The sequence below is a fragment of the Acanthochromis polyacanthus genome, chromosome 21, assembly GCF_021347895.1.
Source record: "Acanthochromis polyacanthus isolate Apoly-LR-REF ecotype Palm Island chromosome 21, KAUST_Apoly_ChrSc, whole genome shotgun sequence".
Lineage (NCBI taxonomy): Eukaryota > Metazoa > Chordata > Actinopteri > Pomacentridae > Acanthochromis > Acanthochromis polyacanthus.
Genome location: NC_067133.1, coordinates 5311226 through 5774068, shown reverse-complemented (window position 1 = coordinate 5774068; position 462843 = coordinate 5311226). Strand labels below are relative to the sequence as shown.

Genomic DNA, 462843 nt, shown 5'->3' with positions numbered 1-462843 from the left:
TAGATTTCAAATGACCTGCAAACAGTAATTCTCAGTTAGCATCACAGAGATGGCAAAGGATGCGGATGATCTGTAATATGAAAACAAATCAGACTCATCAGATTCTGGATTTTAAAAGCAGCTGAATTTCAAACTTTGAATTTTTCGGCATCAAAATTATGCATGTGAATTTATGCCTGAATTTAGCTCATCAAAATAGAAAAAAAGCGGTTAAAAAATCAATCACTTCCTATGAGTGATGATGGGAAGGAACAAAAAAAAATTCAAACAGGGTCAGAGAAGGTCAGTCTAGCCCTGAAAAAGAGACAGAGATGTGCTTCAGACTCAGCCGTGGGATTATTAATGGTCGTCAAAGTTGCATAGGACGGTATAATATCAACCTCCATGGACGGCATCCAAGAAGAAATCCCTTCTTTGCCCTTTAGCCCAGAACTGTAAGATCAAACTTTGCTAAAGAACGTCAAAACAAGCTTGATGGATATAGGGAGTACATTCTTTAGTCAGATAAGACCAAGATAAACTTGTTTGGCTCAGCTGTCGTCCAGCATGTTTGGTGTGATCCTGACCAGAACTACCACAGCGAGCACACACTCCTGATAGTGAAGTACGGAGGTGGGCGTGTGATCACATGGAGCTGCGTAAGAGCAAGAGGTGCTGATGACATTTATAGACGCAACTATGGTTGTCTGTGGATTTACCCAAACACTTTCAAGATCTGTGGAGACTTAGCAACAGAGAAGTATTCTAGCATGAGAATGATCAAAAGCACAGAAGAGTTTCTAATGAAGACAGAAGTGAAAACTATGACAATAACAAGCTTGGAATGTAATTTTATGAATGCATTATTATATATCCAGTCCAGTAAAACTTGTCCTCTAAATAGAAAAAAAAAAAGAGGGAAAGGGACAATATACAGCTGTGGTACTTTTTATATCATCGTTGACATTTCTGCTGTTTTCAGGCCTAAAGTCAACATGGCCGCCTATAACCAAACACCACATGGCATTTTTACACAAAGATTCTTCTAAATATTATATATACAATTGAGTAAAATTGAAATGTAAACTTATTTCTGAAGATATTGTAGTAAACCTGTTGACACTTGACTCACTCACACACTACTTTATATTAAATAACTCAGAAAGCCTTGGAGTCTTGCCAGTCTTTTCTTAAGGAGGAAATGACATCATGTGGAGCAGGTCATGTGATCTGGAATTAACACACTTCCTTGAGAGGTGTTTTTGTAATGGGGAACTTAGTTGAACACAAATAGAATTTTTTATTTTCCATATAAAATTTGAGATATTGCCAAAAAAGAAATATCTGTCATGATTATCTCAACTTAATAAAAAGAACACAATCAAATCAATTTTTGAATAAGGTAGTTTTTTATTGTTTAGCTAATTAGAAGGTGGTTGTTATTAAATTTGGACGTTATTTAGTTGACATTTTAGTGATATCCAGTCATTTTTTATTAATAAATGATTGTTTCCATAATAAATCATTATAGAATTTGTGAGGACATGATCATAATTAACATAAAAACTTTTATTTTTTCATTTTTAATAAAAATGATGCAAGATATATCCCATGGACTTCCAAAGTCCCTCAATTATATATTGACTTGAAAACTGTAACTTGGACAAATTTGTCACCTGAATTGAATCCAACTAAATACTTTTGGGGTATTTTAAAGAGAAAAGTAAATGGCGGTCCAAACAATATTCAGCTCATACAGCTATAAAAATAAATCATATATGGTGACCAAACAATAATTAGAGTCCAATAGTCCAACTGTGTGTTTTTGTCATTTGTGAGGACCAATTTTCAGTTAGTCTTCACTTTCACACATATCTTCAAAGAGCTGTTTGAAGGTTAATCTTTTAGTTTTAGGGGTTCAGATTAAGGATCAGTGGCCCTCCGTGTGATCTGATTGGCCACCGTTGGAAATTTACATTACTGATACTCCGATTTCCGACGTTCCTGAACGCAACTTCGTTGTCCGACTGCACTTGAACGCACCTATGACGATAGTTTGATCTTTTGATTGTATTACGTTTGGATTTGAAGCTTTGAATACGTTTCCTGATGCCGGAGGAGAAGACGAGCAGCTTTGTGCCTTTGCGGTAAGAAGACTGTGGCCGTTTCTCATTTTTTCTTGGGCAAGTCAAGTCAAGTTCAAGTCAAGTCACATTATTGTAATTTTACCTGCAGTATATGATCTTAATAAAGTGAAAAGACAAGATATCAGTAACTATCAGTAAACATCACTGGCTAATGTGCCCAACATGTTAAAAAAATAATTTGGATTTGCTTTGTAAATACTCATGTTCAGTAAAATACCGCATAGAATCAAACTAAACAGTAATAACATCATAAAATTATTTATTGTAAATTGATAACACACACACGCAAAATGAAATGATTTTTGAACACTGCGTTGAAACAGTGAAAACAAATAACAGCTAATATTAAACTTTGTTAAAGTCTTACTCTCTCTCTCTCTCTCTCTCTCTCTCTCTCTCTCTCTCACACACACACACACACACACAGACATGTTTGTTTTTCTATACCGGTGGGGACTTACCATTGACTCCCATTCATATCTAACTCCTAACCCTTACCCTAACCCTAACCTTAACCATCACCAAATCAATGCCTAACCCTAAACAAACATTTTTGCACTTTTACATTTTTTATTAACAACAATATGGCCAAGAAAACGGTGTTGCCACCCGTGGGGACCTCATTTTAGGTCCCCACTGTAAGACAAGTCCCCACCTTTATAGCAAATAGTCAGGTCAAAGTCCCCACCGGTATAGCAGAAACAAGTACACACAGACTCCCTACCACACATTCTATCTCTCTCTCACACACACTTTTATATGCACACATATACTCACCTTTACACACACTGTCTCTCTCACTCACTCACTCACTCACACTCACACTCACACACACACACACACACACACACACACACACACACACACACACACACACACACACACACACACACACACACACACAACGGGCTCTGATATTAATAAAAAATTGACAAGCACTTATGAAGAGAATAACATTTTTTTTAGTATTACTGATTGTGTGACGGCGCACTTTACCCAAGGCAGCAGCTCATCCCCCCACTCCTTACCGTCATATTAAGCTAACATTAGCTAAAATGCCAACTAACCACACAATGTAAATGGACTCTGACAACAAATTGACAAGCACTTACTGGGCCGAATGGGTCTTCAAATGTCGGACGAAATTTGACGTTGTCGTTTGACTGTCTGTGATTTTCACGTTGCACGTCTTGCAAACTGCTGTTCGTCGTTTACCGTCTTGATAGAAATCCTGATACCCAAAGGTGATTGATTACCTTGGGTACGGCTGACATGTTGATATCCAGCGGTGGGCGCTGCCATGGAGCCCCCACCCCCACCCGAGGGGCTGATTGATACGGCAAGCCGATTTCAAATTAAAAGCCTATGTTCGACTATCCAGCATTTTACATATCAACAACGTCATTGAAACTGAAAACATGATGTGAATAATAATAGTAACACTCAAGTCATTCAAGTCATCGTGTCTCAAATCAAGTCCCGAGTCTTTAACTTCCAAGTCCAAGTCAAGTCGCAAGTATTTTAATTTTTTTCAAGTCAAGTCACAAGTCATTAAAACAGCGACTCGAGCTGACTCGGGTCCAAGTCATCAAGTCCCCATCTCTGGTATACAGAACCCTATGATGTTTCTGGTTTACAGCTGAGAACTGGTTGCTAAAAGTACAGAATATTATTTATTATTTTTAGGTGTGATAATTGTCAGTAAACATTCTAAGAAGTGGAAATTGACAGGGTTGTATATAGGGCTGCTCCTGCACAATATTTGTCACTTAATTACCCTCAGGATTCTGTCCTTGAGCTTACCAGTTTTCCATAACAGGCAGATGCTGCAGCTGATGATGCTGTAATTCACATAAATAAGGAAACCAGTCCATCATAATTTGAATGTTAACAATCCAAAATGAAAAGGTCATGTACAGCTTTCCTATTGAGTTAAAGAGCCAAAAATAAAAGCATGAAAAATACTTTGTAAAAGTGAGAGGTCGGTAGCAGCTTTCATTTTTTGCTGCAGCTTTTCGGTGCCCCCCCAAAATATCTATTGTGCCCCCCACTAAAATTAATCTGGATCCGCCCCTGTTGGGGAATTCCTGATGTCAAGAAGGGTCCTGGCAAAGACAGAAGAGCAAACATGTTTGTGTGGGTGAATATTAAAGCCCCGAGCCGCCTCGTCCTCAGGGACTGCTGGTGTCTGGCAGCATTTTGCTCCCTGATGGTTTCCGCTGCTCCACCTCCACTGGCATTGTTTGTGTTTGCGTGTATCTTTAATGAGTGTGTATATTTTTAATGAGTTTTTACAGCTGTGTCCCAGTGCAGCTGGTCATACCTGCATCAGAGCTGATTTCTGGTTTCATAATGATGGTTTTTAATTTGTATGTTTCTAACGGTGCTTGTCTACTAGAACCCAAAAATAAAGAAAAATGTGCAAAACATTTTTCAGCTCTCAGATGTTGTAGGAAGGAAGAAGCCAGAACTGAAGGTTTTATCTACTTTCATTGTCTGATCAAATGAATGGAACAACTAAGCTCTGTGTTGCAGGGTTGATTGCCCTTGTAGCCTCATAACAGTATATAATAGGTAAAAATCTGTCAATTTTTCATGAAAAAAAAATCTAATTGTATTAAACATTGGTATCATGTTTGAAAATCTGGAAAAAAAAATCAATATATTTTCACAGTAAAACTTCTGATGTCCACATTTTCAACATTTTGGGGAAGTCTTTGAACATTTTTTTGTGGAAAAAAAGAAATGTTAAAAATATTTCTTAAGAACATTCACATAAAAATCAACCGAAATCCAGCGAATTTCGCTGGATTTTGGTTGATTTTTATGTGAATGTTCTTAAAGAAAATATTAAAAGTTTTACTGATATATATGTAATCACTTTAGATATTTTTAGGATTTTTTGTGGACGATTTTCACTCATTTTTTTTAAATATTCACAAGAATTTTCTTGCCAAATTTGGGGGATTTTTTAAAAAAAATATTACTTTTAGCGAATCATTGGAATTTTCTTCCTGAAGGTTTTCCAAATTTTCAGAAATTTGGGGAATTTTTTGCTGAATTTTTGGATTTTTCTAATACAAGGAAACAATATTTTCTGGTGCCGGTAAATGAAGACAACAGGAGGGTTAACCTGAGATCAGAGCGTTGCACATCTGGCTGCAGACTGTTCAGTCTCGTTCTAACTTTATGACTATTTTTAGACGCGGACATGTCGGTAAATTGCTGCAGATGTGAAATTATTATGCATTAAGTGTCCTTTCAGGCTGCTATTCATCCTGCACAGACCCACACCGCTCCTTCACATCCTCTAAAGAGATTACTGGCTGACCCACTGACCCACTGCCTGACAGAGTGGACATGTGAGTAGTGGGAAAGCACGGGGCTGCAGATTTGATTAGAGCAGGAAAAAAAAAATAGAAAGGCGGCCACATGAAAGATGGAGAAGACGGCAGCAGAGGATGGATGTGCTGCAGGAGGAGAAGGGGGAGGAGGTTTGAGCCGGTTCAGCTACTTCCTCAGTGATGAGGTCTGCTTTGATCAAAGGCAGACGCACTCCTCCTCCTTCTCAAAGCTCCACCACCCTCTGCACTGGAAAAAATGCCGCTCTAAAAACAAGAAAAAAAATGTATTTCAAAGAACTTTTACCTTGAAATAAGTGAAAAAAATCTGCCAGTAGAAAAAGTGAAAAATGGCTTGGTAAGATTTCTTGAAATAAGATATGATATTTAGAATATTAAGATCTCAAAATTAGCTGGGAAAACCTATTTTAAGCTACATTTTACCAGGATTGTCAAGCTTAGGTGTCTTAACCCTCCTGTTGTCCTTATTTACAGCACCAAAAAAATATTGTTGCCTTGTCTGAATAAAATGCAGAAATTCAGCAAAAAAAAAATTCCCCAAATTTGTAAAAATATTCAAAAATCCTTAGGAAGAAAATTCCTTAAAAGTTTCCCTCAAAAGTTTAATTTTTTTTTAAAAAAAATCCCCAAATTTGGCAAGAAATAAAAATAAATTTTTTTTTTAAAAATCTAAAAATTTTAAATATCTTCATAAAATGCATAAAAAATCCTAAAAAGATCTAAAATGATTCCATATATATCAGTAGAAGTTCTAGTATTTTCTTTAAGAACATTCAGGAAAAAAATCAACCAAAATCCAGCGAAATTCGCTGGATTTTGGTTGATTTTTTTCCTGAATGTTCTTAAAGAAACATTTTTTTTTAACGTTTCTTTTTTCCACAAAAAATTATCGAAAATTTTGAAAATGTGGAAGTTTTCACTGTGAAAATATACATTTTTTCCTCATTTTTAAACTTTAAAATGAGTCGATTTGACCCGCAGGATGACAGGAGGGTTAAAACGAGATAATTTCAAAGATCGTTTGACTTAACGAGACATTTAAGACGCATTGTCTTAAAACAAGTCCCTCCATCTTGCTGAAATGTCACTTGTTAAATTCCTTTATCTTAAATCAAGTGAGATGAGACATTCTGACTAAAAATAAGACAAATAGACTTGAGTTTTTGCAGTGTGGAAGCTCATATTAGACCCCTGTATCACTATCACCGCTGTAATGAAGGTTTTTTTTTTTTTTTTTTGGACATTTTTCGCCCTGACAATGCCGCACGCTAGCTTCACCTCTAAGCTTTTAGCGACTGCTGTTTCCATGGCAACAGTATGACTGGCTGGGATGCAGGGGGGACTTAAATGTGCGTGAAGACGGCGGCCATTTTGCACGCAGCCTCTCCCTCCCCCATGCCTTCCTCCCTTCATTTGTCCTCCCCTCCCTGCAGCCTGCTGCTGACACTTTACCCACAGACCACTGCACCCATTTCTGGGATCTGGGTCATATTTTTTCGAGTGACTCATCTTTTCAGCCGGAGAAGGGAGGAGGGAAAAAAAAAGGGGGGAGGAGGAGAAAGCAGTAGGGAGAGGATGAGGCGACGCTTAAAGCAGGCAGTGGATGGGGGAGGCGGAGGGGAGTGTGTTTGTTTTGCCGTGTTGGGTGTTCCCCTGGGATCTGCAGACCCGATGGAGGCAAATGGATTAGAGACCTGCGAGGGAGGCTCCGTCATTACATTACCACCCTGAATAGCGCTCATCTGTGTGCGTGTGCCCCCTCTCTGCACTAGAATAAATGTTTCAACACAAAGGCTCCATTCAGAGGGCAGGAAAAAGTGTGTGTGTTTCCATACGAGTGTGTGGATCTGCTGCGGTAAGAAGCTGGCAGGAGGCCGAACACGAAGCTTTGATTACACGAGAAAGAAGCAGGCCGAGGAAAGGCTGTGATTTCCTAAACGATGCAGGTCTGACGACGACTGTCAAACCGTTTAGAGGAGAGAAGTTCACACTGGGAGAACAAAGAAGGATCTGGCCCTCTGTTTTCTTTTCCCTCCAAGTACCTAAATGTCAGGATTAAATGAAGAACAGAACGTACCAAAGAATGCAAGTGGGATCTTCATGTGTTCCAACCGCAAGAGAACCTCTTTCTGGGTCGTTTCCAGTTGAGAAAGAAGTACCTGCTCCAGAGTGTTTACTTCTGAGGGGCCTCAGAGAACAGCTGATTGGTTCATCTAGGATAGGGGTGTCAAATTCATTCTAGTTCAGGGGCCACATTCAGCCAAAAATTGATCTCCAGCGATGAATAAAATCACAGCATAATAAACTGTAAATGACCACAATTTCAAATTATTTCCTTTTAGTGCAAAAAAAAAAGTGCTATTTTCTTATGTTAGTATATTTTTCATTTTTGTAAATGCCGTTTTTGCCATTTCTGCTCTACACCTGATGTCATCCGTGAACCGAGATATTTGAAATGACGAACCTGCCTCAGTATTTCTTGTTCTATTTCTAGGATACAGGTTGGGATGACATTTTTCTTTGAAATTACCATTACTTCAGTTTTCTTTTTGTTTAAAGACAGACCAAGTTTTTGGCTCTCTGTATTAATTATGGATACTATGGTTTTCTTCACCGTTTGTTATCAGGACTACGTCATCTGCATATCGTACGTTATTTATGTTATAACCCCTGATGGAAGCCTTGTATTTTCCTTGTGATGTTTTCACTGCAGAAGGAGAACAGGTCGGGTGGTGGCACGGTGTCGGTGCTGTATAGCTGCTCTGCACTAACACAGCAAAAGGAGGTGTAAGGCGCTCCTTCTGTCAGGTCACCCTTGGGCAAGGTGTAGCACCCGTTTAGCCTCCCGACCACGGTTATGTGACACCAGGACTTGCAGGTGGATGGATGATTGTACAAGCAGATTCAGTTACAGTGAATAGATGGTTGTAAAATCACAACGCTGGGCAGAGGAATCCTTAGATTAATGGCCAGGGTTACAAGTCCTGTATGGACACGGCCGCTGAAGAAGGCAACAGAAGAGCACTTCAAAAAGCGACAAAAGTCAGACAAAAAAAGAGAAAAAAAACCAAGACAAAATATTCGAAAAATGAGACAGAAAATTACAACAACGAAACAAAAGACACAAACCAAAACAAAAGAGAAAAGTTACAAAGAGACAAAAAAGTGACAAATGAGACAAAAAAATTACGAAAACAAGAAACAAACTGACAGAATATATAAAAAAAGACAAAAACAATACACAAAATGGCAAAAATAAGGCAAAAAACAAGCGAGACAAAAAGGAAACGCAAAACAACAAAACCAGAAATAAAACGACCAAAACGTGAGACGAATGACAAAAGTCAGACAAAAAAACAACAAACACAAAATACTGAGACAAAAGAACAATAAGCGATTTAGTATTTTACTTGACGATCAAAACAACTTGTCATGGTCTAGAAATTATTTTAAATTTATAGTTTTACAAAAGTATAATCTGCAGTTAAGCTTAAGTGAAAGAAAAACAATCAGCGTTGTGTAGCGTTCCAAATCCCAGTTTTATTGGTCGTTGGATTTAGGTGAACCAATGGCACAAGAGAGATTAATCCACAATATCAAAAAATTATACAAAATAATAATACAAAAGGAAGTTCCAGTAATACAAAGCAATGATGTGGACCTTAATTCTTCTTTTCTTTTTTTTTTTAATCTTCCTACTGCCCAAAAAAAAAATCAAGAGTAAGGCACAGTCATTACCACAAGTTTACACTTCCACATCTGTTTGTCTAAGCTTGCCTTGGTCACCATGGACAACCGCTCATCGCTTCAAATTCTCAACAATCATGCAAAAACAGTCAAAATTCCCAAAGAAAAGTCGGACAGTTGGTGAGGAGCTCGGTACAATCATTGATCATGTTATAGAACAACAGTGATTGGTTTTCCACAGGAGAGGAATGCTTAATGACGGGGTGGACTTAGCCCAATGATCGGGAACAAGAACATCTTTTGCTGTTGTAAAAATCAGTATGTGAAGACCATCTCTGCTTGAGTTATGGAAAAAAAAAAGCTGGCTGCTGAAAGGTAGTCAAAGAACCGCTGGGTGCAACGTGCTACATGACTGCGTTACAGAACATTCTAATGAAATAAATGGCGATTTAGCTCAGATTTCTCTTCAACATACTTCACAGACAAATCCGGAACAGAAAAATCCAACAAAAAACAAACAAAAATTGGCCATACATCACCATAAATGCCGTCAGACTGCTCAGGGTTTAGACTAGAATGGAAACCAAAGCAGGAGCAGGTTTAGGTAGTCGGGGGTCACTAGGCTCAAACCATGTCCAAACGGTGTGTGAGATGCTTGACGGGACAGGACCGTTTGCCAACATGCTGAGAGTCTGTTAGTAGCACCAGGTTCCAGTTGTGTCCGTTGGGTTTTGAGATGAACGTTTCTTAAATCCAGTATCAAAGGTTTGGTGGGAGTAAAGGCTGAGGTGTACGTTTGGTTGAGGGAATCGAAAAGCAGCTTCCAAAAGCATCTATAAATCATTTACCTCCAGTTACTACGACGACCTACTGTACACTTAACCATGATAATGTCTGTGCCTTGGACATAGAAAAAGAAATGAATCTAACTGTGCGTCAGCGAGTGGGGTCTTTTTTTTCATTCCGATAAGACGTGCGAGTACAGTAAACATATAGAATGTGGCTGCACCCTTTTTTTTAATGTTCCCCTGACGATAGCTTCATCTTGTGGAGGGTAAACGGACGAGGGTTTTAACTTCCTGTGTACTGACAGACAAAGACTCCACAGGAAACTGGTTTGAATATTTCAACACATGACATATAAAGGGACTGAACCCATCGCTTACATGATCTACGTGATCTTTATCATCATCAGATCCACTCCAGTTATCTCACAGTCATCACAGGCAACAAGATCTGCTCATGAACACTAACACTCAGCCTGGTCTGATAGAAGCAAGGCGTCACAAGATCCACAAATTACACACATGTTGGATGTTTTATAGTCAGCTAGCATGAAGCAGCTGAGTAGAATTCATCCAGCGGTGTTGGAATAGATCAGATAGCATATAAAAGGCTTTCCACCAGACCAGCTCAGACACCACCAATACTGCCATCCTCTGCTGCTCACGCAGACGGTTGAGACAAAGAAAGACGAGACGAAGGGGTTAACTCAGAGAGGAGGGGCTCTGCTCTGGGGTAGCCCGATCGGAAGGCGAGGACGGAGTGAGTGGCGAGTCAAGCAGCGAAAACCGGATCGGAGCGGAAAAAAAGTGCACGGCCCCGTCGTCGTAACTATGGCAGCAAATAAAGGTCAGCATTGCAGAGCAGAGCTGGAAAAAAGGGAGGATACAAGGAAGGAAAAAGGAAGCTTCCTTCGTCTTCTATCCTTCCTGTTCTCTCTGTGCAGTTTATCCACATATAAAGATAAGTAGAGCATATAATAATATAGGGAGGGGATGAGGGGTGGGGTTGTGGGCAGGTAGATGTATGGATGGGTAGTGCTGTCGTGCTGCGTCGCCGCATTTCATTTCATTCTCCAGCATCGCAGCAGTGGGCGGCCGCATCCCCCGCTGGCGTCGTCGCCGCCACTTCCCCCCTCAGTACTCCCAGAGCGTGGCGGTCTCCAGGTCGTCGGCGTTGGCCTTCAGCACGCCGGCGTGGTCGCCGCGGAGGTATTTGTTGTCGGCGGCGTGGCGCACGGCCAGCTTGTTGTAGTCGCAGAACTCAAAGAGGAAGTCGACGGGCGTGTCGCTGCTGCTCACCACCGACTGCTCGTTACCCACCATCCAGTATTTACCAGTAGAGTCTGCAGGAGGGGAGCAGGAAGGAGACGAAGGATTACAGATGGAGCAAACTTTTGAGGTCCATGGGATTTATCTTCCATCAGTTTTTATTAAGAGTAAAGAAACTAAAGTTTTATATTCATTATGATCATGTCTTTGCAAATTCCATAATTATTTATTGTGGAAACAATCTCTTATTAATAAAAAAAAATGACTGGACATCACTAAAATGTCAACTAAATAACCGTCCCAATTTAACAACCACCTTCAAATTAGCTAAATGTCAGCTATGTTACAAAAAGTCTGAATCTAATCCCTCTGGCACAAATGCCTCCAGAGTAATTTCAGAATAAAAAATCATTTAAAGAATTAATGAGTGAATCCGTTGTGTGCCAGAAGGAGATTCCTCTACATATTCTGACAGACAATCTCGCGCAACACTGCTGCAAATGCTTTACACTAAACTGCAGCCGCTCTGAGACGCTGCCTCTGCACCGACCTTGCAGGCTGTACGCTCCATCTCTGAACTCCAGAGTGAAGTAGTCGTAGGAGGAGCGGTTGGAGTCCAGCGTCCCCGTCACCTTCCTGCAGCCGATGAAGCCGTGTTCCCCACGCAGCACGATGATCGGACGGTTGATCAGTTTCATGATGAACTCCTCAGACTCGCCTGGAGACAAACGAAGCACGAGTGTAAAAAAATGATCTTTAATCACACCATTACTTGGTTCTTTCTCAACACTTTGCTTCAACTTGGGTTTGTTGCGAGAACTCAGTGCTTCAACTGTTAGTGCTGAGTCTCAACATGCCTCATTAAGCAACTGTATGTTGTGCAGTTTGTCAAAAATATGTGCAAATGGAAGCGATGTTGCTGCCAGCGGCTTCCACAGCACAAAACAAAAAGCTTCAGTGCTGATCTTCTACTGCCGGAGTCCTGGTCACACCCCATCTATAACTGGAGCCCTTTCAGATCTGCTTGCTGACTTAGTGTTTTTATGCTGCAGCAATAAAAGTAGCTTCTCTTACAATCCTGTGCAGTGTCTTCACATTGTGTTTTCTTCGTATCTACACGCTACAAATGAACAGACCGAGTAAGAGGATGTTAAAGACACAGTTTTGGGAAGTCTTCCTGCTGAGATGCAAATAATGCTGGCAACACTTTGATATCTGCCCATCAAATGAGGCTACAAACAGTCAGCTAGCTCGATCAAAGAGTGATGAGACCACATTATGGTCACGCATCTTCAACAAATGTGAGCATAACTGTCATCAGTCAGGACACTGCTACACCTCGCCATCAACACCAGACGCTGTGTTGCATTCTTGACACCACTGATCGTGTGATTTCTCAGTGACGTAAAGAAACCGCAGCAACATCTGAGACTCTGTGTGACAACAATCTACAATTAAAATTAATTAAGATTAAGATGTTGCTCTGTGTGTAAATGTTGCAGCTCTTTCTCTTTGGAGACACTCGTGGATCTTGCCACTGTCCAACGCTGCATGTTTGTAATAAACTACAAAGAAATCGTCCCAAACAGCTGGAAGCTAAACTGTTATTCTGTGTGACGGCTCCTGTGTCCAATGTGAAGGCCTGTCGGTTGACAGTGTGACCTGCCATCAGGTCCTAGCTCAGACCAATCCGCTCTTCATGCTCTCTCAGGGATACATTTTTATTTATAAGATTAAAGTACGTCACTCTCTCTCTTTGGAGAGGCTCACATGGGTCCTACAGCTGCCTTAAACAAACTCAGAGCCAGTAGTTCCAAACAGCTGGAAGAAACGAGCTTCAACTCCTCAAACACTTGTGGGAAAAACATTCAGATAACATTCTCGACTGCGGTTGAGTGTCGTTTTTCCTTAGGCTGTTAGTGTGTTTTCATCGCGCTACGGTTTTGTTGCCTAATAGATTTGAAACTGTAGCGCAAATGCTTGAAAAAAGTTTGTGATTTTGACTCCAATCGTGTTTAACGCGTCTCAGTGATGTTTTCGAACGAATAACGTTGCTAAAATGTGGATAAATCCTTCCTTAAAACAATTCTCACAACTGTGTACAGCTGCTTCTGCGTGTCTGTCCATTAATGTGACATAATGTTGAAAGTGATATGGAAATGTCACCTCCTTTTACGGATGAGCGACCAGCGTGTGCGTTCACGCATGAAGCGGATTTAGTTGCTACCAGAACAGAGCGCATGTCTGAAAGGGGTTTAAAATGGCTCCTGGTGTTCCTTCAACACTTGGAAAGCCTCTTGGAACTCCTGTTATGCACATATATTGTCCGGGTTCGGAGACTGAAGGCTCTTCCCCTGTGAAAACTATTGTTCTCCTCTCTATGGATGTATGTAATCAGTAAATTGTAAGAGGATTTTAATTTTGACGGGTCACTTCTATTTTACCAGCATAGCTCTTTCCAGAGTTTACGACATTAATTTATCAGCTCAGGAAACACGCAGACCAATTAGGTACGAGTTCAGCCGTCCCACATGATGCTAATCAGCCAATGAAGTCTCTGCATGGCAAGCGCTGAACATCGCAGCTCTGCATTCAGAGAACAGTTGAGAGGCGAGGGGCAGAAGAGGACAGATAGGAAAGAATAACAAATAAAGCGACACCAAGAGGAAATAGCGATGAACACGCTGACCATGTTTGGCTCAACATATGGCTGTGAGGCTGCTTCTCAGCTACGAACATAACACTAAATATCATTCCAGACTCACCAATAAGCTACAAATGTGTTTGAGAATGACCCTGACACCATTCAGGCCACGACTGTCTAGTCTAGCATCAATGACAAATATCACTTCCATGTCGAGGCACAAACCAAATATTAACAAAAAAGTGAGCTATGACTCAGCACTGTTCCATGTCCTGGGTCTGAAATAGTGTCACAGTGCTCCATGGTAACTCTGCACTCCAGAGTTTTTACATCATTTGTTCATTCAACATGATAACCACTGCAACAAAGCTGAAACCCTCAAGCATTACGCAGCTACATTAAGAAACAAAACCTCAGAAGTGCTGAGACGTTTGAAGCCCAGAAACAACTGCAGCATCCAGCCACGATTTAATTACTTTCACTGTGCTGAAATACCATCACAGCTAAAAAGCAAATCACTTAGATACGCGTCTGTCTGTGCGGCTGACCTGCAGAGTCGATGGTGGCTGCTAGCTGGCCGTTTTTCTTGGCGGCGACATATTTCCCGTTAGCAGCCCGGAGAGTCAGCCTCTTCCCACGCCACTCGATGTCAAAGTAGCAATTAGCTGACCTGCAGAGAGAGAGAACAGGAGGGTGAGAGAGGGAAAGCAGAGAGATAAGACGGATAATTAAATTTACATGGCAGTTAAATATCTAGAAGCACACAAGCGCGAGTGTCAGGTGTAAACACGTGTTCATGTTTAGCTCAGACGACACCCAGGTGTTTTACCACATGTTAAGTAACTGTTGGGTAACTGGAGAGGTTGAGTCTGGGCAAGAGGATAAATTGGGTTAAGTCAAACCAAGTGTTTTGCGAGTATTTTCAAAGTTGGATTTAATTCCGGGATCAGTTTTATCTTTAATTAATTAAAGCTGCTCTGAATCAAAAATGTTTCCCTGAAGCCACAGCTGGAGAAGATTTTTGTGGTCTCGTTTTGTAAGGAGTAAACTGAGTCAAATCTCAAGAATGCAATGGAGAAATCTGATGACCTCGCTGCAGAAAGCCGAGCAGCGTGACCCCCACAGCCTCGCGGACCATCTCCTCTGTCCGAGCTTAAAAACGGAGGGTTGTCTGGCCTGGAGTTAACTCAGAACACATGCGGCTTTGACCAATCTGTCACCGGATTAGATTGTCGTCGTGCATCGTATCATTCCTGTGAACACGTCTGCAGCTTCACACTTATGCATTAAAAAAAGCCATCTTTAAACACAAAATAATGGATGCAAGTATTCAAAGATGACGTGAAAAGGGACCTCTCAGAGAAATGGTCCAGGAGCACAGGGTCAAATGTGGAAGGTTAGGGGTTAACAGCTTAAACAGAACTACTGCACATAAAAGAAAATCGCTCTCTACAGGTTGGGAAAAAATGCACTTCATGACACGAGGTCACTCAGTCTTCACCCCACACACACACACTCAAATTACCAGACAAGACTAAACACGAAGAGCGGGGACGAACCAGTTTCAAGCTCTCCACACACAAACACCCTCCCTGACAGATGAGTGGATGGACAGACTGGAGCAGGTGAAGCTGTGGCGGATGTTAAAACTTAAAGACGTGTATCAGATGTGATGGTTCTTACTTGGTGGAGGCGGTGCACTGCAGGCCGCCGTTAGCAGTTTGAGTCCAGTATTTCCCAGCGGCCGTCCGAAACGCGCACTTCCTGTTTTCGCGGCAAATCTCCACCTGGAACACCTCCTGGTCGCCTTCCTCGTCCTGATTGGCCGACAGGTCCATGCCTGGACGGAGTGAGAGAGTTGAAGAGGCGGGGTTTAGCTGGGATCCAGGCCAGTGGGTCAGTCTGGTGGCCAGCAGCCACAGAGGATGACCATCGACCACCATGCAGACACACACAGAGCGAGGTTTAAACGTCCCACACACATCCTTTGGTCAGGATCAGACGTACGAAATGAGCAACATCAGATGGTACAGATTAGTAGAGGATTTCACACAGCTGCACACACACCCACACACATCTGTTGTGGTCCAGACAGACCCCTCAGTGCCGCGGTGGATTAGTCGTGAAGATAGATGGTCAGAGGGCACATGAAAGGCCACAAAGGCTGAAATATGGAACCGACCAATCTGATAAATGGAATCATAATCTGCAAACATTTTGTTAATTCAGTGGAATGATCATTGGTCAGTTGTTTTCAAAAGGTGAATTCCAATGATTAATTTGTTATTTTGGCAGCAGAAGGAACAGAGGACCTGTAAACACCGACACAGAATTTTCACTGGTTCAAATTAATGGAGACCGTTGGGTTTAATTATTTAACTTTTAGTCTCAAAACTAAATGGGCAATATATAATTGAGAGTCCATGAGATATATCTTGCATACATTTTTATTAACAGTAAAATAATACTAATGTTTTTTTTTAATTTTCATTTTGATCACGTCTTTACAAATCCTATAATTATTTCTCATGGAAACAATCATTTATTAATAAAAATCACTGGATATCACTAAAATGTCAGCTAAATAATCATTCAACTTTAGTAACAACTACTGTCTAATTAGCTAAACAATAATAAAATGAGCTTATTCAAAACTGGTTTTGATTATGTTCTTTATGTTAAGTTGAGATAATCATGACAGATATTTATTTTCTAGCAATATATCAAATTTCATGTGGAAAATAACCAATTGTATCACTTTCAACTAAGTTCCCCATTACAAAAACACCTCTCAAGGAAGTGTGTTGATTCCAGATCACATGACCTGCTCCACATGATGTCATTTCCTCCTGAAGAAAAGACTGGAAGACTCCAAGGCTTTCTGAGTTATTTAATATAAAGTAGTGTGTGAGTCAAGTGTCAACAGCTTTACTACAATATCTTTAGAAATAACTTAATTTTTCTCAATTGTGTATATAATATTTAGAAGAATCTTTGTGTAAAAATGCCATGTGGTGTTTGGTTATAGGCGGCCATGTTGACTTTAAGGCCAACAAATTAAGAGTAAATTAGTAGTTTGCAAATCACAGTTCAACAACCAACATGCAGAATAATCTAAAAGCAGTAGTATTACATAAAAAGTGTTTGTTTCTGTAATAATACCCAACAGTTCTTTAAGTCCTTTCAATCCATGTGTGTCCATTCACTCCATTGCATGATAAACATCAAACCTCATTGAAATCACACCAGCCTCACTCTGAGGCTTTAGAGGAACAAAGACGTAAACAAATATGAGTCGACTGTAGGATGAACGCACAAAAACGCTCACTTCATGCAGCACAATGGCTGCTATTGTGCGTGATGAAGTTATGGCGTGGATCGACCTATAGCCAGAGGGCTGCAGACAGAAAGAGCAGGCCTGTCTGCTGGAGCGCTGTGTAAATGTGTGCAGAACGAGAGAGGGAGCCACAAAGAGACAGAAAGAAAGACATGTTTCAGAAAACAAACCAGTACACTCATGTTTTCTCTATCCGTCTTACTTTACATGGGTGACACCCTCTCCTCTGTTGCATTTTTTTCCACATTGTTTAGCTACAGCTAAACAGCAGGGGTTGACCGATAGCTTTTTTTTTTTAGATCCAGTACTGATTATTAGTAATCAAGGAAACTGAAAAGTAATATTTGAAATTGTACAGATAATGGGAAAAACGCAGACAATCTGATAATCGGCCAGGTGAAAATCGGCTAAGTAAATCAGGAAGTAAGTCAGCAAGTAAGTCACTAAGTAAGTTAGTCAATAAGTCAGTATGTTAGCCAGTAAGTCAGTATGTAAGTTAGTCAATAAATAAGTAAGTCAGTAGTTAAGTCAGTAACTTAGTCAGTAAACAAGTCCGTCAGTAAGTACATGAATAGGTCAGTCAGTATGTATGCATCTATAATAGCTTATCTTATGCACATCTGGGTATCTGCCCCCCCCCCCAAAAAAAAAAAAAATCCAGTATCAGAAAACTTCTAATAAAAAATACTTTGATTCTAGTCTGTTACCACAGAGCTGGTATAAAACAGAGTAATAGTTGTTACTGTTCACATTCGTTGTAAGGAAAAAAAAAAAAAAAAAAGACGTTAGTCCTCTCCAATGCTCGCAAGTTGGCCTGGAATGAGATTGAGTTTCCACAGAAATACGTGTGAATGAACATCTCTCTCACACACACACACGATTGGAAGGAAAATAAAACTGACTATAATGGGAACCACATGGTGAAGAGGAGGGGGCTACGAAGAAGATGAAATTTAAGTTTAGCTGCAACAGAAGAGGACAAGGCGAGCTGCTGGCCTACAGGATCATCAGTCACATCACAGGGCTCTCCTGTAATCCTTACAGCTTCCTGTTCAGTCAACGCAAACAAAATACAGTAGCACAGAGGAGCATATTTATTACTGCAGCTGTGTGAAGCAGAACAAACCATCTGCTGGACGATTCCACTCATAAGGAAACCTACAGTGGGATAACGGACTCACCTACAGCACCTAAAATACCGCAAAAAGTGAGATGAAGTGTGATTATTTTTAATAGATTAAAAGGTCTGATCATCAACAGTGCAAAGTTAGTAATATTTGTAAGAATTTTCCTGCTGAAAAGTGCTTTGTTCAACCCAAGAATCGGTCTTCTGGTAATGTTGTCAGAGAGGAAATAACTCCCAAAAATGTGGAATTATTCACTTTTTGAATCTTATTTTTTTAGAAAACGATATATGAGGAGAAATAGTATCAACGATTAAAATGAAAGCAATAACAATAGTTCTACTGAAAAAATGTTGCATTTTAAGATGTTGAATAAGAGAAAGCTATGTCAAGATAAGTCTAAAAATATCCAGGAAGATTGATAACATTTACTTTATGGTCTTCATTTATCTGCGTGAAGAAACAGACTCTTGGTTTCATCTCAAATGTATACAGTACCGTTCAAAAGTTTAGGGTCTCCCAGACAACTTCATGTTTTCCATGAAAACTCAGACTTTTATCCATGTGCCAACATACCAGCACAAGGGTTTTCTAATCATCAATTAAACTTTCAACACCATTAGCTAACACAATGTAGCATTAGAACACAGGAGTGATGGTTGCTGGAAATGTTCCTCTGTACCCCTATGGAGATATTCCATTAAAAATCAGCCATTTGCAGCTACAATAATCATTTACCACATTAAAGTTTAGACTGTATTTCCGATTCATTTAATTTTATCTTCATTGGGAAGAAAAAATGCTTTTCTTTCTAAGTGACCCCAAACTTTTCAACAGCAGTGTATATCAGTTTTTTTTTTTTTTTTTTTAAAGTCACACTAAAAAGCACAACCTGTGTTAGCTTCTGGGGAAAACCCAATATGAATTTCACTAAATGAAAATAAAGCAGGAAACTAACAAAAGGGACATTTTGTTCACTGCCACTTTCTGGCATTTGAATAAATGCTTCAACACGAACCTTTTCACAAAATATGCCTGTTTTCAAGGAAACAACATGTTTGTGTAGTCAGTCTATTGTAGAGGACTGCGTCCTACAGTTAGTGCCTCATCAAAACTGGTCAGACCAATATTACTAGGTGCACACAGAGCATGAAAACACACAACTGGCTGAGAGAAAAGAATCAACCTGAGGTGACTATGAGGCAGTAAGAGGCTGAGGCTTCTCTCTGCCTCATGGATGTGTGTGTGAGTGAGTTCACTATACGACCAGATACATCTACATGGTGTCAAAGTCATTTTAGTTCAGGGGAAACACTCAGCCCAGTTTGATCTCAAGTTGGTCAGACCAGTAAAATCATAACAACCACGACTCCAAATATTTCCCTTTGTTTTAGTGCAAAAAAGTTCACTTTAACAATGTTCACATCTAACGAACTCTATTTTTTATAAAACATGAACAACCTAAGCAAAAGAGGTGAAGTTTCAGCAGTATTAAGCCTCAGTTTATCGTTTGTGTATCACAACTTACAGATCACTGTGTCTACAAAGGCACAAAACATTTAGTCACAGGTATCTGAATGAACAATATAGTATTTTACAACTTGTCAAGACCTAGAAATTGATTTTAATTCCCATTTATTTCCAAATTCCACAAATTACAATTTATCTAGAAGAAAACCTTCAACTATACATAGCATATGTAATTTTAACCCATTAGAACCCACGGTGACACCAGTGTCACAAGCACTTTGAGTGCCACGGTCTCTTCCTGTAAAGTTTCATTTCTGACCTTAACTCATTAAGTCCTTTAAGGAAAAATGGGTCTGGGTTCTTATGGGTTAACTCTTCATGCACGGCTTAAACTACAGTGCACAGTTACTCAAACGTCGACTAAAACCACATTATTCACAATAAATACTCCAAACCAACAGAGAAAGTTCTCCCAAGTCTTTAGTGTATTTATCCTGAAATATTACAACATAAATCCAAAATAACAAATGGAGGTAGAAATGTTACTGTCACTCATGAAATATCTGTTAAAACCTCTTATTCTATGAGAAACATAAAGGCAAAAACACATTCTCTGATTAGTTGAGACTAAGAATATTTTGGCTTTGTCATGTTGTTTCAGAGTGAAATTGTGGGAACTATGAAGGAAGAAGGTTAATTTATCATCCTGTCTTGTAAATGTAGAACATTTATACATAAAAATGCATAAAACTTGTGTCAGTGCATCAACAATAGCGTTCAACCAAACCAAACTGTCATACTGAAGCTGCTGACTCACATTACATTGCACAAGTAACAGGAAGTATTCATTTTCACCTCTGTAATTTTTACATTTTGCAAAGTCACCCACTGGGCCGGTTTTGGCCCCCGGGCCTTACGTTTGACACCCCTGATCTACACTGTTCAGCTTGTGAAGCTCATAAGGCTGTAGAAGGAGGCAAGAGGGTCTGCAATCATGCTCACACAACAACCACAACAGACACACAGAATCCTCCCAAACCACAGCAAACACACAGTCCTGCCCTTGAAAACGAGCCCTCTATCTTTCTGTCCACGCCACCCACCGCTCTGAGCCCGATGGCAGCAGCCTCACACTGTTGGCCTCGGTGGCTGTGAGCCGGCATTGAGGCCCGCTGTGAACGCACGCGATTGTTTCAAGCGCGATTCCGTGCGTTTGTGTGTCTCCTATTGTTCAGCGGGTCCGACCGAGGAGGCAACCAGCTGGGGCACAAACAGGGAGCCAGATCGCCGGCTTTTGTTCTGATCGAAACAGAAACGCACAGTAAACCGGGGCCTACACACCGAGCACAGTACTGACGAACACACAGCTGCTCTTGATGCACTTACTGTAAAAAATGCAATAAAAAAAAAAAAAAAAGGAGGTCAGACATGCAGGATCCAGCACTAGAGCAGGGGATGTCCCAAATCTTTTGTTAAATCAATTTAAACTCTAATGAGTGCAGCTAAAGTACTGAGAGCTGATATAATGACAACATAATGTGAAGGAAGACACACAGGAGACCAGCTCAAGTCTAACCTATAATAAAATAGACAACATTAAAGGAGGAGAGGTTCCTGAGGGGATGCAGCTCGTCTGGCATGCTCCCAACACACAAACAATCTGACAACCTACAAACAAACACGAGGTCTTACAAACACACTGAAGCATCAACACGAAGGCTCAGTCAGGATCATCAAGGATGCATAAACGCTCCTTTCCTCTCTTGCTATTGGTCGATTGTGTTGATTCGCTGCAGATGGTTGGAGAGAATCATCACCCTTCACCCTACAGCGATTTTCACACCAGTCAAGGTCGGGGTTGTGTGCCTCATGTCTCATTTCCTGCTCACAGGGGGGTGAAGGATACAGAAATGGTGCCAAGGTTGACTCATGGCCAGACACAACATGAAGCCACAGTTTCTGTCTCTAAGCGTTACCACTCACTAGAACTCAGAGATAAAATTATGTTCAGTGTTTTTAAAAGTTTGCACTGGAGTTTGTAAAAATTGCTACTATTAGAACTACTATTCAACAAGCCTGAGCCCAGCGACCAATCCAGCCTCCAATCCACATTTAAATGCAACTAAACTGCGCTCTCAATTATATTTTGAGGTAAAGGTACTTACTGCCAAACTACGTTTATTGTACAAAAGTGTTTATTTCATTGTTCCACTTTCGCTCCTTTTCATCCAACCCATAATATACTAGATGGGGTTGAACTCAACACCATAGTAACCCAGAAAATGGAGGCAAAGCTTCAAAAATGTTGTGAAAAGGTCGGATTTTAACCCAAACCACACCATTTTCCTAAACTTAACCAAGACGTTTTGGTGCCTTAACCTAACCAAACAGTGACTGAAAAGTTTAGACTACTGATCTCACATGGCCCCAAGTCTCTAGAGTTAAATTAATTTTGCCAACTTAGGCCTCCATTCTCTTTTTATACTTATGTCTACGTCACAGCTGAGAAATGAAGTTTGTTGCAAAGCAAAGCTATATTTCTCTCAAAACATAATTGAGAAGCAGTTTAATTATGTAGAAATGGAAGTTTTTTTGGAGACATGGTTGCCGGTACAACACAACCTCCCACATCTGTACCGTAGATATGAAGCTTCAGCCACAATGTTAGCTTAGCTTACCGTCTAGTCTGGCTCTGTGCAAAAGGTACCAGAATTTGTGTGCCAGCATGTTAAAGCTCCCCATTTCATGTTATTTAAGCCATTTAAGCTAAGCTAACCAGAATCATGTATCAAACTAAAGTTTGAAAGGTTACAAAAAATATTACAACTGAAAGGGCACAACACTGCTTAGTTATTTTTTTTTTGCTTCAAATCAATGAAACAAGTTCTTTCCCTTATGAATTTTTTGTGACATTTCAAAATTTACCTTGAAACATGATTATAGTTAGCTTAGCTTTGATAGCATGTGAATCAGGGAGCTTTAACATGCTAGATTGCAAATTTTATTACCTTTCGCACAGAGCCAGGCTAGACGTAAACTAAGCTAAGCTAACATGCTGGCTAAAGCTTCAACTGGTGTTGGTCCCGATTCCTGCTGTTCAGAGACAAAAAGAACATAAGCAGCAAAAACAGCTGATCACTCAACATGTTTGCTACATCAGAACTTGCTCAAAAAAGGCAAAAAATAAGATGCCTCAAAACAGTATAAAACATTTCACTTGACTACTGCCGTTTCCATTCACTTCTTCTAATGCAGTACTTCAAAATGTGCATCGAAATGCTTCATGGAAACTACTTGTGTCTGTTAAAAGCCTTCATTATACTCTCTTGCGGACACACATGGAGAGCTGCCGACAGCATGGACACATAATTGTTACTATTATATGACTTCTTTAGTCTACTTGGAAGATTGCCCTTAGAGCATAGTTGCCATGAAGGTGCAAATTCTGGGCTGCCTATAGACATGAGAGGACGGGTCCACATTAGCTTTCATGGACTTGGGTAGATGACAAAGTTTACCCCATGTGGATGCTAGCGGTTGCTCATGGCCACGGAATGTGAATGGAAATACGCTTTTCTTTTCCCCCAAAACTATTCCCTTAAATGTAAAAACTTGTGTGTTCAGAGTGGCTTTGGATTTCTAAATCTTTTCATGTGGTTTTAGTCATGTTTTTATAGAGCTTGCAGGGGGTTCATACATTCATAACAGGTCTCGTAAGGGGAATTTTCAGTGAACAGATTGTAGCTTAGTCACAGGACGTAGCCACAAACAGGACATCAGATGAACTTAACGACTATTAGCTTGACTACCAGGCATGAATTCAGTCGAGTCCCATTAGGGATCACAGATCCAAATATACAATTAGGAGCTAAAAACCAAAGAACTCCCTTCTTACAAAGCATGGTCAGCACTCACCAGTAGCCAACAGGATACGATGGCCTCTTAATCCATTAAGCTGACAAACAGATGCTTAGTCTTTACTTCCAATTGTGCGTCAGTTCAGTGGCAGAAAAGGCCATTTAAGAGCCAATGGCTAACTGACTGATAATTGCGTCTTAGTCCATGTTAGGGTCGTTAAACGGTCTCTCAGGAAATTTGTGAGTGTATGTTAGAAGGAAACAGCAAAGGGTCTGTTTAATGGCAACTATGAGTGGTGTGAGCTCAATCTGGCCAACAGCAGAAGCAAAAGAATTGATGTAATGTCCACCTAATGTCTGTCAGAATGTAGTTTAGTCACGTTTCTTGTTTTCCTACATGGTGATGATAATCCTTGCATCTTTAAGTAAGTCTAAATGTGATGAATGCAAGTTTTGGTATAAATTCAGACAATTACAAATGTACAAGAGAATCCCATTCCATGTGAAGTAATGTGAGCTAGTCAGTTTCATTAGAAGTCTTCTCTCCAGTTATAATACATTAAAAGACACTGAATAGTTCCTCAAAATGAATTCTTATTTCTTTGCAACGTTTTGGATTCACATGAATAATCTTATAACAACCAGCAGTAAGTTTAGCGTGTTTCGCTCAATGTTTTTAATATTTTCCAATCTTTAATCTCATTTAGGTCAGAGGAACTTTAATCTGACTCACCAGATAAAGGCCAATAAACTTTGTCAGCATTCTCCCCTTTTCATCTATCTTTGTGTTACAGTTTTGCTCGCCACCTGAAACAACAGTGAGCTCCGGGGTGCATCCTACCGCACTAAAAATGACATTTTTGAATCATGCTTTCAGGCAGCCGTGCACCTTTTTTGCAATGGATTATCTATTTTTATGACAGTGCTCGTCTCCCTGCATGCAAACGTTCCATCACAGCAGCTCAACCGGTCACCATATTGAGGGAGCAAGCCTTCACTTAGCCTCGACCACGATAGCTGCAATTGGTTTAAAGAAAGAAACAAAAAAGCTACAGTGTCTTTTCGCCCTATAGTGATGGGATAAATATATGACATTGTAAATATTGAACTGAATCTTAACTTTTATTATCTGTCAGAATAATCCAAGTTATATTTTCCATCTCTACACTAAACTGAAGTCAATATATTAGTTAAATCTGTCATTAGCTGCCACTTAAATTGAAATTGTTGATTTTGTATAGATTTGTCATTTTGTTTAGTTAGAATGACACTTCAAGAATCCAAAATTCTTGAAAAAAGTGTTAAAACTGAAGGCCAAAAATTTTTATTTTCCTTAAGTGAAAGATTCTATGTAAATATAAATGGGAACGTCTTGAGTCAACAACCACGGCTCCAACTAATGAAGGGATGTCTGAGCTAGATTTACTGCATCCAAGTGCGTGAACTCGATAAACAGTTGAATGCGAGTCAAAAAACAATCATCTGTTTTGACTGGACTAAAGCAGCTTTTGGATGGAGCCACTTGAAGCTTTACTCGAGTCAAAAAGCTTCAGCTGCTAATGGAAGCCAGCCCACTTGAACCGCCATTTTGGCTCAGGCCTGTCAGACAAATAGCTGCTGCAGAGCGGGACTTGAGCAGCTGTCAGTTTAAAAAAAAAACAAAAAAAACATCTGGAGCCAGTTTAATTCCGCTCAGCATTTAATCCACGTAACAATGATCCAGTTGTTGGTGGAACACGGTCCTCTCCTAAAGATTCAGGTCTTCTCCTCATTATGAGCAAACTGTGGCAGACGGAGCAGAGAGGATATGGATTCAACTCCCCATGAGCAAGGTTCGGATTACGAGCTGACCTCACACCTTATGCTGCATTTCAAATTACCCAGTGATAGAGCACTGGGCATTATTCTTGGTGGGAGGGAAAAACTATCTGCGAACACCCCAAAGTTGTCAACACTTTGATGGGTCCAACATATTTACTGAACATGTTCTCAAAGTCAACTCCAAACTAACAGACAGTGTCGGAGATGTTATTGCTGCATCATGTTCAAACAGATGGACAAAAAGTGGAAACAGCAGCTCAACAACCAGCAAAGCAGATCATCTACAGCAGCTATCTTGTCTGATTTATTCTGCAGAAGTTGCTGTGCTGGAATGACCAGCTGACGTAGTTCTATTTTCAGATGTCAAATGAATATGGCCAGCTGATCTATTCCAAGTTTGTTCTTACCATTTCAGATAAAAACACCCAGGTTTAAATTACTGATGTAATATGGTGAAGATGTTAACTTTCTATCTAGCTTAGAATGAATTTAGGCTAACAAGACTGCAGATAGAGTGAACCCAGTGCACTGTGGAACATTTAGTTAATCTACAGATAATGTGCATTTGTTTGACCTAGTTATGGTCACACAATGCTTTCTTATGACAGATACTAATTGTAAAAATCTTGGTTTGGTCACAGTAAAGCTCCAAACAGTACCTTCAATGCTTATCAGATGGGTGCATTTTGCATGGAGGCAACACACCAAATGAGCATCGATCATCTAACTAGAGCTTCAAGTACGACTAAACAATTAATTTAAATATTCGTAAAATCTAAGTGCGTTATTCGAATCATAGGACATGATTTTTCTTTTTATTAATGTCAAATGTGTCGCAACATTCCATTATAAATTAAGAACTGCGGTGCTACAGATAATCTCCGGCCTACAAATCATATTCTCAAAGCTGGGAACATCGCCGTTTGGCAGAAAGAACTGAAATAACTACTGTTCTCACTGAATTTGTGACTGATATTGCAATATCTGTCAAAATAAATGCACTATGATGGTGCATATTGTTGAGATCTAGCTACAAGTGATGATTTTTACTCCAAGGAACACGACAGCTATGTGACGATATGCGTACGTTTGTCCTTCCGTCCGTCCGTCCGTCCGTCTGTGCACAATATTACTCAAAAACAGACCAAGGGATTCGGATGAAATTTTCAGGGAAGGTCAGAAATGACACAAGGACCACCTTAGTAGATTTTGGCAGTGATGCGACTTATAGCCTGGAACCACAGATTTGCTGAAGATTTCTGCATCATTGCGAGATACCGGTACGGCGTCACTGTAGCTATGACAACAAGTGAACACTATGTCAGCATGACTGCGATCCTACTACAAATTCACCACTGCCGACTTATCAGGACTTATCTGTCGGAAATGATACTGAGCAGCCTTGAAGGAGTACTGTGCTCCAAGTGCTTTTCTTGTTTATTATTTAGACTAAACGCTATTGCAGTTAGAACTGGGCAGCAACAGTTAACTGACATTATTACCTAAATATCAGTTATGTCAATAACGATAGAATTTCAGTGTAACTGTTTGATATCCTCTCATGCCAACAGCCCCTTTATGTCAACTTCTGCTTTTAAACCCGGCCTCCATTTTGTGCCCAAGCCTGAACTGCCGACGAAGACAAAAAAAAAAAATGGATAAATATTCCCGTGACGAGTAAACAAAAGCGGTGAGACGGAACAAACATGCCCAGGGTGTGACAATGAAATGATAGACACATCATTCTTTCTGAGAAGAAGAAGCTAAACCACTAAAGCGCAAATTACCCTCACCGCCGTACTGCTCCTCTGACCAAACATAGACTTAGAGAGCATCACTTATACATTCCTGTCATTCAGTATGGTCAGCGCTGCAGTCGCTCTGCTTTCAGGTGCTTTTCTTGTCTCTATACAGACACCATCCATGGGTTTATTCTCCTGAAGGCAATATTTAGAGAATGATTCACAGCCTCACTCTGGCCTCAACTTTCTGCCAGTTTCCAATATATTTTTTTAGTACAATTTAAGGATATTTTAAGGCAAAAATCAACGCTGACAACTGTTCAGAATGAGGGATGTCACCGATAATGACTGCAGACGCTCAGCAGCCGAGCCTGAAGGCTGGAGGAGGGCTGTGAGGAGTGGGGGAGGGGGTGAGGAGGGAGGGGGAGACGTGGTGAAGTGGTAGCAGGAATTAAAGAGCAGAGATGTGGAATTAAAGAAACAAAAAGAGAGGGAGGAACAATGAGAAGTGGAAAAAGAAAGGAGGGGGGGCGAGGAAGGAAGGAAGGAAGGAAGAGGTGGAGGGACAAGCCTGTACGCTTCCCAAGAGAAACAGCTGAAAACCAGACACTCATGGACACGCTCTGCTTATCTGAGCAGAAAAAAAAAAACAAAGCTCAAGTGAGGACAACGACATTGCAAGCAGATATTTAGGTGAAAACACGGCAGTGAGGGTTCAGCCAGATGCACAATTTATCTGTGGAGTCACATGAAGAACCATGAGCTGCTTTCAAACATACAAAGGCTCTAATTTCAGCTTCCCTCTTCATTAGACAGCTGAGGCCGTTCTGGTCAACAGATGGTGGCATGTTTTACCCTTTTAAAATGCTTCAGTTCTGACTAACGTGAGGACGAGATTGTCTTGTAGGTGAAGTGAAACGCTGCAGCACAGATCGAGGAGCAGTAATCTCTTCATTGCCAGACAAATCAAGTCCTGTCAATCTTCAATGCCAAATATTTGCTCTCTCAGCATATGGAACGATAGATTTCAGCTTAGGATTCTGGCACCATTTCCCAGCTTGTCTCCTCTCCGACCGTGGAGCTGCTCTGCTTTGTACCAGCTTATCCTGTTTTACATTTCAGTGACGCCACACGCGCACACATGCTGCTGTATGTGAGCCGGTGTGCACTTTGTTCAACCATTTTCACGTGAGCTGTCTGAAAAATCCACTGGAAACCCAGCTACTGTGGAGATTTTATCAGCTCGTACAGGGAAGCAGTTCACATTCATGAAGGGTTTGGGAACAATAGAAGTCAAAGTTGCTGTATAGAAACCTGTGATGTGAGCTGCAGAGTTCAGGCCTTTAGTGTTTGAGGAGCTGGATTCTGGCCACACAGGCTGTTAATCCTCCTGTTGTCCTGTGGGTCAAAATTGACCCGTTTTAAAGTTTGAAAGTGTGGATAAAAAATGTATATTTTCACAGTGAAACTTCTGATGTCCACATTTTCAACATTTTTTGGAAATCTTTGGAAAAAAAGGAATGTTAAAAATGTTTTTTAAAAAATATTCACAAAAAACAACCAAAATCCAACAAAATTCACTGGATTTTGTTTGATTTTTTGGTGAATGTTCTTAAAAATATTTGAGGTTTTACTGATATACATGTAATCATTTTAGATATTTTTAGCATTTTTTTTTGAAGATTTTTACTCATTTTTTGAAAATATTTACAAGAATTTTCTTGCCAAATTTGGGGGATTTTATAAAATAATACTTTTAAGGGAAACGTTGGAATTATTGGAATTTACTTCCTGAAGGTTTTGCAAATATTCAGAAATTTGGGGATTGTTTTTTAAGAATTTCTGGATTTTTTTGGAAGATTTTCATTCATTTTTTGAAAATATTTACAAGAATTTTCTTGCCAAATTTGAGGGATTTTTTAATATAATACTTTTAAGGAATTTTAGAATTTTCTTTGTGAAGGTTTTGCAAATTTTCTGAAATTTGGGGAATTTTTTGCTGAATTTTTGATTTTTTGGGAAGATTTTCTCATTTTTTGAACATATTTACAAGAATTTTCTTGCCAAATTTGTTTTTTTTTTAAATAATACTTTTAAGGAATTTTTTGAATTTTCTTCCTGAAAGTTTTTGTAAATTTTCAGGATTTTTTTGCAGAATATTTGGACTTTTTTCGGACAAGGAAACAATATTTTTTGGTGCCTGTAAATGAAGAAAACAGGAGGGTTAAACATGTAAATACACACAGGCCCTGTTTTGTTTAACTGTATGTAGGTAATGTAACATCACTTTGGAGGTGTGTGCGCGTGTGTAGAGGTGTGTGCGCGCGCGTGTTGCAGTCATACATTCCATCACTTGAACCCTTCCTCCCCCACACTAGGTGCCACTCACACATCCTCCATCCCCCCAGAGCGCTCGGACCGGACCGGACCGGACCACCACACCCACCTTGTCGGGTGGAGACGTTCCTCTCGTTGGCCGCGGTGAGCACCACCTGCGGGTGGCTCTGCTCCAGCACGAACAGCTCGTCTTTGCCCACGCGCGCGCTCTTGCCGGACTTCATGGTACCGGAGGGCCCGGAGGGCGCCAGGTACCGGCCGCTGCAGTCCCTGAAGGCCACCTTACCAGAGCGGAACTCCAGCGTGTATCCCGTGCTCTTGTCCGTGGTGGCGACCAGCGCGCCGTCGTTCCTCAGGAAGCGGTTGTCGGACGTCTGCAGGTGGTAGCGCTGGTCGCGGAACACCAGCGTGATCATGGAGTCCACACCCCACGGGACGTCCCGGTCGATGGCAATCTCGTCCACCTTGGAGCTCAGGTGCGCGTACCGCTTGCGCGTCATGCTGAAGATGTTCACCTGTGGGTGCATGGCGATGTGCACGCTCCATTTCTCAGCCACAGAAGCGGTCTGAGCGAAGCAGATGATCCGGTCCTCGGTGCCGCCCAGGTAGCGACCGTGCGGTTCGGACTGCAGGGACCAGCGGCCGTCATCGTGCGCGGTGATGATGAAGCGGCACTCCGGCCCCGGGGTCTCGCTGTCTCCGGTGACGTTCCCGTCCTTGTCGGCGGCGATGTACCGGCCCAGATGTGACTTGAGCAGGAACACGTTCCCGCTGGACTCGTCTCCGCTCTGCTCCAGGGTCCAGATCTGCTTCTTCTTCATGCTCGTGGCGGAGGCGTTGATTTTGAAGCCGAAGGTCTCCGCCGTGAGGTATTTGTTCCCGCAGTTGATGAGACCGAACTGGATCTGCAGCATGTCGCTGGTTCCGTTAGTCGCGCCGTTGGTCGTCATGGTGTCTTCGGTCCGGGCCGGTTCTGCTGAGAGAGGGGTGGAGGGGGGGCGGTTCTGCTACTGAGCTCGCGGCTGAAAGAGTGGGATGCTCTGCTGCCTCGCGTGCTTCTCTTTGTTTGGGAGTGTGTGTGAGCGCGCGCCGCCGGTCCTCGATGCTGTGCTTGTCTCAGCAGCGCGAGCCCGTTGCACAGCTGCAGCTATATAAGCATCAGTGACGTTTCAGGGCAGGCCACGCCCCCCAAAAAACATGACAACTGAGCACCGAGATGTCTGACCTGACCCTGTCCTCTTTCTGCTCCTCACTTCTTTCTCTTCTTCTTCTGTTCCATTTTTGTCATCCTATGTCTGCTTCATTCTTTTCTTCCTATTTTCCTTTCTTCTTATTTTCCTCTTATTTTTCTTCTGTCTCGTCTTTTCACCTTTTTTCTCATCTCTTTAAATCTTCACTTCTTTCCTTCTCTTGTCTACTTCTGTTCTCATCTCCTCTCTACTTCCTTCTCTTCTTTCCTCTTTTTTTCTTCTGTGTCTTCTTTTCACCTCTTTTTTCTCATGTATTTTTAAATATTCTCTTCTCTTTTCAATTCCTGTTCTCACCTTCTCTCTACTTCTTTTTCGTCTTTCCTATTTTTCGCTTCTTTTTCTCCTGTCTCTTCTGTACAACTCCTCTTTTCTTTCATCTGTTTTTTAATCTTCACTTCCCTTCTCTTGTCTACTTCTGTTTGCATCTTCTCTCTACTTCTTTCTCTCCTTTCGTCTTCTTTTCCTCCTGTCTCTTCTCTTCATCTCGTCTCTTTTTCTCATCTCTCTTTTTTACTTTTCTTCTTTTTACCCTCCTGTTGTCTTCATTTATGGGCACCAAAAAATAGTTTCCTTGACTGAAAAAAAAGTTAAAATTCAGCAATAAAAATTAAGACAATTTGCAAAAACTTCAAGAAGGAAATTCCAAAAATTCCTTACAAGTTTCCCTGAACAAATTTATTTTTTTTAAAAAAAATCCTGTAAATTTGGCAAGAAAATTCTTGTAAATATTTTTTCAAAAATTAGTAAAAATTTTCCAAAAAAAATATTCAAAATATCCAAAGTGATTACATATATAGCAGTAAAATTTTCAACATTTTCTTTAAGAACATTCACAAAAAACCAACCAAAATCCAGCGAATTTCGCTGGATTTTGGTTGATTTTTTTTGTGAATGTTCTTAAAGAAACATTTGTTTTAACATTTCTTTTTTTCCACCCCAAATGTTAAAAAAAATCCCAAAAATGTTGAAAATGTGGACATCATAAGTTTCCCTGTGAAAACAGTTTTGTTTTTCCTCTACATTTTCAAACTTTAAAACGGGTCAATTTGACCCACAGGACGACACGAGGGTTAAATCAAATGTCTGTGAAGATTCTCAGTCATTTAAATCATGGTAATCATAGTAGCTTCAGTTATTAATGGAGAACTGTACACCGGGAGTGGACAAAACGATCACCCTGATTCAAAGCCTATACGTGGGGAATTTGTTTTCCAGCAAACAATAAAATCATGTAATTTTCCCTCTTTTGGACACACTGATCAGATGGACTCAGCATTCAAATCATGAGGACTGGGTGTGTGTGTGTCCACTTACAAAGCTCTATTCATGGCCTGAGCATGCACATCAGAGGGCAGGAAAGGCCCGGCTCCACAAACAAAGAGGCCAAACAGATCTCACTGGCAGCATCTCAGTGCATGAGCATGAGCATGAGCGTGCAGTCCAACACACGCACGTCTACGAAGTGTAAGGGTCACATCAGCAGCAGCCGTGGGCTCGTTTTTATCAAAAAGACAAAGGTCAAATCAGAAGTAGCCTATACATCGGTGAGGTTTTCAAGTTTCTGTGTGTTGGTACAGAGAGATGAGAGTGACAGTGGTTGAGTTTTCCACTTCCTCGAGAATCAACATGTGAATTTGAAACCCTAGGGTTTCTTTTTCTTCTTCTTCACTCTTTTCCCGTCTTTTCAAACTCCACTTTGGCAGCCTAAACATACCCCAAAACGCATCAAACTTTGCATGCACATCAGGACTGGCGAAAAATTTGATATTTTATGGGAGACCTAGGCCAAGATCAATATCAAGAGGATGGACTGTAAATAGAGACGATGGATCCTGCCGAAGAGGAAGCTTTGACCACTGATGGCCTCCGACTGGAGCAGCAGCATCTGATCAAGTTGAATGTCGATGGCTGTCAGTTCGCTCACGACAGATTTTTAGATTGTGTCGTTGGAACTGTTGTGGAAATCTGGATGAGTCGCCGCAAAAACAGTTGAGGTGCAACAGTATTTATAGATAGATAGATAGATAGATAGATAGATACTTTATTAATCCCGAGGTAAATTCAGCGGAGCTTAAACCTTAACTGGTTTGTTTCACTGGCAAGACTGCTGAAAAAAATGCATGTAAAAGAAAAACTGCTGAGCTGATACACTGATTGAATGGGTGAAGTCTCGGTATAATCCAAGATTTATTTTTTTTTTTGAATGAGGAAACAAACCAGTTTTACACTTTTGTATAAACCACATTAGCAGATAGCATCTTGTCACGCGAGTGAACATTTCTTTGGTGAAAACAAAAGCATTACTCACCCACATTTACACAGCATGCATGTCAAACGCAGCACTTGGGGGAAATGCATAATGTGTTAGTCATAATTCTGCTTATCTCACATGTGTGACAGATCACATTTTAGTATATAAACCGACCTGTTACCACCTCTGTAAGCTATATGCAACATCAGAATGTGCTGAACCTGGAGCCGGCCAGCTGCTCGTATTAATCAAACAGCCCACTTCCCTTTATGACACCAAGCAAATAGTCATAAATGCTCTTATCGGCCTTTCTAATAGTGTGGACGATACAATCAGATTCATGATGGTGTAAACTATTACATTTCATCTTTATCACATCCAGCGATCACTTCTTTTTCACAGGTCTCCTTTATAATGGCCAGACAGCTTGTTGCATCATGAAATTCAAAGCACTCTATCGACCAGGGAGATCTCGCACTCTGTTTACTTATATTTACATATATTTTGTTTTCCCATTACAGGCAAGCAGGCATGATGAATGTATGGCCCTGCTGGGACACAGAGCTGGTCTGAGATCAGGCAACTTCCAGGCTCTACTGTAAAGTCTGGAGAGGGAACATTTTATTCCGTTTTATCTCAACGTGACAAATAAAGGCTCTTTTCTTTAAAGTGCAATCTGCAGATGGCAAGAATGTGTTAATTTCTTTGCAAAATAGGGTGTTAAAACATGCAAAGGCACATGTTTTGTTCCAGCCACAGCTGAGGCTATGAGCTGTGGCAGGGCTCTCTCCTCCCTCGGCCTTGCTCTCTCTTTGCAGGTGTGTGCTGTGCTGATGAGGAGTCCAGGTGTGTGTCGTCTGTAATCAGCAGATCATGTGCAGGTGGAGGCCAGCTAATCAGGTCCTGGCGTCCTATAAGAACAGTGGTCGTTTGATACTGGAAGTTGCTTTTGGTTACCTGACTCCTCCGGCTCCTTGGTCTGCTCCTGATCCTCTGAAAAAATTGTCTGTTGTCAGCCCCCCAGAGTCAGCAAGGTTCCCCCAGCCCTGGTGTCATCAGACACAGGTTATACTGATCTCCCTAGGTTAGCATAGCGGCTGTGTTAGCTCCCTATAGTCAAGAGCAGTTTGGCTTGAGCTTTTGGGTTTTAGTGCAGAGTTCTGGTTGTTCAGTTTTTGTTAGTTAGATTTCCCTTGTTATTTTGTTCTCCTGCCTTGGTGTTACCAACAGTGGGTTAACCTTAGCTTTATTAGTTTTCCCTGCCTCTAGAGGCTCCCAGGTTGGTTCCCTGAGTTGTACAGCTAGTTCCTGTTCTGGTTGGAGGTCTGTATTCTTCCTGGTTCTGTGAATAAATTCGTTGTTGCAAATCTGTCTACTCGTTCATTTTCTGCATCTGAGCCTCCGGTACCTGCTCTAACATGTTTTAAAGAAATATACTAACAGAAAACTTTAAAAAGTATTTAATGTAAATTTTGTCTGTAGTGATTTTAAGAGCCGGCTGGTGTCATATATGGGGGAATGAGCAACCTTGGTGGAGTACTGTGCTCTCTGAGTGCTTTTCTTGTTGTTATTTAGTGTTATTTTTATCTGTCACAGTGGACCAAGAATAATAGAAAATATTAAAAACAGATGTAAATAAAGAATCACGCTCATTAGACACTATGATCTAGATCCAGAGTGCTGAATATACATGTCAAACAAAGCCGTAAAAATCATCCAGTTCACACAACTCACTAAATCTTCTTTTTTTCACTTAAATGTTTGTGAATCTGCTGACCTCAATTGGCCATAAGAAGAGCACAGTTTCATGTTTTTCATTAAGAATATCCACAAATCATAACTGTTCCAGCCAGTGATAATATGAAGCTCCACTGCATGTTGTTCACCTCTGCATGCGGCTGGGATTGATAAAGTAACGTAATTTGACCCTAAAATGTAATTTAATCACTCATAATCTCCTCCTGTCTCTCTCCCATTGCTGCAGTCCGGATAAATCCAATCGTCAGACAGAACATCTTCAAACAAATCAAATCTCAGCTCCAGAATCCCACTCTAATAAAATAACCAGGCTTGATGTATGTTTGCTTGACCACACATGGTATTTATTTCTAACAACAAACTCAATTTAAACCCCAGCATGAAAAGATCTCAGAGTTATCCTTGTCTTTGTGGTTTAAACTGAACACCAACCGTTGAGTGTTCTGATCGCCTAATTTCATTCAGGGGATCTTTCAGAGAAATATCACACGTTTCATATTTATTTTGGTCATTTGGTTGCTGATTTTTATTTAGAAATAGATGATATGTTGCACTGTTGGCAAAGCCAGAGTAGTGCTGCTTTCAGGTACTGTGAGAAATATCCAAACCAAATGATATCTATGGAATCTATGAAACAAAATCTTGTAAAATGGAAACCATATTAACATGGTGATATATATACATATCAAAAAAATACTCAAGCATAGTTTGTTATTAGTCGCCACAACCAGTGGTTTACCCTGAATTTGCTAAAACTAAGCATGGAAGTTCTGTTTTCTTACAGACGTCTGAAAGCAGCATGTAAAAATAGGAATCAAATATTATGTTTTAATTATTATTCTAGGATTTGAACTTACTCTGAAATGGTCATTTTCTAGTTCAAAGTAACTATTTAAGTTTTAATATGATGCATTAAAAAGAAAAGTAAGCTTCAGTGTACCGCCGGCGGTACACCTACTAATTTGCATAGGAATTTCAAGAATGTCCGACGGCTGCAAACGCGATTATACAAACACTATACACCGATGGAAAGCTTAGATTCTCATGAATCCGCCGGTATAAACCACTTTCAGATGCGATTGCCACAGCGGGTGAGAAAAACACATTTGTCCGACAAAAACAAATATTCATCCATCCGTTCTCTATACACGGCTTCAAAGCACACAGCGCGACTCACATTTCCGGGTTTATTATTACACACAAAAAAAAGATTCCACAAAAAACGGCCATAATCCAACCTTTCACATCAGATGACACAAGCCAGTAAACTATTTGTCCAAAACTTGTCCTGAAGTCGGTATAAAATCCCCGAATCGGTCGTTTTCAAGGAAATGCACCTCCCGATGCGCGTCCAATATTCCCCGTAATTTTCGTAATTTTTTTATTTAAAAATAGAATATTAGCGATTTTTTGTACTGAAAACGGCTGGAATTGACTGAAGCTTAAAGGGTTAACAATGAATGAAAGTTTTTAGAATAAATTCTATGATTAACCTCCCAGCTCACAACCTTTTCTTTTTACGCTGTGGTTTCTGTTTGGATTCAACAGAGACAAGAGAGCTGCTTCTGCCTGTTTTCACTCTTTACTCTTAACTGAGTAAACTATACCTTTAAAGGTCACATTCTGACCATCCATCTTAAAGATAGTCACAAAAGCCTCTATAGAATTACTGCTAATGGTCCTCAAGTGGGAAGAATCAACCACTTGGGGGCTGATTGCCACGGTGGCGTCAATAAGCTTTCTCTCCAAAGTGCAAACTCCCTCACAACATCCTGTACCAGCAGCATCTCAAATTTACTGAGAGAATAAGATGCATAATTGATTCAGGTTTGTTGTGGGACAAACAGACTCACATATGCCCCTCTGTGAGTTTCTTTGCTGGCCGGGAGATCCAACCATCATTACCAAAAGTCCCATCGGGGTTAGCATATAGAATCTTGCTCTGAAAGAGTTATTGGAAATGCTTGACTGTAATTGTTTTTAATACTTTGATAAACTGTTTATATGAGCCTGAGCAGAAACCACAGAGGTGTTCAAAACAAGGAATCAATCAAGCAGCTGCAGTTGACTAACACCAGGAAACTGGACCACATTACACCTGTAGTCAAATCACTACATTGGCTTCCTGTTAGTCAAACAATAGAGTTCAACATCTTACTCCTGGTCTGCAAAGTACTGAATGGTCATGGATCAAAATAGATCCTGGACTTATTAGCTCCGTATGAAGCATCCAGAGCCCTCAGGTCATCAGGGACAGGTTTACTGTGTGTTAAAATTTGGGGACTTTTCTTGCTGAATTTTTTGGATTTTTTCAGACAAGGAAACAATATTTTTTGGTTCCCATAAATGAGGACAACAGGAAGGTTAAGATTGCACTTAATTTCATTGCACATGTTGCAACGACAATAGAGATATTTAATTCTCTTTACCTGGTTTAGGGTTTATTTACAACATTTCTGAACTTTTACCTTAAACAGTTGCTTGTCTAGTTTAATATAACAACCTGAACCAGCGACAGACTACACAATAATGCATTCAGGCACTAATACAAGTGTGTGGAGAGGTGCTGTGACCCATTTTACGGCGCGCATGGATGTGTGTGCTTCGATTGTAGGCTGCACGTGCGATGAGATTGATGAGATTTGTAGTGATTTAGGATTACACCACACCTCATCCAAACACACACACACGGCTACAACAGGCCTCTGCAGAGACCTCACCACGGGAGACACACACAGCTGGTCAAAGGGAGGAGGGGAGGGATACAGAGAGGGAGGCTATCTTTGTTCAGAAGCTGAGCCCTGAACAGGGGTTGCCATGGAGACCGGCCTCAAATCTACTCGTTGATGAAGGGCAGACATTTGGCTGAAGCAAGACTCACGGACACAAAGGAGAAGACACAAGATGACCAATCAGGATGCTTCCACAGAGCACACCTCTGAGCTTGGAGCCAGTCAGAAGGTCTTTTTATCTGCTGAGTTACAACAATAGCCAATCAGGAGCCAACTCCCTGCATGTCTCGAAACAATACAGCCAACCAAGGACCTGTTTGGAGGAAATGGGTTTTTTGGTTGCAGCTGTGCAGATTTTGTCATTGGTTTCAGAGAAGACAATGATGTGGAAAGCTGTGAAAGGACGGATGTGAACAGAAAGAGTGAATGGTGTGAATATGAGATAGGAAGTGTCGGGGGGGAAATCCGTCGGTCCGTTGACCTATATTCACTCTATCATTTCTCTGATGATAGAGTCACCATTGAATGATTGATGTGTTCATGAGTGTGTCTACAGTGTCTCTGTTTATATGTATTTTATATTGGGTCAGCTGGGATTGTATCAGATTTAACCCTCCTGTTGTCCTTATTTACCGGCACCAAAAAATATTGTTTCCTTGTCTGAAAAAAAATCCAAAAATTCAGTAAAAAAATTCCCCAAGTTTCTGAAAATTTGCAAAACTTTCAGGTAGAAAATTTCAACAATTCCTTAAAAATTTCCCTTAAAAGTTTCATTTTAAAAAATCCCCTGAATATGGCAAGAAAATTCTTGTAAATATTTTTTAAAAATGAGTAAATATATTCCAAAAAAATCCTAAAAATATCTAACGTGATTACAGTAAAACTTCTAATATTTTCTTTAAGAATATTCACGAAAAAATCAAATCATCGAATTTCGCTGGATTTTGGTTGATTTTTTTGCGAGTGCTCTCAAAGAAACATTTTAAACATTTTTTTTTTACACCAAAAATTGTTCATAGATTTCCCAGAAATATTGAAAATGTGGACATCAAAAGTTTCACTCTGAAAATATTTTTTTTTCCACATTTTCAAACTTTAAAGTGGGTCAATTTTGAGCCACAGGACGGCATGAGGGTTAAGCAGACATGCACAAAGGGAGCCCACTGGACATTTGGATCTGTGTCACTTCTAATGCATTAACCTACATTTTATCGTGGCCATCGACCAGCTAAATGGACGCCTCCCAGTGTGCTGCAGGTGGAGTCAGAGTGTGTTTCTGTGGAGGCGTCTCTGTATGTGAGCGAAGACTTCATGGCACAATGTGACCCACTTTGCTGCTGCAGCCTCACAGTGAATCATGTGACACCGTGTGAACTATCGCAGCGTTTTAAGCCTGAAATTCTAATTATTCAGCGTGTCTTCACTACTCGGTCCCTGATGTGTTTTACTGTGGAGGGAGGGAAGAGATGATCCGGCAGTTTTTGTACTTATTCCCCATCACATCCAGTCATTCCGTTGATCACACTGACTGCTTTCACGATGGCACATGATTCCTTCTTTGATTTCCCACCATCACAAACGAGGAGCTTGGCAGGAAATATGTGCGGTCCAACCTGAATTTTTAATAAAAGGTAAACACTTCGCACATCTATCAAAAAACAGGTGCGAAGAGGGAAAAACAGACCATGAGGATTGCAAAAAGAGGCCCCCGCACACTGTCCAACTTGCAATATATCCTTTATTGTAGTAGTGACGTTTCGACGTCACTACTACAATAAAGGATATATTGCAAGTTGGACAGTGTGCGGGGGCCTCTTTTTGCCAACCTGAATTTTAAAAGCTGACAAAAAAAATCTTGGGTTGCTGTTGGCGTTTTACACTTCAGAAGTTGGTTCCTGAAAGATTTGTCATTTAGGACCAAACAGGTCTGTTGTGATCGGCTATAGTATGTTAGAGTGACTGACTGAGTGTCAAAAATGTTCAGAAGAGCTGATCCCAAATAACACTTATATTTGGTTCATAGATTACTTAATCAGCTATCGTCTTTAAATTTATGGACAGGTCAAAGTTAGAAATCTAAGTGCTATCTTAAACTTAATGGAAGATTGAAACAAAACAATGAGAGAGGAATCAAAACTACACTTTCATGAGCGATATCCATATTCATCTTCCTAAAAAGCCCATTGATCAGCTAAAACCAAATTAAATTTCCATTTCCAAAAGTGTTCAACTTTACCGCAGAAATAAACATTGGGTGCATAAAGCTAATTTCCCTATTCATGACAGCTGAACAGAGTGTGAATTTTAATATAGCTGTATTAAGTCTTAAAATGATCCATAATTAAAGGCATGACCGGTGGGTTTCCAATCTCAGCGCCTCTCATGCTCCACGTCTTTGTATTGTCATTGTAGCAACAGCCAAAGCCATCAGACTGAGCTTAAAAATTACCCCTCAGGGAATAGCAGTGAATCCCTGGCTGTCTAAATGCATCTTTTTTAGACTGCAGTCAGTACACTGCAGTAGAGAACTACACTGGGAATTCTGCAGGAGGGAGTGGGTGGTCAAAAAATTCCCTGCAGGTCGTTGGATTTATTGTAACCACAAGGGTGAAGTCAACAAGTCCAATACAAAGACAAAGCAAGGCAAGTCTGAACTGTGGATTAACTTACCAGCTCTCACTGACGAAGATTAAGAAGAACTTTGCAAATCTATAAAAGTGGGTTTTCAGAAGTGATTTAAAAGAAGTTACTGACAAAATCAGTGAAACTCTGTGTGTGTGAGTGTGAGTGCAGCTTCAAGGTGCTTACTTCCCCCACTTTATGTTTTTCAGGATATAACCACACCATATGGACAAGTTAGCAACATTTTCATAGCAGATGATCCTTGAAAAAGGGCATATGATGAATCGGACATTTGTGATCTTGAGTGAGATACTTTGAAATCTGTTGGATTAACCGCCATAACATCATTTGTTACAGTAGCCAAATGTGCCAAACAGAAAACATTACATAAAGATCACTGTGGAGATGAACACATACTGAAAGTTTGAGTGCTGATGTGTCTCGAAATCACAGAGGAATTTGTGTGTGTTTGCTTGTGAGTGTGTGTGCACACAGCTGCTGCCTTAGCAAGGGCCTCCTCTCCACCAACAAAGAGCTGGAGGCTGGAGGCCACCGGGGAACACCACACACACTCCCCTCCTCGCCTTCACTTCCATTCTCAGTCGGGTCAGAGGTCAGCATGTGTGTGTGTGTGTGTGCTCATGTGTGTGTGTGTGTGTGTGTGTGTGTGTGTGTGTGTGTGTGTGTGTGTGTGTGTGTGTGTGTGTGTGTGCTCGTGTTTGTGTGTGCTCTTGTGTGTGTGTGTGTGTGCTTTGGGGTTCCTCCAGCTCCTGCAGCCTCTTATTGTCATGGCGACAGCAAAATAGTCGGGCCAAAATCAGCAAAGCAGCTTCATAGCTTCTCCCTCTGTTTAACACATTATGAAGTGTGTGTTCGTCTGTTTGTGTGTGTGTGTGTGTGTGTGTGTGTGTGTGTGTGTGTGTGTGTGTGTGTGTGTGTGTCGACAGAAAGATATAGGTCAGTCAAGAAAAGCAATGAGGCATGAGTGGGGCACTGCAGGATGTGTTTTTGTGTCTGTATGTTGATGTCATGTATATCTATGCGCGTGCGTGTGTGTGTGTGTGTGTGTGTGTGTGTGTGTGTGTGTGTGTGTGTACCAGTGTGTACCAGTGTGTCTACCACCATGACGGTCAGCTTTAGCCGTCACATCATCTGATTTTCAGCTCCCCCATCCCCCCCACAGCAGACACGCTGCCTTTGTGGAAGATGAAACGAGCCGATGATTTTCTCCTCAAGGTCACAAGCAGCCGTCTCATCGGCTGTCTGCGCTGGAATTGATTCTGGGAACTAATTCTGCTGCATTCGGCTCTGACTGCAGGGAAACTCGATCAGCGCCTCACTAAAAATACCTCTTCCTGTGTCTGAATGAGAGCCTGTGACTTCACATCCCGTCCTCATGAATGAACAGTGCTACTTTGGTCAGTATCATTCCTTCCTGGCTAATTTCCTTCCCTTTCCCAACACCTTGTGTACATTCTTTGATCTCTGAGGCAGTAAACAGGACAGTAACCTATTGCTTAAAGCTCTCTCCATCCTAAAAGAGTGAAGGAACAATTACCATGTGAAGATCTTTAGGGAAAGGACCAGTTAAGGTTTGGTTAACCTGTACCCAGATAAACACATCTTATACAACATATAACCTAATAACATATCATCAGTCTATGAAATTAATGTTCAAACGTGTTGGTAAGGAGTTAGCTAATAAGACGAACACATGGTTGCCTGGCGCACCACCTGAAAGGCACGTCTATCTAAAGCATTACATTCCCACCATGTTTAACCATGGTGATGCTGTCCCTGGTGCTGAATGTTTGTCTTTTCTTTGTTCTAGTCAAGAACACATTCCTGTGTCCAAACAACTCCTTTTTCCTCTCATTCGATCACAGAATTGATGAAAAATGCTTTCTTTTTTTGTCCAGGTGAGCTATGTGTGCTATGGCGGTCTATGGTGGATAATTGTTCTCCTCGGTCAGCAAGAGCAAGCCCTGTTTCTTTGAATTTGAATGTGAATTTCGCCCTAGAACTAAAATTCCAGTCTTAATTTAGGTGATATATACATTATATTAAATTACCTGCCACCAATAGGCTGGTTTTCTCACTTCTGGAGTCTAAAAGGAGCTCTGTAGCACCACCAACTGGTAGCAGCAGCACACTACAGTCATACCAACTTCCATGGTCACATTTCCACAGATCTACACTGAGAGCAGCATATGTGTGCACTGAATGGACGGATGGACACACACACACAAACACACACAAACAGCTCACATTCGGTCAGACTTGCAGGTGTTGCCAGCTCTTGCCACCACTTCCCTGCAGTATCCCCCGTGTCCCCCTCTTCTTTTCTTCTTTTCTTTTGTCATTCTACCTCTCTCCCCCAGTCTCTCTCTCTCCCCCAGTCTCTCTCTCTCCCCCATCTCTCCCCCCTCTCTTCGACCTTCTCACCTAAGCCTTCCATCTCCCTTTGTTTCTCTTTATGAACCATGAGGAGTTGCTATGAGAAGATGCTAATCATATCCCCTCTTGCAACAAAGGGCTAGAAGCCTCTTTATAGGGCCTCTTTGAGCACACACACCAGTCACACACACACACACACACACACACACACACACACACACACACACACATACCAGCTGTTCTCGGTTGGCCTCTTATTACACTGACCCCCTGAAAGTCTTAGCCACTTTGGATCTTTTTTGCACACAGATGCATTTACTCACTGACTCATATATAAAACAAACGCACTTTTTTTTCAATAAGCATGAACACAACATCGCGTTAAAATGCCCCAAGTTGGATCAGCTCAAAATATTTATAGTTACAGAGTTATGGATTATAATGTAATGTAATTTATCTGTCAAACTTTACAGTAAATGTGTATCTTTTATTGGTTTAAGTGTCTTGGTGTGAATAATTAATGACTGAGAAGTGATAATAAAAGACAGCATGTGTGTGACGGACACACACCATCTGCTGACACACACATGCACCATGCGAGCACACAGTCACACACACAGGGGGATCATTAACATCTGGTACAGATGGCCCTCTTAAAGCCATTGATCAGCCAGCCTTGTTGACCAAACCAGAGGGTACACTGGTTTCAGACCAGTAAAAACTCAGACACAGCACAGCATAGAGAGTGGACTACAGCTTTATTCTCAGTGTTCATTTAAAAGGATATTTTGAAGCAATACAGAAATTGTCAATCAATCTGATTTATCTTTACTTTGTTTACCAGAATGTCATTCTTCAAACCCATTAAATATTGTCCTAATATGATATCATAGCCCCTTTTAGCTCCTTATACAGCAAAAAAGTCAAAGAGCAAAGCTAAAGAAACAACACAAAATCAAATAAATGTCTCCCTTTTTACAGCAGAAGGACAAGCAATACTGGTTTTCGTTGACTTCAAGAAGACTTTCGAATGGCATATGGAATCCCTCCGCCTGTTGTTGAAACAATAAAAACTATGTATGTGAACACTTCTGCGGTAGTCAAGACTCCTGAGGGTAACATCTTTTCCACAGACACCGGAGTACTCCAAGGAGACCCTCTAGCATCTTTCCTCTTCATCATCTGATTAGACTATGCACTGAGGAATGCAATCTTGCCCTCTGATGGTCGGACCCTAAAGCGTCGTCAAAGTAGAAGACACCCCAAAGAAGTCCTCTCAGAACTTGCATTTGCAGATGACACTCTCAGTGAAGCAGAAGACCTTCTGCAATGAGTAGAACGAGAAACAAGACTGACTAGACTCTTCCTGAATGCTGGAAAGATGAGCTTCATGCAGCTTAACTCAACATCTAAGGAGACACTGAATGCACTAGATGGGTCTGGAATCGAAAAAGTTGATGGTTTCCTTCATCTTGGAGGCTGCACCAACACAGCACATGATGTAGAAACAAAAACTGGTAAAGCTTGGGGAGCATTAAACTCTCTGTCACAAAAATATGGGTATCGCCATTTAAAACGACGACCAAAATGTGAGCATTCAAGGCGTCAGTAGAATCCATCTTGCTCTATGGATCTGACTCCTGGTCACTATTGAAGACACTCTCAAAAAGAACTGATGGGACTTTTACCAGAATGCTACAGGTGGTACAAAACATCTCCTGGAAATCGCACCACACCAACAACTCACTGTATGACTCACACACTTGTCAACCATCATTAGGCTACATAGACTAGCCCCAGATGGACATGTGGTGAGACACAACAAAGCAGCTGGTTGAGTACTGTTATGGAAACCTGAACCTAGCACAACATTAAGGAAGGTTAAAAGAAGACACTAGTCTGGAAGGCAAGGAACTTTTGACTGCAATGCTGGACAGAATGAGCTGGATGAAGAACTTTATTCACGTCACCGATTCCGTTGGATGCACTTGAGTGGCTGACTGACTTACAGCAGACTGTACTCAGTAATGCCAGTGGTGGAAAGGCCTGAGACCTTTCTATATTTTTCAAACTGCAATAACAGTTGCAACTTAATCCACATGTCAGTAATCCTCATTTCTGCCCCACATGTGTGTGTAGATTCTCACTTATCCAGGTCATGGTAAAGCTGAATGCTTTCATCGAAGGCAACCTCGCAACCAAGAGGCATTCTCACTCCTAAAATGACTGGTGTGGACTTCCAGGTATTTATCCTCACCCCCAAATCACATGGTTCCCAACCCAAAACCGACAGGCTTCATGCTGTAAATGAGTGTAAAATAGAATGCACCCAGTTTGTGCATATATGTGGACACTGTGAGCACATTCTAAGTTATTTTTGTAACATTTTAAAGTTAGAACACCAGGTTTTCACATCTGTTCACCATAGACACACATTTCTCTCCATTTTATGAGACATTTAACCCTCCTGTTGTCTTCAGTTACGGGCACCAAAAAATATTGTTTCCTTGTCATATGTCAGGAATATCAGGCATGTGGATTCTGTAAAGCGTCTTGAGACAATTTGACCTGTAATTGGCGCTATATAAATAAAATTTAATGGAAAAAAATCCACAAATTCAGCAAAAAAAATTCCCCAAATTTCTGAAAATTTGTAAAACCTTCAGGAAGAAGATTTAAAAAAATTCCCTTAAAATTTTTATTTAAAAAAACTAATTTAGCAAGATAATTTTTGTAAATATTTTTTAAAAAATGTATTAAAAATCTTCCCAAAACTCCTAAAAATAACTGAAATGATTACACATACATCAGAAAAACTTGTAATATTTTCTTCAAGATCATTCACAGAAAAATCAACCAAAATTTGCTGGATTTTGGTCGACTTATTTGTGAATGTTCTAAAGAATTTTTTTTGCCATTTCTTTTTTTCCACCAAGAAATGTTCAAAAATTTCCCAAAAATGTTTTCACTGTGAAAATATATATTTTTCCCACATTTTCGAACTTTAAAACAGGTCAATTTGACCTGCAGGATGACATGAGGCTTAACCAAATGAAGTGCAAGCTATCATATAATGAGGCTCTGTTTTCCCTTCAGGCCCATTTTTACAGTAAAAAATGTCATGTTCATCATTGACTATTCAGGACAGTAGAAGCTACAGTCAGAATTAAAGTCTGCACACTGTTCCCCGCATACACAGAAAGAGACAGTGAAGGGGATCACAGTGCCTATAGGGAAATTCCTTCATACCAGTTTTACTTTACATAATGCATGCAACCAACAGAATTCCCCCATCAAACTGCTCCCTTCACTCCCTGCTTTACTTCTGAAATGATACAAGAGGAGTGTTTAACAGGACCTCCGACTGAATGACTTCATTTTTTTGACTGAATGGTCCTTAAATGTATCTCAGCTACAACAATCGACTGGTTTGCACATGGTAGTCTATTGTGAAATTAGGTCAGGATAAGGAAAATGAATTACAGCCAGGACCCACACACATTCAACATGTTCCATTTCCTCTCTCAACTACAATGTGGCCTCTTCATACACACACACAGACACGGACAAATGAAGCACAGTAACAAGCAAATTCTTTTACATAAAAAAAACGGCATTGTGACTAACCCAGTTATCTGTTTCCAAAGAAACAGGAGGAAAAACAAGACAGAAACGGGACTGCTGCTTACTGTGTCATACACTTTCTGTTCACACACACACACACACACACACACACACACACACACACACACACACACACACACACACACACACACACACACACACACACACACACACACACACACACACACATGGTCTCTCAGGGTGTTTCCTATCCCTTATGTAAGAGCTTGGTAGTGCATTCCAGGTTATCAGCTTACAATCAGATGAGCCAAGAAAGGTCCAACTCCCTCTCTCTCAGTCCTCCATCCCTCTTTCACTTCCTCCTCTTTCTACTGTCCCGTCATGACACAAAGTGCAACGACGAGACGAACCGAAACGACAGAATCGCGAGAGATTTTTGCACAGGTGAAAGAAATGCGGATGAAAGGGGAACAGAGAAAGAGAGAGGAAGCTAACGGGGTGATTGAGGGATTTACAGGTTTGTCACCAGAGCTTCCTTTAAAGGCAATCCAGTTCAGGTGATTACCTGCGGCCTCCGACCAATGACTGCGCAGGGAGTAACCCAGCCATAAAAGCCTAAACTCTCTGTTCTGTGTCTGCTGAGGCCATATGTGGACACAAAGCACACACCCAGACACCCACACGGAATATTTTCATATCAGCAGTGTGGCAGAAGCAGAAAAAGAAAACAGCTTTGGTGTGTTTTTCACTTTTACAGTTGCTTACACTGGAATTCTTCCCTGCACGTCAGCAGTCATAGCTAATGCCGTGTATCCTGGTTGTGCAGGATCCAGCTACACAGTGATGTACATATGTGTGTGTATGTGTGTTCATGGTTATGCAACAGCGCAAGGAAAACTCTGTGCCTCTTGACCTACATTTCAGGGTTTGACAAAATGTAGGTCCCCTCTGCTCAGGGAATACCAAGTGTTCAGCTGTACACACACACACAGATGGAGCTATGCAGGCATGTACAGCACACACTCATGCACACAGCTTCTCCTCCTTCGCTCCTTCTCCCTCCCGATTCTCCTCCTCTTCCATTAAACACACTATGAGACAGTTCTTGAAGTGTTTACCGCTTTAACCCCTCGACACAAAGTGAATAAAGACGCAAAAGAGCAAGTAGGCCACAGCAGTGATCCAGAGGGTGAAGAGGAGGTCTGCACAGAGACATGGAGGAAGGGAAGGAGGGAGGGGTGTGGACACACTGCCAAACAGGCTTGTTAACCTCCAAACACACAGACGGTGCAGTTAATTATGCTGCCTGACAGACATACTAAAGTCTTGGATACAAAGAGAAAGTAAGTGAATGAAATGAGGGACAGAAAACTCGTGAAATGGCAGAAAAGAGCAGAACTCTAGCTTTGTCTGGATGCTCCGACATTACATCTTCTGTTTCCTCTGTGATGTGTGTGTGTGTATGGGGTTGGTAACGCAGGAGGGGTGAGGGCACTAAGGGCTGTGGGTGAGGGAAAGGCAAGGAGGAGGAGAGGTGGGGATGGGAAAGAGGAATGTCTGAATCAGAGCAGAATAATGAATGTATCAGACTGTTTAAACCAGGAGTGTGAAACTCATTTTAGTTCAGGGGCCAGTTTGATCTCAAGTGGGCCAGAGCAGTTTTCAATAAATGATCAAAATGACAAAAAATCTGATAAAAAAAGACAACAAAAACAACAAAAACAGCACAACGTATTGCAAAATAGAGACACAAAACGTCAACAAAAATGAGACAAAATGAAACAAAAAAGAGACAAAAAATTTGACAAACAAGTTACAAAAATGAGAAAAAGAAACACAAAACGGCATGCAAAACAACGAATAAAGCAAAACACAAAATGACAACAAGACAAAAAACACAAGCGAGACGAAAAAGAACCACAAAACAAGAAAAACATAAGACGAATGTCAGACAAAAAAAACAACAAACACAAGACAAAATATTACAAAAATGAGACACAAAACGACAAAAAATGACAAACAACATGAAACAAAAACAGAGACAAAATATTTGACAAAAAAGTTACAAAGCAACAAAACAATGGACAAACGACAAAAACGAGACAAAAAAAACACAAAACAAAAAATACTCCACACAAAACAAGTAAAGCAAAACACAAACTGACAAAAATAAGACAAAAAACACAAGGGAGACAAAAAGGAAACACAAAACAACAAAAACATGAGGACAAAAGTCAGACAAAAAAACAACAAAAACACGACAAAATATTACAAAAATGAGACACAAAAGAACAACGAGCATTCTAGTATTTCACTTTATGATCAAAACAACTTGTCATGGTCTAGAAATTATTTTAAAACTATTGTTTTACTCATTTACAATCTGCAGTGAATGTCTTCTTTGTACTTTTTACACTTTGAGGGCCGGACTGGACCCTCTGGAGGGCCGCTTTTAGCTCACGGGCCGCATGTTTGACACCTTACTCGGCTCTTCTTTGTCATTCTCAGCACCACAAAATTCCTAAAATCTCCTCCTTCACTCTTGCACACTGTCACCTTTCCTCCACTTTCTGTGTCAGACTCTTAGCCTGGGGGTGGCAGTGGGGTGGTGGGAATGATCTGTGACGGTGGCGGTGGAGCTCGGAGGTCATGCACAGAGAAACAAACTGCCAGGAGATGACACAAGCTTAAATTAGAATCTGTTTATTAATTTCCTGCCGCGCATAGATGCACAGCACATTCCTCAGATGATAAGGGGCATCACTTCTGAGAAGAAACACGCTGGCTTCTTTCAGACTTTGTTTGTACTTCGTGCCTCAAAATAATTTTGCATGTAACACACATAGCACACTGTTATTCTAATATTTATTTTGAGAATTTATAGGGACGGCAGTGGACATCTTGGCTCCAGAATGAAATGTTTGGAATGTCTCCTCCTGTACTATATGAATTACCATGAAATGTGGTGCAGATTTCTTCACAGTCTGACTGACTTTTATCTAGTGCAGGGGTGTCAAACTCATCATAGTTCAAGATTGGATTTTTTTTGCAATATAAATGACTTGTCAGTTAGCCTCGGCTTTATGTAGCGCTGTGCTTAGCGGTAACTGGCTAATGATAGCATGCAAACACACTTACTTATGATGTAAACATTACACCTCCTTACTATCAGTCTTATCTTTGTGAGCGTGTTAGCATGTTGATAATATCCCGTAGCCACTGCGGCTGTAGAGTCTTGTTAAAATACCAAAAAAAAGAGGATTTAAAGTCAAAACTTACTGCTTACGAGCAATCTCCTGCCTATATTTATTCAATTTTCTCACTGTACTGCATATATCTTGCCTCTTTTGTATTTGTTGTCATTCTTAATACAGTTTTGTTTGTATGTACATTCAATTTTCTTATTTATTGTTGTTAACTTAGCTTGTTTCCAGTGACAGCTATTCTATTCTATTCTATTCTATTCTATTCTGTTCTATTCTATTCTATTCTATTCTATTCTATTCTAAACCCTTGACAGCTTACAATGACAGAATGAATGCAGGGGTTACAGAATTGCAAAACCAGGTAAAACAGCATCAGACAGGGCTGTCCAGCTTTACAGACTAGATATGAAAATTCTAAACTCAGGAAAATTCAGATAAACTCCCCTGTGTTGTTGGTCCACTTTGGAAAAACACAATGCAGATGTCAGCTACACAGCATCACCACAGTTGCCCAAATTTCCTGCCTTAATGATGACTAACGCGCATGTGTAGGGCAAAAGATACCAGATAGCTCATGCAGCCTTCATTTGACTCCCACTGCCGCATCGGTGCCAGCAGCTAAGCTCGTCTGGCGGCGGCGTCTGAGTGTACCTGTCAAATGTTTACCTTATATGGTGCCCTGTAGTGAAAAAACGAGGAAGTCCCTTTCTGTCTGCGGCAAAAAAAAAAAAAAAAAAAAAAAGTGACAACCTTGTGGTTTAAGTGGAGGCTCGGTAGCTGCAGGAGGCACTACAGAGCAGCAGCAGCTACTGCCCACACAGCAGCTACGGCTCTAGGAAGTGGTGTGAGCGCTGACTTTCATTTCTGCCTTAACACAACTACACACAATTAACAGATCGGCCACGATCACAGGTGAAAATAATGACACTGATCGTGTCTTTGTGATGTAATGTTTTGCTGGGGAACCTGGCATTCATGTAGCTGAGGCATTCATCTGAATATATGCATTGGAATAAGTCCCAATCCATGCAGGCCCCACCCCACAGACAGCAGGACCTGAAGGGTTTGGTGCCAAAATCTTTGTGCCAAACACCACAGGACAATGCCAGAGATCCTGTGTCCACGGCCAGACAGGTCAGAAATGTTTCGGCAGCACCAGAGGGGCCTAAACAGCATTAGGCAGGTGTTTTGTTTAACCCTCCTGTTGTCTTCACTTGTGGGCACCCAAAAAAAAAATCCAAAAATTCAGCAAAAAATACCCCAAATTTCTGAAAATTTGCAAAATCTTCAGGGAAAAAATTCCAATTATTCTTTAAAAATTTCCCTTGAAAGTTTAATTTCAAAAAATCCCCCAAATTTGTCAAGAAAATTTGCATAAATATTTTCAAAAAATGAGTAAAAATCTTCCAAAAGAATCCTAAAAATATCCAAAGTGATTCCATATATATATATGAGTAAAACTTCTAATATCTTCTTTGAGAACATTCACAGAAAAATCAACCAAAATCCAGCGAATTTCGCTGGATTTTGGTTGATTTTTTGTGAATGTTCTTAAGAAACATTTTTAACATTTCTTTTATTCCACCAAAAAATGTTCAAAAATTTCCCAAAAATGACGAAAATGTGGACATCAGAAGTTTCACTGTGAAAATATATATTTTTCTTCACATTTTCAAACTTTAAAACGGGTCAATTTTGACCCGCAAGACAACACGAGGAAGAACGTGATGGCTGAAATTGCAGTCTTCACCAACACTGGGCTATGATTCAGTAGCGAAGATTACGTTGTTTTTAAATCATTCAACGACATGTATCTGATTTGACTCGGATGTACAATCAACAAGTTTGAACTCCTCCACCTTTGTACTCGGGTGACTGACAAAACGCTCGCGGGCTTACATGTACAAGTTTGTTCTCTTTGACAGAAGGAAATTAGAACATCCTCCACTGCAGTTTCCAGTCACTGAAACATAACTGAAAGAGAAGTGAAATCTCTCGAGCTGTGAATTCCCCTGTAATCACCAAATCATGCACACACACAAAAACAGCTTCAAAGTCACATTGTTCATCACAGACACATGATGAATGATCAGTGTTGCCAAATAAAATAAAAACACACACCTAATAAGACACACACACACACACACACACACACACACACACACACACACACACACACACACACACACACACACACACACACACACACACACACACACACACAATTTCATAGTCCTCAGGGGGTGAAGCAGATTTCCTTTAGATGGTATCCCATGTGACCGATGTCGCATTCCTCAGATTGTTGTCATGTGACAAACTTAAAGATCTCCTTTTATGGATGGCAGTGTTAACAAGCGGGCGTGGCCTCACTAATGCACAGTCAGATCCACACACACACACACAAATAAAGCATCCACATAACAGCAACACCTCACACACTCCTGCCATGTCAAGCACAAACAAGCCCACAGATAGACGGGCTGAACCAGTTATAAAATAAGACTGTTATTGACGTCATGGCATGTACGTACAAGAAGCGGCCTCACAATACCGTATCTGCTATGACTGCAAAAAAGCTCAACTTCTAAATAAAGAGAGGAACCGAAATGTGAAAAAAACGCTCTATTGCAACACACAAGTTTTGCTTACCTTTCATTGCTTTCTCTCAGCCAATCAGGCGGTGCTTCAGTTGTTAGCTCAGTTTATTAGTTTATGATCGTAAGCATGGTTCAGTGTGCTTTTATTACCTAAAAGACAAAGCAGAACAAAACTTAGCATTTTTCTGCTGGTGGCGGTGATGTAGGCAGTAGTAGAAGGTGTTTCTCTTTAAAATTGAACAAACTGCAGCTCAAAAAATTGATTGCAAACTCCCAAAATGTTGCTAAAATGCAGGACTTGACCTTTGCATCCTATATAGCTTCTATAGTACAGGCCATGCCAGATTTTTACTTTGCTTTCATTATGACACTTTTCTGTCTTTATTAATGCTCATATCCTACAATCTTGCTTCTACATTAACCTCTCCTTTTGGATTTTTTGGATCTGATAGCTCTCTGCCCGTGTGTCACACTCGCACATTACATCACTCCCTTCTCATATAACAATTTGCTGCACAACAACGCCATGCACCACTGCTGCAAAGCTGTAAACTAAAGCCACTAGGCTGCACTAAGCTGCGAGGATGGCTGCAGTGACTGATTAAGAGGCTTCTGGTCACGCATTTCAAACTCCACCGTTAAGAACAGCCAATTCCTGACACACGTCTGAATGTGCTATAATCAGAAAAGGATGCTAAGTCAGCAGGGAGCGAAAAGGAGGCAAAAGATAAGGAGACAAGAGAGGATGACAAATGGAAATCATAAAGGCAGAAGGAAGAGAAGGAGAGGTGATAACTGTGTCATAAATGAAGATCTGCTGTGTTGTAAACGGAAATAAAATGATGGAGAAGGATCGAAGGAAAGGTGTGGCAGTTTCTTATGAATCCTCTATGGGCTGCACATTTCTGCTGCCGGTCTCTGACAGCCGGCTCTCCACTTCCTCCTTCCCCTACTTCCTGCCTCTGCTGCTGGCCTATGCCCTTATATGGCAGCCGAAGACAGCCAATCAGAGCGGGGCAGGCTGCTCATTCAAACAGAGCACGGGAGAGGAGAAGGGTGGAAACTGCAAACAGAAATGAACAGCATTGCCCCGCACAAAACAATGGAGCCCACCAGCACCGCCGTACATACATATACACACAAACCTGCCTTTGCTGGCTCAAAACAAACACACAAAAAGAGAGAGGTGTTACAATGCAACTAAACAAAGCGATGTATGCAAACTTTACTCAGCATTTCAGGGGTCGCTCGCTGCAGTGCTGCACCGAGGTTGTTTTTCTGGTGGCAAATGGAGAAGGTGGTGTTGGTTACTATGCAGAGGAGTGGTAAAATTCCTCTATCAGTGCTCATTTTTTAATACTGCAATGAGTGGTTGGCTCCTGATGGGCACGCAAGAAGTATGTGACACAGAATGACACAGCGAGATGAAGAGATATGAAAAGAATGAAGAAACACTGAAATAAAAAAAAAGACAAGAGAGGCATGATGGGCTCCAGTGTTACATAAGGAACGTGCACAAACAGCAAAACGCAATAAGGAAGATCAGGAAGTAAAGGCCAGTCGGAGGCTCATAATTCCCCAAACGAGCCAATCGGAGGGCTCGTAGCTTGCGAATGAGCCAATCTGAGGAGAAGAGCCCTCCCACCAGACAGAGACAGATGGCAGAGGAGAGATAAGCCTCCCTGGGTCCACCACCATGCAGGGGGTGAATGAGGCGTGTGTGCGCGAATGGAAGATAGAATTAGATACAGAGATAGATAAGTCTGTCAGTCTTCTTAGCTTGAGCAGCAGAGGTGAAGATTTCTCTGATATGGTACTCTCGTTTTGCACAAATGACGCAAAAAAAACACAATTATTGCAATGTTGTCTTTCATATGGAAGACAGTGTGATTCATTTATGTCTTAAGTCCAAAAAAGATCACATGCAAACATGTCCTAAGAGCCCTGTAACAGTAAATTTCTCCTTGAGATCAATAAAGTCTATCTTATCTTATCTTCTTATCTGATGTCAGCATGTAGGGCTCGGTCTGGGCGCTGACATTTATCCATTAACCTGTTGTCCTCATTTATCAAAAAATATTGTTTCCTTGTCTGAAAAAAATAAAAAAAATCTGAAAAAAATTCCCCAAATTTCTAAAAATTTGCAAAACCTTCAGAAAGAAAATTCCAATAATTCCTTAAAAGTTTCCCTTGAAAGTTTAATTTTTTTTTAAAAATCCCACAAATTTGGCAAGAAAATTCTAGTGAATATTTTCAAAAAATGAGTAAAAATCTTCCAAAAAATCCTAAAAATATCTAAAGTAATTGCATTTATATATTTGATTGATTTGATTGATTTTATTTTATTAAAGTGTCATGCACATTTGTGCCCAGCCCACATGGGCTTACAAGACACTAACAAAAAATACATAAAAATACATAGTGTGGCTGCAGACCACAACTTATAAACAAGAATCATATTAGACTGGATACAACAACCTTTGCCTTCTATCCCAGGCTTTACATAGATACTTGTCAATGGAAAACACATGATTTTCAAACAGGCAACTCAAAATAGAACTTTCTGTTTGCCAAAAAATATCTGGATCCAAGCATTCATCAAACAAAATATTTCTTAACTCACAATAACAGGGACAATAAAGAACAAAATGTGGCTCATCTTCTACCACGTTAAGGTCACACAGCATACATAGCTGTTGTTCTTCAGGTAAACCTTTATACCTACCAACTTCAATTGCCAGAGGTAACGTACCAGTTCTCAACTGAGCACATAGGGATCTTTGTTTTCTCGATAAATGTAACAAAATATAGTTTTCTGTTTTATAATCTTCCTTAAAGTGAATATAATGTCTTAACTTTGTTTTTTGACAAATGTCATATTTCCATTGTTTTTTAAAAGCATTTGTTAACTTTTGGTGTAGTAAATTTAAATTACATTTAAGTTTGTTTCTACCAATATAATTTAAATCATTATCGGAGAATAATTTAGTCATTTCCCTGGCCCAAGGATACTGATTTGAACAGTCCCATAAAAAAACTTGCTTTGTCAATCTATCCTCTGGTAGCTGGGTGAGGCGGTTCCATATATATATTTATACAAGTAAATCTTCTAATATCTTGTTTAAGAACATTCACATAAAAATCGACCAGAATCCAGTGAAATTTGCTGGATTTTGGTTGATTTTTTTGGGAATGTTCTTCAAAAACATTTTTAACATTTTAAACATTTTTTCCATCAAAAAATGTTCAAAGATTTCCCAAAAATGATGAAAATGTGGACATCAGAAGTTTCACTGTGAAAATACATTTTTCCCCACATTTTTATACTTTAAAGCTTTCATTCTGACCCGCAGGATGACAGGAGGGTTCAAGGTTGAAGTGATGCTGTCAGCTTTTTTTTCATCAGACTCTGGTTTTCACAACACCTGAATAAAATCTCACACCCTTAAAAGGCACCTCAGCCGCGACTCTGGGCCAATAAGAGGCCAGAACGACAGGAAGAAGTGTGGTGGGTGAAAAAGGAAACGGAAATTTAAAAAAAAAAGAGAGAGGACAAAGAGCGTGTTGAAGAGGAATAGAAAAAAAAAACAGATTCAAAGACAAAGCACAGCCGAAAGCGCTGCATGTGGTTATTACATTAGTTCAGCTATTATAGAGAGGCATCCTCTGTCTCACAAATAAGCCTGAAAACTGGGCCAGAAACTTCAAGCTCTTCTCTTGATCAGATTTAGTCATTCTAAGTATAAGCTTTTACAAAGAGCAGGGAGATACTTCTATGACGACTCATATTTGATTATTAGCTTAAGACATTGTGCATTAGTCTGCAGCCAGCATCGACAAATCACATTTGTTGTCCAGTTTCTTGCCAGTAGCTCAAGCAAAACGAACAAAGCTGTGACAAAGGTTTAAAAGAGGAAGTGCCTCACCAGTGAGTCAACTAATGTGTTGAGATCTTCACAACAATAAGCACTTTATAATGTGAACGACCTACATATACCTGTAGTGGAGAGTAACTTGTCTGGAGACGAAACACAAGAGAGAATCACAAGCAGTTTCATACAAGGATCTTATACAAGGTTTGATAGATAAGATACTATTTGGAATGTCATAGTGGGGTGTGGCCAAGAAACTGCATGTGAGAGTGTGTGCATTTAAGAAGTGGGGGGGATGGAGTTAAGAATCCATTTGGGACACAAAATGGAAGCTAATCCAATAGTAGCACGAACTGGCCAGCTGGCAGGCACAATGCGCACACACACACACACACACACACACACACACACACACACACACACACACACACACACACACACACACACACACACACAGCTGGTAACTGGCCCATGCCTTGAAGTCAGACCGTCACCACGGTGACCCACGGATCAATGACGCTGCAGACGACCAACCTATTGGCTGTGTCATGGGGGAGGAGGGTGGCTGCAGAGGAAGGGGGGGACTACGGCAGGAAGAGGGTGAGGGAAGAACAGTGAATAGGGCTTCCCTCTCTGAAGCTATGACCAGTCACAGATGGCAAACAATTGGTTTGCTAGTCTCTTTTCAACAGGCTGCAAAGGCCAGAGAGAAAGAGAGGGTGTGAGAAGAGAGGATGGAAATGCCTGCTAAGCAAGATGGAGAACGGATTCAAGAAGAAAGATGATACAGATAACTACAAGCTCTTTAATTAGACAGCTCTTACGTGTCCATTATATGTATGATACTTACCATGCCCCCTGTAAGCAAGGGGTCATGTGACGTAAATTTTGTCATCTCCCCCGCAAGTCTGCAAGTGTCTGCAACTATGCAGTGAGGGCAATAATGTGCATGCAAGAGTGGACTCCCACAGGCTAGAAAAGTCATATAAAGCCTTGATTATGCTCCCTTGTGGCCACAAAAACAGACAGCTGTGGACATCTGCGGACACCCACGGACACATAGTTGTTGTTATTGTAGTATTTTCTAATCTGTGGGAGCCTGCTCAGAGGTCTCTGTCCCTTACATGCGCAGTAGGCCATATCTATGTATTCTGCACATAAACACTACTGCAGAGCATGTGTACTGTTGCCCCTGTGTTGTAGTCACTGTGTAGACACAAATTCTGGACTGCACCCAGACTGTGCAGAGGAGCTTGTGCAGACTCTTGCTGACTTAGTGAGAAGATAAAGTTTACATCACACGGACACCAGCAGAAGCTTGTGTATTTAAAGTTGCAGAAAGTGTAACACTGGCCAAATAACAACAACTTTGCATCTGTGGGTGACGGAAGCTGTCCATGTGCACATCTGCAAGATAGTATAATCAGGCTGAAGATTACAGCCAACAACCAGTTAGCTTAACTTAGGAAAAAGACAACATAATATATGTATAATGGGGGCAGGCAACCTATCCCTGCAGATATACCAAAAAACCCCTACCAACAACATTTAGCACATTATATATGGCCTGTTTAACCCTCATCAGTGCACGTGGCAAAATCTATTAATTCGTACACTTGGGGTCCAGCTGGAACCCAGTAGTATTTCATCTGTTTCACATTTCTGTACCAGTCCATATCCTCTCAATATATATTTTCCTAAAATGTGTGTCATCTATAGATACAAATATAAAAGAATCAATGAAATTACTATTGATGATTACTGTTGTGTATTGCTTAAAATATTAGTGTAAGAAGTCCTGAGCTGAAATGAAACACAATACAACTGAAGCAGTCATCACAAGAGCAACAAAACACAAACTCACATAAATAAAAGATGCACAGTCCAGCTGGAGTCTGGTTGGGGTCCACATGTACCCCAAGCATTTTTTCTATATATACATCACAAACCTGGTTGGAATCAAATAAACTTTGGTGTATGTGATGGCAACTATGTGGGTGACAACTACCTAAAGGGACTGAAAAATCCAAATTGTAAATAAAAAAAATATGACAAGTTATATACCCTTGGGGTCTGCATGGACCCCAGGTGTACTGATGAGGGTTAATCTGACAAAAAAACGAAGTGGAACTATTACTTGGTTCTGAGAAGATGCCAAGCATACAGCCAAGCCTCAAGGAAGTTAGTGGTATTCGCCCAGGAAGAAGCTTGGAGCAAATCCACATTGACATTTTCATATGTTTTTTCGCTTGAATGGGTTGACCTAACAGTATATAACAATAATTTTGTTACCTTTGGAAAGAGCTTGTTTCCAGCTATTTCTGATCTTTGTGCAGAATTGCTACTGGTTGTAGTGTGGCTTGTTTATTTAATTTGATAGGTGTGAGTGTGGTATCAGTCTTCAGTCTCTGCATTAGTGCCAGAATTTTAAAGTTGATTTAGTACATTTTCTCAAAAATCAAACTGTTTAGACTTCCTTACAGTAAAACTACAGGAGAAAATCTCAACATTGCTGCATTCACCTTTATTTTGATATTCAGCTTGATGTCGACCTATGATACACACTATAACATAACACACATACCCAACCATGCAGTGATGCAAGAATGAAACTCCTCTATGTGACTAAAATGCTGCATTTTCAAGATGACATTAACTATTTCCCGTCATCGTCTCCTCTGTTTCCATCTTTGCTTCACTCGGACCTCTGGCTCTTGCCTCACCCTCATTACTGTACGTCCCTCTTCTGACATCCACATTTGCTTTCAGTGTCAATCAAGGTTAATTGCAACTAATGTTTTTTGTATTGAGCTGCAGTCTAGGAGCAGTCAGACTCAGATGTTTAACAGTGTGTGTGTGTGATAACAGAGATGGTATTTATGTGCACTCGCTACAGCCAACTTCATCCATTAGCAGCAGACCTTTCATAGTTCCTCTACCCTCCCCCGCAAACATACACCCATATACACACCAAAATGCCCTTGTTTTAACCTCACTAACACGAATACAAATTATGCAATTTTCCTAATAATAAGAATGACCGAAAAAGGAAGAAACAGAGATACCAAAAATGCAGACAGAGAAGAGAGAAGCGGGGCAGTGGGAGTGAATTAGTCGATGATGGCCTTCTTAGGTTGAGAGCAAAGAGAAACTTGTGGTGTCTTTACACATTAGCGGAACAGGAAGCCATGGGGGAATGGGTTTAGTAACACGGGGAGTGGCAGCGCTGTAGAACAGAGGGTTTCTTCTGTGTTTCTGCTTCTGGCTGGTTGGTTACCTTATTTGAAGAAAAAAAAACCTGAGCCGGTGACATCACGCGAGGGTGTCACAGCAGCTTCAATTCACCGGTAAACACTGACCCTAAACAGACACACATGTACGCTCAAAGACACACATACAGGAGTGCCTTGTAAGCCTGTGTATGCTTGAGCCTCTAAAATGGAAGCAAAGAGTCGCACACTCACTTGAGACACTAATATATTCACTCATCAAATATCTATGTAAAGCTTACCAATGAGGTCTGAATTGATAATACACGGTACTGCACTGTCATCAAAGATAGCGTTGGTTATGATTAGTTGTTGTCATTTAAAGTTCTTTGACCGCTGAGTCAAATGCACATACGCACATATATAAACACACGTGCTAAAGTCACCATCGGGTTACTGATTGACTTGTCACATGGCCAAGGTGTTTCCTGACTTCAGCAGTCCAAAGGCAAAGTAGTGAGCAAGATGGCAGGTTGTTTTACTTAAACAACATAAATCAAGGCTGCTGCAGGTGCTAAACTCACAATAACCAAACAATAGACAATTGTACTTTATATACATAACTGGAAAGCAGACACCTGCTGCTTCTGAGAAAAGTGTCATTTGTGGTCGTTCATGAGCAATTATTTAAAGGAACCGGTCACTTTTTTGGGAAATAAACTTATTTATGCCAAGAGTTTGATGGAAAGATCAATACCGCTCATGATGTGTGTATGGAAAATCTGACGCCATTGTGAGTAAGCAGCTGAGTAGGTTAGCTTAGCATAAAGGCTGGAAACACAAGGAGATATCTCGTTAAGACCTATCTCCATTTTGCAAACTATTAAAGCTAAATGCTAAAGATATTACATCACATTTGTTTGTCTCCCCTGCTGATCTGCTAACTCTTCCCAAAAATAGTTGATCACATGCCAAATGAACAGATGAAATAATGATGACATTAAAACCCAGCACCCCTAAAAGTTATTTCGTGATGTTAGGTGGTTTCACACTGCAGGCATGAGGTGGTGTAAATGTTTACAGGAACGACCTCCTAATCGACCCTTTCGGCCATTTTGTTTCCAAAAAAGCAGCTTCACCCGCAATGTTAACTCTGACAATTAGTAGTGACTGAGCATAACTTCAGTTCTAAGAGCACACAAGAAATAGAAAGAGGAAGGTTTGGGATGTTAGCTTATATGGAGAATTTTGTGTTGTTGGTGTTCATGTTGGAGAGAATGAAGACTCCATGAAGCTATTAAGAAAGCAGAACAAACCCGTGTTCAGAGTCCCTCAGCATTATCTACCACTAGGTACTCTTGGTTCCACAAGAAATGGTCCTGAAAAGGTTTTACAGGTGCAGTTCCTGTGGTCAGAACATGCTCAAACGCTCAAAGATTCAGGCCACCCTAAAACAGCCCACAGGTTCCTGCAGTGCAAACCAACCTGGTGGGTGAATTTGGAAAGAATTAGCGTCTCCTGTATCCACTCTTTGTGCTATGCTAACTATGTTATGCAGCTAGCCTTCTGCTGGCTCTAGCTCCAGCATAGTGCAGCTGGCTCAAGACAGTAAATAAACATTTTCTAAACTAAACCAAACCAAACCAAAGCTACTGGCCGTTGTGTAAATAAAGAAACAAACAAAAGACCAATGAGTTAAAATAAGTGATAGGCCATTTTATCATGTAAAAACTGATGGCCATGTTGTTGGACAAGTTGCCCACAAACAGTGCTATACTAGCAAAGCTGTTTCCATAGCATGGCCTTCAAATGGGAAAGGTCCCACAGCCAAAGACATGAAACTAAAAGCTTATTTCAGCAGGTTTAGCAGGTCTGACCCATGTCAGTACTGCAAAGCACTGGCATATAAGAGTTCTGATAATCCAGGAGGTGGCAGACCCTGAACATCTTTATAGGGGTGGCTGGGCTGAGATTGCTACCAAAATTGTTGCGGCACAATGTCACTTTTATCTTTGTTTTGTTCAGAAAAAACAGTAAGCCAAACACTCTATTTTGGTCACTTGCTTGTTTTACTTGCTTATAATGGCAAGACTGTCATGTACATGAACAAGAGAACTCATATTCAGTAAAACTGGCTTTTTTATGTAGCCCTCAGTTGATTAAGTTGCGATTTTTAAACAGCTGGTAATATAATTAAAATTTAAATCACATAAGATAAATACACATAAAACTCTTAATTCTAAAGCATCCCTGTTCTGCTCAGGATATCCACCTAGTTAAGGCATCATACTGTGTCCATCCAGCACTTTGTTTGTTTTTTGTGTGTATTTTCTGGATCAGTCTTGCATTGTTTGACAGTTTGTACAAATCATTCCGACAATCTTTAAGAATCTGTCCACCATATCACCATAAAACCTAAATCATACACACTTAAACTACTAAAAACATCTATACATTCCTTAATTAAAAAACAGATGCATTTTGGGGGGTTTATGCTGTTTAAATCTATCTATATGGGAACATCCACCGAGTTAAGGCATCATACTGCATCCATCCAGAATTTTGTTTCTTTTGGGTCTATTTTCTGAATCAGTCTTGCATTGTTGAGCAGTTTGTGTAACTCATCCCAATGGTCTTTAAGAATCTGTCCTCCATATCCACCATAAAACCCAAATCGTATATACTTAAACTACTAAAAACATGTATACATTCCTTAATTACGTAGAAAAAAACAGACACATTTTGGGGGTTTATGCAGTTAAAATGGTAACAACAACAGAAGGGCTCTGCAAATGGTTCTGCCAGACTCTAGTTCTATGCGTGCATGTGTATCCCTTTAAATAGCTTCACTGTTGACTGTGCGGAGTGACCAGACTTTAGTCCGTGGTGGTCGTGGCCGCCCCAGGCCAGCCCCTTGTTACCGCCTCTGATTCCAGGTGGAACCCCTTGGCCTCTTGCATGCCACAGAGCAAAAAGAAAAGTGGTAGCAACAAGCACTGAAAGGTATACAGCTAAACAATTCACGTGGCTGAAAACCTTTGCACCAAATAACTGTGGCCACATGTGAACTTCCAACAGTAGCTACTTGAGCAAGCTGCTGAACATCCACTTTTCAGGAACAGACAAGGTGTTTTTACCACAACTTTTACAACTGCCTTCCTGACTCTCCCCGATTCCAAATGGCAGGTCTAAGCCTGTAGCATCTACTTGTTTCTTTCATTAAGGTGTCACTGAGTTTGACAAATGGTCTATTTTGATAACCACTAATCATAGCAATGGTAATTCTACACAACGCCTCATGGGACTGTGCGAACTCCTGTCTGGATGATAAATCCTCAAAAAATTCATTCGGTGACTTTATAGCAGTTGGAGGCTTGGCCACAGGTTTAGAGAACCAGAATTTAGTTGACACTCGGTGTACAAGTAACTACAACACAGACACACACTGTTATGATACATGAGAGGAGGAGTTTTTCCAGGACAGTATTCCAAGCACTTGGCAAGTAGAGATTCCCACTGAAGAGTGTTGACAACATACCACTTAACCTGAGACCTCTCACTTACAACTAGAAAACTGTACACACACATACATAAATACATGGACACTCAAAGACCTGCTTACCAAGTTCATTCACAAAAGCACTTCTAGTGTCACTCTGTATTCAGGAATAAATGAAGAATTCGTCATGCCTTTAAATGTTTTTCGAATGAATCAATGTAGGCTTGGCCAGAACAATGAGCAAGCACATATGTATATAAAAATAACATTCCCTTCAGGCTGGATTTAATATTTCCCAACCAATCCTTGTCTATGGCATCAAATATGTTAACAGCACAACTTAACACAAAAAAGATAAATAGAAATGCACACGTTTGTAGCCTGACTGAACTCAAGCAGGGATAAACTAGGTTCGATATTTGATCCTTAATGATGAAATTTAAGGCCTGTAAATCAGCAAATGGACCCAGCAGACCTTTCATCAAAATAAGCACTTGTCCTTCCATGTGTAAAGCTTCTAAAAGCAAGAGTGTGTACAACAAGTCTCTAAAAAGGGTCAAAACACTGACTCAACACAAGTGAATTGGCAGGTCCTGCTCTGATTGTTACCTTTTAATGAAAGTTTTCACCACCAAATGATCTTTTTAGTCCTGAAGCTGGGCCAGGTTTAAAATTACTTTACTTTAAGAACTAAAAAATGTCCTGATTAACAGATCAGGATCTGCTGGTTTACAGAGAAGCTACATAGTGGTATTTCACACTGCAGAATTGGTAAGCTGTGGTTAATTCAGGGAGAGTCATATGAGCCATGAAGAGATTAAAGTATTGTCCATTTAAGTCGAGTTAACACCATGAATGAGGACAAGGAAGAGCAGACAAGAGCAAAAAAACATGCAGAGGAGTTGATGCAACTGAGAAAGAGGAAGAGGAAGTGGTACAGGAGGAAGAGAAGAGTTGCTGTATATCTTAGTGGCCACAGTCACAGCTTTAAAGGGCACTGAGGCCCCTCAGCCATTTTTCTAACATGAAATGAATAACTGTGCCAGATGTTACAGCCTGAGGATAAGACAGATGAGAGAAGCATAGGGCGCAGTAGAGAAAGAGTAGAGTTAAAGAAAAATGACAGTGGCCTGGTGGAGTTGACTGGAAATGAAAGTTTGCTGGCCTGCAGGCCTCAGGTTATCTCTGGTATATAAATCTGAGATAGCATCACAAGGCCCTGATTAATCAGGATGTGGATTAGACAGAGCCTGGTGAGGCCACATATTTTTAAAGTGCACCCTCATGGTAATATGAAGGACCAGGAAGTGGAAATAGGAGTGGTATGAATGCGTTTAATGAGAGGTGAAAAAACAAATAAGCAAACCAATGGAGTTTGAGTAAGCAAAAGGCCAGGGAGTACTGATGGTCTGTCTGCTCTTCTGACATTCCTGATCAAAATGGCATACAGTAGAGGTTTAACCTAAATGAGTGAACGTGCACTGCGAGCACCATAGTAATGTAATAAGACCCCGTTCTCCTCAAAAGGACACACCTTTGTGATGCTATGTGAAGCAGAGAGAAAGATGTAGCTGGTAGGCAGTAGCAGTATATTAAGGAGGAGCCCAAGATTATGTAGCCACAAAGCACATGTACTTGATCAATAAATTAACTTCATAAGCAAGAGCTGGCAGAATAGGGTAGGGGTGGCCTACATACTGTAAGTGGTCATTCCCTAGCCTGTGGCAGTGTAGCTCCACTACCCTGTATGTGGTATGTGAGTCATGTGTTTGACCTGGTGATGCAGTGACTGTGACTCCCACTGAGCCTACAGCCGGTTTTCAAAGTGGACAGCAACATCGGCATCACATCGACTCTCTGTTTTACTCTAATATCAAATTATTTCAGGTTATTATAGAGAGAAGAACTAGGGAGGGAGAACAGCTTTTGGATAAATGTCTTGGGCCTTTGCAGCCTTCACAGGGAGGAGTCTTGGGTGTTAGGCTCTCTCAATTGTCAGAAATGTATGTCTAAGTTGCATGTGCAGGTGCAGGAAAGACACATTTCACACTTATTGAAGTGTATACATCATTTAACCTGTATATAAAACAGTATAACAAGAGATTAGACTTACTAGGCCTCGCTACATCAATCCCTTCCCTTTTATTTTCTCCAATCCTTTCCTATTATCGCCTCCCTCTCTCTCCTTCTCTCTTAAATCGCGAGCGCTCAGTGCACCATAGTGTGCACGCGACGTGCCCCAGTGCATGACGCTGGACCAATCAGAAGCCGCTATTCCGAAAGTTTACCTTTTATGGCTAGAGCCGGGCAACTGACCCGGTATAAAACACATGCGCCCCGAGCTCACGGATTCACTCTGAGCGCCGTCACACTCAGCTTGTGTGGGATATCATTTGCCTGAAACCGGTTCCCTTAAAGCGAAAAGCCCCCCCACCCAAAGGTAAGGAGAAATAAACCAGAATTTACATATTACTAAATTTAGATTTGTTTGTCAAGTAAATGATGGATTGAATGTTTTTTTTTAATGCAATTGTCTGAAATATCTTAATTTGAATGCAATAGTTGGCAGGAACCACGAGGTTCTTTGTCCTGTCATACTTCATCTGTAAGGGCAATTAAACTCATGTTTTTGAATTATGTTGTTAAATGGGCACCTGTTTTTGCATTTCTGCTTACACTTTTAAAAAAATGTGTAGTGGTTTTGGCAAAGACGAGTAAATTTGGTGATACTGCGATTCACAGGTGCTTTGGGGTCTAACCGGCATATACTTTATCTTCCCTTGTAAGATAATTGTCCGACCTGAGCTGGGTTTGTCCCTGTGTAGCCGTGCAGAATCTCAGCGTTGGCTTGTATCTCGTCCACAGCGGGATAGTCTGAAAGAGGCTTTTGAGTTGAGGTTGTCTGGATCCCGGCTGCTCCCTTTGTGCGCCCGATGCGGCGGGGTGTGACCTACTTTAGCACATTAGCTTAGCCACATTATGCTAACACGCCCTTCAAATTTGCACCAGTGGCAGTTTTAAATCAAGAATGCTCGATGTGGACAGCGGTGTGCACTTCACCGTGTTAAATATCTTTTTCTTCACAGTTAGTATGACAAGATTTACTCTAAAGAAGAGGGAGGAGAATATGGGCCTACAAAAAAGCATAAATTGGTAAATGATTTAAGTAGAGGGAGGAAACTTTCTTTAATGGTGTCTTGCGAACTTTAACAACCTGAAGAAAGGAGGAAATTGTAAAGATAATCTGCTCCTGGAAAAGGCGTGGCTTTCAGGCAATCAAGGACTTGTGATCCATTCATGAGTTAACGTGAGTGCATTCTGCAACTTTCTTTTTAAATGCACCTATCAGACTTATTCATATTCGTATATTCAAATTAGACGCTGAATCGCTTTAAAGATGTCGTGTCATACGGCCCGCGTGCAATGAATGACTCGTCCGCCGTAGTGACGCAGCGATATTGAAGAATTTTTTTCTAACGGGTGTTGGAACCGGTACGATGGGGCAACAATGGGAGGGGGCAGTTAAACTGTAGTGAACCGGAGGGAGGGAGTGGTCTGGTGGCTGTGGGTCTGATAATGTCGAATGTTCCTTTTTTTTTTTTTTTTTTTTTTCTCGCGGTGCTCTCGCCGGTAGCCGCAAAGCTGCTCCGAACCATGTCCTTATATGGTAATAACCGAATGCAGCGCCACTTCCTTTTGTCTGACTTGGTCGGAATGCGGGACACAAGCCCCACCCAGCGGCAGCTCTGGCAATTGCAACTAGTGAACAGACAGCGGCGCTCTGGCTTCATAAAGTGGATGTGAGACTTGAGTTTTTTTTAACGCCTTTCCCCGCCATCTCTTTCAACAGTTTAGCCATGGATGATGAAATCGCCGCACTGGTTGTTGACAACGGATCCGGTATGTGCAAAGCCGGATTCGCCGGAGATGACGCCCCACGTGCTGTCTTCCCCTCCATCGTCGGTCGCCCCAGGCATCAGGTTAGCATTCACACAACTCTATACTTATTAGTATTTAATACATGATTTGCAATGGTAATAAAAAGTAAAGGTTACATTTTTATAACTTAATTTCCTTAAGAGTAAAACTTAGACCTTCATTTATAACTCAAATCTTAGATTTCTATAGCAGTTTAGTTGGCTGTTTCTTTAAATGTGCCATTTTGACTTTTAAACCTCACACTGTGTAATCCAGAGTACATGTATTGGCAGTGCTGACCTAGAATTAAATTAAAAAGCCCTGCATAGTTCCATGTTTTCTTGCAAATCTGCTTGCTAGTGTTTTAACATTGATCTCTTGTTCAGGGAGTGATGGTGGGTATGGGCCAGAAGGACAGCTATGTTGGTGATGAAGCTCAGAGCAAGAGGGGTATCCTGACCCTGAAGTACCCCATTGAGCACGGTATTGTGACCAACTGGGATGACATGGAGAAGATCTGGCATCACACCTTCTACAATGAGCTGAGAGTTGCCCCTGAGGAGCACCCCGTCCTGCTCACAGAGGCCCCTCTGAACCCCAAAGCCAACAGGGAGAAGATGACCCAGGTATACAGAGTCAAATGCACACGTGTAGTTCAGCAATGTAGTTTAGCCAGGCAGATTGTTGACTGAACAGGAACTGTTGCATCATCTCCCTGGGTTCCTCCTTCATCCCATTCTCACTTGCTGCTTCCTCCTCCTCTCCTCCAGGACTTCTCTACTATAAGATGATCTATCATCAACAGGTCTCTCTTGACTGTGTGCCTTTATCTGCACTTGTGTCCATAATGTTTAGCAGAGCCATTAGATCAGCATTTAATGGACATCTGACTTGCACAAGTGTGAAGGAATGTTTACTTTCTGCACTTTTTTTCTACTAACTTCAGTCTGAGCCTCACTGTAATGCATGTAGTGGTTGCAGTGGCCACAAAAGCTTAAGACTTTTGTTGTGATTTTAAAATACTAAAATGTTTTCTTTTTTTACAGATCATGTTCGAGACCTTCAACACCCCTGCCATGTACGTTGCCATCCAGGCTGTGCTGTCCCTGTATGCCTCTGGTCGTACCACTGGTATCGTCATGGACTCCGGTGATGGTGTGACCCACACAGTGCCCATCTACGAGGGCTACGCTCTGCCCCACGCCATCCTGCGTCTGGATCTGGCCGGCCGTGACCTCACAGACTACCTCATGAAGATCCTGACAGAGCGTGGCTACTCCTTCACCACCACAGCTGAGAGGGAAATCGTGCGTGACATCAAGGAGAAGCTCTGCTATGTTGCCCTGGACTTCGAGCAGGAGATGGGCACTGCTGCCTCCTCCTCTTCCCTGGAGAAGAGCTATGAGCTGCCCGACGGACAGGTCATCACCATTGGCAATGAGAGGTTCCGTTGCCCAGAGGCCCTCTTCCAGCCTTCCTTCCTTGGTAGGTTTCCTCAACATGAAGCCCAACATGCATTATACACTAAATGCAAAACACCTCAAGGTTTAGCTTGCACTACAGTTGCTGATTAGTTTATTTATCTGCTCACAGGTATGGAGTCCTGCGGTATCCATGAGACTACCTACAACAGCATCATGAAGTGTGATGTCGACATCCGTAAGGACCTGTATGCCAACACCGTGCTGTCTGGAGGTACCACCATGTACCCCGGCATTGCTGACAGGATGCAGAAGGAGATCACAGCCCTGGCCCCATCCACCATGAAGATCAAAGTGAGTTGACTTGCCACAGAATTTTGTTGCGGTTTGCATCATTTCAACTGGGTAGATACACATTTGAACAACAGGCTTTGGTATCCTAACAATTCTTGTCTTCCTGCAGATCATTGCCCCACCAGAGCGTAAATACTCTGTCTGGATCGGAGGCTCCATCCTGGCCTCCCTGTCCACCTTCCAGCAGATGTGGATCAGCAAGCAGGAGTACGATGAGTCCGGCCCCTCCATCGTCCACCGCAAATGCTTCTAAACAGACTGTTCCTCCTCCCCAACCAAACGCCCAACTTCCGCTCTGTGCAAAACAACCACACACCACATTTCTCATACACACTCAGGCGCAGAGCCTAGATGACCAACTCATTGGCATGGCTTCAGTTATTTTTGGCGCTTGACTCAGGATTTTAAAACTGGAACAATGAAGGAGACAGTAATGTTTTGGCTAGGTCAATAAACACCCCAGGGTTCTGCAGTTACATCTGGGGACTTAAAAAATGTACATTTTGTTTTTCTTTGAGTCATTCCAAATGTTTGTTAACAGCATTGTTCGACACATGATTCCAGATGTTAACTGCATTGTTCAGACACGTATTTGCCTCTGTGAAGGCTGCCCAGTGGTTGGCGCATACTTAAACATGGTTGTAGTATCGCTTGTATGTAAATTATGTCTGGGTTTTTTGTACTTTCAGCCTTAAAAAATATCTTGGTCCTGTTAATTTTTTTTGTTTTGTTATGCAAAACCCAATTGTGACCTCTTCTTCCCCATTGGAGGTTTCATCCCTGGGGTGGTGGGGCAAGGGGTCTCAGAAGGAGTGACATGGGGTGCCAGACTGGTGGGGCCAACCTGTACACTGACTAAACAATCCCAATAAAGTGCACATGTGTTCCGACGTGATGTCTGACTCTTGTCTTCGTTCTTGAACTTTTACTGTTGAAAGTTTCCTTTAGTATTTCAGCTGCAAGAATATCAGAAGAAAATGCTTAGTGACATCTGGATCAATGCCAGATTTGTGCTTTCTGAATTTTAAACTGAAACATTAGACTAAGGTTTATTAGCCTTCATAGATGGGCTGCTGTTTAGAAAACCAATCTGAATCTTTCAATAAAATTTTAGTTTAACACTAAAATGCAAAAGATTTTTGCTTTAAGACTTAAATGATTCTCCAATAGCATTTTCCCTTAGTCAAGTAGTTTTAGGTGTTGCCCATGGAGAAACCTGAGGAAATTTGTGAAAAGATGCCATTGAACCCTGTATTGTAATGGTAGATGCTAAAGCAGTAGTTTATGGTTCCCTCAGGCTCCTGTCTCACCTGTGCTCAGCTGTCATTCCAACAGTTCTGTGACTACTAAAGGAAATGGTTTCCAGTTGGCATTCAGGAGTACAAATCCCCAATTTAAGGCTTATATTCCAAATGTGAGACAATCCAAACATGCTTTACCAGCAATGCATCTGTCAGGAGCTGCTTCTGTGGTGCAATAGCAGCTGTTTCTTCCAAAAAGCGCTATAATACAAGCTTGTATTAAATGTGTAACAAGAAGCAAAAGTTTAAAGATGAACAAGGGACTAAGCAATATGTTGTCAGTTTGTTCATTAGTGTGATCATACTGCATGAGGGAGTTAGTATTTTATTTCTTGGAGTGTTAAATCTTCCTAGCTTTTCTATGAATACACACTCTTGAAGCACCATCACTAATTACAGCTACAGAGAATCAACTTTTTATATCATTCTTTGTTAGAACAAGTATTAAAATAATGCCTTTAAAGGAAACTTCTGAAATATAATGCATACAGAGTGTCACTCAATGTAGCCTAAATACAAACTTTAACAGCACATGGTTTGTGCAAAGACTTACTCTGCATTTCTACTGACAGAGGAACTATCACTACATCTGTTTTAATGCATATCTAAGTTCCTGTTCTGTTTTATGCTCAAATGTTAATGGTTTTTTTAAAAATCTATTTAGTCATTTTTTCTCTGGTCATTTTGTCCCTCAGCAGTTGTTTTTTTCCTCTTTCTAGTCATTTTGTGTCTATTTGGTCACTTCATATCTCTAGTTATAGTTTTCTCTTTCCAGTTTTCTTTGCAATCTTGCTGTTTGTTTTGTGTTTCTGTACTCATTTTATGTCTCTAGTCATTTCGTGTCTCCATAGTGGTTTTGTGTCTAATCATTTTTGTCTCTATTACTGTTTTGTTTCTATTTGTAATTACTTTGCATCTCTTTGCAGTCATTTTGAATCTCTGTAGGTCTCTGGGGTCATTTTTCATTTTTGCAGTCATTTTATACCTATACTTACTTTGTGTCTCGTTGGAGTCATTTTGTGTCTCTTATGTAGTAATTTCAAGTCTCTTTGCGGTCATTTTGTGCTTCTTTGCTGTCCAATTATGTCTCATTGCAGTTATTTCATATATTTGTTTTTCATTTCCTCTTGTTCCACTTGCACTCCCCTGTCTCAGCTGACTGGGTGTAGAAACACGACCTTAAAGATCAGGAAAGTACCCAACGAGATCAGTCAGGAGGACAGATCCCACGTAAACCACTAAATGCCACATAAAACCATAAATGTTCCTGTTACACCTGTGAGGCATCTCACCACTCCATTTGCGATCACACTCTCCTTATTGCATCATGAGATCACTGATTATTTATCACACATATATGGCTGCAGGGACTTTGACTTTCCATAAACGGTCTTTTGCTTAAAGACTTTGGTGAAATTTCTCTGAACAGACTGAATTTAGAGCTTACAGTTGCACCGTCTGGACAGCAGATGGCAGTTTAGGCCCATTCATTTTCACATCATAAATAAGGCGTGAATGTCTTGCTATTCTTTTTTCTGTATCTTAATACACACACACACATGAAAGCTTATGCAGAAGACAAGTCATCAACCAGTGATTTTTATACAATATGCAGCGTGTGTGAAGTTACATTTGGTTAAATGGGCATTGCTGCACTGGCGTAATGGACAAACAGTGATTTATGACCCAGAAAAGATCCTCTGCTGATACACACCCATTTGCTCTGCTCTTCTAAAAGCAGATCTCCACATTTGTACATTACAGAGATGAAAGAGGATGAGATAGATGTGGACAGTGGATGGTGGATGGTGGATGGTGCAGCCCCACCCTCATACTCTATGCATTATATCCTGTTTCTGTGTGTGGCACCACAGCTCCAGCACCATCCAAAGTCATGTCGCCTCCATTAATCAGGTTGTCCCAGTTTCATGCAGTATTCTGGGCCGCATGGAGGTGACACGGTGTCCTGTGCACACCCATACACAAGGGTGTGCTCGCATTGACATGTATTCATACATGCGTGCATCAAATTAGGCTGCATTCACACACAGCCTGAAGATCAAATGTGTATGGCACTGGAAATTTATTCCATCTCACTGCAGTCGCCACCTCCACCCCACCGCACCCTCTGTGATTCTGCTGAGACTGCTTCCCTCTGATATCCTTTTACTGCCACGCCAGCAAAACACTCACTGCCAGAGAAACAGCGTTGTGTGTGTGTGTGTGTGTGTGTGTGCGTGCGTGCGTGCGTGCATGCGTGTGTGTGTTAGGGAGTGCAACCATGCACCTTTATATTGCACTGGTCTAGGCTATTGTGCATGTGTAGGTGTGTGTGAGAAAGAGACGTAGAGTACCGCAGGTGTTTGTGAATGAGGCACTCCAGCTACTCGGTTCAAAAGTGTTTGCTGCAGCACAATGTCTTACCTTTGAGAAACGACACACAGGGGGATCAATTTGTCAGAAAATGAGGCCCACTGTGTTCCTCCATTTACTTACAGCTGTGCAGCTTCAGAGCGGCTCCATTGGCCAAGTCACCGACCCACCCCAGCATGCATTTCTGTTCTCGCCCCAACAGATGGGGCCGCTGCACTACACGAGTCTGTCTGGCATATTAACTGGGTGAAAGGCAAATAGAAGACTAGCACTGCTGACAGAAGGAGGCCAGCAGAGAATAATAGATCATATTGAAATACGGTGGAGCCTCATTGTGCAGGCTTCAGTAACGTCCATGCTGCATGGGGTGACATTTTCACTGAGGGTAATGCGTCTCATCGGCATTGATATTATTCTGCTTGATTTCCTAACAGCAGATGCAAAGTGTTGTTTCTGTCAGCAGACTTTTTACAACTAATCTGCACTCACAACTGGCACCCGAAGCATATCTAACCTTTGACGGTGCTGAATAAGAAGGATTAGTGGGGGCATGTACGGCAGCAAGACAGACTTTTGAAGGATTCGTTGGCCCTGACACAACACCGTGTATGTACTTTTACTCAGGAGAATATGTGTCAGTGCTTCCTTATGGTTGTGGCTAGGCAGAATGGTGCTTTCTCAAGAAAAACCTCAGAGCTCTAACCACATGAGTCAGGAACAGGCACGAAAAATGTACACCCCGTGCATTTCAAGCTTGCACGAGCGCCCTGCGTGCACAGCCAACACACCTACCTACCCTCAATCCCTCATGTTGGTTTGAAGCAGTGTTATTTAACGTTTCCTTACAGCTTATGTAAGTTGTTTTGCTTTATTTTTTTGGTATTCTATCTGTATTTTGTGTGTGTGTGTGTGTGTGTGTGTGTGTGTGTGTGTGTGTGTGTGTGTGTGTGTGTGTGAGATGGATCAATACTGCTATAGCTATAGTAACTCCATAATGCATGAGAGCGCTCATATAACCACATGCCTGAAGCCAGCTGTTTGTCCTCCAGCAAAACCCTCCCAAACCCCCCACCCTATCTCCTAACAAGTGGCCCGTCATAAAACCCTGCAAGGCACCATCTGATGATTGACAGGTGCCCCATGGGGGTTTGGTGCTTGTGCGGTAATGTCAGTCATTTCAGACTCAGTTGTTTATTGTACGTTTGCCTTTCGTATGCATGCTCGCTCGGTTTTATCACCCAACATGACACTGCTATTTCTTCACAGACGTATTTGTGCATTTATCTTGCTGCAGTGCAGTAGCTTCGGTAACAATACAGTACTTGTGCAGACATGGCATGATGAATGATTTAGCCCCGGGGGCATGCAGGCGCTCTCTACTGAGAGGGTGTGAGAGAGAGAGGGAGGGAGGGGTCACATGAAGGATGCTTTTTTTTTTAATCCATCACTGGCTCTTATTTATTGTAGAGAACACATTTCATCGGGAACATCCGTTTTTTATGTGTTTGTTTTGCACCAAATGAATGAAAGCTAGATGCATCTTTGTGCATTCACGTGTTTATTTTCCTTTGTTTGCATCTCTTCTCCAGAGAGGAGTGAATCCCCAGCTGAATTAATGACTGCTGTCTGTGCTCTCCATCCCTTGTGGGTTCCTGGCAGAAAATCAAGATAGTCTGTCTGTCAAATCAGATCTGATCTTTGAACTGATAGGACAGAATTAACCCAATTCCCAGAGATGATATTGGGACTGCCGCACGCCTAGATCTAGTCTGAATCAGAGTCAAAGATAACAAATAATCTCTTGTAAGAGCATTGCAAGACAGGAGCTGTGGCATCATTTTTACTCTGCGGCCATAAATCACCATGTCCAGTACTTTTCCACGGCAGCCCCACATTTAGAAAAACAAGCCGAAAGTTGGACCGTCTTCAAAGAACCCAGTTGGTGTACAGGCTATAAAAAAATATGCACAATCTACCAAATGGTCCCATCTGCTCCTGCACCACTGTGGGAAGCCTAATCTGGACATAAACAAGACAGTAGATGCTGACTGTCACTGAGAATCCGGATTCAATACGACTATTCTGATTATTGTGCTATCGCGCACATGCGTAAAAATGCTCCTTTACGGTGCCAGGGAACCATGACGACGCTTTTTCCTCAAATTGTTATTAATGCCCACCACCGCACCCACCTCAGAGGGGAGATAAACGCCCACGAAAGCCGCGGTATTTGACAAGAAAAACAACAAGGAGACGACGAGGCCTGCCTCCTGCTGAAAAGAGAGCAACAATGGGGGCCTAATTTGAAGGCACTGTCTGAAACCCCAGTCGGAGCGATTTGGAGAACAAAAGCCCGCTCTGGACCCCTTTCGGACGGTCCGAGACATCGCTCTGATCCCCGCCTGGTGGTTCCCACCACCGGGTTCCCGTTGAGGAGGAAGCAGCAGCAGGACGAGGGCTCTTCTTCTACCGCAGCTCGGTGCCTTGTGGTCCAATCAAGCGATAATAATAATTTAAAAAAAGAAACGTAAATAAAACTAAAATACTGAGATGCGACCACCGGCAAAACACCGGACAACGCCACAGCAGAGCGGGCACGTTCACCCGCATGTGTCCGGTCCTCCTTCTCCCCGCAGCGGCTCGGTCCCCGTCAAAGCGCTATACCGGAGGGTCGCCTTGAAACCGGCCCCGCTGCAGGAGGAGGGGCCGATGGGGGTGTGTGTGCCGGGGGCGGCTTGAAACCGCCTCAGATTTTTTTTTTTGATCAACATTTTTTTGCAACTCAATGTAACGCGGATTCAAAGGAAACTTATGGAGTGATGCGCAGAAGGAAGGAGGTCCAGTGAGAGGTTTTACAGCTCACCTCCACCTCCTCCTCCCCACGAAACCTCCCTCTTCTGAATTTTAACGTAATAGTACTTAACGACGCCTTTTTCCTCTTCTCTTCTAATGCAAATCTGACTCAGACTCTGTGTAGATTATGCACAAGGAGGCACCCAGAGCTGCTTCACCTACAGCCTCGGTTTGGGTCATTTGCATACCGAAAACCTGGCCTTATTCCTGCCTCAGATGGTTTAGGGGGTCATACATGCAACCATCATGAAGACACAGACTAGTATGATAAGAGTGGACAGGCAGACAACTCCTATGTGGGTAAAATTTCACAGATTTGTTTGAAAATGTTACTTTAACCATCCTGTTGTCCTCATTTACGGGCACCAAAAAAATACTGTCCAAAAATTAAGCAAAAAAAAAAAATCCCCAAATTTCTGAAAATTTGCAAAACCTTCAGGAAGAAAATTCTAGTAATTCCTTAAAAAATTCCCTGAAAATATTTATTTTAAAAAAATCCCTTAAAATTGGCGATAAATTCTTGTAATTTCTTTTAAAAAAATAAGGAAAAATTTTCCAAAAAAATCCTAAAAATATCTAAAGTGATTACATAGTAAAAACTTTTAAAATTTCTTTAAGAACATTCTTTAAGAACATTCACATAAAAATAAAGCAAAATCCAGCGAAATTTGCTGGATTTTGATTGATTTTTATGTGAATGTTCTTAAGAAACATTTTGAACATTTCTTTTTTTCCACCAAAAAATGTTCAAAGATTTCCCAAAAATGTTAAAAATGTGGACATCAGAAGTTTCACGGTGCAAATATATATTTTCCCCACATTTTCAAACTTTAAAACTGTTCAATTTTGACCCGCAGGACAACACAAGGGCTAAGCAAGCATTTTATAGAATAGTGAGCATTGAAATAATGCCAAATAAAACTGGATTATTGTTGCATTTCTAACCATAAAATCCATTTCCAGCCTGCACACACATTCAGACACACTATGTGCACTTTACCACCCATCTCACTGCTCATTTTGCACTAATGTAGCTTACATATGTTTATATTTTGATTATTTTATCTGTATAAAGTATGCTTTTTTCTATTTCAACACCTGGGAAATTGTGGGGAAACATAGTGACAGCAAATATGTTTATGTTACTAACCTGCCTGTTTTTTTTTTAATTTTTGTTGAATGTAAGCTGCTGAATTGGGATTAATAAAGTATCTATCTATCTATGTATTTATCTATCTGATTCTTAATTCTTCACATAAGCACTATAATCGGCCCTTTATGGTTTGGATTTGTCAAAGTGAAACTGGGGTTAGATATATGCTCATTCAATTAGAATAAATTAAAGGCCCTTGAGAAATAATGAGATTGTTATCTGGTCTTTTTATTTTTTTATTTTCTGTCCCTTGCAGGCAGAAATGTAGGTGTGTAATTGAAAGTCATTAACTGCTTCCTAGCAAGGAAAAAGTATGTAAAAAAAATGTGCAATGATGTTAGGGGCTACAACGCCACCATACTTTCCCAACCTCCAGTGTTTTCTTCAGCGTCTGCTATAATCAGCGTGGAAACTGGTGGGTGGGGGGCACCTCCACGCACACACAGGAAAAAAAAAAACAAAAGAGAAACCCATTGCTTGTTTTGATCACTCAGTCTTGAAGGGAGAGGGGACCTTGAAACTGCTCAACCTCCTTGCTCCATAATTGGTTTTATAGTGCTGGCGAGCGGCCAGGCTGCGTTTTTTTTTAATACACTGGGGGGGATTTGATTGACAGCCGCGCTAACCAATCAGACAGCAGCTGTGTATAAAGTCCCGGGTTGGGTGGTAGTGAAGGAGATGGGCGGGGCTTTGCAAAACAATGCTGTGTTTCATTGCTGAGGAGGACGCGTCAGGGGCTTTCTCTCCCCCCAGTTATCCCCCAGTTTACCTTCGGACAAGCCTGTAATGGATTAGACTATTCCAGCGCTCCCCGCAACCCTGGACTGGATTTTAAAACATTTTTTTAGCTCCTTCTTCCCTCAACCTTCCCCTTTTCCCTCCACTGAAGTAAGCGCTCGGCATGTTTTTTTCCCTTGTTTGCCTTTTTCTTTTTCCAGCTAAAAGCGCGAGGTTAAATAAAAGTAATTTCATATGGAAATGCGAGCGAAAAGGGCGCGGAGGTTATTGCGTGTGCGACATGTTGGGTTTTTCTCGGGAGGGCATTTTTCGGCGTTTAGAGGAACACTTTCGAGACGTTTCCTGCGAGAAAGTTTTTGCGTGTCGGTAATGGAACCGTGAAAAGTTTGAAACGTGGCTGAAAAATGCGGAGCTGCGCCGCCGTGCCGCATGGAGCCCAGACGGTGTAAAACTTCCCCTCCAGAGGCTGTTTGAACGCCGCCGCGAGGCAACAAATGTGTCCGGTGTGTTTCTCTAAAAGGAAAAAATGTGTTTACTGTGAATTGTGGACGAGCCCTTCTCCAGAAACCCGCCTGCTTCGCCTGGATATCACGAGTCATGGCTGTAATGTGTTAGCTAGCTGCTTTTGAAGGTTACCTCGCCTTCTTCTTGCTGTTGTTGTTGTTTTATTTAAATATTCATAACTTGTACGTTCATTCTACGACATTTTGTAGTTATTAGGTAACATTACCTAATCTCCCCCGTTAAGCCGTTGTCGTTGCCCTCCTTAAAGTAACTTTTTTTGCTTCTTTTTTGTGATTTTTAATATAAAACACACATATATGTTGCTTTTAATGAGCTGCACAGTTAAAATAAGACACATTAGTCCCGCTTAACTTGTTTTTTTCTTGGGTGGATACTGGCTATATATCGGTGTGTTAACGTTGGAAGCTAAAACACGCTGTTAAATATCAGTGTTAATGTAAAACTTATAGTATAGGTGCTATAAAAGCGTCGAAAATGTGCATAGTTGGGGTGAGTTTAAAACTGGAGTGTTTACGGGTCGGGTTCTGATTTCTCTCCTTTGGGCAGCACCCATTACGAAGTAGCCTAAGCCGGACTAAATTCGCATCTGCGGGCAACAAAACACCGTTAACCCTGCTGATTAATGATGCAGGCTTTTGCAGCCTTATTTATTTTTAACCCGTTTGAAATTTATATTTGATGCGCCTCCAGTATTTATGGTGTATTGGTTTACAGGGCGACTCGGCCCCGTAGCCTTGCATCGTCGCTTTATGGCTCCAGAAAACAGCTGGCTGATCGGAAAAGGGAATGATATGTTGTTAAAAGTTGACGTTTTGCGTTTGCATCGCAGGACGGGGGAGATGTTTTCACGATCGTGGTACAGCCGGCCGCTTCTCTCCTTGATTGTTTCCCAGGAAAGCGGAGCCCCGGAGCGGCTTGCCTGATCGGTGTGCAGTGGGGGTGGAGAGTCGCTCAAACATGAGACCATAATACAATAAATATAAGTTAAAGTCCGCGTTAATATCGCCCTTTAGGACACAATCGGGGCAACTCATCGGCATATGGTCTCACTGGCTACCAGCAAATATCCAGGGTTTAGTTTTTGAAGTGGTTTTCCAAACTGCGTCATTGCGCGTATGGGCCGCCTGTTCGCTGGAAAGAGAAGAAATCCTTAAACTACCAGTTTCCAACAGTTTGCTTCCCCCACTGCAGACTGCCTTTAGATTGTGTATCAAGCGATATTTCTTTTTTTCCTTTTTGTTGTATTTTATAGGTCGGCAGGATGGCTGAAAAGGAGCCCGAGTCGCCTGGAAAACTAAAAACATTATTATAGCCAGAATTGGCTTTTTCGGAATAGGGGGCCTATCCGAACGGACAAATTCCCTTCACAACTTTCCTCATTGTGGATAATGGATGGCAGAGATTTTGGTCCTCCCCGATCCGTCCACCTACCACCTCCGTTGTTGGCGGGGCTCGCTGTGGAATCTCACCGACTTGGAGCAGCAGCAGCGGCCGGCAGGATCCCTCCCTCGCCCGGTCACTTGGGCGCGAGTCATCCGCCGCCTCTCCACTCCGGAAAATTTTTGCCATCGGCCATTAACCTACATCCACACCACAGTGAGTAGCCTATACGACGTTTGACTGCTGCATTTTTTTTTTTTTTTTTGGTTATGCGAGTGTCCCAGAAAGCGCAATGTTGCAAAAAAAAAAAAAAAACTTGGAATGACGCCGCGCTAAAAATGCGTATTGGTGGCAAGCGTGTGCGGTCATCACTCGGATGTCAGTGCGGTCTTATGTGGGGAAATTAACCCAGTTGTAAATTTTATAAGGAGGTGTGGCTGTTACATGGCTGTGACAAGTTTCAGTTGTGTGAACAGATCGTGTTAAGATTTCTTAGCTTTTGCAGCGGGCAACGCATCTAGCGGAAAAATGACTTCAAACAGCGTCGGTATGAAGCGGCACAAGGCGCCGTTGGGGGCTGGAGGTGTAGGTGTTGCTGCGGCAGTGTTGCAGGTCAGGGTGCACTGATCTCTGATTGCATGTGGACCATTACACTGTCACTGCTGTGAGAGCAGATGCAGGCTTGTGTGTGTTTAGTGTGTGTGTTTAGTGTGTGCATGTGTGTTTTGGCAGAGTGGGGGGTGGTAAAGTTGCGACCTTAGAAGGATGACAGACCACTGTTGGGAGAAATTGTTGGGAGTGTTTTGCGTGCATAAAGAGCAACCGTTGGTCCCTATTTGGAGTCAGAGCCACTGTGCTGGAACATTTGGCAAATGCTTCATGCTCCTTGTTCGTGCATTTGTACCAGTTCAGCTCAATACATCCCCCCCCCCCCCCCTTTCTGCTGCTTCAAGTACACTGGGGAATATCTCAGTGTAAGGAGAGTGTGTTTGTTTGTGCAGGTTGGGTGGTTTTGATTATGCGTTTGGTCATTGTAAAAGATGTTAGTTATTCAGTGGATGGTCTACAGTATGTGTTGTTCCCTGCTGAGCTGGTGATTTTACTTTAACTGCATCTGAAGCCTTGAAATAACATCATCCAGAAAGGATTACATTGACATACGGTTTTGTGGTCAGTAACAAGCAGAGTGTGTTTTGTGTGTGTGTGGAAAAATATGCCCGCTGTGTCTTTTGGAAGATGGAAAGTCTGACAAACGCTCTCATCGAGTTACGTCCACCCCTCTGAAGTCATGTTGCAGCAGACGGTGACACAACTACAGTTTCCCTGGTTTCCTTTCAGAGGTAAGCGCTGCTCCAACCTCACAAGCGAGCGTTGTTTCGGAAGGGTCGAGTAAAAGTGAAGCAGTGTTAATTCGACGCACCGGCAGAGCCCACACACTAAACTCACGCACGAGCATGGAAAGGTGTCAGAGATGAAATCAACTCATCGCAGCGGGGAGCGTTAGGATGATTGATGGGTGCATTGTGGCACCTAAATGTAGCAGGGCGCAGCTTATTGCAGCGAGTTGAGGAGAGTATTCAGAAAAAAGAACATTTTCAGGAGGATATAATGGAAGCGTGTGTGTTTTTCTTGTAAATAAACACCATTTCTGTTTGCGTTTCACTTTGGATGATGTGATGCTTCTGCTTTTTCCCCCTCCCGTGGCTTTGAAATGAGCTGAAAACTGCTTGCTGTGTGTGCAGACATGCTCGTGTGGAACAAACTTGATGCGTAGCCAGGGGGAGGGTTGTGAAGTGGAATTGACCCAACCACTGTTCCAGCCCAGATTGGCAGTTTAAACACTCCTTTAAAACGGGATACATTTTATTCTGCCCACACACTGACCTTCTCACTCCCTGACTCTCATCTCCCCTACGCACTCTCACAGCCTCCGCCCACTAAAACACACCACTGTATGATACAGACCGTTTAGCTTTATGGCGCTCCTCGATATCAAATCCCCACACATTACATTACCCAAACCGATCTTAGTCTCCTGCTTGTAATACCGCCGTACAAACCTGTTACATAATAATAATTACCCGGTAATTGCGAATGTTCGTAATGTTCCGGTTTAATTGCAAAAAAAGCAGCATGAATCTCAAGGACTCGCTGTGCAATCAGAGCAGCCGAGGTTGCTTTGCTTCTGTTTTTGTTTACATGCGTCTCATGGAATTCAAGATATTTTCTTTGCAGTTGTTTTTGGCTGAGCTCTGGATAGCAGGGGCGACTGTTTATAGCCGCCAATTTAACCTTATTTCCCAGGAGTTTTCTTTATTTGATGTGTTTTTATTTTAGTGCAGTTTTAATAGGATTTTCATCTGACTTGATGAAGTGGAGTCTCTCTTATTTTCACAATTCTGAGTTGGCAAACATGCGACGCAGCGGCGGCATAACAACTTGTTTTAAATGCATTGTGAAGCTGCAAATAGTTTGCTGACATTTGTGCTGCTGGTACGCTCTCGCAGCCAAAAGGGCAGCTATAAAGACATCATTTTCCATCAGCAAAATCATACTTTCTGCCCAGCAGTGCCTGTTCTTCCCAATTCACAGGGGTTTTATCTAAACAGGATCAGGTCTTAGTCACTGTTTATAGATGTAAAATGGCTGTAAATGGCCCTCTGTCTACTGGAGGTCTGCCGGTGTCTCCATCACCAGATTGAGGCCATCTGTCTCCTCCCTCCCTCTTCGCCTCTGAGAGCAGCAGAGGTAGGACCTTTTGAAATGTAACTGCTCCGAGGAGACGAGGCCGGGAGATGCTTTCATTTCCCCAAACTGTGAAAGGTTGCAGTGGCAACGTGTAGCAGGAATTCCAAAATATGCACTTTGTTGTTGAGGTAAAATGTTGAAGCTTTTGGGTTTGTTGCTAAGTGCTGTGTTTCACCGCATTTCCCAGAGATCAGTAGAGTGGAAAACTGAGTGACTTCTAGATAAAAGGTTGAAAAGGGAATACTGGCATTAGACTAAAGCAAACAGACAGGCAGATAACTCCTATGTGGGTAAAATTTCACAGTTTTGTTTGAAAATGTTGCTTTAACCCTCCTGTTGTCCTCATTTATGGACACCAAAAAATATTGTTTCTTTATCTGAAAAAAAAATCCAAAAATTTCTGAAAATTTGCAAAACATTCAAGAAGAAAATTCCAATAATTTCTTAAGTTTTATTTTAAAAAATCCCCCAACTTTGGCAAGAAAATTCTTGTAAATATTTTCAAAATAGAAGTAAAAATCTTCCCAAAAAATTCTTAAAATATCTACAGTCATTACATATATATCAGTAAAACTTCTAATGTTTTCTTTAAGAACATTCACAAAAAAATCAACCAAAATCCAGAGAAATTCGCTGGATTTTGGTTGATTTTTTATTTATTTTTTTCACATTTTTTTCCACATTTTCAAACTTTAAAACGGGTCAATTTTGACCCACAGGACAACATGAGGGTTAAAATAAATATGGCATAATTTATACGTATATTGAAGCAGTTTTTGTTTATTGTTTTAAGTCACCAATCGCAAACAGGAAAGTGTTTGAGTGATGGTTTTACTTACATGTAAACTACTATGGAAGCATATAATGAAAAGTTTTGATGCATAAACATATTAAACTAAGTGTTCTCTCTGCCTGGACCATAAACAGCTTATCATACTTCTTGATAGTGGAGCCTCTTTGCCCCCTGTTGCTCCTCCTGTGGCTTCTGTGCGGGCCTCCTGAGGAGCGCTAGTCTGCAGCTGCCTGGTCCTCTTTTTCGCCTTTGTTTGTGTCCACAAACCGCAGACCTTCCTTGGTGAAGGCCGCTTCTAATTAGCCAAACAATAATAAAATGAGCTTATTCAAAAATAGTTTTGATTGTGTTCTTTTTATTAAGTTGAGATAATCATGACAGATATTTCTTTTTTGGCAATATGTCAAATTTTATATAGAAAATAACACATTGTATCTGTGTCCAAGAGGTTCCCTATTAAAAAAACTCCTCAAGGAAGTGTGTTAATTCCAGATCACATGACCTGCTCCACATGATGTCATTTCCTCCTGATGAAAAGACTGGAAGACTCCAAGGCTTTCTGAGTTATTTAATATAAAGTAGTGTGTGAGTCAAGTGTGGATTTATGGCATGTCAACAGGTTTACTACAATATCTTTAGAAATAACTTTACATTTCCATTTTTCTCAATTGTATATATAATATTTAGAAGAATCTTTGAGTAAAAATGCCATGTGGTGTGTGGTTATTGTTGATTTTTAGGCCTGAAAACAGCAAAAATGTCAACTATTGACCCTGATCACGACAATTTTTTCAGCTATATCACTCAGTCAAAATTTTTGGGCCATCAAGAGTAGACGTGTCAATTCAACTACAAGGGAGACTTAATGTTCTCTGCAATTAGGTCTGAAAAAAATGCGGATTTTGATGTCAACATCAACAATCTACCAAAATCGGCTGGAAAACGAACAAAACAACGTTGCAGCAGCTGCGTGATCACCTAAAACTCTTGTAGGTTGAATAACAGTCATGTGATGTTGTTGATAATCCTTTCACTTTCCACCGCCAGACCTCAAACATTTCAGTGTGTAGTCTAGAACAAATGTGTGTTTATTAATTCTCAAGGTGACACATCTCAAGTTTAAGACTGAAGGAACAACCCACCCAGACTGGCACCTTCTTAAGCGCTTCACTTTGCTTCATACACATACTTTTAGTGTTCAATATGAATGAGACCAAAGGTAAAGGAAGGTGTTCTGGAGTCCAGAGAAGGAAGGTCAGTTGATGAGATTAAAAATGCTCGTAACAATGGAAGATTACACCTAAACGGGCGCAATCTCTTGGGCTGATAACAATGCTTTATACGAGCTTAGGCTGGTGTTTGTATGTGTGTGAGCGTATCAGTGTGGAGGTGAGAACTGAGACCCTGTGAATAGGAACAGGAGCATGTGACTGCAGTTAGGGCTTGGATTTTCCCCTGGGACTGCAGAGAGAAAGGAAGAGATTTATCCTGACCACAACACATTTATGCACAGTTAGATAAATGTGATAGCCCTTCAGTTCTCTCTTTTTTTCAGCCTCGCACACTCACAATGTACCCGGGTTTAAGTATAATGATTCATGAAGCTCGCAGGGCAGGCCACGCATGTCTTGACTAATACTAATTTGTCTTCCACACTACTTGGTTAGTGTGTCTGCGTTTAAATTATTGTGGTCAGTGTGTGCTTCTATAGATTTAAAACACAAAACCCCTAAGCGTGAACTTGCACAGCATGTGTAGCTATCAGTTGTAGATTATCAGACTTGGGACATTTTAGTTTGTTCTCGCTTTTTGTGTGTGCGTAGATCACACACACCCCCTCTCAGATTAATCGAATCTTTCAGGAGAGAAAACAAAGTACAAGGCGCTGCTGCTCTGCTACAATAAACCTGTCAGAGGCAGACAAACGGCACACACATAAGAACAACAGATGTCAAACATGAGTGTGTGTGTGTGAGAACGAGCATGTCGTGGCATGCTGAAATACCTAAAGCATTAGCTAAGTCATTCACTTTGCCCGAACCCTCCCTTTAACGCAAACAACAGCCTCCAGCACACAAAGGTCACACTCTGCACTGCGTCTCTCTGTTTGGGTGCATGTTGAGTCTCTGCACGTCCCATTACGTAAGCCTAATAATATTCTTCCCAGGACGTTTTGAGGAAATTCAAAATGTGCAGTGACATGCAATAGACGAAGCAGGTGAGAAAAGTCGGTTTGAGCTGTTATGTAAGTTTGTGTTATGCGCTCTTCAGAAACTTTGTACCTGAACACCTTCTGTGTTTGATTCTGTTTAATGCCATTTCATATATATTGTGCCAATATGATCCCAAGTGGGCCGGACCAGTAAAACCACAGCAAAACAGAGAAACACGATGACAAGAAATGAGGCAAACGACAGGAAATGAAACAAGAAAGGGGGGGGGGGATGGACAAAAAATCACACAAATGACACAAACTAGACAAAAAAAAGTAACAAAATGAGAAAAAATTAGATAAATGGCAAAAAAAAAAGACAAAATTTCATTAATAGCTGCCAAAGTGACAAAAAGTGAACAAAAACAAGACAAAAAGTTACACAAATGACACAAGCAAAACAAAACACAAAATGACAAAAATAAGACAAAACACAAGCGAGACAAAGAAACGCAAAACAACAAACGCATGAGACGAAAATCAGACAAAAACAACAAAAACAAGACAAAATATTGCTAAAATGAGACACAAAATGACCAAAAATTGGACAAACAAAAAATTAGACAAAAAGTTACAAAGCGACAAAAAAATAGACAAACGACAAAACTGCGACAAAACCCCCCCACAATGGCACACAAAACAAGTAAAACAAAACACAAAATGGCCAAAATAAGACAAAAAACACAAGTGAGACAAAAAGAAAACACAAAACATGAAACAGAACGAGCCACAAAGATGACCTGCACGTTTGACGGTTTAACATCTGCTGTTTAATTTGAAACCGTCCTAGGTCTGACTCAAACACCCTTCATTTGTCTGATTCTGCTGTTTTTGTCTGATTTTCTTCACTGATCGTATCTGTTTGAAAAAGATCAGCTCGTTTCCTGTCAGCCAGCGTGTCAGTGGTTGTTGTTCTGATAAATGTTAAACCAACAGTCGGCTTGTTTTGCTACAGGTTTGTGAAACTGTGTCTGACATACCATGCAACTCTGCTTGGCTTTTCTGTACGTTTGCCTGTGACACTTGGTGATTTTTGTGCGTGTACAAGTGTGTTCCCATTTGCTGGTATTGAAGAGAGTGTCAGAATAACACCTGCCATCTTCACAGGAGATTTGTGAGTGCAACAGCACGGCACAGCGAGGCTCAAACGCACATGAGGTGTGTTTCCATCCAACTGTCAGGGCAACTTCTGAACAAAGGTTCAGCGAGCACACGTGTAACACCAACTTGGGTTCTTTTCTGGGTTTTGATTGAGGTGAAAGAAAGTGGCCTTTGCGTGGCTGAACTGTTACACCTGGGTCTTAATGAGATGGCCGGGCTCCATTTACCTGCTTCAGTGTGGCGCATGCTGGCTCACTGTCAGACTGTTGTGGCTTACTGAGCAGTTTTATCACCATCATGTATGCTTTCCTCATATCTCATTATCACTAGGGATGCATCGTCTGAGCACGACACGTCATCAAAAGCGGAAGTGAGCGCGCAATGCAACAGAAATCACCGTCCGACTATTGTAATTGGTTTGAAAACAGTCTTCCTGGTTATACTTTCACATTTTCATAATTGTACTATAAACCAACAACGTTCCACACATATTTGTAAATATTTTAATATTGATTTTTGTTTTGCTATGTTAATGTAATGTGTTTTATATGCATTGTTTTAAATAAGGAATGTTTGTATTTTATGGACCAAGGACTACAGATGGAAATTAGCATGATGCTAAATCAGGTGCAGCCATCTTTTAATGTAACTGCACGCTGTCCTTTTTCAAATAAACTTGAAAGAAAAGGGGAAAAAAGCGCGGAACACAGCTGGACGTCTGCGCTGCATCGTGCTTATATTATGTATGCACGATGCAACGCGGACATCTGTGATCTATCATAAACGCGGATGTCAGCGTTTACTATACAGCTGTATCTACAGTGTTTCCCCTGGGTTGAAATGACTGTGAGGTGGTGGGGTCACTTTCAGCTGAAAGTTGTTGACAGGGGGGGGATTATATATACTATCGGGCAGCCCCTCGCGGACGGTCTCGTTGGTCCGGCGGGTTTTGCGCTGCACTTTTTTTTTTTTTTTTTTTTTTTTTTTTGCCGCGGACTAGTGAGGCGGCAATGTTGGCAGAATTTTAATGAGGCGGTGGCCTATACCAGCGAGGCGGCTCGCCTCGTCGGTTATATGGGAGGGGAAACACTGATCTAAATGCTGACTTCGGCGCTGCATCGTGCATACATAATATAAGCACGATGCAGCGCAGACGTCCGGCTGTGTTCCGCGCTCCAGTCAGACGGTGATTTCTGTTGCATTGCGCGCTCACTTCCTCTTTTGATGACGTGTAGTGCTCAGACGATGCATCGATGCATCATTTGGGGCATCCCTAATGATCACTGCTGTGAAAACGCCCTCTATTTGTTAACTTTTAAGAACGCAATCTGTGTTGGAGCTGTATTATCTTACACTAATTTACAAGACCATGTAGTCCACGATGTATTTCCTGGTTTGACTTTGGGTTCTCAGCGTTTATTACAACATTTCTTGTGAATTAAACCAGTGAAATGACCTGAGAGGGTGGGAAAATGTAGAGTCAGAGTAAACTGAAGGTAGCAAAACTCAAGATCACGTTAGGGTTTGCTTATCTAAAAAAGACGTCTACCGTAAGCCCCATCCATTGCTAAGTTTGTGTTTAATTTGCATGTTAAAAGCTTGTTTAGACCCCACATTTGCAAACTACTTCACCACTTTTCTTCCCAGAGACACTAAAATTGCCTTATCCCATTATTAACTTTCCAAAATATCTAACGCATAATACAAAATATCAATGTTTTTTTTTAAACCGCACTAGGGCTGCATGACATTGGAAAACGCTGACAGTGTGATATTCAGATTTTCTTCGATATAAATAATATTTGAGTGATCGCGGGGCTTTTGGGCAGTGCATCTGCATTGGAAATGAAAAACCATTTTTAAGAAATGCCAGTTGTTGGGAACTTCCCTCCTTCGGTGTAACGCTGGAAACGACGTCCAAAATAGCTTTGCTTTGAATGACATTCAAATCTGGCCTTTCACTCAGGAGCTGCAGGTTTGTGGTGCTGATGTAAATGGTGCACCGAATTAGTCAAGTTCTAGGTGCAACAATTGTAAAATGAAAAATGTTTCTCACTGTCACATTAGTAAAAAAAAGTTGTGCTGAATTGCTAATTGCACAAATCTTTGCTTCACAGTAAGACTTAAAATAAGGTTCATCTTCAACCAAATCCCGCACTTGCTGCCTTGTGACAGACACTATAATTTACAGACATTCCCTAATCTCACATACAGGTAATGGTAGATGTTTACCTCTAGTGTCCAGTCAGTTACTTCACGGCATTTGGGACTGTATTTGACTAAAATCAGATTGAGAGTGAAATAAGGTGTTGTAATGTCAAATTTACCCAAGCTGATGCCAAATGGTTCTATCTACATGGATTGTTTACTCTATTAAGTGTGTAGTCCTACAACTAACCAAACCAAATCTTTCTTTTTCGTGTTTTTCTTCTGTTCCTTCACTTTACTGTGCACATGTATAGCCTGTATGTCAACAAACTTTATATATTATTCACATTTGTATATACACTACTGTTCAAAAGTTTGGAGTCACCGAGGCCATTTCTTGGTTTCCATGAAAACTCACATTTTTATTCATGTGCTAACATAACTGCACAAGGGTTTTCTAATCATCAATGAGCCTTTCAACACCATTAGCTAACACAATGTAGCATTGGAACACAGGAGTGATGGTTGATGGAAATAATCTACCCTTATGTAGATATTCCAGTAAAAATCAGCCGTTTCCAGCTAGAATAATCATTTAGCACATTAACAATGTCTAGACTGTGTTTCTGATTAATTTAATGTCATCTTTATTGAAAAAAATGCTTTTCTTTAAAAACATTTCTCAGTGACCCCAAATTCTGAACGACAGTGTACATTCTTTAAAGCCTCGGTGTAAATTATAGTCTATCGGATAAACTTCTCTTACCAGGCAGCAAAAAAGTTGTAGGATATGTTTGAGTAAACTGACTTATTTCACATTATATGGGCATTCACACATAGCAATGTCGGTGCTAAAACGGCACGCCACTGAGCCCAAAACTGAGCTTGTTTGACTGACATTTGTGTCTTTCTTTTTTTAATCCCAAGCAAATAATAAAGAACCCGAGTTGGTTCATGCACTAAGTACGCCGTTATAGTCATGATGTGTATTTGTTGTAGTAGCTGCTTGGATTTGCTCCGTTTTTTATTTACTTAAATCCATTTTGGAAAAGGTTATTTCATTACATAGATATTTCTGGTTTCATCATTTTGTATAATTGTGAATTTTTTCCTCCAGTTTTCTCAAACATTTACAAGCCATTGGTCTTTTATAGTGGGGTCTACTTCCTGCCAGTTTCTCCTAAAAGCTTTTTATATTGCTATCAATGCAATTTATTCCAAGTATCTGTCTTTTCCTGTCCTGTTCCTAACAGTTATTTAAGAGAAAACACAGAAGCACCATACGACCTATCTTATCTTGTTAACTTTATTTTTTGTAGCACAGCAGTTGTATTCTGACATCTTCCTAAAATATATTAGTGGTCCACACTCCTTTTTGTGTACCTTTCATCTTGGGTGTTACTGAGAAACTATCTCAGGTTTTCCAGGAGAAAAATTGCAGTTTTAAAAAAAGCAACAAAAAAACAATAGGAAACAGTTGTGCATCTTTTTGTGCATTTATTGTGTGTATATAATTTTATCTGCAACCAGAACTGCACAGAAAGATACCCATCAGATACCACACAGTTTGCAAAGCTAAAAGTTGATATGCCTTAATTTGAACTTTTCATTGACGCATTTTTAAGTGAAGCTGAGAAATGGTTCGACGCAGACCACAAAAACATTTGCTCTAAATGACTCGCAAAAGAGAAAACCCAGACTTTTACATTTCGAAATCATGAAAACCATGCTCCTGACCTGAGTAAATGCACTCATACACATAGATGTGTTTTCAGGCACACATTAAAATCGCTTTCCTGTCTGTGCATGTGTCTGAGTGCTTGTCTTCTGGCTTTACCGTCAGGATTAATTGTTACCAGTGTGCCAGTTAGCTGTGGTAGAGATGGAGTGCTCAACACAGTGTTACTGTTAGAATGTTTTTCTTGCAGGGAATAAAAACCAGAGATCAATTGAGATTCCCAACCCCCCCCAGCTAACTGTGCTCTGAGTACCACTGATGGATAGCAGATGGGTTCAGAGTGTGTGTGTGTGTGTGTGTGCTGCATGTGTGTCAGGTTTGCAATAGTGTCTGTATCAGAATTGATCTCCAGCAGGCCTTGTCTTCTCTGATATTGAGGTACGTTTTCTTATGAGGATCTGAAAATGGAGACGCAGAACGTGTTGAGAGTCAGAGAGCGTGTTTCTTGGCAACTCGCTTATCCCAATATGGCAAACTAACTGTCTTGTGAACTGGGAGCCAAGCGGAATGTGTGCATACGCGTTTGTGTGTGTGTGTCGAGGAGGGTGGGATGGAGTTGCGAAGGGAGAGAGAGGAAGGAAGGAAAGGGCTGAAAAATACACACACACACACACACAGAGAGGGAGGTAATGAAAGAGTAATTTCAAAACATTTAAGGAAACATTTCCCTCTCTGCTACCATTTGGATGTTGTTTCTGGAACAAGAAGTGCAATTGTTTTTGCCTCGTTCTACCCTCCCTCTTTTTCCTCCTGTAGACTGTTCAGGAATAGAAAAGGGAATTTGGGATTGTGTTTTTTTTTTCCTGGTCACTAGCACAAAGCCAAACTGTAGACCGTGTGTGTGTGCACGTGTACGTACACTGTGCACACATGGAATAAAAGGCCTGTAGGCGGCTGTGATGCTGAAATTGATTTATGCTCTAGCAAGGCATCTGTGCCTCCTGACATTTGTGTGTGTGTGCGCAGTTAGAGAAACCCTGGTGTTTGGCCTGAAGAAATGGAAACTGCTGACATCCTAACAGGACTTGATCATCCTTGACAGGTGGTGGTTGTATGTATTTTCTGTATATGTGTGTGTTTGTTAGCGGGGTATTTCTATGGTGTGTTCCTCTCACACACCAGTTAGTAGTTAGAAAAAGAATAATATGTTCGAGCAATTTCTCTGGCACTTAGCCCAACGCACTTGGACTCAGGTGGAGCATTGAAAGGTGGCAGTGCAACCATAAGGTAGGGCACAGCAGGTGGCAGAGACATTTGCAGGAACACGTGGGAGCCAACATTTCTTGCTGCAAGCGGAAAAAAGCGCCAAAACAACAACAAATAGTTACTGGATGTAACGCCAGTTCTTTGAGCATGTAGCAAATAGAAGAACAAAGGCTTGTTGTGTTGCTATAAAGTTGTGAACAAAAGTTTACACATGCTTGTGAAGACCATGTATATCGTAGCAGTCTTGGGTTTCCACTGCTTCTTACAAGTCTTAATTTTTTATGGTGGAGTGATTCAAACGTGCATCTTGGTCACTAAATAAAACAGTCATGCATGCTGGGTCTTTCATAGATTTGTGCAGGTCTTCTGCAAATATGTCAAAATCTGCTGGCTCAAAAATGTACATACAGTGGGTCCTCAGCTTACGTCGCAGTTCCGTTCCTACGAATGAACAAAAGTCCGTTTTCGCCAAAAGTCGGAAGTGTGGCAAAAATGTAAACAAAGCCGTTACGTGCATCTCTATAACGATCAGTTATTTGGAAAAATCATGAATACCGACGACTTTCATGCATGTATGAGGCGTTTTAGAAGAAGAAAACTGAATATTGTAATGGACTTATGTTGTTGTTGATGTTGAGGTTTCAATGTTTAATGTTCAGTTTGAGATTTACCTAATGTCAGTGAACATGCCATGTTTAGTTAGCTCACCTCTGATTGGCTGAGAGCCAGCAGTAGTGTGTGTCAAATGAGAGAGAGCTATAAACGGTGGCTAATTCTGGAGCTAAGTTATGGGGTTTTTGTAGTTATTTTGGCGTTGGCTGTGGCCCATAGTAAAAAAAAAAAAAAAAAAAAACGACCAGAGAACCAGATAAAGTCTCAGTCATTCATCACAGAGAGTCACTACAATATGCTACGTTTTTTACAACTTGACCAATGTTTGTTGGTGTTTCTCCCTGTTCCGAGCATTTCATTATATCTAACTTTACTTCCGTGGAGGTGGCTTTCCGTTTCGTCAAAGGACTGCCTCCAGAAGAGTCTGACTTATGCTTGGGAGCCACAATGAAGGGCAAAACTTAGCGGATGTAGCACAATCCAAGGTGACGTACAACAGGCAAATGTAAACAAAGCCGTCTTATAGCACCGCATGACGACGTGTTCGTCCACTCCATTCGCCAACCAGTTTCACATAATGACGAAATGCCGTAGATCGAGGGCGTCGTAAACTAAAAACATTTAGTTACATGTCCTTTGGCCATTTTCACTTCAGTTAAGTGCTTTTGATTCCATCCCCAAGCTTCTGGCAATCTTCAGGTTGTATCTTTAAACACTCCTCTTGACAGAATTGGTGCAGTTTAACAGTCCACACATTCTCGATGGGGTTTAACTCAAGACTTTTGGAAGACCAGTCTTAAACCTTAACCCTAGGTTAATTTATCAATCAGTCAAAGTTTATTTATATAGCCCTTTACAACCGCCCAAAGGGTGACCAAAGGGCTTCGCAGTGAAAGACAAGAGATTAACTTAAAAACAACACAGAGACAGCAGTAAAATATGCAATAAAACAATAAAAAATAAACAGCAGTAAAATATCTATCTAAAAGAAATAAAAGTAGCCGAATGTTAGGTGTTAAAAACCCTTTTAAACAGGAAGGTTTTGACCTTTGATTTATAAAGAGCCAGGCCAGTGATGGTGCGCATATCGGGGAAATTTAGCCATTTTTTTGCCATGTTTGATGTGTGTTTGGTGTCATCGTCTTGTAAGAAAACCCAACTGCATCCAAGACCCAACCGTCTGGTTATTTGTTTTAGGTTTTCCTGATGAATTTGGAGCTAATCCTCCTTTTCCATTTATTTCAGTTATTTTGTGTGAAGCAACAATTCCACTGGCAGCAAAACAACCCTAGAATCCTTCCACTGTTATGCTAATCGATGAGTTTGGTGTTCTTGGGGTTTAGGACCTCACCTTTTTTGTCCGTAAGATCAGCATCAAACTTCACTTGAGCTTAATGGTGCTTTATCTGGGGAGGGGCTTCCTCTTTGCATGGCAGCCTCTCAGCCTACAGTGATGTAAAAACCTGCTGGACCGGACATTGACGCCAATAATGCGGCAGCCTCTAATTAACTGCAGACTTGTTTTTAGTGGTTCTTGTTTGACTCTCGACCGTCCTGCCCAGTTGTCTCCCAGCAGCAGGTGATAGTTTGTTTGTTTTTTCCTCTTGATTGTGGCGATGATACATCTTCCCTTCACTTTACACTTAAAATTGTTTTGTTTGCACAGTTAATTTTGGGATCTGTAGCTGCTTTGAAACGGCTCCTAGAGACTTTCCTGACTTCAAGTCAAAGACCTTCTTCTGTAGGTCTGTACTCGGCTCCTCCATTGTCGTCTTTGTGGCAGTCTGAAAGGTTTATGAAATGGGCCTTATTTAAATTGACTAAGACGGGGCTCCAAAATGCAACCAAACTGCAACCTTTTTTGTGTTGCAGAACAGTGGTTTCCTTCATGGGAGTGAATGATGAGCATCGCGGGTAGCTCCTGCATTAGCCATAGTTATGGAAGGTTCTTCTACTGTGGTCCTGTTAGCCCCTGCATGATGTGTAAAACAGACTGTTTAGCTGTTGTGTGTTCTGAAGGTAAACTCTGTAGCTGATTGTTCTAACAACGAAATGAGAAAAGAGGAGGTGGCTGGTGGGAAGGGAGAGGTCAGACTGAGACACACCCAGTAATCAGAGTGCAGGTGCAGACAGGAAGATACCGACTGAACCGGTAAAGGGGAAAAAAGCAATACATTCGGTTACGGAAGCTAGTGCAATAGTAGGACTGCAAAAGTAATTGAGTATTAATCATTATCACGATTTTAGCCTCTGACCATTATATGAACACAACTGACTGTGGTAATATAATCTAAAAATGTGCTCCACCTGTGAAAACTCATAAAAAAAAACAGCACATGTAGATGAAATCACTCTGTTTTGTCCTCAATAAATCTGACTTTAGGGGACCTTATCTTACTCTTTTTGGAGTAACTTTTGCTCACATGCCTGTCAGAGTGCCCCTAGCAGCATCTCCCACAGAGTGCACTGTGAGGCGTTTAGGGAACATCAGTAAATTCTACTGTCTATTAAGTTTTCTGCCGGTGAAAAGGTGGGAGGTGTGACCAAGTGAGAAAGCTGGTCTTGCCAGTGCTGCTAGTGATGAAGTTAGTGTGGCTCAGAGAAGTCAGCAGCTGTAGTCTTATTGTAGTCACTCACAATTTGATGAACATTGTAATCATCAAAACTGATCATTCATGTTACTGTATGCATATTTTCGACCCAGCAGATATTTGTCCTATTTCCAGGAGACAAAATAAATCTATTAAATAACAAAAATTCACAATTGTGTCCGTGACAAAGATGCGTGTGTTACAATCGTTCCATCATAGAAAATTAGGAGTTGTAGGAGTTATTGTAAACTTTTAAGACTGCCATGATGTACAAGGTGTTTACAAATGTATGTAAACTTGTTCTGTATATGGTCGGTTTTATGTCGTTGATGGTGATGTAACAGTGAAGAAGACTGATATTCACTGAGAGGGAAGAGAAACAGCTTGGTTTTTTTTTTCCTCTCTAAGTTTAACCCAGTCAGCATTTGGACTCGCGCTGTGGTTTTTCAAAAGTACCTACTTTGGAGAAAGGACTTTTTCAGCCCTGAAATAGGTTCTACAGGGTGGTCCCTGCAGTCTGAACGTGCTCAGGTTGCTCTTAAAGGTTGCTTATTGACTGCATTTAAAGATGGATGAGCCTTTATGAATAGTAGTGTCACCTATGTCTGAATGGGGGTTCTGAAGTTTAGTGTGGTAGCTCCAGCCATCTAGGGAGTACTTAAGTTCTACTAACTCCCAGCTAGTCCAAAATTGTTCAAAGAATTTGTGTGTGACTGGAGCTAATTCGGGCCATACAAGTGTCTCTTGGCCTTAGACTGTCGGGTAATGATACCCAACTATTACAGAAAGCAGCCTTAACTTTAAGTCTTAATACGCTTTAAACAGGTCAGCTCCATAAAATTCACCCCCAGTATACGAACAGGAAAAGTAACAATAGAGAGCAAGAAGAAGGAAATATTAAACAGTTTGTACATTTTCTTTCTGTAAGAGAATGATTTTGATGTTTTCAGCACAGCACAAGGTTCTTAAATGTAAAGATTCTATTGACTGTGGCATTTTAAAGACATTAATCTTCTTTACACCCTGTAATTACCTCACTATGTAGTCTCTAGAGCAGAGTTTGACATTCTCACTCTGGAATCAAGTAGCCCTAAAAGCAGTGGGATTCACAGGAAACCACCCATGTATGTGATCTGTTATTGTCTGAAATGCTACTGGATAGATGTCCCTGTTTGGTTCCATTACACTGTATCAGAGGTGTATTACGGTATTGCTAATGCTGCTGGCACACGTTATCAGTTACAGGAAATTCTACATATTTAGTACTGGAGTTTGCGCTGATCTTCCTCAAATATGTCTACAAATGTAGAGTAAAAACTACTTGCTCCATTTCAGATCTCTGCTGCTGACGAAGTGGTGTTTAGAGACCTATTGTTGGCTAAACATTTAAACAGTGCTAGTTTGTAAACACCAGTTGCTTGTATATAGTATGTCCGACAAAGTTGACAAAACACTGAGAGCATTCACTTTTCCTGAAAGTCACTAAATCTGTACGTTTCTTTGGACAGCGATATTGTGGCAAGATAAAAGCAGAGAATCGAGTGTTGTGTCCAATTGCTTTGAGCTAGAATATTTAAAATGCATAGTTTGTTGCCAGTATCACAAAACACTTTTCATGTAAGTTTAGTTTTGCGTCAATGACATTTATTACAAACTTTTATGTGTATAAAAATAAAACGTGACTGATAAAGATTGAGTCTGGAGCAGGTCAGGGATCTGAGTCACTGCGTCAACTGGAAAACTGGAGAACAACAAACAAGTTTAGTTTGTTGTTTTCAGCTGTTTGTTGAAGTCTTTCCTCTGAGATTATTGAATACCTGCAGCATCAGACAGCAGCCGGGTTCATACGAGTGTCTCTGGAGTCTGTTTATCAGTTCCAGTTAAATCTTTTGTTGCATAGCGGCCATCCTCAGGTTGAGTCCTGAGCTCCGTCACAACTGGAATATTTTCCTTTTACTGTTGGTGAAAGTCTGATCCCTTTGTTTTTTTTTTTTAAAATGAGTATTATTCCATTTCACGGTCTCTCAGCAGGATATTTGCAGTAATGGCATTGAGTGCATGAATGATTCCCATAACCACATAAAACTTCACATGATAAATGATACCCACAGATAATCGAGTAAAAATAAATTTTAGGTTTACTGTTGGTGAACTAATAATCACAAATGGACAGAATTGTCAGTGTTTAAGCAAGCTAGGATATTAGTTATTTGCACAGTCTGCTAAGCTGCTGTTTGCTTAGATTTAGCACATCAGTTGAATAAATACTGTCTAAAACTTGTATTTATGACAAGTATCATGCAAGTTGGTGCTTCTCTCTGTCATTGTGTTGGATATGTCTGAATGCAGCCGTGGTGAGTAGCATTTGCATAAAAGTAACTTATCCTTAAATGACAGAATACAGTCAGATAGATACTTCTTTATTCCTGAGGGAAAATCAAGGCAGACAGACTCTAATGAAGCAGCAATGTTGCATATTTCATCTCCAAAAATTGGCTTTTTTTGACTGTATGGTCAACAGATTCAGTAGACAGCATTGCATCTACACAATTCAACTATGAATTGGCAAGATCTGTAAAGAAAACATGGCTGCCATCGATCACAATTTTCTCAGAAATGGACTATAACTCCTTGACCATTTGTACAAAACTGAGACTTTTGGAAACAGTTTCACCGACATTTGATTCGGCCGTACTGTTGCTACATTTGTTCCCTGATTCTCGCTGTTATGTGACCAGAAGACACGACAGTCTTGCTGTCAGTGCTAGCAAAAATGTTATAAAATAAGGAAATCACTTTTCACTGTTGCTGTTCTTCTTGCCCTTTGTACATTAACACCAAATGTCTTTTCAGACGTGTTAGTATGCATGTGACTGTTTCTGAAATGCAACCAGAGCACTCAGTGTTTCCCCTTTTGAAATGCTGTTTTGAAACAGACGTATTAGCGTGGATGTTGAATAACAAATGATAAGTAATAATAATCAAATGTAACACTCAGCTTGGATAAGTTCCAGCTGAAAAAGGGAAAAATTGGCTTTTTCATTATGACGCTCTCAATTGCATCCCCCCCCCCCCCCCCTTTTTTTTTTTGCCTTGGTAAACCCTTTTAGGTCCTTAACGCCAAAGTATTTACTGTTGCCAATTCTAAAAGGCGGCAGTGAAGATGATTTTTTTCCATCAGTGAGCTAACAAGTACATTCAGTAGCAGTTAATATCAGTAAGACTAGATTAGATGTTAGTTACTACATGGACAGTGCTGATTTTTTTTTTTTTAATGGTTTTTTTTGCATACACTCAAGTGACAGAGTGGTCTCGTTCTTTCTTTAAACAGAATTAATTTAGTTTAGGGAACTTAGCTTGGCTTTGTTTAGCTTGAAACCTGATTTTGCTGCTTGTAGCTTGAATTTTGAGCAATGAAGCTGCTTCTTCCTACTGAGTGCAAACCTGCAAATTGGTTCTTGCTATATTTATTACTGCCGTGTCTCTACTGGGCGCACCATGTGACTTCACAGTAAGTTGCGTGATGAGGTAAACTTCATCACTTTGCTGCTCCTCAGTGTGTTTTCCAGCAGCGTTAATGCATGTGGGTGGGTGTGGTGTACTCTTGTATTCATAAATGCAGGTTTGTGTGTGTGTTTTTGTATTTTTAGAACCGTGTGCACGTGTCTGCCATCACACAGCAATGCAGTTCAACCACTACACACACACATACAACACCTTCAGGACACGGATGTAGCACAGACGCACCCTGACACGCATGCATGCAAACATGAAGAGACTTTAATAAACCTGTGTCTAATAGGACTGTGTGTGGAAGGTTCCATCTACACAGCAGAGCAGAGAAAAAAGGCACAGTACTTTACTCCTGTGTGTGTAGATGTGTACACACTTCTGATTAATTGGAAAGCTGCGTTTGGTATTGATTTAAAATGGTGTGTGTGTGTGTGTAGGCGCTAATGGGCTGCAGTTTTAATGTACTGATTTAGATGCACGGGAAACTCCGCAAGCACAGCATGTCACTTAGATTCCCACAGGACTGATGCAGAAACACACATGTACACAGATACACACCGTCATTCCCTTCCCTGTATGCCCAAATACAGACGGCACCCTTTCTGCTACACACATGTTTAGTTTTATCAGAGTAATGGCTGTGCAGCGCGTTCAGTAATGGGCCGGGAGGGGGGATGTGGACCTCAGCTAGACATGAAACCTCTTCTAGCTCTTAGGAGGTTAGCGATTGTAAGAGGCAGTGATGGTTCAAAGGTTCAAAGTTTGCTAATGGACAGATTACACCCATAAAGAGGGTGGAGTCTAATAAAAACTACTCTGATAATTACTCTAATAAAAGCAATCGATAACTATATTTTGATGTGAAATGTTTTATGAGGAGCCACTCTGTCAATGTTACCATGATGACTGTGAGGTGTTTGACTTAAATGTACTTTGAATTAAACTTTTGAACTTTTCTAGGTTATCCAGGAGGTATGTTTTGTCACAAAAGCTAACAATCCTCGCCTGTGTTCAGCTCACATTCAGCTCAGTTTGATCTCAAGTGGACCGGACCAGTAAAATCACAGCATAATAACCTATAAAAATAACCACAACTCCAAATTTTTTATGTTTTAGTGCAAAAAAGTTTTCAAAATATTACAAAAATGAGACCCAAGAAGACAAAAGTAAGAACCAAATGACAAAAAATGAGACAAAAATTACATAAATGACAAAAACGAGAAATAAAACGGCAAAAACATGAGACAAACGTCAAGTCAGATAAAAAACAACAAAAAAAGACAAAATATTGTAAAAATGAGAGAAAATATGACCAAATGAGACAAATGACAAAACAAGAGACCAAAAATTTCACAAAAAATTACAAAGCAACAAAAAATGGACAAACAATGCGAGCGAGACAAAAACACAAAACGATGCACAAAACAATGAATAAAGCGAAACAAATTGAGAAAAGTAAGACAAAAAAACACAAAGGAGACAAAAAGGAAACCCAAAACGAGAAAAATGAGACAAAAGTCAGACAAAAAAGCAAAAAACAACCAAAACAAGACAATATATTACAAAAATGAGACAGAAAATGACAAAAGAACAATCTATCTCTGTTTCTTTATAATCAGAACAACTTGTCATGGTATAGAAATTATTGTAAATTTACAGTTTTACAAATTGCAGTTAATGTCTTTTCACACTTTTACAAAGTTGTCGTGTGGGCCAGATTGGACCCTCTGGCGGCGGCTGCTATTTTCAATCATGGTTACAAGACTATTCCTGCAAAGTAATGTTTAATTATTTGGACAATTCCCTCCTAGACTGCAGACTATGGGACCTCTAACCAAAAGCCATTAAATGCCACACAAGTCTTTGTCATGGTGGCCCGTTGCTAACTAAACCCCTGTAAGGCTCTCTGCTTGGCCATGCACATTGTACTAGCCCCCTCTTCTGTTCCTTCCATCTCATTAAACAGCACGATGCTCCACCTGGTGGAACAACCAGGCACTACAGCTAATCTACAAAGCATTTCCGGACATGCCTGGCTTTGTTTTTGGTTAAATATTAACAGCAATTAATCTATAAACTTGGAATCATTAACATCCGTAGCAGTGACTCGTCTAATGATTTGCCTTTCTGATAAGTGTGTGATGACTGAGAGTAATTCAAATTCAAAGTGCACGAGGGCTTTGATGTGGACAGTTCTACGCCATTACCCTTTCAGCACGTGTCCATATCTGTAGAAATCCCTGAGGAACTTGCTGATAGTTCGTACTAAAATTGCTGGCGTGTAAATGTGGCTGCCCTGCCCTCCACAAGCCAAATATGGATGCTGCAGGGAATGCATTTGTTCGGGAGTTTATCTGTCAGTAACAGCATCTGGCTGCTTTCTTACTTATTCACTGCACATTTGTACACTTGTTTTTATTTTCTGTCAGTCTTTTACACCAGATATACAGATGCTTATAGCTGTCCTGACTTTTGATAGTCTTTAAACATGGTAATGTCACAGGAAGGGTTAATTAAGCTTCAGTGTACCGCCGGCGGTACACCTACTAATTTGCATAGGAATTTCAGGAATGTCCGACGGGTGCAAACGCGATTATACAAACACTATACACCGATGGAAAGCTTAGATTCTCATGAATCCGCCGGTATAAACCACTTTCAGATGCGATTACCACAGCGGGTGAGAAAAACACATTTGTCCGACAAAAACAAATATTCATCCATCCGTTCTCTATACACGGCTTCAACGCACACAGCGCGACTCACATTTCCGGGTTTATTATTACACACAAAAAAAAAGATTCCACAAAAAACGGCCATAATCCAACCTTTTACATCAGATGACACAAGCCAGTAAACTATTTTGTCCAAAACATGTCCTGAAGTCGGTATAAAATCCCCGAATCGGTCGTTTTCAAGGAAATGCACCTCCCGATGCGCATCCAATATTCCCCGTATTTTTCGTAATTTTTTTTATTTAAAAATAGAATATTAGCGATTTTTTTGTACTGAAAACGGCTGGAATTGACTGAAGCTTAAAGGGTTAAATTTCTGAGAGTTTGCGCCTTAGGATGTTGATTGGAACCGGACCTCATTGTACCAATTTGATCACATGTGACAGAGGGAGCTCCATGCCCCATTGAATCATTTATTCCCATCAGAGAAAGTCCCCTCATGGTTCCATCCCTGTTGTGACAATTGTGGTTTTCACTCGGCGGCTACATGAACTGTCCTTTCCTTTTGCGGCTGTCTGTGGTCTGTGTTTTTGAAATGAAGTGCAGTGCTGTTTGGTAACAGTGTGATTACAGCAGCCTGCTTCAGCGCGTATTGATCGAGCTCCCACACCCAAAAAAATGCAGCATGTCCGCTATAAAAATCACTCTGTGTTGTCTTGTGGTTGCTGTGTTGTTGTTGTGGTTGCGAGGCTGACTGGCATTCTTTGTTGTTTTTCCTAGACGATGCCTTCCCAGCAGGCTCCAGTCCCTTCCTGTCAGGTTATCCCGCCTCCTCCCCGCTGACCTCCGACCCGGCGTACAGATCGGCCAATCCCAGCGGTCTGCAGATGGCTCAGCTCTGGGCGTCACACGCTCACGAAGGTAAACCACCTCAATTAACATGTGTGCTTTGTCTTTTTTTAATCTTCTTCGTCTCATTTCATTATTCCGGAACACAAGTGGCATCATCTTTTCATGGTATTTCTCACCGTCCTCTCGTGTGAAATGCCCTTGGAGGTTTGTTCCTCTTCTGCTCCTCATAGGTTACAACTCTGGGATTCTGTTCCATTTCTGTCTCGTGTCGCCGTTAGCTCAGCTCCTGAATGCATGTCGCCTCTTCTGTCCTTGACCAGCCCATACTTTTGCCTGTCATCTTTTACTGTAATCAGTCTTGTTTTTTTTGTTTTCTTACCAATGTGCACTTCGTCTCTGTCCGCCTCTCTTTAGCCCTCCTGTCCCACATTTCTTCCACATCTCTCTCTTGTTCAGGCAGTTTCAGAAGCACAACGTTCCGTCAGTCATTCATGTCTCTTTGCTTTTCTTGATGCCTATTGAGTAAGTGATTGATTGCGGGGTTCCCTCCTCATTCCCTTGTGTCCTTTGTGACTCTCGATCAAATCTCATTGGACTAGAAGGTCAGATAGGAGGAAACGGATCCCACAGTGCTTTTCGGCAAGGTAAAGGGAGAAGGACAAATGCGTTCCTTTTAAGAATCACTTTAAAACTGATTACATCTCCTCCGTGTGACACACATCCTTTTCAGCGTCTTCAAACACAGTAAATTAGATTGTGTGTGTGTGATTAGGTTTTGTTTGTTTGTTTTTTTTAGATTTTTTTCTTGAGCTGACTCTTCTCAATTCAAGGACTGTTCAAAGAGGCAGCGCTGACATGTGATTGAAGCTTTGTTTGCAGGTCAAAGTTTGATCAGCAGCGTTCAGGAGTCTCTGCTGGTCCTCTGGCACCTGCTCAGAGCCAAAAATAACAACTGTAACCCACCATAAATCAACAAATTTTTATTTTTACACTTTGTTTTCTGTATGGATTAAATAATAAACTGATAACCAACTGAGGGAAACTAGCTGTAAGTTGAATTTCTGTACTGTGGCAAAAATAATAATTAGAGGTCGACCGATGTGTTTCTAGTTTCGGTCGAAATTATTACAAAACAAGGAGATTGATGACTAATATTTTTAACAGTATACTTCTGCTGTGAAAGTGCTACATTAAAATAAATCTGACTTCAACACAAAACTGTATTGTAATGCCTTTTACGTATGCTTAATTAAAACAAAGCTGTTATTCTTCTGTTTTGATAGGCTGTAACTGGTGATGTGTAGCCAGAGGAACCAGCTGAATTAGAACCAATGTAGTATATTTAGAAAGTAAATTATTTTTTTGGGCATCAGTTAAAAAAACAAATCAATAATTGAAAAAAATGCTGAATGTTGAACCTGATAATCAGTCGCCCCTAATCACAATCACGCTTATTTTAGTTAATATGAAGATCACAATTAATACAATTACTCACAGACTTTGGAGACATGCATAAAAATAAAAACCTGACTGAGGCCTCAAGTCATAAACTCACAGATGGAGGCTTCACATGATTGGCTCCTCATATGTCAAACATTTTAACCTGCGGTTGGTCTCATACTGATCAGGTTTACTGTTGCAGGCAAAATGACCCGTCTCACCAGCTTAATGTTAGACGATTAACAATCTGATGGTTGGTGAATGTTTGGACTTTTAGAGAAGGGCAGAAGCGCACTGATGTAAAGGAAAGGGTGCACTTTGCTTAAATTTTATTAATATTAAGCAAAACAAGAGCATCCCAGCTCAATGGGAATGGCTAGTGTGACGTCACGGACCACTTCCATGTCCTACGCTGCGGCGCACTGAATGAAAACACAATGGCAGTAGCAAAAGAACCGGTCACCTTTTTCACTGTGACATCTTATATTGCGGATTTTCCGAAGTCGGTAAAGCGAGGTCTTAACTCTTACAACTCAAACAGAGTTGTAAATGTTAGTGTGCTGGCAGGTGGTTTTAAAGGGAAAGTCCAAGTCGCATAGACCCATGTCCTAGTCAAGTCGAGTATTTTGGGCAGATTGGTCAAGCAAGTCCAAGTCCCCAAAACTGGGACACAAGTCTCCCTCGGCAGACTTTATTCTTATAAATTAAAAGTATAAACGTATTATCAGAGACTTTAATCTTGACCACTTTTAGTTTCTTTTGTAATGTGGCCCAAACACTCCTCGTAACACAAAAAGATAACATGATTCAAGCGGCTAATACTAGCTAGCGCACGTTAGCTCCTGGCGCTAAATGTATTTTCTAAGGTTAGAAATCCGACTTACCTTATCAGTGTCAGCCATCTTCTCTTCTCCTTTTCGTCCAGAGGAAAGCGGTAGAAAGATATCGTTTTCTATATATACAAGAATAGATTACTTCCTAACTTTTTCCAAAGATAAAGACAGAATTCGTTCATGTGATATGGGGACGATAGATGTAAGCGATCATGCACCACTGACTTTAATAATAAAATTAAACTTGTGCCCCAAATCAACTATATGGAAACTAAATTCAGGTATGCTTAAAGATAGTAAATTTAAGGAACAAATGAAGAAGGAAATACAAGATTTTCTTGAAACAAATGATGATGGGGAAGTCTCGCCCCCTATACTCTGGGATACACTAAAAGCGGTAATAAGAGGAAAGATTATATCCATTGCATCATATAAGAAAAAAACTAGGAATAAAAATATAGACGACTTGCAAAGTAAACTGAAGGAGTTGGAAAACAAACATAAGCAATCCCCAACATCAAATTATTTTGATGAGATTAGAAAAATTAGAAATGAAATAAATGACCTAGCCACACAAGAGACGAGGAAAAAATTAATGTTTCTTAAACAAAAATATTATGTAACTGGATCAAAATCAATGAAAATATTATCTTGGAAATTAAAGCAGAAATTGGCAGAGAACACTGTAACTAAAATCAAAGACCCGATTACAAAAAAGCTCACAAATAAATTAAAAGAAATTCATAGATCATTTGAGATATTTTATAAATCATTGTACACAAAAGTTCCTGGAGGAAGTGACAATGAAATTGACAGATTTCTTGATTCTTTGGATTTGCCAGGCCTGACAGAAGAACAAAATGAACAAATGACAGCCAGTATATCGGAATTAGAGCTTAAAATGGCTATCAGCCGATTAAAAACGAACAAGTCACCAGGCTCGGATGGCTATAGCGCAGAGTGGTATAAAGAATTAAAATCGGAATTAATACCCATATTGTTACCAACTCTAAATTGGATTCTAAAAAGGCCCAAACCCCTCCAAGTTGGAAAGAGGCAATAATCACCGCTATACCGAAAGAAGGCAAAGACAAAACAGAATGTGGATCTTACCGACCAATTTCAGTTCTTAATATAGATTATAGATTATTTACAGCTATAATGGCTAGACGGATGGAAGAATTTCTACCTAAATTGATACATAATGATCAAACTGGCTTTATTAGAAATCGACAGACACAAGACAATATACGCAGGACTCTACATATTATTAACAGTATACACCACAATAACATAGAAGCTGTACTTATAAGTGTTGACGCTGAAAAAGCGTTCGATTCGGTTAATTGGAAATTTCTTTATAAAGTGTTACACAAGTTTAAACTTCATATTTCAATAATCAATACAATTAAGGCCTTATACGCTAATCCAATGGCAAGAATTAAAGTTAATGGCTATTTATCAAACAGTTTCACTCTGGAGAGAGGTACCCGACAGGGTTGTCCATGGTCTCCACTTCTATTTGCTTTGTATCTAGAACCGCTGGCCCAGTCAATACGACAAGATCCTTATATTAAGGGAATAAATGTTGGAGGAAGAGAACATAAGTTAGCATGTTATGCTGATGACATTTTGGTTTATCTAGGACACCCATCAAATTCACTTCCAGAACTTATGCTAATGTTTGCGCAATACGGTCAGCTTTCTGGATATAAAATAAACATGAACAAAACTCAAACACTTTCATATAATTATAGTCCCCCTTCGGAAATAATCACAAAGTACCCAATGGTATGGCAGGCCGAAACATTGAAATACTTAGGTATTAGTATACCCAAAAATCAAGCAAAACTGTTTGAATTCAATTATGTCCCACTGCAAAGAAGAATAAAAGAAGATCTGAGAAGGTGGAACTTAATTCCATACTTAAGTTTTTACTCACGTATTGAATCTATTAAAATGAATGTCTTACCAAGATTATTGTACTTGTTCCAGACACTGCCAATACAAATTGAGCAGAATCAGTTTAATGAATGGGACAAGGTGATCTCAAGATATATATGGGAAGGAAAAAAGCCAAGAGTTAGCTTTAAAACACTGCAGTTGTCTAAGGACAAGGGAGGATGGGGCCTGCCATGCCTAAAGAATTATTTTCAAGCAGCACAAATAAAGACATTGGTAAATTGGTGTGACATATTATACGAAGCCCAATGGAAAAGTATTGAGGAAAAAATATTCCCCTTTCCAATACAGGTGATATTGGCCGAAATGAATATCCAAACATATATTGATTCAGTAAATAACCCATGGGTTGAATGTACTCTTGATATTTGGAAGAAGATTCTCAAACAATACAATCTGAAAAAAGATTTTGCAGTATTCAAATGGTATGCCTTTGACTCAGACTTTTTACCCAACAGACTGGATTCGAGATTCAAACTGTGGACTTCTAAAGGGATAACAACCTTGAGTAAAATGATTAAAGATGGTAACGTGATGTGTTTTGATGTACTTAGACATAAATACGCTTTGGAGAAGCAAGATTTTTACCGATACCTGCAAATACGTCACTATATAAATACAAACATTGACTCAGGGTCAGAGGACAACACGGACTTATTGAAATTGTTCAGAAATGCATATGATGGGAAATCAAACAAGAAGCTTATTTCAGTTTTATATAAATATCTGACAAAAAAATCTCATTCAACCGATTACATAAAGACACTTTGGGAGAAGGAAGGAAGGATTATTATATCGGAAGATGAATGGACGGGAATATGGCAACTTCATTGGAAATGTACTAGCTCACAGAAATGGAAAGAGTATGGGTGGAAAACTGTAATTAGATACTTTGTGACTCCATGTCAAAAGACACACATCGATGGAAGTCCCCCCACCTGCTGGAGAAAGTGTGGAGAGCAAAGAGCTAATCATTTTCACATTTTATGGGACTGCCCCCTACTCAAACAATACTGGAAGGACATACATGGAGCACTACAAGAAATCTTTGAATCTGTAATTTCTTTTGATATGAAAGTGATCTACTTTGGTTGTGCACCACAAAAATGGAGCAAAAAAGATAAATATTTGTTAAGCGTGTTGCTTGTCGCAAGTAAAAAATGTATCACTAAGAAGTGGTTATCGCCGGATATCCCCAAACTATCTACTTGGTGGGATTTAACTCATGATATTTACAAGATGGAAGAAATTACAGCATATATCAATCAAGAACAACACAGATTTATAAGCCATTGGGACAGATGGGTAAAATATATAAAAACTAGAAAGCCCAATTTGATTTTGAGTTAAAATGTTTATTGTATTACACTGACCACTCCCAAAAGTTTATTGTTGTTTCTAATGTGTTATCCACCTTTTGTAAAAATGAAACCTGATAAATAAAGAATTACAAAAAAAAAAGAAAGATATCGTTTTATTTACATCATTTCTATTGTTGCAACACGGGACACAACACAGCACGATTATATCGTTGGTGTGGTAGGACACGGAAGTGACGTTTTTGGATACGATGACGTAGTTACTAGCCATCCCCATAGGTGTTTTGTCTTGATTACCTTTTTTTTTTTATTATCTCTGGAAGTGGGGTGGGAATCTTTGGGCGCCTCACGATTCGATTCAGGGCTACGATTCCTTTTTCACAACACCCATTTCTTTTTGTAATCGCCTTTTCCGATGAGGGTGGCAGCTTTCTAACTGCTTCCTCGATTGTCCTCTGGTCGGTAGCGCCGCTAGCAGCCGCCGCAACAACAGCCTGAAGTCTCCCCGACTCCTCTGTCGGGTGGAATCGAGTTACATGGCTTCTCATGTTTGTTGTGTTGTCAAACTATTTTATTTTAGAGCGACACAACCTTAAATATAACATGGCTCTTGTCCAGTTCGATTCCGCCGTCGACGTTGTAGAAGCCGAAGTGTTTCCACACGTCTGCTTTTTAAATTAGAAGGAGCTGTTCGGATCTCCTCTGTGCGCTCCAGGTGTGCATCCCAAACTGTCCCGGAGATGACGCATACCACACTTCTTAGTTCTGCATTATTTATAACCTTCTGTATTACTTCAATTAACAGATTTAAATAATCGAAATTTGGACGTTTGTGGACCTTGATTCAGATTCGTCCACGTCCGAATCGCGATGCATCCAAGATTCGGAAATTTCCCCCACCCCAGCTGGAAGTCTAAATTGAAATTGAACTCTACTGAATCACATAAATGTCTTGTTCTGTGGAAATCACCTGTACAGTCATGGCGGACTCCGGTACTAACAATGAAAGCTGTCATGTAGGATTGTGAATAAAGAATGTAAACACCCTGAATGGCTATTGCTGAAAAAATGCCAACCACACATTGTATTAAAAGCAGGGGTTGGTTTTATGAAGGTTGTAACTTGAAAACAAGAAGGAGAGATAAAGGATGGCTGGCTGTAGGTGAAGCTGCAACATCAAAAGCTGAAGACACTAACCTTCCTACTCTGTTGGCTAAGGAAGCAGTAGACTTGACTTGTTCGGTTATGAATAAAATCCATCATGGCCTTAGAGAGGTATTTGGTGGTTGGCTTTAATACCAGGTGAAATTGCTAAAGGCGTTTCCTGGCTTGGATATGCCTGCACAGACACTCCATATCAAAGCTGTTAGAGATTCAAAGAGGTTAAAAGCGGCTTTGCAAGAATCTGTATGCCTTTACTGTCGTCCCGTCATTCCTCTCGTATTTCGCTCTACTCTCGCTGCTGACATCCCCACCACCCGCCTCACTTGGCTTCTCCATTTCTGCCACTCAGAACAGAGATGGGACTGATTTAAACGTCGACTCAGCTGCGTGGTTCTTTGTGCTGGAATGGCAGCGGCATCTTGAACACTTCTTGGAGGGGCTGGACAGTGGGAACGGGGGACGTCGCGCCCTTGTGAGGCCTAATGTGGGGATACAAGCCAGTGTCAGGATTGGAGCCTGCTCGATGCTCGTAGAGAATTCCTGCCACAAACCTTTGTCTATATTAAGATCTGTTTTTTAAGAGCTAGAGCAGCAGCTGGCTGTCAGGCAGACTCTACCCAACACCCAAGGCTGACCTGTGGGCAAAAAGATTCATTGCAGGTGACATGGGGTCAGCTGTAACTGTTGTCTTACAAAAAGGGGTTGGTGTACAAAGCTTACAGTGTGCTTAAATATCATGTTGCTGAGAGTGTTAATTGATCATTGAACTAAGTAGAGATGCAGAATTACATACACTTGAAAAGACCATGGCAGTCTTGTGTTTCCAATGATGTAGTTGTCAATACATATTACAAAAGGACATTTCACCAAATATTAGCAATGTATGTTTTTGATCCAGCAGATTGTGTCATGTTTCCAGAAGACCTAGAATCGATCTGTGAAAGAATTAAACTACATTATTGGTTATTTTCTGACCAAAGCACCCGTGTTTCAAAGACTTCATCATAGAAAATTCAGAGCTACATCATTGGAAGCTCAAGACTTCCATACATGGTCTTTATGACTGTATCATGTGTAAAGTTTGGTTCTAGCTCCTCAGTGTTCTCACAATGGACTCTGGGATCACTGCTTTTGTACAAGAAAGTAAGTCATCACTTTAGAATAATAATGTCGAAGTAGTAGAAAATGAAAACAGGCAGTTGCAACCATAGTCTGTGGTGATTAATCTACCTCCACTGAGGTGGAAGGAGTTGTATAAACATCTACAACACCTTTTAGTGCAACACAATGCAGTTTTCAGAACCACAAACTGCTTCTTCCCAAATAGCACAGTTAAACCAACCTCTTAACCAGTTTGAACAAAGCCTGAAAAGTGAAACCTTCATTAAAGGAGTGTTTATATCAGAACTGCTGAACCAGACAGCCTTGAAAAAGTAGGCCTTTTCAAGGTCTGTGCCTGTGCTAAGCGCTGTGAGATAACATATGTTATCAATCTGCACTGTATAGATAAAAATGAACTGAATTGATTTAGAATGGCTGTTTGTGTGCCACTCCTTGCATGTAATAGGCTGTTTATGAGCCAGGAAGAGAGCCCGCTTATAGTTTGTTCATACAACCCAACTTTGCGTTTTCGTCATTTACTTAATCTCGCGCTCGTGATCTTTTGGTCTCTAAAATGGGGAAATATCCAATCAACTGCCCAAAACCCAGATATCAAGTGAAAACAAATCCTCGCATTGAGGAAGTGAAGAAAATGAGTACTTTTGCTTGAAATTTTCCAGAAACTTTTCTGAACTAAAATTTATTATCACAATTTTTGCAGGTTTTGCAGAGTCGTTGCACCACCACATCTAAGCGCTAATAAAGAAGAATGCAATGATATTTACATGAGTGACTAGCATAACTTTAGTGTGTGATTTTTGTTTGTTTTTAATGGCGTTTCTATTAACTGCATTTTTTCTGTGTTGTCAGGTTACCCTCCTCTCCCGAGCAGTCTGTACTCCAGCCCTTACCTTTCCTTGGGGCACCTGGAGCCTCCCTCGCTTCCCCAGCACCCTCTCTACGACTGCCATAAAGGTCAGTGGCTGTCACCGACAACACTCATGGAAACAAATGGCTGGATTTAGTTTGATGCATCACTAGCGTTAGGTTTTGTGATAGACCTTTTCATTGTAGTGAGAAGACTTGCAGTTAGTTGTGGAGCTCGGCCAAACCTACAGCCAGAAGTACAATGTTCAGGACCATTTTTCAGTCTTGATTCTTTTTGAAAATCTTATTTCTGTAATATATAGTACTTCATCTCTTCTGGGATGTGGCTGTTGCAGATCTGCAGTAGGTCCGTGTCGCTGTTGACATATAAATATTTATCATGCTCACCTCTGCCTGTTTTCTGCGCTGTGCTGTTATGCTCTGAATCTTCATCATCTGTTTCAGCAGGCTGTGCTTATGCAGTGGGTTGTTTGTGTTGTCTTGTTTGTCTCAGAGGGATATTACCTGCCATCCTCCTTGAGCCAGTCGACTCTCCATCCTCCGTCGGCCTCCCTGACCGTCCCGTCCAGCTCCACGCCCCCTCAGAGGACGTCCCGGGACGGGGGGAGGGACAGGTCTTATCGAGGGGAGCGGGAGAGAGAGAGGGATGGGGAGAGAGAGCGGTCCAGAGAGGAGCAGCGTCCTCACAGTGTCGTGGATTTGACGCAGGACGGGAGGGGCGAGGAGGAGCGTAGGCCGGCCAGGGACCGGGAACGTGAGAAAGAAAAGGACCGGGACGCAAACAGAGACAGAGATGGTTGGTCCTTCCATCCTCACCAGCAGAAGTCACACTCCCAGCCTTCCACAGCGGAGCACAGATCCAGACTATCACCTCCACAGGCCTCCTTCCCTCCTGGCGGGGGCGGAGGTGCTGGGAGGTTTCACGGACCAGAAACAGACAGAGGGGGTCAGGATGAGGAGGGCAGCTCTCGACCTCACCACAACCACAACTCTAACACTAACTCCAACAACTCAAACTCAGACAGACAAAGGAGGAACGATTCTGTGGCCACATCAGCTGGGACCCTCCACATCTCCTACGTCCTCCCTCCCGCTCTGCAGCCCTCCGCTGCCGGGCCACCTTTCCTTTCCACATCCAGAGAGACTATCAGAGAACAGCGAGTCAGTGCACCTACATATGTGCCTTCTGTGGAGGTTTACGACGAGCGGGCAGGGCCCATCCAGATCGCTTCGCAGGCCCGCGATAACAAACACAGCGACAAACACAGAGACAAAGAACGAGAGCGTGAAAGAGACAGAGAGCATGAACGGGAGAAGGACAGGGACAGAGAGAGGGAGAGCTACAGGTTTCATGAGAAAAGCCTCATGGAGCATCCTCGACTCTCCCAGTCAAGCGATTTAAGCAATCAGAGAGAGGAAGGGTCGGTCATTTGTTCCAACGGTTCATTTGGTAAAAGAGGCCAGGAAACACCTTTCTCTTCCAATCAATCAAGGTTCAGCCCAGAAACGAGGGATGTTTCTAAACACTCAATCCGATTGGGCATAGAGCGGACGGGGTCAGAGCCCAAATGGAACACCATAAGCCCATTGGCCAACTATGCTACAAGCCACATGGCTGCTCTGGCAGCCCAACACGGACACACACTTTCCTCTCCCCACGGCCAGCCGACACACACACAAATACCCCATTCCCCTCACACATCCCATCGACCCAACAGCAACTCACAATCCTCCCACAACCATTCCCCCCAGACACACTCCTCTCATGGCCGTGCGAGCGAGGAAGGAGGTCAGAGACGCTACCTTGACCCATCAGCCCTCTACCGACCCGGGGGCTCACTGGTGGGAGGGTCCGGTGCTGGAGAGCGCAGTGGAGGAGTAGGTTTGGATTCCACAGAGGTTTCAGCCATGCAGAGCCTCATTAAATACAGCGGAAACTTTGCTGCTGAAGGTCCTGGTTCCTCTCGGCACATTGCAGACAGCCGAGGGTCTTTTGGTGGTCTGGCTAACATTGGGATGGAAGCCGAGAGGGAGAGGGAAAAGGAAAGAGAGCGGGAAAGAGAGAGGGAGCGAGACAGGGAAAGAGTCGCAGTTGCATCAGGTGGTTCGGGGGCTTTGAGGGTTCCTCCTCAGCTGAAGAGAGAACAGGAGCGGCCAGACAGCGCTCGCTCATTCGGCCGGGAGGCAGAGGGAGAGGTTCGACACCCTCCAGTTGGTATTGCTGTAGCTGTGGCCCGACAGAGAGACAGTGGGACCAGCAGTAAACAGATCAGTGGAACCTCAGACACACAGAGACCCCTGCTGCAACCAGCTATTAAAGGTAATGATCCAGTCAGTGCATCTCTGCTTCCCCTTCAATCTCTTCATCCTCATTGCTGCTGCACATTCTCCTAAATAATCTAGTTTTCTGGCATGATAAAGGTATTTCAACTGAGGTTCAGTCATTTCTGTTATGATCATGTAACCAAACATTTTGTGTGTTGTAATTTTTACTGGATATAGGTTTAAGATACAAAAATTTTCTGAACTAACCAGACAATTTACTCCGTGGTATACTGTATAGTTTCAGGCAAGTTAAAGAGGTAGTTTGGTTTCTTCGAAATATGGTTATATGATGTACTTTTCCATGATCAGTGTATTATGTGCAATAGAGGGTGGTTGGTATGCCCCGTATTTGAAGAAGTATAAAGGGAGACAATACATAAGCTTAGCAATGAACTGCTGTGGGTGGGTTCAGCAGCAAAATATTCACTACTAGTCAAAAGTTTGAACACACCTTCTCATTCAATGGTTTTTATTTGATAATTTTCTACATTGTAGATTAATCCTGAAGACATCAAAACTATAGAAAAATGCATCTGGAATAAAGTTGTAAACAAAAAAGTGTTAATTTTTATTAATCTGGAGTGTAGAAAATAATACAAATAAAGAAAAGCATTGAATGAGGAGGTGCGTCCAAACTTTCGACTGGCACTGTATGTCAGTCAGGTAAAAAAAAAAAAAAGATTGCGTGATAAAATCAGTATTAGTTTATTATATTTAGTATATTTTTACTGTTTTATCTTGGCGTGAGACATCTCATTCTGACAAGGAACTACGACGTTTGTTTTGTTCTTCTCAAAGCCAGCAGACATCATTGACAAAAACAGTAATTTTACCTCTGATATATGGACGTTGCTGGTCTGCCGCTGTGTAGTGTGAGTCACCAGACGTGGGCTGGAGGTTTAAGCCTGTCATTTCTGCCGCACACTTCGTGCGACTTTTTGCCTCATTTCCACTACTTGCATGTTTTCGTTTTCAAAATCCCCTAATCTACGGAAAACAACAGTCTCCGAGCAGGAACTTGCATGTCTTTTTTTTCAGTTATTTAGTTTAATGCAAGTGCTTGATATCCTGCAAAAGTTCCACCAAAACAACTCCTTTATGCTGTTTTGCATTAATGTGTTTGTTGGCCTCTTCCACTTGGGGACATATGAACCATTATCTACTTTTGGTAAAGCACTAATTATTGATAAGTGCCTCAAACAAAATCACTTTCCAAAACTTAAGTATCTAATACTTTAAATCACATATCCCAAACACATTTAAAACATTGCTCATGTGTATTAGCTCCTGCTTCTGCTTCCACTTCATACTGTGGCGTCTGTCCGAATCATCCAGCAGGGAACGTAGATCCCCTCAGTTACATGAACTAGCTGATTCCTCATTTTGGTTTCCATGAATAATGGAGAATTAATTTCTTTCACATCCGTAATATTTCCCCCTGTTTGACTTTGAGGCATTCATGCATGTGATGTGACTTAAATGGTAAAAGCAACTTTTCCCACAAATGACTAATAATTAAGTTGTAGGGTGTATTTAGTTGAAAGGAGCCTTTGCTTGCTCGTTGCTGCGTAGTGCTCGCTTTTCTTGTACGTCAAGGTCATTCACTTACAGCGCTTCGGCTCCATTTCTGGGTCGTGTTCCTTGTTTCTGTTTCTTTCTCAGCTCCATGTGTCACTGAGCTCTTTATGTCCTCTCACAGTTCAGCCTCTCTGTGTCTCTTGCTCTTTTCATTGAGTTGAATGTCTCCCTGCTTCCCCACCCTTCCCTCCTCTCTGAGAATGGCTTTGTAGCACACTCCCTCCTCGTCCCACCTCAGGCCCCCTGCTCTTTCTCCACTCTTTTCTTCAGCACCGCCCCCCCTCCCCACCTCCACCCTCTCTGCATTAAACATGTCATTACAGAGTGCAGCTAAAAGCTACAAACAAGCCTTGAATTACAATAAGACCGTGGTTGCGTTGCTAAGCAATGGATCAGTCTTGAGTGGCTGTGTGTGTACGTATATGAGGAGTTGTGTGTGTTTATGAGCTGCTGTAGATGTCGGTGCGTTCGCATGTGCATGCACGTGCAGCCCTGCCGGGGAGCGTTAATTCATTTCTTTGCTCGAGCAGAGTGATTCATCTAATAGCGTTAGTCGCCCTCAGTAAGGAGAGCCTTAAATAAACCGCAGAAGATTTACACAACTAGACGGATGAATGAAGGGTCGATGGATGTGCAGATGAAGGGAAGCAGGAAAGAGAGGGGGAGTCTCGCATTAGGAGAGACGGACAGAGATCGATAGGTTCACAGATGGGGAAAAGAGAGGTATGTCAGGTGGTAAAGAAGTGAAAAGAGAGCGTAAGAGGGAAGACTAGTGATGAAGAGGAGGAGGAATGTAATGCTAATCGCAGGCTTTCTGATGCAGAGAGGATAGCATGTGGGACAGGCTCCTTGTAACCTTGGTAACAGTCTGGAAACCTCTCCTGCGGAGCATGTCAAGGATTGTTAAAGTCTCTTGTCCCTTTACAGGCTACACACACACACACACACACACACACACACACACACACACACACACACACACACACACACACACACACACACACACACACACACACACACACACACACACACACAGCCAGAGCAGAACTGAAGGGTTCAGCACCGTTTTATAAACCCCTTTGCTACTTGGGGACCTTCAGTCAGCATTGATGAGATGGAGGAGGGTTAACGGGAGAGAGGACGAGGAGGAGATCCTCATGTTTATTCTGGATTGCCCGGCTGAGTGCTGCTGCCCTTCAGTCCTTTTTTTTTTTTTTTTTTTTTTTTCCTGTTTTGCTCTCCATTTCTCTCTTTTGCCATTGGCCCTCATACTTTGCAGGACGACTTTTGCAGTGTGTGTATACAGTAGCGGCATGTTCCCACATATCCTGTGGCAATAGACTAATAATTGATGGGAGCTGACAGTTGGAGTGAGAGCTGTCACTATATTTCTGTGTGTGTGTGTGTTCGTACTGTAGTGTGTGTGCACATGCTTTATGTGTTGAGGCTGATGCACTGAGGGTTGGATGGATATGTAGATATGTCCTTTTCTTGCCAGTGTGTGGTTTTTAAAACGCAATAACGTCAAAATTCAGGAGTTATATTCGTCACTTGCTTATACGGTATGTGTAGTAAAATACAAAGTGACTGTGCAATAAGACATTATTATATAAAGGACAAAACTTTGAAAAATAATAGAAAACTACCAAGTCAGTTAAGAAATGATTAAGCAGAGATCTTACGCTAACGTTAAAGTGCTGTGTAGGTTTGCAAGAACTTTCTCTGCGTTCTCCATACATTATCTATCAACAGTAATTTTAGCTTCTTTTTTGACATGCGGTGTTGTGTTATCAGGGGTGTCCAGCTCATTTTAGTTCAGGGGCCACATTCAGCCCAATTTGATCTCAAGCGACCAGAGAACAACATAATAACCTATAAATAACTATAATTCCAAAATTATCCTTTGTTTTAGTGCAAAAACTTTCACATTTAAGGAATGATCTTTTCTTTACAAAACATGATGAACAAGCCGGAATTTCTTAAGAAAATTAGTTTCAATTTCAACAACATTGTTCCTCAGTTTATCAAAGGCACTGAACATTTAGTCACAGGTATCCGGAACTGAATGATGTAGTATTTTACTTTATGTTCAAAACGAAGTCAGAGTAAAAAAACAAGACAAAGTATAACAAAAGCGAGAAACAAAACGACAAAAAATGAGACAAATGACTCAAAACAAACCAAAAAGGAGACAAATAATTAGACAAAAGCTAGAAAGCGACAAAAAAATGGAGAAGCAAGACAAAAAAATGACAAAAGCCAGAAAACAAAATGACAAAAGAAAACACCAGCGAGGAAAGAAAGACACAAAACGGGAAAAAAATTACACAAAACAACGAATAAATCAAAACACAAAGTGACACAGAACGACAAAAATGAGAAACAAAGCGACAAAAACATGAGACAAACGACAGTCAGACAAAAAAACAAAAACTAGACAAATATGACAAAAATCAGACAAAAGAACAATGAGCAATCTGGTTTTTTTACTTTATGATCAAAACAACTTGTCAGGAACTTATTTCAAATTTATAGTTTCACAAATTTACAATTCCCAGTTAATGTCTTCTCCGTAATATTTACACTTTACAAAGTGGTCCAGAGGGCCGGATTGGACCCTCTGGAAGGCCGGTTTTGGCCCGCGGGTCGCATGTTTGACACCTCTGATATAGCTAGTGCCACCTGTTCTGACCCCCCCCCTCTCCTCTGCTGTCACTCATTTCTCTCTTTAACTTGTCTCCATTAGATTTGCAACGGTTAATAAATGTATTGATTAGCTGTCAACTATTAAAATGAAATACCAACTACTTTGAGAAAACATTCCAGCTTCTTCTCCACTTGTTATATTTTCGGGCTTCTCTTTCGGGTAAACTGAGTCTCTCTGAGTTGTGGACAAAACATTTAATTTAGTTTTTACATTAACATTTATTTGGGATAAGGGTTTAAACACTCCAGGAGTCTCATCGATGCAGCACCTAAACGTCTTTTTCTAATCTATTTCCCTCTTTTCTTGAACTGTTAAAGACGAGGAGCGAGGGGAGGACCGAGCTCACCACCGTGATGACAGACTGCTGGCTGGACGACTGGAGCGTGAGCAGGAAAAAGTGCTCAGGTGGGATGTGGCTACCGTAGTAGATCACATCATCTTTATTTACTCAAACATGACTCATAGTGCAAACTATTTAATGCTGGAGCTTACCGAAAGCAAAAAACATGCTAGGCACGTATCTTTTTGTCTGCTTCTGAACAAAAATGTCTCGTTTCCTTCCAGAGAGTCCAAGGAGCTGGCCGAGTTTACTCAGATGCACCCTGCCCCTATGTCTAGCGGTCTGACACCCAGTATGATGACGCCCAGCCTCATGACCCCCAACCTCATGGTCACAGGAGGGGCTGCTCTGGCAGGGGCAGGGCGATGGCCTCCTGACCCCTCAACTCTGACCTCTCACCCATGGATGTCCCGACCTGGAGCCCCTCCAGTCTGGCTCTCCAGCTCACCTTACAGTACGTAAATGCGGTGGTAGAGATTTGATTACGGTTACAAGCGCGTGTTTCGATGCTCCCAAAACTGTGCTGAACTTTTAGTTGGGTGCCTTTGAATAATGACTGGCGATGTTAAGAATTTTGCAGCCTGTGACAAAAAAAGGAGTCATATGTGCAGCTGAAATGATGGATCCATTAGCCGAAGAATTAATGAGGGTTTTCCATCTGTGTGTATTGGGATGCTTTTATGTATCTTATATGATAGTTATCTGATACTCTTTGGGTTTTGGACTGTTCGAGAAATGGAAAATGGGCAATTTTATTAATATGTTGGACTAAATTTAAGATTTAAAGATCGCTAATAAAAATAATCTGCAGATTAATCGATCATTTGAAAATAAAAATGGTGCTACTTGCAGTATGTCAACCTACCGTAATTGTATGCAAGACTCCTGTTTCCAAAAATTAATTGCAGAAGAGCACACTGCCACATATGGACAGATACAGAAGCATGCCACGCAAGGAATTAGTACTACAGTAGTTTCAAATGATAGAGTTATCTGTATCTTAAAGCCTGCCAGCAGAATCTAAATCGGCATGAACACACGACATTCTGCAATACAGCACCAATTAGCCATTAATGCTACTTCACCAGACACCACAGCACATCCACGTAGGGGATGTGTGGTTTCTGGCATCAGGACATCAGCAGTTGATGCTTTGAGTTGTGCGAGTTGAGCGTTGGGGTCTCTGTGGATCAGGCTTGTTCCAGTGCATCCAGGATATGCTTGATTGGATTGGGATCTGGGTAGTTTTGGAGGCCAGGGCCGATGCTTTGGGCTATTTTGACATGTTCCTCGAGCTGTTTCTGAGCAGTTCCAACCTTACAGAAGTGCATGTTGTCCTGCTGGCTTTGGGGATTGCTGCTGCCGTGGGGGGTGCGCTCGGTCTGCAGAAATATTGTACATGTCAAAGTAACGCCCACGTGAATGCCTGGACCCAGGGGTTCCCAGCAGAACGTTGCCTTGTAACGAGATGATCGATGTCATTCACTTGACTTGTCAGCAGTTCGAGCGTCGTTGGTGATACGCGTGGCATTTTCTGATTGGTGTGTTTGAGAAAGGAGGTGTTGTCTGTCTGACTTTTGAGAGCTTTGTCCAGCAGCCGCCTCCAGGGGTCAAGTGCCGCAGACATTCCTGAACATTGCAGGACATTCCAGGCCTGTTTCTTCAATGCTTGCTCTCCAGAAATAACAGCACCAAGACACACACACTTGCATACTTACGCAATCTTACACATGACATCTGAAAACACGAGAGGTAGGGATGCATGCTCATGAAGAGCTCCCTGAGGTCCATCTGTGTCTAGACACTAAGGGTAAGAAAACATGATCCTTTAAAAAGCAGCAGCAAATCAGTGTGTGTGCTCCTAAATGTTACTCTATTGTGATTTTATTCTGGCTATAGAAATTAGAATACCGCTGAGTAAATGTTAGATGTTGTCCAACTACAAATATGTTGATGATTCTGTTCACGTTTTTTTTTTTCATCCAACATGTTATTTTTTCTCTTCCTTTTCAGGCCTTGGTCCCTCCTCACTTCATCAGACCCTCCCTCCAGGTTACCCACCTCCTCTGCCAGGTTCCATGCCCCCTCCTTACCAGTTTGCCAGGGACCCACAGTCTGGACAGCTAATAGTCATCCCTACTGAACACTTGCCTCACTATGGTATGAAAGCATGTGCATCTTATTTTATGTGTCTTATATTACTAGAAGTTTTCTTTAAACTAGTTTTTCTCTGCAGATGCACTGCACTATGAAATCAGTATTCATTGTAGAATAATTTATTGTTTACATATAGAGTGTTGAAGTCATCTGTATCTTTTAGATTGAAGTGTGTATCACAGAAAAACAAAGCGTTGCGCTGTCAGTTTTTTCCAATTTCTGGGAGCTCTTAATTTTGAGAAATGAAGTGGTAATAGTTTTGTCATTGTCTTATTTTTTCATATTCAATGTGACAAACTTTATGCCAAGAAATGCTGCATAAGTCACATCCATTTTAAATGGATTTGCAAGTTTTCTGTCTTTCTCCAACGCCTGTCTGCAGGAGGTGATGCACTGGAGCGTGGAGCGCCGGTGTGGTCAGGTGTGTACGGTGCAGGCAGTTCTCTGCAGCATGCAGCCCAGCTGCAGCTCCTCTCTCAACAGCAAATGCTTCGGCAGCAGGAGCTGCTCATGATCCAGCAGCACACCGTGCAGGTCCTGGAGCTGCAGAGGAATGCACAGCTAGTTGTAAGTGGACTTTGTGCTGTTAAACACCTATCTGTCAAAAACCAACCCCGTATTCAAAGACATCTACACACACACACACTACCAGTCAAAGGTTTGGACACACCTTCTCATTCAGTGTTTTTTATTTAATATTTTATACATTCTAGATTAATACTGAAGACATCAAAACTATAAAAGAATGCATATGAAATTATGTTGTAAACAAAAAAGTTTTAATCTTCAATATTAATCTACAATGTAGGAAGTAATGCACATAAATAAAAAGCATTAAATGAGAGGGTGTGTCCAAACCTTTGACTGGAGACATATGTATCACCTGCATCAACCTGCATATCCACACAAGAACACAAAACATGATTGTGTTCAATACATTAACCACTTGATGCCTGAATTTATTTACAATTAAATCAAGAAAATCTTTTGCGTGTTTTTGCTTTCCAGCTGATGCTAAAATAAGTGGATTGTTATTTGTCTATTAGACGTAGAACATGGACACATAGATTTATAATAATAATGACAGATGTATAATAATTAGGTCCCATTCTGACCGGTCCTACAAAAAACCAGTGCTTACAAAAGGTTCCAAGGTACACACCGAATATGCACAAACCGGTATTGGGGGAAAGGATACGCTATCTGCAGTCTGAATGAAAGTGGTATGATGCGAATTCGTGACAGTGGGCATCAAGAGGTTATATATAAAACACAGAGCAACAGCTGTGTGAGACTGACGCTAACACTTTTTGGATTTTCCTATCTTGTCTGTGTTTCCACAAAAATAGTTGTGTAACACAGTAAACAGTCACGTCGTATAGCTGCAAACAAATTCACTGCAGGAAATTTAAACAATGCACAAACTAATATTTATGCCCCGCAGTAAAGTCAGTCATATCAAACACACAGCTCATACATCTGTTAGAACCGCCTCTCGTTCTGTGTTCCAGGAGCGTTTAAAGGTCAGCGAGCATCGGTCAGAGATGGAAGACAAAGCAGACAAGCGGAACCCTGACCCAAAACCCCGACCTTCCTCCATATCGTCCCCGTCTCCCTCACAGATCTTGCATCCCCGCAAACTCCCCCCGCCCTCTCGATCACCGACCCCGTCTACGTCCTCCCTCGCCTCGCTGCCTCCGCTCTCCTCTCCGGTGACCACCCTCAAGTCAGAGGAAGGCGGGCAGAGATTGCTGTCTCACCTGCCGAAGCCCCTGCCTCACCCACCTCCCCCCTCCTCGGCCTCTCCACCCCTGTCGTCACCACGGCGGCCGAAACAGGAGGTGGCTGAGGAGGGAGAGGTGGGGCAGAGGGTGCAGAGAGACAGGCAGAAGCCGGCATCTGCGCCCTTTCAAGGCATCTACTCTGGTGAGTTGGGAAAAACCGAACTGATCATTCACTTATTTCTTGCTTATTATGTCAACTGAGCCTGTAAAGTGGAGAGAAAAGTGCAAAATGTAGTTTGGTTCAGGCCAGGGGTGTCAAACTCATCTTAATTCAGGGACCACATACATCCCAGTTTGGGCCGGACCAGTAAAATTACAACATAATAACCTATACAGAACCACAACTCCAAATTTTTAATGACCTGAAACAAAACAAAAAAGAGACAAAAAGTTACAAAGCAGCAGAAAAAAATCGATAAACGAGACGATAAATGCTAAAAGCGAGAAACAAAATGAGACAAACGTCACGAAACAAAACAGACAAAAAATCTGACGAAAAAGTTACAAAGCCACAAAAAATAGACAACACGAGCGATACAAAACAACAAAAACAATACACAAAACAGCGAATAAAGCAGAACGCAGAATGACAAAAATAGACAAACAGCACAAGCGAGGCAAAAAGGAAACAGATATACGACAAAAACGAGAAACAAAATGACAAAAAACACGAGACAGACAAGTCAGACAAAAAAACGAGAAACAAAATGACAGAACAACGAGCAATCTAGTATTGTATTTTATGATCAAAATAAATTGTCAAGGTCTATAAATTACTTTAAATTTATAGTTCTACAAATTAACAATTTGCAGTAAATGTCTTTTCTGTATTTTTTGGACTTTACAAAATCCCATGGGCTGGATTGAACCCTCTGGTGGGCCAGTTTTGGCCCGCAGGCCACATGTTTGACACCCCTGCTTTAGACTGAACTGTTGGGACTCACCTGCTGTGTGTTTGATTCTCTTTGAAGCTTATGTGAACTAAGAAGGCTGGCTAGATAACACGTTGTTTCCATGCTAGTGTGAACATGTAAAGCATGTTATGAGCATTCATGAATCTATAACTCTAGTCTTTATAATGTTGCTTTCTCCTTCTGACAGATCTGCCTCCAGGTTATCCTTACCAGTCCATCACTGCCCCTTTTGGCTCATCATTCCCCCCTTACCGCATCCCTGCACCCACACGGGAAAACGCAGAGACTGCCCGAACCCACCGTTCCTGCTCTCCTGCCTCAGCCGCCCCTTTGCCCCCTGCCCACCTTCATTCAAGGCCTCTGAACTCAGATGTCAAGCCCCAGAAAGTAGCGCCTGCGAAGACGGAATCTTTTCTCAAACAGGAGCCTGATGTGGAGCAGCGTCAGCTCAACATGACGCCAGAACCGCTCGGTCCTCTTCGGCAGAGCTGCAGCCCTGTCCGAGCCACTGAAGACAAAGAAGAAGACGGGGAAGCCCTGAAGCCCCAGCCTCAACCACTACCTCTACATGTCCCCAGTCCTCCACCGCAGCAAAGGGAAGGACTGGAAGTCAGGGAGGAAGAGAAACCAGAAGGTCAAATCAAAATGGAAGTGTCATCCTACTCGTGTCAGGCATCGTACCCCCTGCTCCCTCCACGCGCAGAAGCTGAGCCCAAACCAGAGGTCGTCAAGGATCCAGATCAGACACGACACCCATCATGCATCACTGCAGATTTAGACAGCCAGGAACTGTCTCCGGTGTGTGCGTCACTAGAGGACACTACCAGCGCTGTGTGTGAATCAGAACAGCCTGATGCTCAGATCAAGTCCCATGCTCCCAGTCAGAAAGAAAGTGTCACTAAACCTCTTAGCTTTCCTCCTTCTGCCCCCAACTCTCCGCTCCCACTCGTCATCGGTCCGGAGGATCCCATGGCAGGTATGCTAGCCCTGCTGACAGCCAGTGAAATTTCCCAGAGTCGCTCCAGCACCCCGCCTGCCCCCATACTTATACCACAGATAGAAACCCCTGCTGTGGGTCCACACTGCAGCAGCAGCACAGGGCCTTTAGAGATGGCGGCACTGGAAGGGATGGCTCTGCTCAGCCAAATGGCCCAGCAAGAGATGGAGAACATCTGCCAGGAGGAAGGTAAGCACTTACAAATACTCTAATCAACACTGGTGTTTTGCTTTTTATATTCCTCCACCTTAGTATCCTCTGCATCCCATCCAGATCTGACGTTAGAGGGTCTAGACTGCCTTCTTGAAGCAAGCAGACAAATTCTGTTAGAGGCCATAGAGAAGCAGTCCCACATTGATCTGCCGAGAACGCTGGACCCCAACAAGAAGTACAGCTGGAGGCAGAGGAAAGAAGAGCCAGTAAGGGGAAGAAGAAAAGCGTCACCCATGTATTCAAAAGCGTCTGTGAAATGTTGTTCCAGAAGCCTCACTTGTTCTCTGGTCTGCTCTCCACAGCTCTACAGTAAAATGTCTGTGGACATGCTGGATGCAGTGGAAGTGGGATACCGTGTTCGCCTGGCCGAGCTGCAGAAGACATTTAAGGAGAAGCAGAGAGAGCTGAGCAAGCTGCAGAGGCGCCGAGACAAGCGGTTAGTGTTAGCGCAGCTCGCACACTTGGCGAAAGAACTATGAGAAGATGAATTAATCACACAGCTACTTATGTTACACACCCACAAAAAAAGTGCTTCCACATTGGCACTCGGACAAGAACACACCTGTGTCTTTTTTTTTTTTTTTTTTTTTTGTGCTGTCAGTGAGCGGCAGCAGCAGGAGGACGAGAGGCGGAGTCTGACCCGACGGGGCAGAGGACGACCCAGGAAGAGGAAACTCTTGGCCACACCTCTCAAACCAGACAGCAGGCCTGGAAAGTGAGTAATTTACAGTTCAATTTGGCCCGTTTTTGACAAGGGTGTGTCTGCAGAGGAGAGGGCTGCACACTTCCGGTCGCACTTTAGAGCACTTTTTAATAAATTACCACATTAGATGATCACTAAAGTGCACAAGCTACGATTTCAGTGCAGAACTTGCAGCTTTGAAAGATGATTTCCCTCAAAATATACTTCGAATTTAAACGGTATTTTCAAGGAGTTTTCCACTTCCATTTTGGCCCCAGTGAGTTTGTCTCCAGAGGCACTTTCAGGACCACATCGAGTATTCCACACAAAGTACTACTTCATATCTTACCTAAGATTTTAAAGGTTTAATTCACCCAAATAGCACTAAGACTTGTGTTAAGCAGCATGAAATTTATTCACCTTAATTCATTGTGTTTCGAGCCATGCTTTTATTCTGAAGGAGGTGTGCACCGACACACGGAAGTGAAGTGTTCTGAGAGTGCCGGGAAATTATTGGTTATCGTTTGATGGTCTATGTTGATGAAGTTCCATGAGGAAGCCTGGAATTAATTCCTTAACAACTTGCATTTGGATAAATTGTGTAATTATCAAGTAAAATAATGATCGAATCATCTGTAATGGCCTTTGTGGTGTCTAGATCTCAAATAGCCCAATCTGAAAGGATGGAAAGAGGCAACACATGCAGATTCTGTGCATTCTGGAGGCAGATGTATATGTATTTATTTTACACAATAACATTAAATAAAAATTAAATACACAAACACACAAAAGTAAATTAGCTCTATGACTAGCTGGCATGCATAAGTACAAATGTTTCTAATGTTAAACAAATAAAACGTTATAAAACAAACGGCCTTCTCCGTGCAGCCTCTGGCTCTGCAGACACATACTATTGCCATTGTTACCCTGTGTGTTATGTGTTTTTTCTTCTGAATCCTTGTTCAGTCAGTGTAATTGTTTCCATCTCTCAGACCGGGTAGGACGGTGCAATACTCTGAGGACTCTGAAACTGGGGAAGGACAGAAGAAGAAGTTCCGGTTGTCCAGAGAGGAGGAGGAGACGGAGGCGGGGAGCGGAGGAGTGAAAGTGAAGAAAAAGAAAAAGAAGAAGAAAAGCTGGAGTGACCAGGAGCCGTCCACCAGTCATGCTCTGGAGGTAGGTCGCTTTTGGAGGTGTGGATTTTACCAAGCTGCGATTGTTCTGATTGGTTAACGACGTGCTTTTTGGTGGCGGTCTCAGGTGCTGAAGACGAAACGTGGCCACATGTGCGAGCAGGAGCAGCTGGCGTCGGACCTCGACAGAGCCCTTTCGCTCTCTCAGCTCGGCTCTCTCTGCGCGTCTCGCAAACTTGCTTCCAACGCAAAGTTAGAGAAGTTGAAGGGAAAGTCTGCTGAGAATCAAATGAAGGAGCGAGACATCCACTCCTCGGGCAAAGGAGGGAAGCACAAGATAGCCGCCAAGGCTTCTGCATCAGAGACGGCCCGGAAGGTGAAAGGTCAGAAGAAGACTGCCTTGTTCTCTCGAATGAGATCAGAGTTCAGCAGCTGTTCCAACAGTGAGTACCTGGCGATAAAAGGTTTTTTATGTCTGATGTGAGGGCATATTTTCCTCTACAATCAACACAGCCTGAGATGTAGACCAAAGAATGGCCCACATGCCAACATCATATAATTTTATGTCATTTTACTTGCATTGATTGATGCCTTTAGCACACAGAAAATGGTCATGCAGGCAGAAATCAGGCCACTTTTCACTGCAGGAAGTTGTGGGATGTATAGAGCAGCAATACAACTGCCCCTATAGAACCTCTGTTAGGGTGCTTTTCAGGGGAGAGAGAAGTATTCCAGCAGAACAGAAAGATTTAAAAGGCCGATTACAGGGCGGTTTCTGTGACCATTTGCAAGGTGATGCGTTCTGACACCCTGAAGCACATCTAGTCACAACAGTGTGCATCAGGACATAGCTGGTGTTCTGACCTGCTGTGCTTAGAAGGACTGTGGATGCTTGTGTTCAGACTCATGTTATTAGATGATCCTAACTGCTAATGAAGATCATGAGAAGAGGTAGTTGTTCATTTTAATCCACTTATATAGTCGTCCTGTTGCACGAACAAATGGTCGCAGAGTATTTGCAGATTCAGGCATTTCCTGTTCTCTGCTTGTTGGTTGGAGTTTCTACAACTACATCATGGTCAGACTAACAGTCAAACTAGTCCTCTAGCTACAGTAAACAGCACGAGTACAATATTGCGTAAATTTCAAATGATTCTAAATGGACTCAACTTCCAGTAATTGCCTCTAAGTTGAACAGCAGGGTGCATGCTTTCATGTTGCAGAAACAGGCCTCGCAGCAGAAACTCTGGAAACCCTTTTATTGCTGAGGTTAGAATGTTTCATTTTTTAAAAGCTTCATATGTGAAGCCTTGTTCACAGAGTCCTCGGCATGGAGCACACCAGTGTTAAAAGATGTTCTGCCATTCTTCAGAGACGATTTTTTTAGCTGCTCTTTGCTGGAGGGGGTGTGTTGCTAAACCTTTCTCTTTAAAATACCACAAAGGTGTTCTCTTGCATTTCAGTCAGGCGGCAGGTCGTAGTTTTCATTTAGTTCTTCTTTAGAAACTCTGGTATCTTTTTGTCAGTGTGCTTTGAATTTTTGTTAGGCTGAAATGTTCCTTCTCTCCCAATCTTCTATAGACTGAGTCATATTGTTAGCTAGTATTTGCCATGACTTTCACAGTCTATAAATGCCAGCTCCCAACATCTTTTGCACCTTTATCCTGCCTCCATTCTTCACTGTCAGGACTATGTATTTACTCTGGAGGTTCTGACTAGGTTCATGCCAAATATGCTGGACACCAAGTGGGCTCAGCCAATGTATCTTGGTCTTATCTGACTAAAGTATTCATTAGGCATCTTTAGGCATGTCCAATAGAAAAGAATAGAATGGAATAACCACTTTGTCAAGCAGAACATACACTAGTTGGAGCACATTATGATGGAAATTTCAATTCAAAAAGCTCACCATCGGACTGATCAAAAAAAAATATTCTAAATAATAAACAATTCCAATATATACATTTAAAAGAAACTATACAAATATATATAAATATATAATTTAGTAATAATTTAGCAAAGTGTATTCTTGCAGTTTTGGGCTGAGATTGTTCTGGTGTTCACAAAACATTTTGTCCCCTACAGCTCGGCTGATTGGAAATCACAACTGTACCAAGTATTGTTTCACAGGTTTTCTAACCTTGTGACCAGGATCACAGCTGTATTTACTTTTATTGCCTTGAGTTTCTACTTGGGAGCTTGAATTGTCAATGTAGTTTTGCTAAAGAATCTGTTTTTGTTTGTTCATAAGAGGAAATGAGTTCATTTGCAAAAACAGGTAACTCCATTTTCAGAGAACTCATTTTTTATTGTTTACTTGAGATAATAATGATGATAACACTAATTTATTTTTTTTCTCTATTTTGTCATGTATTTTTCTACTGAGTCAAATCCACTCAACTTCAGTGTGATTGATGTTATCTCAAGTAAACAAAAGTTTTCTGAAAATTTTTTTTGCAAATGAACTCTTCAAATACAATCTAAAAATCAAGCAATTATTAAGAGGTTGAGTCATTTGTCATTGAAGTGATACTGCTTTAAGTTGAGTTCTTCTAAGCCAGTAGTTTTAAAAACAACATTAAGTGAGATTTAGTGAGATTTTTTGCAGATATCTATGAGGCTGTGATGTTGCAGTGAAGCAGAAACCTTCTCTTTGTGTGACTCTTTGCTTTCATCCTTGTGACCTCATGAATCATTTACTGCACTTTCTCCATGCCAGACTCAGATTCAGAGGAGCACAATTCTGCTCAAGGGGGCTGGCCCCCTCTCTCAGGGATGCGTTCCCACGGCGACGTGACCAGGAAGAGGCGGTCTGCGTCATCGCCGACCTCCCTGCTGTCCACACAGAAGTCTCAGAAGAAGAAACACAAGCACTTATCGCTGCTGCTAGAGGAAGCGGGCCTCAGTTCCTCTGACGACTCCTTCGACCAAGGTTACTGAACAAATCTTACAGCACTTTGCCGCTTGCTGTTAAGTCAGACAACCCTGAGTCTCGAGACTCCTCACACATTGTCTTTGTTTGTTTTTCGCTAAGGCAGCTGTTTTCAGACTTTGCATTAGCTTGACGATCTCTACCTCTCACGCTGCTGATTTCTCTGCAAAGTTGCTGTTTTTTTTAAAACAGAGTTTTCTATGGTGGTTTTATTGCCTGCATTGCAAAAATGTTTTTGTAGTATTTGTACACTGAAAATTGTGTGAATTTCTGAGATTTTTTTCCCATAAAGTTGTAATGCAGTTTGGTTACCTATAAGCTTTATTAAAGGTGTTGATTTGATTGGTACAGAATGCAAAGCCCTGTGGTCCTTGTGTCTGCTTCATCTGTCTGTCTCTGTCAGTCTGTCCAGCTGCCACTGCACCTCACACACCCTTTAAAGTGCTCTGTTCCTCAAATATCCCTTCGGTTCTCCTGGCAAAGGTTGTAAAACACTGTTAAACTTTCAGATTCACGTTAGGAGAGATAGTAGAGGGTTTGTTTAGGGCACACTGGACAGACAGGTTTTGTCTTTGCAGAACAAGTAATCATAGATTGACATGTGATGATGCTAGGTGGCTCTTTGTAGTTTCTTTTGAGGAAGGGTGAGCTTAGTTTCTCTCAGATTATGTGTCTACTGATTGTGTGGCCTGGTGTTTGATGTTGTGGGGGAAGCAAGTGATGAGATGTTGGGGATATTTGGACAATAGAGCTCCTCCTGTGTGTCTACTAAACCTTCAAATAACCCTTTTCCCTTTACGTTGCTCTCTCAGACACCTTGCTCTGTCCTCACCCCCCTCCTCCCCTTTCGCCTCTGACCCCTTCCTCCCCCCCTCCTGTCCCACCCATGATGCTGTGTGTGTCTCTCAGCCTGTTCCATGTGCTTATGCTGCTGATACTGCAACATTACAGAAGCTTGGCAAGGACTAGCGCAGCCTTGAGCCTACACTACCACGCTATGGCTATCCTACGCTGTGGCTAAGGCTTTGCTTAAGCTAGACTGTGCTAAGGCCAGGCTACGCTACGGCTAGGCCGCCGAGCTGCCCCACCCTGCCTGAGGCCACACCCCTGTCACCTGCTCTGTAAGTAGGAAGTGCCCCTCCCTCTATTCTTTATTGACCACTAACACGGACTATGCAGAAATTAAACCACATACACAAAACATTAACTGTTACCTTGATTGCTTTTCTTTTTTTGTTTCACATTCTCACAAATTGAAGATTTTTTTTTAGCGATGTAGCCATGGTTACACCCACTTACCCCACCTTTGTGTCTCCTGATGTAAAAGTTTAAAGAAAGACTTTTGGTGCTTGGCGGGAACAGAGCATGTAACCATGGTCATTCAAAACCACTTCTGAGCATTATACCAAGGGGCTTCACAGGGCTGTCCTCTCAGTGCCTGCTTGTTGTAATGTCTGTCTGCTATTGTTAACACGCAGTGGATTCACAGTGCTTCACCAGATTTGCATCCTAAAATGTGTTTAACCCTCCTGTTGTCTTCATTTATTGGCACCAACAAATATTGTTTCCTCGTCTGAAAAAAAAATCCAAAAAATCAGCAAAAAAAATCCCCAAATTTCTGAAAATTTGCAAAACTTTCAGGAAGAAAATTCCAGTAATTCGTTAAGTTTTATTTTAAAAAATCCCCCAAATTTGGCAAGAAAATTCTTGTAAATATTTTCAAAAAATTGTAAAAATCTCCCAAAAAAATTCTAAAAATATCTAAAGTGATTACATATATCAGTTAAACTTCTAATATTTTCTTTAAGAACATTCACATAAAAATCGACCAAAATCTAGCGAGTTCTGAAAGAAACATTTTAAACATTTCTTTTTTCCGCCAAAAAATGTTCGAAGCTTTCCAAAAAATGTTGAAAATGTGGACATTAGAAGTTTCACTATGAAAATATGTATTTTTTCCCACATTTTCAAAGTTTCAAACAGGTCAATTTTGACCCGCAGGACGGCACGAGGGTTAAATAAGCATCATATATCAAACTAAGCATCTCTATTCTGATTAAAAAGTCATGTCAGCAGCTAATCTGGTCATCTTGCTGCAGCATTCTGGTCAAACCAACCTTGAAACTTTCAATCCAGTGAGACGCTGGCTTTCATCCTGGTCTCAAAAGTCTTATTTATTCTTTACACATTTAAAAGTACAAAATAATGAAACTGGATTGTAGTAAAATTGACCTTGCACTGTGCATCCACTCTAAATGTTAACACTCTAACCCCTGAGGAGGCACTCCTCCTGTTCATCTGCTGCCAAGGACCTGTCTACTAACTGCTAGCGACACACAGCTAACTGGCAGTATGCTGCAGTGTATTTGTGAGTGAGTGTGTGTGTGTGTACGCCTCGGCCTTTTTGGGTACTCTGCTGCCTTTTTAGAGGAAGACCAGCAGTTATTTTGCTCTTTTATTTACTTCTGTCACAGTCTCTGAAGGTTTATTTTTCAGTGATAAATGGTATCTTGGCTCTCAGTCACAGCAGATTGTGTGCATTTCTGTCATCAGTGGAGCTCGCATGCATTTATATCGTAGAACTTTGCTGCTCCATCTTGCTTATACATGTTTAGAGTATGAAAGGAGGCTACAGTGTTTTGGGACAGTGTATACCCGCAGACTACATGTTAAAGAGTATGATTGTGGTGTGCTTGTGTAGACAAATGGTTACTCTAAAGTCCAGGTTGCTGTAATGATAGTGTAATTTCTTTGGTTAATTCATCTTCTCTAAGGTACTCTAGGTGGTAGAGACAGTAGGAAGTGATTTGACCTCTGGCCCAGACCCATGCTGCTACAACATATGTCTCTGAGCTGACAATCTTTTCTCTGCTGCAGAAACCTCTGAGGATGAGGAGGAAGAAGAGGAGTCTGATTCGGATGACGTCGGCTGCGAGGAGAGCGGACTAGGTCTGCTGGCCCGGTTTGCGGCGAGTGCGCTCCCCGTTAGCTCCGCCCCTTTGAACCTCCTCCATGATGGCAAACACTGCAGCAGGCAAAGCACTCTGGGTAAAGCAAATCAGATGTGTGTGTGACAGAGTGTGATGTTACTGCAAAAAAATGTGGAATATGGATGGAAAAAAGAAGCAGCAAAAAAAGCGATGCGTTTTCTAATATCCTTATTAGTGCTGTTCACTGCACAAACTCCCCTGAATGCATTCCCCTCTATAATTGCAATCTTTGCGGTTGAGTAGGTTCACTGCCAGAGCATTTGTTTAGCATTTTCTTATCGATTCCTGGTTAAATTTTAATTAATTTCTAATTGTCACATCAGGGTGCACATAATGAGTCCATCCTGAATTATGTATTAGTTTCAAATTGATCAATAGTCTTATTCGCTTGAATATTGATTTCAGAAAATCTAATACCTTGGTTTATTATTTGCTTGACGTTGTGCGTGTGTGTGACCCTTTTCTCTCCTCTGTCAGGTTCGTCTGAGTGTGAGTGGTCAGACTCCGGCTCAGACTTGAGGCTGAGGAAGTTCCCCTCTCTGCTGCATGGAAAACGCTCCATCCCAGAGCTGCCCCTTTTGCCCCCGGCAACCCGCCGCATCGACCAGAGTAGCCCCACTAAGCGAGATGAAGCGCTGCAGGTCAAACGGAAGCCTCTGCCTAAACCACGCCCCTCGCCTCGGTCGCCACGGAGATTCAGTTACGACCTCTCCGCCAGCTCCAGCTTCGGAGGCTTCAGCGAGGATGAGGGTTGGAACCGCAGACGCAGCGAGAGGATTTTCCTCCACGATGCCACCACGTCAGCCAATCAGATGCCGGTGTCAGCCTCTGCCCCCACCAGTCAGAGCTCCTCCACTGGCTCGGCCCCCTCTCTTACCCCGAAGCCCGCCTCAAGACCCAAACCCACTCCACCCAGCCGAGAAGGGAAAGATGTGGTCAAAGTATGTCAATTATTCATTGCTTGGTTATTCCCTCGAATAGCGAAACAAACGCACTCTTTCTTCTCTTCTCCTTTTCCCACATATTCTGTCTTTTCTGTTAGCATTTTACTTTCTCTCTTTCTCCCTCAGACTCCGGTTCCTTCGCATCCTTTTGTCTCTGTTGACTTGTTTGCGAGTGTGTGTTAAAGTGTGTGTTAGAGTGCCAGCAGGGTTTTCCAGTACTTCAGTCGCTGCAGCACTCCCCTGCTGTCTGTGTCGTGTTGCTGACAAGAAAGGACAACTGCAGGCAGCTTGGCAGCACCCACCCTTAGAGTCCGTGTGTGCGTGTGCATGCATGCGTGAAGATGCAAATCTGTCCAGCAGAGCCTTAGTGCAGTCATTCATTCATATGCATGCCCTAACGCTGTGTGTTGTGACTTTTAAAAAGCAGAAAAAGAAGCTAAAGGACTCTCCTCTGCCTGTGAGCCCGTCCACCTTATGCAGTCCGATCACAGACAGCCCTCCAGCTCTGAGCCTCAGCCCAGTGCGCAAGAGCCAACCAAAAGCCAAGGCCAAAGCCAGAGAGGTTAGTTACATGATTAATCAGTCATTATGGATCTGAACTTTATTATCCTAACAAGGACAAAAACCTGAATAGTTGGGTCAGTACATAATTGAGGGACTTTTGAAGTCCATTGGATATATCTTTCATATATTTTTTATTTAAAGTAAAAAAATGTTTTTTTGTTCATTATGATCATGTCTTTACAAATTCCATCATTTTTATAATGGGAACAACCACTTATTAATAAAAAAATGACTGGATATCACTAAAATGTCAAAAAAATAACGTGTTCTTTTTATTAAGTTGAGATAATAATGACAGATATTTCTTTTTTGGCAGTATATCAACTTTTATATGGAAAATAACAAATTGGATCTGTGTCTGAGAAATCACTTTCATCTAAGTTCCCCATTACAAAAACACCTCTCAAGAAAGTGTGTTACTTCCAGATCGCATGACCTGCTGCACATGATGTCATTTCCTCCTAAAGAGAAGACTGGCAAGACTCCAAGGCTTTCTGAGTTATTTAATATAAAGTAGTGTGTGAGTCAAGTGTGGATTTATGGCATGTCAACAGGTTTACTACAATATCTTTAGAAATAACTTTCAATTTTACTCAATTGTATATATAATATTTAGAAGAATCTTTGTGTAAAAATGCCATGTGGTGTTTGGTTACAGGCGGCCATGTTGATTTTAGGCCTGAAAACAGCAGAAATGTCAACTATGCTACAAAAAGCCCCACAGTTATATATTAACCCAGTTATTAGCCCTAAATGTGCGCTCACTTTGCTCTCTGTCTTGCTGTGTTACTTAAACACATGCACACAAAGTAAGCAGTCTCAACAAACGAACTGTTAGCTTCTGTTGTATTTAGCAGTGTTGTTTTGTTACTGAGAAAAAAAAAGTAAACCTCCTGCATTGTGCGATTTCTGCCAAAGTGTTGTATTCCTCACCATCTGCCGCCAGCCAAAACTCGTGCTTGTTTTGGAAACACTAAGTGCAGTCGAAGTGTGCGCAGGGTTCTTTTGTGGTGGCGAAACGGCAGAGAACATGGTGTGTTCAACAGCATAAGTGTTGTAATATGCTACTGTTTGACTTTGAAAAGCTCATTTGTGGTGTCAGTCTGGTAGTTTGGTGGGCTGCCACAAATGAACCTTAGGTAGCCCGAGCCAGCTTCACTCCACAGTCAGATGCTTCTAGGAATTATTTCATTTACTGAATGTTTCAGAAAATATCATTTTGATTTGCAGAATCTAAAGAAATATGTTTGTGTTTGTGCAGCATTCCAGGGGCGCGGTGAGTCGGCTGATGGAGAGCATGGCGGCAGATGAAGACTTTGAGCCCAACCAAGACAGCAGCTTCAGCGAAGACGAACTTCTCCCAGCGCGAAGCAACAGCGTTTCAGAGAGGTCCTCCACCCCTGGTCAGTACACTCAGACAACAACCGCCACTTTCCAGTAGATAATTACCCATATGACTATTGATGCCTTGTGCTTTTATGCTTCAGCTCCAGTGCAGTGTGTGCTGGATAAGGATTCTCTGGTGGACGGACTCAGAGTTTTGATCCCGATGGACGACCAACTACTGTACGCAGGACATGTGAACACTGTACACTCCCCAGACATGTGAGTCGACACAAGAAAACCACACTGACTGATCTGCAACGTTAAAGCCTTTGAACACGAAGCAGTTTCTGGTCATTTTTTGCAGACTTTTTTTTTTTTTTTTTACAATTTTTCAATGCAAAATAAAGCCTTGGACCGCTATGGAGACAGAACAACCATGGCTAGAAGTGGAGAGAAGTCATGCAGTATGACAAAAGTGTAATAAAATAACTAATTAAAACAGAAAAATAAATAGTTTTACAAAAATTTAAGAAGATCTGGTATCAATAGGTCATTCATTTAATTTAAAATCTTCTGTCTGTTGTGCTTTCGTGACAAAACCAAAAGTGGTAATTGTTTTTAATAAACAAAGGAGAGTTATAGTATTTCTTGGTAAGCTTCAAGGTTGCTGTTGGGCACCTTTTATTTTCTTTGGTTGTAGCCAAATATAATCCAGCCATTCCCCGTGTTTCACTCTTCATGCTAAGCTAAGCTGCTGTTGATTGCAGCTTAATATTTAATGAAGAGACTTTAGACTGTATTTTACAGAAATTTGCTGTTATTTGAAATTTAAATGATCTACTTTAAGAACTGAAATTGGATAAATATTTTTTTAACTATGACTTTACAGACAATTGCTGAAAAAATGCAGTATTCTTTCTTTATTGTGTTTAAATGAGCCATACATGTATTTTTTAACGGATATTTACTTTATTTAAGCCTTAATATACATAACTTTTGACTTTTGTTTTAGAGATTTCCCCTGTTAAATTACAGATAATACCGATAAACTCACAGGGAAAAAATATTAATTTACATTTTAACACTACGAAAACCAGCTGCACAGACCAGTTAAATCGTCAGTGCCATTGTTTTATCTGCTGCAACAAGAGAATACAAATCGGCTTATCTGCCTAAGTGTGGCCCTTTTCTTTTACTTGGATAAACATGGAAACATCAAATACACCATTTAGGTCCTTTAGCTGATGATTCAGAGTTTCTTCGTCAATGGACAAGAAACAAATTAAAGCACTAGCATAGTTTCTGTGAGCTGTTCCATGGAGGTAGTTTGTAAAAGACGACATTCTGCTGGACATCAAAGCAGTCAGTATCAAGATAAGGACTCGTCAGCTGCTGTAGCTCCAGAGACTGTGTTGTTTATAGCGATGGCTCTTCCACAGTGACCCCAAATGTTTGACCCCGTGGCCCTTTCTCCCACAATTCCTCCCTGTAGATACAGCGTGGTGGTGGAGGGGGAGAGAGGGAACCGACCGCACATCTACTGCTTGGAACAACTGCTTCAGGAGGCGGTGAGTAGACTGGATCTCATTAATAAACTGAAGAATCTTCCTGTCTCTATATGCTTTTGTGTGGGCGTGTGTTCTTTGCATATCTCGACAGCCGCTCATCCGATCTGCTTTAAACATGGTGAGGGTATGACTGAAGTAGTGGGAATAAGCGGTTCTTTAGAAACATTAAAAAAAGCACACCACAATCAGTTGTTATTCTTTACTTTCTCAACTTAATAAAAAGAACACAATCAAAACAACTTTTGGATAAGCTCATTTTATTATTGTTTAACTGATTAGAAGGTGGTTGTTTTTAAATTGGGACGGTCATTTAGTTGACGTTTTAGTGATATGCAGTCATTTTTATGAATAAGGGATTATTTCCATAATAAATCATTATGGAATTTGCAAAGACATGATCATAATGAACATAAAAACATTATTTGTTTTACTTTTAATAAAAATGTATGCAAGATATATTCCATGGACTTCAAAAATCCTTCAATTATATATTGACCCAGATGATGGTGATGATAAGATAACATAAATTAGCTGTTATAATAATTGAAGAAAAACTATTGTTAGATTTATCAAGAAATATTCATGAGATGCAGGACTAGACTAGATTATATTCGAAGCCTTGTAAAGACGGACGGTGTGGGTTACATCTAATTTGGCATCAGATAATTAGAGTTTGAATGTTAGCAGATGTGAGGTAGTTTGGATGAGCAGTTGGTCGATTATTTTAACCCTTTGATGCACAACATGGGTTGTTGAAAGTGAGCCATACTCAATGGAATATGGGTATCTTTCGACCCATGTTGTGCATCAAAAGGTTACGACAGCCCCTTCTGAACAGACACCCAGGGTCATTACACTAGTATTTCTTACATATGGACCCTCTAAATTTATAATACATGTCGCTTCCTTCTCTATACCTGAAACATGAGATGTAAGCCACACTAATGAGTTGGAGAAGTGAAAGCGTTGTGTCCTTGTGCCAGGTGAAATAAACTGTGGTGTTATCTTCACATCTGAGAGTTCTTCATTTCATATGCGCAGATCATTGATGTGAAGCCTCCATCCGTGCGCTATCTCCCAGAGGGCACCCGCATCGCTGCCTACTGGAGCCAGCAGTACCGCTGTCTGTACCCCGGCACTGTTGTCAATGGTACGATACACACACACATCATCCATGTAGTAGAATTCATGAACAAATAACGTCAACAGTTTAATTGTAGCTGGTTTGACGAAGAAATGTAAAACGCAGATGGTCGTAGAAACATAGCTGGGTTCTTGTTTCACACCTTCAGTTATATTAGTGAACAACGGGAAACAATATTGCAGTTCACATTAAAAAAAACAAGTGTTGTATTAGCCGTTTTTAATCTGTTGCATTTTTCCAAATAGGAAGTTCAGATATTGATGAGAACGATGATCTCATCACTGTGGAGTTTGACGATGGCGACACAGGCCGAATCCCCCTTTCCCACATCAGACTGCTGCCGCCAGACTACAAGATCCACTGTGAGCACACGCACACGCACACACACACACACACACACGCACACACACACACACACACATGTTTGTACTTCTATCTTAGTGAGGACATCCATAGGCATAATGCATTTCCTAGAGCCTTACCCTAACCTTAACTATCACAACTGATTGTCTAAACTTAATCCTTACCCTAACCCTAACCAAACCTCAATTCATACCTGTTCTCTAAAAACAAGTCTTCACCCTCAAACATGGCTGTTTCAAAGTGAGGACCGGCCAAAATGTCCTCACTTTGTAAAAATGTCCTCACTTTGTAAAAATGTCCTCACTTTGATAGTTAAATGCAGAAAATGGTACTCACAATGTAGCAAGTACAAGAACACACACACACACACACACACACACACACACACACACACACAGTTTTTGGACAGTTCAATAACATTTTTCTTAGGGAACAAGAACAGTGAACACACAAAACAAAGACCCACATGCACACACTTTCACATTCAGTTATAGTCGTAATTTTATCCGTTTTCGCAGCACTGCTAACACACAACTATTCATTGGTTTTTGCACTGTTGAGTGTGTGTTGTGTCTAACACGTGTGTCCCACGTGTCTCCCTGAACTAACCACTGGTTTAGACTAAATGGTTGTTCATTTCAAGTACAGTAAAGACAATGGGGCTTCCAAAGGGGATTAACAATACGAAGCACTTTGCTTCATAAAAAATGTAAAGACGCTGCGTTACATTAGTCTTTTTCTCTGTGGGCGCTTCTGTCTCTGCACACCAGAGGCTGGCATAAATATATTCATTTTGGCAAATAAGATGTTTGCAGCGTGTTTATGCTTCATGAGGTAAAAAAAAAACATGACACACTCGCATAATTGTGTCCTAAATAGAAACACACCTTGGCTCAGCTGAGAAGTTAAAACAACAAATGTGACAAACAACTTTGTGCGTTCATTTAGAAAGTTGTTTTTTGTTTTCAAGTGTAAGAAGCATGTAGTTTAAGTCCTTTGAGCCACATAAACAACGTGAACTCTTCCTCTGTCCAGGCGCTGAGCCGTCCCCTGCGTTGCTCGTGGCCAGCTGTTCCAGGAGGAGGGTCCGCAAATGCAGCAAGGAGGGCAAAGAGGCAGGAACAAAGCCAGAGGAGACCACGCCGAAGATCAAAGGAAAACCTGGTCGCAAACCAAAGCGCAAACCTGGTGAGCTAAACAAGCTGCTCCTAGACGGACAGAATGGTTAATAAAAGCAGAACATTATATAGTTGCATGCAAAATGATTCCACCCCACTGACATTTTTGACATTCTGGCAAAATAATCACCATTACAACTGCAGGCAATTATTAAATCATAAAAGAAGTGAACAGTTAGCTTACTGAAATATGATACCAAAGCAAAAATTAAGATTTAATTCATAATCCATCCAAAATTTCAACTTTTTTGTTCAACCCCCTATAAACACTTCTAGGTAAATACATGCCATACATCTGAGACACATGCTAAACACTGAGTAATACTCATGTCTATAAAATGAGAACACTTTGTGTCAATACTCCCCATACGCCTCTTGCATGAAATGTGGTTAAGACCAGAGAGATGTCCTTGACGTTTAGAGAGCAGACAGTTGTTTTGCACAAGAAAGGAAATGGGTACCAGAAGATTTCCAAGCTCTTGAATGTTCTCAGAGACACTGTTGGAAGCATCATTCAGCATCACATTTTGCCAGAATGTCAAAAATGTCAGGGAGGTTGAATAATTTTGCATGCAACTGTTCTTTACATAAGTCATTTTGAGTCCTCTCTACCCCTAGCCATGGTTGTCCTTTTTCCATAAAAGATGTTATGTTGCACCAAAAAAATAGCTTCCAGTGAGTAAAAATCTGACGTCCAGAAACGGATGCAGTTGGCTCGTGTTCAAGAACCAAAACTTGAGTGTAACATCACTGCTCTTTCCCATTGCATGTCCTACTCAGAGATTGCTTATTTTATCACTGAAATAGTTGGTCGCATTAAGTACAGTATCACAGAAATAACTGACAAAGAAAGTTTCCCTTCTTGAGTGCCCCTATGGGACCAGTAAAGGACTGTACACACTGGAGCCAAATGTGTCTACATATCATCATAAACAGTAAAGATAAGATTGTACATTATTTGGCTCAGTGCTCACTGTGGAAGGGCACTGTGTTGCTTATTTATCCATTTAAAAAAAGGAAAACATTATTTGTTTGTTGTCAGGAATACTAATAGAAATGAGTCCGATGTGGTTTGTTGCTGTCTTTGTTTTAAACATACACACGTGGACAAAATTGTTGGTACTCCTCAGTTAAAGAAGGAAAAACCCACAATTCTCACTGAAATCACTTGAAACTCACAAAAGTAACAATAAATAAAAATTTATTGAAAATTAAATAATCAAAATCAGCCATCACTTTTGAATTGTTGATTAACATAATTATTTAAAAAAACAAACTAATGAAATAGGGCTGGACAAAAATGATGGTACCCATAACTTAATATTTTGTTGCACAACCTTTTGAGGCAATCACTGCAATTAAACGATTTCTGTATTTGTCAATGAGCGTTCTGCAGCTGTCAACAGGTATTTTGGCCCACTCCTCATGAGCAAACAGCTCCAGTTGTCTCAGGTTTGATGGGTGTCTTCTCCAAATGGCATGTTTCAGCTCCTTCCACATATGTTCAATGGGATTCAGATCTGGGCTCATAGAAGGCCACTTTAGAATAGTCCAACGCTTTTCTCTCAGCCATTCTTGGGTGTTTTTGGCTGTGTGTTTTGGATCGTTGTCCTGTTGGAAGACCCGTGACCTGCGACTGAGACCAAGCTTTCTGACACTAGGCAGCACATTTCTCTCCAGAATGTCTTGATAGTCTTCAGATTTCATCGTACCTTGCACACTTTCAAGACACCCTGTGCCAGATGCAGCAAAGCAGCCCCAAAACATTACTGAGCCTCCTCCATGTTTCACCGTAGGGACAGTGTTCTTTTCTTCGTATGCTTGGTTTTTGAGTCTATGAACATAGAGTTGATGTGCCTTACCAAAAAGCTCCAGTTTGGTCTCATCTGTCCAAAGGACATTCTCCCAGAAGCTTTGTGGCTTGTCAACATGCATTTTTGCAAATTCCAGTCTGGCTTTTCTATGAGTTTTTTTCAGCAGTGGTGTCCTCCTTGGTCGTCTCCCATGAAGTCCACTTTGGCTCAAACGACGACGAATGGTGCGATCTGACACTGATGTACCTTGGCCTTGGAGTTCACCTTTAATTTCTTTGGAGGTTGCTCTGGGCTCTTCGGATACAATTCCAACGATCCGTCTCTTCAATTTGTCATCAATTTTCCTCTTGCGGCCACGTCCAGGGAGGTTGGCTACTGTCCCGTGGGTCTTGAACTTCTGAATAATATGAGCCACTGTTGTCACAGGAACTTCAAGCTGTTTAGAGATGGTCTTATAGCCTTTACCTTTAAGATGTTTGTCTATAATTTTTTTTCGGATGTCCTGGGACAATTCTCTCCTTCGCTTTCTGTTGTCCATGTTCAGTGTGGTACACACCTTTTCACCAAACAGCAGGGTGACTACTTGTCTCCCTTTAAATAGGCAGACTGACTGATTATGAGTTTGGAAACACCTGTGATGTCAATTAAATGACACACCTGAGTTAATCATGTCACTCTGGTCAAATAGTTTTCAATCTTTTATAGAGGTACCATCATTTTTGTCCAGGCCTGTTTCATTAGTTTGTTTTTTTAAATAATTATGTTAATCAACAATTCAAAAGTAATGGCTGTTTTTGATTATTTAATTTTCAATAAATTTTTATTTATTGTTACTTTTGTGAGTTTCAAGTGATTTCAGTGAGAATTGTGGGTTTTTCCTTCTTTAACTGAGGGGTACCAACAATTTTGTCCACGTGTGTATTTATTGAAAAGAGCTAAAACCCAAAATGTTCTCTTTTTTTAATAAGCCATCTTTTTAGAACCACAGCACCAACAGAAAATAGCTCAAGGTTCAGCCACATCTTTCTTCTCATATCTCAGATCTCGGTCTGTCCTCTCTGATATCACTTTAATGAATTTGCTCCGCAGCTGCTTTTTTTGTTCTGTTGAGCTCAGAGACTATAACACGAGCTGTAATATAAGGCAGGGTGCTTGTCTGATTTGCTGACGCTGGCTGTGTTGTGGCCGGGTAAGCACTTCTTGAATGTAATGTTTTCATTTTGGAAAATGTTTCCTTGCTGATTTCTCTGCCCTGCTCAGCATGTGAGGCTAAAACCATGAAGCCACACAATGAAAATGTCAGCACTTCCAGCTCAAGCCCAGTTGCAGCAAGTTATTACATAAATTTATTTTTTGCTGTTTTTTCTTTTTTACCACCAGACACTTCCTTAAACCCAGATGTCCGGGAGAAAACTGAACCTCCACCTTCCTCCACCCAGCCCACAGAGAGACCCCAGGCTCAAGTCAAGCCTGCCCAAGAGAGGCCTTCCTCTGTCCAGAAACCGGCTCAGGAGAAGCCCCGGCCTGCATCCCGTCCAACAATGGGAACCCAGACTAAACCAAGCAACAAAAGCTCCACTACGTCCCCGACGAGTAGCCCTACACTTCCCAACCCGGTGCCCAGGAAGAGCAGCTCAGCGCAGCCTCCTGCTCCGAAAGCGTCCCGCCCTCTCCCTTCCTCCCTCTACCCCTCCACCTATGGAAAGGTCCTGACTGTGGATCTGTACAGCGAGCCCAACCTCAGCTCATACAACAGCCAGCGCAGAGAAAAAGAGACAAACATCACCGTGAGTCCCACCACCAACAGGCCCATGCCTCGTCCCAGCATGACGGCTTCATCTGCCCCACCCAAGCCCAGCGCTTCGTCCACGCCCAGACCCACTCCTGCCTCCTCACCCAAATCCAAACCCTCTTCGGAGCATCATAGCGGCTCCAGGCCCAGCCTCAGCTCTGGACTTCTGCCCAGCCCCATCTCTAGACCATCAACGAGCAAATCTAACTCTTCTCTGACTCCTCGACCTTCATCATCGTCATCTTCGTTGTCGCCATCGTCTACCCCCAGACCCAAACTGAAGATGCCAACCAATCAGTTGTCCTCCAGACCCAGCTCCATCTCCAGACCCAAACCCAGTCCTGGGCAAACTGAAGTGAGACGAAAGAGTCTGTCTGCAGAGCCCCTTGTGAAGCTCGACCACGAAGGCGTCACCTCACCCAAGACCAAGAAGACCAAAGCTCTGATGCTGCTACAGGGTCGGGGAGTCAGGCGAGACCACAACCCCATTACTACGGACACAGACGATCAGAAACTGGTAAAGACTAAAGTGAGAGCTCCAGATAGAGAGACTGGTCTGCCGGAGAAGGACTCCGGTTACAAAGCACCGATACTGGCTAAAGAGAAGACAGAGAGTCGTGGAAATGGAGGTAGAGGACAGGAGATGGACACAAGGGAGGAGAAGGGTAAAAAAGAGGAGAGAAAGGAGGCAGAGAAGAGAGAGGAGAGAAAAATGAAAGAGGAATCTCAGAGTAGCAGCAGCTCAGAGTCAGAGGAAGAAGGAGAGAAAGGGAAAATGAAGAAGAAGAAATGCACCTCAAGCTGCTCCTCCTCCTCTTCATCCTGTTCTGGTTCCTCCTCGTCTTCCTCCTCATCATCATCTTCATCCTCCTCTTCATCCACTGATGACTCCTCCTGCAGCTCAGATGAAGAGAGGACTGTTACGCCTCCGCCAGGCCCGGTCCAAAAGCCTCCAGCACAGACTAAACCTAAAGAAAATGTAAAAGAAGAGGAGGAGGTAAAGAAGGAGGTGGAGGTAAAAGTGGAGGAGGAGGAAAAGCTGTACCCTCCCTCACAGTCTCCCTCCCCTCCGACCTCTCCCACTCCTGCTCCTCCTTCTCCCACTAAACCTCCTAAACCAGCCACTGGAAAGGGCTCCGGGCAGAGAGGACGCCCTCCAAAACCAAAGCCCAGCGGAGGAGAGGGGAAGGCGGGTAGACCAAAGCGGAGAGAGGGGGTCCACCTTCCCACGACTAAGGAGCTGGCTAAACGTCAGAGACTTCCCAGTGTGGAGAACAGGCCCAAAATTTCTGCTTTCCTTCCAGCCAGACAGCTTTGGAAGTGGTTCGGGAAACCCACTCAGGTCAGGAGAAGAATCTTTCAAAAATAGAAAGAATATTCAAGGAAGAAGTTTCATCCTGTAACTTTATTCTACGGTTTTTCCTCCTCCAGAGACGCGGTATGAAGGGCAAGGCTAAGAAACTCTTCTATAAGGCTATTGTGCGTGGCCGAGAGATGATCCGGATCGGGGACTGTGCCGTGTTCCTGTCCGCCGGCCGACCCAACCTGCCCTTTATCGGCCGCATCCAGAGCATGTGGGAGTCCTGGGGCAGCAACATGGTGGTCAGGGTCAACTGGTTCTATCATCCTGAGGAGACAAACCCCGGCAAGAAACTCACCGACAAGAAGGTAGAAGTTTATACTGGGAGCACTCACTGAAATACTTTGAAATTCAACATTTCAATCCTAAAGTGTTATTGGAGGAAAGAAGACTTTTATTAAACTTTTTTTTACATTTTTCATGTTGAAGTTTAGGGTCAGTGAAGTTACTATATATGGTTCTTTGCCTGTTAGTGGTCAAAAACATTCCAAGAAATGTATATGCCATCACTTAGCACAACTACTCAACCGTAAAATGTGTGTGCTTTGTCAACAAATCAAGGTCAGTTTTGGCGTTTCGACCGTCAATATGGAAGAGGAGCGAGCCGCAAGTCCGTCTTTTTCCGACTTCGGAGAAAAGAGAAAGTTTGATATGTTCCAGGCCTCTGCTGATTGGTCAAACTCCACGATGTCATGTGCTGTAATATAGAGTGATCTTCGCAGATTGGCTTGTTGGAAACCACGCTTCTCCACCTCACTGAGAGGTGGGGTTATCGTCATATTTAGGGCCGGACCCGAATATTCGGTCGTGACGGTGGTATCCGAATATGTATTTTGAGAGCCGAATATTCGGATTACAACCCCTCCTATCGCACGATCAGTATTCGACTTGTCGATTTGTACGAACCAAACCGAATATTCGGATATTCATCATCAATCGGGGCCAAATATCCGGAGCCCAGAAATTGCTATTCGGGGCAGCCCTAGTCATATTTAATGAGTGCAGACAATATGATCACTTGCTCCATGAAGGCCGACGCTCCTTTGATAAAACAAATATGAAAATCTAAAATTTATGTAACTAAGTAGATCAGTTCTGAAGAAATGAGTGACAAATTAAGTTGGATAAGCTTTTTCTTTTCATTCCTTACTGAACATATAGTGATGCTATGTAATAAACACACAATAGCCGCTTTCAGACATGAGAAATGGAGCATTACTGGGTTTAACAATCCGTTCAAGTGACAGCATTCTCTCTTTCATCCTCTGTCACACACGGGTCACTTATCTGTTAGTGTTCTTCACGGCTGCGTTCACACATGCCACCCACATTGTTGGAGAGTGGCACGGTACAACATCGGTGCTGAATTTTGGAAAAATTGATTCTAAATCACTTCCCACAACTCAAAGTACTGCTGCTTGTCAGAGTCTATCCTTTAACGTGACTGCTCAGTGCACACTTATGCCATGCTGAGAGTTGTACGGAAATGGATTCTAGCCCTTACTTAGTAAGATAGCGGGTTATTGCTGCAATGAGTGACCAGGGAGCCCATTCACACATGCAGCCGACCCGTTTAGTTTCCATCAGATTAATGGAACAGAGTCCATGTGGAGACGGGTTTATGTACCATATCATATTTGCATTGAACGCTTGATTCATTCAGAGCTGTTTCAAAAAAGAAACATTTGTCAGACTGAATATTCTTGATGTTTAATGAGTGTTTGATTAGTTTCAAGCTTTTTCCTAACCTGAAAACATTTTCTTGTCAGAACTGGGATCAGATGTGTGGTCAGTCTTTACCAGCAGCTCTACACTCTTCCATCCAGAGGAAAGACTTCATGGAGGTGAGAAGAAAATCAATTTTATTTCACCTGTGGTTTTCAGTTCAGATATTCTGGCTTCATATAGTGACGATAGAGCAATACACAGAAGACTCTATAGACAGTGGTGTTGTTGACATTGTCGGCTAAAGGTAGAGTCGGGGATTTTATGAATAATTTGGGGCTTGACTGTAGATAATGAAATAAATATGGTCGCCGCTTCGCGGATTTTCGTCTGGAATGTAACCCCCGCGATAGATGAGGGACCACTGTAGCTTTATATTTACCTCTACGTTTGCTTTTAATCATTCATTCAGGTGTTCTAGTTATATCTTGTCTGATATTTAGTCACTTCTGGGGCTCCGTAGAACAACAGACGAATGCAGCAGAAAAGCAGCAGCAGCCTGGAGGTGTTTTATCACAAATGTATAGTAAATTGTAATTTTTTAAATGTGTGTGTGTGTTGCAGCGTGCCCTGTACCAGTCGTCCCATAGCGATGAGAACGACGTGCAGACGGTCAGCCACAAGTGCCTGGTGGTGAGCGTGGAGGAGTACGAGCAGATGACCCACACTCGCCGCTACGCCGACAGCGAAGACCTTTACTACCTGGCTGGCACCTATGAACCCACCACCGGCATGATCTTCAACACGGACGGAGTTCCAGTCATCTGCTGAACGAACTCGGACACTCAGTGGGAGATGCTGAAACCAAAACACGTCACGACTTACTTTGGACCTCACCAGAAGTCAACCTGTGGTCTAATCACTGATTTTCATTCATGATGGATCCTCTCTGAACCGTGAATCAATGAACTGCTCTGACACCGAGAGAAACCAGACTGTCACGAACAGCTACTACTACAGAGACGGGAGACACTACGGACAGTATTACAAGGAAAATGTCTCCTGAAACATTTGCACACACTCATTAACACATTCTGTTTTGCTTGTTGTGTTCATGGGAAAAGTTTCGAAGCATGCATGAGCACTTCGGTCTCCTTTTGTATGTAAATATACCCCGCATAAACGAACATATACTCACACATGCACAAACACAAGTGTAAATACTCACCCCATGTAACACGCACCGTTATATAGAGGAAAATCTGAGTGTTTTATTTTCATGTAATAGATTTATGTCAGAGTACTTTTTTCTAATGAGGTAAACAGTCAAGAAGCTTTAATGAACTGTGAATGATAATAACGATGGTGATACAGGAAGAGCGGCCTGTGTCGGTCCGTCCACCCTTCCCTTCCCCCCCCGCTAGCGGCAGAGCGGGCAGACGGACGCGCACACGCCGCCGAGTGTGTGACATTGTGATTATGATGTTGCCGTGGTGATGTTACAGTCATGTAAATGTAATCTTACAGAACAGCAGGAGTGACAGACCGACAGAAAACGAGTACAGGAAAGAGAGAGGTAGACTCCTTCCGTTGCTGTCCAATAAGAGAGAGAGCACTTAAAAACACTTAAAGTCTATCCTCCTTACTTAACCCCTTCAGTTTCCCCTTGACAATCCTAGCGCGGGTGAAAGAAAATTGTCCGTGTGCAACTAAAATTTCTGACTCCCTTAGAGACTCAGGCTGAAGAGAGAGAGGAAGGAAACTCGTACTATCAAAAGAACTTATTTTCATCTTTGAGTTCCTTGTTTTAAAGGAAAAATCCACCCCGTGAACACTATGAAACAAAACGATGGATTTTCTTTTGCCCGTTTTGCACCAAGTTTGAGAAATGGATCCCACTGGAGGAAGAGAGATTCTCCACACACTGGAAAAAAATGCTCCTCTCAAAACAAGGAACAAAACTTATTTCAAGGAAGTTTTAACTTGAAATAAGTGGGAAAAAAATCTGCCAATAGAACAAATCTTGGTAAGATTTCTTGAAATAAGATATATTTAAAATATTGAGAGCTTAAAATTAGCTGGGAAACTTATTTTAAGCTATATTATACCAAGATTGTCAATCTTAGGTGTCCTAAAATAAGCCAGACATGTTAGGAAAGGCAGTTTTGCCACTCAAAAGTAGTCTTTTGCTTTCATGTAAACTCCGAATTTGAGATCTATGAACCCTCCTGTTGTCCTCATTTACGGGCAACAAAAAACTATTGTTTCCTTGTGTGAAATTTAAAAAAAAAAAAAAATCAGCAAAAAAATTCCCCAAATTTCTGAAAATTTCCAAAACCTTCAGGAAGAAAAGTCCAATAATTCCTTAAGTTTCCCATAAAAGTTCTATTTTAAAACAATCCCCCAAATTTGGCAAGAAAATTCTTGTAAATATTTTCAACAAATGAGTAAAAATCTTCCGAAAAAATCCTAAAAATATGTGAAGTGATTACCTTTATATCAGTAAAACTTCTAATATTTTCTAAAATCAACCAAAATCAGCGAAATTGATTTTGGTTGATTTTTTTTTTTTTTTTGTGAATGTTCTTAAGAAACATTTTTAACATTTCTTTTTTTCGACCAAAAAATGTTCAGAAATTTCCCGAAAATGTGGACATCAAAAATTTCACTGTGAAAATATATTTTTTTCCACATTTTTAAACTTTGAAACGGGTCAGTTGACCCGCAGGACGACACGAGGGTTAAACTTATTTTGAGTTTTCTTGTAAAATCCAACTCAAAACAAGATAATTCCAACATTGTTTGAATTAACAAGATATTTAAGATGCATTGTCTTAAAACAGGTCCCTCCATTTTGCTGAAATGTCACCTGTTAGGTGAATTTATCTTAAATCAAGTGGGATGAGACATTTTGACTACAAATAAGACAAATAGACTTGGTAAGATTTTGAGTTTTTGCAGTGCATCCTCCAGATGTGATCCATTTTTCAAGGCATTCTAGGATACTTTTTTGGCCAACAAAAGTATCCAATTTGATCGCAAACTACGTCCCTGAATGCAACACAGAACACAAGCTGATGTGTTATCAGTGTAGGAGTCCCAGTGGGTGGATTTTTTCTTTTTTGTAAGGTGTTTTTCAGGGTTGTAAACACTGCAGTCAGTCCAAGATGCATCAAGGTCGTGGCACTGCTATTCGCCACGAAGCTGCCAGCGCTGATTAGATCAACATAATTCAATTTTAACACTCGACGTCCGCGCTTCGACTCTTTCTGCTCATTCCATCTGCAGTGTTTGCAACCTCTAAATGTCCTGCGTTTGATGTGCTTTGCTTTTCTTTTTGCTTCTGCTGTTTTATGGATGTTCATCTCGACCCTCTAGGATCACATTTGCCCTCCAAGCAATCACCTTTTTGACATGAGTGCACTTTGAATGAGCTCCACCGCAGAGGAGACCGTCACTGGGAGTCGTAGAAGTCTTCCTAGAGTATTTACAGACTCCCCCTCTGCACACCGGTGACGCGCCCTTCACCTTTTAGACACAGATTAAGACACGACCACGTCCCTCGCAACACATTTGTCTTTTCTTTTGGTTCTTTTAGCTGCTTGTGAGTTGTTTCTACGTGCCTATTTTAATGGTTTTTAAGGGGAGACTGTTGAATGTCGAGCTCAGGATTGTGAGCGTTTCGGGCGGCCTTACCCTCCCAGGCCTTATGATGATGACGATGACACGCCAAATCTTTCTTCAGTGTCGCCCGTTTACTCCTTCCATTATCTGTACGTGCAGAGAAATAATCTGATGTTGTCCAGGAAACGTCTTTGTGAGTTATAGTTTAAACAACCTGTTGTTCCTGAGCTCGTAGAATACTCGGTTACATTATTGTGTATAGAGTTTGTATCAAATATATCAGTATATAGTATACTGTGTGTGTGTGTAAATGCATACACATCAGTATATGGTATACAGTATATATATATGTGTTTATTAACCACGTTGCCCTCTTTGCTTTTCTCTGCTTTGCTGCAGAGATGGAAGATTGTCTTGTTGATATTCAATAGGTTTAATATTTTCTACTCTCTTGAGATCTTTTGGTTTTGTCTACATTTGTCTTATAGGCTATGTCATGCTGTTTTGTTTTTTTCCTCACTCTGAGATGGCTGCATGGTGTCTGGAGGACAAATGTAAGACGTTATTGTGGCATTTTCTTTTTAAATGATAAAAAACAGTCACCATTACAGTAGCATTTCAGTATTTATGTAATTCAGACACGATAGCCATCTAGTAATGGAACGTTCGATATTTGCTGCTAGTCTATTAGTCTTTAAAGTTGTAACCAGGTACAAAGTGACTCCAATTTTATCTGCTAACGCCCCACCTGCTCCCCAACATGCTGCTCTCACGTCGGCTGATACCTAAAGTTCAAAAGTTGTGAGCGACAGGCGTCCAAAGTGGATCTCCGGTTGGTATCTGAGCCACGGGAGCATCGCGGATACACCAGTGTTTGCAGAGTAACAAGTTAAAGTGCCCGTTTATGAATGTTTGTTTACCCCCGGAGCTCCTAAGCACTTTTTTTTTCCTGTGTGTGTGTGAGCAGTAGAGGTAAGGAGACTGATAACACATCACACTCTTATCTCCTGTTATTACCACGTGTACACACACGCACGCACACACACACAACTGCACACATATAGACACCCTTGTAACCCTTTAAGGTGTGTGTTGCTGCCTTCCAATCTCTTCTTGCCCCCCGTTTCCATCCAAAGCCCAGCCTTAGGCCTTTGTACAGGGGCCAACACAAACACACACTTACTCCCCACTTTGCCTTCATTTTCATTTGGTGTCATATATTTTAAGACTTTGTGTACGTTGTTATTGTTGTTTATCACCGTTTGTGTTTTACTGTATCTCGTCTTTGACATTTTTTTTGTCTTTTGGCTGCGATTATTTTGCTAATTTCTGAGGGTTGTTTTGTTGTTGTTTTTTGCAAGTTAATGTAATTATTTCCCCTTGCTTGCCCTCTCTGAACAATTGTCTATGCCTCACAAGCAATACTGCTAACAGGCACTGGGAGCTAGCTGCTAGAGAGAGAGAGGAATGGGAGAGAGAGCAAAAGAGAGAATGGGAGAGAGAGAGAGAGAGAGGTGGACTGGAGGCTGGTTCTTCGTCTGCTGTTCCTTCAATATCATTATTGTCCTGTTACAGAAAAGAAAGATTATTTTGAGAGTACATAGAAAAATCATCTAAGTTTTGTAAATGATCCTTCACTGTCGAGGGGAGATAAAGCTATCAGAATATACTTTATACACGTCTAATCTTGTAAAAATGCAAAAAGAGTACATTTTAGAGATAAATCTGAAACCAGATATATTCTGTCACCCTATACTATATGTGTAAGGAACTGTTTTTTTCTTTTTTTTTACAGACAGCAACCACGTTTATCAGTGTTTCTTTGAAATTGTTTTAGTAACTCAATATTTTATAGTTAATCAATAAACTGATGAAACTGTAACTTTGTTGTCTTCTGAGTCTCTGGCATAAAAAACAACTTGATTCTGTTGTCTCATATCAGTGCTTTTGATTGAACACATACGTCCTTTAATCTTCTGAACATCAAGCCCAGGTCACATTTTTCGCCACTGTTGGCTTTTTTTAATGCAATATCCTGTCTTGCACCTCTGTGGAAACGACAAAACTGTGGCTAGAAGGAGGGAGAACTCAGAAATGTCTTTTATGCAGTTGGATATGTGATTACAGAAGTGCCAGAATAAAAGCTAAATCTGTTAAAATAAGGAAATAAAATCCATAACCATGCAAATTTATTTTAAAAGATTAGCCTCTACTTTCTACTACATCGCTGGTTTCTGGAATTCAGGGTTTCAAGTTTTCATATTCTGGTCAAACTTGCCTTTTAGATGACTGATTTCTAAACAAAATGTGAATATAAAGTCACTTAACGATTCAGGTGACTTGTTGCGAGACGTTTTACTTCACTTTTAGATGTTCTAGTGACATTTTGGACAACATACTAAACTATGACATTTTGGTCACATTTTGGACGACATAGTAAACTAAGACGTTTTTTTCCATTTTCGGACGACATACTAAACTATGACGTTTTTTGAAAATTTTCGGACAACATACTTAACTATGATGTTTTTTGTCCATTTTCAGACGACATACTAAACAATGAGGTTTTAATCGATTTTCAGACCAAAAATGACGTTTTTTGTCCATTTTCGGACGACATCCTAAACTATGACATTTTTGTTCATTTTAGGACCAACAATGATGGTTTTTGTCCATTTTCGGACATCATACTAAACTACGACGTTTTTTTCCATTTTCGGACGACATACTAAACTATGACGTTTTTTGACCATTTTCGAACGACATACTACACTATGAGGTTTTTATCCATTTTCAGATGATATACTAAACTATGATGTTTTTGTCCAGTTTTAAACCTAAAAGGATAGTTTTTGTCCATTTTCGGACGACTTACTAAACTATGACGTTTTTTGACCATTTTCGGACGACATCCTAAACTATGACATGTTTTGTCCATTTTCGGATGACATACTAAACTATAATGTTTTTTAACCATTTTTGGACGACATACTAAACTATGTTGTTTTTTAGCCATTTTCGGATGACATACGAAACTATGATGTTTTATTTCCATTTTCGGACGACATACTAAACTATGACGTTTTTTGAAAATTTTCAGGCAACATACTTAACTATGATGTTTTTGTCCATTTTCGGACGACATATTAAATTATGATGTTTCTTGTCCATTTTCAGACGACATACTAAACTATGAGGTTTATATCGATTTTCAGACCAAAAATGACGTTTTTTGTCCATTTTCGGACGACATCCTAAACTATGACATTTTTGTCCATTTTAGGACCAACAATGATGGTTTTTGTCCATTTTCGGACATCATACTAAACTACGACGTTTTTTGTCCATTTTCGGATGACAAACTATGACGTTTTTGTCCATTTTCGGACGACATACTAAACTATGACGTATTTTGTCCATTTTCGGACGACATACTAAACTATGACATTTTTTGTTCATTTTCGGACAACATACTAAACTATGATGTTTTTTTGTCCATTTTCAGATGACATACTAAACTATGAAATTTTTTGTTCATTTTTGGACGACATACTAAACTATGACGTTTTTTGACCATTTTCGAACGACATACTAAACTATGACGTATTTTGTCCATTTTCGGACGACATACTAAACTATGACATTTTTTGTTCATTTTTGGACAACATACTAAACTATGATGTTTTTTGTCCATTTTCAGACGACATACTAAACTATGAAATTTTTTGTTCATTTTTGGACGACATACTAAACTATGATGTTTTTTGACCATTTTCGGACGACATACTAAACTATGACGTTTTTTGTCCATTTTCGGATGACATACTAAACTATAATGTTTTTTAACCATTTTTGGACGACATACTAAACTATGACGTTTTCTGAAAATTTTCAGGCAACATACTTAACTATGATGTTTTTGTCCATTTTCGGACGACATATTAAATTATGATGTTTCTTGTCCATTTTCAGACGACATACTAAACTATGAGGTTTTTATCGATTTTCAGATCAAAAATGACGTTTTTTGTCCATTTTCGGACGACATCCTAAACTATGACATTTTTGTCCATTTTAGGACCAACAATGATGGTTTTTGTCCATTTTCGGACATCATACTAAACTACGACGTTTTTTGTCCATTTTCGGATGACAAACTATGACGTTTTTGTCCATTTTCGGACGACATACTAAACTATGACATTTTTTGTTCATTTTTGGACGACATACTAAACTATGACGTTTATTGAAAATTTTCAGGCAACATACTTAACTATGATGTTTTTGTCCATTTTCGGACGACATATTAAATTATGATGTTTCTTGTCCATTTTCAGACGACATACTAAACTATGAGGTTTTTATCGATTTTCAGACCAAAAATGACGTTTTTTTGTCCATTTTCGGACGACATCCTAAACTATGACATTTTTGTCCATTTTAGGACCAACAATGATGGTTTTTGTCCATTTTCGAACGACATACTAAACTATGACGTTTTTTGACCATTTTCGAACGACATACTAAACTATGAGGTTTTTATCCATTTTCAGACGATATACTAAACTATGACATTTTTGTCCAGTTTTAAACCGAAAAGGATAGTTTTTGTCCATTTTCGGACGCCATACTAAACTATGATGTTTTTTTTTTAATGTATTATTTTTTGGCATCATTTGACAGGCTCAGTGAGAAAGTGACAGGAAATGGGGAAGAAGAGTTGGGGAAGACATGCAGCAAGGGGCCGCAAGCAGGAATCGAACCCGGGCCACCGCATCGGAGACCAGCTCCTATCCATGGTTCACCTGCTTAACCCATTGGGCTATACGGGTGCTCCCCATTGTAGTGTTTTTTTGACAGTTTTCTTATGACATACTAAAACTATGATGTTTTTTTGACCATTTTCGGACAACATCCTAAACTATGATGTTTTTTGACCATTTTCGGACGGCATACTAAACTATGACGTATTTTGTCCATTTTCGGATGACATACTAAACTATGACGTTTTTTTGACCATTTTCGAACGACATACTAAACTATGAGGTTTTTATTCATTTTCGGACCCAAAATGACGTTTCTTGTCCAGTTTCGGATGACATACTAAACTACAACGTTTTTTGTCGATTTTCGGACGGCATACTAAACTATGACGTTTTTTGGGCATTTTCTGACCTATAATGACGTTTCTTGTCCATTTTCGGATGACATCCTAAACTATGGAGTTTTTTGATCATTTTCAGTCGACATACTCAACTATGACGTTTTTTGGTCATTTTCGGACGACATACTAAACTATGACGTTTTTTGACCATTTTCGAACGACATACTGAAGTATGAGGTTTTTTGTCCATTTTCGGATGACATACTAAACTATGAGGTTTTTATCCATTTTCGGACGACATACTAAACTATGATGTTTTATGACCATTTTCGGACGACATCCTAAAGTATGTTGTTTTTTGACCGTTTTCAGATGACATACTAAACTATGATGTTTTTTGTCCTTTTTCTGACAAGATCCTAAACTATGACGTTTTTGACCATTTTCGGACCAAAACTTATGTTTTTTGACCATTTTCGGACGACACACTAAACTATGACGTATTTTGTCCATTTTCGGATGACATACTAAACTATGATGTTTTTTGACTGTTTTCGAATGACATACTAAACTATGATGTTTTTTGACCATTTTCGGACGTCATACTGAACTATGAGGTTTTTATGCATTTTCGGACCCAAAATGACACTTCTTGTCCATTTTTGGACGATATACTAAACTATGATGTTTTTTTTTTAATACATTATTTTTTGGCATGATTTGACAGGCTAAGTGAGAAAGTGACAGGAAATGGACAAGATATGCAGCAAAGGTCCATGAGCAGGAATTGAACCCAGGCCGCTGCGTTGGAGACCAGCTTCTATTGATGGTTCACCCGCTTAACCCATTGAGCTATACGGGTGCCTCACTATAGTGCTTTTTTGACGGTCTTCTTATGACATACTAAAGTATGACTTTTTTTTTTTCCTTTTTCGGACGACATCGTAAACTATGACGTTTATGTCCAGTTTCAAACCAAAAATGATGATTTTTGTCCATTTTCGGACGACATACTAAACTGTGACATATTTTGTCCATTTTCGGATGACTTACTAAACTATGACGTTTTTTGTCCATTTTCGGATGACATACTAAACTATAACGCTTTTTGTCCATTTTTGGATAACATACTAAATTATGATGTTTTTTGACCATGTTCGGATGACTTACTGAACTGTGACGTTTTTTTTTTAATATGTACTTTTTTGGTGTCATTTGACAGGCTAAATGATAAAGTGACAGGAAACGGGGGAGAAGACATGCAGCAATGGGCTGGGAGCGGGAATCGAACCCAGGCCGGTGCGTTGGAGCTCCTATTCGTGGTTCACCCGCTTAACCCATTGAGCTATACGGGTACCCCACTATAGTGGTTTTTTGATGGTTTTCCTATGACATACTAAACTATGAGTTTTTTTGTCCATTTTCGGACGACGTCCTAAACTATGATGTTTTTTGTCCATTTTCGGATGACATACTAAACTATGACGTTTTTTGGCCATTTTCGGACCGATAATGACGTTTCTTGTCAATTTTCGGACCACATCCTAAACTATGATGTTTCTTGACCATTTTTGGACAACATACTAAACTATGACATTTTTTATCCATTTTTGGACAACATCCTGAACTGTGATTTTTTTTTTAATACATTATTTTTTGGCGTCATTTCACAGGTGAAGTGAGAAAGTGACAGGAAATGGGGGACACATGCAGCAAAGGGCCGCAAGCAGGAATCAAACTCGGGCCGCTGCATCGGAGACCAGTTTCTATCCATGGTTCACCCACTTAACCCATTGAGCTATACGGGTGCCCCGCTGTAGAGCTTTTTTGACGGTCTTCTTATGACATACTAAACTATGACGTTTTTTGACCATTTTCGAACGACATACTAAACTATGACGTATTTTGTCCATTTTCGGACGACATACTAAACTATGACATTTTTTGTTCATTTTTGGACAACATACTAAACTATGATGTTTTTTTGTCCATTTTCAGACGACATACTAAACTATGAAATTTTTTGTTCATTTTTGGACGACATACTAAACTATGATGTTTTTTGACCATTTTCGGACGACATACTAAACTATGACGTTTTTGTCCATTTTCGGATGACATACTAAACTATAATGTTTTTTAACCATTTTTGGACGACATACTAAACTATGACGTTTTCTGAAAATTTTCAGGCAACATACTTAACTATGATGTTTTTGTCCATTTTCGGACGACATATTAAATTATGATGTTTCTTGTCCATTTTCAGACGACATACTAAACTATGAGGTTTTTATCGATTTTCAGACCAAAAATGACGTTTTTTGTCCATTTTCGGACGACATCCTAAACTATGACATTTTTGTCCATTTTCGGACATCATACTAAACTACGACGTTTTTTGTCCATTTTCGGATGACAAACTATGACGTTTTTGTCCATTTTCGGACGACATACTAAACTATGACGTATTTTGTCCATTTTCGGACGACATACTAAACTATGACATTTTTTGTTCATTTTTGGACGACATACTAAACTATGACGTTTATTGAAAATTTTCAGGCAACATACTTAACTATGATGTTTTTGTCCATTTTCGGACGACATATTAAATTATGATGTTTCTTGTCCATTTTCAGACGACATACTAAACTATGAGGTTTTTATCGATTTTCAGACCAAAAATGACGTTTTTTGTCCGTTTTCGGACGACATCCTAAACTATGACATTTTTGTCCATTTTAGGACCAGCAATGATGGTTTTTGTCCATTTTCGGACATCATACTAAACTACGACGTTTTTTGTCCATTTTCGGATGACAAACTATGACGTTTTTTGACCATTTTCGAACGACATACTAAACTATGACGTTTTTTGACCATTTTCGAACGACATACTAAACTATGAGGTTTTTATCCATTTTCAGACGATATACTAAACTATGATGTTTTTGTCCAGTTTTAAACCGAAAAGGATAGTTTTTGTCCATTTTCGGACGCCATACTAAACTATGATGTTTGTTTTTTAATGTATTATTTTTTTGGCATCATTTGACAGGCTCAGTGAGAAAGTGACAGGAAATGGGGAAGAAGAGTTGGGGAAGACATGCAGCAAGGGGCCGCAAGCAGGAATCGAACCCGGGCCACCGCATCGGAGACCAGCTCCTATCCATGGTTCACCTGCTTAACCCATTGAGCTATACGGGTGCTCCCCATTATAGTGTTTTTTTGACAGTTTTCTTATGACATACTAAAACTATGACGTTTTTTTTGACCATTTTCGGACGACATCCGAAACTATGACATATTTTGTCCATTTTCAGATGACATACTAAACTATGATGTTTTTTGACCATTTTCGGACGACATCCGAAACTATGACATATTTTGTCCATTTTCGGATGACATACTAAACTATAATGTTTTTTAACAATTTTTGGACGACATACTAAACTATGTTGTTTTTTAGCCATTTTCGGATGACATACGAAACTATGATGTTTAATTTCCATTTTCAGACGACATACTAAACTATGACGTTTTTTGAAAATTTTCAGGCAACATACTTAACTATGATGTTTTCGTCCATTTTCGGACGACATATTAAATTATGATGTTTCTTGTCCATTTTCAGACGACATACTAAACTATGAGGTTTATATCGATTTTCAGACCAAAAATGACGTTTTTTGTCCATTTTCGGACGACATCCTAAACTATGACATTTTTGTCCATTTTAGGACCAACAATGATGGTTTTTGTCCATTTTCGGACATCATACTAAACTACGACGTTTTTTGTCCATTTTCGGATGACAAACTATGACGTTTTTGTCCATTTTCGGATGACATACTAAACTATGACTTTTTTGTCCATTTTCGGACGACATACTAAACTATGACATTTTTTGTTCATTTTTGGACAACATACTAAACTATGATGTTTTTTTGTCCATTTTCAGACGACATACTAAACTATGATGTTTTTTGTTCATTTTTGGACGACATACTAAACTATGAGGTTTTTATCCATTTTCGGATGACATACTAAACTATGACGTTTTTTGACCATTTTCGAACGACATACTAAACTATGAGGTTTTTATCCATTTTCAGACGACATCCTAAACTATGATGTTTTTTGACCATTTTCGGACGACATACTAAACTGTGATGTTTTTTTTAATATGTTCTTTTTTGGCATGATTTGACAGGCTAAGTGAGAAAGTGACAGGAAACAGGGGAGAAGACATGAATCAAACCTGGGCCGATGCGTCGGAGCTCCTATCCTCCTATCCACCTGCTTAACCCATTGAGGTATACGGGCGCCCCACGACAGTGTTTTTTTCATGGTTTTCCTATGACATACTATGAGTTTTTTGACCATTTTCGGACGACATACTAAACTATGAGGTTTTTATCCATTTTCGGATGACAAATTAAACTATGACGTTTTTTGTCCATTTTCTTACGACATACTAAAGTATGAGGTTTTTATCCATTTTCGGACGACATACTAAACTATGACGTTTTTGACCATTTTCAGACAACATCCTAAACTATGATGTTTTTTGACAGTTTTCTTATGACATATTAAAACTATGATGTTTTTTGACCATTTTCGGACGACATACTAAACTATGATTGTTTTTTTTTATGTATTATTTTTGGCATCATTTGACAGGCTAAGTGAGAAAGTGACAGGAAATGGGGAAGAAGAGTTGGGCAAGACATGCAGCAAGGGGCCGCAAGCAGGAATTGAACCCGGGCCACCGCATCGGAGACCAGCTCCTATCCATGGTTCACCCGCTTAACCCATTGGGCTATACGGGTGCTCCCCATTATAGTGTTTTTTTGACAGTTTTCTTATGACATACTAAAACTATGATGTTTTTTTGACCATTTTCGGACAACATCCTAAACTATGATGTTTTTTGACCATTTTCGGACGGCATACTAAACTATGACGTATTTTGTCCATTTTCGGATGACATACTAAACTATGACGTTTTTTGACCATTTTCGAACGACATACTAAACTATGAGGTTTTTATTCATTTTTGGACCCAAAATGACGTTTCTTGTCCAGTTTCGGATGACATACTAAACTACAACGTTTTTTGTCGATTTTCGGACGGCATACTAAACTATGACGTTTTTTGGGCATTTTCTGACCTATAATGACGTTTCTTGTCCATTTTCGGATGACATCCTAAACTATGGAGTTTTTTGATCATTTTCAGTCGACATACTCAACTATGACGTTTTTTGGTCATTTTCGGACGACATACTAAACTATGACGTTTTTTGACCATTTTCGAACGACATACTGAAGTATGAGGTTTTTTGTCCATTTTCGGATGACATACTAAACTATGAGGTTTTTATCCATTTTCGGACGACATACTAAACTATGATGTTTTATGACCATTTTCGGACGACATCCTAAAGTATGTTGTTTTTTGACCATTTTCAGATGACATACTAAACTATGATGTTTTTTGTCCTTTTTCTGACAAGATCCTAAACTATGACGTTTTTGACCATTTTCGGACCAAAACTTATGTTTTTTGACCATTTTCGGACGACACACTAAACTATGACGTATTTTGTCCATTTTCGGATGACATACTAAACTATGATGTTTTTTGACTGTTTTCGAATGACATACTAAACTATGATGTTTTTTGACCATTTTCGGACGTCATACTGAACTATGAGGTTTTTATGCATTTTCGGACCCAAAATGACACTTCTTGTCCATTTTTGGACGATATACTAAACTATGATGTTTTTTTTTAATACATTATTTTTTGGCATGATTTGACAGGCTAAGTGAGAAAGTGACAGGAAATGGGCAAGATATGCAGCAAAGGTCCATGAGCAGGAATTGAACCCAGGCCGCTGCGTTGGAGACCAGCTTCTATTGATGGTTCACCCGCTTAACCCATTGAGCTATACGAGTGCCTCACTATAGTGCTTTTTTGACGGTCTTCTTATGACATACTAAAGTATGACTTTTTTTTTTTTCCTTTTTCGGACGACATCGTAAACTATGACGTTTATGTCCAGTTTCAAACCAAAAATGATGATTTTTGTCCATTTTCGGACGACATACTAAACTGTGACATATTTTGTCCATTTTCGGATGACTTACTAAACTATGACGTTTTTTGTCCATTTTCGGATGACATACTAAACTATAACGTTTTTTGTCCATTTTTGGATAACATACTAAATTATGATGTTTTTTGACCATGGTCGGATGACTTACTGAACTGTGACGTTTTTTTTTAATATGTACTTTTTTGGTGTCATTTGACAGGCTAAATGATAAAGTGACAGGAAACGGGGGAGAAGACATGCAGCAATGGGCTGGGAGCGGGAATCGAACCCAGGCCGGTGCGTTGGAGCTCCTATTCGTGGTTCACCCGCTTAACCCATTGAGCTATACGGGTACCCCACTATAGTGGTTTTTTGATGGTTTTCCTATGACATACTAAACTATGAGTTTTTTTGTCCATTTTCGGACGACGTCCTATGATGTTTTTTGTCCATTTTCGGATGACATACTAAACTATGACGTTTTTTGGCCATTTTCGGACCGATAATGACATTTCTTGTCAATTTTCGGACCACATCCTAAACTATGATGTTTCTTGACCATTTTTGGACAACATACTAAACTATGACATTTTTTATCCATTTTTGGACAACATCCTGAACTGTGATTTTTTTTTTAATACATTATTTTTTGGCGTCATTTCACAGGTGAAGTGAGAAAGTGACAGGAAATGGGGGACACATGCAGCAAAGGGCCGCAAGCAGGAACCGAACCCGGGCCACCGCATCGGAGACCAGTTTCTATCCATGGTTCACCTGCTTAACCCATTGAGCTATACGGGTGCCCCGCTGTAGAGCTTTTTTGACGGTCTTCTTATGACATACTAAACTATGACGTTTTTTTTGTCCATTTTTGGACAACATACTAAATTATGATGTTTTTTGACCATTTTCGGACGACATACTAAACGGTGACATTTTTTGTCCATTTTCGGACAACATCTTAAACTATAACACTTTTGTCCATTTTCAGACCAAAAATGACGTTTTTTTTGTCCATTTTCGGACGGCATACTAAACTATAACGTTTTTTGTCCATTTTCTGACGACATACTAAACTACGAGGTTTTTGTCCGTTTTCGGACCAAAAATGACATTTTTTTTCCGTTTTCAGTCGACATACTCAACTATGACGTTTTTTTGGTCATTTTCGGACGACATACTAAACTATGAGGTTTTTTGTCCATTTTCGGATGACATACTAAACTATGAGGTTTTTATCCATTTTCGGACGACATACTAAACTATGATGTTTTTGTCATATTTTGGATGAGATACTAAATTATGATGTTTTTTTCCACTTTTGTTCAACATACTCAACTATGACATTTTTTGTCATATTTTGGACGACATACTAAACTATGACGTTTTTTGTCATATTTTGGATAACGTACTAAATTATGACGTTTTTGTGACGTTTTTAATGTCAGCATGACTTTAATTGTAGTTTGCACCATCACCTCACAGCTCGACGATTATTGCTTCGTGTCTTTGCCTGGGATCTTTCTACATGGAGTTGGCATGTTCTCCTTGTGTTTGCATGGGTTTTCTCTGGGTTCTCCAGCTTCCTCCCACAGTCCAAAGACAGGCTGATGTGAACTGGCAATTCTAAACTATTCATAGGTGTGAACGTGAATGTAATGTTTGTAGCCCTGTGACAGACTGGTCATCTGTCCAGGATTTCCACTGCCTTCACCCTAAGTCATCTGAGATAGATTCCGATACAGGTATGAGAGTGTTGCTGATCTAATCTAATTCTTGGCCAGAAAACAAATATGCATTAATCCCAAAATGTCAAAATTGCAGATATTCATTTATTTCCCATGCTCTCATCACTGTGTTCCACCACCTACTCTCCTGCAGTTTTCACTGTCATCGCGTGAACCAGCTCACTCACCTAAATTTGCGGCTCTTTTTTTGTTTTCTCTTGTGCCTGTTTTCAGTTCGTGTGGAGTGCTCCTTTAATCAATACTGGACTCCATCAGGCCTCCATTTTGGCAGCCCTGTAATGAAGTTGCTGGTTGTCATAAAATGGAGGAAAGTTCAGCTTCCTCTGCTAAGCTGACCGCAGGAGACACATTTTTCATCGCTGACCATTCACGACTCTGCCCTCCAAGAGCTGGTGGTGGCGCACGCTCATGTGTGTATATGTGTGTGTCCTTTGAATTCCTGTGTGTGTAATTAAATCATTGCAGACATGAACTGAATGTGTGTTCCTGTTTCACAGTGAGAGCAGCAGTCAGGGGGTTCAGACGCGCCTCGTTTTACCCTCAGAGGACCAGCATCACAACCTGCTGGGAACTTCCTCTGACACACACACACACACACACACACACACAAGCACAAAAAGGTATCCACACATCCTAACACACACAAGCACACGTACACTTATTCTCCTTCCATCCTACTTCAGCTCGCCCTACACACCCTCCTGTGGGTGTGTTGGCATGCAGTGCCCCGATTGGATGACATCACATGAAGAGAGGCGTTCTATTGGCTGAGCCGTCATCGCGTCTAAACACAGGGGAGCACAAGGAGCTGAGATGCAAGTGTGTGTGTGTTTTTGTGCATGTATCTGTGTGTATGTACACTTCATCAGCTCTTCCAGGCATAAGTGTGTGTGTGTATGGTGCGCATGGTTTCCCAGGAGACAGGTATCTGAGCGAGGGGGCGTTCAAATGCACGCTGAGCACAACAGTTTGAAAGGCTTGTTACTCAGACTGGAGTTTGCTCACACACTTTCAGAACTCTGTGTTTGTCCTTCAACTCTGTTTTGTCAAAAGGAAGAAAAACAACACAGTTCTCCGCATTTGCTTCCAACCCAAATAATACCTTCTCCTCCTTCCCTCTGCCTTCTTTCACTATCACCTCCATCCCTCTCAGGTTATTTTACAGCTTTCTATCTTCATGTTGCTGACCCTCTGCTGATCAGCATCAAACAAGTGCACCCATTAAGGAGCTTTAACACATGCTTTGCCCAGGCATTTATTAAATATTTTAACATCTTGCATGTAGTCATGTATCTTCCAGATGCCATAGCTGCTGCTCCAGGTTTGGTTACCAACTCCCTGTAAAACAGAGCTAACATTACCAATGTGACATTAATTGATCCCTTTTTGGTGAACATGCATGAAAATATATTCTCTGTGAAGCATATCAGTGTAAGTGCATTGTCAATGCATGGATGGAGTGTTCGTTTCGCTTATTTATTGTTTCCAGGTCTGAAAAGTGAAGTCAATACAGACATTTTGTAAACCTCTTTTTTTTTCTCTAATGACCAGCAGGGGGCGACTCCTCTGACTTCAAAAAAGTAAGCCCGATTGTACAGAAGTTTATAAGACAATAATGCTGCTTCTCACTTCATCTGCTGTTATAGCGAATATTTTTCTGATGAGTTCATGATCTCTATTGCTAATTGCAAGTGTAACTAAACACAGCACAATGTTCCTTTTGTAAATTATGGTTCTATTTCGAGTAAAATATAAAATAAAGCGGGGCATAATGTTTAAATGTGGTTGGCAGTTCAGTCCCCTCCCCTCCAAGTGTTGTTAGAGAAGACACTGAACCCGAAGTTGCTGCCGATGGCCGTCTAGCGCCTTGCATGGCAGCTCTGTAGCCATTGGTGTGCGAATGTGTGTTTGAATGGGTGAATGAGAAACACATTGTAAAGCGCTTTGAGTACCCGCTATAAAAGTGTAAATCATTTACCATTTAAAAATGAGAAAGCCAACCCAGTTACAGAGAGGAGAGTGTTTCCACCGGCTGCAACTTTGCCTGGCATACATGAACGTACTGTGAGGGGTGCATTCTTTGTTTTCTTTTCCGTTTGATCTCCCTCTTTGCACGCCCATCACTGTCTCTTCTCCTGCTGCCTCTTGTGATAAATTTGAATGTGAAATGACAGCTGAGCCTTACAAATATTAGTTCAGAGTGAGATCCCACATGGAAGTATGTGTGTGTTTGCGAGTGTGTGCGTTTGCGATGTGTGATGTACAGCATATCAATTAGCTATCTATTATTCATGCTGACAACGTAATGAATGAAACATCGCAGTCTTTGTATTTCAGGCATGTTCACTTGTCTCTCTCTCACACACAGCTGCCATTGTGGGTATTTAGACGGAAGAAACAGCGTGAATGAAATCCCATTGTAGCTGTGAAGACGAGGTGAAGCGCACTGAATACCTGACAGCTGAATCCAGTTCAACACTAGTAGCTCCTCCTAATTAAGAAGTAGAATTTATACCGAGAATAATGGCGACGATTTTTAGCCGGTAAAATCTCTCTGAGCGGCGTCCTCAAACTGTCCAGGTCTAGGAGATAGATTCGTAAAAATGTTGTCCTGTATTCACAGCAAGAAGCTCTGGGACAGCACCATGTGTTATGTGGGCGTTTTCCCCCTGGGCTTTGCCTCTATGGCTGCATACTGTACCGGACACGCTGATGATTGGTGGAGGTACTTTGCAGCAGCCTGACAGACTCTGCAGACTCAGGGCTGAAAAAACTCCTGCGCCTCCTCTGCATATTTAATATGTTGTCCACTGTTAAACATTTTCCTGTCAAATAACAGTGAAGACCTGGCAGCAGGCGTGGCTACGAGTTACCGTCAAATTGCTTTGCTACTGTTTGTGCAAGAAGCTTTTATTTTGTACTGTTTTTTTAAAAATCTGCTGGATTTTGGCTGTTTTTTTTTGTGAATGTTCTTAAAGAAAATATTAGAAGTTTTACTGATGTATATGTAATCACTTTAGATGTTTTTTTGGATTGTTTTTGGAAGATTTTGACTCATTTTTTGGAAAATATTTACAAGAATTTTCTTGCCAAATTTGAGGGATTTTTTTTTAAAATAAAACTTTTAAGGGAAACCTTTAAGGAATTTTTGGAATTTTCTTCCTGAAGGTTTTGGAAATTTTCAGAAACTGGGAGTTGTTTTTTTTTTTAACCAAATTTTCTAAATTTTTCTTCAGACAAGTAAATGAAGACAACAGGAGGGCTAAAGCAAACACATGTAAATAGTGAACAGAATGTCGTTACTTTCCTATGTTGAGCCTTGGTTCCGCTCAGGTTTTATTCCTATAAACTACCTGAAAAATAAGCATGAATGTTCAGAGTTTACTTTAAAACATGTTTCTTAGTTGAGAGACTGTAAGATTTAAAGTAGAATGAAGCTCACTCTGTAAAGCGAAGACTCAGAATGCCGCTCCATTCTTCGGTGTGACTTCCTAGTCTGAAACAAGTGTTAAATATGTTACTGTAACTATTCTGGTATCACTGAGGGTTTGTGCACTCTTCCTGCTGCTGTTAGAATCTCAGTCTGAATAATGGTCTCAGCTTGGATGCCCCCATGAAAACTATTACTGAACTTTATGATCTCGCCACTCAACGTGAATTTGAACAGGAAACCATGCAGAGCAGTGAAGTCTTCTCAAGCTCGAGGCTGCCACCTGTAGGACAGACCCCACGCTCAAACCCCCAGGGCGATTTCTGTCATATTTCATTTTTATATCTTGTTATACAGGGACAGTGTTTTTATCGTCCTCTATCCATCCTACTTATGAGACGTATCTGAGCTTTGTGTCTCTTTATCAAGATGCCTACGCCTGTCCCTTCTAACCAACACCTCGTTCTCTGATTGTCTCTATTTTCTCTCATCTCATCCATCACCTCCGTTCGCCCTCTCTCCTCATACCTCCACACCTTCATGTTTTAGTAATTTCTCCTCTCGTCTCTCCTACTTTGTTCACCTTCTGTCTGTTTCTTTATTTTTGCTCGTCTGTTTCTTCCAAAACTCGTTGTCTTCCTCCACTCTTTTCATTGTGTAGTTTTGCTCTTCTTGACACAAATCTCAAATCCTCCATTTGTATAAGAATAAACTTGACATCACATAAGAGAAAAGAAGCATACATCGTAGAAAAAAAGCAACAGAGATGGCAGCAGATGTTGTAAATGCAGACAAAAATAGCAGAAGTCTGAAAAAAAAGGCAGTTACACATTGATGTGATACCAAGAGAGGCTGCAGCAGTTATCTGCAGACGACATGATGCATGATCAGCGTGTTCATTTCTGACATTTTTCTCATATCCTCTGCGAAAGGCATTTATTTCCTCACAACATTTTAAATTTAGCAGTGACCGTGAAATGCAGAACAAGAGCTGAAGGACTGAATTTAGGTCATCGGCACAGACAGACAAGTGGTTCATTGCATATGATTTAGGTACTTTTAGACCACGCTTGTTTCCTTCAATTTCTTGCTCATTTTAATGCCTGGTACAGCTAAAGGTACATTTGTTTGGACAGATATAATGAGCGCGACAAAAATAGCTGATAAGAGTTTAATTTAAGAGCTGATATCTAGACATTTTCCATGTTTTCTTGATAATAACAAAAATCACTGAAGCTCTTCCATCAAGAGCTGTGGCATTGTAGTGCCAAGGACAGAGCTTTTAGTCACATGATACACAGGAGTTAGTACTTGATTCATAACCGTTGTTTCTGATGACTGCAGCCATGCGTCTTGGCATGCTCTCCACCAGCTTCTGACATTGTTCTGCTGTCACAGCAGCCCATTAGTGTTGCGCAAATTCAAACAAATGTGTTTTGTTTTTGGGCTTGTAGTTCTCCATTTTGATGATTTTCCACAGGTTTTCAATCGGATTTAGCTCTGGCCAAGGTGTGGTTCCAGTGTTGTGGTTCTCCATCCAGGCTTTCTCCAAGCTTACCCTAGGGCTAGGTTGGGGCTTAGGGTTAGGCTTTAGGGCGAGGGTTAGATGGAGCAAGATTATCTTGATGACTCCCCACATCTTAAACAAGATGACTAGGGTTAGGACTAGGGTTTGGGCTAAATAAATAAATGTATTATTTTTCTATCTCTTTCTGTCTATTGAGTTTTCAGGTCACTAAAATACAAGAATTACAAGATATACTTACCAATTCCACACTTGTCAGGTATTTCCATAACTTTATCCCAGTGTCACCTTATATAATTTCTCGTTTTTTGTTGTATTTTTTAATTTCTTAACTTGATATTGTGGCAAAGTTTGGCAACATTATATTCATCTATTAATACTATGATTCCTGCACTGGAGGCTCTGACCTCCACCTCTGACAGACCTGTAATCACCTGTTAAAATCTAACCAGTCCACATGACCTGCACGGTGACATTATGTGATTCTTTTACTGGTGTTTAAATAAAGTATGTCACCTCTTAAAATTTGAATTGTCCCTCAAGTAGTCTGAGCATATGGCGATATTTCTTACAGACTGTGTCAGATAAGACACATCAGCCATTAGTTTCAGCTCTGTAAGCACAATCTGTAAGAGCTGGAAATCAATTCTTGGTGAGCTTGTTTCAATTTTTCATTTAAAGCCATCAGCTGAAACAACTCGAGGGCTTCAGTCATAAATGTCATGGTTTACAAAACTGTTACATAAATGCTGCAGATGTTCATCTTGGAATATTTTGAGAGCTTCTGTCAAATGCTACTCAGCTTTGCCTTGACTAACTGTCTTTACTTTACAATTCCTTTCATGAAACGAGCCGCTAATGTAACATCCCATCATGAAAAAGTGATAGAAATGTGAGCTGTCTAGAGGTGGAATAATAAAAAGAAGGGGGCAGTTTCAGATGTCATTTTGAAACGATACCGCAGTCTCCTACTTCCCTCTTTTGGGGTCTGGTCTAAACCACACAGGCAGCGAAGAAGAACAAGTTTGATGATGTGAAAATGCTACAGACTGCATTTTCACATAAATGGAAGTAAACAGCCCCCTGTTCATTAAAGAGAAAAAAACAACAGAAAAAAACAAGCTGACTGCAGAGGAGACCGCTGCTGTGTTGCTATTCTGGTTTGCTTTATGGCAAAAGGTCAGGTGGTTTATTGCAAACTTCTTTCAAAACAGGGCCGTCAAACATACAGTCTGCGAGCCAAAAACGGCTTTGCAAACGTACAGAGAAGATATTAACCGCAACTTCTAAATCATTTCTAGATTTTGACAAGTTGTTTGGATCATAAAGTAAAATATGTTGTAGGACGACACCAAAATATGGCAGGCAGATTGATAAATGAAGCTAAATTTGAAAGGAACAACTAACAAAAGCAGTGATATAAGTTTATTATCAATTCAATTCAATTCAATTCAATTTTATTTATATAGCGTCAATTACAGTCAACTCGTCTCAAGACGCTTTACAGAACCCATATGCCTGACCCCCAGAGCAAGCCCAAAGGCGACAGTGGCAAGGAAAAACACCCTTTTAACAGGGAAGAAACCTCGAGCAGAACCCGGCTCTATATAGGGGGGACCCATCTGCCTGCTGGCCGGGCGGGTTGAGAAGGACAGAAGAGGGCAAGGGGGAGGGATGGGAGAAGAGGGAGGGGTGGGAAAGCAAGGAAAACACAACACACATTTGGATACATGCATGACAGGATATGTGACACAGACAAAGTATAAGCTAACATTGAAAACTGACTCATAATTTACTCTTATGATATACGGCTCTGACATTAAACATACTTCATATATAGCTAGCAGTAAAATTCAAACAGTATGTAAGTTAGCATAACAGTATAGTGAAGGCAATGCAGAGTTGACTGGTGGAAAAAGGGAGTTGGAAGCAGAGGGCTGGAGGAAGGTCAGCAGCAGCATCCCACAGTGGACATGGTGGAGACTGGACCAGCTGGTGGAACATCGACCGCAGATCTGAAGCATCCAGCTCTGGGACCAGGGACACTCGGAGAAATAGCACAGGGGGAAACGGAGTGAATGTACTGCAATAACGGTATACATATTAAATGTAAAGGTAGATAGAGAAGGGCTCAGTGCGTCAAGAAAAGTCCCCCAGCAGCCTAGGCCTATAGCAGCATGACTAGAGGCAGAACGAAGGGACGTCCAAGAGGGAGTCAGCTGTGCAAATGAAGACACAAGCCGAACCCCTGTGGGTCACCCAGTCAGCCCCAACTATAAGATTTGTCAAAAAGGAACGTTTTAAGCCTGGTCTTAAAAATAGAGAGGGTGTCTGCCTCCCGAACCCAAACTGGGAGCAGGTTCCACAGGAGAGGCGCCTGATAACTGAAGGCTCTGCCTCCCATTCTACTTTTAGAAATTCTAGGAACAACAAGTAAGCCTGCAGCTTGAGAGCGAAGAGTTCTACTAGGATAATAAGGTACTATCAGATCTTTAAGATATGATGGAGATTGGTTATTAAGAGCTTTATATGTCAGAAGAAGGATTTTAAATTCTATTCTGGATTTAACAGGAAGCCAGTGAAGAGAAGCAAGTATAGGGGAAATATGATCTCTTTTGCTAACTCCTGTCAGTACTCTCGCAGCAGCGTTTTGGATCAACTGTAGATGTTTGAGAGAGCTATTTGGACAACCCGATAATAAGGAATTGCAATAGTCAAGCCTGGAAGTAACAAAAGCATGAACTACTTTTTCTGCATCACTCTGAGACAGAATGTTCCTGATTTTTACAATATTACGCAGGTGAAAAAAGGAAGTCCTACAGACTTGCTTTATGTGTGAGTTAAAGGACATGTCCTGGTCAAAAATAACTCCAAGATTCCTCACGGTAGTACTGGAGGCCAATGTGATGCCATCCAGAGTAACTATTTGCTTTGAAAGCGAGTTTCTAAGATGTTTGGGGCCAAATACAATGACTTCAGTTTTGTCTGAATTTAGCAGTAGGAAGTTAAAAGTCATCCAGGTTTTAATGTCCTTAAGACAATCTTGCAGTCTAGCTAACTGATCAGTTTCATCTGGCTTCATAGATAAATACAATTGTGTGTCATCTGCATAACAATGGAAGTTAATACAATGCTTCCTAATAATATTGCCTAAAGGAAGCACGTATAATGTGAAAAGTATCGGTCCTAAGACAGAACCCTGAGGAACTCCATGATTAACTTTAGTATGCTCAGAAGAGTTATTGTTGACATGCACAAACTGGAACCTATCTGATAAGTAGGATTTAAACCAGTCCAGTGCTGTCCCTTTAATGCCAATTGAATGTTCTAGACGCTGTAATAAAATGTTGTGGTCGATTGTGTCAAACGCTGCACTAAGATCTAACAAAACAAGTATAGAGACTAGTCCATTATCTGATGCTATGAGAAGGTCATTAGTAACTTTCACTAGAGCTGTTTCTGTGCTATGATGCACTCTGAAGCCTGACTGAAACATTTCAAACAAATTATTCCTTTGTAAGTGTTCACATAATTGATTTGCAACTGTTCTTTCCAGAATTTTAGAGAGAAATGGTAGGTTGGATATCGGTCTATAGTTAGCTAACACATCTGGATCTAAAGTGGGCTTTTTAAGCAAAGGTTTGATGACAGCAACCTTAAAAGCCTGTGGTACATAGCCTGTTACTAGAGAGAGATTAATCAGATCTAACATTGAAGAATTAATTAAAGGTAAAATCTCCTTGAAGAGTCTAGTTGGGATAGGATCTAAAAGACATGTTGATGGTTTGGATGTAGAAACTGTTGAAATTAGTTCAGAGAGACATATAGGAGTGAAGAATTCTAAAGATTCATCAGGTCTAACAGCCAATTCAAAAGCATCTGTGACATTTGTAGGAAGGGCCAGATTAATTTTATCTCTAATCATAACTATTTTATGTGTAAAGAAGCTCATGAAGTCGTTACTGGTTAAAGCTAAAGGAATACAAGGTTCAACAGAGCTCTGACTCTTTGTCAGCCTGGCTACAGTGCTAAAGAGAAACCTAGGGTTGTTCTTGTTCTCATCTATTAAAGATGAATAATAAGTTGTCCTGGCATTACGAAGAGCTTTTTTATAGATTACTACACTATTTTTCCAAGCCACATACACTTCCTCTGAATTAGTGGAATACCACTTTCTTTCCAGCTTTCGGGATGCCTGCTTTAAAGTCCGCAGCTGGGAATTATACCAAGGAGAAAGGCTTCTCTGAGATATAACTTTCTTTTTTACAGGTGCAACACTATCAAGAGTTGTACACAGTGAGGCTGAAGCATTATTAACATAATAATCCACTTCTGTGGGGGTAAAATAATAATAATTGCCTTCTGATTTATCAGTAAATGTTGCTGAAGTAAACAGTGAGGGTATTATTTCCTTAAATTTAGATACTGAATTGTCAGACAAACACCTACTGTAATGATATTTGTTCTCAGCTGTTAAACAATCCTTTACTTTAAATTGAAATGTTATCATAAAATGGTCAGAAAGAAGAGGGTTCTGGGGAAATACTGTTAACTCTTCAATTTCTATGCCATAAGTCAGGACAAGGTCAATAGTGTGATTAAAACTATGAGTTGGTTTATTTACATGTTGAGAAAACCCAATTGAGTCTAATAATGAATTAAAAGCTGTTGTAAGGCTGTCGCTGTCTATGTCAACATGAATGTTAAAGTCACCCACAATAATAACTTTGTCTGAACTGAGCACTAATTCAGATCAAGCATTGTGTTATCAAGAAAACCTTACATTTTTCGATCTTTAAAATACAAAACCCCTAAAAGCGCTGAAAGTGACTACCAGACCCCTTTTTTTTTTGTCCTTTCTACCTTTCTCTAGCTCTTCCATTTTGCATCCTCCTCTTTTCCTCCCTACAGTATGTGGAGCAGAATGACTAATGATCAGCTGCTCTGTCACACACCAGAGACTTTCTTTCCCTGCAGCCACATCCAAAATTAGCACACATGCACGCTTCATATGCATAGAGACACGAGCGCACACACATTCACACAGGACGGCATGCAGACGTACACACAGATATTCACACACACACACAGACACACACACACCAGAACACTCTGACCTCTGGAATACTGTGAATACAAGATACAATAGAAGGTGTCGTTTGTCTAAATGACAATGGTGCCGTGTGGCGCTGTACGGTCGTGTCTCCTGAATAGAGATGCTGTCCAACAACAGAAGGGTCAAAGGTGAAGAAAAGGAGAGTTTCCTTTTGCCAGAACATCCTGCCTTAGTTTTCTGTGCACACATGACCTCTGTATCATTGCACTAACTGGTCCTGTACAGTCCTTCATATTGTACTTTGAGCACCAGCTCTCTCTGCTGGATAAAAGCAGCAAATACAAGTTTCCTTCCTACACTGGCTTCCATGCATCCATCCATTATCTATACACGGCTTAAAGGCATTAGAGGAGATTTAATTTCCTACGACTTTGAACGTAGCATGCGCATGCGCACATACAACCTCTCCCTCACCCCCCTCTAACCTCCCCCCTCTTAACATTTACGAAGAAACGCCCCCCTCCAGAAACTTGCGTAGGACTCGTGAAGTTGTCTTTTACGGCTGGGTCCCCCTGGATCTTTATCTGCCATTATGTAAAAAAAGATGAGCAAAACAAGTCGCCAGCTAACTACGAAGCTATACCAAAGCAACACATACACAAAACACGTAAGTCCAAGGCGTACGTAATCTACGTAACTAGGCCTGAACCGGAAGATTTTTGATTGACAGGAAAGGGAGCAAACCAAACGCCTCGGTCCGAGCGCATTGATTGGCTGATGTTTTTCAGGTCCTGCAATGTCCACAGTTATTTTTTTTAATTTATTCTTTTAGAGACCATACATACAAGTCCACTAAAGGTCAGTATATTCATTTTATGTGAATCAGACAAATTAAACAAACAAAAAAACATCCTCCATAATGCCTTTAATCCTAATTAGTTTTAAAGCTGCTGTCCGGAGTTTGAATCGCAGCGTCTCCCAAAACACTGTTGGTCCCACCCTACCTCTGATTTCGCCCCTTTATTTGTGCACGCGCGCAGTACATGAGAGAAGTGCCCGGAGTGCTGCAGCATCTTGCCTGTTTTGCTGTTTTCCCCTCTTCTACATTTAGTACATTTAGTAAATAATAAATGAATTACGTTAGAATGCTGTATTGAGTCTAACTTGTCCTAATACCAAAATAACATGAATCTGCTAGGACTAACGAGTAAAGTTTCAATATGTGATTACACTCGTGTATCCCTCTCGATGACGTTGTTTATCAAACTTAGTGCATTTACGCGTGTATATGTGTTACATTGTTTATTTATTTCTATCTAGAGTTCAGAATTGCATGACTCCTCTGACGAAGAGTATGTCCCAGACGCCCCAACATCTTCCTCCAGAGGTCGGGCATCTAAACGAAGCCGTCAGGCGGGCTATGGAGGCCGTGGTCGGGGAGCGACGCGAGCACCCCGAGCCAAAAAACGTCCTGCAGTCTCTTGGCCTGACAAGCCGTGGGATTGGTAACTTTTCTGGAAGTTGCTGAGCCCTGATGCTCTCTCCTCCACAAGCAAAACAAATGTGCGCGCGGTTGCGTAGTGCGTAGCTCGCCCACCTCTGCATGGGTTTGCTTGCTGTGCGCGTAACCGTTGATTGACAGCATGACAAAGCTGAAGCTCGAACTTGATTGGTCGGCAGCGACCGGCGCTTTTTGGAATAACATGGGGGTCTATGAGAGGAAGGCGGAGCTCAGGAATAAATTTTCATATCACGTTATACTAACTTCATATTATAGTATCGAACTAGACTAACACATTTAAGCTTTGTTAAAAAATGATACATAAATTGAAAACAAACGGAAACTCCGGACAGCAGCTTTAAGGGATGCCAGCTGATTTAGGGCAAAGGCAGGGGACACCCTGGACAGGTCACCAGTCTATCACAGGGCTACATATAGAGACAAACAATCACACTCACACTTCTAATTTTTATTCCAGTCTTGGTTGGAAATAGAATCTCTGTAACTGATTCAGGTAAAAACTGAACTTCACAGCATGTTGGAGCAAAACAACAAGATGAAAAGTGTGATGGTGTTGGATTGTCAGACTGTAATGTTGCAGCTCAAAGCGGCTTTTCTATCTCACTCACTCTGACATTCAGCTCTGAATCAGCACAGATCCAGATGATGGTGATCCATGCTGTGGAAGTCTCACATCTCCTCATTTAATTACACTGTTTATTCACCAACACATTATTTAATAAAAGTCCGTCTAGTTTTTATGAGGGATGTGATGTTTTATTTTCTCTGTGAATAACTGCAGTCTAATGGAACAGCTGGAGTTGTAACATCTGTCCTGATATTGATCATGAAGTATTGATCAGAATACTTCTGGTCAGCAGTCATCCCTGAAGTTTTACATTCAAATATTTACTTGTGTTGTGAACTTTGGTAAGAAGCAGAAACTTTAGCGTTGCCATGGATACATGAGTGTTAAATTCTGTCCATGTTTCCATTTTGGGAAATGCAGTCCAGCAGATGACTTTGTTTTTACTGACAGCCAGCATTCAGTCTGAGATATTCAGAATAAATACATGTGCATAGTGTGGAAATGAACAGGTTTTATTTTTATTTATTCCTACAGCTGCTGCAGGTAAAGTTCCAGAATGTGGAGGAATTTAGTCTCAGAATCAAAGACAATAAATATGATCTGAAAGTCGGGTTATTGTTATTTATCAGCACAATACTGGAGTCTATCCCAGCTGACTCGGGCGAAGGCATGGGACACCCTGGACAGGTCACCAGTCTGTCGCAGGGCTACATATACAGACAACCAATCACACTCACATTCACACCTACGGGCAATTTAGAGTGATCAATTAACCTCAGCATATTTTTGGACTGTGGGAGGAAGCCGGAGTGCCCAGAGAAAACCCATGCATGCAAACTCCATACAGAAAGATCCCAGGCTCAGGCCAGGATTTGAACCAGGGATCTTCTTGCTGCAAGGCGAAAGTGCTAACCACTACTTATTTAAATTTACATCATAATAATGATGTAAATTTAAATAATAAATAATATTGTAGTGCAGAGTCATAAACTTTAATCAGCTAAACTCACAAAATAATTAATTTTAAAAATTAAATACAATTAAATTATATTAAACAGAAAATATTTAATTAGATAATTAAACAGAAGATACAAAACATGTAATTATGAAATTAAACATTTTCAACAAAAATATTAAACATTAAAGATGAAATATTTTAGATAATTAAACATTTAAAAAATACAACTAAACAAGAATATTAAACATAAAAACAAAACATTTAATTAGATTATTAAATCTTTAAAAAGACAAAAATACACGGACCGATTATGTATTGAACCAGTTAACCTCAGCATGTTTTTGTGCTGTGGGAGGAAGCCGGAGTACCTGGAGAAAATCAGGGAGAACATGCAAACTCCATGCAGGAAGATCCCAGACCAGGGCTCTTCTATCTGTGAGGCGAAGGTACTAACCATTTAGCTTCATCTCATTAGTTAATTCCTGCAGGAGCAATTTAGAATCTTGTTCAAAAACACCTCAGCAGTTCAGATGTTTGCTATCATATAAATAAAGAAAGCATTCAGTTTCTTGTGTCTTTATTTTTCTTGGCTGATTCTTCTTCTTCTTGCAGCTCTGATGTTCAAGAAAACTTACAGCCGCTAACAATCCTTCAAACCCTGCAGACGAGAGCTGCTCATGGATCAAACCCCCTTCTAATGTTTCACACAAGTGCAGATAACGCTCAGTGATAAAATTATCAAACATCCCTAATCAAGGCTGGAGTTGTAAAAGCTCAAACTGAATGAGCAGATTCTGTGAGATTTGTGGTTCTATGCTGCAGATCTGTTCAGCTCACAGCTGTTTAAACTGGGAAAAAAATGCCACAATCTGGTCGCTTCCTATTCCTGTTTTGACAGACACAAAGAAAGGAGCTCTGATCTGAATCGTAAGATGTGAATAAAGTCTTTCTTCTGCCACGTGAATATACAATAGCAAAAAATAGCAACAACACACAGACGCAGCAGGCAAACATGTAAACAACTGTTTTATTGAGCGTTGCTGATGTCGGGCCCGAACACACTGTTTAGAGAAAATCCAGGTTTTTTGATCAAAAAAAAAGAAAAGAAATTCTAATAAATACAGTTTCCGTTATTGTGACTTGACATTTTTTCACTTTTTTTCTTAGAGCTTTACATTTTAGAGGATGATGCTAGTTAATATTAGGCTAATATTAGTATAAAAAATGTAAGTAATTAAATATTAAGAGCAGAAATTTGCATCCAGTCCTGATTGACATCAGATTCTGAAACCAGGAATTAAACAGTAAAATAAGCTAAACCGTTTAGCATGAAAACATGATTAAACACTCAAACTTTATGTAAATATATCACCAGCAAAAAGATTAAATTTATTTCACTGCACCAAATTCTTCATTTGGTCCTTCGTAAGGATCCGCAAAGCTCTTAAACTACTCTTTTTTTCCACAAATGTCATCTGTAAAATATATTACAGTGGATTTTGTTTTGTTTTTTACAGTATTTACACAGTAATTGTATGTAACATTTCACAGTATGCAGTCACATGTTCAGTCTAAAATAGTATAAAATGGAGAAATTCTTTGCTGTTAGTGGCGAGAAAATGAGCATTATCACAGCCTTTAAAAACAGAAAGTGGAAGTCACACAGCAGGCTGGCAGATATCACAACTTCAGAGTGTTTTTTAACATGTCAGTGTGTTTCCATGTAGATGTGAACATCATTCCACTCTACAGTCACTTTCTATCTTCCGTCAGAAGCAAAAAACACTCTCCTTATAAGTACATTTAGTCTCTGCTGCACAATTTTCTCTAATTAAAATTAATTTCTGCCTCTTATTTTATGTGCTTTCTTGACACTTTTCTCTTTTAGGCTCTGTCTTTGTCAAAGCAATCAGTCAGCATCAGTCTGTAATTTCAGCTGATCTCCGTCATCGTAACTCATTTTGAAAACGTGTCAGCTCCAACCAAAAATATGTCAATGAAATGATGAATGAGTGTGAATACAGTTGTTCTTACAGCAGGTTATTAATAAGGTTAGTGATAAAGTGATTGTGGTCATAATTCATTTTCTCCACTGTGTAGAGATTATTCCACTGACACATAACTATGTTTTCAAGAAAGTTCCACTTGATAAACAGCTCTTCTCCATTGCTGCTCTTTTTTTAGAGGTATCATTAGTTGCAACAGTGAATTAGTTGCTTTCTACATTTATTCACTTTCCTGTAGAGGGATAGATGTGTGAGGTAAATACGAAACTGGAAATGGGACCAAGTTAGCTTAGCCCAAAGACTGAAAACAGTTAGCCGAACCATCCGAGCCCCAAAACCTGATCACAATTTTGAAAGGCAAGGCTTCTTTTAAAAATAGGATAAAAAATAAAAATTAAAAAGTAAGAAAATGACACCATTTATCAAAACCAAGAGCAGTTTGTCAGATTTTTGACTTCATGATAGTCCTTGAAAATACGTGTGGCAGGTTTAAGACAGAAAAATTAACAAAATCAAAGCTTAAAGTTCTCGCATTTCTTTAAAATTACTTTACGGTACATGTCTCATTTTGAAAAAAAAAATCAGCAAAAAGAAACCATTTGCACCTGAATGTGTAAAAAAAAAAAGCAAAAAATTCTGCCCATGATAAAAAAGCCATAACTGACTAATGTGTGACTAACAGTCACGTGACAAAAATTCAACAACAAAACAGACTGAGAGGAAAATTAATTGCTTAATCGATTTTTCTAAAAATGCAACTTGTGTCTGTTCAGATTCGTAGTCAGCCGGGTCATGGTAAGAGCTTCAGTCGAAGACAACTGAGTCTTATTTACTGGATGTAGTTTGTGGATATAAGCCTGTCATTGGCCGATAATCTCAGTCGGTATTCTCCTGTCTTACGCTACCGCTGTGTCACAATTTTGTTCACCTCAGGAAACAACAACAAATTGCAGGCTGAAACCTACAGCACTGAAAAGGTTTAATCACTATGCTGTTTTCCCTGCATGTAAATGTTCCATCACAATTCCAGATCTTGCCTTTTTGAGTGAACGCCTAAAGTGTATTCTTCAACTCAACTCCGTTCACAATGACTTTGACTGGTTTAAAGAAACCAGAGTCTTTTCCCCCCTACAGCAGAATAACATTGTAGTGCGGCTAGACCGGCAAAGTGAGACTAAAGACAACTGGACTTTCTCAGTTCTGATGGATTGCAGACACCATATTTCAGGTACTTAACCCATCAGACATAACATTATGACCACCTGTCTAATATTGTGTTGGTCCCCCTGATGTCATCAAAAATAATCTGAACCATTGGACATGGACAAGAGGACCTCTCAGGGTGTCTTATGTGGACAGGAAGTTGGCAGGGGATCCTTTGAGTGCTCTGGGTTGTGCAGTGGGGTCTCTGGGAATCAAATTTGTTCCATTGCATCCTGTTGATGATTGATCAGAATGCTCTAGGAAGTTTGATAGTCAAATCAACATCTTGGGCTATTGTCGTGTTCCTCAATGTGTTCCTGATTGTTTAATGTTTTTTCGATGTGCTGGGGTAGGCCCGTGACATTTAGAATTTCTACCTGCAGGAAGGAGTGTGTTTGTTCTGGGACAATGTTCATTTGGATGTCTAAATCTCATCAACACGGATGCCAAAATCCAGGGTTTTCCAGCAGAACACCACATAGTACCAATATGATCGATGTTATTCACTTCACCTGTCAGTGGTCATAATGTTGTGGATGATCAGCGTCCAACACACTATTATGATCTCTACTAACACACAAGTCATCCCTTTCCTAACCCACAACCATTTGAGTCATGTAAGTCTTGGGTCTTTAACAGGTCATTAGCCATGTGATTTTGGGGGGGTGAGAATCAACAGATGGGACCTTCCATCAGTCACTTAGACCTGAGGAAGCCTCATAGATGAAAATAAAATGTCTTCAAGAACCAAAAAAGAATTCCAGCTGCCTTCTTCTTAAGCATTTAAGAAACGCAACATGGTTCAAAAAAGGTACACAAAGGAAAAAGTTGTCAGCAAGTTGTTGGAAGATGCATTCAGTGTGGACAAACAAAACATCTTTCTAGAGTTGATGTGCGGAGTAGTGTGAAAAAAGCCTTGTTTGTAGAGGTGGTAAAAGTGGTATGGTGAGCCCCCTCTTTTCAAGCATTGATAACATCCATGAGCAAGTGAAGAAATGTTGTAAACGTTGATTCCATTTTTTGTTTTAAGTTTTGTAGAACATAATCTAAGAAAATCTAATTCAGTCTGTATTTTCCTATTATTTATGGTATTATAAGAGTGTCATACTGCTTTTGGACTCCCTCTATCTATGGTTGTGCTGTTTCCATGTAGGTGGACGACTTTATACCGCCGTGAAAAATGAGCCCACAGTGAGTAAAAGCCTTGATGTGGGATTGGGCTCAGCTCAAAGTAAAACTCGGAATTGGCTAGCTGTTTTCTCTCTCTACACGAAGCTGACTGATTGCTAGTTTCATGGTTACACAAACAAGAGATTGGTATTTCTGTCTAACTCTCAGCAAGAAAGTGAATCTCCCAGCACGTCATGAGGTATGAATTTAACATAAATGCTTTCTTTGGAGAGTCTTTTCTCCTCTCAGAATGGCTGCAGCTTTTACCAGAGAGTAAGAAATGGAAGGAAATAGACTTTTCGTGTCCTTTAATGACACGTTTGATCAAAAATAACTAAAAACACCTTCAAGCTGCACAGCTCGCTGAGAGGCCTCAGGAAATGTGGTGCCCTCAGCTCAGCGGGACATACATACAGTAATGAGGTCAGCTCCCTAATGGCACCAGACCATTCTTCAAACCGTGCCGACTTTAGGCTCGATTCAGGCAGCCGCTTACATTATACAGAGCACTTCGTGGATTCTACGCTGAGGCTTGTTTTTGTTCATAATGTATAAACCGTGAACTCTCCTCTTCACTGAAAAATCCAACACGGAGGAACTAAGAACCTGTGGACGCTGCGGAAATAAATATCACCGATCAGTTTGTCTAAATAAAGCTACAAAAGATACGATTCTGATCTTTTCTAGAGGCTTTGCATTAGTGAAAATAAAAGCTCTTTACTGCTTTGAGTGCATTTCATTCTGTATATTTACAACTTTACATTCACTCTTTTTTTTCCAGCCAATAACACTTCATCATTACAGGCAGACGTTTTGGCACTAATTGTTTTTCTCCCTCACATCCTGCATTGTTACATAGACGTTAAACACAGACACTGTTCAGAAGGACACAAAGGAGACACGAACCATTTCAGGAAAAAAAAAAAAACCTACAGCAAGACACAGCCATTATTACTCCACCTCCTCTGGGAAATTTATACCAACATTGTTTTTTTTTTTATCCATCAGAGGCTGGAAGGACTGACGTAAAACCCACAGAACAGACAGAAATCTGCCTATTCTGTCCTTGTTTTCACATTTATACCTTATACTGCAAATTGATTGGACAATTTTAACGAGGGAAGCCAATCAAGGAGCAGTTATGATATAATGGGATGACATTTGTACAGTATTTTAGATGACAGAAAAGGAAAACAACAAAAAAAGTGGCTTTCCAAGTACTAATTCCATGTGATGCTGTTCACTGTTGAGTTATCTTGTTAGATGCTAAAATTGGAATTCGCTCTTGTTCCTTTTACTTTAAAACTTCATATTTTTTGCCCACTCTTCAATTGTGAGTCAGAAATGTTTCCAATCAACCATCAGTTGGTATTATATAAAACTTACTACGACCAGGTAAAGTCTATGATTGACCCTTAAATAAGATCAAGGCCATTTGGAAAATTTTGTCCCCATGTCCGGACTTCCAAAATGAGCCAGATGAGGTGATTTACCATCTGATAAGGATGTCTAATGGGAAGGTTCTCCTGGCACGTCCAACTTTGAGGAGACCAAGAAATCACTGAATGGATTAGATATCTCATCTGGCCTGGGAACACCCCATTATCCCCAAGGATGAGCTGGAAAGCCTGCTGCCACCTCAACCTGACCCTAATTAATGGCTAATATGTACTGTAATGGGTCAGAAGAGTGTCTTTGGATGTCATTTTCAGACTTATTGTATCCTTTACATACCATATATTCCATCAGACTCATAAACATGGCACATTACAGAAGATTACAACTATATAACTTCCATTTTTGATGGAAAAGTAACTACATTCAGATAAATTTGGTAACGGTACCCAAATAAAATAAATGGAACTCTTTGTCCAAAAATACCACCTCTATACCCTGAATAGCAAGAGTTCTGAGGAATCATGAAATGTGACATATGTGACCGAAGACACAAGGTCTCCTTTGAAACCATAAGCTGTTCCCTCCCTGCAGGAAAAATATCACTTGACTTTACACTGTACAAATGTCAGACGATCTGTTGGCACATATGCAGACAGTAATTTCACCGCGCGGCACTCAGAGGACTTATGTCGGCCCGCTGGCAGATGCACAGCTCCTGCTCCACTCCTTCAGGGGATTTCATCACAGCAGACGTTTGAAAGTCACCAAGCTGGACAACGACAGGGTGGATAAATCTGAGTTTTTTTAGTTTCACATACTCCAATGCTAAATGCCAGTTTTTGTTTCCGTTTTTTTGTCCCGTACGCTGCAAGTGTGAATGGCTGGTCGTGCTGCGTTATGTATTACGTCCATTGCGTGCATCTGTTTTTTAAGTTATGTAGACGTTCAGTACCCTGTAGCGTTGGCAGGTGTGCGTACGTTGAGCGTAGAGAAGCTGCTTCCTGTTGCTGGAGCGGTGAAGCTGTAAACTGCATACGCCACAGCGGAGCCAACCATCAAGCCCGTCATGTAGGAGACTGTCATGGTATTCCCTGCAGAGAGACAGACAGAGCGGTGACGACTGAGGAGAGAAACAGCTTGGTATTCTGCCTGCAGACAATATGGTGGACGGACAACAACAAATGGTCAGGTGAAATAGTAGAAAATGTCAAACCACTGTGCTACTTTTGGATCTTCTAATGAAAAAAACACCAAAACTTCTGATAGAATGTCTTTTTTGTTCCAAAGTTTTCATTTCTTTCAGGCTTACGTTAAGATATCTAGCATGTTTTGGGTTAGATTAACGTCTTTTTTTCAAGTAATACGTCAACAAGATGCTAAAAAAATGATATTTATCAATCAGTTCTGTATTTATAAAATGCCAGAGATATTTTTTAAAAAGAGCAACAAATACAGGTGTCACATAATTTCTCCTTCCTGTAGTATTTGCAAAAGGCTTCCCTAAGCTAGTAGAGCGTTACAACTGGGCAGGACCAGCTCACTGACTGTTTATCAGAAGGAAAGTCAGGTCAAAAGTTATTCTAAGGTACAACAAAAGAGGCAACCTTGTTCCCACAAAATTATTTTCCTACACAAGTAAACTGCATTTCCACTTACATTCTAAGATAAATTTATTTCCCTGTCAGATTTGTTTGCAGCGTATTAGACTTGTGTTTCTAATCCACATATCTTCCCTGTTGCTTTTATTGCTTTACTGTTGTTGCTTTTTAGCCGATCAATCATATATTTGATGGGACGGGACCTGACCTGTCACTCTGGTAACGAAGAATAACCTTCAAACTTGGTAAAGGAGTCTAACCAAGATAATATTTGGTCCCTAAACTTACCTTAGCTACTAATGTGTAAAAGTGCTAAATAAAATATGACATTTTCCCAAACCTAACCACACAATTTCAGTTCAACAACCTGACCTAAAAGAAGGAGACCAAAACTAAACGACTGAAAATGTCTGACTATCCTTCATCCCTCGGAGTACAGAAACTCTGTTCTCCTTTGCAAAAGTCCAGCCACTGACTTCCTCCTATAACTTCCCAGCAGTGAATGATTCTTTTATAAAGTTTTTTTTGTTGTTACTTTTCCAAGAATCAATAGATTTACAGCTTGATGTGCTATTTTAGGACCTGTTTCACATTTCACAATGAGACTGAGAGGAAAAAAAAATAAATCCTTAATGTGCTCTAAAGCTAATGAACCATCCATCCCTGCATACAGTCAGTTACCATAAGGTGTAAAGCTCACCTGCCAACTCCCTCTGTTCAGGCGGCACTTTGCCAGCAGCCTGAATCATCGGCACGGACCCAAAATACCCATTGGTGACTCCCATGAGGAGGGAGAAGAGGCACGGCCAGGCGGGGTGGGACAGCGTTGGGGCGCTGGCCGGGTAAACACACATGACAAACAGAGGGATGAAGACCACCCTCAGGCAGGAGAAGAAGAGCAGGCGACCTCCGGACCAGTCGTACGGCAGCGCAGCCAGGATCTGAGGAGACAGCGGGGCTTTCAGTTTTGTTAAAATCAAGGGCAAAACCTAACTAAAATGCTGATATGTATCCTTCTAAATATTAAGCCCTGTTGTTCAGCATCTCTACAGCTTGGAGTACCACTGAAGGAAGCAGGGAACATTACAAATCTTTTTATTCCGCTCTGTTCTTTCCTTCTGTCTCTTATCATGACTTTGTGTTTGTTTTACCTCTAAGCCACTTTCATTTTCTCTTTCCCATTTTCTATTTAACTACTTCTCTACTTCTTGACCACTTTCTTTTCTAACATTTCATCACTTCGACAAGGACAAAGTCAAAGCCTGCAATCATAACACCTTTCACAAAATAAAGGGTTTTTTTACCTTCCAAGTTAAAAATTACAACCTAAGGACTCCGGATATTTTTTTAATTTCTGAGTATTCGCACAAAACCTTTGAGCTGAGTGTAATAATCTAAAAAATATACCAGACATTTTTGCAAATAAACCCTAGAAAGTGTAGAATTATAGAGGAATTATTCTCATTCTCACTTGGATTATAAAAAAATCCCAGTTAACCCAGTATATTTTATACTAGAAGGTTGATGTAAGAAGTAAATGTCAATACCATAGATATTGATGTAAGAACTTGAGGGATTTTGGTTATTATCAAGAAAACCATCAAAAATGTCTAAATATCAGCTCTTAAATGAAACTCTCATGAGCTAACCTGGCAATAGCCAGATTAATAATTGTGTAGTACTTGATAGTACTCCACAATATCAATCTGGGACCGCTCCATGTAAATCCGTTCGGAGGAAAGAGGCACGGATTGGACAATGCAACAGTATGTCCCGCCTCTGACAGGTTTGTTTTTAGCCAATCGCGGGATCTTCACAATGAGCGGAGCCAATTGGTAGATTAAACTCTTACCAAAACCCGTAGGTAAAAAAGCACAAACATCTTTACCATCCAGAAATGCGCAAAGCGCCTCTCGTTGTTCTTCCTTCAAAGAAGCGATAGGAGATTCAGCTAAAACTGACTTAATAGCAGCATCTACACGATCGTTGTCCTCCGTTGCCATGTTTGTTTTGATCTACTGGCGCTTGGTGTCGTCTTCACACCCGGATATCCCGCCCCACACACGAATACTGCTGTGTGATTGGCCCGAACCAACTTGGTTCTGTACGAACAGTGAAAGCAGGAGCGGAGCAAGATGGTTTCTTGAGAGATTTGTGAACTCACAAATATCGCGAGAAATCAACTTGCTGGCAAGGTTACTCATGAGCTATTTTTGTTGTTATCATTATATTTGTCCAAACAAATGTACCTTTAGTGGTACCACGCATGAAAATGAACAAGAAATTGAAGAAAACAAGGGTGGTCTCATCATTTCGTCCATGACTCTCTACTGTTTTCACTCCGTAATGCATTTACGTCTTTCGTTTTGTTCGTACGTGACAGTTTCAAAAGCTTGCAGCTGACCTTGCCGACAAAGTCTGACATGTTAAAGGTGGCCATGATGAGGATCGGGAGCCATTCCCCTAAGGTGTCGTTTCGTATCTCAGACTCCAGTCCAGGAAACAGACACAGAGTGATGCTGTAGGTCACGGCTATAGACAGCATGTAGGCCCAGATCACGCGGGACACCACGTAGCGATGCAGGATCATGTCTGGTGAGAGAAAACAAACACACGAAGGACGGTGTTTACACATCTAATGATTCACTTGAGCCAGTCAGATCACCCATCAGGGGATGCATTTACATTTCAGAGCCATCTGTTCGACTCAGAAGGTAATTGAGCAGCAAGTGGACAAGATTATAAGACAGAGTACCGCGGACACCAGGCCAGCTTTTCCTTATCTTGGCTTTTGGGGCGTCAAATCGTACATAGGTACCGCCGACAAAGTCCTCGAGGCCTTCTTCTGTGGTGGATGTTCCTGTCCCACCGTTTCCCTGAAGAGACAAGCAGAAAGACTTTAATCTTTTTAATAGAACAAATAGATTAGAGAGCATCTGATGAGTTCAGTTCCTCAATGGTTGAAAACTGTATTGGACTGTATTAATTATGAATAAACTACCAGTCAGAAGTTTGAACACATCTTCTCATTCAACACTATATTGTAGATTAACACTTTTTGTTTACAACATAATTCCATATGTATTCTTATACAGGACAGGTCTGTCTTGAGAATGAGACCTCGTGTCTCAATGAAATTAGCTGTATGAATAAAGGCTAAATTTAACCCTCGTGTCGTCCTGCGGGTCAAAATTGACCCGGTTTAAAGTTTGAAAATGTGGAAAAAAATACATTTTCACAGTGAAACTTCTGATGTCCACATTTTCAACATTCTTGGTAAAATTTTTAACATTTTTTAGTGGAAAAAAAAGAAATGCCAAAAATGTTTCTTTAAGAACATTCACATAAAAATCAACCAAAATCCAGCGAAATTCGCTGGATTTTGGTTGATTTTTATGTGAATGTTCTTAAAGAAAATATTACAAGTTTAACTGACATATATGTAATCATTTTAGATATTTTTAGGATTTTTTTGGAAGATTTTTACTCATTTTTTGAAAATATTTACAAGAATTTTCTTGCCAGATTTGGGGGATTTTTTTTAAAATAAAAATTTTAAGGAAAACTTTGAAGGAATTATTGGAATTTTCATCCTGGGGGTTTTGCAAATTTTCAGAAATTTGGGAAATTTTTTTGCTGAATTTTTGGATTTTTTTTTCAGACAGAGAAACAATATTTTTTGGTGCCTGTAAATGAGGACAACAGGAGGATTTTAAAAAAACGTCTTCAGCATTAATCTCCAAAGTACAAAATAATTAAATAAAAACCACTGAATGAAAAGATGTGTCTAAACTTTTGACTGTTAGTGTATAAGATGTTAAAAAAAAAAAAAACATGATGTTGTTGCTTGTTTCCAACATTTTCAATGTCAGTTTTTAAGGACATTAACAGTTCATTAAGAAAACACTAGAGGTAGCCATCACATCGTAAATAAATACATTCAGCTGCAATGGTTTGACCTTTATCTTTACTGTTTCTTTGTTTTTTTTTAAAAATTAATATGGCTTCCTGGATACATGACATCATCTTTTAATGCCAGCGCTTATTAGAGACGATGGTTGTGAGCAGCAGCAGATTGATGCGATGATGTCAGGGAGACTGCAGAGTGGCTGAGGACACACACACACACACACACACACACACACACACACACACACACACACACACACACACACACACACACACACACACACACACACACACACACACACACACACACACACACACAGATCCATTAGCTGATTAGGAGGACTTGCGGGCCAGAAGGCACCACTATTCTTGATTATCCCCATAATATAGAGCGCTGCCTTCGTTTCCCCCGGCAACCAGAACAAAGAGCTGCCAGAGAAAGCCCCCCAGACACAGAACACAACGCACACTACGGTGAAACACCAGGGAACGTCGATCATACACTTGTCTTGAGTGTAGCGGCGCACAAATGCAAACATGCACACATTTAAAGATGACAGCCTGAGGTGCTGTATCCTCCTTTAAAGGCTTTGAACAAACACACATAGACACACACAAACACACACACACACACACACAAACACACACATAGACACACACAAACACACACAATGTGATGAGGAATATTAGTTCTGTGTCTTCTAGCTACAAAGAGCTGCTTCAAGCACGACTACAAATTGGATTTACCTCCTCCCTTGTCATTTTTCTGTCATTTTGCTTCTCTCATTGTCTTGACTGGTCTCCTGCTCTTATAGCCTCCCTCCTCAATTTCCTTTTCTGTTTCTCTCATTTTCTTAAATGTTCTTTCCTCTCTTTGCCTCTCAGCGTCGTGACTCGCATTTTCTAGGCCTCAACTTCTCTCTGACTTTTATTTAAATCACCCACACTTGTCTCCATCCCTGCATACCTAAATCTAATAACCCCACCCAAAATCCTCTGCTCTTTCTCTGCAACATTTTTTTTTCTCTAAGTGGCAGCCAGAAAGCTTAAATAAATCATCCCGCTTTTTAAAAACACACCCAGCCCTCACAGTGCTTGTGCGCACACTCACACAGACGGGAAACACGACCGCACACACTTCTCATAAAAATCTACAAGGAAGTGAAGCTGCTGATTACCTCCCTGTGCATTAACTGTTTATGAGGGGTTTAATGAATGAAGCACTTACAGGAAAGTTTAATTTAAAAAAAGCTGTTGGTTGTTTCTCTAAGTTTAACTTGAAAAATCTAGAAAATATTGAAACTACTAAATCACAAACTGTAAAATATTAAATTTAAGCGAGGTACTTAATAGATGACTTGATTTGGAGTGGTAAAGTGAGATTTGGGACATTTACTGATTAGTATAATTGTGGGACTTTTTGTATCAAAGTTGACATTTTTGCTGTTTTCAGGTCTAAAATCAACAAACACCACATTGGAATTTTTACAGAAAGATTCTTCTAAATATTAATGTCCACATTTTCAACATTTTTGGGAACATCCAGCGAATTTCGCTGGATTTTGGTGGATTTTTTTGTGAATGTTCTTAAAGAAAATATCAGAAGTTGAATCACTTTAGATATTTTTAAGCTTTTTTAGGAAGATTTTTACTCATTTTTGAAAATATTTATGAGAATTTTCTTGTCAAGATTGGGTGACTTTTTTCAAATAAAACTTTTCAGGGAAACTTTTAAGAAATTATTGGAATTCTCTTCCTGAAGGTTTTGGAAATTTTCAGAAATTTGGAGAGTTTTTTTTTGTTTTTTTTTGCTGAATTTTGGAATTTTTTCCAACAAGGAAACTATATATTTTTTGTTGCCCATAAACGAGGACAACGGGAGGGTTAAAAAGTGACACAATTGTTGGCATCCCAGAAAAAAAAATCTTTGCTGTCCTAGAAGACATAAAAAACAGAACTACAGGCTTTTTGGAATGTGTTCAGAATGTAATTGATATTTTGGCGCATTTTAGGAGAAGCAAGGTGGTGGAAATGTGACAGTTCAGGGTTGCATCACTGCTTCAGGGACTGGGCAGCTGGCAGTCATTGATTCAACTGTGAATTCTGCATCATTTTAAAGCACACTATTGGATAATTTGAGGCCATCTGTTCGAACGCTGAAGTTGAGCCTAAAGAGGACCTTTCAACAGGATACCGATCTTAAGCACACAGCAGATCCACCAAGGTATGGGTTATGGAAAGGCCAAGTCAAAGCCCAGATTCAAATCCCATTAAAATAATGCGGTTTGGATATCAAGGAGCCACTCCATGCATGTAACCTTTCAAACACCTCAAAATTGAAGCGATTTTGGAGGATAAGTGCCCAAAATTTCAGCAAGCTGATGTCACAGACTAACAGGCAATCATGCAAAACACCCACAACAAGTGCTAAAAGAGGCTCCTTTTCTCCCCCACAAGAATCCGTCTACATCTACTGGTGTTTTTTTGTTGAATAAATCACTGAAAAGGCAAATGCTCCTTGTGTGTCTGTTTCAGAAGACGATGCTGCTGTCATGCCCTCAGGTTTCTGCCTGCAGTCAGTTTCTCTCCTCCTTCCTGCGTCTGTGTGTCTTTGTGTTTGATTGCAGGAGTGGAGGCAGGTGGGCTGCAGTTTGAGCTAAAGCCTCAGCAGCTGCACTTCATCAGGATCATCGAGCTGCTTTTCTAACACTCTGCTGTGTCCTCTGCCTTTTGCCAGAACCAACGCTCTGCTTATGCATTCTACAGATGTGCCAGCTTCTGTTCCCTGGACTCCTCTTTGCCCTGCTTTGCCAGGACTGCACCGATGTATCATTCTGCTTTAGGGGAAAAATGCTCTGGCTTGGTGGTATGTGTATAAATGAAGGATGCAGCTTTGGTGTTCCTTCAAAATCCTCGAATGGATAATTCATACCGACAGGAGCAACCTATGGCAGGCTCATACCTACAGAATAGATCCAGTAAGACGAGCCTATCTGTGACATGTGCCTTAGTTTTCATACTACATAAAAGGGTCCATATATAACTGTGGGACTTTTTGTAACATAGTTGACATTTTTGCTGTTTTCAGGCCTAAAATCAACATGGCCGCCTGTAACCAAACACCACATGGCATTTTTACACAAAGATTCTTCTAAATATTATATACACAATTGAGTAAAATTGAAAGTTATTTATAAAGATATTGTAGTAAACCTGTTGACATGCCATAAATCCACACCTGACTCACACACTACTTTATATTAAATAACTCAGAAAGCCTTGGAGTCTTCCAGTCTTTTCTTCAGGAGGAAATGACATCATGTGGAGCAGGTCATGTGATCTGGAATCAACACACTTCCTGGAGAGGTGTTATTTTCCATATAAAATTTGATATATTGCCAAAAAAAGAAACATCTGTCATGAGTATCTCAATATAATAAAAAGAGCACAATCAAAAGAATTTTGGAATAAGCTCATTTTATTACCGTTTAGCTAATTAGAAAGTGGTTGCTATTAAATTGGGATGATTATTTAGTTGACAATTTAGTGATATCCAGTCATTTTTTATTAATAAATGATTGTTTCCATAATGAATAATAATGGGATTTGTAAGGACATGATCATAATGAACATAAAGAAACATTACTTCTTCTTTTTACTTTTAGTTAAAATGTATCCAAGATATATCCCATGGACTTCAAAAGTCCCAAAATATTTTATTTATTAAGCACTGTAACAATAAGGCAATAAGGGCAATAAATCATTGTTCAGTCAGGGCTGTCTTAGTCTGCTGTAATGTCACACCTCCTCAAAAAACTGAGATCCCTTTGAACGTGCTCAGATCAAACAGCCAACCAAGACCAGCAAACTCCAGTCATACAAGCAGTTCTCTAAGACTGTACTTGAGCAATGTTTGGAGCTAAATCTCTACCAAAGTAAACATGCTAACATACAGATAATCCTATTGTTTATGTGATGTGCATATGAATAGTGTGTGTCATAAAGACAAACAGTCTTATGAGTGGTAGAAAAATGGTACTTTTGACCTGATGGTGGCACCAAAGTCACTAGGATCACATGTCTGAACAAAAATCTGTAGTTCTTGAGATAGTTCAGCTTGGACCAAAGTGGCAACTGATCAAGTCTGCTAGTATGGTTTTGTTAATTGTCAGAAATTTGGTGATTTTTTTTTTTGCTGATTTTTTTGGATTTTTTCAGACATTTTTCAGAAACAACATTTTTGGTGCCTGCAAATGAAGACAACAGGAGGTTTAAAAAAACATTAATTTTGTTCACTGTCAACACACACACACACACACACACACACATTAAATAAAATTAGGAAACTATCCACAGACTTACAAATCTTACTTCCTCTGCAGTGACGTCGTGGTGAACCTTGTATCCGGTCCCGTTGTCCCGTGGGTCATGACATTTTCCGGGGCCTTTGCCCTGGGCGCTGCTGGTGTAATAGCGGACAAATCGTGAGCGGCGGACCAGCAGGTGAAGCAGGAAACACAGCATTTCCATGCTGATGGAGACGAGGAAGAAGATGAGTGTGTTTTTCTTGTCGTCAGTGATCAGCAGCTTGGTGAAGATGCGAGACAAGGAGATAATCACTCCAGCTGTACCTGAGGAGGTTGGTGGACAGGAGGAGGAGGAAAAGGTACACGAGAAAGATGAAGGGTGATGAGGACAAAGAATGGCAGCATAGACAGGGCTGCGTGTGCACAACTCTTTGTCTTTCTGAGTGCACTTACTCTCTCCAGTCATCACCCCCTGTGTGTACCTCTTGGGCAGCATCCCCATGTAACCATAGAAACTGGACTGCTGCACTGGGGATGGAGGAGGAGGTGGTTATCAGAGCAAACAGAGACATTCAGTCAACAGTGCAACAACACAATTTATATAGAGGTGCTATTTCCTGAACTTCACACGCCACTCGAGAGACGATGCTCTGACCTCCAGACCAACGCTAATTAAACTGTTACTACAGCAGCTGAAAGCTCCGTTTTCACACTCTGTAACACAGAAGAACTGCCACACTGAAGTCATTAGCAGCAGCCGTGAACTGAAGCCGCTACCAGGGCTGTTTGTCCTGACAGCACTGACACATGTTTAGTTAGCATTCATTAGCCACGTGACAAAAGGATTCTCTGTGTAGCTGTTTACACACAAAAAAAGAGAAATCTTTGACTATTTAACTGCTGAATGTTCCATAGTGCTCTCCAGCTAGTTGTAAGCTTTCTATGTCTGCTGTTTGGTGCTGAATAGGGATTATGCAGAGTGTTTTTCAAACCATTTTTACTGAAACGGCTAAGGTATTTTCAGACATTGGATATGGAGCATTACTGCTTCGTCACCTCTTATATTTGATAAACAGGCAATACTGTATGGAATCCCATGAGTGCCATAATAAAAGGTAAGTCAGTTTAAAAATAAGGAAGCAAATGTGTAATTATAAAGAGGATTAAATAAAAAAGCAATAAATAAATCTGTTAAAAAATAAGGAAATGTGTAAATATGAAGATGAATAAATATTAAAAAATTAATAAATCTGTTTGAAAAAGGAAATAAATGTGTAAAAATAAAGACGAAGAACAGTAAAATAAAAAACTATGGAAATAAAGGTAAATTTTGTCTTTGCTTTTCCCATTTCCCTTTGTTTTTTCCATTTTTTTCCAGGTATTGACTATCCAACCTGGACAGAAAGCCCTGCCCAAAGTCATTTGATTGACAGCTCAGTCCATCAAGTAAAAGCAAAGGCAAAAAGGAAAAACAAAGGAAAAAGGGAAAAGCAAAAGCAAAATTTACCATTTAGTTCTTAATTTTGTGGTTCTTAGAGATTGGATGTATCGTGCCAAGAGATATGGACACATCTGTGCACCAACTGATGGGAGAACTAAGTCTAAACCACGGTTCATCCCCACCTTTAGCCAACCACATTTCAATATTTGAATTATATTTGTCTGTTATAACCAATCACATTTCACCATACAGATTTTATCCTTTTCTGGGAGACTGTTCCAAACAGAAAAGATCTTTGTACGAGATTCTTTTAAGACACTGAAATTAGAAAATAAACAGCTTGATTGGAGACAAATAGTTTGTCTTCTATCTCAAAAAACGAACACATTCAACACTGGAGATGCTCATATGGGTCCCGCTGCTCAAAGAAAACACTCCCACAAACAGCTGGAAGCAACAGCCTAAACTTCAGCTCCTGTAAATTTTGTAGGTTAACTTGAATATTAAGTTTTTACTGGTGAGTCTCATTACAGATTTTCTCAGTCACTTTGGTACATTTCTCAGATCAGAATTGAAATTCTCATAGCTACCTGTTCAAACTTCACATCATTGTGTCACTTGTGCACATCAAAAAAGCAGTTTCTCATTTCTTTGAACAAGTTTGGTGATCCGTTACATTCTCTGCCTTCAATCTAGTTAGATTTTACAAATGTCAAATTGTTGAGCAAAATAAATGAGAGGGGTGTTTTGTGGTTCATGGCAGCAAACGGTGTGCTATGCTATGATGTTTTTGGATCAATATTGGCGCTGAAATATGGAAAAAGTCTTCTCTAAATCACTTCACACAACTCAAAGTACACTGTGATCTTGCGAGCGATAATGAAATGTTTCTCGGTTTGACTGACGAATCAGGAGAATCTTTAAAAAGAGTATTACCTGTACATCCAAAGGCAACCACTCCCACCGACACCAGGTTGATGATATAAGCCTGCCTGGTGGTGAACTTCTCCAGCCAGACGTCAAACACGCTGACGAAGACCAGCGGCCCCAAAGCTAGGATGTAACCTGCAGAGAAAGCGACAGACGGAGACGTCACTGATCCAGGTTGTGTTCTGACTGCGTGACTCGACACATATTTGACAGGACCAGCATGAGAAACGCCACTCCAAGTTTATTAACTCCAGAGACGAGCTCCCGCACAGACAACACACTTCAAAAGACATGTCCTCAAGGATGCAGGCAGAGCTATTTTAAGCTGCAGAGAGTACTGTGGTGAAGCCTCGCCCTTAAATGCATGATGTATGTGTGGAGATATCGAACTACTCCTCAGGGACATACATTTTTAAAGAGGTTTTTTTTCCCTCAAAGATTTTTATTTCATATTGGACAGGCTGAAGAGCTTTAATACTTTTAAATTAATCTCCGATATCACTGCAAAGACATGTAGGAGCTTTAAAAAAAACAGCTTGTGAATAAATAATCTGGGCCACGTTTAAATCTATCCAGTAGCTCAAACTTATCAATTCAAATCGGTCTGAATGTGCATGTTTAGTACATCTGAGCGGTTTATTTACCAAGCATAGCGAGTTCACTCTAAAAGTGTTTTTTTAAAATTGAGGAATATGCAAAAAGGAAAAGGAAAAACATAGTCGGCCTCTTGAAAGGCAGCCTCTTGTGAATTCACAGTCTTCGGCAAAGTTTGTTTAAAACAGTTTATGAAGAAAAAAACACCACAGGATCGTGAAGTATATGTATTTTCCTCTTTCTCTGAAAAACATCCTTCCATTTTTGCTCTGTGGGTTCTGCTCTAATGGGACTTGAGGTTCCCAAGGATGGATGGATGGATGGATGGATGAATGGACGGATGGACGGAGGGATAGATGATAGATGGATAGATGGATAGATGGACTTTACTAATCCCAAGGGAAATCCAAAAGGTCATTATTAAAGTCAGAGAAGTTTTCTTGGAGAACATTTTGCTTTTTTTCCAATGACAGCTCTATCTGGTTCCCCTCTCACTTACCTACAGTGATCCTGGTGTGCATGCTGAGTCTCTCCACCAACACGTTGTTGAGGATGACAGCCAAGAGAGCCACCAAGATGTACGTAAGACTCATGTCAAACACTATGGACGTCCCTGGAAGACACGTAAAAGCGTGACTTCTGAGTGGAATCTCCTTTGTATTGGACGTACAGCACTTTCTTTTAATCTGTGGTTGTTTAAAGTGCTATATAAATAAAGTTGGATTGGATGTAACGTATGGGTTTGTTCATACTCATGCGTATTTATACCTTTAAACTTGTGGTGCAGGTAGTCCACTTCAGTGATGAAACTGTTGTAGGGAAGCAGGAAACCCACTCCAGCCATTAGCATTGCAAAGTAGATGCCATGGTAACGGTCGTCGGGGATCGGTTCCTCGAAGTCTGAGCGGCAAAGAGGGAGTGAAGGGTTAGGGAATTAAAGCAGTATGGAATAACGGTCAGACTACGGGGATGCAGGTGACTTTGAAACATCTAAATTAGGACTGAAGCAGAGGCAGTAAAGCTAATCGGGATGGATGAAGCGGCGGCAGCACTGATGCAGTGGAAGTCTTCGTTCCTCTTGTGTTGGGAAAAGATCGATGGGAGGAATTTGCTGATTATGTACTAGCAGTCCAGACAGTTTCAAATGAAGACCTGGACTGCTGTATTTCGCGGCCGATTTGGTTTCACGGGAAAAGTGTCAGGAGCAGTTACTTTATATAACACTTTATAATCCCTTTCTAATCCTGTAAGCCCACTAATAACAGCTCCAAATGATTTCTGAGCATTCAGATTTTGCAGCAGCCTGAAGGGAATAAATACTTCTCGCTGTTGTATCAAGTTACCACTTTATCGCTAAGGTAGCAGTGATTAACCCTCCTGTTCTCTTCATTTACAGGCACCAAAAAATATTGTTTCCTTGTCTGAAAAAAATCCAAAAATTCAGCCAAACAATTCCCCAAATTTCTGAAAATTTACAAAACCTTCAGGAAGAAAATCCCCCCCCAAAAAATTCCCTTAAAAGTCTTATTTTAAAAAAAAAGTTGCCCAAATTTGGCAAGAAAATTTGTTTAAATCGTTTCAAAAATGAGTGAAAATCTTCCAAAAAAATCCTAAAAATATCTAAAGTGATTACATATATATCAGTAAAACTTCTAATATTTTCTTTCAGAACATTCACAAAAAATCAACCAAAATCCAGTGAATTTTGCTGGATTTTGGTTGATTTGTTTGGTGAATGTTCTTAAAAAATATTTTTTTTAACATTTCTTTTTTTCCACCAAGAAATTTTCAAAAAATTCCCCAAAATATTGAAAATGTGAACATTAGAAGTTTCGCTATGAAAACATTTTTTTTCCACATTTTCAAAGTTCAAAACGGGTCAATTTTACCTGCACGACCACAGCTTCATTGCAGGTTCACGACTGTAATAACACACTAGGATGAATTCAACTTTTGAGGCAGCCACAGCTTCCACATCTCTGCATCTTGCCTTTTCTTTGAGGAAAAAGCGGTCTCTGTGGATATTGTATTCTCTGTTTTGTTGACTGTACACTAGGTATGAAGATTGACAGCTACAGGGAAGAAGGGAGGGCAGGATATAGAAACAGCAGCAGAAGATGAGCAAGGAGCAAACAAAGAGATGGGAAGAAGAGAAAAGGCTTCTGCCTATCCAGGGCTCTGGCTGTGCATCCTTGGTCACTCCTGATCTGATTAACTCGGCCTTTGTGCAACCTGTGTAACCAGGCAACACAGCAATTTTCTGTTAACAGGCCGCCTCCTGTGTTTTACATACACTTCCCTTTTTTTCTCTTCCTGCCACTGCTTCTATTCTCTCCCACCTCCACCAGCATCTGTAAACACCCATCACAAATCTTGACACCATTCAATTATCCTGACTTATTGTTCACACAAAATGTAAAAAATAAAAATAAAAACAATAATTAGAAATCCGCCACTGTGGAGATTAGTTTCTTGGATGTTCTTTTTACTGCGATGAAATAAAAACAGCAAGAACATTGCAGCATCATTTTCCATTTCTAAAACCCTTCTTCCAGCTGAAAATAGCAGCTTAGCTTCCTGATGTTTGCGCTGATCCCCACCAGCTTAAATGTTGCTTTTCATTCATATTATTTGAACACCTGCTGGGTTGTTGTCCTTCTTTCAAACACAGTGTCGGTTTCATCACGTCATACAAAGACGTTGTTTACTTAGTGTTAGCTGTCTACCATTCATGGTCCTGGCTGTGGTGATGGGAAATGATTGGAAAACAGTACGGCTCCTGTAACTCATCTAAAAAAAAAAAAAACATCCTGTCTCAGAGTGCGGCTGATAAACTGGTCCATACACTGTTACTTCTGCTCTGGACTATTGTAATTCATTACTATCAGAAAAGCCTCCAGTTGATCCAAAATGCTGCATCCAGAGTTCTGAAATGAACCAGTAAGACAGATCATATTTCCCTAATATGACCCTCTCTTCACTGGCGGCCTGTAAAATCCTGCTCTTCATATGCTTTTCATCTCCTAACTCCATCAAACCTTAACAACCCTATTGTACTATATTATCCTAACAAAGCGCTGGACTCTTGGAGAAGAGCCTTTTAGTTAGATGTGGAATCAGCTTCCACTTTGGGTTCAGGAGGCAGATATCCTCTTTACTTAAGAGTAAGCTCAAAACTTTCTTTAACTTATAGTAAAGGCTCCTTAGGTGACCCTGAACCATCCATTTTTTATGCTGCTATAGGCAGAGACCTCCAATGACGCACTGAGCACTTTCCACTCTCTATAATAGCTTTATGTTCTTCTCTCTCCTGTTGTTTCTGTTTTCTAATCTGTCTGGGTATCTCTTACTGCAGAGTTGCACATTTCTGGAGTTGCCGTTCTCACTAACTCCCCCAGTAGTCACTGTTCACTTACACGTAGTCTGTCTTCTCCCTGCTACCCTCACCCCAACAGGTCCTCGCAGACGACATCCTCCCTGAGCTTGGTTCTGCCGGAGTTTTTTTCCTTCCACTCTTGCCAAGTGCTGCTTAAAGGAGTTTCTGTCTATAATACACTGCCTGGCCAAAAAAAGTTGCATTTCTAATATTTCATTGGACCGCCTTTAGCTTTGAGTCACTATTTCGCCATGGCATCATTTCAATAAGCTTCTGCAATGTCACAGCACTTATTTCTGTCCAGAGTTGCATTCATTTTCTACCAAGATCTCATATTGATGATGGGAGAGTTGGACCACTATGGAAACTCTTCTCTAGAACATCCCAAAGATTCTCAACAGGGCTGAGGTCTGGACTCTGTGGAGGACAATCCATCTCATTCTTCCTGATCCACTCATTCTCAATGTGAGCCCCATGAATCCTAGCATCTTCATCTTGGAACATGCCCATGTCATCAGAGAAGAAAAACTCCATTAGATGGAAAGACCTGGTCATTCAGTATCATCATGTAGTTAACTGACCTCATTCTTTGGGAACATAACGTTGCTGAACCTGACCAACCCTGGATCATAACCCTAACCCTCACAGGTTGGTAGGCACTAGACATAATGAGAGCATCATTTCATCTACCTCTCTTCTTACCCTGATGCCCCCATCACTTTGGAACAGGGGAAAACTCCTTCAAGATGATGGTTCACGACTATCCTTCAGGTTTTAATAAAGTGTTGGACGGTTCTTAACCGGATTATAGTAGTTTCAGAATCTCCTTAGTTGTTTTCTTTGCTTGATGTAGGCCTTGATGTTGACCCTTCTGAGACAGATTAACATCCTTTCCATGATCACAGGATATGTCTTGGATGTTGTATCCATGACATATCCTGTTCCAACATGGTTGTTTAATAAATGAATCAGCTAGGGTTAAATAAGTTGTTGCAGCTGAAACATATTAATCACTGCAGTAATTATCCAATGGAAGGCTCTTACCTATTTGCTGAGTTAAACCCAGCTGGTGACTTTTTCTTTGACCAGGCAGTGTACAATATTCTAAGATCTTCACCTTACTATGTGAGCTGCCTTGAGATGACTTATGTTGTGAACTGGAGCTATATAAATGCGACTTAACAGAACTGAGTTGTCTATTAGATAAAAGACAGGGATATTTTAAAAATTGAAAAAAAAATTCAGGGCTTTTTTTACAAGAAAATGTGTTATTGTTCCAGCACCCTCCAAAAAGCATGATATTTTCATTTAACAATTTGAGTTAGTCTAGCTTTGAGTTTGGTCTGAAGGTGCAGCCAGAAGCTTAGATATTTATAGAATGTGACTCCACAGGCCACTTCTACCTGTATAAATACTTTGTTTTCCTTGGGTTTGGAGGTAGAGGGAATTATCAAAGGATATTAATTCTTGTGCACTTCCTTTTACTTTTTAATGGCCTGCTCTTGATACAGCTGCCTCTTTTCTCCCTTATTTGTTCCATGCCTCTGTCTTCATGAATATTACAGCACATACTCACACACAGATGAAACAAAAACTCACTCACCGGGCTCGGACAAAGCCAGCACTCCTCGCTCCGGGGCGTCTTTACTGATCTCCTCCTCCTCCAGCTGGTATGAGTCGAAGCTGTAGCTCTGCACCACGCCGCTCTCTCTTCCCTCTCTCCAGCCTTCCCTCCCTGCATCCCTCCAGCCAGCTCTTCCTCCATCCCTCCACACATCCCTCTCCTCGGGCGTCTGGGCCGGCGTGGGCCTGCGACGCTCTGCGCCCACCAAACTCATCCTGGCACTCGAAGTACAGATGCGAACAAGCACACACCGCAAGGTCCTCTCGACTAGACGAGCTACACACTCTTGTGAGCGCGCATGCTAAACACGACGCCAGCAACACACTCTGGGAAAGGTGCAGGAGGCCTTCTGATGGTGGAGGATCTGCAGGGGGAGACAACAGGAGACGGGACTAAAATGTGAAAGAAAAGCTAGAGGTGGAATAAAAACATCAAGCTGTCAGTGTCAAGGTTAGACACTCCAAAGAAACACAGTCTGCTGTGTGTGTGTTTGTGTGTGTGTTGACATTTCAGAGGCATATTAATGAGGGAAACAGAGTGACAAAGGATGCATGACTGAGTTACAGAAAAGGTAAGTAAAAAATCAACTGACACTGCAATACATACTGCAGAAATGCACAAGAGAAGGGAAAGAAGGGGAAATCTATTAGTCGACTGACAGAAAATGAGTCAACTTTGGTGATCAAGTACTAGTTAAAGTCATTTATCAAACAAAAATACCACATACACCACTGCTTAAAAGTTTTTCATGAAAACTCACATATGCACAGGAGGGAGAAAATACAAATTCCATGCAGAAAGAACCCAGGGTGGGACATGAACCAGGATCTTCTAGCTGTGAGGTGACAGTACTAACCAACGATCCACTGTGCAGCCTGGAATCAGGCAGTGCTGTCATATTTAAAACAAATCATTTGGTCTACAAAATATCAGAAAATAGTGAAAGATGCACAAGTTGACAATGTTCTAATGGCTCAGTTGCCCCTGATTAAGGCTTTCAGCCAAAAACACACTGGTATCTGCCACGTTTTACGCTTATTAGAATTACATGCCAAGACTCTGAGTGCCTTGGATTTTTTTTTTATACTGTTATGGGGTTTTTTCTGACTGTTCAACATCCCCAGCCCTTAAAATTTTCAATTTACAATAACATAAATGAATCACCTCAGCCTTCCCCTAATTTATATGCCCTTATGTATTCCAAACACATCTCTTTGGGTCTTCTTTGTGTCATTACAGCGGCTGAATCGTGGCTCATTCCGTCAACAGGGAACAGTTGAGTCAATTTTAAAAGCTGGATCAATACAAATGGATATTGACATGGTTCTGTAAGCAAGCACACACAACAAAAAGCACCAAATAATTGGACACACTTTTGGTGGAGGCACAAACACTTGAGGACCTGCAGAGAGCTGCCACTAGGAGCCAAACAAGTCGCCACATCAGCCCTGTGGCCCCGAGGCCTGCCTCTCACCTCTCATGCCCTGCAGCTGTGATTTCACTTCTGGCCCATAATATGAAGCCACTGAGCGCTTTGTTTTCAGCCTGTGATCCTATTTTAAACCCAGGCTGTCTGAAAACCACCGGGAACAGATGATGTAAGGAGGTTTATCATGTCTGTAACATCCTGTGGCTGCAGAGAAACAGGTGACTAAATAGAAGGCACAAAGCAGTGAAAGCGCAGCTTAATGAGTGGTATAAAAAGCCTGTGTGGATGTTGCAAATCTCTAATAATGATGGCTGTTCTGTGGCGTGTAAGAGCCGTGTTCTGCACAGTTTCCATGTCCAGACTTGAGGCGGCGCTCGCAGCCCTCCTCGTCCAAATTAAAAGGACGCTGCCAGCGACCATAATTGAATTACAGTCTAATATCACGCTGCAGTTTGTTCCCATAAATGAGCAAAATCACCCTATTTTACATCCGCAGCAGATTGCATGCCCGGAAAGGAAATCTTTGCTTTTGGAAACGCGTAGGACTCCAAATCCGGCGTGTTTTTCTTGTTAGATGCGTGCGTAAATTCAAAATTTCTTTTTATCAAAGGCAAAAAACAAATAAACAAAAAACAGGACAGTGGAGCAGAGGATGATACACACATGATCATCTCGGTTCTTGCTTTTAAAATCAACATGAAAACCATCACAATGAAGTCCAACAAGCTTTACATGTCGCTTTTATGCAGCTCTTTGTATTTTTCCTCTACGGTCACCGCGTTTTAAATGGAAAACAGAACACTAACAACAGGTTATTAATGGCCCCTTTACCTCCAGTGTTTCCCCTCTCTCTCTCTCGTTCTCTCTCTCTTTCTCGTGTGTTTCCTCCAGAAGCAGAAGCGAAGTCCTTCCTGCAGGATCCTGAAGGAGATCTGAGCCGGATCTGGTGCCTCCTCAGCCCGTTTCCATCAGACAGAAGGGAAGCCCCGGTGCCGTCCTGCGTGCGCTCCTAACTCACCATCCAGCAGCGGGGAAGAAAAGGGAGTGCGGATGGATGAATGAGGAGGACGGCGGAGGGGGGGTGGAGGCGGTTGGAGGAGGAGGAGGAGGAGGAGGAGGAGGAGGGGGACGTGTTGCCTCTGGCTGTTCATCTTTTGCAATTGGTCTTTTCAACAAAAAAAGCAGAGCATGCATGTGGAACGACTTATTTTTCATGCGTAGTACCGTTCTTACACCGTTTCAGGCAGGCTTTAAATAATTGAGAGTATTTTTTATTTGTAAGCCGCAGAAAGTTGATCAAACTAGACATATACCTTTAATTTTAAAGTACAGTGCATGCAAATGGAAGTGGCTGAAGTGATCCACAGTCATCTCGTTTTATTAGAAAGAGAATTCAAATGTCACAGCACTCAGGTGGGGATGATATAAAACAACATCGAATAGGAGTAGCTATTTTAAGAAAAGTTAAATCAGTTCAAGTTTATATGATTGATTGGTGTCTATATTTTCGTGTCATGCACACCAGAGTGCCCTATATATATATATATATATATATATATATATATATGTGTGTGTGTGTATATATACAACAAAAATATAAACACAACACTTTTGTTTTTGCTCCCATTTTTTATGAGATGAACTCAAAGATCTAAAACTTTTTCCACATACACAATATCACCATCCCTCATAATCCATCCCATCTCATAGGTGTGCCATATCAAGATGCTGATTAGACACCATGATTAGTGCACAGGTGTGCCTTAGACTGCCCACAATAAAAGGCCACTCTGAAAGGTGCATATATATATATATATATATATATATATATATATATACACACATACTATATTGCGATTTCTGATTCGGGTTTCTCTATTGTCGCTTCCATCTTCCATTTGTTTTGATGGTCTTGTTTTCCTTTGTTTCCATGATGTGTGAATTACAAAGCATATAAATGAGACGAATGGTGACAGAAAATGAAAACAGAACAGGGGGAAAAAAACGTTGTTGTAAAATGTACACACAAACACAACGCTGGCACCAGGCTCCTGTGACTGACAGTTCTATCAGTTCAGCTCAATATGCTAATGCTTTGTAATTGGCAGGGGCTCTGTCATATTGCACACCCCCACCGCTGCCAGAGAGGAGTCCAGCCAGACGTGAATCAGTTAATGATATAGCTGTCTAGTTAGGTGGACTGTCAGTACAGCACAAGAGACCCACAAGCTGCTACTGAGGCTGCACTGCAGAATGTCTGAGATACAGATTAATGCTTTGAATGCTTGCATAAATCACCTGTAATGTTTGCTCAATATTACAGAGTTAATCTTTAATATTATCAGCATTATGCAGAAGGTTCATCCAGTCATGGTCATGAATTCGTTTTTTAGTGAAGTTTTTGTTCATGGCTTCATTTCCAAATACTGATCTTCTGCAGAGAGCATTCGCTTGGATATTTCGGATTTCTACTTTTGATCTTGTCCTGGTACGTACCGTGCAGACCGTGGCAGATTAATTCAGAAAGCGTACACCAATCACTGTTGCTTTTTAAAGGCATGTTTTTGCCAAACTGTGGTGGAGCCAAACCATTTCATTTATCTATTTTTTCCCACCAATTCACTGTAGGCCAAATAAACATTTATCATTGGTCACTCACTCTAATGACTTGTTTATGCGGGCAAGACTGCCATGCTTCTTTGCCGTGCTTTGGCTGCAGGTTCTGGTTCAGTTTGTATCACTTGTTTCCAGAACTTTTCAGTCTTTAACGTAAAAATCCATACAAACAGACTGTGCATTTACATCTATACAACATGGCCGCCTATAACCAAACACCACATGGCATTTTTACAGAAAGATTCTTCTAAATATTATATGTACAACTGAGTAAAAGTGACATTGAAAGTTATTTCTAAAGATATTGTCGTAAACCTGTTGACATGCCATAAATCCACACTTGACTCACACACTACTTTATATTAAATAACTCAGAAAGCCTTGGAGTCTTCCAGTCTTTTCTTCAGGAGGAAATGACATCATGTTGGTCAATTTAAATCTACGATGACAATTTTAAACTGTTCTGGTGTTTGTTTTCCTGTCGACTGTTGCCCATTTATTCTGTTGATTGTTGACTGTATAGACAACAATCAGTCATCATCATAGTCATCAGACAGTCATCACAATCACCTCAATGATTGACGGAGATTTCAACAGAGGTTAAATGAATGAAAATACCACGAGAAGTTTGCAACCATATCCAAGAGAAAGTATCACAATAAATCCAGTAGAAGACAAAGTTGTAACAAAATCACAGTTACTGATGCTATGACTTCTGCCCATAACTTCCCTCAAAGCCATCAATTCATGGAAAAGCTGTACACAATAAACTAAACTGGATTCGCTGCTCCTGAGACCTGAGTTTAATCATTGTTTCTTAGCGTACAATAGTTTCATTCAGACTTCATATTTCATTGTTGTTCGCCTCACAATGTAGACAAAACGATCTGCAGACAGGGGATTTAGAGCAGAAAGAATGACACTGTTGGAGTTGTTTTGGGGGACTGCATCATTCATACATTACTGTAGATGCTTGCAGCAGGACATACATGTGGCTGGTTTCTAAACAGACTTCATCACCTTGTTGCAGAGAAGATAAACACTAGCCTAGCTGCGCTACACCCATGTTCTGAAGGCACAAGGGTCTAGGACTGCTTGACAGGGAGGGAGGCGGGCTAAAAGGTTGTCTTTCAAATCACTCTGCAGCAATTGGGTAGGTATACAACCAATCAGTGCAACGAATAGGCTGACGTAGTTCCTAGAGCGCCGGCGGATTGTGGCTAAGTCCCATTAGCTTCCCAACCAGTGGACCCAACTGGTATATTAAGGATTTGCCATATCCCGTCGGCATAAGTCCAAATACGTCTTTCTTCTCAATGAAACACTTAAGTGCCGTCCTTTGTTTATCTTTCAAGTTGAATTTTAGCTTCAAATCTTTAAGGGCTGTGGCCAAAGCTGAGGCGAAAGATAACTGTTTATTGAGCGCCGGTTGTTTCTGTCAGAGTCGTCGCGCCTCTGTCGTCACTTAGTTACGCCCGCCTTCTGACTCTACACTTCATGGTGATTGGTCCGGCCAGTTTTAGGAGAATCCAGCCTTGAGCCTTATGGAGGGTAACTAGACCCACCCTGGCAGAGAATTAAATTCGTTGCCGTGTGATGTCTAGTGCGGCTAGGCTAGATAAACACCACTCTCATAACTAAAATGCAGCTACAGCAAGGAGCCACTTAGCTTAGCAACGAGAAACAATCTAAAGCTCACAAATACACACATTTTGTCTTCTGTGTTTGAGCCATTCGAACAAGACTAAAAATCAAATGGTGTACGTGGGCCAGTAATGTCTTGAAGTCTCTGCTGGCTGCCTGGGAATCATTCCATGTCAACTTAAAGTCTGGTACACACTCTCCTGTAAAATGACAAACAACTGTTTTCACATCTGAGTTTTTACATGGATTAAACAAACCAGATACATTTGTGTTTATAGCTATATTGTATAGGTGGTGGACGGTGGCTTTTACTGCCTTTGGACATTCTACAAGTTTAGAGTCTTCATGACGAACTAAAACTAACATGCTGCATGGTCTCTGGTTATGATTTGGGCCAAAACAAAATGTTTTGAATCCATCTATAAATGTTCTGAGAACTTGAAAACTGAGCTTTCGAATCAATCAATCAAGTCGAATCAATGATAAGCTTTTAGCTTTTCATTTATTTGCAGGTTAATCATCATGTGGTAATCATTTGCTTACTTTTTAAATTTGTTTTCAGAGAAGTAGAACACATACATATTTCCAGGTTAGGCTGACCATTCTGTCAGTTGCACAACTAGCATCAGGAGTATCGATTTAAAGCCTCCTCATGTTTGGAGTTTCAGTCTGAAGAGTCTCCTTGCTGAACTAATAAAGCGTAGGCTCAAGGTCCTGCTAGAAAGAAGTTTCTACATCTCTAGGAAGGTTGTTCAGTCTAAGAAAAGTAGGACTTAAGACTTTCTGATACAGCCAGGAAGACTTATGCGAGTTAAAACTTTCATAAACTGCTAATAATATCAGACAAACCTTTTCTCTAAGTCCATAGCAATCGAGTACATTTTCCTACCAAGTGTTTAATTATTTAAATTAATAAGAGCCATGGCAGTTCTTTCACGGCAGTCAAAATCAGGCTTCAGTGGTCATCAGAATGAGTTATGACTCAATAATAATGTCTTTCAGTTCTTCATTGCTATCCAAAAGGGAAAAATCAGTGTTATAGTATCAGTGAAAGCCAGACATACTTAGAAACCTTTACTTTCCTTGAAACAGTGCAGTCCAGACGATAAAACAACATTAATCTGCAATTTATCAACCAAACTGCGCTTTATGAGACATACAGCTATTGTCCTGTGGCACAGCAGGTATTTTGGAAACACGTTCTTGAGATGAATTTAATCTGCGTGAAATCCTCTGAATCATGAAGCCGTTGTTTTCTGCTTGCCTTCCTGCTCATCTCTTTAGCTGGATGTCTGTTTGTGTACCTGTCTGCCTCTCACTTTCCCTGCCTAGCTGAGTTATAACTGTGTAGATTCTTTTTGTCTGTCTGTCTCCTTTCCATTCGGCTACGTTCCAGCCTCTCTCCTCTCCCTGACTGTATCCGTTTGTGGCGTTTCGTCCTCCCTGCTCAGCCTGTGGGAAGGCTCACAGCTCTGGATTTACGCTGCGTGTTGAATAGTAATGGATTGTCATGTTGTTTTAGCCTGCGGCAATCTGTCCAAAAAAGAATGAGTTCCTGTCGATTTGATGTGCGTGTGTGCATGTCATAAATATTTCCCTCAGCAGCTCTCTGTTATGAATGTGCAAAAAGGTCAGACCATGTTATGCCTCCTTTACTCAAATGGAATTATTTTTCATTCCAGCCAATACCCTGCGGCACCGAACTGACAGAAGTGTCTGTAAGTGTGTGTGTGTGTGTTTTACTGATTTACAATCTGTATCCAGCATTTATTGCAATCTTTACCACTCTAGCTTACAGCTGTGTGAGGGTGTTTGATCCCTCCATCCATCCATTCATCCATCCATCCCTCCTTCCAGCCTGGCGAAGATGCTGAGCCTCAACAGTATCTATATTTAGCTGCCGGTTCAATCAATGACGGCAGAGCCACAGCGCCATGACTCTGCATACTGATAGTACCAACCGCCTATCACCGCTTCCGCTCACCTCTGGAGAAAGACAAAAAAGAGAGACAGAGAGAGACAGATGAGCAAATGAAGAAAATGGTGACAAGAAAATGAAAGCAAAGCCACCAAAAAGTGACAATAAAACAGAAAAAATAAATCAAAGAGCGACAGACAGATGGGGCCTTAATCCTATCACGCGGTTAGAGGAAGACAGGAAAAATAGGCTCCGGGAGGAAAAAAGAGGAGGCAACAATGTGTGAGACGGGCGAGTGAAGATGGAGAGAGATGAAAAGAAGGAGACAGGTGTAAATGGGATTGAGGGATGGAAACAGATGGAGAGAGGAGGGGGAAAGGAGATACATGAAAAGGGAAGAGGAGGTGGAGCGCTCCCAGAAGCAGAGATGAAGACGCAGGAATGGAAGGGCGAAGACGGACAGAAAAAGCGAGAGAGGGTAAAGGCAGAATAGCTGCAGCGTCTAGAAAGAAATGAGATGGAGAGACGGAGCGGGAGAAAGATACCGGGAGGTGTAAAAGTAAAGGATAGTTTCTATAAGAGCAAGTGTGACAGACTGTCTGGTTTTCTTTAGCAAAAGAGGAGAGTGTACTCTATTGGTACGCGATGTAAAATGGTTGATTTGAAGGAAAATGAAAGTAACAAAGAGGCAGGAACAAGCACAGTGAGGAAATAGTCACAGAGAGTACATGGGCTCTATTAACACTAGTTGAAATGTGACAAAGAGAGACAGAGATGACAGAAAGAGAGATTTTCACCAGACTTGAAGCAAGGCATTTGTGGACTAAGAGCGAGTAACGACAAGGTATCAGGTTAATCAAGAATAATATTTAACTAACTCTCAGAAATTGTCCAGGTATGGTAATGTGTGTGTTCAGTGTTGTACTATTAATTTGATCTTAAAGTACACAAAATGGTAAGATGATGTAAATAACACCATCTTTATGTCAACTAAACTCAAAAATTTATTGACAGGTGGGAACAGGTCCCATGAATTACCTTTAAAAATGCATAAGACATGATTTTCATGACTGTCGTTTTCCATTCATCTATCCATTCGTTATCTATACACCACTTAGTCCTCATTAGGGTCGATGTAGTCTATCCCAACTGACTTGGGGCAAATCCAGGACACACAATGGACAGGTCACTAGTCTATCAGGACTCCATGTAGAGACAAACAATCACACTCACATTCACACCTACAGACAGTTTAGAATCACTAATTAACCTCAGCATGTTTTTAGACTGTGGGAGGAATCTGTACGTCGCTCCCCTAACTTCTTAGATCTCCATTGTAGAGAACAACGTAGCACCGACATGAAAACTCCAGCATCAGATTGGGATCATCGTTCATCACCAATTGCAGAGTGGTTGTTGCTGTGCTGTTTAGCTTGAAGTACTCTTTAAGGTGCTGCTGCAGCCACAGTTGGTGCTTCTCATGTGTCACCATCACACAGCTAAGAATCCAATTATAGAAAAAGAAATACTCATCGACCTCCGAAAAAATGAGATTGTCGGCTAAAATAACTTAAAATACCTGCTGAAAACCCACAGAGAGAACATGCAAATCGTGGATCTTCTTGCTGTGAGGCAGTGGCGATTCTCGCTTTGTCTTTTCAAAATAAAGCTCCAGTCAAGAAAGCTTAACACAGAGACTGTAAATTAGGTAACCTGCCTGAAAATAGAATCTGACACACTGGAGAGAGATTTCAGGTATCAGTCTGCTATTGGCCCCATATTTCAGGCAGCTTTCTACTCCCCTCCCACCCCAGTTTTAAAAATCCTTCTACTAGAAGAAAGAACAACAACAGCCTCCGAGCATCAACGTAAAACAACACTGAAAATTTCAAGTTCTGCTGTAACTTTGCATCATGTGGTGAAGGATCTCTAGTAGCATCATTCAGTGAATTATCTATTGTCATTGCAGCCTGTTCTTACTCACACTACTGTGTTTGGTGGTAATGCGGTGCAGCCAAACCATTCAACACAGCACAAGAGAATGGTCTGACTGAAGAGGACTAGATTGAAGACAACAACTCAAACCCGTAAATAAAATGGAAACAAACTATTGGAAATGTAAAGAATTGGAGTTCAAGATGGAGATAGCCGGACCCAGAGCTGCTGCACAAAGACACTTGTCCACACACTGTTCTTATGTACGTTTCTAACCCCTTTAACATCTGTATTTAGGCTGTTTGTGAAGAAGAAGAAGAAGAATTTTTTTTTTTATCTATATATATATGTAGGGTCATAACCTTACTTCTAAATTAGTCTGGTTAATCTCTATAATTAATAACACTGGAGGATCTTAACTTCATTATTTAAACTTGGCAGGTTAATTTGTAATGCCAGTTTTATTTCTCCACTGGAAGCACTTTGGCTCGGCCGCTGTTGCTTTAAATGTGCTGTAGAAGTAACGGTGACTTGACTCGACTTGACTTTCTAGCTTCCACAGAGCGATATTAGCTGCGAGTTTCCATTTCAAGCGTGTGATTCTTTCTGTATCAATAAAGTTCCTTATTGCAAACTATCAAAATCACTGCATTAAAAATAACTATAGCAAAAGCATTTCTCTGACACTATACTGAGGAAAATATTGCTCACATTCATTCCCTGGAAAACCCAATGTTTACCAAAATCTGAGTCTTAATCTTTACATTTATGAAATGACTGTGGATACAGATTTATGTCCATGATGTGAAAAATACAACCACAAACACCCTCATAGACACTAATATGCATACACTCACAATGACACATAATCTTCTCTATGCACAAATTGGTCTCTGCATCGTTCTTTCTCTCTGGACATTTACAAAGGGAAACGCAAATGCATTCAGAATATGCACACACTCAAGCACACACACACACACACACACAGAAACGTTGAGAAGCCGTGAAAAATGGAGATTGCCTTGAGCGCTTGGAAAGCACTTGCTGTAAATCCACACTATTGTTATGATTGGCTGTGATCTGTTCTGGGCTGGAATTACACGACAATGAAGGCGCAGCAGGGTGTTTGTCTGTCTTTTTTTCTATGTCGCACAAAAACACACAAAAAAACTGATACACAGAGGTACATTTGCAAATATACACTCTGATCGGGTAATCTGTTTCTTTGATTCTTCATTTAGCATATAACCGGGAACTTTTCACGAACTACAAAGACCTTAAAGTTACTGAAAGCATTAGAAGTCAGGGACCATAGCTAATAGAACTGTATGCCAAATTATTTTCAAAAAGCAGAAAAAAATTAATAAATCAACAAATAGACTCATATATAACACAAAATCTGCCAACTCTAAGATATGAATGTGCACTGTCACACACAGAAAATCCCTTTTTGACCATTACCTAGCAAATTTCCAAGTGAAAAACACATTTTTAGATACTTAATTAATTCTAACTGGAGGATTCAGGAACCAGCAAATGTTTTTTTATTGTAAATTCCCCTCAATCAAAGTCACTCAAATATAAATCATAAAAGGGTATTTCACTGTGCTGTCCAATGTTTTGTGGATTTTTGACTGTCAGTGTCTTCAGAACTTTTAATCCTCTCTGGAAAGAATGCTATCTCATTCTCTCAAGTCTATAAAATCTTAATTGCAATTAGCAAATCACAAAAGCAACAATTTAGGATTCATGTCATGCAGACTGTCTGACTCAGTGGTTTAAAATATTCACGCTGTCCTCCTTGTGCGACAGTAATCCGTTTAATGTTGTCTCATGTGGTAATGCTCCATCATGTTTTAAATCTGTCAGAAAGTAAAATTTAAACTTGATTTTACTAGATGTTGAAGATGTTTTTTTTTTTTTTGTCACAAAGCCCTTATACTGGCTGGTTATCGGTTTACCTTTGATAGGCTCCAAAAGCCTCTCCTTGTAAATACATAGTGGGTAGTTTTCATCAGCTTGGTGGAAGTAATGACGTTATAATCTATAAGGGAAGGAAAAAAAAAACACTTTTAAAGGTTATTCTGAGGCAAAGTCGCCAAACTTTTCAAATGATTTTTAACAGATTTGACTGGTGGTTCTAAAGCAGTTCTGGACACTGTGTGCCTCAACATGGTCCAGGTTCCAACCCAGTTCGACGTCCTCGTCATGCCCAACCTGTACGGAGACATCCTCAGTGATCTGTGTGCTGGTCTGGTTGGAGGACTCGGAGTGACGCCCAGCGGCAAAATCGGCGCCAACGGAGCCGCCATCTTTGAATCGGTCCACGGTACCGCTCCCGACATTGTTGGCCTGGACTTAGCCAACCAGACCGCCATGCTGCTGAGCACCATCATGATGTTGCGTCACATCAGTCTCCATGACTACCGCAACAAGATCCGGACAGCCTGCCTCGACACCATCAGAGACAAGAAGGTTCTCACTGAGGATCTGAGAGGAAAATCAAAACTGTATCTGCTGTCATGTGCTAAAAATGCAGTTTTGATGTCCAGATATTGCAGTTACAGCTCCTTCTCCACTGATTTACGCAGCTACCTGGCAATGTTAGCCTGAAATAACTGTCCTGGGGTTGTTACCAAGATGGCTGCTGAGTGTCGAAACTTGTCATAACCCTCGTGTCGTCCTGCGGGTCAAATTGACCCAGTTTAAAGTTTGAAAATGCGTGTGTGTGTGTGTGTGTGTGTGTGTGTGTGTGTGTGTGTGTGTGTGTGTGTGTGTGTGTGTGTGTGTGTGTGTGTGTGTGTGTGTGTGTGTGTGGTGGTGGTGGTGGGTAATTCACAGTGAAACGTCTGATGTCCACATTTTCAACATTTTTGGGAAATCTTTCAACATTTTTTGGTGGAAAAAAAGAAATGTTAAAAATGTTTCTTAAGAACATTCACATAAAAATCAACCAAAATCCAGCGAATTTCATTGGAGTTTGGTTGATTTTTCTGTGAATATTGTTAAAGAAAATATTAGAAGTTTTACTGATACATATGTAATCACTTTAGATATTTTTAGGATTTTTTTGGAAGATTTTTGCTCATTTTTTGAAAATATTTACAAGATTTTTTTTGTTTGCATGTTCCCTCTGTGCATGGTGGGTTCTCTCTGGGTTCTCCAGCTTCGTCCCACAGTCCAAAACCATGCTGAGGTTAAATGGTGATTCTAAATTGTCTGTGGGTGTGAATAGAGTGGTTCATGGTGTCCCCTGCCTTCACCCTAGATCAGCTGGGATAGACTCCAGCAACCCTAATGAGGACTAAGCGGTGTAGAGATAATACATGGATGGATGTTGGATGGTCATATATCTTAATCATTTTGTCTAGAAATGGCTCCACCACCAGAAACCCCTCTGTCCAGAGATACTTGGAAAGAATCTAGCGCTTATTAAAGCAGCTCCAGGCAAAAGAGAACACCAGGCAGGCAGTTATAGACAGCAGTGCTCAGATTCTGTTTCCCAGGTTACAGCATAAACCCCCAATGGACCTCTGATGAAAAAAAAAAAAGGAAGTCAGAGAAGAAGCTGAGCTCCTAGCAAAAAAAGGAATATCTTAACAGGCTCTCGGTAGAGGAAGAAGAATACAAGAAATGGGAGAAGCTGAGTTTGCTGGACAGAACCAGTAATTTACAGCTTCTGAACAGGGACTATGTGAGAAAATTAAACCATATGATACAGGTCAGAAAGGAAAATGAGGCAATGATAGATTTACAGTGAGGGAAAGAAAGAAAAGCACTAGCTATAATATGAAAAGGAGATGAGTTGTACACCTGGCTGGAGGCTCATCAGCAACAACTTAAGATCTGGGCTGAGCTTAAATAAATTAGGCAAATGAAATAACCGATAGAGACAAAGACGCAACAAGAGAAGGAAGATCGAGTAAGACGAATGAAATGTGGGAAACTAGACCATAAAGATGTCGATATAAACAACAGGAAACAGAAAAAAATGAAGGTGCAACAAATGCAGAGGAGAAACGCAGAAAACATATTTAGACCGATATAGAACAAAAGCTGCAGCGAAGACAGATACTGCAGGAAACTGCATCAGACAAATTGGCAAGAAGAATGACAGCTCTGAAGGAGGAAAAGAACATAGGTATATAGGCAGCTGAGTAAACAAAGAGACAATGCAGCAGGAGGAGAAAGAGAGAAACAGGAGTACAATGCACAAGTCAGTTTTGGAATATAATAAGGTAAAGATGAAGCAGAAGGAAACAGAAGAGAAAAGTGAGCAAATGAGCAGCCAGGATTGGCTTAAAGCCCAACTGAAGTTTTAGATCACACCAAGCAAAAGAAAAACGCTCAAAGGATGAACAAAAACACAATCAAACTGGATGAAGTCAGTGATGCCCAGATGATCAGGTGACCAGTTGCAGAGAGACTAAGAAGAGGCTGTGATGATTTCAGACTAGTTTGTCAAACAGGAGGAACATCTAGTGGCAGTATGTTCAGTCCTAGCTTCTCAAAGCTGCAGAGGATGGGAGAAATCTCAAACTAGCAAGGACTGGTGTGCACAGTTTCTTCAAAGAGCTACTGACCAAACCAAGAGACTTCCAAGAGAGCACAGCAGCCTGTCGAGAAACGTTCCTCCACTTATTACCACCAAGAAAAAGAACCTGAACGTCTTGCCCACTTCCACAAACACACCAAAGCTGCCAGCCATTTCACCCTGCTACCCCAGTGTGACTACCAGTGAGTCATTTCCCAAACTGAAGAGAAGTTCTGCAAACACTCAGGAACACAACAGACTGACATGAAACCATCTTCCACCCATTACCACCAACAGAAGACCCTGAACATCTCACCCACTTCCACAAACAAACACCAGCTGAGAAACGCCATCCAAACGGCCACTTGGATCAAATACATTTCCAGGTTTGTGCTGACTTTTTCAATGTCCTCCCAGCCCCAGAGGAGCTTTCTGACGCTCCATTTTCTTTCCTTATTTATACTAAAGCAACTGTTGTAGTGGTTCTTGTGGCCTCTCGAACACGTGAGACACGTAATGAGGTTAGTGAGCTCTTATTTTACCAGTTCATTATCAGATACTAACACGTTAACTCTGACGATCAGTATCATGTTAGCTGATGACCTCTATATCTGCATTTGCAGTCCCACTGAACATATCTATCATAACAATTTTAGACGTTAATCTCACATTAGTGTGTAACTGATTGATAGCTTGCACTGCGTAGAAGTATTCCCTTATTTTTTCTGGTGTAATATCTGAAATATAAAGAGAACATCTTTTTTAAGTAGAACAAAAACCAGCAGCAAATAGAGCCCAGTTGAAACAAGACTGTAACATGTGGATGTAAACTGTGAAATGGTGGAAAATGCTCCAGGCTATATCCATTAATGATGCTGATTAAAACAGAAGAATGCAGTGGTTTCCCTCATTATTGTAAAAACTCTGCATAGCTTCATAAAGTCCTCATTTACATAATCTTAGATTTTATACCAGGTAAGTAAGTTTGTGGCTGACGATGCAAAGTACTGCAAGAGGAGAAGTGAAGTGAAAGCAGCTTCAGAAGTCAGACTCACTGCATGGCATTGTACTCTGTTTAACCACTATTTTTTATACATATGGTAAAGTTATTTTTAGTCATTTATAAGATAAGATAAACTTTATTCATCCTGGAGGAAATGGTTTTTGCCAGAGTACAATGAATAAGTTAGTGAAATATACACAATTACAATGAGCTTAGTAATTAAATAGAAAGCAAAAAAAGAATACAAAGTACAAAACAAAAACTGTATAAGTGTGTGAAATGTTAACCCTCCTGTCGTCCTGCGGGTCAAATTGACCCGTTTTAAAAATGTGGAAAAAATAAATAAATTTTTCACAGTGAAAACTTCCACATTTTCAAAATATTTTTAGGAAATTTTTGAACATTTTTTGGTGGAAAAAAAATAAAATAAAAAATGTTTAAGAATATTCAGAAAAAAAATCAACCAAAATCCAGTGAATTTCGCTGTCAAATTTGGGGATTTTTTTATTTAAAAAAATAAAACTTTTGAGGGAAATTTTTCAGGAATTTTCTTCCTGAAGATTTTGCAAATTTTTTATAAATTTGGGGAAATTTTTTCTGAATTTCTGGACTTTTTTCAGACAAGGCAACAACATTTTTTGGTAAGGACAACATGAGGGTTAAAGTGGATACAAAGGAATACTATCTAATTATTATTTTATTTTTTTAAATAGCAAAAGCATAAAATGTAAACTGTCAACCAAATAACACAAAGCCAGTTTCATTATTATTATTATTATTGGTATAATAATATTTTTGTTTATATGCCCAATATAGCCCAATAATAATAATAATAATAATAACAATAACAATAATAATAATACATTTATTTATTTATTCTTTTTATTTATATTATATTGTATTATTTTATATTATTTTATAGTAGGTTGGCAATCAGACAGACTTGGTCAAATGAAAAATCCATCATTCTGGGTTTAATAGCAACTTAGGTTTAAGTTCAGGCCCCTATAGGCTGTAACTGGATAGAATCACAGATAGATCACAACTCAGCTACTTAATTATTGTCTTTATCTTCCAGCTGATGTTTATTATTACTCTCTTTACTGTCTCAGTTTCACAGCTCTGCTTCTATCCTCGCTTTGTTTTTCAACGTGTGCTTCAGTGTGCGTGCACCATAATTTGATTTTTCTCTGCCCTCAGCTGCAGTATTTCACAGTTAAGCAACAAGACCAATCTGTGTCTCATCTCTGGCAGAGGCTTTTTGGCTTTATGGTCTGCAGCTCTATTGTTTTAGCTCTCAAAACGCTCACAGCCTGCAGCTGCTCTCAGTAAAAGCTTTATGATCCACTGTATGCCATCTACTCAGCACCGAATGGCAATTTCACAGCTAAAGAAAAAGATATTATCACCAAAACTGAGCTGAAAGGACACATATTGGAACTTTAAGCCCTTATTCTTATCCATGTCAAATTTTGATTTATAGCTGGTGAATTTTCCTTTGATGGGAAATGGCATGAACAAGTGACTCAACCCAGTTAAACATGGTGTTACTGAGATATTCATGATTCATTTTAAGTACTGATGTATCAAGACTACGTTTTGTTTTTGTTTTACATTTTTGCTTTAAGTACCAGAACCAAAAATTTAACATCTTTTGTCAGTAATCAGCATCAACTAAAGTGATGTATGAGATTAATGATGACACATTTGGACTAAGATACAATAAGCTCTCCGTAATTCATAAAAACAACCTTAAATTCTGACAAACAATATTCTCTTTTACATCAATGTACAAACAATATAAGTAAAGATCATAAACACAGTGGCAAACATTCAATAAACTTTAGTACAACTATGGTTTATATAAATGCAATATGATTAAATTACACTGTGAGTTGATGTTGTGATGGAAAACATCACATTTTAAATAAACTAATAACCCAAACTGGACTTCATCATGCTGTGGTGATGCTGGAGGTTGGTGGCTGTTTGATAAAATCTGAAAAACAGAGGTGCTAACCAAGAAAGGAGCAGTGGGAATTCAACAAAATGTCAGATGAAATGGATCATAAGCAAAATTCTACAAGCTGATATTTCTGTTTTAAAATAGGCACACTGTAAACCTACAAATCCGACAATAAGAAATATGAAGCCTTGAATTTTCCATCTTGAGGTGAACATTTGACATAAACACGTCTGCAATGACTTACATGCTGTATTTTTATATGTCATTTTATAATAAACTGCAGTAATAATATTTATACTGTCCGTGATCGCTGTGCCCACAGACACACTAAAAGTTGTAGCATTTTACACACTCACAAACACCACTACCACATGTTTGGTTGCTTTGAGTTGCAGTCACTTAGATTACAACATACAGTTTGTTTGTTTTTTAGCACAACACCCTGTTTTCTAGAAGGAGTGTGCACATTCAGCTTACATTGTTTGTCATTTTGCTATTTGTTTGTATTAATTAATTTCTCTTTTCTTTGAGTTACCTGGCTGCTGGGTGGCATTTCCTGCATGGAGACAGACCAAAGATGAGGCTGAGGGCAGAGCAGGGTTTTATACTGAAGTCCCTCCCACGGACCAGACCAACAGCTCTGACATCATGGGGGGGATCAGGGTTCATTGTTTTAGTTTTAGCTATTGTTTATATAGTTTTCCTGATCAACCATTTTATATGTTGCCCTAGTGTCTTATTTTTGCAGGTCTGTTAGTTGAGTTGGTGTCTAGTTTTTGTGAGCCGTATTTTTAGTAGAGTTATATTTTGTTGATTTCTTAAGGGCCCTATAACTTTGATTTCATTATCTTCAGTCATTTATTTTGTAAAAGCTACTTTTGTTTTGAAAATCCATCTTTTTTTTTTAAACTTTAAACCTGTGTTTTTGGGCTTGACTGCTTGTTCCATGACACTGTCAGAGGGATCAGCTCAAGTGTGTCTCAGTAAATGATTACTATTTTACACATATGATAACTGGGTTGCACAGTGGAGTAGTGGTTAGCACTTTCGCCTTGCAGCAAGAAGATCCCGGTTCAAATTCCGGGGTGGGCCTGGGATCTTTCTGGATGGAGTTTGCATGTTCTCCCTGTGCATGCGTGGGTTTTCTCCGGGCACTCCGGCTTCCTCCCACAGTCCAAAAATATGCTGAGGTTAATTGGTTACTCTAAATTGCCCGTAGGTGTGAGTGTGATTGTTCGTCTGTTTATGTAGCCCTGTGACAGACTGGCGACCTGTCCACGGTGTCCCCTGCCTTCGCCTGAGTCTGCTGGGATACGCTCCAGCGACCCTAGAGAGGATAAAGCGGTGTATAGAGGATGGATGGAAGTTTTCATTTAGCAACTCTTTTTTTCCCTGGGGCAACAATGTTTAAAGCAGCATTTTACAGGATTTATTCTGGCTTCATATTTGCTCCTGAAAATGAATGTGTTGATATTAGCAGGGGGTAAATACACAATACTTTGCTAACAAGGTCCTCATGTCAACCTAAACAGTGATATAATGGAAACAAATCAGCGCCTTCCTTGTGTTTCCCTGTGCCTCATGAACGTTTGCCACATCAGATTAAAGGGTAACGATTTTCCAGAGTTGTACTAGCAGCAGGTTGTGCAGGCTTAGCTGCTTCCAAACCAATACGGACATTATTATTGCACAACTGTGTCAAAACTCAGCTGCATATGTGTGCCGACTAAGTAGACAAGACCGCTACACCAATTTTAAAGTCTTTAAATTGGCTACCCACCTTCTGTAGAACTGATCTAAGACCATTTGCTTTATAAAACTGCAAATGCATGTCTTTTAGTAGGTATTGTCTAGTTTGGCTATTCTGAATTTTTGAGTTCTTCATCGCATTACATTCTGATATTTCCCCATTCCTTCAGTCCCTGTTTCTAGTTGGTCCTTCATTAATAATATCATGTTGGAGGGAGCTTTGTGGTGGAAGGATATCGCTTTTGCTGCTTTCTGTCTCCTTTTGTTCTGCACATCACTTTATGTTGCATTCTACTCGAATGAAAAGTGCTTTTCAAGTAAATTTAGATTGATTAATATCTAAAAACATAATAATAAATCTTTTGACAAATATTAACTCTGCAATTTAAGCAAAGTGCGGTGCGTCCCGTGTGTCTGAGTTTGCATTCAGCACTAGTGTAGCTTCGATCAGTCAAAGGTGCCATTAGTGGCCATTACATTTATATGTGTGAGTGAATTTAAATGGAAAAATTTGATTTAGTGGCTAAAGCCATTATCACTGAGGAATGAAATGGCCTCTGTGGAGCGTTTCTTTGCATGTAGCATCCTCTCTCGCGCTCTCTCTCTCTCTCTCTCTCTCTCTCGCTCTCTCTCTCTCACACACACACACACACACACACACACACGCACTCTCTCAGGCTTCCTCTGGGATCCTCATCATCTCCCTTTATTGGCTCCCCTGTCGATCTCCATATCTCTAACGTAATTATTGTTGTAACAGGAGAATTGATAAACCTATTACTCACAAACCACCCCGGCTGTCTTTGGGTGTATCTGATGCGTACATGGCAGAAAAGAAAGGGAGAAAAATGAGAAAACGACACTGATTGCAACAATAAGTGAACGAATAGAAAGTGGTGCTGCCAGAGAGACTGATGTAAGAATGAGGTAGAAATTACAGCTACAAATGGGGGAATGTTTTTTTTTATTTGTACGGGAAAACACGAGAGGAAATGTGGAAAAGCAAAATATAGAAAGGTGGTGCCTTGTGAAGGATGTATGGATGAAAAGGGAGTGGCGGTGAGAGTGGCTGTTTAAAGGTCATGTGAATTAGAGAGCTGTGTGCAGAGACATGAACTCAGCCTCCTCCTCCTCCTCCTCTCTCTCCTTTATCCTTCATCTCTCTCCATCATCGCTGCCAGTTTCTCCTTCTGTACTCCCTTCTACCCTCGTCCTCTTTCATCGCTGTGTTGTGTTTCCTCTCTCCGTCTATTCTTCACCCTCGCGCAGACCGACTACACCTCTCCAGCCCCCTCCCTCTATCTCTATCTCGCTCCATCAGCTTCAAAGAGCTGTCTCTGTGGCAGACCTCGAGGGCACCTGCCTCTTGAGGTGGAATAAAATCATGCGTCCCCCAGTGCTCTTGTCTTTGTGTGTCTGAGTGTGTGCGCAGTTCGACTCCTCTGAAGTGCGCCGAGGCCCGAGGCAGCGCTGGAGCAAACAAACAAAACCAATAAACAAGCAGCTGGACCCGGACCACGGGGTCATTGGTGGTTATGAGTTTACCCCCTAAATGAGATTATGTTTCAGTGTCGCTGCTAACCTTTAGAGCCCAAAGGAAATTTGTGTGCAGATGTGTGTGTTTGCGTTGCACTGCAAAAACTGAAAATCTTACCAAGTCTTATTTTAAGTCAAAATGTCTCATCCCACTTGAGTTAAGATAAATTCATTTGACAAGTGACATTTCAGCAAGATGCAGGGACTTGTTTTAAGACAATGCATCTTAAATATCTTGTTTTGAGTTGAATTTTACAAGAAAACTCTAAATAAGTTTAACTCTCGTGTCATCCTGCGGGTCAAAATTGACCCGTTTTAAAGTTTAAAAATGTGGGGAAAAAAAAATTTCACAGTGAAACTTCTGATGTCCACATTTTCAACATTTTGGGGAATTCTTTCAACATTTTTTGGTGGAAAAAAAGAAATGTTAAAAATGTTTCTTAAGAACATTCACAGAAAAATTATGTGAATGTTCTTAAAGAAAATTTTAGAAGTTTTACTGATATATATGCAATCACTTTAGATATTTTTAGGATTTTTTTTGGAAGATTTTTACTCATTTTTTTGAAAATATTTACAAGACAAGGAAATTCTTGTAAATATTAATGTTTTTTTTTTTTTTTTAAAAATAACACTTCTAAGGAATTATTGGAATTTTCTTCCTGAAGATTTTGCAAATTTTCAGAAATTTGGGGAATTTTTTTGCAGATTTTTAGGGATTTTTTTTTCAGACAAGGAAATAATATTTTTTGGTGCCTGTAAATGAAGACAACAGGAGGGTTAATACATCTCAAATTATGAGGTCACATGAAAGCAAAAGTCTAGTTTTGAGTGAAAACCTGCTTTTTTTAGCATGTCTGGCTTATTTCAAGACACCTAAGCTTGACAATCCTGGTAAACCACAGCTTAAAAATAAGTTTTCCCAGCTAATTTTAAGATCTCAATATTCTAAATATCATGTCTTATTTCAAGAAATCTTACCAAGCCATTTCACTTGCTCTATTGGCAGATTTTTTTTCACTTATTTCAAGGTAAAAGTTTGTTCAAATAAGCTTTTTTTTCTTGTTTAAAGAGGGTCATTTTTTCCAGCGTGCATGGTTCCTTTGTGTGGAAGTCAGTCATTGTGGGTTTGTGCCGCTGTACGTTTGATTCTGTCAGTGTGTAGGTATTCGATGAGAGGATTTGGGAAAATGCCACCTTCAGAGGCATCTGCTGCCTTTTCAGCGGCACAAGATGAGATTGGATTAGAGTTTGTGGCCCACACTGTGTGTAAATCACACAAGAAGTTGGCGGTTGCAGACTGTGTGACTAAATGTGACCTTCACGAGGAAAAGAGAAGAGCAGTGCAGCCAGACTGAGCTGTGTTCAGGCCAGCTGATTTGGCAAGGCAATGGTTTGTAGCTAAATAGAGATAATTACAGTCTCCCCCAGTTAAAAGTTATAGATGGCACTAGAGGACAGAATGAAAACTGAGAGGGACAGTGTCTCTGTGGTCTATCAAACACATCTGGCACATCATAGCCGAGACATGAGCTTTATGTGCTGGTAGACAAACACAGTCAAATTTGATGTGCTTTCCTGTTCTCAGTCCCTGTGCTAAGCGAAGCCAGGCTAAGCTAACCACTTCCCAGCTCCAGCTTTCTATAAGATTTTCTTTGTGAATGCAAGAAATTCTCAGCAGCAGGAGCAAGCTGTCAGCACTATATAGACATACCATCAAGTGTTAAGCTGATACCGCGAAATGTTAAATAAAAAATTGCTTATTCACTCATCTAGCAGATGCAGAGCAATGTTATCATTCATAGCTGAGCCCAAAAAATTCATACCTATGCAAAATTTAGAGTTGTAGATGCTTTTGGCAGGGACACTCTGACCAGTCTGTAAGCACACAGCTCAAGACGTAGCAAGAAGTGAGGCATTGTATGATCTTTATGGCTCTAATGCCTTTCTATCCTATCATAACAGCATTAGAGGTTTCAGCTATTTGGCCTACTGTCGCTGTTGTATGGGAATGAAGCACACAGGCCTTTTTCTACTCCCCTTGTGCATCAGTGAGCCCTGGAGGCTGATGAACTATTACTGGTTCACTGCTTGTCCTACCTTGGACCACTTTTGTTAGGCACTGTGCTCTGGGAACACACCACAAGACCTGCTTTTCTGGAGATGCTCTCAATTCAGTTCAGTTTAATTTTGTTTATATAGCGCAAATCCACAACACGGGTCATCTCACAGCACTTAGCATAAGACGGTACTATGGACAGCCCGTTGAGCATTTATTCCGTATCCTTGATATCAGACATCATTTAATAATACATTTTATTTATAAGTGCCTTTCAAAACACTCAAGGTCACCATACAGAGGAAACACAGACAAAACATGACTTCACTAGTTCAGTCTGAGCAGCCTTGCTGGACTACTGTGTTCTCCGAGTTCTTTTCTTGTTCTTATCATGACTTGCAGATCTTATCTAAGTGTCGTATTCTGAACAGTTATTATTTCTATACACACGTGTTGGGCATTTTCCAATATGAAGCAAAAACTGGGCTGAATGGCATCTGGGTCAGTGTGCAGTACAGAAAGCTGAATCATGAACATCAAAGACTAAACCTGGTGACGATTCATCCACGTTAAAAGCACACACATTTACACAGTGCATTAATCTATCCACCTACAGGAAAGAAAAGCAGAGCTAAAGGGAAAGAGGAAAGAAGTCATGTGGGTGCTGGACATCTATATGAGTCCTCCATCTAATGAAAGTCATTAGTGGGAGGCAGGAAAGTCAGTCTCATAAAGGAAAGAGGTTGAGGCTGAATCCTGGATGAAGGCCAGACACACAACTACACACCCCTAATTCACCCAGTGTGTGTGTGTGTGTGTGTGTGTGTGTGTGTAAGAGGGAGAGGGGGAGGTTTATTGATCAGTGGGTGTGTTGAGCAGGGACCTGAACTACAACAGCACCACCTCAGCCACTCACACTCAAACACAAACAGCAGCCTGAATGAGATCTTAACTCTATCTTCAGGCTTTCGTACTATGTATAAGTGCTGCCGGCTGTTTTGTTGCTCATTGATCGGCTGCTTTCCCTAAGAAAAATGATTCCTCTGGTAGAACGTTAGGAGACAACAGTGTAGTAAACCCTTCAGGTCACTATTTCAAAATACATGAGAGCTGAGAAGAGGGAGGCTTATGGGGTGGTGCAAAAACAACACGGTACATTTAGATGCATATTTTGATAGCCATGGGTATGTTTTAAATCATATTGTAAAACTCTAAATATATTAATCCACAAATGGAAAGCTGATAAAGTAAACTTTTAACCGGACTTGTTTTTTTTTTTAACCGGAGGCATTTTTATATTCTTATGTAACAGATCTATTTTTCATTGCCAGTAAATAAATTTATATTTAAATTTATTATAAGTTTTCATTTGTTGAGAGCACTTATGTTGGGGATTTGTAGGGCTGAAATCAAGAAACAATATCCTAACTGAAAGGTGAAAAAAGCATTTGTCAGTTTTCTCATAACATCTTTAAAAATACTAGTTCTCTCTGAAGAAAATTGTTTTAATATGATTATTTAGGATGAAAACATCTTCCAGAACACTATTTTGTGCTTCTCATACATCAGTAATCCCTAATACATCGTCGTATTTACATATTCTGTGCGTATACACTAGTTCCAAGCATGTGCACAAATGTTCTTGTCATGTAGTTGGGGTTTTTTTTGTACAGAATTTGCCTTTAATATGTTGGCATTTTTAATTGTTGCACAAGGAAGTCAGAGAAACAGATGAACTAACAGGCTGGTTAGTTTGATTATGTTAACAATCAACCTGTGTAAATGTATAATCATAACGAAACTAGTTTAGCTAATTAAACAAATGCTAGCTTTGTGGTATACTAGCTGCATAACATACATAAAACACACCTTGTGGTCAAACCTGGCAATAAAGCCACTGGTCCTGTGTTTGTGGCAGTAATGATCGATCCATCTAGTACACAATACTGGACAGGAAAACGGATGGAATTAGTCTCTCTCCCATGGCTGCGGTAAAATAATTAAATGCTTGGGTTGAACACTGGGGGGCACAGCTTATATTATTTATAAACCGTGTGGAAACAAGGCCGAGCGTGTGTGTTTATAGTCTATGAGTCTGCGAGGGAGTCTAAGCTGTCAGAAGAGCTCAATCAGTGTTCCATTAAAAGGCTTTAAAAATCCACCCGTACAGAAATTAATTTGGGTAATATTCAATAACAGGGGTGTCAAATTCATTCTAATTGTGGGCCAGACCAGTAAAATCACAGCATAATAACCTATATATAGCCAAAACTCCAAATATTTCCCTTGATTTTAGTGCAAAAAAAGTGTGTCTGAAAGTGTTCACATTTAATGAACTGTCTTTTTACTAAACATTATGAACAACCTGAAGTTTCCTCAGAAAAACAACTTTTAAAAAAGCTCAGTTTCAACTGTATTATGCCTCAGTTTGTCATTTAGACATTACAACTTACACATCAAAGTGTGTCCACAAAAGCATAAAACATTTAGTCACAGGTATCTGGAACTGAACATTGTTAAACCCTCTCAATATATAATTGAGGGACTTCTGACGTCCCTGAGATATATCTTGCATACATTTTTATTAAAAGTTAAAAATAAAAGCTATTTTTTTCTATGCTTATTATGATCATGTCTTTACAAATTCCATAATTATTTATTATGGAAACAATCACTTATTAATTAAAAAAATGACTGGATATCACTAAAATGTCAAAAATCTTTATAAATAATTTTAAATTTTAATTTTACTCAATTGCGTATATAATATTTAGAAGAATCTTTGTCTAAAAATGCTGTGTGGCGACCATGTTGATTTTAGGCCTGAAAACAGCAAAAATGTCAACTATGATACCTGTCTACTATATTAGAAAAAGTCCCGCCGTTATACACCCCCGGTCGAAAGTTTTGAGACACTTTCTCATTCAAATAAATTAGATCCCGTCTCAAAACTTTTGACAAGGGGTGTATATTGACCCAACTACAGTTTTATAATTTGCAGTTAATGTCTTCTCTGTCATTTTCACCCTTTGCAAAGTCATAACTTAGGCTGGATTGGACACCCCTGTTTTATAATGTCTTTTATTTATTATTATTGATTTTCATTGTTGCTCTTTTTTTAAATTAAGTAATAGTTATAAAGTCTGTTTTTGTCGAGAAGGGATCTTTAAGTGGAGCAGTTTGTTGTTGTGTTTCTGTGCTATAGTTTCATTTCTTCTGCCGCCCTCTAGTGGAAATATTAAAAAACTACATCTCCTCCCATAATGCATTTCCTCCATATATTCCCATCATTCCTTGCGGCGCAGTGACAGACCCTCTCCTCCGGTCAAGATGGCGGATAGACCAGGTAACATTAACGTGCCTTCTTCCAATGAAAAATCACTCAACTTTTCCTTTACTGTGTTTCGTTGCAGGTGTATGTTGTTGTTTTCACGGATTATGGGTGTTTTTTGTGTCTGACAGCCCGTTAATGTTTTACTTGAAGGTGTTTTTCTGACCGAAGGCCGCGATCAATCCTTTGAATCCCGTCAAGGACTTTGCGGGTCATAGCCAGATTTGCAGTTAAACTTGATCTGGACGCAATTTTGGACGTTTAACTGTTACCAGAATTTATCCATATTACTCTCAATGTGGACGAAGCTGTCCAATAATTATGTTGTCGTTGCATATGCAAGTTATAAAACGTTATCTTTCGGCTAGCTAGCCTCCTCTAACACTGTGAGTCAGTTAACCACAGACGCTAATATGCTAAATCCTATAACGTTTAAAAACATAAAAGAATGGCGCAACAGTGTAAATTAGAGCCACGACAACAAAATGTATACATTATATACACTATATTATATATTACAGACTGAATACTTCGATTAGGACCGTGTGACTTTGCTGACTACTCTGCAGAGTTCATAGCTGCAATTAATTCATATTTCAGTATCTATTAGCTTGTCGACTATTTGATCGAATGATGTTTTTATCTATAGCTGCACGATTTGGAGAAAAATTAATACTAATTGGGAATTTTCTTAGATTTAGCCGCTTTATTTGTGATATTATAATTTAATTTTAGCTTCAGAATCAGCTTTATTGCACGAAATTAGGATTTTTTTTTGTCTGCTTACACCACAAAAACACATGCATTTGCAACAAGGGCAACAGGAAAGTTAGTTTTTAACTGCTTAAAGGTGATCCGAATGTTTAGTGCAGGAATGAGTACAGTTCATAAAATAAATACAGGATTATTGACACTTGTATTTGGAGCAACACTGCTGGAATCAACATATTAACAGACATGAAAAGTCATTATTTACTGTGTAATAGATTTAAAAAGTGTGATGCACATGTTCTGGTCTTAGTACATTTTGGTCCAGCATTTTAAAGATGTCTCAAATAGATATCACTCTATTCCATGCATCTTATTTGGAGGTTCCTTAAAGAAAACGCTCATGTAGTAACAGCATTCACCTTCTTAATAGCCAGGCGTCTCATACTTACTGGATGGATTATAGACATCGTGCATTTCCTAAAACCTAGAAAAAAAGAATACACCTTGAAAGGCTCTTTGCACAATTTTAGTAAGACTTAGAAACTCTTTAGAATGTGACAACAGCTTACAAGTCCCACTGAATAGAGGTGAATAATAATAAAATACAGGAAAGAGACTGTAATTGTGTAGCCTTAGTTTGCTAGGAAAATCCTTGTCTTAAATCCTCAGTTTGGGGTTAGATGTTCACTCGATCTAAACAAGAAATCCATTTCAAATCAAAATAGCAACTTTTGGGGGGGGATGCAGTCAGCAGATGACGAAAATTTCCATTTCAAGACGAGATTTAAACTGTGGTTTTACTAATTCATGTCATCCTCTGTGTCACATCAGTTTTTTTTTTATCTCTTACACAGTAAATATTGAGATGAAGCTTAATTGTTAAAAAAGTGAAAGCCTGTCAGAAAAATCACACTTATGTTCCTTAATCTTCTCATTGCATGTTTTACTAGAGAAAAACACAGAACATAAGTAGCTCAGAGCTGCACACATTTGGAATTTGTACTTGAGATAATGTATTAAAAATGTTAAGATTTATTTAAATGACCTTTAGTTTAATACCTTTTTCATTTCTGCAAATACTGCCACATGAGCTAAGACGATTTAAGTGCATGTTTTGTTCAGAATATGCTGTAATGTTGTTTAATATCTCCTTGTGTTTGTGATCAGTTCCCATAGCTGAGAAGCGCCTGATGGATGTGAAACTGGGTGAGCTGGGGACCTGGCTAGGAGGTCGGGACTTCACACCCAATGGCCTCATCTCAGCCATCCGCAGAGGTGAGGAAACACAACTCTTCTTTTAAGACCCCAAAAAATGCTCTTAACTCTGTTTCTACTTGAAATGATCAACAGGTTTTTAGCTGGTAAATGTTTAGTTTCTGAAATGTGGTTGGTAAGTGGACTAAATCTGTGGATCAGCAGCGCAGTCGATTGGATACGAGATCATAAACGGCTTTCTTACACAAGAGCTACTCACAGCTAGCCATACCGATACGAGCATCACTGCTGTAGTGTTTTGGAAAGATAAAATAATGATGAATTATTTAAAGGTGTATTTGTACAGCAGGCACATAAGTAAGGATCCATTCAGGTGACTAAGAAACCTGTCCATCAGTTGCACCCACTTTATCTTGTAAAACATGCAAAGTGTAAAAATTACAGAAGATGTTAACTGCAAATTTGTAAAACTTTAAATTTAAAATAATTTCTAGACCATGACAAGTTGTTTTGATCATAAAGTAAAATACTAGATCATTTTGTGTCTAATTTTTGTAATATTTTCTCTAGTTTTTGTCACAAGTCTTATTTTTGTCATTTTGCTTTATTCATTATTTTATCGTTTTGTTTTTTTGTCTCATTTGTGTGTTTTGTCTATTTCTTTGTCGTTTTGTCATTTTTTTGTCTCATTTGTGTAATTTTTGTCTGGTTTTTGTCCAATTTTTGTCACTTTGTAACTATCAAATTTTTTGGCTCTTTGTTTTGTGTTATCTCTTTTTTTTTTTTTTTGTCATTTTGTGTCTCATTTTGCCTTGTTTTACGTTGTTGTTTTTTTTTTGTCTGACTTTTGCTTTGACCATAAAGTAAAATGCTAAATCATTCTGTTCTGGATACCTGGAAGATAACAATGTATCACGTTACTGATGACATTTTAATAAACTCTTATTAGAACATTTAGTTTATTCATCATTTAAAGTCCACTTCATGTCAGAGAAAGCAGATTTAATGGAAGTGACTGGATTTTACAGAATGTAAAATAACCTATAAAGGATTATTTGTTTGGTAAAATGGGGAAAAAAAATATCAACACGTGATTTTGTTTGTTGCAAAATTACCAATCACCTCCTGACAAATTGGGATTTCTTCTATTTACAGTTTACACAATCTGTCACCTAAATTTATTCCATCAGCTGTCCAAATATTTTTATTCCAACTTTACTGACCCAAACTAGTCGCTGTAGAAATGCAGAGTAGTTAAATTCATAAAACATGTCATCTTTAGGGGTCAACCCTGCCCGATTCTTACATTAGGAGCTTCCACAGTAAAAAAGAAACCTTCTCAGCAGCTTGGATTGTAGAGTACCTTTCATTCCAACTGTCCATTTAATAGTAAAACATCTATTTATGAGCTGCTTGTTGCTGCTCTACCCTGTAGGAATCATTAATGGTGGGAAAGCGTATAAACTTTGATTCATTCAGGTCACAGAAAAACTAACTGACTCACATTTTCGGTGGTTCATGCTGTGCTTTGACTCTTCCAGGCCACGACAGATACTACAACAAGTACATCAATGTGAAGAAGGGAGGCATCGGTGGCGTAGCGATGCTGCTGGTCGGCTACGTGGCCATCAGCTACATTTGGGAATACGATCACATCAGTAAGGAATATATATATTCTCAGAATTTTCCCTCACCTCTAAAGATTTGACTTACTTCAACCATCACGTGTATCTTCTCCTGTAGAACATGATCGCTGGAGGAAGTATCACTGAGCCCCTCCAGGAGCCACCACACCTTCGGGGGTCTCTAGGCTCGCCCTGCTCTTTCTATTCTCAGTTCTGTTCTTATGTGACTGTTGTGACCAATAAAAGAAACATTAAAGATTAATTCAAGTCTTGTCTTTGGACTGTATATACATCTAAATTCCAGAGCGAAGTCACACTACTGTTGGAACATTCAAGAAGCAGAACAGGTAGATCTGTAACAAGAACGTTTATTTGTACAGACTGTATCCACCGTCCTCCAGCTGATCCACATTGCGTGATCTTCCTCCACACACAGCTGCTAAATGAACTACTTCCAGGCTGCAATGTCCAAAACTTCAGTACTGATGTGTAGAAAATACCAGCTGGTGGTGTTGGGGGTGAAACTGGGCTCTGACTAATAACTGAGTTCAAATGGCATGGTATTGCCAGTCAGATTTACTTGAATTTTACAGAATAGTTGTACTTTCTTGATCCAAGTACATAGATGTCAGCAATCTGTGATAGCACCACATCTCTATGGAGTTACTTTTATGCCTACGTCTTCAGTATAAATGTACTGTCGAGTACAAAACTCCTAACAAACCCCCAGATCAGTTCTTTCAACCAAACCGCCTCTGGTCCTCGTGTCCACAGTTTGTCAGTCAAAGAAATTGGAATTAGCTGTGTTTGATCTTTCGCACTTCTTGCGTCTCCATCAGGTCACACGCAGAAGTGTCAGTTGAAGTCTTTAGGTTCAACGCCAGCCCGAGAAGCAGAAGGGCTTCCTCTCTTCAGCTGTTCATCCCACCAGGCTGGTGAGCTACAACACCATGGTGTCTGGAGGTTACTGTCCACTTAGGAAAGCAAGATGGCCTTTAGTGCATTTGTTGGCATAGTGGCCCTTCTCACCGCACTGCAAACACAAGGAACAATGAAGTGATTAATGACGTTAAAGTCTGAAATGATGCATGACAAAGGAAGGGAAGTAAATGTTAACGTTTGAGAAGAGAAGATGGTTAGAACTAAAGTAAATCTATGCTGGTTCATTTTAGGTCAATTTCTAGTTGGAGTTTACACGAGAGAAAATAAAGTTAGTGTATAAAAATGTGTTGTGTGTATTCTTTGGTACAATAAAAATATGGCAAAAACACAAAGTTTGAACCACTTGCTGCTTTGTGTACTATTAAAGTGAGAGACTGGTATCTGAAATATAATTCTGGAGGAACTTTATTTTTTTAACCCTGTAAAACCCACTGTTGCAGAAATACAACATCAGTTATATATATATATATATTTTTTAAGGGTTTGTCGATATAAGAAAATGAGCAAAAAATACAATATAAAATAGAAGGAAATGAGCAATATATATATATATATATAAAATTATATGTTTTTAATTTATTTTGGGTTTTTTGTTTATTTTGTTCATCTTTTTGGCCTTTTTTTTCCCATATTTGGGTCTTACTGGATTAAAGATACTTCTTGAGCTTTATCGGCTTTATTGACAGGACAGTAATGACAGGAAGACAGGAAAGTGTGGAGAAGAATGGAGGTAGGACCTTCAGGAAAAGGCCATGAGCTGGACTCAAACCCACGGCTGCTGTGTCGGGGACTACTGAGGTCCACTGCTCAACCAGTTGAAGTACCAGGTCACCCATTCTGGAGGAACATTAGCAGACAAAAGTAGAGACGACTCACCTTGTAGCAGGTAACCTGGTCCAGTGGACGCGGTCCTCTGTTGGTGGACATGTTATTTTGATGAGAAGCGGTCGACAAGTTATTCTGCGGCCGCTGGCCTGGACTGGAGTTTGTCAACTGGATTAAGGACAGGGACGAACGACCAATAGTAGGCACAGGCTGCAACAGGAAACACAGAGAAACTGTTTATACGCCGCTGGTAAGAAGAGCCCAATAGTTAACTGTGATTTAAAACAGTTATCCATTTCAACATGCTGCAGTTTAGGACATAGTTACATGAAAGGAATCATAGCCACGTTAAATTCTGACATTTTGAAAATGTGGAAGTTTTCACTGTGAAAATATTTTTTTTCTCCACATTTTTCAAACTTTAAAACAGGTCAATTTGACCCGCAGGACGACACGAGCGTTAAGAAAATTTTAAGATTGTCTGACTTAAGATATTTAAGATGCGTTGTCTTAAAACAGGTCCCTCCATCTTGCTGAAATATCACTTAAGTAAATTTATCTTAAATCAAGTGGGATAAGACATTTTGACTAAAAAAAGGAGGAATAGACCTGGTAAGATTTTGAGTTTTTGCAGTGCACCACCTCCCTCCCTACAACCCAGAGCTGGAACTCTTACCTCACCTCCTGCTCTCAAACAAAGACTCACAGATGGAGCATAATCATGTTAACATTTAACAACCATCTCAAACTAAGCATTTTACTCATATCTGACACTTTAAAGCAGACACTGCACCTCCCTGCACTACTACACTGTTCACACTTTTTTTTTGTTAATACTTGTTTTTATTTTTTAACACTGTTTCTTTCTCCAGACTGCCTGATGTTTCCTTCGACAATCTTTGTGCCGTCCTTGTTTTTCATGCTGCTGTCTACTTTGATGTGGCTGTCTGGTTCACGTGCCTGAAAAACACCATCAAAGCATCACATTCCCACCAGCGCGTTCAACATGTGTGTCGTTAAGGTGCTTTTCAGGTGAATGCTTCTCTTTTCGTTTGTCAAACCAAAGTCCAAACAGCTCAATTATCGTCTCATCCTTCCACAGAACTGATCAACAAAAGCTTTTTCTTTGTCGAAGTGAGCTATTGTGTGTCATTGCTGAGATGTTGGTACCACAATTACTCAGACGCCTCAGGATGGTCTTGGTGCTGATTCTTGAATGCTTCTTGGATCACTTTTGGCTTTCTACCACAAACTTGGAGATTCTGTCTTTTGTCACTAGTTTATGTCGTTTCATGATAGAAGAACCTTAATAGTCAAATAATAATTCTACATAAATCAAAATGTGCCATGGCTATGTATAATTCTGAGCTTTACTGCGTGTTAGGTGTCTGGACATGCATTCTCTTTACCTTTGTCTGGTTCTGGGTTTGCTGTGGCAAAGGAGGCTGCTCAGAAGCTCCCATAGGCAATTCAAATCTGGGGCTGCAGAGAAACGTTACGATTAAACATAACTGCATCACAATAGCTCAAAAACATTCATCATGTCTTTTTATTAATACAGCATTTCTGAGTTATTTTGTTCAGACATAAAGTTAATAAAGTTGATTTCCTCGACAGTTTCCGCGAATCTGGCAGCTCCAAAATCTGCCGGCTGTCAGCGAAACGCTTCTGAAGAAGGTCAAAGTTTTCACCGAAACTGTCAAGGTAATCAACTTCTGTCTATTTACTCCATGTCTGAACAAAAGAACTCAGAACTACTATAACTGCATCACCGTCTACAAAGCTGTAGATCAGCCGCTGCTTTAATGTGACATTACAAAACCTGGCAGTGAAACAAATCATGAGTGGGTACTATTTTGTGTCGGCTTTAAATGAGAAGGATCGCTTACTGCATAAATTTACAGGATTTTCCCTCCGGACAGAAGCCGACCAGGTAGTTCACACAGATCACTCTTCTTGTGTGTCTGTGTCTGCAGTCGGGACCTGAGATCGGAGACAGGATGGACATAAAGGTGAGGGCAAATTGTGTAAGACAAAAGCGGCGTTATAACAGAAAGTAGAGAAACAATTCTGCTTGTTTTAAAACAGCTTTTGTGGATACAGTGGTCCCTCGTCTATCACAGGGGTTACCTTCCAGACCCTCCCATGATAGACGAAAATCTGCGAAGTAGCGACCATATTTATTTTATTTTTCATATATATTTTAAGGCTTTATAAACCCTCCCCACACACCACCGCATAGCAACACTATGATCAGCGATCAGACGTCGATGTGAAATGGACCAGATGCTGAATGCTGCTGTACACGGAGACAGAGGGGACTGATGTTACAGTCTCTGAGCCAATCAGAGCCCAGCGCTGTATGCTACGCATTTTATTTCAAAATAAATATTCTTTTATCGTGGTTCACTTATTATTTTTTGCATTTTTTTGTATTGTTTTCATTTTTTGGCTGAAAATGCTTATTTTACTACAAAATAATTAAAATAATGTAGCGATCGTAGAGCCGGACGCTATCGCTAATCTGTTGTGCTGCAATGCACCATGGGAGTTCAGTGTGTTGGGGATTAATTGTCATTACTGTGGTTTATGTTAGTGTTACAGTGTCATCAGTGTTTGTGTTTTATTGTGTTTTTGTGCTTCAGTCAGCCTTGTTGGTTTGGAAAAATGTTATTTTGTCAGGACTGTGAGTGTGAAGTGTGTTTGAGGACTTCCTGCTACATTTCCTGTAGTGCTGCTCTCTGTGTGTGTCAAAATAAAAACATCTGTCAGTTGGAGAGTGCATAAAAGGCACATATCCTTCTCCAGTGTTGTTATTCAATGCTGCTCACCACAATAATGAATATAGAAGAATACCTATATACTGCAAAATCCCATGATAGAGTGAGACCGCAAAAAGTGAACTGTGATATGGCGAGGGACCACTGTAAGCATGGTGTTCTGGGTCAAACTGCTACTATGTTTATGGTCACCACTGAGCTTGGCCTACCGTGTTTGCAGAAGCCTCGGTCATACCAGGGACAGTCTTTGATCTTGGACTCTGGGTCAATATGCAGGAAGGGACATTCCTTGTTGCTGCACTCACCTGTGAAGGTCAACACGGAAGTTAAAACAATCCAAAAGAGCATTCATTTGACCGGGAAAAGCAGAAGAAATATTCTTGTTGGACATGGAAAACTGGTTGCTGATTACAATGCGTACGACAAATACAGTCAGTATTAACTATGTAAATTTGTGAGATCCTGAGTAAACCTACCAAACTTGGAGTAGAAGTAGCATTCAGGCATCTTGGTCATGTCATATTCATGGAGAAACTCGCACTGGTCTCCCTTCTTACACAGTCCTCTGAGCCAGTGCTTACACACCACCGTCTTCTCTCCACTGATGTGACGGAACGGACACATCCCACCTGTAAGATACAACACAGACCATGAACCTCTGCTTCATACCTACAGGACAGTCAGTGTCTCCTTGATCAGTTTGAGGGTTACCTGAACACATACACTACCAGTTAAAAGTTTGGACACAACTTCGCATTCAGTGCTTTTATTTATTTGTACTATTTTCTACATTGTAGATTAATACTGAAGATTAACACTTTTTTGTTCACAACATAATTCCATGTGTATTCTTCTATAGTTTTGATGTCTTCAGTATTAATCTACAATGTAAAAAGTAATTAAATAAAAACCACTGAATGAGAAAGTGTGTCCAAATGTTTGACTGGTAGTGTACATCACTGTCATTTAAAAAACCAAACATGTATATTTTGCAGCAGGACAAGTGAAAGACACATTAATTTGTCCGATGGACGAAATCAAGCCCTCCTGTCAACGTAAATAAAAAGAAAAGTGTGCAGGAATATGGATCACTGAATCACAAGTGTAGTAATACATGACGTGTAGAAAAACATAACAGTACTGTTTTAAAAGTACCACACTGTAATTGTTTAATCATGAAATACATTCAATACAGGACAATGATAAACTATTACCCACTGTAACCATTTACTTGTACTTGTGAAGACCAGAGTTTAGCTTATACAAGAAGAACAGAAGTTCCATTTGCTTGAAAGAGCTTAGTGACTATTTAACAGGCAGGAAAGGTCTTCTGGTTTCCCACCTTTGTGGAAGTTAAACACTGAACCGTGGAGTAGCCCTTCAATAAAGTAATTTCTCATTCTGTTGGTTTCAAATGTCAGAGGAGGTTAAAAAAAAACCCAGAAAACATTCTCCTTTATGAAGCTGGAATCAGACAGTTTTTCATTTGTATCCTTGAATTAATGATTCAAACCAATTCAGTAGTTACCACAGTTGTTGATTAACCATCACAGCTGAACACTACTTGATTACTCTGCAGCTATAATATTTATTTATGTGAGAGTAAATGTGGACGTAGACGCGTTGAAATGTTGTGTTTTACCTTTCAGACAAGCTGCTCTCATGAAGAACTCACACACAGCAGACCCAGACTCTGCAGGGACACACATTATCACATCATTATCAACACACAGCGGATACACAAATAGCAAGAAATAGAAATAAAACACAAAATAAACAAAAAATTAAAATAAAGCTTGCTCATAAGCAATCCAGGGAATCCTTGGATGTATGTTTGTAGAGTCATAATTTAAATAATCTTCATCTCCATAATTAAACATACTGTTTGTAAAATTCACAATAAATCAAAACTGGCATGAGCATGAAGAAATTCAGACAAGGAAACGTTATTTTTAGTGTGTGTAAATGAGGACAACAGAACGGTTAAACTATTATAAAGAAACGCAGCACAGAAACATCCATGTGAAGTCTGCACTAGTTAAAGTTCACATTTGAAGTCAAAATCATTAAAAACACAAATATAAAAATGACATTATAGCCACTAAAGTAGCATTGTGTAGGACTTTAATTTTAACATGACTCTGCCTGATTAAAGGGATAATAAAAACCGTGTTTCCTACCCCATTATACTTCTTCATTATCACCATACTCAACACTGGAGGGTCTTAACATTTAAACTTGTTCATTTGACACTTATATTTCTCTACAGGAAAACATTTCGGCTCTGTCTGTTTCTTTAAATGTGCATTAATAATAATAATTACTTGACAGTACTAAATAAACTAAGAGGGACATTCAAGTGGCCGTTAACCTGCCGTTATCACCGTTAGCTCCGTGTCCATCGGCTAAGCTCCAGCTAGCATCCCAGCACTTACTGTCCATGCCGGGGAAGGGCAGAGGCTGCGCCCCCAGCTGCTGCTCCATGGCGATCTCCAGGTCGAACTTGATGTGGTCCACGTTGGCCAGTAGCTCCTGCATGTTGTTTCAGTTTGCCGTCGTCCGATCAAAGAGATGTCGGTTAAGCTAGCTTCAAGTTGAGCTACTTATCTAGTTATTTCCTCATCTGGGGAGGCTAACAAGGCTAACCGATAAGCTAGCAACAGCAGCCCGCTCCCTGAGCCGCTGTCCAAAACACACCTGTCGTTGTTGTAGCTTTAATGTCAGATTTAAGGACAAACCTGAACAATAGTCGAGCTAAAAGTTTTTAGTTAGTCACTGAGCTGCTCCTTGTTGTGTGTGGATGGATGGAAGGCGCGCTGACTGACCTCTGACCTAAGAGGTAAAAGACTTTAGATACGCATCAGCGCCACCAACTGGAACTGGAGGGAAACATTCAGCAGACGATCAAAAAGAAAAAAAAAGTCTCCACGAAATTAGAGGGAGGTCCAGCAACCAAGACATCACGAAAAATGTAATTTTGCAAGTTAGACAGTGTGTCTTGAAACGTCTGGAATTTGATACAGTAAAGCTCTCCATTTCTTCTGCAGGGCATCTTTTGGGGGGCTCTTCCAGTGTAATCCAGTCACCAGTGGCATCAGATTGTTGTAACTGATTTTAAGTGCGTGCAGCTCTCAGACCTAAACTGAAGTCAGGTGAGAGTGCAAGACCGCTGAGTCCTGGTAGTTTAAATTTTTCTCAGTACCTGGAGGTTGAAACTGATAATAACAAAATGGGGACTCTATTATTGTGGGATATAAAAAAAAATTCATATATTGCTAGAAAAAACAACAACATAAAAATGTAATCAAATGATCTGTACATGAACAGTATGTGTTGGTTTGGAATAAAAGAGTCTTCAGTCTAATAAATATGAGCCAGAACTGACAGACCAATAAATGGAAGTAAATTGACCTCTCGAGTGCAACTGGTGTGATTTTGTGTGGACTGGTTTTTGAAGGACTGGCTCAGGAGAACTGTGTGTTTGTTGTTTATCTCAATCCCATGTTTGCCGTAACTCATAACAACATAACATAAACACAACACCATAAATAACAAACAGGACAGAACAGGAAGGTTAGTAGCTGTAACTTGCTGACAATCAAATTAAAAGCACTTCTAATTTTAAAATCTATAGAACACTAAATGTAATTAAAATTCAATAAACAATATTTACACATTTGAAGGCACAGTGATTTAAAGTGACTGACAGGTAGAAGGAAACAGATGTATCAAACCACTTAAGGTGCACAGATATTCTATAATAATCACAATGGTCCTAATGGACAAATCTGTGCAAAATAGGATCAAAATCTGCTCAATATTAATACTTATGCACATCTGAGTACCATTTCGCTGTACTGCACTTTGGTAATCAGCTTTCCTGTAACAGCCACAAATGATGTGAAGTGCTGCACTTCTATCAGCACTTTCAAAACCAACTTAAAAAAGTTTGTTAAAAGCTGCTCAACTCTGGCTTTGACATCTTATTCCATCCTATGGTCTTCATGAATTGTATTTACTTGAAAAGGATGTACTTGTGATGTGCTATTGCGCATTCTTGTCTCTATAATTTTGAATTTTGTTGTAAAAATAAAAAGAACACACTGAAGCTATACCAGGGGCCTGTTTTCTGTGGGCTGATTCAAAGATCCAGGATCATTTGGCTGATCCAGGATCTGCTGACCCTGTTTACACTAACTGTGTAGGTCAGTTGGTCAAATCCTCAAGTGATTTTGATTAAAATAGCTGGATTCAGAGTGCCATGAAAAATGTAATGATTTGCACTCATTGTAATACCACAAAAGCAGCAAGCAAACCAGAAAGAGGCATTAATTGACAAATGAAGTATTAATCTTCCTACTATTGAAATTATAATATTTGTCTAATGTACTTTTCGACTACAGTGCAGAAAACCCACAATATAGAGATGTTACAAATTTCTGCTCATGTATTTCTGCCTGACAGTGTGCAAACGGGACATGGACACTCCTGCCACCATCACTGAGTTATTTTTTGCTTCTAGTTCATGCTTTCTGTGAAACTTTCTCAGAAAAGTGGGAACAAGTGCTATTCTGTCTTTACCGTGTAGCTTGAGGCATCCTCACCTGCAGCTACCTGCATCCAGCTGCTGCACAATAAGCACATCTGTATCATTTTGGAAACCCAAATACAGTCGATACTATTAACAAAACAATATTATGACCGTCTGACGCATAAAACGGCTCTGGAAAGCTTCGTGTCCACACGTCTCATATTTGAATAGCATTAGCATAGAGCTAGCGAATATTAGTTCGTCCTAAGATGCACTTGTTTGTCCAAATACATAATTCTAGTGCACTATGCCCCTATGCCTTTTTTCCTGTGTGCTATATAAAATATACCACATACATCAAGAAAAGTGCCATCAAAGCTAGTTTACTCAATCCTTAAACTTCACATACAAGCACACACACTAAATATTGCACACAACATCATATGGCGATAAACAACCCAAATGTAATAAAACTGAGTCCCTAAAAACAGTGGGTGATCATTTTTATCTTTTAAAAAAAATCTGTCACAACAAAACAAATTCAAAACAATGGACAGTTTTTCTGGAATTATTTTTGAAACAGTTTTGGATCCTTACCCCAGACCAAAACCCTCTTATATCTGATAAAAGCCTAACTTGTGTGCAGCCTCTTCAACTGTGACTGTTGCACAACACACAATACCAAGGGGTATTTTTGTATTACTAAAAACATGATAATTAAAAAAAATAAAAATTCCTTAAAATTTAAATTTTTCATTTAGCACCAAGGCAGGAGTTGTAGCATGACCAGCAGGAGCCCATTGATGGCTCCAGTGATTTTGGTGACTGTACAGTGTATAGGAGTTTCGTCAATGGTATGTTGTGTTTCATGAAATTATTACCCCTTAACTGATTTTCTGAAATTATTAATTAATAAGCTTACAGTTGCGCTTCAGTGTCCCGCCCGCGGTACACTTTGAGATCTGCATAAGCAATTTGCTAAATGTCTGAAACTGCAAACGCGATTATACAAACACTATACGCCGATGGAAAGCTTAGATTCTCATGAATCCGCCGGTATAAACCACTTTCAGATGTGATTACCACAGCGGGTAATATAACCACATTTGTCCGACAAACAACGAATATCCATCCATCCGTTCTCTATTCACGGCTTCAACGTACACAGCGCGACTCACATTTCCGGATTCATTATTACACACAGATGAAAATATTCCACAAAAAACGGCCATAATCCAACCTTGGACCTCCAGACGAAACAAGCCAGTAACATATTTTGTCCAAAACATGTCTTGAAGTCGGTATATACTCCACGAATAGGTCGTTTTCAAGGAAATGCACCTCGCGATGCGCGTCCAATATTCCCTGTATTTCTCGTCATATTTTTTGTACTGAAAATGTCTGGAATTGACTGCAGCTTATGATGTCTATAATTATCTGAAATGTTGAGGGCTAGCTACTTAGCTTAGGCTAGTGCTAGCTGTGCTTCCCACAAAAAGTCAGGGGTCTTTCTACTCACACTGCTATTTTTTAAACACTCCTAAACTCAATACTGAACAAACAAGTCTCCCTTCTCTCCTCCCTTTCGTTCTGCTAACTACTATACTGTAATCAGCAGCATTGTCCTCATTATTGTTAGCACCTCATACCCTTGGGCCTAGGGTGGGTAGAGTTCATTTACAGGTATCTGACTCTTAGTTTTGATAATGCACATCTAACTAATATACATACACTACTTCCACTTGAAATTAAAAGGTGTAATGGCTCACCCCGTTAGCTTAACATTAGCTTAGCATAGCGGAGCTGGTGTAGCCGTATCTTACAAGGCATTATCATTCAGACATTGACCTGTATGCACAAAACTTAAATAATAAGCATACCTCAAAGAAAACGTATGAGTCCAGGCTTTTATAAGTCTCCATCTTCTCCATTGTGTGGATGCCTGGCTGTTGATAAGGTACTGTAAATGGAGTGCCATTGAAGATCTGGCCACGTAGTACGTCGTTTTCCATGAAACCAGGAGAATTGGTGACGGACATGACTGCAACCAACCAGTTCTAATTTTTCTTGATACCGTAGCTTGGCTTTGGCTCAAAATTTCCGAAATAATCAGCAGACATTTTTCTCCGGGTCAAAACTGCGCGGTTTCGGCGGTCAAATCGCGGTTGCTAATGACTTTGTTGCCCCCTCTTTTAATGGCGGCGTGCGTTGCTAAGGAAGGACACGTGTCCCAGACTCTGACGTCATTGCGAAAAGGTCTATATCTTAAAATCATAACACTGCCCGTGTTATGATTTAAAAACGTTATATCTTAAACCATAACACTGTCGTCATATATGTCCATCTGAAGCTTACTAGTGTCTCGCCTGTGATCAGACAATCAGAGCGTTTCTAAGACCTTCTCAGAAGACGACGCAGGTGCAATACTTCTTTCCAGAAACAGTTCTCGGCGTAGGTGTAAGTCATTACACATTTTCGTTACTATTGTTCATGCTGATGTCTGGCAAAGAAAAATAATTATTACCTGAATTATTTTTTAAGACATTTAGTTTTGTGCTTATTTACTATTTCTACTACCATGCTACTGTGATTGAAAACATGTATATACTAGGCGATAATGTATTTAGCATTTGCTATATTTTCCAATGAAATGTAAAAATATCATTTTGATCAGATTTTGTCTATTTTTGCGTAGGGTGTTAAACTCGTTTGATGGTGTCTGTTTTGGAACACAGTTGACTGCGATGGCCTCAACAAAAACAAAGAGGAAGTGCCGAGTAATATCAAGGCTGCATGCGAAGCCGCATTTCAGTCTGCTCCCCAGAGAATCAGGGGACTTTCAAAGTTTCAACTCGGACAGACAACTGCCTAAAAGCGATGAAGCTGAAAGACTTCAAGACAAAATCACACAGCTTCAAGAGAGAAATCGGCAAGTTGCAAGAGACCAGATTCGATACGAGAAAGTGATCTCAAGACTGGAAAAGGACAACAAAGTCTTTCCTTGAAGCTGAACACAGCTGAACAGGAACTGAAGACTAAGAAAACCCAGGTCGAGGACCTGGAGAGAAAGCAGGTTTTCAGAGATTCTCCAGACACGTTGAGTATGAGTCTCGACTGGACAAAAGTCAAGCGGGAGCAGAGAAAATGCAAGATAAAATTCTGCTGGAGGCTCACAGAAAATCCAACAGCTCACAGCTGACCATGATCAAGCAAATCGCGTGTCCTCAGTACACAGCCGAGATTGACACGCTGAAAAATGACCCTGGAGAACAGCAAGAGCTTCGACTCGTGAGCTGCACAGCTGCGCTGAAGGCTGAGAAGGATGAGTCCATCAAGTCTAGCCAGCTTCAGCAAGTGGAAAACCAACGACATCCAGGGTTTGGTGGCTGGACTCTCTGCACTCCTCAGCGCCTGTCAGCAAAAGCACAGCAGTGAAGCCGCAGGAGACAGGGAGCTGCTGCGGGACAATTGAGAACCTCACCGAAGGTACTTTGAACATTTTCATTTTTATTTCTAGTGGTTACTGTCTCAGTTATGAGTTATGTGTAAAACACATTTATTTGTTTAGTATGCGTCAGAGAATGGCAGAGAGTGATATTGCAATACTGCAGTATTGAAAGATGGGGGGGGGGTGGCATTTGTGGAATGTATACATTCTAAAACGCTTTGATATTTCAAGTACAGCATTATTTAAATTTAAAGATACCAGCTGCATTGTTTTAAAATTTACTGTGCTGAGATGATGCAAATAGTTTCAATGTATTCGTTCTTGTATTGTTCTTTAACATAACTGAAGCCTATAGAAAGCATAAAAAATAGGCTTTGTCCAATAATCCAAAGTAACTCATATGAGCGGGTCCTGGTATAATTTTCTGTATGTAAGGGTTTCTGGGTAAAAAACAAGCACCTTTACTCCGCTCAATTTATCTAACTCTTCGCTATTCCTCTTTTCAGAGGAAATCTCCTGGAGAAATGACCAAAATCGACCTCGTTGAACAACCAAAACAGACTGCAGAGGGAAAATGAGCCAGTCTGACAAAAGGTGGGACTGCTCATCAAGTCTGGCCAGCTGCAGCAAGAGGAAAACGAACGACTCCAGGATTTGGTGTCTGGACTGTCTGCGCGTCTCAGCGCGTTTGAACAAGAACACAGGCAGAGAGGCCGCAGAGAGACTGAAGCTGCAGCAGGACAACAGGGTCCTCACCAAAAGGTACTTTGACATTTCATTAACAGATTCCAGCTGCAATTGTTTTAACTTTATCCTGTGCTGAGATGCAAATAGTGTCAATGTGTTCATCTTGTGTTGTTCTTTAACATGACTGAATAGAAGCATAAAAATAGCTTTGTCCAATAATTCCAAGTGACTCATATGAGCGGGTCCTGGTATATTCTCTGTTATGTAAGGGGTTCTTGGTAAAACAAGCACCTTTACTCGTCATTTTATCTAACTCTTCTCTATTCCTCTTTTTCAGAGTAATCTCCTGAGAATGACAAAATCGACCTCTGAAGAACCAAAACAGACTGCAGAGGGAAAATGAGCAGTCTGACAAAAAGGTGGGACTGCTCATCAACTCTGGCCAGCTGCAGCAAGAGGAAAACCAACGACTCCAGGATTTGGTGTCTGGACTGTCTGCGTGTCTCAGCGCGTTTGAACAAGAACACAGCAGAGAGGCCGCAGAGGACTGGAGCTGCAGCAGGACAACGAGGTCCTCACCAAAAGGTACTTTGAACATTTTCATTTAACAGATTCCAGCTGCATTGTTTAACTTTATCCTGACATGTAAATAGTGTCAATGTGTTCATCTTGTGTTGCTCTTTAACATGACTGAGACTGATAGAAGCATAGAAAATAGGCTTTGTTGAATAATTCCAAATGACTCATATGAGGGGGTCCTGGTATATTCTCTGTTATGTACACTGGAAAAAATGCCCTCTCTAAACTTTGAATAAGTGGGGCGAAAAAAATCTGCCAATAGAACAAGTGAAAAATGGCTTGGTAAGATTTCTTGAAATAAGAGATGATATTTAGAATATTGAGATCTTAAAGTTAGGTTCACAACTTATTTTAAGCTATTTTTACCAGAATTGCCAAGTTTTAGGTGTCTTAAAATAAGCCAGACATGCTAAAAAATAGTAGTTTTTCACTCAAAATAGATTTTTTCCTTGGTGTAACCTCCTAATTTGAGATGTATTAAACTTAATTTGAGTTTTCTTGTAAAATACAACTCAAAACAAGATCATTTTAGGATTGTTTGACTTGACAAGATATTTAAGATGCATGGTCTGAAACAAGTCCCTGCATCTTGCTGAAATGTCACTTGTTAAGTGAATTATTCTTAAATCAAAGTGGGATGAGACATTTTGACTAAAAATAAGAGAAACAGACTTGGTAAGATTTTGAGGTTTGCAGTGTAAGGGTTTCTTGGTTAAAACAAGCACTTTTACTCCCTTCCTTACTCTAACACTTTGGCTATTCCTTCTTTTTCAGAGTAAAAATGTTAAAGCATGACAAAATCAACCTCCTGAAGAACCGTGACCGACTTCAGAGGAAACATGAAGCAGCGAAGGAATCGTGGACCAAAAGGAACGCTGGTTGCTTCAGCTTCCTCAGAAGGGCAGAGAAGGAGCATGCAGCAGAACGCAGAAAAGCGCAGACACGACGATGACGCCACTGAGAGCCAGAAAGTCGCTGGTGGCGTAACAAGAAATGATTCAGCTGGTTGTTAGCTGACAGCCAGCCGAATCTCTGCTCCTTTCTCTCCTTCCCCTCTATTCTCTATCCTCTATCCTCACCTCCATCAAGATAAATATCTTCCTTTCTGTCCTCACCTCTATCTTCTCTTTCTATCCTCACTAAAAAACTAAATAAAAAAATTTGAAAAAAGAAAAGAAAAATGACATGGGGATTTTAACATTTTCAAAATGACAAAAATGTTCCTAAATGACATAAACGTGTCGAGAAGGATGCAAAAAAATGTGTGAACCGTCCTGATCCTCCTGAAGCTGAACTCTGCCATCCAGACTGGTGGAGCTCTTCACCTCAGCGACCCGCTCCACTGCAGCCTGACCCAGAGCACTGTCCACCCCCATCCTGGCCCACAGCCCCACACGGGCACTGAGGACAAAGACACCGCTTACAGTCGGCTCATACTTACCAGCAAGGCCAAAGAAATCTAAGTCTCAGCCCCTGTTAGATTTGGATGTACTTGGGTTTGATGTGTCCGTTGAGGGAGAACACTGACTTGTTTTAAGACAATGCATCTTAAATATCTTGTTAAGTCAAACAATCTGGAAATGATCTTGTTTTAACCCTCGTGTTGTCCTGCGGGTCAAATTGACCAGTTTTAAAGTTTGAAAATGTGGGGGAAAAAAATGAGATTTTCACTGTGAAAACTTGCATATTTTCAGAATTGTTGGGGAAATTTTTGAACATTTTTTGATGGGGAAAAAAAGAAATGTTAAAAAAAAATTTAACCCTCGTGTTGTCCTTACCAAAAAATGGTGTTGCCTTGTCTAAAAAAAGTTGACAAATTCAGAAAAAATTCCCCAAATTTTTAAATTATAATCCTGAAAAGTTTCCCTCAAAAGTTTTATTTTTTAAAATAAAAAATCCCAAATTTGACAGCGAAATTCACTGGATTTTGGTGGAATTTTTTCTGAATGTTCTTAAACATTTATTTAATTTTTTTTCCACCAAAAAATGTTCAAAAATTTCCTAAAAAAATTTAGAAAATGTGGAAGTTTTCACTGTGAAATTTTTTCCCCCACATTTTTAAAACTTCGAAACGGGTCGGTTTGACTCGCAGGACGACAGGAGGGTGAAAGAAAATATTAGAAGTTTACTGATAAATATGTAATCACTACATAGATATTTTTAGGATTTTTGGAAGATTTTTACTCATTTTTTGAAAATATTTACAATTGTCATTTTTTTATTTTTTAAATTTTTATTTATTGCCAAATTTATTTTTTTTAAATAACTTGTTTTAAGACAATGCATCTTAAATATCTTTTTAAGTCAAACAATCTTGAAATTATCTTGGTTTGAGTTGAATTTTACAAGAAAACTCAAAATGAGTTTAACCCTCATGTCGTCTAACGGGTCAAAATTGACCCGTTTTAATTTTGAAAATGTGGAAAAATATATATATTCCACATTTCCACTTATATATAGGGTCTGAAGGGTTAAGTGTAATGTTTACTTTTGTTCTTTCCTCCCCATAAACACCACAATCCACCACACACTGGACAGAGCCTCCTGATTACAGTGTGTACATAATCCAGCCGGGCATCACCTGTTATCAGTGCTGGAGTCTGACACTTTTATTAGAAGCGGTCAGGCTAAAAGCATTCCTCACACTGGGCTGGTACAATGTCTTATTAGTTTGTTTTCTGAACAAACCACCATAGGCTGTAGTGCCCTGGTGGTGAACAAGTCACCAAACTCTGTTCGATCTGCAGAATCATCTCAGTCTTTAAGAAACCACTAAAGACCCAGCTCTTCACTGAACACCTTAGACAGACTGCAAAAAGAATATAGATACAGCATCCTCCATAATTATTGACACCCCTGATTAAGATGTGTTGAAAGCCTTAAAATAAACTCAATTTTTATTGCAGAAGCATACTCACACTGAAAATTGTTGAAAAAAATGTCTTATAGGAGAAGATTAGGTTCTGTTTTGTTGGCAGAAGGGGGTTGTACAAAGTGTTAACATCAGGGGTGCTGATAATTGTGGCACACATGATTTGATGTAAACAAATTATTTCTTAATGTGTGATTTTTTTTCCCCCACTGAATAAATGCACTTGAATTAAAGGTTGGATTTTCCTTTTTTTTCATTGTGGTCCTATATTATTTAGAAAAAAAATGAATTTATTAGAAGCTAAAGAACACATCTTAACCAGGGGTGCCAATAATTATGGAGGGTGCTGTATAGATATTTACACTGGTCAAGGCCAAATGGTTCAGAGCATTTTTGACCACATAAGGGGGTCCAACACAATATTAGGCAGGTGGTCAGAACGTTCTGCCTGACTGGTGTGTACTGATGATGGCCTGTTGTCTCTCTCCAAGCTGTATCACTGCGCCCCCCGTGGATAAAAACTGCAGCACCTGTTCGATCAGTGTCATGAACCTTTGACCATCTGTTCAAGTAACATCTTAGCTAGAAAATGGTGTTCTACGATAGTTTTGAACCTACGTACTAAGCAGGTATCCTTTAGACTTCTTTGTTTGTGTATAAATAACAGGGATGACATGAAACAGCCCGGGAGGGAAAGCTGAAGATGAACTGCTGGACATGTTGCATACTGTATAAACTTACATTTTCTGCTTTCACCGTTCCCAATCATTTCAAACAATGAGGTTTGCTGTGTGCCCCCAGCTCTCTTGCAAGCGATAATTTACTATGCCTCTACAACATTAACTCATATTTTACTCTCCTGATACACACGGCATCGCTCCCATTTTAACCTGCATGTTTTAAAAGCTGAACACATCCAGTGTCACTCCCATAGGGGCCTATATTCAACAACAACCAAGATGGCTCCCTGAGTCTTGTCCTTTGATCTTCTTACATTCTTGTCTTTACTACATTTGTGCTGTCTCCATGTGAGCTTATCATCAAACAAAACCCCAAGAAACATCACCACCCTAAACCTGTTCGACCATACACTCACAAAAAGGGGACTAATGCTGCTTGGGAGAAACATACATACTAGTCAAAGGTTTGGAGACAACTTCTCATTCAAATGAATAAGAAATGTCTCAAAACTTTTGACTGGTAGTGTAACGTGAGACTTCTGTAGTAGTATTATGACAAATTCTACTCAATATCATATTAGAACTCGAGCCCATCAATCACTGCCTTCACATAATATGCAGCCCAATCATCACCCTCATGTTGATTCCTCAGTGTGTGCATATTTTTGAGGTTTTATTTTGAAAGGTCACTGCCCCGTTTGCAACCAGACTGAATGACCAGTGCAGACAGATGGTTTTGCTTAATTATCTACTTAATTGAATGTAAAAATATCAGTCTTATTTATAATCACATTTAATATACTGTACATGTGTACTGTCTAATGTACTATGCTCGTTGCTCATTCCCTTCATCTTCAGTAGTTGGTGAGAAAAGTCTGGAATTTTAAACTCAATACAAAAAAAAAAAATCGAGAAAAGCTGCAATTTGAATTGTAGCATATACAACTGAAATTACAAGAAAATCCCTTACAAATCCTTCCACAAATTTCTTTTCATTAAAACAAATGTGTTCACTACGCAACGCACTAGCAGAACTGTCACAGTATTGTCCATGTGATCACAGTCAAGTTCAAGGTCTGAATGTTGCCCTCTACAGCTCGGGAAGGCCCGCATGGGAACTGACCAGCGAAGGCCTCCACCTCAGCCCTGAGTTTCAGCAACCGCTGCTGGAACTTCTCTCCTGAGCCAGTGTCTGAATGAACTCCTTCAGAGTGGCTTTGGGATCCATGCTTCTCTGTATCTCCAGGGTCAGTTCAATGGCTGCAGGAGAGGGGAAAGCAGTTTGTTTTAATTTTGATCTCGTGAAAGGCGACAAATAGAGTAATGTCTCCTTTAAAACATTACCTCTGTGGATCAACTCAGCCACCTTCCTGAAGTCATCCTGCACCAAACCTCTGGAGGTCAGAGCCGGAGAGCCAAACCTCAAACCACTAGGGCGTAAAGCACTCTTATCTCCTACACACAGCGAGGTAGGTGGATAATTAAGAGTGGCCCTTAGTAGGAAAAATGCATTTGCACCAGATACATCTCAAGCTACGTGTAGAAAATGACACTAATATTACACACACTAGTTTTGAGTTATAGTTTTGTGCAAACAAAAACTGAACAGTCGATTATCACACACGCTACCTGGACAGGTGTTCTTGTTGCAAGCGATGGCACAGGCTTCCAGCACCTTCTCAGCTCGGCCTCCGTCAGTTCCTTTGCTGCGCAGGTCCAGCAGGATCAGATGGTTGTCAGAGCCACCTAACAGAAACACACAGAGAGCATTAGAAGGCATTACAAAGACCACAAAGATATGCACCTCTTGAGAAAAGTTTTTTTTTTAACTATACCATAAGTAAAGGAAACACAGGTTTGTCATCGCATTATTGTAAAATAATCAATTCTATGTGTTCTTAGAAAAGCATTTAATCTTAGGTCAGTGTTAACTGAAGCTGCTTAAAGCTGCTGTCCGGAGTTTGAATCGCAGCGTCTCCCAAAACGCTGGTGGTCCCACCTCCCTCCCTCTGATTTCGCCCCTTTATTTGTGCACGCGCGCAGTACATGAGAGAAGTGCCCAGAGTGCTGCAGCATATGGCCTGTTTTGCTGTTTTCCCCTCTTCTGCATTTAGTACATTTAGTAAATAATAAAGGAATTACGTTAGAATTCTGTATTGAGTCTAACTTGTCCTAATACCAAAATAACATGAATCTGCTAGGACGAACGAGTAAAGTTTCAATATGTGATTACACTCGTGTATCCTCTCGATGACGTTGTTTATCAAACTTAGTGCATTTACGCGTGTATATGTGTTACATTGTTTATTTATTTCTATCTAGAGTTCAGAATTGCCATGACTCCTCTGACGAAGAGTATGTCCCAGACGCCCAACATTTCCTCCAGAGGTCGGGCATCTAAACGAAGCCGTCAGGCGGGCTATGGAGGCCGTGGTCGGGGAGCGACGCGAGCACCCCGAGCCAAAAAACGTCCTGCAGTCTCTTGGCCTGACAAGCCGTGGGATTGGTAACTTTTCTGGAAGTTGCTGAGCCCTGATGCTCTCTTCTCCACAAGCAAAACAAATGTGCGCGCGGTTGCGTAGTGCGTAGCTCGCCACCTCTGCATGGGCTTGCTTGCTGTGCGCGTAACCGTTGATTGACAGCATGACAAAGCTGAAGCTCGAACTTGATTAGTCGGCCAGCGACCGGCGCTTTTTGGAATAACATGGGGGTCTAATGAGAGGAAGGCGGAGCTCAGGAATAAATTTCATATCGCGTTATACTAACTTTATATTATAGTATCGAACTAGACTAACACATTTAAGCTTTGTTAAAAAATGATACATAAATTGAAAACAAACGGAAACTCCGGACAGCAGCTTTAAAGTGCTCCTTCTTAGTGCCAGTTGACATCTTCTTTAATGGACTTCAGATACTTACCCTACAGATATCCTTTAAGATTCTGGCTAAGGATGTCCGATAATATCGGCTCTCCAATATTATTGGCTGATACTGGCATAAAAATGTAATATCAATCAATATTGTTATCTTTTTTGCCTATCATGAAAACTGATAAATAATGCCTTGACTTCGCCACTATTTACTCGTAGAGGGAGAGTGTGTCTTGTTAGAAACAATTTTTTTTAAAAAAGCCATTTTTTCCCCCATAACTGGAAAGTTAAAGTATTTTTCTTATTTTGCAAAGACAATGAATACATTTGGGAAAGCCTTGCTGCATTCGAGAATGCATACAATGGGGCATCACAATAAAATCAGGCATGATGGTGTTAATTCTACAGCTGGAGATATGTGATGTTACCTAAAATCTGTTAAATAGCCCACATATACTGATATCGGTTGATCAGAATCAGAAATTGAGAGTTGGATAATATCGGTGTATCGGTTACTGTCAAAAAAAGCCAATATCGGGCATCCCTAATTCTGGCTTTTGGATTACATTTGACACAATGAAGCAGGCCTTCTGGAGTGGTCTCTACAAACTAGCGTTGACTGAAAGCTTGAGGGACATTTTCATGCACCATGTTGTCATTACGGCTTCATCAGACCTGATTATTCCTGTTATATTTGTCTCTATTGGTAGATTTTTAATGCTGTTCAGATATGTTTGAACAGCAGTCAAATGAGTTTTAGTAAAGACAAATAGATGATTAACTTCAGGTAGAAAATTAATAAAAAAAAATAGGATTAATATGCAGATTTATATCATGATGATTTTAAGGTAACATACTTATTTTATCCCATATTATAAGTAAACATTCAGGCCTGGTAGAATGCTGTAGCTGCATTCAATATAAGCATTTCCTAACTTTACCGATGGACTTAACATTCGGGATGCTATGCAACATGAAGGAGCAAATACAGACAACATTAGTAAATAAGAATCATTTCTCTATGTAAAAGCAGCCCTCCTCTGACTCTGTGGTGGGGTGAAACTGTGGCACTTACCGGTCACAATCTTGTATCCGTGGTCAATAAGAGAACTGGACAGAGCTTTGCAGTTAGCGAGAACCTGCAGCTGGTAGACCTTAAATTCTGGTGTCATCGCTTGTTTGAGAGCCACAGCAACGCCTGCCATTAAAAAAACACCACCTCTTGAAGATGAACGGCGACTTAGCTCAAGTCAGAAGGGAGAAAAATCACGATGAGAGGGGTTACCTGCGATGGCGTGGTTTGTGTGGTCCTCCCTGCAGCCCTGGAAACACAGCTTGGTTGATCAAAGACTCCAGGTTGTACATGATCTCCTTGCCTTTGGCGTCCACACTCCGCACACCTGGTAGAGGGAAAAGGAAACATGGAGAGGAAAAGTCAATTTGGAAAAAGACAGAAATCACACAGCATCAATGTAAAATGAAAAAGTAACAACGACAGAGCAAAAAAAGGGCGAGAGGTTCCTTTTCTACCTCTCCTGAAGAAGATGAGTCCAGCTCGGCAGCCACGCAGCGTCTTGTGCGTTGTCGTGGTAACAATGTCGCAGTGGTCAAAGGGTGAGGGCACCACTCCAGCAGCCACAAGTCCACTGATGTGAGCCATGTCTCCCATCAGATACGCACCGTTCTCATCAGCAATCTGCTTCAAGCGGGCGTAGTCCAGGTTGCGGGAGTAGCAGCTTGTTCCTGGAAAAGGCAGACAAACCTTTGATATATAAGCTCCTACTGATGTATTCAGGGGACCAGTGATACATCTTGATATGCGAGATGCACTGCCTTCATGAATTTACACACTAAAGTACCTGCAATGATGAGTTTGGGGTGGAACAGGCGTGCATTTTCTTGCAGCCTGTCATAATCAATGTAGCCAGTTTCTGGATTCACCTTGAAACAGAAGCAGTAGACCACATGAAGACAAGTACGCCACATCAGCTACATCACATAAACGCTACATAAGCACAACTCTACATATTCAAGATATGATAATCTGGCTATGAGCCCATTAGCCTAAATTATCCTAAGAGAACTACAGTTATGTGTCTCCTCTGTTGAGAGACTCTACTGTTTTTCTAAGCTTACCAAAAAGTTACAGGTGTAGTTGGGAGTTAAAATCTACCTGATCTGTACCTCATCCATCTACCATTACACATACTGCACTAATATACGTCTAGAATTTATTTAAAACAGCATCACAACGAAAAGGCCCAAGAACTTTTTAAGAGTGCGAGTTGACAAATACATTTAACTGCTTTGTACCTTATATGGCATGGACTCAAAAAAGATGGATGTTGCTGAGATTTTCTTCTTCTCAGTCATGAAGCCATGTGTCAGGTGGCCTCCATCAGGCAGGTCCAGTCCCATGATCCTCCCGTGGGGCTCCACAACGGCAGTGTAGACCGCAAAGTTAGCGGGCGAGCCTTACATAGAAACACAGGTATGCAGACTATGTGACAAATCTGAGACAGGAAAGAGGAAGACGTTGCATGATAACTCAGTTTTAGTTGCGTCAGCATTTGATACCTGAGTATGGCTGCACGTTGACACCCCATTTATCTGAGTCCAGACCATAAGCCTCCAGTGCCCGCTTCTGACAGAGTCTCTCCAGCTCATCAACATGCTCTGTACCACCGTAGTACCTAAACAAATGGATATTATTTGTTTGTGTTGGTAATGCACCACTAACAGAATCTATTAAAACTGGATTACGTCTAGTACCTCTGGCCTGGATAGCCCTCAGAGTACTTGTTGTTCATACAGGAACCCAGAGCCTCCAGAACCGCTCTGCTGGCAAAGTTCTCTGATGCAATCAGCTCCAGACCGTACATCTGCCTGTGCTTCTCTTTTTTATAATGGAGAACACCTGAAACAAAAACACAGCATTATATGAGGATACAGCAACAATCAAACGAACTTGTAAACTCCACTGACGAACCTCTGAATCGTTGATAGCCAGCGGTTCCAGCATCATCTTGTTGTGCGAGTCCCATGATTCTTTGCTCACAGAGTGGCCGTTGGTAGAAGACATGGTTGTGCTGTTGGTCTTCTGCTCACACAATGTGGAAATCTAAAGATAATCATTAAACTTTATATTTAGAGACAAGATAAGAATTACACAGACATAAAAACCTAACAGAATCTCCTAGTGAGCCAAAGACTTTTATGAGGGATTGCCGGGATATTCAGCACTATTCTGATTATTACTCTGCCAAGAAACGCAGTGAAGCTGTGTGATGATCGGCGTCTGTCTGTCTGTCTGTTACCAACATTACTCAAAACGGACAAACAGATTTGGATGAAATTTGCAGGGAAAAGACTAGGGCTGGATCCAAATATTCGGTCGTGACGGTGGTATCCGAGTATTTATTTTGAGATCCGAATATTCGGATTCCATTCATCCATTCCATATTCGGATTATTATTCCTCGACAAAACAAATGAATCATAAATGTGGTACTTTGGCTCTGGTGCAGTCATCTTTCTTTATCTATAGTCACTAGTTTGGAGCAATGGCCCACTAACAACTCTATCTAACTGGTTATACATCACAGGTTATCAACGCTGATGGATCAATGCCGAAAAGTGATCTTTTAGTTAAAATATGGGAAACATAAATAAATGCCATTTCAACAAAGTTTTGAGTGAGTGCTATGCAAAATCTTGACACCAGGATTTACAAATTTAACTGCAAATGTGCATCAGTTCCAAATACTGACTGTTGATTTCTGATTACTAATAATCAGACCCTGAAAAATGTTCGTCGACCACTACTTTCTATTAAACTGCCACATGAAGAAAACCATTATAGTAGATGCGACTGGTGAATACATGTCTGATTGTAAAATATGCAGCGAGTGTTTCTGCCACACAGAGGATTTATTGTTACAGTACAAAGCCCCAGACTAAGAGTGAACTACAGCAGCCCTGAAACACTCCAACCATGGTGTAACACATCCTGATAAGTTGACCTTTAAATTACTACCCAAACATAAAATCAAATAAACTGCAAAAGATGTCCTTACACTGGTTATTCGTCGGCTCAGATCACACAGTCATGACTCCCTGACGTCTACAGTCGGAGGATCTTCATCTGGTGTGTTTACTCCCCCTCAAATCTTTATCTCAGATTGTTTGTCTTGTCTAGAAGTTAAAGTCTCTGCATGACAGTCACGCATTTGTTGCTCAACAACCCGGTGAGCCGAGCGCATGTTTTTCATTACCGTTATCTGCTGTGGCTGACTGACCCAGAAAGATTGGATCAGGGGTGTTATATTCATTTTAGTTCAGGGGCCACATACAGGACCAGTAAAATCACAGCATAACAACCTATAAATAACCACAACTTCACATTTTTCCTGTTGTTTTAGTGCAACAAAAGTGCACTTGGAAAATGCTCATATTTAATTCAAGGAAGGATTCGAGGATATTTATTGTCATTGCTTTTCTGCAACAAAACTTTCTTGGCACTTCAAAAAAACCCTCAAAACAACATAGTACAACAAACAGCTGTATAAAACAAGTAGTATGTATATATATAAAAGTGTAATATTGCAATGAGGTGCAACGTCTACTTTAAAGTGTCTGATGCAAGTAAAATGCTCGGTATGAAATAGTTATTGCACTAATGAACTGTCTTTTTCAGAAAAGATAAGAAAGCTTTATTGTCATTATACAAAGTGTACAATGAAATACCAGATGACTTTCTCCCTTTTAAACATACAAGATAAATAAGTTAAGAAAATGAAAAGCAGAATAAAAAAGAACCAAAGAGTGGAGTAAAAGATGTAAATAGAAATCTTCACTCAAGTGGCAGCATAGAACAAAAGAACAGAGCATTGCAAAAGTCAATGTCAGATAGGGCAAAATATTATGAAGAACCTAAAATTTCTTAAAAAAATAAGCGCAATTTGAACTACATTATGCCTCAGTTAATCATTTACACATTACAACTTACAGATCACAGAGAGTCCATAAAGACATAAAGCATCTAGTCACAGATATCTCAAACTGAGCAATACAGTATTTTATTTTATGACCAAAACAGCTTGTCGGTGTAAAAATCATTTACAATTTACATTCACTTCCACGTCTGTGTAGTAGTCCTGACCAGCACACCATACTTTCATTCATATTTGCACTACTATGTTATTAAGCTGCGTTTTTTTTTGTTTTGCCTTATTTCTCTCTTAATTTTTATTCTTATTATTACTTGGTTTAGATTTGTGCATATATTTATCCCCATTTCTTGTTATGTCACTGTTGCACTGACTGCTCTACATGCCCTTTTAATTGCTCCCTGGGGACAAATAAATTTTTCTGAATCGGAATACAAATTAAATGGGAGCTATTAAGGAAGGTTAATTTATCCCCCTGCCTTGTAAATACCTTAAAATTATACATAAAAGTTGTGGCAGTGCAGTAAAAAAATTTTTTAAACACATTTAGCAATGTCATCCAGCGGCCGGATTGGACCCTCTGGCGGGCCGGTTTGGGCCCGCGGGCTGCACGTTTGACACCCCTCGCTTTTAGTTAATAGAAGGTTTATCAGACGTTTTTTTTTTTTTTAATTTATTTTTTTATTTTAATTATTTAGCTTTACAATATACAGTGATAATAAAATAAGGCAATAGCATTAGATAATATTAATAAAACAGAACAGAAAATAACACTGAAGAGTAAAAAGTAAACTGAAAGAGAGAGGGATAAGAAAAAGAAAAGAAAAAAACACGAGAAGAAAAAAAAAAGAAAGAAGGGGAAATATACGTATACATACATACATCACATATATACATGCCAGGGGGGTTGGACACATCACATATGGTTATGTACTAGGGGTGTACTAGGTTTATTTGACGTATTTTCTCCCATTGCTGCTGACTTTCTGGGCTGTTCAAATTGACCGCTAGCGATAGCCTATCTGCAGGTAAATACAGAATAAACAGCCTCATTCTAAGCTAGCTCTGTGTTTTGACATGAAGCATCTGGAGCTGCTTTAGGTCTGAGCAGGACATCCGCGGGAAAACACATTTCTCTCACAAAGATCACGAAAAGCAAGTCGTTTGTCTTCACAAACAAAAATCTAAACTATCTACTTGTACACGCACTGGTTTCCTCTGTGTGCTGCTCGTCTTGTGTCCATTAAACATAATTCAGTTCACTCACCAGCTGGAGGAGACTCCTGTCCTGTCCAGTCCTGAACCTAACTGTCACTACAAAGACCTGCTCGCCTCCTACCCGAGGATAAAGTCCGCCAAACTTTCCACCAATCCGGTAGCTACCTCTTCTTCTTCTCCTTTCAGATTGTCAACCAAGCATATTGAGCCGCATTACCGCCACCCCCTGCACTGGAGCTACTTCCGGTTTTCCAATCACGTCTCAGAACTACACCATTGACTGTCTATGTACACTGCCCGCCCCAAAAAGCTGCACACTTAAATATTTTGTTGGACTGCCTTTAGCTTTGAGTACGGCACTCATTCACTGTGGCATAAGCTTCTGTAATGTCACAGCATTAATTTCTGTCCAGAGTTGCTTTTTCCTCTGCAAGGAAACAGTTCCATCACAACTTAAATTTCACAAATGAAAAAAAATGCTACAAGTGTGCCATTCTTTGTATCTAATAAAATATATGACAGCGGCTGAAATTTACTATCACAGATGTCCTGCCAAGAAGTGATCATCTGCTAAAATACTGAACGTTATGTAACGCTGCTTTTATCTGATCATATCTGGTCATAAAGACATGATCTCTTTTGCAATCATCCTCATGTCCCTGCTTTATTTTACTCACTCTGTGCCCCACATTACTACCAATCTAGTTCTTTTTGGATTCGATGTCTGATTTTGGAATATAACTACTGCAGCTGGCCGAAGGTTATATAACATTCTTACTTTTGCTGCTAGGAAAGTCATACTATTACAATGGACTAGTGACAAAGCTCCTGGTCTTCAGAGCTGGTGTAAGCTTGTTTAAGAGTTGCTTCCTTTGAAATATCATACAAATATTGTACACAGCAAAACAGATCAATACTATAAAGTCTAGCAGCACTGTCTTGGACCAGATCTTTCATCTATTGCCATACAAGGAATCACCTGACTTATAATGCATTATAAACAGTTATAATAATTTGTATGTAAATGTGGTCTGTTTCCTGTGACCTCTTATTTATGTATGTGCCTGCATATGAATGCATATGTATATATGTGGATATATATGTGTATATTGTACATATTGGTAGGCTGAGTTGTCTGTTTTCATTAGAGACGTTTGTGTTTTCATTGCTGCTTCTGTGTCAAAATCTGAAAACTCAATAAATATATTGTGAAAAAAAATAATTGAATTGCCCTAAACATAAATATGAATATGAGTCAAGTTTCAGGCTTTAGATAATGCAGGTGCACAGCAAATAAAACAGGATTTTTCATGTTCATTAAAAACCCTTGTACCTGCAATGTAATCTAGTCATCCAGTTAACATCCAGTGTATTTGTTTAGCGCCCTTATTAGAAGACATTAATGAGATCATGTAAAATGTATGTTATAATGCAGTCTTCCACTTTCCCATAAAAACCCAGAAATCAGCTCCTTCATGTGATTTAAATGTATTAGTGCATTTTTAAAATGTTATATATAAAGTCTATCAGTGAATCATGTTAATTATAGTCTAGTTTCCAAATATAAACAAGGCCATTAGACATATCAAGCACAGAAAGGCTAAGTACTAGAAACAATATTACAGTATTCCCATACCTGATTATGCTACAACTGCAAAGACTAGTGTGGTTATATTTAAGCGATATCACTACAGAGAAAGTTCTGGGTATTAGCAGCTGTAGATATTTTTTAAAATAGGTAGTAGGCTCCAGCTTGAACAAGCAGCATGTGCTCCCACGAATCCATTATTGGCTGATGACCAGTTTTGGGTGCAACAAACCTTCTTGTTGGGGGAAGGATTTGGCCTTAAACTTCAACTTGGTAGGCAAATAAGTCTTCATAAATCACATGATCTGGATGCTTTGTCATTACTGTGTCGACCCATCATGTGTCACATGTACACCCTCTGTCAAAAGTTTAAGGACACTGTCTCATTCAAATAAAGTAGAACCTGTCCTACAACTTTTGACAGGGGGTGTATTTCATCATATGGATGTGATCAGGGCAGGACTCTGATCATACGTGTAAAGTTTCAGGCAGATTGGAGCATGTTCAGGGCATTTACACAGCATTTGAAATTTCATGGCGAAGGATCAAAATTCCAGAGGCCATCACGGACACGCCCTTTGACTTTGGAAAAAGATTTTAATAACTTTGGAACATTAAGGCCTCCTGTATGTACTGGCCGAATTTGAGGTGAATTGGAGTTTCCCTCTAGGAGGAGTTCGCTCCAGAAAATAATGAAAAATGTGCAAAATCTGACATTCAACGCAAAATAGCTCACTTCCTGTTGGGTTTGGAATGTGGCTGTCACTGACTTTTTGTTCAGCCTGATGTGCTGCATTTGTGTACCAAATTTGGAAGATAAACCCCCTGTCAAAAGTTGTAGGACAGGTTCTACTTTATTTGAATGAGAAAGTGTCCTAAAACTTTGGACAGGGGGTGTATATAAATGTCATGCAAAACAGAGAACTTAGTAGTGACAAAGTGGCATACAGGGTTATTCAAGAAGAACGAACCGATTTCATTACGCAATATTTTAATAAGGAAAAGCAATCGAAAACTACAGCCAGGTCACAAGTATTCTACTCACAATAAACTTTTATTTCCTGTCTTACAAGTGTTCAATGGGCCACCGCCTGCAGCATGGGAAACATCAACGCGATAAGAGAGTTCCTCCGAGACACGTATCAGCAAATCACGATCCACTGAGTTGATCGCTGTTGTTATTCGAAGTCATTCAATGACCTTAAACATCAAATAAAAGTTGATTGTGAGTAGAAAACTTATGACTTGGCTGGAGTTTTTTTATTGCTGTTCCTTAAAACATTGCATATTGAAATCAGTTCATTCTTTTTGAATAACCCTGTATTTAGAATTACTTGTCATTTCAGTGTTAGATTTTGCCGGCGTCTTTCAGACCCAATCAAATTTCACAGCCTAATCAGTATAATATGTATAAACAATTTAATATTTGATGTCATGTGATCCTGAACAGAAATCACACCAACATTTGCACATTTGCTTGTTTCATGTTGACTTTGGGTGCTTGGACACATTTCCAGTCTTTTATTTAGTCATCATGACGCCCCACAAGCAGTATGCGAGATTTCAGAAATAATCTTAAAATTACTGCGAGTGTCGAAATGTATTACTTCCTATGTATTGCATTCCCTCGAATACTCTTCAAAAGCCTTATTCAGCTCCACAGCTGTAAAGTAAACATCTGCAATATTGACTCATTTAATTTTCATAGCAGTGGAACCAGTGTGGACTCCTACATCTGAGGAGTCTATCAACCACATCGCAGCTTTCTCACATACAACGTATCAAATAAATGAACAGACATGTTGTACTTGTTTCATAATATTAATCTGAAATACCTTCATGAGTCAGTTATATACAATGTCACGTCCCAAAAAAACATAGTGGCAAAGCTCAGTTAGCAAAGTCAGAATTGTACATTGATACATATACCATAATTAATATCCAAGTGTACATAAAGACCGATGTATCTCAGTTGTAGCTTTACCTTCTGAAAGGACCAAGGCCATTATTCCACGCCAAAATATACACAACCCTTCTCCACTGGTCTGGTGTCTCCTCCACCATTTTGCCAGTGGTTGTATGTTACAGTAATGTCAAAAACTCTTCATAGATCTTCCTTTAAAAATAGTCAAATATATATTGCGCCAGTCCGTGAACGAGTGGAAATGCTTCTGATAAATACTCGGCATCATTTGAGTGAGAGGGAGTTTATTCCTCTAGCCGCTGCCGCCGCTGCTTCTTTTGCTGTAGAAAGAAAAGTTAAAGACACACATTAAGAGTTTGGAACAATAATGGTGCTGAAATGTAGCAAAAGCCTTCACAGGACTCAAGTCACTTGTCTGTGCCACTTGTTAATGCAACAGATTGCAATTCATATGGAAATGTTACTGAGTTCAGCCTAGATCCCCTCAATCCCCATCATGATTTTGACAGAAAAGGGTAACCAGGTTGCTCATTCAAACATGAAAATGACACGTTCAGATGCTGTTTGAAACAAAGGAATGTCTGAAAGGAACTTAGGAGACCGCTTTCAGACAGTTACATGTGCACACACTCCACAGAAGGAAAGATATTTACACACGAAAATGAGTATAAGAGATAGAAATGTGGCAAACATTAATTAGACAATAACCATTATTCGGATCTGTCACAATTAGTTACTTCAGCAGCAGTAAATCACACTTTGATTGCACGTACCGCTGCTCAGATAACGCGCAGAAGAAGTCATCTTTCTACCACTATGACTGTCATTTCAGCCCATGAGCACTCAGTACTCATTACTGCATTTTAACATGAGTACTCAGTAAAATAAATGAGTGGTACTAAGTATTTATTAACAATTTAAAAGCATTATAAAATAGATAATTGCACACGGGTTTTCTAATCATCAATGAGCCTTTTAACACCATTAGCTAACACAATGTAGCATTAGAACACAGAACTGATGGTTGCTGGAAATGTTCTTCTGTACCCCTATGGAGATATTCCATTAAATAAATGTTATTCATTACATCTGTAAACTTATCTGCACCTATTTATGTCATTCGCACATCTAAGCACACTCTTGTTTGCACATTTCTGTATCATTCTTGTATATTTTGTTAATTTTTTCTTTCTACTGTATATTATATTTTCCAAATTCTTATCTTATTTTGTTTTGTTCTACTTTATTGCATTCTATTATAATTTAGCTCATATTATTTCATTGTATTTATGTTACCTTCACTTTATACCTGATCCTAACATTCTGTGTTGTCTTGTTGTTTACCCCCTTGTTGAATATTTAGCTGCTGTAACAACAGACTTTCCCTCTGGGGATGAATAAAGTCTGTCTAAGTCATTTTTAAAAAAATCAGCTTTTTCCAGCTAAAATAATCATTTACCACATTCACAATGTCTAAATTATATTTCTGATTCATTTAATGTTGTCTTCACTGAAAAAAAATGCTTTTATTTTAAAAATACAGACATTTCTAAGTGATCCCAAACTTTTGAACGGTAAATGCAACAGTATGTGCACTGACCCACGCTACAAAAGTGTTCATATTGAGATAAACATTTAGAAAAATAGACCACAAACACATAATGTCTACACATACAACCAAATTGCTGTTTTTGGATTTTGAGTTTTATCACTTTTCAGTATTTAGTCATCGCCGTAACGTCAGTTCGATTTTGCATTATTAAGTAGGTGATGAGATGATAGGAAACGAGGGACACATGGATATAAAATGTCCCTGCTTCGGTTGGGGATGTTGCAGTTCATGATCAGCATTCTAACCGGAAAACTCCCAAAGCTTCATAAAACGACTTTTAAATGTTATTCTTGAAAGATTAAGCGTAATAAATATGGCTGCCGATTCCTGTCGCTAACAATAATAAATAAATTAAGCATGCTGGATGTCATTTTTGATTCCTACTTTAAGGCTCACTTTCTTTTTTAAGTGCAGAAGTCAAGAAAGTGCTGAACACCCACAATATGTATAAACAGACAATGAAAAGCGGTGTTCATATTATTATTTTTATTGTGCTTTCCTGGTTTAGGACACTCAATACTTACAAGGTGCAGTTTAATACAGTATATCACCTTATGAGATGCTTGCCCACCTCTGGCTGCTCACCTTTTTTCTCTTCTTCTTTCTTCTTCGCCGCCTCCTCTCTCTGTTTCCTGATGATAGCGAGGCGAGCGAGATCAGCTTTGGCCTGGTCCGTCTTCCCTGCCAAGTGCATCTTCATGTAGCGCTCCTTTGCTTTCTGCTTCTCGATCTCTTCTCTGTGCAGCAGAAAGTGACATAAGGAAAGTCTTTATTGAACATTTTGACTGGGATTAACCCTCGTGTCATCCTGCAGGCCAGAATTGACCCGTTTTAGTTTGAAAATGTGGGAAAAAAATATATTTCCACACCGAAACTTCTGTTGTCCACATTTTCAACATTTTTGGGAAATCTTTGCACATTTTTTGGTGGAAAAAAAGAAATGTTAAAAATGAATATTTATGAGAATATTATAAGTTTTACTGATACATGTAATCACTTTAGATATTTTTAGGATTTTTTTGGAAGATTTTTGCTCATTTTTTGAAAATATTTACTAGAATTTTCTTGCCAAATTTGTTGTTTTTTTTATATAAAACTTTTAAGGAATTATTGGAATTTTCTTCCTGAAGGTTGGGCAAATTTTCAGACATTTGGGGAATTTTTTTTGCAGAATTTTTAAATTTTTTTCAGACAAGGAAACAATGTTTTTTGGTGCTCATAAATGAGGACAACAGGAGGGTTTATGTAAGTGAGAATGCATGCATGTAAAACTTAAAAAGAAGTATTGTACCGTTTGCTTTGGCATCTACTAACCGCAAGGTCGGTAAGAGCACGCAAAAAATACTGACCATATTTTTGTGTAATTTAATCCTAATATGTGCTGGTAAATTTTTAAACTGGTACCATTTTGACACTTCAAGTACATAATACAAAAGACGGTGGAGTTTTTATCGGTACTCCATACTGTTAAGTACCCCAAATGACAAATTTATGTGCAGAAGTTTATATTTTCATTTTTTTACAACGTGACTAAGTGAAGGCACACACCTCTCCCTCCTTGATAACTGCCGGGGCTCTTCCAATTCAATCTGCGTCACCTTCTTGGACTTCTGAGCCACTCTGTTGGGATTATCGATTTCTATTAAGCCCTCCACGCCAGCTCTCCTCCTCTGCAAACAATAGATTAAACAATGTAAAATGGAACACTTTGAATGTAGCAAAACTGATATGCTGACATGACTGCAGTCATAGGAAAAGGCAATGAAGAGGAGAACACAATTACATGTGATTTACAGGTGCACATTAAATGCAATACCAATAATATGCTTCATTTTAAGACACAGAGCAAAGGTGTGAATGAAATAGCATTGGCAGTACCATGGAGTTTTCATCATCGCTTTCATCTGATCCGGACGCCGGTAGCTTCTCTTCTGCCATGTCATTCTGAGCTGCACCCTCGCTCTCCTCTTGCTCCTGTTCTTGCTGGAACACATAAATGATAACCAGGCATGCAGAATTAACAGGTGAGAACATCATCAAACAAGGAGTCACGTTAAACACATGCAGTTCTGACAGGAAATACATCCATATGATGATTGTTTTAACCTATCAGTACTTCTCCTCTGGCTGGTGGACTGGTAATAAAATGCAATTAGCATATATTACTAGCAGTAGGGGTGGTTTTAGATGCTACAAGGGGTACCCAAGCAATGTCAAACATCAGTTTACTCCAGTATAGTTCACTCTTCAAGCATTTTTATAAAAGTCTAGATGACACACAGCACTACCATGAGGAACCTTGGGGTTATTTTGAGCTGCATATGTCCTTTAATTAAATTAAATTTTATTTTATGTATATAGCGCCAATTTACAACATATGTCGTCATATGTTAGGCACAGACAGCGGACCAACAATCTAAAATTGTCTTTGGAGTCCTTATGAGGAAGCAGTCGGCAAAGGTGGGAAGAAACAAACCAAAAAAAAAAACAACAACTAAGAAACCCCAGACAGAACCAGGCTCAGGGAAAGCAGACATCTGCCTCAATTGGTTTGGATGAGCGTTGGGATGAGGGGATGGAGATAGCAGAAGTTTAACTCATATGGAAAAGAAGTCAGTAGGGTGGCCTTCGTTTACCTGGCAGACTTATACTGGCAATCTACATCTGGGGTGCCTCACTACCCTCACCCCAACCAGTCGAGGCAGATGGCTGGATCCTGCAAGAAGTTTCTTCCAGTTAAAAGGGATTTTTTTTTTTTTCCACTACAACCACACATCTGTTCAAAGGGAATCACATGAATTTGTTGGGCTTCTTTCAAAGGATATAAGGCCTTCACTTTAATGTGTAAAGTGTTCTGAGATGGCTTACAATATGTTTTGAAACTGTGTAAATAAAAGTGAACTTAAGTGAATTCTCTCCAAGACAAAAACACTGTTCCTTTGTATTATAAGAAGGGTGGGGTTTGATGGAGTTTGATCAGCCCACTAGGCACATGACAGAATGATCTCTGGATGGTCACTACACCAACCTTTTTCCTCTCCTTCTCTGCCTTCATCTGGGCATCTATCTCCTCCGGGCTTGTGTACGTCCGCATGCGACCCTTGTGGCCACCCTTCTTACCTGCAACGTCACGAAAATGACATCACAAACATACGTGAACACACTTTGTACAGCAGAGGACTGAGGACAGACAGGTGTCAAATGAAGCAGAGCAGCTCATAATCATGCTGACTGGCACCACGTTTACGCTTTCTTCATATTTAAACACCAGTCAAATCTCAGTTAAGTCTATTATTAAACACGGTCCTGTGCTAAACATGCATGTCGCCTTTATCGTTACCTGTTGTTGGGTGGCTAACAGCTCACTAAAAAGTGTAAAAGACCTGATTTTAACACATTATAAAACGCGTTAAGGTAATTCTTACCTCCTTTGGGCATTTTGACAAACGACGCCTTTATTATAAACTCCCTAGCACGTAAACACCGACAGAAAACCTAAATGTTGAGGCAGCAGCACAGACTGACAGCTGGCTAAACTCACAGTTGCGATGAGCAGCAAAATAGATTTAGTAGTTCAAGGATTTGCCTGTTAAGAAATCGTAAATAGAGGAAACTTTTCAAGAAGAGAGTAAATCTATTTGCTGCTATATATTCAATGTAAACGTTTTTCGTAATTTTCTTAGCTTTGTGACTTAACTACTGTAGTAACTGTGCGTAAAAAAGCCAAAGATATATTGTTTATTCTATTGCACTTTGCAAGGGTGCTAAAGTGATGCAATAGGCTCGTTTGAGATGACACAGCGCTTGCGCAGAATCAGTCTTCATGCCGGTTTTATTTTATTTTATTTTATTTTATTTAAATTAAGTTTCTTTATTGTAGTTTAGTTAAGTTTCGTATTTCATTATTTTGTTTATGTTTTGCCTTATCATTATTATTATTATAATAATAATTATTATTATTATTATTTGATTTTACTTCATTTTATTTGGGTATACTTAATTTTATTTTGATTTATTTTTGGGTATCTTTATTTTTGAGTGTTTTTTTCTCTTATTTTTAAGATAATGCCATAAATTAAGTTTATTTTATTTTATTGTAGTTTAGTTAAGTTTATTTTTTTCCTTATTTTATTTTATTTTATTTTATTTTTGGTTTTCTTCTTGCTCTTAGACACAAGTCTCTTTGTAATCATGACTTCTGTGTTTTTCAGTGTCTGGATTAATATTTAAGGCTGTTTTTTGACTGAATCTAATTTACTGAACAATTTTTTTCTCTTATCTTTTTGTATTACATATCATTTTTACATTGCACGGCTTGATTTCTGCTTGTGTTATAGGTATTTTAACTTATACTTTCCCCAGTACTCCAGGCACTGTAGTATAAAATGTAACGTTATTCTATTTTAGTTTGCCAAAAAAATAAACAAATAAAAAAGGGGTCCTTGCTCACTGGATCTACTTTGACACTACTTCAGCACCTTTATAAGAGCATAAGCAAACGTATATCTTAGTTCTGCATACGATTAAGAAGTTATTAAACGAGGAAAAATCGAGTGTGTTTATTTGTGGTGGTGACTTTGGCAGATTATTCCTCTCTAAAATGGAGGGTCTCTCAAGGATTATTTACCCTGCCTACTCACTTGATGTCCCTCAAAACCTCATCAAACAAATCAATCAAAACAACTTTAACTTCATCTGGAAGAACAAACATCACTTTATAAGGAGAAATGACGTGGTTAAATCGTTGGAAGAAGGTGGTTTTAACGCTATTGATTTTGATCCAATGAATGGCGCTTTAAAATTAAGGTGGTTACAAAACTTTATATCTCATATGGATTCAATCTGGTTTAATCTCCCGTCTAAATTATTCTGTAATCTTGGTGGTATTCAATTTCTCCTAAAATGTGATTTTGAATTATCCAAATTACCCATAAAACTGTCCAAATTTCATGAACAAGTCCTAAATTACTGGAAACTGGTTTATAAACATAATTTCACACCCCATGATACTCCAATATGGAACAATAGATACATCCTCATTAAGAAAAAATCATTTTACTGGAAAGATTGGGCTGATCAGGGGATATGGTCGGTACTGCACCTCATGGATGGAAGAGGGAATTTACTTGATTATACAGACTTTCAAAGTAAATACAACATTGCTTGTTCAATCCAACAATTTTCAGATGTTATTAATGCAATACCACAAGCACTTGTATGTACTTTAAAAGGTACTCTATCTTATAGTCCCATTGTTCCCTGTTTACACTCTCTTTCCATTCAACAATGCCCCTTTGTAGACAAAAAATGTAATAACAAATTTTTAAGAATGACTATAACCAATGAATGCTTTCCATTACCTCTCAGGAGACGAAAGTTAATGGATGGTTTCACAAGTCAAAATATTAGGGTCATTAGATGTCACTATACTAAGTTCCCTATCCCACCTAAAGCTAAAGAAGTGCATCTTAAACATATAAACAGTATCTACCCTTGTAAAGAATACTTACATTCCATATTTAATATTGAGGACAACGAATGTGCCTTTTGCACCAGTAATATCGAAACAGAAGAACATTTGTTCTTTGCTTGTATCTTTACAAAAATTTTTTGGGACAGTTTTTGCATATGGGCAGACTATAATGGTCTGGGAATATCATCCTTGACTTATTCTAATGTTAAATTTGGTCTTATATTGAAGAATAAGAAAAAACAATTTACAATTAATAATTTAATTGTAATGGCAAAATTCTTTATACACAAATGTAAATTTGGAAATGCCAAACCAGCTTTTATTGTTTTCTTAAAAGATCTTTTAATTCTGAAGGATTCTCTGAAACTATGTAACTCAAAAAAGCTATGTGGCTCTACAATGACATGTCTGCTCTGTCCTTTAACCCCGTTGCACCATGATGTTGTTGGCTTTCATTGTTTTGTTTATTATTATTGTTTTGTTTCGTTTTGATATGCGAATGTTTATTAACACCGATCAGTACTTTGTCTGAATGTAAATTGCTGTTAGCTTATAAGCTTCATTTGTCAATAAAAAAAAAAAAAAAAAAAAAAAAAAATTGTGGTGGTGACGTCATAAAGGAGCCACGGAGGTGAAGATGGACCCCCCCCCCCCCCCCCCCCCCCAGGTGACGTTTTATTGGAGCGACTGCGACGGATTCGGAAGATAAATCGAGCTCGTTTGTTGGGGCATTTGTTGTATTTTTGTACAAAACAGAGCAAGATGCCCAAAGTAAAGAGGAGTCGAAAACCTCCCCCAGATGGATGGGAGCTCATTGAGCCCACTTTGGACGAGCTGGATCAGAAAATGAGAGAAGGTAGGCCTTGAGAAGATCATTGTTCCGAAGCTTCACAACACTGGAAGCATTCGGCGGCTGTTTTCTCTAAATGGCTGAGAGGTGTCGGTCAGATTAGTTTTAGTTTATGTTTTTTGTTTGTACAACTGATTAATCCTTGAGCAGTTGAGCAGTGCAAATGAAAAGAGGCTTTCAGATGTTTACAAAATGACTTGACACTTCCAATAACGGGGGCTAATGGAAGTCTGTTAGTTTATCCTAACCCTAACCTTTATGCGGATAGTTTGGACAGTCCATTAAGGCCCAGGTCTTACCCGCTTTGATTATAGGTCGAGCAAACCCCTGCAGACAGTTTCAAAAATCCTGTGTTTGGGCAGCGGATTAATAACGTAGCACATTAGATGTGATCTTGCTTTTCTCAGCATGAGTCACACCTGCCCCAAAGGTTCTCTTCAGTTACCCAGGAAGGTATAGCACTGATTTCAAGCTCTGCTTTTCAAAGCTAATTTCCTGATTTCCTTCTGCATCCCAGCTGAAACAGAGCCTCACGAGGGAAAGCGAAAGGTGGAGTCCCTTTGGCCGATTTTCAGACTGCATCACCAGCGGAGTCGATACATCTACGACCTTTTCTACAAACGAAAAGCCATCAGTAGAGGTGAGCAGAGCCAGCTGAACTACTTCACATTTCTCTTTCATGAATCATGAGGATGAAAACAACTGAGACAATGTCCTCTTGGACTTTAGAAAACAGTAATCAACATGTTTCACCATTTTCTAGCTCAATCTATTAATCAATTGATGATTCAAGAAAACAATGGACAGATGAGTCAACAATGGAAATAGTTGTTAGTTAGTATGAAATGCTTTATGTTTATGAAAAGTTTGGGACCTTAAAGCCTGGTGGGTTTAAAAAGTAATCCGTTCATACATTTTACATATGCTTTGCAATCTAATAAAGGTGGTATATGCCCCACCACCCCATATGATAACCTAGATACCAAACCTGTGTTGTTTTTCCCTGTTTGTGTCTTGCAGAGCTATACGAGTACTGTATAAAAGAAGGTTATGCAGACAAGAACCTGATTGCCAAGTGGAAGAAACAGGGCTACGAGAACCTTTGCTGCCTGCGTTGCATTCAAACACGAGACACCAACTTTGGAACCAACTGCATCTGCAGAGTGCCCAAGAGCAAGCTAGAAGTCGTAAGTCTGACACAATTTTGACGATTTTTACTGAAGTAATGTATTTAAATCTGCTTACAATTCAATAAAAAACCCTCCTGCTTCATATTGTTCCTGCTAATGTCTGAGTACAAACAGTTTAATGTGACCAACTTCTGCATGCAAGCTGAGAATGAAACTCCATAATCACTGTGTCAGCATTAACTTATCGTTGACATTCTTTATGTGACGCTTGCACGAAGCCTCCAGCATGGAGAAACTGAAACTAGTCGTCGTTCCCTCCACACTGACTGTACTGTGATTGGTGGATATTTTAAATTTGGACACATTTTCTTCTGTTTAACAGTGTCATTCACATTTTCAAAAACAATACAAACAAACTGTTAACTGGTTTAAGCAAAGAAAAGTGAGGTGGTTTTAAAAAGTGAATGCTGATTTTTCTTAAATACTAGAAATTTTTACAGCGATTCTTTATTTATAGTACTCCAAGAAAGAGCTGAACAAATTGTGTTTATCAAAGCCACATCTCTAAAAGATGTAAAATATGTTACGGCAGTATAGTTTTCATATTAAAACTTTCATTTATATATGATGAAAATATGAACATGTAATTATAAAGTAGTAGTTGTTTTTTTTAACTTTTCCTTTGTGTAAAAAATTAAGTACTTGGAAGTCATGGAGAACATTTGGTGTGACAGAGCAAGCTCTGGTGCAAAATTTAGCAAGATTTGGACACCATAGACCTGTAGCAAGTTCAGCTTACACAGGATATCGTTCTGTTTTCTGATTTGACGAAACAACAACTGAAGTCACACATAGCGGATGCACAAAACTCATTAAGTCAGCAAAGGATTTCTGGGTTTCTACATCCAGCTATAATCATGCTTATATTGTGTGACCGTACGTTCAAACATGCACAGGTTTAGAGCTGCAAATTTCTCTCAAGAACAACAAACTCTGATCCTAAACCGGTATGAGGAAATTATAAAATTCAACACAGACTGAAAGTAGCACTGTTGTCACAGCCAAAGCAGGAAGCAAAGGTGGCAAAAGACTGCAGACTGTGTGAACGTGTCAACAGTTAATAGTCTTCTCAGTATCACAGCCCCATCGTGAAGACACCAGTAGATCTGACTATAATTACAACTGTTTATTCCATTAGATGTATTGTTCTGGCATGTAAGATGCTTTTAGCCTTTTTGTTTCAGCTGCAACCTTCGAGGCGCTAAACAGTTTTTATGAACTGTAATATTACGACTTCATTCAAAGTCATAAGTCGGCCTACTGCAAATCTAATAATGTCAAAAAGTACAAGACTTGGGCGCCCAGATAGCTCAACTGGTTGAACAGGCGACCCATAAACGGACGAGATTCCCCGATGCAGTGGCCTGGGTGTGATTTCTGGGGTGTGATCATACATTCTTCTCCCCTATTTTCCTGTCTGCCTTTCTACTTAACCTGTCAAATAAAGTGAAAAATGTCCAAAAAAAAGAAGTACAAGACTGGAATGCTTTAATCAGTCTTTGTTTTAGGATCATAAATTCTCTTTTATCAGTATGTTCTACCCGTCAAAGCACTTTGTGAATGTTCTTCTGAAAGGTGCTATGCATATAAATACATATAAAGTTATTATTATTATAACACCATACGAAATGTATAGAAAAATAAAACTGCTTTGTAATTTCTCGCCATCAACAAGCGTATAATAAAGCAAGGAAGTCACTGAGAATCTGTATCATATCTGCACTCAGAGAAAGAAAACAGTTCAGAGATTCTCTTAAAAAAAGGGATTAGTGTTGGGAATAGTAAAGCACTGGAGCAGGTTTTGTGCAGCATATGTTACTATGGTGATGTATGTTTGTAAAGTGTAGCTTTTAAAACCGTGGATGCAAATAGTTAATAAAAATGCCAAACGGGCTGAGTATGTGTGAGTGTTAGATGTTGTATTTTAAGAAGCAGAAATCTGGAGTGAGAAACGTGCAGCTAACCGTCTCCTGCTGTTTCTTTCCTCTCTGCAGGGAAGGATCATTGAATGCACCCACTGCGGATGCCGAGGATGTTCTGGCTAAGCTGCAGTTTTTGGACTTGCAAATCATTTTCTGTTGGACATCGTGCCTCACGCAGGCTCCATCCTCACAACTTGGAGGCAACATTGTTCTTTTTTTTTTTCAGTGAGCGACATCATTATCATCCTCAGCTGCCCTAGTAGGGGATCATTATTTGGTATTCTTCTATTTCTAAACCCGAGGGAGCAATAGAGAATACACTGAAAGGGGCCATATTGTCTTAATTACATTAGTTGTTCTGTCTTCTTTTTATACCTAACTAAAGCCCTCAACGATTAAACTTTAATCTAGGGAATTCAGATTAGTTATTTCTAGATCAGGCTGGTCATTCCAGATAGTCACACCCACTGTGAAGCTCATTTCAAATGTGTTTTACTTTACCTAAAGAGGGCTCAGAAGGAAATGATTTCCATTTGACATGTCATTGCTTTACATCTTAGAGCTTTTACGTCATCGCTGTTGTTGTGCTATAATTTTAAATAAAACATTTCAGATTCATCGCTGTCTTGTGTTCTTTTTAACTCACAGCCTGAGGTGTGACCTCTGAGTACAAATAGGCAAAAACCGACACTTCCTTTGCCATTCCCACCTTCTTTCTTTGATAACTTAAGGTATTTAGAAAGTTCATTTGGAATAACAGGACAGCCAGACTACGCCTTAAATTACTATATCTTCCCTATGAAAGAGGAGGCCTACAAATTCCCAAATTTAACATGGTACTATATGGCGACACAGCTGACGTCAGCTTCACATTACTTTTATGCAAAATCACCTCCAGCTTGGGTAAATATTGAACAACGATCTATTCCAGAATTATCAATATGCAATTATCTTCACTTTGCAGATTTACATAAACTGAAAAAATAATAAAACCCTTCTTGAAAAAATGCTATTATTAACTGGCACACGGCGCACAGACATGGGAAAATGCGTAACTATGTCCCAGTTTACCCCTCTATGGAATGATGATCAGTTTGTACCTGGCAGAAAAGATGAAAGATTTAAAATACGGAAAATTACGGGCATCCAGGCAATTAAGGATCTGCATATTGATGGAAAATTGCTTACGTTCAAATTCCGCCGAACAACAGACAGTAAAAGAATAACCAAATCAACATCTGTGAATTCTAAATACAAAATGCTACAAGTGTAAGTATAAGAAGTGCTGTGTAAAAGTAAGTGTAAAATGAATGAAATCAGAGTTTCAGTGGCAGCTAAACCTGAAGTAACTCTGAAGGGAAATGCTTAATGTGAGCCTTTATGGACGGTGAACAAGAAAAACAATTAGGTGAATTCGTTTTTTGGCACAAAAATTGCAAGATTAAACTTTTCTAAAGAACACCAAAAGAAGTCCTAATGAATATTAAGGTAATAAATTAGAAGATTATTAAAATTACAATATTGCACATTCATACCAGGACCATATACAGCACCAAACCTTTGTTCAAAACCTACCGACTACTGAATAACTTAGTCTGGAGTATCGGTATTGGTATCAGTATCGATATCAGCGATACTGTCCCTGTAATTACTCGGTATCGGATCGATACCAAATCTTGCAGCGTCACACACACCACTACATTTTATCACAATGCTGCCAAAACCAAACACACCAGAGGATTCCAAGAGCACAGGAATGCTCTTTACATTGTTTATCTCATCTGAAGTGCAAACACTCTGCAGGATCAGACTAAATGTTGGTGCTGATATGATTTAAAGCTCTTCTTCTGTGCAGCTCTGTGTGACTGCAAATATGCTGCTTAAAAAACAACTCCTTCGCCCGAGGCATATCTCCCAATCAGATCCACATCATTAAACACCAGCTACGCACAGAGCCGCCCACATATTCCTGCAGAACTAAATCTAGACGGATCTTAACAGTGTTGATGCACGCTGCTTCTCACGTCATTTACTTCGTCTTCAGCCCAGCACCTTTTCCTTCCGCTGCTCCGGCAGGGCAATCAGATGTGTTCACTGATGAGTATTTATTATTCATGACACCTCAGGCGCTCACAGATCTGTAATTGCTAAAGCAAGTCACAGAGACACGAGTCTGTTGGTGTATTTGTTGTTTAATGGTGATCTGTAGGTTGCGTTGGTTTGCCCCTGAGATTCGGGACAATTAATGTGATCACCTCAGCTCCACTAGTAACTGGGCAGAAATGATAAAAGTGAATAAATGAATATCATCATGACATTCACAACGTGCTTTATTAAAATAATCGGCAACGGCGCCGTCGTACAGGGCTGAAGTGAGCGCAGCGCCCGCTCACGATGATATTACAAAAGGTAGACATGATATGGCAACATAAGGACACTGAGTGACGACATGTTAAGCACACTGTGGTATGGCTTATTCAGATTACATTCACCTTTTTTGCAATTAGAGGGATATTAGCTAAAAAACAGGAGTCGCAATACCATCCGAGCAGAAAAAAATGTGTTATTCAAGCACTTTTAAAACAGAAAGACACCACATGCAGCAAAAAAAAAAGATCATCACTAAGCTCAATTTGCACTTAACTGAAATAATAAAGTATGCAAGGACCCCGGTTCAGTGGAAAATGATGTAAAATTGTATCACCTTGCAATAAGCGCAGTATTTCCTCTTATGATCAATCAAAAACAAACACTTTAGAAAGACTACATTGAAAATAAAGGCCCCAAAGTAGAAACTGAATGCCACAAAAGTGAATACACCTGTGATCACTGACACATAAGTTAGAAAAAGTGTTTTTCAATCAGGCTAACTGCATTAACGTGGCTATCAAATGAGCTGTGAACACCAGAACTTTCAGAGGTTTTCGATCTGTGGACTGTGTCTATCAGCATCATGGCTCCACATGGGAAAGAACTGCCAAAGGATTTTTTAAAAAAGAGACTTTACAAAGATGAAAAAAGATACGGGAAGATCAGGGACACATTAGAACATCTATGGCAGTAATGAGGAGGAGCAGCATGAGTCATACTACCACTAATCAGAGCCAAAAATCCCTCCATGAACAGCACTACTTTTACAATCTACCTCTGGAAAACAAACTGGTAGATGCTTCAGACTTCACACAGAGATTATCAGTGAAAATCAGAGTTTCTGTCACAGTTCAAACTGAAGTAAATCTGAAGGGAAGTGCTTAATGTGAGCCTTTACTGACGGTGAGCAAGAAAAAAAGTGTGTTCTTTGTTGTGGCACAAAAACTGCAATACTAAACCACACCAACAGATGCCGAATGATTATTTGGAGCACATTATTTGGTCAAGTGACGATGAAATCAAGCATGTTTGCCTTGAACCTGACCAGGATTACCACAGTGAATGCACAGTCCTGACAGTGAGGCACAGAGTGGGGTTGTGATGATACGGAGCTGCATGAGAGCAAACACTGTTGGGGAGGAGATGATACATATAGATGGCACCGTGAATGGCTGTGGACATAGCAAAATACTGGCTGACGAGATAACTCCCCGTCTGCAGAATATTCCAGCATGATCATGATCCATAGCACACTGCCAAAATCACACAAAAAGGACAAAATATGACCAGGACAAGTGTGTTGGGTGACTTGAATCCAACAGAACACCATGGGAGTTTTACAGAGAACAATAATCTGTCTCCTCCACGCCAAAGAGGAGCGACTCTGTCATCAGAAAGAAAGGTGGACATGCAAAGTATTGAAAAATAAAAGTTTGTTGTCAGTAATCAAAGGTGTACTCACATTTGTTTCATTGAGTTCCTACTGAGGAGCCTGAATCTTTACTATAGTAAATCTAAATAGTTATGTCCATAATTTAACATAGAGGTAAATACTCTACCCTTTAACACTCGTGTCGTCCTGCAGGTCAAAATTGACCCGATTTACAGTTTGAAAATGTGAGGGGGAAAAAAAAGTATATTTTCACAGTGAAACATTTCTGGGAAATCTTTTAACATTTTTTGGTGGAAAAAAAGAAATGTTAAAAATGTTTCTTAAGAACATTCACACACAAAAAAAATCAAATTCCAGTGTATTTCGCTGGATTTTTTGTGAATGTTCTTAAAGAAAATACTACAAGTTTAACTGATATATATATGGAATCACTTTAGATATTTTTAGGATTTTTTGGAAGATTTTTACTCATTTTTTAAAAAAATATTTACAAGAATTTTCTTGCCAAATTTGGGGGATTCTTTTGAAATAAAACCTTTAAGGAACTATTGGAATTTTCTTCCTGAATGTTTTGCAAATTTTCAGAAATTTGCGAAATTTTTTGCTGAATTTTTGGATTTTTTTCAGACAAGGAAACAATATTTTTTGGTGCCTGTAAATGAGGACAACAGGAGGGTTAACTTAAAAGTCATGCAATTACAATATGGTCACACAATTTTAAATCATTTCACATTTAAGTTTTTCTGCACAGGGGTGTACTTAAGATGCATTGAATGGAATTAATAGGGCTGATAAAAATCCTTGTTTTTAGTCGAAGGGCAGCAGCTATGACCCCACGTTGTCTGACCTTTCACATGAACACCACAAGTACAATTATCAGTCTAAAAATACAGAATCACAGCTCCATCACTGACGCCACAGAATTCGTAACAGCAGAACCTAAAGACACGGTTGAAGGCGGTTTCCCTTGGACCGCTACCCAAACAGAAACTGCGGGTGCACTCAGCATAATGACCACGAGCCAAAATTGGTCCCAAAACAATAAATACTCAACAGATGTTTTTTTCATTGCACACCAACAGCTCAGGTTGATTAAATCGGGGTTACACAACTGCTCTAAACCAAATGTAGGCTTTTGATGGCACAGGAAATTAATTTTTCTAATGATAAAAACTGTACAAATAAACATCAAACATCTTTAACTGTTCTTGTCCAAGTCTGCTCATCCAAATGTAACAAAACAGAATTATTATCGACACATTGATCACCCTGGCACAAGACGGTCTCATGCGGACACCACAACACTCTCACACAACTTTAAGACAATAGTGAAATTGAATACATTTAGGCTAAGTAGCTTTAGAATCTTTCTGACGGTGTGAGTAATATCCATGGAAATGCTTGCCAGCAGTGAACACTGACAGGTTTTGTCGGCTGACTACATATGTGTGCGATGACGTTACGTCTCTGGACATGCAGTTCTCACATGGAGCCAAAAGGATCCGATTCACGCACCGAACAGATTTCCTCATGCATCACGACCCAAAAGCAGCTTTTTTTTGGGAATGTTTCCTCCACACTCGCACAAAGTCAAGTCCACTAAAACTAAATCCGTTACTGCAGGAATGTGTAGTGGAATTAATTTAGAAAACACAAGGTTTGAAAGTTGGGAAAGTGAAACAGAAACGTAAAAATGATTGATTTCAGAGAAGCTATACGGGAGGCATGTCACAAAACCAGCTGTAACAAGCCCGCGTGGAGGTTATCAGATTTCATCGACGGACGTCTGTTCCTGATCGGCAGAAAATGTCAGCATAAGTTTATTATTGTAGTTTTAATAAATACATATTGTCTGGGTTATATTTCAGCTGACAAACTGCTCAGTGACAAGTCAGTGTTAAATATGACAAGCTGTTTTAACATTTAATAGCCGAGTTTAACTATCTCCACTTAAAATGATTAATTAGTGTCACTTTTACTTGCACTGTGACTTTTATTTTACATGTTTAACATCATTCCGACCAGTCACAGCAACAGCTAGAAATATCTATAATTCAGTTTAGACTTGTCAGAATAACAGCTGCATACATCTCACATCCATTACAAGTGTCAGTTGTTGTGCATGCGCGACTTCACATTGGATATTGTTCCAGCAAAACATTTCAACAATGTCAGCAGAAGAAACGACGGCAGCTGTGGTGGAGAAGATGGCAAGGAAATGCATGCAATAGAAAGAGGAAGGAGTTTGTGGAGAGTAACAGCTTCGTCCATTAGCGAGTTGTGGTTGAAATTTACTAGAACTTCACCCTCAGACTTGGTGGTAAAATGGTTTGTCATACGCAGATACAGCTGCAGTGCCATAGTGTGCTTCTGTCTATGACTTACTGTAGCTTCTGACAAAACTACAGAGATAATTTCACAGAGGGAAGAATCTAATTTAACACTGGTTTGAAGGAAATTAAAGGTATCTTGAAGCAGATTTAAACTAGATATGTAAAGCTAGAATTACAACTAGTCAGAATTCAGCTCTTTGTTCTGGATATTTGAAATGTTCTGATTAGAAAGAACTAACTTGCAGACACCCAGTCCAGCTATTAAGGTTAAAACGGCTTGCCATAACGAACACATAGCAGACTGAACATGTTAGCGAGCTGGCTGAGGTCAGACCAGCACACATGGACCACCATGTTGGATTAACTTCGCACAGTTTAAAGAAAAACACACACAACTGACTGAAAAGACAAGAAGCAAAGTTGGCTTTTGTCTGCTCTGTTATGCGTTTTTGTGAGCGTCAACATGCTCCAGATCAAAGACACACCAATGAGCAAGTCGCGGACATTCACATCGTTGCCTTTTCCCGTCAACCAAAGGGAAGAGCGAGAGTGAAAGAAAGCAAGGCAGAGAGAGATTCAGCACAGATAAAACAATGCGGTGCACTGAGTTTGTCCTGAAACTAAACTGACCGTAGACCTTATTCAGATCACCTTTGGTTCATTAAAAATCAAAGTGTCACAGGCGATTTTTGCTAAAACGTGAGTAAGAATCCTCCTCCCAGTATATTATTAGATTTTGTATAAAACGCTGGTGGTGTAGTCGAAACTAAAACAGGGTGCTGCCGCGCTGCTCCCGGCGGCAGGCTGCAGGTACTGCTGAGTGATGAGCTGGCTGAGGTAGAGCAGTATGTGGCTGTCCTCCTCACCCAGCCCCAGCTGCTCCTGCAGGAAGCAGCGACGCCGGCCCTCCACCACCTCGGGTCCCTCTGTGGAGCTGACGGGCAGGTGGAGGTGGTGGGTGAAGGTGAACAGAAAGGCCTTGGCTGCCAGGTGACAGAGAGTGCTCTGTATGTGGAGGAAGTAGGTGGAGCCGCGGCGGACGTAGGTGCGATGGTCGGCGATGTTGGCAAGGAGCTGGCCGCGGTACGGCGGGCAGCGCAAAGTCTTCTGGTCAGCATCCAGTATGGAGATGTAGCGACTGTAGCGGGACAGTGAGTACAGCATGCTGGAGCCCACTGGAGACGCAACTCTGTGAAGGACGGGAAGGCAGATGGCAGCACTTATTAGTTCACTGTTTTCTACACTCAACAAAATATAAACGCAACACTTTTGTTTTTGCTCCCATTTTTTATGAGATGAACTCAAAGATCTAAAACTTTTTCCACATACACAATATCACCATTTCTCTCAAATATTGTTCACAAATCTGTCTAAATCTGTGATAGTGAGCACTTCTCCTTTGCTGAGATAATCCATCCCACCTCACAGGTGTGCCATATCAAGATGCTGATTAGACACCATGATTAGTGCACAGGTGTGCCTTAGACTGCCCACAATAAAAGGCCACTCTGAAAGGTGCAGTTTTATCACACAGCACAATGCCACAGATGAGGGAAGATTTGAGGGAGCGTGCAATTGGCATGCTGACAGCAGGAATGTCATCCAGAGCTGTTGCTGGTGTATTGAACGTTCATTTCTCCACCATAAGCCGTCTCCAAAGGCGTTTCAGAGAATTTGGCAGTACATCCAACCAGCCTCGCAACTGCAGACCACGTGTAACCACACCAGGGGTCCACTCCTCTTCAATGGCTGTGCGAAGTTCCTGGATATTGGTGGGAACTGGTACACGCTGTCGTATACGCCGATCCAGAGCATCCCAAACATGCTCAATGGGTGACTTGTCCGGTGAGTATGCTGGCCATGCAAGAACTGGGACGTTTTCAGCTTCCAAGAATTGTGTACAGATCCTTGCAACATGGGGCCGTGCATTATCCTGCTGGAACATGAGGTGATGTTCTTGGATGTATGGCACACCAATGGGCCTCAGGATCTCGTCACGGTATCTCTGTGCATTCAAAATGCCATCAATAAAATGCACCTGTGTTCTTCGTCCATAACAGACGCCTGCCCATACCATAACCCCACTGCCACCATGGGCCACTCCATCCACATTGACATCAGAAAACCACTCACCCACATGACGCCACACACGCTGTCTGCCATCTGCCCTGAACAGTGTAAACCGGGATTCATCTGTGAAGAAAACACCTCTCCAACGTGCCAGACGCCATTGAATGTGAGCATTTGTCTACTCAAGTCGGTTACGACGACGAACTGGAGTCAGGTGGAAACCCCGATGAGGACGACGAGCATGCAGATGAGCTTCCCTGAGACGGTTTCTGACAGTTTGTGCAGAAATTCTTTGGTTATGCAAATCGATTGTTTTAGCAGCTGTCCAAGTGGTTGGTCTCAGACGATCTTGGAGGTGAACATGCTGGATGTGGAGGTCCTGGGCTGGTGTGGTTACACGTGGTCTGCGGTTGTGAGGCTGGTTGGATGTACTGCAAAATTCTCTGAAACGCCTTTGGAGACGGCTTATGGTGGAGAAATGAACATTCAATACACCAGCAACAGCTCTGGATGACATTCCTGCTGTCAGCATGCCAATTGCACGCTCCCTCAAATCTTGCCTCATCTGTGGCATTGTGCTGTGTGATAAAACTGCACTTTTCAGAGTGGCCTTTTATTGTGGGCAGTCTAAGGCACACCTGTGCACTAATCATGGTGTCTAATCAGCATCTTGATATGGCACACCTGTGAGGTGGGATGGATTATCTCAGCAAAGGAGAAGTGCTCACTATCACAGATTTAGACAGATTTGTGAACAATATTTGAGAGAAATGGTGGTACTGTGTATGTGGAAAAAGTTTTAGATCTTTGAGTTCATCTCATAAAAAATGGGAGCAAAAACAAAAGTGTTGTGTTTAGATTTTTGTTGAGTGTATGTTGAAGAAATATAAATCTTAGTCCTGTGAAGTTTGCTGTAGTGGGGTGTTTAATGGTATTCTGGCATACAGTGGGCTTACCAACACAGAGCATGAGTCTGTGAGGGTAAGCCGATCCAGAACATTTACAGAGTCCACATTTTAGAGGGATGGAAGGAGGGACATATGTAAATACAAGGGTGAATAGTGGTTCATTTGTGCACGGTTGCTAATCAGTAACAAAAGGTAGTTGAATCAAACGGTCTGGCAGACAAATTTACAGAGCAAAGGTACCCCAACAAAAGATAAGAGGAGGTCTGACAGTCAAGAAGACATAACAAAAGATAAAAGAATTCCAGATAACAATGGGAATGGAATGAAGGAGTGATAGTAGACGGTATCTGTAGCAAAAGGTGTGCTATTTTCTTCATCAACTGCTACGTGTATTGCACCTGCCAAAAGTGTGGACACATCTGCTCATTCAAGAGGTTTTCTTTGTTTATACTCTTCCTGCAGACAGTAGAATGATTAAATAACAGATAAAAAAATCTGTTTCATATTTCAATATTCCACAAATTTGCACCTGTTTTCTAGCTTTGAACGAAGTGGTTTCTGTTTAGCATTTAACAACAAAGCATTTACAGCATCATGAAAATAACGATAACAAAAAGAGAAAACATCGCCATCATCATCATAATCTAGCCTTAACATCTGCAACACCGCACAGAGCCACGATGACTGATCTACATATCATAATCCCACTGCATTTTCTCACCCTGTCCCAGCGCCTCCAACTGTCTTAACGAAAAAAGAACAAAAAAAAATGTTTTAATACTTTTAGCTAAATAGAAACCCACATTTGTATACGAAAGATGAGTAGAAATGAAAAGAAGTTCAAGGACAGATGTGCAGCTGAAGGTTGAGAAGCTGTATAGTTGGTTGTGTGAGTCATCAAGGACTGAGTCAGACCAGATGAGTAACAACAGCGTAAGGTTGATGCAAACTACGTAGGTGGAAAAGATGTCAGCTTCAAACTTTACATTGACGGAAACTCTCTGAAGCTCACTGAGCAGCAAACTCAGTGTAAATCTGTGTTAATATCATCATCTGTCTTCTGTTTGCTGGTTGTGTAAGGTTTGTATCAGTGTCAGTTAAATGCCTTAACCCTCGTGTCGTCCTGCAGGTCAAAATTTACCCGGTTTAAAGTTTGAAAATGTGGAGAAAAAATATTGCAACAGTGGAACTTCTGATGTTCACATTTTCAACATTTTTGGGAAGTTTTTGAACATTTTTTTGGTGGAAAAAAGAAATGTTAATAAAGTCTCTTAAGAACATTCACACTCAAAAAACAACCAAAATCCAGCGAAATTAATTGGATTTTGGTTGAGTTTTTTGTGAATATTCTTAAAGAAAATATTAGAAGTTTTACTGATATATATGCAATCATTTTAGATATTTTTAGGACTTTTTTGGAAGATTTTTACTGATTTTTTGAAAATATTTACAAGAATTTTCTTGCCAAATTTGGGGGATTTTTTGAAAGAATAACATTTTTAAGGAAACTTTTAAGGAATTATTGGAACCTTCTTCCTGAAGGTTTGGCAAATTTTCAGAAATCTGAGGAATTTTGCAGAATTTTTGGATTTTTTACAGACAAGGAAACAATATTTTTGTGTCCATAAATGAGGACAACAGGATGGTTAAATATAAATGCAAACTGGAGTGTCTCCACTTCATGCATACCTTTGCAAGCCAATAAGTTTCCACCTCTGCAGGTCAGTGAGGGTGAAGGGACAGGACAGCCAGGCTTGGACCCTCTCTCCACACTTCCCAGGAGCCGGAACAAAGAGAGCCAGAGCAGCAACCAGCCGGCGAACTCTTCCCTCGTCTGCCCCGAGCACCACCAGGGTTCTGCCGCTCAGCAGACACCACAGAGCTTGCATGGCAAAGGGGTACTGACGCACAAACCTCAGAGCTCCTTGCCCGGCCTTTTTCCTTTGACACAGGGTCACCACCCTACCGTAGCCGAGAGGCGAGGCCGCCCGATCAGACCCTGTGGACACACTCATGGTGCAGTCTGATCCGTCCTCCACTGAGGTACGGGAAACTGCATCTCCAAGGTGGCCCACAGGCAGCTCCAGCCCTGTAGCAGGACTTTCTGAGCACGGAGAGCCCACAGTGTAGTCGTCCTGCAGTGGAAGAAGGGCCTGGGGCTCCTGGTTGACCACCAGGGTGGGGGAGGGCTGTGGGTGGGAGCTTTGGAGCAGGCAAGGCATCGCGTCTGGGGCAGAAGCCTCATAAAGGAAACCCTCCTGGGCCATACAGCATGCTGTGTCAATTGGAACCAGCAGGTCAGAATCATTCCCTCCTCCACACTCATCCTCCTTACTGGCCTGTAGCTCAGACACCACCTCCAGTAAAGACACAGGGGTCTGGTCTCCCCCGCTGTCCCCCTCATCGTCCCCTGCAGTGGTCTCCATCTCTTCACTGCTACTCTCCCTCTCCAGGTCAGTGTTCTGGTCAGGGTCAGGGGTCAAGTCCGAATCAGGATCAGGCGCCTCTGACTTCATACTAGTCAGACTCTGTTGCTTCTCTGATTGACCTAATCCACTCTTATCGCTGCTGAAGCTTCCTTTGGTCTCCTCTGAGCTCTCCTGGGTCTCCAGAGTCTGGTCTGAGGGGGACGACTCCAGATGGCTCTCCCCAAGTCCAAGCTCACTCTCCTGAGTATGGCTTGTTTCAGAGGCTGGGTCTAGAGGATCTGGAGGCTCCAGTACATCCAGCTCAAGAGGTTCTGGTCCCAGCACAATAGGAGGTGGATTTAAGAGTATATAGCTGTCTATGGCATGGTTCACAGCACAGAACGGTCTTAGTGTTTCTACTTCATCTTCATCATCACCAAGGTCCTCCTCGAACAAGAAGTTTGCCACTCGCTGCTTTCTGCGTAGAGCCTTGTCCAAGCGGCAAGTGTGCAGGTAACAAAGATCCCCCCGGAAACTCCTCTCCGTCTCCTTCAGCAGCTCCAAAGTGGCTTTGTAGAAAGTTTCGTCACACAGCTCCTGCAGGGTCTTCAGGCGCTTGTCGAAACACTTGGCAGACTTGGCTTTAATCAGCTGTGGCGTGTAGGACGGCTTGCGTTTAACGCCCTCATCGTCTTCCTCATCAGCTTCTTCATCACCGCCTTCATCATCAAGCTGACCCTGTCCCTCCTCCTCGTTTTTGCTGTAACCGAAAGGGTTGGCAAGCTTGACGTATTTATCCAGCAGCTCCTCACACTCACTCAAGCACTCGGTCATACACTTCTGGCAGGTGACGGCGTGAGGGTCCCGGCGTGGACGGCGATGGTAGCAGCTGATCTGCCTCAGTAGGTCTCTGTGTTCATAAATGCTCTTTTCTACATTTGCGAGTTCATTGGCCTTCTCCACAGCGTGAGCCGAGTACATGCACTGAGGACCCGCCTCTCTCTGCAGGCCCTCCTCCCGCTGCAGCACCGAGTGAGTGTACCTGAGAGGACAAAGCAGCTGGTGACGAACATGTCTACTGATAGGGAAAGGAAATAAAGCTGCAAATGCAAATCTGTTTCAAATACTGAGTCAATATATAATTGCAGGACTTTTTGCATCATAGTTGTCACTTTTGCTGTTTTTATAGACTGAAAATCAACACGGCCTGAAACATCAACATGACCTTTTAGATCAAATCACAATTTTACGATGGCTTAGCGTTGCAGATTGACTAGCACGACTGTAAGGCAAATTGTCTGAACTCGATAAGCTCCAAGTCTAGTTGACCGATGCACTACTCTCCCTAGAGGGACCCTGTATCAAAACCTAACTTCAACAGCCTTCTCGTTTTGTACTCAGGTGGTGTATTCTCAGAAATAAAGGTGTATTTAACCAAATCATTGCTAAGTTGAAACATTGGAATGAGGTTGCATTATGTAAGCTCAGGAGGCCTGGTAGGTCTACACAGGGTGGACCATAAGTTTCCATACATAGAAAATGTAGAATGTATATATTTTTTTTAATGCTTCAGATACCCTAGAAGATGCATTTCATGCTACCTTTGGGGGCACGTGAAGGCCATGGTGTATCAGGTGAAGATACGAGACGTAAATCATCTCAAGGAACGTATCGCCAACACCAATAAGTTCATCAACAGTGGAAAACACGTGTAAATATGTGTTTTTGAAACAATCGTGATCATATAGAGCACATTACATAAATAAAAATGGAGGTCCAACATAAAATGTGTATTTTTCCTATGTATGGAAACCTATGGCCCACCCTGTAGTTACGCCGCCATGTATCAAATGAGAACCTGGAGGCAACTGGTTCCCCTGTAAATCTCAGATCTGTATTGGATACCCCATTTTTAAATCCTGTATGGCAAAGCAGTTTAAAGGATGCATTGAAGTTCTTACTCAAGGTCCTGCAGCTTCCTCCGGAGTTCCTTGGCGAACGCTCTCCTATTCCCAGCCTTCAGACACTCAGAGGCCTGGGAGAAGCGGAGGGACAGCTCCTGGAACTGCAGCATGATTTTCCTCTCATCTGCAGCGACGTACGCCATGCAGAACGGTCGCACGAAGCCCCTAGCCTCCAGGTCATAAAGGGTCAGGTGATGGACGTAGGCAAACGCCCCCTCCTTGGAGTCGCCCAGAACCACCCTCGAATCCTCCACGAAGCTGAGCCGAGGGTAGCCGGTGCCGGGCGGATGTCCTACAAACGAGGCCTGATAGTCCACCGACATGATGCGGAGGGAGAAGTAGTTGAGATCGAACGTGCCGCAGACTTTAGGGTCTTCAGGGATGGTGAGGAGAGGCTGAGGGCCCACCTGCTCAGAGAACTCAGAGATGAGGATGAAGTCTTTGGTGAACTTGGCGTAGGAAGTTTTGGCCCAGGGATTGGAGTCAGCCAGCGGGTGGAGGGGAACCGAGAACTCCTCCGGGAGAGCCCAGGGGTCCGGATTAGCCTGGCCATACTCATCCTCTTTAGTGAACGCCACCACGTCCGGGGAGCCTATCATAGTGGTGTCGTTGAGAAAGGCATGAGAGACACAACACACACTGCAGCGCCGCCAACAGTCATAAAACAGCCGTCAGAGCACAGCGGTGAAGGGCAGCCGCAGAAGGTACAATCAGACTGGTCATTCTGCTTTCAAACAGCAGCGATGGGAAAGAAACTGGTCATACAGCTGGACAGGGTGCAGAACATCCAGCTGTTTTATGTGATTTACCACAGCAGAGTGGGCTTTAACATTAGCTGAACACCTGCACAAAGTAGTCTACACAGGGACCAGTCTACATACAGGGACCAGTCTACACAATGAGGACCAGTCTACATATAAGGACCAATCCACACACAAGGATCAGTCTATATAACAGAAGCCAGTCTACACAACAGGGACCAGTCTACACAACAGGGACCAGTCTACACAACAGGGACCAGTCTACACAACAGGGACCAGTCTACACATAGTAACCAGTCTACATACAGGGACCAGTCTACACAACAGCATCCGTGTCCGATAAAGGAAATACAGCCGCAGGACACCCGTTAACATCAGTCCTTATGGATCGCCAGTCTCAGCTTCGGAGCAGACATCACACCGTTCATGCTGTGCAGGAAGAAAAAAAACGAGGCGACATCACTGGAAAGCTACTCTCCTTCTCCTCTTTACGTCTCCACCTATCACGCTGCTGACTTCTGAGTAAAAACACGGTGGGTAGGTGCGACAGAAGCCCCAGTGACAGACTACAGTTAATGTTCACATCCAGAGACAGACGCCATATTTACCCAGCTGGTCGTTGTCTGGTCAGGTGATCAAACCTCCTCCCATCTGAGGGGAAATCTACAACCACGCTGAAGTTGGCTTCACCTTCGACAGTTAAGGGGAAAGATAAGGGAAACTGAACTTCCAGCGACCGATTATTCGTTGTTCAGCATTTTAATGATGGAAAGCGATGATATTTTAGACATTTTTTATAATCCTTTCAATAGAGTCTGTCACTCGCTGTCATATGTTATTTGTGAACATACAACAAAGGAGGTTTCACGTCATTAATAATATCGATGTTAATGAGGGTAATAACAAGCTTCAAAGTGGGTTTGAGACAGCATTAAAGGTTTACCTAAAATGTCTATGGTTTTAGATCATTTAAATGTTGAAATAAAAATGAAACAAACAGAGATTCCGTTCAGTGTTGTAAATTGAGTGTCCCTTAACTTTCCCCTTAACTATTCAATCAGAAGCTAACTTCATCATAATTTCACATATGCTGATTGGATAACCAAGCAAAGCTCTGCTGTAATTTAAAGGGTTAGAGAAGGTGCAGGAGGTACTTCTCCGACAAAATGTGAAAATGTTTTACTGTTAACCATTTAGATATGGTTTACAAAACGTTAAAGTAACATTCTTAGTCAATTTTGCACTTAAATTTATGTTTCAAGCATTTTAGAAATACTTAAGTCCACAGTCAGTCCTTAAAAGATATCTTAACATGTTTAATTTTTATTTGAATAGCTGGCTATTTGTTATTTGCAGAAGTTTGATTTAAACTGACCGTGTTGCACTTGTCCTGAAATTCCTCACTTGCTGAAAAGCAGTTTAGAAACTCATCAGTCCTTATATAAAATGTCTGTCTGAGAGCATTATCTCTACATATCGGCACAAACACTGTCAAGTTATGGCATTGTCTGATGCAATAGCTACAAAAAAATGCTAAGAACTTATTGAACTGTAAAGTAAACACTTTTATTTCCCAACATGAAGTCCTTTTCAGAGGTTCCATGCTGCAAGAATATGTCTCTGATGCAGAAGCACTGAATTATTTATTATATTCAGCCAAAAGGGGTCACAATTAAATATGTTTTAAACTGTAGACTGCTAATACTCCCAATTCCCAAGAACAAAAAAAACACCAAAGACATTTTTCAGCATCCTCAGCAATAGTAAAAGTCTTGGATTGTTGATACTGAGACAACAAAATGTAAATTCTGATTTGAGAGACAGCAGGTCCGATTTGTGGCACTGGCAGCGAGCAGTGACACTTTTTGTGGCACAGCTGCGGTGCCACGGTTAATGCCACTGTGCAGTGACACTTTTTGTGGCACCTCCGCGGATGCCACGGTTAATGCCACTGTGCAGTGACACTTTTTGTGGCACCGACGCGGATGCCACAGGTAATGCCACTGTTTAGGGAACATGCCATGGTTAATGCCAGTACTTTTACCGCTGTTTGGGCGAGATGCCACGGTTTATTCCGCTGTCTGAGGGAGATGCCACGGTTCATGCCACGGTGCATTGGGATCTTAAAGTATTTTTTTTTACCAGCACTCCAGCAACTCTGTTATGAATGGCAATCAGCGTTTAGCCCCCTCCCTCGTCTCCATGCTGTTCTGAAGAATTCTCATCAGAGCCTCCCACAGAAATAAAGTTGTGCAATTAAAAGCAGATGAAATTTAAACAGATTAAATTGACAGTAAATATTAGTTACTATCAAAATTTAAATACAATACAGAATACAAAAAAGTAGATTATTAGTAAATACAGTAATAAAAGAAATTACGGGCAAAACCGTAATTTTTTACTTGCCGACCCCTGCCCTAAACAGTGACATTAACCGTGGCACCTCTGCTGGCATCTCCAGAGGCCACTGGAAATGCCGCTGCAGCAGTGGCATCTCGCCCAAACAGTGGCATTAACTGTGGCACCGCGGCGGTGCCACAAAAAGTGTCACTGCTCGCTGCCAGTGCCCCAAATCGGTCTTGCCCCTACTGTCTGATTTTGGGTATATTTTCTCATTAACAGACATCTAATCTTACATTATCACTTAGTTGTGCTATTATTATGATTAAAATGCATTAACAGTAACACAACTTATAAGCAATTGTAGATTTGAATGCACATGTTAGATTATTTTTATAAACATGTTTTACCAATAAGAGTTCACGACAGTTTTACGACCGTGTTTACGGCAGTCTTTGACAGGCAGGCGCGGGTTTTTGTAAACAGCTAACTGTACAACTGTCGATGTCACGTCCTAGAACATTTTTAATTCGCAATTTTTAAGGAGTTTTTATTACTCTTCTCTTTCGTCATTATCTTCTTTGTGAGAAGTGAAATTATTCAACAGGTGACTACTTCTTTTTTCATCTTTTAGTAGAAGTTTTGAGGAGCGGTTACCATGACTTCAGCTAGTCCGGTCAGCTAACATGTTACCCTCAGCAGCAGTGAAGCTATTAGTTGGAGGACCGGTTGCTTCGTGTGAGGTCGGCCAGGCATGCTAGTACTGCATCTGCTCGGGAGATCTTTGCTTCGATCGGGATTACAGCGGCCAGGGGTCCAGCGGAGGTGTTTCTGTGCGGCGCAGAGCGGCAGGTGTCCGGACACACCGCAGGAGACAGAGATGATCAGGAGCCGGGGTCAGATCAAGAAGGTCCTCTGTGTGGCGGAGAAGAACGATGCAGCTAAAGGCATCTCCGAGATCATGTCCGGCGGCAGAGCAAGGAGGGTCAGTCCTGTCTCCTCACCACCAAACCCTTAAACTAGTAATAGTCTGTAATAGAGCTTATATGATACGTGGTGAACAGAAAACAAGCCTTTTATGAGGCAAATTTGTCTCAACTTTCATCAAATGCAAGGATTTCAGGTCTCTATTTTTGTGTCACGTCTTTTGTGTTTGTGGTCTGTTCCACCTAAGATACCTTTATAACTGTTTAATTATAGTTAATGTGTCATACAGCATCCAGTTAGAAACCAATTTCATAAACAAAAGGGTAAAACAAATCAAGTCAACTTAAATAGAAAGTACTACATTTTTAAGTGGCTGTCCATAAAGACACTTATGCCAATGTTTATGTGGCCCAAAACCTCAAATTTGGGGCTTTACATTTTCTTCAAAGGTCTGTCGACAAAAAGCATCTTGTAGGCACGTCAATTTGGAATAATCAGATGTCAGTAAATGAGTCGGTAACTGTTTAGATTAACAGTTCATGGATTCAGGAACATTGCCTAAAAAGACCTCATGCAAAAACAGTGAAATAGCTACAATTGTATAACAGTTCAGTGAGACCTGACAGACAGCTTTGCACCATGTATTGCATTTACATAATGTATCCAGACTATCATGTTATCCTGAGACCTCCACCCAAAACAAATCCACCCAGGTCAACGCCTTAAAGTTACCTTACCGTGGACCTAACACTTGTTGGACACAGTCTCAACAAAACATTGCCTTCCTGTTACGTTGTCTAACCAGATCATACAGTCCATGAAAGAACGTTACTTTGCATATTCAGTTATTTCTTCCATAAACTGGCACTACTTACTTTCTATCGAGATTTAAAGACTCTCCTATGTCTGCTACAAATGACAAATCTGGCGTTGTTCAGTTATTGATCTCCTTCTCTTGTCTTCTAGAGGGAAGGAATGTCAAAGTTTAATAAAATCTATGAATATGAATATCATCTCTTCGGTCAGGTAAGCAAAGACGGTGCAATAATTAAATCTGCAGATATGTGCTTGATTGTTTGTCCTTCTGTGTTTTTATGCTGTCTCTCACTTTGCTGATTTCATTGTGTTCCCTTGGTGCAACAGAATGTGACGGTTACCATGACATCAGTATCAGGTCATTTACTGGGCCTGGAGTTCAAAGCACCGTTCCAGAAATGGTGAGTTTAAAAACATTATGCAGCCTCATACAGTATCGTATATAACAGCCAGCACTGACTGTGTTTGTGCCTTTTCTCTCCAAAGGCACAGCTGCAATCCTGTGCTGCTGTTTGATGCAGAAGTAGAGAAGTATTGTCCCGACAACATGACGCAAATCAAGGTGTGTTAATTTTACTGTCCTACCAGGAATTATACAATTATTATTTAGTGTTTAAGCTAACATGTGGGACATTTCACTCATAGTGTACCTTTTGTGTGGATGACTCTTTTAATGCAGCTAACTTCTGTCTTTCCTTTACTCCCTTATTCTTTCCTCTCTTTTGCTCTGTAGCGAACGCTAGAGAAGGAGGTGAGGCAGTGCCAGGCCTTGGTCGTGTGGACAGATTGTGACAGGGAGGGAGAAAACATCGGGTTTGAAATCATAGATGTTTGCAAAGCAGGTATAATGTAAATTTTTGTGTATTCCTGTTGTGCCTGCAATCCTACAATTTCATTTAGCAGACTATTTTATCCAAAGTGACATACATCTGAGAGTAGATACTGTGTGAGTGCAAGTGAATGTGCATCTGAATACATTTGGAATAGTGAGGAATGTGAATTGTTTGGCATTTTGGGGAAATTGTCTATTGAACAGAGTTTGGTCATGTTTTACAGAGAACATGCCCCGACATGTTCAGACCTTCGCTTCCCATCTTACCCTTATTATCTTGTGATGAAGTTCATGCATATTAAGCTTTTATGCATTGCTATGATTCCAATATATTTTAGAAGTGACAGCACCTTAAGTATACACCATTATGTGTTGAGCACTCCACATTTCATCAGCTTAAAAGCATGAAATTTACCTTCACATCAAAGCTACAGATTGTACTTTGTGATCTCTCACCATCCCTCCAGACATCCTTACACAGCTTCTTTTTTTTTACTTCATGCACACATTCAATACAATCAGAGCATCAGTGACTACACACACAAACTACTCATCAATTCAAATAGCATTTGCTAAGGTTACATCATCATTTACTTTCAGCACATCGTACCCAAAGAATATGACGCTACAGTAGGATTATTCAGATTTTCACGTTGATGGCTATTCTTTACAATAGAAAGTAAATAAAATTCTTACTGGCTTGAAATGTTCAAGGACATCTAGTTAAAGGGGCTAGAGGAATAACAGAGCTTTTATTTTACACCTCCAAGGTTAAAAAATGTATAAAACAAAATGAAAATTGCAAGTAGCTCTCAGCAAGTAAGTGAATAAGCGTAAAATGTCAAGCTAACATAAAACCATTAGCATTCATAATACTGGTGAAGTAATGTTGGTCTAAATCGTTATGCAGACTTTCCTTGTGAGGATTTGTCCACAAAGGGCTCATAATAATAATAATAATGTTTGTTTTTTCTTTTTAGTGAAGCCAAATTTACAAGTCTTTCGGGCCAAGTTCTCAGAGATCACACCCAACTCAATTCGGAGAGCTTGTGAAACCCTAATGGAGCCAGATGCTAATATTAGCGACGCTGTTGATGTCCGCCAGGAGCTGGACCTGCGGATAGGTAAAGCTGCACTCACTGTACTGCACAAAGATTTTGAAGTGATTGTTTCAGTATTGAATGGCTCAATGATATATGGTTCATCAAAATCACATTTTTGAGTCTGAATGTTGACTTTGCTAATTGCTATTTTACCCACAATACAACACTAGTGGCACTGGAAAACCCTGTAATCCTTTTTCCTGTGCTCACCTACAGGTGCATCCTTTACCCGATTCCAGACGCTTCGCCTGCAAAAGATCTTTCCGGAATCCCTGGCCAATCAGTTAATCTCGTACGGCAGCTGTCAGTTTCCCACTTTGGGCTTCGTAGTGGAACGTTTCAAAGCCATCCAGGCCTTCATACCTGAGACCTTCTACAAGATCAAAGGTGCATATTCATCCACACAGACCCCAAATCTAACAAGGATGCAAGAATTTCAGGTTTAAATGGATGGTCACCTCTTTCCTGCTTGTTTTCGTGCCAGTGCTGCATGAGGTGGAGGAGGACACTGTGGAGTTCAGCTGGAAAAGAAACCGTCTCTTCAGTCACACGGCTTGTCTGGTGCTCTATCAGATCTGCATGGAGGTATGTGCCTGTTTACATGTTTTTGAGCACATTAGTATGTGTCATTATTCATCTGTGCATGAGTGTGTTCTTAAATGTGGCAAATGAGGTCAAAACAATTTGGCTAAAGTTATTTAAAATCTTCTAACCAAATTTATACACAATAATTTAAAAAAACTGAATGTAAAATAACACTTTACCTCGTCTGTATCATCAGTGATTATCATAAAGGCTGATAATAACACAGCCATGATACCTAGCACCCATGCACCCTGCATGTATTTACAATGCTCATTCTTTATTGTCTAATATTGTTTTTGTTGATCCAGCCTCAACATCTTTTCTTTTTTTAAATCTTGTGTGGTTTTACTGACTGAATGCAGGAAAGAAGTGTCATCTGAATCACAAAAAACCCACTCTGCTAGCAAAGCTGATGCTGACAAGCCTTGTAATTATCACTTAGCTGTTGTCACTGCTTCCAGTAGAGCGAGATTTGAGTATCAGAAGGAAAACTCATAATTAGTGAGAAAACACCACACCAAGGCTGCACACAGAAATGAAAATACTTACATTGAATGACGTGTCTGTATAGACCCTTTGAACTCTACTGAACTTTTTGGTTTTAGAGGTCATTGCTTATTTTTTTTGTCTTTCACTGACAGAAAATATATATTACTTAAGCTTTTAATGTGCTCTGTGACGTTATAAATGTTCTTTTCACATTCAGTATCCTTGTCCTTGAAGCCTAACAAACATATTAAAACAATTCCCATCCTCATAAAGCATTTGAGCTTCATCAGTACTTTTGCTGGCACAGATCTGCCTCTCTGTTACCAGTAGCCAGCAAGGTATCAAAGTTACATATTTACCTTCCTGCCTTAAAATGTCTTAGATTATACCCTCCAATATTGTCTCTTTGGACATGCGTACCACGTCACAGCAGCCCACCTATGACTCAACTCAAACACTGTAAAACTACCCAATGGAACAATGGAAGGTTATAATACTGGAGTGGTTCTGCCGTGCATGTTAGAACAAGAAACCGATTCTGAAGAAGAGCAGTGACACTGGAAGCTTTGATTTTTTCTAGTGAACACATTTAATCATGGTTCTTTCATGTCAAAAATTGGTTTGAAGTTTGGGGTGTTCAGTGGCTTTGCGGTTAAGAGCCATACTGTAAAAGAACAACAACCCCACAGTACCTTTCATTTACATGTCTAACTGCTCACTCTCTCAAGTGTCGCCTTTGGTCTAACACCAGCGCAGCAGTTGTAGAATATATTCACACTGAAACGCATTTAGCAAATGTAGGTATTTACTGTGTGTGTGTGTGTGCGTGTGAAAGTATTTTTGACCTGCACAAATGAAATGGATTAAAAGCCAGATGTACAAAGAGGACACAGTTTCATTCATTTCCAGGATCCCATAGCAACCGTCACCTCAGTAACCAGCAAACCCAAGAGCAAATGGAGACCGCTGCCTTTGGACACTGTGGTAAGAATATGAGGTTAAACGACTACACACACACACACACACACACACACACACACACACACACACACACACACACACACACACACACACACACACACATAATACACACTGTGTAATATCTGCACATATGTTTATGATCTAAAGTGTTTGAAGCACAAATGTGTCCTTCTTCAAACACTTTATCTGACCTACAGGAACTGGAGAAACTGGCGTCTCGGAAACTAAAAATCAGTGCCAAAGAGACCATGAAGATTGCAGAAAAACTCTATACCCAAGGGTGAGTGTGAGCATTTTTGAACAGGAGCTACTGAGGTGGTGTACATACAGTCCTGTTTGTCTCTGTCCACTATCACAGTGGAATTGAAATGAAGGAATCAAAATGTAGACTTTCAGCTTTAATTCAAGGGGTTTAACAGCAATATTGCATAGAAATTACAGCTATTCTTACACAGCTTTGCATAATTACTCCAGAAGTAATTTGGAAATTGAATAACAAGAAGTTTTATAGCCAAATGTGGTTATGTTTCCCTGTCATTTGTGGAAAATTAAGGAGATAAAACATCTGGAGCTGATTGTACGTGTTGAATTTGTGTTTGGTAGCATTAAGGAATTGCAGCCATACTTCTTTACGGTCAAAAAATATGGCTGTAATTCCTGCACAGTTAATACAGTATTTTTGTTTAATCCCTTGAAATAAAGGTGAAATCAGCACTTCAATCTCATCCTGATTGCTTCATTTTGAATCTATTGTGGTGGGGTACAGCGACAGTTAAAACATGAGAAATCCACCTGGCAGCTCAGACATTTGATGGCTGACTTAACTGGTGATGTCATATTCTGCGAGCATCCCCTTTTTCTCTGCGTGTTTGCATGAAGATGATTGTATTTTTTTCTTTCTTTGCTCAGGTTTATCAGCTATCCCCGCACAGAGACCAACATCTTTCCTGCAAACCTGTCTCTCGGCCCCCTGGTGGAGCAGCAGACACAAAGTCCAGCATGGGGGACGTTCGCCCAGCGGGTGCTCGACCAGCCGGGGGGTCCCAACCCACGGCAGGGCAAGAACTCCGACCAAGCCCACCCCCCCATACACCCCACCAAGTACACCGGCACGCTACAGGTTGGTCTGCAAGAAGTGGAGCTGAGATGGAGCACATGAAGCGCTTATGAATCTCCTTATAATCCGAATTTTTAATGTCTTGTGATATCAATCAGTCAGTGAAAATCACATTTCTGGCCATTATTCATCACCATAAATTAGGAAGAGAAGGAGAGATTGTAAACTGCAACTTTACTGGTTTTGGAAAGTTTACAAAAACACTTTCCCTAGCAGTGCAAAAAATACTTGCACTCGTACAAGCTCATTTTGAAAAACCTTAATCAGGGCAGGAAAGAGATCTTTTGCCCATCTTTCTTTTATCGATAAGTATGTTATAAACTCTGTGTGCACACAGTCCTGAATACACAGAGTAATAATTGTCTTTTTTCATTTTTTTTCAGGGCAATGAAGGACGCGTGTACGAGTTCATTGTCCGGCACTTCTTAGCATGCGTATCCCAGGATGCTTTGGGACAGGAGACTGTGGTGGACATAGACATCGCCCAGGAGAAGTTCTCCACCTCTGGACTCATGATCATTGCAAGGAACTACCTGGATGTTTACCCGTATGACAAGTGGAACACCAAGGTAGAAACTACTAACAGCCTATGAACTCTTTGAAATAAAAGAATAAATTATAATATATAAATGTTTTCTTTCAAACCCACTTTATACAATTTAGTCTTCCGTAGAGAGATTAAATAATTGCCTCAGCCTCAGCTAAAAGCTTCAAAAACTGTCATGTCTTAATTAGCATTCATTAATACAAGCTGCCTCGTGCCTCTTCCTGCTTGTATGTGATGTATTTTAGTTTCCCTGTTTTCCAGTTGATCCCAGTGTATGAACAAGATTCCCAGTTCCAGCCGTCCGCTATTGAGATGGTGGACGGACAGACGAGTCCTCCTCAGCTGCTCACTGAAGCCGACCTCATATCGCTGATGGAGAAGCATGGCATTGGTGTGTGCAGAAATTGTGTTTCTAATGTGTGTGTGTGAATTTGCCAGCTTGCAAATCCACTAATATTTAGCTTACAAACATGTTTGAAATAAGAAAATCTTGACGAATCTGAGAAATAGAAGTTATGCATGTGCAGAACATGGAATCCAGTCAGAGATCGGACTCTCTTAATCTTTGACAGATTCACATAACATGCAGCGTTAAGAGACTTTACAGTACACCCCCTGTCAAAAGTTTTAGGACACTGTCTCATTCAAATAAAGCAGAACCTGTCCTACAACTTTTGACAGGGGGTGTATTTCATCATATGGATGTGATCAGGGCAGGACTCTGATCGTACGTGTAAAGTTTCAGGCAGATTGGAGCAGGTTCAGGGCATTTACACAGCATTTGAAATTTCATGGCGAAGGATCAAAATTCCAGAGGCCGTCACGGACACGCCCTTTGACTTTGGAAAAAGATTTTAATAACTTTGGATCATTAAGGCCTCCTGTATGTACTGGCCCAATTTGAGGTGAATTGGAGTTTCCCCCTAGGAGGAGTTCGCTCTAGAAAAAAATGAAAAATGGGCAAAATCTGACATTCAATGCAAAATAGCTCACTTCCTGTTGGGTTTGGAATGTGGCTGTCACTGACTTTTTTGTTCAGCCTGATGTGCTGCATATGTGTACCAAATTTGGTAGATGCACCCCCTGTCAAAAGTTGTAGGACAGGTTCTACTTTATTTGAATGAGAAAGTGTCCTAAAACTTTGGACAGGGGGTGTACTTCTCTCACAGTTTTGTTTAGTTGACTTAGACCTTGTTTGTTTGGAATTCACTGTTTTGTGTGTAATGTGAATTATATTGTGTTAACTGCGTGTGTTACAGGCACAGATGCAACCCATGCGGAGCACATTGAGACTATAAAGAGCCGCATGTATGTGGGCTTGACAGCTGACCAGAGGTTCCTCCCTGGAGAACTTGGCATGGGACTGGTGGAGGGTATGTGTACACACCAACTTTACTGTAGACTTTAAAGATGCTCTATACGACCCTCATATTCACTACATGTCACTAGAGTATCAGCCTGTCAGGACACCGTTACTCAGCTTTATCTCTACATAACAGTTGTCTGCTGCTGTTTTAATGCGATATTTTTGTTCAATATCTAATATCGAACCGTAAACACATAGAGATGTTTATAAGCTTCCTTCCCTGTCACTCAGTTACGCTAACTATCACATGTGCATCTGTTTAGGTTACAATTCCATGGGCTATGAGATGTCAAAACCAAACCTTCGTGCTGAATTGGAGGCCGACCTTAAGCTGGTGTCAGAGGGCAGGAAAGACAAACGGAACGTGCTGCAGCACCACATCCAGAAGTACAAGACCGTCTTCATTGAGTCTGTCAGGAAGGCAAAGAAGTTAGTCACAGAAGCTCACTCTGTACCCAAATCAACAAAATCATGTCATATTTTACCTTATCTGGAATCACTGCTTGCTTCTGCTAAGAAGTCATTTTGTTGCCCCAGGTTGGATGAAGCTCTGTCACCGTATTTGGGTGCAGCTCAGGAGATCGCTGAGGAGCAGGAACACGACATTGAGCTCCCGCTGCCGGTGAGAAAGTGCCCCAGCTGTGGTCGGGACATGGTGCTGAAAAGGAAGAGGGAAGGGAACAGGTGAGATGGGACAAAAAACCCTATGATCGGGGAAAAAACAAATGGAGCGTTCTTAAACAAGTTCAGCTGTTTGTCTTCTTGCTCTTTAAATCCTAATTCTGCCTTTCTTATATTCTTCTAGTCTCCCTTAAAATGTGGCACATTTTTTTGTCCACACATAACATCTGGACGAAATGGAAAATAAATTATAAGTCATCTATTACAATCAACGCTTTGTTTTTGTTAAAAGTGTGCGTTTATTGTAATAGTAGTAATGTCGTTCCTCATTGGTGCTGCAGCATAATTCATAATGTATTATTCCTGTAAAGCCAATTATGTTGATAGACTTGTAAGGTTTCACTTTCCTACAATGCAGTTCATACATTAAAAAATAATTAGGTACCAACACCAATAAGGAGTAGCTTTCACAACAGCGAAAGAGCACATAACATGCAAAATGAAGGTGAGTAAGCATTCACTTTGGTGGATTAAGCTTGAAGTTGTTGCAAGTTGACTGTCATAGTATTCTACCAAAATGATCTGAATTTAGATTTTGTCTTCAAGCCAGAAGCAAACAGAAGCATTCTTTGGAAATCTGTTGTGAATCTGCACAAACCGTATTAAACACCTTGTTTTGTTCTATTCGTTTCCTCTCGTAACTCTGTCTGCATTTTCTCTGCTGACATTCAACTGTTTTTCCTGCTCTGTGTCTCCCCCTGCAGTAAATACTTGTCATGTGTGGGCTATCCAGCCTGTAAGACGGCAGTGTGGTTTCCTGACATGGTGCTGGAGGTCAGCAGAGATGACAGCGTTTGTCCCACCTGTCTGCCGCATCCCATACACATGTGAGTGTTGGTTTTACACTGGACCACGTTTCATTGGTGAAAACACAGAGCTGTGCATGTTACATTCCAACACTGAGAAACATCTGAGTATGTCTGAAATAAATACATTTTAGGATGCTGATTAATTTGATGGGTCAAACCGTGATGACCAAGACAGTGTACGTGCACAAAAAAAATCCTAATTTTCATATTATTTAGTGTTCACATACACTACCGTTCAAAAGTTTGGGGTCACCCAGACAATTTCATGTTTTCCATGAGAACTCAGACTTTTATTCATGTGCTAGCATAATTACACAAGGGTTTTCTTTTTTGTAATTAACTTTTTATTGCTTTTTAGAACATAACAAACCATAGAACAGTAGAACAAACACACTAAGACAATAAAATAAACTGAATGAATAATAATAGTGATAATAATCATAATTTTAAAAAAACAAAAACAAAAAAAACAAAAGGACAGAAATGATAATAACAATAATAATATACAAAATACATGTACCTCATGTCCAGGGTCTAGATTTTCCAAATCATCTTCTCTCACAGTCCCCATCCCATTTTATTTTACTTTACACAAGGGTTTTCTAATCATCAATTAACCTTTCAACACCATTAGCTAACACAATGTAGCATTAGACCACAGGAGTGATGGTTGCTGGAAATGTTCCTCTGTACACCTATGGAGATATTCCATTAAAAATCAGATGTTTCCAGCTAGAACAGTCATTTACCACATTAACAATGTCTAGACTGTATTTATGATTCATTTAATGTCATCTTCATTGGGGAAAAAAATTGGTTTTGAGTGACCCCAAACTTTTGAACGGTAGTGTGTCTTTTGAATGAAATTAACTCTGAAACATTCTCATTCAGCTCTACAAGGCTGCTAGTTTGTAATTTAGAAAAATATTTGAAATGCTTGCTATCACAACCAGACGCTATTTTCTGCTTCGAATCCATACACTGGAAGTCAGAATAAAAAGTTTCTCATCAGAGTGAGTGGTGAAACGTGATTATCTATACAAAGGGGCTAATTATGCACACTTTAGAAATGTCTTTCCTCAAATGTATTTGTAGTGTTGCGCTTAATTTTGGCAAGTTGCAAACATTTTTGGACCCAGGCCCCTCATTATTTCACACGTCAGACTGTGGGCTTTGTACGCTATTTGACTGACTCACAAATGGCTCAGCTGAAGGATAATGACACATTAAAGACCTCAGAACTGCTCGTGGGGCTGTAGACTCTTCACACATATGGACTTCATTGTGCTTTGCTGCATTCGGGCTCTGTCTGTTGACATGCAGTGATATAGAGGGTGCCCAGCAGCATTGTACAGCTGTTCAAATTTATGCAAATGTCCTCTGATGCAATGCAAGGGACAAACAGGTAAGAGCCAGTTGCTCTTTTTTTTATTCACACAGAAAGAGAAGCAAAGACCTGTTTGCTTCTCCACTCAACCAAAGCAGTGAGGATTACTGTTAGTGCACACACAGAACTACAATCCCTTCAAATGGAATTAGAACTTTTTCAACACTACAAGCTAAAAGTAAGACAGACAATAAAATTATTCTGAACTTGTTGAAGTTTTCTAACAGGAAATTAGGAAACTGCTTTCATCTGTAGTATGACTCTTCAGTAGAGTCCTGACTTCTCCAAATTAACGCTCAGAGTCATCTCTCAAGTTAAAGTTTTACCTGTGAGAAGGAATCACCTGAACAGAACACAGTCTGGACAAGTGTCTGACAAAGGCGAGAAACAGCGTAGCTTTCATACAGGCACATAAATATAAGTCACACAACTGGTATGTGTTATGTTTGGTTCACTGCAGGCACGGTGGTTAGACCTTGGTTCCTCAGCACTTCATGGAAAATTACTGAGCACACATATATCCACACATCACACAGATATAAATGAATAACAACATTCAATTATCAATTATCAAATAGAGGGCTTCACAGTGGGGTAGTGGTTAGCACTTTCGCCTTGCAGCAAGAAGATCCCGGTTCAAATCCCGAGGTGGGCCTGGGATCTTTCTGCATGGAGTTTGCATGTTCTCCCTGTACATGCGTGGGTTTTCTCCAGGCACTCCGGCTTCCTCCCACAGTCCAAAAATATGCTGAGGTTAATTGACTACTCTAAATTGCCCGTGAGTGTGATTGTTTGTCTCTATATGTAGCCCTGTGACAGACTGGCGACCTGTCCAGGGTGTCCCCTGCCTTCGCCCGAGTCAGCTGGGATAGACTCCAGCCCCCCCCGCGACCCTAGTGAGGATAAAGCGGTGTATAGAGAATGGATGGATGGATGGAATTATCAAATAGAAAAACTTTCAAAACAAGGACAGTTGTTGACAGGTGTCAGTGACTATCATAGAGTTTGCCTTGCACCACTGAAGCATCACATTTCCATGTTTGTCCTGATTTCTCGAAACTTACATTGTGCCTTCGCCGCATCTAGTTTCTCGTAAAAATCTTCAGTCTCATCATCGTTAGACTTGGGACGCCAGAGAATGACATATATTGACAACATCAAGGACGAGACAAACACATCGAAGACCAACACTGTACTAATTTATTAATCCAATTCTACCTCGTTCTAGTTGTCATATTAACCTGTTGAACAAATAATAATTTAGAATGCATGCTCTTTGTGTTTGGATTGAACTTTACTACACCGCTGACTGAGATTCAGTGTGTACTATGTTATAAGTGCCTGTTAAAGATTCCTTCATCCACGTCATTTTCCTCTCAGCACAGTTCAGACCTTTAGTAACCGGGCACACGTCAGCTATGAAAAACATCTTCTTTTCAATGGTCCCTTCAATGCCAAGTGCCTTCAGTGCCTGATTTTGCAGTCTCAGCTGTGCAAACACCAACAGACACTGAACAAACTGAAGCTCTCAGTGGCCTCAGCAATGCAAAAAAAAAAAAATTGTCAGAAATTCTTGTTTACACCAGTGGGCGTTAACCCCTTGAGCACGTGCCTCAGCTCAGTCCAAATATAGGGCGCACTCGCAAGCAGCGAGCCAAAGTGCTCCACACCAGCATCTGTTGCCGTGGCAACCAATCTGGTACAGAGCTCAAAGTTGAGCTACAGCATTTCTTCTAAAACAATATCAGTGTTTTTTTAATCACATTTTCCCCAGCAGCTTTTCAGTTTGTTGGATAACTTCAAATGCTGTTAGCAGAATATGTGTGCAGGAGTGAACTAATGCTTTCTGCTGCAGCCTTGCTGGTCGCCACGGCAACTTGCTGTATTATACCAACTTTTGTCTTACACACACGTACATTTTGAAAACTCAACTTTCTGAAGGACTGTTTGTCTCCATCATCAGCCTTTTGCACGGTCCTGTGTTTAATGTTTGTGTTTTAACAATGCCTTCATGTATCTTAGTCAGAACTTATCACTTCTACAGTATTTCTGCTCATTTAAGCTGAACATAATTCAGCTTAAATGAAATGACATGGCACTCCCTGAAGTCTTTAAATTACATTTCATAATGTAATATCAGTTTGTGTAGTATATCTTTGGTAAGACTGATGGTAAGTGTGGCTTTAAATAGAATGGCGTTATCTATTCAATTCAATTTCTATAGCGCAGATTCACAACATGCCATCTCCAAGCTCTTAGCATGGTAAGGTACAGACCATACGAATTATAAACAGAGAACAGGAAACCCAACAATCCAAAGCTGCCTTTGGGTTCCCTATGAGCAAGAAGGAACAAAGAAAACTTTGGGAGAGGGAGGGGGGAAAAACCTCGGACAGAACCAGGCTCAGGGAAGGCGGTCGTCTGCCTCAACCAGTTGGGTCAGAGTGGAGATGAGGAGGGTGGAGATAGCAGGATAGTAGCTGGTGAGGCCAGCAGCTGTAGTTCATGTGTAGCTCCAGATCCAGAGACATCCACAGGACCTTTGGATAAACACAGAGTTAGTGACATGTAATGGTGATATATACTACTACTGTTCTGTTTTTTAATAATTGCCCTTGTTTTCTGACTTCTGTTTTTGATCTCTTTACTGTTCTGACTTTTTTTTTTAATGATTTCATAAATGTTTTCTTTTGTTTTTCTTTCTTTTAATAATCATCATCCTCTGTTCTTAATGTCCTTGTAAAGCACTTTGAATCGCCTCGTTGTTGAAATGTGCTATATAAATAAATTTGCCTTGCCTTGCCTTGCCTATAGCAGTATAGAGAGAGGAGAGGAGAGGAGCCCAGTGCATCATGGGAATCATCTGGCAGTCTAAACATATAGCAGCATAACTAAGGGACAGCTCAGGTGATTCCAATGAGCTCTAACTATGACCTTTATCAAATAGGAAACTTTATTCTGAAAAGTAGAGAGCGTGTCTGCCTCCTGAACCCAAACTGGGAGCTGATAGCTGAAGACTCTGCCTCCCATTCTGCTTCTGGAATCTCTGGGAGCCACAAATAAACCTGATGATAATGTACAGTAAGGTCTTTAAGATGAGATGGAGCTGGTCATTAAGAGTTTTATATGTTAGAAGCAAGATTTGAAATTTTATCCTGGATTTTGCAGGAGACCACTCAAGAGAAGCTAATATGGGATAAATATGATCTCTGTTACTGGTTCCTGTCAGAACTCTGGCTGCAGCATTTTGTATCAGCTGGAGGTTTTTAAGAGAATTATTGGGACGTCCTGATAATAGAGAACTACAGTAGTCCAGTCTAGAAGTTATAAATGCATGGACTAGTTTCTCAGCAGATGTTCCTGATTTTTACAATGTTGCGCAAATGAAAGAAAGCTGTCCTACAAATAGAACTGGAGGCTAAGGCAATTCCATTATTTATCTGTTTAGATAGTGTGTTTCTGAGGTGTTTAGGACCAAGTACAATAACTTTAGTTTTGTCCGAATTTAAATGAAGAAAATTACAGGTCATCCGGGCCTTCGTGTCCGTCAGACATGCCTGGAGTTTGACTAACTGATCGGTTTCATTTGGTTTCATAGACAAATAAAGCTGGTTGTCATCTGCATAACAATGAAAATGTATGCAGTGCTTCCTAATAATATTGAAAATATAAACAATATTAAAGAAAATAATATTGGTCCTGACAAAGAACCTTGTGGAACTCCATAACTAACTCTGGTGTGAGCAGAACAGTCATCATTAACATGAACAAACTGAAATCTGTCTGATAAATAGGATTTAAACTTCCTTTTCTCCCAATAACATAACTTACTTTGCCTAAATATTTAGAGTATCTTTTTGTCTGTGATGGATTTCAGTCCAGCATAGCACTGTTCATATGCTTTTTCAGTAGTTGGTTGAGTTCTGTCAGATTAGGAGGCTGACTCTTGTGTGTTTCGCCTTCTTCAGGTTGAAATTTAAGTTCCGCAGAGGCACCCTCCCACCCATGATGCCACTGGAATTTGTTGGCTGCATCGGTGGATGCGATGAGACGCTCAGAGAGGTGCTCGACCTGAAATACCACAGAGCAGGTGGAGGAGGTGGTGGTGGAGCAGTGGGTAGAGGTGGAGGAGGGGAAGGAAGAGGAGGTGACCCTCGTCCACCCCCTCCGAGGCCCCCAAGACAAGAACCACCCAGAGCCCCAAGTTCCAATCCTCACCCGGTCCAGTCCTGGACCCCACAGCTGAGACCTCCAACAGGCGGCATGAGTGCAGACCCCAGCAGTGATGTGATTGTGTGTAACTGTGGTCAGGAAGCTCTCCTCCTGACGGTGCGCAAAGACGGCCCCAACCAGGGTCGACAGTTCTACAAGTGCAACGCTGGAAGCTGCAACTTTTTTCTGTGGGCGGATCAACCGGAGCAGCAGGGGGCACCACAGAGCCGAGGACCTCCCTCCCAGCCTCCCAGGCCATCTCTGGGGTTCAGAAACACTACTGTTGGAGGCAGAGGGCAGGAAGTGGGTGCACTCGCAGGACAGGTGATGTGCAACTGCAATGACATAGCTGTGACACGTACGGTGCAGAAGGACGGTCCAAACAAGGGACGAGTGTTCCACACATGTGGGAAACCAAGAGAGCAGCAGTGTGGCTTCTTCCAGTGGGCCGATGAGAACGTACCTCCACCAGGTGAGCCTCACACACACAAACATATTTCATCTGTCTACTTTTATGAGGAGCTTCGTTGATGAAATGTATTCTCCTGCCCCCAAACCTAGCCTTTGCAGTCACAACCACAGTGGTAAGAAAAAACACGCGAACCTGTTCATTCAGACATGAAGCTGTCAGATTCATGGAAAGAGTGCACATCTTTAACAGGCTTAAGACACGTGAAGTTTTGTTTTCGTTTATCACCCATCTGTTCATGCAGCGTCTCTAAAACGTTTTCCCTTTTTTTGCTTTTCCACATTCAATCATAGCCAATTTAATTTTGCTTTTTGACAAGAATTTACAAAAATGAAGATTCATTCAGTCATTTATGTAGAAGTGAAAACAGATTTGTGCAAATTAATGTCATTTAGTAGCTGATTGCACAAGTATTCACCCCCTTCAAGACAGTACTGAGCAGATGCACTTTAGGCCACAATTACAGTATTGTTTCTGATTGTATTAAAAATAGCCAATACAAAATTCAACTTACTGTTACTACTTTATGGCCTTGATTTTGACCATTTCAAATAACTATTTACCTCACAAATGTATCTCACATTAACAGCGCCTTATGAACAGAAATCTGCAGTTCATATCATTTTATTTTTTCTTAGCGTCTGATTGTAAAATGTGGCCTGGTGAAACACATAATGTTGATCAGAAAAAGCAGACAAGATGTACATGCAGATAAAACATCAAAGAGAGAGAGAGAGAGCTCACTCTCACCTACACCTTATTAACGGTTATAAAAAAAAAAAGAAGAAGAAGCTGTCACGACTCACAAACACTGAGACCTTGTGGCATTGGCTCACCAAGCGAACACGGCGCCTTCAGCCCTGGAATCTTTGGAGCTTTTACACGCAGCGACTTCTAACCTCCCCGTGTTGTTTGTCCTCTCTTTCTCATGTCAGGGGGTTTCGGTGGCGGATTTAACGGGAATGGAGGAGGAGAGAGGAGGGGGAGGAAGATAATGGGAGATGGCATCGCTAACAAACCGCCCGCTGCTAAGAAACCTCGCACCTGCGGCATCTGCCACATGCAAGGACACACCCGAGTCACCTGTCCACAGCGGTGACCCATGCTCTGAAATTAAATATGCACCGATTGTATGTTCCTCCTCACAGGGAGAGGACGTTTTCTACTCCTGGGATAAAAAAAATGAACCCAGATCCTGTGGCTGTCCTGTGAGCTGACATTTTAACAGCTTTTCATGCAGCTGTAGTGTGCTTGTTCACTATGAAAGGATCATTTTGGTCCCTCCAAACAATGACGTTTTAGTGTAAAATTAACCTTTTCTCCATCTACCTGCACCACCATATCTAATCTGTACAAAAACCGAAGTATTTAAAAGAACACTAGACCTCTAAAGGCACCCGGGGAGAATCCATGCCAGAGTTTAGAAGTTTATGCTGGACTGTTTCACCAAACATATTCCCTACTTCCTCCATTCAAAGTTTCATTTTCCTGCTTAGTACAGCACAAAAAAAAAAAAGACGCGCGTTTCGCTGCTGGAGGAGAAATCACCGAGCAACGAGCAGAGATGCGGCAGCACAGCACACCGAGGTGTCGAACTACTTTTAATGCTTGTAGGTGTTTGTAACCACAGTAACCCGAAAGTGCTCAACAGTTAATTGGAAATTTGCTCGACTGGCCTTGGATCAAATTATTCTCTCGTCAGTTGTGTTTCTGCGTATTCACAGTCCTGACAGCCCGACTGAGATCATCTGGAGGAGGAGGAGGATTCTGTGCTGTAATTTGCACACAGCTTATAAGTAATTAATAGTGTAATAAATAGTTTCTATGACATATTGGCTTCTGTCTTTGGTCATTTTTACCACCGGTCAGTGACTTAAACAGCAGATAGGTGTCTTACAATGTTGTAAAGGTGGAGGTGGGTGGAAGAAACAACAATATACGCTTTTACACTGAAAATATAACGAGTGCAAAAAGAAACTAGTTGGCTGTTCTGTTGGGGGTCTGAAGAATTGTCCAGATTTTTATGTTCATACTGACAAATGCTAATAAAGCGGAATATACTTTAACCTTCTGCGGTTATGTAGAGGTTTTAAATTCTTTCATGCATGAGTCACAGCAGAGTGATGCAGTTTCTAACGTTTTAGTCGTCTCATTCAAGACATAATATTGTATAATTGGATATTTTTCAACTTCTATCATTTTGAGTGAGATTTGCAACTGCCACGCTATAGTGACACCACTGATCAGAGGTTTAAAATGCACTTTAAAGCAAAATATTATCTATGAACAGGGTAAAATTGTAACTTGTATCAACGTGAAACTCATTCAACTGATTACTTGCCTTAGGACGGTTATTCTTTTGTTTGCTGAAATGTTTTTGTCTCAGATAACATTAAATAAAATCAGATTCACATTCCTGTTTCCTTTCACTGAAATCAAAAGCTTTCCCGTCACTACATAAAGCTGAAAATGCAGTCAAAAGCCAGTAGGAAATAGTAAAGTTTACCATGTCTTTTGGAATGAATGATACATGAAAAAGCTTGTATGTAAAAACAGAAAATAGACGTAAATAAAAAGGAAATTTGGGTGTAAGCACAGCTAAAGCAGAGATTACTGGTTTAGAATGGAAGGAAAAAATCTTATTTTGTAAACTTTCATGCATTTTTTTTTTGCAACAAAAATTTAGGGAAAACTTTCACTAATAACCAAATAGAATTAAAGTTAAATATTAGTTTCACATACATACAGTTGTGCTCATAAGTTTACATACTCTGGCAAAAATTTGAGAAATAATTTACTTTTGGGGGGGGGAAATATGTTACAGTTAATGGCCAGTCAAAATTATTTATTGTCATGCATTTGTATTTCCTCTGATCATCCATCCATCCATTCTCTATACACCGCTTTATCCTCACTAGGATTGCAGGGGGTGCTGGAGTCTATCCCAGCTGACTCAGGTGAAGGCAGGGGACACCCTGGACAGGTCACCAGTCTGTCACAGGGCTACATATACAGACAAACAATCACACTCACATTCACACCTACGGGCAATTTAGAGTAACCAATTAACCTCAGCATGTTTTTGGGAGGAAGCCGGAGTATCCAGAGAAAACCCACGCATACACAGGGAGAACATGCAAACTCCATGCAGAAAGATCCCAGGCCCACCCCGGGATTTGAACCAGGGATCTTCTTGCTGCAAGGCCAAAGTGCTAACCATTACTCCACTGTGCAGCCTCTGATCATTCATGTTTGCATTAAAGAATGGTACATATTTCACAAATTCTGCCAAAGTTTGTAAACTTATGAGCACAACTGTACATTCACACACTCAAACATGCACACACACGCTCACTGGCCACTTTATTAGCTACACCTTGCTAGTAAAACATTTTGCCTTCAGAACTGCCTTAATTCTTCGTGGCATACTTTAAACAAGGTGTTGGAAACATTCCTCAGAAGTTTTGCTCCATATTGACGTGATAGCGTCATGCATTTGCTGCACAGTTGTTGGCTGCACATCCATGATGCCAATCTCCTGTTCCACCACATCCCAAAGGTTCTATTGGAATGAGATCTGGTGACTGTGGAGGCCATTGGAGTACAGTCTGACCCTACCATCTGAATGTCGCAGCTGAAATCGAGATTCATCAGACCAGGCTACATTTTTCCAATCTTCTATTGTCCAGTTTTGGTGAGCCTGTGTGAATTGTAGCATCAGTTTCTTGTTCTTAGCTGACAGGAGAGGCACCGGGTGTGGTCTTCTGCTGCTGTAGCCCGTCTTCTTCAAGGTTGGACGTATTGATCGTTCAAAGTCATACAGATCCCCTTTCTTAACCATTCTGATGCTCGGTTTGAACTTCAGCAAGTTGTCTTGACCATCTCAACATGCTTAAATGCATTGAGTTGCGGCCATGTGATTGGCTGATTAGATATTTGTGTTAACAAGCAATTAAACAGGCGTACCTAATAAAGTGGCTGGTGAGTCCACACAGTTGTTTTTTATGTATCATCGCATCATTGTATCATCACTCCCTGAAGGTTCCTGTTTGCTGGGTAGTCTCAGAGTTATCGCTGTGCAGCTTTCTAGTTCCACTTAGACTGAATGGTTTTACAAAAACTAGCATTCAGAGAGCATTAGGGTGAAGTTTTCTGAGCTGTTTTAAAATTCCACAATCATCAGAAGACCTTCAGAGAACATTCCTAAAGCTTTCCTGAAGATTCTCCTCCAAATGTCAGGATAAATTACCTAAAAACTCCCATTACAAACTTGAGAAGAAGTGATGCAAGAAATCTATGAAACTAACCTTCAGGGAAAATTCCCCAAAGGTTTCTGTTTAATGTTTTTTTACAAATCTAACCTTTAAAGAACACCCAGGGAACATTCATCGAAGGATCCTGCTGTCTTTGTTGTTGTTTTTCTGAAACAAACTGTAATTTTCCTGCGAAAGTCTTTCGGGAAACCTTGAAAGACGATTCCTAGGTAGTGTCAAAGTTAGATCTTTATGTCTTCCAACACATTCTTAATTGTTCTATGTTCCCAGAAGTGCTTCCTGCTGCCCTTGTTCTCTGGAAAGCTACTAATAAAACAACCCCGAGGAGAGGGGCCGGGACAAGAAGGATTAAGCAGAAACCCATGGATTCCCGGCAGAAGGCTGTAAGTTACCCTAATGCTTTTTTTTCCTGCTGAAGGGAGCGCTGATCTTTTACTGGCACGTTTGGTGAGTCATACGTGAGTCATAACATGTGGGTGGGAGTGAACACTGTGATCCGTCCTGCCGTGTTGTTTTTGCCGCTCCATCCAGCTCCCAACTCCGCTACAGTAGTATCCGGGCAGATAACAAGTCATGTGATGGCCGTGTCTCTTCTCTGAAGCGCAGTGATAACCTCCTACTTGCGGGAAAAGCGCTGCCTTCGTCCCGTATTTTACACCGAAGCCGTGCGCTGCTCCCTGCAGGCTTTCTGCAGGAGAAAGATGGACAGACACGCTGGAAAGATGGATCAAATCGCCTCAGAAATCACACCACCATGACGCACACGGGGCATTATAGTGCACTATCTAAATATTTAACAGCCATTTTCTCCACCTATAGCCTAAAAAGTGGGGATAATGAATGAGATATGCACTAGTGTTGCACATAAAGTTCAGTTTGTTCATCAAGAATATGAAAACATCTGTTATAATATTACATTTTTTTTGCAAAGTAACTCTGAGGTGATGCCATTATGGTTTAACATTAAATATCTGACTATTCCGTCATTTCTGATTAATTTCACTCCAATTTTTATTCCAAATATCTCCAAGAATACAGCTACAGTTCATCTGGAAATGTTCAAACTAGTCAGAATAATAGCTACGGATGTATAAAACATCCTTGTCTGAATTGTTGTGCATGATGCTGCACATGCGAGGTTTCCCACCAGGTACTATTCCAGTAAAGCAGTTGAACAGTGTCAGCAGAAGCTGCTGTGTTGGATAAGATCATTTTAAAATGCTGCGAAATGGAAAGAGCTCATAGGCAAGGAGTCTGTTGAGAACGAGAGGTTTGTTTTTCAGTGACTTGTTGAATTTTAGTACAACTTTAGCCTCCAGTTGGCTTAGTCATCACGGTAATTCAAGATATCTGTAATTACATTTGAGATATCTCCAGCGTCATTCTGACAAATACAAACTTAATTTGAGATATGCTGCGAAGTACAATGATGAGTTGTTTTTTTTAATTGAGGGAAGTGAAACATATTGAACTGGGACTTTGACCATTTAGCATTAGAGATATTTCATCTGCAGATATCTGAATTGCAATATTCTGTGACTGGCAATCCTATGCATGGTTATAGTGTCACCATTTGTCCTGGAACAATGACAGCGTGGCATCTAAAAGGCTTTATTTGACTTCAAATTGAATTGTAAATGTCTGCAATACATATTGAGTCTAGCTATTAAGTGTTCAAACAGCTTCTCCTACAAATGTCAGGATAAGTTAATTAAAGACTCCCATTACAAGCAACAAATATGAAAAATTAGCCACCTTGCGGCATTATGAGAAATGCAGGATTTTGTAGTGTGATTCAGACAAACTTCATGCTCCAACGTAGGGTCAAACTATAGTAACAATTGCACATAAAAGTGCAGTCAAAAGATTTTAGAGACAAGCAGCATATCATTTAAATATTACAGTGATGTTGCAAGTTTTGGGACAGTCCCTGCAGGAAGACAGACACATGCAGAAGACATGCAACTGCAAATGAAAAGCGACAGAAACAGTTGTGTCAGCAATGAAAAAAAAAAGGAAAAAAAGAGCGTACCCAACTGACTCTCATCTGGTTCGTGGGAAGTGGTTGCGAAAGTCAGTTTAGATGACATAAAGCCTTTCAGTTAGGAATACTGCAGCATCAGAAAAAACAAAGGATTATGGTTCAAATGAAATCCCATTTAGCTGTCAAAAAGCAAATGTAGAGGCTAACCCAATGCTTAAAGCTCCTGAGGTGCTTCACCAGGACTTAGCTAACTGACGCGCCGACAAACTTTACTGCATCTGATGAAGAGAGCCCGACTCAATAGCTTGCATTTCAATAATCTGTGCATTTATTGCTCCGAAGCAGTTGTAGTCCAACATTCTTCATCTCAAACAAACAATTCACCATGTCCAGCTTCTTCAACCGTCAAAACTGTTTTATCTTTCAGGCGGAACGCCACCCGGACAAAGATGGGTTCCTACTTATAACGTAGTGCTCATTGGCTCCTACAACAAATTCTCAACCACTTTTGGAGGCTATCTTCAAACTAAGAATTAATAATAGCTAGGGATGTCTGGTAATATCGGCCCACCGATACCATTGCTCGATATTGGCATAAAAATGTAATATCGTTCAATATCATTATCAGGGTTTTTTTTGCCTTTTTTGCATGAACAATGTTTACATTTGAAAGCCTTGTTGCATTTGAGAATGCATCCAATGGTGCATCACAGTAAAATTAGGCATAATGTGTGAATTCCACAACAGGATATATGTGATGTTACCTAAAATTAGTTAAATAGCACACATATATCGGTATCGGTTAATATTGGGATTGGAAATTGAGAGTTGGACAATATCGGCATATTGGTTATAGGCCAAAAAGCCAATATCGGACATCCCTAAATAAATAAGTTAGTTATCAGTTAAAATGTTAACAGTACCATGCTTTGTATTCTGTGATAAATATCGCCTGATAATCTGATTAAATGTGGATTCTGCACAATTTTAATTATTCCATTTTGGTTGTAGGAGTTTGTAACGTGCATTTTTCCCCCACTATTTCTTAAAACATTTTATCAACCAAATACCTGTATTCAAGTAATATTTCAAGGTGCTTCACCACTACAACCAGAAATACCTACAGACTATTTATTTTAAAGTCTGTAATCAAAACAAAGTGACCTTAATGCTCAATATGGCAGACAAACATGGCGACGTGTGTTTGGGCTTTTATGTAACCTCTGAACGGGGAGGTCAGGGGTCAGTGAGTTCGGATCGCTCTTCAGCCCTGAGCTGTTCATCAACTGTTCCTGCTGTGTCATTATCATCATCCAGCTTTTCAGCGGTCGCCGTAGAAACCGTTGCCATGACACCCCATGCCCGTAAGTGATGCAAGAGTTCCAGGTGCAGAGAGAGCCTGGACCATAGACCATGTGGAGTGTGTGTGCGTGTGTGTGTGTGTGTGTATATATGTGTGTGTGTGTGTGTGTGTGTGTGTGCGTGTGGAGTTACAGCAAGTTTTACTGTAAACTGATCCACACCAGCCTTGATGAAAGATAATAGGAATCTGGCTCTGAGCCTTTTTTCCACAGCGGTCACCCTACCTGGAGCTGGATGACTAAATGTTCAGGTATAGAAAGGTGTGTGTGATTAGTGGCCGTTATTACGCTATTAAACAGAGCATCTTTTTTTTTGCTCAAGCATATGAGCAGTTATTATTGATATTAAGATTCCTTTCCTCTACTCAACCTTATTTCCAGCTCTCTCCTCTCTGCAGATATGTTGCTTAGCATTCAGGATGTAAAATTAAGACTTTCAGTCAGTGTTTAGCCGTTTAGTTCCATATTTGGCTCAAACATCGTTGGAGGGGTGAACGATTCCACCGCAGAGTGAAGCAAGGCTTTCATTTCCATTGCAGATTCTGATCTTTCCTGCCATTACTACTGTTACATAAAAATACATGAGCGCATTGTTTCCTGCTCAACCTGGAGTTCGGTGTTTTAACTACTCAACCTCATTTTTATCTGTGAATACAATCAATCAGAGAAGTCACATTTTGAAGAAATTAGCCTTGTTATGTAGAGCTTGATGAGACTCATATTGAGCTGCATGTGGCATCTTCTGACTGATCATTTGTAGACTCCGGATATTTATTTCCTATTTTATTTACCTTTATTTAAGCAGGAAGTCCTATTAAGATTAGAGATCTCTTTTACAAGGGAGACCTGGCCAATTTAGCAGCCATAAACAATTTAAAAGTTGTATAAAACAGATACATGATCCACAAAATAAGCAATAAAACAATAAAACAATAAAACAGATTGACAGCTGTTCGAGAACAGTGACCTCTGAAGAGAAACATTGACATTCCTCCTTCTCTTTATTTATTTATGACACTCTTAAACTCATTAGTGGACATGAATGTTTCTAGTTTAAGAGTTTTTGAAGATTATTCCATGAGTAAGGTGCATGATGGGAGAACGCTGTTTTGCCAAAGTCTGTTAGAACCCGGGGAACATTCAAAAGCAGCCACTTGGAGGTGCACAGAGGGTAACTGCCAGAACTGTAAGTGAGAAGGGTTAGGGTGGAGGAGGATGCATGGCTGTACAGTAGACCACCATAAATCACTGATAGAAAGGTGGTTTCCAAGAGAATGTAAAGCATGTTTTACTTTTAAAATAAAAGCCAATCTTCAATTTTGAGTTTCTTAACCAAATTATAGATATGTACATTAAATGAAAGCTTTTCATCGATCCATATTCCAAAGTATTTACAGGACATCCTTTAAATCAACATATCATCAGATGTAAAAGTTCTTAGATTGTCAAAGTTTTGGAAACGATCATTTGATAAAATCATAAACTTTGTTCTCTGGGCATCTAAAACCAATTTTAGATCCTTTGAAGCTCTTTTGTAATAACTGAAATGCAGTCTCAAGTTCTTTTATCACAGTAGGAACAGGTGCATAGATGATTGTGTCATCTGCATACAGGTGCAACTTGGCTTGAATATCTTTACTTCAGTCATTTCTAAAAAAAAAAAAAAGAGAGAGAGAGAGAAAATGGACCCTTCAGGGAATACCTTTCGTTAACTCAAGAAAATCTATTTGTAGGCTGACATTTCCATTGTGCATCACACATACCGTTCTCCTTGCTTTGAACTATTTGCATGCTCTTTTGTTTAAGATCTCTTTTGCTATGGGAACCAAAAACAAGAACCTCTGAGCAACAGCCTACAGTAAGTTTTACCAAAGATTTGGGTCATACAATAAACTCTTGTTATATTTCCAAAAATTGTTGATTCTTTTACAATGCTTGCCTGAAGATGTATTTGTTATAGTGCTATTTTGCACTATAACAAATTAAAAAACGTTGGAGTTGTCATTATCCAGAGTTTATTGTGCTGTGATTTTGCTGGTTATTTGAGATCAAATTGGGCTGAATGTGGCCTCTGAATTGCACAGAAGAGGTATCTAAAAACAAACAAAAAATTCAAACGTAAAATACAAAATTTTAAAAATCATTGTCATGTAAAATTATTATATTTTACATATAGGTCTTTCTAATATACATTTAAAAAGTTTTAACATGCATTTTTTAATGAAAAACAAGAGAATTATTCTCATTGAACCATGATCTGCGAGATTTAAAGAACACCTTTGCACTGAATATTCATTTAAATGTTTAGTCAAATGAAATATAAACAATGTTTATTGGGATTTTTTTGTTGTTTTTTTGTTTTCTGACATTTTTGGATAATTAACCTCTTGACACCCGAGCTTCGGTTGGGTTTGCATTTTAGATTTCTTCCAGTTGTTTGGGATAAGGAGCAACCAATAAATACAATAAATGGATAATATCTATTACCCATAGACTGCATAATAAATATATACAGTCTATGCTATTACCTGATTATTATGTTTCTTATATTTTTACTAAATTTGCATTATTATTATTATTATTATTATTATTAACAATACGCTCTTTTTGGGGAAAAAAATATGTCTACATATGTGGACGCCAGATCTAAGGAGGTTAAAACACGCCCAGCACCATGACTGTTGTTCCTGAGAAACGAACCTAACAGGAGGTTTAAGCAGCTTTGTCTCTTTATTTTTAATAAAAGTATAGTTTTATTATCCCAGCGGTGTTTTCTGTTTACAACTTCACATCCACCATAACCTTGTCGCTGTGACCCCTCCTCTCCTCTCCTCTGTCCCTCTTCTGCACTCTGCTCCAATTTGCGTACGCGGCCTCGCGGGCACGGGCACGCACATTGGGGGCTCGGCCCTACGCAATGGAAAGGGGGCGCGCCCGGCTTAAAGCAGCGCGCTGTCCAGTGTTGATGTGTCGCAGATTTTAAAAAGTGAGGCAGACAGGCGGCAGGAGTTTACCGTGAGGGGAGAGCAAGAACTGAGCGCACGAAAACAAGCGTCCACACCGGCAGCCAGCGGCACTTTCTCCGCTCTCTCCTCCCACTGAACTGTTGTTTTATTTTTATTTTTATCATTTCCGCGCTTCGACATTAAGAAGGTCCTGTTCGGAAGGTGCGAGGCGGCGCGCGACGATGGAGCTGTCATCAATAGGAGACCAAGTATTTGCAGTTGAGTCCATAACAAAGAAAAGAGTGAGAAAGGTAAGAAACACGGCCAGCAGTGCTCTCCGCAGAACTTTTTTTCGCGTGTTTTTATCATCCTAAAGGAGCAGCGTACTCCGTGTACCATCCGCTGCACAACAAAACTAGGCTACGCAGTTTCCCTACACTTTACGCACGGGAGGTGTTAACACTAATCTGTCGTTTTATATAACTGCGCTCAACTTGAACACGCTGGAGTCGCGTCCTGTGGCTGAGGTTGTGTTTTGGAGGAGCCTACGCAGCTGTAGTAAAATGTAAGGGGAAAAAAAACAGAAAAAGGGGGTGTGTGTGTGTCCCGACTGTGCGGGGAGCTGCGCAGTTTATTTCGGAGCTGCGTATCTGGGTGAAACTGCTGCGTAATGTCACCGGAGTGCTGAGTGATGGAGGGATGTTGTGGACTCACGGCGACACAGAGCATCTATGTGTCGCATTTAACTTTGAATCAGCGTCACTTCGTCTGTGGTAAAGTTTCCAGTGTGGTATAAAAGGTTTGCATTAATACAGACAGTTATTTTTTGGTTCCCCCTGCATGCGCGCTCGCAGCAGTAATACAGCTCCTTTTTGCGCTGTGGTAATTGTTTTTGCTGGGAGCCGAACGTTGCGCAACACCAAGTTGTTTACAGTCCCCGTGGCCCCACCTTATCCCAGCCACCGGTGTAATGTTCTAGAAAGCGCCCGTGCGTTCTGGAGACCGGCTCGTGTAGCCATGTGCGGTCACGTCACCGAGATGCGAGAGAGAGAGAGAAAAAAAACAGAAGAAGGAGCTGCTGTTTGGAAGCTACGCAGCCCCGCTGTCATTGACGTCATCCCGGAGAAAAACACCGTTTGAAAGAGAGAAAAATGTCCGTGACCCCCCCTCTGCCTCCTCCATCACTCCGCGCTTTAAAGTGACAGTCATCCTCCTTCCACAGCAGCACGTTTCCAGTGTTGTGTCCATGTGTCGGTCACTGCTGCACCTGCCTTCAACCCCCACCTCTGTGTCTCTCCTCAGGGTAACGTGGAGTATTTACTGAAGTGGCAGGGATGGCCCCCGAAGTGAGTAAGCCTTGAGTCATCGTCCAGTGACATCATTGCTTCTGTAAACTCAGTAGAAAATGTGCTTCTAGATCAGGGCTGCAGCCACAGGGTCCGATCAGACCACCTGGATAACTTTGCAAAGTGGAAAAAAATACAGACAAGACATTAAATGCAAATTGTAAATAATTTCTAGACCATCGGTGTCAGACTCATTTTAATTCTGGGGCTACATACAGGACCAGTAAAATCACAGCATAATAACCTATAAATAGCCACAACTCTAGCTGTTTCCCTTTCTTTTAGTACAAAAAAGTGCATTCTAAAAATGTTCACATATAATGAACTATCTTTTTAAGATAAGAAAACTTCATTGTCATTAAACACAGTATACAATAAAATTCTGGATGACTTTCTCCCTTTTACGCATGCAAGATAAATAAGTTAAGAATATAAAATAACATTAAAAAAGTTGTAAATGGTGGAATTAAAGACAGAAATAGGTCTACAAATTATTCAGTGCACCAAAACATCAAAAACTGGGATGTTAATGCACCAAAACATAAAAAACTTGGATATTAATGCACCAAAACATATAAAACTGGGATTTTAATGCACCAAAACATGTAAAACCTGCATGTTAATGCACCAAAACATCTAAAACCTGGATATTAATGCACCAAAACATATAAAACTGGGATGTTAATGCACCAAAACATGTAAAACCTGCATGTTAATGCATCAAAACATCTAAAACCTGCATGTTAATGCACCAAAACATATAAAACTTGGATATTAATGCACCAAAACATATAAAACTTGGATATTAATGCACCAAAACATATAAAACTGGGATGTTAATGCACCAAAACATCTAAAACCTGCATGTTAATGCACCAAAACATATAAAACTTGGATATTAATGCACCAAAACATATAAAACTTGGATATTAATGCACCAAAACATATAAAACTGGGATGTTAATGCACCAAAACATCTAAAACCTGCATGTTAATGCACCAAAACATCTAAAACCTGGGTATTAATGCACCAAAACATCTAAAACTTGGATATTAATGCACCAAAACATATAAAACTTGGATATTAATGCACCAAAACATATAAAACTGGGATGTTAATGCACCAAAACATCAAAAATCTGGCTTTTAAAACACCAAAACATCTAAAATTGGGATATTAATGCACCAAAACATCAAAAACCTGGATATTAATGCACCAAAACATCAAAATTCTGGCTTTTAAAACACCAAAACATCCAAAACCTGAATATTAATGCACCAAAACATCTAAAACTGGGATATAAATGCACCACAACTGGGATAATAATGCACTAAAACATCCAAAATTGGGATGTTAATGCACCAAAACATGAAAAACCTGGATATTAACATAAAAATGCATATTAATTGAGCAAAACTTTCAAAACTGTGATATTAATGCACCAAAACATCCAAAATCTGGATCTGAACTAAGATGAGTTTGACAGACAGACAGACAGACAGAATTATCTGAATGTGTTTATGTTGGCAGGTACAGCACTTGGGAACCAGAGGACAACATTTTGGACCCTCGCCTAGTCCTGGCCTATGAAGAGAAGTGAGTAATAGTGGAAAGTCTTTCATGCTCACAAAGCACTTTTTTTCTCTCTTGTTTTGTTTTTGTCTTTGACCTCTCCCTTCCCTCTGTGTCTCCCTCTTTCCTAGTCAGGAGAAGGTCAGAGCTCTGGCCTATCGCAGGAAAGGTCTCAGACCCAGACGACTCGTCCTCCGGGTAGCGACACTTTTATCACCTTTTATCTCATTTCACAACACTTTTTGTACAATCTGTCATTAGCTCCGACTGCTCTAAATAGACTTGAATAGAACGGAATAGAATGTCTTTATTGTCACTGTACATGAACAACGAAACTGAAGTTGCAACCGTAGGTCAACTCAACTTTATTATTTGTCCCTTGAAGTGCGATTTGTTGTGCAGCAGCTTACACAAGTATTCACAATAAACAAACAATAAAAAACTAATGAAAGAAATGTTTTTGTTTGGTTTTTAAGAAGTAAAAACCAAACAAAACAGTAAAAATGCAATAAAAACAGTAAAAACACAATAAAAAAAACATAAAATAATAAAATAAAGGTGTTGTTACAAAAAGCTAAAAGACTGGGATAAAGAATTTAAAAACTAGAATAACATATTAATAACTATAAACAGAATTAAAAGAACAATATTGCCCAAAACACCCTGGAGTGTAATTGAAAATAAAAATTAAAAAATAAAACAAAAATTCTTCCACACATAAACAATCATCGAGGTGTGCTTTTTCACCTTTATGTAAGTGATGACCTGTGTTCGGTATTAAATGAGTACAGTCACGACAGATTTTGTGCGATACATTAAAGGGACATCCCGTAAATTTTGTCTTCCATAGATTTGGGGAATCTACAAGACAAGGTTTTGGGAAAAAAATGGACAAAAATAGGAGCAGATTGCACCAGAACAGAACAGGCTTTGACAGTTTTTTTTTCTAAGGTGAGGAAAATTACTGTTGGCTTAGTCTTTAACTGCTTGAAGATCTAATCAGCATGTAACACAAGAGAGCCCATAAAAACAAATGGATTGGTCAAAGCTGTATTGACATTTAAGGCCTGCTGACTGATTGAGAGAATTCTTTTTTTCTACCAGGCTAGCGTTAAGTAATAAAGATGAAAACACAGCAGAGCATAGTTCTGTTTTCTGATTAACCCTTCTTATATTATTTGTGGTGCATTTATGAAGACACGTTACTAATCCTGTTAAACTTGGCCAGCTTGTGCTAAAGGGAATTTAACTAGTCTCATAACCTAGCCTGTTAGCTTGTCTTCTAGCCCTGCTCTACAACCTTTCCTCAGAATTAGTTTCTAATCGTACTCGCTAGACATTTAGCTGATAATATTCTCAGCGTGAAGAAACTGTTCATGAAGTCCAGTCAGACGTTTGGTTGTGTGGTCAGTTATAGTTGACTGAGTATGGACATTTTTCACTGTACGACCAGCGGTTACACAACTATAGACATCAGCAACAACTTAACCAGCACTTAAAGTACTACATCTCTGGTCATTGTGATAAAAACTCACAAAATGCCTGATTACTACATCACACTGAAAAAAAAAAAAAACTTATTTCAAGGAATTTTTACCTTGAAATAAGTCAAAAAATCTGCCAATAGAACAGGTGAGAAAATGGCTTGGTAAGATTTCTTTAAATAAGATGTGATGTTTAGAATATTGAGATCTTAAAATTAGCTGGGAACATTTATTTTAAGCTATATTTTACCAGGATTGTCATAAAATAAGCCAGACATGCAAAAAAAAGGTAATTTTTCACTCAAAAATAGATTTTTTTGCCTTCATGTAACCTCCTAATTTGAGATGTGTTAACCCTCCTGTTGTCCTCATTTACAGGCGCCAAAAAAAAAGTTTCCTTGTCTGAAAAAAAACAAAAAATCAGCAAAAAAATTCTACAAGTTTCTGAAAATTTGCAAAACCTTCAGGAAGAAAATTCCAATAATTCATAATTATTTTATTTAAAAAATCCCCCAAATTTGGCAAGAAAAGTCTTGCAAATATCTTCAAAAAATTAGTAAAAATCTCTCAAAAAATCCTATAAATATCTAAAATGATTACATATATATCAGTAAAACTTCTAATATTTTCTTTAAGAACATTCACATAAAAATCAACCAAAATATTTTTAACATTTCTTTTTTCCCACCAAAAAATGTTCAAAGATTTCCCAAAAATGTTGAAATTGTGGACATCAGAAGTTTCACTGTGAAGATATATATTTTTTTCCACATTTCCAAACTTTAAAACAGGTCATGTTTGACCTGCAGGACGGCACGAGTGTTAAATGACTGGATCTCTGCTCCTTGCTGTGATAAAAACTCACAAAATGCCCGATTCCTACATTACCCTTAATGCAACTCAATTTCAAGCTATTATTTTTCAAGCTTTGAAAACTTCTCGCGGACAAAGTCTTCCGTAAACTAAACCTCTGGTGTAAAACTAGTAGAATGACCCTTTAAGTATCACCATAAATTCCTGTAAACAGATGAGAACTCAAATCAAAATGCTGCGTCATTGTTTAAATGGTGATTATTAGTTTTTCTGATGCCGATAGATTCACCACCGCACTGAAAGAAAACCTCGCAGCAGCAGCAGAAGTGAAGTTGACATTGCTAATAATAGACTCAGTAGACCAGAATGCATTGCAGCTGAAAGACGTGTTTTTGAACTCAGCTGCTAATCTCAATTTACACCTTCTTAAAGCAAGTTTTTCTGTCATTTTAGGTGCTTAATGACAGAAATACTGAGAACTTTCTGACTGAAACTTGTTTCAGAGGGTTGGATGTCGATAATCTCTCTTTTTGTTATTTACAACTAATTCCACGATAAAAAAAACCACCAAGTTACTCCCCTGATAGCATCTAATTGTGCAATAAATACACAGATTTTTGAAAAGGGCTCCATTACTGACTGAAATATGTTGTTGTTGAGGACAGGAGGAAGTTTGTTCTGAACTATTTTAGTGGCAGATTGCTTAGTATTTGTTGTGCTAATAAGTGTTTACAGCAGCTGCGTGATGTTTATGAGACTCAGAATAAATTACAGCGTGTGTTCATCGTAATGAAGAACGTGTCACACAGCGGAACAATGCGGCTCATTGATTAGCTTTCCAGCACGCAGCTATTTAGTCCGGTTTATGAATAAATTCCTGCAGAACTCATAATATTCCCGTCAGCCTCGGGTGCGCTTTGTGTTGAAACCATACCGCTCAACGACACCATGTTGCCATGGTGATTATGGGCATGTTAGCATGTAGCTCTTAGCATCTAGCTCCAAACATTGCGGTGCCTCTCAGAGCTGCTGGTATGGAGACTTTAAGTCTTTTTGGCAGCTTGTGGACTGCAGTGAAGGAATAAGATACAAGGCAATAAGAAAAATACTCAATAATAAAGAGTATATCCTTCAAATGTCACAAAGCTAAAACATTTTGTGTTTAACTAGTCTTGTTTGAAAAGTGTACCGGAATATTCTTACCCAATATATCGATAAATAGTCAGGTATGTTAGAAAGAAATAAAGGACAGTAGCTTTCACTGTTGATTTGTCAGATACTCAGACTGTCAGTTCTGAAACAGCTGTGCAGATGTTATTTTAAGAATCCTCACATCCCTTCCAGGAGCTTTGGTTTTGCCAAAAACTTCAAGAGGCTGCACAGTGGGTCAGTGGTTAGCACTTTAGCCTTGCAGCTAGAAGATCCCCAGCCTTCCTGGGATCTTTCTGCACAGAGTTTACATGTTCTTCCTGTGCATGCGTGGATTTTCTCTGGGCTCTCCGGCTTCCTCCCACAGTCCAAAAACATGCTGAGGTTAATTGGTGACTCTAAATTGTCTGTAGGTGTGAATGTTGTGTGATTGTTTGTCTCTATATGACTTCTTTCACCCTTAGTCAGCTGGGATAGACTCCAGCCCATCGCGACCGTAATGAGGATTAAGTGGTGTATAGATGATGGATGGAAATACTTCTGGAATTAAATCAGTCTGATGCAGAATTATATATTGCATGCAGTTAATGATCAATAATCTGAGTGTATTCAGCCTTTCTGACTGATAAATATCACCATAGCACGCATTGGTTCAGAGAATAAATCTTCAAAAATCACACAAACCAGTGCATCCCAGTTTGACTAAAAATAAAAATTTCTACATCAGGCTAGAGCCAAGCGTTTCCATTCACGCTGTTACGATCCAGCCTCTAGCGTCAGCCGGATGTAACAAAATAACCGGATGTTATTTGGTTCAGGTGAAGGAATTTATTGCTCAGTAGCAAACTGAATATAAAAGTGGTCAAACGAAGCAAAATAAGGCTGGTCTGTGTTGCCAAATCGAAGAAACAAATAAAACCAAACAAAGGCTAACAGAGGATCTAACCTAGCTAACACAAACAGTGGAATTTGATGGAAGGCGCCAAAAACTGCAGCTTGAAACTCACTTAACCCTCCTGTTAACAATATTTATGGGCACCAAAAAATGTAGTTTCCTTGTCTGAAAAAAATCCAAAAATTCAGCAAAAAAATTCCCCAAATTTCTGAAAATTTGCAAAAACCTTCAGGAAGAAAATTCCAGTAATTCCTTCAAATTTTTGTTTTTTTTTAAAATCCCCCAAATTTGGCAAGAAAATTCTTGGAAATATTTTTTTTAAATGAGTAAAAATCTAAAAAAAAATCCTAAAAATATCTAAAGTGATCACATATATATTAGTAAAACTTCTGATATTTGCTTTAAGAACATTCACCAAAAAAAATCAACCAAAATCCAGCGAATTTCGCTGGATTTTGGTTGATTTTTTTTAGTGAATGTTCTTAAAGAAAAATTTTTAACATTTCTTTTTTCCACCAAAAAATGTTGAAAATGTCGACATCAGAAATTTCACTGTGAAATTTTTTTTCTCCACATTTTCAAACTTTAAAACGGGTCAATTGTGACCCGCAGGACGACACGAGGGTTAAATCAAGATGACATAATTTTCTGTGGAAAGAGTAGCATTCAGCTGCTGACCTGTCACCTCTCCTCTGCCCCAGAACATCTTCGCCATGGACCTCCGCAGCGCCCACAAAGTCTCGGAGAAGCCCTCGTCTCGCCTGCGCCTCTCCCTCACCAGGTCCATGAGCACCGACGTGGACCAGGTGGAGCGTGGAGGGATGTACCGCCGCCCTGCCAGGAGGAGGAGCAGGCAGAGGTTAAACAGGAGTCTGACAGAAGACCCTGCAAACAAACCCATGTGTCCACAAAGGAAGAAGGAGGAGGAGGAGGCCATGGAGGAGGACTGGGGCGGCACCAGCGAGGAAGACAAGCAGGAGTCTGAATGCACCACTGAGGAGAGATGTGAAGACAGTTTATATGGTAGGTTTATCCACTGCAAAAACTCAAAGTCTGATCAAGTCTATTTGTCTCATTTTTAGTCCAAATGTTTCATCCTACTTGAAAGATAAATTCACTTAACAAGTGACATTTCAGCAAGATGGAGGGACTTGTTTTAAGACAATGCATCTTAAATATCTGGTTAAGTCAAACAACCTTGAAATTTTCTTGTTTTGAGTTGTATTTTACAAGAAAACTCAAAATAAGTTTAACCCTGGTGTTGTGGTGCGGGTCTAAATTGACCCGCTTTAAAGTTTGAAAATGTGGAGAAAAAAAATATTTTCACAGTGAAACTTCTCATGTCCACATTTTCAACATTTTTTTGATGTAAAAATAGAAATGTTGAAAATGGTTCTTTAAGAACATTCACTTAAAAATCAACCAAAATCCAGCAAAATTCTCTGGATTTTGGTAGATTTTTAAGTGAATGTTCTTAAGAAAATATTAGAAGTTTTACTGATATATACGTAATCATTTTAGATATTTTTAGGATTTTTTGGAAGATTTTTACTCATTTTTTGAAAATATTAACAAGAATTTTCTTGCCAAATTTGTTTTTTTTTTCCAAATAAAAATTTTAAGGGAAACTTTGAAGGAATTATTGGAATTTTCTTCCTGAAGGTTTTGCAAGTTTTCACAAATTTGTGGAATTTTTTGCTGATTTTTTTTATTTTTTTCAGACAAGGAAACAATATTTTTTGGTGCCAATAAATGAGGACAACAGGAGGGTTAAAACATCTCAAATTAGGAGGTTACACGAAAGCAAAAATCTATTTTTGAGTGAAAAACTGCTTCTTTATTTAGCACGTCTGGCTTATTTTATGACATGTAAGCTTGACAATCCTGTAAAATAGAGCTTAAAATAAGTTTCCCAGCTTATTTTAAGATCTCAGTATTCTAAATATCGTATCTTATTTCAAGAAATCTTACCAAGCCATTTTCACTTGTTCTATTGGCAGATTTTTTCACTCAATTCAAGGTTAAGGTTGCTTGAAATATTTTTTTTTTCTTGTTTTGAGAGGGGTGTTTTACTTAACTCTTGATAGAACTTAGTAGCCTGAGCTCTGATCTTTAAGAAATGAACAAAATCCGTCTTCTGCTCTCTTTAAGGTCAGTCAGAGTGCAGCTCTCCTCCTCTGCTGGAACGACAGGACTTGGAGATGGAGGTGGAGGAGAAGGTGGATGCAGACCTGACGGCGGTAAGCACAGAAATGTGGACTGAGAGATCGGGCGGAGAGACGTCCCAAACGAGACAGAAACAATCGTTTGCGGGCGACGAATCAAAGGACAACGCCTTGGCGTCCGAGGCCAGACTAGATGTGTCTTCTGTGGGCGACGGGTCGGAGTGGGACGGAGGTGAGGAGAGTGTGGAGTCGGGGTGGGAGTGTGTGGAAGTAGAGAGCAGAAACAACACGACGTCAGTGATAGTGAGCGTTCAGGGGAGCAGCGAGACGGCCGGCGAAGCTGCAGTCGTCTGCTCAACGGCTGAGGAGAGGAAGGAGGAAGTGAGAGGCGACAATCAGAGCGTTACCACGATGACGGCAGACAGTCAGACCGATGCCGCCGCAGCAGAGCATCCTGGGAAGGTGATCGTGACAGATGTGACTCTGAACTCCCTGACGGTGACTTTTAAAGAAGCCATGGTGGCCAAAGGCTTCTTTAAGGGCTATTGAGCGAAGAGAAAGAGAAACGAAGAGAGATTAAAATAACCATAATTAGACTTGCCACTCATTTTGTACATGTAAATAGTCATGTGTGTAAGATAAATTCACATGTTTACAAAGCTACACTCATTTCCTACTGAGTTCAGTGAATACGTTATTGCCTTTGAATAAAAAATGAGTGGTAATTTTATCATTGTGGCTCATTTATTAGGTGTGATAGGAAGCCCGAGGCTCCGCAAAATGTGCTCAAATTATCCATCGCATTCCAGCAGACTGAATGGATCTCAGTGGCAGGTTTCATTCCGGGGGCCGCCGGGTTTAGGAGACAGATGGTGAGACAGCGGCCGAAAACAATACAGTTCACGTTACTACTTCGATGCAGCTACTTTTTCCAGTCGTCCTCAGTGCTTTCCAGCAAGACGTCGATCTCACACTCAGATCTGTTCTCGGGGCCGGTTTCAGTCGCTCCTCTTTCTTACGAATAACGTTTTGTAAAGATGTTGTTCTCTTTTTTTTTTTCCTTTTTTGTTGGAGTATTCGCACAGAGCTAACCGCATGCCCTGTCAGTCTGCCTCACGTTCACAAAGCCCTGTCCTGTGCTTTGTTCAGGAGGTTTATTTCTGTCACAAAAGAAGCAAAACAAAGACAGAGAATTAATGCCTGCCGCTTAGATGAAGTTCTGCATTTCAAGGAAGATGAATGCACTAAAAGTACACAGTTGTGTTTGCTGTCTGTCCGTCCTTTAACTTTTCAAGTATGAAATGCTACCTGGTTCTATTTTTGTATTACCAATTGATAGTCCACTCTTTTCTCTAGCCTTTGTGCATATCAAAAAGAGGAGATATCAGTTTACACCACCGCTGTTATGCTGTGTCAGTAATGTACAAATGGAAGCAAATGTGCGTTAGGTCAGACTATAGTGAGCTCTTATTTATTGCATGTCACTTGTATAAGCTAAACTAACTTATGTCACTCAATGTTTCCAAATCAGTCGCTCTCTGACAAAGATGAACTGTCAAACATGTCTTCTCTCTAAAAATGAATTTTTATTTTGACTGCATTTCCAATAAATGTCTACTAAAATAAAAGTCTTCTGGAGCTGTTTATCTTGATGAGTGGGTGGGGGATCGGGGGTGTCCCTTCTGAATCCAAAAGCCGACACATTTATCCCCGTCGGCTCAATAGATTAACATCTATAACGACCCATTTGTGGGTTTTTTTGTAAACAAAAAAAAAACGGACTTCCCCAATTGTGTTTTCCAATCAACAACACCCCTGAGAGATTCTGGAAAGTCCGATTTTACTCCTGGGAAATTTTTACCAAAGCACTGAACAAATGTCAGCTTTCAAAAGAAGTCAATAGTAATCTGAAGGCTGGTTATGGACCGAGAGCTGTCTTCAGACATCTGATTTCTCCACCTCCTGGAATCCAAATCAACCTTCAGCATTGTTGAAACACAGCTACAATTTTTTAAAATATCTGTAACACCACAGCCTTGCTTCCTACAGTTTATACTGTATTCATATGAAGACAAAATTATTTCCCCCCCAATGAAATTTTAGGTTTTTTTCCCCCAAAACTTCCAAGGTACTGTTGAACAGATGAGGGATTTTTTTTTACCACAGCTTTTCAAAACATCCTAGTTTTACTTTGGACGCTTGCGCTATTCTACTTGGTACACAGAAACTAAATTATTTAACAAAAACCAAAAACTACCAGGGTCAAAATTATTAGTTCCTCAAATCCTCTCAAGACGCTTTACAGAACCCGTATGCCTGAACCCCCAGAGCAAGCCCAAAGGCGACAGTGGCAAGGAAAACACCGTTTTAACGGGAAGAAACCTTGAGCAGAACCCGGCTTTTTATGTGGGGTAGAAGAGGCAGAAGGGTAAAGGCAGAGGGGTGGAGAAGAGGAGGATAGGGAACAAGGAACATATAACACACAGCTGGATATATGTATGATAAGATAGATGATACATACAAAGCACAAGCTAACATTGAAACTGATTCATAGTTTACTGTTATGATGTACGTCACCGGCATTAAATATACTACGTGTATAGCAGGTAGTAAAATTCAAACTGTGTGTAGATGAAAATATCAATTATAGTGAGGGCGAGGCAGAGCGGACTGCTGGAAATGAGCAGCTGGAAGCAGGGGCTGGAGGAAGGTCAGCAGCAGCATCCCTTGATGCTAATAGCCAGTTGTATTTCCTTTTTGCTGGACAACAGTTTGTTGTCTGTTGTAGTTTGTATCAAGTGTCTGACATCTCTTGAGGAATCCCAGCCTGTTCTTCTTTGGCATATCTGTCAAGCTCCTCCAGATTTGATGGTCTTCTGCCATGGATCCTGGTCTTCTTTTGACCCCACATATTGTCAAAGGGATTCAAAAGTCAATAACTTTGGTCTTCTGGAGGTAGATCTTCACCAGGAGCGATGAATGTTTTGGGTCGTTGTCGTGTTGGAAGACAAAGCGACGACCCAGACCCAGTTTTGCAGCTGACTGCTCGAAGTTTTCTTTCAAAATCTTCATATATCCTTCATCCTCGACAAGATTCCCAGTTCCAGACGCACCGAAGCATCCTCACAGCATGATACCGCCACCACCGTGTTTAACTTAAAAGCCTAGAATGTCATAGGGGGGCTAATAATTGTGTCTTCAACTGCAAATATGGAGACTGCCTTCATGTTAAATGCATTCATGGCCACTAGAGGGCGTGTTGCTCTAAGAAAAGATGAATTACAAGTGAATATACTGTATAGTGTCTGAGGTGACATTTAATGAATAGAGATGTGCTTCTTTGGCTGCAGGAGGCAAAATGACCAGTTTATTATTCATTATTAAAGGTCAGGGACGGAAGTTGGTTCATCAGGACGTCCACTAGTGGAAACTGGTGTGTGATATTTCAATAAATCACATCTCAGGTGCAGAAGGAGGTGATCCTGCTGTTAAGAACTATCAGATTGGTTGGAAATGACAATCAAGCGACGAAAGATGTTCAGACTTATTTTTCATACCCTTTTTGTATTAAGTCTTCGGGAAAATGCAGCTTGTATTAGATTCCAAATGTTTTCCAGAACATTCTATCTCTGCTGATGTAGTTCTCTGGTTAATTACTGATCAACAATCGCAGTTCATAACCAAAACTAAAGAGCTTAGTGGGCGTGTTTTTAGGGCCAATCAGAAAGAGAGCTGCACGTTGCAAATTCTCGCAAGACGTTTAAAGGTTATGAAGTCAAATCAAAGTGCTTTGAAGTGCCAGTGATTCAAAGCATCATTAGACACTGAGAAAAATGTCAAATGGATGGTAGGAAGCCAAAAGTGACCTTTGTACTGGCACAAATCGTAGCGAGAGAAGCTAAGAAGAATCCAAGAATCGCCACCGAGACTGTCCTGATGATTCTCAGCAGTTCTGGTACCAACATCTCAGTTAGAAGCTCCAGCAGACACTAAACAAGGCTGGTTTCCATGGACGCTGACCAAGGAGGACCACAGAAGAAAGCTTTTGGTCACCAGTTCAGTGATTGGATGAGGTGTAAATTGAGTTACAGGGAGAAATAAAAGGTGGAGTCTTCTAATTTGAGAACACCGTGTCTACAGTCAAACCTGATGGTGGGAATGTCACGGTTTGGGGATGTTTCTCTGCTGATACGCAAGAAAACCTTGTCAAAATGAAGAGCATCATAAAAAAGGGGACAATAAGATTGACCCTGGCCAGCATTGGACCTTCCAACATGAAATTGATTTAAAACAGTGGTCAAGAAATGGTTTACAGAAAACAATGTGACCAGGTCCAGCAGGAGTTCAGACCTGAATCCATCAAGAGGGACTGAAGACGAGACCAATGAGAAAGGATGTCAATAATTCTACATCAATCATCTACACACCGCTTAATCCCAGTTCAGGTTGTGCGGCCGCTGGAGTCTATTCCCTCCAGACAAAAGTCTCTTGAAATGAAAATTCTGTATAAATCTAAACATGAGCTGGGTATGAATAATTTGGGCTTAATTAGGGTCCAAGCACCAAAGATACAAAGACCCTACTGGAATGCATGGATTTCTTCTTCTTCACTCTTTTCCCGTCTTTTGAAACTCAAATTTGATGGCCTAAACATACCCCAAAACACGTGAAACTTTGCACACACATCAGGACTGGTGAAAAATATGATATTCTATGGGAGTTGTGCATGTGTGTGCCAAAATGGCTCCATAGCGCCCCCTACATAGTCACAAAATGTGGTTACTAACCCATCTTGCAAGACGTTTCATCTACAGCTACAAAATTTGGTGTGCATATGCAGCACATCAGGAAGCACAAAAAAGTCAATCACGACCAAACTGTAAACCCAACAGGAAGACAGCCATCTTGAATTAGCAGTGAAATTTTTTGAGATTAACAACTCATCAGGGGTAAGTCCGAGAGACCTCAAATTTGAACAGCATATGCAAGTCCTTCCTGATAAAAAGTTACCAAAATGTTCCGCAAAAGTCTGAGGGCGCGGAAATGTCGGCCCCTGGATTTTGACAATTCACCATGACCCAGGAAATGCTTTGCAACTGCCCCAAACATGTTCCAATCTGCCTCAAATTTTGCATGCATAATCAGAGTACTGCCCTAATCACATCCATATGCTGATATAGTCATAGCGCCACCTGGTGGATGGACATGACGTGATGCATTTCCAGCCTGTACATGCTCCAATCTGCTTGAAAATTTACGTGTGATCAGAGTCCAACACCAATCACATTCATAGGACAACGTACACTCTCGGTTGCAGCGCCACCTTGTGGACATGCTTGGACTGACCGGCCAGCAAGGATGCGAGGACCCGTTCAACACTGCTTGCAGGCTTTAATTATTTTCTTTTACAAAGCCAGACTGGATGATTCTGCTGATAAAAACACTGCTGTGACTGGAGAGAAGTCATCTGACCCTTTAAAGTTAACCAGCTCTGCAGGAGGTTAGTCATGCAGCATGGTTACCATGGTGATGAGAGCCAGCCTCATGATGCTGATAAACACCAATATCTGACCCACAAACTTCACCATTTAACAGCCGACAGGTGTCTTCCTCATAGCTTCTGTCAGACCAACAGATGCATACAGGACACATCACTATTGGTAATTTTAATTTTATTATAAAAAAAAACAGTATTTGAGTCCACAGTTTGTGTTTCCTTTGTACAGTAAAAAATATTAAATTAAACTCCCAAAGTTCGTAGCAGAAAGATAAAGAGGATGGAGTTTAAGGGGAGGGAGCTAAACATCCCCCAAAGATGGGGGTGGAGGAGAAGGAGGAGGAGCGGGATTTAAAGTCCAAGGGAAGCAGCAAAGGGGACGAGGCAGAAAGAGACGGAGACCAACTGCTTCATATCTTTCACCTCATTTCTGTGCAACACAGTTCATTTGGATCATTATCCTCTGTTTACTTCAAACAGCAGAATCCTAAAAACACTAAAAGGAGCCCCACCCCACCCATGTTTCACACCCCAGACCATGTACTCAAAATGTTTCAGGCACACAGGTATGCACCCCCCCTCCCCAAGCCTCCGCTGCGCCATATGAAGTGTCTTTTAAAGGAAGGAGTGCACACACATTCGAGGGAGAGGGCTTGCATGTTTGCGTGGGGGGAGAGAGTCCCTTCCAGCATGACCGACGTCCGATACAGAAGCTGGCCAGGATGTCAGATACGATGCCCGCTCCACACTGCAATAAAACACTGACATTACTCCCACCTGGACAACTAAAGACATCTAGAGTCAATCTTAACAGTCAATAACAAAAATAGATTTCTATACGAATTGTAGCAGTCTCAAGGTACACAACACCCCCACCCATCCCCGAGAGAAAATAATAAATAAAAGCACACATCTTAAAAAAGGAAGATATGCATCGCGTTTGGATTTACATTAATAATCCTCACTCTGCAAAACAGAAATAGGCTGAATGATGCCAAACAAAACGGATAAAAAAAAAAAAGGTTCTTTGCATTAAATCATTTCTTCTTTAATTCTCGACCGCTTTTAAAATATTAAAAACATTTCTTAAAAAAGGCAAGTACTTCTATTTACCCCCGGAAATCCCAAAAATATCACCTCTCTCCTATTCTGCAAAAGGTGGATATAAAAGGGGTGCTAGAGACCACCGTCCCCCTCTTTGTCCACGATTGGCAAAAAAAAATATATTAACAGCAATAACTTACAATTCATTTATTCTAACTCATTTAACAACTGCTTGATTTATTGTTCATCTCCCATAGGAAGTTCAGTTCAATGCATCTTTATTGAAAACATTTTAAATAACATTTAATAAAGTATAAAAAAAGAAAGGCTAAGTAATAACAATAACACTGTCCTGGGTGAGTGCAGTTTGTGCGAAGAACCACAGAGCGTTTCCGCCCATCTTGACACTTTATAGAGAAGTTCTAGATGATGTCTAAATGGTTGTGATTCATGTTCTGGCCCATCGGGTCCTGACCGCTGCCCCCGGCCCATGTAAACCGGCCATGCTGCTCAGCTGAGACAGCATGGTGCTTTGGTCCGACCCAAACTGCTCCATGGCGTTCTGTTGCTGCTGGGCCGCTGGCTGCTGCTGCTGTGGAGGGACGACGATTCCCGGGTGGTGCTGGTTCAGATGACTCGGGTGTGGAGAACCCGTTTGCATCTGGGGGGAGATGTGGTGTGGGGAGGGCTGAGGCTGCATGCGCGGGGACGGACTGGAGTGTGGCGGCTGGGACTGGGGTCTGGGCGACGGCTGAGGAGATCGCACCTGATTAGCGAGGGACGTGGGCAGCGCCTGGCCCTGCAGGTGGGGGTGCGGCGACTGGGCCATCTGCTGGGGCTGCTGAGGGCTCATGGGGTTGCTGTGTTGAGCCGGTGACCCCCCAGGGCCCAGATGTTGCTGCTGTTGGAGCAGTCTCTGGTGGAGGGCTTGTTGGAGCAGGGCCTGAGAGGATGGAGGAGGCGGTCCACTCTGAGTGGGCTGAGGGCCCTGAGGGGGCTGCTGTGGACCTCCTACACCCCCTCCACCTGGCCCTGCATCACCCCCAGGTAGGCCAGTCATGGTGTTCTGTTGCTGCTGCTGCATCTGAAGGTGGTGCTGGTGCTGGAGCCTCTGCTGGAGTGCAGCTGTGGCCTGCTGTTGGGCCACTGATCCTGGGTAACCTTGGCCCTGCTGGCCTGGGGGGCCACCTGGTTGCTGAGGGCCAAGAGGTGGACCTCCAGGTGGACCCTGACCCACTGCAGGAGGCTGCATCCCTGGCTGTCCCATGAACCCCTGGCCCTGAGGTGGCTGTGGCTGCTGGAACTGACCGTGATTTACTCCCATTTGCTGCTGCTGCTGTTGTTGTTGTTGTTGTTGTTGATGCTGAAGATGTCGTCTCATGAGCAGCTCTCTGAACTGGGGGCTGTTGAGATTTCCCATTTGTTGCCCCTGGCCCTGCATTCCTCTACCTACCCCTTGTTGCTGCTGCTGCTGCTGTAAACCACTGAGCATCGGCCTCTGCTGTTGTTGTAGCTGCTGTTGCTGCAGCTGCTGCTGCTGCTGGAGTTGAGCCATCGTGGTGAGGTTGACATTCGTCGCCCCCTGACTCCCCATGTGCATCCCCGGCTGACCTGCACCTGCAACATTAATGTTCACCTGCGGACCCCCTCCTGGAATCACATTTCCAACAGGACCCCCTGTGGGACCAGGCCCTCCAGGGACACCACCTGGGAGACCTCCTGGTCCAGGAGGGCCCCCCTGCCCCCCCTTGTATCTCGAGGCCCTTTGCTTAATAAAAGCAGCCATGAGCTGTGGGTTAGACCGCAAGATGTTGAGGACTTGCTGCTGCTGGAGTGGAGAGCTAGGTGATCGAAGAGTCCTTAATAGTTCTTGCAGGGCTGCCTGGGGGATGTTTCCACCAGCAGCCGCCACTGCTGCAACTCCAGGAATAGCTCCTCCTGTGACCCCACCGCCAGCACCCTGCTGCTGCTGCGCCATGTTCATCAAGGCAGCATGGCCCTGAGCTTGTTGGTGTTGCTGCTGTTGATGCTGAGTTGCCATCATGGTTTGATGGCCCATTTGGTTCATCATAGCTTGCCTCTGCTGGGGTGGCATCCCCTGGCCTGCCCACTGCTGCTGCTGCTGCTGCTGCTGCTGCTGCTGCTGCTGTGGAGGGTTCTGCAGTGGAGCGCTCATCCTCTGCTGAAGCTGCACCTGAGTGGAGACCTGGCCCTGTGGAAGGCTGCCCTGTTGAGGGTTCTGCTGCATGGGCCCACCAGCACCAACCATCATCCCTGGAGGAGCACCTTGCTGTTGATCCATGTGGACCCGAGCGGCTGCGACTGCTGCTTGGTTCTGTGGTGGCATCCCCTGTCCAACCAGCCCTACTGCCCCTGGGTGTCCCATGCCCATCTGCTGACCCTGACCCTGTTGGTGGTGGGGGTGAGGAGGCATCAACCCGGCAGCTGCCTGGGCCGCATGTCTCTGTAGAGCCATCTTCCTCTGAGCATCAGCCACCTGCTGAATCTTCATCGCTATTTCTACTGCTGCCGGTGGAGGGCCAGAAGGAGGCTGCTGTTGCTGCTGTGGAAGTGAAGCCTGGCTCTGCGGCTGGTTGGGAGGCTGCTGACCCCCAACACTTCCGGCCATGACAGCGCCACCAGAGTGTTGCTGGGGAGGTGTTGCAGAGCCAACAACAGGTTTGCCCTGCGACTGGTGGATTGGGGAGGAGCCCGGCGGTCTGCTGGCATACTGAGGCAAACTGTTGGCGTGCTGTTGGAGCTGCTGAGGGTTGGTCCCAGTTCCACTTTGCTGTTGTTGTGGCTGGACCTGAGGAAGCATCTGCTGCTGATGTTTAGGAGAGTTCATTATCCCTCCTGCCCCACCACCTCCACCTGCCATCTGTGGGAACTGGTGATGAAGGGCATGTTGAGGCGGCATCCCTCCAGGCTGTTGTTGCTGCTGTACTCCAGGTCCAGGACCCATTCCCTGCTGTGGAACTGGAGGCATTGTTTGAGTAGGGGTCTGTGGAGTTGGAGGTTGGGTTCCACCAGATGTTGGGGTACTGGGTGCTGTGGTACCATTGTTTCCTGGAGATGGAAGTCCCACCACAGGTCCTCCTGGTGGCCCTCCAGGTGGCTGCCCCACCCTCTGCATGCTGGCCATCCTCCTCCTCAGCATTTGGGCCTGCTGGAGTCTGTGCTGCAGCTGCTGCTGCCGCAGTTTTTGCTTGATGTTCAGACAGAACGGGACGGGACATTTGTTCTCCTGACAGTGTTTGGCGTGGTAGCAGCACAGAGCAATGAGCTGCTTGCAGATGGGACAGCCGCCGTTCGTCTTCCTTTTGCAACCTTTTGTGTGCTGAACAACACGCTTCATCTTCTGGCAGGACGGCAAAGAGCAGTTGGCGTTGCGGCACTGGCATGCGTGGACTAGTGACTGGATGCAGCGCTGGATACTGAGGCGGCGAGAGTCACCAGGGCTCTGGGTAGCTGCTGCTGCCTGGTTGTTGCTATCGTCATCCAGCCCAAGCCCAAGCTTATCCATCTTGTGCTCGTGACCTTTAGTGTTGTAGCAGGTGATGCACAAGTCATAGTCCTGGAGAAGGAAAGGGAAAGATGTAGGAATAAAAAAATGAATATGAATTGAAACACTGGACGAACAAAGACATACCAAAGAATTCCATATATAGCATGCACTCACAAAAGTTTGTACAGTTTTTACAGTGTATTGTCCTGGCTTTTGGTAATTCCTTAAACTAGTTAGTTTGTATCTCAACTTCTGTACCCTACAGTAACATACCCCCAACCAATGTAGCCTTTCAGCAATTTTTGCCTGTGCAACTATCGCATTAGGTGACTCCAGACAGGCAGAGCAGTTTTTTTTAAGCTTGCCAATGCCACCAAACGGCTACATACCACGAGAAATCATAGGGACTGCATAAGAAAATGATTTCATCGAGTCATTTTTCTCACCTCACAAACAGTGCAATGGAAGCGGGTCTCAACGTGGTGTTTACACTCGTTGCAGGTGTAGACAAAGCGGTCCTGGCTCTGGTTGTGGAGCTCCACCAACATACACATGGAGCTCCATTTGGACCTCCTTAAAGAGCTGAACTCTAAGTGCTTGTCCCTGGCCAGAGTCAGAAAAGCATCACGGCCGTCCATCAGGTCACAAGCCATGAGAGGATCCGAGTCGGTGATGGGAGGCAGCGAGTTGGCGGTGGGACCGGCAATGAGGCGGATGACGAAGAAGACCTGCCAATCAGAGTGGAAAAGATCAACTGTAGATGTGGACAAGGTGTGATTCAGAACATAAAGAAAAGCTTTTAGAACACTTTTAAAATTATTTAGATTAATATATTCAGAAATACATTCTTCAGAAATCTTGAGTATTGCAGAAGAATAGACGAGTCAATTAGTTATGTCCCTCAGAGAAATTTCAGTGCAGAATGTAGATAGAAGTCTAGATAGACAGATGTCTGGATAGACAGATAGATGTCTGGATAGACAGATAGATGTCTAGATGGATAGATAGACACTTTATTAATCCAGAGGGAAATTCAAGTTGAGCACCTTTGTATTTACTTACTTTATTTGCATTTTACCTTCACAGGAGTCCTTACCAGGTAATATCAGCACAAACATGTAACAACAGTTTTGTGATGTGTGTGATGATTTTCTTGTAAACAGTGAGGGTGAGACCATGGACACCACAAAGTTCAATTGTTAAAGATATTTTACGTATGACGGAGCCAAAATGTCCAACTTGGCAAAGGATAAGGCATGTTGACTTGTTCAAAGGACTTGAAGAGCCTCAGGTTGGCAAATGTGTCATAAGTTATTACATCATGTCCTTAAATACAATGGCAATTAAGCCAATGATAACTATTTAATCTGATTTGATCTACCGGTGTGGCAAACATCTCTGTTAATCACTCATGTTATTGCAAACTGATAAAAAGGTGTTCGGAGTGAAGATCAACAACACTAATTATAAATGATCAACTGAATACCTGCTGAAAGAGTGAAAGAGGGTGAATAAAATGTTCATTAATGTACTGTTGTACTTATCTCTGCAAGAACTGAAACTTTTATAAGCAGAAGTCTGACATGAAGGTGGAGATTAAACAGCTGATTTTAATCAAGACTCAATTCACGTCAGAATTTTGGTGTTGTGATAAAACTAATTCCTACCGCTAAGCATCAGCCCGTAAGTTAGTGTCTACCTGTTGCAACAGCAGCATAGAGTGATGTCAAAAAGAAAGTTCTGATGATATAAGTCATTCGTTAAAACAGTATGGTATAATCTCAATAGAGTAAGCAGCTGTTGCTTCAGTTAAATCAGACTTGCATACCTCTTTATGTTTCTCCATGGTGGCGTACAGTTTCTGGGAAAGGTCGTTGGAAACACTGGGCATCCCTGGTTTCTTCTTGTTGGCTCGGCTTAAGCTGCTCTTGTTCTTGCTCGTCTTTTTATTGTTCTTCTTTTTGGCATTTTTGCTGTCTCCTTTTGTGGCCTGTAAAAGTTTCAAAGTTAAATTCAATACACTCCCCAAAATAAAATGAAACCTGAAAACGATGACTACATGCAGACTTTTGTTCAACTCACATCTGTGCTCTCATTGGAGGTACTGTTTTCCTCCCTCTTCCTCTCCTCTTCCTCCTGCTCCAGCTCCTTGATGCTCTCCTCCAGCACGTTGGGCCAGAAGTCACCCTCAAAGTACGGCAGCTCCTTGGCACTGGTCAGCCGGTCCTCTGTTGCCTGCTTGAAAATGTCCTAAAAGAACAAAAGACATGGAAAGTAATACCGTTAATGTCACAGAAAAGTCCCTTCATGCTTTAAAGAAAGACAAAATTTCAAACTGGGGCTCGAGATCAACACCATTCACACTCTCAAAAAAGGTCGCATGTTGTTTGACTAACTCTAAAATGAAATGTGTCACCTTGTAATCGTGGACAATGCGTTCAGCAACAGCCTTGTCCAGCATCTTCTTGTACCACTCCTGCAGGCGTTTTGGCTTAGGAATCTTCTGGTCCGCCGGGTGACAGTGGAAGATGTAATCGTCCCCTTCACTGGGAGGACAGGCCCAGATGTGTCCTGTCGTAAACCTGAGACAGGGACACATGTAGTTGTATTGACCGAGGCTTTTATAAAAGAAGTAAAACTGAATTTCTTCGTCACATCTGCCTGCTGGAACACAAAGCCTCGTGAGCCCACTACATAACATACTAATATTTATATGCTTGTGTAGCTTTAATGTTTCATTTCAGCTCCTCAGATGGGGTCTCTTGCAGGTGTCATGTTTGAGAAAGACAAAATTTTTCTCTTACCCCTGTCGTTTGACATACTCCAAGTATCCCAGAAGGATCTCATGGTAGATGGTAGTCCTGAGGTGTCGAGGTTTGAAGAAGTGCACGCTGTCCAGGTAAGAAATGTACACTCGTCTCTGATTGGGAGGTGGGCAGTCCGAGCCGTACTCTTGGACGTGCATACCGAAAAAACATACGTCTGCCCCATCGATGTCCTCGAATGCGAACAGGGCTTTCATCCTGTATGGAAAAGACTCGGCCATCTCTCCATTGTCCACAAACCTGAAGCAAAAAGAACAGCTTGGGTGAGGAAAATGGCCATGAAATTGTCCATTGTGACGATTCAGTCACCCGCCGAGCCGAATCAGACGCATTCATGCACATCTAATCTCTGCTATCAAAGTACTTACTAGACAAACGTTTAAATGTTTCATCTAATCGCTGACTGGTATTTTATGTATCCCACTGCTCATTTCTCTTTAATAAACCAGATATGAGATTTCATAAAAAGCAATAACATTCTGCCATTAGCAGAAGAGCTTTTCATTTCAGGTAAGCTGTGGTACCACTGTTGTAAAATGTGTTGTGGAGTTTTCTCTGTCATATCAGCTTCTTAGTCTTGATTCTACAGTTCTGCCGGACAGTGACTGACCATAATTTATACACATGTTCACAGCTACACCTGACTTTGTTCACACAGAGTGGAAAATGACCACAGACAGTTTTTGGACAAGCAAGTTTGGCATTAGGTCATTGCCATCTTTGCTTTTAAGAACCGGACATAAAAGTGAGGGCGGATCTGTCTGAAAATTTGACGACAGTAAGCACAGAGATACAGCAGCAACCTGTCAATTACTACAAAGTGACACTATGCTGTTCTGGAGGAAACTTGAGACCATAAAGTCATTGGGAAAACCTTAACAGAGCAAACAGATAATGTGAGAAGCAGAAGCATTTTCATAGAAATTTCTACACAATCAGACTTCCTTTTACAACCAAAGGAGTCGCCCCCTGCTGGCAGTTAGAGAAAAAGCAAGTTTAATGCACGTCTGCAGTGGCTTCGCTTTTAAAAACTGAAGACTACGTCGATCTTTCATTTTGTCTATGATGATGACACTGATATTTTAGAAAATTTTTACTCCGCCAAGGAACACGGCAGAGTTATGTGACCATCAGCGTACGTTTGTCCTTCTGTGAATCTGTCTGTGCACAACATTACTCAGAAACAGAATAACAGATATGGATGAAATTTTCAGAGGAGGTCAAAAACCACACAAGGACCAAATGACCGGATTTTGGCAGAGATGCTGCTTACAGCCTGGATCCATGGATTCGTTAAGGATTTCCCATTGCGAGACAGCAGCATGGTGTCACTGTAACCATGACAACAAGTTCACACTACATCACCTGCCTGCCGACGATCACAATTGCCATCCTACTACAAATCCACCGCTGCGGACTTATCAGGACTTCTCAGTCGGAAATCACACAAGGAAGAACTGATTAAATTGTGGGGGTTCTTCCAAGTCCCATCAGTTCCCATCGCCCGCTACATATTTTTGTCACGCGATTCAGTATCTGTACATAATGTACACATGCATAACACACACCTGTGCTTAGCGCAAGGTCGTTTTTATTAAAGATTTTAACTGATGACCGAGCACCCTTGGTGGAGTACTGCGCTCTGAGTGCTTTTCTTGCTTCTGTGACTACATAACTACAGCTAAGAATCGGTTTTAAATAAAGCAGTGATTTGTGGTAGCTATCACACTTGATTAGTAAGCTACCGTGCTATATATGTGTAGGGATGTGAGAAGTGAAATTTGCCCGTTTACCTGGACTTCATACCCGGCTTGACCTCAACCACCTTGTCTGAGACGTGGACCACACGAATGGTGACCTCGCCAGACTCAGGGTGATTCTGCCGCTTGAGGTAGTCGTTCACTCGTGTCTCCAAATAGCTCCCCAGCTTGGTCTGAGGAAGCCCTGTAGAAATATAGAGATGTGTGTGAACACACAACAGTTGTGTTTATCCCTGCTGTTACCAAAGGTATGTCACTATGGCATGCTCCCACGTCTGTGTTAAAATATCTTAGCATCCCCATCACACGCTGTTTCAAGTTTTGTTTTCATCTTTATGAATAATTGTATTACACAGTGTTTTACTGCATAGAAGACATTTCTCAGTTCTCTGTACTTCTAGCCATGGTCGTGTTGTTTCCATAGAGGGGCAGGACTTTATATTACAGTGAGGGTTAAGTTGTAAAATTGACAAATGATTAAAAATATTGATATCACATGAAAAAGAATCTAAACCTGGGATGAGAAGGAATTGGAAGTCTGAAAGGAAGGCAAGCAGGGAGCAAAGGCTGTGAAACATGCATGAAATGAGCTGGTAGCAAAGCGTTAACTTACTTTTGGCTGCATACTTGTTCTCTTTCCGCGTCTTATTGGCCTTTTTGAGGCAGTTGTCACATACAAAGCTGCGATTAGAAAGAAAGTAGATAGTAAGACGTTAATTGTACAGATAACAATAAGAACCAATAAGGTGGCTTCAATCAAAAAATGCCTTGGATCAATTAACTGCAGACCACACATGAATGGAAATCAAATTTCGAGGCCTCAGATTTGTTCTACATTTGAGCTACAGGACTTTGTTTGCATGTGAATCTATTGCAACAGAGCAGAAAACCATCTGTGCCCTGATGTAATGATCAAAACTTACAACAGTTTCTCAGTTTTGAACCCATTTGACACTGAGCCTCAAGATTTCAGAATTGTGTTCAACCTTAAACAGAAGTTCAGGACAGCATGTGTACAGCAACGAGAAAATGTGTCTGTAGTTTTCATTTTGTTACGATGAATGTTACACTTTTCAAAGCCTATAGATATGTTTTTCAAACTAAGTCACACAACAGAATGTGCAGAGTGTCTGTATGATAGCTGGCTCACCCTAACGGCCATATGGTTTCATGATGCAGGACACAGATCTGGTGCATTTTACGACCGCAGTCAATACATTCCACAAGTCTGAGCGGGGACAAGAGAAGAAGACAGAAAATATCCAGAGTTAATAAGGCCAACATAATAGAACATCCTGTTCATTCCTGACAAGTGGATAATAGCAAATCATAAAACAGTCTAAATACAAAAGTGGATCCTGAAGCATCATAGAGAAATAAATAAGAAGAGCACATACAGCTCAGGGTCAAGTGTGTCATTCTTCTTTCGTTGGAACTGATCTTTGTTGATGGACCTGTGGGAGACATCAGAAGACATTTTAATGAGAGAAACACACCAAGATTGTCCCGTGTAGACTACAGGCTGTGCACAGAATCCTTTGTCCTCCATTCAGGAAATGCTAACAAAAGATATAAACATTCCTTTTACCTCAGGAACTTATCACTACATGCTGTCCTGATTATGTATTACAGAAATCAATAAAAGCAGAAGCCAGTCATAATCTTTAACCACTAAACCCCACTGAGCTGCAGCTGTCAGTTAACAACATTCAATCCAACAAGGCAGTTATGAAGCTAATAACATCAATCATCATTATTAATATATTTTCTCAAATTTGGTACACAAAATTAGGACAGCAACCTTTGATTATAGTCCTGATTGATTAAACGACAGATTATTTTCTTGATGAATCTATTAAATGTCAATTAAATTAGTTAAAACTGCCTGTTTTCCACATTCCAGAGTGACATTTTCAAATGATTTGTTTGTCCAGTTAAAAGAAAAAACACACAAACATATGCAGTTTACATAAAAAAATACTAAAATCTTAGCATGAGTGAAGCTCATCAAACGTTGTCATTGTAACTACTTAGTGATCCAAATAATTAGTTTTTCTGACAATTGACTAATAATTTCGCCGACTTATCATCATAAATCTAATTTCACAAGAGCACTAGGTTTTGCTTTGTATGCCAAAATCCAAAAGACATTTTATTTACAATAAAATAAAACCAAAAAGGTAGCAATTCCTCTCACTAGAAAAACGTGGAACCAAAAACTTTTTGTTCACTTACAAAATGTGATTTTTCTCTTTTTTATTTTGTATAAATCCACAAATGAGCAAAACATATATATAGATTTTCAAATGATGTTAAAGATGCCCAAGGATGGTTTTTACCCCTTTAAGATATTAAAATGGTGGTTTTTCTTTAAAAAAAAAAAGTATGCACTGTCAACTTCATCACTGAACATTTCCACTGTGAACTGCAGTGGAAACACAGATTCAGATTTCCAGGATTTCACACCGAAACCTAAAGCAGTTGTAGGAGAGCTGGTGTGCTCGAGCAACAGAGAAAAACACCAAAACTTCATAAAATCTGCATATTCTAAGGGAAGCAACTGTGTAGGAACCATTTAAAGGCAGGGAAGGATTATTTTCTTTGAAAAAGCTTCTAAATTTGGAACTCTGATACACAGAGACACGATTTTAGGGGTTTAAGCAATGACCAGAAAGAGACTTTGATAAATGTGGTGTTGATGGGAAAAACATGTTACCTCAATGCACACAGAGTTATCTTGATATACTTGTCACAAAATTCAAGCATTTGGTCACATTCTGGATTTAGTAGCTTAATTATTAGCTGTACGAGACAAAGGTATTCCATAACTGACAAAGTCACATCAGCTTAGCAACACACAGTAACAACAATACAGCTTTACTCAAACACACACTAACCGCTGTTTCTGACCCAAGATGGTGGCCCGTAAATTACATCTTCATTTATATAGTTTCATACAAGAAGATATAGCTTTAATTCAATAGATTCTTCTCCATTCAGGCAATGATCCGCCTCAAAATTAACCAGCTGTGTTGTATTTGCAGCTCAGTGGGCAGTGATTTGGCCCACAAATATAAACCAGTAAATCAATTCTGTATCAAATTGCCACTCCAATAGCAGGAATCAGATTGAATCCGTAGATCGCCAATAATTTACACCCCTAGATGTTTACCATTTCACTCCAAAAATAAACCACTATCGGATACTGAAATAGTTGCTGAGGACTTCTCTGTCAATCGACTCACGCAATCCTGACTAATCAATCATAAGTCACTGAAGGATTTCAACCTTATACCAGTTGGACAACCAAAACAATGGAACATTTGTAAATGTTCATGGTTTTGATGCTAAACGTCAGACATGCAGGACTTCTTTATCTGGACAAACATCACTTAAAAAACTTTAAGTTTTAGCTTCACAGGCTGTTGCATGTCATGCGTTTAGAGGAAGGTAAGACCGATGATACTCACGTCTGAGGCTGGGAGGGGTCATCCCCCAGGGAAACATTCTCGCCTTGGATTTCGTTGAAACACTTCTCACAGAAGTGGTACCTGTCAGCAAGAAGCCCATATTTTGGTGAACTACACCGTTCGTCATCAGCACAGCCAATCACAGAGAGGGCACGGAGAAGCAGCCGCCAATCAGGGCAGGGCAGGGCAGGCCAGGGGGCGGACACACAGGAGGAGGCAGAGGGCAAGGTAGGTCGTCGCCAGGAGGTAGCAGCCAATCGTGATGCAGGGTTTTTATGTGGGCGGGTGTTTTGATTTTGCGCGCAAATTTCGGAGTGGATGATTGGTCACACCAAAGCAGGCCAATGCAGACATCACAAGCGTTAAAAAAGGAGGGAGAGAGGGGGAGAAGGGAAGGGGGGGAGGGAGATGGGGGGGGAGGGGGAGGTCAAAATGAATATTAAAAAAGCGTGAAATAAGTCGTTACAGGTCAGACAAAGACAATGGATGGACAGAGAGGGAAGGGAAAGGGGGCATGGAGGAGGGAGGGACGGACAAGATGTGAACAACAACCAACAGAGGACAGAGAGCCAAGGCAAAGCAAAGATTAGCTTTAGACGTCCAGTGGTAAACAATAACAACATTACAGCAACATGAGAGACCACTAGGAGCTGTGGAGGAGGAAGGGAGTGAGGATACAAGTCTCCAAACATGAGAAGGCAGATGAGGAAAAAATAAAAATGGCAAAGCAACAGAGAGCCATCATCCTTTATGTTCATTTATAAAGTGGGAACCGTTCTTCTGGCGGTGAGAATGGATACACACCCCCCTTCCCACTCTGTAAATATCAAAAACTGCAAGCTGTCACGTTTACTCAATGGGAAACAATGGAGCAGCAACTAAGAAATAAGCGCTGAAGAAGACGGGAACCCACTTTATGAATGACAACATAATGAAAATGAAAAAACGGTGAACTCTGACGATGGAGATGGTGCCAGGGTAACCATTTGAAGCCAAATTAAAACTCATCTGTGATTGTACTGATTAATTGATGCTATGCTGTCAGAAACGTAATCAATGTGCAAAATACAAACAAACATAAGCTGATCTCACTGGCTGCATTTTCAAAGCAAAACGTGTGACGGTGTGGCTGCACTGAGCATGTAACGTATGCGGGTCGTTCACAGAAAGCTTATTTTTAGTCGTTTGTTTTTTAGGGTTGTCACCACTTATCACCACACAGAGAATGATCTGCTGCACCTCATTGTGATTCTACTATAGGGAAAAATAATGCTCTGGTTTGTTTGCATTTCTTTAAAGCGGTCACACTTGTCTTCAGTCATGTAAAGCCTAGAATGAAATGATGGTGCCCATGCAACACTGTGGCAGGGGAATTGCTGCGGTGGAACATTTAAATATAAGGAAGTGAGCAGTGTTATCGGAAAAAAAAAAGATTCATTAAAAAATAGGCTGCCTTAATGCAGAGGTGTGTAGGCTGCGTGCAAGGACAAGAAATCTACGTGAAATAATCTGGCGTATCCCTGAAGTCTACATCCAATGAGTCAGTGCTGATTGTGGCAAAAAAAGACAATGAGCTTTCATTTTGGGATTGTCGCTTCTTCAGCTTTTGTACTCTGAAAGCTGGGTTATGCTTTCCGCACGAACCTTTCCAACCAAGACGCTTGGAAATCCGCTCGAGAGAACGTGTGTGGCTTTATGCTCCATGCGGCATCTGCTCACAAACTGCAGGGGGCAGTGTATCGTAAACACACGTCTACCACAGTACTAAACCAGAGTGTGCCATCGTTCACAGCACTTACAACATGGCATTTTACCAAACAGTTGGATTTCAGTGGTTGGGTTTAATTTTACGCCATGAATTCTCTGTGTGATGAGTCGTATAATGCCTGCATTTCTGAATTTCTGCTGCTAGGAGCTTCTGTTCTTTCACGTGTCATCCATCCATTTCGTGTTTCCTTTTCTTCGGAACACTGCCATCAGAAGAGTCTGACTTAAGCTTGGGAGCCACAATGAAGGGCAAAAAGTTGGTGGATGTAGCACAACCCAAGGTGGCGTACAACCGCTGAACGTAAACAAAGCAGTCTTATAGCGCTGCATGACGATGTATTGGCCTGCTCCGCTCGTCAACTAGTTCCATGTAACCAGTTCTGACTAAATGCCATAGGCTGAGGACATCATAAACCGAGGACCCCCTGTAGTCTTAACTTGTATATCGGTAGTTCAATTTTTTTTTTAAAAACCCAAAACATATTGATACTTCATGAGAGATTTCTGTGGTACAGGACAAAGCACACCTTTCGTAAAAAGTATTAAAAGAAGACTATTTTTCCATTTGCAGTGCAGATTTCTACAGTGCATTTGCACCATTTACATGCCTGATGCAGCCTCTTTTACTGACTGCATCGTACTCATGCAGCAGCCGCTTCATGAACCCTTCGTATACATTAACTGTTCAATGCAGCCACTGGGTAAATATCAACAATATCTTCTGAATGCTATCTGCCTGATCTGTGTGTGCATGTGTTCGAATGTGCTGAAAGCCCTTACCTGTTCTGGTAGCTAAAATAAGCAGCGTCACGTTGGATGGTGCATAATTGTTTTCCATAGCAGCATAGAGTTTGGGGGGAAAATTCAAACTGCAAGAATAAAGAGACAAAAACAATTATTTGCAGACCTGCTATAGTTCATACATACACTTGTTACATCTATACTGCAGTAGGATCCACAACAAAACTTACACGTTTCTGTAAGATCACTTTGAAGTGGTCACACCCAGCCCAACATCACACTAAACTGTCTCTTTAATGTAAGGCTACAACTAGCAGCAAGTTGTCTTAGCATAAAAAAATGAAACAAAATCAAACAAGCGGCACCTCCAAAGCTCACTAATTAACATGTTGAATCTTGTATATCTACAACACGTCTTGAAGCAGTTTTTAGAGAACCTCACCAGACTTAAAAAGCAGCAGACACAAATAGTCTGGCACACAACACCTGTAAAACTGACACTTTTTACATTGTGGTTTTCATAGAGACTTTAAAAACAAACAGCTGTAAAATGCTAATTAGTGAACTTTAAAGATTGCTTCCAGTTTTCTCTAAGCTAGTACGCTTTTGTTTACCATTTCATATCTGCATTTGTGTTGTCAATCCTCTCATCTATCTTCTACTTAGCCTCGACAAAAATTCTTCAATAAAACAGGGAAGCAAAATGTTCATTTGTTTTTCTACACCAGAACAGATCATATGAAATGTAAAAGACAAAAACACATAGTTCCCTCTTACCTTCCTCCCACAACAGTACCCTAGGCCCTGCATGACGGGGTCAATCTCCGACTCGAACACCTCGGCCAGCTTGGAGCAGTACTTGTAGACCCGGGACGTCTTTCGGTTGTACAACCAGGCGTTGTTGAACATCAACCAGATATCCTCCACATACTGCCATGGTTCTTGGTACTGTCCCGTGTCCAGCTTCCGCTTGATGGTCGACAGGTCCATAGGGTTCTTCACGATGTCAAAGTAGTCCTGGTTTGGAAGGGGCGCCATCCAGGATTAGAGGAATAGGTGGAGGTAAAGTTCAGGAGTTGAGAAAGGTCAGAGGAGGGAGAGAGGAAAGTGCAGCAAGATGGTGGAGGGTTCGGTCACCCGAGAGAAGAAGTCGAGAGAGAAAAGGGGGAGGAGGAGCATGATCAACGTCATCAGCATTGCGGCCGTCAGATGAAGGTGTGTTGAAGGTGTCGCAGTCGACCAGGCGGGACCAGAGTAGGGAGAGAAGAGGGTGCAGGGGGACAATGTTGTTGAGCGCTGCAGAGAAGAAGGTTCACGTGCAAACAGAGAGACATGACAACGTCTGCCCTCCAGCTCTCTGCTTTGCACCCTACATTTAAAGTTAAGTCCCTATTTGTTCAAGCGTGTCAGCTCCTCTGCAGCTCATACCATTAAAAAAAATATAAAAACGAGCCGCAGATGCAATGTATAGATGATGCAATTTCCATGTTCGTACTGCAACTATGCGATTACGAAGTTATCATTGATCAATTTATGTTAAAGAATACATTTACTCATTTGTTTTGTGCCGAGGTCTGAAAGTAAACAAAACTTCCAGGCCAGGGCAGTGATCAGGGTGCAAAACCAAGAAGAACAGAGCAGTGGCAAAAGCAACAGGCAGACAGAGATCTACTGTTTTAAGCAACAAAAGTGTTGGCAGTAACAATGCCAGCAGCGCGAGTGGCAATACAATGGCAGAGTCAAAGCCAACAGTGCTGAGGTGAAGCAAATGTAAGAGGGACGGATGAATCTCCAAGTCGCTTTTCTGTTCCTGTCTCCTGCTGCCCTCTGATTCTCCTCAAAAGAAAGCGCGTTTGAAAAAGAAGCAAAGAGGAGGGCGAGGAAAAGAAAAGCTTTTTTAGAGATTCAACCAAATAAAAATAATAATAAAAAAGAATAAGGAGGTGTGAGTTTCACAGAGCAGGGTCCATCTCAGTGTCACCATGGCAACAAGACTTAGGAAACAGACCCTCATCTCTGAATGGAACCACTCACATGAACAAACAAGTGATGCATATTACCATGTCAACCTGCAGAGCTTTACATCACAACATCACAGTGGCTATAAATATACTATTAAAAATGTAGAAATCCTATCAGTTTGTACATTTCCGATAAAGCAGCTGAATGTTCACGTGAAAATCTAATTATCTAACAGTGGAAAGCTGCATTACTTGACTGTGGAGGTTCCTGAAGGAGAGGTGAGCCAATAGCCTGGTGCTTGTTCATCACTACTCTAAAAACGGCATTTATCAAATTTTGATTTCGTAAGGCAGTGGGAGGATGAACGCCGTCGCTCTGTTTCAAGGCAAGCGTGTACCCAATATCCTCATGTGGCCTTAATTTGGATGCAACGAGGGTAAAAAGGCACTGTCCCACCTCTACACACTGTCCACCTGAACACTGTCACACTAATACTGGTGAGGAACTGAACTAGAAAGCTAGCAATGGAACACTACGATGAAAACTATAAGAATTTTGAACGCAAAATTTCATGTCAAAAGGCAAACAAATTAAAATGATAAATGAAAGCAACTGGCTCATGAACCGCAAATTGTTCTTTTGGAAGTCGGTCACAGAAATAAAGGAGTGACGTCTCAATTTTTACCTCTATCGTTTTAGATGTGCTGTGAAAGACAATCCCCAATCAGTGTTTACATTATGTCATTCTGTTAGCTTTTGTTTTATGTATTTTGGCTTTCTACGGGTAAATTATATCAGCTTAAAGTTCCAAGTACAAGAACTTCTAACGCTGCTTCATGGTATTTGCGCATACGTTCATAAGAGTCATTGCTTTGATTTACAAATGACAAGAGGTGTAGAGAGGAGAGTACAAACTAGCACACACATACACACTCGTACGCGCACACACACACACTTTCAAATCTCATTTTCCTAATTTCTGCATGCAATGGAACAAAAGTCAACTAAAAAATTAAAGAAACTGGAAGCATGTATAAAATGACAAGTTTAAAAGTATGGCAAAAGAGAAAAAAAAAATCATGAAAGGAGGAAAACATACAAAACAAACAGAAAAAAAAAGCTACGTTTTCAGAAGAGATGATGCAAAATGGCAGCCAGTGCAGTCCCTTACCAGGTTAGTTTTGTTACTAGTTCGAATACGTACGGGTATTCCCAGTAACTGGGGGTCCACCGGCTGACGGAAGGGCAGGGACTCAGGGTCCTGCCGGTACAAAGATTCCAGGGTGGGCATCAGAGCCTGACGCAACTCCTCCGGTTTAAAGACTGCAAAAGAAGGAGGAAGAGATACAAGAAGAAACGAGACTGATTCAGAAGGCAGGGGCACAAACTGCAAAGGAGCCTCTACTAGGACTGAGGATGGATGGTTGTGAAACCCCATTGACCGCCTCATTTAACAGCACCCAAAGCACGCATTACACACACCACAGACAGATGAAGTATTAGGGGCTAACGATTTACTGAATAGGTGGCACTCTGATGAGAGCTTCTACTTTTTTCTAGGGCTGCAACTAATGACGCGTCGACTAATCGTCTGAGCGCGATACGTCATCAAAAGCGGAAGTGAGCGCGCAATGCAACAGAAATCACCGTCCGACTGGAGCGCGGAACACAGACGGACATCGGCGCTGCATCGTGCATATATTATGTATGCACGATGCAGCGCCGATGTCCGATACAGCATCCTCTACATCCTCTCAAAGCTGAGCACCGTCACGCTGCAACAATGAAATTCATGGTTTCTGGACATTTCTCATTTCAAAATTTTATAACACAAATTGCAAGATTTATCAGTAGATTTTTCATGCTGAATTTGACATCTGACTGGCATCTGATGTAAATAAATGATTTTAAAATCCAGCTGTTAACATGCATGTGACATTCTGTACTGTATTTAAGCTGCAATGCCAAAACAATGAACTACAAGGAAAATCTAAGCTCAGACAGAACCAGTGAATTGCGGTTTTCCCCCACTGCTGCCAACCGCTTGATCATAGGAAATCCAAAGGCCGCTTTAGATTGTTGGGTTCCCTGCTCTTTATTTAAAACTTGTAAGGTCCATCTACCTTACTACGTTTAATGCTGCGAGATGACATACAGTTAAGCCCAAAATTATTCAAATTTGAAAGCAAATTTTCACTTAAAGTTACTTTTATTCAACCAGCAAGCTTTCTTGGATTGGAAATGACACAGGCTTCTTTCAAAAGATAATACGACAATGTGGAGCATCATTGTGTGAAAAATTATTTCTCAGCTTTTATTTACATTTGAACAAAAAGTGGCATGTCTAAAACTGCCTATGGGTGTGAATAATTTGGGGCTTAACTGTATGTTGTGAATTGGGGCTAGATAAATAAAATTTAACTGAATTTATTCCTTTAATTTAACATATTAAATCAATTATATAATGTTGTTGTAGCAGTCTCTTCTAAAGACCCCCTTTAGATTTTTTTTTTTTACCTTGTTGACATGCACATTTGGCGTTTTTTTTTTAATTCTTACTTATCGTCTCACAGTTACAGCTGAACTTCTGTCAAAGTCACAAAACACTTTTTTTTTGGAGACATTCCATTATTCAGTGATCCAAATGTTTCCCATCCAAATTTTTTTTATACACATTTGGCGTTTTTAAACAATGAACGATACATCATGATTGAAATAAGCAGTCAACACCATGGCTGATTATTTGCACCTTGAAATTGCAGCGTGTCACTTGGTCACAAACGTGGTGCAGCTATGAGGCAGGCTGTGACAGACATATAGCCAGCTCTGCATGCACTGAGTCACTCAACGCCTCGCCTTGTTGTCAGAGACATCAAGCTCTCTCTCGCCCATGTTTGTTTATTAGGATCCCCATTAGCTCCCACAAGTGGTTGTTAGTCTTGCAGGGGTCCACACATAAAAATCTAAATTTTCAGAACATTAAAAACATACATTACAATAATATCCTATTAAGGTGTCCTCCTTGCATTGTGATCAACATTTTGACTGTGCTTACTGCACATGAAGAATACTGCATTCATGATTCGTTTATTTTATAATCAGGAGAACAGAATTGGGGTAATTGTCCATGCTCTGTTTTCACTACTTGTTTAGACCTGCAAAATACTAAAATCAAAATACAAATTTCTCCATGAAGCATAGCAACCCTGCGGAATTCATGTGTAAAAATCAAACTCTAAGTGAAACATTTGCTCCAATAATCTTGCCTCCCAAAACAATCTTCTCAAGCACTTATTGTGGACGAACATTTTTCTCCTATTTGGGTTCTTTGGTTGTGCTATACACCCTCTACTGTGCAGGTAGTAGCAGCAGTTAAATCAATAAAAAAACTTGAGACGTACTTTTCTTCTTGCTCTGAGCGCTGGCTGGGGAGCTGTTGGTGGACGCTGACCCTGAACCCTCCTCTTCCTCTTTGGGCTCTTTCTTGATCTCTGGCTTTTTGTCTTCACTCGTTGCTACTGACGATGGCACCGAGGATGAAGACGTATCCATGGGCTCGCCTTTACACCCATCTCCAGATGGCTTCTTTATCTAAGAAGAAGATTTAGGTATCAGTTTTCTGCTTGGTAGTGTCTACAGATACGGACCCGGACCCGTACCCGTAGCCTGTGGGCTACGGATACGGCACTTTCCATTTGCCAGACAGATACGGACCCGTACACCAGTCTTGCGAGTCAAGAAGCTGCTAACCACTGCAAACTGTTGAAAGGTAAGCAAAGGTTAAGGTCAGGGTTAGTGTTAGGGTCAGGTTTAGGGTCCGTACCTGTAGTACCGATGCTACGGTCCGTACCTCCAGCGTCTACCGGGAGTCACGTGACCAGATCTCGCGTATCTGATTGGCAAATGGAAAGTGCCGTATCCGTAGTCCACAGGCTACGGGTACGGGTCCGTACCTCTAGCAACAACCTTTCTGCTTTTTTCATTAATAAAAATCTATATACTACACCTAAAACATTGCATGTAATTTAAACTCTTCAGGTCTGACATCATTTCAGACATTTCGAACAATCTTACATCTGGTTTCTCCTCAATCTTCACGTCAGACTGGCCCTTTCCCATCTTCCCCTTGCCCTCGCTTTGAGAGTCAGTCCCTTCATCTTCCTCCTCCTGCTTTTTCACCTCCATTTTTATGTCTTCCTGGCTGGCAGCAGGGACATCTACTGGGGGAAGTTGGGAGTTGGGATCAGAGCTGCTGGTGACCGAGGCTGGAGAGGATACCTGACCATCTGCTGTCACAGAAGGCTTCGGAGACAGCTGAGGCAAATAAAAGAAGGAAAGACATGCACTGAGGCTTAGAAATGGCAAGTTACAGTTCACAAAAACGACACATGCAATGAACTGTTGGGCTCCCACGCTCTCTCAAGATTTGTTTTTAATCCACTTCTAGATCATTTACTTCTTCAAACCCAAATTAAGTAACCCGAAGATCACATATTTATTTGCAAAAGCAAAGCATTCTGGATTTTTCACGTCCGGGAACATTCTTTATTATTCATTTTTTCATTCCTAAACATTTTTCTTGTTTCCCGTTAGTACAAAAAAACAAATGAACTGGACCTCTGGCTAAGCGTAGACCCAACGGCTCACAGAGTTGGACTAATCCAGAAGCTCAAAGCTGGTGGAAAAACCAGGCTGTGCTGGTGAAAGACTAAGCAAAGTAGTGAAGGCATTTCTACTCACTGGAGTCTGCGGTAGCTGTAATGGCACATGAGCATTCTGGGTCGGCACCGAAGGCGTTTGACCTGTGGGGGGGCCTGAGGAAGCCACGCCCCCAAGCGTCTGCTGTGGAAGCTGACTGGCTTTCTCAGAGTTCCCCGCCTGTCCTGATGGCTGCTGCTGCTGTGAGGGTTGCTGTTGTTGCTGTGGGTGCTGTGGAGGGGGAAGCTGGGGTGTGCTGGGGGTCTGTGGCTGCGGGGTCTGAGAACCAGCTAACATGGGGGGCGTTTGATGGGGCTGAGGCGTTAAGCTGCGTGCTGGTGACGGGGAGTTTGTTCGGATTGGTGGGCCGTGAGGGAAGGAGTTGGGCTGGGTGGAGGATGGAGGCAGGTTGGGTAGAGGCCCGGCACCGCTGGCGTTGGCAGACCCCATACAGCCTCCAGGTGCTCCGGGGCCTGGAGCTGAAGAGGCAGAGGGGGCTGCAGGGCTGCTGGCTGGGAGGGAAGGTGGCGTTGACATCTGGTTCTGCTACACGAGATAGGACACAGGACATATTTCTAATCACTCTCTTTGAAATTTAGAAAACATGTTGTCAAATACAAGCACAGTCAGCCTTAAAAAGTCTGAATGAAGCAGACAGTTGCACAACATTCATCCCTTCCACCACTTCTTGCAAAGCTCTGCTGTAGTAAAGACAACTGAAGAAAGCTATTCCTGCCCATACAAATAATGCTATACAAGACATCCCTGTTCAAGGAGAGGAGACTTGTCTTCTGAGAGACTTAGCACATTTTACTTTTCAAGGTGTCTTTGCAAGACAAACTATAATTTGAACCGTGAGTGTTATCTTATTTTAAATCTTTTTAAAACTCTATTAAATGTTTTAATCTAATACAATACTTCCATGCATTTTTAAACAAAAGTGTTTATAAAGCACTCTAAAGCTGTTTATCTATTAATCTGTCTGTGTATTGCTGCTCCTCTTTGACAAATATTCAACAGATTTCCCCACATCTCACCAGAACATAAGTCAGAATTTGATCAAATCACTTATTCTAAGATCAAATTAAAATCCTCCTTTGCAGTTAATCAGGTGACGCTTACCGGTGGCACAGCAGTCTGTGCTGCTGGTTGGTTCATGCCAACAGGACCAGAACCAAGTCCAGGACTCGACCCAGGAAACTGTCCTGGAGGAAGGTACTGGTTCTGTAACTGTGTGGGATTGGGCGGACCTATTCTTGGGGCTCCCATACCCATCTGGAAACAAAACAACAAGAGACATGTGAAGTTTTCCATCTTTTGTGTTACTTTCCTTCACACTAATGACAGATTTTTCACAGCACATGGTTTACTCTTTTGGATGCCTGACAATCAACTTTGGAAAATCATTTATCCGTGACTTCTGATTATGAAGTTTAAACAACCACAGCATAATTACAGAGACACATACAGTAATGCCAACCTGGTTCATTGGAGGGTTAAGAGGAAGAGGGGGCGTCGACCTCTGACCCATCCCCATCTGACCAAACTGGTTCATTCCTAAAAATGAAGGATGACAAATGAGAGGTAAGAAGAAATAACTTTTTGTAAATTTCTGTGGTTAGCACGGCTTGTATATGTTCAATATTCACTCAGTTAAAACAGGTAGAAATGATTAGCATTTCCTGCTTTTCAGCTGGCAGTGAATAAGTTTTGCACCGATAAGAACATTTGTGCTTCTAGATTAGTCTGAACAAATTAGTTGTTAGTAGAAATTTAGTTAACTTTTTCTTAAAATGTTAGCCCACTGTTTTCCAAAGATAAGCACATAATTTGACCCTCTGAACCCAAAGCAGATTTAGTGCGTTCATATTTCCTCACATTCTTCCCTGCTCTAAAGTCCTCTATGAAAACAGCACATCATGGCTAAAAGTAGAGAAAAGCTAGCTGAATTTGTATTTTAGAAAATTTCTGAACACAACATGCACAACATTTTCGATGTGCCAACAGGTGGTAGCTTGCTGATCCTCCTATTTGAAACAAATTTCTCTAAGTCTGGTTCCTCAACAAGCCTCTGTTTAAGTGGCATTTGTAATGACTAGAGACGTACCTGCTGGGTTCTGCATCCTGTTTGCCATCTGATTGGGTCCAGCTGGTCTCATCATGGACGGATCAGGATGAGGTCCATCTATTAGTTACAGAAATAACAGATCTCGTTTTCAGGGTCACAAAAAGTAAATTCAAGAAAAATCTTGAACTTGTACTTAATCATATTATTCAAATGGTATATCTCTGAGCACATGTGCTATTTTTACACTTTATTTTTATTTATTTTTTTTTTAATTTTTGAAAACTTCATTAGAGACTCAGCAGCTTGAAAAGTTAAGTATTCATTTTCATTATTGATATGGCTGCACTTTGTGTGACTGAGTCTATGCACACACAGACAAGTGTGCAGTCGAGGTAACAGCACTATGTTTACTTACTAGTGGGTGGCCCTGGGGTCATGGGTGGCTGTCCAATGCTGGGAGGCCCCTGAGGGAGGCCTGAAGGAGCTATGCCCGGCTGGCCAGGCATCATGCCCTGCTTCTGGAGCCGCGTCCTCCTCTTTTCTTCCAGCTCCTTTTGGATTTTGTAGATCTTCTCTGCCAGCAGGTGGTAGTACTCTGCCTATAAGGGACACAGTGGGAAAGAGGGAGAATGTTACAGGAAACATCTCAACAGGGCATAACATAAATACATTTACCACCGTGTTACATTACTGAATGATCGCAGTGTTGGTTTCTTACCCTGCTGTTGGCTGACTCGTACATGTCCCCTTCTACTTTTCGAGCATAAGCCACCAGATTTTCCATCCGCCGGTCCTTTAGTGCAGCTGGGTCTGGAGTGGGGAAGATGGCCTGCACACTGCTCACACACACACACACATACACCCACACATCTACAATTAACTTGAGGACAAAGACATCCCATTGCCATCCAGTGCTGAGAATGACCTGGTTTAAATTCGATTAAAATTAGTTCACTTCATTAGCTCAAATTTATTGGGGCAATTGCAGGACACAACAGACTCACAGCTTGTGGACAAGGTGGTTACGGAGGTCTTGCGTGATGTCTTCATGCCAAGACTTCCTCATGCCTGCAGCAGAAGGTGGCGTGGCCGTGGGCATGGAGCCCAGGTTTCCTACACCATCATTCATCAAACTGAGGGAAACAACAGAGAAAAGGTTAAGATTTTGGCCAAAAAACTAATTTAACTTTATCAAAGTATGTTATATGACAGGAGACTGGTTTGAGAAGAAGTGTACGACTGCAGACAGTGAACAACAGTGCTACCTCTGTGCATTCATGCTGTTGTGCAACATGGCATCTGGCAGTAGAGCGGACTGCTGGTTAGGAGGCTGCACCCCTACTCCACCATTCACTCCCATAGAGTTTCCTCCTGAAAAAAAAACGAGTTTAAATAATACTGAACTCATTGGGAAATACTGACAATAATATTTGTGCAATGAGCTTCCTGTAGCAAATATTAATTGATTCAATGTCTACTTTAGATTTTCTTCTTCAGCAGGGTAGAAATGATCACAAATAATGTTAGCATACATTGAGACATTCAGTAACACTAAAATATGAATCATATTTGTTCTTATCCATGAGTCAGTGGACAGCTGGAAAAGATTAAGGAGGCTATTCCAACACCAAAGTCCGCCCAGAGTGTACAAAGACATTAAGTCACAGATGTATGCCCTGTGATGACAACCGGGGCAGCTCCATTCAACGATGAGACGCACTTGAATGCTCTGAAAAAAATCGAGCTTTAACTTGCCAAGAATGAGAACTACCTGTCCTCGTAGGCTACCGTATAATATGTAATATACACACTGGCATTGCAAACTAACCCATGGTGTTTACGGTCCTCATCCCAGCCTGCCCCTGCAGCCCTTGGTTTGGCATGTTGGCCTGTGGTGACTGCTGTGGCATCTGGTTGCCCTGGTAAGTGAGGCCCAGTGCGGCGTAGGCCCTCTCTATGGAGCTGGGGTCAATCTGGTTGGGAGGGTTCAGGTTCGGGGTGTTGGACTGTCCGCCTGGCGCCGCTGAACCTAAAGAGTTCACTAAACCCATCCCTGCACTGTTGACGAGAGCTGTGGTCAGGGGAACAGGAGAGGGAAGAGAGAGAGAGATAACAAGTGATGAGCAACGAGCACATAGTTGAATTTTAGACCGTTTTAGATCATATGCAGCATTTTAATGACAGAAGCCATAAGAATGCATATTGCTCAAACACACATAACTTGACTGCAGAACACTCACACTGCTGGTTCCTCTTGTCTCCAGCGTTTTTCAGTGGCAGGCATACAGGACAGTCGTGTCGTGTGCAATTCTTCCAATGTGAGATGATCTGTCTGGATGAGGCACAATGCGCCACTGAAGGAGAAGAGATATAAATGGAGAAAAGTTTGAGAAAGGAGAAGAGAAGCGAAAATGAGAGACAAGGCAGAGCAAGTGAAATAAAAGATTGTGACAGAGAGAAGGAGGGAGATGAATAATGAGACAAGGAGGAGAGAAAAAGAAAACATAAGAGTCAAAAAGGAGATAGAAGGCAGAGACTGAGAAAGTTATTGCATGAGTCATTCAGTAGGATAAAACTATGTCCAGATGGAGACTCAATGAGAGAAGGAGCAAGAAAAAATAAAGCAGAACAGCCTGCTGAAGAAAGAATAACTCCTCCTGATACAAAGCAAAAACCCAACATACATACATTTGCTGCAGAATTGTGACTACCTTAGGCTGCCTAGTGTTCATGATACAAACTGCACGCCATAAAACCGGCAATTAGCACAATTCACCAGACTCACCCTGGCAGGACTTGCCAGCCTGGCAATGAGTCATGTGGTTGAGCACGTTCTTCATGGTGCGGCAGTGGGGCAGGTTGCACTGCCGCACTTCCCCGTTGGCTTGCTCCCTCCGTTGGCACTTGTGCGCGTGGAGCAGGAGGACCAGCTGCTGTTGAATCAGTTTCCGCTTCTCGGGGTCTGCGGTAGGGGGCGTTGCGCCATGTCCTGCCCCGACGGCACTTAATCCAACCTGGGCCCCTCCCACTGCTGCTGCTCCACCGATGGCCGTGCTGCCAACAGCTCCAGGCTGCTGCTGCTGCTGCGCCTTTGGATAGACAGGAGTTTATGGAAGAAATGTTTGCCAAAGTGAAGTGCGAGCAGATAGTATGGGACCACTTCAACAGCTGGACACCAAACAGTTAAGCGTCCTTTAGTCCTAGATCCCCTAGAAAAATCCACTGTAGCAGCTATGTGTATAGCAAATAGAGCTGAATGCCGTGCAAAAACAAATATTGTAAATAGTTTGACAGATTGCAATTGTGCCATGAGGTATAATTATAGTGGGAATTACAATTATTAAATTTCTGTTCCACTGATCGATATATAAAAAAGAAGCCATTATTCTGCAGTCTACCACAAACACACGTTTTCTTATGTTTAGAGAGCTGCAGGCGGGGGCATCTCTGTTGCATTACCACGCTTAATTGATAATGATAGTATGTTAGGACAAATTTAGATATTGCTCTTGATCAAATTTATGACATCAATAATATTTCAATTGGCTGACTCTCCTTCATAGTGACATGTTATTACTGCAAATTACTAAGTTGCGGGGTTTTCTTGATGTACCAAAAGCATGTCTTATAGTTTATAAGTTTTAAAAGTAAAAAGTAGGTACAGTTGTGAACAAAGGTTTACATACCCTTGCACCAAAACAACATCATGTATTTTATTGCCTGTCATAGATTTATTATAGATCTTGAAATATGACAAAATCTCTTTGGTCAAAAATATACACACAGCAGCCTGAATTACCAGATGTGGTGATTTAGACAGCTGTGTTAAGAAATCTTTCATAGTTTCATGGCCTCTTAATGTCTCCTGAGTGACTACAATTAACTAAAGCTGTTGACTTCTCTAAGCCAATTCAAAAAGAGCCCATCTGATAGACTTGTTAGACTCAGCCACAAATGCTACAAAGCTCAAAAAGCTCAGCACAAATCCGAAAAAGCACATCACTGCATCTTAAAGCTCAACAGAAGTTTGGTGCTGATCGCATGGGCAAAGAAAAGGCCTTCTGGACGAAAGGTCTGTAGTGTGACGGGAAAAAATGAACCCACAGCAGGGCAGTGTGACCAGAAATGTGTTTAGACGAGAGAAGGTGAGGCGAATAATTGCTATTAATGATTTAATTACTTAAAAATACGTTAACCAATATGACAGATGACAACAGATAGGCGTGAGAGAAAATGTAATTTAAGTTTGTTGAAGTACCTGGCTGATCCACCAGGTGCAGCCCAGCAGTGGTTAATGAGGTGGAGTTACAGGTGTGTTTTCTGCCCACCTGTAGGGTTTCATAAAACAAGCGGACCTCCCTGTTGTCTAACTGATGACTGTAGCGGTCGTGTTGAAGAACTCTCCCACAAAAAGTTGTAAAGAGGTGTCTGTCAGGTTTAGCTAGCTACCCGAGGCTCCCACTAATGTTAAAATACGATTTTCAAAAGCTAACAGGCTGTGAGCCGAGTGTTGGTCTGCAACGATGACTCTGACTACAAGCTTCCAACTACATTCAAAATACAGTGATGAAGTGCACTGGTAAGGCTGTGCTCTGAGTATAAATCCAGGTTAGACTGGGCAGTAGATCTGCTGCATTGATAAAGTTGCTGCGCCAGTATTTGTTCCATTTACTGCAGGTTGTTTGCTGTGTTTAATGCTCTGATTTTTGGTGTTGACTTTATCTGTTCATCACATTTTTAATGCAAATAGACAGAAAAGAAACTTAAAAACTCCTACCATTCCAGGCATAGCTTGACCCGGTGGCGCCTTCTTGTCCATGTTGAACTGGGCAGCCATGCTATTGGGCAGACCTGCCTTATTCTGGAGCTGTGGGCCCAGCCCTGCTCCAGGCAGTCCCTGGCCAGCAGACTGGCCGTACGGACCACCATAGGGGCCCGCGTTGGCCATCATATTCATCTGAAGAAGAATGAAGAAAAGCGTGAGGTCAGTCATAAGAAAAGGAGATGAAGATAAAAGGGAATCTAGATATCTCTTTGTGAGATTAAAAACAACACAGTGTCAAACTGCATTGGACTGTATGAAAATTGCTTGAGCAAAACCACTGAAAAATCAGCTATAGTAGTACAACCTGCAATCTCCTTTTAACCATCGTGTCGTCTTGCGGGTCAAAATTTACTCCTTTTAAAATGTGAAAACCTGGAGAAAAATATATATTTTCACAGTGAAACTTCTGATGTCCACATTTTCAACAATTTTGGGAAATCTCTGAACATTTTTTGGTGGGAAAAAAAAGAAATGTTAAAGATGTTTCTTCAGAATATTCACAAAAAAACATTAACCAAAATCCAGCAACTTTCTCTGGATTTTGGTTGATTTTTTTGTGAATGTTCTTAAAGAAAATATTAAAAGTTTTACTGATATATATGGAATCACTTTAGATGTTTTTAGGATTTTTTTGGTACATTTTTACTAATTTTTAAAACTTTTTAAATAAAACTTTGAAGGGAAGCTTCTAAGGAGTTATCGGAATTTTCTTCCTGAAGGTTTTGCAAATTTTCAGAAATTTGGGCTATTTTTTGCTGAATGTTTGGATATTTTTAGACAAGGAAACTATTTTTTTGGTGAGCGTAAATGAGGACAACAGGAGAGTTAAATACTACTTGGAATTTCTTCATCATGGGTTTACATTCTGACCGTACAATTTTACTTTGCTCTCCACAGTAAAATAATATCACAAAAATGATTTAACTGCCACCTTTTTGAGCATGTCGCTAAACTTTCATTTCAAACATAGCAAATCAAATTTAAAGCACAATAAGGATGACCCATTAGTAGCAACAACATGAAATGGGTTGGTAACTGTTAGCATGTCGAAGAGTGTCATTAAACTGTTCATCTTTACTTTGTGAGTAAAAACTGAATTCACTGGGTTTAGTAAATAACTAAAATAGCATTATTTTCTACAAAGTCTGAAAAATAAAACAGACAAAGCTGCACATGATGTAAATCAAATTCTCCGTCATAAACACTCACAGAACTAATCTACCGTTTCACGCAGTTGCAAAAATATCCCTCAATTAAAGCATTCAACATTAGTTTACTGTACTGCCATTGCACCTTGAGAATAAATCAAAACTGTCATGTGGCATATTGACTTGCAAGGAGGTTAACCATCAATACCACAGAGCAAAACTGTGATGCGACTGCGAGTCCATCACATAACCACACTTTTGTCTGCACCTGCTCTGAAGAACTTATCTCAAGCAGTCTGACATGAGAAACTACTACAGGCCTGCAGCTTTACTGATTGCTCGAATTTAAAAAAAAATAAAAAATCATTTCCACCTTTTGTTTGAAGTTTGTCTTTAATATAACATAATGCACTGATAATTTAGAAAGAAGAATATCCTTTTAACTGTAAGAATATTTAGCACTTAAAATCTCTTTATATTTGAAGAGAACTACACACTGCATTTAGGCGAGCATTTGGAACATCAGGGCTCCAGAATGCGACCAAAACGGCTGCATATGCAACAGTTTTTCAAGCGTGTGGGAGTTATCATTTCATGTGGTCACATTTGTGCAAGTGTATGATGATTATCAGGCTGATTTGGAGACGCTTCAGCTGCCATAGCTAGCAACTGTGTTAGTTATTGTGGTTGAAAGTAGTGCTTTTTCTTCAGAGTTGGCTTAGTCAGTCTCTCACGGCCTGATGTGTGAAACTATCAATTTCGCTGTGCTCTAAATTTAAAGCAATCTATAGCTGATAATTTTTTTAAAAAAATCTCAGTTGAGTCAGTTAAACAGCAAAGCAGCTCATTGCACTCAATCCCAATATTACTAGCAGCGATCACAATTTTACATTTGTACAATTAAGCGAACATGACCGACTGTGGTACTGACGTTGGCTGGAAGTGAAAAAGTGAGTCTAGAGTCTTGAGCATATAAGACTCAGTTAAAAATTACAGATTACTACAATTGATAATTTGCTATAAAACAGTTGCAAATGAAATGTCAAATTCTGGCCAACAACCAGTAAACCAGTAGCCCTGCTGCTTTTAGTGTGCCTACCTTGTTCAGTGCTCCAGGCTGCTGCGGTCTCATCCCTGCCTGAGCCCCGGCTCCCATTTGCTGACCCCCTTGCTGCTGCTGTAGGGTTTCAGCCAGAAGATTACTATTGTTACCCATGCCGGCACTGCCAGGGTAACCCATTCTAGGCGAACCGTTTACTACTTGTCCCCCCATCAGCCCTTGCTGCTGCTGTCCAGTATTGCCCTTCTGGGCACTCATCATGGCCGCTGCCCGATTGAGCGCTGCCACCCCTCCAACCATCCCAACCTGCTGCATTAGTCCCGGTTGCTGCTGCTGCTGGCCCTGGGGGGCCATCCCTTGAGGTCCACCAGTGGAGACGCTGACACTCCCCATCATGCCCATTGAAGCCCCAGGTGGTGTGCTATTGGAAGTAGGACCACCCTGCTGTGCTGGTGCTCCAGCACGCAGTAGCTCAGAGAGCTGCTTGTGTTTAGCAGCTGCATCCTGGCCACCTCCTACACCAATCCCTCCTCCAACCCCTCCGAGGCTGGTATGAAGTTGGCTGGCATCCCCTCCATTGGTCAGTCCCAGGTCCGAAGAACTGATAAGCTCATCTGGTAGGTCATGCTCCAGGTCAAAAAGTGATCCAAAATCTAGGCAAGGAACAGAAACAAATATCTTACAGACACACAAAATAAACTTCATTCAGTTCATTGACATTGTTTTAAAAATGATCAACCTCATAGCCTATAGCAGGACATTCAGTGCAGCAGCTGCTGCATTTCACAGCTTGGGCTTCTCTCCTGGGCATCAGTCTGTGGTTTGGTGAGGTGCCATACATGGAGAGTGAATGCAGTGGGGACGGGGTGAGAAGCCGCAGAGGGGTAAACACTACAGTACCTTGTAGGTGTGTGTATTTGAGTTACAGTCGTGTACAAGAGTAGGAAACACAGAAAATATATGCATTGCAACAGGAGGCAAATTAAAGGCTAAGGGTCAGTTGTCGGTACTGAAATATATAAAAACGACTATTTCCTTAAGTTAAACTTTAACCCAACATGACACTCACAAACCAACATTTTGTCTTCATAGGGCGCCATAAAAACACAAGCTACGTATCAGATTTTTTACGATTGCTCATGGCAAACTGATTAAGAATCTGTGCTGCTGAGTAGAAGATATGATGGGCCAGTGATTGACTTTGAAACTAGCTGCAGCCCTTTCTGTCTTTTCACTTCACCCTCTCTTCTCACAGCAGTTGGAGCCAGAGCAATGCAGGAATTTACACAGAGGTCGAGCTTGAAATTCACATTAATTACTTTCTAATGTAGGAACTGATGGTGTGGCCATCAGTCTTTGCATGGGTGACAACTTCATTCGGTTTCAGCTTTATGATCTCTAAAAAATACTTGCAGATACACGCACTATAAATGAAAGAGGAGAAATGTGTAAAAGAAATACCCTGATATGTAAACTCTCTCTGTTAGTAGTAGCAGCAACAAGAGGGCAATGGTGCCAAGATTTTATAGATTCCAGCTCAATCTGGGCAAATGAATTCGTCTGCAGTCGTAGCAAATTTCAAAAGTAAGTTTTAGGGCATTCAAATCGTTTCATTCAATTGTTTTGAAAAGTTCCCTGCAGAAAGTGCAGCGCAGAGTCGCCGTGCAGTCAGACAATGGAAGGCGAACAAGAATGGGCTTCGTAGTAGTATCCTTAGCACAATTGAGAAACTACAAGCCTTTGAACAAAGGACGCGAAAGAAGCCATTTCAAAAGGCTGTGACTGATTTAACGTTTCGTGCAAGCGCGGCAACAGTTAAAAGGTGAAACAAACACAACTTCGACGGGACAACAACGCTTTCCCCCAACTAAATGAAGAGCTGAACAATGGCTAGCTTGTATACAATAGTTCACGAGAAGCAGAGTATCCTCGGGGCTCACAAAACGTTAAGTACAATAAAATACATCCTGACGACAGAGGTATTTTCTCCAAGTACGTATAGGGTTGGTATCGGGTGAAAAAGTTGCTCTGGTGATTAAAAACACGTTCGCTAAACCATTAGTTATTTTCTTTGCTAGCCAGCTGAGCCGGTCCGCTGCTTAGCTAGTTAGCTAGCTCACTTGGTTACCGTTACTTTCTCCTAAAGCGGCTTTAGGAAATGCTAGTCTATCTCCACGTTTACAGGATATATATGAATCCTGCTTTTGCTTGTGTACACACTCTCATCCCTCCGACTGAGCAAGTCATAAAGTAGCCACACAACTTCAAGCAAACTGGGGTGACTCGACTCTTCCATTGTTTGGAGGTGTATCTTTGCAGTTGCTGCTAGTTAGCCTGTTGAGGCTAACGCATCAAAACAGAACTGCTGGAAAGTTGCTCCAGCCCCCAGGACCACACCATATTTCGTCTTTAGCCATCATAAATGCCAGATTATGACTTTTCAAAAACTAAGCCAAGAATATTACTCATGTTTACGAGCGAGAATTGTGCAAGCAGTTCAATATTAGAGCAACTAAGTTGGTGTGCAACTCTGCTGGAACCTCCAAGCCTGACTACTGGTTTAACAACAGCAACAACCAAAGCGTGTTCGTGTTTTATCCAGGTGTGTAATGCATGCAGTATATTTACCATTTCCATCACTGGCAGACACTGAGAGAGCTGGAGAGGACAGCTTGGGCCTCTTGGCTGAAGGCGGGCCGGACTCCAGGACATTATCGGCCATATTTTTGACGAAATAAAAAAACAGCTGTAGATCCACGGAGGGCAAATATATGTCCCTTATTTGCGTCTCCTCGTCCCTTTTAAGAAGTGATCGTTCCCCCACCGCTTGGGGACGGTAGGGGAAGAGGACAGCAATGTTGAACTCTCAGTCCTCCCTCTCTCGGTTTATACCTCTCTGCAGATACCAGTCCCCCTCCCCTGTCGGAGATTTGGTTTCTTCACAGATTTGAACAGGAGGAGGTGGGAAGGTGGAGTCGGCAAAAAAGAAGGCAAAAAGCGTGCGGCCCTCTGACAACCTCATGTAGCCTCTTCTGCGACAAAAAAACTGTCCCAAGATCCGTCTTCCGTGCCGCACTCAGTCCTGTCTGCCATAGTCGGCGGAGAAAATCCTTTATTTTCTAATTTGAAACGCTCCAGAGGCGTGTCTTTGGGCGAGGAAAATGACAAGCGTGATCGAAAGCCAGGAGTGTCCCCCCCTGTGATAACTTCAGGAGGCCCCTCTCTCATGCAACAGTTATGAGATTCACCATTCCTCTCACCTGAGCACACATCTCAGAGCTGGCAGTCGATCCGTTTCCAAAAGCACACGTTAAAAAAAGGCAGCAGCAGTTTTAAAATACAGTTTCTCAAGTGCAACACTGAGGGAAAAAAAACTTGCATCCACTAAGTGAATAAATAGTGGAACACTGCACTTTAGCAGTCACTCAGATAAAAACAAAGTCTGTTGCAAATGTGTATTTCCATGCATGACTTTTTTTCTTTTGCATGTGCATGCTGACTGATTTGTGCACTTTAGTATTTGACCATGCAAGGCACTGGGTCAGAAAGAGTCGTATTGCACATTTGCGAAATGCCTATACCCAAAAATAATAATAATTAAAAATCACCGTTGTTGTGCAGTCTCTTCGCATACATGCAGATTTTTCCTCTTTCTTCCTACTTCTTGAGGGCAATCAGTGCAAATTGCCAATCAGCGGGGCGGTCAGATTGATCCAATTAGTTATGTTTTGCAGAAAGAGCTTCCTCCTCTCGCTTCTTCTTCTTCTCCTCTGGTTTTGAAAACCTCAGATGATGATGAAAAGCAGCAGCGCAGATATGTTCAAGAAAATAAACATTTTTTTCGCCGCTCCGAAGGTGTCTTGGTCATGCAAACGAGAAAAGGAACCAAAAGCAGGAGCACGGCAGACGAGCGACGGACGGGCGACTATGCGACTAGAAATTGACGGAGAAATTATGGCTCTTTTCGGAAGCTTCTGCTCGGCACAATAAATGTTGACACCCCCTCCTCTGAAATATTTTGGGGCTGACAAAATCCTTTCGTTGACTCTTTGTGATGGTGAATGCCCCCCTTCGTGTTGATCCTGGCAATTTTCCCCCTTCTCTTTAAACCCGTCTTTCTTTCCACCTCTCCCTTCTGCCCGGCAGCAATTTATTTATATAATTGTCTATGCGGGCTCTTTCCTTCCTCCGCGACGGACACATACTGATTTTTCATGTTGCTGTTTTCCCCGTACTCGCAGCTCTTTTCCTCGGTTATAGCACACAGCCCTCTTCCGCCTCTCCTCCTCCCCGTCTCCGCTCCGTAAAACACCCCCTTCCTTGGATTTTTCGAAGTATTTCCTTCTCATGCACACATATAAATATGTCACCGAGTCGCCTTTTCCCTCCGCCGACGTCTTATCTTCGTCGTGATGGCTCCCCTGAAAACACGGCCACGGTTCGGCCACTCTTTCTTCCCCCGGCGGTTCCCGGAGCGGCTGCCGTCGGTAGCCGGAGTCGCTCCTTCTCTCGGTTATCTCCTCCTGTTTCTGACAGTCTGTCCGCACAAACAAAATGGCGGCTTGTTGTTTCTACTCCTCTGATACGGGGGGGAGGGTTTGAGGTACGGCAACATTAGGCGTGAAGGGGAGGAGGGAGGGAAGGAAGAAGAGGGGAGGTTGTCTTCGTAAGTGTTCGGGAGTGTCCGGAAACCGGTTCCTTGCTGTGTCGGCACTCCCCGAGTTCAATCTGCAGGGGACAGTGGTGCTCCACTTTGTGTGGCTCGGTCACACACGGCAGCAATCAGTGCAGCGATAGGCATGAACTGGATTTACCCAAAAGGTAGGGGTGTCAAACATGCGGCCCGCGGGCCAACACCAGCCCGACAGAGGGTCCAAATCCGGCCTACTTTGCAAAGTGCAAAAAAAAAAAAAACAGACAGAGGAGATATTAACTGCAAATTTTAAAGATATCTATTTACGTCATTTACTCCAATATTTAGTTAATTCTTTATTATAGATATATACATTACTTTTGCACTATATTATCAGTGGTGCAGTGATAAACTCCCCAAAAGAGCTACTCAGCAGACTCATGCTAATGACCCCCATTAGCATATGAGGGCTCAGTGACATCTGTGCATTTCAAGGACTTCCACCACTCACAACGACCATCGTTAAGTAGTCAGATGAGTTTTGATATCGGTAGTTGGAATAATAGCCCTGGACACACCACACAGAGGTTTGAAAGCTGAGGCAACACCAACCACCACCAGAACTGAAGAAGCCTCTTGGATGAGAGGTGAAACATCTTCAAGGAATTTTCTTAAAAGTCCAGTGGATTGATTTAAACTACTTTGGATAACCATGACCTGGATGAATGAGAACCTACACAGATATCTGTATATATTGTTATATTTATTACTCTTTTTTAGGGCTGCACCAAACGACGCGTCGAGGAGTCGTCTGAGCACGATACGTCATCAAAAGCGGAAGTGAGCGCGCAATGTAACAGAAATTCCCTTCCGACCGGAGCGCGGAACACGGATGAACGTCGGCGCAGCATCGTGCATGTATTTTGTATGCACGCTGCAGCGCGGATGTCCGCGTTCTATCGTAAACATGGATGTCAGCGTTTACTATACAGCTGTATCTAAACGTGGACGTTCGCGCTGCAGCGTGCATACATAATACATGCACGATGCTGCGCCGACGTTCATCCGTGTTCCGCGCTCCGGTCGGAAGGGAATTTCTGTTACATTGCGCGCTCACGTCCGCTTTTGATGACGTATCGTGCTCAGATGACTCGTCGACGCGTCGTTTAGTGCAGCCCTACTATTTTTTTTACCTCTCCTTTCTGTAGTTTTCTTTTATTATTCTCCTTCATATTCCCAGGTTGACATCAACAGCCATAACCAAATTCCTTGTATATTGTGCATGTACCCTTGTATGTTTAAAAGGGAGAAAATAATGCGCAATTTAATTGTAGACTGTGTATAATGACTATAAAGCTTTCTTATCTTAGCTTACCTTAAAAAGATAGTTTATTCAATGTGAACATTTTCAGAATTAACTTTTTTTTGAGGGAGAAGGGAGAAATTTGGAATTGTGGTTATTTATAGGTTATTATGCTGTGATTTGAAATCAAATTGGGCTTCATGTCCCTGATCTAGCTGTTGTTACTTTCCATCCCTCCAAGTCTGTGCAGAGCAACACCTCTTGTATGATATTATCAGTGATAAAGAGCTTTGGGTAGTATTACAAATGTTACAGTTTCTTTAAAAGCAGAAAATGTAACTTAAAAATGTCAACAGAATGATATCAAAAACATGTTTTTGAGGAATGGCTGGAATATGAAATGATAAACATTTTAATTACAAAGACACTGCAAGAAAACAACCTCACTGGCTCTTTTGACCCACTTTTGTATCTAAGGGTTAAGTAACTGGATTTACAGGAAACATTATGCATTCTTACTCTCATATGCTTTAGTTGCAAAAGAATCATTACTAATGACTGACATGAGTCATACATGAAGGATGGAGCAATAGACATGCAACAAATCCAACAGTTCCATATTAATGTCTCAATGGAGCTTTGTAATCACAATAAAAATACAAACGAGAGGAGGAATAGGGCGAATCTGGGCTCTAATCTTATAATTTAGTAAATTCAGCATTACATCCTATGTCACTGAAACTGCTTTGGAAGGTTTTAATCAATGGTAAGGCTAACAGGCATGAATGAGACATATGTGAAACATTAGTAGTAAAACTAACCCTCGAACACTCCCATCATTTTTCTGCTATGCGAAAATTTTATTTTTTATCCATTTGCTTTTTACTCCTCTCCAATACAGAAATGCAGAGAGGAAAAAAGATATTTTTGCCAAGTCAGTTTATTTTTTGTATTTTTTCTTGTCCATCACAATGGATGCCTTGACAAAATGAGTGTGAAATGTCATGAAAACAAAAGAAAAACAGGCAATGTTCTCTATCCTGTTTGTGAATGTTTATATATGTACATATATGTATGCATACGTGAATCACTGAGAAATTATGGCTTGAACTGTCACTTTGAAATGATTTGAAACTATTGATCTGCTGTTTTTTTAATCAGTAACTTTATTGATCTGCTGCTTTTAATAATAAACTTTATTGATCTGTAGAGGAGTTCCAGTTAAATGTGCTGTTTCATCTGTTCAGACATTATATATATATATATATATATATATATATATATATAATAAAAGTTTTTGAACACCACAATTTTTCAAGTTTTTCATTGAAATTCAAGTAGTTCAAGTCCAATAAATAGCTTGAAATGGTACAAAGTGCTGAACTGACAAAGGTTAAAAAAAGGTAAGGTTACCCAAAATTGAAAAAAAAAATGTACATTTCAAAATTATACAAAAAGACCTTTTTCATGGAACAAGAAATGGGTTAACAACTTAAAGCTGTTCTGCAGCAATGGAGATTGATCAAGCCTGGAAAGTTGGTGCCACCAAATCCTACAGGTGTCCCAACTTTTCTTGATTACTTATGACCCCCTCTGTCTGCATTAAAGTAGTGTTGAAACAGTTGTGGCACCAAACCCTCCAGAGCACTATTTGAACAATTTTGTACGACAGAAAGTCACGTGTTGTTATAAAAATGGTTAGGAGAAGGCAATTAATAATAGAAGAGAGACAGACCATCATAACATTTTAAAATGTAGTTATTTCCGACAGAGAAATTGGGCAAAAAGTCAAGATGTCAGTGAGCAGAGTTTTTTTCACCATCAAAAGGCACTCAGAAACTGAGGAAACTCTTAACAGGAAGAAGTCTAGAAGACCCGAAGCCACAACAGAATCAGAAGGCAAGTTTCTGAGAATCAACAGCTGGTGATAGGCAGCTCACAGGACAACAGCTTCACAGCTTAATAGTGGGCGCAGTAAGAAGTCTCAGTTTCAACTGTGAAGAGAAGACTTGGAGTTGCAGGTTTGACAGGTGGAGTTACAGCAAGAAATCCATTGTTAAGACATTAGAATAAGAAAAGAGACCTGGCTGAGCCATGAAACACCACCAATGAAGACTGGAAGAAGGTATTATGGACTGATGAATCAAAATTTTAAATCTTTGGTTCATCAAGGAGAATTTTTGACAATGAGAGGAACCCTGAACCAAAACGGCTACCACAGCATTCTGCAGCGCCATGCAGTACCCTCTGGTATGTTCCTAGTTGGTCAGGGGTTCATCCTACAGCAAGATAATGACCCAAAACATCAGTCCAAGCTGTGCCAGAAATACTTTAGGAAAAAAAGAACAAGATGGTAAGACTGAAAACATGGAGTGGCAGCACAGTCTCCAGACTCTCCCAGCTGGTTTGGGATGAACCGGACAGAAGAGTGAAAAGCAAAAGCAACCTACAAGTGCCACACATTTATGGAAATTCCAACTTTGTGACTGATTCTTGAACATTATTCTCAAGAATCTGCTGAAATTGAGTGAAACCCATCCAACCCTGAACTTTAACAAGATTCCCAGCACTGGCACAGGCCACACAACCCCACAGAATGATGGAAACATCATCAGATTTTACTGTGGTAGCAAGTGTTTTTCTTGGAATGCTGTCTTCTTTTGCTGCCATGCAAAATGCCCCTGGTTATGACCAAATAACTCAGTCTTATTCCAAAATGGAGCTGGTTTGTCCAAATGTGCTTTTGCAAACCGCAAGGGACTCTGTTCGTTGCGTGTGCAGAAAAGGTTTCTTCCGCATCTCTCCTGTACAGCTTCTCCTTCTGCAAAGTGCACTGAATTGTTGCACAATACCCAGTGACACCATCTACAACAAGATGCTGCTGTAGGTCTTTGGAGGTGGTGTGTGGGTTTTCTTTGACGGTTCTCACCATCTTTTGCCTTTGCCTCTCCAATATTTTTCTTGGCCTGCCACTTCTGACCCGACCAAGAACTGTGCCTGTGGTCTTCCATTTCTTCACAATGTTCCTCACAGTGGATACTGAGAGCTAAAATGTCTAAGATAGATTTTTATAGTTTTCCCCTAACAGTAACATTGAACAATCTTTGTTTTCAGGTCATTTGAGAGTTGTTTTGAGGCCCCCATGTTGCCACTCTTTCTGTGTATTACAACACAACGATATCATTAGGACTTCTGACTATATACAAGCAAGAAGCGTAACATAAAAGCAGTTTCTACACGTACATTAAATACACTCACCAGCCACTTTATTAGATACACCTGTTGAACTGCTTTTTTAACATAAATATCTAATAAGCCAATCACATGACTGCAACTCAATGCATTTATTCATGTAGACGTGTTCAAGACAACTTGCTGAAGTTCAACCGGAGCATCAGAATGGGGAAGAAAGGAAGGATTCAAGTGACTTTGAACGTGGCATGGTTGTTGGTGCCAAACGGGCTGGTCTATTTCACAAACTGCTGCTCTACTGGGATTTTCACACACAACCGTCTCTAGGGTTTACAGAGAATGGTTCGAAAAAGAGAAAATATCCAGTGAGTGGCAGTTGTGTGGACCTAAATGTCTTGTTGATATGAGAGGTCAGAGGAGAATGGGCAGAGTGGTTGGAGATGATAGAAAGCCAGCAGTAACTACAATAACCATTCACTACCACCAAGGAATCCATCTCTGAATGCCCAACACGTCCAACTTTGAAGAAGATGGACTACAGCAGCAGAAGACCACATCTTGTACCACTTCTGTCAGCTAAGAACAGGAAACTGAGGCTCCACATAGCACAGGATCACCAAAAATAGGACAATAGAAGATTGAAAAAATATTTTTTAACATTTTAAAATAAGTAAAAATCACTAATAAATGCAGTTATTCTACATAGGATCTTTGTTTTTTCTTTTTAAAACATTTATGAACTTAAAAAAATGTACTTGCAAACAATTCTGTTTCAATCAACTCCATGATGGGGCTAGTTTCATTCCCCAAAAGCACAACAAGACTTTAAGCACAATCGTCTAAAAAAATGCAGCAATACAAGATGACATTGGACGTTCCTTCCATTAGCACACAAGTGACCACATAACCTTGTGATAAAAGCTTTGTTTCCAGGTCTTTGTGTCCCTCATTGCAGCCACTATCATTTAAAATCATTATTTTTTACACCATAGCACCCATTATAAACAGCCAGTGGCAAACCATCTGGATTTATTAGGTATGAAAGAATATTAAGATCTTTTAATGCATATAAACACAATTTACTTTGAGAGATCCACTTTATTCTCTCAGCTGAAGACATAATTCCAACACACATTCACAACAACACAGTCAGTGTCTTCTCAGTGCACACTTTTTCACGCTTCTACAAACTGCTGTAATCATTCCCATTATTCCAGGTTTATCAGGAGCAGCAGTTTCAGGCAGATCCCTCTTTATGCATCATTTCCGTGTTGTATAATTTTAAATTTTCTCGTTCTTTCTACTCACCAGACAGCACAGTAAGTTCATGTGTGCTTCGGAAGAATGACACCTTTTAAAAGTGAAAAAAGGAAATATAAATTACCTGGTGTCCCATGATGGTGGCAGTTAATAAAAACGTGATAATGGGGGAATAAATAGCTTTTTTCCCCTAAGTTTTGATTTACTAATCAGTGTTAGATTTCACTCTCTTACACATACATACAGTATGTGTGTGTTAGGCTCCAAAGCTATTAATGCACAACTAAACCTGCATCCTTTGACGTTTGCCTGTTTGGAATTTTGTTTACGTTCTTATGAATAAAATATTCCAATGACTGACTTCATGCACTCCTGATAACAAATACTAACTTTACTGTGAAAGACAACAAACATGAAACCCCCTATAATGGTCTTTAAACATGTAATTAGGCAGTAGAGGTGTCTTGCTCTGGCAAAAACGAAAGCCTTACAGCTTCTACGCTTTTGTACCGGGGCCCTGAGCTTGAGGATATAACAATCGCTGCTGTGGCTCACTTGGCCACTCGCCTGTTTCTCCGTGCCCTATCTCTGCGCACAGGCCTGCTCAACATCAGCGATGGTCTTTGGCGCGTCGGAGGACAGAACTAGAGGTCCTCCTTTTTCTTGGATCACCACATCGTCCTCAATCCTGACACCCAGACCACGGAAATGCCGTGGCGCCTGGTCATTGTCCTCACAGATGTACAACCCTGTGACAAGGAAAAGTGTGAATTCAGTGAAAGCAGGGGAAACTTAAGCCATGCAGGTAAATGCAGACCTGCCAACCTTGGCGAAATATTTTGAGTACCACTTAATCTCACACACGCACGCACACACACACACACACACACACACACAGCTCGCGTTCATATCGATAGGAAAAAAAACTCTCGGTGCTTATTTCCCGATATGACATCGTATTTTCAATGTGAAAGTAACATTATTAACAGTACATATTTGCCAAAAGACACACACACACACACACACACACACACACACACACACACACACACACACACACACACACACACACACACACACACACACACACACACACACACACACTTTTACCGTTTTAACCGCCAGCTGCTGCGGGTGGGGGCACAGGGAACGGGGAGAGAGGCGGAGGGAGGCAGAGGACAGGAGAGAGCGGGCCAACAAGGGTTCGGCAGACTCGTTATTCTCCGCTGCTCTATGATGATTGGTTGAAATTGCACCACTACACTGCTGCATCGTTTTGTCAGGCATGAGTTTTGCACGTCCACATTTCTAACAGCACTCACAGATGTCTGCAGCTTTTTGAGTAGTTTAATGAGGCGGAGCGTACCAGCGTATTTTGATGTCAAATTGCATACCTGCTACGCAAAATGCGTACAGGTTGGCAGGTCTGTAAATGTAAAAGGTAGTTCAAGTGTAGGTGCAGCATGTTTTTTTAAAAAAAATCCATGTCTTAAAGAAATCTAGTGTATATTTACCCGGTTCTACAGTGATGGCCATTCCTGGCTGGAGAGGTTGTGAGCGGGATAGCTCGGGAGTGTCGTGGACATCCATGCCCAGGTAATGGCCGACATGGTGGGGACAATACCGCCTTGCAGCCTGGGATAAGCAAAAAACTAAATTAAGCAGAGGCCAGTACTGCGAAGCATGATTAATTGGTTAGTGAGGCATGTTGAGCTTGAGGCCAGAGTTTTAGCTTTCAACCTGGTTAGCTCACTATGGTAACTTATGCTTCAGGGCTAACATGATCCGGAGGAAGCTATTTCAGGAATTTCAGATTTAAATCAGCTGTAAGAAACATCTTCCTTTAAATAAGTTATCTGTATGTCTATATACAGTATCTGTAGCTTAATACACAGACGTCTGGTGAACATGTCTACAAACAGTAAGACGTTCAGACACCTGGTAACATATTTAAATAATGAAGAATTAAACAACTCAGCCTGGTGGTGGTAGTGGCAGCTAAAAGGTCAAATGATCACCAAAATCAGCGCGATTCATCCTTTGATTTTTAGAAATTTTATAGATACATCATTAAGCACAACTTTGTTTTCTAAAAGTATTGCTTATTTGTTTTTCACAGAATAGGTCCTCATATGGCGTAAAGTGTAAGAATGATCTGAAAACTGGAATCTAATTGTATTTCTCAGATTATTACCTTCAGCACATCAGCATCACTGGTACTGGCCTTGAGGATGCCGAGCCGCTTGAGCTGTCGTCCCAGCAGAGCCAGCATGGTACTGTAGATGTGATCTAGACTAACGCCTGGAGAACACAGGGATAAACAGGAGCGCTGGACCTCAAGCACGGCCTCATACAAGTCAGCCTGGGCAGGACTGAATCTGTCAGGATGGAGGGAAGAGCAGCAGACAGTTAAGGTAGATCTGGTAATCCATCCATTATTTTACAACGCTTTGTCCTCTGTAGTGCCGCGGGGGCGCTGAAGTCTAACCTGGGGTGAAGGCAGATGACACCCTGGACAGGTCAGTCTATCACATGGCTACACAGAGAGACAAACAATCACACTCACATTTTCACCTACGGATAATTTAGAATCACCAATTTACCTCAGTATGTTTTTGACCTGTGTGAGGAAGCCAGAGAACCTAGTGAAAACCCACACATGCACAGAGAGAACCTGCAAACTCCACACAGAAAGAGTTCAGAAAGGCAGAGATGTGAACCGGGGATCTTCTCGCTGTGAGGTAACAACAACCGAACCACTGTGCGTCTACATTAAACCACAGTTGTGACGGAGGTGGACTGACACCAGATTCATTCTCACATGTAGAAGATAACTTGATCCCTATTCAGTTGATGAAAAGTCACCCAAACCAGATTAAGCCCTGGATGATTTCTTTGCCAAAGCTTTAAATACTAGACTGATTCTGCTGAGCTAGAAGACGAGAAACCCACCAGTTTCTGCAACATTTCTAACTTTTGCAACACCTACACCCTTTTTACCTTGCAGTAAGAAGTTCATACTGGAAAGTATGATGTAACACCTGCAGCTGGAAAAATTGAATTTCTATTGTGAGATTAACTCATCAAACTCCAGGTTTATAAAAAAGTTTAAAAATGTGGTACATGCTGTAAGTCTACACATGAGCACAGGATAGAAATCATCACTTCTGTATACCAGGACCTTTGGCGACCAGTAGATTTTGTACTTTAAGAAGTGTTTTGGTTTAAGTTCACACATTAATTCCTGTGTTGTGTATCAGCATTTTACTTCATTTGAGGATTACAAATTACAACTTGAGATAATTCTGTAAAACTTACCTCCCATTCACTGGCCACGTCCGTGTGATATCACTTACATAGCCAAAGTATTCACAACCACCATCAAGCAGAACCATTTCACCATCCTGATGGAGGAGACAAAGAGGAGGAAAAAAAAAAACATCATGAGCCCTTTAAGCTCATCACTTTACAACCATGCGATCCACTCATCATTCTCACCACGCTTAATGTTCTCTAATGTGTTTATTGCACCTTACATGCAGTTATTACCTTGATAATCTGGTTGTTGTTTATGTAGTGCAGAGTGTTCGCTCGATTCCCTCCAGCAACCACGGGGGGATAGGCCAGGAAGTTGGCACCGTGGATCCGATTCTCAAAATCAAACTGAAACAACAGGTAACGTTAATAAAAAAGATGGATATTTTTGCATTCTAAATCCTTATTTAAGATAATGAATTTCTGATTTTCAAGAGATATAAGACATAATCATAAAAAAAAAAAAACGATTGAAATATTTCACTTGAACCAGAGTAAGTCCTGCTGACCAACATTTCCACACGTTTACTTTGACTGAATTATCAACACAGAACACTAGCGGCTGCTTTAACTACAGAATGAACGTGATCAATCAAAGACATACAGATCATAACAGATCACATGATAGCAGGCAGTGAGAAGTCCCATTCAGGTCACTAAAGGCAGCTACCTTAGCAAAGAGCACAGCTTCATCCACGGCCCCTCGAGACAGAGCCATGGTCCTCCTGAAAGCCTGAAAGACGAGGATTTGAGTTAGTGCTTTTGTAAATGTATTTGATTTCAACATAGGTGTAACAGTGTTGGGCAAACACACACTGTGCACAGCAAAGAAAATGACAGCGACACACCTGTGCTGTGATGCGACCCGCTTCCTGCATGAGGGCCACCTCTGCTGGGCTCTTGAGGGCCCTGAGAAAATGTATGAGGGGTCTGACAGTGCGTGGTGCTGGTCCTGCCTCCAGGATGGGGCACACATGAGCCTGATGGAGCCGAGCGTGTGCAGGCTGTGAACCATCATACCACAGCTGAGTACCTGAAAGGATTGGAGTACAGACAAAAAAATGACAACAGTGAAGCTCAGGTCCGAATTAGTCAGTGGTAATGTCAGTTACTTTGACCTATTCTAGCTTCTTTCAACACAAAGGACCAGTGGCTTATCTATAACGGCCAACTCATGTAAGCAGACCAGTAAGCGGTCTGTGTTTGTGGCTCTGTTCATACTAGAATAGGGCCTTGCTGGTCTGCTAAGCAGCCAGTTGCATTTTGCCTCATATCTAACACAGTATAAATGGTAAATTGTCTGCACTTCTACAGTGGTGAAAAAAGTTTTCGGACAGCGTTTAAATTTTGCACAATCTCACTTCTGTCTCTGAACAACTTTCAGATGTGCTGCTTTATAAATACACGACGGCAACAAAAATTGTGTCTTTTAATAAAAAGCACGACCTTCATTACTGGATCACTGGAACCAAAATGACTCAGCACTCAAAATTTATTATGTATTTTTATGGAATCAATAAAGTTTATGTTTTTAATGGCTTTTTTAGGATTTGTTAAGTATTTTGGCTGTGATTGTACTAAAAGAAATTGCACTGGAGGACCGAAGAGAGATTCTCAATGCAATATTTCACAAATTCATGGGGTGTCAGAAAACTTTTTTCCCACTGTATAACGCCTTTCTGTTGTAGTGGTGCTCAAAGTGCTTTATGTGTGAATTCACTCATTCACACACACATTCACACACCACTGGCGGCAAAGCTGCCATCCAAGGTGCTGGTAGCGCAACCAGGTACTACAGCTAATCTTGAATACTTTGTGTATTCTCAAGGAGAATGGTATCAGCTCATTCTAAATACCGAAAGACTCTGATCAGATCTGATCGGGAGCAAAAGAAAAACAACTTTGATCAGGACATCCCTAGATCATCTATCTTTATATACAGTCAATGGTTGCATGAATCAGAAGCCTGCTTTTGTTTCCTTCTGGGTGAAATTAAAGACCCATTATTTCCAAAATTAGCACAAATCTACTCAATGCAAAGAGACATTTCTGAGGGATATGTGTCCACACTCCACCCACCTTTAAGACTCTTGAGTACAACACCTAGCTCTTCTGTGCTATGAACTCTCTCTATGCCGGTCAAAGCTGCTGCCCCATCCTTCCCAGACCGAGGCCCGTCCCACAGTTCCCTTCCTGGGTCTCTGCGGGGAACGAACAGGATGGCCTGGTCCGGTCGATTTTTCCCATACAGAACCAAGGCACTGTCAGGCTCTAGGAAGCCGCTGAGGTAGAAGAAGTCCTGAGGAACATTTGGTTGCAGGTTAAATGGTGTAGCCTCGGTAAAACTACAAACAATGAGACAACTGACGAGAGTGAAATCATTGATGAAGATCAATAAATTCAACTTGAATGGAGTCACCTGGTTCTGGTGGAAGGGATAAGGGATGTCGTTGGTCATGTAGCGAGTCGGATGGGATAAGACGATGACCACATGGGTGCCAGAGGAGGCAGGAGGTCCCAGTCTGTCTGCTTGGGCCTCGATAAGTGAGGCCAGTCGGTGCCTGCGGAGCTCATATTCAGTCTGGCTCAAACCTGGACTCACCTCCCCTGAGGAGCAGAGAGAGCACAAATCCTACGTCCCTGAAGAAATAGTGGAGCTGTTTCTGAACGTTAAAGACTACACGCAGAGCAGGTTGTCCCCAAAAAGTATAAATTTACAAGGTTAGCACTCCACTGTGAACTATACTCACCATGTTTGATGAGGTGTGGATGAGTGAAAGGGCTCGGCTGGCCAAGGTATCGAGGTGGAACCATCTTTGGCTTCAGGCTTCCTGGTTTCACAGAAATGCTTCTGCATGGGAAGCAGATACGTCCTACAGACAGCAACAGAGCACACACTGAAAACACTTTTGTTTCCTAAAATACAGTCTGACTCAGAAGATGGAGATGGCGGGCATGGGTTTGCCATTAGTTGTCTACTTGATGCGGCTTTCTCCTCCCTTCCCGCTTTCTACATGTTACCATTTTCTAATTCCCCTTCATCATAGGAAACAACAACAGTGACTACGTTTATATGCAGTCAATAACCCTTTCATAACCGGAATATTATCAAAAACCCGGTTGCGTACGGCCATGTAAACACCGGCAAAAACCCGAATATGCTCATATTCCGGTTTTTAAAAACCCGAATAAGACCCCTGGGTTACTCCTTTTCTCACCCGAATATCTTGTCATATAAACGCGCATCGGAATATCCCCATAGAAAGAAACATTAATTTGCGTTCTGTGCATGTTTCATCCGAAAGGAATCTTGGTCTTTTGAGTACGGCAACTACTTGTATGCCGCGTCTGGCGCACCGGAAATACACAAGGAGAGGTAAACCCTTGACCTTATCCCGGATATTAATGGCATATAAACGTAGTCTATGTCATGGCAGCATCTAACACACTGTAAATGTAAAGTGCTGTTGATTTCACATCTATTTACTTTTTAGAAACAAATCCATTGTTACGCTAGACAATCCACAACTACTTTCTTCTGTAGAAATAGACTGAATTTCTACTGTTTGCAGTCTGATCTGTGAGAATTAGCCTCACTGGACAAGATCTCCCCTCCTCACAATCCCAGTTTAAACCCCGAGTCTCACCAGGTAAAGTATCAACGCTTGTTCTGGGATTGACAACAACTTAGCCAATCGTTTTCCGTAACACTGGTAGGTTTCTAATTGGTAAATTAATTTAAATTAGGGTGATCAAATGTCATGTTTTCCCAGGACATGTCATTGTTTTTCATTGAGCCACTAAATTGAACTAAAACTAAATAAATATTTTTTAGTCATTAGTTTTTGTGAGTTTGTGAGACCTATTTAAGTCGGATTGCTAATATAGCAGAGGTATTTTGTAGTTATTTATTTATTTTCTAATACAGAAGAGACATTATATCTAGCATTATTGTTGAAACTTGTCATAAAACATGTTGAGTAACCTCTGAGAAACCTAACTGAATTTGTGTCTTTGGTTATTGATAGTATTTGGTATAAAAAATATGTTCTATCCATACAAAGGAGGCATACTTTAAATGTATTGAAATTATAAGAAATCTTTGAGGAAAGTATTATTTGAGTATCTCATTGCTATTTTATAGTTGCAGCTGTTTAAGGTGGATTTAACAACAGTATGTACATGTCATTATTTAAGTCCTGTTGCTCCAGTTGTAGTGGGTATAAGGTGGATTTAAACCCACTACAAAAGTGCAGTAAGGTAAGTACCTGGTACATGTAGTAAAGGTCAGCATTTGGACGCTAGCTAGACTCACCTCCACTCCAGGTCCGCCGAGCCAGCAGCCTGACAGCCGACCGGACCGAGCCGCCGGCGGAGGGCAACATCACCGCTGAGGACACCAAGAAGTCACCGCATGTCGTCCCGCTGCAACCACACAAAGTCACGGTCACACGAGCAGGAAGTAGCCGTATTTACGGAGACACACGGTGGTTTATTCATACAGCTTACAAACGTTTATACCATAACACACAGCAGATTTATTTCCACTGGTTGACAGTTAGCTCCGCTGGTTCGCTGCTCTCATGCTTGCTAACCACGAGTGGATAAAATGATGCCCTGAGTTTGTTTTGTCAGGCGGAGCAGGTTCTTCTTCCTTAGTGCTAAAAGTTGCGTCTGCGCATGACCGCCACCCTCTGGCCTGGAATGGTCGTTGTAATGACTCACATAAGAACACGAGATAAGATAATTATTTAATTTAATATTTAATGTTGATATTTTATTTCTTTTGCTTGTAATTAATGCACCGTTCAGCGGAAGCTATTTAGATTTTCGTCATGTCCCCATTTATGATGACAATCAAGCCATCCTATTCTATTCTATTCTACTCTATTCTTTTCTATTCTATAAACTTCATTTATCACTGAGGAAATCGTTTTGCCAGAATACAATAAAATAAACAAAGGTTAGTGGAATATATACAATTACACAGGAGTTCATAGTAAAACTGAAATAACAAAGAATACAAAGTACAAAATGCAAAGTGTCTAAAAGTGTTTTTGTATGAAGTGTTTTAAGTGTGTAAAGTGTCCAGAAAAAAAGTACAAATAAAGACAAAGAAATTGAATAAAATAACACAAGTACGAAATGTAAACTGTACACTGATAACAAGAAACAGATGAACAGAAAATTAACTGAAAGTATTGCACTAATGTATCATTAACCCTCCTGTTGTCATGTTTAATTATCCAAAAATGTGCAAAAACTCTAAACATCTCAGTAAACATTATTTATATCTCATCATTAATTCCATTATCAACCATTTCTATCAATATTTTGTGCAATGGTGTTCTTTACCTCTCACAGATCATGGTTCAATGAGGATAATTCACTCATTTTTCTTTTAAAAGCACGGGAAAGCTTTTTCAATGTACATCGGAAAGACCTACATATAAAACACGATACTTTCACATGACTGATTTTTTAAAATTTTATTTTACATTTTGAATTAATTGTTTTTTCATGGAGTGATGTTGATAAATGAATATGAGACCCTTCTTCTGTTTGGGGAGCGTTTGGACATATGTGAAATTACCATTTTCTTTACAGCGCTTCATAGAAAATTACTGAGCATAGCTTCGTATGAGTTACACACCACACATTTAGACAGCACTATAATGAATAGGAACATTTATTTATAAAATACAGAAGTTAATTAGAATAGTTCACCAAAATGGTGCAATCATGACTACAAATCTTACAATTCCATAATTTCTGCATGTGCTTGCTTAAATTTTGACACTGACTAATAAAATAATAACTAAAATTTTTATTATTTTTTTATTTTATTTATTTATTAAAAGATAAAAATAAGACACGTGTATGTATTTTATATTAGAAATGTAGCCGAGTTTAGCTTAGCTGCCTGACAGGCGCGGCTCAGGGCTGCGCGGCTCAGGGCTACACGGCCCCCTAACTATCGGTCTGTCCGGTAATTCGCCTGAATGAAAACAGAGGAGCGACGCCACTCTCGGTGAAGCTGCTTTCTGGCGACTAAACTCGACTGCAACCGAACACTGTGCTGTCTTCTCGGGTGTCAACGGTGCACATCTTCGATCGGGTGGGTAACCTTTCGGGCTTAGAAATGTATGTGCGCAGCTACGGAGTGTTTACTCGAACCGCGGCCCGTATTTTAGCTCGCTAACGGCGTTATCATGCGTCAAACGTCCATCGCGTCACGGACGGGTTGATATTTCTCGAAACGTCTGGATTTCGATCTTTAAATGGTTAATACTAGCAGTTGTTTTGGCCAATAGACTCTGAACTGCTCGTGGGTTTTTTAGTGTTTTATGCAGGGTTTGAACTGAGCTAGTAGCAAGCGTTCATTCAATCCATGTTTGCATAGTTAGCTTATCAACGCGGATGTGACCGTTAGCCTCTGTAAACACAACCAGGTTTTGGCTAATTTGTTGTGTCCCCCCCCCCCCCGTGCTTTGCAGAGCTCCGTGTGTCGGGCGTGACACAGCAGCATGGACCCACGAAAAGTGTCCGAGCTCAAGGGCTTCGTGCAGTTGTGCGAGTCCAACTCCGGGATCCTGCACCTTCCAGAGATGAGCTTCTTCCGCACCTGGCTGCTCAGGTTAGCGCGTGTTCGAGCCCATGTGGACTCACTGTTCGGGAATGATTATAGAGGATTTATTAATTCATAAAAAAGTCAGATGAGTATTTGAATATAGCCTGGAACTGACTACAGTGTCACCACGTGTCCTGACCCGCCCCCTCCCAGTACAAAGAGAGGTGGTTCAGTGGTGGGAACACAGCTGGACTCTCTGGTTTCAGCAGCAGAGAGGAGGACATTGGAGAAGATCCTCTCCATCCTGGACAACTCACAGGATTGTGATCAAGCAGAGGAGTGTGTTCAGCTCCAGGTTGCTGTCTCTGACCTGCTCCACAAACAGGAACTCCTTTGTCCCCCATCAGACTGTAAAACTCATCACTGAGTGGTTAGGGAGGGTCTGAGTCATAATCACATTAGTACTGATCCAATGTGATTGTAGGCACCTTATGAGGTTTATGACAACAGTTTTTGCACTCCCTGTCAAAATCACTTTAAATCACTATGCCAAAGGTGTAAATACTGTTTATTGACTATTAATAAAATAAAAATATATTCCATGCACTTTGTCCATTGAGAAATTGTTTTCATCTTTAGATATCAGTTTTGACCTATTGAGTAAACTACTAATTGACTCTAATTTTATTTTGCAGCATGGGTGCTACAATACCACCCCCACCTGAGACAAAGGGTTCATGCCAGGTGACACTTTCATATTATAACTGTGCGATTGATCTTATATTTTAGATTATTATTAATATATGTTTAAACTAACCATTTTAATGAAATACTATGTTGTCAAAAATACAAAAAAATAAGGAGTATGTGGTAACGGATGCTTTCTGACTTGTAGGGCGGTTGTCCGTGTGGTCCTCCTCCTACAGCCGCTTCCCCACCAGAGCCAGAGCCTCCTGTGCTGTCTGAGAGCGAGGAGAGTGAAATAGGTACCGTATGTCTATTTCAACCATTAACACACATTTCTTTAGCCACAGCTCTGGAGTTCGGACTATAAATGTTTTTCTGTAATCTGGGGTTTTGATGCATAGACGGTAAATTTAGCAAAATCTGCTTAGGAGCACCACTGAGACTGACTAGTCATTTTAGTTGATATAAAGACCAAAAAAAAGTGTTAACTAGTGGTGGGAAGCGATTTATCTAATTAACGAGCAGCTTTGTAATTAATTAATCACGTTTTTGTCAAATAGCAAGATTTGACACAATAAGCAATGTTTTTCAATTCAAATATATTTTGGTTGACGACTGAATCCATGAACAGACATATACGTGAACTTAAACAACAAATGTTAATGTTTCATTTATATTTATCTGCATTTTTCATCTGTCTACTACATTCACAAGTTACTGCAAACTCACAGTGACGCAATAGTGATTATATTTAACATTTTAGGACTTTTTGGAAACTCAAGCATGTTCAGTGTCTTTAAAAGTGGTCTATTATGGGATGGTAGCAGGTAGCAGGACTGTCGTAGCTAACGTGTGAAATACAAAGCAACTGCATGCTAGTTGTGCTGCAGTGCGTTTTGAGCTGTGTTGCCCTGGAGCTCATTTGCATGAAGTAGTTTCATTAATAATTTATGCAAATAAGTCTAAATGTGTTCCTACCCTATAATCTATTTGTTGGGTTTATGTGTTTCATTTTTTAGAAATTGACAAAGAGGGAGTGATCGAGCCAGACACCGTTGAGCCCCAGGACATGGGCGAGGTTGACAGCGTTGAGGTAAACTGTTCAGTGTTAGTCATGCAAACGTTGACTCACATAGGGCTGGCCCAAATAGTGGTCTCTGGCCTCTGAATATTCGGGCCCTATTAAAGATGAATATCCGAATATTCGTATCCGTTCATCTGGTCTCTCGGGTCCAAATTTTGCCTTCATTTTTGTCTTCAGTTAAACTGCAGAATTCCCAAACAGCGGAGGTCTTCAGCATCTTGTCTTGTGTTTATGCAACGAAGTGAAGCGTGACGTCGGAGTCTGCAGCCACCCGGCCATTCGGGTGGTGGTAAACACGAATGGAGGAGCCGAGATGAGCCGAACACGACGGGATGAGCCGAAGTGGGCCGGATTTTGGATACCAAAATTAACATCCGGATAGCGAACGAATATTCGGATATTCTGGTCCAGCCCTATTGGACACATGAGTCCAATTAAGATTAAAGGTCTGGAAAGTTACCAGACAGATTAAGTTTGAATGTCTTCATCCATCCTTTTCCTTAGGTCACAGAGGAAATGATGGATCAAGCCAACGAGAAGAAGATAGAAGCCATTAATGCTCTGGGAGAAGGTGGGTTGATGGTCTGTTCAGACAGGGCAGACACATCTCCTGTATTGATTATCTAAATGGAAAGCTAAATTGAATTAGATTCATGATATCCAGCACTCATTTCTTTCCACTTATAGGTGACCTGCAGAAAGCTCTGGATCTTTTCACTGAAGCTATCAAGTCCAACCCCCGTTTAGCCGTCTTGTACGCTAAGAGGGCAAGGTGAGAATCCTCTCTGTTAAATCAGATTATTCCTACCTCAGTTACACCGTCTTTTCTGAATGGAGATAATCATTCGTCCTCCTTGTCTTAGCGTCTATATCAAGATGCAGAGACCCAACGCAGCAATAAGAGACTGTGACAGAGCCATCAGCATCAACCCAGACTCTGCACAGCCGTACAAGTGGAGGGGAAAAGCTCACAGGTACGAGACATCTGGGGTTACACAGATGCTTTCTAATGTTTAAAGTTAGCAAACACGTGGCTAAGATGTGCCATGTCCTCATCTACAACCCTCAGTGTAAACATTGACAAATGCAACCCAACATTAACTCCAACTCCTGCTTGGAAACTGATGTATGATATTGGATCATCGTAGTTTTTTAATGCCATACAAAACAGCAAGTTTGCTATTAACTGTAGTACAGTCCTTTAATTAAGTAAAGATATATAATATATGGTCCAAACTGTGAGCATTTACGGTAAACAGTTGCACATTCTCAAATTAAGTACGTCTTCTGATTTTTTTACATTTTTTATTGTAATGACTTATGAAATCTGTTCAATATAATGAACTCCTCAAATCCTCATGTTTTTCTTTTTTTACATCCGTGCTTCTTGTGCCATCTGGTTGGCGATCTGATGCCACTGTTTCTGTCTGCTGCAGGTTGCTGGGTCACTGGGAGGAGGCAGCCAAGGACCTGGCTATAGCCTGTAAACTGGACTACGACGAGGAGGCCAGCACGATGCTGAAGGAGGTCCAGCCGAAGGTATCGCGCCTGGCGTCGTTTTAATTTGTTTGTAGAGACGGTCATACAGATGTGTGAAGCAACACGGGAGAGGAACGCTGAAGTCATGTTGGCATGAATCTGATCCACCCTCATAACAACTGGCAAGGAATCAGAGATGATGACTGTTGATGCAGCTGTTGATCGAGTATTATATCGATTATTCTGCCGATTACTGTACAGAAATAACCGTTCTGGCAGAACATGGTGGACATCTGTGCTGTATTGTACATATATATAATACAGTACATATATATATTACAGTACAGGGGCATTGTACTAATATATGTATAGTACAGTCTAGGAGTGTTGTGTCCATGTACAGTACAGGGATAGAAAAGCTGTGCTGGTTAAAATAGAAGCATCCTGTCAAATGTAAAATCCCCTCATAATTTGTCGATTATAGGTCTATATAGGATGAAATCTGGATCGGGACTCAGACCGCGGTCCACCAGTTAGTGACCTTGGGTCTAGTGTGTAGTAGATTAAACAAAGCCTTGATTCAGAGAATTTTGCCTCGAGGAGTTTTAGTAATCGCATTAAAAGACGCTCCGAAACATAAGCTTGCAGTACATCATCCTTGTTGTCCTTCCTTTCTTCCAGGCTAACAAAATCGTGGAGCATAGACGCAAATATGAGCGCAAGAGAGAAGAGAAGGAAGTTCGAGAAAAGCAGGAGCGGATAAAGAAAGCCAGAGAGGAGCATGCACGGGCCCAGAGGGTGAGTTACTGTTGGAGTTTTCTTATTTCAGACTGAAAAAGGACATTTTCCTCACAAAAACAACAGACAAAACAACCAGAAATGTCTCTAATGTGTCCAACTCTGATACATTTGTCTCATTGTTGTGTTTTGCAACAGGAAGAGGAGGCGCGGCAGTTCGGTGGAGGATTTTCCCAGGTAGAGAATGATCTGAACAGATGAAGTTCTGTAGTTCACACTCCTGTACACACCTTGACTATTTTATTATACAGTGATCCATGCTGTAACATTCAAAATCAGAATGAAGTGGATTAGTTCTAAGATTTACAGGTCATCTCTATTTAAAGTCACATTTGTAGCCGTCTTGTAGAGTATTCCTCAGTGTTGTTGGCTTCATTTTCCATTCATCAAATAGACTTATTGCTCCAATCCTTAAGTATCCGTGTTATCCTGCAGGCCCTGCTGGATTCCCAGGCGGAGCTCCTCCTGGCATGCCCGGTCTTGGCGAGCTGCTGAAGGATCCTGAGCTCCTGAATGCCATGAAGGTAATTTACTTGTTGACATTAATCCTTTTACATCGCTCTGCTTTAGTCCCCTGTTTTACGTTAAACACACACATCTTAAAGAGACAATTGAAGACTCAATTGTTCAGAGAACACCTTGGCACTTAATCTGACTCCACCTTAGGGGTAGAATAAGTCAGGTGGTCCAAAACCCAGCACTTATTTAGCGCTGACAAAGTAAAAAAAAAAAAAAGGGGGGGGGGGGGGGGTTGGCATTTCTTCTGCAACTTCATGGCAACACTTTTGACCAATCACACTTGAAGCACTTTTTGCACTTACTACAGGTTTTTCCTTATGTCTGAATTCTTGCTTGTGTTGTACATCGCTTTGGACAAAAGTGTCTGCTAAATAGAATTGTAGAGTAGACTGTCACTTTGGGGAAAACACAGCTCATCAGGTGGGTCTTTTTGAGACTTCATCAGCAGCTAGGACAAATAATGCAAAATCATGAAACTGGTATCCTTAGTGAAGGGAAAGGTTTTATTTCCACACAACAGATTATGTGTATTTGAGCCGTTTGGCAGCGCAAATGTGGATTTAGTCCAGTTATCCTGATGTTCACCCAAAGATTAAAAAGCTGAAGAGGGATGATCTCGTGTACGCTAAACAATGCACTCTTACTGCTCCGTTTAACCCAAACTCTAAAAGCTCCACCTGTTTTCTACTCTGGACGATGAATTAGTCCCACAGCAGGACGAACTTGATGGACTTCCCAACAAACTGCTCACATTTTGTCAGACTGCCTATCAGCCATTGCATTTTTGGATGCATTGATGGGTGGAGCCTTGGCTTCTGCTGTATATTATTGCTCCTTGTGCTACATTCGCTAACTCTTTGCCCTTCATTATGGAACATAGTTAGACAAATGTATTTTTCATTTCAGTGTCTTCTCAAAGCTGACTTGAAACAGCTTTATGTGACAAAAAGTGACCGTGTCTGTCCTCCGTGTTGAATTCCAGGATCCTGAGATCATGGCTGCCTTCCAGGACGTGGCTCAGAACCCGGCCAACATCGCCAAGTATCAGAACAACCCCAAAATCATGGGCCTCATGAGCAAGCTGAATGCCAAATTCGGAGCTTCAGCGCAGCCATAGACGGGAAAAAACGACCAAAGCGGAGAGGCGGGGTAGAGCGGATACGTGGTGAACGGTGTGGAGAGCGACACTTTTCAACGATTCTTCACTGTGTGCGGTTCAAACGGGGCAGCAAGTGACGGGTTAGCTGATGTGACGTAGAGGAAGCTGGGCAGTTTTTTTTAAATGTTAATCAGCCTGTTAGCACTTAGCAAACATCTCAATAAAGCAACTTGATGGTTAGGAGTCGGGTCCGATCCTTAGACAACCCCCTCAGCCGAGACTTTACTTAACCAAAGGTTGACGTTTCTTAACCTGTCTATCTGGAACAGCTAAACTGGGAGAATTGAGAGGCGAGCATTTCTACAGCCATTTAATACATCATCACAGTTTAGCTACTGTGTTTTTTTTTTTGTTTGTTTGTTTTTTTTAACAGAGCCGAAATCTCACACACAGTGTCGGCGCTTTTTGTTATCAGATCTGTTACTATAAATATTAAAAAAAACAAAGTACTGATCTTGATGTTTGACCCTGTTGGAAAAACTATTCACAATAATAAAACCTGTTGCTGCAAAACCGCTTTGATCTTCCTTTCTGATTACAAAATTTGAGAGAATATCCTTTTTTTTTTGTCACATTGCTATCCAAGAGGACTGAAAGTAACATCTATATGAAATCTATGTGCCGTTAATCCACAAATTATTCATCTGTATACCGAATTTTGATTTCTAGTAATTTTTAAAATAAAATATTTGACCAATCAGTATCTTCCAGCTGTGACAAGACAGGAAGACACTGTTAGAGACAGTGACAGATTCTAGCTATTTAATGTTTGTTTCTTTTAACCCTCATGTCTTCATTTACAGACACCAAAAAATATTGTTTCCTTGTCTGAAAAAAATCCAAAAATTCAGCAGAAAAATTTGCAAAACCTTCAGGAAGAAAACTCCAATAATTGCTTAGTTTTATTTTTAAAAACGAAGTTGGCAAGAAAGTTATTGTAAATACTTTCTTAAAAAAATGAGTAAAAATCTTCCCCAAAAAATCCTAAAAATATCTAAAGTGACTACATATATATCAGTAAGACTTCTGATTTTCTTGAACATTCACAAAAAAAAATCAACCAAAATCCAGTAAAATTTGCTGGATTTTGGTTGATTTTTTGTGAATGTTCTTAAACACTTTCAACATTTTTTTTTCCACCAAAAAAGTGTTCAAAGATTTCCCGAAAATGTGGACATTAGGGGTGTAACGGTAGACAAAAGTCACGGTTCGGTACATATTTTGGTACGGAAGGCTCGGTTCAGTTCAGGGAAAAATGGAAAAAAAAAACTGCTGATAAGAGCTGAAGTGTGGATGAGAAGGAACTTTATAATGGGGCTCTATCACCTAAAATAGGGAATATATTTTAATGTAATTTCTTTTTTTTAAAAAACACTATTTAGTTAGGCGCTTGTTTACCAGCATAAATATATTAGTAGGCTAAAAAATACACAATAGAATCATTTATCTAAAGCAAAGCACAGCAATAATGTCAAGTTATTGTAAACTAATAAGTTTAAAACCTCAGTTCTCAACAACGGAGTATGGCCGTAGATCTGCTGCTATGAAAACACCAATGGACTTGGTTATTGCTTTAGCCCGTTCTGAATTACTAGTGTCACGGTTTGGTGGAATTTTTTTGAAACCCAGGGTGAGAACTGACAGACAGGAACACAAGTAGATGATCAAAAACTCCTTTGTTTCAATTCTATAACCGAAGGTCTGCCACAAAGGCCAAAAACTCACGAGTGGGAAGAGGGAGGAGGAGAGGGCAGCTGGCTCAGGGGCCTCGGCAGTGTCAGAGGCACCGCTTCACAGTGTCGGCATACGGCTTTCGTCTTGTCCACTTGTTTTTCTACTTTTTCGTACTTCACTGGGAAACCGCAGTGACCCCCCGGAGCGTCTTCCAGCTCCAGCTTCTTCTCGTTGTTGCGAGCATTAGCCATGATGCGCGGGCAGGAGAATAACGATCCGTCACATTCTGTTGTTCCCTGGAAACTCCTACTTGTTTTTAGTTCCGCAATACTGCGCAACTGTGGGCACTACGAAGTTTTAGGTTTCACAATGAAAACAATTTTGTACATTTTTAATAGTCATAAAATTTTCGTACTGCGGTACAGTTCTGTACCGAACGGTTCGGTACGAATACGTGTACCGTTACCCCTCTAGTGGACATCAGAAGTTTCACTGTGAAAATATATTTTTCCACATTTTCAAACCGGGTCAATTTTGATCTGCAGAAGGTCACGAGGGTTAATAAAAACTGTTCATTCCAGTCCCAGTCAAGTAGGTTTTACCGTAATTAATCAGCTGGTTCAACGCTTTTACCTCTTGACTTGTTTTTAACTGAGACTGACGAGACGTGGTGTCGTGGTTTAGACCAGCCCCAGAGGGAGAGTAGGTCAACAGGCTGCTTAATCCAACCAGAACATCTGTTTCAGCCAGAGGATTACTGCTCCGTGACACATGGACAGGTCTGGCCCTCACGAGCATAAAAGCCGATCTGACCGGGCAAATTCCTGCCACCGTGGTCAGCTTTCCGTCCACCGAAATGTAGCTCATTAACTAAATCAATCAGGTGTATCATCCATCTAACCCTAACCAAAGCAGCTCATTTTAATTTATTCATTAAAAAACGCAGAATGTTAAAAAAAACCTCCTGCCGGCACAAGTACAGCAAGCTGTTTGTGAACACATTCCTGTTTATTTCTGTACTTACAACAAACCAAACTTTGGGTGAAAAACAAAACAACTAGTATTACAGGCAGGAGGGAATAAAGACGCAGTGAGGGTGATGACTGCAGAAGCCAAGAAAGAGGTCAGCGATGATAAAGCTAGTGTCCATATCTGTGGAAACGGAGGGAGAAATGCTGTCAGTTCAGCTGCTCACTTCAAGAAATATTCACAACTTTTACCTGTCTGATGCAACAAAAAAAGCAACCAGGAAACCATCACAAAAATAGAAATTCCTCCAAAAATCTGAACTACAGAGGAAATATGTTACTGTAATTAGTTAGTAGTTCAACACAAAACAAAAGTTTCCAAACTTCTGAATGAAAAGGATGCAGAAAGAAGAATAAATGTATGTAATCTGCCTCTTTATAACAATCAGTTTACAAAAAGCATTAAAAACAAAAAACAAATGACGATAAAGTCTGAGTGGCCTACAGCTGCTCTCACAGTCAAAGTTTTCTCTCATAACAACACTATGATACTCTCAATTCATTTCTTTGTATTTTAATAATATACTGGTTTTAATTACGTTTGTTTAATCTTGTGTGATTTAGATTCTTTTGATTCCTCATCTAAATTCACAGAAATGCAACGCTGCATTAATTTGGTCCTAAATCTTGGTTTTATGAAAATCTCTGCTCCTTTTACTTACTTACTTTCAAATCTCTTCTGGACATTGACTGGTAAAGTTTACGTTTTATACATAATTTGTGTGGAATTTCAACACTCTTAACTGAATGAATCATGGGTTTGTTGGATCTGTACAATTTATTCCAACTGATTATTTTCATGGCTCTTCTATGTAAAATGAAAATGGACAATACTTACTTCTGAAACTCCCACTCCCTGTTGTCCAGAGGACACACCTGTCTGGTTTTCAGCCAGCGAGAAATACAGTGGAAATGGAAAGCATGCTGGAGAAGAAAATAAAAACAGGAGTTCAATATAAGCCTTACTGAACTTCACAGTATCAAAAATAATTAAAAACCTAAACTTGTATGATTTAGTTTCTATTTAATTACATTGGTTTGAACAACCTGGGGATCTTTTTTTCAAGCAGATTTGTGATGCTGCTGTTTAGAAATGTCCTATGTGACGTTTTAAAACTGTGATGGAGCATCACCAATGAGATGACATCCCTAGTTTCAACAGAAGTACACTATAGACGAGGGACCACTGTAATGGCATTTGCTGGATAAGATCGTTAGAAATTGCACAAAACATTTCTAGACACAACGTCCCTGGTACCACTCAGACCTGCACTTGACTGGTGAAAAAACATAATGACGTTGCAGAGAAACATGTTAGAAACATAAATGGAAACTGACATTGCAGACACCCCAGGCTACAGTGCACTCTTCAGAGGTAGCAGAAGCTTGGTTGGCCTGACACTCTATGCCTGATGGAGGAAAGAGAAATGAGAAAACAAAGCAGTCAGAGCCTTGTAGAAGCCTAACATCCCTAATTTTGACAAAAACATTTATTATTTCTATTCAATATATTTATGAAAAGGGAGTCCAAGTGAACTCACAGAGATCCATGATGTGGTTCCTACAGATAGCGCAGTTGTCCACCACGATGTCCCAGGCCCACAGCGCCACAGCATTCCACTGGAGGAAGGTAAGAAAACGGATGTTATCTGACCAAGATGTTCACTGTAGCTCAGGGGCCACATTCAGTTCAATTCAATCTCAAGCAACCAGTAAATCACAGCATAATAACCTATAAATAACCACAACTCGTAATTTTTCCTTTGTTTTAGTGCAATTTCTTGAGAAAAATAAGTTCAATTTCAGCAACATTATGCCACAGTTTATCATTTACACATTACAACTTACAGATCACAGTGTGTCTACAAAGGAACACAACATTTAGTCATAGGTATCTGGAACTGAATGATGTATTTTACTTTAAAAAGAAGACAAAAAAACAAAGACAAAATATTACAAAAATGAGAAACGAAATCACAAAAAACGAAACAAATGACAGACATAAAGCAAAAACAGGCAAAAAAATTGACAAAAAAGTTAGAGACGCAAACGATATCCAAAACAATGAACAAAGCAAAACACGAAATGACAAAAATAAGACAAAAACACAAGCAAGACAAAAGGAAAGACAAAAGGACAAAAACGTGAGACAAACAACAAAAATCTGACAAAAAAACTGCAAAAACACGGCAAAATATTACAAAAACGAGACACAAATGAGAAAAAAACAAAGAGCAATCTCATACTTTACTTCATGATCAAAACAACTTGGACAATGAGGAACTAATTTACAACAGCCTATCTGATAGAACATTGTTTATGTAGATTTGAGGGCTTGTTTTTTAGGGGACTTCTTTTACTTCACAAGCTGGCTGATCATTTCACTCAGCAGCACAAGGCTGTGTATGATGAGTGCAAAGTCAGATCTAATTGCTATCTACAACCAAAAACCGCAGATGCAGGCCAGTAAAAAGTAGGGTTTGCTGCACATCTTCAGCTGAAACAGGTGCATCTCAGACAAAGCAGTGTTGACACATCTGCTTTTAGAATAAAAGGCCTTGAATTAAACAGCGTGCTCCAGATCCCTGTCTGATCTGGATGCTTTTACCAGTGTCAAACCATCTGACAAATGCCTGATGGAGGAAAGACAAGGTTGCTCAGAGTAACCTTTTATTTGATTAATAACCTATTTTCTGTGCAGGTTTCATTTTTAAAAGGGTAAGGGCACAGCTTCATATTCCATTTCCACATCCTAAATACCACTCAAAATGTTGATGTAAATCTCAACAGCAAGGTGTAACTGAATTTTCTGCTGCTTTTCAGGTAAGCTGTCACATTACGACACAAACGAGTAAAAACAAACGCCTGATGAGTGACAGAAAATGAGAGCATACAATGTAAGTCAGACACAGGAAGGTAATATTCATGAAAACAATCAAATCAATATCAAAAAGGGACTTTAATAGTATGCATTTCTCGAGAAACCTCCAGAAAAGATGCTTAGCTAGCTAGGCTAATTTAATTAACCGTATTAGGAGCCCAGCTGTTAGCTAAAGTTTAACGTTGGAACTATTTTTCTGGATTTGTCGATGACATCGTTGTATCGCAACGAATTTAACACATTGTGATCCACATGCCTTCACTATATACAAGCATGTTTTCACTGTAGTCCCTAAAACTGAAGTGCAGATTCATGGCGCTAACGGCTACATAGCTACTGTGGTAAACGGCGCTGAGCTACAGGGAGTTAGCGCTAGCGTTAGCATGCTAACGGAAGGTGGCTACCTCGATAGTAATATGAGCTGCGTTGTCGGCAATTTGACACGTCTGGCAGATTAAAAGCTCCCCTTTCTCACTGAATTATTTTACACAACCGTACCTTCTTCACTTCAAATCGCTTCTTGCTCGCTCCGCTGTTCGTGCCGCTCGGCGTATCTACATCCATAGCTGCTGCCATCTTAGACGAGGAAGTTTGACGTGACGAGGAGCTGACCCGGAAGAAACACGACAGTTTGCGTCAGAATCCGGGATACCAACCACTAATCACATATTATAACCGTTTGTATAAAAATATTAGGTATGTGGAAAATGGTTGACTATGTTTTCTGCTGCTTTAGAAAATTTCATTGTATTACTACATTGAATGAGAAGCGCACTAAAAGTAAATGATTTCAGGTTCCACCGAGATTTGAACTCGGATCGCTGGATTCAGAGTCCAGAGTGCTAACCATTACACCATGGAACCACCATGCTGGTGCAGATCCCTCAATACTATTCTATCTGTACATATTACACAGCTGATCATGGATTATGTTTTTTTGTGTTAGATACGTTTTCACTACTTTACTCCAGAAAGTCAGTGGAATCAGGCACCTTCACACACGTGTCATATTTTCTAATAAAAAGTACATGTATGGTTGTCACTGTTCTCATCATGGCTTTAGGAGTTCAACCTCTGCTTACTGGTGGATAAATCTCTGAAAAATGTCACACATGACCTTACACCAACTGCATTACTTCTACTCTGAACAGCAGGTGTTTGGTCTGTCTTTCACATTGTCTGAACTGTCACAGAATCTCTGATTTTATCATTAATAATCACTTTGTCAAGTCTAAAGCACAGATTGTGCATATTGTCTAGGATGTCACTTAAGGAGGATGAACACTGCAACTCTGATTAGAAGTACTACGATTCATTCTCTACCTTCTGACTACAGCTGCAAAAGTTTTTTGTCATATTTCTTTGACTTTCACAAATCTTCCTGCATTATTTCCTGAGGACGATGACCTCTCACAATCAGACTTTTTCAATTCATCTGCAGACACGATGCCGACGTACAGATAGACACAAGCCATTCAACCAAGACTGGTCCAAAAAAGGTCATTTTTATAACCAGATTCATGCATGTAGGCTCACTGGAAATCACAGCTGTTTTCAATTTATTTTCACTAACTGATCCAACAATGTGGTATATTGTTTTAGATGGGCTGAACACTCTGAACTAAATATTCAATAAGACTGTCTTTTGTGTTTTATTATCTCTTGACGAATCTTATCGGTGTAATATGTTCCCACCTCCATAATGATATCAAAAAACAGCATGCAAAGTCCACAAAGAGTTGTATTATAAAGTGGTTTAATTTATAGAAACATCTTGAATGTCCCTCGGGATGAATAAAGTATCTATCTATCTATCTATCTATCTATCTATCTATCTATCTATCTATCTATCTATCTATCTATCTATCTATCTATCTATCTATCTATCTATCTATCTATCTATCTATCAGACTGCCACAACCAACTAAACAGAAAACGAGAAACAAGCTAGACACTAACTGAACTTAATGAGTTAAATTCACTTATTAAAGTATCTTCTTGTTCTTTGTCTTTTTAAGCGTCACAGGTTTTCTTGGAGTCTGCTTCTTGGCTGGTTTGGCTGCTTTAGTTTTGGGCTTTTCATGCATAGCTTTGACTCCAGGGGATTTTGAGGAGCTAGGTTTGGATTTCTTTATTTTTGGAGGTTTGGCTTCCATGACGACCTTCTTGGATGGAGGAGAGATGTTTTCTGGGCATGATGTGAAGACATGGACATCCTTGACCTTCTGACCTCTGAGCTCAGGAGGATGACCGCAGGTTGCAATCACCTCCAAACTCACACTCTCCATCCACCTGAGCGACAGACACAACGAGACAAGGATTCAAATTATTTTTGTTAATAAAGCTGTCAGCAAACAATGTAGGTAAACAGATGAATACACTTCCTTAAACAAAGATTTCCATGCCATTTGTGCAACCGTGCTGTCCAAAATGTTAATATCTGGCGACATTTCTCTGCAAAACCCTAATTCAAGGGAAGCTGCACTGACCTGCGAAGGGGCAACAGAGGACAGTCGCACAGTAGGGGGTTGTCTCGAAGGTCGATCACCTCCAGGCCGGTGAGTGGACTCAGGTCAGGAAGTTCCTTCAGCTGGTTTCCTCTCACAGTCAGAGCCCTCAGCCCCGAGCCCAGCCCTAGCAGAGCTTCACTGGACATCTGGTCAGTGGTATAACAGAAAGAGATGATTGTCAAGCTCTGCTTTTAATAAAAATGGCCTCAATGCACATTTTTCCTTCATGGAAATGATCTCCTCCTGCCTGTAAATGGCTTACAGGTAACTCTATGAGCAGATCTATGACATCCTTGCCTCTTCCTTCAGTCTTCCTCACTCACTGCAGCTCGAGCACATCGGCTCACCCATAACCCTGCTCAAACACTGTAAAACTATTCTATACTTCACATTGGTAAGTTGCAATACCTTGGTAATTCATTCGTTCTTGCTCAAACTGACTCTGAAAAAGAATAACAATACAGAAGGCCTAAACCCTGAAAGTTCACAGAATTGGTTCCTTTGGTTTGAAACTTATCAAACCCTGGAAGTCTTTTTGAGACTATTAATATTTCACTACAATTTTAAGGTGGAAATGCTCAGCCATGGCTTTATCTGCTTATTTCAAAATAAAAAAAAGATAACAAAAAAGTAATTAGTCAACATGTTAAATGAGCTCAATAGAAAACACTGAAAGGAGTGCTTATATTCTCTTAATGGCATCATCAGTTTCTGAAATCTGATGCTTCAATTGGTTCCATTTCTCGGGACATTTTCCCTGACTTCATCTCCGCATCGTGGTTCATCCACTACTCTCTGGTTACAATCAGGACTTTACCCTTGAAGTCTCTGACATTGACATATCTCATCTTTCCAATTTGGAACATGTTGTCGTCACCATTACTGCATGGTATTTCTTCAAGCATGATATTTCCGCCTCACAATTTTATCCCCCATGTTCTTCCAACGATGATATAATAGATTAAAGAAACAACATAAATGCAGAAATAAAGAACCAAGGAGAAAACATGCAAAATATGGATGATTTCCCCACTAAAAAGGTACCTTCTCTATTCCAGTGTGATCCATGTAAAGCCTCTTCAGACTTTGGTGGACAGGCTGGAAGGCTTTTGGTCCAACCCAGCGAAATGAGTTGTGAGACAGGTTCAGCTCCTCCAGGTTAGAGGCCTCAGACAGAGCCTGGGTAGGTACTACAGTCAGCTGATTTGAATCTAGATGAAGTGTACTGAGGGAAGCAGAGTCCAGAGCACCCTTGGCGATGACAATTATGGTGTTATTGCTCAAGTACAGTTCCTTAAGTTTAGGAGCCACTGAGGACAGTAAACCTGCGGGCTGTAGTTTGGAGATGGCATTTCGCTCCATGTGCAACACAAACAGATTTGGGAGGAGTGACAGAGCTGTAGGATACACACATAAAAATCCATATTTTAATTCTCATTTCAGTGTGCAAACCAACAAAGTTAATGAGACGAACCACTGACCTGACCCTGGGAACTTTGCCAGCCGGTTCCCTTCCAGGTGGAGGTAGGTGAGCTCGGGTGTTCCAGCAAACACTCTAGAGTCCAAGAATGTGAGGTCATTGTCAGAGAGATACAAATAAAGCAGCTTTTTCATCCCCTGGAAAGCGCCGTCTTCGATTTCGTGGATTTTGCAGAACTCCAAGTGAAGAGAAACCACTTGGCTGGAGCCTGGGAAGCTGTTGGCGGGAAGGTGGTGGAAGTGGTTCCCGCGGAGATCAAGGAGCTGCGTCTTGGTGGGGAAACCTCGCGGGACTTTAGTATAACCCCGATCCTCACAGGTAGCGTGCTGGGCTTCAATCTATCGAGGGCCAAATATAAACAATATTTGTAATAGCTCATTTACTGCTGCATTTTTTGTCTTTTTTGTTCTTACATACACATTTCACTAACTTACACGACCGTTCGAAAGTTTGGGGTCACTTAGAAATGTCGTAGAAATAGCTCAGTCATTATTTCTCCTAATCTTCATCATTTCCTGGTTGCTGTGGCACCCAGCAGGCTCGTAGTATGAAACTGTGGACTGCAATATGCACATAAATATGCATATTGAACTGAAACCGTGAGTTTGGTGCTTTCACAGTTACACTCTCTGGGATATTTTGTTAACCCTCGTGTTGTCCTGCGGACCAAAATTGACCCGGTTTAAAGCTTGAAAATTTAGAAAAATATATATTTTCACAGTGAAACTTCTGATGTCCACATTTTCAACATTTTAGAGAAATTTTTGAACATTTTTTAGTGGAAAAAAGAAATGTTAAAAATGTTTCTTAAGAACATTCACATAAAATCAACCAAAATCCAGCGAATTTGGTTGATTTTTATGTGAATGTTCTTAAAGAAAATATTACAAATTTTACTGATATATATGGAATCACTTTAGATATTTTTAGGATTTTTTGGGAAGATTTTTACTCATTTTTAAAAATATTTACAGGAATTTTCTCGCCAAATTTGGGGTATTTTTTAGGAATAAAACTTTTAGGAATTATTGGAATTTTCTTCCTGAAGGTTTTGAAAATTTTCAGAAATTTGTGGAATTTTTTTGCTGAATTTTTCTATTTTTTACAGACAAGGAAACAATATTTTTTGGCGCCCAAAAAGGACAACAGGAGGGCTAAAGGCAGCAGTAAGACAGCAGTATAGGGGAACTGCATAGACTGAAACCATTTCAGAAAAAAACTACAGAAGTCGTTGAACTTTTCCTGCTTCCATTCTTCAATAGGGCAGCAAATGTTGGAGGTGGAGTGGAGCAAAACACTTATGGGAGTGCACAAAATTCAGTTAGTTCACTCACATTGCATTCACAGTTAGCTGGACACTTAGCTTTCTGCTTGGGCTTGGCTGTGGGTATGGGTGTGGTGTTTGCTGTGCTCTCATCCTCCTCCTCCTCCTTCAGTGTCTCTTCTCTGCTGTGGCATCGCAGATCCAGAGGAGCGACGGCCTCCAGGAGCTCATCTGAGAGGTGAGGAGGTCCAGAGCAGGAACCCAGCAGCTTCACACCGCCGACTCTCGCCCACTCCTTCAGGGGCCGCATGTAGCAGTTACAGTAGATTTGGTTGCCTTGAAGAAAGATGATGTTCAGCAAGTGTTAATGATTAACTGGGTAGACTATTGTTCTCCTTTTTCCTTACTTCCACTTAGATAAAAACATTTCATTGTCCTTTTAGGTCTCAGTCTGCTACGCAAAGACACGAGGACTCAGTTAATAAGCATCTGTTGATTTAGTGCAGGGGTGTCAAACATATGGCCCTCCAGAGGGTCCAATTGGCCCACGGTACGACTTTGTAAAGTTTGAAATTTGCAATCTGCAGTTTGTAAATTAGTAAAACTATAAATTTAAAATTATTTCTCGACCATGACAAGTTGTTTTGATCATAAAGTAAAATACTAGATTGCTCATGGCTCTTTTGTCATTTTGTCTCGTTTTTGGAATATTTTGTATTGTTTTTGTCTGACTTTTGTCGTTTTGTCTTTCCTTTTGGTCTCGCTTCTGTTTTTTTGTATTATTTTTGTGATTATGTGTTTTCCTTTATTTGGTATTTTGAGCATCATTTTTGGCCTTTTGTGTTTTTTTTTGTGTCATTTGTGTATGTCGATTTTTTGTTGTCGTTTTGTTTCTTTTTTAAATAATTTTTTGTCTTATCTGTGCTGTTAATGTAATTTTTGTCTTGTTTTTGGCATTTTTATCCATTTTTTGTCACTTTGTAACTTTTTGTCCAATTTTTTGTCTCTTTTTTTGTTTTGTTTCGTGTCGTTTTTCTCATTTTTTGTCGTTTTGTTTCTTGCTTTTGTCATTTTGTGTCTCGTTTTTGTATTATTTTGTCTTTTTTTGTCTGACTTTTCTTGTTTTGACCATAAAGTAAAATAGGGTATCGTTCGTTTTGTTGTGTTCCTTTGTAGACACTCTGTGATCTGTAAGTTAAAATGTGTAAATGATAAACTGAGTCATAATGTTGTTGAAACTGAATCTATTTTTCTTAAGAAATTCCAGGTTGTTAATGTTGTAATGTTTTGTAAAAAGATAATTCCTTAAATGTGAACATTTTTGCACTAAAACAAAGGAAAAACTTGAGTTGTGGTCATTTATAGGATGTTATGCTGTGAATTAACCGGCCCAGCCCACTTGAGATCAAATTGGGCTGAATGTGTTCCCTGAAGTAAGATGAATTTGACACCTCTGAAACGTGTTTCACTCATGGACGCAACATAAGTAAAGATGATAACAAACAGCCTGAAATACATTCCTTAACCATGCTTCTATGTTGGGGTGAAATACAACCTTTGACCCTCTCAGGACAGCATGTTCACATTTGTGGGTAACAAATAAAGCCAGAATACTGTACTACCTGTCAGGTTGAGGCTGGTTAGCTGTTTGGGGCCTAAGAGAGGCTCCAGGGAACGAAGCTGATTGTGGCTGAGGTCCAAGTGGGACAGAAGAGGCGCTCCGGACAAAGCCTGGTCTGACAGGTCCTGAAGGGACATGTGGTTGAGGTAGAGATGTGTCAGCTTTGCCATGGAGATGGCTTCTTCCCCGAGGTAGGTCATGGGGTTGTGGCTCATGTCCAGACGTGTAACCTCACGGAGTCTTTAGAGGCGGGAGAGAATAACATAAGACACTGAGACAAATGAACTGCTGCTGACAATTACTAAAAGTGGGTGTTTTTTAATTAACTGTTTCTCCCCTCTGTTCTCTCTCAGAAGCAAATACTTGAGCAGTTTTTACTTTAATTGTTTACAATGCATGAACAACTAAAACTAAAACCCCAGCAAATACCCAAAAGCATCATGTAGCATAACTTCACTAATGGCAAATTTGTTTGTGAAAGTCCCTCTGAAGTCATTGATTTAACCCCTAACAATGTCTCTGTGTATCAGAGCTACATATTTAGTGGTTTGGCAGTTTTAAGATCTATTGACGGCTTATTTTCCTCATTATGTAACTTCCAGCATCTAAAAAGCACCACACAGACGTGTTAGCAAGGTAAAAGAAAAGACTTGATTGTCATCTGAGAGGACCCTTAAATCCTCTATGAATCACTAATTCACATTATAAATTAAAACTTTTAAAGGTTTAAAGGGCAAAACTGACAAATTCAATTTTTTTTTTAACCAATCAAAAATGCTATCAAAAACTGCCATGAAAAGATCAAAACCAACAACGGCCTCATCTCTTACGACTTCCTCAGTTCTCTACTCTGTGATTCTCTCCCCTAATTGGTCGGTTCCTACTGAATACCAAAATCTTTACAAAAACCTAACAAATAAATTACAGCAAACAGCTGGGAACTACAGTTTTTAATCAAATGCAGCTCAAATAGGAAAAGCCAGTGTCAGTTTTCTGTCAGAAATCTGAACATCCAAGTGACAATGCCAGCATTCGGTCAGTATTTTGGTGTTTTTTTGGTGACACAATCAGGCTTTTTGTGTTATATGTTTGCTGTGGTGTTTGCTCTTATCGAGAGGCAAAAGTCATGAATTATAAAATGATATAGTGGTCCTAATAATCTTTCAATCGTCCCACCTCATCATTGTCTGTGAGGGGAAGAACTGCAGCTCATTGTGATCCAGGCTGAGGCGGTTGAGGGTGAACAGTCCAGCGAAAGCCTCGGGTGCCAGGTTGTTCAAGGAGTTGTGGCTGAGACGAAGCCACTTGATGTTGTGCAGGCCCTGGAAGAGAAGTTAGACCTTTGTGGAATCACACATGGAATCCCAAACAGTATTTTGGTGTTTCTTTGAATCATGGAAGATGTGTGCAGCATGCGTGTATGCAGCAGGGTCATCCCAGAATAAGAGGACATTTTACGTCCCACCCTACAAATTTCAAGTAATCCATGTACAAAATACTAAAACATGTAGTTGTCGTGTAAATTAACTTATCCTGAGACCAAATATGAAAAAAATGGTGAAAAAAAATGTTTGAAAATATTTTTTAAAATATCAAATAAGTCTGGAGCCCCCCCTAAAATTACATTTTTTTCTTGTGCCACACCAGTGATGACAATATTGAATCTCAAATAAAACTGTTAAAATGAAACTAAAACCTCCTTTGTTGGTATTATTTTTTCATTGATGTCTCTTGTAATCGTGGGAGTATTTTTTAATCAACATAATATTTTAAATAATAATAATTTTACAAGCAACGTGCCCAACAACACGTTAGCATAACCATTTTAGCTGGTAGAAGAAAAAAAAACAGTGAATCACATGAAACACTAGAATTGACATCATCAGCTTTCCTAAAGAATGGGTAGAGCAAAGCTAAGCTAACACTGTCAGCCTTGATTGATTGTCTCACTCTACCTCATATCATCAGGATAAGACTAATTATTTTTACTTCGTCTTTGCTGTTTTCCATCAGTCATTTTGTCCTCTTGGTCAGCTGTAACAGCTAGCTAAACATCTAGCTTCTACTGATGAGAAAAAGCTAACATTAGCATGCATTAGCAACCCTGCTACTGTGATTAGAGTAGGGTTAGCAAACAACAAATAAAACATGGAATAAAAATGGTACAATTGACGTATAAACTGAGACAATCAAACCTTTGATAGTTTATTACGTATTATTGATGAATTTGTATAAGAAAATTATAAAAGAAAAGGTTTATTTATGCAAAAACATTTAAGACCAAATGCCCTCCAATTAGGATATGTCTTCCAAAATGATTGTTGAAGAAATGAGAAGCTCCTAATTGCATCAGCTAGGGTTAAATAAGTTGTTGCAAATGAAATGTATTCATCACTGCAGTATTTATCCAATGGAAGGCTCTTACCTATTTGTTTAGTTAAATCCAGGTAGCAACTTTTTTGGACATTGTATTTCATAAATCAAATGGCACCCTCTGGTGGTGACAAAATGAGATATCAGTTGTTAACCATTTACTTGCAAGGAAGTGAAATGAAACAGTTGACATTGTTGAACGGAGGTGAAACGCCATTACGGAATATCTAAAAGAAAACATAAACTAGAAGGACTGTAAACTACATTTCTACAACACCGGTGTTTGGTGAGTCTGGCTGTTTAAGGATAATTCATTCAAACACCACCAACTAATGGAGACACAATTAAGTGGAAGTTTCATTTAAACCAGTTCCACCCACAACACAAGGAACCGAAGTTTACTTTGCTGATCAGAGCAGAGACGCCATTACATGAAACTGTGGGATCTGTACAGAAGAACACTGACTAGGAGGACTGTAAGTCAAAGAGCTGTGTTTTGGTGAGAATTGTTATTGAAAATAAATCTGGAAATCAGTGGAAATGGCTGAGAAAATTGCTCTCTTTGAAAGTTTCCTGAGTTGCCATGTGTGTTCAGAGACTTTCAGAGATCCTGTGTCTCTGAGCTGCGGCCACAGTTTCTGTTCAAGCTGCCTGCAGAAATTCTGGGAACAAGCTGAAAACAAAAACTGTCCCATTTGTAAGAGAAAATCATCTAAAGATGATCCAGGAATAACCTTTACACTGAAGGAACTGGCTGATTCCTTTGCTGGGAGACAGAAAACTGGTTCGTTTGAGGCAGAAAAAGTAGAAAAGAAAGTGGAGGTGGTGTGTAGTAAACATCCAGAAGAAGCTCGATTGTTCTGTAAAGATGATGATAGATTTGTGTGTCCTGTCTGTGAGTTTTCTCTCCACCAGAATCACAAAGTGGTTCCTATAGAACAAGCAGTCAGTGACCTGAAGGACCAGCTGAAATCTGACTTAAAGTCTCTGCAGGCAAAGAGGGAAAAATACAAACAAGTGGAGGAAATGTACAACAAAGTGAATGAACACTCCAAGGAGCAGCTGTTGTCCACAGAGAGGCAGATCAGAGCAGAGTTCAACAAGCTCCACCAGTTCCTGAAAGAGGAAGAGGAGTCCAGACTGGCAGCTCTTAGGGAGGAAGAGGAGCAGAAGAGGAAGACTATCTGCAGAGAGATGAAGAGCATTCACGAGCACATCTCCTCTCTGTCAGACAGCATCTCTGCTGTTGAGCAAAAGCTGCAAAAACACAACGTACTGTTCCTCAGCGGTTATAAAGAAATGCAGACCAGAGCCAGAGCCCAGAGCTCACTGTCAGACCCACAGCTGCTCTCAGGAGCTCTGACAGATGTGGCCAAACATCTGGGCAACCTGTCCTTCAGAGTCTGGGAGAAGATGAAGGAGAAGGTCCACTTCAGTCCTGTCATTCTGGACCCAAACACTGCAAACCCCCGTCTCTATCTGTCTGATGATCTGACCAGTGTGAGACGAGGCACAGGGCAGCAACTTCCTGATAATCCAGAGAGACACACTGAGTATACTGATGTTCTGGGCTCTGAGGGCTTCAACTCAGGGAAGCACAGCTGGATGGTGGAGGTGGGAGATCATCCTCACTGGATTATAGGTTTGGTTAAACAGTCAGCTGACAAGAATGAAGAGTTCCCTTTACCAGAATATGGATTCTTCTGTTTGGATCATCACAATGGGGAATACTTTGATGGTGATGGTCAGACTGTCAGAGTGAAGAAGAGTCTTCAGAGGATCAGAGTCCAGCTGGACTATGACAGGGGAGAGGTTTCCTTCTACGACCCTGAAGACACGACTCCCATCTACACTTACAAAGACACTTTCACTGAGAAACTCTTCCCATATTTTAATATGGGACAGTCTGGTGAGGCCAAAACCACTGATATTAGAATCTGTCACACTGAGATTTCCCTGTGATGATCAGGAAAGTTAGTAAACTGTCCAAACCCAACAACTATAAAAAGTATTTCAGTTGTATTTCTCTCTGAACTCATCATCACACTTCACAGTCAAACCTTTATTCTTGATCTTCATGTCTTTGATTCTGTCTTTAAAACAGATTTGATGCCTCTTCATTTTTTTCTTTTTGATCAACACCTAAAATGGTTTTCATGAACAAAAATGTTGAACATGCTAAAAACTACTGAAACTAGATCGTATATACTTTTACTTCAGTGTGTGTTTAAATTAGATCAGAGAAGCTTGTTAAACAACCAATAATCCAGAGAAGTTAAAGATCTATTAAACATTGAAACTGTATCACATCATCAGTTTAAAGATGGAAAATGTTTATTCTGGATTCATCATTTGTGTCCAATATTTTCTGTTTCTGGTTGAGTTGAGTCACGTTTTTTAGTTTTTGAGATTCTTTCATTCATTGTTGAGTTATTTTAGTCTTGGAAATGTTTTAATGTGATTCATTTACATTTTAGAGTTGGGATCAGTGAATCAAACAGCTTTCTGTTTCTGATTATTGTTATTTTGTTCTACAGTGGAACTGATTTGTTGTTTAGCATCACAGAACATTTTAATCCAACTGTTTCAACTTCTATCTGAAAAGAATGATGTCAAGGTTTTTTATTTTCATGGAAATTTGCTGCAATAACGTGAAAGCAAACTGTTGTTTTTACCTGGAAATCGTTTTTTGAAAGACTTGAGCCTTCAAGGATTTATTTCTTTTATTCAGTGAAGATTTATTTCAGATGGAAACTCCTGTTTTTATAATCATCTGAGTTTTGATGGAAATCTCCAGAATATTTTCTCCAGTTGTTCAATAAATACTCGGATGGTTTGTAATCTCACTGATGCTGCTTTATTGCAGGGAGAGCTGTGGCTCAGGTGGGAGAACGGGTCGTCCAATGATCAAAGGGTTGGCGGTTTGATTCCCGCTCTCGCCTAGTCATGTGCTGTTGTGAACAGGGACACAGATATTCAATAACTTCACTCTTATACACTGTAGTGTCACCAAAATCACTGCAGCCCTCAACTGGCTCCTGTTGACACCACTGTTATTCCTGCAGCTGATTTTGATAAAACTGGGCTTGTAGCACTTTGTCTACCTTCCAACGATGGAAAAGAGGATTTTTTTATGTTTGGACGTTTATCTGATGAGTTATTGATGCCAGAAATCTGATTCTGTGAATATCTTTACAACTTTACTGAACCGTGGCCCCAAGGAGCCGTGGTGGGCGTCCTTTATTTTCATCTCTGAAAGGTGGCAACCCTAGGATGGACTCATGTCTTCAACCATAATTCCTCATACCTGGAAGGCCATGTTGGGGATGTAGACCAGCTGGTTGTGGGTGAGGCTTAGCGTGTTGAGGAAGCCAAGCTGTGTGAAGGCACCTGGCTGGATCTCCTCAATACGATTATGGTCCAGATGAAGCTCCTTCAAGGAGGAGAGGCCGTCAAAGGACTCCTGCAGTGAAAATAAGAGAATCTCACATGTCGACATCATTTCAAGAACCAAGAAAGATCGGATTGTTATAGAGTGTCGCTGATCCCACCTGGTAAAGGACGTCGATTTTATTGTGGGCCAGATTTAGGGAGACGACCCGGCCCAGTGTCCGGAAGGCGCCTTCCTTCACCTTGATGATGTTGCAGCGCTGCAGGTTGAGGTGGGTGAGGTAGGGAGTGTGCATGAAGGCCCCCCTGGATAGCAGCTGAAGGTTGTTGTTCCTCAGGTCAAGTTTTACTGTAATCTGTAAGAATGATTGAAAGAAAAGACAACAGACAGAATTAACAGACAGTGGTAGCTTTTATAGGGGTGTCCAGGCTGAAAACATTATTCATTAGTGTGGCAAAATGTCGTCTTTTTTTCAGGAAATCATTGTGGTCAAATGTTTATGTCTCTATACAGGCAAGACTGCAGTATAGAAGTAAGTACGACTCATATTATACAGAATAATAAGCTTTTTTATGTCACCCACGATGGAGTAAGTTTTTAACCTTATTTTGCTTATAAAGCTTATAAGACAATTACATTTTAAACTCATGTAAATTTGAATTTTCAACATAAATAACCCTAAAGATTGAAATTTTACACACAAAAAAGGAAAAAGCAGTGTACATTTCACTTAGAAAGGATTTGTATTTGTCAGAAAGAATCTACCTTGTGACAGAGTTATACCGATGCTCTTCTATGTACATAAAAATATGATTTTATGATTATTTCTGTCATTTCTTTGATGCAGTGGAAGAGTCTTTGGCCTTTTTAAAGCTGTAATATGACACAGCTAGATCATCCCTACAGTCTTTAAACAGTAAAAACCAAATCCTGGACAACAACCACAGGGAACATAATTTATAAAAGATTGTATTCAACATTACAAAAGTAACTTTGTGCAAAAGAATCCACGTAAAAATGCATCTTAAAAGAGCATTTCCTCTTCAGTGACAGAAGTATTGCACAAATATGGACAAAATAAACAGTGTTTAAGGAAGTAATCCCTCACATTGTGATTTCATTGACAACCCAGATTCTTCCTCGTCTGCACCACAGAAAATCTGCCCAGGAATTAGCCTGATTCTAACACACAACTAAACCTAAATAATGCACACTTTAACTTCTAAGAACATGGTATTTATTTACACATAAAAAGACATTCATTTTTTACTGTCTTTTAAGACATTTTAATGACAGTAATCATACATCCAAGCTACAAAATCAGTACAACTTTTTTCTAGTTGGTCAGAACTACTGGCTTGTATGTGGTTGTGCTTTTAAAATGCATCTGTAAGGCAACAACAAGCACAGAGAAATAATTCTGCAAAAAAAAAAAAAAATGCCAGGAAAGCAGGAGTTACTGGATGTTTCTCCACTTCTATGAGTACATGTGTGGTCTGCTAACAGGCCTGGAAACCATTTGTGTTTCTGTGGCCACCACTGCTCTGCCCCTTAACTGGAATTGTCTCTTTCTGGTCATGGTATGCACAACATCTCATCTAATAAGAAAGCTTAGGTTGGTTATTTTAAGAAGATGAGGACCTCTTGTCAGCTACTAACCAAGTGGCTTTACAGTAATATAACTGACCTCATTAATTTTAGACAAAGATAACATTTTTAAAAACATCACCCAATAGCCCACAGCTGTCACTGAATGTTTCTTCCTCTAACATCTGTGTGAAGTGAAAAGGAGGCACATTTGAAATCCTCACCTCGTCTACAGACGGCGGTATTTCCGTTAGGTTCTTTTCCACGCAGGCTACCGTGAGTTTGGTGCCGTCACAGATGCACTGTCCGGGACATTTTCTCGCTTCCGTGGGTAAACTCCTTGTTAAAAGCAGCAGGAAGACGGCAGCACAGAAGAACTGCATCTGTGTGCCAATAAAACATGTTACTCATGCATTAAAAAAACGTTTAAGCTTTGGCTGTTAGTCATGCAACTCATTTATTATTCTGAACACACTGAAGTGATAGCGTGCTGCTTCTAAAGTAGATAAAAGCACGTTACTATAATGTATTTGCTACTCAGTGCGTTAAATCTGGACTAGCTCGTCACGTGAGTAATCTGTCCAAGAAAGATGTAAAGTTTCACCTTCAAAGCAAATCAAAAACCTGCCTTACCTTCATGGAGGACGCCCCGCTGTCCCAGCTTCCCTCGTGACTCGAACTAAAGATGGATTCTGAGTAAATCTGCCACTTTAGGCTGTTTATCTTTGATTCCTCTCTGCGTCCACTGATGTTCTGTGCTCCGGTAAGCTCAGGAACAAGGCTCTGCTAGATTCTTTAGCGTGACCTCTGATCTCTCTGCCCTCTGACTGCAAAGTAACACACTGGCTTTACATTTTCAGCCCAGTTGGAGGCTCAAACACATAAAGGAACCAACTGTGTTTGGTGATATATGTGGGTTATTAACCGATTCTTGTTTGTTTTTTAAAATAAGTAACTTCTTTGCCCCCAGGGGCCCAGGTCAAGCTGTCTAGAAACTCAGTTGGACTACTTCTACAGCTGTTGTCTGAGTAAGTTTTTATATAGTTGTATGTATATTAACGCTTCAGATCAGGGGTGTTGAACATACGGCCCGCGGGCCAAAATCGGCCCTCCAGAGGGTCCAATCCGGCCCGCGGACGATTTTAAAAAGTGTAAAAATTACAGAGAAGACATGAACTGCAGATTGTAAATTTAAAAATAATTTCTAGATGATGACAGGTTGTTTGATCATAAAGTAAAATACTAGATTGTTCATTGTTCTTTTGTGTCTCATTTTTGTAATATTTTGTCTTGTTTTTGGTCTTTTTTGTCATTTGTCTCATGGTTTTGTCATTTTTGTGCCTCATTTTGGTAATTTTGTTTCTCTTTTTTGTTGTTTTGGGTCTCATTTTTCTATCATTTGTATTTTTGTCTTTTTTTGTCATTTTTTTTCTCGTGTTTGTCTGACTTTTGTCGTTTGTCTCATGTTTTTGCCATTTTGTGTTTCCTTTTTGTCTCTCTGGTGTTTTTCCCCTATTTTTGTCTACTTGTGTTTTTTGTCTGTTTTTTATCATTTTGTTTCTTTTTTTTTATTTGTGTCATTTATGTAATTTTTGTCTCGTTTTTGTCGCTATGCAACTTTTTTCATGTCTCATTTTTGTCATTTTGTGTCTCATTTTAGTAATATTTTGTCTTGGCTTTTCTTTGCCTGACTTTAGTTGTTTTAATCATAAAGTTAAATACTGTATTATTCAGTTCCAGATACCTGTGAATAAAAGTTTTGTTCCGTTTTGCAGTTGTAATGTTTAAATGACAAACTGAGGCGTAATGTTGTTGAAATTGAATTTATCTCCAGAAATTTCAGTTTTTTATTTCAAAATATAATTCCTGAAATGTGAACCGTTTCAGAAAGTACTTTTTTTTCCCCACTAAAACAAAGGAAAGATTTGGAGTTCTGGTTATTTATAGGTAATTATGCTGTGATTTTATTGGTCAGTTGAGATCAAATTGGGCTGAATGTGGAACCTGAACTAAGATGAGTTTGACATCTCTGCTTTAAAGCTTCTGTTTTTAATTTTCAAAAGAATATTCTATGGAGCTGATATGCAAAAACTGGGGAAAAAAAATCAACACTCAAATGAACTTTATTTTCGCAACGCAATTCCAAAAACTTATTAAAGCAGAAAAATACATTTCAATTCATTCAATCCCTTTCAATTGTTCTATCTTAGTCTCATTTTGTCATAGATATTTTTATTTGAACATCATTATCTGACCATATTTTTGAATTTAATAAACATTCAATATAAAACAAGAGAATAGTAAAAGGTAGATATTAAATAGAAAAAGCACAACATGTGATAGTTTCAAGTCCAGATTATTCCTGGTTAGAGCTTTTCTAGTTTGCACCCAGGTGTAATGTGTGCTTCGGGCAGTCGGGCGACACTAACCAGGAGAGTGAGATCTTTTCTGATCCACCAGAACATAGACGGGGTGAATCCCAGGTTGTCAGCGCCGTCCTGCGATTAAACGAGTGTAATTAAAAGGCTTCAACTAGTTCACACCATAAGAGCATTTTCTACTTTAACCACAAAGCATTCAAGTGAAGTCCAAAAGTCCAGGAAAAGGTATGAACAGCAGCGACACGGCGGAGTGCGCCCGAGAGGAGACAGTTTTTCTCAAGTTGCCGCCCTGTTTAAGTTGCTTCAGATTTGGGATTGTGTGCTGCTTTCCAAAATGTCCGTCAGTGATCTGTCAGAGTTCAGTCTTTGTGTGTTACCACAGTCCTCAGCTCTCAGATCTGATTCTCTGCAGCGTCGACTGGAGGATATTTCTGGTGTTACCACACAACTCCAGGGCCTTGTTGTTCCTGTGGATGGTGACAAAAAGGGTTATTCATTTATTTGTGGGTTAACTTTTTTAAAGAACAAGACTGTTGTTACTCAAACATCTAATGAAAAGCAACAAATGTATAGGAATAAAATCGGCGCAACAAAAATACAACTTAAGTCTTGATTACACTCCTGTGTGGAAAAACACACAAACAGCTGCAAACATCACAGTCACACAGATAAATCTGCACTCATCAGATCACATGACCTTCTTTCATTGCTCCAGAGTCCAATCTTTATGCTCCATAGCAAACTGAAGCCTTTTTCCTCCCATTTAGGATCACTGATCAGTGGATTTCTTAGAGCAGTTTAGTCCCAATCCCTTGAGTTCCCTTCACATTGTGCGTGTAGAAATGTTCTTACTTTCACCATTAAATACAGCCATGAGTTCTACTTTTGATTTCCTACGATCATCTAAGAGTTTGTTCCTCAAAGATGATGGTTCTCCACTATCCTTCAGGTTGTAATAATGCGTTGGACGGTTCTTAATCTGATTTGAGTAGTTATAGAAATCTCCTCAGTTGTTTTTTTTGATGCAGGTCAATAATTTGACCCTTCTGAGACAGATTAACATCCTTTCCATGACCACAGGATATGTCTTCCATCATGATTGTTTAAGAAATGAGAAGCTCCTCCCTGCTGCACAGTGATATAGTGGTTAGCACTTTCACCTTGCAGCAAGAAGATCCCCGGTTCAAATCATGTCCTGGACCTGGGATCTTTCTGCATGGAGTTTGCATGTTCTCCCTGTGCATGTGTGGGTTTTCTCCGGGTACTCCGGCTTCCTCCCACAGTCCAAAAATATGCTGAGGTTAATGGATTACTCTAAATTGCCCGTAGGTGTGAATGTGACTGTGATTGTTTGTCTGTATATGTAGCCCTGTGACAGACTGGCGACCTGTCCAGGGTGTCCTCTGCCTTCGCCCGAGTCAGCTGGGATAGACTCCAGCCCCCCGTGACCCTCTTGAGGATAAAGCGGTGTATAGAGAATGGATGGATGGATGGAAGCTCCTCACTGCATCAGCTAGAGTTAAAGAAGTTGTTGCAGCTGAAACGTATTCATCACTGCAGTAATTATCCAGTGGAAGGCTCTTACCTATTTGCTGAGTTAAATCCAGGTGGTAACTTTTTATTGAACAGACAGAGTATTTACGACATGCAGATTACTGACAAGCATGTGCTGTATCACCCTTGTAGCATAGTCGCCAAACAGACCAAAACTTTAGGTTGCACTAATGTGGAAAGTAGAACTTACCTTGAGTAGCAGTTGCTAAGCTGTCAGTTTTTTTTGTTTTTTTTATTCTATTTTTTTGCTCTTTTTTTATATTTGGCTCTTGCAGGGTTAATGCACCAGAATCCTGTAATTTCCACTTGTGGCCACAGAGGGTCGCTGTTTCACAGTGATCATTTCAATAAATAACATCAAATAAACCCATTTCAACATGATATCAGAAACCACCAGAGTGTATCCACCACCTTCACCACATGTACCGAGTGCAGAAAGAAAAATGTGTGCGCTTTATTCCTGAAGATGAGAAGGTAGTCACGGTGTTTTGTACCTGGATGCTGTCTGCTGATTGGCTCATTCTATCACGTCCTTACCGGGACATGAAGGCTTCCAGCACGGCCACGCTCTCTTTGGGGAAGTAGTCCTGTCGAACGACGTGCTCCAAGGCTTGGAGGTGGCCGGGGACCACCAGCACAGGCTTGACCTTGTCCTCGCTCTGAGCAGCCCGGAGCGAAAACAACAAAAGAGACGGGAGCATTTAAAAACAATGGAAAATGCAAGTGAGGCATGCAGACCGACAAAGGTGAAAGCTAACAAAAGAAAAGCACAATAAAAGAATGTTGTGAGTGTGTTGAGATAAAACAAACCTTAATAAGGCCGAGCAGCACTAACAAAGAAGATACAAAGTTGTATCCTTGGAAGGAAGGAGTGGTGAATGCTTTCCTTAGAACGGCATCTGAGAACAAAAATACTGCATTACAAACTGCTGTTCTAACACCGTGAACGAAGGCCAAGGAGCTTTTTCACACATCCATTTCATGAGGCAGGTGCACAGAAAGGGAAAAGTACAGACAAAAGACTTGCCCACATCGTCTAACTTAACACCAAACCCATTAGCGTTGTTTCGATGTTTCTTCATCAGGCAAACGGTTTGGCATGAAGAGAAGCCTTGTTAAATAGAGAGTGGTTGCAACTCCCCCACAAATTGAACTGAGACCTTGGTATGCCACGTACATGTTGAAGAACTGACAATAAAGCTGACTGACTTTCCTCCTTTTAAGTCAAGTCAGCTTTATTGTCAGGAAGGACAAAAGCACTGAAATGAGCAGAAACAGCCAAAGAGTCTCACCAATAGTCTCCAACACTGCGTTCTTAACGTCACTATTCTCCTCCTTGTACACAGAGGCGATCTTCAGGAAGGCTTCGGCTGTTTTTGTAGCATCCGTCACATCCACCTCGATACAGAGGAAGGAATACAGAAAAATGAATGGATCCTGTTTGTCAGCATCAAGTTAACACACAGGATGCATTTTACTAGAACTTCTGAGCTGATCTGTTTTTCAAACACATCAGTGAAGTTCTGGGGGTAAAGGGCTGAGCTGAAGGCCATGCATTCATGGAATCGTCCCGTTGTTTACCTGCTGCTCCATCAGCAATGCTCTCTTCGCCCCAAGTTTGAGCAGTTTGTCAGGAGATGGAAAGCTGAGGAAGGAAGCGACGTCTGGCGGTCGGGCTGCTGATACAGGGGTGGACAGCTGTGAGAGGAGGGACGAAGAAATGCAACTAAACTTAACCCCAGCACCAGAACAACTCATATGTGCACAGGTAATTATTAATCAATTTATATTTTTGTTAACTTTTCCCTCTAACCTTGTTGCCACTGCTTTCTTCTTCCTCCTCTTCCTCTTCCTCCTCCTCCTCTTCTATTTCCTCCTCATCCACATCTTCCTCATCCTCGTCGTCTTCTTCCTCCTCCTCCTCATCATCTTCCTCGTCATCGTCGTCTTCTGGCTCACCCTCATCATCACTGAGGAAAGTTCAGAAACACGGATCTTTAATGAGTATTTGCTTGTAGGGATGCATCGTTTAAAAGGGACGTTTTAAAGGTTGTAAGAGCTCGTTGTGAGGCAGATTGTGTTGGTTTTTAAGGCGCACATTTAACGACCCAGACACTTGGAGTAAATTTCTCAAGATTACGCAGCATGCATGAAAAGGTTGTGATGGAGACACAGTAACATCATCATCAGACATAAGAGAAGGAAATGGAGCAAGAAATATGAATTTAATTTTAAAAAACTAAACTGACTATTAAAGAGAATTAAAACAAAGTAATGCTAAGGATACTCGGACCCCCACTTCTGTTTCATTGCACTACTTCTCTTGTTTGCATTTGTTTCATAGAAATGTCTGGACTTGTAAATATACGCCACTGTTTAGCACCATCTGTCTTATTTACGTGTATAACTATTGTTAACATAATTCATTAGGTAAGTGTGTCATTTTCTAAACTGCATTTGACTTTATTTAAATGCCCTTTACTGTGTTCATAAATGAATAATACTCTGTCATTACACCCCTCCTCCCTCCGAGCCGAATATTTGGATATTCGTCATTAATTGGGCCCAAATATCCAGAGCCCAGAAGTTGCTTTTCGGGCCAGTCCTAGTCAAATATGACACAAGGAGCACCTGATTAGACTTTGGAGGTGATGCGGCTTACAGTCTGGGTCCACGGATTTGTCAAAGATTTCTGTATCATTGTGGGACACCGGCACGGAAACACTGGTGTCGATTTCTGATGCCGCTCATAATGTGTCTTTCAAATTATAAAAGGACATGTTAACTAGGTTAAAAAGAAACTCGATCGTGAATTGTCAGACAGCTTAAGATCTCGATTTGATATTTTTTCAAAGAACACCTGTCGGTCCAGTCAGCTGTAGCATCTAATTAATAACAAATCTGATGATGTTTGGGGGGCGGGTTTGCTCACAGAAAGTGTGAATATCCATCATAGTCAACCATAACGAGTAGAGATTTTTAATCAACCAGATGTCGTCATGGGTGAGCAATTCCTCAGATTGTTCACCTGAATAGGAATTTTTTTAAGTTAAAACATTATAGTCTATACAGAGCCATAGAATAGTATTCTGACTATGCTCCTGGCCTCTCTGACTCAAGCAGGACACAAAAATACAGAGAAAGGATGGATTTCCTGAACTACAAACACTGGAGTTATAGTATGACGGGAAATACCTGAGTGATCCTAGAATGTTCATGCCTTCCATTATGTCTTTCACAGCTTTGCAACCATCTTCTCCTAGACAGTTACCTGAACACCAAAGACACAGTTTTACACAGTGGATTCAGGGAAGTCAAGTTCAGCAAAAACATCTGTCAATAACATCTGTACTGCTTAAACATGAACTCTCCATATTGTGATACTCAAAATACATTAAAACATACATAAATCTTTATGAAATATCAATGTGTGAAAAGCAGAGTTGGCTCTTTGCAGGTTTGTACCATTTAGATCCAGTTTCTCCAGCTGGTCTTTGTCTTTTACGGCCTGTGCCACGGCAACAGCGGCTTCCTCTGTGATCTCACCGTACGACAGATTAAGTTCCTGGTAAAGATAAAAAAACATTTAGGGGAAGACCAACGCCAAACAAAACTAAGAAGAAGAAACATAAATGCCTTTTATAATAACAACTAGCACACAGATGATCGAGATCTACAGGTGTTTGGCCAGGTTATATCCACATCTGTCCAGACTCCAAACATTCACAGATTCTCCACCAACACTGTGTCAATGCAGCTTATTGCTATTCTGAGAGAATAGGCCTCTCTAGAACTTGTAATAAAAGGAGGCAGTCACTCACCTTGAGGATTGGCAGCCCCTCTGATACAGTTTCTGCAATAGCTTTGGCTCCTGCTGGGCGAACCAGACAGTCGCCAAAGTTTATCACCTGGATGTTGCGGAGATGTTTCAGGGCCTGTGAGGACACACATTACAGGCTGCAGTTTCACTAAAATCAAACCGTTAAAAAGGGAATTATTGGTCTGAAAAACAAAAAATTGTGGTGGAACTATTGGTTATAAGAGGCCAGTGGTGCCATTGTTGTGTTGCGTCTGAAAGCCCCGTTGCATCACGACAACTGAAGGAAGCACGCCAATAAATTCATCTTAATGTTGCTGCTAATGAGTCCAGCAGATATGCAAATACATAACTCCATACCAAGACTTACACTACAGACATTATTACATAATATAAAATTAATTCCTATGTCGGTCTATATGTTCTGTCTTTCAGCTGGCTGTGCAGTTCTCCTGCCCACAGGTGGCCAAAAAAAGAATAAAAATCTATGTCCACAATAATTCGTGAGCATTTCACAGACAGGAATAGATACTATATGCTAACAGTAGGGATGTCCCATGCTGGCTTTTTGGCCAATAAAAGATATGCCGATATGGTCCAACTCTCAATTTCCGATTCCGATGTCAACCGATACCGATATATGTGGCTATTTAACTAATTTTAGGAAGCATCACATATGTCCTGGCGTGGAATTAACACATCATGCCTAATTTTTGTGTGATACCCCACTTTCCAAATGTAAACACGGTCTGTACAAAATAAGAAAACTATTTCAACTTAAGTTATGGAAAAAATGCCATATTTATGCCATTTTTTTTAACTGTCTAAACAACACTTCACACTCTCCATCTCTCCCTCTATGAGTCCGGTAAATGCCAGTAAATTCCAGGCATTATTTTATCGGTTTTCATGATAGGCAAAAAACCCCGATAACGATACTGACCGATATTCCTTTTTTATGCCAATATCGGCTGATATTATCAGACATCCCTAGCTAACAGTCATGATCCGAATGCCGTAGGTCCCCGTACCTGAGCCATGGCGATAGCCCCCTTCTCAGTAAAAGTGTTGTCGTTGAGGTTGAGAATTTTAAGTCCTGCGTTGTGTTGCATTGCTGTGGCCAGAGCCGTCACACCGGGGTGATTGATGCCATTCTGGGGCATGTGAACCTCCTCCAGGCTGCCCATTAACTGAGAACACAAGAACCCTTTTTCAGATATACAGTTTGAACAAACGTTTTTATACATTCGTAAAGATTGTGTATTTCACAACAGTCTTGAGTTTCCTGTGATGGAATCGTTGAAACTTATGGTTGTTTCAAATATTTATTATAGATCTTCTAAGCAAATGATAAAATCTGATGGGTCAAAAATATACATACAGCAACCTGAACTATCAGTTTTGAAGAAGTAGAAAGCTGTGGTAATCAAATTTTCTTCGTGGCACGGTCTCTTCATTTCTTGTGACTGATTAAAATTGAGTTCAGCTGAGTTAAGCTCTACTGTAAGTGACCTGTAGGGAGGGAAAGTTTAAAAGATGTACGCTCCACAACTGCTCCGATGGAACAAAAATGTAGCTCAACAATGTGGTATTCATCAGAGTGGACTTTGCTGTATTTTCTCACAACACACCGAAAGCCTAAGTAGTGGTTAGTCCTGTACCTGGAAGGCCTGAGCGAGGGCAGTGGCCCCATCATTTTCCAGTCGGTTCCTTCCTGCGATAAACACCTTCAGGCTGAGCGGGGTGCCGTCTGAGCTGGATTTTTTATGGCACTGCATCAAGGAAGCTGCCAAGATCTGAGGAGTTCCAACAAGAGTCGAAAAAAGTAAGATTTCATACATTCTACAAAGCATTTGCATTTATCTCTTTATTTCTAATAAAGATGCCATTATCTAACAATGTAGATAGCCATGTCTCATCTCCTGACTTACTTTGCCACCACCAATGCCCATGCCACAGTTGTTGAGCCGTAACTCCTGCAACGAGTAGCAGGCTGTACTCTTGAGCAAATTCTCGATGCCCCTCACCCCATCTGGTCCAAAGGCGTTGTCACTGAGGTCTATGACAGTAAGCCTGGCACCTGCCAGCATCACAGCATCACCCAGTGCATTCTACGAAAGAAAGAAAGAAAGAAAGAAAGAAAGAAAGAAAGAAAGAAAGAAAGAAAGAAAGAAAGAAAATTGTAGGATAAGCAACAGCCTGTAATATGGTAGTAACTTCTGACTGGAAACCTAAACTTGGACTTCTGGATAATAACACTAATACTAATAGTAATTCAGAAGAAGTGCATTACCAGGGCAGGTGGAATCTCAGATCGAAGGCGCCCTGTGAACATGTCACTCCAATAACAGCGCTAAAAGTGAGAGAACAAAGAAAAACAGTGTCAAGGTAAACCAAAGCAAAATGTTGAATGCATTTCATATTCAATCAGCTACAGACTTCCTGACTATAATTTTCAATCTAAAGTATTGCTGGGCGATATAGCTAGAAAAATCACAGTAACTTTTTTATATCAGTCGATATTAGCGACAATTATCAAATTTAAAAAGGTTAGGAGGAAAAAACATGCTGTTAGCCGAGTTATTAAGGGTCACATGTAAGGATTACACTGCAACACCGTTTTGAATAAGTTACTATTACACAGCATAATGTGATCATTAAAATGTAAAATTAAAAAATTATTATTTACACCAAAATTAAGCGCAACCATTGAACAAATCACTTTATATATATTTCCAGTGCTGCATGAGTGGCAGCCTGTTACAGCAGCTCCTTGTGCAATTCATTGTGTAAATATTATTAAATTTGTGTTGATAGTATCCTTGTGTTTTTCAGGTTTTCATATTTATATTGTATATATCTTATGTGTTTAATCTATAGATGTGTTCTCTTGATTTTTTTTACTGTTATTTTGCTGCTGTAACGTTCCAAATTTCCCCTTGTGGGACGAATAAAGGATGTTATATTCTGTTCTAGACGTGATTGTTGCAGCGTTGGGAGTGTTAAATTCGAGTTTCTTCTGGCGTGCAAAAACTTCTGCCGGACGTTTCAACAGATTGATCTTGTTTCTCCTCCCACTTGTTACACTGGTAATGAAAATTATCTGCACCTGATCCATCATCATAGAAGGCAGAGTCTCTGTGCTGCATCAAGCTACAGGTGTGAGAAATCTGTTCTGATCAGGAAGGTGAAATTGCATTTCTTCTTAATGTCACGCTTGGTGTTTATGCAACCAAACCACTATCTAGAACTGCATAAAAATTCGACTTGCGGATCCTCTGTTGACCGTTTTCTTACATCTACCGAAGAAATGCCAGCTGATAATTTCATTTGTTATAGTTTTACCGCCCAGGCCTGATCTGAAGTATGACATACTACAGCTGAAACTGGCTGCTTTAATTAGATTTAAAAAATAACATGCTAGTGCTCCAATAATCTATTAATCATTTAAGTAATAAATGCCAAACATTTTCCAACTTATATGTGTTGTGTGACAGATAGATATGCATGTTTTTGCATAATCTGTCTGCTTCTGTAATAGTCTGTCTACACACCCTTTGACTTCAGGAAATTGTGTGGATAAGTGTATATCTATGAAAACATGCAACATTTCCTAGTTCCAGTGTTATAAAAGTGATGAATGCAACTGAACAATTCAAAACTGGAATGATCAAAACGGTATGAAGCAAACAAAATGAGAAACCTTGAACTCGCTCTTTGTCTCCAGGGCCTTAGCGATGGCTTGTGCTGCCTCCACACCAACAGTGTTCCCTTCCAGTCTCAGCGCATGTAAACCCTGAAAGTCCTGAATCTTCTTCACGATCTCCTCCACTGGAGACGGGTATGAGATTAAAGGGTTATAGGTGTAGACAGTTTAGTGTGATTATTACCCAATTAAACTAGTTAAGTGTCAACGCTTAGGATATAAGACAGAAATAATGTAGTCCAGGTGAGACTCACCTGACTGGACATCATCCAGCTTCCTTCCCTGCCCTTTGTAACTCAGCTCCCCATCCTCAACTCCAGTTTTGGCCAGAGAGTCGGCCAACTGCGCAACAATGTCTGTCGCCATTGTGGCACCTGAGGACCAAAAACTTCATTTACTTTTTTTCATTATAATTAATCTGCAAACAGTGGCAGAACTGGGGTCCCTCAGCTCCAGGGAGCACACAAACAAAATCAAATCATGCAGTTCTTTATAAATAGTTTTTACACCTCAGTGTGTCTTGACTAATGAGCAACTTCTGTTTCAATCAAAACTAAAAGCACAATGACTTAAAATACTGTCATTTTTTTTCCTGCATTTTAAAATTCAAGTGATGTTTACTTCCATACTTTGAAGCTTTTTTGAAAAGGTCAACTGTCTTTGACTGAGGCTCACTGAATCATAACTTCTTTTAAATCATTTCCTAAAATCCACTTTTATAGACTTGCCTTTAAGTAAAGTTCTCTTTTATCACTCTCTGTCTTTGTATTCTTTTTAAAAACTGTTCACTGCTTGTAGTGACCTCCTGATCTTAATGTACTTCTATCTTTTATTTTCTCTTCAGCTTCTCTTAACCCCCTTGTGTAATGTTGTCCTTTAAACCAGCTTTTAATTAGCTATCCATTCTTCATCTTGAATTTCTGTTGGGATAAATAAAGTGTCTATCTCATACATTTTTGTCATTTTTTATGTTCTACCTGTCAAAGCATTTTGTGAATGTTCTGCTTAAAGGTACTATACAAATAAAGTTATTACTACTTTTCATGAATGTCATTTAACTCGAAAACATAAAGATATGCAGGAACTTTCTGACAACAAAACACACACATATACATTTATCAAGTCTTGCAATGTAATTTCACATCATGTCTCAGTAACACAAGTACTTTGCACCACTGATCTGCTATAGATTCAAACATCTTGATTACTCTGCCAGCCGTTTATCACCTGTTGATGATTCACAAACATGCAAATGATAACTGTTGGTAGTCACAAATTAACAGGGGCCCACACTGTAATGTTGCAGAAGATAGAGAAGAACGTGCACACAGATAAATCCACAGTAACCACCAGAGCATGCAGCATGGCATTTACACCATCACACCTAAGTAGGAGTTTTCTTTTTAGCTCAGAAGTGCAAATAGTGGTCATTACAATGCACACATTTAACACATAAATGGTCCAGAAACGGTTAACAAAACCTACCACGATGACTGCTTGTTTATAGTCCTATAAAACCATGTCAGAAACCTTATCAATTGCGGATCAATGTGGCTGTTGTCAATGTTTTATGAAGCGAATTTTGGTCACGATACGACGAATCTGCCACTATAAACATTTGGAGTTTGTTCAGCGAGACGAGATGATCAGTTAAACTGCAAGACCAGCATTAAACAAAACCTGCTGATCGCGCTGTTTTGCTGAATGAGTCCGGCTGCTATTTAATTCATAGACTTGGGACTCACTGTCTGTATGTCTAGTGTCAGGTTTGGGGAAAATCCTGGAGCTCCTCGGTATTAAATGTTTACTTTAACGAAATATCTGAAGTCGAACATTATTACTTCAGAGTCCAAATTGACTAAAAACATGTATTGCGAATGCTCCTTCAACACATAGGGCCAGTCGACGGGTGTATGTGCCTATCTCCCTCTGTTCACCGGGATTTTCGGTTGTTTACAGGTCGCGTTTTCTAGTAAACAACCGGCGGTTAGCATTAGTTGACGGCTAACGTTATGCTAGCACTCATAGCGGTTAAGTGTCCGTGAAGCTGACATGGTCGTTAGTGGCTTCTGGCAGGTCCAGAAGCAGAAATAATACATCCTGTTTAATAGTAAATACTCCAAACCTTGAACTCACCCGTTGGGTAAGAGCTCATAAAATGGAAAACTGGTTAGCTAGCTAGCTAGCTAGCTAGCACGGGTATGTCAACGTGAGGCAGAGCGTGGTTGTAGCTCGGCCCCTCCGGTTGGTCATGTTAATAACATTGGTGTGTCTACAGTACCGTTAGCCCGCTCCACGGTTTAAATTAATTACGCACACTTAAATCTGGGACTCAGGTTTACAGTGGTTAAGCCACACTAGAAGTGAATATTATCTTTACCACAACACTGCTGTGCTGATTCAGTCCAGTCCAGACACACTCCCGCCCGTCGCCGTTGTTCAAAACCTAATCTAGAACACTACACGACTTGACTACAGTAGAGCGCCGAGTCAAGGGACTTGTAGTTCAATTGGACTACAACGGTACGTTCATGGCTGCTCTCCAAAGCTTCATTTTGTCGGAAAATAATTGTCTTTAACCGGATCAATATATAATTGAGGGGTTTTTGAAGTCCATGGGATATATCTGGCATACATTTTTATTAGAAATAAACATTTTTTATAATTGTTTTTTACAAATTCCATAATTGTTTATCGTGGAAACATTCACTTAGCTATTAATAAAAAATGACTGGATATCACTGAACTGTCAACTAAATAACTGTCCAAATATAATAACAACCAACTTCTAATTAGAATGAATGAATGAATGCTTTATTTCAGTTACAAAACTACAGTACAATAATTTGATTTTGTGCATTCAGTTAACAAAAAAATTATACATTCTTACAGGAACCTTTTTTCTTTTTTTCTCTCACTCCTCCTCCCCTCCTCCTCTCCCAAAAAGAGAAAAGAAGATGAAAAGAAAACAAAAAACAACAAAAAATCAAACACAAACAAGCAAATACATGCTTTTATATATATATATATATATATATATATATATATATATATATATACACACACATACAATAATAGTTTTTACAATTCTGTAACTGAATAATAATAAAATGAGCTCTTTCAAAAATTGTTTTGCTTGCGTTCTTTTTATGAAGTTGAGATAATCACGACAGATATTTCTTTTTTGGCAATATATGGCCAAATTGTCTTTTTTGGCAATATATTGATACAAAATCGAGACTATTTTTTGTCATTTTGTTTCTTTTGTTGTCATTTTTGTCTCATTTGTGTCATTTTTGTAATTTTTTGTCCCGTTTTTGTTGACTTTTTTGCCGCTTTGTAAGTTTTTAATGAAATTGTTTTGCCTTTTTTGTTTTGTGTCGTTTGTCTCATTTTTGTCATTTTATTTCTCGATTTTGTCATTTTGTGCCTTATTTTTGCAATATTTTGACTTGTTTTTGTTGTTTTTTTTGTCTTTTTTAGTTGTTTGTCTCATGTTTTTGTAGTTTTGTTTCTTTTTTGCCATTTTTGTCTTGTTTGTGTGATTTTTGTCTACTTTTTTGTTTCATTTCATGTCGTTTGCTTCATTTTTTTTGTCATTTTGTTTCTTTATTTTGCTGTGATTTAACTGGTCCCACTTCAGACCAAATTGGGCTGAATGTGGCCCCTAAACTAAAATGAGTTTGACACCCCTGCTTTATTGCCCCAGGACCAGCTGCCCCTGCACCCCATCCACCCACCCCTCAGGAACTGCTCTGATGTCTCCCCACCCCCGGGGCATGCATATCTCATACATACCCCTTCCTGCATACTTATCAGACTCTCCCTTTCCACCGTCTGTGAGAGAGATGGGAATTTTGAGCAACTATTGTTCTGGATCAGTGTGTCTCCACCTTTCTGGGGTGAGGGTTGTTTGAAGAAGACCCAGACATCGATCTCCAGGCACCGCATCCTTACTGCCCCTGTCTCCAGCTTTCCTGTTGAAAGAGTGTAGATATTGTAAAAAAAAAAAAACGTTATAAAAAGACAACCAGTATCACTGAAGGGAAGCTAGTTCTACAGAGAATCCCACGGTCCGTAAGTTAGAGTTAATTTAAACACAAGACACTCAGTAAGAACCTGAAACTAACAGAAAATAAAACTTTTGTCGTTTGAGTGTCTGAAATAAATCAATCAGAAAATACAAGCAATTTGAGTGTCTGAAATATACTATATTTTTAAATCTTGTCTTAAAACCCACTTTAATTCCCTGGCTTTCCATCCAGCATGAAACATTTATTTTATTTGTTTTCAGTGCTTTTATTGTGTATTTCTGATTTTATCTGTTTTAGTGCCTTTATTGTGTATTTCTTTGTTTTTGTTTTTAGTGCTTTTGTTGTGCATTTCTGGTTTAATTTGTCTTGCTCTGGATGTACAGCACTTTGTTTCAATCTGTGGTTGATTAAAGTGCTGTATGAATAAAGTTGAAATGGATTGAATATCAGGCAGAAAATAAAAATTGACTGTCTTTTAACCACAAAAGTTTCAACGGTTAAAAAAACACATACTTTGAACAACAGATTTCGTTCTTAAATGCAAATGTATTTAATTCTGAAATAGTTCTTAAATGCAAACGTATGCAAATAAAAGCTGAGGGGTGCAAGAATGATGTCACGGTTTTATTGTCCTTTGTTTGGTCTTTAAAAGCCCGTCTTTTCTCACTTCTGCAGCCAAACGCTAAACTTTCCTCAAAGCTCCAAACTTTCCAGACCTCCAAAATGGAAAACGGTACGTAGCTTTATTTTCTACACTTTATCTGATGACCTGCTGTTTCTAAAAAATCCGTGTTTTACAGACTTCTGTGGCTCTTTTTTCTTGTTGTTCCAATTAATTACTCCAAGAATCACACAATTTACTCACTTACCCATTCTCCGAAATGGACAAAATAGAAATCTGCACAGACGAAGGAGTCCAAAACGATCCTCCGAAGAACCAGCAGACTTCGGTGGACCTCAACAGCCTCATCGGCGACCAGGACCCCACGACGGAAACGGAGCAGGTCGCTGAAGTTTCAGAGAGCCTCTCGGTGGAAGATCCACAAACCGTGCCGGGAGCCTCGACTTTTCGGGTTCTTCAGGATCCATCTCCGCCTCCTGAGGCCCCCGCCGGTCCCTCAGCTCCACCGTCTCCTCACGGTCCAGCGGAACGTCCTCTTTCTCCGGCCGGGTCCTCCGCCTCCTGGAGCACCGAGAGGAGCAGGTCCAGATCCCGGAGTAGATCCAGGAGCAGCAAAAAGTCCCGTCGAAACGGTAAGCTTGGCTAACATAGATAGGAATATTCCATTCAGGGGTGTCAAACATGCGGCCTGAGGGCCAAAAGCGGCCCACCAGAGGGTCCAATCGGGACCACTTTGTAAAGTGTAAAAATTCCAGAGAAGACATTAACTGCAGATTGTACATTAGTAGAACTATAAATTTAAAATAATTTGTAGACTATGACTAATTGTTTTGATCATAAAGTACAGATTGTTCATTGTTCTTTTGTGTCTCATTTTTGTAATATTTTGTCTTGCTGTTGTTTTTAAGTCTGACATTTGTGGTTTGTTTTATGTTTTTGTGGTTTTGTGTTTCCTTTTTGTCTCGTTTGTGTTTTTTGTTGTTTTTTTTTGTCATTTTGTGTTTTGCTTTATTTACTGTTTTGTGTGTTGTTTTTGTCATTTGGTGTTTTTTGTCTCACTTGTGTAGTTTGAGTATTTTGCTCATTTTTTGTTTCTTTTGTTGTCATTTGTCTAATTTTTTGTCATTTTATTTCGCGATTTTGTCGTTTTGTGCCTTATTTTTGAAATATTTTTGTCTTTTTTAGTTGTTTGTCTCTTGTTTCGTAGTTTTATTTCCTTTTTGCCATTTTTCTCTTGTTTGTGTGATTTTTTTGAGTCTTGTCCACTTTTTTTTCGCTTTTTTGTTTAATTTCGTGCCGTTTGTCTAACTTTTTGCTCTATTTTACCGTGATTTTAGAGTTTTATTATTACTTTAAGAAGGCAACTTGTTCCTATGCCAAGTCATATTGAATCTGTTGTTTAAAAACTTTAGCAATTTGAGTGTCTAAAATATATCAATCACAAAATAAGAACTGACAGTCTTTTAACCAGTGAGTGTCTGAAACAAATCATTCTGAAAATAAAACTATTGCAATTTGACTGATTGAAATATATCACAATATAAAACTTCAGCAATATTTTTATGCCTATTATTGATTCTGTTCTTTAAATGTGTTTTAGATTTTATTACTTTCACTTTTGTTAGTCCTAATTTTTAGAATGCAACTTGTTCCTGTGCTAAATCATATTGAAGCTTTTGTGTAAATAGTTGTACGTCTAACACAGAATTATTATTTTGTTCGTCCTTGCTTTGATGGTAAAACTTGTTCCGTCTCTCTCAGGCGGTCGAAGGGAGTCTTCGAGAAGAGACAGGAGGAGGTTTTCAGTAAGAAGAGACAGAAGAGGGTCAGCCAGACGACACCGATTATCGTGTTGCCGCTGTAAAAAGATTGATGCGCTGTTGATGAAAATGGGAAATGAACTTATGCACACTGCATCTGCAACTGTATCAGCCTTGAAACCATTCTATCACATTTGAGGTGTTTTTGTTGTTGTTTAGGTTTGTTTCAAGTCATATTGTAAACAAGGTGTGATATTAAAGTAACCATGGCTAAAAATGTAAGTGACTGGTTGAATGAATAATAAACCTTAAACCAAGAACCTTTTGACGCGGAGGAACTTGTTGATTCTCATTCCATCACACCCACTGATTTTCACGATTTATTAAATAATGATGCAGAGAGTGACGACTCACATTTTCATAATTTACTAAACCCTCAATCCATCATATCAAGCGATTTTCACAACTTATGAACCCTCCTGTTGCCCTCAAAAAATATTGTTTCCTTGTCTGAAAAAAAAAATCAAAAAATTCCCAAAATTTCTGAAAATTTGCAAAACCTTCAGGAAGAAAATTCCAATAAGTCCTTAAAAGTTTCACTGAAAAAAATCCCTGAAATTTGGCAAAAAAATTCCTGTAAACATTTTCAAAAAATGAGTAAAAATCTTCCAAATAAGCCTAGAAAAATCTAAAGTGATTCCATATAAGTAAGTAAGTAAATAAGTTTAAGTTTAATTTAGGTCATCATTAGACTGGACTGTCTAACTGTGGCTGCTCTTCCTGGAGTCTTTGCTTTTAAATTTCATACCTTTTCCAGACATATACTGTATAGGCACAAATTTGCTCCATGGTTCTGATTCATAATCTGTCCTTTATTAATCGTAGTGCTAATAATAAAGTAAAAAAAAAAAAAAGAATGATATAGAAGTCATGTATTTAAATGTTTTGACTTATTCATACAGGCAACATTCCTGCTGATCCATGTCCACAGAGTATGAGGTGTTGAATTCATTGAAAACACAGACCGCCCCCTAACAAAGACATGAGGGGTGGACAGTGATGTGGTATGTCATGATTCCATGTTACATCCTTCATGAATATGGGTTGCTAACTGTACCTTTTGTTCAAATTTTCCGGGTCTCCCTCAAACAAGTCATGGGACAAAACAACCCTCATCTACAGAGGTGGAGACACACCAATGCCAAATTCTCACCTCCCCCTCAAAGACTGTTAAAACTCTATCACAGGATGCAGGGAGGGAGAGACACGTCCTGAGGGTGGAGGAGAACCACAGCTGTTCCTGCTGTGAGGTATGGAGGGAGAGGGTCATTAAGATTACATCTGACCCTGGTGGGTGGGTGAGACCTGGTCCTAGTGGGGGGTGGGCACCTGTTGCAATAACGATAGAGCTGATTTGCTTATAAGAACAACTGGAGCATTTTATCCCACTCTGAGGTGTTTGCACAGGCGGTTGTTCTTCTTGTTGTCTTCTTTTGTGCCCTTTCTCTTCCTTTTCTTACTTTTTGAACACTGTCCAGGCTCTTTGGAGAACAGACACAGGACGGATATGGGAAGTTGTCTTTGTGCTTTGCAGTCGCCGAGTCTCCAGGAGTTTGTCAGCAGAGCAGTACATAAATGATCAGTGCACAAGTTCCTGCAATCAAACTCCATACGGTAGGGCTTGGTCCTGCGGTACTCCTGTCTCTGCCGTCTCAGGAAGCACCGGAGTCTGCATTTAGAGAAGCTGAGCTGGAGCCTGCAGCTGTTAAAGTACGACAGACAATCCACCACATGACCACAGATCATCAGAGCCCATCTTGCTAGTCCATTTGATCATACTGCTGATGATGGTATGGGATTTCGTTGCCAATCCCAAGGCCACTGGCAAAATGTTATCCCAATCAGCTACAGTTGGCAACAAGCAAGATGTAGAACAATCCTGTTTACTAAGAAATGCTGTTTTCAACTGTTTAGAGTGGATGGCAGACAGCGCATTTGGTTTCAAACGCGAGGGAGAGACAAAGAGAGGCCAATGGAGGCAGAAAAATGTTGGTACAAGCAAAGACATGTCATGAACAAAACACAAATCTGCTTACCATCATTGGCCGTCTCAGATCCCAGCACCCATGATCGTCCCCTTCATTCAAGACAATCTCCCGAAAATGCTCCAGCCCCACCGATGTTCTGCAGCCTCACCAGACACATCATCAATCCAACATCTGTGCTCTTTGGATGGACGGATCCGACAAAGTGATCCTGTCCCTCAAAATGTCCACCAACCCATTCAGGAAGAGCAGGAACATTTCATGGTTAGCATCAACATACAGTCCATCCATAACTGGTTGTTTGATGGTATCCATTCTCTTGTAGATATGTTGGGTTTTGCATCAAAAAATAGATAAGACTTTAATAAAATATTTCATGCTTTGTTTAAAGTTTTGTTCAGTACAAGACCTAATTGAGGAGATACCACTAGAGGTCAGAGGAGAACAGCAAATGGTAAACTCCTGAGCCGAAATTCATTGTCACAGACATCAACATCTTACAATAGTTAGTTTACAGTGATTTATTTTATATTTAGTATGAATAAGCAAGAGTGCAAACATCATATTAAGGGTGAGTTTGGGATAGTTTAGTGGGACCCAGCAGTATTTGTCCCAGAAATCTGGGACAAATCTATCTGTTGATACTGGAAGTTTTGTAGCTGCTGAAATTGCATTTCAAATTTTTTTTTCTGATCCTCTCTTTTTTTTGTTCTTTTGTTCTCAAGCCCAAGTCTCATTTTTGTAAGTGTCCCGCTTTTACAGCCAAGTCTGCTTTTTAAAGAGACTTGCATTCCAATGATTTTCTTCTCTTTTGTCCTCATTCACGAGCACCAAAAAATATTGTTAATAATTTCCTTGTCTGAAAAAAATCCAAAAAATCGGCAAAAAATCCCCAAATTTCTGAAAATTTTCAAAACCATCAGGAAGAAAATTCCAATAAATCCTTAAAAATTTCCCTTAAAAGTTTTATTTAAAAAAAACAAACAAATTTGGCAAGAAAATTCTTGTAAAAATGTTCAAGAAATTAATAAAAATCTTTTAAAAAATCCTAAAAGTACCTAAAGTGATTACATATATATATCAGTAAAACTTCTAATATTAACATTTCTTTTTTCCACCAAAAATGTTCAAAGATTTCCCAAAAACGTTGAAAATGTGGACATTAGAAGTTTTACTTTGAAAATATTCTCCCTCCACACACACAATTTCAAACTCTTTTGACCCGCACGAGGGTCAAATTTGATTTTGATGAATTTAATTTTAACATTTGCTGTATTTTTCTCTCAATTTAATTATGTTATGGTTTCACATCGTGTTGCTTTGTCATTTATAGCTGCGCTGCTATTTGTACTGTCACCATATTGTTTTATCAATAAAGTTGCTTCCAAAGAGGTCACGTGAGCGCTCTGCTCGGAGGAGGTCTGTGTCAAATGGGCGCTGCTGGGAATCGAAACTTACCCGGTGCTCGGTGAACGTCCAGCTCGAGGGGCTTCTCTCCTCTCTGCCGTTTACCTGCGGCTTCTCGGCGCCTCAAACTTTGCCCGCATCTCTCTCCTCGGAACCAGCATGAGCCGCTTTTAAACTTCGGTTCAATGAACTTCCTGACTTCATCAGGTAGGTGTGTCTGAAGTTGGCCCAGTCGCGCCGCTACAGCCAGTAAGCTCGGAGTTGCTGGTGTAGATTAAGAGCGGTAAATGACGGCCGCTGTGACAGTGTCGTGAATGTGATCGAGAGGTGCTGGTTTCCCGTTCTGCCAATGGGATTCCAGTAGCTTCTGTCAAAATAGCATCTTTATTACTAACCCTTCTTTGGTGTTTGTCCCTTCCCTTCCCCCCCAAGTGAACAAGCATGGACCCTGCCCGACAGAAGCGCAGGAGGGACATAGACAAAACTCTGGCATTCATACAGTGAGGGCTTTTAAACTACATTGGAATCCAAAGTGAAGCTGACTTCCTCATATCCTGTACAACTGAGTGGTGTCATTATCTCTGAGCGACATTTACCTCTTGTGTTGCAGGTCTTCCCTGGCTTATCCGGAGCCTCAGGGCTACCAGGTACCAGCTGTTTACAGTTTATTTCCTCTCCTTTGTCTTTTTGCTATCTGGGTTTGATGCATGTTTGATTGGCATATACAAAGATCAGGCATAACATTATAACTACCTGCCTAGTATTGTGTTGGTCCCCTTTATGTGGTCAGAGATGGTCTGAACGATTGGGCATGGACAAGAGGACCTCTAAGGGTCAGTAGAGGTGCTTATTCAACATGATGGCTGCTGGGTTCACCTCTGGGGCTTTGCTCCTTGCTGTGCTGATTGGAACCAGTTACCCTGTAAAGACAGGTCAGGATCAAGTCTCCTCTGGTGGTGGTGACAGTGCAAATCCTGGTTTTGGCTTTCAAGCCCCTCCTGGAGGATATGTACCTGCTTCTGGATTCCGGCCTGCCTCACAGCTGCTGCTTACGGTTCTTCCTACTATCCTGCTGCCCCCGTGCCTGCACAATACCCTGGTGGCTACCTTCCAGGGTCGGTGCAGCCAAGTTTGCAACGTGGTGCACCCCAAGCCTACAGCTAGGAAGTTGACCCTGTTAAGCCTCTTCCTGTTGAGACCTCACAATCTTCATCTCTTGGTGCACCTGGTGCCCCTGGAGATGCTGAAGCATTTGGTCCCAGCAGTGGGTTTATACCAGGCCCTCCAGCAACCTAGGGGTTCTGGCATCAGGATGTTGGCAGTGGATCCTTTGGGGCCTCTGTGAATCAAGCTTGTTGCACAGCATCCTGTTGATACTTGATTAGTATGAGGTCTTGGAAGTTTGGAGGTCAAATAGACATCTTGGGCGATTGTTGTGTTCCCCAAGATGTTCCTGATTGGTTGGTGTTTTGGGATTTCCATTTGCGACAATGTTTATTTGGGTGTCAAAGTCTCATCAACACGGATGGCAGAACCCAAGGTCTTCCACCAGAACACCACATAGTACCAATATGATCAATGTTATTTACCTTATGACCACTGATGGGTGAAGTAAATAACTTTGATTATATTGCTATAATGCAACATTCTGCTGGGAAAGCTTGAGTCCCAACATTTATATGGATGTTTGACATGTGCCACCCACCTAAACATTGCAAGTCAAGCAACTTTCCAAGCTCCGAGCCAGTAGATCAGGATAACCCTGATCCTTGTAGGTTCCACCCTGCAACCCATAGGACCCACAGAATTAACTACCACAGGGCATCCCCAGAAGTTCTGTATCCATGCCCCACTGGGTCAGAGAAGTTGTAGCAGCATAATGGGTACCAACACAATATTAGATAGGTGGTCATAATGTTATGCCTGATCAGTGTATTTGTATGCTAAAGTCACAGGTCTGCCTCTCTGTTGTGTTGTGAGTGGTCAGACTGCTCATATTGCCAAGTGCGGATAGAAAAAATACCTAGGATAGAGAGCTTTTTCATCACTGTGTTTCTTTTTGTCCACATCCCATCAGAATTTTCTCAACTGTTGTGACATTTTTTTAAAATTCTTGATTCCTGTTTCCTGATTCTGCTTACTCTTTTCTGACTGCATGCGTGTACTGTGCAGAATGTACAATCATCCAACATTTTAGAAACACACCGCCAACGTCTTATTCCCCTCTTTCCTTTTGTCCTCCCAGGACCTCTTGACCCAGTTAGTGTGCAACCTTCTTGATGAGGGAAATGCCTTCTTCCGGGACAGCGAGTGGGGTCGGGCTGTCAAAGAGTTCAGTGAAGGCTTGAATGTCTCCGACTATGCTGAAGGAGAGGAGATCCAGATTCCTGAAGCTTTGCGAGAGAGCCTGTATGTCAACAGAGCTGCTGCCTACCACAGTATGGTGAGACAGATCTGGTCCTGTGTGTTTGCTTACAGTTCCATAAACAAATTGTTACAATGAGCAACAGTTTGCTCAGACTACACATGTAGGAAATTGTTGTGACAAGTGCTTCTCCACACCCAAACCGCACGAGTCAGTGAACTGTAGCGTCAAATAAAAGCAGATCAACCTGTAATAACTGCTGATTGTAACTAAAATTGCTAACAGGTTCAAGCAGGTGACTGTTATGTGGACTCGCCTAAAGCAAGCCCCGGAAAAACAAGTTCAGATTTATTCTGAACATTTCTCAAATAATTTTTATTGCCTTTTATCTCTCATTTATGCAATTTCAAGCTGGAACAAAGTCATTGGTCAAATAAATCTTCCGTTTAAACCAAAATTTGTGCTGGGTATGAATTATTTTTGGATTGATTGTCTATTATTATTTTCATGAATTTGAATGAATTTACTTTAAACCAGTAATGAAATCCATATTTAACCGTCGTCAGACTGTCCCATCAGGCTTGCCAGTAAAGCAGTTACAGCAGCCAGAGGTCCTTGATGATTCAGCCAAACTTTTTGCTGACCAGCAGTCAACACAGATGTTTCCATTTCCACGCTTGTGTGACCAAAATAACCCAATAATTTTGGCATTTTCTACTTTAAACAAATTAATGTTAGAAATAAACATGCAAAAATCATATGTTTGACTTTATATAGTATGCATTACAAGAATGGGATATTGTAAATTATACTCAGTAATTTGAACTTTATAGGAAGGGATATGGAGATAAGAAGAAAATGTATTAATAAGAATTACAGTTCAGAATCAAGGGTCTTTCAGTCTCCACAGTTGATTCAATTAACAGTTTTCGACAAAGGAGAGTTTCCTGTCCTTTGAAATATTGTAATTAAGGACACTGTGCTTTGATAATCATCATTTTATTCTTTATATATTGTCTTATTTAAAGCTACACTTTACAGTCATGTAGAGAATTCTGTCCTGCCTGCCAGTTATTCCTTCCGTCATATGTTACATTGTGTTTAATTGCTGCACTTTCCATGCTGCTCCTTAATAATCTTTTCTGATCTTTTCCACAGGGTGAATATGACCAGGGAGTGCAGGACTGTGACAGCGCTCTGGAGGTGTGTAAGGAGAGCCGCAGAGCCCTGTATAGGAAGGCACTTTGTTTGAAGGAGCTTGGGCAGTACAAGGAGGCCTACAACTGCACCACCAAATGTCTGCTCATTGCTCCTCAGGTAAAGGAAGACTTTATGCTAACATTTCAGATTTGTTATTATTATGTTCATCAGCTCTCCCTCATAGAGAACATGCATAAAATGTAGTAGAAGCTAGCACTTGACTGCCGATCATAAAGTTGGGGGTTCAGGTCGCAGTGCTGCCAAGCTGCCATCGTCATCGACCCTTAACCCTCCCATAGCTGATCCTGTGCTCTGGCCCCAACTGACATATGCAAAATTTCTTCACTTGGTTTGAAATTTCTCTCTCATTCAAGTCAGTTGATGGTCGATACTATTTATTTAAAACTACATATGTGACTTTAATGACATTCCCATCAGCCTCAGCTTTATTTGGCGTTTTAAGCTAGCTAGTGAATGTCAACATGCTTAATTAAGATGGATCAACGTATATAATACCTGTTACACATCTGCATGTAGCTCCAAGTACTGTTGTGCATAAGCTAGCTTCCTTGAGCCGCTAGCATGGCGATACTTTTACCAGACCTCACAGCATTCATAGTACAGTTTGCTCTGTTTTGACTAAAATGTTCATGATTAAGTCTCCTTTCTGACAGCTGTAATGAGTGTGTTACGCTACATATTTGTTATCACAAACATGTGGCGTTGCAGTGGATTAATTCCTTCAACTCTTGACAGGACAAACAGGTGAACGAACTCGCACAGGAGCTGGCTGTTCATCTGGGACTGAAAATTCGAAAACCCTACGTCAAAGCAACGGTTAGTAAAGTCGACATTTAGATTTTATTCATCGTAGAGTGTTGTTGAAAGATTTTCTCAGTCTTCAGCGTAGTCATGGTCACACATGACGCAGTTCAGAGGTGAGTATTGAACATATCACAAATAAAGCATCATTTTATGTGTAAATGTTGACATATACATCATTATCAATTACAGTCAGTTCACTATAAAACGCAATTGATAATGATGTATTTGTCAAAATCGAAATGGTCAAGTGAAATTACATTTTGGCTTGTCAGGGGAATTAAATCCTTTCAAAGTTGATCAAATATTAATTATACAAAATTTCCAGTCAGATATTTTTTGTTGAACTCTTACTCATCGTCTATTCTGTTCCTCCTCATAGTTATTTGTGCTTACTCATATGTTTCATGTTTTTCCCTCTCCTTTCCAGGTGTCTGGTGAGAATTTAGGAAATGGTTTGAATCCTCTGAGTGTCGTTGCACCAGGTGAGAATTCTTAACTCATCGACAACATATGAAATCTTGTGTTTTATGCTGTTACAGGAAAAATCCAAATAAATAAATGTCCTCCTGCTTCTCTTCAGTCAGCTTTCCCAGCATGCCTCAGCCCTCCTTTCCCTCCACACCTCCCAGCTGTAACCAGCCTTCTGTCTATGCAGTATCCGACACGGTGGGAGCTTTGGAGGACTCCGAGCGACTGGGAGACGACTTAGACAGCCTGCTAGACTGCTTTCCTACTGAGCAGGGTCCAGCTGAGGTAAAACATTTCTGTGGAGTTTGTCCTTGCAGACCAGTCATTAAGTTTTCAGCTGATAGGAAGAAGATGTCGTTGGTTGTAGAGGAACTAATATGGAGGGTGTAGAAGACCACAATAGTACATTCATAATGGTCAAATGTTGAAAGGTTGGATTTGTTGGGAAAAACTGTCAAGGAGCATGGTTTTATTGTGATGTTTTATTTCATTCTCGAAACAAATCACGTCCTTTTCCTTTGACCACAGCAGCAAAATCAACTTGAGTACCTGATCCACTACAGACAGCGTTCTTTGACTTTTTTGTCAAGGGAAGGCCCAATTTCTTGTACTTTGCCAAACAGCACAAACCTTTCATGAGACTATGTTTCCGTATAATTGTGAAGCAAATTTCAGACAAACTGTTTGAAAAATTTGAGAAAGCAAATGCAGATTTGTCTTGTTTCCATTAACTGCTTTGGAGCACAAAACCAGGCGACGTCGTGTCATCAGAAAGTGCGGCTGTAGGTTGTTTGAAGTCGAAGAAGGCAGAAACAAAAACAAGAGGGGCATTCCAATACACATTGCTAGTCACAAACTTTGGACACACCTTCTTATTTAATGGTTTTTCTTTATTTTCATTTCATATTTACATTGTAGATTCTCACTGAAGCCATCAAAACTATGAATGAACACATCTGGAATTGTGTAGTAAACAACAAATGGTGAAATAAGCATGTTATGTATTTTAGATTCTTCAAAGTAGCCACCCTTTGCTTTGATTACTGCTTTGCACACTCTTGGCATTCTCTCCATGGGCTTCACGAGGCAGAACCTGAAAGAGTTTACCAACAGTCTTGAAGGAGTTCCCAGAGATGCTGAGCACTTGTCGGCCCTTTTGCCTTCACTCTGTGGTCCATCTCATCCCAAACCATCTATACAGGTGACCGTGGAGGCCAGATCATCTGACACGGCACTCCATCACTCTCCTTCTTGGTATAACAGTCCTTCCACAGCCTGGAGGTGTGTTTGGGGTCATTGTCCTGTTGGAAAATAAATGATGTTCCAGCTTAAACGCAAACCGGATGGGATGGCATGTCGCTGCAGGATGCTGTAGTAGCCATGCTGTATGACCAGCAAAGCACCCGCATGCCATCACACCTCCTCCACCATGCTTCAGTGGGAACCATGCATGTAGAGACCATCCGTTCCCCCATTTCTGGTCTCTCTAAGACACGACGGGTGGAAAAATCTTAACTTTGCACAGATTTCCACTGGTCTAATGTCCATTCCTTGTGTTTCTTGGCCCAAACTAATCTCTTCTGCTTGTTGCTTTTCCATAGTTGTGATTTCTTAGCAGCTGTTTGACTATAAAGGCCTGATTCTCAGTCTCCTCTGAACAGTTGATGTAGAGATGTGTCTGCTGCTAGAACTCTGTGTGGTATTTATCTGGGTTCTAATCTGAGCTGCTGTTAACTTGTGATTTCTGCGGCTGGTGACGCAGATGAACTTCTCCTCAGCTGCAGAGGTGACTCTTGGTCTTCCTTTCCTGGGGTGGTCCTCATGAGAGCCAGCTTTGTTGTAGCGCTTCATTATTTTTGTGACCTCCCTTGGGGATGTATTCAAAGTTTTTGCAAGAAAAGCACATAGTTTTACATTGTGCTCAGTCGGACTCACAGTCTTCTGTCTGGTGGCCAAAGCTGATAGATTAAATATGAGAGGGGTTTAGATGGAAACATTATTTTAGTTTACACAGCTTGAAAACTTGACGTGTGTGTGTTCTGAGGTGTATAATCCAGAAACCCTGGTGTCAGGCTTCAGCCATGATCCCATGCCGCCCTCTGAGTTGCCAAAAATCTTCCTTCAAGGCAGGTTTCTCAGCTGTAGTATATACACTCAACAAAAATATAAATGCAACACTTTTGTTTTTGCTCCCATTTTTGATGAGATGAACTCAAAGATCTAAAACTTTTTCCACATACACAATATCACCATTTCGCTCAAATATTGTTCACAAACCTGTCTAAATCTGTGACAGTGAGCACTTCTCCTTTGCTGAGATAATCCATCCCACCTCACAGGTGTGCCATATCAAGATGCTGATTAGACACCATGATTAGTGCACAGGTGTGCCTTAGACTGCCCACAATAAAAGGACACTAATCATGGTGTCTAATCAGCATCTTGATATGGCACACCTGTGAGGTGGGATGGATTATCTCAGCAAAGGAGAAGTGCTCACTATCACAGATTTAGACAGATTAGTGGACAATATTTGAGCGAAATGTTGATATTGTGTATGTGGAAAAAGTTTTAGATCTTTGAGTTCATCTCATAAAAAATGGGAGCAAAAACAAAAGTGTTGCGTTTATATTTTTGTTGAGTGTAAGAACAGAATGAATGTTCTCCACAGGCTGGTTCATATTGACCCCACAGTGTGTCTGTTCGACTCATGTGGACAACCGCAGTCCTCATAAGAAATAAAAAAAAAAAAAACATAAGCCTTGTGCCATATTTTTCAAGTGCTCACATAGGACAAAACAAAAGACAAATATGAAACATCAATGATTGTTCGCAGCCATGATACGCACTGGAAGTTCAAATGTCCTTGACCTTCTAGTGAACAGAAAAGACACAGAACCATACCAACATTATCCAGCTATTGTCAGACATCTGTTAAAACCATATATGTATTAGGGCTGGACCTGGATATCTGAATATTCAGCCATTACGGTGGTATCTGAATATTTATTTTGAGATCCGAATATTCAGATTCTTAGTTGGTCTGACCGCTCCTGGGAAGTTTCCCCACTGTTCCATGTTTCTCTGTTTGTGGTTAATGTCTCTCACTGGTTCTCTGGAGGTCCCAGAACCTTAGCAACGACTCTGTAACCTTTTCCAATGTCAGTGACTTTGTTTCGCGTTGGTTCTTGAATCTCTTTACAGTGTGGCATCATCTGCGGCTTTTTGAGAACCTTTAGCTACTGCACAATGCCAGACAGGTTCTATTTAGTGATGTTTAGATTCAACCACTCGGGCAGTAATCCTATTTGGGTGTCGCTTATGAAGATGAACCCAACTGCCAAATGACTGTTCTCTCTGTCTCTTTTTGTTTTTCAGTCCATCCTAACTCACATTTGCTTCTTCATGTTTTCCAGATTCCCGTCCATTCAGCGTTCTCACTCCCCAGCCAGGCATCAACCAACAATCATGCAGTTTCTTCTGATCTACCCGCCCCGACACCCCAGCTGCCTCCCGCCTTTTTCAGCTCCGCCATCAACCAACTCAACTCCCTGGACTCTTTTTCCGACGGCGCACACGGCACCTCGGTTGCAACACTGGATTTCCTAGATGACCTCTCGACCTCTGCAACTGGAAGTGGAGCAGTGGTTTCAAACCTGGTACTGACCTCCCCTGCGCAGGAAGTCCTGCATGGTCTCGATTCTCTCGATTCTCTTGATGACTTCTTGGATGTGATGCCAAGTGCTGCTGCTGCTGAGGATGTTAATAAGTCCCAAACAGAGCTGGACGCAGTGGAGAAGTCCCTTGATGAATTGCTCGATGAACTGGATCCCCTGCGGGCTGTCTGCCATCAGAACGGTCTTACTGTCGAAGTCCCTAAAATTGGTGTTAATTCCACGGAGCAGCTTGAATCCCTTGATGCCCTGGACCCGTTTCCCTCGGTTGAAGGTGCTGGAGTAACCGGCCTGGACTTGCTGTCTGACGTCAGCTCAATTGGTGATTATGATTCTTCACATTATTGGCAAAACAGGAAGACGTTATTTTTGCATTTCACATCGATTAATAGATGATGAAAAATTGCTACTTGGCTTCAGTCATGATTTCAAACCTTTTGGGCAAAATCTGTGACAAAGAAGAGGAAGAAGTGACCGCATTCATTCGTAAAATTTGAAAGAAAGAAATACAAATTTTTAGGGCTGGACCCAAATATCGGGATATCCGAATATTTGGTCGTTACGGTGGTATATTTTGAGAATATTTATTTTGAGATTCGAATATTCAGATATTCGTCATTAATTGGGGCCGAATATCCGAAACCCAGAAATTGCTGTTCTGGCCAGTCCTACTAATTTGTGGAACAGGAATATATTTTGTTATTGTGCCTTGAATCATCAGGTGACCGGTTTCATTTTTGAGTAGTATTTTGAGGTGGTTTAACCCCTAAGGTTGGGAACCACTGACCTACATTGTAAGTTGTATGTCAACATTGAGGAAGGAAGAAAACACTTTAAGCATGTCATCTTCTGTGTGCAAATTTTTTGACATTAAATGTTTGCAGAGTTATGTGGCATATCCAACAAATAGGTCAGTGGTGGTATATTGTTTCAGCATTCCCATAATTTTAAGCCGAATTAACTTAATGACATTATAGAACTTTTTTGCTGATTGACACAAGAGTAAAACTCACCTGATAGAATTCTCTGATATAATTTACCCACATTTCAAGGTTTGATTGGTTGCAAGAAAGAACCTTAGCACGATTAATAAATACTAATTACAATTTTTGCCTTCCACAGTTAGATATTCATGATCGACTATGATTTTGATGTTTAAAATGCTCCGGCCGTTTAATTAAGCACCACAAAACTCTGGATCGGTGAGTGCAAAGCTAGATCTGACAAATAATTATTTTAGATGCATCTGATGAAAATTCTTGAGTAATTCCATATCATAATACAAATTGCAGAACAAAAAAACTTATAGCAATGTCGTTCTTTTTCATTAGCCCAAATGATACAATCAATAGAATTTAAAATTTCAAACACCTTAAATATATTCTTCCTTCTTTAACCCTCGTGTCGTCCTGCAGGTCCAAATTGACCCGTTTTAAAGTTTGAAAATGTGGGAAAAAAAAAAAAAAATTTCACAGTGAATCTTCTGATGTCCACATTTTCAACATTTTTGGGAATTTTTTGACCATTCTTTGGCGGGAAAAAAAGAAATATTAAAAATGTTTCTTAAGAACATTCACAAAAAAATCAACCAAAATCCAGCGAATTTCACTGGATTTTGGTAGATTTTTATGTGAATGTTCTTAAAGAAAATATCAGAAATTTTACTGATATACATGTAATCACTTTAGATATTTTTAAGATTTTTTTTGGAAGATTTTTACTCACTTTTTGAAAATATTTACAAGAATTTTCTTGCCAAATTTGAGAGATTTTTATTTTTTTAATAAAACTTTCAAGGGAAACTTTTGGAATTTTCTTCCTGAAGGTTTTGCAAATTTTCAGAAATTTGTGGAATTTTTTATTTTTTTTTCAGACAAGGAAACAATATTTTATGGTGCCTGTAAATGATGGTAAATGGTCTGTATTTATTTAGCACTTTACTATACCTGCAAGGTACCCAAAGCGCTTTACATGATACGTCACATTCACCCATTCACACACGCATTCACACACTGATGGCGGAAGCTGCCATGCAAGGCGCTAACCACGACCCCATCAGGAGCAATTCGGGGTTAGGTGTCTTGCTCAGGGACACCTCGAACACGACGGGGCGAGGATCGAACCGGCAACCCTTCGGTTGCAAGACGGCCTCTCTACCCACTGAGCCATGCCGCCCCTAGCTAAAATGATGACAACAGGAAGGTTAAAGATCATTTACCAAAGTGTAATTTATGTTCCGTCATTGCTCCTCAGGTGTCCCTCCTCACAGTGCTGCAGCTCCAGTAATGCGACCCCCCAAAAAACAACACAACGTAAGACTGACTCTTTGACTTCTGTTACTGACTTATTGTTTGACGTGTTTGCATGAACTGATCTCTTCTTCTTACTGTAAAAACTAGGTGAAGGAAAACCAAGCTCCAGCTGCAGCCTCTAACCCCCTGTCCTCCACCCACGAGTTCCTGCAGGCCTGCTCAACTTGTTTTCCTCGGGAAGGTACATCGGGAGTCTAGTCCTCTTTCAAAATAACGGTACCAGTGCAGCAAGGACTTCTAATCATCCTGCTGCTTATTGGCTGCTGATGATTTGACTGTCCAGGGAGTTTAACACCATCCTGCCCTCAACAGATTTTAAAATAAACGTGATATAATTTGCATCATGAAGTACTGAACTTTTGTCTTTGTTCATATTTTTATTCTTAGGTCCAGGGATTTATTCTTATGTCCACAAGCCACAGCTGGTCCACATCTGTAAAGGAGACATTCTGTTATGCCGACTAAAAGCAGCACATCCTTCAGAGTGGACCAGAGTGCGACCGATTCCACGGGCATCCTTCACTGCGCCGTTTGTGATCTGCAGAGGTAAGATGGTTCTGGAAAAAGCTGCATCTTCAAACTTGAGAGGCACGGCAACTGAAGGGTTTTTACAAGCTAACTGCTGAAGCTCTTAGAAAATGCACAACTAGAAAGTGTAGAGCTAAAAGTGGTTGTCAAAATCACTGAACGGACGCTGAAACCACAAAGCAGGCAGAAAAAAACCCATCAGAGCAGGTTGTTCTTTCAGACGGGGACACTCCTGAACTTCACAGCTAGGTGGGAAAGATGGTTTGGATTCAGGAGTATCAAGTATTCTTGATAAGACTCAGTAGTGTTGGGGAAGTTGTCCTATTTGTTTACATATTTCCAATGCGATTGAGCCAATTCACTGCCATGACAGATGACTTCACTTGTAATAAAACGTGTGATTCATGAATGCGTTGTGCGTTTCCTTCCGTGTTCCAGAGCTGCTGAAGTCGGGGGATTTGGGCCTTTGTAAGTACGGAGAGAACTGCACATTCGCCTACAACCAGCTGGAGATCGACGTTTGGACAGAGGAGAGGAAGGGAAAACTGGACAGAGACCTGCTGTTTGACTCTAAGCCTTTAAGACTGGATCCTGTCAACGCCATCATTCGCCTCCTGCAGGAGAACAAAGGCATGTTCATGTTCCTCTGCCAGGTTAGTGCACACATCCACATATAATACCTTTAATTCTGTTTTGTCTGTACTCTAGGGGGCGCTAAAACACTAAGCATGTATTTTTTTTTGCCCTGGTTTCTTACAGTACCCCACCATCAAGGTTCTGTTATTGTCAGATTTCATACCTCCACTACGCGATTCTGAAAAGATATCTCTAATAACAAAATTCTCTGGTGAGATACATGTAAAAACGGTCATTTCATTGTACATTTTCTTTAATATGAAGGATAACCTAAAAAATCTGAGAATTTTATATCAAATCATAGATGATCTGGATAACTGTGACTGTTCTGGGGGAAAAAAGAAGCAGTAAAACTGCTCAAAAGCCTACTAATCATGTTGTAATTCTGTTATTTCTTTCATTTATACATGTATTTGAGCTAGAATTTATTTATGCATGTGTTTATACACACTTAAGTCATGTTTTATCCTCTATAGAAATAAGGTTTTTACACGATACGCACTGTTTAACCCTCCTGTTGTCCTCATTCACTGGCACCAAAAGATATTGTTTCCTTGTCTGAAAAAATCCAAAAATTCAGCAAAAAAATTAAAAAAATTCTGAAAATTTGCAAAACCTCCAGGAAGAAAATTCCAATAATTCCTTAAAAATGTCCCTAAAAGGTTAATTTTTAAAAATCCCCCAAATTTGGCAAGAAAATTCTTCTAAATATTTTCAAAAAAAATGAGTAAAAATCTTCCAAAAAACTCCTAAAAATATCAAAAAATGATTCCATCTATATCAGTAAAACCTCTATTATTTTCTTCAAGAACATTCACATAAAAATCAACCAAAATCCAGCGAATTTCGCTGGATTTTGGTTGATTTTTATGGGAATGTTCTTAAAGAAACATTTCTAACGTTTCTTTTTTCCACTAAAAATGTTGAAAAATTTCCCAGAAATGTTGAAAATGTGGACATCAGAAGTTTCACTGTGAAAATAGATTTTTTTTTTTTCTCCCATTTTCAAATTTAAAACGGGTCGATTTTGACCCACAGGACGACACGAGGGTTAAACCAAAAATCTAAAAGTGCCAGTGGCGTTGTTGCTACGATCCGTACGTCGCATGTCGTTGGTCTTCTCCGTGTCTCTGCTGCATCCCTGCAGGAGTGCTACGACAGTAAACCTAGAATCATCAGCGAGCGCCACAGAGACAAACCCACCATCTGCTCTAACTTGGAAGCTCGCCATAACTTCGATGCTAACAAGTGAGTGCGTTTACAACATACTAGTCATCCTCTCTTGCTCTCTCTCATTTAGATCTTGGACTAATTCTACTTCACGCGCTTTCTTCTGTGTCTCAATCACTTTGACTTGTCCTTCTGTGCCCGTCAGGTGCTTGGCGTTTGTGGTGAGGACCCACAATGTGAACTACAGTAAGGTGCGTCCGCTGAGCGTCCTGTGCCACTTGGATTTGTGCCGTCAGTCCATCCGCTACGGCTGCCTGAGAGAGGACAGCTGCTATTATGCCCACTCCGTCATAGAGCTCAAAACCTGGAGGGTGCAGCGAGCCACAGGTACCGTCTTATCAGATGTTTCCACGTGTACCGGGAAATTTGCATTACATTTGTCATACCAACTATGGTGTCAGTATTTTTTATCAGTTTGTTCCACTGTCCTCATTTACTCCTACTGAGTAAATATTCAATCAGAAGATATTCAGTCTTGGAAAAGTAATATTTTTTGTACTTATTGTAGGAGTATTTAACTGTAATATCTATAGTACAAACCAAAAGATGGAAGTGAATGCTATACTTTCTCTAAATGTGGACAGTGACGTTATTTCTGTGTGTTTGTTTTTTTACAGGTATTGGCCCTAGTGAGATTGTGAAAATGTCCATGAGGTATTATGAGAAGCAGGAGTCGCAAAACATGAGCAAACAGAAAGGAAACAGGGTAAGAAACAGGGGTATCCAAACAACGCAAGATTTCTCTGCCATATAGACCGACTTGTCACAGTTTGTTCCAGGTCAGCTTGTCTAGTCTCTTGTCTATTATTTTCATAATTTACAACATAAGTTACAGAGCTTTTGAAGTGAGTACTGTCATATTCAGGGATGAGAATTTTCCGCGGATCCGCAGAATTCCGCGGATTTTATCATTGCCAGGGTCATTCTTGTGAATCGTCTAATTTCGAGGAGAAAATTTTTTTGGGGGGTGAGGTATGTTTATGGTCGGCGAGTCGTAGTATCGAACGGCTGCTAATATCCACCGCGCTGAATGCTAGCTGCCACTCAGTGAGAGCAGTCATGTACAGTACTGTAATCGAATCGCCATGAAGTGTAGAGTCCAGGGATGGGAATTTTCCGCGGATCCGCTGAGGTCCGCCGATTTCATTTGAAGTTTGAACACTTTATTGTCGCTGATACTCCCGCGAGATGGTAACGACGTTAACGATAGCTTGTTAACGACGATTGTAAACGACCCAGCGATTGGAAGTCGTCGTTATGTGTGCTGCGCCTCCGCCGCCGCACACATACCCCCCCCCTCTCCTCAACAACTTTCCACTGGAATCAGAACTTGCTGATCCCATCCCTGCATATTTATAATACAACATATGAGATATCTATCCATCATCTATACACCGCTTTAGGGTTAGGAAAGTGTGCTTGTTGAAGTAGTCACATGTCGACTCTAATTGTGAGCTGATGCAATGGGATTTATTCTGTGAACTCTTAGTTTTTATATCTTAATTTCAAACAGTTGTCTTCTGGAGGGACCTGGAACAAACCGAAAGGAGGAGCAGGAGCTGCTAGAAAGAGTCTGAGCTTAAAGATGAAGTTTGCCTGCGCTCAGTGCTGGCGGGACGGCCAGGTCAGCGATCCGGACAAAGCCCTGAAGTACTGCATGGCCAAAGCCAGACACGCGTGAGTCACAGTAATATATGTGCTTAGAAATTTGTTTTAAATTACTCAAAATGTGTCCAAGATGACTGTACGTTCTCTAAACTGGGTGTAAATACACACAGAATTTGTTGAAAATGACCATAGAAATGGCCAAATTCTTCACAGTGACTTAAAATTGTCCAAAATAACATAAACATGTCAAAAATGACCCAAAGATTATTTGAAAAAGGCAACGAATAATCAAGAATAACTCAAAATCTGTCCAAAATGCTAAAATAGAATGATGGAGAACTGGCTGAAATCCCTTAAATTATCCAAAATGACCACAATTAGAAAAGGAAATTATCAAAATAACTCAATGTGTCAACTACAACCTTCCAGATTAGTCAGAAATGGCCAAAAAATCTCAAGTGGTATCCAGCAAAAACAAAAATGAGTCTATAAAGACAAAATACTGTCAAAAACTAAAGTTCTTTTTGAATTCACTTAAATTGTCCAAAGTTACTCAGACAATTGTTCTATGTTAATTAAAAAAGGTCCAAAATGACCTAAACATAAAAAAAAAAAAAAAATTACCCAAAAATGGTCAAAAACAAAGAAATATATGTCAGGAAAAAAATCCAAAAGCAACTCAAAATTTGTTCAAAATGACTCAACTTCAGGGATTTCCAAGAACATAAAATGAAATACTTAAACGCAGTATCTCAGTAAATGCACTTTCCATTGTCGGTGAATCGTGTTAATATTTGAATTCTGTTCAGTAACTACAGTAAAGTTTGGGACATTTTGCTTCTGTGAACTTTAAAAAAATGTATGTGTGTCCCTATATAAGTCTAGAAATTATATAATATATTTAATATTTTTTCCTCCTTAAATTACAAAACTTATCCATAAACGTAGCTGTATCATACTATCAGAGAGAGTTTGATAAATGAATCTTTCATTGTGGCTTCAGCAGGGACTTGAAAGCTGCCACAAAATGTAAAAACTGAATCATATTCACATCTCCTGAACTTATGCAGTTATCTGAGTTTCTGCTGTGTGATCCTTCCTCAATCCTGGTACTTATTCCGTCTTTGCCACTATCTGGAAGTCATAACAATTATTCTTCATGAGATTCCTGTCAGAGGGATGCACAGCTCACTTACTGTGGAGTTCTTTTCTTGTCTTTAATCCAGAGTGGGGTCTTTCAGTTTGAAAGCTTTGTTTTGTCCTTTTGCGTTAAGAATTTGTGACGCTTTCCTTTCCAATCCTGCCTGAAAATAATTCTCTCAAATTAAAAAACATGCTCTTGAATAATGTAACCAACAAGCCAAACCACTTGTTTACACTGTAGTAATACTTTTTTTGTAGTTTTTATTATACATGCTCACCAGTGGAGCAAACGCTAACACTTGACTTCAAAGATCAGAGTTGAACCTACTCGGTAATTTTTAATGTCTGTTCATTCAAAAACCAACCGGTGACAAATAACTTACTGTTTTAATGGGTGTTTCTTACTGAAGTTCTGTCCCCTTCTTGTGTTGACATCTTCAGGTTTACTAAAGAGAGAAGAGTACTGCTGGCCCGGTCCTCAGAAGGAAGAAAATGGGTTCAGATCCGTCCGCTGCCTCATGCCAAGAACTTCCCTATGTATTATGATGTAGGTGTTCTCCCTCTAAACCAAACGTGTCAACTGTTCCCACGGTGATGCACAAGGGTCTGATACATTACTCAAGTAAATCTGTGCATGGTTGTTTGCTGCTATATTAATGTTTAAAACCTCACATACAGAATCTTTAACTACCTGTGCGGAAATTTTGCTCAGTGCATCTTAACACCTAACATCATGGTTTTTCCTGATATCCATTTTTTCCTACCATGATTTTCACAGGATAGTTTTTGTCCCTGTTGGGATTGATTTTTTCTTTTTTCCAAACTGAAGATTATCTTTGCTTGTAAGAGAGAAATCCATCAACAGTAGGATGTCAGACACTTGAACTTAAATGAAACACTTCTCCTGTTGGCCTCAAGGGGGCAGCAGGATCATCTTACTCAAATGTTTACTATGCTCACATTTCAAATGCAACTTGAAGGTTGTGTCTGTTGAAAGTTAACAGTGTGTTGTGTGTTTAACACTGTGATGTTTTCTCCTGGCAGATGTGCGCTCAGATTTTGGAGAAGAGGAAATGTACCTACACTGGGAACTGCACCTTTGCTCACAGCGAGGAGGAAAAGGAGATGTGGATGTATATGAAAAATAATAACTGTGAGTTATTAAAATCGCTCTGCAGTGCAACTTATTTGTAGAGTTGCAATATATTTGTTGATCTATGATTTGTTTGCAAATGTTTATTAATGTGTACATCGTGTTGTTTGTTGCATTTGAGCTCCAGTAGAGAGATTAAGTGCAGTTTAACTTCTGAAATATATTTAGCATTCCTCAGTCCACTGGACGTCCTCGTGGTGTTAAGAGAATTGTCTTTGTACCTGTAGTGCGGGACATGCAGCAGATGTACGACATGTGGCTGACATTATCTGCCCAAAACAGCCAAGCAGACGGAGCCATGCTCACCCAGCCCATCCCAGAGGAAAAGCCCATCGTTATGCCAACCGACTACGCTGAACCAATGGTGGGTTTGAAGTTAAAGTAAACTAAAACAAAAAACTTCAGTCTTTTTCTGACGGCATCAGTAATAAAAGATTCTATTAATGTTTCCCTCGTATTTTAGACTGGCCTGCACTGCCGTCTGTGTGGTAAACACAGTAACGGCGAGCGGCAGTGGCAGCAGCACATTTCCTCTGAGAAGCACAAGGACAGAGTGTTCAGCTGCGAGGGAGAAGACGAGGCTCTGATGTGGAGCTACCGGTTCCCTGGTAGACACTTTGAAATCTGCTCCAAGTAAGATCTTTCCCTCATTCAGTTTAGTCAGTGTTCACTTCAACTAACCATCCCAGTGTTTTTAGCTTGATGGGGAAACCACAAAGCTAAAAACTGAAGCTGCAGGGCACGCTAATATAAGGTTATGCTTGCTGTTGTTTTCCTTGTGCATCACTTGTGCAAGCTACACCAGCAGTAATGATGTCACTTTTGGCACACAGTGCGCCTCCCAGTTTCTGTAGCTGGTGAATATTCAAAAGTGACTTCCTGGATGGACCATTTAGTGAGCAGCTCCGTCTCTACACACGTCTCTAAAATCCATCAGGACAGAAACAGAAGGATTCCCAGTATGTCTGAGCAATAAACCAAACACACCATATTATGATGTAGGAGTTCTCTCTCTAAACTAAACGTGTCAAAGAAAAAAACAGAATAATTTTTGTTTGGATGTATGCCAACCACACATGACCTTGTGAGAGAGTATGTTTGGCATCACTGTGGCGCCAAATACTTCATTTATACAGGTATTTTGTGACACATTTTGCCTTTATTAAAAAAAAAATTGCAGCTCCTGTGATTTGAACATTGCACTTGGTCATCTTGAAATTTTAAAAATATTTAGATTTATCATTCAGCCCTGATTCCATTGTGTTGATGTCACACTTGATGTGAGTAATGACCAGTGAGTCGAGCATAACCAGGGGTTTAGCAGGGCAGCAGCTGCTCCGTCTGGATAGGATGTTCAGGTGCAGCATTAATCTTTAGATCACTTGCATTTTGGAAATCGTCATAGCCCCACACACAATCATATCATTCAAGTTACATATTTTAAAATTCAGTACGGTTTGAGTTAAGTTAATCTTTCAAAGCTGAGACAGACTTTTTGTTCTGCATCATTGGGCAAAAATTACACCCGAACCTAATTACAATGGTCTGAAAGGAAACTAAACTTTCAGCACCTCCTCTTGGCTCTGTTTGCAGTCTTTGTATGTATGGAACAATGTACTCCTAGTGGACTCCTGCAGACTGGAAAAGTCACACTTTTACGCCCAGTGGTAGTTATATCAGCTGGATTTGGTCACTTCAAAATTGGGTCAATAAAACAGACATCACTAGTTGCAGTTAAAAGCTGCTCTGCTGTCTGGATTAGTTAACTTCACAAGAACATCTGTGATACCAGCAAACACGAGCACTTCACTATCCATTGAGGATCGAGTCTGCTAAAAGGGTAAGGAATGGACTGTCCTCATGGTATCCAGTATAAGCTGAGCTCCATTGATGATGGCTTGTTTATAATTCCTACCCAAGTATTAGAAGCTTTCCCAGCTTTAATTCTCCAGTTAAAGTCTTTTTATTTAAGAGCAAATGTCAAACATACATTGATATAGTTAAAGAAAAACTTCTGAGACATTTTGTATCATGTTGACGATGAACAGGTTGGGTGGCAGCTGTCCTGATGGCGTGAGCTGCGACTACGCCCACAGCCCCGAGGAGCTTCAGGAGTGGACCGAGAGACGAGATTTCCTGCGACAGAAGCTGGCCAAAGCCAGGGAGGACATGCTCATCATGCCTGATGAGCTCGACTTTGGGAAATACAACTTTCTACTTCAGGACTGAGAACACTGTGGATTTTTTTGCGTGCCATTTTTGTAACTACCGAAGCAGCGATTCGGTGTATTAAGAAGTTTCAAACTACAGCTGACGTCTTCAGGTGAAGTGATTCGTATGTACGGCTTGATGAACAAGACGTTCATTTGCTTTGCCAAAAATGCCACATGCCATTTATTCTAGACTTTAGGTAAATATTTTAATTTCTTCTATGGAGATTATGTATTCCTCCTGTATGTTTAGCTCATACTTTAGGGTAATCTACACACTCTTGTGAAAGTAAAGCTCATATTGCAATTCAAAAACTCAGCAGACACAAACACACTTTATCACTGATGATTTATGAAAGTTTTTATTTAACCACACATGCAATTTTCTTTGTGTGTTTTTTCATTTTCCGTTCTGTTTGTGTTTTGTTTAAGCAGAAATGATTAAAAATGGTTTTATTTTACTTCTGTGTTGTTTCGTATGTATAAAAATGCCGTGTCCAGAATTATTCATACTCTTTCTCGGTGATCAGTGAAAACGTCCTTTATTTGCCTCCTCATCAAACAGTTCTTTTAAGTACTAACAATCTTTTGGCATGTCTCCACTTCTCTTGTGATGATGTCCTGGTTTTTGATGGTTAAGTCTTCCTTCCTTCATTGTGGTCTTTAGTTCTTCCACTGTTTCTCAGTGGATTCATGTCTCGACTCTGGCTGGACCATTCTAACATGTTCATATTGTTTTTCCATTAAGGTCCAGTTTTTCTGCAGACTGATGTTTTCCTTTAGATTCTTAATGTTGTCATCTTTTCTCGTGATTGTGATTACACTGACAAAGTTGTGTGGCCTATTGACGAAAACCCCCTAAAAATGTTGCACACGTGGACAAAATTGTTGGTACCCCTCAGTTAAAGAAGGAAAAACCCACAATTCTCACTGAAATCACTTGAAACTCACAAAAGTAACAATAAATAAAAATTTATTGAAAATTAAATAATCAAAAACAGCCATCACTTTTGAATTGTTGATTAACATAATTATTTTAAAAAACAAACTAATGAAACAGGCCTGGACAAAAATGATGGTACCTCTATAAAAGATTGAAAACTATTTGACCAGAGTGACATGATTAACTCAGGTGTGTCATTTAATTGACATCACAGGTGTTTCCAAACTCATAATCAGTCAGTCTGCCTATTTAAAGGGAGACAAGTAGTCACCCTGCTGTTTGGTGAAAAGGTGTGTACCACACTGAACATGGACAACAGAAAGCGAAGGAGAGAATTGTCCCAGGACCTCCGAAAAAAAATGATAGACAAACATCTTAAAGGTAAAGGCTATAAGACCATCTCTAAACAGCTTGAAGTTCCTGTGACAACAGTGGCTCATATTATTCAGAAGTTCAAGACCCACGGGACAGTAGCCAACCTCCCTGGACGTGGCCACAAGAGGAAAATTGATGACAAATTGAAGAGACGGATCGTTGGAATTGTATCCAAAGAGCCCAGAGCAACCTCCAAAGAAATTAAAGGTGAACTCCAAGGCCAAGGTACATCGGTGTCAGATCGCACCATTCGTCGTTGTTTGAGCCAAAGTGGACTTAATGGGAGACGACCAAGGAGGACACCACTGCTGAAAAAAAACTCATAAAAAAGCGAGACTGGAATTTGCAAAAATGCATGTTGACAAGCCACAAAGCTTCTGGGAGAATGTCCTTTGGACAGATGAGACCAAACTGGAGCTTTTTGGTAAGGCACATCAACTCTATGTTCATACACTCAAAAACCAAGCATACGAAGAAAAAAACACTGTCCCTACGGTGAAACATGGAGGAGGCTCCGTAATGTTTTGGGGCTGCTTTGCTGCATCTGGCACAGGGTGTCTTGAAAGTGTGCAAGGTACGATGAAATCTGAAGACTATCAAGGCATTCTGGAGAGAAATGTGCTGCCTAGTGTCAGAAAGCTTGGTCTCAGTCGCAGGTCATGGGTCTTCCAACAGGACAACCATCCAAAACACACAGCCAAAAACACCCAAGAATGGCTGAGAGAAAAGCGTTGGACTATTCTAAAGTGGCCTTCTATGAGCCCAGATCTGAATCCCATTGAACATATGTGGAAGGAGCTGAAACATGCCATTTGGAGAAGACACCCATCAAACCTGAGACAACTGGAGCTGTTTGCTCATGAGGAGTGGGCCAAAATACCTGTTGACAGCTGCAGAACGCTCATTGACAAATACAGAAATCGTTTAATTGCAGTGATTGCCTCAAAAGGTTGTGCAACAAAATATTAAGTTATGGGTACCATCATTTTTGTCCAGCCCTATTTCATTAGTTTGTTTTTTTAAAATAATTATGTTAATCAACAATTCAAAAGTGATGGCTGATTTTGATTATTTAATTTTCAATAAATTTTTATTTATTGTTACTTTTGTGAGTTTCAAGTGATTTCAGTGAGAATTGTGGGTTTTTCCTTCTTTAACTGAGGGGTACCAACAATTTTGTCCACGTGTGTACATTCCCACAATTATGTTTGACAATGGAGATGGTGTTCTTGAGCTAAACGCTTCAGAACGGAATGTCCCCATGCCAAACAGGTTCCTTCTCATCTCATCTGATTACAGAACTGATGAATACAATCTTCTTAGTCCAGATCAGGTTTGAATGTCCTTAACTGCTTCAGTGGAAACTGTTTATACATCAGTGTCTGTGTTGAGAAGTTGCCACAACTGCTTAGATCCATCAGGATGGTCTTGGTGCTAATCACTGGGTCATTTTTTGGCCTTGGGTCATCTTTGGCTTCCTGCCGGCACTTACATTTTTTCCCACAGTGGAGAGCTCTTTATACTTTTTGATGATTCTTTGCACTGTGGCCTTTGGCACTTGAAAACACGAGTCTTTATAGCCTTTCTCTGTCTTGTGAACAGCCACAATGTGAAACCAGAGATCCTCACTGAGTTATTTGGTTTCAGCCATGACCTGCAAGTTGACCAGCAACTAAATATAGGACTACTGCATCAACTGTTCTCAGTTTGTTGTGTATCAGAAATTGGCAGAACCATTTGGAATGGGATGGAAGCTGCATTTTTGCCAAAATTGGCAACCATTTGGTGGGATTTGAATGTCTTTGACAACAATTTGGTGGGATTTGATTGTCTTTGGATATGGCTTTAGAAAGCAAATCCGGTAAAACAAAAAACAGTCAGCAGCATCTCTAACAAAGTCTTTCTTACTGACTTTTATTACTTGTGTAAGTAATTTCCAGCCAGAAAATCCTATTGCATTTTGACTATAAATGAAAACCTACATCGATCAGGCATAACATTATGGCCACCTGCCTTAGATAGATAGATTATTAATCCTGAGAGATTTTGTGGCTGATCGGTATAGTATGGGTGTCTTTAACTGTTCCTCCTCTGCTGTTTGTCACTGTTCACTGCCCTTTTTGGTCTCCTTTATGCTGCTAAAACTCCTTTGTCCCAGTGGTTCATGGACATGGGACCTCTGGGATGTCCTGTGCTACTGAGGAGGGTGGCAGTGAGTCCTGTGGGTTGTTTCAGGGTGGGACCTACCTAGATCAGGCTTTTCCTGACACATCCCACAGATCCTCAATAAGATTTGGATGTGGAGAATGTGGTAGCTTTAGCTCTGTCGTGTTCCTGGGTCACTCCTGAGCAGTTTTTGTGGGCTGTTGGGGTGCATTGTCCTGCTGAGGGTGGTGCCTAGCATCAAGGACTGCCGTTGCCATGGGGGGTTGCTTTAATGTTTCGGTGGATGTCAAACATCCACATGAATGGCAGGACTCAAGGTTTCCGAGCAGAACTTTGCATTATAACATGACGATTAATGTTATTCACTTCATCTGTCAGTGGTCATAATGTTGTGACTGATATGGATGTCTTTAGCTGTTCCTCATCTGCTGTTTGTCACTATTCACTGCACTTTTTATTCACATCACTAGAGGGCGGTTGTCTCTAGGCTGCACCGCCTCCCGTGGACTGCACGTGTTGTTGTGCCCGACTGAACACGGTTCTTGTTGTGGTCCTCCTCCGCCAGAGCCCACCCCCTGCACTCTGATAGGCCGCGCGCCGTGACTGACGTGCGTGTGCTCAGCCCTCATCCAGTCGCTGCGCTGAGGGGGCGGGGCCTCTACGGCTCATTATCATACAAGTTGTTTGGACACATGCAGACATCCCCGTGATGCTGAGAAGTTGGTGAAAAGTGAGTGAAGTCAGCAGCTGACAGCACAAACACTCTCTCAGTCACAGGTTGAGCGTTCCTCAGACACTCGGACTCTCCTTTTCGATAACAGCAAGTAGTTTCACAGGCTCTTCATCATGTCAACCACTAACCAAGTGTTCTTTGGGGACAAGAGCGACGTTCCTGATCTCCTGAAGTCCCTGGCTGACTATCCTTTCTCCTTCCCTGCATTCGATGACACCGGTAAGGATGTATTTAATATTATTACACTTTTCACAGCACATACATCATCGTACACTTTGTGTCAGGAAGCTATAGTGGAATTAAAGCACATTTATTAAAACAGTCGACACATATTTGAAATGCTTGGTAGTTTGTTTACTATAATTTTTTCATGACTGATTGGTAGATAAATGTTTGACACAAAACACGATTATTTATAGATTATATTAAAGATTAAACAACTCAACAGGATGTAAAGTATTAGGGAAAGTTCCAAAATTACCACTAATAGTAAACCAAACACAGTTGCCATTCTGTTGCCTGCTCAGTATATTTACTTATGACTCAACTGCCAGTTTATTTTGTGGTAAGTCTTTCCTTCAGGATGGTTTTAAGGTTGAGTTTCTGTTGAAACTGTTGATTGTGTTGCTGTATTCTTTCACCTATGTGGTCATTTTGGAGGCAGTGTTTTGTAGTACCAGCACTGAGAGGTGATTTGTGTTTTTTAGCCTACTCACTGATATTAATGAGGTTCAGATATGTAATAAAGTGCAAACTGACTGCACTTTTTGGTGGTAAAACTACTGCAAATTAGGTATTCAAGACTAGTGTTCCTACTTTGAGGCATTCGGTTTTATTTATAGAGCACTTTTTCACAACATAAGTCATTTCATGGCACTTCATATAGTGGGAAGTAAAGATATAGGCTTCTAAACGGAAAGAAATCTCTGACAGAACTAGGCTCAGGGATGACAACCATCTGCCTCAACCTGTATTGGTGAGAGTAGGGAGAGCTGGGAGGATAGCTGAGTTTGGTGAGGTCAGTAACTGGAGGTCAGAAATGCTCAACTTTAGCAAAAAATAAATTAAAAAACTAAAGGAGAGAGAAGACAAAGTTAGTGGCGTGCACTGGTGGCAGATACATATATGGAGAATGCAGGAAAATAGACTCATGGACGACTGCTATAATGTACTAAATAGGTGTTTAGTGCATTATGGGATGTCCTTTAGCAGTCTCAACCTATACAACATAACTAATGGATACTTCAGGGTCACCTGAGCAGCACTAACTACAAGCTTTATCAAACAAGGAAGTTTTAAGCCTAATCTTAGTGGTGAGTAGAGAAGGGAACCACAAGTATGCCTGCAATCTGAGAAGGAAGTGTTCCAGTTCGATAATGTAGTAGAATGAGATCTTTAATATATGACTTTGTGAAGAGGTGGATTTTAATTTCTGATTTTACGGGGAACCAAAGAAGAGAAGCTCATATTGGACTATCATGCTTCCTCTTGCTGGTTCTTATCAGAACTCCGGCTGCAGCATTTTGGATCAACTCGAGTTTTTCAGAAAGATGTTGTTACACTCTGATAATAAAGAATTACAAGAGTCCAGCCCTGTAGTTAGCATTGCATTGACCAGATTTACAGCATCATTCTAAGACAGGACAAATCTGAGAACAAGGTAACTCAGGGTTCATCACAGTAAAGCAAGAGATCAGGTCAGGGCCATCCAGAGTAAATGTGTAACTCAGTACTGAGCTAAACATTACATTCAAAAGACAAAACCTAAACCTTGATTTATGGACAACAGAAAACACCCGACACCCTCTTTAGAATCAGATTGAACATTGCCTCGTCTCGCTCTAATTGACTTTATTATTGCAGTGATTGTGGCAGACCAAGGCGATCACCAAACCAGCTTGACGTAGAAATGTGTCCGTTAGCTCCGATCACTTAAAATGTGCTCAGGTGATGAAAGGCTGCGATCTGCCTTGTGTCAGCAGACTGTCTGTGCTGTTTCTTCATGAAGTCCCAACACAGAAGTCTGCAACTGATGCAACAACACTGAAACAGTCCTCACCGAGGATTTCATCACATCATTAGCTGCTTTGTGCACTCGCTAAACTTTATGGACTTTATCGCTTACCCTCTTTTAAGGATTTTTTTAGGGGTGGCATTTCAGTCTTAATTTGACGGCGACAGAGTGGACAGACGAGAAACATGAGAACAGAGTGAGATTAGGTGACATGCATGCAACAAAGCTCTCAGTTTCAAGTGAACCAGATACTTTGGGGTCATGTTGCTTACTTAATTAGTTTTTTTCTTTAGCTGTCTCCTTAAGCATTGGGTAAGTATCGACAAAAATATGTCTGTCGGTCTCACAGTCTGTATATAGGAACTATAACTTATTCTGGTATTGGCCACCATAATCTAAGCTACTCAGGCAAGGAGTTCAGTACCATAACTAGAGCCCTAATGATGCAAAACCTCAAACGTCATGAGCAAAATCCTTAAATTGCAAACCTCAAAGGGAGATTTTGCAAAGATGCAAGAATCAGAGTGATATCATCTTTTGTGGTTGAGGCAGAAGAAAAGAGAACAACCCTAGCTCAGATAAGAGAAACTAAAAACACTAATTAGAGTTTTGATTTTAGCATGTTAGATGTTATTTAACTGCCAGTATCTTTCTCAACAAAGTGGACACTTAGATATTGAATGAGAGGTTTGAATCAAACATACCTCCCAGATCATGAGTAAACACCTTCATATTAGATGATAAACAGTCATGTTTGGATTTAGCTGATGAAGTTTGTCATCATCTGGCCCTTAAGATTAGAAAGATGGTTCAGACGTTGCGTTATTTTTGCACATTTACCAGGTTTAAGAGGAACATGCAGCCATATGTCATCAGGAACTTGGTTAAATGGAAAAGAGGGTAAAGAGGACCAAGAGTAGAGCATGTGTGGGTTTTCTCCGGGTACTTTGACTTCCTCCCACAGTCCAAGGACATGCTGAGGTTAATTGGTAACTAAATTGTCCGTACATGTGAATGTGAGTGTGATTGTTTGTTTGTGTAGCCCCCAGCGACCCTTCTGAGGATTAAGCGGTGTATAGATATGGATGGATGGATGTTATGTACTTGTAGTTGGATTCTACCATTAGCAGCCAATGGGGAGACTACAGCCAGCCTTGGATGCAGGAGTACCAGACTATTTTGGGAGGGTTTTGGAGATGTTTGTGAACTTACTATACCAAGGTAAATTGTTGTTGTTCAGATACAACATAGAGTAGCATCCTGCTTTATCAATGTGCCTCTCCTGATCTTTCAGGTCCGTTGGGTTGCAGGTTGGGGTTTTGGTAGATTAAGCTCGTTCCAGGACATGAGATCTGTTTAGTTTGGAGGCAGAGTCAATACCTTTGGCTTTCTGTCATGTTGCTTGAGCCACTCCTGTGTAGTTTTTGCCCTGTGGTCAGGAACATTCTCCTTGAGGGTGTTGCACTGTGGGGATGGTCTGAAACAATGTTTATGTGTCAAAGTAGCATCTGCTTGAATACCCAAATGTCTCCCAGCAAAACATGACAGTGCAACAAGATGATCTATGTTGTTCTCTTCACCCATCAGCAGTTTCGGTGTTGTGGCAAGTTGGTGTTTGTTGCCCCACCCTTTGTAAATGTATTTACTTATGGACTACTGTTATACAAATGAAGAGTTTAGACAAAGTTGTATCAACGCTTAAGCATGACACTGAGGCGACTGAGGTTTGCACTATTTTTTACAAACCGTATCTAGTAAAAGTTGTCAAACTGTAGCTGTAAAGATATTATATAGTGCCAAAGCAAACCGCTTTCTCTTCTGATTATCGTCGTCATTACCTGTGTGGGTGCAGGGCATTGAACAACACTGTGGGGTTTTTTTTCACTTTGTCAACAATCCAGACAGCCAGACAGATGAATTTGCCAAAGCATGATACAGGCAACTGGAGGATTTACCAGTCGGACTGCTTGCACATCAGTCCTCAGGCATAAACTGACTGTGAGCTCCTTGTGGTCATGCTATAACAAAAAGTTAGTCATGTTGTCGACCAGTTATTTTCAATTGAGTAAACTCCTCCAATCTAATGTCTGACTAATAAATAAAGGAGATAGGAGACAAGATGAAGAGACTGAGAGAAAAACATAGATAGAAGGTAATGGAGATGAGAGAGGAAGCTCAGCACAAACAAAAAAACAACTAATTACATCCAAACATTTCATGCATTAACCTGATTCACATTTATGACTGATACTAACAGATAATTTATGCCAAACCTTATAAAATGCACATATATAGGGTAAGATGCCTCTGAACCTTCTGTCCAGTTCAGGTCTTGAACTTTGGTGTTTCTAAACCTCTGCATATTCTTGAGCATCGCGGACATTTGCTGTTGTTGTTGAAACACATTCAAAATACATGCAAGATAGTTATGAAAACTCCAATATAGACTGGCTTTATTCTTTGATTTTTATTATTTTGGTGTGGCAGCCTTAACAAATATATAATATACGGTATAGTATCGAGCAGAATACACATTAATTGCATGTTAATATGATTTTATATGTTACTTGATGTTTCTGAGATTTTCTTAGTGTAGTATATAGAAAAGGAAGGGTTTCTCACTGCAGATTTTTACTCCTGTGTTTAGGTCTTACAGTGTGAAATGAGGAGTAAAGTTTTGAGCCCTTGTTGCCCCTTTGAGGTAATACTCAAACAGTGCAATTTCTCACTATTTCAAACATTCAAACAGCAAAACCCTTTCACTATGATGAGGACTCTGGTCTTCTGCTCTGATAGACCGAAGCTTCTTTCTCAACAAGGCCTCTGCTGCTTCTTGGAATAGATCATGTTTTCATCAGTGTGAGTGTACAGTAGAGGGCAGTGAGAGGTTTTATTCTAAGACAGGGCCGGCATTGGTTTGCATGATTCACTCTGCACACACAGCAGACCCAAGGCGTCTCTTGTTGTTGTTCAATAAGCACTGCGGAATGTAGTTGGACATGTTTGTATTAGTACAGGTGTGGTGCATCATTTAGGAAAAGTGTGTGCTTTTTTGTTGCACTCTTGGGTCTTATACATCCATTACATCAAGGTGAAATAGCTCAGAAAGAATCTTGCTTGCTATATGATGCTGTTCACACTCAGAGACACTGGGCTTATATCTTTATTTAAACTAGACAGGAGTGTAAAGAGAACATCTTCGTGTATTTTCGGGGCTGCAGCGGCACGGTTGACCTGAGCGGGGACAGGCGTGGCGCTGTGTCAGATCTCTGCTGAATGCGGGGTGGTGTTCTGCGGTTGAACATCGTGTTCCGGAACCCAAACATCCTGCCGGAGCGCGTGAGCGAGCGAGCAAATGAGCGTGAGACCCTCGCGCGCTCGCCGTCGCGTGCTGAAGGGAACAGAGAGTGCACGGAAACGTGAGATTAGCCCTTGTGTGACTACGGTTATTTTTGAAAATATTTATAAATATATTTGCGTGAAAATAAATGCGCACCACTCGATAGAAAGACGGTTATAAATATAAACAGCGTGCCGAGGTGTTTTTTGTTGTTGTTGTCAGTGGACACAAACTCGGATAAAAACCCTCGGAGTTCTCAGGTGGACAACGTGTCCCGTGTTGTCTTCCTGCCCCGTGCCAGTTGTTCAGATGTGAGGCGCGTGCCCGCTCCGGCTCTCCTTGGCTTTGCACGTGCTGGGTACGCGAAGCCACGCCTCCCCTCGACAGATTGCTTTTTCACGTGAGTGCGGCGGGGGCGGGGGGCACGTGTTTGGCCACGAGTGTCTTTTGCTCTCTGCGAGCGCGACACAAAGTCACCGCACGATCGCGCAGCCTGCCTTGTGTTTTTGGGAGTGGGTGTGTCGCCAGCCTCAGACACTCATACCGTGGATGCAAATGTGGGACGCTCATGGTTCCACTGCAGTTTGTGGTCCACGCTGTGACAGCTTCCAGCTACAGACGTGAACATGAAGTTACTCTGAATGTTCTCATATGATCCACGTCCCATGAACTCCATCTGTCCGTATGAAGACATGAGCTGTCAGCGGCCAATCAGCGGCCGTTCAGCTACTACACAGATGATACATATTCATGAGCGGAGCGCTGGCAGCCAATCAGCTCGCACTATTCCGCGAGTGGGCGGGAGAGGCTACTCCTGAATATCCAATGAGCGCGTTCGGTACACACGGAGAACAAGGGGTCTGTATAGCTCGCGTTGTTTGTGCACCTGAAAGCGTTACTACTATTGACAAACAGGCCCGAAAGCTGCGGTTCTTTTGTGTCCGTTCCGCGGTGTCGGTCGTGGCTCTCGGTACCCGCAGCGCCCCGGTGTGTTCGCAGCTCGGCAGGGGGAACAATGCCTGGCAAAGCCGCGGTGGCAGGGACGCTGGAGCCCAGCGGAGACGTCGCTCCGGCGGCTCCGCAGAAGTCTTTCCCTTTTGTTTTAAAGAAGATCATGGACATTCCTCCTCCCAACATCCTGGAGGAAGGCGACGATGGTAAGCATGGGAAGGAAAACAGCAGGTCAGGTGTCCAGCATGTGAACCAGCTGCGACTTCGTTGGCTCAGATGCTGTGCAGAATATTATCTGTCCATGCAAAGTGGTATTAAATGAAATGGATAACTTTATGGCATTAATTAGATGAGGGCAGCCTGTGGATTACATGCCAAATGTTGCATAGGAGCCAGCTTTATTTGAGCTTGCAAAGATAAAAAAGAACAAAGATTTCCATTTCCTGTGTGCTGATCTCCAAGCAGCTAAACCACTCTATAAAAACATTTCACGATGAAGACACTCGCTGCACACATCTCTGGCATGTATTTTGACTCCTAGTTGTGGTGGTGGTGGTTTGTAGTGAGCTGCATATGTGGACTCCCTGCCTCTCTTCTTTACTTTCTGACTTCCGCTCAGCCTCATTCTGTCTTCTCTTATCTTGACATCACTACCAGCCTTTGTTTACCCAATTATTTTGTCAGATGTGGCTGCAGCACCGTCCCTTTTGTCCCAGCTTCTTGTCAACAATTCTTAGTGTCCTCTCAGTCATTCGTGCACAGATGTAGTGTTCACTCACAGGAAGCAGCTGTGCATTTAAGCCCCGTTTCCTCCTGTTTTTTTGTATGTGTGTGTGCAGAAATAGAGAAGGAGAAGCTGTGCTCCTCTGATGATGTGGAAGGAGGTGGGGCCGTGGCAGCCAGTGCTGGAGGAGCTTCTAGAGGAGGAGGCGGCAGCAGCGGTGGTAGTGGAGGTGTGTCAGCCTCCCTAACCCCGGCCATTTGGGACAAGACCATCCCTTACGATGGAGAGACCTTCCACCTGGAATACATGGACCTGGATGAGTTCCTCCTGGAGAATGGCATCCCCGTGAGCCTGGAGGAGGAGGAGCTGCAGAAGACGCTGACCTCGGTGGAAGGCAAAGGCAAATCAATCTCCAAGGATATCACCACAGCATCTGCTACTACTACTACTACTACTACTACCACATCTGCTGCTCCTACTCCAGCCACCCCTGATGATGCCGCTGAGGCTGCCTCCGTCTCTGCCTCAGCATCTTCTGCCTCGACGGCCGCCTCAGATCCAGAGGAGACGGTGACGGTCACTACGTTACAACCAGCAAAGCTGGAAGAAGAGGAGGAGGATGAAGAAGAAGAGGAAGAGGAAGAGGAAGGACAAGAGGAGGAATCTGTGTCTGAGGAGGCAGCGGTGAAAGTGGAAGTAAAGAAAACAGGTGAGGAATTTACATTTAACAACTTAGAAAAGACTGAAAAAAAAGTTTGACCAGTATATCCTTAACTGTCCTGTTGTCTTCATTTACAGGCACCAAAAAATATTGTTTCCTTGTCTGAAAAAAATCCAAAAATTCAGCAAAAAAAATCCACAAATTTCAGAAAATTTGCAAAACCTTCAGGAAGAAAATTCCAATAGTTCCTAAAAATTTTATTTTTGAAAAATACCCCAAATTTGGCAAGAAAATTCTTGTGAATATTTTCAAAAAATGAGTAAAAATTTTCCAAAAAAATCCTAAAGCATTTAAAGTGATTACATGTATATCAGTAAAACTTCTAATATTTTCTTTAAGAATATTCACATAAAAATCTACCAAAATCCAGTGAATTTCACTGGATTTTGGTTGATTATTCTGTGAATGCTCTTAAAGAAACATTTTTAACATTTATTTTTTTCCACCTAAAATCTTCAGAGATTTCCCAAAAATGTTGAAAAATGTGGACATCAGAAGTTTCACTGTGAAAATATTTTTTTCCCCACGTTTTCAGACTTAAAAACGGGTCAATTTGACCCGCAGGACAACATGAGGGTCAGTGCAACACGATGATTTAGACTCGTCAGTCATCACGTTGCATTAAACATGATGATTGATGAGCTTCAACCCAATGACAACATTGGATTTCTACTTCCTCTTAATGACTTGTGGCGGTTTAATGTTGTTCCTTTCTGTTCCTGAATTAGACTACGTAATAAAATGATGTATTTGCAAGAAGAAGAAAACAGCCCTCACAAAACCCTGAAAATGATTGGTGTGAAGGAGTGAAATGACCTATGTATAAATACAGTTCCATATAACAAAATTAAAGTTTAGGAAACTCTCCAGAGGTGTTTTGATTAATAATGCAGTCTCAACAAGATTAATGTTGACTAATGTTAGATTCATTACATGAGCTTTGAATAGATTTGGAGAACAATAAGCATTTTTTTTCGTGGTCCCATTACAAATTTAACTAAATTCAGTTTATAATGAACCAAACGCCTGCATTTGTGTATCATTCACCAGCAAATGTTTGGTATTGACTGTCCAAAAAACCTAAAAATCACTGGAACTAACGTCATTTTAGGTGCTTAAACAACAATAACTGTGAGCACTAGTACTGTGTTAAAGTAGCTAAAGAAAAGAAAAGGTAATTTTGCTTTTAACCCTGTAAAACCCAAATATAGAAAAAATAAAACGATATGATACATTTTATTTGTAATGCTATTTTCATTTAGGCAAAATCTCAAAGTGCTACAATGAAGATGTAAAAAGGATAAAAACAACCATCATGAAATACAAACAAACAAAAACTCTATATAAAAACATTTATAAATACATAAACAAATTATTTTAAAATGTATATATATAAACCCAACTATAGAAAATATAGCAAACAAATGAGCAAAAAAACTAATACATTGTTTGTTATTTTTATTTAATTTAGGTGCTTAAAACAACAGTAACTGTGATCATTAGTACTGTGTTAAATATAGAAAAAATGAGCAAAACAGTAAATAAATAAAATAAACCAAAACAAATATTTATAGAAAAAAATGAGCAAAAAAATAAATTATTTATTTTTATTTATTTTAGATGCTTAAACAGAAGTAACTGTGAACACTAGTATTGTGTTAAAACTACCCCCCCCCCCAAAAAAAGAAAAGGTAACTTTACTTTTAACCCATTAAGACCCCAATATCGAATTAAATTGAAAATAATATAAAAATGATATTTAAAAACCAGCTGATGTTGTACTTTTGCCGCAGTGGGTTTTACAGGGTTAATGTCGTCTCATTTGTGCCCTAATATAAACAAATGTCTACGTTTGGCACCAGGCATGTCCATTTCCATACGCATGGGGCTCAGCTAAACAGCAGCTGCTGGTAGTGAAGCCTCACAGGAATGGCTTCTGTCGTATTCAAGCTTACTTTTTCCCCTCCAATCCCGTAGATCGTAACGCCGCAGAGCGTAACACACCTCCCCCCATCGACCCCGAGGCCATCGAGGTGGACGTTAATTTCCAGCCGGATCCCACAGACCTGGTCCTGTCCAGCGTGCCGGGGGGAGAACTGTTCAACCCCCGCAAGCACAAGTTCTCAGATGAGGAGCTGAAGCCACAGCCGATGATCAAGAAGGCCAAGAAGGTGTTTGTTCCCGATGAGCAGAAGGTAAGCAGGTTTTTAAAGACAGAATTAGTTGTCAGAAAGCTGTCAGAAATTGACACTGAATGAATTTATGAATCTATTGATCTCCCTGGGAAAAAAACATACTTATTTTTATTCTGTTTTTTGAATAGATTGATAGTAGTATCAATACCCTTTTGTCAGTTCATACATGTATAGCTGAATTACTCCAATGTTACAGCTGAAATGTGTTACAACCATGATTTAGAAAACGGACAGATAATCTCTGACCTCTTCAGTCCCCAGATGTTTACACGGTAAGAATTTTAGCTCCTGTACAGTTCAAAGAGAGTAGATATGACCGATAATTCTGACGTATATATAGTGTTTTGATTCACTTTTGGGGGTTCCTGTTTGGATTCAAGCGTTTGCAGAGCGCTGGCCCATGGATTAGAGCTCAAAGATGGGGGCTGTTTTCACAACACAGATGTTCACTCTTTTCAAATCCCTTGTATGTGCTGGTGAAGTTCAACTCTCCCTTTCTGTCTTTGTCAACTTGCGCTGTCATTCCCTCAGGATGACAAATACTGGTCCAGGAGGAAGAAGAACAACCTGGCGGCGAAGCGTTCCCGCGACGCCCGGCGGCTGAAGGAGAACCAGATCACAGTACGCGCCTCCTTCCTGGAGCGGGAAAACGCCGCTCTGAGGCAGCAGGTGGCCGAGCTGCGGAAGGACTGCGGACGCTGTAAGAACATCCTGGCCCGCTACGAGGCTAAGTATGGCCCGCTGTAATAAAAGAACAACGGAAAAAAAAAGAAAACCCAACAACAACTCAGATTTAAATCCATGAAGTATCAATGGGACGAAATCAGAACTCCCTTTCCCGCAGAATTCAACACAGACACAAACACCGAGGGAATCTAAATTTGCACTGTTGTCTTCGCTGGCCTGCAGTCGCTGTGTCGAGCTCCGGTCACAGTTTCTAAACGCGATGCTGGAGTTTTGGACGCACACTGGCAGGCGGTGAAATGTGATGGGAGCGGTGGTCACAGGAAGGCCTGTGGAGAGCGCCTGGCTCCTACACTCTGAGAGGAAGAGGACTGTGGTGGATGATCAAACGTGGTCTATGTTAAGGAACGTTCAGGGAAGTCATGAAAAGAGCAGGCTAACAGAATCACAGGCTATAGATATACTACACAAATTAGTTTTTATCACCGCACAACACTTCGTGGACCAAAGCATGAGTAGCGTCAGTCAGGAGTTGTGCGTTTAGAGCGGTGCACACTTGCCATCCCTCACTTTTCCTCGTACTCCGATTGAGGCTCAGAAGAAGGATACGTTTAGATCAGCGTAGGACAGGAACACACGCGTACATTAATAAAGTCTGAAGAGTTAGACCTCAGGTCGGCACAGGAGACAAAGAGGAGAGTCCGTCAGCGGTGCGTTTCGGTTCAGTCACAGTTCTTCCTTCTTGTAACCCCCATGCACGCCTCTGCGCACACAAAACCGCTGTTTATAACTGTTTATGTATATATAGTCATCTCCTAGTACCATTTAGTTCTGTGTGTTTTTACTGTGTGTACTTCATTTTTGCACTTTTTCTTAAAAAAAAAAAACTACACAAATAGTGTGTAGAGATTATACTGGTGGTAGTTGTCTGCCTTCTTTACCAGAACCACGGTGGGACACGCGGTAGCTTACTAGGAAGAAACTAGCATGAGCGACAGTTTAAAGCAACTGCGATTTAGTTTCCTCTTCGACTAATCTCAGCTCAGCTTCCAGAACCTCACACGAGATTTTTTTTATAAATGGAGAAAGAGTAGCAGTTTTGTGTTTTGGGTTTTTTTTGTCTGATGAAGGCGCAAGTTTGACGATCTGCGGGGCCCTCACCGGTGGAGGGGTATCTTCTCATGTAGGGATGTTTATTTTACTGCACATTGCAAGTAGAGGGCGCTACAGTCACTGCCTGCCTGCTAAACAGTGTAGTGATGACTGGATTGCTTTTCTTTTTTTCAGAAAGATTTAGCCAGGCCCAAAGTTGACTGCTTCGGAATCTTGTAAATAAATGATCGTCTCACGTTCTTGATTTCCGAAGACGGGGACTCTGACTGTGTCTTTATTAACCCAACACTATTCCTTATATTTGCCAAATAGTCAATGAGTGCTGTATTTATTCTGATGGTAATAATGCATCTGTTGATTGTGATGTACAACAATATGTCATAAAATTCTATTTCCTTCTGAGGAACAATACATATATAATGATGCCAATGACTAAGCAGGGAATTCAATGGGTAAACTGTGCTTTTGGATGTTTGTTTTTAAAACAGATTTATATAGATATATGGGATTTTTTTTCCTCTATATAGATACATATGTGTCTGAACACACAGGGGACAAGGCGCCCTCTTATTTACCTCATCCAACACTTCCTATTTTGAACGCTTACAGGTTTCGTAGGGCTTCACAGCGGTGTTGGTTAAAGCGGAGAGCACATAAACAGCAGCTTGGTTCCATTTGGCAAAACCCAAGTTGACAAAATGAGTTCTTTTTTTGTCAAGGTGGCTGAGTCTGTATCGAAATTAGTAAACACATTACGGACTGTTATGGGACTCCTATATCTCAAGTGTCTTTCTGTGATGCAGATTTTGTAATCGGCCGGACGATCTTGGGAAAGAAAATAAATGTGGCAATAATACTCTGTTATGTAATGCTCGTTTAAGTTCAGTACTGATGTTGTATGTAAAATTGCTATGATGTACTAAATAGAAATGCCCCAAAGTCATTTGTGCTTCCAGTTTTGATCCTCTGTAGTCGTAGGATCTTAATGCATGAAACCCAGTAAACCTGTCTTGTTCTTTGTTTTTTTTCTTGTACATTTTTTACACCAAGTGTACTTATGTCTGTAAACCATCACTGAAAACTGGATGTGTTTTTGGATGGGGAAGGGTGATGGTATATTGTACAGTTCTGTCTAAAAAAGGAAAAGCAGAACATCTTTGCTACGATGTGCTGACGTTTCTCGCTCGCATAATAGCACCACCTATCCTCGTGCAGCCAGCGCTCGAGCTTGTTGTCGAACGTCGGCCGAAAACGGCGTCTTTTTGATCACTGTGTGGGTTGTTTTTCTATTTACTAAAGAATGATCTATAGCTACAGATACACTGGATCAGCTGGTGCTTTTGTGTTTTCTTGATAAATAACCTGACGGGGGTAGTACAACGGACGTTTCTTAGCGTTGTGTTTGGTTTTGCATCGACATTCAGACGTGACATTGACTGCATCAGTGTAGTTAATGAATGCAAATTGTTTGTTTTCTTATTTTTTGTAAGTAAATCAAAAAATTTAAGCGCAAGGCTAACTGAACTGAAGGCACTTGGCTGAGAGAGCCTTTTTAAAAAGACAATAAATCAAGATTTCGTATAGTACCGTGTACGGTATGTAGCAGTTTGTCTTTTTCTGATGCGAAGAACCTCATAAAACTGACATTTAACGTTCTACACACCAACTTTTACTACCAATTTGAAAGGAGAAGCAGCTTTGGTTTAAGCTTGGGAATGTCTGTTGTGTACAGATCAAGACGGCTGCTGCACTGTTCTTGTGAGAATATGTAACCCTCCTGTTCTCATTTACGTTCACCAAAAAATATTGCTTCCTTGTACGAAAAAAAATCAAAAAATTCAGCAACAAAAATTCCCCAAATTTATAAAAATTTGCAAAATCTTCAGGAAGAAAATTCCAAAAGTTTCCATTAAAAGTTTTGGGTTTTTTTTAAATCCCCAAATTTGACAAGAAAAATAATTTAAAAAATAGAAAAAAATAAAAATTGTAAATACTTTCAACAAATGAGTAAAAATCTTCCCCCCAAAAAATCTTAAAAATATCTAAAGTGATTACACATGTATATCAGTAAAAGTCCTAATATTTTCCTTAAGAATATTCAGGAAAAAAAATCATAATTTTTTTCTGAATATTCTTAAACATTTTTGTTTAACATTATTTTTCCACAAAAAATGTTCAAAAAATTTCCCGAAAATGTGGAAGTTTTCACTGTGAAGATATACTTTTTTCCACATTTTCAAACTTTAAAACTGGTCAATTTTGACCTGCAGGATGACAGGAGGGTTAATATCAATCCAACATGATTGTTTCGCAGTATCTATCGGTAACTTCTGTGAGATTTGTATCTAAACTGAGATTTCTTCTGTAAATTTAGCGTTGATCTTACCTGTCCAGGGTGAGATATTTCATCGACACACGACAAATAGCTCAGTTTTGCGAGATAAAATTAAAAAAACGCAATGTAATTTCTACTAAACTGACACAAAACAGCAGTCATAACCTTCTACCTGCAGGTGGCGCAATTACAAAATAGTTTTCTTTGATCAAAGTAGCACGTCTACACCAGAAGGTTCAAACTGTTGCCTTCAGGTACTTCGCATCAGCGACACTATGTCTTTGTTTACTCTTTAAAGTAGCTTCGATACTCCTGGGGATTAAAAAAAAAGAAATCTATTGAAAATATTTTAAAAGTCTGTGGTGTTTTTGCCTTTCTGTTTCTCTTTTTATATAAAGATGTTTTCTTTTTTTGTTAGGTGTTTTTGTATCGTCCTAACCATGTTATTGGACACATGCGATCGCAGTACCATGTCCTAACTGTATCTTGTATCATGCATATGAAATAAATCGGAATTTAATGACACGTGGGCTCTTGCTTCGACCTTGCCTGAGTCATCGACCAACTGCAGCGTCCCCTGATGGGAGACAAAAAAACGATGGGGGGGGGGGACAATAGAAGCTCACTTTAGGGGGGAACAAAGCGGACGTCTTCCTCATTCGTGATGCACACACACCCCAAGAAATGAAACGTCTCACATCCAGTTTTTTTCTGGGGTTTCTTTTCCCCCTCGCTGTCCCTTCACTGCTGCTCATCAGTATTCCACAGGAGTAGGAGATGTTGCGTAATGATCACATCGACACACAAGGGAGCTGCGTTGCGTAACAGCAGCAGCCTCAAAGACCAGCGGGATGTGTGTGTGTGTGTGTGTGTGTGTGTGTGTGTGTGTGTGTGTGTGTGTGTGTGTGTGTGTGTGTGTGTGTGTGTGTGTGGAGGATGGAGCAAATAAAGCAAGGAAGCAAAGGATGAGCGCTGGGAATTGAGAGAAGGGAAGGAGGAGGAGGAGGAGGGACAAAAGAGGAAAGGATGGAGGGAGGGAGGCGGAGGCAAACAAGATGGCTAAGGGATGGACGGAGGAAAGATGGAGATGCAGTGGAAGAGCTGGGAGAGGGAGGGAGACCAGGGCTGTTAACCCTCCTGTTGTCCTCATTTACAGGCACCAAAAAATGTTGTTTCCTTGTCTGAAAAAAATCCAAAATTTCAGCAAAAAAAAAAACCAAAACCTTCAGGTAGAAAATTCCAGTAATTCCTTAAACATTTGCCGTTTTAAAAAAAAATCCCCCAAATTTGTCAAGAAAATTCTTGTAAATATTTTCAAAAAATGAGTAAAAATCTTCCAAAAAAAATCCTAAAAATATCTAAAGTGATTCCATACATATCAGTAAAACTTCTAATATTTTCTTTAAGAACATTCACATAAAAATCAACCAAAATCCAGCGAATTTCGCTGGATTTTGGTTGATTTTTATGTGAATGTTCTTAAGGAAACTTTTTTTTTACCCT

General features: G+C 40.6%; 22 protein-coding genes, 2 long non-coding RNA genes and 1 other non-coding gene across 38 annotated transcripts; 12 read left to right on the top strand and 13 right to left on the bottom strand.

Moving 5' to 3' along the window:
- Window positions 1-9003: 9003 nt before the first annotated feature.
- fscn1a (fascin actin-bundling protein 1a) lies at window positions 9004-30702 on the bottom strand. Its single transcript, XM_022207825.2, has 5 exons — window positions 29671-30702; window positions 15557-15713; window positions 14422-14543; window positions 11780-11947; window positions 9004-11303 (listed from the first exon to the last, which is right to left on the bottom strand). The coding sequence occupies exons 1-5, from the start codon at window positions 30509-30511 to the stop codon at window positions 11095-11097; spliced, it is 1497 nt and encodes a 498-aa protein (XP_022063517.1). The 5' UTR covers window positions 30512-30702; the 3' UTR covers window positions 9004-11094.
- Window positions 30703-64835: 34133 nt separating this feature from the next.
- Window positions 64836-69127, top strand: actb2 (actin, beta 2). The gene is made up of 6 exons (XM_022207824.2): window positions 64836-64979; window positions 66390-66519; window positions 66844-67083; window positions 67504-67942; window positions 68051-68232; window positions 68342-69127. The coding sequence occupies exons 2-6, from the start codon at window positions 66397-66399 to the stop codon at window positions 68483-68485; spliced, it is 1128 nt and encodes a 375-aa protein (XP_022063516.1). The 5' UTR covers window positions 64836-64979; window positions 66390-66396; the 3' UTR covers window positions 68486-69127.
- A 7468-nt stretch (window positions 69128-76595) lies between these two features.
- tnrc18 (trinucleotide repeat containing 18) lies at window positions 76596-149427 on the top strand. 2 transcript variants are annotated; one of them, XM_022207823.2, is made up of 30 exons: window positions 76596-76800; window positions 78428-78771; window positions 100673-100813; window positions 109434-109538; window positions 109945-111771; window positions 116379-116466; window positions 116626-116855; window positions 118415-118561; window positions 118941-119125; window positions 120070-120484; window positions 121444-122442; window positions 122527-122672; window positions 122769-122902; window positions 123068-123181; window positions 124141-124324; window positions 124409-124724; window positions 127001-127213; window positions 130091-130261; window positions 130681-131144; window positions 131575-131709; window positions 132973-133114; window positions 133199-133316; window positions 134530-134605; window positions 135647-135755; window positions 135995-136111; window positions 137148-137300; window positions 140485-142238; window positions 142328-142564; window positions 144026-144100; window positions 144546-149427. In XM_022207823.2, exons 2-30 carry the CDS (start codon window positions 78564-78566, stop codon window positions 144750-144752), a joined length of 9210 nt encoding a protein of 3069 aa, XP_022063515.2. In that variant the 5' UTR covers window positions 76596-76800; window positions 78428-78563; the 3' UTR covers window positions 144753-149427. The 2 variants fall into 2 exon arrangements, with proteins under 2 accessions (XP_022063515.2, XP_022063514.2); XM_022207822.2 differs by having other exon boundaries at window positions 131572-131709.
- Window positions 149428-174576: 25149 nt separating this feature from the next.
- Window positions 174577-199626, bottom strand: slc29a4a (solute carrier family 29 member 4a). Of its 2 annotated transcripts, none has more exons than XM_051941111.1 (11): window positions 199380-199626; window positions 197099-197483; window positions 192888-193019; window positions 192619-192732; window positions 191532-191660; window positions 189608-189682; window positions 189219-189478; window positions 183694-183814; window positions 183343-183530; window positions 181639-181879; window positions 174577-180431 (listed from the first exon to the last, which is right to left on the bottom strand). In XM_051941111.1, the coding sequence occupies exons 2-11, from the start codon at window positions 197331-197333 to the stop codon at window positions 180286-180288; spliced, it is 1641 nt and encodes a 546-aa protein (XP_051797071.1). In that variant the 5' UTR covers window positions 197334-197483; window positions 199380-199626; the 3' UTR covers window positions 174577-180285. The 2 variants fall into 2 exon arrangements, with proteins under 2 accessions (XP_051797071.1, XP_051797070.1); XM_051941110.1 differs by having other exon boundaries at window positions 189210-189478; window positions 199380-199625.
- A 9020-nt stretch (window positions 199627-208646) lies between these two features.
- On the top strand, window positions 208647-209274 carry LOC110960559 (isocitrate dehydrogenase [NAD] subunit alpha, mitochondrial-like). Its single transcript, XM_051941487.1, has one exon. The coding sequence runs from the start codon at window positions 208834-208836 to the stop codon at window positions 209272-209274; it is 441 nt and encodes a 146-aa protein (XP_051797447.1). The 5' UTR covers window positions 208647-208833.
- A 13457-nt stretch (window positions 209275-222731) lies between these two features.
- atp5mf (ATP synthase membrane subunit f) lies at window positions 222732-226652 on the top strand. Its single transcript, XM_022207821.2, has 4 exons — window positions 222732-222854; window positions 224718-224825; window positions 226307-226423; window positions 226509-226652. The coding sequence occupies exons 1-4, from the start codon at window positions 222839-222841 to the stop codon at window positions 226535-226537; spliced, it is 270 nt and encodes an 89-aa protein (XP_022063513.1). The 5' UTR covers window positions 222732-222838; the 3' UTR covers window positions 226538-226652.
- A 90-nt stretch (window positions 226653-226742) lies between these two features.
- cpsf4 (cleavage and polyadenylation specific factor 4) lies at window positions 226743-233763 on the bottom strand. Its single transcript, XM_051941374.1, has 8 exons — window positions 233373-233763; window positions 232580-232630; window positions 231414-231566; window positions 231147-231242; window positions 230047-230140; window positions 229567-229639; window positions 228209-228367; window positions 226743-227423 (listed from the first exon to the last, which is right to left on the bottom strand). Exons 1-8 carry the CDS (start codon window positions 233473-233475, stop codon window positions 227355-227357), a joined length of 798 nt encoding a protein of 265 aa, XP_051797334.1. The 5' UTR covers window positions 233476-233763; the 3' UTR covers window positions 226743-227354.
- Window positions 233764-244824: 11061 nt separating this feature from the next.
- shmt1 (serine hydroxymethyltransferase 1 (soluble)) lies at window positions 244825-252955 on the bottom strand. Its single transcript, XM_051941478.1, is given in 15 exon segments — window positions 244825-244846; window positions 244848-244917; window positions 244920-244994; window positions 245079-245189; window positions 245364-245480; window positions 247680-247802; window positions 247890-247905; window positions 247907-248004; window positions 248135-248347; window positions 248464-248545; window positions 248918-249078; window positions 249182-249297; window positions 249377-249521; window positions 249581-249725; window positions 252820-252955. Coding segments are annotated over 14 exon segments (1455 nt in total). The 5' UTR covers window positions 249687-249725; window positions 252820-252955.
- Window positions 252956-255760: 2805 nt separating this feature from the next.
- Window positions 255761-261467, bottom strand: pdap1b (pdgfa associated protein 1b). The gene is made up of 6 exons (XM_022219926.2): window positions 261320-261467; window positions 260923-261014; window positions 259773-259877; window positions 259443-259564; window positions 258480-258631; window positions 255761-256602 (listed from the first exon to the last, which is right to left on the bottom strand). The coding sequence occupies exons 1-6, from the start codon at window positions 261330-261332 to the stop codon at window positions 256547-256549; spliced, it is 540 nt and encodes a 179-aa protein (XP_022075618.1). The 5' UTR covers window positions 261333-261467; the 3' UTR covers window positions 255761-256546.
- Window positions 261468-264034: 2567 nt separating this feature from the next.
- On the top strand, window positions 264035-267947 carry bud31 (BUD31 homolog). The gene is made up of 4 exons (XM_022219927.2): window positions 264035-264223; window positions 264735-264857; window positions 265238-265404; window positions 267402-267947. The coding sequence occupies exons 1-4, from the start codon at window positions 264130-264132 to the stop codon at window positions 267450-267452; spliced, it is 435 nt and encodes a 144-aa protein (XP_022075619.1). The 5' UTR covers window positions 264035-264129; the 3' UTR covers window positions 267453-267947.
- A 1694-nt stretch (window positions 267948-269641) lies between these two features.
- smcr8a (Smith-Magenis syndrome chromosome region, candidate 8a) lies at window positions 269642-282238 on the bottom strand. Its single transcript, XM_022219925.2, has 3 exons — window positions 280773-282238; window positions 278093-279853; window positions 269642-274614 (listed from the first exon to the last, which is right to left on the bottom strand). The coding sequence occupies exons 1-3, from the start codon at window positions 281372-281374 to the stop codon at window positions 274155-274157; spliced, it is 2823 nt and encodes a 940-aa protein (XP_022075617.2). The 5' UTR covers window positions 281375-282238; the 3' UTR covers window positions 269642-274154.
- A 2079-nt stretch (window positions 282239-284317) lies between these two features.
- On the top strand, window positions 284318-302610 carry top3a (DNA topoisomerase III alpha). Its single transcript, XM_022219923.2, has 19 exons — window positions 284318-284861; window positions 285770-285829; window positions 285947-286020; window positions 286106-286181; window positions 286353-286461; window positions 287432-287575; window positions 287771-287941; window positions 288039-288139; window positions 289538-289612; window positions 289807-289889; window positions 290519-290729; window positions 291110-291295; window positions 291535-291664; window positions 292533-292646; window positions 292903-293068; window positions 293177-293323; window positions 294025-294147; window positions 299485-300200; window positions 301133-302610. Exons 1-19 carry the CDS (start codon window positions 284631-284633, stop codon window positions 301294-301296), a joined length of 3081 nt encoding a protein of 1026 aa, XP_022075615.2. The 5' UTR covers window positions 284318-284630; the 3' UTR covers window positions 301297-302610.
- An 8134-nt stretch (window positions 302611-310744) lies between these two features.
- cbx7a (chromobox homolog 7a) lies at window positions 310745-321814 on the top strand. Its single transcript, XM_022219924.2, has 6 exons — window positions 310745-311072; window positions 312064-312107; window positions 313639-313704; window positions 313812-313878; window positions 318723-319044; window positions 320173-321814. The coding sequence occupies exons 1-6, from the start codon at window positions 311004-311006 to the stop codon at window positions 320733-320735; spliced, it is 1131 nt and encodes a 376-aa protein (XP_022075616.2). The 5' UTR covers window positions 310745-311003; the 3' UTR covers window positions 320736-321814.
- Window positions 321815-325841: 4027 nt separating this feature from the next.
- ep300b (E1A binding protein p300 b) lies at window positions 325842-361257 on the bottom strand. 6 transcript variants are annotated; one of them, XM_051941140.1, is made up of 30 exons: window positions 359188-361257; window positions 356599-357212; window positions 354304-354483; window positions 352312-352615; window positions 351767-351880; window positions 351355-351597; window positions 350792-350897; window positions 350531-350659; window positions 350245-350362; window positions 349942-350125; window positions 349566-349643; window positions 348939-349015; window positions 348581-348733; window positions 347501-348001; window positions 346835-347074; window positions 346162-346351; window positions 343932-344083; window positions 341576-341815; window positions 340838-340926; window positions 338291-338401; window positions 336218-336274; window positions 335971-336048; window positions 335434-335501; window positions 334854-335004; window positions 333040-333300; window positions 332652-332817; window positions 332318-332485; window positions 332064-332225; window positions 330682-330963; window positions 325842-330304 (listed from the first exon to the last, which is right to left on the bottom strand). In XM_051941140.1, exons 1-30 carry the CDS (start codon window positions 359279-359281, stop codon window positions 327176-327178), a joined length of 8439 nt encoding a protein of 2812 aa, XP_051797100.1. In that variant the 5' UTR covers window positions 359282-361257; the 3' UTR covers window positions 325842-327175. The 6 variants fall into 6 exon arrangements, with proteins under 6 accessions (XP_051797100.1, XP_051797099.1, XP_051797101.1 ...); XM_051941139.1 differs by having other exon boundaries at window positions 347501-348004; window positions 359188-361256; XM_051941141.1 differs by having other exon boundaries at window positions 338291-338371; window positions 347501-348004; window positions 359188-361255.
- A 2547-nt stretch (window positions 361258-363804) lies between these two features.
- xpnpep3 (X-prolyl aminopeptidase 3, mitochondrial) lies at window positions 363805-384499 on the bottom strand. Of its 3 annotated transcripts, none has more exons than XM_051941145.1 (12): window positions 384285-384499; window positions 374578-374687; window positions 373013-373135; window positions 372682-372869; window positions 372342-372561; window positions 371111-371295; window positions 370933-370995; window positions 370497-370610; window positions 370266-370351; window positions 369142-369325; window positions 368462-368582; window positions 363805-367696 (listed from the first exon to the last, which is right to left on the bottom strand). In XM_051941145.1, exons 1-12 carry the CDS (start codon window positions 384482-384484, stop codon window positions 367530-367532), a joined length of 1761 nt encoding a protein of 586 aa, XP_051797105.1. In that variant the 5' UTR covers window positions 384485-384499; the 3' UTR covers window positions 363805-367529. The 3 variants fall into 3 exon arrangements, with proteins under 3 accessions (XP_051797105.1, XP_022074212.1, XP_022074213.1); XM_022218520.2 differs by lacking the exon at window positions 384285-384499 and adding an exon at window positions 374784-374858 and having other exon boundaries at window positions 365740-367696; XM_022218521.2 differs by lacking the exon at window positions 384285-384499 and adding an exon at window positions 374794-374856 and having other exon boundaries at window positions 365740-367696.
- st13 (ST13 Hsp70 interacting protein) lies at window positions 376214-383072 on the top strand. The gene is made up of 13 exons (XM_051941146.1): window positions 376214-376380; window positions 376760-376899; window positions 377529-377577; window positions 377729-377819; window positions 378540-378613; window positions 379109-379175; window positions 379292-379376; window positions 379468-379578; window positions 380041-380143; window positions 380765-380881; window positions 381020-381058; window positions 381298-381405; window positions 382383-383072. The coding sequence occupies exons 2-13, from the start codon at window positions 376790-376792 to the stop codon at window positions 382515-382517; spliced, it is 1089 nt and encodes a 362-aa protein (XP_051797106.1). The 5' UTR covers window positions 376214-376380; window positions 376760-376789; the 3' UTR covers window positions 382518-383072.
- Window positions 384500-385220: 721 nt separating the features above from the next.
- On the bottom strand, window positions 385221-388719 carry rbx1 (ring-box 1, E3 ubiquitin protein ligase). Its single transcript, XM_022218528.2, has 5 exons — window positions 388641-388719; window positions 386803-386881; window positions 386600-386670; window positions 386100-386185; window positions 385221-385385 (listed from the first exon to the last, which is right to left on the bottom strand). Exons 1-5 carry the CDS (start codon window positions 388716-388718, stop codon window positions 385373-385375), a joined length of 327 nt encoding a protein of 108 aa, XP_022074220.1. The 5' UTR covers window position 388719; the 3' UTR covers window positions 385221-385372.
- A 215-nt stretch (window positions 388720-388934) lies between these two features.
- Window positions 388935-389006, bottom strand: trnaq-cug (transfer RNA glutamine (anticodon CUG)). The gene has a single exon. It is a non-coding gene; the product is annotated as a tRNA-Gln (tRNA).
- Window positions 389007-389659: 653 nt separating this feature from the next.
- On the bottom strand, window positions 389660-403207 carry chadla (chondroadherin-like a). Its single transcript, XM_051941142.1, has 11 exons — window positions 403002-403207; window positions 402593-402751; window positions 400942-401136; window positions 400698-400853; window positions 396194-396339; window positions 395019-395257; window positions 393467-393732; window positions 392134-392470; window positions 391697-392049; window positions 390632-390798; window positions 389660-390434 (listed from the first exon to the last, which is right to left on the bottom strand). Exons 1-11 carry the CDS (start codon window positions 403005-403007, stop codon window positions 390128-390130), a joined length of 2331 nt encoding a protein of 776 aa, XP_051797102.1. The 5' UTR covers window positions 403008-403207; the 3' UTR covers window positions 389660-390127.
- Window positions 397575-400286, top strand: LOC110946111 (zinc-binding protein A33-like). The gene has a single exon (XM_022187691.2). The coding sequence runs from the start codon at window positions 397931-397933 to the stop codon at window positions 399350-399352; it is 1422 nt and encodes a 473-aa protein (XP_022043383.2). The 5' UTR covers window positions 397575-397930; the 3' UTR covers window positions 399353-400286.
- Window positions 403208-404473: 1266 nt separating the features above from the next.
- On the bottom strand, window positions 404474-416333 carry rangap1a (RAN GTPase activating protein 1a). 3 transcript variants are annotated; one of them, XM_022218525.2, is made up of 16 exons: window positions 416207-416333; window positions 414081-414200; window positions 413824-413951; window positions 412414-412473; window positions 412052-412231; window positions 411782-411916; window positions 411152-411310; window positions 410125-410238; window positions 409769-409868; window positions 409499-409574; window positions 408117-408273; window positions 407885-408001; window positions 407596-407701; window positions 407114-407202; window positions 406841-406962; window positions 404474-405216 (listed from the first exon to the last, which is right to left on the bottom strand). In XM_022218525.2, the coding sequence occupies exons 2-16, from the start codon at window positions 414190-414192 to the stop codon at window positions 405135-405137; spliced, it is 1737 nt and encodes a 578-aa protein (XP_022074217.2). In that variant the 5' UTR covers window positions 414193-414200; window positions 416207-416333; the 3' UTR covers window positions 404474-405134. The 3 variants fall into 3 exon arrangements, with proteins under 3 accessions (XP_022074217.2, XP_051797104.1, XP_051797103.1); XM_051941144.1 differs by lacking the exon at window positions 416207-416333 and adding an exon at window positions 415963-416166 and having other exon boundaries at window positions 406798-406962; XM_051941143.1 differs by lacking the exon at window positions 416207-416333 and adding an exon at window positions 415963-416165.
- A 1080-nt stretch (window positions 416334-417413) lies between these two features.
- Window positions 417414-418851, bottom strand: LOC127531553 (uncharacterized). The gene is made up of 2 exons (XR_007938685.1): window positions 418730-418851; window positions 417414-417803 (listed from the first exon to the last, which is right to left on the bottom strand). It is a non-coding gene; the product is annotated as an uncharacterized LOC127531553 (long non-coding RNA).
- LOC110945449 (uncharacterized) lies at window positions 418312-420568 on the top strand. The gene is made up of 3 exons (XR_007938684.1): window positions 418312-418593; window positions 418755-419114; window positions 420244-420568. It is a non-coding gene; the product is annotated as an uncharacterized LOC110945449 (long non-coding RNA).
- Window positions 420569-423665: 3097 nt separating this feature from the next.
- On the top strand, window positions 423666-443507 carry LOC110954499 (zinc finger CCCH domain-containing protein 7B-like). 2 transcript variants are annotated; one of them, XM_022199065.2, is made up of 22 exons: window positions 423666-423901; window positions 424127-424194; window positions 424305-424341; window positions 425940-426137; window positions 427218-427376; window positions 428016-428096; window positions 428512-428566; window positions 428740-428837; window positions 431969-432548; window positions 434480-434538; window positions 434626-434719; window positions 434926-435084; window positions 435505-435719; window positions 436850-436950; window positions 437078-437259; window positions 437550-437638; window positions 438446-438609; window positions 440125-440230; window positions 440728-440836; window positions 441064-441200; window positions 441300-441469; window positions 442885-443507. In XM_022199065.2, exons 2-22 carry the CDS (start codon window positions 424136-424138, stop codon window positions 443063-443065), a joined length of 3033 nt encoding a protein of 1010 aa, XP_022054757.2. In that variant the 5' UTR covers window positions 423666-423901; window positions 424127-424135; the 3' UTR covers window positions 443066-443507. The 2 variants fall into 2 exon arrangements, with proteins under 2 accessions (XP_022054757.2, XP_022054756.2); XM_022199064.2 differs by having other exon boundaries at window positions 428665-428837.
- Window positions 443508-447230: 3723 nt separating this feature from the next.
- Window positions 447231-461865, top strand: tefb (TEF transcription factor, PAR bZIP family member b). 2 transcript variants are annotated; one of them, XM_022199067.2, is made up of 4 exons: window positions 447231-447482; window positions 454408-455001; window positions 456991-457208; window positions 457740-461865. In XM_022199067.2, exons 1-4 carry the CDS (start codon window positions 447377-447379, stop codon window positions 457953-457955), a joined length of 1134 nt encoding a protein of 377 aa, XP_022054759.2. In that variant the 5' UTR covers window positions 447231-447376; the 3' UTR covers window positions 457956-461865. The 2 variants fall into 2 exon arrangements, with proteins under 2 accessions (XP_022054759.2, XP_022054758.2); XM_022199066.2 differs by lacking the exon at window positions 447231-447482 and adding an exon at window positions 453418-453774.
- The last annotated feature ends 978 nt before the right edge of the window (window positions 461866-462843 follow it).

Bases quoted from the DNA above. Each gene is read 5' to 3' on its own strand.
- ep300b (XM_051941139.1), bottom strand. From the start codon at position 359,281: ATGGCCGATAATGTCCTGGAGTCCGGCCCGCCTTCAGCCAAGAGGCCC. The intron at 349,644-349,941 runs GTAAGTAAACAT...TGTAACTAATAG, and splicing joins GACCCCAGGGCCACCCACTA to ATGGACCTCATCCTGATCCG. The intron at 349,016-349,565 runs GTACGTCTCTAG...CTTCATTTTTAG, and splicing joins CAGGATGCAGAACCCAGCAG to GAATGAACCAGTTTGGTCAG.
- chadla (XM_051941142.1), bottom strand. The intron at 396,340-400,697 runs GTATGAGGAATT...CTTCTCTTCCAG, and splicing joins TCCCCAACATGGCCTTCCAG to GGCCTGCACAACATCAAGTG. The intron at 392,050-392,133 runs GTCAGTGGTTCG...TGTATCCTACAG, and splicing joins GGCAAAGTTCCCAGGGTCAG to CTCTGTCACTCCTCCCAAAT.
- atp5mf (XM_022207821.2), top strand. The intron at 224,826-226,306 runs GTGAGGAAACAC...TGACTCTTCCAG, and splicing joins CATCTCAGCCATCCGCAGAG to GCCACGACAGATACTACAAC. The intron at 226,424-226,508 runs GTAAGGAATATA...CTTCTCCTGTAG, and splicing joins TTGGGAATACGATCACATCA to AACATGATCGCTGGAGGAAG.
- fscn1a (XM_022207825.2), bottom strand. From the start codon at position 30,511: ATGACGACCAACGGCGCGACTAACGGAACCAGCGACATGCTGCAGATC. The intron at 14,544-15,556 runs GTAAGAACCATC...CTCTCTCTGCAG, and splicing joins CAGTGCACCGCCTCCACCAA to GTCAGCTAATTGCTACTTTG. The intron at 11,948-14,421 runs GTCAGCCGCACA...GTTTGTCTCCAG, and splicing joins AGCCACCATCGACTCTGCAG to GCGAGTCTGAGGAGTTCATC.
- actb2 (XM_022207824.2), top strand. From the start codon at position 66,397: ATGGATGATGAAATCGCCGCACTGGTTGTTGACAACGGATCCGGTATG. The intron at 67,084-67,503 runs GTATACAGAGTC...CTTTTTTTACAG, and splicing joins ACAGGGAGAAGATGACCCAG to ATCATGTTCGAGACCTTCAA. The intron at 67,943-68,050 runs GTAGGTTTCCTC...ATCTGCTCACAG, and splicing joins CTTCCAGCCTTCCTTCCTTG to GTATGGAGTCCTGCGGTATC.
- LOC110946111 (XM_022187691.2), top strand. From the start codon at position 397,931: ATGGCTGAGAAAATTGCTCTCTTTGAAAGTTTCCTGAGTTGCCATGTG.
- tefb (XM_022199066.2), top strand. From the start codon at position 453,633: ATGCCTGGCAAAGCCGCGGTGGCAGGGACGCTGGAGCCCAGCGGAGAC. The intron at 453,775-454,407 runs GTAAGCATGGGA...GTGTGTGTGCAG, and splicing joins CCTGGAGGAAGGCGACGATG to AAATAGAGAAGGAGAAGCTG. The intron at 455,002-456,990 runs GTGAGGAATTTA...CCAATCCCGTAG, and splicing joins AGTGGAAGTAAAGAAAACAG to ATCGTAACGCCGCAGAGCGT.
- smcr8a (XM_022219925.2), bottom strand. From the start codon at position 281,374: ATGATAGGCTCCCCGGACGTGGTGGCGTTCACTAAAGAGGATGAGTAT. The intron at 279,854-280,772 runs GTAAGAACTTCA...TTGTCCTCTCAG, and splicing joins AGGAAGCTGCAGGACCTTGA to GTACACTCACTCGGTGCTGC. The intron at 274,615-278,092 runs GTATGCATGAAG...CGTCCTTCACAG, and splicing joins AAACTTATTGGCTTGCAAAG to AGTTGCGTCTCCAGTGGGCT.
- tnrc18 (XM_022207822.2), top strand. From the start codon at position 78,564: ATGGATGGCAGAGATTTTGGTCCTCCCCGATCCGTCCACCTACCACCT. The intron at 100,814-109,433 runs GTAAACCACCTC...CTGTGTTGTCAG, and splicing joins GGCGTCACACGCTCACGAAG to GTTACCCTCCTCTCCCGAGC. The intron at 119,126-120,069 runs GTAAGTGGACTT...TCTGTGTTCCAG, and splicing joins AGAGGAATGCACAGCTAGTT to GAGCGTTTAAAGGTCAGCGA.
- st13 (XM_051941146.1), top strand. From the start codon at position 376,790: ATGGACCCACGAAAAGTGTCCGAGCTCAAGGGCTTCGTGCAGTTGTGC. The intron at 379,579-380,040 runs GTACGAGACATC...TGTCTGCTGCAG, and splicing joins TGGAGGGGAAAAGCTCACAG to GTTGCTGGGTCACTGGGAGG. The intron at 381,406-382,382 runs GTAATTTACTTG...GTTGAATTCCAG, and splicing joins AGCTCCTGAATGCCATGAAG to GATCCTGAGATCATGGCTGC.
- top3a (XM_022219923.2), top strand. From the start codon at position 284,631: ATGCTAGTACTGCATCTGCTCGGGAGATCTTTGCTTCGATCGGGATTA. The intron at 287,576-287,770 runs GTAAAGCTGCAC...GCTCACCTACAG, and splicing joins GGAGCTGGACCTGCGGATAG to GTGCATCCTTTACCCGATTC. The intron at 290,730-291,109 runs GTTGGTCTGCAA...ATTTTTTTTCAG, and splicing joins AGTACACCGGCACGCTACAG to GGCAATGAAGGACGCGTGTA.
- rbx1 (XM_022218528.2), bottom strand. From the start codon at position 388,718: ATGGCAGCAGCTATGGATGTAGATACGCCGAGCGGCACGAACAGCGGA. The intron at 386,882-388,640 runs GTACGGTTGTGT...ACCTTCCTCCAG, and splicing joins AGCGATTTGAAGTGAAGAAG to TGGAATGCTGTGGCGCTGTG. The intron at 386,671-386,802 runs GTGAGTTCACTT...TTCCTCCATCAG, and splicing joins GAACCACATCATGGATCTCT to GCATAGAGTGTCAGGCCAAC.
- LOC110960559 (XM_051941487.1), top strand. From the start codon at position 208,834: ATGGTCCAGGTTCCAACCCAGTTCGACGTCCTCGTCATGCCCAACCTG.
- slc29a4a (XM_051941110.1), bottom strand. From the start codon at position 197,333: ATGAGTTTGGTGGGCGCAGAGCGTCGCAGGCCCACGCCGGCCCAGACG. The intron at 191,661-192,618 runs GTAAGTGAGAGG...CTTTCTCTGCAG, and splicing joins GCACACCAGGATCACTGTAG to GTTACATCCTAGCTTTGGGG. The intron at 181,880-183,342 runs GTCAGCTGCAAG...CTGTCTCCTCAG, and splicing joins TGTCAGACTTTGTCGGCAAG to ATCCTGGCTGCGCTGCCGTA.
- xpnpep3 (XM_051941145.1), bottom strand. From the start codon at position 384,484: ATGGCTAATGCTCGCAACAACGAGAAGAAGCTGGAGCTGGAAGACGCT. The intron at 370,996-371,110 runs GTGTGTCGCTGT...CTCGTCTTTCAG, and splicing joins CGGGTCGCATCACAGCACAG to GCTTTCAGGAGGACCATGGC. The intron at 370,352-370,496 runs GTAATAACTGCA...CTCCTCCATCAG, and splicing joins ACAACAACCAGATTATCAAG to GATGGTGAAATGGTTCTGCT.
- pdap1b (XM_022219926.2), bottom strand. The intron at 259,565-259,772 runs GTACTGCCAATG...TATTGTTTGCAG, and splicing joins GCGATGATGAAAACTCCATG to AGGAGGAGAGCTGGCGTGGA. The intron at 256,603-258,479 runs GTGAGCAGCCAG...TTCTTTCTACAG, and splicing joins GAAAGAAGAAGAGAAAAAAG to CAAAAGAAGCAGCGGCGGCA.
- bud31 (XM_022219927.2), top strand. From the start codon at position 264,130: ATGCCCAAAGTAAAGAGGAGTCGAAAACCTCCCCCAGATGGATGGGAG. The intron at 264,224-264,734 runs GTAGGCCTTGAG...TCTGCATCCCAG, and splicing joins GGATCAGAAAATGAGAGAAG to CTGAAACAGAGCCTCACGAG. The intron at 265,405-267,401 runs GTAAGTCTGACA...TCCTCTCTGCAG, and splicing joins CCAAGAGCAAGCTAGAAGTC to GGAAGGATCATTGAATGCAC.
- cpsf4 (XM_051941374.1), bottom strand. From the start codon at position 233,475: ATGCAGGAGCTACTGGCCAACGTGGACCACATCAAGTTCGACCTGGAG. The intron at 232,631-233,372 runs GTAAGTGCTGGG...GTGTCCCTGCAG, and splicing joins GCCCTTCCCCGGCATGGACA to AGTCTGGGTCTGCTGTGTGT. The intron at 229,640-230,046 runs GTAAGCGATCCT...GTTTCTCTGCAG, and splicing joins AAATCCTGTAAATTTATGCA to CCCCAGATTTGAATTGCCTA.
- LOC110954499 (XM_022199064.2), top strand. From the start codon at position 424,136: ATGGACCCTGCCCGACAGAAGCGCAGGAGGGACATAGACAAAACTCTG. The intron at 427,377-428,015 runs GTAAAGGAAGAC...AACTCTTGACAG, and splicing joins GTCTGCTCATTGCTCCTCAG to GACAAACAGGTGAACGAACT. The intron at 432,549-434,479 runs GTGATTATGATT...ATTGCTCCTCAG, and splicing joins GTCTGACGTCAGCTCAATTG to GTGTCCCTCCTCACAGTGCT.
- rangap1a (XM_051941143.1), bottom strand. The intron at 407,203-407,595 runs GTGAGACTCTTT...TTTTGTTCTCAG, and splicing joins CGCAGTGTTGGAGACTATTG to ATGCCGTTCTAAGGAAAGCA. The intron at 405,217-406,840 runs GTAAGGACGTGA...CACCATCCACAG, and splicing joins CTGGAAGCCTTCATGTCCCG to GAACAACAAGGCCCTGGAGT.
- cbx7a (XM_022219924.2), top strand. From the start codon at position 311,004: ATGGAGCTGTCATCAATAGGAGACCAAGTATTTGCAGTTGAGTCCATA. The intron at 312,108-313,638 runs GTGAGTAAGCCT...TTATGTTGGCAG, and splicing joins TGGCAGGGATGGCCCCCGAA to GTACAGCACTTGGGAACCAG. The intron at 319,045-320,172 runs GTAGGTTTATCC...GCTCTCTTTAAG, and splicing joins ATGTGAAGACAGTTTATATG to GTCAGTCAGAGTGCAGCTCT.